Raw genomic sequence first — 555,151 nt, forward strand, 5'->3', positions numbered from 1 at the left:
CTGCTACAACAGGCAGAAAAATCATTAAGTGGTCTGCCGAGAACCCCAGTAATTTCCAAGTGGTCCTTGGGCCACTTTTTTAGGAGACTCTCCTGGGAAACTGACTACATTTGAGCTTGTTTAATGTTTATTATGTTTTTGAATGTGCTGGAAGCTGCCCAGAGTGGCTGGGGCAACCCAGTTGGATGGGCAGGGTATAAATATTATTATTATTATTATTATTATTATTATTGAATAGTACATCCTTTTTTCATTGGAGAAATGTTGGAGGGTATGGCAGTTTCTTTTCCTCGACCAATGATAGCTTCCCAATCCTCCAGCTTACATTCTACTTGCATTTGGTGTTTTGGATTTTTCCAACACTGAATATTTGCGCTGCAATCCCCTCCCCGTCAAGTAAAAATACATTTGCTGTTAGTGTTACTGACCATTCTCAGGACTGCACTTTTACTATGTCTGCTCACCAGAGTGTTGCTAAATCTGAGGCGACTTTAATCTTCACAATTTGTCATCAATTAGGATTTACTTGTAATACCAGCGCAGAACATATGGCCACTGCTTCCGGACAAGAGAAACTCAACCCGACAGACTGAAATAGAATGTGTGTGTTATTTCTTAAGCGCCATTCTATTGTGCTGCTTAGAGATTGAAAGAGCATCAGTCTAGACTTTATCCCTTTCAAATTTGCCGGTCTACGCAGTTTCCATGAGGATAAAATGTGAGTGCCAATTTACAGATTTTATATATATATTTTTTAATAAATATTTATTAACAATTTTTGAATACAATACAAAAGAAAAAACAATATAACATGTATCTTAACATAATTTCTTAACTTCTTTGGACTTCCTCACATCTCCCGCTCCTGCGTTCCTCACACAGAAAATTTTTTTCCCAGCAATTTATCGCCTTGTTTCCAATCTTATTATCTAATTTTCCCATGTTTTTTCTCTAATTTTAGATATCTTTTGTTCAAATCCTAAGAATTTAAATGTAATCTAATAATTATCCAAAAATTTATCTTTTCTTAAATCTCACTTATCTTCATAACACCATCTAACTTAGTGGTGCCGGATTATTTATGATCTAGCATCCTTCTTAACATTCATACAATTTACAATATTTTTGTAAGTAAATCTTGAATTTCTTCCAGTCCTCTTCTACCGTCTCTTCTCCCAGGTCTCGGATTCTGCCGGTCATCTCGGCCAGTTCCATATAGTCTATCAGTTGCATCTGCCATTCTTCCAGTGTGGGTAAATCTTGGGTTTTCCAGTGCTTAGCGACGAGTATCCTTGCTGTCCTTCTTTAACACCCTCTGGCCGACAATACCCAAGAGGAAGGCCTCTGGTTTCTTAGGGAAGGTATACTTAAATACCTTTTTCAGCTCATTATATATCATTTCCCAGAAAGCCTTCACTCTAGGGCAGGTCCACCAGAGGTGAAAGAAAGTTCCTTCGCTTACTTTACATTTCCAACATTTATTATCGGACAAATGGTATATTTTTGCAAGTTTGACTGGGGTCATGTACCATCTGCATATCATTTTCATAACATTTTCTTTCAAAGCATTACATGCAGTGAAGTTCAGCCCAATGGTCCACAACCTTTCCCAGTCCTCAAACATGATATTGTACCCAATGTCCTGTGCCCACTTTATCATAACCGATTTTACCAATTTACAGATTTTATAGAGTTAGGGTGAGACAGTTTCAATTTCCTCATCATCCTGGGGAAAAAGTGAGAAGAAGGGTGCTGCAGGGTTCTGTCCTGGGCCCGTTGTTCTTCAACATCTTTATAAATGACTTGGATAAAGGAATTGAGGGGATGCTCATCCAATCTGCAGATGAAACCAAATTGGGAAGGATAGCTAATGCCTTAGAAGATGGAATTGGGATTCAAGATGATCATCACAGAATGGAGAAATGGGCCAAAACTAACAAAAGGAATTTCAATAGCCAGTGTGGTGTAGTGGTTAAGAGCAGTGGACTCATAATCTGGTGAACCGGGTTCGATTCTCTGCTCTTCCACATGCAGCTGCTGGGTGACCTTGGGCTAGTTGCACTTCTCTGAAGTCTCTCAACCTCACTCACCTCACAGAGTGTTTGTTGTGGGGGAGGAAGGGAAAGGAGATTGTTAGCCGCTTTGAGATTCCTTAGGGTAGTGATAAAGCGGGATATCAAATCCAAACTCTTCTCTTCTTCTTCTTCAGTGTCAGGTTCTGCACTTAGGCAGGAAGAACCAGCTGCAAAAATACAAGATGGGGGAAACTTGGCTTGCTGGTAAAGGGTAAAGGGACCCCTGACTGTTAGGTCCAGTCACGGACGACTCTAGGGTTGTGGCTCTCATCTTGCTTTATTGGCCGAGGGAGCTGGCGTACAGCTTCTGGGTCATGTGGCCAGCATGACTAAGCCACTTCTGGCGAACCAGAGCAGCGCACGGAAATGCTGTTTACCTTCTCGCCGGAGTGGTACCTGTTTATCTACTTGCACTTTGACATGCTTTCAAACTGCTAGGTTGGCAGGAGCAGGGACCGAGCAACGGGAGCTCACCCTGCCATGGGGATTCGAACCGCTGACCTTCTGACTGGCAAGTCCTAGGCTCTGTGGTTTAGACCACAGTGCCACCCGCGTCCCTGGCTTGCTGGTAGTACATTCATATTCTACCCTTTTTCTCCAAGGTCACAGGGTCTTGGTAGAACACAAGCTTAACATGAGTCCACAGTGCGATGCAGCAGCAGAAGAAAAAAAGCTAATGCTAGTCTAGGCTGCTTCAACAGAAGCATAGTGTCCAGGTCAAATAATATTCCTGCTCTATTCTGCCTTGGCCAAACCACACCTGGAATACTGTGTCCAATTCTGGGCACTGCAATTTATGAAGGATGTTGACAAACTGGAACATGTAAAGAGGAGGGTGACCAAGATGATCAAGGGCCTGGAAACCAAGCCTTATGAGGAACGGTTGAGGGAGCTGGGTATGTTTAGCCTGGAAAAGAGGAGAATGAGAGGAGATATGATCTCCATCTTCAAATATCTCAAGGGCTGTCACAAGGAAGATGGAGCAAGCTTGTTTTCTCCTGCTGTGGAAAGTAGGACTGAACGGATGGATTCATAGAATCATAGAATCATAGAGTTGGAAGGGACCACAAGGGCCATCGAGTCCAACCCCCTGCCAAGCAGGAAACACCATCGGAGCACTCCTGACATATGGTTGTCAAGCCTCTGCTTAAAGACCTCCAAAGAAGGAGACTCCACCACACTCCTTGGCAGCAAATTCCACTGTCAAACAGCTCTTACTGTCAGGAAGTTCCTCCTAATGTTTAGGTGGAATCTTTTTTCTTGTAGTTTGGAACCATTGCTCCGTGTCCGCTTCTCTGGAGCAGCAGAAAACAACCTTTCTCCCTCTTCTATATGACATCCTTTTATATATTTGAGCATGGCTATCATATCACCCCTTAACCTCCTCTTCTCCAGGCTAAACATGCCCAGCTCCCTTAGCCGTTCCTCATAAGGCATCGTTTCCAGGCCTTTGACCATTTTGGTTGCCCTCCTCTGGACACGTTCCAGTTTGTCAGTGTCCTTCTTGAACTGTGGTGCCCAGAACTGGACACAGTACTCCAGGTGAGGTCTGACCAGAGCGGAATACAGTGGCACTATTACTTCCCTTGATCTAGATGCTATACTCCTATTGATTGATATTGATTCAAATTACAAGAAAGGGGATTCCAACTAAACATTAGGAGGAACTTTCTGAAAGTAAGAGCTGCGCCAGAGGAATGGACTGCCTCAGAAGATGGTGGACTCTCCTTCCTTGGAGGTTTTTAAACAGAAGTTGGGTGGCCACCTGTCAGAGATTATTTAGTTGTGATTTCTGGATTGGGGGGGGGGGCTGGACTAGATGATGATTGGGGTCTCCTCCACTTCTACAATTCTATGATTCTAAGCAAGCCAGGTGTGCCCCGTCTTATATTTTAGCACTTGGTTATTCCTGCCCAAGTGCAGAACTTGACGTTTGTCCCAATAAATAAACGTTAAGTATTGTACCCCTTCTCTAATCTAAGCCCTCTGTGTCAATGAAGGTCACTGAGGACTGCTGCTGTATTCAGACACAATTACCGGCTGAGCACAAAATACGTTTACGTGCTTACGTTTATTTTATCTGACCATTCTTAATTTTTCTTCTTCGCTACCTGCTTTGAATGGGGCCCTGGACAAAAAAGGGAAAAGAATCCAGATATCAGGGTTTTAAAATGCATCCTTTAAATAAACAAATAAAGAAACACCCCTCCCTCCTTGTTTTTTTTGCTGATGGGTGTGTGTTCTTACGACGATGGCCTCTCTGTGTGATTTGACTGGTCACCTGAGGATTTGTGAATGGAAATGTTAGAAAGCTCGGTGCTTTGAGTGTGGAGATAAAAGAGTCTGTTCCTCAGATGGAGTTATGCCTTAGGAGTCTCCGACTCTGCTTCTTATCACTCGGATGTGTCTCATAAAGGGGTAAAAATAGAGGCATACAGGATTACAGAAGATGTGGCCCTGGTGACCATGAAAAGGAAGTCACTAGGAAGAATGGAAGCCTGAGGCACTGAGCAGTGGTTTTAGCCCTCGAGGACTCTGCAATACCTGTGGTGGCAAAGGCCATTTTTTCCTATTCTGCCACACGACCCCAGTGGAACTACATTCAAAGTTACAGAAGAAGTGTGCATGCACACAAAAGCTCATACCAAGAACTGACTTAGTTGGTCTTTAAGGTGCTACTGGAAGGAATTTGTTTTGTTTTGACTACATTCAAAGTGTGATCCATCTGGTTCATTCACTGCTTTAGGCAATTAGTTGAAATCCTTTGACCTCTGAGATTGCTTTTTAAGGGTGGTGATATACTGTGGACATGCTTGTTTTAGGAGCTGTACTATATTTTGAACTACAGTTTACCAGGGGGTAAATTCCACAGAGCTCTATGGGACACTTTTGAGAAACATGTAGAGGATTGCTCTGGTGGTATTGATGACAGTTCATCTTTCAAGTACTTTATGAGAGAGAAGAGGCAGAAAAATATTTTATTTACGCACTAGAAAACTGCATTTTACCCAACATGCCCCTCTCTCCATTTGCTTTGACAGACATTTTGGTCTTAGTATGTAATTTTAGGGAATTTGAGTCTCTGGCATGGTTTTCTAGCTTTGTTCAGCCTCATTGAGCCTGGTTGTCCTTAGCTTTAAATTCCCTTTTTATCCCTCTGCAGGACATACCTGAAAACTGAGAAAGAACAATAGCAATTAAGATTCCTAAGTAGGGATGGGAGAATCTGTTAGCTTTCAGTTTCCCATTTTTTCCCAATCTTAAATTTAGTTTTCCAGGTTTCCACATCAATTTACAATTTTGTTTTATTTATTTATTTTTTTAAAAAAACAAGTCCTCACAACAATTTTTCAGCATTTTAGGGCACGTTTTATCTGCTTATACACATCTGGGCAACTGATGCTTCCTAGCAGAATGCCTTTAGTAGTTTATTTTCAGAAATATATGCAACTCTGTACACACTTTCCCCCCTCATAAATGCATTTTTGTGCAGATGTTTGGGTTGGTTGCAAAATTTGGAGAGGCGCAAATTTCAAAGGATGTTAAAAGGCACACCAAACTGAATTTCTCCCCAGTCTCTGTGGTCGAGTTACCGTATTTTTCGCTCCATAAGAAACACCTGACCATAAGACACACCTAGTTTTTAGAGGAGGAAAACAAGAAAAAAAAATATTCTGAACGAAATGGTGGATGTATGATTTTTGTGGTTCATGCTGTGGCCACAGACATGTGATCTGATGGTGAATTTGGGGTGACCCAATGCAAAAATCCTGAGGATCCATGGGCTTTTACCTTCCCCCTCCCAGGCAGCCTCCGCTAGGGTCCCTTATCTCCCTTTGGATCCCACTGATCAGCTGTTTCCTTTTAACACTCCCTTCCCTCTTGTTTGCCTTAGTGTCTTAGCTGGAGCAGTTTTTTCCTCCTCCTTTTCTTCTCATTTCTCTCCTTATTGCTTTAGTCTTCCTGTTTCCCCCCTTTGCGAGTTTGCTGTCTTTACCTCCCCCCTCCCAGGCAGCCTCCTTTATCTCTAGCGTCCCTTATCTCTCTCCCCAATCGGCAAATGATCAGCAGCTTTGTTTCGACACCACTCCCCTCTTTAAAAAAAAAAGAGCATGATCTGCTTTTTGCCCCTGGGCAATTCAGCTCCAGGGACCACACATTCGCTCCATAAGACGCACAGACATTTCCCCTTACTTTTTAGGAAGAATAAAGTGTGTCTTATGGAGCAAAAAATACTGCAGCAGCAGAAAAGCCGCTGTGGATTGATTGATTGATTGATTGCATTCATATTATTCCCTTTTTCTCCCAGGACTTCAAAGTGGTTCTTCCTCTCCTCATTTAATCCCCACGACAACCCTGTGAGGTAGGTTAGGCTGAAAGTGAGTGGCTGGCCCAAAGTTGCTTCATGGCTGAATGGCGATTATGAATCTTTGTTTCCCAGGTGCTAGCCTGACACTCTAACCCAACTTTTCTCAGCTTTGGGTTTCCTGGTGTTCTTGAACTCCATTTCCCATCAGTTCCTGACCACTGGCCATACTGGCTAGGAATGATGGGCGTTATAGTCCAACAACCTCTAGGGATCAAAGGTTGAGAAAGTCTGCTCTAACCACTATGTCACACAGTCCTCCTCCCTACTACTGCAGCTGGGAGAGAAAGCTGTCAAAAGGAAGGAGGAAGGGAGAATGAAAAACCACAGCTGCCTGGCCTCCCAGTTCGGTGGTGGATTCTAAAGAATACAGAGAAGTATACATTCATTAATTTTTATTCAAAGTACAGTTACAAATGTACTATGCCCCGATGCACCTAGAGGACACTACGACATGGGCGTAAGAAGGTTTCTGCACACATTGCTGGGTTAAGTGCTCAGTATCTTCATGATGTGCTTTTGCATGCTGTTCCCCTCCCTGGTCCAGCTGCCAGACCTCAGCTTTAGGTCCTTAAAACCTAAAAATTGTGGTGGTTGACTACTTGGAAGGGGGAGCAGGGCTGCTTGGAAGGGGCTACATTTAGATCTCACATCACTCCAGTTTGTTTCTGGACCCAATTCAATGGGGTTAATGTTTAAAGCCCTAAACGACTCAGGCCCTCCTTCCCCACAGACCCTCTCAGGTGTTAAGCTCAGCCCTGGGGCAGAGGACTTTTGGTAACTCCACCACCCTCAGAAGTTCAAAAGGCAAATGCCTGGCATGCCTATTTTAAGACCCATCCTATTTTGGTGATGCTTTTGAATTCTGGTGCTGGAGGAGACTCTTGAGAGTCCCATGGACTGCAAGAAGATCAAACCTATCCATTCTGAAGGAAATCAGCCCTGAGTGCTCACTGGAAGGACAGATCCTGAAGCTGAGGCTCCAATATTTTGGCCACCTCATGAGAAGAGAAGACTCCCTGGGAAAGACCCTGATGTTGGGAAAGATGGAGGGCACAAGGAGAAGGGGACAACAGAGGACGAGATAGTTGGACAGTGTTCTCGAAGCTACCAGCAGGAGTTTAACCAAACTGCGGGAGGCAGTGGAAGACAGGAGTGCCTGGCGTGCTCTTGTCCATGGGGTCACGAAGAGTCAGACACAATTAAACAACAACATTTGGGTCATCATAAGTTGCCCCGAATGCCGCGTTTTAAATTGTTCTGGTGGGGACGCATCGTGCTTATTCTGGGAGAGTTTGTGTACCTTTGGTCCCCACCCTGCACCCGTCTCTCACCTGTGGCACCTAGAAGCTGTCCACATGGGACATCCTGTGGAACGGCTTCCACTGGCCACCAAAACCAGCTGAGAGTAGCCAATGAGTTGCATGCAAAGACAGGCTCTGGTGGATTGAGTGGACGAGACCAAGAGGTCAAGGCGGCCTTTTCAGCACATGCTTTTAGACCAGGCATCCCCAACCTGTGGCCCTCCAGATGTTTTGGCCTACAACTCCCATGATCCCTAGCTAACAGGACCAGTGGTCAGGGGTGATGGGAATTGTAGTCCAAAACATCTGGAGGGCCGAAGGTCAGGGATGCCTGTTTTAGACGGAAGTGAGGGGCAGATGGAGCTCATACATCTGGGAAGGCAAACCATCTAGTAGAGGGTAAACTCTGGTCCTAAACCTCCACTGCCTTGTGATCGAAGTCCTGGCGGAGAATGTTGGGACCGGGGGCAAGACGGTGGGGTGGGAGCAGGAACAAGAAGCCAGGAGTCAGGAAGCCAAGGGTCCGAGGGTCTGGAAACCAGGACTCAAGAAGCCAAACGCAGCGAGGCAGGAAGCGTGTTGCTGTGGCCAAGATCCAAAGGGAAATGCTGACCTTATATCCCTTCCCAGCTCTTGCTACAAGGTGCTGTGAGTTACCAATCAGCCTCACCTGTACGGCCGCGCCTTGCCTCTTCAGAACAAACTCAGGAAAGCCGCAGTCCTGTGAAGCCTTACCAGTCACAGGGCCTGGCTCCTTCACGCACTCCTGACAGATATCTCTGGGAGAAGAAAGGGAGTAGGCCCTACACAAACCCAGAGTGGAGCGCCTAAGATTGTTGGATGGCACCTTGCGTGCCTCCTTTTGGCAACTCCTGCAGCCTAACTGATGCCAAGCATATTGCTCTGCTTTCCTTTGGACCACATCAGCAAGGCCGAGAGTGGTGGGTCCTGTTGTCTGAGCAGCCCAAGACCCCCAGACACACTGCCCAGGCTTGCACCCCAGGGAGGCCACTTCAGTGCTGCTAATGCAGCAAAAAACAACAACACAAGAAGCAGCAGTTATGAGTTACCAGTCTCTGCAGCCACAGTTTAGGACCTTAGGGCATAGCTGTCAACCGTCCCTTATTTGGTGGGAAACTCCCTTATCCCAGCGCCGTGTCCGCTGCTGTCCCTTATTGATGATGTACCTTTAATTTCCTGGGTTTCAAAGGAAGCAGCTCCTCTCTCTCCCTCCCTGCCGGCTAGGGAGGAGGGAGGCTCCAACTGTGTTGCTTGGCTGCGTTGCTCACCCAATAAGGAGTCTAAGAACGACTGGGGGGTGGAGCTTGCATGCCTTGTGCCGATCAAATCGGCCGCGTTGCCTGGGGACTCGCCTTTGCTCAGCGCTTCCCAGCGGAGAGGTGACGGTGGTTTTCCTTGCTGCATCCCCTTTGCCGGGTTGCTGCACTGTGGGAACCACCGCTTGAGGCTTCGTTTGGCTGCTGGCTGGGCTTTCTGCCTTTGGCTCGGAGGGGCTGGCTCAGAAATTGAACATACCTGTGCTTGGAAAATCCCTTATTTTGTCTGCTGAGCCCTTATTTTCGAGGCTGCTGGTCCCTTATTTTCAAATCTGTAAGTTGACAGCTATGCCTTAGGGCAAAGTGTGGGTAATAAATTAAATTAATTTCCCTCACCTTCGCTCCTCTTCTCTGCCAAATAGCTTGTTGACAAAATTTTAAAGACTTTGTACTTGCCGTCTCAACAGCTCCCCTTTGGGTTAAAGTGCTGCAGAATTCCAAGCTGCTAAGTGTATCTTTTATTACTATCTGGCAAACGGGAGAAATAATAATTTGAAACAAGAAAACGTCAATATTCTGGAAAACAAAAGAGGGGAGATGGTATTATATGGGCTTAGACACAGTATGTAGACCACGGAGAAAGGAAAATGGGAAGGAACATGGTTACAACGCAACGGACATGATGACAAAACGAAATGTTTCGTAAGACTACTGCCTCAAATTGCCAATATTTCCATGCTCAGCCTCAGGAAGAATGAAGAGACACCGCAAAAAGGCACAATTAGAAGTTCATGAAGGCATGTGGATCAGGTGGCCAGTGTCCTAAGCAGATCTAGCATGGACTGTGAGATGCATCAAACTCAAATACTACTAGACACATTTGCAATACCATGGGTGGGCATTGAGGGGACCTGCTAATGCAATAGGCCTAAGAGAAGCTGTAGCTGTTCCAATTTTTCAGTTTTGGTCTCAGATTCTCTATCTGTGTGTCTGTCTGTCTCTTGAGAGAGAGAAAAGTAGGTGTCAGCTTGGAAGACAACCGTCCGCATACTCAGCCATTTATTTCCAACAAGAGCTGTTCTATGAAATATCCGCAGAGATATTTCCACCGCTTGGTTCAGTTATGAAGGAGAGGTCCTCTGCTCTCCTACCTGCAGCCACATTCTGCTACCTTCATCCCTTCGTACTGGTATTTCAGAGTGGGTGTCCCGGCATCGTCATTGTAAAGCAAGGAAATGGCTTCCAGCTTGGTGGGAACACAACAAGCCTTGGCTGCTTTCTTGGGGTTCTTGTAGTGCACCAAGGTCTGGATGATAGCGTGTTTAGTCGGGGTGACGTTATCAGTCAAAGGAAAGAAGCATCCCCCTTTGCACTCAAACGCCTCATAATCCGAGGGCGCAATGATCCAATTCCAGCCAATTTCTTTGAAGTTGACGTGAAGAGATGTTCTCCGACAGTGGTTGCTTTCAACGCTGCGTTTGCTTCTAGATGAAGAACGGTGGGTTCCGCCGACAGGCAACGCATTCTGCTTGTGAACAGTGTCGTTCTTAAGCACGCTCTCCTGTTCGTGTGCCATCATTTCCCGAAGTTCCTTGTGGTTCTCCTTGATTCTGTTGCCGTTATCGTTGGAAAACACTATCAGCAAGGGCAAACGGTTGGACTCGGCTGTTACACTGATGCGCGGTTTCCCACAGGTGGGCTCCCTCTGAACATGATTTTCCACGGTGATCTGTAGCTGGCTGGTAGTCCTTGCTTTCTCCGCCTTGACCCATCTTTTCACAGTGCCAGACATATCAAACATCACCCAGCCACATTCGTGGATTTCTTTGGAGACTAGGAAAGATTGGGCATCATCATTTGGTTTCTCCCAAGGATCCCCTCCTAGACTGCCGTAGATGACCACCTTTCCCTGAAGGCGAGAGAAACAATCTGCCTCCTCCTGACAAGAAGTGTGGATCCGAAGCTCAGCTCTGGTGACTTCTTCATGCCATGGGATGGAGACGTTGAAAAGCAAGATGTATTTCTGAAAGGGGTCCATTTCCCCTGAGGCAATATCTGTGGGAGAAAATTGATAAGCATTGTTACCAGAGCTCTCTGTTATTGCGGGGTGGGAGATATGAAACGTAGGCAACCCAGTCAGTTGGGCGGGGTACAAATAAAATATAAAATATAAAATATAAAATATAAAATATAAAATATAAAATATAAAATATAAAATATAAAATATAAAATATAAAATATAAAATATAAAATATAAAATATAAAATATAAAATATAAAATATAAAATATAAAATATAAAATATAAAATATAAAATATAAAATATAAAATATATAAAATAATATAAAATATAAAATAATATCACCACCACCATTATAATTATCATCATGATCATCATTGTTTTTTTCTGGGGGGGACACAGGGGTACGCATACCCTTAAATATTTTGTGAATCTAAGTTTGGCCTCATTGAGGGGCAGTATTTCAATATGAGTAAGAAAATGAAAGTACCCCTAAACATTTTTTTAAGAAAAAAGCACTGATTGTTGTTGTGGTGGTGGTTGTTGTTGTTGTTGTTGTTGTTGTTGTTGTTAGGAATAGGTCTTATACCTGCATCTTAATTTATGGCTTGCTGCTGGTGGTGCTACAAGTTCTCATGTAAATCAAAATAGTAGCAAATAATCTGCTTGCAGCCAGTAGACAACATTTTATGGGTGAAATAAGGGATTCTTTTCATATTTCTAACAGACCTACTATGACAGCGAGGTTCAGTATCTAAAGCCTCTATCTACTATTGTTGTGGAATGATTTCAGTGCATTAAAAGAAAACTGCCTGGTAAAGAGAGAGAGATCTAGACCATCCCAGTGTCCCTATTTTCCTAGGACAGTCCCGGATTTACAGAAGCCGCCTGGGTTTCTGATTTGATCCTGGAATGTCCCACTTTTCCTTAGGACGTCCCTATTTTCACTGGAGAAATGTTGGAGGGTATGGAGTTATGCAGCCCCCAAGCCAAGGAAATAAGTACCGTATTTTTCGCTCTATAAGACGCACCAGACCACAAGACACACCTAGCTTTGGGAGGAGGAAAACAAGGAAAAAAATATTCTGAATCTCAGAAGCCAGAAAAGCAAGAGGGATCGCTGCGCAGTGAAAGCAGCAATCCCTCTTGCTGTTCTGGCTTGTGGGATAGCTGCGCAGCCTGCATTCGCTCCATAAGACGCACACACATTTCCCCTTACTTTTTAGGAGGAAAAAAGTGAGTCTTATAGAGCAAAAAATACGGTAATTATACAACCTTTAGAAGGCACCTGAAGGCAGCCCTGAATAGGAAAGTTTTTTAAAAAATGTTTTATTATGTTTTTATATACAGTGGACCCTCTAGTTACGTACCACTCTGGATATGTAACTTTCAGGTTACGAATGCGGCATGTGCAGAAGCACTCAATCGCGCCATGTGTGTGCGCAGAAGTGGCGCCTCTGCCTATGGACTTTTCAGGATGCAGACGGACCCCCGGAATGAATTTAATTCATATTCGGAGGGTCCACTGTATGTTGGAAGCTGCCCAGAGTGGCTGGGGTAACTCACTCAGATGGGTGGGGTATAAATATCATAATCATCACCACCACCACGATTGAATAGGATGTCCCTATTTTCATCAGTGCTGGAGGAGACTCTTGAGAGTCCCATGGACTGCAAGAAGATCAAACCTCTCCATTCTGAAGGAAATCAGCCCTGAGTGCTCACTGGAAGGACAGATCCTGAAGCTGAGGCTCCAATACTTTGGCCACCTCATGAGAAGAGAAGACTCCCTGGAAAAGACCCTGATGTTGGGAAAGATGGAGGGCACAAGGAGAAGGGGACGACAGAGGACGAGATGGTTGGACAGTGTTCGCGAAGCTACTAGCATGAGGTTGACCAAACTGCGGGAGGCATTGGAAGACAGGAGTGCCTGGCGTGCTCTGGTCCAGGGGGTCACGAAGAGTTGGACACGACTGAACGACTAAACAAGAACAAAAAGGAATATTGGTGGAGCAATCCCAACCTTAGGTTCATTTCTGCCTGGCGTGCTCTGGTCACGAAGAGTCGGACACGACTAAACGACTAAACAACAACAACAATATTTTCATCAGAGAACTGCTGGAGGTTATGGGCTTCTGTTTCTTTCAGGATGAATGGGCCCCCCTTCCCTGCCCTGAAAGTGGGGAGGGTGTCAATGAAAAAAGCCCATGGTTTTCCCAAAACGTTTGATTGCCTGTTAATTGGGCTGGCAGCAGAATCACCAACCGTACTAGCAATGGCACCCTCCATTGTGCTTGAGGCAGCAGGGTATTTTTTTGGGGGGGGGAGAGAGAACCAGGAGAAGCCATACAACATACTAAGTGGTGTTCCGCAACAGTGAGAAACACCTTGGGGTTCAAGAGGAACAGCTGAGGGCTACTGTCACTGCTCTCCAACATCTTCCGCCTGAGACCAATGTCCCATCCTGTCTAATGGTAAGGCCAGCCCTGATCCCAGTTTATACATAGTCTCACGCCAATTTAAAGCATGGATCAGTTTCAGGCACTACAGAACAAATTATATATCTTAACCACTAGCATTTGGTAGACTATTGGCCAGCTATCTGCCCATAAACAAGCAGCGAAGGACTTCACTGTGGCACAAATCAAACACATGCACACTCAGCAGCCAAACTGGATAAAGCCCAAGAAATCACAGGTTGATTTCTCTGCTCCTCCTTCCATTTACCTAGTAATGGCCTCCTTGTGGGACGCGGGTGGCGCTGTGGTCTAAACCACTGAGCCTCTTGGGCTTGCTGATCGGAAGGTTGGCGGTTCGAATCCCCGCAACGGGGCGAGCTCCCATTGCTCTGTCCCAACTCCTGCCAACCTAGCAGTTCGAAAGCACACCAGTGCAAGTAGATAAATAGGTACTGCTGCAGTGGGAAGGCAAACGGCGTTTCCGTGCGCTCTGGTTTCTGTCACGGTGTGCCGTTGCGCAGGAAGCTGTTTAGTCATGCTGGCCACATGACCCAGAAAAGCTGTCTGTGGACAAACACCAGCTCCCTCGGCCTGAAAGCGGGATGAGCGCTGCAACCCCACAGTCGCCATTGACTGGACTTGATTGTCCAGGGGTCCTTTACCTTTACCTAATGGCCTTCTATGAGGACTGCGCCATGACATGGCAAGGGATGAGGGGAGTAATTAAGGCATGCACTTTGGGGGGCGGGGGAAGAGAGAGTTTCCACTTAACTTTCTGCCCCTTTTGGAGCTCCTCTTTGTAAAGGTCATAAGCAAATAGAATTGCTGAGCACATTTTATCTCCTTATTATTATTATTATTATTATTATTATTATTATTATTGAAATTTATATACTGCCCTTCATCTGAAGATACCAGGGCGGTTCACATCATAATACAGTGGTACCTCGGGTTAAGTACTTAATTCGTTCCGGAGATCCATTCTTAACCTGAAACTGTTCTTAACCTGAAGCACCACTTTAGCTAATGGGGCCTCCTGCTGCTGCCGTGCTGTTGAAGCACGATTTCTGTTCTCATCCTGAAGCAAAGTTCTTAACCTGAAGCATGATTTCTGGGTCAGCGGAGTCTGTAACCTGAAGCGTATGTAACCTGAGGTACCACTGTAATGCAAAACGAGAGCAAACAAAAAATACATAACCAGAACCAAAACAAACCAATAACCTTAACAATCATAATTATTTTGCTATCTGAATTCTATTCCTGGTAGCATTCCCAGGGGTGCCAGCTTCTCAAGGCAGTTGAGGGGGCCCAACGCGATGTGCTGACATCGCATGCAAGGAGTCAGGGAGTGGAGCTGAACATCCTCTGAACATTGAGGAGGTCCTCAAAAAAACAAAACCAAAAAACCCAAAAAAACTGGGGGGGACGGGACAAAGTGCCTTGGCCCCCAGGAACTGGCGTCTACAATTGTTCCTGAAATGTGGTCCTAGTTGCTGTTCTTTTAATTAGTTTCACTTTTTAAAAAAAGCACCCTAAGGTGTCTTCACATTGGTGCGAAGAGGAAAGTATTTTTGGGTCTCCCTTGAAGCATAGCAAATAAAGATGGGCTCAAACCTCAGATTGGGGTTGTTGTTTTTTATTTAATAGGGCTGTCATATTTCAATAATTGAAAATCTGGACACAAAAGTTATTGAGCAAAATGTTTTTCGGCAAAGTTCTGAGCTTTTTTTTGGGGGGGGGCGCAACACTGTTGAGTTTTTGAGTTTTCCCCAAAGTCCCCCCATCCCCCCACAAAATCTCAAAAATATCTACTCTTCGACATGGAATTTCCCCGGACATTACAGCCCGGCTGAAATTCTAGACGTATGGCAACCCCAATTTCTTGAAAACTAGGGCTAATTTTAAAATCCTATTGAAGTATCGTGATTTGGCCACTGCCAGAAACAGGGACCTTCACTGGGGAGACAATTGACATCAGGAATAAACTCAGAAGGGTTGGCTGGCTGTTCAGTTGGCAGGGGCAGAGTGCCAGAGATGTTTTGACAAGCCAGCCCTAAATTACATTATCAGTTTATTGCTGGTATCTGATTTCTTCTTGATTTAAAAAGAAAACAACATCTTTTATATTATATAATTAAACGTGAAGAACGATCAGGCTTGCTGATAGAGCAAGTAACCACAGCTGCAATTTCACAAACACTTAGTGTAAGATCCATTGAACTTAATAGGACTTACTTTTGAGTAGGCACACAAAGGATTCCACTGCAGGATTCCTACCCACCGGGAAAACCAAGCCCACACATTGCGGAAGAAAACCCTCATACCTTCAGGACTGAAGCTACGGACAATGTTGGATATGGGGCTGGAAGACTTGTCCTTGGTATATCGATTGTACAAATCAATCATGAATTGGGGTGGCTCCTCTTTCATCTTCTCCTGTGAAGGTATCTCTGATAAGTTCAAGTTCCTCAGGAAATCGGCTTTCAGATTCTCCAGGAAAGCCTGAAAGTCGAAAGGGGCCTCTTCATCCATATTCCCAAGGTCACCAGAGTGTTCGGCAGAGTTTCCCGCGGTGAGTAATCTGCTCCTAACATCCACAGGTTTGCTGTTGGTCAGATGGACGAAGACGATATTCAAAAGAGCCAAGGCACCAAAATAGTACATTTTGCATGTGCTCCCTTCTCCGGTGGGGGAAAACCCAACAGAGATCCAGGAACGTCTTGTCCGATTAGAGTCTGAGGAGTGAGGAGGGGAGCAAAACCAAAAGCTAGACACTTTCTGAAGCTGTGTGGCGGCCGCACTTTTCCCCAGCCCCAGACCCTTGTGAATTGTCAAGTAGACTGGTCATACACTTGCCCTTATCTCAGCGATTGATGCTAACATTTTAGTCCCTTATCTATTACGGCTCTTCACTAATGAAGATTCTATAAACATGCGGACGAGCACATATGGCTCATGAAAAGCCATGGCATTCACGATGGAATCTATGTTCTCCTTTGGGGGGGGGTCATCATTGCTTAATGATGTTCCGTTGTCATTTCCTTGCCAGCGACAATATGTATTTTAGGAGGCCTGATAGGAGGCTTGGAGGGGGAGGAGGGGAGTGAGGTTTGTAAAGTGTTTTCCTAGATTCCCGCAGCAAAATATTAACACCCCCACTACAGCTAAAAACGTTCCTTAAAATACTTTCCAAACGGTGCCGATGTACTCTGATGTTAGACACAATCCTATGACGATGCAAATAACCCGTAAAGGGGACTCATTTATCAGCTAAGTGGTATTGTTTGTACACAGAAGATGATCTGCTTTCTGTCATCTCCCCCCCCCCCCCAGGACTGTCAGTTATCACTTGGGTGGATATGATGGCAATTCTTGGTTTTCTGGTAAGTAACAAACATTATTATTGTGCAGTAGCGCCTTACAGACCAAATGAGTTTGTTCTTGGTATAAGCTTTTGTGTGCATGCACACTTCTTCAGATACACAAAAGCTTATACCAAGAACAAACTTAGTTGGCCTCTAATAATGATAATAATAATAATTTATTATTTGTAACCCCCCCCCCCAATCTGGCTGGGTTTCCCCAGTCACTCTGGGCTTCCACAAAGACCAAAAATACACTAAGATGTCACACATTAAAAACTTCCCTGAACAGGGCTGCCTTAAGATGTCTTCTGAATGTCAGGTAGTTGTTTATCTCTTTGACATCTGGTGGGAGGGCGTTCCACAGGGTGGGCGCCACTACCAAGAAGGTCCTCTGCCTGGTTCCCTGTAGCTTTGCTTCTCGCAATGAGGGAACCGCCAGAAGGCCCTCGGCACTGGACCTCAGGGTCTGGGCAGAACGATGGGGGTGGAGTCGCTCCTTCAGGTTTACTGGGTCGAGGCCGTTTAGGGTGCTACTGGAAAATTTTGTTATTATTTATTTATATTTTGACTGCGTCAGACCAACACGGCTACCTACCTGAATCTATTATTATTATTATTATTATTATTATTATTATTATTATTATTATTTTGTTGGGAGCTGTGCAGAGTACCTGGGGCAACCCACTCAGATGGGCGGCAATAATAAATAATAAATTGTTATTGTTATGTAGCCTTTTTGCACACAAAGCTTCCTTCCTTAGATATACAGTAATACGTTCCAACATGAAGCTCTTTATGGGGCTCAGGCAAGCCTCCGAGGGGAGCAAGTTCTATGGGGCAGTCGCTGGACATTGATTTGTGATGAGAAGAAAACAGTCTGTGCATATTGTTACAAAAGTCGGATGCCTGCCCCCTCTCTGCTGAGCGGTGGCCAGAGCCCATGAGGTCCCAGGCAACCCCGCGAGGACCTGTGTTCCTTTGAAGAACGGAAGACACGGTTGAGACTGTCACGGCTTTAAGAAATGTGCTTTCTTAACCTATTTACACTTTCAGTCTGCATGGAAGGGAGTCAAGATCTTGCAGCATGGCCATTTCAAGAGGGGCTTGTCCCCCACAGCTGAGCAGAGCTGGAGTCTAAGGTATCTCTCCCAGCCTGCCTTCAGCCAGCCTGCCCAAGATGGATCTCAGCTCTTCTTCCTGCTTCTTCCTCCCACCATTCCTTGCTTCCACACACCCCATCACCTTGGTAACCTCTTACTCCCCAAGCCATTCCTTCCCAATGGCCCACCAGTGGTCATGTTAAAAGGTTTGATCTTCACTAAACCAGCCAGGCTGGTTTGCATAAGCCAGCCCAGGGATTCCCTGTTAAAATGCATCTCTGGGTTATTTGTGGGGCCTGCCTGGTGTTTTTACATGAGTAGAATGTGTGCTTCTATTTAAAATGTACCTCTGGGTTATTTTTGGGGCATGGGAATTCTTTCTTTCTTTCTTTTTCCAAAATATAGTCCGGCCCCCACAAGGTCTGAGGGACAGTGGACTGGCCTCCTGCTGAAAATGTTTGCTGACCTCTGGTTTAAGGGGACCCCACCCAAAAGAATCTATAACAATATGATGGAATTCTGGTACAATAAGCTCCCACAGTCTGCACAGATAAGTTAGAATGAGCACCATAGCAGGTAGAAGTTAAGTAGTCCTACTCCAGGTTTTGCTGACTTCCAAAGAGTCATATATAATCAGGAACAAAGCACCCTTCAATCTTGTGAGCCCTTCTGAGAGTCATTCTTGCTATCATTTTTTACAAAGAGACTTAGAAGCAGGTGTGCCTCACATTTCCTAGGCTTCTAGGAAATCATAGAATCATAGAGTTGGAAGAGACCACAAGGGCCATCGAGTCCAACCCCCTGCCAAGCAGGAAACAAATGACCACTTCGGTGATCCTACTATTCAGGTTTCTCAACTCATCATATCTCTCATCAGCCAGGTAGAAGAAAGGCTTTGGATGAGTTGTGGGAACTTGCCCTTGGGCGAGATGGATGGAGCTGTCCGTGAGATGCCCACACTTCCTGTTTCCTTTCCACCACTGAGGCATTGCTTTTAGAAAAGATAAGGTCAAGTTTTCCTGAGCATGTACCTAGGATCTCCCGCAACAAAACAAAACAAAAACAGTTTGCCTGTCAACTGAGGAACAAGTTAAAGTCAAGGGAAACTGGGGGGCGGGGCGGACCCCTGACCATTAGGTCCAGTTGTGGCCGACTTTGGGGTTGCGGCGCTCATCTCGCTTTATTGGCCGAGGGAGCCGGCGTACAGCTTCCGGGTCATGTGGCCAGCATGACTAAGCCGCTTCTGGCGAACCAGAGCAGCGCATGGAAACACCGTTTACCTTCCCGCCAGAGCAGTACCTATTTATCTACTTGCACTTTGATGTGCTTTCGAACTGCCAGGTTGGCAGGAGCAGGGACCGAGCAATGGGAGCTCACCCCGTTGCGGGTATTTGAACCACCAACCTTCTGATCAACAAGTCCTAGGCTCTGTGGTTTAACCCACAGCGCCACCCGCGTCCCAAGGGAAACTAGATGTACCTACAAAACAAATTTAAAATACTTGGTGAAGGGGCCATAGGAAAGGTGATAAAACTGATTAAGGTCCATTTGCTTGTGTCAGGGCTGTCTTTAACATATGCGCCGCCGGGGTGCAAAGATCCGCCCAGCGCCCCCAAATTTAGTTTAGCCCCCAAATTAACTTTTGTTGACCTTTTTTGGGGGCGGGGCAAACTCAAAGTTGTTGAGCTTTCTTTGGGAGGGGAAATCACTCATCTGTAGTAATGATGCCGTGGAAAAAACTGCTACGGAGTAAAAGAGCGATGGGCGTAAGAGAGACTTTCGCTCCATTGCTTTTCACTGCTGCCAATAGAGAGGGACCAGTATACAGTAGGTATACATTTGGCACCCCCCAGAATTCAGCGCTCAGGTGCCCTGCACCCCATGACCCCCCAGAATAATTGGGTGCACTCTCCCTACCTTGGATCAAATCTATGCTGCCAGGTGCCATAAGAAAGCTGCAGAGATAGCGCAGGATAGTGCGCACCCCGGAAATGATCTCTTTCAGCTTTTGCCTTCTGGAAAAAGGTACAGGGTTATAAAGACTAGGACTAGCCGCCTGAGAAACATTTTCTATCCAAATGCGATTTTGGTTTTAAACGCAGTGTAAGGTAGTCTCTATGTACAGTGGTGCCCCGCAAGACGAATGCCTCGCAAGACGGAAAACTTGCTAGACAAAAGAGTTTTCCGTTTTGGAGGTGCTTCGCAAAACAAATTTCCTATGGGCTTGCTTCGCAAGATGAAAATGTCTTGCGAGTTCCTGCGGGTCCCCCCCCTTTCCCCCCTTTTTCTAAGCCGCTAAGCCGCTTATCTGCTTATCCGCTAAGCCGCTAAAAGCCGCTAAACCGTTAATCGCGCTAATCCGCTAATCCGTCAATGGGCTTGCTTCGCAAGACGAAAAAACCACTAGACGAAGAGAATCACGGAACGGATTCTTTTCATCTTGCGAGGCACCACTGTATTTTGTATTTATGGTAGTCTCTATGTATATTGTATTTAATTACGGGGTATCAGAGTTTTTAGGGGGCTAACCAGGCTGGGATAGCAGGCTAGTTGGTTTCTGAATGTCTGATGTAGATTTTCAATTTCATTGTTCTGTATGGGACAATGACAATAAAGATTTTCGTATCGTATCGTATCGTATCGTATCGTATCGTATCGTATCGTATCGTATTGTTACCGGAAAAATCCGAGGGCTCCCTTGGACAAAAAGTAAAGACACCAACCAGAGTAAATTGGAGCAAATCAGCAGCCTGTAGGCTTGGCCTTTATTGACTGTTGCAACAGGGTGCTCCCCTCACTTGCAGGTGAGAGGAAAGACACAGAAAAATGGTGTGCAAGACCTTATAAAAACTTTTGAAATTCCCATCCTCTAGGTCAAGCCCACCCCCAGAAACATCATGCATACATTACAGAAAGGAGGGGTTGAGGGAGGAGTTGTGGTGGTAACCTGAGTGTCCTGTCACCTGGCTGGTTCCCTTCTCCTCCTCCCCATGAGTCATTTTCTGAAGACAAAAGGTAGTCGCAGTTTCCTGCCCCCTGAGGGAAGATCTGATGATTGTCCTTTGTTCCAGTCCATGCTGAATCCATTCCCATATGCAAGTTCTTTGTGATCTTGATTGTCTTCTGTCTAGGACCATCAGGGTTGGCATAGCAACTGGGCAGGGCTCCTGTGGATGTGCTGGGATGGTGAAGGGATTATGGTGCCCTGTATCAAACCTTCCCCATTTTGTAGTCCTTCCTTCATGGAGTAAAATAAAAGTAGAACAGTGCAAATCCGATGCATGGTTGATTTTCTATGAATTTATAACAGAAGCGTAGCGTATGTAGTGTGTGAGTGTGAGTGTGTGTGAAGTTTGTACAAACTGAATGATGATGGGGGGGGGGGGTTCCTGCTACAGTTTCGTATCGTATCGTAAAGACAGACCTGGCTAGTGTGGTTTGTGTGTGTACTCACTTGGCTGGCCTCACCCAAGAGCCCTGGGCTTCATTCGGCAGCTCCCAGACCAAATAAGGCGTACTCAGCCTTTTGGAAACTTCTAAACCTCTGCTTTCCTCCGTGTACTAGAGCTAAGATAGGAACCCTTTCAAAATCTGGAGGAGACCTCATTCGGATGATTGAATCCTGTCACCTTTGCTGTTTGTTTAAAAGATAAAAGAGACTCAGTGCCTCTCTGGCTGCATTTAGTGTTGCCACCTCCTGACCTGAGTGGAGAGCCCTTGCCATATGCAGTAATCCAGGTTTCTCAACACATGATTGGATGGAAGCAGGAATGTCTCCTTCTGTTCCAATTCTTTAAGAAGGGGGTTCCTCACGCCGGTGTGTGATATTAATTGGGAAATAATGATTCACCATGCATAGTGCTTTCCCACATTTCCTTTTACTATACTAACATTTTGCCTATCTAGGCACATATATCTCCGTAAGATCAACTTCTTAGTATAAATTCTGCACGAATGGACCAGATTCTGCATGGAAATACTGCGTTTGTGTACGTACACAAGATGTGTCCGTTTCTTATCCCGGAAACACAGTTTTCCTTTAAAAATTCTTAGGAGGTTGAGCTTTGGGGGGTGACGCTAAATATAGAAGAATATGGTAAACAACATTATCTCTGTTATGCAAGTTAAGAAAGCATCGGAAGGGAAAATGTGTAACCAATCTGTAACCCACCGCTGAGGACGATTGCAATTTCAAGTCCACTCATCCAAAGACTGCTCAAATGCTAAAAGCGTATACACGTGCCAAATTTATTGGCATGTACAGGCGTATTGGGGTATGCTGCTAACACAATGTATCTGCTCGAATCAAGGAGCAGAACAGCCAGAAAGTTCATTTTGTAGGGCTCTGGAACGCCTGGAATGACTCTGACAGCTTTCACAATGCTCTGGATTGTGGCACAGTTCGATGGCCGTAAGATCTGGAAGAGAGGAGGAAATCATTACTGCTTCTTAGCAAGGAAGTGTCTTTCCCAGCATGGCTGGAGAGTCTGGCACCGAGGGAAGGGAAGCTGTGAATGACCGGTGGCAAAGAGACGGGCCTTTATCAGCAAAGAAGTGAAAGCGAGCCCCCGTTCAGGTGATACATGCTTTTGTGGTGCTAACCACACTGCCCATAACAACCTCCAGCACACGGTGTCTGTGGAAAGCTGTGGAGCGGCTCAGTTGCAGCCACCCATTTGTTTGAATCACCTGCCCTCTTAACTTGGCAGGGGGGTTGGACTCGATGGCCCTTGTGGTCTCTTCCAACTCTATGATTCTATAATTCTAACTCTTGTTCATTGGAAGGAGATGGACTGGGTTGGTTCAAGGAGAGATCAATGGTTCTGAAATATACTCGGAGTCGAGAGTGGATTTCATGCTCTTTGTTCAGCTCATAGTGGTGAGGAGGTATATGTTCCCCCAAAGTATCTGCTTTATATACATTATTTACACAATGGGCTGCACGTGATTGGCTAACTCCAGGATTCTCCTGTAGGCCAATCAGGTTGTGGATTCACTTCCATCTGGAGCTGGATTGGGTGGCTCCTGCAGACCAATCATACTGCTGCATTGTTCTAGGACCAATCAGACTGCTGCATTCTGAATCCTATTGTTCTAGGACCAATCAGACTGCTGCATTTTGGATCCTATTCAACTCAGTACATAACAGCTTCGTTGGAACAGAGTGAGGTAGCAACTGCCTTGACATTCTTAAAGAGGACTTCCCAAAACCCAGGAGAGTTAAGGATGCCTTTTTTTGGATATTCCATTACAAAGGCTTAGGTAACTCCGAGACTGACAGTATTTTGTACGAGGGGTTTGAGAACGTCAGGTTTCTGCAGTTAAATGGCTTAGCAAATGCACTTTTAAAAGAATTGGGGTCTTTTGAAGTTAGGAAAGGGAAGGGGAAAGGCACTGAAAAATGTAAAAGGTAAAGGTAAAGGACCCCTGACAGTTAAGTCCCGCTGCGAACAGCTCTGGGGTTGCGGCACTCATCTCGCTTTACAGGCCAAGGGAGCCGGCGTTTGTCCTCAGACAGTTTTTCCGGGTCATGTGGCCAGAAACCAGAGCCGTGCAGGGAAACGCCATTTACCTTCCCGCCGGAGTGGTACCTATTTATCTATTTGCACTTTGGGGGTGCTTTTGAACTGCTACGTTGGCAGGAGCTGGGGCCGAGCAACGGGAGCTCGCTCTGTTGGGGGATTTGAACCGCTGACCTCCTGATCAGCAAGCCCAAGAGGTTTAGGTCGGGTTTAGACAATAGCACCACCCGTGTCCCACTGAAAAATGTAGGGCAAACAAAATATTCACAGAGAAATGCGTAAATGCCATGCAAGCAAATGAGGATGAGGGCTCAGTAGAGACTGGATATAATCTTAACCTCTGTGTAACCAAATGAGAAGGGACGTGGGTGGCGCTGTGGGTTAAACCACACAGCCTAGGACTTGCCGATCAGAAGGTCGGCGGTTCGAATCCCCGCAATGGGGTGAGCTCCCGTTGTTTGGTCCCAGCTCCTGCCAACCTAGCAGTTCAAAAGCACGTCAAAGTGCAAGTAGATAAATAGGTACCACTCTGGCGGGAAGGTAAACAGCATTTCCGTGCGCTGCTCTGGTTCGCCAGAAGCGGCTTAGTCATGCTGGCCACATGACCCGGAATCTGTACGCCGGCTCCCTTGGCCAATAAAGCGAGATGAGCACCGCAACCTCGGAGTCGGTCACGACTGGACCTAATGGTCAGGGGTCTCTTTACCTTTTTTAACCAAATGAGGGTGAATGTTCAGTAAGCAGGTCATCTGGAAAAGCCCTTACATGGTGCAAACGTTGGATGAGGTAGTTGTGGAGAATGTTTATATGTTACGCCTTCCTGGAAAACACAAGCTGTGAGATGTTCTGTACTTCAAATGTCTAAAGGTGAAGGTGCACTATGGAGATAGTATTTAGGAAAGCAAGTTGGGAAAGCACTGCAGCAAGTGGCCTGTGGAACAAATGGCTCTGTTTAAAACTCTTCTGCTTTGAAAGACCAACTTCTGCTGGGCTTCCGAATAGCTGAAGAGGCACCTCTAGATAGGTGGCTGCTTCCTTTTGTGTCATCTTTCTTTTTTGTTTTCCGAACAACCGGGATGGATGCAAGCAGACTCCTCTCTCCAGCTCAAGCAGTCCAACCACCATGCCTGTCACACTTACATATTAATCAGTGAAAGTTAATTTGCGAGAACGTTAATGAATACAAATTGCTCCCAAAGGCTCTGTGCGGGGCCTGCAATACATTATTCCTCCTCTAAGCCATAATGGGTCTTATTATCTTCCAATGAGAGACTGCTGTCAAGGCACTGAAGGATGGACAGAGATGATGAAGACAAATGATCTCGTTTAGATGTACGCGGTTCAATCAGAGCTGCGGCTTGTCATTCTCAGTAATTGGAGACAGGTGCTGGGGACAACAGGCAGCCAAGCGTGTGAAAACACACACACACACAAAACGAACTTTGCCTCCTTCATGAGACTTTGAGAACAGCTAACCACAGCCTTTATAGAAGCTCCTCAGTCTAAGTTTCCATCATTGCTTGCCCAAGACCAGACTTCCACACTTCAGTGACCAGTGCAATATAGAAAAATATAGCAACTACAGTGATACCTCAGGTTACATACGCTTCAGGTTACAGACTCCGCTAACCCAGAAATAGTGCTTCAGTAACCTGAAGTTTGCTTCAGGATGAGAACAGAAACCGGGCTCCGGCGGCGCGGCAGCAGCAGGAGGCCCCATTAGCTAAAGTGGTGCTTCAGGTTAAGAACAGTTTCAGGTTAAGAACGGACCTCCGGAATGAATTAAGTACTTAACCTGAGGTACCACTGTATTATAAGCTTACTTTTTGAAGGCTTTAAAATAAGTTGGGCAGCCCAACTTGTAGATGGTACTGTATACAATCGTTACAAATGTCAACAAATGACAGTTTGACTTTACCTCCGAAGGCACACTCTTCCTTCGTCTCCCGTGACAGACGGATGCCAACCAGGGGTACAGGTGAGCAATGAACACCACTTTCAACCCACAATTAGGGCCAGGTGCAGTGCTTTTCTTCTAGAAAAAGAGGTGCTACTACGTTGTTATAGCAAGTGCCACACTTTAAACCAACGCTTTTCTTTCAGCAAGAAAGAGAGAGGTGTTGGGACTGTGTACCTTGAGTACTCCCAGAAAAAAAGCACTGGCTGGGTGATACGGTATATTGATATATCAGCCCAAACTGGTTAGAAGTCCATGTCGTGATATTGGTTTCGTGATTCTTGACCTGGCAATACATCGTGAATCATTATGTGTTTTAGGGCTGGGCAATGTATTCGAAAACTACATTGCTCCATCCTTATATCAGACATCGTGATATATCAATATATATGATGTTTAAAGTTAAAGGTACCCCTGACCATTAGGTCCAGTCGTGGATGACTCTGGGGTTGCGGCGCTCATCTCACTCTATAGGCCGAGGGAGCCAGTGTTTATCTGCAGACAGCTTCCGGGTCATGTGGCCAGCATGACTAAACCGCTTCTGGCGAACCAGAGCAGTGCACGGAAACACCATTTACCTTCCCGCTGGAGCAGTACCTATTTATCTACTTGCACTTGACGTGCTTTTGAACTGCTAGGTGGGCAGGAGCTGGGACCGAGCAACGGGAGCTCACCCCGTCGCGGGGATTCGAACTGCTGACCTTCCGATCGGCAAGCCCTAGGCTCTGTGGTTTAGACCACAATGCCACCCGCGTCCCACATATGATGTTTAGCCGGTGATATATCACAATGTTGTAAACCAGGAATCTCCCAGCCCTACCTGCAGCATAATTTCTATGCTGGTGTGAAGTGAACATCCTTACTGGTGCCCAGTCTGGCACTGTGGGAACTCCTGCTACCCAGCAAGGGCACAGAGGCAGATTTCTCGAGGGAGCTTTTTGGAAAGAATCTCAAGATTAAGTGCTGGAATCATAGGAATCCCATGAGGTTGGTCTGCTGAGAGAGGGAAGTCATCCGAGATCACACTGCGAGGTTCTTCGCATGGGGCTGAATGGATGCTGTAAGGTTTTTAACATTCAGGCCCGGCAGCATTCTAAGCATGGTCTGACTTGAATGATAAATGCATTGTGAAGAAAAATTAATGCATCTCTAGTACATTTTGCAGGGATGTGGGTGGCGCTGTGGGTTAAACCACTAAGCCTAGGACTTGCCAATCAGAAGGTCAGCGGTTCGAATCCCCACGACGGGGTAAGCTCCCGTTGCTCGGTCCCTGCTCCTGCCAACCTAGCAGTTCGAAAGCATGTCAAAGTGCAAGTAGATAAATAGGTACCGCTCCAGCGGGAAGGTAAACGGCATTTCCGTGCGCTGCTCTGGTTTGCCAGAAGCGGCTTTGTCATGTTGGCCACATGACCCGGAAGCTGTCTGAGGACAAACGCCGGCTCCCTTGGCCAATAAAGCGAGATGAGCGCCGCAACCTGATGATCAGGGGTCCCTTTACCTTTAGTACATTTTGCAGAGGCAAGCCATTGCAGGAACCAGGCTGATGTGACTGTAAACAAGTGTGGTTTGGGAAAAAACAACCTGAATTAAACAGTAGAGGTGCAGGCTACCTCATGGATAAGGACAACATCACACAAGTGATGCAAAAATCATGGATGCATGAGAATCCACCTTAAACTGCTACGTGTACCTAATAGGAATTACTTTTGAAGCACACATCTAAAATAGCAACCCGGAAAGCCTGTTGTCCCACGATTGAAGAATTTCAGGTCTGATTTATGGTGGAGGGCCTGCCCTGCCGCTTTTTGCAGTGTCCTCAGTTTTTGCAGACCCCTCTGACCGTTGGCGCTTGCAGGAGCCCCATGTGACAGCTGACGAAGAGCTAAAAGCAGTACAGTACCTCTACTTACGGATGTGATCTGTTCCGGGGTGCTGTTGCACCCGAAAAGTCCGTAAGTAGAGAGCCGCTTCTGCGCACAACACAGCAGGTCACTCCTGCGCATGTGCGAAGCGGCGAATCCAGTGTTGTAAACAAAAAATGCCCTTTTCCCTTATGGGGTATCCAAGAGCCCATATAGAGTCCTTACATAGGTTCCCTATTGGTAGGAGAAAATAACAGAGGCCAACCAGAGAATATTGAGAAGCAAAGCAGCTAGTAAGCTTGATCTTTATTGAACTGTTGCAACAGGGTGCTTCCCTCACCCGCAGGAGAGAGGAGAGACCCAGAAAAATAGCGCGCAAGGCCTTATAAAGACTTTTGAAATTGCCACCCTGTAGATCAAGACCACCCCCAGAAACATCATACATACATCACAGAAGGGGTGTAACCTAAGACCACCCCTCAGATACATCACACCTACATCACAGAAAAGGCGGTCTAAAACAGAAATTTGAATATTGTTTTTCTCCTGTCGTTGTTTATCTCCTGTCTGGCAGGTTACTTGATTGGATTGCCTGGGGAGCCTGGCCAGTCTTTTGTAGTGATAAATACTTACGTAGTTCCTGGGCCAGGTCACAGGCTCACTCCCTGTTCAAACACAGACATACCCTTAAGACAGGATTTGTGAAGGAAAAGACAATGGGAGGTTTCCCACTTTGACCATGGCAGAGAAAACATTTGCTCAGTTTAGGAATAAAAATGGCTTCAGGTCGGTCTTCCTGTGCTGATCTATGTACGTGCGGTTATGAACATTGCCATATATGTAAGACTTCAAAATTCCTATCACACCGGAAGCAAACACTTCCGGGTTTGCTGCGTTCGTAACCTGAAAAAAACGCAACGTGAAGCAAATGCAACTCGAGGTATGGCTGTATGTCTTTTTGCAGAAGTGATGGAATAGCCCAGCTTCTCTCTATTCTGCTGCTTGATAGAGTGGTTCCCATTAAGTGGCAGCTGAGCAGGAGCGATAATATTCCTCCCACCAACATACAACCCTTTCTCTTTAGCTGGTGGTGGTCAGGGAAAAAGCAGCTCAGCTGGTTGGGCATTGTAAGACCAAACTATAAGAAAAACATGCCTTATGCAAGGGAACAGTGACACCTGGTGGTCCATGAAGTAACTGCAGACTTTAAAGTTTACCAAACTCCACCCTCCAGTTTTTTTGGGACTACAGTTCCCATCATCACTGACCACTGGTCCTGTTAGCTAGGGATGATGGGAGTTGTAGTCCCAAAACAGCTGGAGGGCTGAGTTTGGGGGTGCCTGGTTAATACCATATATTGTTTAAAAAGTTGGGTGCCTCCCCCTCTCTCTGCAAGAGCTCATGGGGTCCCAGGGTCTGTGGTCCTTTGGAGAACTGAGACTCTTTACCTTTACCTTTATTATGTTTTTACTGTAATTTTACTGGTGTTAGCCTCCCTGAGCCCGCCTTTGGCTGGGGAGGGTGGGGTATAAATAAAATAATTATTATTATTATTATTATTATTATTATTATTATTATTATTATTGACATCAGGCATCCAGTTAGCAAAAAGGGAGACTAAGCATCTGCCATGCAGCCTCCTCAAGTCCACAGGCTTTCAGTTTCCTTCTCCTAGCAAAATGGCAAGTTCTGTCTTGATGCAACAAAGAACAGTAACAAAACAAAAAAAAAAAAAAGGGGGGGGGGAGAACCAATCAATAATTGTTGACAACAGTTGAGCCCCGTTCCTTGACTAGAGCTTTGCTTGTAGGCTCAAAGGACCTTTCAAAACTACTTGCTCCCTTCCTTGGAGAGGTTCTTAAGCAGGGGTTGGATGGCAACCTGTCGTGATGCTAGGGCTGAAATTCCCACATCGCAGGCTAGATGACCCTCAGGGTCCGTTCCAACTTTACGATTCTATGATCCTTTTCTTTCCTTACCACAGGGAGCGATGATGCATTTCAGAGCGTTTTTTGCTTGCTTGCGCCAAACTTCTTTTGCCTGCCTTCTCTTTTAGTCTTGTATTCTCAGGACTTGTTCGTTTTGCTTGCTTTCTTTTGTCGTTTTTTAAAATGTCTTGGCTTGAAACTCACATTCTTTGGAGAACAGTCAAGCTGATGCTTATAATTTCAGCAGGGTGTTCCCTACTCCTGGGACTCACATCACATCATAAGCATAGCTGTCAACCGTCCCTTATTTGGCGGGAAACTCCGTTATCCCAGCGCCTTGTCCCGCTGCTGTCCCTTATTGATGATGTCCCTTAAATTTCCCGGGTTTCAAAGGAAGCAGCTCCTCTCCCTCCCTCCATCCCTGCCGGCCAGGGAGGAGGGAGGCTCCAACTGTGTTGCTTGGCTGTGTTGCTCACCCAACAAGGAGTCTAAGAACGACGGGGGGGGGGTGGAGCTTGCATGCCTTGTGCCGATCAAATCGGCCGCATTGCCTGGGGACTCGCCTTTGCTCAGCGCTTCCCAGCAGAGAGGTGACGGTGGTTTTCCTTGCTGCATCCCCTTTGCCGGGTTGCTGTGCTGTGGGAACCACCGCTTGAGGCTTCGTTTGGCTGCTGGCTGGGCTTTCTGCCTTTGGCTCGGAGGGGCTCAGAAGTTGAACATAACTGTGCTCGGAATCAGATGGATACGTCATCGACGGCCCACTCACCCTTGCTGGGGAAAAGGTCTGTATGGAGCGGGGGCACATGGTGGGGGGAAAGGAAAGGCGATCTCGTGGGAGGGTGGGCTTTTGGATTTGTTTTGGAGGCTCCTTCGATTGACTGTTATGGGGGAAAGGAAAGGAGCTGGTTGATTAAAATCCCTTATTTTGGCTGCTGATCCCTTATTTTCGAGGCTGCTGGTCCCTTATTTTCAAATCTGTAAGTTGACAGCTATGATCATAAGGGGACCTCTGGGAAGAATTGCAGGGCTTTTTCCACACACCGATTCTAAGACTCGGGAACTGACCTTAGGCGGTCCTTACGTCCCTGACTGACCTTAGGATCTTGATTAGATGGTGACCAAGGAAAGAAATGGGATCCTCCTCACTGAGGGTCCTGGTTTCGTGCGGGCCCCAGAGGCGACCCTGCAGGGTTAAAATTGTTAGGGGCGTAGTTAGCCTCCCCCCCCCCCCTGCCCAGGGATCACGCCAGGCTGTTTTGGCCAATTGAGTAATGTGGCGTGATCCCTGGGCTCTGTATATGTGGTAGCGAGACGCAATTTGGGGCACTTGCTTTGCGCTGCTGGACACCCGCCCCCCTTTTTTTGTGATGGCAGCCTCCAAATCTTTGATATACTTTTATTTGTTGTTGTCTTAAAGGGCCACATCCACAGAAGTGTATGTACGTTTCTTTGGGAGCCCTGCACTCCCAATCGCAGAGTCATTATAGGGCTGTAGAATATGTTCATTTTTTCCTCAATCGCTCTGACTCCACATTTTCACTGTAGAAAGCCTAGGTTGTTTCAGATTTTACTCATTTCCATTTCTTTTGTTCTGAGGCATCAATTTGGCGGTGTTTCCCCCTCGATAAACACCTTTTGTGCTGCTGTGTTTGGCAGCCGCCATTTTGATTTTTTCCTCAGAATTGCAAGACACAGTGTTGTTCCTGGGCATTTGGGAAGACAATGGCAGTTCTCAATGGTGGCGGCCATCTTGTTCCCCTAAGATGTTCCCCTATTTTGTTGCTAAGCTGTGTTGCTCTGGCCTTGCTTTGGTTTGGGTCGCCTGTTTTGGAAGAGGGGCTGGGTAGGAATTTTTCCATTTGGCAGATTGGCTTTGGCCACTTGGTTTCCGCCCAGCTCCCCACCGCAATTGTCACAACTTATAAGGTTTGGCGGTTAGGCGTTGGCTTATTGGAATGTGTGGGAGCGGAGGTGCGGCCATCACCTGCCCCTCCTGGAAAAGGATATTCCGGTAAAGGAATCTGGGGGTTCTGGTTCTCGTCCGATGTCCACTTGAGGGGCTAGGGCCATGCCAGGACCACAGGAACCTTGGGGTGAGCTTCAGTCGGTCTTCATCGATGTTGCTACCTCGTTTGGTATTTACCCTTTCAGACTAGAGAGGCGGAGTCAGTTATAGTCTATAGCCAATGCCTAAACCAATACCGATCATCTTTGGCCAAAATTTGCCCAATAACTTAAACTAAAATTTGTGTCTGTATGAAGTTATTTACAAGGGGGGGGGGGGGCTCAAAGCACGAATGCATTAACTTGGCCTAGTTGTTACCACCTGAAATATACTCGGAGTCGAGAGTGGATTTCATGCTCTTTATTCAGCTCATAGTGGTGAGGAGGAATGGAAGTTCCCCCAGAATATCTGCTTTATATAACATTGTTTACACAATGGGCCCCACGTGATTGGCTAATTCCAGTATTCTCCTGTAGGCCAATCAGGTTGTGGATTCACTTCCACCTCAAGCTGGATTGGGTGGCTCCTGCGGACCAATCATACTGCTGAATTGTTCTAGGACCAATCAGACTGCTGCATTCTGAATCCTACTGTTCTAGGACCAATCAGACTGCTGCATTCTGAATCCTATTGTTCTAGGACCAATCAGACTGCTGCCTTTTGGATCCTATTCAACTCAGTACATAACAGCACCCAAGGAGAAGTGCTCTTTTTGGAGTGTCTTGTACTATTGCTTATAGAAGCAGCTGAAGGCTGGAACCAGAGGGGACTCCGAAAAGTCTGGTGCTAGGGTTGAAAAACAGCTGCATTGATTTGAATGGCATACAGCTACTATCTTCCCTCCTAGCTCCAGATGGAAAAGAAAGTATTACATACTTGCCCTGAAATTGTGTTACGTAAATACATAAAAAGCACAATCTGCTCTTGCAGGGCCAGGTGGGGGTCTTTTCTTCCCCCAAGAACTATAGCCTGGCCTAGACATGCAGAAAAACACTGGTAAAACCCAGAGGGGGTAAAGTGGACTGCAGCCGGGGACCGCGGTTTCGAATGCATTTGACATGTTTAAACCATCCTCTAAAAGTAAAACAGCAAACTCTAGCATACCAATAAGATCCATAACCCGTGTCAAGTTGTATTAATTTCCTTCGTGCAGAGAGTTTTTTTATTTAGGTTTTAAGGCAAGAAAGCATTTAAAATGGTGTGTCAAAAGTTGCAGAGTTCATTCTCAAAACTCTGGTGTAGTTTTTCATCCGTTGTATACATAGACCAGGCAGCAGAGGTTGGCTGCGAGGTGTGTCTTTTGAGCTGCGGACCACAAAAATAGCCGCAATGGGTAAAATTCTGTTCTTCAGTCTAAAATCTTACTAACGCCCCTGTTTTTAATTTTCTTGTGACTCAAATCATGTTGCTGGAGCAAGAGTCTTTCAAACTGAAATGGGAATCATGCTTTTGCACTTAAAGCTTGCTTATTTTAATATTTTTTTTCATTCAAACATTTGGAAAAATGGGCTATGAGTTAAAAAAAGGAATAACATGAATCTTTAGTTTATCGTGTCTGCATAAGATCAATGGGGTCGTATTCGGTAGTCTCGGAGACCGTAACTGAGCAAAAGTTGGTAAATGTTTTCATTCGCAAACTGTTTTGAATCAAACTGGTACACATAATTTGTCCCATGTATGCAGTTTTAAATATGACATTCAATATGTGTACAACCTTGTAATGTAATATTTCTGCAGCTAAATTTGGCTAATGATAACACAGAAGAGAAGAACGGAAAGGAAGGAAAAGCAACTCGTAATCTGGAGGTTAAAAAACTCTCTTGGTCCACCCACAGGAAGAAAGTACATCAGTACCTAGCTATATGTTTTACCTTAAATGAAGTTCTGCATCATTTAAGGCGATACATACGTCAAAACCCTGAACTACTTCCGGCCAGTGGGAGTTGCAGGCCTCTTCAGCTCTGTTCATTATAGTGAGACTCAGAATCAGGCTGGTGAGAGCAGAAACTCCAAACTCACCCTCAGAACAATTTGATCATGAGGAACATTTGGCTGTGTTTGATGGTCTTGGTCTTCTTGTACCAGCTCGTGATTTAAACACAAGCTATTTATTACCATTTTGCAGAGTAAGGTGCAGTATTGCAGGCAAAAGTCTACGACGAAACTCTTAATGTGGGATGCAATACATAAGTAGCAGTCAAGTACAACATTCCTTGTTTTCCTAGAGTGGACATGCAGGGGAATGTTTGGTCCAGCCAGTCGAAAACTTCCTGTTTCCTCCTGGCTGGGACATACTTCCTTTGCATGTGACTAGAGGTGGGTGTGACCTTACCTGTCCGGGTAACAAAAAGGACAAAAAGCACTCTCTCTCTCTCTTTTTTACTTCCTCCATCGTTGGAGCAGCTTTTTAGCTAGAGATGCTCTATTGGCTTCCGGCCAACAGAAGACACTGGGATTATCCCCATATAGGATAACTCCACATGTATATACTTTGTAACTAAGTCTGCCTTCAGGGATCACACTGTGCTCTGCCTGATGTATGTAAACTTTTTTAATTTACTTATGAATAAGACTGTGGTGTCTTTATTCTTTTAAGAGGGATATTAAGGGAACTTACCAGGAACCTAATAGTGAGAGGCTTACAGAAGCTTGCAACCAGCTATCTGCTGTGTGTTTAAAAGGGGGATGTGAAACTCTGCTAAGTAAAGGAACTTGCTAGTGCAACAATAAACAATATATCCATCGTCTCCTGCCTCCCTGAACATTCCCACACTTAACTGTGTATACTGCCTATTTCTAAAAGGAGGTGACCTTCTTTCTCTAGGCATTCTGCTTCCAAAACATCTCTCCTGGAAAGGCATCACCTTGGCAAAAGTTTGGTACCAAACCCACAGGCATGAGAGAATCAGCAGACTAGGGCTCTCCTGAACCCACCAATTCTCCCCAGCAGATGCCCCCAGTCAGGCCATTTCCCCCTGAGTTTGGAGCACAGCTGGGGGATGATATTAAATGGTGGAGTGAGCCTGCTAATTCTCCCAGGCAATGCCCCCAGCCATACAGTGTTGGGAGGGAGACCTAGGGTTGATCACCCAGATTTCTCTTGTGATGGGTAATTTCATTGTAAGGCACACCACAAAGATGTCATGGATTGCATTAGGATAGCCAACCTGGTACCCTCCAGATGTTTTGGATTCCCACCAGTCCTTAACAACATGGCCAATGGACAGCGATGAAGGGAGTTCATTTCTTCTATCACGAGATTATAGCAATGGAGAAGTTAGATAGGTTCGGAGGGTTGCTTCATGATTATTAAAAATTTCCATCACAGAGATTGACTTGGCATGTAGGGGAAAAAAACCATGTAACTTGAGATGTGTGAAGAGTGGCAAAAGCTGTAGCTTTTTGCTGCTGGCTCGGGGACCAGTCAGCTGTTACAGCTACCGGCTGCATGTTTGGAAACTCTGGCTCAGTCAGAAATGGCACTTGTACCATTCTCCCTAGCACACCTTACTTACATTATGTACAAAACTCTGTTCGTTCCTTCATGATAATTCATACTCCCTTTGGAAACTGTGTTGAAATTTCAGGACATGGGTTTTTGCAGGGAGAGTAAGAACATGAATGGCTCTAATGCAAACCTGGCATCCTCTCGTTTTATCCAAAGGGCTGCATCACAGATTCCCTACAGAAGCCATTCTAGTTGGGCAGCTAAATTTCAGAAGTCTAGCGTACTAGATGCATACATACATGGCCATTCTGTTATTAAAAACCAGCCAGCCAGCCAGCCACTAACTTTTCTTGAATCAAAACACACTGGATAAAAAGATGAGGTGCCTGTCATTTCACAGTCCTGGTGACAAAAAAGTTGTCTCCTGCAACTGCTAAAACACTTTCTCTGTGAGTTTCGGCTTCTACTTAAAGGTCATGTCCTATCACCAGTGATAACGTGAAGCAGCCAAGAAGCCTGGGTTTGAGAAGTCATACTTCTCTAGCTTGAATGGGAATGGGGGGGTATAGCCATTGGAAACAAGCCACCTCTATTCAAAACACAGGCCTCCCCCTCTCTTTTTCAGGTGGGTGAAGACAGCAAGGTCCTGTGTGGCTACTTTCTTTCAGCTGCCATTCATCCGAGGGACAGTGCCATGCCGCCATTAAGCCCAAACCATTACAAATACTAGTAGAAGTGAATTCAGTTGCAAGCAGATTTTTTTATGGCTAGTTACCAGACATTTGTCTACACCCACTGTGTCAACTTTGCCTGCATAAAGGTTTAGAAATCCATGTTTGTCAAGCCCTGAAACAGGAAAAAAAAATCCTCGCTTGTACAGCACCTCTCATGGCCATCTCGATGGAAAAAGTTTCAAGTAACAAGGCGGGTCTGAGACAGGTGGCGGCAGCGTGGCTTTGCTTATTGCGCTGGCTAGGAATTCGTCCTCTGAATGTTCTTCAAGACTTCAAGAGCTAGTTCGTAGCAAAACATATACTGCTCCTGGGCATGAAGAAGGAAACAGCCAGTTATATTCCTCATCACAGGATGAAAGACAGAGAAAACTTGCTAGGCTCGTGAATGTTCTGGCTCTGGGACAATCTGTGTCTCCCCCCTCTTTCCCAGAGCAGAAACATTTCATCGCTGAGTCTGCAAAGACTCAAGGAATGTGTTGCAGCAAAAACTTGGCATAACCTTGAGCCAAAGCCTATTTTCTTTTCTACCTGCATTACGCTCATAATTATAGTTCTCTTTGCAAAGCAATGGATTAGAAGCCACCTCTCCTAATGCAAGCAGATGAGAGAGAGACTATTCAGTGGGGACAATCGCTTGGCTAATACTTGCTGCTACAATACTATTTTGGTTTTAGGTTTTTCCTTCAAATCAGGAGTAGTTCCCCCTGAAGAAGTGTGGCAAACAGAGAGAGATGGGCAAGCTTGACGTTGCACTGAGTTACCTGGAAACAACAACCAGAAATAACAGGCTTCATTTCCTGAGCTAATCCAAGGCTCTAAATCAGGGTTTCCCAAACATAGGTCTCCAGATGTTTTGGGACTACAACTCCCACCATCCCTAGCTAGCAGGACCAGTGGTCAGGGATGGTGGCAACTGTAGTCCAAAAAACAGCTGGAGACCCATGTTTGGGAAACTCTCCTAAGATAAAGCAAGCAGGGCCTCCCCTCCCCTTTTGAACATTTGCTTTTGCTCTCTAAAAATTACTATACAGAGCCAGTTACGGGTTTTGAAAAATCCACTCACAAGTCCAATTCCAGTGGAATTGAAATCCTGCTCTCTTGGGAAATTAAAAATCCATGCACATGCATAATTGCAACATCATTTATTTGGCTTTTCAGAGGATTTGCAATGTTTGGGTCAGGATCCAAGTGGTCACATAAGCATGAGAGCATGCACAGCTGAGGGGCCAGAAGACACACCTTTTTCAAACTTTATAAAACGACCCAAATACGGAAAGGTTCAACGCACCATCAAATGTAATTTTTAAAGGAAAAATTTTGTTCTCTGGGTTTTCTGTAGTGGACTCTAAAATGATAGAAATGCATCTCCCTGCTAATAAGATGCAGTTAATCTCCCAAAGGGGGAAGCACTGGGGTTTCAATAGTGTCTAAAAACTGAAGAATTCCTGCTACTCCTTCCACAGAGGAAGCCACCCTTGTTTTGCAGGTTTCAGGAGAGAACAATGTATGATACTAAAACAGGCTCCTTGGCTCAGCCTGGATAACCCCCAGCACAAATGAAGCCTAGTTTCTGAACCACAATTAATTGCTAAGGCCTCTTCACAATGGGAAGCAAAAGTAGGCAGCTCCTGCTCCCAGGCTTTGAGAGATGCTCGTTGTTCTTGCACAAGTAAACCACTTAACTCCGTGCAGTTTGTGCAAGGAGACAACTGAGCTCAATCTCCTTACCTTGGTTTGAATCATGCCACAGCGCTGTTGCCGCAAATCCGTTACTATCTGCTTGATGTCAAACTGCGGGAATAAAGAAGGCCGACTTATTTGCCACCCTTGGGGAGCAGCAGGAGAGGGCAGCCGGGGCTCACGCCAAACTTCTGACAATAATGGGGCAGCCCCCGCAAGAACCTTTCTGAGGCAGCTCAGTATTCTTATCCCTGCATTTTAGCTAGGAAGAAGCTAATGCTGAGATAATCATTTGGCTTCCTGATGCCACCTGGAGAGTTCATGGCAAATGGCGAGGTTCCTTGGAGGTTTTTAAACAGAGGTTGGATGGCTATCTGTCATGGATCCTTTAGCTGAGATTTCTGCATTGCAGGGGGCTGGACTAGAGGACTCTCGGTGTCAGGAACGTGCCCTCCCCCCAGCTCAGCAGAAGAGACAGCCTCGGAAATTGAGCTGAGTGAAGAAGAGACTGACTGTAGATGAGAACTGTCTGTCTGATTTTAGCGAGAGCAGCCTGCGGCCCCTTCTCTCCAAGGAAGAAGCAGTTAGCTCCCAAGGGGAGGAAGAGTTGGAAGTCAGTCAAGGCGTTGCCAGGCAACCAGCAGATAAGCCAGTGTCGGAGGCTGAGTCTTCTGAGGAGAGGTAGCCCAGCCCTGTAGTCTTAAAATGAGGAGTTTAGAAGAGTTCGGAGAGCCACGGAAGGGAAGGAGACGAAAGGCGGGATTTTGGCGTTCTTCTTGTTGGGGGAGGAACGATGAGTCAGACTGAGCAAATAAGATTAATGAGAGCAGGCAGAACGCCATGCTCTGAATGTGTTTTTCTTTTAAATAAACTTGTATAAAACGGACGGAGAGTCTTCCGCTGCTTATCAGGCTGCTCACCTGACAGAGATCATTACTGTACACTAGGAGTCCCTTCCAACTTTACAATTCTGTGATTCTACAAAACCATGAGTCCACAGTTGGGTCTCTTGATTCCGAGATCACCACAACTCTCACCAACCTACTCAGCCTTTCCCCTCGCCTTTATGTTCTCACTGCCTGCGCACATAGCGAGCATCCCAACACAGCATTACCTGCTAAGGATGGAACGAGGATTTTAGTGAACTTACAGGCATATCTTTTTCGATGTAGCTCAACAGAATATCCACACAAAGCAGCACTCCGCTCCTTCCAATCCCGGCACTGCAGTGAGCGATGATGGGGCCTGACTGGTGGATTTTTCTCATGTATCGGACAAATTTGACAAGATCTTTTGATGACGTGGGAGTTCCGTGGTCTGGCCAGGATGTAAACTGGAGGTGATGCACGGACCGCTTCTCTAGTGTCTGCAGCAGAAGGAGTCAAAGAACTAGCCGTTAGGCAATTAGTCATGGGAAGATTCCCCTCTTCTCAAATCAGAATTCAGGAAACCAAGCAATTCAGTCGAAATCTGAAGTCTGCATCCACTGACACTACAAACAACACAAAACGCCCATTCAAGCCCTGCTTTTAACAGTCTCTTATTGATACTTTTAATACAGTGGTACCTCGGGTTACATACGCTTCAGGTTACAGACTCTGCTAACCCAGAAATAGTGCTTCAGGTTAAGAACTTTGCTTCAGGATAAGAAAAGAATATCATGCTCTGGCGGTGCAGCGGCAGTGGGAGGCCCCATTAGCTAAAGTGGTGCTTCAGGCTAAGAACAGTTTCAGGTTAAGAACGGACCTCCAGAATGAATTAAGTACTTAGCCCGAGGTACCACTGTATTCTGTTTTTAATTTTTGTAAACCTCTTAAAAGTTTTATTACAATCAGTGCTTTTTTTCTGGGGGTACGCATACCTCTAAACATTTTGTGAATCTTTGTAGTTTTGTACATTTACTGTATTTATTTTTTCCTGATATGAACTATAAAATGGTGATTTTCTTGAGTCAAAATGAGAGTACCCCTAAACATTTTTTTAAGGAAAAAAGGCACTGATTGCAATTAATTTGTTAAATAAAATAAATGTTGTCCCCACCCCACCCCCCAGCTGTCAACCACTGTCTTGGCCTCTTCCCTTTCCACCTACGAGGCAGCTGTGAAGGGACATGATTGCTAGATGCCTCTCTGAGAGGTCTTATATTCCAGCATCTTGAACATTGAAACAGCATTGTAACAGCCAAGGTCACAGGCAACAGGGAAACATACTTAGTCCAACGCTTTACAAAGCAGGAAACAACTTCCAAAATGCACATTTTCCAAAATGCTTCCTCCAAAAGGGGAGGATTGAATGCCTTGCCCTGTGCAAGACTGGAAACAATATTATCAGGCAGGCAGGCTAGAGAATTGTGCTGATTTGGCATCACTGGACAGAACAGAGGAAAAATTGGGCGAAGAAACTCAGCTTAATCACTATTCTAATGATGCACATAGCTCAACCATCACTTTCCTCGTGCAAACAAAAGAGAAGAAAAATTCAGCAAACAAATATAACTTAATCACGGCCTAGGACCCTCGTACCTACGGGACCGCCTCTCCTGATATGCCCCACGGAGGACCTTATATAGCAACACCCTAGAGGTCCCAGGCCCCAAGGAAGTTAGATTAGCCTCAACCAGAGCCAGGGCCTTCTCAACACTGGCTCCGACCTGGTGGAATGCTCTGTCTCATGAGACCAGGGCCCTGCGGGATCTGATCTCTTTCCGCAGGGCCTGTAAGACAGAGTTGTTCCACCTGGCCTTTGGCTTAGAATCAGTTTGATTCCCTCCCCGTCTTTCTTTTTCCTTTCTCCTCCTATGAAGAGATTGCAGCCTAATGTTTTAATGTTGTATCTTAATCTTTTAAATTGTATTTTAATCAACTTGTTTTTATTATTGGTTGTTAGCCGCCCTGAGCCCGGTCTTGGCTGGGGAGGGCAGGGTATAAATAAAAAATTATTATTATTATTATTAATCACTATTCTCATTATGTGCATAGGTCAAGCTTGGCATCTGTGACAAGTCTCTTTCTTGTGCAAACCTGGGCGCCATACCTGTTTCTTTGTAACTTCTATCACTCTAATGATGAAGCAGTCTAGGATCTGGTAGTTACTCATTCGCAGCTGAAACTGACGCAGATCCATTAGAGTGTCCTGGGGGGGCTCAGGCCAGTAGCGGTGGCATTTGGATGTTCCTCGCTCCGTTTCTCTTGTTATCATGGCAATGACATTGGATTGGTTTTCCCAAACCATTTGCCAGAAGTCGTTCATGGTGGAAGGCAGAGGCCCCTGGGTGGAGATGTAGAAGAACTCTTCATTGCCCACTGGCATGCGGATGTAGCTGGCATTGATGTAGCCTTCGGCCTCTCCGAGGGGAACCCGCGTTTTGTCATCTAGAAAGGAATACAGATGAGCCCTTCCAGGCCTCTAAGCCTTCTCTACAGTCTGCAGACTACACCATGAAATATTTGTTAGAATTCCTGCTCCGTGATTGCAGTCATGGGATTGTTGTCTATCACATGACGGTATATGTTTTGACTCCACAGAGTGGGAAGTGACAGAGACAGGATGTTTGTGTTACTGTGTTCCGTGAAGTGGGACTATTGTCCTTTGTTCTTTTTCTCTTTGCTGTCTGATGCTAGAGAGAGAGGGAGCCATGTTGCAGTGCTCCGTTTGTGTTTATATGTAAATAAAGTCGATTAGCCAAAATGCTGAGTTGCTGAGGTCTGTCACACATGATGCGCAAGCTCTGCGGATCCCTAAGTGTGCCGGTGTCTGTTGGCATTGGTCGCTGTGATGTTCCGGCTGAAGAAAGCTTTTGAAGCTCCCTAATGATTGACCAGGAGGGAGAGAACGTGCCAGTCGGGCATGTATCTCTACCAGGGTCCTACTCAAGTGTAGGCTGAGCTCCTGACAATATCGACATGGGGTGCTTTCTAACAAAATATCCCACGTATGTATCTATTTGTTTACAGCTTGCCCGTGTGGTGCTGTTTTTATCTGTTTCATTGGTCTCGATAGTTGCCTTGGAAGTAGCAATACTGAAGGGGCAGAGTACACCTTTTCTAAACAAACAAACAAAGAGGAACCACAGCAAATAGTGTCCCAATTCCCCTCCAAGACGGAGTATATCATGGCCGAATACAAAACACAGCTGGGAGGTCTAGGAAAATCAACAAGGAGACCCGCTACCTATAGTTTCTTGGTGCAGGTCACCCACCAGATTGACTGAAGGCATTTCAGTTTCAAACCATGCTGGAGCCAGACTGGTTTGGGTCCAGAAAATCAGCACCATCCAGGATGAGAGCCTGGAGCAAGAGCTGCAAGTTGGTAGGCTGTAACTCTCTAGTTGTGTGGCTGGGGATGTACAGTGGTGCCCCGCAAGACGAATGCCTCGCAAGACGGAAAACCTGCTAGACGAAAGGGTTTTCCGTTTTGGAGGTGCTTCGCAAAATGAATTTCCTATGGGCTTGCTTTGCAAGACAAAAATGTCTTGTGAGTTCCTGTGGGTTTTTTCCCCTCCCCCCCCTTTTCTAAGCCGCTAAGCCACTTATCAGCTGATCCGCTAAGCCGCTAAGCCGCTAATCAGCTGATCCGCTAAGCCGCTAAGCCGCTTATCAGCTGATCCGCTAAGCCGCTTATCAGCTGATCCGCTAAGCCCCTAAGACGCTCATAGCGCTAATCCGCTAAGCGGCTTGCTTCGCAAGACGAAAAAACCACAAGATCAAGAGACTTGCGGAACGGATTCTTTTCGTCTTGCGAGGCACCACTGTACACCGATTAAATCCCTTAGGGACCAGGTTCAGAACAAGTCTAGCCTGCTGAGTACTACTGAGTTACAGCCACACACACAAAACCACCCAAAGCAAGTAAATATATAATATACACATGAGCTGTAAATTGTGTGTGAGCTATAGAGCGGGTTTCTCATATCAGAATGAAATCGAATTATTGTAATTGTCCAGTGGAAAATCTTAAGGCCTAGGTCCAAGATTTAAAATCACAGGTAAAAGTTCTAACCAACCCACCACACTCTCTAATCAACTGAGCTGGCATTGAGCAAATTACATGTTTGTCTTCATTCATGCATTTCCCTCGCATTCTCCCTAAACCGCCACAGAGACAATTCCTTACATGGGAGGATATCTCGGTATCTGTTCTTTTCCCGGTTTTCTGCTGCTGCAGCAACCTGGCAGTCATCGGTTGGCTTCATGTGCTCTAAGCTCTAAAAGAAAGGTAAAATTCAACATCCTTCATTTGCAGAGACTTGAGTAGGAGTATATATGTGGGGGGTTTATGTATGTGCATTCAGTGAATCCATTTTCCCTCTCTCTTTTTTGTAAGAGATAATCCATCTGATTCATAGCTAGCACTCGAGTCTAAAGGTAAAGGGACCCCTGACAATTAAGTCCAGTCACGAACGACTCTGGGGTTGTGGCGCTCATCTCGCTTTACAGGCCAAGGGAGCCGGCGTTTGTCCGCTTCCACAGACAGTTTTTCCGGGTCATGTGGCTAGCATGACGAAGCCGCTTCTGGAGAAACCAGAGCAGCGCACACAGAAACGCCATTTACCTTTCCACCGGAGTGGTACCTATTTATCTACTTGCACTGTGTGCTTTTGAACTACTAGGTTGGCAGGGGCTGGGACAGAGCAATGGGAGCTCACCCCGTTGCGGGGATTTGAATCGCCGACGTTTCGATTGGCAAGCCCAAGCAGCACAGTGGTTTAACTCACAGTGCCACCCATGTCCCTAGCATTCATGTCTACAAAACCTTAAATGTTATTAGAATTGTCATGGTATTTCTAAGCATCTAAACTGGAGTTTTCTGTACTTTCTTCCAGAAACAGAACACATTTTTCTCTCAATATTTCAGAGATACAGTGGTGCCCCGCAAGACGAACGCCTCGCAATACGGAAAACCCGCTAGACGAAAGGGTTTTCCGTTTTGGAGGCGCTTCGCTAAACGAATTTCTCTATGGGGTTGCTTCGCAAGACGAAAAAATCTTGCGAGTTCCCGCGGTTTTTTTTCGCTTTTCCTCCCCCTTTCCTAAGCCGCTAAGCCACTTATCAGCTGTTCCGCTGATAAGCCGCTTAACAGCTGATCGCTAAAAGCCGCTAGACCGCTAACAGCGCTAATCCGCTAAGCTGTCAATGGGCTTGCTTCGCAAGACGAAGAAACCGCTAGACGAAGAGAATCGCGGAACGGATTCTTTTCGTCTTGCGAGGCACCACTGTACTTTAAATCAGTACACACTTACCGGGAAGCAACCCCTATCGAATTCATGAGCAGACACGGGTACGGACTGCACCGTAACAATCCTGGTACAATTGTCTCAGAATGGAGGAAAATAATTCTGCTTATTGCTGCTGAAATAGCAACACTCAGGTAGAGCACTCACCACATATTCCTTCAGAATCTCTTCCTGTTCAATCTGCTTTTGAAACTTCTGGATTAGATTTTCAGTATTACAGTTTGAACCGCTTTTCCTTTGCGATATCTGTGACATTTCAGCCAACTCTTCATCACTGACAAGTGTCGCCCCTATCGGATCGATATAAAAGGAATCGTTTGCTTTTGGTTGGAGAGGTCTGGCGGACAGGACTCTCCACAGAAAGGTGGAGGCCCTATGGTACAAGGTCTCAAAGACTGCTATCCTGACCTCCTCATGGGACATAAGAAGGGGGAAGAAGATACTCCAGTCATGATGGGCAACTCTGCCATCATGGGAGCATTACCTGAGATCAGGTATTTGCTACAAGTTATTTTCTGTTGATGCTACTACACAGTAAATTCAAATGTCACAGAGATAAATAACTATACAACTTTGTACAGTGGTACCTTGGTTTTCGAACAGAACGCGGCTTCCAATTGGCTGCGGGAGCGTCCTGCAGCCAATGAGAAGCTGTGGAAGCCACGCTGGACGTTCGGCTTTCGAAAAATCATTTGAAAACCGGAACACTCACTTCCAGGTTTCGATCGTTCAGGAGCCAAGGCGTTCGGCTTCCAAGGTACAGCGGTAGAGGGAAGTTTTAATGTTTGGCTTTATTATGCTTTTATATTTGTTGGAAGCTGCCCAGAGTGGCTGGGGCAACCAGTGTACTACTACTACTACTACTAATAATAATAATGTCGTTGCTTCAATGAGACCAAAAGGTAAATGAGATTTATACCAGCTGATGCAGATATCTATGTAGGTACCTCTGGGCAGCGTAGACAGTCTCTTGGCTACGTCTTCATCTTCACTCACGTAACCCTCTGATTCTGTTGTTTCCATTTTCTGTGTTTCAAGCTTGTTTTTCTGCAGGCTGTAGAACGACGTTATTCACTTAACATTCTATACTGGAAATGGCAGAAACCGCTACCACGCGGAAGTGCTAAAGTTAAACAACCTCAAAGCCCCTGTCTCTCTGTTTTTCTTTCTCTTTGCTGATTACTGCACAGAAATGCGGAGTCCCCTGTTGCAAGGTAAACCTTTACCCCAACTTCTTTTGCACCAGGGGGGTGCTACATGTTAGACTAAACTCCCGCTCAGTGGTTTATGAAGCAGTTTCTTTTAAAGAACAAGGCACAACTTGAGCGTCTTTGCTGCTCAGATCTGTGAGTTAAAATGGTGTGGAAGCTTTCATTCGACTCAGATCAGGCTGTTAAAATTATTTATTTGGTACTCCATAGGGTCTCTTAGACTTCTCCTTTTTTTGGCCATGATTAATTCCTGCCCAACATGCCTCTGGTCCCAGGTCCAGGACCTTCTGGTACTTCAAGTCCCAACATATCAGAGCGAAGTGACATTCTTTTCCGCTGTTCCAAGTCTACATCATATCATTAATTAGTGGCCACTAGCCTAATGGTAAATATAAAACGAACACGTGACTTTTGTGTAAGTTTTCTGTCAGCCATCGAGGTATTTTTCCTATCAGATGATGGGAAAGAACTCTCATCATTCTCCAGATGTTCAGCCTGGGGAGCCTTAATTTAAATCCCAGCTACTAAAAGTAAAACACAAATTTTTAATAATAATACTCAGCACTTACATATTGATTCTGAGGATTCACAAAGTTGGAAGGCAACCCAGGGCTCATCTAATCCAACTCCTGCAATGCAGGAATCACAACTAAAGCTTTGCTCAGGAGTCACCAATGTTTTTGGGCCAGTGGGCACAAGTGGAATTTTGAGAAGTACTGTAGGCACCAGTCACAAAATGGCAGCTCTTGGGGCCTGACAAAACACAAAACGAGATAGTACAGACAGATCCCCGTCTGCGTTGCCTTCCGAGGCATCTCGTGCCTGTGTGAAATTGTGTATAATTGAAACCCATTGAAAAAGCCTGCAAACACCCCATTCTTTCCTGCCCTGCCCCAGGTTATGTCCTTTTAGTGATGTTTCAGTGACGCCTTTGTGACGTTTCTGGGTCACTTCTAGGTTCAGTGCGATGTGATGTGCATATACACAGCTGCACACCTACTGAATGCACATTAATTGGGGGTGGGGGCGCTACCTGTACTGTGATGGTTAAATTTTCCCCTAATGTGTTTCCCAACTAACGACCTGTTTAATTTCTGCCTACCACACAGCTCCTAAAGGCACAGGAACCTTGTTTTCCTCAATAGCTAAAGGTAAAGGGACCCCTGACCATTAGGTCCAGTCGTGGCCGACTCTGGGGTTGTGGCGCTCATCTCGCTTTATTGGCCGAGGGAGCCGGCATACAGTTTCCGGGTCATGTGGCCAGCATGACTAAGCCGCTTCTGGCGAACCAGAGCAATGCACGGAAACGCTGTTTACTTTCCCGCCAGAGCGGTACCTATTTATCTACTTGCACTTTGACGTGCTTTCGAACTGCTAGGTTGTCAGGAGCAGGGACTGAGCAACAGGAGCTCACCCCGTCACGGAGATTCGAACCGCCGACCTTCTGATCAGCAAACCCTAGGCTCTGTGGTTTAACCCACAGCGCCACCCGCGTCCCTCAATACCAACCCTAAACCAATGCCTAGGCTGCCATCCTTTACACACTTACCTGGGAGCAAGCCCCATTAAACACAGAGGCTTCCTTCTGAGTAGCCATGTATACCATTGTATTGCAGGTTAAGAATATGGGGAATTCTCCATGAATGCCTGGTCTTGATTTCACGCACTGCATGAGAATTTCCTAAACCTCTTTCCAAACATTTGGCTTCTGGCGGAGAGGGGAGGGGGGTTCTTTTAACATCCACCCACGTTTACTGTGTAGTAGAACTTACAGAAAATAACTCCTTGGGAGTATCTGATCAAACCCAATGAAATATGCATCCTAGTTGCCGGAAAACAGGGCAAACTACAGAGATCCCTTGGAGAAAAATAAGAAGTGATACTGTAAAAATGCACTGAAGGGGAGGGGAAAACAACAGCTCTTTCATACCCCAGGGTTTACTGTTGCTGGTGTCCAACAACTCATTTGTCCATCAGAGCTCCGACTTCACTCATTGGCTAAAAATAGAGACAGCGGGAGAAGCCAGGCTGTCTCAATGAGCAGAAATTGCTTACGATTGTGCCTGGTATCAGTCTCTGGCAATGCCCTCTTCCAGAAAAGAGCCCTTAGCACTTGGCATGGAAACACCTGGTAGTGGCGACCAGGGTAAAAAACGTGGCCTTCTCCCAGACAGATAGGCTGCACCCCTCTGTCTGGGGAAGCTAACTCTCACAGGAAGGGTGCTGTCTAAAACATCTTCAGGGGAGCACCCAGAAAGATGTCTCTGTAAGATAGAACAACACAAACTGAAAAGTGTGGAAAGAGGTCAAAAGGCAGGAAAAAAAGGAGGATAGTGCTGCAGAGGTGCTTTTGGGGCGGTGCTTGTGTGTCCTGTCAAAAGGCTTAAATAATTGCTTAAATAATAAAAGGTAAAGGACCCCTGGATGGCTAAGTCCAGTCAAAGGCGACTATGGGGTTGCGGCGCTCATCTCGCTTTCAGGTCGAGGGAGCCGGCGTTTGTCCACAGACAGCTTTCCGGGTCATGTGGCCAGCAGGACTAATCCGCTTCTGGCGCAACGGAACACCGTGACGGAAACCAGAGCGCACGGAAGCGCCGTTTACCTTCCCGCCGCAGCGGTACCTACCATATTTTTCACTCTATAACACGCACCCGACCATAACACGCACGTAGTTTTTAGAGGAGGAAAATCCGTAGGCATGCCACCCGTAGGCATTCCCTCCATAACACGCACAGACATTTCCCCTTACTTTTTAGGAGGAAAAAAGTGAGTGTTATGGTGCAAAAAATACGGTATTTATCTACTTGCACTGGCGTGCTTTTGAACTGCTAGGTTGGCAGGAGCTGGGACAGAGCAACGGGAGCTCACCCCGTCGCACAGATTCGAACCACTGACCTTCTGATCAGCAAGCCCAAGAGGCTCAGTGGTTTAGACCACAGCGCCACCTGCTCCTCGCTTAAATAATATGATGGAGCTGGCAGAGAATATACCTGTATTTTATGTGTGGTGATGGATTCAGGTGTGCAAGAACCATACCTGCCTGAAATAACCTCCGATTTCCCAGGTTCATCCTTTCTTTTGAGAGGAGGGCTGCACTTAACATCTGTAGCCTAAGAAGAACAACGGCAAACTTGGTGAGTGATCTGAAACAAGGGCAATTGGAAATGCTGTTAAGAGATACAGAAGACCATAGAAGCATGGTGAGCTCTGGAGAGCTACTCAGAATATCTTCCCATTGAACCCAGGCTGAGGATGAAGGAAAGATTTTTGGATGTCTTCTTGAATGCAGTATTGGCTCCTCTGTGCCTACAAATAGCAAAAGCCACATTTTCTCTGTCCTGGGGACTCTGTACCTAGCTGATCGCTCAACTATATCTCAGCATATGGAGACTTGCCTTAACCTTTGTAAAGTGAACCAGCCACTATTATATTATATGTCACTGTTTTACATGCTGATTGCATACCCTCCAGCACTTCTCCGATGAAAATAGGGGTGTCCTATATAATAATAATAATAATAAAAATAAATAAATAAATAAATAAATAAATAAATAAATAAATAAATAAATAATAATACCTTGCCCTTCCGACTGGATTGCCCCAGCCATTCTGGGTGGCTTCCAACACATATAAAAACACAATAAAACATTTAAAAAAACCTTCCCTATACAGGGCTGACTTTAGATGTCTTCTAAAGGTTGTATAGTTACTTATCTCCTTGGCTCAGGGGTCGCATAACTCCACACCCTGCAACATTTCTCTGATGAAAATCAGGATGTCTTAAGGAAGACCGGGACATTCCAGGATCAAATCAGAAACCGAGATGGCTTCTGTAAATCCAGGACTGTCCCTGAAAAATAGGGACAGCTGGAGGCTTTGTGATTGTGATTCTCCAACTCTGAAAAATGTTTTAATATTCATTTTCTCCCTATACTTTTTTATGCTGTGAACCATCCTGGGCTCCTTTTCAAGAGGAAGGAAAGGATATAAAATTGATTTTAAAAAGCCCTTAAGCTGGGATAAATAGAAAGCAACAAAACAGGAAAGAACAGGAAAGAACATTACCTGAATAACATATCCAGCGACTGCTGGATAATATGGTGCTATAGTCTTGTATAGAATCTTCATTTTAATTCCACTTCCAGCTAGCTACAGAAAAGCAGTGCCTCAACAGCACTAAATTACTCTAGCATGCAGGCAATCATAAATTACCTTTGGCTGCAATCCTATGCACGCTTACTTGGGAGTAATTTCTATTTAACATACGGGAACTTATAAGCAGACATGCAAAGGACTGTGCTTCTAGAAACCAGCAGATTGCAGTTTCATTTCTAACAACGGGTACATTTCTGTTTGCTGTTTAAAACAAAAGCATTTATATTTTTTACATTTTATAAACAGGCTAAGAAGTACAGTTTAAGTTACACACAAACATTTAAGAAAGCAAACATGGCACTTATTCTAAAGCACACGCACCCTGCTTCCTTTTTTGCTTTTCTTTTTGTGGAAAAAGTTCCATGGCCGCAGCATTTCTGGAAATGTTATCTCTGGGCTACATGCAGCATGTTATCACCACCACTGAGGCAAAGAGCAAGAGATGGGCCTGTTTCATTTCACCAAACTGTATTGAAGAAACAACAGACAAGTTAGTAATTCGCTGGAAAAGAAGTTGCAGCCATTCCTCACCTTGCTACACATTTAACTGGATTCTTCCTGGTCTTAGAAAGTGATCCTTTCTTGTGCTCCTAGGATTCCCAAGTAACCGCGTTCATCCAGGCATACGAATCCATACTGAGCAAAAAATTAAAAAATGAATTTCTGTGGGAGGCCCTTAGGTCCTGTATTTTAACAGAGCAGAAACTGTATAAGCGAGGCTTCCCTGGCTACCTCAAGACAAAAGCCACAACTGGGGACACAGGTGGCGCTGTGGTCTAAACCACTGAGCCTCCTGGGCTTGCTGATCAGAAAATCGGTGGTTCGAATCCCCGCGACAGGGTAAGCTCCCAGTCCCCTGTCCCAGCTCCTGCCAACCTAGCAGTTCGAAAGCACACCAGTGCAAGTAGATGAATAGGTATTGCCGCAGTGGGAAGGTAAATGGTGTTTCCGTGTGCTCTGGTTTCTGTCACAGTGTTCCGTTGCACCAGAAGCAGTTTAGTCCTGCTGGCTATACGACTTGGAAAGCTGTCTGTGGACAAACGTCGGCTCCCTCGGCCTGAAAGTGAGATGAGTGCTGCAAAGACTCTCCTCCCTGAAAGAGAGGGGAGTGGTTGTGGGCGGGAGCCCGAACACCGCTCCTAGCGGGGGCGTTGCCCCCTGCCTCCAGCTCACCTGGCTGGCGCTCACGCCCCCTGGTGGCCGTCCAACCAGGTGCCATGGGGGGCGTGTCCAGCAGCCTTTATGCTGCAGTGCCAGCCTCTCCCCGGCCTCATTTCTCTTCGTCGTCCTGTGCGAGTCACCCACCCTCCACTCCCTTTGAGTTAGGGCTTAGGTCATTGGCCTTGCTATGGACCTTAGGTTGGTCGCCCCGGTTGTCCAGGGGGCCTGGTAGGAGTTTTTCCATTTGGCATTAGGCTTTTTGGTTTTTTTGCCTACCTCATAGCAATCGTCACAACTTTTTGTGGTATTGGTGGGTAGGTTAGGCATTGGAATAATGTGTTGCGGTGTGTCGAAGGGCTAGGTGTGGCCATCGCCTATGCCTTCAATTTTTGGGTATTCCGTTAAAGGAATCCGGCGGTCGTGTACTCTGTCCGATGCCTGCTTGGCGGGAGGCCATGGCACGACCCTCGTTGACATCAGGGGTGAGCCTATAGTTGGATTAGCATCAACAGGTGATGAACCCCTGGTGAATAAACCCACTTGTTTCGCGATCCAATGCTTAAGCCAATACCTTTTCATTGCTGTAATCAATAAAGTTGTGGCCTTTTCTAGCCCATTAACCTTATATCACGTGTCCCTGTGTCTTCATTTTACTTCGCGGGGGTCATGTCCTCGAACCACAACCCTGTAGTCGCCTTTGATTGGACTTAGCCATCCAAGGGCCCTTTACCTTTTTTTTTTAACCTTAGAAGCCACAATGGAAAGAAAAAGCAGCATCTCATGTAGTCCAGATGAAAAATTTGTCCCTCTAGAACAGGCTTTCCCTAACTTGGGTCTCTAGCTAGTGTTGGACTACAATTCCCATCATCCCTAGCTAGCAGGACCAGTGGTCAGGGATGATGGGAATTGTAGTCCAAAACAACAACAACAACAAAAAACACAGCTGGAGACCCAAGTTTGGGACACCCTGCTTTAGAACATGCAGGGCTCACTTGCTAAGGCACTAGTGTAGCAACGGTTTAAAACAGGCAACATGCACTCCTGGGTATTCTAACTTCCAGTTATGAAAGCACGCCTTCCCAACGCGATCTTTAGAGAAAAAAAGGCACAACCTCATATAGAAGGCAGTCTGTACAGTCCTCCTTCAGTTCAGAGGGATGTTAACTCAGGAAAGCCTCATGATCAGCCGTGGATGTAGTCTGGTATGCACCCGACAGATGGCCCAGATGCTCCACCTCTTCACAACATCCTCCGCAACTGCTTCCCAACTGTCACAGTTCCGGTGTGGAACCTTCTGCCTAGGACTCTGTGATGTCACACAAACTCAGACTGCTCATCTCTCTCTCTCTGGGGACAAGCACAAGCTACACGCAGCTCACAGCCTGGCGTGTTCTATTATAATAATAAGCAATACTCCACATGGGATCTGTTCCTGTCAAACAGGGCAATCTTCACAGCACTGAAGATACCACGTTAACCAGAGAAATATAGGCTTAACATCAATGTTAGAAACTGAGACAGGAAGCTAGGAGCTAAATGGCACCTTAAAACCTAGCTTATGGGTGCAACAGGGCACTTTTTAATATATATATAATAAGAAAACAAAGCTGAAAACGAACAAACCAGCTAAAATATTATGTTCGCCTTTCACGTGGTCTAGTCCTTCCCCTGCCGACCCACCCCTAATATTCTTAAGACCATCTCTTCTCTACTCTTCAGAGAGTACCGTATTTTTCGCTTCATAAGATGCACTTTTTTCCTCCTAAAAAGTAAGGGGAAATGTCAGATCGTGCTATTTTATTTTTTTTTAGAAAGAGGAAAGGGGTGTTGAAACAAAACCACTGATCAGCTGATCAGCAAGCGATCGGGAGGGGAGATAAGGGACTCTAGCGATAAAGGAGGCTGCCTGAGAGGGGGGAGGTAAAGACAGCGAACTTGCAAGAAGAAGAGACAGGAAGATTAAAGCAATGAGGAGAGAAATTAGAAGAAAAAGAGGAGCAAAAAACTGCTCCAGCTAAGGAAAAGACACTAAGGCAAAGGAGAAAGGGGTGTTGAAACAAAGCCGCTGAGCAGCTAATCGGCAAGCGATCGGGAGGGATAAGGGACTCTAGATATAAAGGAGGCTGCCTGGGGGGGGGAGGTAAAAGCACATGGATCCTCAGGATTTTTGCACTGGTTCACCCTAAATTCTCCATCAGATCACATAGCATGTCCATGGCTACAGCCTGCACCAAGAAAAAACACACATCCACTGTTTCGTGGGGCCGCAATGGTGCAAAAACGTGGTTACAAAGCACGGATCCACATGGATCCTCAGGATTTTTGCATTGGGCTACCCCAAACTCACCGTCAAATCACATGTCTGTGGCCACAGAATGAACCACAAAAATCATACATCCACTGTTTCGTTCAGAATATTTTTTTTCTTGTTTTCCTCCTTTAAAAACTAGGTGCGTCTTATGGTCAGGTGCATCTTATGGAGCGAAAAGTAGGGTAGCTATAATTGGGGAGGCAGAAAAAAAGTCCTCCTCTCCTTCCACTTTACAGTTTTAATCTGAAATCTTAGGCACAGTACCGCACTCAGAGCTCAGAAACTGCTTGTGCTGATGAAATTCCCTGTCACAAAACGCGCCTAGAACAATGGGGATTTCGAACACTGCTTAACATTATGAAGGGCAAAATAAGCCCAAAGGAAAGAAGCACAGGCACTTTAATTCCAAATGGCATAATAAAATATATCTCAAACTAGCTGTGATTTCTAAATGCTGTATGCAACAGCATCAAGTTAGTAGGCCTGGGCCTGTCTGTTCAGTCCCCCAGTTCTTTAAAAATTCTGGGGCAGGATGTCCTATATGTTATGTACTGAAGTTCTCACCCTGGGCCAGCAGGGGGATACTGTAGATAGTTCAGGTCCACATATGCAAATAAGGGATTGAAAGTGACGTTCAGTGATTGGATAGTTACAGAAAGTTGTTACTGTTGCGTTCTAGTGGAGCTCTATATAAGCAGGCTGGCTGAACCCTTCAGTTCAGTTCTGTTCTGGACTGTGATTAAACAAGAGCTGTTTGAAGAATTGCTGTGTCGTCTGATATGTTCATCCACAACTTAACACTATAATTGCAGCTTCATTCACAGTCCTAGTGGCAGTGCACTATTACCCAATGCTTCTCAACTGGCTGTGTTCTGGCAGCTCCATTAAAAAGGACAAATGCTGTGCTATAATACTTAATTTTCCTAAGTGCTGTGGCTTTATCAGGTATCTCAGAAGTCCTATATGTTTATCAATGGGGACCCAGAAACCACTGAGCCTTGGGCTTGCCGATCGGAAGGTCAGTGGTTTGAATCCCTGCGACGGAGTGAACTCCATTTGCTCGGTCCCAGCTCCTGCCCACCTAGCAGTTCGAAAGCACGTCAAAGTGCAAGTAGATAAATAGGTACCGCTCCGGTGGGAACGTAAATGGTGTTTCCGTGTGCTGCTTTGGTTTTGCCAGAAGCGGTTTAGTCATGCTGGCCACATGACCCAGAAACACTGTCTGCAGACAAACATTGGCTCCCTCGGCCAGTAAAGCAAGATGAGCACCGCAACCCCAGAGTCGTTCACGACTTGACTTAACTGTCAGGGGTCCTTTACCTTTACCTTACAGTCTAGCTATACAGTGGTACCTCAGGTTAAGTACTTAATTCATTCCGGAGGTCCGTACTTAACCTGAAACTGTTCTTCACCTGAAGCACCACTTTAGCTAATGGGGCTTCCTGCTGCCGCCGTGCTGCCGGAGCACGATTTCTGTTCTCATCCTGAAGCTAAGTTCTTAACCTGAAGCACTATTTCTGGGTTAGCGGAGTCTGTAACCTTAAGCGTGTAACCTCAAGCCTATGTAACCTGAAGTACCACTGTAATGACTCCAATGTTTAATGTGGATTATATAAGTTTGTCTGCTTCATTCAGACACCCCCGATCACAGAATCATAGAGTTGGAAGGGACTCTGAGCACCATCTATTCCAGGCATCCCCAAACTCAGCCCTGCAATTGTTTTGTGACTACAATTCCCATCATCCCTGACCACTGGTCTTGTTAGCTAGGGATGAAGGGAGTTGTAGTCCAAAAACATCTGGAGGGCCAAATTTGGGGATGCCTGATCTACTCCGACCCCCTGCAATGCGGGAATATGCAGCTATTCCCAGAAGTGAAAGACTTCTGGGAAAGGATTTATAATGAATTGAAAAAAATGTTGAAATATACATTTATAAAGAAACCAGAGGCCTTTCTTGGAATAACAGGTTTGGAATTGCCCAAGAAAGATGTTAAACTATTTTTGTATGCCACAACTGCTGCTCATATTTTGTTAGCTAAAAAGTGGAAAACCCAAGAATTACCAACAATAGAAGAATGGCAGATGAAGATGATGGATTTTTCGGAGCTAGCCGACCTAACCGGAAGAGTCCAGAAGGTGGAGGAGTATCAGGAAGAGTGGATTAAATTTTATGATTACTTAGTTAAATATGTTAAGTCAAATTAACTGAAAACAGCTTGCAGATACTTAATTGGCTTAGGATTTTATTTATGTGATGAATTAATATGTTTAATTTCATAGTGTGAAGATCTAAGAATGTTAATGTTTAAGTTAAATTTTATAAGAACTGTGATTTGGAAAACCGTTAAAAGGATATGCAATGAAATTCAACCAAGGGGAAGTGAGGAAGTCACTTAACAATGTTAATAATTTTCAATAAGGCTATGATTTATGTTTGTTTGTCTTATGTGCTTGTTTATTGTGAAAACCAATAATTTTTTTTTTTTGGGGGGGGGGGGAGGAATATACAGCTATTCCCAAACCTGCAACCTTGGTGTTAACAGCACCACACTTTAACCAGTTGAGTTATCCAGTTGGTAGACCTGCTCTTGACAAGAGATACACAAATCTCTATCATTTGGAGTAGCGGAACGGGTTGGTTCCAAACTACGTTAGATTAACTGAATCCCTACTGAAATGAATGCGACAAGTTAGCGATGATGTACCTCTCATTAATTTCAATAGGATCCAAATGTAAGATGTTACCCACCTGGAGACTTGGCTGGCAGCTTTTCTCACAATTGCCTGGTCATTCCACCAAAGCAAGTCCCAGACTGCCACTGGCTGCTTTCTCCAGCTCAATATTGATTAACTATTATGCAATGGAGAAAATATGTTGATATATGTGGAATAAACAAGCAGTCACAAGCCAACCAACAGGTGATTATAATTAAAGCACTTTCCTATATTACTATTACATATTTATTGATGGTGTGAAATATAGGCTCTCTTGACATGCAGGTCTTCTAATTATACAGGCATGGGAGCACCTCTGCAATTATAACAGAAGAGTAAACTGCTGTCATGAAGGTTAAAAATGCTAAATCATTATGGAATTATAATCTTCTGGAAGGCCTCAGAGACCTAAAAGGTGAGTGCTAGCAAACATCTAAGGCAGGGGTCAGCAACCTTTTTCAGCTGTGGGCCGGTCCACCCTCCCTCAGACCATGTGGTGGGCCGGACTGTATTTTGAAAAAAAATATGAACGGATTCCTACGCCCCACAGATAACTTAGAGATGCAGTTTAAATAAAAGCACACATTCTACTCATGTAAAAACACTAGGCAGGCCCCACAAATAACCCAGAGATGCATTTTAAATAAAAGGACACATTCTACTCATGTAAAAACATGCTGATTCCCGGACTGTCTGCAAGCCGGATTTAGAAGGAGATTTGCCGTATCCGGCCCCTGGGCCTTAGGTGGCCTACCCATGGTCTAAGGTATGTTAAGGTCCAATGCCAGGTTAGGGAAGAACACTGGAATGACAATAGGCTCCTTGAGGTGGAAAGATGACATAATGGTGTGAGAAATTCCTTGCCACTGCAGTCAACGGGTGATAAAAGGAAAAAGTGGTCCACTTCCAACTTTTGCCCAGGTCAAAGTGAAAGAACAGTTGGTGGAAATGTAATGAGACTGAAGGTACATTCTTTCACCTTTGGTGGACATGCCCAAGGATTAAGACATTCTGGGAGATGATTTATAATGAAATGAAAAAGGTATTTAAATATACCTTCCTGAAGAAACCAGAGGCCTTTCTCTTGGGCATGGTCGGCCAATTGGTGCCAAAGAAGGACAGAACTTTCTTTATGTATGCTACAGCAGCAGCAAGAATACTCATTGCGAGGTACTGGAAGACACAAGATTTACCAACCCGGGAAGAATGGCAGATGAAGTTGATGGACTATATGGAACTGGCGGAAATGACTGGCAGAATCCGAGACCAGGGAGAAGAGTCGGTGGAGGAAGATTGGAAAAAATTTAAAGATTATTTACAGAAATACTGTAAAATTAAGGAGCTTTAGAACAAAGGTGGAATAAAGTTATATGGCTTTGGCAGAAATGTTAGAAGGAACTAGGTATAGATAGATGGTTAATGCATTAAAAGGGGGGAAAAACTAGGTTACAATATGTTAAAATTAACTATAAGACAGAAAATAGATGAAGATGGAAAGGACTTGCTGAAATAGTTAATTGAAGTGGAATACAAAAAGGGAGGCGTTGAGGAAGTCAATGAAACAAGTGTATGAAAGTTAAGATCGAAAAGATTTGGAAGTGTTTTTAATTGTTTTTGTTTTGTTTTGCTAATTTAATGTTTTATGTAGTGTTTTTGTTTTTGTTTCTGTTTTTCTATGTTTAACTTTTCTTTTTTCTTTTTTGTAATTTCCAAAATTTTAATAAATATTATTTTTTTAAAAAAGTGAAAGAACAGTTGGCAGCTCTGAGTGCCTTCTGTGTAGACACACAATCTGCTGTTTATGCATGCTGCAGGTGCCACTGCCACTTTTGACTTTTGCAGGACCACTGTTGGTCAAAAATATAGAACTGAGTAGGCAGGCAGGGACACAGGAGCAAAGAATGTGGCATTTGCTCTGCCATAGACTCTCACCACCACCACCACCTGGTTTAAGGTAGGGTGGCATGCTGCTTCTGTGCATTCAGTATTGGGAATAATAATCAAAATAATAATAATAAAATTGTATTTATATCCCGCCGTCCCCAGCCGAAGCTGGGCTCAGAGCAGCTAACAACAGTAAAATAATACAGCATTCTAAAATCAATTCATTATAAAATCAGTTCAAATCAAATGAATGGCAACCATTGGGCTAGAGTTCTGTGAGGATTACCAAAGGAGGGGGTCAGGCTGTGCCCTGGCCAAAGGCCTCGTGGAACAGTTCTGTCTTGCAGTCCCTGTGGAAAGATGTCAAGTCCCGCAGGGCCCTAGTCTCTTGTGACAGAGCGTTCCACCAGATCGGAGCCACAGCCAAAAAAGCCCTGGTTCTGGTTGAGGCCAGCCAAACTCCCTGTGGCTTGGGATCTCCAAGATGTTTTTATTTGAAGACTGTAAGGTCCTCCGTGGGACATACCAGGAGAGGCGGTCCCGTAGGTACAAGGGTCCTAGGCCGTATAGGGCTTTAAAGGTAAAAACCAGCACCTTAAATCTGATCCTGTACTACACCGGGAGCCAGTGCAGCTGATATAGCACTGGATGAATGTGATCCCGCGGCAAGGACCCCGTAAGGAATCTCGCCGCGGCATTCTGCACCCGCTGGAGTTTCTGGGTCAGTCTCAAGGGCAGCCCCATGTAGAGCAAGTTACAATAATCCAGTCTGGAGGTGACCGTCGCGTGGATCACAGTGGCAAGGTCAGGGCGAGAGAGGTAAGGAGCCAACTGCTTAGCTTGGCAGAGATGAAATAATGCTGCCTTCGTTATAGCTGCAATCTGCGCCTCCATGGAAAGGAAGGTGTCGAAGATTACACTGAAACTCTTAACGGACAGTGCTGGCACTAATTGCACCCCCACAAGAGATGGGATTCCCCCCCCCCATCCCATATTGTCCCGACCCAGTCAAAGGACCTCTGTCTTCGAAGGATTTAATTTCAACCAGCTCCCACGTAACGATCCAGCCACAGCTTCCAAACATCTGATCAGTGTGTCTGGGGCTGAGTCAGGATGGCCATCCATCAACGGATAGAGTTGGGTGTCATCCGCATACTAATGGCAGCCCAACCCCAAACTCCAGAATGTATTGTGTCCTGAGTAAATAAACCAGTGAAGAGGCTAAGGTGTATTTTTTGTGAACAACCGCCGGTGTCTGTAGCCAGAGAATACAAAGCTCACTCAGCCCCACCCAAACAACCAAATTCAAGTTACAAAATTTCACCCCTCGCATTCATAGATAAGTCTCATGATTCTATTTTGTTCATAATGCGTTTTACAGCATTACATTTCAGAAAATGTCCTTCATTCTAAGAAGAGGCTAGAGGAATAAGCAAAGGCTCGGAATTCAATTGCGGGAAATCGAGTTTTGGAGAGCCTGCTGTTGCAGAATTGTACCCGATTCACTCTGATTTCAGCTGCACCCTTCCACCAAGGAGCTCAGGTCAGCATTCGTGACCCCCCTTTTATTCTTGCAACCCAGTGAGGAAGGTTAGGCCAAATGCCCTGCATTCAAAAGTCAGACACTTTATCCAATATACCACACTGGCTCACTTTACGGATTGGTAAAAACTCTGCCATACCTCATGTGCCGCAGAATCAGGCGTGCTGCGCTGAGGTGCAAAGCTCTCTTCGCCCAAAAGCAGGAAAGATGGGTCGATTTTCACAAAGCTATGCTATGAAGCTGCTGCACACCCCCCCCTGCCCAAAGGTGCTTCACCTCTGTTTGTTTCTTTCCGTCCCTTTGTGGTGCTAACTGAACCCAGGAGTCCCTCACCTCCCAGAGAGCAGTTTCCTAAGCAACCCTTAAAGCTGGCATGTGACTGGGTTGGAGGCATCAGCAGGATAAAGGATAAAATTGTTCTCCGATACTCCCAGGGAGGTGGTTTGTCTAACAAATAATTAATCTGTTGCCTGCCAGGAACATCTACATGTTTCTGACCTCTATGAAGTGCCGCAAGAAGCATAACTGGGGTGGCAGTGGGGATATTGAGATAACTGTAGATTTTTAAAGGGTCATAGGCTGTCATCTCAGATGATAATGACCAGCTATTCTGCTCCATGGTCTAACTGAAGAACGTAGGGCTAGTTGTCTCAGAGGGTTTTTTCCGTTTTGTTGCTGATTGGTTTCTCTGTTAATAATTTGATTCTGTGTGCTGCTCAATTAGTGAAGCACTCAAGGAAATGTTGCCATATGACAGGTGTGATTAAAAGTGTCAGGAACCTCCTTCAAAAAAACAAAAAAACAAAAAACAGAAATGAACAGTGTTTTTCATTGGCAAGGAAAATAGTTCACTTTCCTATTACTGTTCCGTTCTTGTTTAAAAGAAACAACAAAATTATTGTCTGACTTCCTGCCGGGTGCGTCTTATAAGCCTTCCATGACACTTTTGCTTGCTAAATCTAACACCTTTGACACCTGAGGTGTATATTTTTTGGAAGGTACCCTATCTTTTGTCATCGCATTCTTTCTCGTAAATGCTTAAATTCTTTTCAGTGTGGTTTTCTTCATTGCTAAGCCTCTTCTCTCTCCTTAGACCTTCTTCCATAGAATTGCAGAGTGACTCTGTGTTGCCATGCTTGCAGCACCACCTGTCTGTGGCCAAGCAAACTGCAACGTGATGACACTCAAAAGTTATTTTATATAGTAAGAAAAGGGCAAGGGCAAGACTTCCAGATGTTGCTGAACTACAACTCCCATAATCCCTGACTATTGGCTATGCTGCTTAGGAGTGACAGGAACTGCAGTCCAATGGCATCTTGAGAGCTAAAGGTTCCCCACTCTGAGCTAATCCGAGATACTGGATTAAAAATCATGGCGGGGGGGAAGCGCCTTGAATTGAACTTGTTGAACTATTTAGGTACAACACTTCTCTACAATGTACTGTCTCTGGAAAGTAGAGATTTCCCAGGAGACTTCATTAAAGACTACAGAAACAACACAGCGTTGTGCTGAACATTTTTTTCTTATTATTTCCCCCAGTGTTCAATCAATATTAGTGTGGCAGCACATGCAACTCTGGAACTCCCTGCCTATTGAGATCAAGCAGGAGTCTCCACTGCATTCTTTTGGGCGCTTGCTAAAAACAGTATTGTTTAGACAAGCCTACCCAGACACCTAGAAAATTGATTTTAATCTGTTTTAGCATTTTAACTTTGGTATGTTTTAAAGCGGGGTCATGAATTTTCCTCGATTTCATTGTTTTATCTTTGTGTAAAGCACTTTGAGGTTGTTGGGGGTTTCTTTACAATCAAGCAGCGAAATAAAATAAATGATTGTGAAATAAAATAAATAAATTTGTTTACTGGTTATTCCTGATATTGTTGATATGAATTTAGGTAGGCAAATTTTATTTTATTCATTATTTAAGATATGATATTTGATAAATGTGATTGCCTAATAGCAAAAATAAAGAATTTTTAAGATCGGCTTAATTGGGAATTTTAATTTTCATGTGTTCCTTCTTTGATACTAGTAATAGTATTAATAATAATTACTAGTATTATTACTGGTGTTATGAGAGTCAAGGTTATGCTAAGCTAAATTGCTCATCAGTATTCACCACTTTCTAAAGGTCTGCTCTGGTGTATTTGTGGTTAGGAGGCAGGGGCAACATCCCTGTGCATTTTTGCCCCACATGCCCAGTCCCTGACTTGCCCAATGTTGAGTGGGGAAGTCTACCTTCCCTTGAATGTGAGTAGATTTAATTAAAAATCAATGTTCCCTATTGCTTGAAAATCACAAGCGAAGGATGCAAGAATCAGGTTCCTCCAAAGCTGGTTCTATTTAAGTTGTTCATAAATTACCTGGTGGAGTTAGGAGCAAACAGCGAAGTGGCCAGGTGTGTTTTTTTGATGACTCCAAATTGCCCTGTGACAGCTTCCCAAGGATGCAATTTTGCCCTTTATGCTCTCAATGCCCTGTTTGTTTAGCCGTTTATACTGCATAAGCCCTGGCTATTCACTGGCTTCCCAAACAAGCTTACAGCACCGAAATGAGTCTTCAGCAGCCTCCCCATATAGCACAATGGAGCAACTTCTTGGAACTTTTGATGTGGGGATTACAGTTCCAATTTTAGCTTTGGTGGTTTCAAGGTCAGGAAAGCTTCTTAAAATCCTGCCCTTAATTAGAAACGACATACAAATCTTCTTAACCTAAGCCATCTTCATGGCCTCTCTCGGTAATATATTGCTGGGATTGTATTTCATTTATAATGGGACTTGCCTCCATTATAAGGTCAGAGTATCTTCTCCGTTGGGTTAATGATTGCTTATTTTCGCCTCGCAATTCCCCAAAGCAGTTACTTGCTTCTTACAGGCGAGTTTGTTCTATGTTGTTTCAATAAAGACGCCCCCAAATTTATGACAAGTATCTGAAATAATTCCACCAATCCTATGACCTTTCCATGGGGGATTGTTGCTGTGGTTGCATTTATTTATTGAATTTGACTGCCATAGAGTTTACAGTCGTGGGATTCAATCACATACCAGCAAAATGCAGAGCGCACAGTTGAGGTGCAACAGTCTGAAAGTGGCCTTCCTGGTTTCCATGGCACGCATGACAAAGACTGAACCCAGGCCGTTATGCATGGGAAGCAACCATGGTTTCTTTCCCACAAGTCTCTGAGGTTTCTGAGCGTGTCGTGCGGATGCCTGATGATCGTCTTCCAAAGCAACTACTCTATTCCAAACTTAAAAATGGAAAGCGTAATGCTGGTGGTCAACAAAAGAGGTTCAAAGACTGTCTCAGGGCAAATCTGAAAAAACGTAGTATAGATACCAACAGCTGGGAAACACTTGCCTGCGAGCGCTCCAATTGGAGAACAGCCTTTACCAAAGGTGTCATGGGATTTGAAGATGCAGTGGTGCCTCGCAAGACGAAATTAATCCGTTCCGCAAGTCTCTTCGTCTAGCGGTTTTTTCGTCTTGCGAAGCACGGCTATTAGCAGCTTAGCGGCTATTAGCGGCTTTAAGAAAAGGGAAAAAAACTCGCAAGAACTCGCAAGACGTTTTCGTCTTGCGAAGCAAGCCCATAGGGAAATTTGTCTTGTGAAGCACCTCAAAAAACGGAAAACTCTTTCGTCTTGCGAGGCATTCGTCTTGCGGGGCACCACTGTGCTCGAACTCAGGATGCAAGGGAGAAACGTGCTAAGAGGAAGGCACACTTAGCAAATCCACACCGTGATCAACTTCCGGCCGGAAACCTATGTCCCCACTGTGGAAGGACATGTGGATGCAGAAGTGTGGATCCAAAATTGGCCTCCACAGTTACTTACAGACTCATTGTTAAAACCGTGCTTATCTTACTCAGCTATGAGTGATTGCCAAAGAAAGAGAAGAGATTGGGTTAGGTTAGGCACAAATAAGGGAAACTCACTCACTGTTCAGATTTGGGTCTTGTCTCACTGGCTGAGATTAGATTTGTACCTGTTGACACTGTTAGCTGGATTTCTCCTGCGCACACTTAGAACCTGATGGTGTGCAGTGAGATGCACGCAAGCCCATTCACTTCAACGGGATTTAGGTGTGCCTAACTTTGCACAGGACCAAACTGTGACTTAGGACTCAAATTGTAAATTGTTGTAAAGTACGCCATCAGCTCTGCATGATCCTACAAAAGTCCCAGAAAAACAAGAATGGGTACAAAAACTCGCAGAATATGCAGAAATGGCGAAACTTACTGGAAGAATAAGAAATCAAGATAAACTTTTTTTAAAATAAAAGAATGGAAATAATTTATTGAATATTTACAGATAAAGTGTAAACGGATAAAAACATTGGTAGCATTAATGTAATAATAACCTGCAGTTTCACAAGAGTATATATTTCCAGGAGATAAACCAAGGAGCAACTTGAATATGCAGAAGTTATTTTTTAAAAAATAATAATTTAAGGAACCGCAGAAAGAGGGGGAAGGAAGTCAAAATTTGGAAATGTTAAATTGGCTGTCAAACTAATGAAATGTATAAATTTGAAAAGTATAAATAAGAAACTAATAAAAAAGAACTAAAGCCCCCCCAAAAACGCGCTCAGAGAATAGGATAGCTCCTGCGCGAGAGTATATAAGATATTGATACTTAATTGTCTTAGGATTTTAAATTAAGTGATTAATTAATATGTTTAATTTCATAATATGAAGATCTAAGGATGTTACTGTTTAAGTTAAATTATTTTAAGAACTGTGATTTGGAAAACCGTGCAATGAAATTCAACCAAGGGCAAGCGAGGAAGTCACTTAACAATGTTAATAAGTGCAATTTTTAATAAGGCTATGATTTATGTTTGTTTGTTTTATGTGTTAGTTTGCTTATAATGTTGTGAAAACCAATAAAATTATTTTGAAAAAAAGAAAAGAGAGTATATAGGATATCGCTCCTGCGCGCGGATCGCTGAGGGAGCCTTTCCCGGTCGGCGGGCGAGGCCCTCCCGCCGCCTCAGCGCCCCCGACGGGCTTCCTTCCCTGAGGAAGATGCCGGCCCGGCCCGTCAGTAGGCGGGCGCGAGGCGGCGTGCGCCCGCCCCCTTCCCCGCCCCGCTCCGCCTCGCTGTGGTCGGCGGCGGCCAGGCAGGAAGAGGCGGCGGCGGCGGCGGCGGCGACAAGGCCCGGCTGAGGCGAGGAAGCGAAGACAGCGAGCGAGCGAGCGAGTGAGTGGGAGAGAGCGGGCTGGCGGCTGGGCCTACCTGCCTGGGTGAGGCGCTCCCTCGCGCCCCTGGGTGCCTTTCTGAGGGGAGAGAGGGAGGCAGAGAGGCGCCCTCACACCCTCCTCCTCCTCACCGGGCACAGGCTGCCACCGTCGCCCCCGGTCTCACAAGGCCTCACTGGGCTTGGAGCGGGGTGGGGGTGGGGGGGGCTGCCTTCTTCCTCCCCCCCCCCACGTTCACCCCGCCGCCTCTCCTTTTTTGGGCCTGCTCCCCTTTGCTCAAAGGTGGGGGGGGGTTGCAAAGAAACTTGGGGGCCCCTAAGGGAGGTTGTGTGGTTGCGTGCTTTTTGTGTGTGTTCCTGGGATCCTCTGATGAAGGGGTTTGTGTCCCCCCCCTCCCAATAAAATATTTGAGGGGGAAGTTTGAGGGGAATTCCCATTCAAATGGGGTGTGTGTGTGTGTGTACCATGGGGCTTCCCTGAGGCCCCCAATATTTTATTCAAGTTGGGCCCCCCCCGGGTGATATAGAACACAGCAATGATCATAATGGAAGTTGGCATAGAATAATGATAATGGCGATCATTGGCACCCCTGGGATAATGATGGTGCTGATGCTGCACATTTTGTTGGGCCCAGTGTGCATGAAATGCAGATTACAGCATGCTTGTTTTATTATGCATCTGACTTGTCTCCCCGAAAATTACCCCTTCTCCCCCTTCTTGTTTTCACAACATCCCCGCGAAGTGGACCGAGAGGTGCTGAGTGGCCAGGCGGGAGCCAGTATGGCGTAATGGTTTAGACAGTGTTGGACTGGGACCTGGGAGACCAGGGTTTGAATCTGCACTTGGACATAGAATCGTAGAGTTGAGAGGGACCAATTTATCCATCTACAGTGGTGCCTCGCAAGACGAAATTAATCCGTTCCGTGAGGCTCTTCGTCTAGCGGTTTTTTCGTCTTGCGAAGCAAGCCCATTGACAGCTTAGCGGATTAGCGCTATTAGCGGTTTAGCAGCTTTTAGCGGATCAGCTGATAAGCAGCTTAGGGCTTAGGAAAAGAGGGGGAAAAGGGAAAAAACCCCGCAGGAACTCGCAAGACATTTTCGTCTGGCGAAGCAAGCCCATAGGGAAATTCCTTTTGCGAAGCGCCTCCAAAACGGAAAACCCTTTCGTCTAGCGGGTTTTCCGTCTTGCGAGGCGTTCGTCTTGCGGGGCACCACTGTAATCACTACAAACGCATGAATGTTCAGAGGGGTGGGAAATGGTATGAGTGAGGCCACAAGATGCAAGAATGTGCGCTGAGCTCAGAAGGCATAGACATGTTGCAAACCATTTGTGTTTCTTGTGTGTCATGGCTTTTTGGTTCTGTTCGCAGCTCCAGTTTATGTTTTATCTATCTGTGTCTTCCAAATGAGAATTACGTTTTTGACAGTGAGGTTATGCTCCACAAGAAAACTTTTCGTTCTTTAAGATGCTGCAAGGTTGCTATCTAGTGGGCTCCAGTGACATGCTAATAAGGAGTGTGAGTTCTTCTTGGAGTAAACCTATCCTGTATGGGCTTATGTAAATTACACTAATTAAACTTAAGGCCCACTACCCTTATGAAAATATGAGGAAGTAGTACTCTTAATCTTGCTATGCACATCGCAGATTCAAATATCTAAACAGCCATATCTGTGTGTAGTACTGTTAAACAAATAAGCCTCTTTAAACAAGGCTTACTTTTTCAGCAGCCTTTTCATCAGAAACCATGGTGAAGAGGGGAGGAAGGATGAGAGACTGGACAAATAAGATAACATTTTTTCCTTCCTTGTTGCCTTTTGCAAGGTTTCAGAGGGTTTCCCCAGGGTTGTTGTCGTTGTCGTCATTTTGGGACCAAAGTTCCTTGGTCAGGAACACATTAGAAATTATCCTATAGGAATCAGTAGAAATACCGTATTTTTTGCCCTATAGGGTGCACTGGCCCATAGGACGCACCTAGTCCTTTGGAGGGGATTTTTATAAAAAAAATTATTCCCCCCCAGCTGTGGGGCCGTGGAGCCCGAGCTTCCCCTGACCCCAGCCCCCAGAACAGGCTGCTGCCCACAAGCCTTGCAAGGACTCGCAAGGCTTGCGGACATCTGCCCGAAGCACGGGGCGCGCTCTGGAGCGCGCCCCGTGGTTCGGGCTGCAGGCTGCCGCCCGCAAGCCTTGCGCGCCCGGTGGGACCTCCTGCTGGGCGCGCAAGGCTTGCGGACATCTGCCCGAAGCACGGACCTCCCGCTGGGCTCGCTAGGCTTGTGGATAGCTTCCTGAAGCCTGGAGGGCGAGAGGGGTCGGTGCGCACCGACGCCTCTCGCTCTCCAGGCTTCAGCGAAAGCCCGCATTCGCCCCATAGGACGCACACACATTTCCCCTTCATTTTGGAGGGGAAAAAGTGTGTCCTATAGAGCGAAAAATATGGTAGTTGACCCTTTATGTGACCGCTTGCCTGACAAAAGGTTTCCCGAGAACACATTTTATTCGGATAGCAGGACCTGTCAGTAGACCAATCCTATGCAGGTTTATACAGATATAACCCATTGTGTTTAATGGAGATTACAGTGGCACCTCGGGTTACAAACACAGAAATAGTACCTCAGGTTAAGAACTTTGCTTCAGGATGAGAACAGAAATCGCATGGTGGCGGCACGGCGGCAGCAGCGGGAGGCCCCATTAGCTAAAGTGGTGCTTCAGGTTAAGAACAGTTTCAGGTTAAGAACGGACCTCCAGAACGAATTAAGTTCTTATCCTGAGGTACCACTGTACTGTACTCCCAAATAAGTGTGATTAGGATTGTAGCATTACATCATTTGAAGATTGGCATGCTTGCATTTGTCAGAATTTGTTACTTTCTTACTAAGCACTTCTGAATTGACTTTTCAAGGCTTCAGGTTGTTTTATGCCAAATCTTCTTCATAACTGGTTACTTATCCATGAGGAAGTTTACAGGATTATGCTGAGTTGACATGCTGGAAATAGAAGTTGCAAAAAGATTTGTGGTTATTGATTGATCTCTGAAGTTCTTGCTGAATTTCAGTGTCACACAGTGCAAAGCATTAATATGGGTCTTCCCAAGTACTTTCTAATCTTAATCTTTGCAACCCGCTCCCCTCACTGTTAGGATTTAGCCACTTGCCCCAAACCATCACCAGGTGTGTTGAATAGCTGGGCTCAACATTTTATTATGTTTATGCATTAATGAGCCTTAAAACTTTCCCAAGGATGTATTTCCTAAATAACATAGTTTCTCTATGATGGAAAATAAATATGCAGTCACTTGATTGGACCAGCTCAACTCTTACTCCATTTTTACACCTATGAAAGCAGTTCAATCCAAATTTCTGAGGGCTGTTCTTCAGGTACCCTTTGGCATGACAAACATCACCCAGTGTCTGGAGACTGGCCTCTAGAAAGCTCTAGAAGCCAGGGATTGGCTTGCTATTTTCAATTTTTGGCTGAAGCTAACCTTACATCCAATGGGCATAGTAGCCCCACAAACCATTCAGTTTGCTGTTCATAAAACTTCTGATCTCTAGCTGTACAGATTTTCCTTGGGCTCTGCCATTTCTCTGGACTAGGAGAGGGCTAGAGTGGCTCTAAGGCAATGTTTTGCAGATGTTGAACATCAACATCATCTAGGTTCAACCTCCAACCACACACTAATTGATGGAGCACTCTAATTCAGTAAACCAGCTAACTGTCTTTCTGCACTCTTGGTCCAAAAGCACTGCAGAGACTTCACACTGGTGCACCTAAATGCTACTGGAGGGAAGATCTTTAGAAATATAAAGAACATGCAGCACTTAGAGGGCTTGAAACAGTCTTCTTTTGCAGGACCCCAAACCCACCTGTCCTCCCTAGTCCCCTAGACCAGACAAAAGGGAGAAGAAAGGCAGAGTAGGTCACATAGTGCCCCTGAGATAAGCTTAAAGGCAAATTATTAACCCTGCTCTTCTGATGAAAGTAGAGCCAGGACTGTGAGGGACTATTCACTGTGTTAATCTTTATTATTAAGAAATCAAAGCAAGAAGCACATAGAACACCTTATCCAGATGTGTATAATAGAGTGAAAAGAATAAAGTAAATAGAAATAGCATATAGAAAAGTAAAATTGGAATGAATATTATTGAAAGTTGTAGTCGTAACATGTACTCCAAAGAGGAAAAGTACAAAACGTCTTGAGGTCAGTTCCTGGCTGTGATTCCTTGTTGCAGCACAGTACTTGACCACACTGAGAGTGATAGATTCATTTTGACCTGAGAGAAGTAGGAGGAGGGTGGATGGCAGTTAACGGATTGAGGTTGAATCCTGATAAGACAGAAATACTGTTTCTGGGAGGCAGGGGGCAAGTAGGTTCTGAATGGGGTAACTGTGTCCCTAAAGGACCAGGTACTCAACCTTGGGGTCATTTTGGACTCATAGTGGCCATTGGGGTGCAGGTCAATTCTGTGTCCAGAGTGGCTGTCTTCCAGCTCCATCTGGTATGCCAACCAAGACAGTACCTGCTTGCGCACTGTTTCACCAGAGTGGTACATCTCCCACTTGGACTACTGCAGTGTGCTGTACATGGGGCTACCTTTGAAGGTGACTTGGAAACTGCACCTGCCAGTCTGGTGACTGGAACCGCTGGGACCATATAGCGCCAGTCCTAAAAGACCTGCATTGGCTCCCAATATATTCCTGAGCACAATTCAAAGTGTTGATGTTGACCTTTAAAGCCCTTAATGGCTTTGACCCTGAAGGAGTGTCTCTATTTACATCGTTCAGCCTGGACACTAAGGGCCAGCTCTGAGGGTCTTCTGACGGTTCCCTCACTGTGAGAAGTTAAGTTACAGGGAACCATGCAGAGGGCCTTCTCGGTAGTCACACCAGCCCTGTGGAATGCCCTCCTGTCAAGTGTTAAAGAGATAAATAATGATATGATCTTCCGTAGACATCTGAAGGCAGCACTGTATTGGGACGCTTTTAATGTGTGATGTTCTGCTGGTTGTTGTTGTTGTTGTTGTTGTGTTTCTGTATACCCTGTTGGAAGCCAACCCAAGTGGCTGGGGCAACCCAGTCAGATGGGCAGGGTATGATGATGATGATGATGATGATGATGATGATGAAGAATATGATCTGATTATCCTGGCTTACGGGTTTTTTTTTTTTTTTTAAAAAAAAAGATTTTATGCAGTTCTTGGTAAAAGTAGAACATGAGTCACCATCTTGACCTTTTCACAGGGGCACTTGTGTTCATGGTAGGTGCTGCACATGTTCCTTATTTTTATTTTGAATTAAAAAAAGATGCAAATGGATCATCACTTCCAGCAACAGGAGTTCTGCCTGGCAGAGGGCCAGTGAATTTACTGTGAGACATTTCTGCTCCTCCTTAGTCCCCTGCAGAAGGACTTGGGGACCACATCTTCTAGTTCTTACCCGGGTCAGCAGCTTGCTTGCAGAGAAATCTACCCTCCTGGGGGCTGTTGCTGCAAATATGTTGTCTTTACAGAGGAATTAAAGGCAAGAAGAGGCTGCTGGGGAAGGGACAGATCACTCTTGCCAGATATCTGAAATGATCTGTAGAGGTCTTTTGAAATTAGGCTGAGGGCTGCCTTTGGCTCTAGGTCTGCAGGGTGCCACCCCAGGATAGGGGGAAAGGCTGTTGTATAAGACTTTCTAGTTGGAAGGAAAAGCTAGATTTGGCTGATTTCTATTTTTAATATTGTATAGTCTCCAACCAGGTAGGATCAGAAAATAGGTGTTCGTTGCATTCAGCTTTTTTCTAAACACCCTCTTCCCATTTCTGTATCCTGTTACTGGCTTCTGGGTGCAATTCCCTTTTTGTGTGTCTGGGCTGAGGCCTTGAAAGAGATGTCCCATATGGTCCTGTGTCATCCTTTAGAAGAACTCCAGAAGCAGATGAAGCCTGTTGTTTTCCTACCCCCAGCCGTCTCTTCTGCTTACAGTCACTCCAGAGAAGTGACAGTAGCTGGGGAACAAGTGTGGCACACTTAGAGATGTGGTTCCCTGGACGAGACCTTGTCCTTTGTAACTGTCATCTGCTGCCTGGTTTTCCTATCCGCTGATTTTCAGAGGTGGAGGATGCCAGGAGACTCATGTAGTCATACTTCGAGAAGCTTTCAATGAAAGCGATGGCTACTTTGTTTTAATGTCTAAATTAATGACTGATAGCTTCCTGGATGGAAAAATGGGACACAAATATTACAAATAAATAAAAATGTCAGTCCTGTCTCCCCCACAAATGCCATTGTGAGGTTCCTTGCCCACATTTTTGTATAATTAAAGGTAGAAACATACACTTTTGCCTTTAAAAAACAGCAAAAGTTGAGGATCAAGGCCAAGCATTCATACTATCCAGTGCAAACGCTGCAGTATTTTCACTGTTTTTTTTTTTTTTCATTGCAGGGCATCTGTTGCTTGCTGTTCCAGACGATTAACTCCCATGACCAGTAAGGCAGCACAACGGGACCACCCACGAACAAGGGTTGGGTTTCTGCATACCCAGGTGACTCCACAAATATGTAGGAAAAAAAAAAACTGGATTTAAAGCCAAGGTGGGGGAACCCCAACACTGAAAGAATGAGAGAGTTGTGTGTACTGTCATGGAAACATACAGGACGGAGAAGTTGGGATTGTGAGGGTGCATGATATCAAGTATGAATCCCTAACCAAGAATCCTTCAGGCCAGGAGTTAGGAATCCCTGACTTATCAGGCATTGGAATCCCAGACATTGCTCCCCACGATGGAAGGCAATAGAGCTAGTAAAACAATTACAGAGTGTTGAAAAGGGCTATCTACCTTGCTTTTGGTTCTTAGGGTCTCTGCCCCATTTGCAGTTTAAAGGAGACAATTTGTGCTTTTCCTCTTATCCTTTCTCCATTCCCAATCAATAACTTCCACCAAGCAATCTTTTTTTTTTTTTAAAAAAATGATATTTATTACTTTTAAAACATACAAAAAAGAAGAAAAAGAAAAAAGGAACAAAAGGAACAATACAATATAAACAATACAAAACACAACCATAACACCTAAACACAATAAACAAAACAAAACAAAACAAAAACAATTTAAAAACACACATCATACCTTTACCATAATCTATCTTTCATTCCCTTGTTTCATTGACCTCCTCTCACCTCCCTTTTTGTATTCCACTTCTATAAGTTATCTTAGCAATTCCTTTGTCTTAAAATATTTTTAATCTTATTTCCCATTAAAACTAATATACCTATTTACACTTAACCTCTTAAAACATTTCCACTAAGGCCATAAAATTTCATAACAAGATTTTTCTATCCCTCATTAAATTTTACGAAATTTCCCTATATAGACTTTAAATTTTCCAATCTTCTTACACCGTCTCCTCTTCCTGGTCTCGGCCTCTCGACAATTTGTGCTTTTCCTCTTATCCTTTCTCCATTCCCAATCAATAACTTCCACCAAGCAATCTTTAAGCTACAAAAGGTGCATACTGGCCGTAGCTTAAAGAGTCTTGGAGGAAGTGGCAGAAACAAGGCTCAAGCATGTGAACTTTTAGGGACACACTCCACGAATCTATAGTAAAGGTTTGGGTAAGAAAAATATTGCCACTGAAAGTTTTCCCTTTGGGACTGCTCAGACAACAACCAGAAATTGTAATCTCCTGATTGTATACCGTGACAGCTCTTGTTTGGGGCTTGCTGAGTCCAGAATGGAAAATGATGTAGTGATACAGGACTCAGTTAAATGCTGTGGGTTACCGCATGTTTGTTCCTGGGCTGTTGCCAGTCTCTCTCTTCCTGCCCCCGTTTTATTTATTTTTTAATTAATTAAATTATAAATATTATTGATAGACCTTCTATCTCTTAAATTCTAGAAAAGTAAGAGAATGCCAGGAGGGAGGGAAGCAAGCATGCAGTTGGCAAAATAAGAGTGGGACAGTATGAGTCTCTCTGCCCCCTCCCTTAAAAAAAAAGCAAAATGCCATTCCAGTTTATGCTGACATTCTGTGCTATTTATTCATGTTTCATTCTAAAAAAAAAAAAAGAGGCCTAGTGCTTTTCATTTGGAATGCTGTTAAGAAGACATTGCTAAAATGTGTTTCACTGAAAATTAATCCTCAGCTGTGAAAGGTCATCCTTTATTAATCTGCCTGCCAAGAACAACCTAGGGTGCTGCCTTTGAACTTATACATCTATTAATTGTGTGACTCCGTACCTCAGAACCATCTTTCACAGTGGGTGAAGCTTCCTTCCTCAAAGGCATCTCACCCACTATTATCTATTCCCAGTTAACAGCAGCTCATCAGGGTCTTGGACACAGAGAGGCCTTTCCTTGCCTCATACAGTGGTGCCCTGCAAGACGAATGCCTCGCAAGACGGAAAACCCACTAGACGAAAGGGTTTTCCATTTTGGAGGCGCTTCGCAAAACGAATTTCCCTATGGGCTTGCTTCGCAAGACTAAATGTCTTGCGAGTTCCTGTGGGTTCCCCCCCCCTTTTCCTAAGCCGCTAAGCCACTTATCAGCTGATCCGCTGATAAGCCGCTTATCAGCTGATCGGCTAAAAGCCGCTAAACCGCTAAGCTGTCAATGGGCTTGCTTCGCAAGACGAAAAAACCGCTATACGAAGAGAATCGCGGAACGGATTAATTTTGTCTTGCGAGGCACCACTGTACATTCTGGTATCGCTCTAATGAAAGATGTATGGAATTGTACCTGGGACCTTTTGCAGGAAAAACAATGTGATCCCTAAAGGAGAAGTTTTACTCTTCTTTCTACCAACGAGGAGCTGAGCTGATGTTGAGGGAGTGCAGTCTTACTAGAAAATTCTTTCTGTAAGTTTGTTGATGTCATGAGCCCCACGGCATTCTTGGGAATCGTGATTGAGTTGGCAGACTCTGAAGCAGCAGGAGGAAGAAAGATGGGGAATGTAGGCACTCTGGGTTGGACAAAGTATCTCCTCCTTCCACTCTGATTTTGGAACGAGGAGAGGGTATGCCAGCTCTCCCCTCCAACCTTCCTGTGGAGCAGAGAGACCCAGTGGAGAGTGGGAGAAGCTTTGATCAGTCAGGGGCAGAAACTGAACTCATTCAAGAGGCTAGACAGGAGGGCACTGCTTTGTCACCTGGAACCAGGTGCCGCCTTCACAAATGGGAACAATCCCACCCACCCCGAATGTCATGGTATTGCCAGAGAATGCAGGGGAGGAGGAGGAGAGACAAGCAGAGGAAGGGGGGCAGGAAGTGCCAGTGCAGGAAAGGAGGGGAAGTCAGGAGGAGGGAAGGCTCTCAGATGCTGGAGCAGAGCCTCAACCCCGCACAGGAAGCTCTGGCACTGACAGTGATGCATTGCCGGTTCCATCTACTCAGGAAAGGAGAGGGTTAAAGCGCAGGGGGCAGAGACATCAATTGAGAATGCCTCGCCTCTTCTGCTGGAAAAGGGGCGGACGTAAGTCACTTCGGGAATCTGACTCACAGGATTCGGACGCATGATGATGTGTGCTGCTTGTACATATGTAAAATAAAGGATGTATATATGTACCTCTGATTGAGCAGAAGCATTTCTTGCGGAGAGTATTCCCAAGCCATCACACCGAAGGAGTGCACACTTGTAATCTCAACATTCCCAGAAGCCAAGAGAGTCTTGCAAGTGAGAGGGCCTTATTTTAACAGGGAAAGTTGCTGGTACATCTTTGCCATTTCCATCCAGTTCTGAAATTCTTATCCTGCTCCAGAACTCCTGTATCTTGACTCTTGAGTCTGTGTTTGCTTTCCAGCCCATGACATTAAATTGGACCTCTTTCTTTCTTAAAAGCAAGAGCATCTATCTGTGTTGAGCAGGTGATGAGATAGTTGGGATGGCTGTGGCCAAAAATGCAGAAAAGTTTTCAAACTTTGACACACACACACACACATTTATATTTATATATTTATATGCTTAGGCATGTAACATTTTCCTTGTGTTTGCAGGTTCATGTCTTTTAGATTAAAGTGTTCAACTAACGGCGTCATGAGCAGAAGCAAACGTGAAAACAACTTCTATAGTGTAGAGATTGGAGATTCTACTTTCACTGTACTCAAACGATACCAGAATTTAAAACCTATTGGTTCGGGTGCGCAAGGCATAGTATGGTAAGGCTTTTCCTTTTTTAAAAATAGCTCAGTGATGAAATCTCATTTTGTTTAAAATGCAAACATGAGCAAAACTGACTGACGTGCTACTTGAATGCTAGATAGTACTGGTTGCTAGAGAACCATTGCTTTTGTATATATAGTGCCCCAGTCCTTTTATTGTACTTCAAGGTGAAAAGAGGGAATAGAACCAGATACAATGACATCAGGTCACGTAAAGGTCAAGTGTAACTAGGAAGTAGGTGTGACAGGTACAGAATTGGGAGAATAGCAGTTGTATGCACACTCCTGTCCACGAGAACAGCAGCAAAACTCTGCCTCAAACCAATGAAATATCACACCTCATAAAATGTGAGAATAAGTCTCCTGATTGAAAATAACCGCAGAGGGCTATCTTTTTCGGGGAATGGATTAATTAGCCTTTTCCCTTCCTTGCATTTTGCCTCATCTAAATCACCTTCTCTGTCTTGCTTTTCTGCAAGCACGAGGGGAAAAAATTCAGGGACTTTGTATCTTGTCCCTTATGGGTTGGAAAGCGAGCAGGAGAGAATGATTTTGAGAAGACAAAATGTCAGAAGGGAAAAGGGTTAAGCAGCCCACCCGTGGTTCTCTCATTGAAACTAGCAGCCTTCCACAGTTGCTTTTCTTCACTTGGCCAGTGGTTGTGGACAGTTCTGGGCCCCTTGGACAAACCAGTGTATTGAACACTCAGTGGCAGCACCATCTCCACTGTCTACAGCAGGGGTGGAGAACCTTTTCCGCCCAGCAGGTTGGAGCCTGAGGTTCACCACCCATGGCAGATCACCTGATATCACCATAGAATCATAGATGACATCTTTGAGATAAATGTTCTTCGTAGAAGCTTTACTATGAGCTGTACAATCTGTGAGTAAGCCTTTCGCTTCAGCAATTATTTCCCCTACAAACATTTCACAGTATTGGAATATTTAAGCTGTTTGGTTCTTATTCAAATCAGAATATCTATAACACTGCAAACCTCTTTCAGACCCTTGACTGATTGTGTTTCACGGCTAGGTCTTGACTCCAGTCTCCCAGTCTTCTTGTCAATTTTTATACAAATATGGTTACGACAGTTCACTTTTATTTACAGTGCAGCCTACGATGCTATCCTTGAAAGAAATGTAGCAATCAAGAAGCTAAGTCGGCCATTTCAGAACCAAACCCATGCCAAACGAGCCTACAGAGAGCTTGTCCTCATGAAGTGCGTAAACCACAAAAACGTAAGTACATTTGTTCATCGTTTAAATATCAACGATAAGGGTCAGACTAGATGTGAGATCATTCTTACTCATGCATTTGCCACATTTGTGTGTAAAGATGGACAAACTGATCCTGTTTCTTTCACTATTGTTAACCTTTTGTTGTAAAAATCAGCATCCCATTCTCCTCTTTAATGCTTAAATAGGACAGACATCACGTCTAATTTGGCATAGCAAGAAAATAGCAAATAGGATACAGGATGGTTTAATTTGCTAGAAATGGATTATATTTTATTATGTTGATTTATACTATACTATCTTGATGATACTATACTGAATTGATGGGTTTTGGACATCAGCAATTTGGTATCTGTAAAATATTTATGTACGTCTTCGGCTAAACCTCACAAAGCGTTTTACATAAAAAGATGAAAACGTGCAAATTAAAACTATATAACAAAACAGAGATAAGCTACAAGGAAAAATAACACTTTCCCCCCATTCTCCATTTATTTATTTATTTCCACCCATCCTACCCTACCCATGCAAAGCTAAAATTGCATAAGTAAATTAAGTGTAAGATGAGAGTTACCTGTATACAGTACAGCTAGTTGGGCTTGTCTTTGAGGTTATAGGTGAAAATGTGAGAGAGCTTCAGTGAAGTTCTGATTTGATCAAATGCTATGTTTTCTTGCGTGTTTCTTTTTGCATTTATTACTTAACTCACTTAGAGACAAACAGACTGTTTGTGGGCCTTCATTGTGACTTGTTTCTTTCCCATAGATAATTGGCCTATTGAATGTCTTTACCCCACAGAAATCACTGGAAGAATTTCAAGATGTGTAAGTATAATTTTTTTGTAAAACTTGTTCGGCGAGTACATTATGAGTGCACAATTGATTGTATGACCTAAGTTGCTGCTCTCGTCTGATTTTACGTTTTGATGTTCTTCAAAAGTTACATAGTGATGGAGCTCATGGATGCAAATCTCTGCCAAGTGATTCAAATGGAGCTTGACCATGAACGAATGTCCTATCTCCTCTATCAAATGCTGTGCGGCATTAAGCATCTTCACTCAGCTGGAATTATACATAGGGTTAGTGAGATTATTGCCGTTGTTTTAACATTCCTGTTTGGGGAGTATTTTTCTTTGCTGTTAAGCCAAGGAAGATTGCTGTTTACTTGAAATAAAACTGCCATGGTGGCTATGTTTTAAACCAACTGCAGTTTCAAAACAGCCTTCAAACGCAGACCTATGTACAACACATTATAGTAGTCAACCCTATATCTTACTACAAGATAAGCAGATGAAAGGCACTCCCTAGCAGAGAGGCCACCTGTCTGGTCATACGTCCAGATTACAAACTTAATCCTTTAGGGCAGGGGTGGGGAACCTGTAGCCTTCTAGATGTTTTTGGATTCCAACTCCCATTGTCCCCAGGCAGCATGAGACTTCTGGCTGAAAAAACTCCTCCCCACACTTGTATCATAATTACCAGTTTGTTTTTTATCTTCTACCGGGGACTTTCATGCTTGGCTTAGAATAATCTCTCTCTCTCTCTCTCTCTCTCTCTCTCTCTCTCTCTCTCTCTCTTTTTCTTGAAAGGATTTGAAACCTAGCAATATAGTAGTAAAATCTGACTGCACGCTGAAGATTCTTGACTTTGGATTAGCTAGAACAGCAGGAACCAGCTTTATGATGACACCTTACGTTGTGACTCGTTACTACAGAGCACCAGAAGTCATCCTAGGGATGGGATACAAAGAAAATGGTCAGCAACTTTCATTTTGTCCCTTAGCATAATGTGCTTTATATCTTCTGTCCCTACACCCTGCACGTTACATCTTACATTTTTCTCAGCTGCTGAAACTTATTTTTTAAAATAACACCATGACCTAAGTATGCTAGATGTTTAATCCCACTATGTTGTGTTGAAAGCATGTTAGGAAATACTGTTTATACATTGAGGAAACAGGATGTTTAGATAAAATATGCTCTTGGGGCAGTGTTTTATACTATCTGCACAAATAACACTTTCCCACTCTATGCTAAGTCCACCTTGATCTCATGTTTGACATGGAGGTTACAATTTTAAGCTCAGTTATCTAGAACCGGTAATGGAAATGGATGTAAAACTTCATACAAGCCACCACCCAGTTATCAGCTTTTATCCTGCAAAAGCTGCAGTGTGGTGGCTGCTGCTTGTAGCCTGAGATGGTGGCCAATCTCCCACCTTCTCTGGGGATTGGAGAGTCAGGTGATATCTGTTGCAGATTTAGATTTACCAAAAACTTTCCCCACCATCTCCAAATAACGAAGGTGAACGAATAGGTAGGCTTTCCCAGAGAGATAAAGACAGATGAATGATCAGAAGCAGCAGTTGCTCCTTGCATCTAGTACTTGCACAATCCTTCCTGCTGTGTGGCTATGAGAGAGGAGTAACTGTGGAGACGACAGCTGCTCCTTTCCTGCTATCCCTGTGGGCAGCACTGAAGGGAGAATTAGTCAAGCAATGGCTGTAAGATGCACCTGCCTCCGCTTCCAAGATCTCAATTGTCATCTTCCTCTGGGAAGCCGTACTGCTCATTCACACTCCTTTTTACACTCTCCTACTAGGAAGAGAGGGACGTGGGTGGCGCTGTGGGTTAAACCACAGAGCCTAGGACTTGCTGATCAGAAGGTTGTGGTTCGAGGACCCGACCCCCGCAATGTGAAATGAAGACACAAGGACATGTGATATAAGGTTAATGGGCAAGGAAAGGCCACAACTTTATTGGTTACAGCAGTGAAAAGGTATTGGCTTAGGCATTGGATCTGAGACGACGGCGAAGAATGAGGCCGGGGAGAGGCTGGCGCTGCAGGAAAAGGCTGCTGAACACGCCCCCTCTGTGGCACCTGGTTGGATGCCTACTGGGGGGCGTGGGCGCCAGCCAGGTGAGGTGGAGGCAGGGGGCTAATGCCTCCTGCTAGGGGCGGTGCTCGGGCTCCCGCCCACAACCACTCCCCTCTCTTCCAGGGAGGAGAGTCTTTGGCGGTTTGAATCCCCGTGACGGGGTGAGTTCTCGTTGCTTGGTCCCTGCTCCTGCCCACCTAGCAGTTCAAAAGCACGTCAAAGTGCAAGTAGATAAATAGGTACCGCTCCAGCGGGAAGGTAAACGGCGTTTCCGTGTGCAGCTCTGGTTCGCCAGAAGCGGCTTAGTCATGCTGGCCACATGACCTGGAAGCTGTCTGCGGACAAACGCTGGGTCCCTCGGCCAGTAAAGTGAGATGAGTTCCGTAATCCCAGAGTCAGACACGACTGGACCTAATGGTCAGGGGTCCCTTTACCTTTACCTTACTAAGAAGAGAGGAAACCATGTTTGCTGCTTTTATAGAGGTATCTACCATTTCTTCTTGCTTATCCTCAGCCTCTCTCCGGGCAAGTGTTAGGGAGAGGATTGGGACAATAGAACATAGAAAGCTGCCTTATACTGAGCCAGGCCAGCTTTCTCACATCTGATGTCCTATGTGATCCCAGGTGTAGGACAGGTCGAGATGTAGCTGCCAGTGTACCACCAGGAGCTGTAAAGTGCACTCCTGATTGTGCACTGGCAAGGGAAAGCAGGCTTCAACTCTCCCACTCATAAGCGGGTGGATGGTAGAGCCAAAGCCTGCTTCATCATCTGCACTAACAAGTTCCCCAGAGCCACAATTCTCGGAGTGGCTTAACAACCAGTCCCATTTATTTATTTACTTAGTACTAAATAGATTTATATACCGTCCTTCATCACAAGCTATCAGGGCGGTTCACAAGATAAAAATACAAGGTAAAAGCACAAATACATACCGTATTGGCACGAATATAAGCCACACCCGAATATAAGCTGCAGCTTTAAAACTGAAGGGGGAACCCCCCCCCAATATAAGCCGCTTCATTCCTCACTGCTCCTGGCTGCATACTGGGTGTGGGGGAAGCCGTGTTGCATTGCTGGCGGCCTTTCCCCTTCCTTGCTCTCTCCCTTCCCGGCCTTTGGGGAGAGGACAGGGGACTATGCGCAGGGCGGGCGCTGCTTCGCCACGCTCCTGGCGCTGTTTGCCCCGCACTCCTGGTTGCATACCGTAAGGTCACAAATATAAGACGCACTTTAACTTTTCATGGTCAGAATTTGGGGGGAAAGTGTGGCTTATATTCAGGCCAATACAGTAGTTAAAACAAAAACAACAATAGTTAAGATGAAAACAAAAGGGAGTGAGGGGAATAGGGGTTTCCTAAGCACCTATAACTAACTGCGGCTCCAAGAATTACTTAGGGGAAGCCATGACTCTTTAAAGTGGTGCCAGAGTGATTGAAATGTATTGTGTGAATGTGGTTTCTGTCAAGGACCTCAGAACTCTACTGCTTTAAGAGGTTCTGATGAACAGGAGCAGGAAATTCCCTACTGGAAAAGGAAAAGCTAATTTGCCTTGAAGTTGACCACGTTGTCTATAACAATGTGATGCTTGTTTGTTTATTAAATCTCTGTACCACACTTCATCTGAAATCACAAGGCAGTTTACAAAATAAAAACACAGAAATACATACCATAATAGGAAACAAAAACAATACCCTGTTCTCTCTCACATAGATTGCTTAATTGGCCAAAGGCCTGGGAGGAGAGGGATGTTTATGCCTGGCACCTAAAGATATGTGACAAAGAGCTTCCCACAAACAGGGAGCCAGTATAGAAAAGGTCTGTTCTTGTGATTCTACCCTCCGAACCTCCCATTGAGGAGGCACAGGTAGAAGGACCTCAGATGGTGATTGCAGGGTCTGGGTTGGTTCATATGGGGAGAGGTATTGCAGTCCTGAGCTGTTTTAAGGCTTTATAGGTCAAAACCAGCACTTTGGAATGGGCCTGGAAACTAATTGGCAGCCAGTGCAGACAGGCCAAGAACGGCGTTACATGCTCAAACCATCTTGCCCCGGTGTTAGCACACCAGTCCACCATAGGAAGCTGTTTCAGGGAGCCCTGGTATAAATTAAGGGGTACCTTGTGATAAGAAAGGATGCTGTGCTTAGAATTCAAGGGGGACACTTTTTGCATAGCAGCTGCCTTAGCTCCAGTGGCACAGCCTTGTTTGTGGCACATTCTTCCCAGAGAAGCCTCTCCATATGGATGCTACTCAATTTACCTTGGATGATGGTGCTCCCGGAGAAGAGACTCCAGAGATGAACGAAGTACATAGGCAGGTTGTGATGGGAGCAGATATCTGTTCAGGTACCTGTGTGAAAAGCACAACTACAAGTGTTTAGTTAGAAGCTTGTACCCCACTTTGAATTGTGCTGAGAAATAGCCTGGAAATTCTCTCGATACCCTCCAGGCAGTCCTGGTCAACAGCCTGGTGGCTGTATTATGAGCTAATAGTAGTTTCCAAGCAGTCTTCAGAGGCAGGCACGTGTATAGTACATTAGAGCACTCAACACTAGACGTTTATCAGAGCATGGATAATTGTGACCAGGCTGTCTCCATCCTGGAGATATCCCAGCTGGTATGCCATCCTAAACTGATAAAAGGCACTCTTTTGGCACAGAGGCTATCTGGGCCTTTGGTGACAAGGGTGTATCTAGGAGCCAGCCTTGATATTTTAGAGTGAGTGCAACCCATCTAGAACCAGTTGAACACAGCCTGAATAGATGAGCCACCTACCCCACTGATATTCTACCTTTTTGAGATTGATTAATTCTCATTACCAATTATGAACCTGTGTGTATTTTCCTCTGTCATTTCAGCCGTTTGTTAAGGAATTCGGTTATTGTTAATCTTTTCTTAATGAACAAGAATTTTTGTTTTTTTTTAAAAAAAGCTTTCAAGTATTGAGGGTTTACTCTACTTCCGCTTAGCAAGTTGCATTGAAATGTAGTGGGAGCTATGTAAGGACGCTATTCTCCTGTGACCATTATTGCTTCCATTGGGTCCCACTCAGAAAATGTTTTGGACATATGGAGCTGTGTGTGTGTGTTCTAAAAATACGTTTACAGCTTGATCCCATGATTGCTTCTTCCTTTTTGGTGCTTTCTCTGCAGATAGTAAAATGCAGTCATGCCCTCCTGCTTCTTTAATTTTCAGTGACAATTTGCTTTGCTTCTTCTTTTTGTGCTACAAACATAGTGGATTTATGGTCTGTTGGGTGCATTATGGGAGAAATGGTTTGCCACAAAATCCTCTTTCCAGGAAGGGACTGTATCCTTGTACTGCTGCAGCATGTGAATTTTTTGGTAACTAATACCTTGTGACTCTCTTTCCCCTTTGTCCCCCCCAATATTCCTTGGAAAAATGCTTATAACTCCCTCCACCCACCCTTAAAAGGCTCATAATTATTTCCTCTGGATAAGTATAAAAATTATTAGAATAAATTTGGTTCTATTGAGGCTGCATTTAGCAGTAGGAAATAGTCTCTGCTGGTATGATAGCAAGCACATCTTCACTTTTCTCATTCATTTTCATCCTGCACTGCTCTTTATTATCATTGGTTTTTTTTTCCTTTTAAAGTCCTTTTTGCTTTTCTTTTAATCAGTTAATGTCATTGCATTTTGTTTTCAGTTGACATTTGGTCAGTGGGGTGCATCATGGGAGAAATGATCAAAGGTGGTGTATTATTTCCTGGTACAGACCGTATCCTTACTTTGGGCCTAGAACTGAATGATCAAAAGTCAAATGTATTCTAGCATTTTCCTTTTCAACATCAAATAATGCTGTCTCCAGCTGCCGAGGCTTTAAAATTCTATTGTTTCAAACATGTTTACAGTTTGCTGTTTGCCCCAAATAAGAGCATAGGCCTACTTGCTTTGTAAACAAAGTGGTTTTTATAGGCTCCAGAACAGTAAAAAGTTTTGTGTTGATTAACAGTTCCACCAGCCGGAGGAACACCTTGTATGGTTGTGTCTTTGTGTGATTTGGGCTTGAACTAGTGTTTCTAGTGGGCAGCATGTGCAAAATTAGTGAGATCTATTTAATATCCTTCTGCTTTTTTCCTTTGTAACTTTATTTTCTGCATTTTCTCCTTTCTATTGAGTACCCAAGTGTATTGTCTTAATTGTTTATGTTTAGGTTATGTCCTAACAGAGCTAGTTATTTAACATTCTGTTAATCTTCATTTGTGTGTGGACACCTTCATTAGTGGTACTGCTATACTCCTTGTTAGCAATCATTTCTCACTCTTATAACGTATTTTGCTACAAGTGATTCCCTGACTGATGCAGAACTGTTCTTGGCTTAGATTGAGGTATGGGGAGAAGACTGATTGGTTTACTGGGTTTGATGGGACAAAAGCACCACACCCTGTACAGTGGTACCTCAGGTTAAGTACTTAATTGGTTCCGGAAGTCTGTACTTAACCTGAAGCGTTCTTAACCTGAAGTTGACTTTCCCATTGAAAGTAATGGAAAGTGGATTGATCCGTTCCAGATGATTAAAAAACACCCCCTAAAACAGCAATTTAACATGAATCTTACTGTTTCACGAGACCATTGATCCATAAAATGAAGGCAATAATCAATGTACTGTACTATAAAATAAATAAGACAGTATTTTAGATGAAAAAAAATAAAATTTATTTCCAAATTCACTATTTGGAGGGGGCTCTGGGTCCTCTTCCACAATCACAATCGGCTTGGCTCCATGCATTCGTGGAGGCCTCAGAGAGCTCCTGCGGCTGGAGCCCAGTCGCAGAGCCTCTGCAGCCACTGTGGATGCCAGGGCTTGGCTCCTGACATCTGCAGAGCCGCTCTAGGCACTGCAGATGCCGGGGCTAGGCTCCCAGCGTTCGCAGAGCCACTCTAGGCACCACGAATGTTGGGGCTTGGCTCCCGGCATTCGCGGAGCTCTGCAGGCACCACGGATGTTGGGGCTAGGCTACCGGCATTTGCGGAGCCGCTCTAGGCACTGTGAATGTCGGGGCTTGGTTCCCGGCATTCGCAGAGCCGCTCTAGGCACCGCGGATGTTGGGGCCTGGCTCCCGGCATTTGCGGAGCCGCTCTCGACACCGGGAATGTCGGGGCTTGGTTCCCAGCATTCGCGGAGCCGCTCTAGGCATTGCGGATGTTGGGGTTTGGTTCGCGGCATTCGCGGAGGCCTCAGAGAGCTCCGTAGGCCCCACCGATGTCTGGGTTTGCCTCCAGGCAGCGGCGAGGCCTCCAAGAGCTTGGACAACTGACTTCCGGGTTAGAATCATTTGTAACCCGAAAAACCGTAAGTTGAAGCGTTCGTAACCCGAGGTACCACTGTACTGTCAATCTTCTTGATATTCCCTGCAGTGTGATTAATAGGGTAAGGGGTGTTTTGGAAGACACTTTCTCAAGTGATGATCACAGGTTTCCCCAAATTGCCAGACATTCAAAACGGAGAGATACAGAAGTCATGGGAGAGTTCAACTACCCTGATATCTGTTGGAACTCAAATGCTGCCAGCAATGTAAGGTCCAGCAAATTCCCCAGTTGTCTTAGTGACAATTTCATCTCCCAGAAGGTTGAAGACACAACAGGGGGATCATCTCTCTTGGTCCTGGTCCTCACCAACGGGAGGAGGTGAACTGATCGATGAAGCAAAAGTACTGGGAACCTTGGGAGGAAGTGATCACGTCCTCTTGGGTTTCATTATACAGAGGCAGCGTAAAGCTGAGGGTGGTCAAACATGCACTCTGGACTTTAAGAAAGCTGATTTCAAAAAGCTTAAGGAACTTGTGGGTGAGATCCCATGGTCAGAATTAGTCAAAGAGAAGGGATGCGAGTTTTTTAAAGGTGACATATTGACAGCACAAATGCAGACGATTCCAACAAGATAGAATAGTGAGAGGCACCTAAAGAAACTAGTGGGGCTGCACAAGGAGCTTACAGATGAGATTTAAGAAGGGCATGTATAAGAAATTGAAGGGAAATCATGAAGGAGTATACCTGAGTAACCTACAGCTGCAGGGAGATGGCCAGGTGCAAGAAAAGTTACTTATCTATAAATACAAGGATGGTTTCTTTGGCTATGCTCAAAGCAAGAGGAGGATATATTATAGCCATCTTCAAATATCTAAAGGGCTATCACATGGAAGATGCAGCAAGCTTGCTTTCTCCGGTTCCAGAGAGCAGGACCCAAACCAATGGATTCTAGTTACAAGAAAGGAGATTCCAACTAAACAAGAAGAACTTTCTGACAGTAAGAGCTGTTTGATAGTGGAACAGCCTCGCTTAGGAGGTGGTGGACTCTCCTTCATTGGAGGTTTCTAAGTAAAAGTTGGATGGCCATCTGTCATGGATGCTATAAACGAGATTCCTGCATAGAAGGGGGTTGGACTAGATGACCCTCAGGACCCCTTCCAACTCTACAGTTCTATGATTCTGTGAACTATTGATTTCCTAAGAGTACTTCTTGGCTCAGGACCATAAAATCAGCAGACATTATACAGAGAGTAAAGTTAATAAGCTACGTTCACATAGGTGTTCCCTATATGCTAAATGGTTTGCTACTGGGTTTGTATGGTGTGGCAGACGATTTTGAAATTTGATATTGAATCTTAGGTTTGATATTGAATCTCAGGCTACTGATTGGAGAACTCAGATTAGTTCAACTGGATCAATTATATGTGAGCTTTCATATTTTCATTCTCAAGGTTTAAAAATCGTTAGTATGGTGAAAGAAAATGGTTTCAGTTAAACCTGTTGCCAGATTGTTTAGAAAGAAGTAATATTCAGGTATTTTCCTGTGTAGATTTCCTGCTAAGTTTTCTAAACTCTCCAGAACAGTCTTGAACGTGGCAGTCCTAACATAGGAGGGGGAAACTCAGATTTTCAGTTGATTCAAATTCTTTCTGTTTTCTATACTTTTCTGAAAGCCTCTAAGTGGCATTTTGAATGCATGAGATCCTGTTCGCCAGGTGAGACAAGCCCTTGTTGAGATCGTAGCAAAAAGAGCAGTTATTTGATTTAGCCATCATTGGTTCTCTAACAAGTTATTGTTGGCCATAGCTCTCCCATTTATTGTTGGTGTAGTTTTAACATGGCCTTTGTCCTGAACGCTACATAAACAATTTTCCTTAGCTGCTACACCTCAGATATTGATCAATGGAATAAAGTTATTGAACAACTAGGAACGCCGTGCTCAGAATTCATGAAGAAGCTGCAGCCAACAGTGAGGACATACGTAGAGAATAGGCCTAAATATGCTGGTTATAGCTTTGAAAAGCTCTTCCCGGATGTCCTGTTTCCGGTTGATTCTGAACATAACAAACTGAAAGGTAAGAGTTTTGTGCAGTGCTTCACTTTGATTTCCACTGTGGCAGACACAAACCCACATGCCTCTTTCCCTTTCCAGCTCAGATGGAGGAGTCAGAGGCTAGTTTTGGTTCTGTGCTTCCATCCAGCAAATGCAGAACCAAAACAAAGCCCAGCCTTCTTTCCATCTTTGAGAAGCGGGTTGGGATAATCCTCGGTTCCAGGGTTGGGAAGATGCCTTGCATTTATCTTGCTCTCTATAGGCTGGCTGACACATCGCCATGATGAAAGTAGTGAGCAAGACTGTAGAGCCATGCTCATAAACTAGTCTACATTGATATTGAAGCAGCTAGTTTGGTTGTATCACCAAATAAGCTGTATAATAAGAAGTTTGTTCCTTATTTTGCTTATGACTCTCACCCCAACCTTTTCCATGCTGCCCGAAATGTTTAAATATTACATCCCTATTTTAAATGTTACTCCTGCAGCCAGTCAAGCAAGAGATTTGTTATCCAAAATGCTGGTGATCGATGCATCAAAAAGAATCTCTGTAGATGAAGCTCTACAGCACCCATACATCAATGTCTGGTATGACCCTTCAGAAGCAGAAGCAGTAAGTTTTATTTATTATTTAGAATCTGGATTCTTTTGCTGACAGGGACACCACTGATCATGGTGTCTGGTGCCGGAAGGTAGCCCAAAAGGCTGATTGTCTGCTCTACAGCTTATAGTTTACTCTTTACATTATTGATTTGGAGTTTCAGAAGGTTCAGGATAAGCTGAGCCAAAATGGGAGGCATTGCAAAAAGCTTTGCCAGAATAGAAATCAACCCCCTTTTGAAGGAAAGTGGTCCTAAAACTACTTTATTCTGAGATGATCCCTACGCTCTGTTTGCCCTGGCACATAGCTAAATCTTTTTTTCTTTTTTTTGAAGTCATTTTATTTTACAAAATACAGATACAGTGGTGCCTCTGGTTGCGAATGGGATCTGTTCCGGAGGCCCGTTGGCAACATAAAAAGCCCGCAACCTGAAGCGCCGTATCTGCGCAGGTGCGTGGCAAAATTTGGCGCTTTTTCGCATGCGCGAAGCACGATTCAGCGCTTGTGCGCATGCACAAGCGGTGAAACCCGGAAGTAACCCTTTCCGGTACTTCCGGGTCGCTGTGGGAAGCAACCTGAAAAACATATCATGAAGCAAGCGTAACATGAGGTATGCCTGTACAGTCATACCTTGGGTTGCGAACACTGGGTTGCACCTTTTCAGGTTATGGACGCACTGAACCTGGAAGTGCCGGAACACATGCGCAGAAGTGCCAAATCGCGCCACGCGTGTGCGCAGACGCGGCGCTGCGAATGTTCCTCCCGCACGGATCATGTTCTTAACCCGAGGTTCCACTGTAAACGAAAAGTAAAAAAGCAAACCATATCTATATAAAGAGATTCACTGAATCTCGGGACTTCCTCCTATCCCCTCCGTGGGGTCTCACAGCACATAGCTAAATTTGATTGGTTGTGTAGCAGCCATCATTTAATTTTTAAAACCAGGGAAAGAAATACATTAAAACATCCTAGCCACTATAGAAGGCCATAGATAGTTAAAAGCCAAATGCCCCACGTATAAGGCATGGCGCAGATAGGGGCGCAGCTTGGGCCATCAGCCGAAGCTGGCGGAAGGCACTCCGCACCACTGTGGTCACCTGAGTCTCAAGCGACAGCAATGGATGCAGAAGTACCTTTAAGCTATGTACCTGCTCCTTCAGAGGAAGTGTAGCCCATGGGTAGGCAAACTAAGGCCCAGAGGCTGGATCCGGCCCAACCGCCTTCTAAATCCGGCCCGCAGATGGTCCGGGAATCAACGTGTTTTCACATGAGTAGGATGTGCCCTTTTATTTAAAATGCATCTCTGGGTTATTTGTGGGGCCAGCCTGGTGTTTTTACATGAGCAGAATGTGTGCTTTTATTTAAAATGCATTTCTGAGTTATTTGCTGGGCATAGGAATTCATTCATTTTCTCCCCAAAATATAGTCTGGCCCCACACAAGGTCTGAGGGACAGTGGACTGGCCCCCTGCTGAAAAAGTTTGCTGACCCCTGATCACTGTAACCCCTTCAAGAGCAGGCAGCCCCCATCTGTCCAGTCTAGGGAACTGTCCATTAACAGTGCCTTAGTCGTAACTGGACTGAGTGTCAGCTTGCTGGCTGTCATCCAGTCCACTGCCAAGGCAAGAGAGCAGCCCAGCACATCCACTGCCTCACCTGCCGATGTAAAAGAGAAATAGAACTCTGTTTCGTTAGGATATTGCTCCAAAACTCCAGATGACCCCATTTAGCGGTTTCATGTCACGAAGCTAAGACTGCTCGCAAAAGAGGGAAAGGGAGATAAAATTTGGCTGCCAAATATCTGTGAAAAGGGTAGGATTAAGCCCTGGCAGGGAGGCCCTTCAAAATAACTTGAAGAGCATTTGGCTCAGCACTAGATTATTATTATTATTATTATTATTATTATTATGCTTTTTATGACTCCTACACATTATGTGCAAGGTTCAGAGTTTCCAAGTTATGCTGTAAGTGTAATTACAGTGGTGCCTCGCAAGACAAAATTAATTCGTTCCACGAGTCTCTTCGTCTTGCGGTTTTTTCGTCTTGCGAAGCACGGCTATTAGCGGCTTAGTGGCTATTAGCGGCTTAGAAAAAGGAGGAAAAAAGGAAAAAAACTCGCAAGAACTCGCAAGACGTTTTGTCTTGCAAAGCAAGCCCATAGGGAAATTCGTCTTGCGAAGCACCTCAAAAGACAGAAAACTCTTTTGTCTAGCGAGTTTTTCGTCTTGCGAGGCATTCGTCTTGCGGGGCACCACTGTATATTAATCTTCATTTATTTTTTTGTGGGGCGGGATTTTCATTTGTATTGTCGTTTTCACTTTGCTGATGTCCAACTCATGGACGTCTTACGCATCATGGGGCAGGTTGGCACTCATAACTCCTAAGCCTTTATTATGCTGCATACAGCTAGTTGTAGCATTGGGATTATTTTCCAGAAGTGGCTTGAGGAGACATTTTAGCACACGAATTAGCACTGCTGATTAGCAGCCTAAACATAGAGGGGACTCAGTGAATTTCAGAATCCTGCTGTATAGCAGGAAATCTAGGGAAATGCAAGTGGAATGCTGGGCATGTACAGTATTCCTACAAAGCAGTGTTGGTCAGCTTAGAGGCACAAGTGTAAGTTATGCCACTTCTTGTGGAAAAGGTTCATTTAAATTATCTATGTTTATGCATGTGATTGGGACACGGGTGGCGCTGTGGGTTAAACCACAGAGCCTAGGACTTGCCGATCAAAAGGTCGGCAGTTCGAATCCCCATGATGGGGTGAGCTCCCGTTGCTCGGTCCCTGCTCCTGCCAACCTAGCAGTTCGAAAGCACGTCAAAGTGCAAGTAGATAAATAGGTACCGCTCCGGTGGGAAGGTAAATGGCGTTTCCGTGTGCTGCTCTGGTTCGCCAGAAGCGGCTTAGTTATGCTGGCCGCATGACCCGGAAGCTGTACGCCAGCTTCCTCGGCCAGTAAAGCGAGATGAGCGCCGCAACCCCAGAGTCAGCCACGACTGGACCTAATGGTCAGGGGTCCCTTTACCTTTACCTCTAGGCATGCGATCAACATTGGGCCCTTGTCACAATACCCTCCCCCAGTGACATAGCAGGAACAAAAATTCTACATAATGATAGGTCCTTGGAGAATTTCATGGCTGGTGTGTAAAATGCAAAATAATAAATTGAGGGCCTGTCTGGTATTAATATCCTGGGATCAATACATGATTATTCTGAAATTGAGAGTGTATATTTATATTTGCTAAATTTTATTCAGTTTTCTGCTACATTTTTGTTTTCAGCCTCCTCCAAAGATACCAGACAAGCAGCTGGATGAAAGAGAGCACACAATAGAAGAATGGAAAGGTGAGGTTAATACTTTAAGTGTTAATATTATTACCAATGAAGCTGCACTGTTTTAAGATGTTAAAGTGTCGTGGGAACTGCATTTGCCCCCACAAACTGTGTTGGGAATAACAGGCCCCAACAGTTTTCTAGATTTGCAGGTTCCTGAACACTTGGCTTGGTTGGTGGTTCTTTTTCTCAGCCTTTACTCCTGTTGTAGTAGTAGTAGTAGTAGTAGTAGTAGTAGTAGTAGTAATAATAATAATAATACAAATAAATAATAATACAAATAAATAATAATTTACACCCCTCCCATCTGGCTGGGTTTTTCTAGCCACTCTGGGCGGCTCCCAACAGATGACTAAAAACAGAATAAAACATCAGTCATTAAAAACTTCCCTAAACAGGTATGCCTTCAGATGTCTTCTAAAAGTCAGATAGTTGTTTATTTCCTTGGCATCTGATGGGAGGGTGTTCCACAGGGTGGGCGCCACTACCGAGAAGGTAGAAGTTGTGCAAGCTTATTAATATATAGCTTATTGATATCTGCTGGATCAGACCAAAGGTTCATCTGGTTCAACATCCTGTTTCCCACACTGGCCAACCAGAAGCCCACATTTCAGTGCCTTCTTATGAAGGAAGTACAGAATCTAATCTGCTTGTAGCTGGAAAAGAACAATGAAGTGTGGGTATCACGAATAAGTTAATTAAAGTGGAGTGAAAGAATACGATCCTGTGTAAGTATCATCATCTTTGCATGGCCAGGGAGGCAGTTAGTTGTATGGCTCAGAGTCATGCAGAAAAGGAGAGAGCAAAGGTCAGAGAGAAACCTGGAACAAAATGTTTGGGAATTAAGAGTTATAAAAGGGGCTTCTCCTTGAACTTTGATAAAGGCATTGCTTTTAAAACCCCTTGCACATTTTAAGAATTGGGTGTTATAGTATCCATTAACTAGCTTTTGATATATCCAAATGGGAACTGTAAAGGCACTATAATGGCCACCTCTCTTGAGGACCAATATCCATAGAATCATAGAATCATAGAGTTGGAAGAGACCACAAGGGCCATCGAGTCCAACCCCCTGCCAAGCAGGAAACACCATCAGAGCACTCCTGACATATGGTTGTCAAGCCTCTGCTTAAAGACCTCCAAAGAAGGAGACTCCACCACACTCCTTGGCAGCAAATTCCACTGTCGAACAGCTCTTACTGTCAGGAAGTTCTTCCTAATGTTTAGGTGGAATCTTTTTTCTTGTAGTTTGGAACCATTGCTCTGTGTCCGCTTCTCTGGAGCAGCAGAGAATGCCTCTGTATTTTTTCTTCTAGAATTCTAGCAGTGCAGCTCTTGGAAAAGGCACCCATTGTGTATTTGAAGTCTCTTGCTTGGGTAGATTTTCTGTTTCTGATAGTGTTCTGAAGTTTTGCTAGTTTTGTGGTTGAAGAATCATTTGACCCAGAAGCATTTAAGGAAGCAAACGTTGCCTGTAGATATTGAGGAGTCGGAGTGGGTGTGGCCTTTTCAAAACGCTTTTTTATGTGCTCATCCTCAAGAAAACCCTGAAGCTGTTTGCTCAGTGAGTTGCTCAGTTTTGCAAAGTGGAGCAGAATGGCGGTATTTCACGGGTGCATTGTTTGACTTGCGTAATGTACTACATTCTCTGCTTTCTGCTTGATCAACAGAGTTATGTTCAGTAGAACATGTGAAACTTGCTATACAGGAGTCTGTTTCTGTGGCTTGTTTGAAATACTGTATGGATAACACTATACCTGGTGATTTTCAGAGTTGATTTACAAGGAAGTTATGGACCTGGAGGAGAGAACCAAGAATGGAGTTATATGTGGACAACCGCCTCCTTTAGGTTGGTTTACAATAAAAGTGCTGTTCTGGTTTCTGCTGCTTAGCCCTCTTCAGGTGTTTGTGCTGGAGCATGGAGAAGGAAGTGAGGACAGCCCTTCTGCATTCCTATCCACCTTCACTACTTGGAGAAGAACTGTCTGTACCAGGCAACTTGCTCTACAGTACTCATGTGCATTTTACACACATACCCAGTTACCCATTATTGCCATGATACAGTAAGTCATTTTAGGAAACGGAAAGGGAAAGGGACCCGTGACCGTTAGGTCCAGTCGTGGCCGACTCTGGGGTTGCGGCGCTCATCTCGCTTTATTGGCTGAGGGAGCTGGCGTACGGCTTCTGGGTCATGTGGCCAGCATGACTAAGCCGCTTCTGGCGAACCAGAGCAGCGCACGGAAACACCGTTTACCTTCCTGCCGGAGTGGTACCTATTTATCTACTTGCACTTTGATGCGCTTTCGAACTGCTAGGTTGGCAGGAGCAGGGACCAAGCAACGGGAGCTCACCCCGTTGCGGGAATTTGAACCGCCGACCTTCTGATCAGCAAGTCCTAGGCTCTGTGGTTTAACCCACAGCACCATCCACGTCCCAAGTCATTTTAGAAGCCACTGCAAATTACTGTGATGGCGTATGCACAAGCACCTCTGATTCACCTTCTTCCCCTGCAACAAGATGGCAGGTGTAGATCTGTTAATATCTGCATGCAGTAAATAGACCTGCCTCCTTCACTGTGAATAGCCATGTGCAGCTGTCTCAGGTCTGTGGGGCCTGTTTGGGTCTATCCGACCTCAGAAAAAGTCTTTGAGGGATACAAACACTAATCCCAATTCTCTGTTGCTAGATCATACCTTAAGAACGTAAGGTGGGATTCAACATTTTTGTCTTACAAACATCCCATCAGTGCAAGTGTATCAGCTTGGCAGATGGTATTATCCAACCCTCACAAAGCCAGTTGAGGAGGGGAAATCCCTGTAATGCAAGTGGAAACCCTTGCTTGCGCTGGGCTTTTGCTGGCAGGATCCATTTGATGAATCCCATCCAGTTTTCAGTACTTACTCCATCAGCCCTTTCCCAAATCTTTGTGAATGCTGAACTCTGGAGAAATAACTCACTGAATTAAAGGCTGCTTCTCCACTTGAGCTCAGAGAGTTTTGCTAGTCTGCTTTCTGTCTGTCACTTTGAAAAAGCAGCTTTTGGGGCCCCCCAGAGAGAGTGAGGGGGTGGCGCTCTGGGTTAAACCACAGAGCCAAGGGCTTGCCGATCAGAAGGTTGTGGTTTGAATCCCCGCGACGGGGTGAGCTCCCGTTGCTCGGTCCCTGCTCCTGCCAACCTAGCAGTTCGAAAGCACGTCAAAGTGCAAGTAGATAAATAGGTATCGCTCCGGCAGGAAGGTAAATGGTGTTTCCGTGCGCTGCTCTGGTTCGCCAGAAGTGGCTTAGTCATGCTGGCCACATGACTCGGAAGCTGTACGCCAGCTCCCTCGGCCAATAAAGCGAGATGAGCGCCGCAACCCCAGAGTCGGCCACGACTGGACCTAATGGTCAGGGGTCCCTTTACCTTTACCTAGAGAGACTGAGGACTTCAGGAAATCCCTGATCAGACTTGCATTGCCTAGCTAATAGTGTAATCTGACTTGGGGTAATGCAAAGCTCACCTGAATCACCCATGTTTGCCTTGTAATTCAGGAAGGAGACCCCTGTTGGTTACCTGGTCTTTGTTGGAGCCCTATAATTGGGGGAGGGTTTTTTTGTTTGTTTCCATTTTAAATAACTGGGAGTTAGACATCCTTGCTGATCTACGTCAGACCACTCAGAGATCTACTGGAGCCCATTTTTGGCGTAGACAACACATGGCACCTGCAACCTTTGCACCAGGCAGGCAAGTCACCCTCCACTCTGCACACATGTCATAAGTTCACCTGTGTCCCTAATGATAGAATCCCCCAACTTCCAGAGGCGTATCCTCTGTGGGCATATTTGTTCATCCTACCAAAGGGTTATTTTTTCTCTTCAGAGCAACTCCCACCTCTCGGGGCCTTCATTCTCTGTGACTATGGAAGGCTTGCAACTCTGGCAGTGGGATGCTGTTAGCATATCCCTGAAGGCTTTGACCCCCCAACCTCTCTGATTCTCAGCTTCTTGAGGTCAGCTGCCTTGGCCTCACGGGGACGAGCTTGATCCCTGAGGGCCAGGAGCTCATGGCACCAAGCACCCACCCACAACCTCTGTCCAGCAGAGAGGCATGTAACATTCTGCACAGTATGATTGATAGCCCCCAGACCCCTCCTGACTTTCTATCTATAGTGCCTGCTGTTTGTTAGGTAGATTTACTGTGGATCTTGGCATTTCTTACATCAGTAGCTTTGTAGGGGAGTAATCTGCTCTGGCCTCCTCACTCCTACTGCCAAACTCACCAGCTAACATGACCCTTTGCCACAGGTTGAGATGCTTTGCCGACTGGGCCACCCTTTTTTCCTTTGCTTACAAAGTGGACTCCCTGGCTTGGTTGCCCCAATTTGTAGCCCTGACTAGCTTCCCCCAGCTGTTGCTGCAGCCAGTTAGGTCAAGAGCGCCTTGTTAGAAAAATGCAAGGAGGAGTGGCTCAATTATTGGGCTGTACCCGGTTCCAGTGAGTAGACATCTGAAATGGGATTTGGGGTCATCTTAGCCCCCCCCCCCCGCCCCCGGTGAATGGATTCTTTTTTGTCACGGGGGTTGACAGAGGTGGGCTAAGGTAAAGATATGGGCAGTGAAGGACCTCTGGGATTGCAAGAAGTTGACTCCCTGTGGGACTTTTTAAAATTGAGCTGATTTTTAACTTATTTTGAAACTTAACCAAAAGCTGAGCTTTTAACTTGGATTGGAAAGGTAATCTTACCTTTCCACTTAGCTCATATACAGCACTTAATAACTTTGTGATAAGCTTAATCTTGAGCTTCAACTGAGGGTGGTTGGTTGGTATTTGTTTTAGAATCTAAGTTGCCCTCTAGCTTTAAGTTGTAACTTAGACTGTCTGTTTTTTTAAACGGCACTGAAAGCCGACACTCAAGGGGTTGTTTTAAAGTTGATCCTAGTTTTTAACTGGTTTTAAATGGAGCTGAAAGCTGAAACGTTTAACCTGGAATGAGAGCTAAGCTTACACTTAGCTGATGTGCTGTCCTGGGTAACCTAAAACTGAATTCTACAAGACTTAAGTTTAACCAGCCTGTTATGAGCCAAGTGCATTAATGGCCAGTCAGAGTGAAAATGAGCCAGTGAAGGAGACCAGTCTCTCTGTAACCGAATTGATGTTCTGTTTCTCATAGCACAGGTGCAGCAGTGATCAATGGTTCTCGGCATCCCTCTTCATCGTCATCTGCCAATGACGACTCTTCAATGTCTACTGACCCAACATTGGCCTCCGATACAGACAGCAGCCTAGAAGCCTCTGCAGGCCCCCTGGGTTGCTGTAGATGACTACTTGACGTACTGGGGGACGGGCTTCTCTTAGTTACAAAAATTGGTGGTATTATTTGGGGGCGTGTTTTCAGAAGTAATTGTGGGATTCATTTCAGAGTGCTAATTTTAATTTAAGTTGCGTTTTAAAAGTAAGCCACAATACTTTCCTGTAATAAATTGTACAGTATTAATAATTTTTATCATGAGTTTTTAAATTTGCATATGTTTTACTACTGTGATGTGGACCTCGTTTTTAAAAATTACATTATTAAATGTAACATTGCTGTCCCGTTTGTTACACGACAGCTTTATTTAAGGTTTACTTGAGTTTTGGAATCATTTTATTAGGGTATCTTTGTGTGTTGCACACCCTTTTTCAGTCCATAAGCTAAATGTTTTATTTTTAGCCATTTGAGTGGTTAAACTATCTAATTATAGGCTAAGGTATAGCCACGGAGATAGCAGTCCTGAACAGAGACATCTCCTGTGGTATATAGGGAACATTATATAAGCTCTGACAATGTCACATTTTCTTGTGCCCAAAGGAATCACTGAAAACAAGATGAAGAAGCATGATAGATCACGCCGCCTTTGCCATGCAAATTTAACTTGCCCCATAGTTAAATAGATTAACAATGCAAATTCATGTTTCCCACACTGAATATGGTTCTGTGGTGCTCATTTCTCTACCTTCCTTGCATATTCAGGCTAGTGCATCTCTTAGTTTATAAAGCGCTCTTTCCCCAAAATTTAGCACTTTCTCCTTACACAGCGAATCTGCAGCGAATGCATTGCATATGATGCTGCTGCAGGAACGTCCATTGTGCTGCACTGACAGCGTTCCTCTTTTGCCTCACCGTGTCATTGGAGCGGCATAGAAACACCCCCCCCCAACTGACAGTGGGTCATTCTGAAGCCATGAGAATTGGGTAGCATTTCAGCACAGAGATCCCAACTTTGGGCGCGCTCCCTTAAAAAACAACAACCAACCATCAACAACGAACTATGTAGAAATGTTAAATATAATGTAAAATGGTGCTGCTCTTCACTGAAGTATGTTAACTGTTTACAGTGTACATTATTGAATGATATTTTTTTGTGCAACCGATTAAGTTCTGTGTGAGTAAAACAATCATTGGGAATTTGTCCTTAGGAAATGCAATGTTTGTGAATTTAGGCTGTGCTGACTGCCTTGCGTAGATAGAAGTATTTTGTGTAGTGGATTTAAATGTGAACAAAACTGTACATCAGTGCTGCCTACAGAAGCAAATATTAAACAATAGCACAAGTATCTTGTTGGACACAACCATGAAGGCTGAGAGAATTGAATCTTGCCTGAAACTGTTTGGTTCTATCCATCCAGTTCTTTGGAAGCGAAAGTCTTTCTTTGCTTGCTTGCTTGTTTTTAAAGAGAGGCTACTTCTTTTCAAATTTTTGTTTGGTCTGTGTTTGTTTTCAGTGGCTGCATGAAAAGCAAATGTTTTCATGCAACATGGGAGAAAACAGGATTGGGTGATTTCACATTGTTTGCAATTCTGGAAAGTGGCAGAATGGCAGGCAGTAGATTTGGCGGGTGGGTAGGGGAAGATGGGGAAACTTTGCCATGTGGTCCAGATTTTGATGATGTAGTGGCATTTATTTTCTAACCCTGCCCCTTACTACCCTCGGTAGGGCAATTCCATACCTCTTTCCATCCCAGAATATAATGGTGCCTTTGTAGACCCTGGCTTTCTTCTCGTTCAATACTCTTTCAACCAGCTATATACCCCCCCCCCCCCGCCCCGTGCATCTGCCAGTGAATTCACATAGATTCAAATAGAGCTATTGATTCATATGGGGCATTCTCGTTTTATCTTCTCCACTTCTTGGGGTCAGAAACTGCAAAGCAGAGAGACTAGCAGGAAAAAGCAATAAATGTATAAACCACAGGCAACAATAGCGGTGCTTTACCAGCTTAAGCTGAACTGCTACCACACTTTAAAGGGTTGGGGGGGGGGTTGTGTTCAGAGCTGGCACCCTCTCCCTCTAGTTGTAGTGGGATTTACAAGGCTCTTACTTATGTAAAATATGTTTGTTTACTTTAATTTTGAACCATGGCATCCTGGCAATGAGTAAAAGTGTGTCATCTTGTTACGGTCCTTGAGGAATGGGTGAGCTTTGATGTTTGAACCAGTGATGGCATTATGGGCCCAGATTAGAGATTCTGATGCCCCCAAATCTTGAAACCAAAGTCTACAGCAGCCATCATATCTAGTTTGGTTATAGTTCTTGGAGCTGGTCTGAAAAATGATGCAAATGGTGCTCTTTGTTAATTTTTGGGAGCTCGCTTGACAACTCTTGAAAATTCCCAAGTCCTGAAGCCCTTAACCTGAAGCCCACAGTACAGAATGATGGACAGAGTGGTGTCTTGAATGAATGTTTCCCTTTTCTATAGCTGGAAAAAATAATCAACACCTTAACTGGGGATTACACTCAGATGCTAAACACTGTGCATGGGCTCTGTCTTGCTTGTGAGATTCTAAAGAGGCTTAACCACGTCTGGAAATTGGGCAGTGAATTACAGTCACTCTTATCTTTCTTTCCCCCGATCCCAGAAAAGCAATTTCTTCTTACTCATTTATTGTGCGCATATCTATTATCCAGCGTCTCACCTGCCTGGTTTCCCTGAAATGAACTTAATGCCATTTTTGCAAAACCTGTGAATGTTTCTGAACTGTTTAAATGCTGTTTTGCCTACTGGGTCCCCCGAATTCCATCGTTTGGTTGAAGGCACTTTACATTTTTTCGGGGCCTCCAGCATTCTCTTTGTTGCCTACCCTACCTCATCTGAGAACACAACCACAGCCCTTCCCCACTATGTCAAACAGAACTAGTAGAGGCAGAAAGTAGGGCTACTTATAAAAAATATAATAAGCCACATGTTGTGCGAAACCACATCAGAGGAGCTGATTCGTGTGGCTTTTGGGCAGCTGGGTATTGTGGGTCAAACTCCAAAACACTTTTCAACAGAGGTTCTCCTAAAACGTAGCTTGTTTGGAAGGGGCATCATAGAACACATCCTAAACTTCATTGGAGGTTGAAGAGAATTGAAAGGAAGTGAACCAGTAGCAGGGTCCCTTTTGGTGAATGGAGCTCCATAAAATAATGCAGTCTGAGAGATGCCGGAGTCCTGGGGGATTCCTTGCTCACATCCTGCTTGTGGAATGCTCCTGGGGAGACTCACCTGGAGCCTTCATTGTACATCTTTAGGTACCAGGCAAAAACGTTCCTTTTCAACCAGGCCATTAGCTGGTTTAACATTCTATGGCTTATCATAGAATCATAGAGTTGGAAGAGACCACAAGGGCCATCGAGTCCAACCCCCTGCCAAGCAGGAAACACCATCAGAGCACTCCTGACATATGGTTGTCAAGCCTCTGCTTAAAGACCTCCAAAGAAGGAGACTCCACCACACTCCTTGGCAGCAAATTCCACTGTCGAACAGCTCTTACTGTCAGGAAGTTCTTCCTAATGTTTAGGTGGAATCTTTTTTCTTGTAGTTTGGAACCATTGCTCCGTGTCCGCTTCTCTGGAGCAGCAGAAAACAACCTTTCTCCCTCCTCTAGGTGACATCCTTTTCTATATTTGAACATGGCTATCATATCACCCCTTAACCTCCTCTTCTCCAGGCTAAACATGCCCAGCTCCCTTAGCCGTTCCTCATAAGGCATCGTTTCCAGGCCTTTGACCATTTTGGTTGCCCTCCTCTGGACACGTTCCAGTTTGTCAGAGTCCTTCTTGAACTGTGGTGCCCAGAACTAGACACAGTACTCAAGGTGAGGTCTGACCAGAGCAGAATACAGTGACACTATTACTTCCCTTGATCTAGATGCAATACTCCTATTGATGCAGCCCAGAATTGCATTGGCTTTTTTAGCTGCCGCGTCACACTGTTTAAAATGTGGGGGGGGGGAGGGGTATTGATTTGGTTTGCATATGACCTTGCTTTTATTGTGCATTTTGTGTTGGTATTTTGTGTTTTTATGCTGTGAACTGCCCCTGGAGCTTCAAAGCAAGGGCGGCATGCAAATTTAATTCATCATAATCAGTTGCTGTTGACACCGTAAGCTGGCAGTATTGATTATGCAAGCAAGCAGTTATGTATAGGATAGAAATGTTGACTATGCAGGTTCATTTTAATTTAGCAGATCAGTTAAACGTTGCAAACCGAAATTCGTGCTCCCGCGTAGGAGAAGGCAGCGCATTTCTTCAGCAGAGTTCAAGCACTTTGCAACCATGCACAGTATCACGCTTGCCGTGGGCCATCGAAAAGAAACTGCCAGAAATCATAACAATCCCCCTTGCTTTCCAGATAAGAGGTTCAACAGCTTCCTTGCCAATCTATCACCTTGCCAATCTATCATTTATCTTCAGCTGTTAACAACTTCTCTGGCAGTTCAATACAGTGGTGCCCCGCAAGACGAATGCCTCGCAAGACGGAAAACCCGCTAGACGAAAGGGTTTTCCGTTTTGGAGGTGCTTCGCAAAACAAATTTCCTATGGGCTTGCTTCGCAAGACGAAAATGTCTTGCGAGTTCCTGCGGGTTTTTCCCCCCTTCCCCCCCTTTTTCTAAGCCGCTAAGCCGCTTAACAGCTGATCCGCTAAGCCGCTTAACAGCTGATCTGCTAAGCTGCTAAGCCGCTTATCAGCTGATCCGCTAAGCCCCTAAGCCGCTAATAGCGCTAATCCCCTAAGCCGCTAATGGGTTTGCTTCGCAAGACGAAAAAACCGCAAGACGAAGAGACTCGCGGAACGGATTCTTTTCGCCTTGTGAGGCACCACTGTACTATAATGTTTGTAAGCCAATAATTTAGCAAAAGTTTTCCCACACCACTGCAAGCAAACGGGCAAAATTGATCCATGCCTTTTTGAAGTGGGGAGTAGGGCAGGAGGAATCTGGTTGGCGGCTTCTCTTTATTTTGGGGTGCTGGCCATCTGGCTTTCTGCAGTCAAATCCCCCAAAGTTTTGAAGAAATCCTCCATCTCTTCTTGCAGGAGGTGGTTTCTCTTGTCTGCGTCATTCCGAGCCCTCTCAGAGTTCCGCAACTTGATCGCCAGCATTGTGTATTTCCTCTTTTCTTGATCGAGCTCTTCTTCTAATCTTGCCACCCTCTTCCTCAGTTCCGTGTTTGCTTCTTCAATCCTTAAAGCCAAGAGAGAGCACAAACAAGTTAACAAATGCTGCCACATGTTTATCTGTGATGTGACGACCTGCCATAGAAAGCCTCGGAAAGTCATGTCCCCATAGTGACACAGCCAGCCAACTTTGTTTTGTAGTGTACTAGCGCATTTTTCTGCCTGAAGTAGAGCCCAAGAACAGCAGACAGGGACAACAGTTTTTAAAAGTCTGCACCATTCAGACACCAAATCTTGCCTTCATCTGTCTCCCTCATATGGTGCCATTGGAAGCATGTCATATCACTATGGACTCAGCTACACAGGTCAATTTATGTGACATTATAAATAAGTTATAAATATGTGACACTAGATGGCGCTGCAGAGCAGCAATCCCAAGTCAATGAAAATTTCCATTGGGAGCTGTATTTTTTATAGCGTTTTTAAATATCTCTAGATCCAGCCCTTGATGTACGGCAAGCCCAGCCCTCAGTTTGTGTATGCAAACTTTTCAGTTGCACATAAATCTATAGATGCAGACTGCTCACCTTACCTATTTTGTAACTCTAAAAATGTAGTATTTGCCTGTTGAAGTGGTGGGAAAACAGAATACCTTTGGGAAGACCCCCGGGGCATCCACACCCATCCCTGTGCAGAAACACCATTCAACCTTTTATTAAATGTATCTCCAAAATGTTAAAGCAAATCTACATGGCACCAATACTTTTTCTGTATCTCTCTTTGTGCAACCATGAACTACAAGATATAGAGGAAGTGAAATTACTTCATCATGAAGCACCCTGAGTGCAAGCTGATGTCAAACATATTCCCACATCAGCATGGACATTGCGGCTTAAGCTCTCTGCTTCCTTTGGGGTTTTTTTTTGGGGGGGGGGGTATGTGTGCAATTGTAAGCACATCAGAGCCTTCCAAAAAGGCAACATCTCCAAGGCAGGAGGGGAAACCCCAAATCCAAGCAAATCTTGGCAAAAATCAGAAGTTGCCCTCTTGTCCTTTGTCTTTATCCCTGGCATGAGCATGGTATTTCTTGTTAAATAGTCTTCCTAAAACACTATCTCTAAATGGCCTAAAAGGTAAAGGGACCCCTGACCATTAGGTCCGGTTGTGGCCGACTCTGGGGTTGCGGCGCTCATCTCGCTTTATTGGCCGAGGGAGCCGGCGTACAGCTTCCGGGTCATGTGGCCAGCATGACTAAGCCGCTTCTGGCAAACTAGAGCAGCGCATTGAAACGGCGTTTACCTTCCTGCCAGAGCGGTACCTATTTATCTACTTGCCCTTTGAGGTGCTTTCGAACTGCTAGGTTGGCAGGAGCAGGGACCGAGCAACGGGAGCCCACCCCGTCATGGGGATTCGAACCACCGACCTTCTGATCGGCAAGACCTAGGCTCTGTGGTTTAACCCACAGCGCCACCTGCATCCCTCTAAATGGCCTAAACCAGTGCTATTTTTCTAGAAAAAGAGGTACTGAAACTCACCTTATTATCTTACAATGGCAATGGATCCCACTTGAGAGGTGCTGGAACTCTGTTCCAGTGAGTTTTGGCTGAAAAAAAGCCCTAGTAAACCTCTGATTTCTCAGATTACTGAGTGGGTAAGCTGAAGTCAACATGGAAGGGAAAGAAAGTGCTGTTTTTCTAGAAAAAAAAAGGTGCCGGAACTCACCATGAACACCTTTGTTTTCGTATAATGGCAATGGCGCCCATTTGAGAGGTGCCGGAACTTAGTTCCGGTGAGTTTCAGCTGAAAACAACAACAACCCAGGAAAGAGCCATTCAGAGCCTCTTGTCTCGACTCTCAGGCGTTTATTTGCCTGCCTTCTGGAACGCTTACCTTTTGATACTGGAGTCATACGCAATCCTTTGTTTGCTCAGCTCTGCCTTCAGCTCGGCGACAAGACTCTGCAGGGCTCCAGAGCAGTGGGCGGAGTCTTTGGAAGCAGACGCCCCATTGTTTGGATCACTGTCTCCGCTGCAGGACGCCCCTGACCTCTCCCCGCTGTTATCCAAGCAGGCTTCGCTTTGTGGGAAGGAACTAGCCGTGGCCCACTCCACCTGAAGAGAGCTCAAGGCCGAGGAGTCGCTGGCCCGACAGGCAGGGCAGCTGCTGACGGAATCCACGGCGAGAGAGAGTTCGCAGGATGAGCTCGACCAAGTGGCACTGGTGCTACTGTGGGTGCTGACAGAGAGGCCGGAAGTGGGGACGTTGTCATAGGTGGATAGTCTCTGAGGCGAACCTGCTGCCCGCCCTCCTGAGGACGGCCTGCAGTGGCCTTGAAGGGAATACAGTCCATTCATGAGCCAGTTCCCACCGGAAGGGAAACCGGGGCTATCCAGCAAAGAGCTTCCCAGTTTGTGACTGAGCGACCCGGACCCCTGTTGCCGAAAGGAGTATTTCCAGGCGGGCAACGTTTGCCTTCTCTTGCCGGGGCTCGTTGCAGGAAGGCTGCAGTCTGCTTTGCTATTCTGCTCCTTAGCTGCAGAAGATGCTGCCTTGAAGAGTTGGCTCACAGGGTTGACTGTGGGGCTTTCTAACTCGCGGTCCGCCCCGCTGTCTTTGGAGAGATGGTCTATTGTGCCATGTGGGTGCTGGCCGGGGCCCTCCGTCAGAGAGGCACCGAAGAGCTGACCATGCTCGCTGATCAAAGCAGTCATTAAGTGCTGGACCAGGGAAGTACCTGTGTGGTGATGTTAAGAGAGTTAGGTGGAGACTGCCAGCTTTGCAAACATTTGTGATGATATCCATACTCAGAGCAGACTCACTAAAACCAATACACTTGGACCACTGAGTTCAGTGGGTCTGCTCTGACTTGGTATTTTGTCTAGAATTCTTATGCATTGAACAACTGAATAGTCACAGGTTCTATAGCTGCTGAAATTGTCCACACACACCTGAAATATGCATCAGAACCTTAGGAATATAAAGTGCATACCTTCCATTATAGCTAACGGATCTTCTACTTGCGGTCGAAGGATATTTGGTCCAAATACAGTGGCAAGATTCTGGACACTCATCTTGTTATGGCTCGAGTGAGACTGAACTTCATCGAGAAATCTTGAAAAGACCCCACCCAAGAGAGAAGTGAAAGTTACATTCACCACCAACACTTCTCAGTGGAGGAAGAAGACCAGAGCGAGGAGTTACCACTTGTGTCGCTGCCATGGCTCTTTTTACTAAGGGTCAAGTTAGAATATGTGGGAGATACAAGATGAGTCTCCTGATGCTTTTACTTTGCAGAAAATGCTTCCTCAACATCAGCCCTCTAGATGTTTTGAGACTACAATTCCCATCATCCCTGACCACTGGTCCTAGCTAGGAATCATGGGAGTTGTAGGCCAAAAACATCTGGAGGGCCGAGGTTGAGGAAACCTGCTCTAGCCCATATAGAACTAGAGATATGAGGCAAAAAGCGCAGATGCTATTCTGACCAACTGTTGCTGTTTTTTAGAAACTAGTTACTACCACCTTTCAGTTCTGTTAACCAATGAATGAAGGCACTGCTACGATTAACGTTTAGGAGAACAGTGCAAGTCACGCCAAGACAGGTGTTAGCAACACTCTTTCTAGCTCATCTCTCTGTTCTACATTGCTACAGCTTGAGGATGTGCCTTTTCCATCATCTCCAGAATCAGGATGATTCCCCTGCAGCTTCTCCTGTTCTACCACCACCCAGTTGCATGTGACTGCCACAATGGGCTACAGCACCTTTTAAAACTGCAAACAGGTCTTCCAGTGGGTTGGAGCCATTGGAAGGGCTAGCCCTGATGGCCTTTCCAAAGCTTCAGTTGACTCTGAGCCTTTGCTCAGACAACATCTTCCCAAACTCAGCAAGCTGGACCCACTGAGGGCTGCACCCATAGTCCAAATTTGCTTCTCCTTGGATACTCATCCTGACCTAGATGAGGCCCTGGTGTTCATTATCACTTGCACTGTGGTCTTCAACCTCCAGCAGAGGAGAGTGAGTTGCTTTAGCAAGTCATTATCTCTAGGCATCAAAGCCATTGTGAGTAGAAATTGGGATGCCTCCATGCTTCTCCCCCTGAATAGATATATTCACGAGCAATTGGCATAGTACAATTATGGAACTGAGTAGGCCTGAGCCTTCATGCCCTGTCCATAATTTGGGAGAGCAGAAAGAGTGCAAAAGAGCTCATGCACGGGACATTCAAGCAGTTATGCTGTTGCTGGTGATTATCTCTCTGTTAGACCATCAGTTCCATCGTCCAGAAAAAGAAGGTTCCATGCCAATACTAGTTGGGCAGCAGTGACTTTCTTAACTTCTCTGGTGATAGCGCTCCCTGGGCTTCAGTGTCTGATCTTTGTTGTCAAAACCAAAGGAAAGATTGCTTGGGCCAATACTCCCACCCTCCTCCCATAAACATGACTTACTTGCAGATGTACTTGAGGAGATTGTAGTTGGCCTGCGGAAGACTTCTCACATGCCTTGCCAGTTCCTGAGTGCCCTGAAGGACGGGATGAAAGCAGAATGAAGCTCCATAACTCCATAACTAGGGCCAAAGACACAACCAGCCCCTATATTCAATGGCGATCTGGGGAGATCGATTAGTCTAGTTCTGGACAGAGTTGTCTTCCCCTGGAACGAGAGAGCTCCTAACCTGCTGATACTTCTGGATCCAGCCTTGAAGACTCATGGCCTCAGTGGCTAGGAGAGTGCCATTCCGGATATGACTGGTTCACCAGTTATGGCCCCATTTGGATATTCCATGATCATGCATTCCATGATCTAGTAACTTACAGACGGGATTACTGCAATGCACTTGACGTGGGGCAGCCCTTGAAGTTGACTCCAAGAGGTCGACTCAGAAACTCGGCAGCTAGATTACCAGCAGGGGCAATCTCACAACACCCTCATTTTAAAACAGCTGCACCTTGCTGCCAGTTCACTTCTGGGCCCAATTTGAGGTGCTCACATTAGGGTTCAAAAACCCTACATATTTGAAAGAGCCCCTCCTTTCCTACACCCCCTCTTGGGAATGAATATCAGCAGAGGGGCTCCTCTGTATACAGTGGTGCCCCGCAAGACGAATGCCTCGCAAGACGGAAAACCCGCTAGACGAAAGGGTTTTCCGTTTTGGAGGCGCTTCGCAAAACGAATTTCCCTATGGGGTTGCTTCGCAAGACGAAAAAATCTTGCGAGTTCCCGCGGTTTTTTTCCACTCCCCCCCTTTTCCTAAGCCGCTAAGCCGCTTAACAGCTGATCCGCTGATAAGCTGCTTAACAGCTGATCGCTAGAAGCCGCTAAACCGCTGTAGCGCTAATCCGCTAAGCTGTCAATGGGCTTGCTTCGCAAGACGAAAAAACCGCTAGACGGAGAGAATCGTGGAACGGATTCTTTTCGTCTTGCGAGGCACCACTGTAGTTCCACCTCAGAGGTTATGGGGGTGGGAAGAGGGGCATATTCTGTGGCAGTCCCTAAACTTGTCACATTCCCTCCCCACCTACAGCACCTATTCCTGTGATGGCAATTCGTTTTAGCTGATTTTAATACAGTGATGCCTCAGGTTAAGTACTTAATTCGTTCCGGAGGTCCGTACTTAACCTGAAACTGTTCTTAACCTGAAGCACCACTTTAGCTAATGGGGACTCCTGCTGCTGCCGTGCCGCCGGAGCACAAATTTCTGTTCTTATCCTGAAGCAAAGTTCTTAACCTGAAGCACTATTTCTGGGTTGGCGGAATGTGTAACCTGAAGCGTATGTAACCCGAGGTACCACTGTACTGTGTTTTTATATTGCTGTCACATGTCTAGGACCTCATGGTGAAGAGCAGGTAAAGAAGTTAAATAAGAATAAAATTATTGTTTTGGAATTCATCACCCCCTAAAAATACCCCCCGTTTGATTGATCTTTGCACAGAGGTTTGTTTGTGAGTTTGCAATGTGTTTACCGACCTCTCCTTTGTCCTTGGAAAGCAGTTGCCCACAGGAGAGGAAGTCTTCATATCTGGCAAAAGGAATGACAGGCTCTGGGAGCTCTCTGAGGTAAAGTTTCAGGAGAGAGGCTACTGTGTGGACATCAGTGTTGCTGCAACAAAGGAAGAAAAAAAAGGAAGTTTTAGCAAGATGCAAAGCAGCTGAGTCAGAAACTCTGCAGTTGCCCTTGGCAAAGATGGGCAGGCTTCCGAAATCGCCTAAATGAAAACTAAAACTAAAAGATACCTTGAAACACATGTTTATTTATCTATCTAAGTGGTCAGTCCTTTTTTTCTGGTCCAGAGCAAAGTGACTTATAACCAAACAGACAATAAACCCCATATAGTTGCAAAGAGGAAAGAGAAATCCATTAAAAACATTCCACTCACTTCCTAAAGGCCACAGATAGTTGAAAGCCAAAGTAAATATGTATAATGAAGGTGCCAGCCAAGTCTCCTTGGGGAGAGTGTTTCACAAACAGGGAGCCACCACAGAAAAAGCCCGTTGCCTCTCTCCTGACCTCATGGAGGACTTCAGATGCATAATAATAATAATAATAATAATAATAATAATAATAATAATAATAATAATAATAATAATTTATTACTTATATCCTTCCCATATGGATGGGCCTCCCCAGCTACTCTAGGTGGCTTCCAACAGGATATTAAAAACAATAAAAGAAAAGACATAAAAAATTTCCCTAAACAGGGCTGCCTTCAGATGTCTTCTAAAAATCAGATAGTTGTTTATTTCCTTGACACCTGGTGGGAGGGTGTTCCACAGGGCAGGCTACAGTAAACCCTCGACTTATGTGGGGGGTACGCTCCAGGGATTGCGCCTAAAGCCAAATATCATGTATAGTCAAAAACACATCGGGTGCGATGTCAAGTGGGATTGCCAAAGTCTTTTTTCACTTCCTGCCCTCTTTAAAGCTTTTTTTTTTTTTTTTTTAAGTTAAATGTGCATAAGTTGGGGGCTTACTGTATCGTATTCTTGAAGCATTTAAGGCTTTATAGGCCAAAACCAGCACTTTGAACTGGGCCCGGAAACTAATTAGCAGTCAGTGCAGTTGGGCCAGGATTGGTGTTATATGGTCAAACCATCTTGCCCTGGTGAGCAATCTGGCCACTGAATTCTGCACAGTCTTCAGAGATGACCCCATGCATCATGAGTTGCAGTAATCTAACCTAGAGGTTACTTTAAAAAATAAAATAAAAATGAAGTAGTTTATGTATGTGACAATAGCCGCTGGGATTCTTTATGTGCAGAAATGGAAGGAAGAAGAAATTCCCACCCCCCAAAAAATTAACAGCAAGATTTAAGAGAATGTAATGATGGGCATTTTATGGAAGAATGGATGCCTTTTTCCGGACTATTTAAAGAAATATTATAGTATGATGAACTCGCAAGCAGAATTTGAACTGTGAGCAACAGAAGGAATCAGATTACAGTCTTGTGGTTATGATTTAACAGGGAGAAGGTAGGGTGCAGAAAACAGAGAGAATCAACCAATCCATGGGAAAGGGAAGTCGACAAAAACAAGAGAGGCGAAAAAATTAAATGTTTATTGGACTGTGTATGTCAAAAATGTTGAAACTTCATAAAATATAATTTGGGGGCAGGGGGAACCCTAGAGGTTACTAGATAGGTAAAGGTAAAGGACCCCTGGATGGTTAAGTCCAGTCAAAGGCGACTATGGGGTTCATCTCACTTTCAGACCAAGGGAGCCGGCGTTTGTCCACAGACAGCTTTCCAGGTCATGTGGCCAGCAGGACGAAACCACTTCTGGCGCAACAGGACACTGTGATGGAAACCAGAGCGCACAGAAATGCCGTTTACCTTCCCGCCACAATGGTACCTATTTAACTACTTGCACTGGTGTGCTTTCGAACTGCTAGGTTGGCAGGAGCTGGGACTGAGCAACGGGAGCTCACCCCGTCGCGGGGATTCGAACCGCGAGCTCCCGATCGGCAAGCCCAAGAGGCTCAGTGGGAGTGGAGATTCACTTGGGACAACGGCATTATCCAAGAGGCTGGGTTTTATAGCCCCTCTCTGTAACGTTGGAAATAAAAAAGGAATGTAAGATACTTTCCATTGTCTTTCTGCTTTCCTGGGCAACCAACCGGGAGCCGATGACAGCATTCTGAAAGTCTGTCTTTTTGTCCTACTATGACCCTGCTCCCTCCCACATGTTGCACAACAGCTTTTTGAGTGGCTGCTGTTGCTTTGTGAGTTACGCCATTCTTGCTGATGTGCAGGATCCCTGCCATGGACCAGCCTCGCTACTACAGTGATACCTCAGGTTAAGAACTTAATTCGTTCCGGAGGTCCGTTCTTAACCTGAAACTGTTCTTAACCTGAAGCACCACTTTAGCTAATGGGGCCTGCTGCTGCCGCCGCGCCACCGGAGCACGATTTTTGTTCTCATCCTGAAGCAAAGTTCTTAACACGAGGTACTATTTCTGAAGCGTCTGTAACCTGAAGCGTATGTAACCCAAGGTACCACTGTACTTACCTGATAATGTTTAAGCCTCCTAACCACTGCGGAAGGAAAAGTAGCCACTGTTCTTCCCTCCTATCATAGGAGCCAACTCACAGGGGTCAAGGTCCTTTTGCCCCCCATAAAGTATTTGGGGGGATCTGGGCCCCCCAACAGGGGTGCCAACTTGAATAAACTATAGGGGGCAGCGTGGGTGTAGCCAAGAGGGGGCAGGGGGAAACTGCCCCCTAAATCAAGTAGATCAATAAAAATAGTTAAATAACTGAGGTTTTGCCCCCCGCTAGCATAAAGTTTGCCCTCCTAACATAAATCCTGGCTATGCCCATGGGGGCCAGGTAAGCCCCACCCCACATAATCACTAGATGTGGCACCCCCCCATTATAATGGCAAATGCAGAGCACCATGTGTTAGTTTGGCTGGCTGGGCCCCCACGGTAAAGAAAGAGGGTGCCTCAGGCCCCCCAGAGATTGTGTCTATCTTACCAGTGATACATACCTGTGATCTAGCATAAGAAACAGACACGGCTACTTCTGTATTGGTTAATCGTTAAGTGTTTATAATATGGTGTTTTTCGTTTTGTTTTTTTGTAATTGTACAGTGGTACCCCGGGTTAAGTACTTAATTCGTTCCAGAGGTCTGTTCTCAACGTGAAACTGTTCTTAACCTGAAGCGCCACTTTAGCTAATGGGGCCTCCTGCTGCTGCCGCACCGCCGAAGCACAATTTCTGTTCTCATCCTGAAGCAAAGTTCTTAACCTGTGGTAATATTTCTGGGTTAGCGGAGTCTGTAACCTGAAGTGTATGTAACCTGAAGTGTATGTAACCCGAGGTACCACTGTACACTGCCTTGGGAGGTTCAGCTGAACTCAGATATTTTCTAAACTAAATATGGTGGCGATCCTCCTTACTCAGGAGGAGGGGACGGCAGGTAATCTCCCAATCCAGACACGTGGGGGCCTTGCAGCTCTCCTAGTGTTCCCTTAAAAAATGCCAGTTCACCTGTCAAACAGAGGCTTCTCCCCACGGTCAAAGGAGTCCTGCAGCTCTTTCACCAAATTGGCTTGCCCAGGCATGCGGAAGAGTCCTTCCTCAGCGAGCCCATGCTCCCGGATAAAATCCACACATTGCTCCACCAAAAGTGGAGCTAGGTGCTTCCCGTACTTCTTTTCGTATTGGACTGTGTCTTCCAAGCGTTGACCAAAGATCCCTGCCAATGGGAGAAGCCAAGCATTATCTTTGGTGGTCCACAATCTCAGACCTATTTTCCAGGGACAGTCCCGGATTTACAGAAGCCATCCTGGTTTCTGAACTGATCCTGGAATGTCTCGCTTTTCCTTACGGCGTCCCCCTATTTTTATTGGAGAAATATTGGAGGGTATGGTAGAGCAGCCCTATTTTCACTGGAGAAATGTTGGAAGGTATGGAGTTATGAGACCCCCGAGCCAAGGAGATAAGTAACTATACAACCTTTAGAAGACGTCTGAAGGCAGCCCTGTCTAGGGAAGTTTTTTTAATGTTTCATGTTTCATTATGTTTTTCGCTATGTTGGAAGCCACGCACAATAGCTGGAGCAACCCGGGGCATTAAATAAATAAATAAATAAATAAATAAATAAAACAGTAGTACCTTGGGTTAAGAACTTAATTCATTCTGGAGGTCCGTTCTTAACCTGAAACTGTTCTTAACCTGAGGTACCACTTTAGCTAATGGGGCCTTCCACTGCTGCCGCGCCACCGCCACACGATTTCAGTTCTCATCCTGAAGCAAAGTTCTTAACCTGAGGTACTATTTCTGGGTTAGCGGCGTCTGTAACCTGAAGTGTCTGTAACCCGAGGCACCACTGTAATAATAATAATAATAATAAGAAGAAGAAGAAGAAGAAGAAGAAGAAGAAGAAGAAGAAGAAGAAGAAAGCAATGACAAAACTAGACAGCATCTTAAAAAGTAGAGACATCACCTTGCCAACAAAGGTCCGTATAGTAAAAGCTATGGTTTTCCAGTAGTGATGTATGGAAGTGAGAGCTGGACCATAAAGAAGGCTGATTGCCAAAGAATGGATGCTTTTGAATTATGGTGCTGGAGGAGACTCTTGAGAGTCCCATGGACTGCAAGAAGATCAAACCTCTCCATTCTGAAGGAAATCAGCCCTGAGTGCTCACTGGAAGGACAGATCCTGAAGCTGAGGCTCCAATACTTTGGCCACCTCATGAGAAGAGAAGACTCCCTGGAAAAGACCCTGATGTTGGGAAAGATGGAGGCCACAAGGAGAAGGGGATGACAGAGGATGAGGTGGTTGGATAGTGTTCTCGAAGCTACCAGCATGAGTTTGACCAAACTGCGGGAGGCAGTGGAAGACAGGAGTGCCTGGTGTGCTCTGGTCCATGGGGTCACAAAGAGGCGGACACGACTAAACGACTAAACAACAACAACAATAATAATAATGGCATAGGGCATTCCTGTTTTCACTGGAGAAATGTTGGAGTGTATGCAATTTTGGTGTGGGAGGAGTTGTTAGGGCAAGCAAGGTGGACTGAGTCTGTCAGGTTACATGAAGTGAAGGGAGAAGTTGATGGGCAAATCCATTTGGGACCTGAAACATTCTTAGATGCTGTTTGAGGCACCAGCACTGCTTTGCTCGGGTGCCTATGCTTGAGAGGAATCGCTGCGAAGTCGCAGGTTGCATGAACCCCAGATGTTAGTGTCCCCCACAAATGCGGTCTACACACAGGTGTGATGTCAAAGTGCGCCCCATCAGCAGCACCCTGCCTTGGAACAAGTAACATTGCAAAGGGGCACTGCAAGAATTGTAAAAAGGTAAAGGGACCCCTGACCATTAGGTCCAGTAGTGACCAACTCTGGGGTTGCGACGCTCATCTTGCTTTATTGGCCAAGGGAGCCGGCGTACAGCATGACTAAGCCGCTTCTGGCGAATCAGAGCAGCGAACAGAAATGCAGTTTACCTTCCCGCCAGAGCGGTACCTATTTATCTACTTGCACTTTGACATGCTTTCGAACTGCTAGGTTGGCAGGAGCAGGGACTGAGCAACGGGAGCTCACCCCATCGCGGGGATTCGAACAGCCAACCTTCTGATCAGCAAGTCCTAGGCTCTGTGGTTTAACCCACAGTGCCATGTCGCCCTTTCACTGGGTTAAAGGTAAAGGTAAAGGGACCCCTGACCATTAGGTCCAGTCGTGACCGACTCTGGGGTTGCGGCGCTCATCTTGCTTTATTGGCTGAGGGAGCCGGCATACAGCTTCCGGGTCATGTGGCCAGCATGACTAAGCCACTTCTGGCGAACCAGAGCAGCGCACGGAAACGCCGTTTACCTTCCCTCCAGAGCGGTACCTATTTATCTACTTGCACTTTGAAGTGCTTTTGAACTGCTAGGTTGGCAGGAGCAGGGACCGAGCAATGGGAGCTCACCCCATCGTGGGGATTTGAACCGCCAACCTTCTGATTGGCAAGCCCAGACTCTGTGGTTTAACCCACAGCGCCACCCATGTCCCATGCAAGCATTGTAGTTCTTCCTTAATGAGGAACGAGGAGAAGCCCTAATAAGGGAGCGACGCTACTGCGTGGTTTTGGGGGGGGGGTTGCGTTTTATGAGGGGCATAAAATGTGAGGGAAAGGACAAATGGTGACCAAGTCATCTGGCTAACGGTCATGGGGAGAAGGAACTGAAAGGAGAGAAGAAAGCTGAAAGACAGGAAAGGGAGAGAGGACCAACTAAGGATTCAAAAAAAAACTTGCTAGAATAGACCAATCACTTTCTAAATAAAGGTGCATAATTGACAAGTCCTGAAAGGATTAGGTTCATTCATATCTGTGATTCCTCACCAGTTACAGCAGTTTTCTTGTTTGTGTTAACTGCTATAAACGATATTATTAAGAAATATTGTCTAAGAATACTTAAGCCTAGAGAGAGGTTACGAATTTGCCCTATTCAATTGTGGACCATGTACCTTGTAAATGCCACAACAGCTGTTTGTGGCATGTTATCAAACCTATTCCATAAAATACAGATAGTGGAAGAGAAATACAGTGGTACCTTGGGTTACATACGCTTCAGGTTACAGACTCCGCTAACTCAGAAATATTGCTTCAGGTTAAGAACTTTGCTTCAGGATGAGAACTTTGTGCTCGTGCTCAAACGATGAGAAATCGTGCTCCGGCAGTGCGGCGGCAGCAGGAGGCCCCATTAGCTAAAGTGGTGCTTCAGGTTAAGAACAGTTTCAGGTTAAGTACGGACCTCCGGAACAAATTAAGTACTTAACCTGAGGTACCACTGTATGAATGAATTCCTATGCCCCACAAATAACCCAGAGATGCATTTTAAAGAAAAGCACACATTCTACGCATGTAAAAACACACTGATTCCCAGACGGTCCGCAGGCTGGATTTAGAAGGCGATTGGGCCGGATCTGGCCCCTGGGCCTTAGTTTGCCTACCCATGCTTTACACACATCAGAGAGAATGACAAAGCCTTGTTTCTCCAACACCTGCCGTAACTTGGAAGTAACAAAGCATACTGGCTACTTCTGTGGAACAATTGCACCAAAGGTGTTTGTGATCCTCCACTCTGGTAAAAGTCTCCAAAGACTAGAATATGTCGTCAGATGAACCAGAGGCAAACAGGTCTTAACCAAGGAAAGGAAATTCTTTGGCACTCTAGCCTCAGTGCATGAGAGAGAGCTGGTATAACAGGCTAACAACGAACCAGGAAGTCCTGACGGAATGTTGCCTCTGCTTTAAACTCACTAGGTGGCCTCAGGCAAACTATTCTATCTCAGCCCACCCTCCACCCCACCGCCCCTTACAGCATGAAGATATTAATAGCGACCTAACTTTAGGAGGTTGTGGTAAGGGTTGTATTAAGATAATGCATGTGGACACTGTAAATGCTATAATCCATGCTGTTATTATTTACGAGCTTGCTTCCTTTCACATTACCTGATGGAGCATTTTGCCAGATTAAAGGTAAAGGGACCCCTGACCATTAGGTCCAGTCGTGGCTGACTCTGGGGTTGCGGCGCTCATCTTGCTTTATTGGCCGAGGGAGCCGGCGTACAGCTTCCGGGTCATGTGGCCAGCATGACTAAGCCGCTTCTGGCGAACCAGAGCAGCGCACAGAAACGCTGTTTACGTTCCTGCCGGAGCGGTACCTATTTATCTACTTGCCCTTTGACGTGCTTTCCAACTACTAGGTTGGCAGGAGCAGGGACCGAGCAATGGGAGCTCACCCTGTTGCGGGGATTCGAACTGCCGACCTTCTGATCGGCAAGTCCTAGGCTCTGTGGTTTAACCCACAGCGGCACCTGTGTCCCTTTTGCCAGATTAGGATTACACGAAATGTGGAAAAAACTCCGAACAAATATTCCTTTCCTACCACCAAGCACCTTCATGGACAGTGTAGAAAAAGCGTTTGTACTCTGGGAAGACACAAGATCTACCCACCCGGGAAGAATGGCAGATGAAGGTGATGGAGTACATGGAACTGGCTGAGATGACTGGCAGAATCCGGGACCAAGGAGAAGAGTTGGTGGAAGAAGATTGTTATCTTCAAAATATAATAGTTTATCTTCAAAAATATTGTAAAATTAAGGATTGCTAGAAAGATGTTGGGAAAAGAAAATTATGTGGTTTTAGTAGAAATGACATAAAGGATTAAGTTAAAATGAGTTGGTGAAAGAGAGAATGTAAAATGATAGTATATTAAGACAAATTATTAAGATAAAAATAAGGTTGGAAGGATTTGCTGAAATAACAAATTGAACTAGAATACAAAAATGGGAGGCGTGAGGAGGTCAAGGAAATAAGTGAATGTAAGTAAGTGATGTACAGGTTTGACTTGTTTTTTATCTTTTTTCTTCTGTTTTTTGACTTTTGATGATGTTTTTTCTTTTTATATATGTATTTTTTTCTTTTTTCTTTTTTGATTGTTATTATTTTCTCTTTTTTCTGTAATCTTTAAAACCTTAATAAAAAAATTATTCAAAAAAAAAAAAAAAGCGTTTGTACTCTGATTTCTCTACTGAATTCCGTCCCTAGACTCAGATGCACTTTAGAACATCTAGCTCTCATTTCAGAGTATCTGTCCCTCTAGAGCAAAATGATTCTACTGAAACACCAGAGTGCCTCAGGCATCTGATCAAGAAGCTTCTGGACCCGTTCCACAGACTCACCTACTGTAGCATTGCAAAGAAAAGTAGCTGCAAAAGAACTGGAAGTACCTATGCTGAAATAATCGCAAAGGGTGGCATTCAACCAAGTTTTACCCACTGAAATTAATGAACATGATGACTGCGTGAGGCCCATGCATTTCAATAGGTTCTACTCTCAGTAGGACTTCAACTACCACTCAAAGACTTGGGGCCAGATTCAGCAAACGGGTCCTACTAATGGAAAGTCTCAGGTCCTGTCCCAAGCCTCTCCAGATATGGTTGGGCATGTCCAAAACCTAGAGAGCTGTTGTCACTAAGTGTGGACAATACCAACCTAGATGGATCAATGGTCTTGGAACCAGAGGAATCATTTAGTCCAGGCTTCCTCAACCTCGGCCCTCCAGATGCTTTGGGACTACAATTCCCATCATCCATGACCACCAGTCCTGCTAGCTAGGGATCATGGGAGTTGTAGGTCAAAAACATCTGGAGGGCCGAGGTTGAGGAAGCCTGATCTACTCCAGCTCCATGCAATGCAGGAATATGCAGCTGTTCCATAAGGAGATTGAACTTGCAACCTTGGGGTTATCAGCACCATGCTCTAAGCCAGTGTTTCCCAACCTTGTGCCTCCAGCTGTTTTGGACTACAATTCCCATCATCCCTTGCCACTGGTCTTGCTAGTCAGGGATGATGGGAGTTGTAGTTCAAAAACAGCTGGAGGCACAAGGTTGGGAAACTCTGCTCTAAGCAACTGAGCTTGAAATGGTCTCTTCTGGTCGCACGACGTTCCTCTCCGATAATCAGCTAATGCAGGCACAGCACTAAATGTAGGGCTAAACAAAGTGTCCTATTTGCAGAGGGGTGTGTAAGCTTCTCAACACCACACCTGGAACTGGAAAAGCCATTGGGATTGGAGAAGCAGGAAGGGAAAGGGAAATTTGCTTCGCCCACTGTTTCTGGGCTCCAAATCTTCCTCTCCATGGCTATTTCCTCATGAGGACCTAAATGCAGAATGCATTTAACAAGCCTCTGCAGGTATGGTTGGGGATGTCCGTAAGCAGAATGCACTTAACACCCCATGGGAGAAAAGTTGTGCGGAGAGGATTCTGAACTGGGAACTTGCTGGCAAAGAATTGACAGAGTAGCCTAGTGGTCACCAAACTTCTGGGGTGGCAGATGCCAGTCACAAATGGGCACCCGCTGGGAGCTTGGCGTAGCGCAGAATAGCTGCCACACCTAAAACCGTTGGAAAATGACAAGGCCACAAAAAGTGTTCAAAGATGGAAAATGCTGCCTTGAGCAGGCCAGCCCATTGGTCCATCTGATCTAGAATTCTTGTGTCCAATTCTGGGCATTATCCGGCAGCTTAACGTGTACCATACATCCAAGAGTTTGCTTGTCAGTCATAGAAAAGCTCAAGGAAAAGGCAACAACAACAACAACAACAATAATAATTTATTATTTGTACCCCACCCATCTGGCTGGGTTTCCCCAGCCACTCTGGGTGGCTTCCACAGAGACCAAAAATACACTAAAATGTCACACATTAAAAACTTCCCTGAACAAGGCTGCCTTAAGATGTCTTCTAAAAGTCAGGTAGTTGTTTATCTCTTTGACATCTGATGGGAGGGCGTTCCACAGGGCGGGCGCCACTACCGAGAAGGCCCTCTGCCTGGTTCCCTGTAGCTTTGCTTCTCGCAATGAGGGAACCTCCAGAAGGCCCTCGGCGCTGGACCTCAGTGTCTGGGCTGAACGATGGGGGTGGAGACGCTCCTTCAGGTATACTGGGCCGAGGCCGTTTAGGGCTTTAAAGGTCAACACCAACACTTTGAATTGTGCTTGGAAACCTACTGGGAGCCAATGTAGGACTGGTGTTATGTGGTTTCGGCGGCCGCCCCCAGTCACCAGTCTAGCTGCCGCATTCTGGATTAGTTGTAGTTTCCGGGTCACCTTCAAAGGTAGCCCCACGTAGAGCGCATTGCAGTAGTCCAAGCGGGAGATAGCTAGAGCATGCACCACTCTGGCTGATGCATGGGAACTAAACAGTTAACTTATTTTCTGGAGCTTCTTCCCTCCTTACGAAGCCAGGTGTTTGGCTCGGTTTAAGAGCAATAAAAATGGCTTGCTAGGTTTCCATCGCTATCTTCTAAGGTTCAACAGACAAGCAGGCTCTCAAGTCAGCACACCTGATGCAGGAAGAAGATATGCCTATAGACAAGCTGCCTGTTTCTTAAACAGCCCTTGCAAACATAACTTTGAGTGGAGAAAACAAAATTATCCTGTAACTGTAGGAGGGGGAGAAAGGTTCTCTCTCCAGCTGGGATAAGTTACTCAATAAATGCTTAGCAGAACAAAGTCTGAACATGTTGAGGACGGGGGGTGGGGGGAATATTTGGAGTGCGTCACAAATCCCTAATTCAACACCAGCTTCAAAGACAAGAGTCGAAATTCTGAAAACGTAAAATACATTCGTTGGTTGGTTTCATCCATCTGCCCAGATGGTAGGATTGCATTCCTTGCGAGAGCTTCTGGTTCACACATGTTCAGGGAGACAAAGTCATCATGCACTTTCTGGTTTGCCCGTCGCACATCGGCAAGCCCTCAAAAGAGCAGAAAGTAACACATTTGCACTTTCATGAAAGCACATTTTCAACTGATACAAATGTAAATAGTTAATCTAGGCAAATTTTCCTGTGTTGGCGTATGTGTGTGTGTGTAAAGCTGCTCAATATCTTATCAGATGGACCATTTGTGTATTTATGCTCATTTCAGCAAGCTCTCACTTCTTCGCTTTCTATATTTCTTTGTGTGTGTTGGTTACACTGGGACACTTTCCTGTGTGTGTGTGTGGCAGGATGAATGGGCAGTTTTAAGGCTCAGCTGCGCTGCTGAATACAGGTCACATGTAAACACAATCGTATCGGCATCCTAATCGCAAAACCAGCCAGCACAACATGTGCATACAGGCAGAACCAGCACTTTCATCCAAACCTTTCAGTCTGATGGGAAAAAACACAACAACCCTATATTGGTGGCCTGATGATCAGTGGCTTAAAATCATAAAATTGTGGAGTTGGAAGGGACCCTTAGGGTCATCTAGTCCAACCTCCTTGCAGTGCAGGAGTAAATAGTAAAGGTAAAGGGACCCCTGACCATTAGGTCCAGTCGTGGCTGACTCTGGGGTTGCGGCGCTCATCTCACTTTATTGGCCGAGGGAGCCGGCATACAGCTTCCGGGTCATGTGGCCAGCATGACTAAGCCGCTTCTGGCAAACCAGAGCAGTGCACGGAAACGGCGTTTACCTTCCCACCGGAGTGGTACCTATTTATCTACTTGCACTTTGACGTGCTTTCGTACGGCTAGGTTGGCAGGAGCAGGGACCAAGCAACGGGAGCTCACCCTGTTGCGGGGATTCAAACCGCTGACCTTCTGATCAGCAAGTCCCAGGCTCTGTGGTTTAATGCACAGTGCCACCCGCATCTGCAGGAGTAAATAGAGTTTGATAAATAAGGCCCAGAAAGACCCATGGAATTCATCCAGGTTTGATGGCCAAGACAACCGCAGAGCTGGAGATTCCTACATCGCCGTTGCCCTGCAGCCATCTTTCACTCATGAGTTTGAGCCGCACATACAAAATGCTGGCCCTCAATTCTCCATTGAAGGGAAGCCTTCAGCAGAAGCTCCGAGCCCCTCCCTGACCTTGCAAGCTTTGCCATCTGAGAAACGACTGCGGCTTTCCCCCTGCACCTTACCTCTGGTTGTGGCGCAGCACTTGGGCGCATGGCAGCTTCCCAACATCCAGCAGAAGTCTGGCAACGTGATGGCGCAGGAGCGGCAGAGGAGGAAGGTCTTGACTCCAGGCATTAGACACATTCTGAGTCCCCCCGCAGCCCCTGTTGCCCACAAGGCCTCGGCTGCAACACGGAGAGCAGCCTCACAGCCCCCCTCCAGCTGCAGAGGATTAAATCGCTGCAGCACATCTGGCCTCAGCGCCACGACTCGCTCGGCATTAATTATGACTTGTTGCTAAAGCATTTGAAATATCCAATGAAAACGGGGAACTCGCTAGCTTCCAATGCAGCGGCAAGGGAGACAAGGCAGGTAGGGTCTTGCCCACTCTCTGCACTCCTCCCAGTTGCAGCCAAGGTAAACAGCAACTCAGTCTGGGTCACAGGTTTTAACAAATGTCTCCTCCGTGGGCTGAGTATGAAATTCAGGGTCTTATCAGAGATCTTCTTGATGACTTCCAGAAGCATGCAGTCGGCATCATGCCATGCTGTCTGTCCCGTCCAGTGAAACATTCCTGGGCTGCCTGAGCGCTGCTGCCTGCCAGGCATCAGCTTAATGCCTTCCGTCAACAGAGGCTTTTTCTCGGTCATGTAAAGGTAAAGGGACCCCTGACCATTAGGTCCAGTCGCAGCCGACTCTGGGGTTGCGGCACTCATCTCGCTTTATTGGCCGAGGGAGCCGGCGTACAGCTTCCGGGTCATGTGGCCAGCATGACTAAGCAGCTTCTGGCGAACCAGAGCAGCGCACGGAAACGCCGTTTACCTTCCTGCCAGAGTGGTACCTATTTATCTACTTGCACTTTGACGTGCTTTCGAACTGCTAGGTTGGCAGGAGCAGGGACAGAGCAACGGGAGCTCACCCTGTCGCGGGGATTCGAACCACCGACCTTCTGATCGGCAAGTTCTAGGCTCTGTGGTTTAACCCACAGTGCCACCCGCATCCCTAGCGCCACCCGCATCCCTTCTCAGTCATGTAGAGAAGCACAAATTGACTCCAAGTTTCTTCATGGCCTCAGAGGCTCAGAAATATCAAGCAGAAGTACAGTAGGCACAATCACCTGGTTGCTGAAAGTATCAAAGGTTTGACTAGGTAGAATTCCACTGGATTGAAAAGGCAAGTTTCACCATGCAAGTTACTGTAAGCACCTAGATTTCCTAATCCGGCCTTTCCCAAACTGGTGCCCTCCAGCTATTCTGGACTGCAACTACCATCAGCTCCAACTAACATGGCCAGTGGGCATGCATAATGGGATCTGTAGTTCAAAACGTTTGGAGAGCACTAAGTGTAGAGTTCGAAGGGATCCCAAGGATCATCTCATCCAATCCCATGCAATGCAGGAATCTCAGCTGAAGCATCCCTGACAGATGGCCATCCAACCTCTGCTTCAAAAACATCCAAGGAAGGAGAGTCCACCACCTTCTAAGTTCATTTAATTGTCAAACAGATCTTACTACCAAGAACACTGTCCAACCATCTCGTCCTCTGTCATCCCCTTCTCCTTGTGCCCTCCATCTTTCCCAACATCAGGGTCTTTTCCAGGGAGTCTTCTCTTCTCATGACGTGGCCAAAGTATTGGAGCCTCAGCTTCATGATCTGTCCTTCCAGTGAGCACTCAGGGCTGATTTCCTTCAGAATTGATAGGTTTGATCTTCTTGCAGTCCATGGGACTCTCAAGAGTCTCCTCCAGCACCAGAATTCAAAAGCATCAATTCTTCGGGGATCAGCCTTCTTTATAGTCCAACTCTCACTTCCATACATCACTACTGGAAAACCATAGCTTTAATTATACGGACCTTTGTCGGCAAGGTGTCTCTGCTTTTTAGGATGCTGTCTAGGTTTGTCATCGCTTTCCTCCCAAGAAGCAGGCGTCTTTTAATTTCGTGGCTGCTGTCACCATCTGCAGTGATCATGGAGCCCAAGAAAGTAAAATCTCTCACTGCCTCCATTTCTTCCCCTTCTATTTGCCAGGAGGTGATGGGACCAGTGGCCATGATCTTCATTTTGTTGATGTTGAGCCTCAGACCAATTTGCTACATTACCCTGAGAGAAAGGGATTTAGGTTATGTGAATAAGAGCTGTGACTCATACCTCCAGTGAATGGTGTCCATATTACCCGCCGTATAGCTTTCACCCAATCTTCCATATCATTCTGGGAGCTAGCCATGAACAAGAAGGCTTTATCCCGACCTGCTGTGCCACCTGGAAAGAAGACGCACTTCTGTTACCATCTGCATTCAGAACGTAAGTTCTACTCATCCTTGGTATAAATACTGGTATATAGTGCTTCATTTGATATATAGTGTTTAATGTCAAGCTCAAAACTCTTGAATTATATATCCAGCACATGGGACCTTACAAAAGGTCAATATGAATGGACTCTCCACACCCTTACCATAGTAAAAAGACTGATAACTGATGAATTGGAAAAATAAAAATGCGGCTCACTTCTACAATTGGATTGAAGATTTATACAAACTCGCTTCGTATGAGCAACTTGCATATAAACGCAGACTTGCCATGGACAAATTCAATGGCACAGTGGTACCTCTGGTTGTGAACAGGATCCGTTCCCGAGCCCTGTTCGCAACCTGAGTAGAACGCAACCCGTGTCTGCGCATGTCCGGGTCGCGATTTGTTGCTTCTGCGCATGCACATGACGTCATTTTGAGCGTCTGCGCATGCGTGAGTGGCGAAACCCGGAAGTAACCCTTTCCGGTACTTCCTGGTCACCACGGGACACAACCTGAAAAGATTTAACCTGAAGCGTCTTTAACCCGAGGTATGACCTGAAAGGACAGATCGTGAAGCTGAGGCTCCAATACTTTGGCCACCTCATGAGAAGAGAAGACTCCCTGGAAAAGACCCTGATGTTGGGAAAGATGGAGGGCACAAGGAGAAGGTACGACAGAGGACGAGATGGTTGGACAGTGTTCTCGAAGCTACCAGCATGAGTTTGACCGAACTGCGGGAGGCAGCGGAAGACAGGGGTGCCTGGCGTGCTCTGGTCCATGGGGTCACAAAGAGTCGGACACGACTAAACGACTAAACAACAACAAATGACTATATTTGGAATCCATTTTTACAAATGTGTATTGCCACATGTAATACTGTAATTCTTACAAATACAGTGGTACCTCAGGTTAAGTACGTAATTCGTTCCGGAGGTCCGTTCTTAACCTGAAACTGTTCTTAACCTGAAGCACCATTTTAGCTAATGGGGCCTCCTGCTGCCGCCGCGCCACCGGAGCACGATTTCTGTTCTCATCCTGAAGAAAGTTCTTAACCTGAAGCACTATTTCTGGGTTAACGGAGTCTGTAACCTGAAGCATATGTAACCTGAGGTACCACTGTTCTGTAATTGGTTAAGATCTGGTGAAGTACCAGAACAACATTGTAAAGTATACAGTTTTGGGTCCATCCGTCCTCTTTTATTTTCCCTTATACATGGGGGCTGTTTCTCCCCCCTTCTTTTTTCTCTTTTATTGATGAAGAAGAAGAAGAAGAAGAAGCCTCACCATGTTTAGTGCACATATAATTATGTATTTTTTGAACTTTCATTGAAGATGTCAAAATTATTATTATTATTATTATTATTATTATTATTATTATTAATGATGATGAAGACTGGCCTAATATCCTCCCTTAATCTTAGAAGCATGGCAGCTCGGCATATGTCTGGAAATATCCATCTGCATTCACAGTGGAAAACAGCTCCAGCGAATTCCTGACAGGAGAGATTTGTGTTCTGAGGGCTGATGGTCACATTATCTCCGCATTCCCCCCAACCCCTGCTGTCCCTATATACTTCAGGAAGTAAGCATAGCAAGGCCAGGGCTGGTTGAAGACATTGTATTGTTGGAGACAAAGCTGGCCAGGTGAGGCTCACTAGTTCTGGGAGGAGGCGTGTGATTCCTCAGCTGGAGTAGGCTTAGAACAGGTGAGGCTCACCTGCCTCATCAAGCCCAGATGCTGTAATGAGCATGCTCAGTACGTCTGCTCGACTGCCCATGTTGAGGGACCTTGTCTTGGATGCTCCTGGACCTCCATGGGACTGTGCTTTGGGGTTGACTCTGGACTGTATCCTGACTGCTGGACTTCAGACTTGGCTACTTGGATTGACCCGGAACCTCGTTTCCTGACCTTTGGACTTTGCTTGTGTGGATCGACCCTTGGATTTTGAACTTGGCACACTAATTGGCTGCCAGGTAAGCCAGGGGTTTGGGACAATGGGGGGTGTCAAATCTTACTCAACACTGGCAATAGGATGGCTTCTTCCTGTGACCCCAAGAGCAGGCTAGTTTAGGGGGTAAATGGCCTATGCACTCATAGCTCTGATCTCCGAGAGAGGGGAATGGTTGGGGTAACTTGGGAAAAATGGGGGGGGGAGCTGCCACTTCTGCTCCCCAGCATCTACTGCCAGAGAGACAATTGCCTCCCTGTGCGAAATGTTGAGCCAGCTTTGAACAAGACAACAAAGCAAACCCCAAACTTGTATTGTTATTCTAGTCTGCACAGCTGACAAAATTCTTCCTAGTCTTCCCATGCTGAAATGGATTGATTAGCCAGGATTAAAAAGCTAGAATGTCTATGAGCAACACCTGATTGGACTTACTACTTAAAGGTAAAGGGACCCCTGACCATTAGGTCCAGTCGTGACTGACTCTGGGGTTGCGACACTCATCTCGCTTTATTGGCCGAGGGAGCCAGCTTCCAGGTAATGTGGCCAGGATGACTAAGCTGGTTGTGGCGAACCAGAGCAGCGCACGGAAATGCCGTTTACCTTCCCGCCGGAGCGGTACCTATTTATCTACTTGCACTTTGACGTGCTTTCGAACTGCTAGGAGCAGGGACTGAGCAACGGGAGCTCACTCCGTCGCGGGGATTTGAACCACCGACCTTCTGATCGGCAAGTCCTAGGCTCTGTGGTTTAACCCACAGCGCTACCCATGTCCCTCCTTTGACAGCATTATGCTCTCCCCCAAAAGCACCTCAACTCTCCCCCCCATTTGCCCCTGCTGTCATTTACATGTGATAAGGAGGGCTTGGGGGTGGGAGAGGGGAAGGCAGTTGCATGGTTTGTTTCTCCCCTGCCGTGGAAATAATGACACATGACACAATTATTACGGTTAATGGGCTAAAAAAGGCCACGACTTTATTGGGTACAGGTGATGAGTGGTATTGGCTTAGGCATTGGTCCTAAGCGACTATATCCGACTTCAGCCCGTCTGCTTGAAGTCCGGGAAGGGTTAACCACCAGTAGGGGGAATCCTGCTGTTACATATCAACTAGGACTCCCCCCAGGGGTCACCAACAGGGGGCGTGCCTTAGGCCCTCACCTCCCCAGGCCACGTCCCCTTGAATCCATTAACAGACTACCCTTTGATATGCAGGGCGGGTGATGATGCTACCTCCCCTCTTCCATCTACAGAACAATACCCATGTCTAACCACCATTACCAAGAAAGTTGTGACAGTTTGCTATGAGATAGGTGGAAAACCAAGTGGCTGGTGCCAATTTGCCAAGTGGAAAAATTCCTACCAGGCCCCTTGATGGCCACCAACCAAAGTCCATAGCAAGGTCAAAGAATGGAAACCTTATAGGGCGGGAGGGTGGGGAAAAACAGGAACAGCTGATGAGCAGCAAAGGGGGGGATTCCCCGGCCGCGTCCTGCCTTTATAGGGCAGGCTACGCCCCCTGAACTGGCCGATCGGCCTGCCAGGGGGTGGCACAGCTGGGAATCCCCCCAATCGCGCGAGGGCTGGCCTTCACCCACCGCGCGCGTGGTGGGGCCGTGAAGCCCGTAACCCCACCTCCTTCATAAGGTGGAAGTGGCTTTGGTGTCATAGAATCATAGAGCTGGAAGGGATGCCAAGGGTTATCTAGTCCAGTCCTCTGCATTGCAGGAATCTTTTGCCCAATGTGGGGCTCGAACCAGACGACCCATAGATCCAGAGTCCCGTGCTCTACTGACTGAGCTACCTCAAACATCTTTGCAGTTTCTCTTGATACCATGTCAAGACAAGGGATGGACTTAGCCCCATGTCTGGAAGTTCTGAGGCTTAGTGCTAATCCCAGATTCCAGATGAGATGAAGCCAGAGATTGACTCAGTCACTGGTGAATGGAAGTCTTTTTGCACATGCCCAGATGTACCCATGCAAAGCAAGATGGAGTGCAATGGATGGATGGTTAAATACCCGGCGGAGCACTCATTGTTCTCCTCCTGGACTTCACCTTCCATGGACCAGCCTACTCTTGAGACAAGTTTCCCCGCTAGAAGCAGAGGGGGCAGTTCCAAAATAGGATAGATTGAGCTCAGCTTTTCTGCCAACCGCTCTCAGTTGTTGCTGCTGGCCTTACAGGGCAGTAAGTAAGAAGAAAAGGATAGGCAGAGAATGTTTATGGAGCAGGGCATATGGGAATGAGCCCAGTCAGTAAGAGGTTAACAGGAGAAGTGCTTTTTCTGTTTCCCTATCTCTTCAGGGGCAATGAGAAAGTATCCTTCTGCTTGCACTTTCCCCCTCACTTCCCCGAAAGGAAAAGAGCTCAACGATTGTCATTTTTTAAAAAGCGAGAGCTAAAATTTCCAGAAGAGCTCCCGTGGGAGTCAGGTCCCCTGTAGATACAAGCCTGATGAAAATTCGCAGGCACTCAAAATGTCCCTGCCTCTTGCAGGAATGAAAAGCATCCTCAAGCTTGGAATATACTAAAGTAGTGACATCCCAGGGTGAACGCAGTCACCAGCAGATTGCAGATGAAATGTGTGGTAACAAATATACATCCTCACACCTTCCTATCAAATTCTTGTCTGGCTAAAGAGAGAAGGCCTTTTTTTTACAATGTCTTATAAAGGTGTGTCTGCGTGCAAGCAGGTCATATAAGTGCCCTACATATATCTTCAAAGATATTTGCATGTTGTTTTTGTTATTACTTTAGTGGATTGCCAGGACCTGCCTGGTTAAAATGCTATTTTAGCATGGGTTAAAATAGGCAGCCCTAAGTAGTAAGTAGGGACATTTACCTTTATAATGCTGTCAAAAGGTTTCTGGCAATAGGTTTTTAAAAAAACCACCAGAGAAGGAAAATCTGGATTAAAGGGTGTTTGTGTGGAATGAGCTAGCATTTTGATGTCAGTGATGAGGTTGCGCGGGCACTGCAAAAAACTTTGCATGTATGCTGAGCACTGATGCTATAAAAAAAACCACATGCACCCATTCAGAAGCACTCTATATTGTTACGGTACTTGGGCTGCAGCGAAAATTGGTGGTTGTAACCTAATTCAGGAAGCCGAGTCAAGCTTATTCGCCAGTGCAGTTAATTAAACCTAGGTGCAAATGTTAGCTAGTAATTGAAGCATTTAATGGCAGCTGCACGGTAATCATTTGGTTGCTGCCGCCGTGAGTGGATCACTTTATCATGTGCACAAGTAAGTACCCCGGAACTTACACCCCCCAATTATCCCTGATGACGCCCCGGGGCTCACGCTGTCAAGTAAGCCACAGCTCGCTTGAGTCAATTAAACTCTCGGGAGCTCAAGAAGGAGAATAATGGAAGCAAATTACTGTGCAATGCAAATGTGATCACAGAGTCTGTTCAGTAATGGGAGTGGCATGAGAATGCTCTAACAGAGCTCAGCACATCTCTTAAAAAAACAGAAAACCTTGAAATTATTGTCTGGTTCTCTTGCACACCCTGCAAACAGGGCTGTGAAGAAAGGGAAAACAGGGTGGTGGTGGTCCAATGGAAAAGTATTAAGGGCTAATTGCTGGCGGTTATCATACCTATTAATGTTGAACTCGGCTCAAAGCTTGCTTCCAAGTAAATCCATTTGCCCCAGTGAGATTTGGCCCCTGGTAACTGTGAGGGACGCGGGTGGCACTGTGGGTTAAACCGCAGAGCCTAGGACTTGCTGATTAAAAGATTGGTGGTTCGAATCCCCGCGACGGGGTGAGCTCCCGTTGCTCGGGCCCTGCTCCTGCCAACCTAGCAGTTCGGAAGCACATCAAAGTGCAAGTAGATAAATAGGTACCACTCCGGTGGGAAGGTAAAGGACATTTCCGTGCGCTGCTCTGGTTCGCCAGAAGTGGCTTAGCCATGCTGGCCACATGTCCCGGAAGCTGTACAGCGGCTCTCTCGGCCAATAAAGCAAGATGAGCGCCACAACCCCAGAGTCGGTCACAACTGGACCTAATGGTCAGGGGTCCTTTTACCTTTACCTGTGAGGAGAGCCACAGCTGCAAAATGCTAGGTGATTGCCGCTCAAAATACCTCACTATATTCCTGAAAAAGAAACACTAAAACAACAACCACAACCACCCCTACCTACCAGGGTGATAAAACATTACATTTGGGGGCACCCAGGTGTGGAGGCAAGCCTCTAAGCACAGGTTCCTTTTTGTAATGAGAATAGAAAGCCATGCAGTTCTGTGGTCAGCTGTGAGATAACTACAGTGGTACCTTGATTCTCAAACGCCTTGGTACTCAAAGAACTTGGAACCCAAACACTGCAAACCCAGAAGTAAGTGTTCCGGTTGCGAACTTTTTTTGGAAGCCGAATGTGCTCTGTTTTGAGTGTTACGCTTCCATTTTGAGTGCTATGCTGAGGTCTGTCTGTTTTTGCTATTTATTTTGCGTTTTTGTTTTTGCGGCTCTTTTTGCTTTGTTTTTGTGACTGTGTTGAACCCAGTTCAGCTGCTGATTGATTGATTGTGTGACTGCAGTACATTGTTTATCGCTTTCATTTTATGGATCAATGGTCTCGTTAGATAGTAAAATCCATGTTAAAGTGCCGTTTTAGGAGTTGTTTTTAAAAGTCTGGAATGGATTAATCCATTTTGCATTACTTTCTATGGGAAAGCGCCCTTTGGTTCTGGAATGCTTTGGTTTTGGAACGGACTTCCGGAATGGATTAAGTTTGAGAACCAAGGTACCACTGTATAGGAGCATGTAACATTTTCAAACATAATAATAATAATAATAATAATAATTTATTTATACCCTGCCCATCTGGCTGAGTTACCCAGCCACTCTGGGTGGCTCCCAATCAAGTGTTAAAAACAGTACAGTGTTAAATATTAAAAGCTTCCCTGAACAGGGCTGCCTTCAGATGTCTTTTAAAGATAGGATAGCTGCTTATTTCCTTCACATCTGAAGGGAGGGTGTTCCACAGGGCGGGTGCCACTACCGAGAAGGCCCTCTTCCTGGTTCCCTGTAACCTCACTTCTCGCAATGAGGGAACCGCCAGAAGGACATTCCGGTATCAAAGTGCTGTCTTGGACTATAGCTATGTGCTCAGTTCCCCCATGTGGTGAACCACCAATGTTCAGGCAGTGGCTTTCTCAGTGAAGTAACTGCATGAACTGACTGGTTATTGGAGTCTTTGGGGCAGACAAGAGTACAAAGGGCTTTGAGTTCCAGCTGATCCCTGCTTGAGCCCCATGGTCTTCCTAAACTCTAGCTTATTCCTGCATGGTTTCTTAACTTGCTTGTTGTCCCTGGTGTCACAATTTTGGCTTCCAATCTTTGCTTTTATATACTTAGCTTTAGCATAGCAATACTGACTCTGGCATGAACCTGTATGGATGTGCATGTGTGGCTAGATCTATGCAGCTATTAAAAAACACTCTGCAAAAAAAACTGTTGTAAATTGAAAATATCATTGAGTTGCGAGTTCAGCCATCTGGTGCTGTATAATGCTGCATTTTGACTAAGGTAGCTGAGTCCTCGGACTCTTCTTGCAGAGAGCACGCTGGTGTTTGGAATCAAAACAAGCGCAACAGTTGTTGTTCGAAACCTGCTGACAGCTAAAGAGTAGCTACAAAACAGCAAGTTCCTCCAGGGTGTAGGCCTGTAGATAATCACGGCAAGAGGAATCCAAGCAAAAACAGGAACAATGTTTAAGACAGCCACTGTCAATTTGGTGTCTCCTGGGTGTTTTGAACTACAACAAGCTTAGGCTGATGGAAGGTGTAGTCTAAAACATCTCATAGGTAAAGGTAAAGGTAAAGGTAAAGGTAAAGGACCCCTGGACGGTTAAGTCCAGTCAAAGGCGACTATGGGGTTGTGGTGCTCATCTCGCTTTCAAACTGAGGGAACAGGCGTTTGTCCACAGACAGCTTTCTGGGTCCTGTGGCCAGCAGGACTAAACCGCTTCTGGTGCAACGGAACACTGTGACAGAAACCAGAGTGCACGGAAACACCGTTTACCTTCCCGCCACAATGGTACCTACTTATCTACTTGCACTGGCATGCTTTTGAACTGCTAGGTTGGCAGGGGCTGGGACAGAGCAACGGGAGCTCACTCCGTCATGGGGATTCGAACCGCTGACCTTCTGATCAGCAAGCCCAAGAGGCTCAATGGTTTAGACCAAAGCTCCACCTGCATCCCTCTAAAGCATCTCATACCCTCTTAACATTTCTCAGATGAGAAGAGGGGCATTTCTCCTTCCCTCCCTCACAACTGACCTTCCTTAAAGGTAAAGGGACCCCTGACCATTATGTCCAGTCGTGACCGACTCTGGGGTTGCGGCGCTCATCTCGCTTTACTGGCCGAGGGAGCCGGCGTTTGTCCGCAGACAGCTTCCGGATCATGTGACCAGCATGACTAAGCCGCTTCTGGCAAAGCAGAGCAGCGAACGGAAATGCCGTTTACCTTCCCGCCGGAGCGATACCTATTTATCTACTAGCACTGGTGTGCTTTCGAACTGCTAGGTTGGCAGGAGCAGGGACCGAGCAACGGGAGCTCACCCTGTTGTGGGGATTCGAACCGCCGACCTTCTCATCGGCAAGCCCTAGGCTCTGTGGTTTAACCCACGTCCTTGACCTTCCTTAGCCCCCCTTTTTTTGTCCTCGCGACCCCTGCAGAGCATTTCCTATCAGAATTAAAAATTAAAATGCCCCACCATGGAGTTACACCACTTCCCTGCTCCAATCATCAAATCGGAACCATACGATCAAGACAAAGGAGACCGAAAGGCAGCCTACCTGCAGAAATTTCAAAGAGGTACTTCCCTGGCTCCTCAGGATTGGGGGCCACTTCATGCACCTGATTGCCTTGCAAAGGGACAAACCCCTGAAATTGGCAGAAAAAACAGAAAAAAGTCAGGGAACAGAAGGGAAGTAGATATTTGAAATGTAAATGTGGAAGGTAAACAGCGAGCATAGGCAAACTCCGGCCCTCCAGATGTTTTGACACTACAATTGCCATCATTCCTGACCACTGGTCCTGTTAGCTAGGGATGATGGGAATTGTAGTTCCAAAACATTTGGAGGGCCAGAGTTTGCCTATGCCTGGTAAACAGCATACAGAAAGAGGGTCGTTCAGCTCCCCATATATCCAAAAGCTACCCTCCAAGTGTCCCTATTTTGCAGGGACTGGTCCCATATTTACAGAAGCCATCCCGGTTTCTGATTTTATCCTGGAATGTCCCACTTTTCTTTAGGATGTCCCTGTTTCCATCAGAGAAATGTTGGAGGGCATGGAGTTATGCAACCCCCGACAGAACAGACACAGCCAGATGTGCAAGAGAATATCCTTTATGTAGACGGTTAAAGCAGCACACAGACACACAACCAACCACAGGCAGGAGACCCACCAAGGGCCTCCACAGATTGCTGGCTACTTTTCCTCACTTCCAGCCCAGAGGCACCTTACCTGTGGCTTGACCTCATCCTCGTTCTTATAGTACAGGAGCTGGTCGCCACGAAGGACGAACCAGTGCTGCTGCCAGTTCTTCATGATGCTTCTCTGCTTCTTCAGCCAGCCACGTTTCAGCGCTGGCTCTTGTCGGCAGGGGGAGGAAGGCCGGCAGGGCAGCCCAGGGGGGTCCCCCATCACCAGGCTCTTGGAGCGGTCTAAGTAAAAGAGAGGGGGACGGGAGAAATCCACATTTTTATTTTTTAAAAAAATCATTCACAAAGGAAGACAAAGGCAGAATATTTATCTGTATCTACAAGAGTGTGCTCCAAACACTTTAACGCCAGCAGTTTCTAAATCAATCAATCAATCAATCAATCAATCAATCAATCAATCAAATGATGGGGCACCCACCTTATCTGACAGGCAGGGTGCCCCCACACCGACCCCAAGCCTCCTGGATTCCTCATGGCTATATAACCCCTCCTTTTTTTGACAGACAATTTTTTTAAAAAAATTGGATTAATTTTCTTTTCTATGATTATGATTATATTTTGACAAAGTAATAATCATAAATAAATAAGAATACAGTGAACGCTCAGGTTGCAAACGTGATCTGTGTGGGATGCACGTCCGCAACCTGCAGCAGTGCGTCTGTGCACGCGCGGGTTGCGATTCAGTGCTTCTGCGCATGCGCAAAGACGATTTAGCACTTCTGCGCATGTGCGACTGCCAAAACCCAGAAGTAACCCATTCTGGTACTTCCGGGTTTCGGCGGTCCGTAAGCTGAAAAAACGCAACCTGAAGCATCTGTAAAAATGACTGTAAAAATGTGCACCCCACCACCGAGACCATTCCATTGTTACTGTCCTACCTCCCAACATTTCAACACCTCTTGCGATGGTTGGAGCCCTTTCCGTTTTAACAGTAGAAATGCTACAAACACCATCTATATCTCCTCAAAATCATTTCTCCTGTGTGTTCCCTTAATGGCACATATTGATATATCATTAATAGCTATACCCCACACCTCTTTATACCATTCTTCCATTTTATATTCTGCTTGCCCCTTCCACTTCCTAGCTATCATAATTCGCGCAGCTGTCAATAAATTTGTGAGCAAGTCCTTCACCGCCTGTGAACCTTCCACCCAATCGTAAATTGGTAATAATGCTACCTCTGGACTTTTGGTCAGCTTGAACCCAGCGATTTCTGTTAACACCCTTCGCCAGAAAAAAAAATGTACATATTTACACCCCCCCCCATCATGTGAACATAATTCCTAATGGTCTGCATAGTGACTTCTGAGAGGCTTCTAGGAAAGCCAGCTGGTGCGGAGGGAAACCATTTTGCAGGGGTAAAGGTAAAGGGACCCCTGATCACAGTGGTGTAGCGTGGGGGGTACAGGGGGGGCCGGCCGCACCGGGCGCAACATGTGGGGGTTAGGGTGAGGGGGCGCAAATCCATGGGTTAGGGGGCGCAAATTACTTGCCTTGCCCCGGGTGTTGACAACCCACGCTACGCCACTGCCTGACCATTAGGTCCAGTCGTGATCGACTCTGGTGTTGCGGCGCTCATCTCACTTTATTGGCCGAGGGAGCTGGCATACTGCTCCCGGGTCATGTGGCCAGCATGACTAAGCCGCTTCTGGCAAACCAGAGCAGCGCACGGCAACGCCGTTTACCTTCCCGCCGGAGCGGTACCTATTTATCTACTTGCACTTTGACGTGCTTTCGAACTGCTAGGTTGGCAGGAGCAGGGACAAAGCAATGGGAGCTCACCCCGTCACGGGGATTCAAACCACCAAACTTCTGATCGGCAAGTCCTAGGCTATGTGGTTTAACCCACAGCGCCACCTACGTCCCCATTGCAGGGATACCTTGGGGCAAGAGGGTCCCAGACAGGCCCAGCCCATGAGGTGAGGTGAAGCAGCTGCCCTGGGCATCAGAAACCCCCAAGGCAGTGCTCCCAAGGGCACCCCACCTTCCCTGCCACTGGTGGTGGTCTGGTTGGCAGCACACCCAGGTAGGGGAGAGATTGTCCCAGCACAGTAACTGAAGCATTTGAAGGCAACCAGAGATCATGGAAGCGCTCGTGCTTCCACAACCCCAGGCTGTTTTTGACAGCCCTGCCTGACCTCGTGGGCCTTTTTCTGGCCACAAAAGGATGTTGTTTGAAGTTGAGGGTTGTTGAAGCCTTGAAGGCCCCGTGATTTCAGCCTGCAAATGCTTCCTGTGGCCAGACCATTCAGGTCCAAGGCCGTTCTCATTCAGGGAAGGAATGTTCAACAGCAGCCGTCTTATGGAAACATAAATAATTCTTACCACATGCATTGGGGAAGCTGGATGTTATTATATCAGCTTTCGCCACAAAGTTCACGCGCAAGGCATTAAAGTTCTCTGGCTAGCAGGGGCTGTTAATTGTGGTGTTACGAGGGTGTAAGAAGCAGAAAAGAGATACAAGAACATCGGTGGAAGAAGATTGGAAAAAATTCAAAGATTATTTACAGAAATATTGTAAAATCAATGAGCTTTAGAAAAATGGTGGAATGAAGTTATATGGCTTTGGCAGAAATCTTATAAGGAATTAGGTACAGATAGATTGTTAATGTATTAAAGGGAAAAAAACAAGGTTAGAATATGTTAAGATTAATTACAGGACACAAAATAGAGGAAGATGGAAAGGAATTGCTGAAATAGTTAATTGAAGTGGAATACAAAAAGGGAGGCATGGGACTTCCGGTCGGCGCCAGCGTCTTAATGGCGGTCTTTGCCTTGAGCTCCGAGGCAGGACTGCTCCACGAGTTCGGGTCTGACCCGCTACGGCGAGCGGGGGACCCCTAAAATCACAGGCACTGAAGCCTGTGAACAAGGAGATTCGGTGGGCACCTTTGCACCCCCCGGTATTGCGAAGGAGCCTTTTTAAAGGCTCCGGAGCGGCATCGGGTGTGAGTGCGGTGCTGAGGATCGCAACCCAGCTCGTGGAGCGAAGCCGCGTCGCCATTGACGGAGAGCGCCGATTCCTTCCTGAAAATTACAGATTGGCAACAAAACCTGTGAGTAGGAATTACAAAATATTTGAAAAGGACTATTTTTAAGAAGATTCGGCTGAAAACGGGAAAGGCAAAATTAAGGAAGTCAGCCTCCCGGAACTGCACGATTAATGCAGCAATGAAAAGAGCTAGCTGTATTTAAAGGGAACGTTTTATTTGAACTTTGCTAAACCCCGACATTGAAAAGACCTTCCGCCCACGGAGCGGGAGTAGGGGGGAAGGAAAATTTGGCTTAATCTAACCCGCTAGAAGAAGTAAGCTTTGAAAGGGAAACTCTCCGCTGCCGATACCTTTGATCAGGCTGCCTGAGCAGTGAGCGCCTAGAAACGAACTGTCAAAAAAGAGAGGACTACGGATACAAAGTAAGACTATATTTGAAACATAGTAACGGGACTTTACTTGGCAGACCCAGATTTTCAAATGGCAACAAAGTAGGACTTTGGGTTGGATTTTATCTCCTTTGGGACATTGTATGGCTACTTGCTTCCCTGTTTCTTTGTTATTCCTGCTTGGATACAATTTCTCCCTCTAGAGGATTAAAAGAAAGACTGCAGTACTGAGGCAAGAACTGGGTTTTTCCACTTGCAATCTTCCTGTGGGAACGACCTTGAGTTATGAGCACGCCACTGGATGAAATATCAACAAGAAGCAAAACAAAGCAAGCTCAAAAGCAGGCTCAGAAAAGAAGCTCTATATCAGGAGCAGCAGCTGGACAAGAAAAAGTAACAACAGCATCAATGGATTCTATGACACAGGCACTGCTCAAAATAAATCAATCTTTAGAAGTACTCACTAAGCAATCTACAGAGAACTCTAAGAAATTGACAGAATTAACAACAAGATTGGACTTGAACACAACGACAATATCGTCTAACACAGAGTCTATAAATCGTTTAATACAAGAAAGTACGGAAACAAGGAAAATAGCCGAGACTGCTAAAATTACTGCCGAGGAAGTCAAGGGAAAATTTGTACCTATTGTAAAGAAGGTACATGAACATGATGCAACCTTAGCTCTTATGGAACTGGAGAGGAAAGGCAAGAATCTGAAATTGAGACTGGTACCAGAGGAGGAAGAGGGCAACCTTGGGGAATTTCTCACAGACAAATTTCAAGAATTTTGGACTGATGAATTAGAAGGAGAAGAAGATGAATTTGTAATAACTACAGCCTTCCGGATTGGCAGGAAGCAAGGCAAGAAACCAAGGGATTGTTTAATCACTTTAAGATCCAAGGAAGAAAGAGATAAAATATTGAACCTACATTTCCAGAAGGCACTGATTATTAAGAATTCTCAAATACAGATTTACAAAGATATTCCTAAATATTTTTGGGGAGTGAGGACTCAATTTAAAGACTTAGTGGACTTGCTGAAACAAAACAACACTCCATTTAGATGGGAGTTCCCACAAGGGTTGTCCTTTAACTTTAAAGGGAAGAAAATTAAAATAAAAACAATCCAAGATAAGGAACATTTTCTGGAGAGAAATTTTGAGGACTTTCAGAAAGGAACCGTGAGTGAGAGGGAAATACCGGATATTGCAAACTTATCATTTGGACTGACTCCAGCACCGACTGATCAGGAACAAGAACTTGGAGCAGATGGTGGAAAAGACACCCAATAACAAATATGTCTCTGCAACTTCTGAGTTGGAACTGCAATGGTCTTAACCATCCCCGAAAAAGGACTCAAGTGTTTCATATATTAAAGAAAGAGCAATTAGACATAATATGTTTGCAAGAAACTCATATTGCCAGAATATATAGAAAACTTTTGACAAATAAAAGATTAGGACTGGAATTTATTTCCTCAGATAAGGTTAAGAAAAGAGGAGTGGTGATCTATGTTAAGGAGAAATGGGAACCAAAAATGATTTTCAAGGATGAACAAGGAAGATTTCTGGCAGTGGAAATTCAAATGCAAGGAGAAAAAATTTTGATTGTAGGTATTTATGCACCTAATGAGGGGAAGGCTGAGTTTTTCAAGAAGTTGCATGAGACATTAACCGATTTTATGGACTATAAAATTATAATGATGGGCGATATGAATGGAGTTGTCTCCACAAACATGGATAAAGCTCAAAGACAAGTAATCTCTAAGGATGGGAGACTTCCAAAGACTTTTTTTGAACTGACTGACACAATGGACTTGATTGACATTTGGAGAACAAGGAATCCTCTGGAAAGAGAGGGGACCTTCTTCTCTGAAGCAAAAATGACATGGACCAGGATTGACCAAATATGGATTTCTAGTAATCTGGCACCAAGGGTTAAAAATACAGAAATCTGCCCAAAAACTTGCTCTGATCATAACGCAGTAAAGATGGAAATGAAATTGACAACAGCTGGAACTTTTAGATGGAGAATGAATGACACCCTTTTTAGAGATGAAGCAATTGTAAAAAAGGCCCAAAAGACTCTGAAAGATTACTTTGAAATAAATCTAGGAACAGACCTGGAAAGAAGAATAATATGGGACGCAAGTAAGGCTGTCATGCGTGGTTTCCTAATTCAACAAAATTCGATAAAAAGGAAACAACAGAATGAGAAGAAAGAAAAAATTTGGAATCAGATGAAAGAAGGAGAGAAGAAACTGAGGTCAAAACCAAAATCTCAGGAGATTTTAAGAGAAATAAAATACTACCAGACCCAATACATGGAACTGATGAACCAAGAAATAGAATGGAAAATAAAACAAATGAGGCAAAAAACTTTTGAATCAGCTGACAAATGTGGGAAATTGCTGTCATGGCAATTGAAAAAGAGACAAAAGCTGAACACTGTGACGTCCCTTGAAGTAGAGGGAAAATTTATAAATAAACCAAATGAAATTAGTAATTGTTTTCAAAGTTTCTTTAAGAAATTATATGCACAAGGGCCGAAAGATGAACAAGAGATAGAAGAATTTATTAAAAAATATGGACTATCAAAGATCTCGGAAAAAAATAAGAGGAGTTTAAATGAAAAAATTACGAATCAGGAAATCGAGGGTGCCATCCAGAATATGCAACTAGGAAAATCACCAGGGCCAGATGGACTGACGGCAAGATATTATAAAGAAATGAAGGAATGGTTAATACAACCACTGAAAGAAGTGTGTAACCAAATTTTGGAGGGGAAAAAGGCTCCCGAATCGTGGAAAGAAGCATTCATCTCACTTATACCGAAGACAGAAACTGAGAAACATCAAGTTAAGAACTACCGCCCTATATCACTCTTAAATGTGGATTATAAAATTTTTGCAGACATTTTAGCAAAAAGATTTTAAAAAGTGTTGTTAGAGGAGATTCATAAAGATCAAACAGGCTTTCTCCCAGGGAGACATATGTCAGATAATGTAAGGAATATTATAGATATTTTGGAACTACTGGAGACTGATATAAATAGAAAAGCAGTTTTAATTTTTGTGGACGCGGAGAAAGCCTTTGACAATATCTCTTGGAGTTATATGAAGAGGAATCTCCATGGGATGGGGGTAGGCCAAAACTTTGAAAACGGTATAGGTGCAATTTATTCAGAGCAAAAAGCTAAATTAATTGTGAATGGTGTAGTCATGGATGAAATTCCAATAGAAAAAGGGACACGACAGGGTTGCCCAATATCCCCTCTATTGTTTATATCGGTCCTGGAGGTGTTGTTGAATATGATTAGAAGGGACCAGCTGGTTGAAGGAATACACCTCGGAGCTAAACAATATAAGTTAAGAGCATTTGCAGATGATCTAGTTTTGACTTTACAACAGCCAGGAGCCAGCACAAAAAGAGCTTTAGAGTTAATTGAAATATTTGGTCAGGTGGCTGGTTTTAAATTAAACAAACAAAAGACAAAGGTACTGGAAAAAAATCTAACGATGGGGGAAAAAGATAGTTTTCAAAGAGAAACTGGCTTGGAGATAACAGAAAAGGTGAAATATCTAGGGGTGAATCTAACATCTAAAAATATGAATTTGTTTAAAGACAACTATGAGAAATGTTGGTCGGAAGTGAAGAAAGATTTTGACACATGGTCTAGATTGAGATTATCCTTGTTAGGCCGAATTGCTGTTATTAAGATGAATGTATTGCCGAGATTGTTGTTTTTGTTCCAGACACTACAAATTATAGATAAGATGGATTGTTTCAAGAAGTGGCAGAAAGATATATCAAAATTTGTCTGGCAGGGCAAAAAACCCAGAATAAAATTTAAGATTTTAACTGATGCAAAAGAAAGGGGGGGTTTTGCGCTGCCGGACTTAAGACTCTATTATGAAGCAGCAGCTTTCTGCTGGTTGAAGCAATGGCTACTTCTTGAAGACACAGATATTTTAGATTTGGAAGGGTATGATAACAATTTTGGCTGGCATGCATATTTATGGTATGACAAGGCAAAGATCTATAAAGGCTTTAAAAATCATATTGTCAGGAAAGCTTTATATAATGTTTGGAATCGATATAAGGATTTGTTGGAAAATAAAACACCCAGATGGTTGTCACCAATGGAAGCTAGAGCAGTTAAAAAACTTAATATGGATTCAAATTGGCCAAAATATAGTGAAATTATAGAGTATGATGGTGAAAAAGTCAAATTACAGAGCTTTGAGAAATTAAAATCCAAAGTTCGAGACTGGTTACATTATTATCAGATAAATGAGACTTTTAAGCAGGACAAGAAATTAGGATTTCAGAAAGAGAGGTCAAAATTGGAAACAGAACTGTTAGAGACCAATATTAAGAATCTGTCTAAAATGTATAACTTGTTGCTGAAATGGAATACACAGGATGAAACAGTTAAATCAGCTATGATTAAGTGGGCACAAGATGTTGGTCATGATATTATGTTTGCTGACTGGGAGCAGTTATGGACCACAGGCCTTAAATTTACGGCATGTAGTGCCTTGAAAGAAAACATAATGAAAATGATCTATAGGTGGTACATGACTCCAGTCAAGCTTGCAAAGATATATCATTTGCCCAATAATAAATGCTGGAAATGTAATGAATGCGAAGGAACTTTCTATCATCTTTGGTGGACCTGCCCAAAGGTTAAAGCCTACTGGGAAATGATCTATAATGAAATTAAGAAAGTCCTTAAGTGGACATTTGCAAAGAAACCGGAGGCTTTTCTCTTGGGCATGGTCGGCCAATTGGTACCAAAGAAAGATAAAACCTTTTTTATGTACGCAACCACAGCAGCAAGAATTCTCCTGGCAAAGTATTGGAAGATGCAAGAATTACCTACTCTGGAAGAATGGCAGACGAAGGTGACTGAATTTATGGGACTGGCAGAGATGACCGGCAGAATCCGTGATCAAAGGAGAGAGACGGTGGAAGAAGACTGGAAAAAATTTAAACTATATCTTAAGAACTGTTGCAAAATTTCGGACTGATAAAATGTTAAGGGTCAAGAAATAAAGAACTATAGCTGTAAATAGTTAAGTTAAGAAAATTTTGAGGGAAATGGAATATTGAAAAGGAATGAAGGATTGCTAAAAATTTCTGAAACAGGGGTGCAGTGAAGGGGAGGCGTGGGGAAGTCATGTGTTGTTTATTTGTGTGTTTTTTGGTTTTATGAAAATTAATAAAAATTATTTAAAAAAAAAAACAAAAAGGGAGGCATGAGGAAGTCAATGAAACAAGTGAATGAAAGTTAAGATTGAAAATATCGGAAGTGTTTTTAATTGTTTTTGTTTTGTTTTGTTAATTCAATGTTTTATGTAGTGTTTTTGCTTTTGTTTTTGTATTGTACTATACTGATTTGTTTAATTCTTTTTTTTCATTTTGTAATCTTTAAACTTTTAATAAATATTATTTTAAAAAAAGAAAAGAGATACAAGAACAGACAGTTTTTCTTCCTAGGCTTTTGTGCAGAGTAGAGGCAAATGGAACAGATGGCACTCATAGCTTCCAAGTCTCCTGCTGCAGCTTTTGGTTTTTTAAAAAAGGAAGTCAGGGGTTGAATATGCACATGACTTCATGCCGCATCTAGTTCAGGCCTGACTGAGATATTAAATGTGTACACACTCTGGAATATTTGGGGCTAGCGATGACGCACCCATAAAAGTCCCAGAGAATAAGTAGCCCAGCCAACCAGGTGGGTTGTTCTTCTGAGAAGAACTCAGGATTGGGCCAATTGGCCTTGACTCGCAGGGCTCAGCAAACTTTTTCAGCAGGGGGCTGGTCCATTGTCCCTCAGACCTTGTGGGGGGCTGGACTATATTGGGGGGGGGGAGAACAAATTCCTATGCCCCACAAATAACTCAGAGATGCAATTTAAATAAAAGGGCACATTCTACTCATGTAAAAACATGCTGATTCCCGGACCGTCCAAGGGCTGGATTGAGAAGGTGATTGGGCCAGATCTCAGGCCTTAGTTTGTCTACCCATGGTTGAGTGTTTTAAATACAGTGGTACCTCGGGTTAAGAATTTAATTTGTTCTAGAGGTCCGTTCTTAACCTGAGGTACTATTTCTGGGTTAGCGGAGTCTGTAACCTGTAGCGTCTGTAACCCGAGGTACTACTGTACTGAAAATGACACAGTTGACAACACCATAGAACACCCTAGGAAAAGCATCCACATCTGTCAAGCTATGATAGTATCAGCAGCACGTTTCTGAATTAAAAGTGAACTGAAGTTTATGTTGAGGGGTAGACTATAAGTTAATAGAATGAATAAATAGCCCAAGCCAAGATATGAAGGCATGTGGGGAGGTTATCCTGCATTTCTTTCTGCACAGATTGACTTTCCATTGCTCAGGCTACAGAAAACTGCCTGTGCTACCTTATTTTGACAGGTGAAAAGAGGCTCAGCGGGGATTAATGCCGGCCTGAGAATGGCACAAATAACTCAGGCACGAACTGCAGAATCAATGCCGAGTGCAGAACTGCATCAGCAACAGTCCAAGGCTGCAGAATGTATCCCCCTGGCAATATCTTTCGCTAATGGAGCCTCTAAATCTGCCTGTTTCATCAAGATGTGGACAGCTAAGAGCTCTGTGGTAACAAGCCGACCGAATTCCTGTACTCACGTAGCTGGCAAATCTAGGTTTCTGTTCTGTCAAGGGCTTCTTCCAGAGCAGGCTGGCTTTATTTGCTGTGTTTTGTTTAAATAGATCACAATGAATGTTTCATAAGGGATATAGCAGGGGTGGGTGTCCAAATGTTGACGAACTACAATTCCCATCATCCCTGGCCATTGCCCATGCTGGGATATTGAGATGCGAGGTTCCACGCCTTGGTCCTGAGCTAAGTTTCCCCTCCCCTCACAGCTCTTTGAGAAAAATAAAAAGACACTGGGAGCCCAGACCACTATGTGTGGATTTGTGGCGCTTGTTCACCACCAGTTTTTCAGAATACCACTTACAAGGGACACAGTCCATTCATTTCTACAAACATTTTTGCAACATGATCCACCCATACTTTAAATGGTATTACGTTGAAAAGAGAACACAGTACATATTACTAGGGAACTTTACAGGCACAACTGAGCAGATAAAAGTTACAAGGCACCAAGGCAAATGCCACTTGCTCCCAGTTCCGGAATACAAGCCTTGCACTTGAAAATGGACAAGATCCTTTTCTGCTGTGCAACGCACACACACACACTTACACTGAGTTTCCTTCTCTAAAGCATCAGCAAAACAGGATACATCTCTACCTCGGATGAATACATCCCTACCTGCCTGTCAGAACTCAAGAAACCATTTTGGAGCAGCGAGATAATTATGCCGTGGTCGCCCTGATAGCGTTCAATATCACAATTTGTATTGGCGATATGAGGAGCCAGAAAAGTTTCCTGTTTTGATCTCATGATACTTGAAAGCAAGGTTGTAATGGTCCACCTTCGGAGATAATGTTAGATCTGAGCTCTACTCACCTCTCCTGGCTTGCTTTATCTTGGGACTCAACATAGCCCTCCTGATTGCAAGTACAATTTACTCCTTGTCTTCATCATCCTGCCCTCCTCTTCCCCATCTTACTGGTACTCAGATGAATCCCCTCATCGCAGCATCTCTTGTCCTGTTTGTCTGCAGCAAACTCCTGCCTGCACCAGCCTCTTCTCTGCTGCCTTGCATTTAGCTAAATAAACCATCGTGCATTATTTATCCACCAGGCCAGAATTAATTCCCATCCAGAACCAGCCATTAAGTGCCTTGGTAATTAGTGCCAATAAATCACGCGGAGCACAGATACAAAAGGCCTGGCCTCCTCTGGCTCTGTCCTTCGTCTAATTGGCTGGGCAATGACTTGAATGCTCCAGCCCCACCTTCTTCCTTGCTTCTACCAAACACACAGTCTATAATTTGGCAAGCATCAGAAACAAATTTCTCCAAGGCTGGAAAAAGAATGCACAGCGAGGCAGTGTAGACCTAGGTAAGCTGTGCATGGAGACAGAAATAAGCAGTTATTATAATAATGATCATATACCGTACATATGGCTTGGGACTGTTTGTTGAAGTAAGGGTAGCAAAATCACGGCTAAGAAGCTCAAATCATATATAGGAGACAGATACCCTCAGATATGCAGATGACACAACACTGATGGCAGAAAGTGAGGAGGAATTAAAGAACCTTTTAATGAGGGTGAAAGAGGAGAGTGCAAAATATGGTCTGAAGCTCAACATCAAAAAAACGAAGATCATGGCCACTGGGCCCATCACCTCCTGGCAAATAGAAGGGGAAGAAATGGAGGCAGTGAGAGATTTTACTTTCTTGGGCTCCATGATCACTGCAGATGGTGACAGCAGTCACGAAATTAAAAGACGCCTGCTTCTTGGGAGAAAAGCAATGACAAACCTAGACAGCATCTTAAAAAGCAGAGACATCACCTTGCCAACAAAGGTCTGTATAGTTAAAGCTATGGTTTTCCCAGTAGTGATGTATGGAAGTGAGAGCTGGACCATCAAGAAGGCTGATCGCCAAAGAATTGATGCTTTTGAATTCTGGTGCTGGAGGAGACTCTTGAGAGTCCCATGGACTGCAAGAAGATCAAACCTCTCCATTCTGAAGGAAATCAGCCCTGAGTGCTCACTGGAAGGACAGATCCTGAAGCTGAGGCTCCAATACTTTGGCCACCTCATGAGAAGAGAAGACTCCCTGGAAAAGATCCTGATGCTGGGAAAGATGGAGGGCACAAGGAGAAGGGGACGACAGAGGACGAGATGGTTGGACAGTGTTCTAGAAGCTACCAGTATGAGTTTAACTAAACTGCGGGAGGCAGTGGAAGACAGCAGTGCCTGGCGTGCTCTGGTCCAGGGGGTCACGAAGAGTTGGACACGACTAAACAATTAAACAACAACAACACCCATCTTTGGAAATTAAAACAATGTGCATTCAAAAACTTTACTTGTGGAAACTTAGAGTTACAGATTAATTAAAGCGTAATATTTACAGTCACATGCTTATTCAAGCATGGGCCTAAAGTCTCTTCTTCTAACTTCCAAACAGCTGTATTTCCCTGTCTTTCCAGAGCTGAGCAATAAGCCTTCTGTAGCTCCTATGAGAGATGTCCACTTATACCTGCAGCGTGGTCATCTTTCAAGCAGAGAAGAAGCGCTCCAACACTCCATTCAACTTAGCAGTATTCACAGTGGATCCTAAAACACAGTCATCTAGCTTCACATGAAATGGAGTCTCTCCTTCACTAGATACCTCCCATGTGTGAGGGTGCTGTTGGCAGCATCTGGTCAATTGTTCAGAAAAGCAGAGAGGCCAGGGACACAGTGAGCTTTTCCATTCTGTTTTTATCAAGACACCTCCATGAAACACCGTTCAGTAACTAACGTTGCTCTGAGTGGAGCTCCACCCTCTTCTCTGTTACTTCCCCATTCATCAGACTCCTCCTGCCTCTGATGGCGGCTGGTCAGGAACACTTGACTTTGAGCTTTCTTCTCTGCTATCCTCAGCGAACACCTGGTTTGGGGGGGAAGATTCTGGGAGACTCTCAACTGCTGCTTAGGCTCTGCCTGTTGAATGCTATCAAAGTCCTCCACCTCATCTCCCATTATCTCCCAACTTCTTCCTCTGGAGTGTGCCCTCTGCCAAACGACTCCTGGAGGTCTATACTCTCTGCCCCTTCCTCCTCGCTGGAAGACCCCTGGGGAGGTGGTCTCCACCACTCCTCTTCATCTGCCCAGTCCCTGACACCATCTGACCAATGTTAGCCAAGCACATGAGAACTACTAGAGAACTCTCTAGAATTCAGTTATCAACCAATCAAATTTAAACACATAGTAACACATACAATTTCAGTGAATTAAATTACAGCCGTACCTCTACTTACATATCCCTCTGGATACGGAATCTTCAGGTTAAGGCCACAGCAAACCTGGAAGTGTATACAGTGGTACCTCGGGTTACATACACTTTAGGTTACATACGCTTCAGGTTACACACTCCGCTAACCCAGAAATAGTACCTTGGGTTAAGAACTTTGCTTCAGGATGACAACAGAAATCGCGCAGTTGCGGCGCGGCAGCAGCGGGAGGCTCCATTAGCTAAAGTGGTGCTTCAGGTTAAGAACAGTTTCAGGTTAAGAACGGACCTCCGGAACGAATTAAGTACTTAACCTGAGGTACCACTGTACTTCGCTTGCTCTTCCTGAATTTTCAGAAAAAGCTTATTTGTAATGAATCCATGTGGCCACATGATGTCATTATTGCCTCAGAAAAGATGAATGAATGCTCTTTAAAGCTGGAGACAGATTCCTCTTTCTTTTTTGAGTTACAAAAGTTATTCATAACCTTTCATTCATTTCTAAACATAGTGCTGGATTTAGGGTGGTGTTGGCGGTTCTCCCGCACAGGTGCTGCTAAATAATTATAATATAATATAATATAATATAATATAATATAATATAATATAATAATAATAATAATAATAAATACTTATACCCTGCCCATCTGGCTGGGTTTCCCCAGCCACTCTGGGTGGCTTCCAACAAGAGATTAAAAATACATTAAAACATCAGTCATTAAAAACTTCCCTGAACAGGGCTGCCTTCAGATGTCTTCTAAACGTCAGGTAGTTGTTTATTTCTTTGACATCTGATGAGAGGGTGTTCCACGGGGGGGGGGGGGGGGGGCGCCACTACCAAGAAGGCCCTCTGCCTAGTTCCCTGTAACCTCACTTCTCACAGGGAGGGACCCACGAGAAGGCCCTCGGTGCCGGACCTCAGTGTCCAGGCTGAACGATGGGGGCCATTCAGGGCTTTAAGGGTCAGCACCAACACTTTGAATTGTGCTCGGAAACGTACTAGGAGCCAGTGTAAGTCTTTCAAGACCGGAGTTATATGGTCCCGGCGGCTGCCCCCAGTCACCAGTCTAGCTGCCGCATTCTGGATTAGTTGTAGTTTCCGAGTCACCTTCAAAGTCCCACGTAGAGCGCATTGCAGTAGTCCAAGCGGGTGAGTAGTCTCACCACTCTGGTGAGACAGTCTGCGGGCAGGTAGGGTCTCAGCCTGCGTACCACATGGAGCTGATAAACAGCTGCCCTGGACACAGAATTGACCAGCGCCTCCATGGACAGCCGAGAGTCCAGAATGACTCCCAGGCTGTGCACCTGGTCCTTCAGGGGCACAGTTATGTCATTCAGGACCAGGGTGCCAAATCCTTGTGACTTAAAAGCACAATTGATCACATTTGATGTTTTCTTATCTCGGAGGGGTTTGGATTTGCTTTCATTGTCTCAGAAAGTGTTCCCACGGGCTTCTGTTAGGAGGGTTATTTAACTCCTGATCTTGTAGGACTCTGTCTGCCATCAGCCCCAGCAAATGTGGCCAACGGTCATTGCTGATGGGAGTTGGAGTCTAACAACATCTGAAGAACACACAAGGGCAGGTTGTGGGTTGCTGTAACCCTTTGACTCTTCATTGCTCCGGAAATTCATAGGTAAAATATTCACCAGATTGCAGAGGGGAAAATCCGTAGAACTGTAAATAGCCTCCACACCAGTCTTTACCCTTGCACATAATGCTTCAGTGAGTACACATGCTCCCACAGCCTCCCGCCTCCAGATGCAGACAGATTTGCATGATTCCACTGTAACAGAAGGGAGCGACCAGTACTTTAGTTTCATTTGAAATACACACCCAAAAGTGGTCTCAGAGAGCTTGGGCTCACCTACCCCGACCACTCCAGCAAGCCTTTTGGGGGGTGCTGGAGCATACCAGTTCCTACCAGTTGCACTGGGAGAAAAAGACCGAACTGGCTTTTGTCAGGCAAGATAAATGAACCAGGGTCTGCTTTCCAGGTGGCAATCTTCATAGCCCCAAGCCTACCTTCTGCATCAATGAGAACAAGTGAAACAAGATTGAGTTTCTATGACCTCACATTCTTAAAATAGCAGGCGCTAAGTCTACCCATTCATACTGGGGCAACAGCAAGGGGACATCTACTGTTATAGGGCCGCATGAATGGTGAAGACACTGCTGGTTCATCAAGCCAGGGCTTTGCCTGGGCCACAGCAAATGAGTGTGTGTGAAATGATTTTGGTACTAACAGACAGAAGGCTGGTCACCAAAGAATTGATGCCTTTGAATTCTGGTGCTGGAGGAGACTCTTGAGAGTCCCATGGACTGCAAGAAGATCAAACCTGTCCATTCTGAAGGAAATCAGCCCTGAGTGCTCACTGGAAGGACAGATCCTGAAGCTGAGGCTCCAATACTTTGGCCACCTCATGAGAAGAGAAGACTCCCTGGAAAAGACCCTGATGTTGGGAAAGATGGAGGGCACAAGAATATATAAAAATATATATATAAAAAAGAATTGGGACAGCCCCCCAAAACTGCAGCAGCAATGCGTGCTTGCCGCATGGCATGCTCACCTTAACTTGCAGCATTGCACATACCCCGTAGCCAGCGCCAAATTTACGTATAAGCTAAACAAGCTTTAGCTTAGGGCCCCACTCTCTTGGCCCCCCCCCCCCCAATTTAACGGGGAAAAAAGCCTTTCCAAAATATAAGATGAAAAACAAATAAAATAAAACCTACATACAGCAACAGTGTTTCGTGTTGTGTAGGCTCCTATGATGTAAGTCATGGGCCCCGCCTGTTAGCCTGCTCCCTAAAATATCACTGGTTTGCTCATTTCTATATACAGTGGTACCTCGGGTTAAGTACTTAATTCGTTCTGGAGGTACGTTCTTAACCTGAAACTGTTCTTAACCTGAGGGACCACTTTAGCTAACGGGGTCTCCTGCTGCTGCTGCGCCGCTGCTGCCCGATTTCTGTTCTCATCCTGAAGCAAAGTTCTTAACCCGAGGTACTATTTCTGGGTTAGCAGAGTCTGTAAACTGAAGCGTCTGTAACCCGAGGTACCACTATATAGGGTGCCTACATTCTGCATGGACTGGTTGCATGTGCAAATGGCTATTAGGTCCAGAAATTACCATATAGCATATATTCAACACAAGAAAACAGCGACAATTTGTTGTTGACAAAAGACAGCCGGACCCATAAAGGGCCCCATTACCTTCAGTGGCTTAGGGCCTCATCAAACCTAAATCTGGCCCTGCCCGTGGCGTGCGCACGAAACGTCAACATGTGGAAATGGGTGGGTGGGCAGCGGCTCAGAAAGTTGTAGGTAAATGAGTTCTTAGCAGAAGCAACTTTCGAAGCAAGGGCTTCTCAACTGAGAGCAGCATCTCTTACCAGGTGCCACAGGCTAAACTCCCACAGGCCAAGTCCCCCCCCCCCCCAGCACCACCAGACAAGCAACCCCAGCCCTTGCCGTGCATTTTCGCTCCAACAGAGCTTGTGGTGTGCTCTCCTTTGCTCCACTTCTGCTTTTGCCAGGAAATAAGCACACAACTGCCTAGCCAAGTGAATCTCAGTAGAAAGTGATAGGAGAGAGAGAGACAGCAGAACTTTAAGATGACCGGCAGCTCAGAACATGCTGCTGTTGTCTTTGGCTAGAGGCACTGCCGGCTCCAGCGAAACACCAGCCCAGGTATGTTCAAACGGCCCTGCCCTCTCTCCATTTCCCCTTTCAGATCATTGCAGGCTGGTGCCTTCTGTCAAGCTGCCGTCCCGGAGAACAGAAAATACTTATGTGAGAGTTCAGGTTGTGGCAGCGTGGCAAGAGGGTGGCCAGAGGCAAACACAGGGCGCTGCTACCAATCATAGAAGCCGAAAGAGGAGAGAAAAGGCAGAGAGGTAGGAAGGCTGGGCTGTAGTACACCTGAAAACTTTATCTCTGCTCCATGCTTCCCACATACTCATATCCTGATTTGCTAATTATTAACCACCTTTCTTGATTCTTTTCTGCTGTACTTTCTGTCTGTGCTGGTAGCACCGAGATTGCCCCTTAACATGGGGAGTCATTGGGCTCCCCAACCCGACACTAAGAATTTGCAGACATTTTATCTCTTTTTCCAAAGGCAGGAGGCTAAAAGGAGCACAGGGAATTTCCTGAGCTCGGGAGGGTCAAAGTCAACAAAGGGGTGTCTCTTAGCCAGAGCTATCCATTTCTCTGCAGGGCTTTTTGAAAGCTCCGCAAGCTTTCTCTAGAGGCAAAGGGTGGTATTCAGTTAGGTTTCACTCAGTGTAGACCCATTTAAATTAATGGACATGGCTAAGTTTCATTGGGGACGCGGGTGGCGCTGTGGGTTAAACCACAGAGCCTAGGACTTGATGTTCAGAAGGTCAGCGGTTCAAATCCCCACGACGGGGTGAGCTCCCATTGCTCGGTCCCTGCTCCTGCCAACCTAGCAGTTCAAAAGCACATAAAAGTGCAAGTAGATAAATAGGTACCACTCTGTCGGGAAGGTAAACACCGTTTCCGTGCGCTGCTCTAATTTGCCAGAAGCGGCTTAGTCATGCTGGCCACATGACCCGGAAGCTGTACGCTGGCTCCCCTGCCAGTAAAGCGAGATGAGCACCGCAACCCCAGAGTCGGTCACGACTAGACCAGTGAAGGCAGTGAAGGTCCTGTGTGAGTGCCTGGAGGCGGTTGGAGGATGGATGGCGGCTAATGGATTGAGGTTGAATCCTGACAAGACAGAAGTACTGTTCTTGGGGGACAGGGGGCGGGCTGGTGTGGAGGACTCCCTGGTCCTGAATAGGGTAACTGTGCCCCTGAAGGACCAGGTGCGCAGCCTGGGAGTCATTTTGGACTCACAGCTGTCCATGGAGGCGCAGGTCAATTCTGTGTCCAGGGCAGCTGTCTACCAACTCCACCTAGTACGCAGGCTGAGACCCTACCTGCCGCGGACTGTCTCACCAGAGTGGTGCATGCTCTAGTTATCTCCCGCTTGGACTACTGCAATGTGCTCTACGTGGGGCTACCTTTGAAGGTGACTTGGAAACTACAACTAATCCAGAATGCGACAGCTAGACTGGTGACTGGGAGCGGCCGCCGAGACCACATAACACCGGTCTTGAAAGACCTACATTGGCTCCCAGTACGTTTCCGAGCACAATTCAAAGTGCTGGTGTTGACCTTTAAAGCCCTGAACGGCCTTGGCCCAGTATACCTGAAGGAGCGTCTCCACCCTCATCGTTCTGCCCGGACGCTGAGGTCCAGCGCCAAGGGCCTTCTGGCGGTTCCCTCATTGCGAGAAGCAAAGCTACAGGGAACCAGGCAGAGGGCCTTCTCGGTAGTGGCGCCTGCCCTGTGGAACGCCCTCCCACCAGATGTCAAAGCGATAAATAACTACCTGACATTCAGAAGACATCTTAAGGCAGCCCTGTTCAGGGAAGTTTTTAATCTGTGATATTTTAGTGTATTTTTGGTTTCTATGGAAGCCGCCCAGAGTGGCTGGGGAAACCCAGCCAGATGGGCGGGGTACAAATAATAGAAGAAGAAAAGAGAGAGTAATGGTCAGGGGTCCCTTTACCTTTACCTTTAAGTTTCATTGATTAGGGTTGGTTTAGTTGAATACCACCCAAAGTGATGTACTATGAAAGAGCCCATTAAGGTGGACTGGTAGTGGTTAGACCAGCACAAAAATTATTGACCTCTCAGCTTAGCCTGGTTGTAAATCACTGGGTTTTGGGTGTTGCAGGGAGGAATTTGGCCAGATTATACTCTCGCCTCCCAGACTTGTTTTCTGACTACTTATACAGAAATAACCAAGGCTTGCAATGGTATAGCACTAGTAAATGCACTTCTTCCACCTTTTGCAACCTGAACCTTCGTAAGCATGCTCAGATAAACTTCTGAAGTTTATAAAGAAACCAAAGTTTTCTCTTCTCTCCTCCAGAAGCCATATTGGACTTTCTGAAGCAGCTGACACAAAGAGTGCACTGGTACTACCAGTTGAGAGGGGAATTTGCTCAAAACAGTTTTGTTTCTCCTTATGCCTATTGTATACAGTTATCAAATGCACTTTGCTCCACCGTGGGCTGTTAAAAACGGTTGGATGGGTTTCATTTCCTGGTTCTTAGGCACTAAAAGCCGTTCCAGATTTACCTTGCATAGCCTCTTTGTCACCAGTTAAGAAAGCAAACTCAGGGCTAGCAAACACATGAATAACTGTATTGTTACAAAAGTTGGGTGCCACTCCCCCCTCTGCTGAGCGGTGGCAAGAGCCCATGGTGTTCTAGGCACTCACCCAGGGTCTGAGAATCGAGACATGGCAGAGACTGCCGTAGCTTTAAGAAATGTAGTTTCTTCACCTATCTACACCTTCCGTCTGCGTGGAGGGAGGCCAGATCTTACAGCTTGGTCGTTTCAAGAGGGGCTTGTACCCCACAGCAGAGCAGCCAGCCTTCAGCCAGCCTGCCCAAGATGGATCGCAGTCTATCTTCCTCCTTAACAAAACACCTTGCTAAAAACTGTTTTCCTATCACCTACACCCTGACAACCATCCAACCCCCCAGTCTCTGTTCACACCTCAGGGAAAGTACTGAAGGCAGTTCTCTTGTATTGCCAATGGCTCTCAGTTGCCGTATATAAAGGTAAAGGGACCCCTGACCATTAGGTCCAGTCGTGGCTGACTCTGGGGTTGCGGCGCTCATCTCGCTTTATTGGCCAAGGGAGCCGGCGTACAGCTTCCGGGTCATGTGGCCAGCATGACTAAGCCGCTTCTGGCGAACCAGAGCAGCGCATAGAAATGCCGTTTACCTTCCCGCCGGAGTGGTACCTATTTATCTACTTGCACTTTGTCGTGCTTTCGAACTGCTAGGTTGGCAGGATCAAGCAACGGGAGCTCACCCTGTCACGGGGATTCGAACCACTGACCTTCTGATCGGCAAGTCGTAGGCTCTGTGGTTTAACACACAGCGCCACCCGCGTTGCTAATTGCCCTATATAAATGGCTCTTAATGGCTCTAGCTTGGCCAGACGGTTTTGCACAGGCTAGCCTAGGAGTTTCTCTGCAGCTGGTATTTCTCCCTTCCCATCCCAAGTAACCAAAATCCTACTATTTATTAATTTCCACGGTTTAGGGGGGGGGGTCCCCTCTCCTCAATCTCCCAAATTACCTGTTTGGATAAAGAAATAATAGTAGGGCTTATGGAATAGTGGACTGTTGGCATGAGCCAAAAGTGTGACGCGGCAGCTAAAAAAGCCAATGCAATTCTGGGCTGCATCAATAGGAGTATAGCATCTAGATCAAGGGAAGTAATAGTGCCACTGTATTCTGCTCTGGTCAGACCTCACCTGGAGTACTGTGTCCAGTTCTGGGCACCACCGTTCAAGAAGGACACTGACAAACTGGAACGTGTTCAGAGGAGGGCAACCAAAATGGTCAAAGGCCTGGAAACGATGCCTTATGAGGAACGGCTAAGGGAGCTGGGCATGTTTAGCCTGGAGAAGAGGAGGTTAAGGGGTGATATGAGAGCCATGTTCAAATATATAAAAGGATGTCACATAGAGGAGGGAGAAAGGTTGTTTTCTGCTGCTCCAGAGAAGCAGACACGGAGCAATGGTTCCAAACTACAAGAAAGAAGATTCCACCTAAACATTAGGAAGAACTTCCTGACAGTAAGAGCTGTTCGACAGTGGAATTTGCTGCCAAGGAGTGTGGTGGAGTCTCCTTCTTTGGAGGTCTTTAAGCAGAGGCTTGACAACCATATGTCAGGAGTGCTCTGATGGTGTTTCCTGCTTGGCAGGGGGTTGGACTCGATGGCCCTTGTGGTCTCTTCCAACTCTATGATTCTATGATTCTACGATAATTCTAGTTAGAGCAATGCTAAGATGTTTGTGCTACTTGCAGCAAAAAGTCAGGGCCAAGTTGGGAAGCATTGTGGAATTTGGTTTCATTTGCCGCAGCTGCATGGAATTTGTTTCAGATGATGTTTCTTTCAGCTGGTAAGGGGAGAGAGACTTTCTGCTGTCCATCAGGCAATGGCTTTTTCCACCTGCCTTACCCTAGAAACCTTTTCCAAACTAGGACTTTGAGAACAGAGCTGGGAAGAAAAAAGAGGCGTTCAGGGATATTTTAAAATAATAATTTTATAAGTTGTGCGTCCTTGTTTCTCAATTTGACCCTTTTATGTGGTTTTGTATGTTTTGTGGTATTTTATGCATTGCGACTTGCTGTTATTTTTATTGATTATAGATTAGTAATTCTTCATTGTAATAAATGTCAACTGATTAATATTTGCTGGTATTTAATTTCACCATTTGCTATTATATTATACTGGATTGTTGAATAATGCTTTATTTGATATAAGTTGTTTCTTTTAAAGTTAGTGACTTTTTTTGTATCGGATCAGATTGTTATGACATGTGTGACCTTTGCTGTCTATTTTGTTGTTTCTTCAGCTCGTAAATGGCCTTGGGTATTGCAATATAGAAAGGTGGTATACATAAAGGGACGCCTGACCATTAGGTCCAGTCGTGACTGACTCTGGGGTTGCGGCGCTCATCTCGCTTTATTGGCTGAGGGAGCCGGTGTACAGCTTCCAGGTTATGTGGCCAGCATGACTAAGCCGCTTCTGGTGAACCAGAGCAGCGCATAGAAATGACGTTTACCTTCCCGCCGGAGCGGTACCTATTTATCTACTTGCACTCTGACATACTTTTGAACTGCTAGGTTGGCAGGAGCAGGGACTGAGCAACGGGAGCTCACCTTGTCGTGGGGATTCGAACTGCCGACCTTCTGATCGGCAAGTCCTAGGCTCTGTGGTTTAACCCACAGCGCCATGTTAGAAGTGAAATGAAAACAATGTTGCTGCTCTAATTTTTTTTGCACCGTTTTGCAGCAGAATTGGGGTCCCACACCTGGAGATTTGCCTCCCATGCACTGTTGCTAATACATAATCTTAGGACCCGTTCCAACACTACCTTAGCCTCGTGATTCTTCTCATTCCCTTCTGCCAATATAGGAACTCATAACTCGGAGAGGATGGATTTAGAAACCCTGAGGTCAGTTCTGGCCCCGGGTAGGGGAAGTGCCATTGGGGTGTGTGACACAACCGCGTCAGTGAACTATAAATGTCAGGTTTGCATGTTACCACAAAAATGTAGGAAGAAGCTTTGCTCCAGCCGCTTCCATGGCACTGCCGTAACCTCTGAACTGTCACTACAAGGCGATGGGCTGCTCTGTACAGTGAAATGGAGACCTTGCTCTCAAACCTTTTGCACCGTTGTCTCAGCACAGCAACTCATCTGTTAGTGTAAGACACCCTGCAAAAAAATGACTTTTTGGTCTTTCTTCCCAGATCACTTTGACCCAAGCATGGAGGCTGAGCTAGAGTTCCCAAAACAGCTGGAGAAGGAGATGGATTCACCTGACAAGAATGCAGGCTGGGATCGAGCCCAAGCTGGCAATGCGATGGTAGTCAAAGCAGAACCTGCTGAGCTGAGTAAGGAAGATCAAAGCAACTGCCCTTACTTCCTATGGGAGATCCTAAGCAAGCAGTTCATGGAATATGGGGAGATGAATCCAGCAGAGCTACAAAGCCAACTTCTGACCTTCTTGTCCATCTTTCTGAAGGTTGGTTGGATCTCTACCTATTGCATATTTTTGTTATGAGGTCTTGCTCATACTGAGGGATGGGGTTGTTGTTGTTGTTTAGTTGTTTAGTCGTGTCCGACTCTTTGTGACCCCATGGACCAGAGCACGCCAGGCACTCCTGTCTTCCACTGCCTCCCACAGTTTGGTCAGACTCATGCTGGTAGCTTCGAGAACACTGTCCAACCATCTCATCCTCTGTCGTCCTCTTCTCCTTGTGCCCTCCATCTTTCCCAACATCAGGGTTTTTCCAGGGAGTCTTCTCTTCTCAGGAGGTGGCCAAAGTATTGGAGCCTCAGCTTCACGATCTGTCCTTCCAGTGAGCACTCAGGGCTGATTTCCTTCAGAATGGAGAGGTTTGATCTTCTTGCAGTCCATGGGACTCTCAAGAGTCTCCTCCAGCACCAGAATTCAAAAGCATCAATTCTTTGGCGATCAGCCTTCTTGATAGTCCAGCTCTCGCTTCCATACATCACTACTGGGAAAACCATAGCTTTAACTATATGGACCGAGGGACGGGGTAGGGTGGTCAAAAGAACTTCTCTAGTGTGTGTATGTGGGGGACAAGGTGGAAACCCTCCCCACAAAACTGCAACCACTGGAATGTCAACAGCCACCATTTTACTCCCTCTCAGCAACAGTAATGGGTTTCAAGAGGCGAGCGAACAGAATTTGACTGAATGGTTTCTTTAGGAATGGTTTCTCTGGGTACTTCGGATTTCGAATGTCTCCATTGACAAACATTTTGGTTTTCCAATGCCGTAAACCTGGAAGCAAATGCTTCAGTTTTTGAACTCGCCTTGGAAGTCAAACATGCCAAGCGGCTTCCGTATTGAATTTTCCGTACCGAGTTTTCGGTTTTTGAATGTTTCAGAACTTGAACTGTCTTCTGGAACAGATTACGTACGTTCGAAAACCGAGGTACCACTGTATGTCATAAAGTAGAATCTGCAGAATATCTGGTAATTTTTTAAGTGGGAGAGAGATGTCTATCCACACACTATGGTATTGCAGAGTGACCTCTTCATGGGTCACTCTTATGCTGGTGTCTGGAGGGTGTTGTTGTTCTCCCTTCCCCCACTGCTGAAATTAGGTTTGAAAGAAATCTCCTTGTAGCCAAGGAGATCTTCTTGAAGGCTGCAGTTGGGAAGAGAGAGTTAATTCTTGCTACCCCAGTTGCACTCTACAGGAAGTCCAGCCCACACCTCTGTGTGTGTGTGTGTGGGTGTGTGGGTGTGTGTGCGCGCATGTGAGAGACAGAGAGAAAGAAAGAGAAAGACCCACAACTAGGGTTGGGAAATCCCAGATTTCAGGGTCCAAACCTGCGACTTAGCAGCGGCCCCTTGTGATGTAATTAAGCATGACAAAGTTAACCACAGTCGCTGAGAGCATGTCATTCAAATGCAAAACAACAGTCTAACAAATGAGGAAATATGTCACTGGTTGGAAATTAAGATAGAAACCTCTGATAAGGTGGAGTGTTCCTCTTATGGGTTTTCTTTTTGTATATTTCTTTTTTCATTTTAAGCTGCATTTTAAACTGTGTTCTAACTTATATTTTAATCAACTGGTGTTTTTTTTTTTAAAGTTTTTACTGTATTTATATTCAGTGTTAGCCGTCCTGAGCCCAGTCTTGGCCGGGGAGGGCAGGATATAAATAAAAATGTATTATTATTATTATTATTATTATTATTATTATTATTATTATATTTTCTTCAGTCTCTGAGGCTGATCCCACTACACTTGCTTCCCTCTGAAATTATCCATCTCTCCACTCCACTTCAAATAACAATAAATACAGCAAGACGAAATTAATTCGTTCTGCAAGTTTTTTCTTCTTGCGAGTTTTTCGTCTTGCGAAGCACGGTTTCCCATAGGAATGCATTGAAAATCAATCAATGCGTTCCTATGGAGACCGTCTGGGGACAGAGGGGAAGCGCCGTGCGCCTTCCCCTCTGTCCCCGGACCTGTTTAAAGCAAGGGGCGGCGGGGAGAAGATTGCTTCTCCACGTTGCCTGCCCCGCAATCTCCGGGGACAGATCTTCTCCCCGCCACCCCTTGCTTCAAAAGAGGTCCGGGGCACAGCGGGGAAGATGCGCTGCGCTTCCCCGCTATCCCCGGAGCTTGCGGGGCAAGCTTCGTTTTGCGAAGCAAGCCCATAGGGAGATGCGTCTTGTGAAGCGGCTAAGAAAATGAAAAACTCCTTCGTCTAGCGAGTTTTTCGTCTTCCGAGGCGTTCGTCTTGCGGGGCACCACTGTATATCCTCCAGTCAGAACTCTCCCCTCCCCTCTCGTTTCTCCTCACGTCAGTCTCCTTCAGTCAGTTCTTGTCCTTGCCTCCTTGGACTCACTTGAGAAGAACCAAAGGCTACCTCACTGTCCCCTCCCTCTTCTCGAGCCCAGGCCAGTTATTTTCCTTTCTCTGTGCTTCCTCCCAGCACTGAGTGCTTGTCCACATCTATAAAGCATGGGTCTGAGTGGTTTTTCACTTGTCACAGGCTCTCCAGGCACAGGTCCGAGCAGTTTTCCATTTGCTCCACTGTTTTCTCCAGGAAAACCCGCTCCTCACTAGTGAACAGGAGTAAACATTAATCTGTGGGGAACCCGACTGACATTTGCTCTGATTCAGTGGTAAATAGCAAGTTTCCCTGGGGGAAGGTGGCAGGGCAAGCCGAAGTTTGGAGACGGAGGTTAATTGGGAGAAGAGAAGAGGACAGACTTCCTCTCCAAAGTCTGTGCAATAGCCTGCAGAGAAGGAGGTTAATGGGGAGAGGGAAGCGGTGGAAGAGGAGGGCAGACCCTACCAGAATGACCACTCCCCACATTAAACAGGGGGCGCCTTTTGTCTGGACGTGCACAGCCCCTGGATCTGGAGCGGCTCCATCTGCATAGGCTTGGCTTCGCCTTCCCCCAGGTGGGATACCTGGAGGTCTCCGCCTACCTCAGTCAGTTGTCCAATCCCGCCTGGGGGAAGCATTGCCAAGGTAGGGGAGGGACTACCTGCCCACACAATAGAGGGAGGATCTTACCTGGGAATCCTCACTTGGCTCCAGAGCTTCTCCCACCCTACCCACCCTCAGTTAATGTCTTCTTTTGCAGGTTAGCCTTTTCTTCACAGGTACGCGGGCGCTGCTACGTCAAGGTCACTGTTAAAGGGCAGGAAAGGAATTCCCCTGCATTGGCAGGTTTTGCCTTTCCCGTAGCAAAACGTCACAACTTTGGCGGTATCAGGCCTTGGGCGGAATCCTTTAGTCTATCTTCCTAAATGGGGGGGGGTGCAGCGGGGACCCACGCCCCCTTCCTCTTTGCGGCGGCGATACCAGGGTTCCCCGTTAAAGGGGTTGTTTGAGGGGAGGCTTTGACCGTACGCTGAGAGGTCGTCATTGCCCTCCCCTGTGGCGACGGCATAACGGGGGCGGCTATCTCTGCTTGAACATTTGTTCTCCAGAACCGGCCCATCCCCGCCACACACTGGATAACCCTGATGTTCCCTAGATCCCCGGCTGGGGACTGGGGAAGGGATAAATGCCCAATCCCTGAGCCAAGGTCTACCCACATCTGAAATATAATAAAGTTGTGGCTAATTTAACCCCATAGCACGTTGTCTTGAGTCATTATTCCACATGGGGGGGGGCACAGTAATCCCTACCCTATATCATGTTACTTTTGATTTCTAACCTCCTCATTTTCTCAAGTCTCATGAGTCTTTCAACTGGCTTCACATGATTAAAATACAGCATTATTTTTTAACATATATATAGATAGATTTCTAAACATAGTCACAGGACTTTTCTTGAGTGGGCTCCAGCTCTGCCCTTTAAACCCCGCAATGGCCTCCATTTGGGAAATTAACTTATGCCCTCGTTTTCATGCAACATGGGAATTTTAGCCAATACAACAGAAAGTTCCCCTGCAATGTGATTCTGATGAAGGCGGGTGACTCTTTCAAAATATACCTAGGTGTCTTAACATTTTTCTTCTTCCCCTGTCCATCAGTTCCCCACCAAAGGAAAGTAATAGAATTTTCAGGGCCTCCTTAGTCATTCTGAGTCACAACCACATGATTCAGAAGGGGAAATGTGATTTATTCGTTACAATTGCACGGCCAGGGGAACCTAAGTTCGCCGTACAAAATAAATTGTGTTGTATCTCGTGCTGAATGTCCATAAAGGTGTGATGCAAATTCAAATACGTTTTTGTTTTTATTTTATTTTGCAGTCTCTGTTATGTGTCATCCTTTAAATCCTGCCAAATCTGTCCCTCTAGAAGGGCACTACTGGCTTATTCCCTTGCCGTTTTCCTCTACTCTAAGACCTCCTCCTCCTCAGCGCTCTTCTTATCTGCTTACAAAGCAAAAATGGACACCACCCTTGCTCACCCCGCACCTCTGGTTTCCTACTAGGCAAAACTAAACAATATAGGGCGCTTAATATGACAGCGCCTGCCAGAACAGGGCACACAAGATTATCTGCTAGCAGATTTGGGAGGCTGGTGATAAACATTATGTTACATGTTACTGCTAGGATAGCAGCAATGGAAATTAATGCCCGGGAAGCAAAATCCGTGTATTTAATACCAAACGGACACACACACCATTCTTATTATTTTTGAAATATGTTTTAGGCCTGGGATCAGTCAGATGGCAACATCTGCTTTCCAAACACCCACCTTTTAGCAAGCGAGACGTCGAAGCTTCTGGCGAAAGAAATCAAGAAGAAGCTGAATGGGAAGCCTGCAGGTGAATAATAATAATAATAATAATAATAATAATAATAATAATAATAATATTTATTTATACCCCTCCCCAGCCAAGGCCGGGCTCAGGGCAGCTAACAACCAGTAATAAAAATGAGTTGAATGAATACAACTTAAAAACAAGATTAAAATATTAAAACAATTAAAATTAAAATGCAGCCTCATCACAGGAGGAGAAAGGAAAAAGAAAGAGGGGGAGGGAATCAAATTGACTCCAAGCCAAAGGCCAGGCAGAACAACTCTGTCTTCAGAATGCTTCTTCTTCATGTTACCCGAGTTGCAGCCCCAGTTACAGTGGTGTAGCATGGGGAGGACCACTGTGTTGGTCCCGAGGGTTAACTGTGCAGTTAGGTCCGAGTCCAGTCCGAGGTCAAGGGTGCGATATGGAGGCTGCCCGTCAAAGCTGAAGCGGGGTCCAAGGGTGGGACTCGGGTGAGGTCAGGAACTCTGGCAGAAGAGCAGGACAGGGTGCAGGCAGAAAAAGGCTATCAACAATGTTGCTCCCGCAACCTGGGACTGGGCTGGCTGGCTTTTATCTGCCCCGAGGCATAGGGTGGCCCCAGTCCACAGGTGACTCGCCTCTCCTGGCCTGGAGGCGAGCACTCCTCCTGCGGGAACTTAGTTCCCTCCGCCTCTCTGCCCTGAGCCTCTGCAACTCAGGAGAGGCTGGAGGGTTACCGGACCCAGAGGCAACCTCAGCTTCCCCTGACAGGGCTGAGAGTGGAGCACCTGCAGGCAATGGGTCCCCCATCACCTCAGGAGCCAGAGCAGACTCAGCTGGTGCCTGCACCTGAGGATCCAGCATAGGTGAGGAGGACCCTTCAGGCTCAAGCTCCAGCCCCGGCTCAGCTGGTTCTGGAGGCAGGGAATCCTGTGCAGGCTGGGATTCCTCAGGTTCAGCCTGCGAGTCCGAATCCCAGGCCATCACAACCGCAGGGGCAGTTGTCTGGGGCACAAAATTGTTAGGAGTGCACAATGACAACATCCAGAGCTGCCTCAATACAGCTGCATGCTTCTGTCTCTGGGCTCTGTTGAAAACGGCTTCTCCATGCGGGCCAGGAAGTGACCAGACAATGGACTGACTCTGTGTTTCTTATCTCCGTGGTTGTGATCACCTGGGTGATGCGGTTGAATGCGCATGCGTAATCCATCCATTCCCCTCCCTCCCACCCCCTGCTACATGCGGCCCTGGGTTCTGGCAACCCTGTGGAGGCCCCTAGGTAGGCAGTTGAAATCTCGGGGAGCCCCCTCCCTGCGCTCTAGTGAGATAATATTCAACTAAGAAAGCTTGAGACGCAGGTGGTGCTGTGGGTTAAACCACAGAGCCTAGGACTTGCTGAACAGAAGGTCGGTGGTTCGAATCCCCACAATGGGGTGAGCTCCCGTTGCTCGGTCCCTGCTCCTGCCCACCTAGCAGTTCGAAAGCACGTCAAAGTGCAAGTAGATAAATAGGTACCGCTCCGGCGGGAAGGTAAACGCCGTTTCTGTGCGCTGCTCTGGTTTGCCAGAAGTGGCTTAGTCATGCTGGCCACATGACCTGGAAGCTGTATGCCACCTCCCTCGGCCCATAAAACGAGATGAGCGCCGCAACCCCAGAGTCGGTCACGACTGGACCTAATGGTCAGGGTCCCTTTACCTTTAAGAAAGCTTGAATGCAATTTTATTTCAAGATCAAATAAATATTATTTTGATCCGTTGTCGCGGGGGCCCTAAAAGGCGTGGGACCCATACGCTGGTGCCTACACTGCCTGTTTGGCACTGTGGCACTGCTAGCAACCCATGCTACGCTACTGCCCAGTTAATATTCCCTGGGTGAAATGGGTCCATGTTGGTTTGACCCCGTAGAAATTGGGACTTCATTTATCCCAAACTCTGCTCCCGTCCCAGAGACTTGTTTATCCCCATGTCAGAGTGTTGGTTCATAATGAAATTTGGAGGAGGGCCTTCCAGGGAAAGGTGACTGACAGCAGCAGGGATAAAGATGGAGGAACGCCAGCTCCGAGGGAGAATACACAGAGCAAACCACTGTGGGTGACAGCTGAAAGAGGGTGGCGCCTTTTCCTTGGACAATTAAGGCTCGCCATGCCAAAGGAGAAAGGAGATTCCCATAGAGAAAGGACTGCGCCAACCATGACCAAAGGCTTTTATAGCCCTACTGGTAAAGAGCTGCTGCTTTTAGGCTGTTTTAGGTATTAGATATTTTATGGTGCTTTATTGTGAAGCCACCCTGATTATGTATTTGAAGGATGGGGCAAAAGTCGATGTAACAGAGACACAAACAGTGGGATGAGAAGAGTATGTTCTGTGGCAGCCCTATTCTTGGGCCTTGAGCAGAATAGAGTACAATGGTACCTCAAGTTAAGTCCGTAATTCGTTCCGGAGGTCCGTTCTTGACTTGAAACTGTTCTTAACCTGAAGCACCACTTTAGCTAATAGGGCCTCCTGCTGCCACTGCGCCACCAGAGCACAATTTCTGTTCTCAACCTGAAGCAAAGTTCTTAACCCGAGGTAATATTTCTGGGTTAGCGAAGTCTGTAACCTGAAGCGTCTGTAACCCGAGGTACCACTGTATTGCAGGCATCTGTTCAATAACCTAAGCATTCTGCTGTCCCCTCCCCCAATGTGTTTCTTCCCCCTTTACTCTTCAATGGCAGAAGAAGCCCAACTGGCTGTGTGGCAATTTCTGCAACGGAAGGACGAAGAAGAGCCGGATGATGGTTATGTGCTCCTGAGATCTGTCTACTTACTTTCCCTTGATCACATGGTGAGATAAAACATTGTCCTCCTCTTTGACTTGCTACTCGAAGGAGTTGCTATGAATTCACCCTGTGAGCGCCATTCACTTACCTGAGTCAGTTCTAAGTGAAGCCGTTTCCACTTCAATGATATTGAATTCAGCTGTTACACAAAACCTATTGCGTGGCGAGTTCCCGTCCCCCCCCCAGTGGAAATAAAGACACATGACACAATTATTTAAGGTTAATGGGCTAAATATGGACACAATTTTATTGGTTACAGGTGATGCGCGGTATTGGTTTAGGCATTGGTCCTAACAGACTATCCAGCTTCAGCCTTGAAGACTGGGAAGGGTTAACCACCAGTAGGGGGAGTCCTGCTGATGAACATCAACTAGGAATTCCCCGGGGTCACCACTTGGGGGTGTGCCTTAGGCCCTCACCTCAATAGGCTTCGGACAGGGCCACGCCCCCCGGAATACCCTTCAATATGTGGGGCAGGTGATGACGCTACCTCCCCTCTTCCATCTACAAAACAATACCAATGCCTAACCGCCAATACTAAGAAAGTTGTGACGATTTGCTACGAGGTAGGCGAAAACCAAGTGGCCGGTGCCAATTTGCCAAGTGGAAAAATCCCTACCAGGCCCCTCAACGGTGACCAACCAAGGTCCATAGCAATGTCAAGGAATGGAAACCTTATAGTGTGGGAGGGTGGGAAACAGAAACAGCTGGTATGCGGGAAAAGAGGGAGATCCCTGGCCACGCCTGTGTTTAAATCTGGTGGGCCATGCCCCCAAAGCCAGCCAATTGGCTGGCCAGGGGGTGACATGGCCGGGGATTCCACCAATTGCGCGGGGGCTGGGCTCCAGCCTCCGTGCGGGTGGTGGGGCCGTGACTCCCGCAATCCCACCTTCTCTGCAGGTTGGAAGTGGCTTTAGTTTAAGAAAGTTCGGTTTCTTAAGGTCCTATTGTTACAAAGTTTGAAAACTTCTAGCTGAAGAAGGTAGGTCTCTGCATACCCAATCAATTGCTGCTTATTTAGGGCAGTGGTGAGGCTCAGGGCTCGTCCACCCAGCCGCTTATCACCTTGCCTTGAAAGTGTAGGTCCAAGTGGTTTTCTGCATGACCTGCGCTTTCTCGGCATGGGTGCAAATGGTTTTCCCCTTGCCTTGCTCCTTACTCAGGGAAAACCCGCTCTTTCGTGCTAAATTGCAGAAAATGGCAATACGGGGATACCCAAATTCCTGTTTGCTCCGGTTTTCCCCAGGGCAAAACAGCAGGATGAGTGTGGATGAGCCCTGAGGCTGTGTGGGCACACCAGCAGAGCTTATCTAGTTTGCCCTATACTGCCACGACCCTGCTGCTGCCCTGCCCCGTGCCAGCCCCATTCAAGTAAACTGCATTACCACGGCCAGGAAGGTGGCTCCATGGCTGCTCCCCACCCCACAGGCCAGTGCTGTCCATACTAGAATGCTTTTACAGAGTGGGCTGCAGCTATGGAGAGAGTGCAGGATGGTAAGAAGAGTGAGAGGGTGATCTTCAATGTTTATTTAGGCCAGTACCTCCAATATGATGGGACGCGGGTGGCGCTGTGGGTTAAACCACAGAGGCTAGGACTTGCCGATCAGAAGGTCAGCGGTTCGAATCCCGTGATGGGGTGAGCTCCTGTTGCTCGGTCCCTGCTCCTGCCAACCTAGCAGTTCGAAAGCACGTCAAAGTGCAAGTAGATAAATAGGTACCACTCCGGCAGGAAGGTAAATGGCGTTTCCGTGCGCTGCTCTGGTTCGCCAGAAGCGGCTCAGTCATGCTGGCCACATGACCCGGAAGCTGTAACCCCAGAGTCAGCCACGAATGGACCTAATGGTCAGGGGTCCCTTTACCTTTACCTCCAATATGAAGATAGCTGTGGCCCCCCATACTCCACTAGGGTCACTGCTAGCTCCTTGAGCTGTGGGTGTCTGCAATCTTAGGCTCTGACAAGCCCTGTTTGTGGTTCGAATTAAGGCCTCTGCCTCACAACACCCTCTAATCAGTTATACCTGTGGCAGCGTATGCGCTTGCCAGGGCCAGACCACACATGAAGCAAGGTGAGGCAACCGAACTCAGGCGGCAGGGGCAGCAGATCCTGATGTAGATCTTTATCCCCCCCCCTTGTTCCTGACGTTGATTCCTCGCCCCTTCTTTTCTGGTGGGGAGGGGGCACTGTTTTTTTTGGGGGGGGTCTCCTCAGATACCAAAATATCTTGGGCCACCCCTGGCAGTTGTCATATTCTAGTTTAAGTACCAGCTGATCTGTTGCCTCAGCCTAACAACTTGTCTCCTTCAGCCTTCTCTTCTCCAGGAGAACATAACTTTCCCCAACTTTTCTCATGGGACTGTTTTCTATACATGAAAGGGGCTGGCAGGATAGAAGCCCTTAAATGAGGGTTAATGCAATCAGCTTTGCTTTCCCATATCCAGGAACGAGGAACCCGCTGGAATATAATCAAATCTGGGCTCCCGGTCGCCCTGTTCCAGTGCCTATATTTCTTCTTTGCCTTTCCCCTGGAGGAAGCTGGTGGAAACACTGGGATGAGTCAAGCCGAACGTCAGGCAAAGGAAATGTTTGTGCAGGTAGGGCTTGTTGTTGTTGTTTAATCATTTCCGACTCTTCATGACCCCATGGACCAGAGCATGCCAAGCACTCCTGTTTTCCACTGCCTCCCGCAGTTTGGTGAAACTCATGTTCGTAGCTTTGAGAACACTGTCCAACCACCTTGTCCTCCGTGGTCCCCTTCTTGTGCCCTCCATCTTTCCCAACATCAGGGTTTTTTCCAGGGAGTCTTCTCTTCTCAGGAGGTGGCCAAAGTATTGGAGCCTCAGCTTCAGGATCTGTCCTTCCAGTGAGCACTCAGGGCTGATTTCCTTCAGAATGGAGAGGTTTGATCTTCTTGCAGTCCATGGGACTCTCAAGAGTCTCCTCCAGCAGCATAATCCAAAAGCATCAATTATTTGGCGATCAGCCTTCTTTATGGTCCAGCTCTCACTTCCATACATCCCTACTGGGAAAACCATAGCTTTAAATATACGGACCTTTGTTGGCAAGGTGATGTCTCTGCTTTTTAAGATGCTGTCTAGGTTTGTCATTGCTTTTCTCCCAAGAAGCAGGCGTCTTTTAATGACGTGACTGCTGTCACCATTTGCAGTGCTACCTAAGGCAAATGGAACATCTGAGCATATGAGGATGGGGAAAACATCTCAAAGCAGGAGGTGTTGTTGTTGTTAAGTCCAGGAAAGGGTCTTCTTGGCTAATAGCATTTGATTCTTCCAGTTGTTCTTTGCTTCCAGACAATGCTCAACATTTATGCAGAAGACCAAGGGGTGGAGGAGCTTCTCATGGCTACTGACCTTCAGTCTCTAATCATAGCAGCAGCCTCCTTTTGGGACCGAGGTAGCCCTTCCTGGAAAGGCCCCACAAGCCAGGTGCTCCGAACAATTTCAAAGGCCCAGTCCAGAAACACAATTTCATACTTGCAAGGTAAAAAGAACCATGTTCTTCTGTACTTATGACATGGAGATGACCTGCGATTATCATAGATATTGTGGATCTGTATTGGTGTTGTTTGGGTTCAAATATTATTTCCCAGGGCTAAGAAGTGAATGATATCCCATAAGGCAGGCATAGGCAAACTCCGACCCTCCAGATGTTTGGGACTACAATTCCCACCATCCCTGACCACTGGTCCTGTTAGCTAGGTATGATGGGAATTGTAGTCCTAAACATCTGGAGGGCCGGAGTTTGCCTATGCCTGCCATAAGGTGCTTCCCACATAGACTTTATTGAAGAACTGACCCAGAGTGCAGCAGCTGTGAAGAAAGCAGATTATATGTAGGGCTAGTTGATAATCTGGTTTTCAACTTTGCGATATATCAGCAGCTAAACATCACAATATACCAATACAGCACAATGTCTGCAATAAGGATGGAGCTATGTAGAGACATTGGCTGGCTTCCTGTTTTCATCACATTGTGATGATTGCATAGCACACACATCTCATGATTCACAATATATTGCGATATCAAAAATTATGAAACCAAATATCATGGTATGGACTTGAAGCTGGTTTTGAACAATGTATTGATATATTAGGGCTGGGCAATATATCAATATATCATCCAAAATCAGCCCTAACACACATCATGAATGGTGATATATTGCCAGGTCAAAAAGTATGAAACCGATATCACAATATGGACTTCAAACCAATTTTGAATGATATATTGATGTCTTGCCCAGCCCTAATTATATGATAGGGATTATTAGCAAAATAAAACTGCCATCACTGTAACATCATTACGTAAGCCTACGTTGCAGCAGCTTTAGGAAAAAGGCATATTGTTTTGGTCACCGTATCTCAAAAAGGATGTTGTACAGCTTGAAAAAGCATAGGAAAAGGGAACCCAAATGATCAGGGGGCTGGGATATATTTGGACATTGTTATTGGGGGGGGGGGAGAAGATGAGTAAGGGAAGGCGGACATGAAAGAGGTTTATAAAATGATGCATAGCATAAAGAAAGTGAAGAGAAAGAAGCCTTCTCTCTGTCGTCATATATGAGTCATCAAAAAAAAAAAAATGAAATCAATTGGCAGGCGATTCAGGACAGACTAAATAAGCGATGCGATAGCAGGGAATTAATTTATGTCATTCGATCCACAAGATGTATTGTAGTGCTGGCCAAGAAGTAGTGGTTTGATTTACCCAGTCTTGGACATACCCTTGGTTACTGAAAGTTAGGAAGTGTTGAGCTTCTGTAGTTAATATTTACCCATTTTGCTTTTTTAATTATTATTTCTAGCTATGGATTGCATCAAAATTTCCGTTCAGAATTTGTCCAAGCTTGCTGACTCCCTGTCTCCTTGTGATGTATGCGAAGCAGTCAACATCATCATGTGCTTTGTGAAGGATTCCTACCCGATCTCTCCTGCCTTGCTTTTGGAGTTTGAGAACAACGGGGGCTATCAGCTCTTGCTGAAAGTGTTTCTCAGGCAAGTCTGTTGATACAGCCTGTTGGTTGTCATAGAGTGATGACTGTGTCTTTTTTCGTTGAGTAATTCTATTGTATTTTGTCGCGAGACTCTTGGTTACATTAATGCGTGCTTCTTAGGACTCAAGCTTTCTAGCCACAAGTCCATTCTTTCTTGGTCTGTTTCCAAACTCTGCTTTTATTTTTGCCCTGACTCTTTCGTTAGGAAGAGGAAAGCCACCTCTTTAACGCTGAGCAGAAACTAACAGCAATTTGGGTTTTCTGCAGAACTGGGTTTTGCTCCAATTCAGTGGTAAATAGCTGCTGTTGTTTTTTCAGGGAAAGGGCTGGGGCAAAAAACCCAAAGTGCTTGGATGTCAAGCTCTAGAGTTCCATTTGACAAAAAGCTCAGTAGAGCATGAGACTCTTAATCTCAAGGTTGTGGGTTGGGGCCCCACATGGGTTGAAAGAGTCCTGTATTTGCAGGAAGTTGGACTAGATGACTCTCATAAAAGGTAAAGGGACCCCTGACCATTAGGTCCAGTGGTGGCCGACTCTGGGGTTGTGGCGCTCATCTCACTTTATTGGCCGAGGGAGCCGGCGTACAGCTTCCGGGTCATGTGGCTAGCATGACTAAGCCGCTTCTGGCAAACCAGAGCAGCGCACGGAAACGCCGTTTACCTTCCTGCCGGAGCGGTACCTATTTATCTACTTGCACTTTGCCATGCTTTTGAACTGCTAGGTTGGCAGGAGCTGGAACCGAGCAAAAGGAGCTCACCCCATCGTGGGGATTCGAACTGCCGACCTTCTGATCGGCAAGTCCTAGGCTCTGTGGTTTAACCCACAGAGCCACCCACGTCCCAGATGACTCTCATAGCCCCTTCCAGCTCTACATTTCTATGAAAGCACAGCCCTGTGCTGAACAACATGGCACAAAGGGAAGTCTGGATGAGCCTTAACTTCACTTTATTTCCTACTATGGGTTTCAAATTTAATTGTTGGGTCTCTGTTACACCATATTGAGGTGTGTTTGGTCCTTTAAAGACCAAAACAATATGTTTGGCAGAGAACCCAAGAGCCCCAATCCTGAGTTTACATCCAACATTCAGATTTCTGGGTTTTCTAACATGTCTGCTTCTTCTAAATTCCTGACCTAGAGAGGGACAGCTCTGACGAGTTCCATTTTGTTTTGGTTCTGTGTTTTTATTTTGTGTTGGGCAGCTATTAACTCTTTTCAGCCAGTATGGTGGAACTGTTTAAATCACGACAGGAGGAACACCAGGCTAGTTGTATTAAGCAGCTGTTCATTGTTCAAAAGGGAAGATTAATGTATGGTTACCTGACATCCCCGTTTCCCAAGGACAGTCCCCGGATTTACAAATCTGTCCCCGGACAAAATCCGTCCCCGGAATGTCCCCAGATTTCATTTAATGTCCCCGGATTTATATTTGAAGTGTTGTAGAATTATCAGTAGGGAATGAATGTTGCGTGATCGGTTCAACAGCTCAAGACACATCATATGGGGACTTCCGGTGAGCCAAAATGGCGGGCGTCACGGCAGCGAGCAGCTCTTGAAGCCAGCCAGAGCCAATTGCTCTACCAGGCTGACTCCGGGCTGCTGAGACTGCTGCTGCCTCCGCCATTGCCTAGGGGGAACCGGGGACGCCTGGTGCGTCAACTGGGGGAACCGCTGACTCCCCCATGACCCAAACTGAGACAGGAGCAAGAGTGTCCAGCCAATTGGCTGACTGCCCAGTGGTGCTCCGGGGCCAGGAAAACCCCAGAGCCGACACTGGGAGAAAGAGGAGAGGAGAAGGAGAAGAAAGAGAGAGAAAGAGGAAGGAGAAAAAAGAGGGAGCCTTGACCTTGCCATGTTGCCGCTGCTGAGGAGAGGTAGGAGAGCACTGGGAAGGCAAAGACACGTGGCCAAGCCCAGGCCCGACCCGAGCCTACCCCACGGCGGCTAGCGCTCCTAGAGAGCAGGCCGGGACCCAGAAGAAGGCCACGCGACAGAGGAGACCGCAGAAGTGAAGATCGTTCTGCCTGGACACTGAGGTCCAGCGCCGAGGGCCTTGTGGCGGTTCCCTCACTGCGAGAAGCCAAGTTACAGGGAACCAGGCAGAGGGCCTTCTCGGTAGTGGCACCCACCCTGTGGAACGCCCTCCCATCAGATGTCAAAGAGAAAAATAACTACCAAACTTTTAGAAGACGTCTAAAGGCAGCCCTGTTTAGGGAAGCTTTTAATGTTTAATAGGTTATTGTATTTTAGTGTTTTGTTGGAAGCCACCCAGAGTGGCTGGGGGGACCCAGCCAGATGGGCGGGGTATAAATAAATAAACAAACAAATAAATAAATAAATAGTAATAATAATAATTACTTCTTTATTTTTTAAAAAAATAACTTTTTCTTCCTCTTTTTTTTTTTAAAGTGTCCCCTGATTCTTTGAAAATAAAATAAAATCTGGTAACCTTAGATTAAAGGCTCCCCTTGCCATATCCCCCACTGCCCAGTGAATTGTGTTCCAATTTGCACCTCTGTCCAAGGATGGGGATCAGTTAGGTTTACAGAGGAAACCAGATTCCACTGTTCCTCCCATCACTGGTCTGATTATCTCCTCCCTGGTCTTGAATTAGTCAGTCCTAATTTAAGCCTTGGGTATCTTTAGCTGTTCCTTCTCTCATATATATCTTCTTGGGAATTCTGCACTGCAGCAGTGGCAGTGAGGTCCATGATGTGCCCAGTTGCTGTTTCCACATGTGATAACTAAGTTCTCCATCTGCGTTTCCAGATATGAAGGGCTGCTGAGCAGCAAAGAAGATGCCAGTGTTAAAGAGATGCTGGATTTCCTGGCACAACTGACTGTTTGCGGGAAAACAGAACTGAAGGTTTCAGGCAATATTACACCTCCCCAGCTGCCGCAATTCAGTGCTAAACAGCCCCCTTCTCCAGGTATGTATCATGTGGCCAATGATGTGAGGGAATTTGGCTGCATGGCATGAAAATGTGAAAGGGGAAGCGGGTGTCGCTGTGGGTTAAACCACAGAGCCTAGGACTTGCCGATCAGAAGGTCAGCGGTTCGAATCCCCGCGACGGGGTGAGCTCCCGTTGCTCAGTCCCTGCTCCTGCCAACCTAGCAGTTCGAAAGCACATCAAAGTGCAAGTAGATAAATAGGTACCACTCCAGCAGGAAGGTAAACGGCGTTTCCGTGCACTGCTCTGGTTCGCCAGAATTGGCTTAGTCATGCTGGCCACATGACCCGGAAGCTGTACGCCAGCTCCCTTGGCCAATAAAGCGAGATAAGCGCCGCAACCCCAGAGTCGGTCATGACTGGATCTAATGGTCAGGGGTCCCTTTACCTTTACCTTTATGATCTGAGGGGACATGCAACCAGGAATTTAAACCCAGCCTATGAAAAAGTGAGCAGATATCAGGCATTCAACACTTCCATGGCTGCCAAGAGTAGTTGGTTCGCAACATAAAAAAGAGATCAGAAGTGTGTTCCTTCATTATGGATCATTTCCATAATTAATTGGAAAAAATGTTTTAAAGCACTCCTCCCCACCAACCCCCCCCCCCGAGTCCTTTCTGTTGGGGATAATTCAGACTGAAATTCCCAGGTGTCAAAAAAGTTATTTATGTTTGCTGCTACTGTGGTCCGTGTTTGCTTAGCCCCAAAATGGAAAACGAGCGAGGTCCCAACCAAAGAAAAATGGCAACTTACCGTATTTTTCGCTCTATAGGACGCACCGGACCATTAGAGGGGGAGAACAGGAAAAAAATAATTCTCCCCCTCTCTGCTCAGCGCCCCTTCAGTGAAGTGGCAGGAGAAATTGAGCCCCTTCCATTTCTCCTCCCGCTTCGCTGAAGGGGCGATGCGCAGAGAGGGAAAATTGTGCAGGGCCTCTCCAGTGAAGCGAAGCCTGGAGAGCAAGAGGGATCGGTGCGCACTGACCCCACTTGCTCTCCAGGCGGCTATCTGCAAGCCTTCGAAGTGCAGCAGAAACTCCCGCTGGGCTCTGAAGGCTTGCGGATAGCTGCCTGAAGCCCCCGGAGAGCAGCGGGAGTTCGTGCTGCGCTCCGGGGGCTTCAGGCTTCTCCTTTTTTAGCCACCAGGCTGGGGCGGAAGAAGCCCAAGCTTTCCCCGACCCCAGAACAGGTCGGGGAGCGGTGGTCCCTTCTCCCTCCTGGGGAAAAGCCCGCAAGAGGCCTGCCTCCCCCCTGCATTCGCTCCATAGGACACACAGACTTTCCCCCTTAGTTTTTAAGAGGGAAAAAGTGCGTCCTATGGAGGGAAAAATATGGCAAGCTGACGGAATATGCACAACTTGCAGACTTAACATATAGAAAAATAAGAGAACAAGAAGAACATACGTTTAAAGAAGATTGGAAAATGTTTATTGACTATGTGGGAAATAATTGTTTACAGCTGAAAACGTTGGCAGCATTAAGATAAATTCAACAGTGTAAATAAGTTTTGATGGATACAATAATGGAATACTGAATGATATAGTTTTTGTAAAACATGCAGGGATTTGTGATCTGTAAGATAAACCATAGAAGGAGAAGGGAAGTCATTGATATTTTAATGATGTAAAAATGAGCATTTTAAATTCCAAAACAGAAAATTTGATGAAAATGATATAAAAAAAAGAGAAGCATGTTTCTTCAAACAGTAACAGTTTTAATTTTGAACGTTTGGACCAGAAGTGGTTATGCTTTGAGAATCCCCATCTAATGCGGGCTTCCTCAATGGAAGCACCTCTCGTTTAAGTGCCCTGAAAAGGCTACATACCGAACATTGCAGCAGGACCGTTGTCGTTAATGTCCATAGCATTTACATGACAGCAAGGCTTGCTAGATTTCCCCCAATAATGTCTTAGGAAGAGGGCTGTTAAGACTTTTTATTTAAAAAAAGAAGTGGTTGCAAATAATGTATTTTTTGCTCTATAAAACTCACTTTTTCCCTTCTAAAAAGTAAGGGGAAATGTGTGTGCATCTTATGGAGCGAATGCAGGCTGTGCAGCTATCCCAGAAGCCAGAACAGCAAGAAGGATTGCAGCTTTCACTGCGCAGCGATCCCTCTTGCTGTTCCGGCTTCTGAGAGTCAGAATATTTTTTTTCTTGTTTTCCTCCTCCAAAAACTAGGCGTGTCTTGTGGTCTGGTGGGTCTTATAGAGCAAAAAATACGGTAATCACCCAGGGAGAATACCAGAGAAATTGCTGATGCTGTTGTCCCCCCCCCCCCCAACAGGAAATACGGTGAAAAACCTGAAAGCCTTCCAGGTGCTGGAGTCCCTTTTTCGGAAATCGAGCAACGCAGAGCTCTGCCAGCACATCTTACTGGCCCTGAAAGATATCTGGACCTGGAACCCCATGAACTTTTTCCTCCTGGAGTGGTCTCTGCAGCCCATTTCCCAGTTTGTGGGCATCATCCCTCTCAAGCCCATGCTGGTCCAGAGACAGTTCTTCCAGTTGGTGGAGTTCTTGGTGCTGGATCTCTCGTACATCCCCCACGAGATCCTAAAGGATGTTCAGGGCTTGATCAAGGAGAGTCCTGATCCACTGTGCACTTCGCTTGCTCTGCGCTGTCTCCACAGCATCACACAGAGGGACCTTCTCTTCACAGATATCTTCAGAGACTCGGGGCTCTTGGGAATGCTACTTGCGCAACTACGCAAAGAGGCAAAGATATTGAGAAAGAAAGGTACAATGCATTAACCACACCTCTCTCTATGTCAGCGGTTCTCAACCTGTGGGTCCCCAGATGTTGTTGGACTACAACTCCCATCATCCCTGAGCTCTGGCCTTGCTAGCTAGGGGTGATGGGAGTTGTAGTTCAACAACATCTGGGGACCCACAGGTTGAGAAAGGCTGCTCTATGTACTGCAGTTTCAGCCAGGCAGCATGGACGCTGGTGGCGCTGTGGTCTAGATCACTGAGTCTCTTGGGCTTGCTGATCAGAAGGTTGGTGGTTCGAATCCCCACTACAGAGGGGACCAGGAAGGGGTTCATATTGAATCCTGCCTATAAGGGAGCAGGATTTAACGCCCCCACCACTAGTGCTGAGCAAAGTCTGGTCTTCAATACCATGATATATAACCAACTTAACACTGTGATATACCTATATAGCACGATGTCTGAAATAAGGATGTAACTATGTGAACGAGGTAATGTCCTTGTAACTGCCACTACAAAGTGGTAGTTGGGATGTTGGTGGCTCTGTGCTCTAAACCACTGAGCCTCTTGGGCTTGCCAATCAGAAGGTCGGAGGTTCGAATCCCTGTGACGGGTTGAGCTCCCGTTGCTCGGTCCCTGCTCCTGCCAACCTAGCAGTTCGAAAGCACATCAAAGTGCAAGTAGATAAATAGGTACCACTCCGGTGGGAAGGTAAATGGCGTTTCCATGCACTGCTCTGGTTTTGCCAGAAGCGGCTTAGTCATGCTGGCCACATGACCCAGAAAAACTGTCTGCGGACAAATGCTGGCTCCCTCGGCCAATAAAGCGAGATGTGCGCCTCAACCCCAGAGTAGTTTGTGACTGGATTTAACTGTCAGGGCTCCTTTACCAATTCAAATTGTTGGTGCTGACCTTTAAAGCCCTAAACGGCCTCGGTCCAGTATATCTGAAGGAGCGTCTCCACCCCCATCGTTCTACCCGGACACTGAGGTCCAGCACCAAGAACCTTCTGGCGGTTCCCTCACTGTGAGAAGCCAAGTTACAGGGAACCAGGCAGAGGGCCTTCTTGGTAGTGGCACCCGCCCTGTGGAACACCCTCCCATCAGATGTCAAAGAGAACAACAACTACCAGACTTTTAGAAAACATCTGAAGGCAGCCCTGTTTAGGGAAGCTTTTAATGTTTGATGTGTTACAGTATTTTAAATATTTTTTTGGAAGCCGCCCAGAGTGGCTGGGGAAGCCCAGCCAGATGGGCGGGGTATAAATAATAAATTATTATTATTATTATTATTATTATTATTATTATTATTATTAACCTTTACACGTCAGTCAGATAGTGGCATTCCTCTACTTCCTGGTTGCTCACCTGTTCAGCTTCAACAGCCCTTGCCAGTTCCTCGCAAGATGGCATTGTTTCCTTTCAGGAACTGGTTTTCCTGTTTGATTTTAGAAATGGCCCTCCTCCATAAGAAGTGTTGTTGCTGAGGCAATTGGTCTGGTTTCTTTCTATCCAGGTGGAAACCAAGCAGCGTATCAGGATCAGGCTATGGAAAGAGAGCTCACCAATAGGACACTGAAGCTGGTGGCGGCTCTTACAGAAGGATCTGTTAGGAACACAGGTAAGAAGAATCCATGAAGTGCTGTTGGTCACTGTTTATGGTTATGTGTCCCAGGGACTGGAGAGGAGATACCTTATTCAACTATGGAAAAGTGACCCACACTGGTATTCTGAATTTCCTCTCCAGAAGGGTCATTCTGCTTTTTATTTAGTATTGTTCAATTAAGGATAAACAGATTGTCTTTGCTGGATTAATTTCAGTTTCAGACATTTAATAAAAAACTGGCAATTCCCCCCCCCCCCGTTTTTTTTTTTTTGGATAATAATTTTTATTAGTTTTCAATTACAATCTAATAATAGCCTCATTATAACAATACCAATCTATAATAGAATTACTAATACCAATCATTATATAATTTAGGTGGTCCCCCACATGCTAGAATTGATTGTTTGATGATTTTCTTTATTTCTGCATTCCAAAATCTCAATAATTTCAATTACATTCCGGTCATAATAATAATCCCTTATACAATAACTGCAATATTAATATCTTCTCTTCGTGTTGACACATTAAATGATTTATAGAACTACAAGTGAGGCACTCAAACTATATCCTTGTTCTTCCTGTGTGTGGCAATTATTCTGTCTGTGGTGTTTCTTCCTGTCTTTGTAAAATGTTATGTCTGTCTTTTCCCGTGTTATCCATCATGCCTTGGGTGGAGCTGATAACCCATTGCTGTTCCAGAAATTTCTCCCTCACTCTGTCCCATGCTTCGTTGTTTTGCAACTTTAACAACAGATGCAAAATTCACTCTGTCCCAATAAATAACCTGTTTTCACCATTTTCCCTCTCAGACTGGGAAAATAAGACAGCCGAATGAAGCCTTATCTCAAATTTTCACTCCCGTTTCAGTTTTGGTTAGAATTGTCCTATATTGCTATGTGTGATACTGCAGAACGCTTACAAAAGTAAAGATGGGGGCCCTCTAATTTGCTTTTCCCATGCTTTTTCCACGCATGAGTGAATTTCTAAGCCAGTGTTTCCCAAACTTGGGTCTCCAGCTGTTTTTGGACTACAATTCCCATCAGCCTTAGCTAGTGGCCAGGGATGATGGCAACTGTAGTCTGAAAACAGCTGGAGAAACACGGTTTGGGAAACACTGTTCTAAGTGCTTTAACTCTTCTCTAGAGTTAGAACTGACATTATTCACTATAATCCTTATATTTGTTTTTGGTGATTCTTGGGTAGCTAGCTGGTCCTCTCCTTTAAGACCCTGGATAATTTATGCAATAGGATAAGTGCTAAAACTAATATATCTTCAAAATTATGTGGGTATGCATCAATCCAAGGTGTGGTGTGATCATGGATCAGTTAACTCTGTTTACTTACTGCTTTAGTGGTTCTCAGAGACTACGGGATGGTGCCGTATATCAAGATTTTTATAGACGATGAATTGTACCGAAATGATACCCTGACTATCTTGGAGCATCTGTCAGTTATCAACCCTGAGGAGTACATGAGCATCATTGTTGGGGCCTTGTGCTCTTCTACCCAAGGGGAACTGAACTTCAAGCTGGATCTACTTAAGGTGATAAATACAAAATGCTCCTTCTTGTTTATTTAGTTCCCCTCCCTCTTTATGTAGACATATGTGATGGCTGGGCTTGCTCCTTTCTACTTTTGTTTTCCCCTCCTGCACAGAATGCTAAGGAAATTCTATATTATTGATTGATTGATTGATTGATTGATTGATTGATTTTGTATACCGCCCTTCGCTGGGATGCCCCTGAGAGTCCTGCGCCCTGGCGCAACGAACCACTAAGCCCTATGGGAAAGACAGCTCCGTATAGAAACGCGACAGGCTCAATGGTAATGTTTGTAACCAATTTCTTTACTGCTTACTTCCTAACATTTGAATCATGTACACCACATACAATCCTTAAGGTATATAACCTATTTAATTAAATCCAATGCAGATATATTTCTTCTTTCTTAATATATTCTTATGTTACACAGTCTTCAAATGATTAAGGAAAGATCATTGGAATGTCACGGAAAATATTGAACATAGTATTAAAGGTAAAGGTGAAGGGTCCCCTGACCATTAGGTCCAGTCGTGGCCGACTCTGGGGTTGCGGCGCTCATCTCGCTTTACTGGCCGAGGGAGCCGGCGTACAGTTTCCGGGTCATGTGGCCAGCATGACTAAGCCGCTTCTGGCGAACCAGAGCAGTGCACGAAAGTGCTGTTTACTTTCCCGCCAGAGTGGTACCTATTTATCTACTTGCACTTTGACGTATTTTCGAACTGCTAGGTTGGCAGGAGCAGGAACTGAGCAATGGGAGCTCACCCCGTCTCGGGGATTCGAACCGCTGACCTTCTGATCGGCAAGCCCTAGGCTCTGTGGTTTAACCCACAGCGCCACCCGCGTCCCTTCAATCATAGTATTATCAAGTGTCTATATTTGTATTATTTAGAACTATTAACAGTTGAGGAAGCCCTTTGGGGCGAAACAAGGAAATACCAGAAACCTTGTTCTGCCTACCCAGCTGCCTGGGCCAGCCTGCCTGTGTCTCTGCCTGGACCAACGTGCCTGTGTCTGCTACCTATACTAGCCAACCTCATCAGCTGTACTGTCCGTGACATTCCGGTGACCTTTCCTTAATCATTCAAGGACTGTGTAACACAAGAATGTATTAAGAAGGAATAAATATACAGTGGATGCTTGGGTTGTGAACGCGATCTGTGTGGGATGCGAGTTCGCAACCCGCATCTGTGCACGCACGGGTTGTGACTCAGCAGTTCTGCAAAGTGTCTGTAACTTGAGGTATGACTGTATCTTCATTGGATTTAATTACATAGGTTATATACCTTAAGGATTGTATATGGTGTACATTCTGGACTTGATTCACATGTTAGGAAGTAACCAGTAAAGAAATTTGTTACAAACATTACCATTCAGCCTGTTGTGTTCTATGTGTTGTAACTACCCCATCAAGAGGGGACACGGGTGGCGCTGTGGTCTAAACCACAGAGCCCAGGGCTTGCCGATCAGAAGGTCGGCGGTTTGAATCTCCGCAATGGGGTGAGCTCCTGTTGCTCAGTCCCAGCTCCTGCCAACCTAGCAGTTCAAAAGCACATCAAAGTGCAATTAGATAAATAGGTACCACTCTGGCGGGAAGGTAAACGCCATTTCCGTACGCTGCTCTGGTTTGCCAGAAGCAAGATAAGGCAACCTCCCGCCTATCTGGTCATGGGAGCCACCCACTAACAGTGCCTCCCGTCTTATCTGGATTGAGCTTCAGTTTATTGGCTCTCATCCAGTCCATTACCGAGTCAAGACAATGATCCAGAACATCCACTGCCACACCTGCAGTGTGTGTTTCAGTGTATCTGAAGAAGTGTGCATGCACACGAAAGCTCATACCAAGAACTGACTTAGTTGGTCTTTAAGGTGCTACTGGAAGGAATTTGTTTTGTTTTGACTATGGCAGACCAACACGGCTACCTATCTGTAACACCTGCAGATGTAAAGGAGAAACTGAGCGGTGTGTCATCAGCATATTGCTATTTCATAGCAGGCCCTATTCATCATTGCCAGTACATCTGTGAGAAGGATTTCAGGCCAGTTGGGAACACTATATCAGCTATGTAGACAAGTCAGTTCTGACTCTATAATTTTGCAATTATTTCAACTTTCTAGCAGTTGTTCAGATTCTTTAGAACAGGGCTTGTGTTCTAATTTTCTGCATCCCACCCCACAACTGAGGTGGGGTGGTCTCCTGCCCCCAGAAAGGTTTAGACAAACATTTCTTAGTATAACCCTACCTTCTAGAATGAAAGAGAACTACAGCCCACTCAACGATGCCTTCCATCTACTGAAGAGAATAAACTTACCACAGTTGATCCAACAATCTTTTTAAGACTGAGTTTGTTGCATTACCTGATCCAGTGAGAAGAAATGCGGCTTTGATGCCTAATTCTGACAAATTATAACTGTGTTAATACATAATGTAAGAAAATGAATTTGTTATATACAGCCCTTGGGACAGTGATTACATTATGCACAAATTCAGATTGATTTGCTAATATATATTTAGCTGTTAAACCCCAAGCTCAAATGTGATTAGCTCTACAGTATTCCAGAGTGGCATGAGGTAGGCAATTATGAGGAATAACGAATAATGCAATGTGAAAATAAATTCTGTTAGCTGTAAATGAGTTAGGGGGTTCCACTGCAGGCAAACCTTTTATAGATTCAAGCCAGAAGGACAGACAATTAAACTATAACAGAGTTAGAGCGAGAAGAAATGGAGTTACTCCTGACCTTTCTAGATATGTGTCAGAGCTATCCTGATACTTTGAAGTCCAACTGATTAGATTTATGCTCTGTTCAGAAGCCTAGTATGATACATTAGCATGCAAAACTGAATGACAGTAATAAAGTCCTCCTCCTGTGTTTCTGGCAAGCCCCCTTCTCACCCATTTGATGGGCTAAGGGGAAGAGAGAAAGAGAAATTGTATGTCGTGGTGGGAATGTTTCACCTCATGTGCTTGGTCTGTGAGCACTTAGAAAAGGATGCTCTGAATAATAGGCACCAACTCTATGGGGCTGAGGAGAGCACCCCCAAAAAAGGATGTGGGGACAGCCCCCCAGGCCTCCCCACAGCAGCAATGGACCCCGTCAGGCTTCCCTGGGCCTTGCGGCCTGCTCCCAGGGTGTGGGACATCACACGTGTGTGTCGCACATGTGACGTCATGCGCACACAACAAACTCCCTGCAATGTCGTGCAGAACTGGTTGCCTCTGCTGTCATTATTAAAACCCAGCATGGGTTTCTCAAAAACAAGTCATGCCAGGCAAATCTCATTTCTTTTTCTTGATAGAGTTACAAGCTTAGTTGTTGTTGTTGAGTCGTTTAGTCGTGTCCGACTCTTCGTGACCCCATGGACCAGAGCACGCCAGGCACTCCTGTCTTCCACTGCCTCCCGCAGTTTGGTCAGACTCATGTTTGTAGCTTCAAGAACACTGTCCAACCATCTCGTCCTCTGTGGTCCCCTTCTCCTTGTGCCCTCCATCTTTCCCAACATCAGGGTCTTTTCCAGGGAGTATTCTCTTCTCATGAGGTGGCCAAAGTATTGGAGCCTCAGCTTCACGATCTGTCCTTCCAGTGAACACTCAGGGCTGATTTCCTTCAGAATGGATAGGTTTGATATTCTTGCAGTCCATGGGACTCTCAAGAGTCTCCTCCAGCACCATAATTCAAAAGCATCAATTCTTTGGCGATCAGCCTTCTTTATGGTCCAGCTCTCACTTCCATACATCACTACTGGGAAAACCATGGCTTTAACTATACTGACTTTTGTTGGTAAGGTGATGTCTTTACTTTTTAAGATGCCGTCTAGGTTTGCCATCGCCTTTCTCCCAAGGAGCAGGCGTCTTTTAATTTCGTTACTGCTGTCACCATCTGCAATGATCATAGAGCCCAAGAAAGTAAAATCTCTCACTGCCTCCATTTCTTCCCCTTCTATTTGCCAGGAGGTGATGGGCCCAGTGGCCATGATATTCATTTTTTTTTTATGTTGAGCTTCAGACCATATTTTGTGCTCTCCCCTTTCACCCTCATTAAAAGGTTCTTTAATTCCTCCTCACTTTCTGCCATCAATGTTGTGTCATATGCATATCTGAGGTTGTTGATATTTCTTCCGGCAATCTTAATTCATCCAGCCCAGCCTTTCGCATGATGAATTCTGCATATAAGTTAAATAAGCAGGGGGACAATATACAGCCTTGCCGTACTCCTTTTCCAATTTTGAACCAATCAGTTGTTCCATATCCAGTTCTAACTGTAGCTTCTTGTCCCACGTAGAGATTTCTCAGCAGACAGACGAGGTGATCAGGCACTCCCATTTCTTTAAGAACGAAATTAATCCGTTCCGCGAGTCTCTTCGTCTAGCAGTTTTTTCGTCTTGCGAAGCAAGCCCATTGACGGATTAGCGCTATTAGCGGTTTAGCGGCTTTTAGCGGCTTTTAGTGGCTTAGCGGATCAGCTGATAAGCGGCTTAGCGGCTTTGAAAAAGGGGAAAAAAGGGGGGGGAACCCGCAGGAACTCGCAAGACATTTTCATCTTGCGAAGCAAGCCCATAGGGAAATTCATTTTGCGAAGCGCCTCCAAAACGGAAAACCCTTTCGTCTAGCGGGTTTTCTGTCTTGCGAGGCATTCGTCTTGTGGGGCACCACTGTATGTTGGAAGCTGCCCAGAGTGGCTGGGGCAACCCAGTCAGATGGGTGGGTACAAATAATAAAATTACTATTATTATGGAACAGGACGTCCCTATTTCCATCAGAGAAATGTTGGACGGCATGTTGTTCTTGTTTTTTAAATGGAGGATCATTCAGTCGAGTGAGCCCCATTTGCATTTGGGTACACCCCGAAGGTTTACAACCTACGACACAGACCCCTAGGCCCATATCACTCCTTTAAATTCCTAGTAGTTTATCTCAGTGAAGACCTTACTTGGAAAATAAATACAACCAGGTGGTTAAGAAAGCCCAACAGAGACTCCATCTCCTCAGAGTATTGCAAAGGAACGATGTCAATCAACATTTGATGATCTCCTTCTACCAGTCCACAATAGAAAGTGTCATTTCATACTGCATCACGGTGTGGTACGCTGGTTTGACATCATCTGATAGGAAGTGCCTACAGAGGGTGGTGAATACAGCACAAGATATTGCGTGGACAGGCAGAGTCCCCAGATCCCGAGTGGTCCCCCCCGTCATGTGGAATAACGACTCTAGACAATGTGCTATGGGATTAAATTGGCCACAACTTTATTAAATTTCAAATGTGGGTAGACCTTGGCTCAGGCATTGGGCGTTCTCCCTCCCTAGTCCCCAGCCGGGGACCTAGGGAGCATCAGGGTTATCCAGTGTGTGGGGGGGGATGGGCCGGCTCTGGAGAACATATGTTCAAGCAGAGATAGCCGCCCCTGTTATGCCGCCGCAGGGGAGAGCAATGACGACCTTTCGGCGTACGGCCAAAGCCTCCCTTCAAAAACCCCTTTAACGGGGAACCCTGGTATCGCCGCCGCAAAGAGGAAGATGGACTAAAGGATTCCGCCCAAGGCCTGATACCGCCAAAGTTGTGACGTTTTGCTACGGGAAAGGCGAAACCTGCCAATGCAGGGAAATTCCTTTCCGGCCCTTTAACAGCGACCTTATCGTAGCAGCGCCCGCATACCTGTGGAGACAGGTTAACCTGCAAAACCTATGAAGAAAAGTTAACCTGCAAAAGAAGACATTAACTGAGGGTGGGTAGGGTGGGAGAAGCTCTGGAGCCAAGTGAGGATTAGCAATTAAGATCCACCCTCTATTGTGTGGGCAGGTAATCCCTCCCCTTACCTGGGCTGGTTTCCCTGGCAACGCTTCCCCCAGGTGGGATTGGACAACTCACTGGGGTAGGCGGGGACCTCCAGGTATCCCACCTGAGGGAAGGCAAAGCCTATGCTGATGGGGCCACTCCAGATCCAGGGCTGCACGCGTCCACGCAAAAGGCGCCCCCCGTTTTAAGTGGGGAGCGGTCATTATGGGCTGTCCCGTGAATCCGCTGGATGAAATAGCGGAAGAACGTTGCCTCAGGAGAGTGAGGAAAATTCTCAGGGATGATTCACACCCTGGCCGGCACTTTCTTGATCTCCTGCCCTCAGGCAGAAGATATAGAAGCATGATTAGTCGCACCAACAGGGTAAAGAACAGCTTCTATCCGTGGGCTGTTAGGCTGCTGAATGAAAAGACAGCAACAGGGCAACTGACTTTCAGGTTTGGTGGGTGTGCGTCAGTAAACAAGGAGAATTAAGACTAAGAGAGCTGAGTGGGGGGGTGCTCGTGTAATCTCACTGTATACAAGTTGTACAAGTGACAATGAAGTATTTCAATATTCAATATTTAAAGTTTACAGAGCAAATGAAGTGATGACTAAATACTTTCTTCCTTTCTCACTCTCCAATTCCAAAGTCTCTCCTGAGGACACTGGATAATCCCAAGGGCCGTTCAGCCTTCAGAACCAGCAGTGGTTTTAATGGGCTGCTCTCTCTGCTGGCTGACATGGAAGGCGCGTTGCAGGATCCTCCGTCAAGGTTGTGGGCCCCATTTGGTCCTAGCCACATAATGCAGCTCGTATTGCATATACTCCAAGCAATAGCGGCTGCTATCTATTCGGACGCTGTCAACGGTGATTTTTTCCAAAAGAACGGGCTCTTTGACAAGATGGCGGAGGACCTTGGCTCGCTAGGCTGCTTCTCAGGACAGAAGTGGGGACAGATTCCAGTACAGCTCCATGCAACACGGTCGTTTGCTGAATTTTCAAGTACAGCTGTTTTCTCACCCGAGTCCTTTCCAACCTGGCTTAAAAGCTGCATAATTATACTCAGTTTCCTTGACAACATGGCCAAGAGGAACCCCTTCGAACTCAAGAGCTACTTGGTGGACATGAAACTAGGTGTAGATCAAGTCCCTCAAGATGTAAAAGAAAATAAACCAGAAGAAACTGAAGACAACTTTGAGCATTCAGGTGAAAATAGAGCAACTGTAGACCTACAGCCAGAATTCAAAGACAGGTAAGTTTTTGACTACTAAAAATGTCTAAAGATGCTTCTGTTATTACTGTATTTTTCACTCTATAAGACGCACCAGACCACAAGACGCACCTAGTTTTTGGAGGAGGAAAACAAGAAAAATATTATTCTGAATCTCAGAAGCCAGAACAGCAAGAGGGATCACTGCGCAGCGAAAGCAGCAATCCCTCTTGCTGTTCTGGCTTCTGAGATAGCTGCGCAGCCTGCATTCGCTCCACAAGACGCTCACACATTTCCCCTTACTTTTTAGGAGGGAAAAAGTGAGTCTTATAGAGCAAGAAAAACAGTATATTTTTACAGCATTCTTTTCATACAGTAAGTGAAGGGGGAGACATTTTATCCAGCTTCCACACCTGAAACAATATGTGAGTTGAAATACATGGATCCTTCGTGGTTTGCACTTCTCTTGGTTTCACAACAAAGCTCTTCAGGCAAATAATGTGTACTAAAAGGTGTTTGTTTTTGTTTAAAAGGGAAAAGTGTGCATAAAAATGTTTATGTTTGTGGAAAGAAACACAAAATATAATAGGGGAAATTGCTTGAAAATGTGTATATTGTGGGAAATTGCATACAAAACCTTGTATGTCAGGAGAACTGTGAGTGGAAATGCTGGTGGATTTTCACAAGGACTGTGGCAAACTGAATTTAAGATTGGAAAAGTAAGAATCTGAGGGAAACTGACAGCGACCGATTTGTCCATCTCCATGTGCAGTAATTAACTGGCAGCCTGCTTCTGTGCATGTTGACACAGGATAAAAGCCATATAACATGACAGGAACAAAACTGCGTCAAACTTGGTTCAGAGCCCAGCTTGGAGGGCAGTGATTGGAAGTGGGACCTTTCTTGGTATGAAGTGAGGGGTTGAAGAAGAAAAAGAAGAAGAAGAGTTTGGATTTGATATCCCGCTTTATCACTACCCAAAGGAGTCTCAAAGCAGCTAACATTCTCCTTTCCCTTCCTCCACCACAACAAACACTCTGTGAGGTGAGTGGGGCTGAGAGACTTCAGAGAAGTGTGACTGGCCCAAGGTCACCCAGCAGCTGCAGGTGGAGGAGCGGGGAATCAAACCCGGTTCACCAGATTACAAGTCCACCGCTTTTAACCACTACACCAGTTCAGCATTCCTGCCCATGTGCTTATTTTGTGCTTTAGAATCAGACATGCGCAGAAGATTGCAGCTTGGCAGCCTAATTTTTATACAGCTGCTGTATATTTTGCTAGTGTTGTGGAAATATAGAGAATGTCCTTGCAAAAAAGTTGTTGTTTTTTAACAAGGAAAATTCTGAGGGCCATATAACATAGTACAGTGGTACCTCGGGTTAAGAACTTAATTCGTTCTGGAGGTCCGTTCTTAACCTGAAACTGTTCTTAACCTGAGGTACCACTTTAGCTAATGGGGCCTCCCGCTGCTGCCACGCCGCTGGAGCACGATTTCTGTTCTCATCCTGAAGAAAAGTTCTTGACCCGAGGTACTATTTCTGGGTTAGCAGAGTCTGTAACCTGAAGCGTCTGTAACCTGAAGCTTCTGTAACCTGTATGTTGTTCATACATGTTTTGAGAATGGTGTGTCCGGTATAATGTGTTCCTCTCTCCGCGTGACCCCAACATCTGTTCCAAAACATCCACCAACCCTCTGGAGAAGATTTTGCAGGTACATGAGGAACTCCTGTTACACAAGAGGAGGTCTGTTGTGGATACAACCCAAAGCACATTACAGTGGTACCTCTGGTTACGTACTTAATTCGTTCCGGAGGTCCGTTCTTAACCTGAAACTGTTCTTAACCTGAGGTACCACTTTAGCTAATGGAGCCTGCCACCACTACGCGATTTCTGTTCTTATCCTGAAGCAAAGTTCTTAACCCGAAGTACTATTTCTGGGTTAGCAGAGTCTGTAACCTGAAGCGTATGCAAGCTGAAGCGTATGTAACCCGAGGTACCACTGTATACTCTTCTGCAGAATTATGCAGCATATAGAATTATGCTGTGCGGCTGGATGCGCACCTACAATAGCATGACGCCGTGCTGGAGGGCCACAGTGACAAGATGGTCACTGTTCCTCTTCATCCTGGAGAACAGTGACTAGTGGGGTGCCACAGGGTTCTGTCTTGGGCCCGGTCTTATTCAACATCTTTATCAACGACTTGGATGATGGACTCAAGGGCATCCTGACCAAATTTGCAGATGACACCAAACTGGGAGGGGTGGCTAACACCCCAGAGGACAGGATCACACTTCAAAACGACCTTGACAGATTAGAGAACTGGGCGAAAACAAACAAGATGAATTTTAACAGGGAGAAATGTAAAGTATTGCACTTGGGCAAAAAAAATGAGAGGCACAAATACAAGATGGGTGACACCTGGCTTGAGAGCAGTACATGTGAAAAGGATCTAGGAATCTTGGTTGACCACAAACTTGACATGAGCCAACAGTGTGACGCGGCAGCTAAAAAAGCCAATGCAATTCTGGGCTGCATCAATAGGAGTATAGCATCTAGATCAAGGGAAGTAATAGTGCCACTGTATTCTGCTCTGGTCAGACCTCACCTGGAGTACTGTGTCCAGTTCTGGGCACTACAGTTCAAGAAGGACACTGACAAACTGGAACGTGTCCAGAGGAGGGCAACCAAAATGGTCAAAGGCCTGGAAACGATGCCTTATGAGGAACGGCTAAGGGAGCTGGGCATGTTTAGCCTGGAGAAGAGGAGGTTAAGGGGTGATATGATAGCCATGTTCAAATATATAAAAGGATGTCACATAGAGGAGGGAGAAAGGTTGTTTTCTGCTGCTCCAGAGAAGCGGACACGGAGCAATGGATCCAAACTACAAGAAAGAAGATTCCACCTAAACATTAGGAAGAACTTCCTGACAGTAAGAGCTGTTCGACAGTGGAATTTGCTGCCAAGGAGTGTGGTGGAGTCTCCTTCTTTGGAGGTCTTTAAGCAAAGGCTTGACAACCATATGTCAGGAGTGCTCTGATGGTGTTTCCTGCTTGGCAGGGGGTTGGACTCGATGGCCCTTGTGGTCTCTTCCAATTCTATGATTCTATGATTCTAAGATGCTTGTAACTGACAGCCTCCCCTTCAGTTCTCCGTAGTTTCAGATGCCGCCAATACTTCTTTTTTGTGAGGTTCCCATTATTATGTGCAGTTGCCAAACATCCTGCTATGGCTTCCTCCTTCTACTCCTCCGTATTCCCACTTCCTCCTCAAAGAAGCCGTTTCTTCAAAGGCCTCACGCCAAAGAGCAGCGAGGAATCAAGAATGAGCCATCCATATGGAAACCTGCCTTAAACAGAATCAGGCCACAGGCCTACCCAGGTAGATTTCACCTTAGGCTGGGGTTATGCTTCTGACTATTGTGTGCATAAGCAAAATTATGTAAAGACTCAATGACCCCTGGGACAGCCCTGTGCGACAACCTCTACATGTCCAACATGGGAGAATAGTAATAATAATAATAATAATAATAATAATAATAGTAGTAGTAATAATAATAAATTTTATTTATACCCCGCCCTTCCCCGGCTCAGGGCGGCTAACACCAATAAAATCACAGTAAAAATGTAATGGGGGGGGGGGGACAATTTAAAATACAAGTTAAAATGCAATTTAAAATACAGCCTCATTTTAAAAGTAGCCAATAACTTAAGACCACAAGGAGGTTGGATATCTCCAAAGAAAATATGGGCATCCTATCATACCCTCTGACATTTCTCTGATGAAAATAGGGACATTCTGGGATCAAATCAGAAACCTAAATCTCTAAATCAGGGATATCCCTGGGAAACAGGGGCATTTGAAGAGTCTGTTGCTGCACCAGGAAGTTGTGAACTAAACAAGAAATTCTAGCATCATCAATTTTATGGGACCTCAACTTGCAGCCTTGCCAATGAAAAATGTATCTTCATTGGCTCCTATTTAATTGATTTATCAGTTATTTTTAACCTATTGCTTTAGTATGGGCACATCCAGAAAAGTTTCTCACACCTGAAATTTGTAGCTTTACCACAGAACTGGGGATGGCCAGAATTTGGTCCTGTTCATAATTTTGTGCGTTGCCATGGGAACTGCATCCCATGCTAGTTGGGCATTTGTGTGTGTGAAACAACCACATGGAAAGTCATGTGGGTCTTTCCTACACACATGTTGCAATTCTGGGAAGAATGGCAACAATCCAGTGAGAAATAACCACATGATCTGCCTCACCTGATTTGTCGTGTCAACCACACAGTGGATCCAGTAGGGTGGACTTTTGTATGTTACGCAACATACAAAACCTATTTTCAGGTCTTCCATGAGAGAAATACTCCCCACCCAGCTGATTTTTTTTTTAAAATAAAGTTTTAAACTTTATTTTAAAAAAGAAAAAAAAAACACAAGTACCAAATTACACACAAAAATAACCATAGACACGTAATTTTCTTAGCAAACAATAAAACATCTATTGGTCTTAACACTAAAGACTCAACCTCCCGTCTATTCCATATTTCAAATTCATATTACTTATTGCCAATACACACTTTTATCATAAATAAACTTATTCTTAATAAATATAATTTCTTATATCTATGTCAGGGAACTGACATCGGAGCGAGAGGTTGAGGCAAGGCTCCAAAGCGATGCAGGAGAGGGGACCAGCAGGGGGGAAGGAATTCAGCGTAACACCAGTAGAGAAGGGAGGGAGATGGAGGATTCGGAGAGAGGTCTCCAAGACTCTTCACCCGAGACTAGTGGAGAGAGCGCGGACATGCCTCTGCCTTCCCCTTACTTGCGCAGAAGACTTCCACGCAGGGAAAGTAGGAGGAGACTTGGCGTCAAACAGCTCTTATGCTGGAAGAGGTTCAAGAAACGCCCACTGACGGATTCTGCAAGTGACTGACCGGTCACGGAGTGTGGGCTGTCAGCCAAAGCATGGTTGGCCAGGCAATCTAACCAAAACTGAAGGCAACTTACACACAAGTAACCCCCTTACAACCATTACAATCTACCTTGCAACTATTACTGAAGTTCCTCGAATGCTGCAACAGAATTTAAACTACTATATTTATTTTTCAGATATTCTTTGAAAACCTCCCATTTTGAAACAAATTCCTGTTTTAATTTATTCTTTATTTTTTCTGATAAACCATCTAATTCAGCATATTCTGTCAGCTTTTGGATCCAGTCTTGTATAGAGGGGATTTCATTACTCTTCCATTTTGCTGCGATCAAAACTGATGTTTTTATCTGTTCCTATTTTATCTGTAAGCCAGCCATCTTGAATCCTTGTCAGTGAAAAAGGCAGGCCATAAAGAAATATAAAATATAATATAAAAGTAAAAATGAGAATAACCTTATAACCCACACTCAGGATTATTTCGATGGGGAAAGGTCTGTAAGAGGGCTTTGTGCCCGTGGATGTGCCATCATTTTCTGCTAGGGCAGACCTCTACAGTGACCAAAGTGTTTGTTTTATGAAAAGCATATGAGGAATGAGGCTGTCGGGAAAGAGTTGGCATTCATGGGTACAAGCGATGTTCTCTTTCTGCTGCAGACTGTGCTGGAGCCCAGTGGGGCTGCAGGCCAGGCGGAATCTGAACCAGAACACAAAATTTGGGCATGTTTGTGGCAGTGGTGTTTTTCTAGAAAAAAGAGGTGCTGGAACTCACCACAAATGTTTCCCTTGTTCTCTTACGATGGCAATGGAGCACCCCCCCAAGAGGTGCCGGAACCAAGTTCCTGTGAGTTCCGGCTGAAGAAAGAAAAAGCCCTGGTTTTCAGTGATATCATTCCTCCCAACCAACCTCCTGAGCGATGTGAATTTGGGAATTCCCCTCAGGACTCCCCTGAGTGAGTGCTGGAGGGTCCTGCTCTTGCCACTTACCATCTGGCCTGGGGCGGGGCCTGAAGCCTCATAAGGACTGCTTGGTGCTTGCTGCCTGCTGCCCAGGAGGACTCCCCTGAGTGAGTGCTGGAGGGTCCTGCTCTTGCCACTTACCATCTGGCCTGGGGCGGGGCCTGAAGCCTCATAAGGACTGCTTGGTGCTTGCTGCCTGCTGCCCAGGAGGACTCCCCTGAGTGAGTGCTGGAGGGTCCTGCTCCTTCCTGCCACTTACCATCTGGCCTGGGGCGGGGCCTGACAGGCCTCATAAGGACTGCGTGCTGCTTGCTGCCTGCTGCCCAGGAGGACTCCCCTGAGTGAGTGCTGGAGGGTCCTGCTCTTGCCACTTACCATCTGGCCTGGGGCGGGGCCTGACAGGCCTCATAAGGACTGCGTGCTGCTTGCTGCCTGCTGCCCAGGAGGACTCCCCTGAGTGAGTGCTGGAGGGTCCTGCTCTTGCCACTTACCATCTGGCCTGGGGCGGGGCCTGAAGCCTCATAAGGACTGCTTGGTGCTTGCTGCCGGCTGCCCAGGAGGACTCCCCTGAGTGAGTGCTGGAGGGCCCTGCTCCTTCCTGCCACTTACCATCTGGCCCAGGGCGGGGCCTGACAGGCCTCACTAGGACAGTGTTACTGCAGGAGGGGCACAGAGTGTTTTTAAAATGTTTTTTAAAAATTTCTTTTGGATTTTTTGTATGTGGGGGGTGGGGGTGGGATGGATGTTTGGTTGGGTTTGGGGATTTTTTTTTTTTTTTTGATGATCTTGTAATTTTTACATTTTTTTGTTTGTATTGTTTTATTAGTTTTGTTTGTTTGTATAAGTTGTTATTTTGTTCTTAGGGGGAGGGGTCAGGGCTGCCGGGGAGTGGGCCCCAGCCCACAAAATGGCTGGGGCATGTTCCACAGGGGGGAATGCACTGGGACAACCGATCTCAGTGATCACGGGTAGGAGGAGGAGTTACGCTAAGACCAGACCATGTCATTACAGAGGAGGCAGGTTTAGTCGTTGTCTGAGGACTATTCCTGCCTCCGGGTCTGGTCCTGACCGGATGGATACTAGAATCAGCAAGGGATACCCACATGACCTGAAAGTGTTGCTGTGCAATGCCAGGTCAATGATTCATAAGACCACTGCCATCCATGACTTGATCATGGATGGAGGATTTGATCTGGCATGTGTAACAGAGACTTGGTTGGATGAAGCAGATGGGCCTGTCCTTGCCGCTGCTTGCCCACCAGGTTTCTCTTACGCACAGCAACCCAGGTCATGTGGGCGGGGAGGGGGGGTTGCAGTGATTTTTAGGAAGTCATTAGTCTGCACCAGGCGTCCTATTGGGAAGACCCAGTTTTCTGAGTGCATGTTCTGGAAGTTGGGCAATAGGGGCAGTACAGGATTCCTACTGGTGTACCGACCTCCCCGCTGCACCAAGGATTCCCTGCCCGAGCTGCTTCAGGTTGTGGCGGATATGCTCCTGGAGACACCTAGCCTGGTTGTCCTGGGGGATTTTAACATCCATGCCGACACGACCTTACAAGGGGCCGCTCGGGACTTCGTGGAAAGCATGGCCTCCATGGGGCTGTCCCTGAATAAGTCTGGCCCAACTCATAGCCACGGACATGCCTTAGACTTGGTGTTTACCTCTACGGATGCTGGTGATCTGACATTAACTAAAAGTGAAACAAAAGAAGTGCCATGGTCAGATCACTTCCTGGTGCAACTGGACTTCTCCGCAACCCTTCCCCTCCGCAGGGAGGTGGGACCGATTCGGATGGTCCGCCCCTGCCACTTAATGGATCCAATTGGCTTCCAGAGAGTGGTAGGGGATGCTCTATCCCAAGTTGATGGCCTTTCAGCTGATTCCCTGGTGGCCCGCTGGAATGCGGAGTTAACCAGGGCTATTGACTGTCTGGCTCCGAAGCGCCCTCTCCGATTGCATGGAGCCCGGACAGCCCCGTGGTTTTCCCCGGAGCTGAGGGTGATGAAACAATCGTTGAGACGGCTAGAGCGCCGGTGGCGGAAAACTCATTCTGAATCAGACCGGACACGGGTTAGAGCTCAACGTCGAGCCTACCAAGTGGCAATGGCGACGGCGAAGAGGGCCTTCTTCACCGCCTCCATTGCATCTGCAGAAAACAGCAGCAGGAGACTTTTTCAGGTGGTTCGCAATCTATCAGAACCACCTGTACCAACGGGGCCTGGTAGGGACCCCAAGATCTCCTGCAATGCTTTTGCAAAGTTTTTTGCAGATAAAATCGCTCAGATTCAGAAGGAGGTAGACTCCACCGTGGGAGCAGGGCCAGGGCGGGAGAGTGCTAGAGTTCTGTCTGGTCCTGTTACATGGGATCAATTCCAATCTGTTACCTCCGAGGATGTGGACAGGCTGCTTGGACGAGTGAAACCGACCACCTGTCTCCTTGATCCTTGCCCATCCTGGCTGATAAAAGCGAGCCGGGAAGGGCTAGGCGATGGGCTCTGCGGGGTGGTGAACGCTTCCCTCCATGAGGGAGCCTTCCCAGACCCGCTGAAAGAGGCGGTCATTAAACCGCTTCTTAAAAAAACATCTTTAGACCCGGCCAATTTGGCCAACTATCGCCCAGTCTCAAATCTGCCATTCTTGGGCAAGGTGATTGAGCGGGTGGTTGCTGAACAACTCCAAGCACGCCTGGAGGAAACGGACCATTTGGATCCCTTCCAATCGGGATTCAGGCCTCACCATGGGACTGAAACTGCCTTGGTCGCGCTGGTTGATGATCTCCGGCGGGCTAGGGACAAAGGTGAGAGCTGTTTCCTAGTTCTGCTGGATCTCTCAGCGGCCTTTGACACCATCGACCATAACATCCTTCTGGACCGTCTAGAGGGGCTGGGAGCTGGGGGCACTGTTATACAGTGGTTCCGCTCCTTCCTCCTGGGCCGTGTCCAGAAGGTGGTGGTGGGGGATGAATGTTCAGACCCCTGGGCTCTCACTTGTGGGGTGCCTCAGGGTTCTGTCCTCTCCCCCATGCTTTTTAATATCTATATGAAGCCGCTGGGAGAGATCATCAGGGGGTTTGGACTGGGTGTTCATCAGTATGCAGATGACACCCAGCTCTACCTCTCCTTTAAATCAGAACCAGTGAAGGCGGTGAAGGTCCTGTGTGAGTGCCTGGAGGCGGTTGGAGGTTGGATGGCGGCTAACAGATTGAGGTTGAATCCTGACAAGACAGAAGTACTGTTTTTGGGGGACAGGAGGCGGGCAGGTGTGGAGGATTCCCTGGTCCTGAATGGGGTAACTGTGCCCCTGAAGGACCAGGTGCGCAGCCTGGGAGTCATTTTGGACTCACAGCTGTCCATGGAGGCGCAGATTAACTCTGTGTCCAGGGCAGCTGTCTACCAGCTCCACCTGGTACGCAGGCTAAGACCCTACCTCCCCACGGACTGTCTCGCCAGAGTGGTGCATGCTCTAGTTATCTCACGCTTGGACTACTGCAATGCGCTCTACGTGGGGCTACCTTTGAAGGTGACCCGGAAACTGCAATTAATCCAGAATGCGGCAGCTAGACTGGTGACTGGGAGTGGCCGCCGGGACCACATAACACCGGTTCTGAGAGATCTGCATTGGCTCCCAGTACGTTTCCGAGCACAATTCAAAGTGTTGGTGCTGACCTTTAAAGCCCTAAACGGCCTCGGTCCTGTATACCTGAAGGAGCGTCTCCACCCCCATCGTTCAGCCCGGACACTGAGATCCAGCGCCGAGGGCCTTCTGGCGGTTCCCTCATTGCGAGAAGTGAGGTTACAGGGAACCAGACAGAGGGCCTTCTCGGTAGTGGCGCCCGCCCTGTGGAACGCCCTCCCATCAGATGTCAAAGAGATAAAGAATTACCTGACGTTCAGAAGACATCTTAAGGCAGCCCTGTTCAGGGATGTTTTTAATATGTAATGCTGTATTGTTTTTAATACTGATTGGGAGCCGCCCAGAGTGGCTGGGGAAACTCAGCCAGATGGGCGGGGTATAAATAATAAATTATTATTATTATTATTATTATAACATAGTCAAAGGTAAAGGGACCCCTGACCACTAGGTGCTCATCTCGCTTTATTGGCTGAGGGAGCCGGCGTTTGTCTGCCAGCATGACTAAGCCGCTTCTGGCGAAACCAGAGCAGCGCACGGAAATGCCATTTACCTTCCCGCTGGAGCGGTACCTATTTATCTACTTGCACTTTGATGTGCTTTCAAACTGCTATGTTGGCAGGAGCAGGGACTGAGCAACGGGAGCTCACCCCATCATGGGGATTCGAACCGCTGACCTTCTGATTGGCAAGTCCTAGCCTCTGCAGTTTAACCCACAGCGCCACCCGCATCCCTTCTAGCATAGTAGCACATGCTTTTTCCCCCAGGTTTACACATTAAAAATGTGAGGCTTGTATTTATCTCTGGTGTGGTCAATTGGGTGACACCGATGACAGTTATGAAAATGCCAGTTTTGACCTGCCAAGTTCAAGCAAACAGCAATTAACTTTAATAATATTTAGAAACAGCAATCTTAATTTTTGTTGCAGGGCAATCTGTGAGGAAGCAGCTGACTGAGAGTGAAGTAAGATTCCTGTGGCATTGGAGGGCAGTATGTGTGTTCCGTACTACTCCTTTAGTAGCTGCTTTGTAGACTGATGTTCACACAGTGAAAAAGCATTTATGAACAGTTTGGTTACTAGTATTCAGTATCTAGGGCTCGACCTTTGTGAAGCACAGTCCTGTCATCATTTGTCATGAAGTATCTTTGAAATGGATGCCCATAATAATAATAATAATAATAATAATAATAATAATAATAATAAATTTTATTTATATCCCGCCCTCCCCAGCCGAAGCCGGGCTCAGGGCGGCTAACAACAATCAACAATCAAACAATCAGATATTCACACATTCTAAAAATATTTCATTATAAAAATCAATTAAAATCAAATTAATGGCAACTAATTAAGCAGGATTCTAAGCAGGTTGCCAGAGGAGGGAGTCAGGCTGCGCCCTGACCAAAGGCCAGGCGGAACAGCTCTGTCTTGCAGGCCCTGCGGAAGGATGTCAGGTCCCGCAGGGCCCTAGTCTCTTGTGACAGAGCGTTCCACCAGATTGGAGCCGCAGCCGAGAAGGCCCTGGCTCTAGTTGAGGCCAGCCTAACTTCTCTGAGGCCTGGGACCTTGAGGATGTTATTATTTGCAGACCGTAGGTTTCTCTGTGGGGCATACCAGGAGAGGCGGTCCCGTAGGTACGAGGGTCCTAGGCCGTATAGGGCTTTAAAGGTTAAAACCAGCACCTTAAACCTGATCCTGTACTCCACCGGGAGCCAGTGCAGCTGGTATAGTACCGGTTGAATGTGATCTTGCAGCGAAGACCCCATAAGGAGTCTCGCCGCGGCATTCTGCACCCGCTGGAGTTTCTGGGTCAGTCTCAAGGGCAGCCCCACGTAGAGCGAGTTACAATAATCCAGTCTGGAGGTGACCGTCGCATGGATCACAGTGGCTAGGTCAGGGCGAGAGAGATAAGGGGCCAACTGCTTAGCTTGGCGGAGATGAAAAAATGCCGCCTTTGTTATAGCTGTAATCTGCGCCTCCATAGAGAGGGAGGTATCGAAGATTACACCCAAACTCTTAACGGACGGTGCTGGCACTAATTGCACCCCCGCAAGAGATGGTTGGCCATGTTGGTTGGCCAGTGGCGTAGCGTGGGGGGTGCAGGGGGGGCCGGCCACACCGGGCGCAATATCTGGGGGTTAGGGTTAGGGGCGCAAATCCACGGGTTAGGGGGCGCAAATCCACGGGTTAGGGGGCGCAAATCCACGGGTTAGGGGGCGCAAATTACTTGCCTTGCCCCTGGTGCTGACAACCCACGCTACGCCACTGTGGTTGGCATTTTGCCACCATTCATGTGTTTCCAAAAATTGGGGACTGCTTGCTTTTAAAAAATGATTTGTTAATTGACTAGTGCAAACTCCCAAGCATTTGTAGAAGGGGCAGGAATTAACGCTCTTTCCTCTCCCTGTCCTGTGTCAGCCACAGGACTGTTTAGGAGAGTTGAGAGCTTGGTTTCTCGGCCGCCATTTCTTGAACCTGCCTGAACATCGTGAAGAAAGGTTGATGTAGCTTGGCAATGTGTTGCATTTTGCTTTGACTGGACAGCAGTGGAGCTGTTTCAAGATCTAGGCAGGGGTATTTTTGTTACATATAAGAATTCTAAGGTATAAAATATATAAAATATAAAATATAAAATATAAAATATAAAATATAAAATATAAAATATAAAATATAAAATAATATAAAATATAAAATATAAAATAATATAAAATATAAAATATAAAATATAAAATATAAAATATAAAATATACAGTGGTACCTCAGGTTACATACGCTTCAGGTTACATACGCTTTAGGTTACAGACTCCGCTAACCCAGAAATATTACCTTGGGTTAAGAACTTTGCTTCAGGATGAGAACAGAAATCGTGCTCCGGTGGCGCGGCAGCAGCAGGAGGCCCCATTAGCTAAAGTGGTGCTTCAGGTTAAGAACAGTTTTTCAGGTTAAGAACAGACCTTCAGAACGAATTAAGTTCTTAACCCGAGGTACCACTGTAAAATATAAAATATAAAATAATATAAAATATAAAATAAATGTTCAGAAGTCCACAAGGTAAACACACACACGTGTGTGTGTGTGTGTGTGTGAGAGAGAGAGAGAGAGAGAGAGAGAGAGAGAGAGAGAGAGAGAAAGAGAGGGAGAGAGAGAGAGAGTTGTTTTTACTGGTTTAACAAATACAAAATACAAATGAACAGAGAATAAAAAAGTACAGTCAAACCCTGGTTGTCGAACATAATCGGTTCCGGAAGACTGTTCAACTTCTGAAATGTTTGACAACCAAGGCGTGGCTTCTGATTGGTTGCAAGAGCTTCTTGCACTCAAACGGAAGCCGCATCGGACTTTTAGGTTCCGAAAAACATTTGAAAACCAGAGCATTTACTTCTGTTTTTTTGGCATTTGGGAGCCGAAATGTTCAAAAATGGAGCCATTCGAGAACCGAGGTTTGACTGTATATTTTTATAAAGAGACTTTCTGTATTTCAAGACTCGCCCCCCCTCCCAATCTCCTCCATGGGGTCTCCTTTTAAACATCTACTACTGCATATTCATCCATACTCCAATTTTTATATCAAACCATATTATCCATTGTAATTTTTATACTAGAAGTGAAATCAAAATCCTTCCTTTGTTTCCATTTGCTTACAATGGTCTCCTAAATAACTTACAATTCCCGCCCCCCCATTCTTTTATAAGTTTTTGTCCTGTTGGTTTTCCAGTCAGTTTTGCCATCTACACACATGAGTATGAGTATATAAATCACATGTCTGAAAAAGTATAGGAGAGCAATCCTGGAGCCATCTTGACTCTTAATTACCTCAAATATTTCCTCTGCAGAAGGAAATATCTTGGGAAAGCCTTTCCCAATGTCCCCCCCACCCCCCACTTAAAAATCCTTCAAATCCTGTCTTAAGGGCATATTTTGTGTATGAATACACCTGGATTCAGAACTAAAGTCTTTACCATTTAAAAAGAATGGCCAGACTGACCAGGTAATGCAATCAGTAAATATCAGGTATCTTGTCAGACAGCAGAATAACCACGCCCTCAAATTTCTGTTGTAGACCGCCTCTTTTTGTGAACTATGTATGATGCTTTTTTTGGGGGGGGGTGTCTTTGGCTAAGGGGATGGGCAATCTCTAAACTCTTTTAAACATTCTTGTGCATCCTTATTCTGGGTCCTCACCTCTTTGCAAAGGGGGTGGGAAACTGCGTTGCAACAGAAAAATAAAGATCTACTTTGCATTTCTGCTTTATTAAACTTTATTAGAACTATACATACAATACATTTTACAAAAACAAAACAAACAAAAACAAAACACAACAAACAAAACAATACAGTCATAACAAAGAAAAAAACACCAAAAAATCATGTTCTCTTGACTTCCATTCATCCCCTTGTGTTATCTTGAACTTCATTTTCTCTTCACCCTTTTTATTTTAATTTTTCTAGATGTTTAGAATTACTTTTTTATTTATTCCTCTATTGTCTTGCAAGATGCAGTCCAGACCTGTCAAAGCATTTTGTTTTTTTTACAGTGCTGTAAAAACTCTCTAAAGACATTTCATTCTTTATCTAGTCTCTGTTTTAAGTTGTCTCTTAGTCTTCCCATCATTTTGGCTTATTCTATATACTCTATCTTCACCTGCCAGTCTAATTTGGTTGGTATCACTTTTCCTTTCCATTTTTTTGCTATTAAAATTCTAGCCACTGTTGTCGCATACATGAAAATTCTTCTGATTTTATTAATATTTTTTTTGATATTTCAGTGGCCATAATGCTTAATAGGTAGGCTTTTGGTGTGTGTTTTTTAAATGAACATTTATAGATTTTTTAAAAAAGATTGTTGTATATTGTATCCCAGAATTCTCTCATTTTCACACAACTCCACCACATATGCAACATTATACCATCTGCTTTTTTACATGCTGGTTTCTCTTCAGGTCGTGTAAATCTTTCAATTCTACATCGCATTTCTGAATGCAAAATATGTACTCTAAGAATGTGCTGAAGCGCCTCTCCCCTTGTGCTGTGTGGAGTGTGTATGTGTGCTTAGGGTTCTGGAAAAGGGAAGCACTTCATTAAACGCTTTTCAAAGTGGTAAACAAAGCTCCAGTTTTTCATTAACAGCGGGCTATGCTGGTGGTTGGTGGCTTCCTTATAGAGACAGGACACATGTTTCCTGAACTGAGCTTGCCCTCCATCATGTCAACACACGGTCATATTAACCATCAAAGACTTGTCCCCCAATTAAAAGGTAAAGGGGCCCCTGACCGTTAGGTCCAGTCGTGGACAACTCTGGGGTTGTGGAGCTCATCTCGCTTTACTGGCTAAGGGAAACCGGCGTACAGCTTCCAAGTCATGTGGCCAGCATGACTAAGCCGCTTCTGGTGAACCATAGCAGTGCACAGAAACGCCGTTTACCTTCCCGCCACAGTGGTACCTATTTATCTACTTGCACTTTGATGTGCTTCCGAACTGCTAGGTTGGCAGGAGCAGGGACTGAGCAACGGGAGCTCACCCCGTCGCGGGGATTCAAACCGCCAACCTTCTGATTGGCAAGCCCTAGGCTCAGTGGTTTAGACCACAGCGCCACCCGCATCTCTTTTTTTAAACCCCCAATTAGCCAGTGTCAAAGCTTCTAGGCAGTGCCGGATTTATGTATAAGCTAAACAAGCTATAGCTTAGGACCCCACTCTCTTGGGGACACCCGAAAAAAATTAAAGGAAAAAACACCTTGATGTACATTTCTAAAATATAAGATAAAAAAACAAGTAAAATAAAACCTATATACAGCAACAGTGTTTTGTGTTGTGTAGGCTCCTATGATGTTAGTAATGGGCCCCACCTGCTAGCCTGCTCCCTAAAATATCACTGGTTTGCTCATTTCTCTATATAGGGTGCCTACATTCTGCATGTGCAAATGGCTTTAGATACCTGTTAGGTCCATAAATTACCATATAACATATATTCAACACAAAAAACAGCGACAATTTGTTGTTGGCAAAGGGCAGCTGGAACTATAAAGTAGCATAGGGCCTCATCAAACCTAAATCTGGCCCTGCTTCTAGGGAACAATGAACCCCATTTGGGAAGTTCTCCTGGTTAAGTTGCTGTGGATGATTTATATCAATCCACAGATTTCGGAAGATATACGTGGGAGTCCAGAGGATTCTGTTCAGCTGCCTAATATGATAAATTCCTCATTTCTGATTACAGATAGGTAGCCGTGTAGGTCTGCCATGGTCAAAACAAAAAAAATTCCTTCCAGTGGCACCTTAAAGACCAACTAAGTCAGTTCTTGGTATGAGCTTTCGTGTGCATGCACACTTCTTCAGATACACTGAAACAGAAGTTTCCAGACCCTTCTATATAGTGAGAAGGTGGGGAGGGGTATTACTCAGAAGGGTGGTAGGAATGGGTGATTGGCAGATAGCTGTGATGAGCCTGTTGACGACTCTTAACGACTGCAATAGGTCTTACAGGAGGAAGCAAGGGGTGAAAAGGTGAAAAATGGCTTTGTCATGTATAATGAGATAAGAATCCAAGGTCTTTGTTCAGGCCAGGTTTCTCCATGGTTTTAAGTTTGGTGATAAGTTGTAATTCAGCAGCTTCTCTTTCCAGTCTATTTCTGAAATTCCTTTGTAGTAAAACAGCTACTTTGAGATCTTGTATAGAATGTCCTGGGAGATTGAAGTGTTCTCCTACTGGTTTCTCTGTCTTGTGATTCCTGATGTCCGATTTATGTCTGTTTATTCTTTGGCGTAAGGTCTGGCCAATATAGAGAGCTGAAGGACACTGTTGGCATTTGGAAACTTCTGTTTCAGTGTATCTGAAGAAGTGTGCATGCACACGAAAGCTCATACCAAGAACTGACTTAGTTGGTCTTTAAGGTGCTACTGGAAGGAATTTTTTTTGTTTTTCCTCATTTCTGAGTTGGTTTTCATGAAGTTATAAAATGAGATATAACCCAGAGATTTCCTCAACGTCTCTACAACATTCTCAGCTGAGATTTAGCTTCATGGAGGAATTTTGTACTGCCAACGCATTCAGTGTTTTGTTTGCTTTGCTATTATATAATATAATATTTTGGCGTGTGTGTGTCTCCCTCATATGTATTGTTGTTAATTCACCTCGCTTGTATGTGGGGAACCTCTGGCCCTCCACATATTGCCGTACGACAACTTCCATCACCTATGGCTAATGCCTTCTTCCCCTCTAAGTCTCTTATTTTGGGAGAGACCCCCCCCCCCAGGGCTCACCTCTTGCTACCTGTATCATTAGACTTTCTTTTGGTAAACTGATTTCTTTGGCCTTGCAACATCACCGATGGCATCCAGCTCCAGCCTTCCATTCTCATTAAAATTACCAATTATCTTAAAGCTATTTTTGTATGGTTTGCAGATTATTATATCCAGTTCAATATGCAGAAGACAGATTTATTATGTTTCACCTTAAAGCTTTTCTTTTGCCTTTCAACAAGTTAAGAGATTGGGCATTATCTTTGTTTTGACTCATATTTCTGCTCTTCCGTCAGTTCTCTTTCTGTAACATGAGAAAAATATATATGTCCCTTTAAATCTGCTGCCTCTGTTAAATCTCTTATTCAGACCTCCTGCATTGACAACTGCAACATTTTATTCACTAGTCTTCCTGTTTCTCAGCATCTTATCTCTGTTTTCAGTTCTGCTTTCTTCATGTTTTATATGTTTTCCTTCCCTGGTTTCCTCTACTATTTTGCAGTAGGTTCAAACAACTTTTAACAAACAGTTGTCTGTTGTTGTTTAGTCGTTTAGTCGTGTCCGACTCTTCGTGACCCCATGGACCAGAGCACGCCAGGCACTCCTGTGTTCCACTGCCTCCCGCACTTTGGTCAAACTCATGTTTGTAGCTTTGAGAACACTGTCCCACCATCTCGTTCTCTGTCGTCCCCTTCTCCTTGTGCCCTCCATCTTTCCCAACATCAGGGTCTTTTCCAGGGAGTCTTCTCTTCTCATGAGGTGGCCAAAGTATTGGAGCCTCAGCTTCAGGATCTGTCCTTCCAGTGAGCACTCAGGGCTGATTTCCTTCAGAATGGAGAGGTTTGATCTTCTTGCAGTCCATGGGACTCTCAAGAGTCTCCTCCAGCACCATAATTCAAAAGCATCAATTCTTCGGCAATCAGCCTTCTTTATGGTCCAGTTCGCATCTGTTTATCCCACTATAATAAATTATATTGTCAGTACAACCTTTCTATCGTGCATTAATTTCTTAATTTCCTATTTGACTTATTTCCTGTTCTTGCACTGATGTACAGCTTTTACTTTTTGCTTCTCTCCCAATGCTAGTTCAGTGTCCCCCCACCTTTCTTTCTGTCTCAGGTGGTTGGTTTGTGCGTGTTTTTTTAATTGTGAACCTATAAGATGTTTTTTATTTTGTTCTGCCACCTAGTGCATTTTATGGCCGCTTGTAGGGGGTTGGGCACTTGCTATTTAAGCTACAAATCTACTAACTTCTGCAATTAGTTTGTGTGTGTCCAGTATGTTTTGTCCAGGTTATATTTGATCCTAAGAGATGTGATTGTGGATTACAGATGCTTGAGGAATTTGATCTGTGTGATTTTGGATGTGAATGGACCTGATCCACATCTCATGGACTAATGTGTAGATTGTCCATAGGTCTTTGTAGTTTCCAAATTGTCTACTTCTCTGCTCATATTTTGAGGGAATATAAAAACACATATTTTGAGAGAAAAACACGTTTATAAATACATATTTAGATACTTATTTAAATGTGGTGTGCATGTGTGTGGATCAAAACATTGCAGATTAATGTGGAAATGGAGCAAAATGAATTTATGGGTGAACACATTGCGGAAGCGGACTGATTCCACCGTTTATATTGTGGAAGGATCTGTCAACTGAGGTCCTCCCAGTTTCTCATTTTCTTGCCAACTTAAATTGGGTTATTCACATTTCTACAGCATTTTGTAAACTTTCTTTAAAAAACAATCCTCATGGAAATTCTTCGATATTTTTGTGCAACCTTCTCCCAATAAGCACATTTTTGTAGGCAATTTTCTCAAGCAGTTTCTGCTGATATAACACATGTTTGCATGTTGTTTTCACTGGTGTATTCATTTTTATGCACATTTTAATCTATTATATGCATTTTTCTAAACGTTGGTTTGTTGGAGAACTGCACTGCAAAATTCGGATTAAGTGCAAATTTGGAATTGACCTGCAGCTCAGTTCCATGCATGTTTGGTAAGCATAGGTAGGATCATTGTGTATCTCTGATTGCAGTATCAACTACTGAGCTGTCCAGCAAACTGAAAACTATAGTAGCTAAATGGATCTTACATATGTCTTATGTAGCAGTGTATTACGGTCATGTTCCTGCTCTGCTTGTGAACTTCTAGACTGGCTATAGAAAAATGCTGGAGTAGGTGGACTACTATTTGACCCAGCAAGGATATCCTTATGTTCTAAACTGTTGTCTTTTATTACACACTGATGTCTATCTGTCCATGCCTCTAGTGTTACCTTAACTCTTTCCATGTCTTTTCTCTTCAGGTTAGATGCTGAGGACGGGGCAATTGTGTGCCCCGGGGCTCTTTGTGTCATGGTGAAACTGATTTGCAAGCTCTACAATGAGGCTCACCCAGAAGTAAGTCCTGTCTTCATAGTCATTTGTTGGCTCTTTGGTTCCTTAGATTACAAGGCCCCATAAGATCAAAAGCAAATGTTGCATTGCTTTCAGATTAAAGGATTCCTTCCAGCCTCTTTTGAGTGGGGCCTAGAAGCCCCACTTTGGGAAAACAAATGGAATTGCTGCAGCCTTTCTTTGCCCTAGTACTCAGCTCTGAAAGATGGGGAGGCATCCATTGAAGGCCAACTTCCAGAAAGGGTAAAGGTAAAGGGATCCCTGACCATTAGGTCCAGTCGTGACCGATACTGGGGTTGCGGCGCTCATCTTGCTTTATTGGCCGAGGGAGCCGGTGTACAGCTTCCGGGTCATGTGGCCAGCATGACTAAGCCACTTCTGGCGAACCAGAGCAGCGCAAGGAAACGCCGTTTACCTTCCCGCCAGAGCGGTACCTATTTATCTACTTGCACCCGGGGGTGCTTTCGAACTGCTAGGTTGGCAGGCGCTGGGACCGAGCAGTGGGAGCACACCCCGCCGCGGGGATTCGAAACGCCGACCTTTCGATCGGCAAGCCCTAGGCGCTGAGGCTTTTACCCACAGCGCCACCCGCGCTAACCTATTATTCTCTCCGTATCTGAGATCTGATGATTTCACCCCAGAATTCACACAGATCAAATTCCTTAAGCATTCCAAACTGAAAGCACAAGTTCAAAAGCAAACATTATTAATTTAGAATATTTATATCATGCTTAATAATCCCCAAATGCTTTGAAATATATGAATCTGAATGCAATGGGAATACAAAACAGGAATAAACGCGAGCAATACGTTCGTAGGATCTGCAACGTAGAGAAACACAGGTACGGTTGCCAACGCTATAAAGTTGTGAATTGCACTGGAAAGGAGGAGACGAAAACTACTTAAAAGTATATGGCATGTTGCTGAATGACACTGTTGCCCTTAGACTTCACCCTCATGCGAAGTTGTGAGCTCGTCAGCTGATTTCTAATTGCACCTCCTGTATCCCTTACGAATTGTGGGAGTGATTTGTAGGAAAATCAATCTATAAGCTGGGGAAACAGAGACTAGTTTCCTGCCACCATTAATTTTTTTTTCACTAAAACCCCCTTTTTACTGGAATGTGCATCCCTGAAAACAGCACATTTTATTCAAAACAAGGCAATCTTGTTATTGGCAGGACTGCTGTCATAATGAGAACAATCAATTCCTTGTACTCCATTATGGCCATATTGAATTTATTTGGGAGATTACTTGTTTACTTAGCCAAGATCAACATAGGTTTTCTTTTCTTTTCTTGACCTTGCTTTTTTCCACTGAAATAATTATTAGGAAGTGCAATATTTAAAGCACGAAAAGCATTAGAAGCTACTTTAAAATATCTAGATTAAGATGCTCTCTCGGTTCTTAGAGAATTGGAGAACACGGTCCCTTAAGAGTTCTTGTGAAAAAACTCTTAGAGATGGAGAAGAGCCCATTTGGGCATTGAGCAATTTTAGTCTGTTTCTCTAGGACTGGCCTGAACTAGTCATAAACTCATCCAAACCTAGCTCATCAGCCATGTACTTGCGGCTTGGTGCCACCCTAGCTGTACAGACCCAATCAGAAGAATTGTCAGGCTGGCGATAAGAAGCCATATATCGTTGACTTCTGCTGCAGCATGGTACCATTAGCTCTACTCAGGACTGGGAAGAGGCCAAATATAGAGCAATAATAGCTCATTAAGGTCATACTATGGTTTTCAAAGTAGTGATGTATGGAAGTGAGAGCTGGACCATAAAGAAGGCTGATCGCCGAAGAATTGATGCTTTTGAATTATGGTGCTGGAGGAGACTCTTGAGAGTCCCATGGACTGCAAGAAGATCAAACCTATCCATTCTGAAGGAAATCAGCCCTGAGTGCTCACTGGAAGGACAGATCCTGAAGCTGAGGCTCCAATACTTTGGCCACCTCATGAGAAGAGAAGACTCCCTGGAAAAGACCCTGTTGGGAAAAACTGAGGGAACAACGAGAGGTGGACAGTAGAGGACGAGATGGTTGGACAGTGTTCTCAAAGCTACTAACATGAGTTTGACCAAGCAGCAGGAGGCAGTGGAAGATAGGAGGGCCTGGCGTGCTCTGGTCCATGGGGTCACGAAGAGTCAGACACGACTAAATAACAAAGCTCATTATTATATTATTAAAAATCCCACCATGCCCCGACCATTTTCTTTTCTTTTTTAGATTTTTGGCAATATTTACAAAATCCCAAGAGTACCAAAAGACAATTGAAACATACCCTGTTTGCCAAAAAATGCATAGCAAGCCAAATCATTTCTGCAAAGTCACACGGAATTTGTTCTTTGCACAGTTAATACAAGGAGACTTACCATAAATTTTGCCACTTTTCTCTCAAGTTTATGTAGCCATAATATGTATTCAGCTAGCTATAACAGGGAATTCTGATTAATTGACCACGATACCGTGCAGTTTGATAGCTCTCCTTCTTCATGTTTTGTGACCCAGCTAGATTTGCTTTCCAGGGGGAAATTTAGCGGGCTGTAAATTGAGGCAAGTAGATGTGCATAGCCTATAAAGGTAAAACAAACAAACAAACAAACAAACAAACAAACAAACAAAAATAAGGTAAAGGACCCCTGGATGGTTAAGGCCAGTCAAATTCGACTATGGGGTGCAACACTCATCTCTGCTTTCAGGCTGAGGAAGCCAGCGTTTGTCCACAGACAGCTTTTCCGGGACATGTGGCCAGCATGACTAAACCACTTCTGGCACAACAGAACACGGTGACGAGTGCCAGAGTGCACAGAAACACTGTTTACTTTCCCGCCACAGTGGTACCTATTTATCTACTTGCACTGGTGTGCTTTCAAACTGCTAGGTTGGCAGGAGCTGGGATAGAACAACGGGAGCTCACCCTGTCGCAGGGATTCAAACTGCTTACCTTCTGATCAGCAAGCCCAAGAGGCTCAGTGGTTTAGACCAAAGCTCCACCTGCCACCCGTGTCCCTGCATAGGCTATAGCTAGGGCAGGAAAACTGAGACTAGAGGGCCAATTATGGCCATCCAGGTTTCTCTCTGTGGCCCCCAGGACTCTTCCCAGGCCACAATCCCTCTCCATACATTGTGCTTATAGTCCTCATGGTTCTCTGCTGGAGCTAGAACAAATTTGAGACCAAACTTCTGAAAATTCTCTTCTGCGAATTCTGATGGTGAAAATAAGTGTTAACATTAACCAAATATTCAATATGCGGCATCAGACATTTGCGTTCAGTTCCCAGTAGGACTATAATATGATAACTGGCATGGAATAGCAGCTAGCATTTGATGAAACCTGACTTAGGGCAGTGAAGGTTTGATACTATCTGACAGCAGGCAGGGAACTATAATCGGTATTTGACAGCTGCCTTGAAACAGAATCTAATAACTTTATATGAACCCCATTCATTAATCCTGTCCATCACTACAAGCAAATTTCAATTTTTTATTCCAAAGCTGGATGCTGAATTCCGGGGTGAGGTTTCTTCATTAAAGTCCGGCTTTCAGATTTGGAGAATCTGTATCCCATGCGAGTGCAGGCTTCCCCTGCAGAAATTAGCAAGCCCCTCATATTCTTTTTAAAATTTTTATTGAGTGTTTATTTAGTTACTATATACAGTGGTACCTCTGGTTACGTACTTAATTCGTTCCGGAGGTCCGTTCTTAACCTGAAACTGTTCTTAACCTGAAGCACCACTTTAGCTAATGGGGCCACCTGCTGCCGTCGTGCTGCCACCGCGCAATTTCTGTTCTCATCCTGAAGCAAAGTTCTTAACCCGAGGTACTATTTCTGGGTTAGTAGAGTCTGTAACCTGAAGCGTATGTAACCCAAGGTACCACTGTAATAGAATATAAAATATAGAATATACAAAATATAGAGTATTGAATATTACATTTGTATATTCCCGTTTTCAGCAATACATTCCATTTCGTATCTATTTCAATACTAAACGTGTATAAATAGTTTCCTTATTTATTATCATGACTTCCCTTCACCACAGCTCAACATCTTTCGATATATTTTTAAACTTACCATTCTGTTATATATATTATTTACTTTAACCCCAAGAGCAATCTTATGGTAATTTTTTCTTAGCTTTACCAACTTAATCACTGCCTATCGATAAATTTATCTTGGAACGATGTTTCGTCATATATTCTTCCAAACAGACCCATTCCTTCTTGAGTTTCTGATTAGATTGAAGTCTAATGGCTGCTGTCATTTTGGCTAGCTTTGTAAATTCACATAATTTGTTTAACCAATCCTCTATTGAGGGGACAATGTCCCCTTTCCAATTTTTAGCTATTAGTAACCTGGCAGCACGGGACATGGGTGGCGCTGTGGGTTAAACCACAGAGCCTAGGACTTGCCGATCAGAAGGCCGGCGGTTCGAATCCCCGCAACGGGGTGAGCTCCCGTTGCTCGGTCCCAGCTCCTGCCAACCTAGCAGTTCGAAAGCACATCAAAGAGCAAGTAGATAAATAGGTACCACTCCGGCACAAGGAGAGGTGTTTCCGTGCACTGCTCTGGTTCGCCAGAAGCGGCTTAGTCATGCTGGCCACATGACCCGGAAGCTGTATGCCGGCTCCCTCAGCCAATAAAGCGAGATGAGCGCAGCAACCCCAGAGTCGGTCTCGACTGTACCTAATGGTCAGGGGTCCCTTTACCCTTTACCTTTAACCTGGCAGCAGCCGTGGCAAGGCCTTCATATTCATTCTTTCTGTTCCCTCCCCTCGGTCGTTTCAGCTATCATGGGAAATCCAATACGCTGTGGCCAATCACATCCAGTCCTTGATGAAGATGGAGAAGAATCGCCAGGTGGCATGTGGAGCTGGCCTGCTGAACGCCCTTGTCACCTCCTGCTTAGAGGTGCTACACAACGACAACAACCCCTTGCATCTGCCTCTAATCAGACTCTTTGAGAAACTTGCGTCCCAGTCAATTGAGCCCAATGTTTTAAGGTACTTCCTTTCAGGGATTTTTGTTCTGGAACATCAGAGACTTGTGGTCATCTCCTCTTGAGGCAAAGGGGGACTGAACCCTCTTTGCAGCTAAGATGCTTAGTAGATGCTTTGTCCGCATCAGGGGTCAGCAAACATTTTCAGCAGGGGGCTGGTCCACTGTCCCTCAGACCTTGTGGGGGACTGGATTATATTTTGTGAAAAAACATGACCGAATTCCTATGCCCCACAAATAACCCAGAGATGCATTTTAAATAAAAGCACACATTCTACTCATGTAAAAACACGCTGATTCCTGGACCGTCCGTGGGCCAGATTTAGGAGGCGATTGGGCCAGATCCGGCTCCCGGGCCTTAGTTTGCCTACCCATGGTCTGCATGTTATGAAAAATCTGTTGTTGGAAGCACAGAAGTTGACAACTGCGTTCAGAATGGTGTCTCTTCCCGAAGATGGCATTTCTCAATTTGTTCTAATGCAAGTTATTTGGCGTACTTTCATGCTGTATTTGATTAATCTGCATTTATGAAACAAATCAATAATTGCACTTGAAAGTACAGAAACCAAGAGAACAAAAACTAAAGAAGCCTGTTATAATAATCCGAAACATGCTTAATTTTTCCAGCACTGTTGGCTTCGGCCACCAATTCAGGATCAGTCCCAATGGATAAACATACTTACCTGTATTATAGATATAAAATGAAGCTTCCAAGTACAGTGGTACCTCAGGTTAAGTACTTAATTCGTTCCGGAGGTCCATACTTAACCTGAAACTGTTCTTAACCTGAAGCACCACTTTAGCCAATGGGGCCTCCCGCTGCTGCTGCGCCGGAGCACGATTTCTGTTCTCATCCTGAAGCAAAGTTCTTAACCTGAAGCACTATTTCTGGGTTAGTGGAGTCTGTAACCTGAAGCGTATGTAACCTGAGGTACCACTGTATATACACAGCTAAAATGTATATATATATATATATATATATATATTACTGGCGCTTAGTAGCATACCTGAAGCGTATGTAACCTGAAGCGTATGTAACCTGAGGTACCACTGTATATACACAGCTAAAATGTATATATATATTACTGGCGCTTGCCTTACTTAGTAGCATGCTTAGATTTCAGATAAGGATTAGCCGAACTGAATGCATTTCTCACTAAAATTGACAGGCTGAAGACTAAGCTATACAGTATTTAAATTAATTTATTTAGTGAAATGGAAGCATGGCGTACAAGTGAATTGGCGTGTGTTGATAACTGTTTTGTGCCCTCTGACCATCTGTCACTGAAGAAGAGCAGCAACTATCATCCCCACCTGACTGCCCCTCCTTTCTTCCAGTAAAGACTGGGCTCCCTCTGGAAGAGTGGAAGCAAGCAGATGTTGGCAGCTGCTATTTTTTTACTGGGTTAGGCTGCCTCCCACAAAGGTTCCTGTTGCCTTTGCTTGTGAGCAAATGTGAGCAAAATCTTACTTTCTTTGACTTGCTTTTTTCAGACAGTTCCTTTGCCTCAGGACAACATGGCTGCCTGTCGCATCAGGGCCTGGTGTAAGTCCATCCTCAACTCCTCTCTGTGACAAAAGTGGCTCATGTCATGCATCTTGGAATGAAGGTGAGGCCTGGTCAAGGAGCAGAAGTTCTGCAAAGCTTCTGACTGGCATTCTTGGGTGAGAGCTATCTGGCTTCCTGACAGTTCTTTGGCAGTAATTGTGTTTTTTCCATGGATGACGGCAACAGTTCCTAGGCATAGCTGCCCTGAAGAAAGGGTAGGCTTTGTCAGGAGCTCGTCCTACTCTCAAGTAGGACCTGGCAGGGACACATGCCCGACTGGCATGTTCCCTCCCTCCTGGTCGATCATTCGGGAGCTTCAAAAGCTTTCTTCTGCCCAAACATCACAGCGACCGATCCCAACAGACATCGGCACACTTAGGTACCCGCAGAGTCTTCACAGCTTGCGTAACAGACCTCAGCAACTCAGCATTTTGGCTAATCTACTTTACTTACATATAAACACACACGGAGCACTGCAACATGGCTCCCTCTCTCTCTAGCATCAGACAGCAAAGAGAAAGAACAAAGGACGATAGTCCCACTACACGGAACACAGTAACACAAACACCCTGTCTCTGTCACTTCCCACTCTGTGGAGTCAAAACATAAACCGTCATATGATAGACAACAATCCCATGACTGCAATCATGGAGCAGGAATTCAAACAGGCTTCACGTTGCTGGAATAGATTTGCTTTTGATCTGATCCTTCGGAGCTTTTCTAGCTTTCTTATGCCCTGCCTAATGTAACAGAGCCTATATCACACCCTCCAACATTTTTCCGATGAAAATAGGAATGTGCCGCTTTCAAAACTGCAATAGCAATTAGCCGATGTGTAGCCACACCTGTATTAGATAACGTTACTGTCTTTTATTTTCAAGCAAACTAGATTGAAAATCAACTGTTTTGCCATAGGGAGCGGGTGGCGCTATGGTCTAAACCACCAAGCCTCTTGGGTTTGCCGATGAGCTCCCGTTGCTCTGTCCCAGCTCCTGCCAACCTCGCAGTTTGAAAGCATGCCAGTGCAAGTAGATAAATAGGTACCACTGTGGCGAGAAAGTAAACAGCATTTTTGTGTGCTCTGGCACTTGTCGCAGTGTTCTGTTGCACCAGAAGTGGTTTAGTCATGCTGGCCACATGAATCGGAAAGCTGTCTGTGGACAAACACCGGCTCCCTCGGCCTGAAAGCGAGATGAGTGCCACAACCCCATAGTCGCCTTTGACTGGACTTAACCATCCAGGGCTCCTTCCTCCCTCTCCCCCCCTTTTTTTTTACCTTTTTATCTTCTAGGAGAACAAGGGAGAAGTTCATGGCACCTTTTTTTCTAGAAAAATAGCATTGGTTGTACAGATCAGCCCTCAGATCACAGTCCTAACTCCCAGTTGTGGAATGCTTTGCTGTGTTCCTATAGCTACACTTCTTCTTCCTCCAGTTGCACCTCCCAGAAGTTCTCCCTTGAAGGCAGAACCCAAGCTCAATAACAGAGTGCATGACACGATGTGTTTGCCGTTATAGGTTCCGGAGTCACTATAGCAAACAGTTCCGCAGATCTTCATCAGGCTTCCCTGGGCTCAGACGGATCCTGGGTATCCAACAGCTCTGCCGTAGCTCTCCAGGCAGCCATGAGCCTGGTCTCCATGACGACGCCACGCAGCCTGGATTCCCATCATGCCTGCCTGGCACCTTCATTTGTGGAATTTGACATGTCCCTGGAAGGATACGGGTACCGCATTTTCCTGTGCTTCTCTAGCTTGGCACTAACACCCTCTGCCTTTGGCCCCGTATATTTTGCGTTCCATTTGCAAGAATGGCACACAGTTTCGTTGTGGTGTCACATTTCACATTGGACACGTAATCTGGTGAACTGGGTTCGATTCCCTGCTCTTCCGCATGCAGCTGCTGGGTGACCTTGGGCTAGTCACACTTCTCTGAAGTCTCTCAGCCCCACTCACCTCACAGAGTGTTTGTTGTGGGGGAGGAAGGGAAAAGGAGATTGTTAGCCGCTTAGGGTAGTGATAAAGCGGGATATCAAATCCAAACTCTTCTTCTCTTCTTCTTTCGTATTCCTGTCACTTTGCCAGCTTGTAGACAAATTGCCTATTTATGAGAACAAAACAGGTCACGGGTCAAATGCATGGCAATTCCATGGCTAAGGGTTTCTCGATTCTACCTGTGATGATTTATAGCAGGGGTCAGCAACCTTTTTCAGCCGTGGGCTGGTCCACTGTCCCTCAGACCTTATGGGGGGCCAGACTGTATTTTGGAGAAAAAAACATGAACGAATTCCTGTGCCCCACAAATAACCCAGAGATGCATTTTAAATAAAAGGTCACATTCTACTCATGTAAAAACACGCTGATTCCCGGACTGTCCACGGGCTGGATTTAGAAGGTGATTGGGCCGCATCTGGCCCCTGGGCCTTAGGTAGCCTCAAAATATTTTAGTTTCAGTCTGCTTTTAATGGAGGTGCTGTGCTGGATATTTAAACCATTACTGTTTCTTTTCATTTTCATTTATTTTATTTTAACTGCTGTGCCGGCTGTTTAGTGCTTTTGTATTTATAAGGAGATTGTTTCAATGCGTTGTATAGTTTAAACATTAACTTGAGTGGCCTTGGGAAGGCTTTGCACTGAAAGGTGGCATATAAAATATTGAAAGTAAAATAAATGAATGAATAAGGATTAGGTAGGGGAGAGTCTAGAGCAGGCCCAAAGCTGATTGTGAGAGACGTATTCAAGTAGTCTTTGGATTGCTATTGATCAATATTGTCTTGTCTTTCTGTGCTTTTCCAGTTGTCTGTTTCTTCCAGCATTGTCCACTGTTCTGGGCCCCAACGCTGAATCCTCCATCTTGGGAGGAACTGGAAAAGGTAAATGTTCCCAGGTGAACTTAAAGTCTGGTGCAAACTGTGAGAAGGACTTAAAACTACTCACATGATCTACATCCTCCAACCATTTGAATGTGAGGAGGGAGCTGACTGGGGAGGAGCAGGAATCAAAGGAAGAGCAGCACCTTCTTTTCCCTTGCCAGCTATCGGCTGGCACAGGGACACGTGTGGCGCTGTGGTCTAAACCACTGAGTCTCTTGGGCTTGCTGATCAGAAGGTGAGCAGTTCAAATCCCCACAACGGGGAGAGCTCCTGTTGCTCAGTCGCAGCTCCTGCCAACCTAGCAGTTCGAAAGCACACCAGTGAAAGTAGATGAATAGGTACCGCTGTGGCGGGGAGGTAAATGGCATTTCCATGCACTCTGGCTTACGTCATGGTGTCCTGTTGTGCCAGAAGTGGTTCAGTCATGCTGGCCACATGACCTGGGAAGCTGTCTGTGGACAAACGCCGGCTCCCTTGGCCTGAAAGCGAGATGAGCACCACAACCCCATAGTCGCCTTTGACTGGACTTAACCACCCAGGGGACCTTTACCTTTACCTTTTTTATCAGCTCGATAGGTAAAGGTGAAGGTACCCCTGACCATTAGGTCCAGTCGCAGACGACTCTGGGGTTGCGCGCTCATCTTGCTCTATAGGCCGAGGGACCCTACGTTTGTCTGCAGACAGCTTCCGGGTCATGTGGCCAGCATGACTAAGCCGCTTCTGGAGAACCAGAGCAGCACACAGAAACGCCGTTTACCTTCCCTCCAGAGTGGTACCTATTTATCTACTTGCACTTGACGTGCTTTCAAACTGCTAGGTGGGCAGGAGCAGCGACTGGGCAACAGGAGCTCACCCCGTCGCGGAGATTAGAACTGCCAACCTTCTGATTTGCAAGCCCTAAGCTCTGTGGTTTAGACCACAGCGCCACCCACGTCCCTTTATAGTCCCCTTCAATTGGAAGCATAAAGGAGCTGCCTTGTTCAATGCCAGACCATTACAGTTCAGTATTGTTGACACTGACTAGAAATGGCTCTCCAGGGTTGCAGGCAGCCTGCTTCCCAGCCATACCTGAAGATGCCAGGGATTGAAGCTGGCACCTTGTGCTCTGCCATCCCCTACACTTTACAGGTGTCGAAGCATAAGGCCAACTTCCATTCTGACCATACATTAATTCAAATAATTCAGAGGAGGTCGATTAGACATTGAAGCCATCCCATGGAGACAGGGATGGGAAGGCATGCTTCACAGGTTGATATTTAGGGAGCACTCCTCCCCCAGCTAAGAGAATAAACCTGTTCAGTGCCCTCCATTCAGTTTCTCCACTTCTCCTGTGTGGAAAATGAGGTTGTGCTTGTCAGAAGCTCAGCCTACACTTGAGTAGGACCCTGGCAGAGATACATGCCTGACTGGCATGTTCTCTCCCTCCTGGTTGTTCGTTCGGGAGCTTCAAAAGCTTTCTTCAGCCCGAACATCACAGCGACCAATGCCAACCGACACCGGCACACTTAGGTGAGGCGTTCTCAAAGTAAAGGAAGGATTGAACTCTGATTAAAAAGAATACACACAGAGGCTTGAACCAGCAAGACTCTGGGAAGGGTGCGTATAATAATCTCTCCCTCCACCCCCTGGCCCAGGTCGTTTTATTCACAAAAGAACATTTTACAGAGTCTTCGAAAGAACCAATCAGATTTCTTCTGAGCATTTCAACAAACCCCACGTTGGGGACAAAATTAAACTACCAAAACTAATTAAGCACACATATTTCTGGGGTAAAAAAAACAGAACTACAAAGGAGTGCATCTGGCAACCCCGAAGGTGATAAACAAGCAATATACTATAATAATAATAATAATAATAATAATAATAATAATAATAATAATAATAATAATTTATTATTTATACCCCGCCCATCTGGCTGGGCCTCCCCAGCTACTCTGGGCTGCTTCCATAGAAACCAAAAATACAGTAAAATCACACGTTAAAAACTTCCCTGAACAGGGCTGTACATGATAAGGAGAATGGCCAGGAAGACAGGGATCATTATCACCTTCAGGTGAGATCTGTTTCCTGGCCCTAAGATTAACATCCCAAGATTAACATATCAGAAAAGCTACATCAAAGAAGCTTGCCCACTATCTTTATGGCCCAGGAAGCCTGCCTGGCGAAGCAACTGGGCTGCTTACATGACTTGTCAAGAAAGAGAAATGGAACAGGGATGCAGAGATGTGGATTGATCAAAAATCGTATCAAAATAGTTTAAACCCGACTGACTGACTAGCGCAATTCTTTCATTACTGACACAGATGGCTTACTGTATATTTGTTATAGTTCCTCATAGCAATCCCACCTGATCACTACACTTAGGGATCCACAGAGTTTGCGCATCATGTGTGACAGACCTCAGCAACTCAGCATTTTGGCTAATCGACTTTATTTACATATAAACACACACGGAGCACTGCAACATGGCTCCCTCTCTCTCTCTAGCATCAGACAGCAAAGAGAAAAAGAACAAAGGACAATAGTCCCACTTCACGGAACACAGTAACACAAACATCCTGTCTCCGTCACTTCCCACTTTGTGGAGTCAAAAAATATACCGTCATGTGATAGACAAAAATCCCATGACTGCAATCAGAGAGCAGGAATTCTAACAGTGCTCCCCTGACATTAAAGCTCCTGGAGGCAGACATATTTCCTTGTGCCTCGGGATAACTTTGCACTACCTGCAGCCAGGGCAGTCCAAGCGCATCGCTATCAGTAGTATTTTACTTGCAACCTTCCTTTCTGGTTCTCTAGGCCCCAGGCCATTCCCCCCATTGGATGGCCTGACTTTCTCCTCCTGGTTCCTGGTCAGCAAGATGGGCTCTGTTCACAGTGGCCACCCTCTCCGGTTCCTCACGCTGGTGCGTCACATGGCAAGGACGGAAGAAGAATTCGTCTGCTTTGCCGTGAGCTTTTCTCCCATTGATGGTTGCCTGACCATCTCCACTGAGGAAGTGGCATTCCAGGCCCTAGGTAAGGCCTGTGTAGGGTCAGGGCCAGGGCCCAAGAGTGGCCTTGGTGAAAATGCAAAAGAAAAAAGCTTGCTAAGATATATAAGACTGAATCAGATAAGTGCTGGAGATGCAAAGAAGTTGAGGGAACATTCTTTCCTAGGTGGTGGACCTGTAAAAGGGTAAAAGAGTATTGGGAAACAATCCACAATGAATTGGAAAAAAATGTTTAAAAGTACTTTTCCAAAAAACAACACCCAGAGTCCTTTTTGTTGGGGATAATTCAGATGGAAATTCCCAGGTGTCAAAAATGTTTATTTATGTATGCCATTACTGCAGCCTGTGTTTCGTTAGCCCCAAAATGGAAAATGAGCGAGGTCCCAACTAAAGGAGAATGGCAACATAAGCTGAAAGAATATGCACAGCTTGCAGACTTAACATATAGAATAAGAGGACAAGAAGAACATACGTTTAAAGAAGATTAGAAAATGCTTATTGAATATACGGGGGGGGGGGGGAGGGATTGTGTACACTTGAAAACGTTGGCAGAATTAAGATAAATTTAACAGTGTAAATAAGTTTTGATGGATGCAATAATGGAATACCGAATGGTTTAGTTTATATATCATATGTAAGGATTTATTTTTGTGCAAAATGAACCATGGAAAGAGAAGAAGGGAAGTCATTTTAAGTTGTTTAAATGAATATTCTAAATTGCAAGAGAAGGCAAACAGAAGGCAAAGCCACCATGAGGTGCCTCTTCTGGCAAGGAGAATCTCCCAATTCCCAGATGCATTACTGACCAGAGAGTAGGGTCTCTTTGTGCTTCCCAACTTTCAAGTCCAGGGCCAAAGCCAACATTTTCTTCTTTTCAAAAACTGCCTTTAGCTCCTCCCCCCTTTCCCCTGCATTACAACATTAAGCAAGAAAGAACATGGTCCACCCATCTACAGAATGGTTCGCAACACTGTTTGGAAAAGAAACATTAAGGAATCTGCTTGGCTCCCCTCCTAAGTAGTGCTACTTTGAATTCCCTTCTAATATACTTCTTTGTACATCTGTTAATTTCTTCTGCTTCTTGTTCCCAGTTGTGGTATCCACCCCAAGAAAACCTTCCTTCTTGAGGTTCTTTCCTGCAGAAATCTTGGATTTATAATGTCCTGAAACAGGGGTGGTTCTCCACCTGGCACTGTAGGGGACATACAATTTGCTGGCCTTGCCTTCTGAGGGAATAAGAGTCAAAATTTTGCTTGCCGACGTCATGGTGAATCCAATTTCTGCGTAAAGCTGAGCCAATGTACAGATTCTGTACTTAACAGTCACGGTTTCCTTCTGAGGGTCTTGCCACATATTTTCACGCAATAAATAAGCAACGGGTGCTTATTTGTCCAGGGGGAAGCCAGACATTTGTCTAGACTCGAAACAGCTCTGTTTTAGTGATATCACATTTGCCAACACTCAAACTGCAACGTTGTAACATTGGAAATTTGATCTTTCTCTTCGAGCGGGGTCTTCTGCCACGATTGTGAGTGCTGCGTGGAATGTCATTGCACAAATGTTGCCGGCAGCTGCACGGATACAGTCTTAAGATTCACCCCCCCCAGTCAAGATATATTTCTCCAGGGTTCTCACCCAGAGGAGATGTATTTGCAGTCACTGAGGAATCCTAATGTTGTTGTTGTTGTTTAGTCATTTAGTCGTGTCTGACTCTTCGTGTCCCCCTGGACCAGAGCATGCCAGGTACTCCTGTCTTCCACTGCCTCCCGCAGTTTGGTCAAACTCATGCTGGTAGCTTCGAGAACACTGTCCAACCATCTCGTCCTCTGTCGTCCCCTTCTCCTTGTGCCCTCCATCTTTCCCAACATCAGGGTCTTTTCCAGGGAGTCTTCTCTTCTCATGAGGTGGCCAAATTATTGGAGCCTCAGCTTCAGGATCTGTCCTTCCAGTGAGCACTCAGGGCTGATTTCCTTCAGAATGGAGAGGTTTGATCTTCTTGCAGTCCATGGGACTCTCAAGAGTCTCCTCCAGCACCAGAATTCAAAAGCATCAATTCTTCGGTGATAAGCCTTCTTTATGGTCCAGCTCTCACTTCCTTACATCACTACTGGGAAAACCATAGTGGATCTTTGTTGGCAAGGTGATGTCTCTGCTTTTAAAGATGCTGTCTAGGTTTGTCATTAGGAATCCTAATATTCTCTGACAATAAATAGGAATCAAGTCCTTTCATGGCACCTAGTACTTTAGTTGGAATGTTACACACTTGTATTTGTTGTGAATGACTTGCTAGCTTCTACAAAACAAAATAAAAAAAATCCTTCCAGTAGCACCTTAAAGACCAACTAAGTTAGTTCTAGGTATGAGCTTTCGTGTGCATGCACACTTCTTCAGATACACTGAAACAGAAGTCACCAGACCCTTCTAAATAGTGGGAAGGTGGGGAGGGGTATTACTCAGAAGGGTGGTGGGAATGGGTGATTGGCAGATAGCTGTGATGAGCCTGTTGACGACTCTTAACGACTGCAGGAAAACAGGAACGACTCTTAACGACTACAGGAAAAAGCAAGGGGTGAGAAGGTGAAAAATGGCTTTGTCATGTATAATGAGATAAGAATCCAATGTCTTTGTTAAGACCAGGTCTCTCCATGGTTTTAAGTTTGGTAATAAGTTGCAATTCAGCAGCTTCTCTTTCCAGTCTATTTCTGAAATTCCTTTGTAATAGAACAGCTACTTTGAGATCTTGTATAGAATGTCCTGGGAGATTGAAATGTTCTCCTACTGGTTTCTCTGTGTTGTGATTCCTGATGTCAGATTTATGTCCGTTTATCCTTTGGCGTAAGGTTTGGCCTGTTTGTCCAATATAGAGAGCTGAAGGACACTGTTGGCATTTGATGGCATACACAATGTTAGACGATGAGCAATTAAATAGTCCCGAGATGGTATGTGTGATGTTGTTGGGGCCAGTAATGGTGTTGTCCGGGTGTATGTGGCAGCAAAGTTGGCATCTGGGTTTATTGCAGGCTCTGGTTCCAGTGTCCGTGTTAAGTCTGGTAGTAGTATTATTGTGGGTTAGGAGTTGTTTAAGATTGGGTGGCTGTCTGTAGGCAATGAAAGGTCTTCCTCCCAGAGCTTGAGAAAGAGAACTGTCATTGTCCAGGAGAGGTTGTAGATCTCTGATGATGTGTTGTACTGTTTTAACTTGCTAGCTTCTGCCATTGCAGACATGATGGAACCTGAATTTGGAGACCTTGGGCGGTCCTCTGCCTTATCTCAAGTCCAGTTCAGCTGTGCCAAGCTGCTAGTGACCAGGCAGTGGCACCATCTGGCGGTGGCCGTGGCTAAAGAAACGAAACAGACCTGCACCATTTCAGCCTATGTCAACGGGCAGAGAGTTGGCTCTGCAAAGGTAATCACTTTGTGCTCAGGTAAGATTGGCGCTGGGCTTATCTTGCCCTGCTGCTGTCTTCCCGGTAAAACTGCCCGACTGGAGCAAAGGGCAATTTAGATCTCTCTTCCCCCACAGATTGCCATGTGCTCCAATCAGGGGGGCAATCTAGGGGGCTCCCGAGGGGCCGAGGCTGTCCCTCAGTCCTGCTTTCTGACTGGCTCCTTTGGCTAGAAGTTGCTCTTTGGACCTGGCCATTGGCTCCCCCCTTGGCTCCTCTTGGCTGCTCACGGCCAGTGTTGGCAGGGTGGGCACTCACAAAACTGAATGCTCCTACAAAAATAAAAATAAAACCCTAGAAAAATAGATATTGATGGCATTTTACCATTGCACTGTGGAGAGCGTATTAACTTATGGTCTCTGTGTGTGGTTTGGGAGCTGTACAGCCAGGGAAAAAACAATGCTATCCAGGGTTGTAAAGACTGCAGAGAGAATAATTGGGTGCACTCTTCCCACCTTAGATCAAATCTATGCTGCCAGGTGCCATAAGAAAGCGGCAGAGATAGCGCAGGAAATGATCTCTTTCACACCCCGGAAATGATCTCTTTCAGCTTCTGCCTTCTGGAAGAAGGTATAGGGTTATAAAGGCCAGGACTAGCCGCCAGAGAAACAGTTTCTACGCTAATGCAATTCTGGTTCTAAACGCAGCATAAGGGGTCTCTATAGTATAGTGTATTTTAAAATGGGGTTTCAGAGTTTTTAGGGGTTTTTGAATGTTTTATGTAGTTTTTATCTAGTTTTATGTAGTTTTTATGTAGTTTTATGTAGTTTTTCAATTTCATTGTTCTGCATGGGACAATGACAATAAAGATATCGTATATTGTATATTGGAGAGAAGGCTTCTAGCCTAGTCTAACCTAGACCTGAGTTCCAGAGGGAGCTGACTGAGCTAACCAAATGTAGCATAGCCGTTCAGTGTTTCCTTTTCCCCCTGCTGCAGATGCAATACATCCAGCCTCTCCCAGGGAACTTTGTTTCCATGGACCCCTCTTCTTTTATCGACGTCTACGGTTATGTGGCTACCCCACGGATCTGGAAACAGAAGAGCTCCCTGACTTGGTGCCAGGGCCCGATGTATTTGTTTGAAGAAGTGCTCTCCGTGAAAACTCTGCAGCTTATTGCCAACCTTGGTCCGAGATACTGTAGCAACTTCCAAGCCGTGGGGTTTAAAGGTAAAAGGTGCTCCCCCAACCACTTTTTGCCACTGTTTTAAAGGTTTCCGTCAGAAGAAAAAAAAGAGCTCCATTTGGCTGAGTGCCTGCCCTCTGTATAGGCTATTCCTTGCCCTGTCAGCAATCTCTAGGCAACATGATCACCATATACATATGTAATAGACAGTCTTTATAGAATTCCTTCAAATCATAACAAGTACAAAATGAAATCTTTAGTCTCAAAGTCTCTGGAAATCTTTAAATGAAGCGATGTACCAAACTTTGTGGGACACAGGTGGCGCTGTGAGTTAAACCACAGAGCCTAGGACTTGCCGATCAGAAGGTCGGCGGTTCAAATCCCCACAACGGGGTGAGCTCCTGTTGTTTGGTCCCTGCTCCTGCCAACCTAGCACTTTGAAAACACGTCAAAGTGCAAGTAGATAAATAGGTACCGCTCCGGCGGGAAGGTAAACGGCGTTTCCGTGCACTGCTCTGGTTTGCCAGAAGCAGCTTAGTCATGCTGGTCACATGACCCGGAAGCTGTATGCTGGCTCCCTCGGCCAATAAAGCGAGATGAGCGCCGCAACCCCAGAGTCAGTCACGACTGGACCTAAGGGCCAGGGATCCCTTTACCTTTACCAAACTTTATACGATGAAAGACAAGCTTTGTGTGAAGCTTTGTGTATTCAGCAAATATGATGTCCAACACTGAACAGTGATTCTGGATATTGACTACTGTTTCGTAGAATTCTTCGTCAGCGTGGTGGGACCATTCATTTTGAATGAATGTATGTAAATGAAAATATAAAATGCTGTGGAACAGTGCTCATGTAATAATGTAGTCACAATGACAATTGACTTTTACTCGCTGAAAGTAATGCAGTGAGGTCTCCCTGACTCAACTCCTTCAGCTTGAGACGTTTCCCCTCTAGCCTCTCACTCTGGGGCCCTCCCCAACAGACACAGACTGGACATGGGGTTTGAGCACCCCCTCTGGGCTGGCCTGGTCCATTGCTTGGCAACATGTAGGACTCTCCTGGAGCAGGTTGTGAGAGGAAAAGAGCCAGCAGGACTGATTCTGTTCTGCTGCCGGATGGTGGGGCTGCCTTCTTCCGTGTTGTGAAATTCTACTCAGTATTGATCCAGAGTGGAACTCCGACATTTAGTTAGCAGAGTAAAAACTTAAACACATTGCAGGATTCCCAGAAAATAGACCAGAGGCAATTGTATTTCATCCAGCCGAGCTTTACTGCCACTGAAGGCAAATGAGCATAATGGTCACAAATCCAATGTATTCAGGATTGGCACTGTCCATAAGAAATCCAGTTGCAGCACTTAACTTGAACTTACAGTAACTTATAGTAAGACTAAACCTTAACACTATATACAGTGGTACCTTGGTTCTCAAACGCCTTGGTACTCAAACAACTTGGAACTCAAACACTGCAAATCTGGAAGTAAGTGTTCCGGTTTGTGAACTTTTTTCGGAAGCCGAATGTGCTCCATTTTGAGTGTTACGCTTCCAATTTGAGTGCCACACTTCCGTTTTGAGTGTTACACTGAAGTCTGTCTTTATTTTGTGCTTTTGTTTTTGCGGCTCTCTCTTTTTGTTTTTGTGACTGTGTGGAACCCAGTTCAGCTACTAATTGAATGATTGTGTGACTGCAGTACATTGTTTATTGCTTTCATTTTATGGATCAGTGATCTAGTTGGATAGTAAAATTCATGTTAAATTGCTGTTTTGGGGGTTGTTTTTTTTTAAAGTCTGGAACGGATTAATCCATTTTGCATTACTTTCTATGGGAAAGTGCGCCTTGGTTTTGGAACGCTTTGGTTTTGGAATGGATTAAGTTTGAGGACCAAGGTACCACTGTACAGAACACCACACCAGAAGGAAAAGAGGTAGAAAGAGAAAATGAAACCCAGGCTCCTTCTGGCCTTACTATTATAGTCACCATGACCTTGACAGAAAGAGATAAGAGAACCAGTTTAAACCAGCTGCACTCAGCTTCTCTGAAGGAATAACCCAAACCTCTAGCACCCTCCAACTCGTCGTTTTTCCAGCCTCTTCCCCATTGGCCTACCACCAAGACCCAGGGTTCAAGTCCTTGCCTTCCCTGTCCTCCCTTGGGGGGCGCACATTCAGGCAATTTCAAATGTGCTCATGCGTTTTTCTCGTTTTAGGCAAATCTGGTATTGAAAGAGCTATACTGTACAGTGGTGCCTCGCAAGACGAAAAGAACCCGTTCCACGAGTCTCTTCGTCTAGCGGTTTTTTCGTCTTGCGAAGCAAGCCCATTGACGGCTTAGCGGATTAGCGGCTTTTAGTGGCTTATCGGATTAGCGGATAAGCGGATAAGCGGCTTAGCGGCTTAGAAAAAGGGGGGAGGAAAAAACCCCCCGCAGGAACTCGCAAGACATTTTTGTCTTGCGAAGCAAGCCCATAGGAAATTCATTTTGCGAAGCGCCTCCAAAACGGAAAACCCTTTTGTCTAGCAAGTTTTCCGTCTTGCGAGGCATTCGTCTTGCGGGGCACCACTGTATATGAATAGGGAAGGATGGGGTGGGATATCCTCTAATAACTAATGCTGGAGGGAATTGTTCCTTTCTCACCTAAGTGATTGCTTTGCCTCCCACTGGCCATCTCCTTGTGTTGTCCTTAGGTTCAAGCTCTTGTAGCAGTGTACTGACTTCAGCCTTGGTAGCCCAGGAGAAGATTTCATTTGGAATCAACGCCATGAACTCATCTTATACCACGATCAAAAATATAAAAGACTTCTATGGCGAAGTGGATGGTCGCCTGATCGCTAAAGAGGTTAGTGCCTTTGGGCCTTTTGCTGAGCAGTGAAATGAGATTTATTATTATTATTATTATTATTATTATTATTATTATTATTATTATTATTATTTTACAATTTCACAGAACACAGGAAGCTGTAGGATAATCCACCACGGAAGGGGTGCTTAAAGGGAGAGCACTGTGGCCACACATGGCACAACTCTTACTCTAAAAATGTAGCCAGTTAGCTTGTTTGAAGGTCCAAGTAAATTGAATCTGCTTTGAACATCTAGCAAATTCAGCCATGGGTCTGTCATTGTTCTAAAAAAAGAGAGAGACTTTACTAGAAATCTTTAGGCCTGAGTGTGAAGCGAAAGCAGAAAGTTACCAAAGTCTGACCTGAAACAGTTTGACCCAAAGTCATGATTGTTTTTTTGCTTTTTCTTCAGGGAGAAAGCCAGGGCACAAAGCAGGGTTAGGGGGCTTCTCTCCTAAAATTTAAACTACACATTTTTTTCCAGCATCTGAATCTACTGTTTTTGTAAACACACAGAAAAGCGGGTCATGAACATGCACTAGAGCATAGTTAGAAAAACATGATGTGCTGGGGTTGGTCTTGATGACCCCTGCCCCCATGGTCCCTTCCAACTCTGCGATTCTAAGCTACATGGACCAATGTACTTGGAGAAAACTTTTGCCATTTACTTGGTCAGATTACTGTTTCATCCAGCCTAGAACTGCCTTTCCCAGTCCTGTTACCCGAGATCTTGTTTAGGTAGACCAAACCTAAAGCTATGCATGCAATGTATGAGCAATGTGTGTGTGTGTGAAAAAGTATTTGATCCCCTGCTAAATGGTAGGTTCATTGTAGCTGTGAGAGACAAAATAACAACAGGAAAAACCCCAGAAACCCAGAAGACAAAACTCAGAGATTGATGTGCATTATAATGAGTGAAATAAATATTTGATACCTTTGCAAAAGGTGACTTAGTACTTGGTGGCAAAACCTTTGCTGGCAATTACAGAGGCCAGACGTTTCTTGTAGGTGGCCACCAGGTTTGCACACATCTCAGGAGGTATTTTGTGCCACTCCTCTTTACAGATCCACTCCAAGTCAGTAAGATTTCGAGGCTGATGTGTAGCTGTTGTTATTCTGTCTCTCACAGCTACAGTAAACCTACCATTCAAATTATGGACTGGTCATTTCTTCGTCAGAGGGCAAACGGGCAAATTTAGCAGGGGATCAAATACTTTCCCCCCTCACTGTATACAGTGGTACCTCGCAAGACGAAATTAATTCGTTCTGCGAGTTTTTTCGTCTTGCGAATTTTTCGTCTTGCGAAGCACGGATTTTTGGAAAAGCTTCAAAAATCACCAAAGTCTTCAAAGACCTCAAAAAAGGCTACCACACCACGTGCTATGAGTTGCTCCTCGAAGTCAAGTCACAACTGCACCCCCTGAATGCACCCTGGGTATTAATGGTTTTAAGAAAAAGGAAACAAACTTGCAAGACGTTTTCGTCTTGCGAAGCAAGCCCATAGGGAAATTCGTCTTGTGAAGCAACTCAAAAAACAAAAAACTCTTTAGTCTTGTGAGTTTTTCATCTTACGAGGCATTCGTCTTGTGAGGTACCACTGTGTGTGTGTGTGTGTGTGTGTGTATATATATATATATATATATATATATATATATATATATTCTTGTAATTGCTGTGAGCTGCTAGATGTGCTCCAAAAGGCATCACATTTGAGCTCTGAGGTCACAACCCCTGAGCCTCTGGGTCTGAGCCTCAGGCATCCTGGCTTCCACATATGAGACAAGGAGATTGCAATGGGGCATTAGGTCCTAATGCAGCCTGCGTATTGCAAATCAAACCCTTCCCCCACTTCACATGACTTGCCAGAGGCAGAAGCGGTGACCTGGGAGGCTGAATAAAGTGTGAAGGTTTTGCAAAGGCATTAGACACTCTTGAATGTGCTCTGTTCATGAAGGGAAGCCGAGCGCCACAGGAGGCATCCATACACGCCAATAACATCAGTGCTGTGTTGAAAGCATTTGCCAACCTATGCAAGATCCTAGAAAGGCCTTTAAGGCGAATGGCATCTTCGAAAATAGTCCAGAAGGTTTAAGCTATTTCCTTGTAGGACCAGAATGGTCAACGGCTCTGAATTTCTCCATAGTATGGTGCTCAAGAGGGATGCGGATGGCGCTGTGGGTTAAACCACAGAGCCTAGGACTTGCCGATCAGAAGGTTGGCGGTTTGAATCTCTGCGATGGGGTGAGCTCCCGTTGCTCAGTCCCTGCTCCTGCCAACCTCGCAATTTGAAAGCACATCAAAGTGCAAGTAGATAAATAGGTACCGCTCCGGCCTTTCCATACGCTGCTCTGGTTCACCAGAAGTGGCTTAGTCATGCTGGCCACATGACCTGGAAGCTGTACGCCGGCTCCCTTGGCCAATAAAGCGAGATGAGCGCCACAACCCCAGAGTCGGTCACAACTGAACCTAATGGTCAGGGGTCCCTTTACCTTTTACCTTTATGGTGCTCAATAGGTTTTTTTTTCTTTCAAAATTATCCTTGCCGTTTACCTGCCTTGTGTGACACAACAACTCGCTCTATTTTTCAGCTGGAGCTCTCTTCTCGTGACAGGACAACGCCAGTTTTCATGTCTCGAAATACTGCAGGGAAACTTGCAGGCCCCTTAAGAACTATCGGAGCAGTTGCTGTAGGCCTGTACGGTAAGTAGAAATGATGGCCATGAACACTGAAACATATTAAGAAGTATAACCTAACTAACTAACTAACTAAAATTAAGAAGTCTGACCAGAAGCAGTGCACAAAGGAGGGCTGTAGGACCGAAGGCCCTTTAAACATCGCCACAAATCACGTGAAAGCCTTTTTCATTTGGTGGGTGACTACAGTTGGCGTGATGTTTAAACTGCCCAATGGGCGGGGGTCTTTCCCACTGAATTAGCACACAAACATTTCTTGTTTAGTTGTTTAGTTGTGTCCGACTCTTTGTGACCCCATGGACCAGAGCATGCCAGGCATTCCTCTCTTCCACTGCCTCCCGCAGTTTGGTCAAAAACATTTCTTGGCTGTACCAATTCTGTGGGCAGGACACACAGGATTGGCTGACACCCCAACCACCCCTGGACCAATGGGGACAAGTCACTGGAATGTAATTCTTTAGTGATGAAGCTCTCAGCTACATCATCTCCTAATGTGCAAGCGATATGAAATAACACTTCCCGCTAACTAGAAGAAGAAGAAGAAGAAGAAGAAGAAGAAGAAGAAGAGGAGGAGTTTGGATTTGATATCCCACCTTTCACTCCCCTTCAGGAGTCTCAAAACGGCTAACAATCTCCTTTCCCTTCTTCCCCCACAACAAACACTCTGTGAAGTGAGTGGGGCTGAGAGACTTCAAAGAAGTCTGGTCACCCAGCAGCTTCATGTGGAAGAGCGGAGATGCGAACCCGGTTCCCCAGATTACGAGTCTATCGCTCTCAACCACTACACCACACGGGCTCTCTAGCTGTCTAGGCAAACTGTGACAGCAGACCCATGCCCCTCATACCCACTCCCACCCTTTGGGGGCAGCTGCCAGTCCCTGACAGTTGAAAGCTGCAAGTCCTGGTCACCTAACTCTTCCCCTTATCACCCTGTGCAGATCACTCAAGAAAAATGGCTTTTTTGTAGCTAGGACAATGTTTCATAGGCTCTTGCAGCATTTGTAATTTCCCAAAGCACTCATAAGCACTCAATAAAACCAATGAACATTTTGATAGAGGGATCTGAGCTGTGCTGTCATAGCACTGGTACTTTTTGCAAAATCTCTCTCTCTCTCTCTCTCTCTCTCTCTCTCTCTCTCTCTCTCTCTCTCTTTCTCTCTCTCTCTGGACCTAGTGGTAGATTTAGTGGCGGATGTTCTGCTAGGTTTTACTCAGCGTAGACCTATTGAAATGAATTTGGTCATGTTCATTGATTTCAGTAGACCTAGTTCGAGTAAAACTTAGTTGAATATCCTCAATTATTCTTCCTTTGGCATTTATTAAAGTTTTGTTTTTTTTAATAAGCTTTTCTTGGGTAGCAAAAGCACATACACCGTCTCTGCTTTCATTTCATAGAGCCATTTTCTACAGATCAGTTACATTTGATGTGAGCCACTAATGTTATGGACAGTACAGTGGTATCTTGGTTTGCAATCGCTTTGGATTACAACCGTTTTGGATTACAACAACGTCAAACCCGGAAGTGCGTGTCCCTTTTATTGGATTACAACCCATTTTTTTTTAGATTACAACCAATTTTTGGGGGGGAGGCCCCATTGGCGAAAGCGTGCCTTGGGTTACAACCTGTTTTGGTTTACAACCGGACCTCCGGAATGGATTATGGTTGTAAACCAAGGTACCACTGTATGAGGTTGTGGGAGAAAAGAAGGGGTGGGTGTGTTAAACTTTAATTCTTTTACATAGTGTATGTGCAAAGATTTTGTGTTAGTGTCATGTGGGTACGTTCTCTTTCTATTCATTTATTAGTTTTTGTTGGCGGTGAGAGAAATTGGGGGCCCCTTTAACCTGTTTCCTTCCTGTAACTACATTGCTAGAAAGATGCACAATTATATGTAATAAAGAAACCTGATTCTGCTGTTGGGCTTTCCAATCTCTTTTCTCTCTCCTTGTTGCTTTCTGTGTTTTTGATTTTTTTCTGAATGGGACTATAGCGAGTTTGCCTCCTCACTTTATTCTCTCTTTTTTTAAAAAAAATAAAAATTATTAAGTTTTCCATTTAACAATCCAATCATATCACATTAGTTAATCTGAATTATACCAATACATATCATAAAATCTAAATATTTTGCCGAATTTTTTAAATTTTTGTTGGGGGTACCCACGCTTCGAGTTCAGTAAGGATCCAGTCATCTCATATTTCTGCTGCTTTAATGTTCACAAGTCCCATCTTCCAATCTTCTTGTTGTTATCGTTTTTCTTCTTAATAGCCTCTGAGTTGTTTCCACAGGCGAGTTGAAGCAAGCATTATTATGTTTCTGTGTGGACTTTCACGCTGATCCAAAAATCCTATTCGAGCGGCAGGTGCCATTTCGACAGTTCCAATGAAATAAAGTCTAAGCGTCTGCTCATTAATTTTCCCAGACCAGTGCTCCATAAATCAGCTTTCCAGGGGAGTTTTTGCCAAATCAGACGTACAATCCAAACATGATAACAGAACAGTGGCTCGCCTCCCCCTTTGACTGCAAATCTCGCAACAAAGTCTGTCTCATAATGGCAGATCCCGATTAGTGACTGCGTCACCCAAAGGCCTTTCGTTTCCTTTCCAAATCTTCCGCAAAACAAAGCCTTTAGTTAATATTTTTATTTCCACACTGTTTATTTTCCAATCTCACTTGCTATCAATCATGTGACGGTTCTTCTAGGGGAGGGGTTGTTAGGTAAATGCCTCCTCACTTTATTCTCGCCTTCCTTACAGGGACCCGGGTTTTCCAGTCCTGCCCAGCAGCTGTCAGTCTGAACTACATAGGAGGCCCTGCGATTATGTTGGGTCTCCTTGCCATGGCCCACGATGACCACACTGTGTATGCTGCTGTCAAAGTCTTGCACTCTGTTCTCTGCAGCAGTGCAATGAGCGAAAATCTAATGAGACAGATTGGTGGGTACCAGGTGAGATGTTAGTTCCTTTTCCACAGCAACAGTGGTCTTCCTTATCCCTCACATGGTGTTTCCCCCCCAAAACCTTTTCAAGCCAACTGCCTTGAGACAGATTTCTCCAAACCTCACTCAAAAGATCAACATTCATAGATTATAATGACAGTGGTACCTTCGGTTGCATACACTTCAGGTTACAGACGCTTCAGGTTACAGACTCCGCTAATCCAGAAATAGTACCTCGGTTTAAGAACTTTGCTTCAGGATGAGAACAGAAATTGTGCTCCGGCGGCATGGTGGCAGCGGGAGGCCCCATTAGCTAAAGTGGTGCTTCAGGTTAAGAACAGTTTCAGGTTAAGAACGGACCTCTGGAACGAATTACGTTCTTAACCCGAGGTACCACTGTATATGAACGAATTGATTGAATGCTGTGATGTAATTGTTTTAAAAAATTGGATTTTCTTATTATTTTATTTGGAAATCATTTTTATTTGGTTTTACAAATGCAAAGTTATAAGGATCCAAATATATATCCATATACAGAGATTCCTCTGAACCTTGCGACTTCTCCCCACTCCCTCCATGGGGTCCCATTTTGAACATTTACAACTGCATATTCTCCCATACTCTAACTTTTATATCAATCCATCTCGTCCATGGTATTTGTTACACTACAAGTGAAATCAAAATCCTGCCAGTGTTTCCATCTGCTTATAGTGGTCTCCTAAATAACTGATAAATTTTCCCCATTCTTTTATAAAGTTTTTGTCCTCCTGGTTTCTGATATTTCCAGTCAGCTTTGCCATTTCGGCGTAGTCTGTCAGCTTGGTTTGCCATTCCTCTCTGGTCTTCTTTCCACCCAGACAGGTGTTGTTCCATACATAAAAAGTCTTTCCTGCTCCTTTGGAATATCAGCACCTACAATTCCTAATAGATTTTCACTGCACTCTTTCTCCAACAGACAGACGAAAGTAGCGTTCTATAATTGCACAATCCAATCCAGTATTGATGATTTTGAATTTTCAGAATTACTTCCCTTCTTCAGTGGAGGAAGGTACACTGGGGGGGGGGGGTCTTACTCCACCCACTCTCTTCAAAATCCAGGCTGTGCCAGTTAGACAGCATTGTCACATCCTGTGAGAGGTGGCTCCCTCTTTTTCAGCTCTGCCTGCACCACGGTGGTGGGTTTTGAAGAGCGTTTGCTCTTCTGAGTGTTGGCAAAATGGGTTGACAGATTTCTGAGTCCATTCAGTGCAAATATGGAGAAAGTCAAGCAATATTTTATCACAGAAATGGGTGCTCTGGAATACGCATCAACATTTTTAGGTCTGCTTATTTGCATTGATAGAGGACTTACTAAACTTAAGTCATGCTGGATCAATTCTAATTGGATAAAAAGTTGTAGCCAAATAGGGAGACAGGGAGGTGTAATCAACAGCCTTGAGCCTTTGTGATTCAGTGGGATTAAAATAAAAGACATAACTGGAGTGTGTTAGATATCTGTAGGATGCAATAATGTGGAACCAGCTTTCGCTGGTTCATTTAGTAATGTTTGTGGGGAGAAGTGTCTGCCCTCTGTCATACTTCATGGGTTCCTGAATGAACAACCCCCTATTTGTCTAGGAGTAGACAAATTTGTCAACTTCAATATTTCTGTTTCCCATTTTCCCGATCATAAGTTTGTCCCATTTGCACATCAATTTGCAATTTTTAAAAATAAAGCTCTCACAAAAAAATGTTGACATTTTAGTGCACATTCCCCCCCCGATATACCTATTTGTGGATGTAATTTTTCCTAATATATATGTTTTTGCTATCAGTTCTTCCTAGTGTACTGCATTTTTATATGCATTTTCTCCTAATGTAAGCATTTTTGGTCTACATTTGGGTGGGGGGGGGGTTGAGAACTGCATTGCAAAATTCATATATTGTTTCAGGAAGTGTGAATGAGGTAGGTCTGCATTAAAAATGTGAACCAAACTGAATTCCTCCTCCATCCATATGCAGCTCCTGGCATACCTGCTGAAAAGAAAGATCCATTTGTTAAACAGCAGAATTCTGCAACTCGTCTTTGCCATTGCGGGCATTGCAGAGATCAGCCAGGACGCCCCCACTATCAAGAACTTGGAGGCATTCCAGCATATTGTTTGCTGCTTTGAGGTAAAGATGACAAATCTCTTTCATACTATTTTTTTTTGGGGGGGGGCTTCCCCCCTCTATAGAAAGAAATCTCATTCCGTATAAGCCTCATTGAGTGAGGCTGCTGACCTGTGTCCAGGTTGCACCATTTTGGTCAGCATGCAAAGTTTACCTAACGAACAGAACACAAGCCACTCAAAGTTCTGAGTGCTGTTCCTCTTGGCTTTCAGCTTTGGTGCCGTGCCCCTGAAAATATGGAGATTTCTCTCTTTGAACACCTAACAGAAATCCTACAAACTTCAAGGTAGGTGGGCTGGTCAGCATGTTCATGGAGCCTGGAATCAGGGGCTAAACACATGCAACACATTTTAAACTGGAACGTGTCCAGAGGAGGGCAACCAAAATGGTCAAAGGCCTGGAAACGATGCCTTATGAGGAACGGCTAAGGGAGCTGGGCATGTTTAGCCTGGAGAAGAGGAGGTTAAGGGGTATGATATGATAGCCATGTTCAAATATATAAAAGGATGTCACATAGAGGAGGGAGAAAGGTTGTTTTCTGCTGCTCCAGAGAAGCGGACACGGAGCAATGGTTCCAAACTACAAGAAAGAAGATTCCACCTAAACATTAGGAAGAACTTCCTGACAGTAAGAGCTGTTTGACAGTGGAATGTGCTGCCAAGGCGTGTGGTGGAGTCTCCTTCTTTGGAGGTCTTTAAGCAGAGGCTTGACAACCATATGTCAGGAGTGCTCTGATGGTGTTTCCTGCTTGGCAGGGGGTTGGACTCGATGGCCCTTGTGGTCTCTTTCAACTTTCCAACTCTATGATTCTATGATTTTGTGGGATGAAGGTGCGGCCACAACATATGTTTGAATTCAGCAATCGCAAACATCCAGTCATGCACATTTCCTCGATTCAGTTTCGATCAGCTGTTCATGGAGCAAGGAGGGCAGGCCTGAAATTCTCCTTATGCTCAGCTTTTAGAACAGGGATTGACAGGAAAGGTTATGGAACACCGGAATGAAATTTACGGCATGTAGTGCCTTGAAGGAAAATATTATGAAAATGATATACCGGTGGTACATGACCCCAGTCAAACTTGCTAAGATATATCACCTGTCTGATAACAAATGTTGGAAATGTAAAGAGGCGGAAGGGACATTCTTTCACCTCTGGTGGACTTGCCCGAAAGTGAAGGCCTTTTGGGAGATGATTCATAATGAACTAAAAAAGGTACTTAGATATACCTTACCTAAGAAACCGGAGGCCTTTCTTCTGGGCATTGTGGACCAGAGAGTACTTAAGAAAGATAGAACTTTTTTTATGTATGCTACCACAGCAGCAAGGATCCTGATTGCTAAGCATTGGAAGACACAAGATTTACCCACGCTGGAGGAATGGCAGACGCAGTTGATGGACTATATGGAACTGGCTGAAATGACTGGCAGAATCCAAGACTTGGGAGAAGAAACAATCGAGGAGGACTGGGAAAAATTTAAAGACTATTTGAAAAAACATTACAAGTTGTATGAATGTTAAAAAATGCTCTTTTTAGAAATTCTTGCTTCAGCATTGGTAAATTAATGAAATGGAAATTAAGGTACAAGAAGTTAAAGGTGGAATAATGAAATAACTTTATTATGTTTAAGTTAAAACATATAAGATTTGGGTTACAATAGTTTTGAAATTAGGCAACATGATAAAATGAAAGATACAATAAGTTTGGAAATAAGTTAACAAATTGCTGATATTTTGTATTACAGAGAATGCAGGGTTTGGAGGATGTGGGGAAGTCCAATAGATGTGTTGGAAAAAAGGATTATGGAAATTTGTAATTTCTCTACTGTATTTTTCTATCTATGTCTTTATTTCTTTTTCCTGTACTTCATAAACTTAATAAAAATATTATAAAAAAAAAATAGAACAGGGATTGACAGAGCATAGACTGCAGTCCACCAGCTGATCACTGACCAGTTCCCAAGGGAGCCCATGCTGCTTGCTAGGAACCTTACAATGAATGCTATGCTAGGTGGACCTTAGGGCCAAACTACCCATTAAATGAAATTCAAACAGTTTTTATTTTGAAAGAAAAGCAGCTGGGTGAAGTCCCAGTGTGAAACATGGTCCCATCCTGGTTTCCCACTGGAAACTATTCTCCAATTGTTGCTATTTGTCCCCCAAAAGTGCTGTTTACTTCCAAGGATACAGTCAAAGGCAAATAGCAGGTGGGAAGGCTGATCTTATTTTGTTCATGAATAGAGATAAAGGATTCATGTGGCTGTTGTTACTTCAGAACATCATAGAAGTCATAGAATCATAGAAGAGTTGGAAGAGACCACAAGGGCCATCGAGTCCAACCCCCTGCCAAGCAGGAAACACCATCAGACCACTCCTGACATATGGTTGTCAAGCCTCTGCTTAAAGACCTCCAAAGAAGGAGACTCCACCACACTCCTTGGCAGCAAATTCCACTGTCGAACAGCTCTTACTGTCAGGAAGTTCTTCCTAATGTTTAGGTGGAATCTTTTTTCTTGTAGTTTGGAACCATTGCTCCGTGTCCGCTTCTCTGGAGCAGCAGAAAACAACCTTTCTCCCTCCTCTATGTGACATCCTTTTATATATTTGAACATGGCTATCATATCACCCCTTAACCTCCTCTTCTCCAGGCTAAACATGCCCAGCTCCCTTAGCCGTTCTTCATAACCAGAAGCTTAAGAGTGCTTTTTTAAAATGCATGTTTACTATAATTTGTAGCTTCACACTTAAGCAGACCCCGTGGGATATGTTCTTAAGGGCATATTCAGGAACATTTAACAGATATCAGGTATGCCTTACAACTGCCAAGAAATCTCAAGCACGCACTCTTCTTTTGTAATTTTAAAACATATTGGAGACCTGTGAATTCTATTTCCTTCTCATTAAAAGGCCTTCCAGGATCCTGATAATGTTTTCTACTGACTTTTCTAAGAAAAGCATTTATTTCCACCGACGTACAGCTCCAGAAATCAATACTTTTGTTTGATTTGAACTCTCTAAGTCAGGGCAAATATCAAAGAAGAGTTATGGGTGTGAGGGGAGGAGGTAGAGAGCAAGAGGTGAAACGATGACAACAGTTTATCCCCCTGGCTGACACTGAAAACTATTTGATTTCTCCGTCAGTCATTTGACGGGTTGCCAAGGCAACATCAGAAGTCAAAGGTCCAGAAGTAGAGGAGAAATGCAGATTTGGTTGTTTTCATCTTCTTCCAAGAAAGGTTGCTAGAGATCATTTTGTCTGTTACAGAAAAGGAAGCTGGGATTTGCAGATTGCTCATCGGGTGCAGATGGTACCCAGGCTTTTTATTCTCTTCAGTGACCCTGAGATTACACGCTCTCGCATCGGCAGGATCTGTACCGTACTGTCGCATCTGCTGCGCAGCCATTTCAGCATCAAAGATATTGATTGGTATTATCATTCATTTTTCCCAAAGTGGGGGGGGGGGCAGGAAGCGTCCAAAGGAAGTAGAACCAAGACAAACACATCACCCTAAACTTTGCATCCCCCCTTTCAGGTCTTTTACCAGTTTTTGTTTTTGTTTTTTTTTGTTTTTTTTGAGGGATGGGTTATGAACACTTCTCCAGTTCACCCATTGTGCTGAGAGGAGCTGATCAATACCTCCATCTTCCTAGTGACTTGCAGCACAGCAAGGAAAGGCAGAGAGCATCTTCACCCAATTTCCTAGGGGAAAGTTCTGTGACTTTTCAGAAACTAAGAAACACAAATTAATTAGGAATTAAATTGGGTGTCATATTAAAGAAATTCTGTGGTGAGCAACTGAAATATACTCGGAGTCGAGAGTGGATTTCATGCTCTTTATTCAGCTCATAGTGGTGAGGAGGAATGAATGTTCCCCCAAAGTATCTGCTTTATATACATTATTTACACAATGGGCTGCACATGATTGGCTAATTCCGGGATTCTCCTGTAGGCCAATCAGGTTGTGGATTCACTTCCATCTGGAGCTGGATTGGGTGGCTCCTGCAGACCAATCTTACTGCTGCATTGTTCTAGGACCAATCAGACTGCTGCATTTTGGATCCTATTCAACTCAGAACATAACAACAACTTATCACATTTTTTTAGCCAATTAGAACAGTGTTCTGAGCTCACACTAAGAAAGATGTTGAGTGCTGTTGTGCAGAACTGGTAATGCTACTGACAATTGACTGTTTCCCCCTTTCCTTTGAAAGGGTTGGCTTGTTCTTGGTCTACACTTTATACCCTTCCTCTGTGGATGAAAGCCATACCTGCCCGGACTATGAAGATGGTAAGGACTGCCGAAATTGGGAAATTTTGGAGCATGATCCATGAAGAAATAAAGAAAATATTAAGAATATCATATAGTAAAAGGCCAGAGGCATTCCTTTTAGGAATTTTAAATGACGATATTCCAAAAGACAAAACTAATTTTTTCTTATACGCAACGTCTGCAGCAAGAATCCTGGTGGCTAAGTACTGGAAAGGGAATCAGTTACCCACTAGGGGAGAGTGGCTATGTAAGCTCTCAGAATACTTAGAATTAGCCAAATTGACAGACGTAATAAGACAAAAAACAAAAAGTGAAGTAAAAAAAGAATGGGAGTGCCTAAATGAATACCTCAAAAGTCAAGCTTCGAGGGCAGAAATCTGGCTGAGTCTGGAAGAACCTTGGGAAGTGAAAGGATATGAAAGAAGGATTTATATCTAGATGTTAGGATAGAGATGATAAAGAAAACAGGAAAACAGGAAGACACAATGAGAGATAAAGGAGGTGCTGTGGGATTGGTGGAAGTCAATGTCTTGTTGTTGTTTTAGTGTTTATAATATTAACTTGCAAGATATGGATTTGTTTTGTTTTGTTTTGTTTTTGTTTGGTTTTTTTAGTTTTCGAATGTTGATTTTCCTGTGTTGTGTATTGTTATTTTTTGATATCTTTCGTGTTGTTGTTGTGTGGGAAATACTAATAAAATTCATTTTTTAAAAAAAAGAAGATGGGAAGGACTGGCACTGTGTTGAATATTCAAGACGTTCCATTTATGAAAATAAATAGTGAACAGCCCCAGTGATTTCCACAGCTGCAGTGATGCAGCTTGCCTGTTGCCAAGGCTACTACAGCAGGGATGAGTGGACTGGATGAGTGTGTTAGATTCACACTAGGGGCGCAGAAGGGATGGAAAGGCTGGCAGCATCTGGAGAGACCATGTTGGCTTATTGCTGCCTTAGAGTGCGGCTCTTTTAGAAATAAAACAATTCTCATATTCAATTTTAGTTCTCGACTGTTGCAAACCTTTAGGAACTAATTCACTTTCGCCTCACCGGGGGGACAAATAAGATTAAACCAGGTTGTTCCGAACTTCATGCACATCTGTTTTCTGTCTTCTGATTTTTAGGCTTAGGCCAAACATCTGGAAAAATGATTTGGCTACGAAACCAGCTGCTGAGAATGCTGCTAGATGTGATGCGTTCCGATCAACTTTATTTTTCCTCCGAGTAAGTAGGATTATGGGGCAGAGGAAGGTGAGAGGTGGGGCAAGGCACCAGATGTTGGTGTCACACGGGGTGCTACTAAAATTCGAGATGCCAAGGTCCGTCGCTGGTCCTGACAGAACAAATGTAATAGTGTGGTATTGAATTTCACCCTGTGGAGTGCCAGAGAGCTTTGTGAAGCTTGTAACTATGCTGAATTCCCAGTGCCCGGCTGAATTACCCATGTAGTGCCATGGGCACAGGGCCCTTTACAAGAATCAAACATTACCAATTGTGTCTCTAAGGTAAGGTAAAGGGACCCCTGACATTAGGTCCAGTCGTGACCGACTCTGGGGTTGCGAGGGAGCCGGCGTACAGCTTCCAGGTCATGTGGCCAGCATGAGTAAGCGGCTTCTGGCGAACCAGAGCAGCGCACAGAAACGCCGTTTACTTTCCCGCCGGAGCGGTACCTATTTATCTACTTGCACTTTGATGTTCTTTTGAACTGCTAGGTTGGCAGGAGCAGGGACTGAGCAATGGGAGCTCACCCCATTGTGGGGATTCGAACTGCCGACCTTCTGATCGGCAAGTCCTAGGCTCTGTGGTTTAACCCACAGCGCCACCCGCGTCCCGCATTGTGTCTCTAGGTGGCATCTTTTAACCAGGTTGTTTTCCACACAGGATCCAAGAAGAGGTGTTCCAGACTCTGGGGCCCGACTGGTTCATGATGTTCACACAAAGCCATGTACACCCAAGCACAGTTGTGCTGGCTGTGAAGTTTCTACTCCATTTTCTCCACAATCGCACACTCCTGCATAAATTTAAAGAGGGGATGATGGCTGGCCTCTGGCTTGAGAACAGCTCAGCAGGGCTGAATATTTTGATGGGTAGGTCCTAAGTACTGTATTTTTCGCTCCATAAGATACACCTGACCATAAGACACACCTAGTTTTTAGAGGAGTAAAACAAGAAAAAATATATTCTGAACGAAACAGTGGATGTATGATTTTTGTGGTTCATGCTGTGGCCACAGACATGTGATCTGATGGTGAGTTTGGGGTAGCCCAGTGCAAAAATCCTGAGGATCCATGTGGATCCGTGCTTTGTAACCACGTTTTTGCACCATTGCGGCCCCAGGAAACAGTGGGTGTGTGATTCTTTTGGTGCAGGCTGTAGCCATGGACATGCTATGTGATCTGATGGTGAATTTGGGGTGACCCAATGTAAAAATCCTGAGGATCCATGGGCTTTTACCTCCCCCCCTCCCAGGCAGCCTCCACTAGCGTCCTTTATCTCTCTCCTGATCCCACCGATCAACTGTTTCCTTTCAACACTCCCTTCCCTCTTGTTTTCCTTAGTGTCTTTTCCTTAGGTGAAACAGTTTTTTGCTCCTCCTTTTCTTCTAATTTCTCTCCTTATTGCTTTAGTCTTCCTGTTTCCCCCCTTTGCAAGTTTGCTGTCTTTACTTCCCCTCTCCCAGGCAGCCTCCTTTATCTCTAGCGTCCCTTATCTCTCTCCCCAATCAGCAAACTATCAGCAGCTTTGTTTCAACCCTCCCATCCCTCTTTCAAAAAAAGAAGAAGCATGATCTGCTTTTTGCCCCTGGGCAATTCAGCTCCAGGGACCACACATTCACTCCATAAGATGCACAGACATTTCCCCTTACTTTTTAGGGGGGGGGGAGTGTGTCTTATAGAGCAAAAAATACAGTATACTTGTTCTTGTTACATCAAGCCTGATCAATGTTCTGCCATTTCTGAGTGGTTTAGGAGAGCCTTACTTTTGTTGTTCTTGTTGTTGTTTTTATTTAGATAATTTAAAGAGTTGCCCCCATACCTCTGAGTGCAACCCATACCTGCTGCCTGGATTTGCAGAGCTCAAAACATTTCTGAGCAAGTTTGTTCATGTCCCTGAGATCTACTTTCTTCTGTCGGGATTGTTTTTGGCCACCCCAATGTTTGAGCCACCAGATGAAACCAAGGTAGGTTCTTGAAAAGTAACATTTCTCCATAACAGATGAAAAACGGACCTGGTTGATAATTATGCCAGAATGTTGATCTCACTAATTTCAGGACATCAGTCAATGCTCTGTGTGCTGGCAATATTCTGCACAAAAGCAATTTTGTGGTTCTACGTATGGTTGCATCAAGATTATTTTGGTGCGATGTGCATAAGTCTAGCCCTTCTCAGTAAAACGCTACACAGAGAAGGCTCTTAATAAAGCCAATCATGGGTGGTTTTTTGCAGTAATTAATGTGTAGTGTGGAAATGCAGAGAGGGAGAGAAGACATGAATAAATCGGAGGAATTGACAGCCATGACCAAGCAAGCGAAGCACAGTGTTTGTGCTTAACAGACTGCTTTACTCCAAGCGGTCCTAGGGTGGATTTCAAAAATGTCACAATTAAAGTACAATTTACATAAAAATAATAGAACCAAGCAACCAATAACAGCAGCAAAAGAGCAGCACACAGCAATGCAATTTCAGAAACCTTGAAGATGAATGCTGGTTTCGATTTGGAAGCACGACGAGGCGATTTGAAACTCCAGAACGTAATGAGAATTTTGGAAGCATCCCTATTCTAAAATTCGAGACTTCCTCCGTACTCACTACCCCGTATGTCAAACTTAGCAGTTTGGTTGTTTGGTGGAGGAATATGTAGCTGCTGCGTTTAGACACGGAAGCAAGTCGTCCTCCTGTAGATTCACAGTAAACCCTTCTTTCAGGCAGATTTGGACTTGATGTTACAATGGCTGCTGCACAACCACTGTAAGGATGCTGTAGCCAGAGTTGGATTGTGCCCGGAGGGAGCGGTTCTGCTGCTTGAGATGGTGAAGTCCATAGTGAAACAGGTGAGCGCTGTACTGGGAATGTTGCGGGCTAGAATTGGATAGGCTGGAGGGATGCTTGAGGGCGAAACACCCATGCTGCAGTGGGAAGGGGAAGACTGCCAAATGGTTGGCACTTGGAAGTCAGGCAAAGTGAAGTTACCTTTGAAGGTGACCCAGAAACTACAATTTATCCAGAATGTGGCAGCTAGACTTGTGACTGGCAGTGGCCGCCAAGACCATATTACACCGGTCCTGAAAGACCTACATTGGCTCCCAGGACGTTTCCAAGCACAATTCAAAGTGTTGGTGCTAACCTTTAAAGCCCTAAATGGCCTCTGCCCAGTATAACTGAAGGAGCGTCTCCACCCCCATCGTTCTGCCCAGACACTGAGGTCCAGCGCCGAGGGCCTTCTGGCAGTTCCCTCTCTGCAAGAAGTGAGGTTAAAGGGAACAAGGCAGAGAGGGTCTTCTCGGTGGTGGCACCCGCCCTGTAGAATGCCCTCCCTTCAGATGTCAAGGAAATAAACAACTACCTGACTTTTAGAAGACACCTGAAGGCAGCCCTGTTTAGGGAAGTTTTTAACGTTTGATGTTTTATTGTGTTTTTAATATTCTTTGGAAGTTGCCCAGAGGTTATTATTATTATGGAGTAATCACCAGAACAGGGACGCAGGTGGCACTGTGGGTTAAACCACAGAGCCTAGGCCTTGCCGATCAGAAGGTCAGCAGTTCGAATCCCCATGACAGGGTGAGCTCCCATTGCTCGTGCCAACCAAGCAGTTTGAAAGGACATCAAAGTGCAAGTAGATAAATAGGTTCCGCTCCAGCAGGAAGGTAAACAGCATTTCCGTGTGCTGCTCTGTTTCACCAGAAGCGGCTTAGTCATGCTGGCTACATGACCCGGAAGCTGTACGCCGGCTCCCTCGGCCAATAAAGCGAGATGAGCGCCGCAACCCCAGAGTCGGCCACGACTGGACCTAATGGTCAGGGGTCCCTTTACCTTTAATCACCAGAACAAGGAGCATGAAATCCTAGCAACTTTGCTGCACTGGTTGGGGTAGCTGGTCCAAAAACATCCGGAGGATCACCTGTTTCCCCATCCCTGATCTAAACTGATCCTAGCATGAACACATGACTGGCTCAAACGGAAACAGGGAGAAATTGGCATGGGGTGATTGAAAACTGCCACTGCCATAAGTTGAACATGACCAACAAGCCGTCATGTTAGTTAAAGCAGGAATGGGGAACTGTATCTTGGGCAGAGGGCCAGGTCAAAAAATGTCCAACCCTCCATTGATCACTTTGACTGTCAATCATGTGATGTGACTTTGCAAAAATGACCCTGGAGGGCAGATGTTTGATGTTTTGCTGTGCTTGATGTTTTAATTTGTTGGAAGCCGCCCAGAGTGGCTTGGACAACCCAGTCAGATGGGTGGCATGTTAATATTAATAATAATTAATAATAAGGCCTGCAGCAGAGATTTCTCATGCTGGGTTAAAGGCTTCTTGAATCGGTATGTTAATAGAGAAATCCTGTGTTTGTATCCAAGGGACGCGGGTGGCACTGTGGGTTAAACCACAGAGCCTAGGACTTGCCGATCCGAAGGTTGGCGGTTCGAATCCCCACAACAGGGTGAGCTCCTGTTGCTCGGTCCCTGCTCCTGCCAACCTAGCAGTTCGAAAGCACGTCAAAGTGCAAGTAGATAAATAGGTACTACTATGGCGGGAAGGTAAACGGCATTTCCGTGCGCTGCTCTGGTTCGCCAGAAGCGGCTTAGTCCTGCTGGCCACATGACCTGGAAGCTGTACGCCGGCTCCCTTGGCCAATAAAGCGAGATGAGCACCGCAACCCCTGACTCGGCCACGACTGGACCTAATGGTCAGGGGTCCCTTTATGTTTGTATCCAGACTCCAGCAGGTACAGAGGATTCCTGGGAGATCACTTACCCAGGGCACATCATGCAGTTCATCTACCTCGTATATCACAAATACTCCGAGGATCCTCTTTGGTACAACTCTGACTTCCTCCAAGCTTTGGCCCTGGTCATCTTTCCCTCTGCAGTATCTCAGGTATGAACAGCCAATTGTTTCATGGGCTTATTATACTGATTCTGTCCCTCAGAAGACAGCGAAGTAGCAGCTGTTGACATGAGCAATAATTACGTATCTGTGCCCTTAAGTGCAGGATTGTTTTGTTTCCTAAACATATGGCCAGAGTGAGGGTCAAGATCCTAGCATGGATCCCCCTCCACTATTATACAAGTCTGGATCATGCCCTTCCCATCGAAAACCATCTCTGTGTCTTTTTCTATTAGAAACTGATGACACTTTTGTTCTGATAGGACTTTAACGTATAACAATTTTTCCTTTCTGTTGCTTCTAGCTTTTAATGTATACAGTGCTTATAAATAATAAATAATATTTTTTATTTATACCCCGCCCTTCCTGGTTCAGAAAACCAGGCTCAGGGCGGCTAATAACAAATTTAAAACACTTAATTGTAGAAGCAGCATAAAATACAGTATGAAAAAATGAGTAACAGTAAAATTCAAAGTTCAGAAATCAATTTGGGGAAAATCCATCTAATAAGCATTAGATAGTCACCAGGGCTAGCTGGCTGAATCAGTCCTACTTAGCCTCAGATCTGCTAAAATATTAAATAAAAGTATCCAGTTTTTAAAATTATGATATTGCATTGTACTAACTATTATTATTACAGTGGTACCTCGGGTTAAGTACTTAATTCGTTCCGGAGGTCTGTTCTTAACCTGAAACTGTTCTTAACCTGAAGCACCACTTTAGCTAATGGGGCCTCCTGCTGCCGCTGCGCCACCGGAGCACGATTTGTGTTCTCATCCTGAAGCAAAGTTCTTAACCTGAAGCACTATTTCTGGGTTAGCGGAGTCTGTAACCTGAAGCGTATGTAACCTGAGGTACCACTGTATTATTATTATTATTATTATTATTATTATTATTATTATTATTATTATTATCTTCTGCACCACCCTTTTCTATGAGGAGCCAAGAATGAATGCCGCTATCCAGTCCAAAATACTGTTTGAAGAATGTCACTCCCTGATTCTTTTTCTTTTTCTTCAGAGTAGCATTTCACCTTCCAACAGCCTGGCGACTGACTCTGACAGTAAGAAAAACGATGCCTTTTCCGCTTCCCTGCACCCTGCTAGGAAACAAGTGTGGGACTTCATCCGCCTCCTCCTGATGGAAAAAATGCTCGTTTTCTCCACTGAGAGACAGTGGCACCCCTTGGAGTTACTTCTTGAGGTCGGATCCATAGGACAAAAATAGCACCCATCCCTTGATGCCGTGTCCTTCATAGGATGACAGGGGGTTAAAGGGGAGGAGCTGTTTGGAGCCCATGGGATGCTGGAATCCACTGCTAATAATATTTGCGTTGCGATTCCTGCCCCCCTCCCCAGTTGGAATAAATAAAGACACTGGACACCAGAATTTAGGTTAATGGGCGAAAAATGGCCACAACTTTATTGGTTACAGGTAAGAGTGGTATTGGCTTTAGGCATTGGTCCTATCAGACTACAGTGGTACCTCACAAGACGAATGCCTCAAAAGACGAAAAACTCGCAAAACGAAAGAGTTTTTCGTTTTTTGAGTTGCTTCGCAAGACGGATTTCCCTATGGGCTTGCTTCGCAAGACGGAAACGTCTTGCAAGTTTGTTTTCTTTGTCTTGCAAGTTTGTTTCCTTTTTATTAAAACCGTGCATTCACTTCGAGGAGCAACTCATAGCACGCGGTGTGGTAGCCTTTTTTTGAGGTTTTTGAAGACTTTGGTGATTTTTGAAGCTTTTCCAAAGTCCGTGCTTCGCAGGACGAAAAAATCGCAAGGCGAAAAAACTCGCGGAACGAATTAATTTCGTCTTGCGAGGCACCACTGTATCCGGCATAGAACCGGAAAGGGTTAACACCAACAGGGGGAGCCCCTGAGATGCACATCCCTAGGCGCTCCCTGTGGGGTCACCCCTTGGGAGTGCGCTTTAGGGCCTGGCCTCCATAGGTTTCGGACGAGGCAAAGCCCCCTGGAGTCCTTTATTGGACTACCCCTAAGCATTTGGGGGAGGTGATGGCACTCCTCCCCCCTGACTCATCTGCATAACAATACCCCTACCAATGCCTAACCGCCAAAAGCAAAGGCGTTGTGACGTTTTGCTATGAGGTAAGCGAAAAAACCAAATGGCTTCCAAAAGAATGCCAATTAGCCAAGTGGAAAAACTCCTACCAGGCCCCTTGCGGCTACCAACCAAGGTCCATAGCAAAGTCCGAGTGCAAACCTAGAGGGTGGGTGGGTGGGAAACCGCAGCTGGCTGAGGGAAAGAAAGGGGCGATCCCAGGCTGCCCCGACCTTAAATGACCCGCTTAGCCGATTGGCTGGCTCAGGGAATGACGCAGCCCAAGGATTTCCAAGTCGCGCGGATCTGCAGCCAGCCTCGCGCGGATGTAGGTGGGCGTGAGCCCGCAACCCCCCCTCCTTATGTCGGGAGTGGCTCAATAATCATCATTTTATTATTTGTACCCTGTCCATCTGACTGGGTTGCCCATAATGCTTCCAGCATTATGAAAACACAATAAAACATCAAACATTAAAAACTTCCCCAAACAGGGCTGCCTTTAGATGTCTTCTAAAAGTCAGATAGTTGTTTATTTCCTTGACATCTGACGGGAGAGCGTTCCACAGGACGGATGCCACCACTGAGAAGGCCCTCTGCCTGGTTCCCTGTAACCTGGCTTCTCGCAGTGAGGGAACCGCCAGAAGCTCCTCAGAGCTAGATCTTAGTGTCCGGGTTGAAGTGTAGATTAGCCAATGGTCTGAAGTGTTCCTGTCTGATGGTCAAGTGGGACAGGTCCCTGTCAGTAGCAGTATTACTTGAAAATAACAACAACAACAACAACAACAACAACAACAACAACAACAACTTATACACCGCCCATCTGGCTGGGTCTCCCCAGTCACTCTGAGTGGCTCCCAAAAGAACATTAAAAACACAATACAGTGGTGCCCCGCAAGACGAATGCCTCGCAAGATGAAAAACTCGCTAGACGAAAGGGTCTTCCGTCTTTTGAGGTGCTTCGCAAGATGAATTTCCCTATGGGCATGCTTCGCAATACGAAAATGCCTTGCGAGTTCTTGCGATTTTTTCCCTCCCCCCCTTTTTCTAAGCCGCTAAGCCGCTAATAGCTGCTAAGCCGCTAATAGCGCTAATCCGCTATGCCGCTAATAGGGGTGCTTCGCAAGATGAAAAAACCGCAAGACGAAGAGACTCACGGAACGAATTAATTTCGTCTTGCGAGGCACCACTGTAAAACATTGAACATTTAAAACTTCCCTAAACAGGGCTGCCTTCAGATGTCTTCGAAAAGCCAGATTGTTGTTTATTTCCTTCACATCTGAAGGGAGGGTGTTCCACAGGGCGGGTGCCACCACTGAGAAGGCCGTCTACCTGGTTCCCTGTAGCTTCACTTCTCGCAGCGAGGGAACTGCCAGAAAGCCCTCAGAGCTGGACCTCAGTGTCCGGGCAGAACGATGGGGGTGGAGACGCTCCTTCAGGTATACTGGGCTCCTAACCAGCAGAGCCTTGAGGAGCAGTGGACAGGAAAAGGGCTGCTTTGAGCTCCCCCACCATTCCCCCCCCGCTCTTTTCACATGAACTGGGGCTCCATACACAAGCGTGCAATGTAAAGTCTGCCGTATGGGCTTGAGGATTCATCATTAAAAGTTCCTTGGAGACTCTTGACTGGGAACAGGATTTCTCGTTGTTGTTGTTGTTGTTTAGTCATTTAGTTGTGTCCGACTCTTCGTGACCCCCTGGACCAGAGCACGCCAGGCACTCCTGTCTTCCACTGCCTCCCGCAGTTTGGTCCAACTCATGCTGGTAGCTTCGAGAACACTGTTCAACCATCTCGTCCTCTGTCCTCCCCTTCTCCTTGTGCCCTCCATCTTTCCCAACATCAGGGGCTTTTCCAGGGAGTCTTCTCTTCTCATGAGGCGACCAAAGTATTGGAGCCTAAGCTTCAGGATCTGTCCTTCCAGTGAGCACTCAGGGCTGATTTCCTTAAGAATCGATAGATTTGATCTTCTTGCAGTCCATGGGACTCTCAAGAGTGTGGATCTGCCTTACTGGGGCTTCCTGCAGACTCTGATGATTGCTATGTTATTGCTGTGCAGGCTTCTGAGGAGAACGCCACCGCTGAGCAGAAGAAGTGCTTCCAGACAGAGCTATTACTTTCCATCATAGATATCTTCTACATAATTGGCCAAGATGATGGGGAGGCATCAAATGCACAAGGTGAGTGCCACAAGTAGCTAGGTCTACTCCATATCTGTGGAGAAAGAAGGTAGGAAGGCTATGGATTACTGGCCAACATCAAGTGAACCAGACCAACTGATGGTGCTAGAAGTCTTCTGGAACTCAGTGGACTTGGGACTCAGCTACATTAGTAAAATAAAATTCATTAAAAAGCGTTTGAAATGCATTATAACACTGTGACACCAGATGGCGCTGTGGAGTCTTTCAGCAATGTGAAACGTTTTCCACACGTTTTCCTGAAACATTTTTTTGATGTGTCTAGATCCAGCCTTGGTCTGATCCAGGGAGACATTTCTTATGTTCTTTGAAGCAAGAGTGCTCATGACCACTCAACATATATTACCAGTGTCCTGTCTATAAAAATGTAAATGTAAAATGTATAGAGAGGGAGCACAGAAAAAGTGCATTTGAGTGACATTTTTCCCCTCTAGAACTCAGGATAGTCCAATGAATGACAGGCTGCAGATTTAGGACAGACAGAAGGAAGTGCTACTTTACAAAATATTCGTGGGATTTGTTTTCACAAGATGTGGCAATGACTACTATACAGAATAGGAATGAACAAAATCAATATTTCTGGGTTGTGTCATTTTCACGCGGGTTCATAAATCTGTTCCATCACATTTCCTCAACAACCTGTGAATTATTATTATTTTTACAAAGAAAATATGTACGATAGTTTGTATCCATCGTGTATTTTAAAATGTGTTTCCTCACGAAACGCATATTTAAATTGGCATTTTATCACAGTGCATGAATTTCTAAATGTATCGTACCCCAAGATGCAGATTTTAAAAGTACGTTTTGGATATATTTTCTGAGCTGAATTTAAAAGCACTTGAACCTTATAATTGTAACTTCATTCAGTCTCCTTCAAACAAATGACTTCTTCCTTTCCACCCATGGGAGTTGACAGAATCTGTCCGACAATACTTTTTTTTTGGTGGGGTGGGGATTCCAGAGGTTATCTGCAGAGTCCCGCTATCCAAATCATGGGGACGCAGGCGGCGCTGTGGTCTAAACCACAGAGACTAGGGCTTGCCGATCAGAAGGTCGGCGGTTCGAATCCCCACGATGGGGTGAGCTCCCATTGTTTGGTCCCTGCTCCTGCCAACCTAGCAGTTCGAAAGCACGTCAAAGTGCAAGTAGATAAATAGGTACCGCTCTGGCGGGAAGGTAAATGGCGTTTCCGTGTGCTGCTCTGGTTCGCCAGAAGCAGCTTACTCATGCTGGCCACATGACCCAGAACCTGTACGCTGGCTCCCTCGGCCAATAAAGTGAGATGAGCGCCGCAACCCCAGAGTCGGCCACGACTGGACCTAATGGTCAGGGGTCCCTTTACCTTTACTATCTAAATCATTTACCTAGCATGATATAATTTGTGTCTAGCAAGCCATGGGAGCAAATGGTCTGGATGAGGTTTCTTTTTAGACTCTGGATAGCATAGGACCTATGCCACTGGGAAACAACACAGCAAGTCATGTAAGGAGTAAAAGTTCCTAGTTGCCAATGAGGAGCTGGTGTCTAGGGGATGAGCTTGGCTCTTTAATGATCTAACACAGCTGGGTGCATCTGCAAAATAAACTTGCTGTTTTCGACACCCTTTTCCCCTTTTCGATCCACTACGTTACAGAAATAGAAACCTTCTTTTCTACCTTGCAGGGAACATTGGTGCCAAAAATGCTTTGGAGCCGGCCATGCCGTCACTTCTCGTGAATATTTCCTATTTTATCCAGAAGCTGGTAGAGAAGCTTTATGCAGGAATGTTTGCCGCTGACCCTAGAAAAGTTATTCTTTTCCTTGCAGAGCAAGTGATAGTGGTAAGGGGCTTCTTTCCTTACTTTCCAATGCACTTCTACAGTCTCCTGGTGCAGAAAATTATCCTGAATCTTCCTTCTATCAAATTTAATTTCCATGGGAGGAGGGGGTAGTTTTGACCGCCCCCTGGTTATATTCTTGTGCAGTCTATTTGGACGGGGAAAACAGTGGTTGGATACAGAAACTCCCGCACAAGGGAGGTGGGGGTTAAGAATAATTATTGACTGTTTCTGTGATGCACACCAAATTATGCATCTTACCAAAAGCAGTGGGGAAGAAGACAACAGCTTTCTGCTGTCCCATATCATAAACAGTGAAGTGGCTAGACCGCATTCTGCATTTCTGTTTACACTCTTTTGCCAATCAAATGCATGCTTGTGACTCTTAAAATGCAAAAATGAAGCGGGGATAGGTTTTAGACATCCCTTCTAAACTTTTTCAGCAGGGGGCCGGTCCACCGTCCCTCAGACCTTGTGGGGGCCGGACTATATTTTGAAAAAAAATATGAACAAATTCCTATGACCCACAAATAATCCAGAGATGCATTTAAAATAAAAGCACACATTCTATTCATGTAAAAACACCAGGCAGGCCCCACAAATAACCCAGAGATACATTTTAAATAAAAGGACACATTCTACTCATGTAAAAACACGCTGATTCCCGGACTGTCTGCGGGCCGGATTGAGAAGGCGTTTGGGCCAGATCCGGCCCCTGGGCCTTAGTTTGCCTACCCATGCCTTAGGGTGTCTTCCAGCTCTGTTATTCTATGATTCTTACAAGGGCTTCATGGTGGCAAATGATGGGCAGGCATGTCTCCGCTATATGCAGTTTCACCCAAGTCTGTGTCCCCTACCCACAAGTCTTTAAATACCCTTTTAAAGATGGGTGTGAGCAGTGCTATTTTTTTCTTTAGAAAAATGTTTAGGTGTACTCTCATTTTGACTCAAGAAAACCACCATTTTATAGTTCGAATCAGGGGAAATTAATATAGTAAATGGACGAAACTGACCAGTCACCATGCTAGATTTCAACTCCTACTTCACACATTAAACGCCCGCTTCTGTCTGAGACTCAGGAAACACGGTGACAGGAAGTGAGGCCACCATCGGGGGGTAGCAACAGAACTGATGATTCAGTGTGCTAGAGAAGAAACTTTTTTTAAAAAAAATAATAATAATTTATGCTCTTGTTAGATTTACAAAATGTTTAGGGGTATGCATACCCCTGCGTCCCCCCAGGAAAAAAAGCACTGGGTGTTACAGACACTCCAGTCCTGAACAACCAAAACACAATTCGATGAGTGATAACCCAGACACAAACAAATATACATGACAGTGAAGTTGCTTGACAACCTAGAGCAGCAGTTCTCAACCTGTGGGTCCCCAGATGTTGTTGGACTACAACTCCCATCATCCCTGAGCTCTGGCCTTGCTAGCTAGGGGTGATGGGAGTTGTAGTTCAACAACATCTGGGGACCCACAGGTTGAGAAAGGCTGACCTAGAGGAACATGCCTGCTTCCATCTTGAACAAGAAGGCATTTTCAGTAACGACTTAATTTTTTTATTTTTTTGCTCCATGCAAAAAGGGGTCCACTATTTACTAAGGCCAGAATCTTGGATGCTGGGACTAGATCCAAAGGAAAGTTGGCTTTATGCCAGGCATGGGCCAAACTTGACACTCCAGATGTTTTGGGACTACAACTCCCATCACCCCTAGCTAACAGGACCAGTGGTCAGGGGTGATGGGGATTGTAGTCCCAAAACATCTGGAGGGACCCAGATCTGCTACGCTCTGATGCTTCTTATTTTCTTCTGCCAGGTCACAGAAAAGGGTTTTCTCCACAAGGAAGCCGTCCTAAGCATTCTGTACAGCAGCTTGAACCGAGCAATTCTATACTACCTGTCTACTTCTCTTCCTGATCAGCAGAAGCTGCTCAGTGTTCTTCAGACTCTGCAGCAGCAGTGGGACATCATCTTTGCAACGCACAACTCTAGCCTGGACTTCACTATCTGCCTTCTATATTGCCTGTTGCAATTCAGGCCCATGAGGTAGCAGAGCCGTCTTTCCCATAGGGCTTAGTGGTGCGTCGCGCCAGGGCGCTGGCCTCTCAGGGGCGCCCCAGCAAGTGGGGGAGCTGTGCAGCTTTGCCAGTAGCCTCCCCTATCCCTGCACGCCTGCCAACTGCGCCCCGACAACCATAAGGCTGGCAGGCATGCAGCGTCCCTCCCAAGCCTCCTCGGGAGGAGAGCGATCCCCGCAGAGGCTTAGGATGGAAGCTGTGCTCTCCTCCCGCAGAGGTTTGGGAGGGGCGCAACTTCACTCCCAAGCCTCTGCGGGCATCGCTCTCCCACAGCGGCATGGGGGAGAGTTGCGCCCCCCGATGGCTGGCAGTGTGCAGCTACGGCCACCCCAACACTATCCGTGGTGCTGGGTGGATATTTGCACCCCGGCGCTGCATCTGCTAAAGACAACCCTGTGAGGTAGTATTCCTTATACTCTTTTGATAAACCGTTAATGGTGTTAGCTGCTTCCGCTGGAGGGTAGGCGAGAGAGTGGAAATTCTGCTGTCTCTTCCTTTCGAGGGCAAGGTGTGCCAGACCTGGCTTTTTTTTTTTTTTTAAATAATTTTTATTAAATTTCCATTTAGCAAACCAATCCTATCACATTAAATCCAAATTATACCAATACACAATAAATTCCAAATGTTTAGCTGAATTTTAAATTTTTGTTGGGGGTACCCATGCTTCGAGTTCAGAAAGGGTCCAATCATCTCATATTTCTGCTGCTTTGATGTTCACAAGTCCCATCTTCCCATCTCTTTGTTGTTATCTTTTTTCTTCTTAATAACCTCTGAGTATTTCCACAGGCAAGTTGAATCAAACCTTATTTATGTTTGTGTGAACTTTGTAATGCTCTCCCGTAATTCATCTCACGCTGATCCAAAAGTCCTGTTCCAGCGGCCGGCGCCATTTTCGACAATTCCGCTGAAATACAGTCTAGGCGTCTGCTCCTTAATTTTCCCAGACCAGTTGCACCATAAATCAGTCTTTCCAGAGGAGTTTTGCCCATTCAGATCTATAATCCACACATGAAAGCAAAATGGTGGCTCACCTTCCCCCTTTGACTGTAAATCTCGCAACAAAGTCTGTCTCATAATGTGCCAGACCTGGCTATGGGGACATACATGCCTTAGTCACATCCAGACTGGATTATTGCAGATTATTGCTCTCGCAGAATATCTGGGAACTGAAAATGCATGTGACAGCAAGGATGCTGATTTGTGCCCACCCGTGGGAGCTTGTGACACCCAGGGCTCCCCCCCCCAGCTGGAGCTCACAGGAGCTTGGCCCCAGCACCTCTCAGGTGGGAGCCATTGCCATGAACAAGGAAAAGTTCATGGTGAGCTCTGGAACCTCTCTAGAAAAATAGCATTGGTGACACCTATATTACAGTGGGCTCGTCCAGATTTCCTTTTGTGCCCCATTTCTAGGCATAGGTCTGGGCTTTAAGCTCCATTGTCCAAGCACTTACCGTATTTTTTTGCTCTATAAGACTCACTTTTTCCCTCCTAAAAAGGAAGGGGAAATGTGTGTGCGTCTTATGGAGCGAATGCAGGCTGCGCAGCTATCCCAGAAGCCAGAACAGCAAGAGGGATCGCTGCTTTCACTGCGCAGCAATCCCTCTTGCTGTTCTGGCTTCTGAGATTCAGAACACTTTTTTTCTTGTTTTCCTCCTCCAAAAACTAGGTGCATCTTGTGGTCTGGTGTGTCTTATAGAGCAAAAAATACGGTACTCCCCCCCCCCATTTGTCCAAATGCTTCCCCCAGGAAAACCTTTCATTTCACCGCTGAATCGAAGCAAACGGCAATCGGTTTTGCCAGGGATTGCCATTTGCTCTGGTTCAGTGGCAAAATGTAGGTTTTCCCAGCGAGAGTGCCAGGACCAAAAAAAACCCCCTCTCAGATACAGAGTTTAAACTGTGGACCTGTGACTGGCAAGGAAGCATGAATGAGCCCAGCGACCGCACTGGTTACCAGGCACCATCCGAGGCGCTGGTGTTTATCTTGAAAACCCAAAATGGCTTGTGCCTCAAGATGCCTTAGTACAGGCTTCCTCAAACTCGGCTCTCCAGATGTTTTTGGCCCACAAAGACTCTCCTCCCTGAAAGAGAGGGGAGTGGTTGTGGGAGCGGGAGCCCGAACACCGCTCCCAGCAGTTGCCCCCTGCCTCCAGCTCACCTGGCTGGCGCTCACGCCCCACCCCAGTGGCCGTCCAACCAGGTGCCATGGGGGGGCGTGTCCAGCAGCCTTTATGCTGCAGTGCCAGCCTCTCCCCGGCCTCATTTCTCTTCGTCGTCCTGTGCGAGTCACCCACCCTCCACTCCCTTTGAGTTAGGGCTTAGGTCATTGGCCTTGCTATGGACCTTAGGTTGGTCGCCCCGGTTGCCCGGGGGGCCTGGTAGGAGTTTTTCCATTTGGCATTAGGCTTTTTGGTTTTTTCGCCTACCTCATAGCAATCGTCACAACTTTTTGTGGTATTGGTGGGTAGGTTAGGCATTGGAATAATGTGTTGTGGTGTGTCGAAGTGCTAGGTGTGGCCATCGCCTATGCCTTCAATTTCTAGGGGTATTCTGTTAAAGGAATCTGGCGGTCGTGTATTCCGTCCAAAGCCTGCTTGGCAGGAGGCCATGGCACGACCCTCGGTGACATCAGGGGTGAGCCTATAGTTGGATTAGCATCAACAGGTGATGAACCCCTGGTGAATAAACCCACTTGTTTCGTGATCCAATGCCTAAGCCAATACCTTTTCATTGCTGTAATCAATAAAGTTGTGGCCTTTTCTAGCCCATTAACCTTATATCACGTGTCCCTGTGTCTTCATTTTACTTCGTGGGGGTCGGGTCCTCGAACCACAACTCCCATGATCCCTAGCTAGCAGGACCAGTGGTCAGGGATGATGGGAATTGTAGTCTCAAAACATCTGGAGGGCCGAGGTTGAGGAAGCCTGCCTTAGGAGCTGGGGAACTCTTTGCCACTTGACTGTCTGGGCTGAGTTTTTTTTAGACTGATCCCTACTTTTAAGCTGTTTGACCCACTGCTCTCGCCTCTGTTTTTATTTTACAGTGCAGTGGCTGTTTCCTAAAGTCATTTATATTTCTCTGGTTTTCGCTGTTGCAACCTGCCTGGAGCACTGGGCTGCCGTAGAGGGGCAGGATAATATGTGCCGGGAGCAGGTCAGCAATAAATCCCACGGCATCAGTGCAGTTAACCCTTTATTCGAGGAAATAAGGTTGGCCGTGCCATAGTAAGGTCAGGCAAAGGAACACGTGTCAGGCAGATAGAGAGGGAAGGTGGGAGATTCAACGAAGAGGTGGCTTCTAAGGCAAGCCATGGGCCTTCCTTATATGCTCAGAGAGCAGGCTGAGCCCTCCCCCTTGGCAGTAGCCTTCCCCCATGCCCACTCACGATTGGCCAATTGAGTGACTGGGCATGATCCACTTCCTGGGCAGCAAGCTTGGACTAGGGACCTCCTTTGCTACCCGGGAAGTGGCCCAAGGGATCTCCCTCATCGGATCGCGAAGGGCGGAGGGTGTGCCTGCCCCGAACGGCATGTACCAAGGAAGGTGAGTAAACTAGTTCTGGGAGAGCATGGAAGAAAGGTTAGCGTGGAAAAGCCCTTATACAGTTCTATGGCATAGTCTCATTTGTAAGACTGCATGGTTTTGCTCAGCCTGTCCCCAAAAGAACTGACTCTGCGACGTTTTGCGTGTGCTCCTCTGCTGATCTGGGATCCGGTTGGTTCTCCCCACCCAATAACTGTAAGCAAATCAGCTGTTCATTCAGTCATGCCATGCCTCTGTTTACTGCAGCGATCCAGAAAACCACGAAGCAAAGCAGAGAGCAATGTCGGATTCCCGTGTTTTCCTGGACCCAGGCAAAGATGAGGGGAGGATGGATGATAACTCTGCTTTAAAGAATGGTAATGTATACAAACGCGGGTGGCACTGTGGGTCAAACCACAGAGCCTAGGACTTGCCGATCAGAAGGTCGGTGGTTCAAATCCCCACTACGGGGTGAGCTCCCATTGCTCGGTCCCTGCTTCTGCCAACCTAGCAGTTTGAAAGCACGCTAAAGTGCAAGTAGATAAATAGGTACCGCTCCGACGGGAAGGTAAACGGCGTTTCCGTGCACTGCTCTGGTTCACCAGAAGCGGCTTAGTCATGCTGGCCACATGACCCGGAAGCCGTACGCCGGCTCCCTCGGCCAATAAAGCGAGCTGAGCGCCGCAACCCCAGAGTCGGTCACGACTGGACCTAATGGTCAGGGGTCCCTTTACCTTTAATGTATACAAATAATGGGGGTTCTCTTAGGATAGCACTGTGTTACACTGTGTTCCTCTAAAAGCTTGCCACATTATGACAGTAAACGCTCACACCTTCCCTTGTGGGTGGCCTTTGCTGGACTGCATGCAACACCTCAGGCCACGTGGGACTCACCAGCTGGTTGGGCTGGCCTGCCTCCCTGTGCTAATCATTGGGGGTTCCCACCAAACCCCAGTTAACCTATCCGCACTGTTGGGAGGCGGGGCCAGTTGCATAAATTGGAGCTGATTTGTCTGGAAGCTCAGCCAGGCTGATAGCTATACAGTGGTACCTCGCAAGACCAATGCCTCGTAAGACGAAAAACTCGCAAGACGAAAGAGTTTTTCGTTTTTTGAGTTGCTTCGCAAGACGAATTTCCCTATGGGCTTGCTTCGCAAGACGAAAACGTCTTGCAAGTTTGTTTTTCCTTTTTCTTAAAACCGTTAATACCCAGGGTGCATTCAGGGGGTGCAGTTGTGACTTGACTTCGAGGAGCAACTCATAGCACGCGGTGTGGTAGCCTTTTTTAAGGTTTTTGAAGACTTTGGTGATTTTTGAAGCTTTTCCAAAATCCGTGCTTCACAAGACAAAAAATTCGCAAGACGAAAAAACTCGCAGAACGAATTAATTTCGTCTTGCGAGGTACCACTGTAGTTGTCCTAAGTCCCAATTCTAGAAGGGGAAATTACCTTGCTTGTTGGTGGCACCTTCTCCCACCAAACACTTTCCCCATTTTTCTTTGTTTCTAGTTCAGCAAGACATCTGGAAGACAACCGAAGCCATCTGGATCCAACTTCTCTCTCAAAGGAGAAAGGATTTGGAAGATGCCTACAAGATGTCTCTCTCTACAGAGACAGCAGTCAGCACTGAGAAAGTGAAGATGACCGACACGAGTCCTTTCTGGGAAGAAATCATGAGAAAGGCTTGGAAGCATTTCCTAGGTCTCTGTCCTTGAGTCATGCAAAGCTTTTAACAGAATCAACTTCACATAATGTTTTTGGTTTTTTTAATGACTTGGAGACTGGTCTCTTTTGGAGCTACCTGTCATGATACCCTTTGATAAGGTAAAAGGTAAAGGGACCCCTGACCATTAGGTCCAGTCGTGGCCGACTCTGGGGTTGTGGCACTCATCTTGCTTTATTGGTCGAGGGAGCCGGCATACAGCTTCTGGGTCATGTGGCCAGCATGACTAAGCCACTTCTGGAAAACCAGAGCAGTGCATGGAAACACCGTTTACCTTCCCGCCAGAGTGGTACCTATTTATCTACTTGCACTTTCACGTGCTTTCGAACTGCTAGGTTGGCAGGAGCAGGGACCGAGCAACGGGAGCTCACCCCGTCGCAGGGATTCGAACCGCGACCTTCTGATCGGCAAGTCCTAGGCTCTGTGGTTTAACCCACAGCGCCACCCGCGCCTTGTAAACTTTACCATGACATTTTGCTGCCTGGTGTCAGAAGGCAGGATAGGCCATTGATATTCCCCTCATGAAAGTTCATAGAAATCAGGGCAGCTGACAGGATGTCCCCTTCAATGGCTGCCCATTGCTGGCTCTCTGAGAGTCACATGGCTTTCTCCAGGCAGGCAATCACCTGATTCGTTTCAGTTTACACCACCAAAAGGAGATGGTGACCCAAGCAAGGCAAAGACTGATGGGCCCAGAGGTTGGGAATGAATGTAAAACTAAGGCAAAGTCAGGATCCTGGACAAAGACCAAGACGCAGATTAAGTTTAAGACCACATTGAGCAGTGTACCATCCCCTGACTGCATTTGGCCTCCTAAATGGCTGGTGCCATTTTCTACAGCCATTGACTTCTTCTAGGCTGCAGTAATCATCATCGTCATCGTCATCGTCATCATCATTTATTATTTATACCCCACCCATCTGGCTGGGTTTCCTCAACCACTCTAGGCAACTCCCAACAGAATATTAAAAACACGATAAAACATCAAACATTTAAAAATTCCCTAAACAGGGCTGTCTTCAAAAAGTCAGATAGTTGTTTATTTCCTCTACATCTGATGGGAAGGTCTTCCACAGGGCGGGTGCCACTACCGAGAAGGCCCTCTGCCTGGTTCCCTGTAACCTCACTTCCTGTAGTGAGAGAACTGCCAGAAGGCCCCCAGAGCTGGACCTCAGTTTCCGGGCTGAATGATGGTGATATAAAAAAGTGTTCACAAGAGCAGAATTCAGGGCCCCCACTCCCCTGTCCATCTCTCTTTTTCTTGATTTAAAAATAACTTTTTATAAACAAGGATCACAGGAATAATAAATGATACAAAAAAAGAAACCAAGTCTTCTCATGTCATTTGCACATCACAAAAATTGTATAATACAACACATGGTTCATTATTAGTGGTCAATGTAGAAGTTCTTGGTTGGTGAATTTACCATAGCTAAATGTCCAATAGGGAGCTCTTGTGATTAGATTAACTATGAGTAAGAGTCATTTTTCCTCTTAGGTTACCAATGAAACATAATATAAAGTGTTGGTATACTATAGGTGAATGTGTTAGGGTTGCTTCCTGTTGTTGTTGTTATAACCAGGAATAAAATGATCTGAAGCGATTATCTGGAGTTCCTCAGATTTCTTTCTCCCTTATCTGGAGTTAATTTGGGTACAACCAGCACATATGAGTGTTTGGTGGGTAATGAAAGGACTGTCCCAAACCCAAGGTACCTTAAGGGGCTAGTATGTGACCATCCACATTTGCCATCTTATTTGGGCTTTAAGCCAATGTTACTATAATAACTTATGTAGAAAAAATACCGGGGATTTTTGTTTGCTGCTAATTTTTTGCTAGGTCGCCTCCACCACACTTGTAGAACTGGGGAGAGGGAAGGACTTTTAAACCAATTTTAAAATCTGGTGTGGATATGCTTTCAATTTGCCGTGTATCCCATGCACATACCTGGTTCATGCTCTTTGTACCTTCTGACGTATTTCCTAACCTGTAGAAACCTTTGCCTGCTTTGGTTTCAACAACTGTTTCTTCTCCTTCTTCTTTAGCGTCAGAAAAGAAAATTCCCCAGAGCAAGGTTCCAGCTCAGCCTTCAGACAAGCTGCGTTCTTGGAGTGGAAGCTGGTCTCCAGCGGTGAAACTGACCCCCAGCCGGAACCTGAAGCAGACGGGATACAAAACGCAGGTAACATGCATCTTCTGATCACCTGAACAAATTTTAGGCTTTAGGCAAGGCATCTGTTAAGAAAAAAACAAAACTCTAAGGGACTAGAGACTTCAGCCAGGACAAAAAACTAGACTAGCTTTGCCTCAGAATGTGTCTGTAACTTATTGTTTGTTTCTAGAATTTTACTTTTTTAAAAAAAAAAAAAAACATTCAGGACACATATCCCATATTTCATATCCATACATTTTAAGAATTGCTAAACAATTATTAACTTCTTCTTTAAACTGTTAAATTTTTACAGAACCCAACGTAAGAATGAAGACTGCTCTGTTTCAGCTTTATTTGTCCTCAAGTTCTTTAAAAAACCTCTGTTATTATATAACAATAACAACAACAACAATTTTTTATTTATAGCCCGCCCATCATTCTGGGTTTTCCCCAGCCATTCTGGGTGGCTCCCAACAGAATATTAAAAACATGATAAAACACCAAACATTAAAAACTTCCCTAAACAAGTCTCCTTCAGATGTCTTATAAAAGTCAGATAGTTGTTTATTTCCTTGACATCTGATAGGAGGGCGTTCCACAGGGTGGGCACCACCACTGAGAAGGCCCTCTGCCTGGTTCTCTGTAACTTCACTTCTTGTAGTGAGGGAACCGCCAGAAGGGCTTGGGGCTGGACCTCAGAGTCTGCGTTGAACGGTGGAGATGCTCCTTCAGGTATACTGGGGCGAGGACATTTATTTTTACTTATAATCTACACCAGGGGTCAGCAAACTTTTTCAGCAGGGGGCCGGTCCACTGTCCCTTAGACCTTGGGGGGGGGGGCAGACTGTATTCTGAAAAAAATATGAACAAATTCCTATGCCCCACAAATAACCCAGAGATGCATTTTAAATAAAAGCACACATCTAGAAAGTTTATTTTCCTCAGATTTCTTTCTCCCTTCCCTGACTCCCATCCAGTTAAACCCAGCTCTTAATACCCCACTCAGTGATTGCTGGTACTGTACCTCTGCCTTTTCCCAACAATGTGCTATTAAAATTCCACATTAAATTAAAAACCCTATTCCCGTTATTTATTTGTGGCCAATTTTCTTGTTTTGAGTTGAAAATGAAAGATAGGAAATGTGGAGGGCCTAAAAATGTAAAGGAGGCAGCGATCCATGGGGGTAAGAGAGGCTTGACTGGGAGTTGCGTGGGAGAAAAAGTCATCTCCTCTGACACTGAGGTCGTGGCCCTGTCGTTTTCTGTCTGCTAACGTCTTGAGTCAAAATATACCCGTATTTTTCGCTCTATAACACGCACCCGACCATAACACACACATAGTTTTTCGAGGAGGAAAACAAGAAAAAAAAATATTCTAAATGAAACAGTGGATGTATGATTTTTGTGGTTCATGCTGTGGCCACAGACATGTGATCTGACAGTGAGTTTGGAGTAGCCCAATGCAAAAATCCTGAGGATCCATGTGGATCCATGCTTTTGTAACCACGTTTTTGCACCACTGCGGCCCCAGGCAACAGTGGGTGCGTGATTTTTTTGGTGCAAGATGTAGCCATGGACATGCTATGTGATCTGATGGTGAATCCCAGTGCAAAAATCCTGAGGATCCATGCTTTGTAACCACGTTTTAAGTGGGGAGGGAAGGAAAAGCACTCAAGGGACAAGGAGCACGCGTGGGGTGGGTGGAGAAGAATGAAGAAGAGGGGTATAAGGGGAGAAGGCTCCTCTCCTCTCCCGCTTTGCTCCTTTAAAGAAGCAGGCTCTCTATCCCTCTCTCCTCCCCACTCAGCGGCTCTTCTCCCGCTTTGCTGTTTCAAAGCGAGCCACGGAGGAGGGAAGGAAGGGGAACCATGGATCCTCTGCTCACGACTGCAGCAGATCCCCCTGCCATCCGTAGGCATTCACTCCATAACATGCACAGACATTTCCCCTTACTTTCTAGGAGGAAAAAAGTGAGTGTTATGGTGCAAAAAATACGGTATTTGTTATCAGCATAAGTTGGGCTTTTTCTCCAGCAGTGCAAAGCAGAGCAAATGTTTAATAAGAAGGCTCAAGGCTTGTCCTTTTCCTCCTTTTGTTGAGCGACTCGCTTCCAGGTGTGCTGTGAGTCCATGATACAATTGAGTGCTGGCACCAACTATTTGCCTTGGGGTCTGTTTAATTATTTCTTAAAATTAATTTTGATTATTACAGCTGATTACACCTCAGTGAGCAAAGTAATTGATATTTGTTAATGCATCCCAAGGAACGCTTTGTACAACATGCTTTTTGCTGTTGAAGGTTAAAGACTGTTATTGGTTTTCCCCTAAATATGCCCACATCATTAGTTCTTGCAGCAGGAAAGGTTGCCATCTGGAAAAGGCAGCACAGAGACATTATTCAGGCACAAGTGCATGAAATTGGTGTTTCTGCGTCTTCTGTCTTTCTTCGCTGAAAGGGAGAGGCTCATAATTAAAGGAAGAGCTGGGTTCTGGGACATTACTCATTTTGTGTTATTCTTTATCATGTCAGCGCCTGACAGCTCCGAATCTGATAAATTGTGCTTTCTAGTGTGACACGGAACCAAGTTTCCAAATCTTTCCCTCTTTCCCTGCTCCAGGCAGTTGCGTGTTTATGTGCTTCTCAGGCAGGCCGGCCTGCTCTGCAGTCCACAAAGATACTTGCAAGAGATTGTCTCTGTAGTAGTCAGATACACAAATGGTTGCAGACTTATTTTTCATGAAAGCAAGATGGCTTGAGTGTCTCCCCTAAGGCCAGGCCTGACCTTCTTTTAGCTGCGGTGCACTTTGCAAAGAGATTAGCCGAGTGTGAGGCTGGCTGTTTGACTAGGACTCTATTTGAGTCAAATACCATGGCTTAACCAGTGACCAGCAGTAAATCAATCAATGTTGTTCAGACAGTAAAGGAGCAGAAATAGGAGCTCATTTAGTGATTTTTTCCAATCAAATTTTGTTCACTTTTTGACTACTTTTTAAAGAGTAAATTTAATATGTGAGTGTCAAGCACTTCCTTTCAAAATATGGATTTGGTAAGTTAAAGAATGATTTACTTCCAAATTTCCCAAAGGTTAGATTCATGTGCTTTTCCATACAGCAGTCAGAAAAGTTGCACAGGCAGTAAAATGTAGCTTAGTTAGTAAAGGTAAAGGTAAAGGTAAAGGGACCCCTGACCATTAGGTCCAGTCATGGCCGACTCTGGGGTTGTGGCGCTCATCTCACTTTATTGGCCGAGGGAGCCAGCGTACAGCTTCCGGGTCATGTGGCCAGCATGACTAAGCTGCTTCTGGCAAACCAGAGCAGCACACGGAAACGCTGTTTACCTTCCCGCCGGAGCAGTACCTATTTATCTACTTGCACTTTGACGTGCTTTCGAACTGCTAGGTTGGCAGGAGCTGGGACCAAGCAACGGGAGCTCACCCCGTCACGGGGATTCGAACCGCTGGCCTTCTGAAGTCCTAGGCTCTGTGGTTTAACTCACAGAGCCACCCGCGTCCCCGTTACAAAGTAACTGCTTAGTTACAAAGTAACTGCTTAGTGACAAAGTGGCAAAAGTTCTGAAACTATTGGCCTAGGAACTCAAGAGGGGCTGGTGAGATCCATGAAGTTGAGCTGGAGCAACCAGCTCAAACCACTTCACATGCTGAGCTTTTCGGCTAGACTGAATAGAACAATAGGCTTGATTACCTGTTTCCTCCCAAGATGCTGGGAAATGATAAGTCCTGCAGGACACCTTACTCTATGGCGTTAACCCCTTCGTGTATTAATTAGACTTAACCATGTTGGTTATATGAGGATGGTTATCCCAGTGGCGTAGCTTACCTTACTGCCACCCGGGGCGGACGGGCACACCTGGGGGTTGCACACACAAGGGGTGCAGAGGGAGTGTGGGTCTCCAGAGCTCCCTCGCACGCAGGAGCCCAGCCAGGGAGAGGGGCAGCTTCCACCCCGCCAGAAGCTTCCACCCTGACCCGGAAGCCTGACCCAGGAGTGCACAGCCTGGTGGTGCCCGGCCATTATTCAAGCTTCAGCCCAGAGCCCAGTGGAGGGGTGGAACACAGAGATGCTGCCACTCCCTCTCCCCTCCTCACCAGTGCTTCTGCCCCCAGGTCAGGCCTGACCCCCGGGGGCCGGGAGAGCTAGGCCTGGCAGTGCTACACCAGGCCTCTCACAACGGAGCCTTGGGTTTGGGCAGAGATGCTGCTTCTCCCCTCCCCCACTTCCACCCCCTGGTTCAGGCCTGACCAGGGAGTGGAGCCACTGGGCCAACATGCAAGGTTGGGAGAGCATTGCCGCCACCCCAGGCCTCCATTGCGGCCCGGCCTCGGCCCGCTCGCCTCCCTTTCTCTTGCCTGGCTTAGGGGCAGCACTCGGTGCATGCCGGCCGAGAGTAAGAGCTCCCACCGCCAGCAGCCCAAAGGGCAACTGGGCACGGCTTGGCCTCGTCTCCGTGCAGCTTAGTGCCGCCCCCCCAGTCACCCCCCCAAGCTACGCTAGTGGGTTATCCCACATGGTTTTTGTCACTTCTGTACTTGGCTATGGCAAGAAGAGAGCTAAACAAGGGCCCAGCTTGGGTTGACACCTTGGCTTAGCACATTGAAGTGTAAGGTAAAGGACCCTGGATGGTTAAGTCCAGACAAAGGCGACGGAAGTTGCGGTGCTCTTCTTGCTTCAGGCCGAGCGAGCCGGCGTTTGTCCACAGACAGCTTTCCATGTCATATGGCCAGCAGGACTAAATTGCTTTTGGCACAACGGAACACTGTGACGGAAACCAGAGTGCACGGAAAGGCCGTTTACCTTCCCACCGCAGTGGTACCTATTTATCTACTTGCACTGGCGTGCTTTCAAACTGCTAGGTTGGCAGGAGCTGGGACAGAGCAACAGGAGCTCACTCTGTCGTGGGGATTCGAACCGCTGACCTTCCGATCAGCAAGCCCAAGAGGCTCAGTGGTTTAGACCACAGCCCCATCCGCTCCCTATGGTAGTGTAGGAGCAAAAAGGAGCAGGGAGGACCAAAACTGCTGTGAGCTGCTCTCTGGCAGCTTGCATGTTCATGCAATCCTAAGAATCCATAGTCCAGCTTGACATGTCATGTGAACCAGATCAGTGAGTGCCTGATTGGAAGATTATAACTTGTTATAGAAGACCTCTAAGGATGGTCTGAAGCTCAACATCAAAAAAACAAAGATCATGGCCACTGGTACCATCACCTCCTGGCAAATAGAAGGGGAAGAAATGGAGGCAGTGAGAGATTTTACTTTCTTGGGCTCCATGATCACTGCAGATGGTGACAGCAGCTGCGAAATTAAAAGACGCCTGCTCCTTGGGAGAAAGGCAATGACAAACCTAGACAGCATCTTGAGAAGTAGAGACATCACCTTGCCAATAAAGGTCTGTATAGTTAAAGCTATGGTTTTCCCAGAAGTGATGTATGGAGGTGAGAGCTGGCAGTAGTGATGTATGGAGGTGAAAGAAGGCTGATCTCCAAAGAATTGATGCTTTTGAATTCTGGTGCTGGAAGAGACTCTTGAGAGTCCCATGGATTGCAAGAAGATCAAACCAATCCATTCTGAAGGAAATCAGGCCTGAGTGCTCACTGGAAGGACAGATCCTGAAGCTGAGGCTCCAATACTTTGGCCACCTCATGAGAAGAGAAGACTCCCTGGAAAAGACCCAGATGTTGGGAAAGATGGAGGGCACAAGGAGAAGGGGACGACAGAGGACGAGATGGTTGGACAGTGTTCTCAAAGCTACCAGCATGAGTTTGACCAAACTGCGGGAGGCAGTGGAAGACAGGAGTGCCTGGTGTGCTCTGGTCCATGGGGTCATGAAGCGTCGGACACAACTAAACGACTAAACAACAGCAAGGAAGTAAATAGAGCAGTGGTCCTGATAACCTGCACACTGCTCTTAGAATTAGGGTTGTCCTGAAATTTGTTTCTAACTCTGATTCCCCCAGCTCCCAATTTCAGATTAATGTTACTTTTCAGCCCACAAGAAGCCTGAACATTATTTCTAATTATTGAAAGGTTAATCAAATCAGCACAGCTGTTACACAGGCTGCCCCTGCTAGCCAAGGGACACAGGGGTCACAAATTCAAGCCTACGCGCAACTCGCTTAATCCGTAGCTTCGACCTGATGCAAGATGTGGGTGGGGTGGGGGGGGTAATCGTACTCCTATCTTGCACCCCATAATTCAAGCTGACATCATGGGGAAAGGAGGCTTGATTTTCCTTATGCTTCTGGGAGAAGAGAAGATGGAGGAAGACTGGGAGAAATTCAAGATGTATCTACAAAAACATTGTAATTTGGTTGAATGTTAAGAAGGATGCTAGATTATAAAAAACTGGCCACCACTAAACTAGATTTAAAATTGATGATAAGTGAGACTAAAGAAAATATAAAATTTTTTGGAAGAAGTGCTAGATTATATTTGAATGAGTGGACATGAGATTGTAAACAAGTTGATAATTTGTTTGGAAAAAAATTTTAACGATGTAAATGGGAGCGGGAGACGTGAGGGAGTCCAAAGAAGTGATGAAATTGTTGTGATAGAAGTAAGATCGTTTATTATTTGTGCATTTATATTTAAAAACTTTAATAAATATTTATAAAAAAAAAAAAAGATTTTCCTTATGCTTCTGCCTATCATCTGTTGAAAAATTTCAGTGGGGAGTCAATGCTTCTTTGTGCACATGGAAGTGTTGTTTGTTGGCCAGATCATATACGACAACTTAACTCCTGTGATGCTCAGCATCATGCCAGAAGAAAGGTAAAGCTAAAGGGACCCCTGACCATTAGGTCCAGTCGTGGCCAACTCGGGGGTTGCAGTGCTCATCTCGCTTTACTGGCCGAGGGAGCCAGCGTACAGCTTCCGGGTCATGTAGCCAGCATGACTAAGCCGCCTGGCGAACCAGAGCAGTGCACGGAAACGCCGTTTACCTTCCCGCCGGAGCGGTACCTATTTATCTACTTGCACTTTGACGTGCTTTCGAACTGCTAGGTTGGCAGGAGCAGGGACCGAGCAACGGGAGCTCACCCCGTTGCGGGGATTCGAACCGCCAACCTTCTGATTGGCAAGACCACAGCACCACCCGTGTCCTATGCCAGAAGAAAGGGGACAGCAAATGCCACTGAGCTCAGTGAGACATCTAATTAAACATTCTTAGGATTGCTCAAGGGATGCAGGTGGTGCTGTGGTCTAAACCACTAAGCCTCTTGGGCTTGCCGATAGGAAGGCAGTTCGAATCCCCGTGACAGGGTGAGCTCCCGTTGCTCGGTCCCTGCTCCTGCCAACCTAGCAGTTTGAAAGCACACCAAAGAAAAGGGCAAGTAGATAAATAGGTACCGCTCCAGCAGGAAGGTAAAACGGCATTTCCGTGCGCTGCTCTGGTTTCGCCAGAAGCGGCTTAGTCCTGCTAGTCACATGACCCAGAAAAACTGTCTGTGGACAAACATCGGCTCCCTCGGCCTGTAAAGCGAGATGAGCGCCGCAACCCCAGAGTCGTTCTTGACTGGACTTAACTGTCAGGGGTCCTTTACCTTTTTAGGATTGCTCTGCTGTTCATGTTGTGTTAAGGAACGGTCTACCAAGCTGAATTGCACAAAGCCCTTTCCAGACATGGGGTTTCCGTAGCAGCTAAAGCAAGCAGGCGGTACATGTCAAAATCTCTTCGGAGACTTTCTCTTACCATTATGTTTGGTCTGCTATTTCCATTCTTTCAAGAGCCAAACAAGCAAACATATAATTATATTTCTGTGCATCATTTGTGTAACATCTTTATCTTCATAATAGAAGGATAATTAACATCACTAATTATCTAATTAAGTTCATTAAGCATCTACCAACAGTGCACTATGAAGCTGACATTATGTTCCACTGTCAACAAATGCTTTGATTTCTTAAGTAATTAAAATGTAAATTAGCATGCCATTAAATACACAAGGGAAGTTTTGAATCTGAAATTCATTTCAAAACTGCTCATGGCAACCCTCTTTTTTTTTTTTTGCTTTCCTTCAGTGAAACCAGACAATTTGCTATTAATGATGTATATTAAACTCTTTCCCCTTTGCAACATGAATGCCTGCTTTGATAACTAGCTTGCAACTAGAACACTGTGATGTAGCAAAAGGCAGGGAAATTATGTGAAGCTGCTGATCTGGGTCAGGGACGCGGGTGGCGCTGTGGGTAAAACCTCAGTGCCTAGGACTTGCTGATCGTAAGGTCGGCGGTTCGAATGCCTGTGACGGGGTGAGCTCCCGTCGTTCGGTCCCAGCTCCAACCCACCTAGCAGTTCGAAAGCAACCCCTAAGTGCAAGTAGATAAATAGGTACCGCTTTATAGCGGGAAGGTAAACAGCGTTTCCGTGTGCAGCACTGGTGCTGGCTCGCCAGTTGCAGCTTCGTCATGCTGGCCACGTGACCCGGAAGTGTCTTCGGACGGCACCGGCTCCCGGCCTCTTGAGCGAGATGAGCGCGCAACCCTAGAGTCAGTCACGACTGGCCCGTACAGGCAGGGGTACCTTTACCTTTACCTTTTTTCCTGATCTGGGTGGGTTTTGTGAGTCCAGGAAACTGCCTCTGGTTTGTATTACTGAAATATATGTTAATTTGCGACACCATTGCTCACACAGAGAGACCGCAGGTACATATATGTTGGTCTAGCAACATGTTACCTAGACATTTTGTAATATGACTTTGGCTTTGAGGTTCTTGTTTCTGAGGGAGGCCTTGAATCTTATACCATCAAATGAAACAGAATCAGAAGAATCTTTATTTGCATCAGCCGCTAGCTATAGCAATAAAATAAAAGGTACTGAAGATAGAGGTAAAAACTTAACTGTAGAAAATACTTTTGGGGGGTTTACATCAACAATCAAATAGCAGATCTTGTTCTAATTGCCCCCACTAAAAACCTTGCAGTTTTTGCTGTCACTTGGTCACCTTGATCTGCTAGAAGAAAGAACACAGTAGCAATGGTTGAGCAACCCAACATGGACAATAATAGAGGGGCAATAACCTCAAATCTTTATAAAGAGTTCAAGCTCAAGAGTGGGCTCAATACTGCCATCTCCGAAAGGCCATGACCATTTTCCCAGTGGAATTTTTTGAAATCGACCCTCAAGGACAGCCGAAGGCAGCATATTCAATCTTGCGAAGGTGAAAGCACGCCTGTATTTTGGAATTGTTTAATTTTGCAAACAGGGTGCCAAAGTGTCAAAATGACTAGGTGGAAAATAATCATACCATGGACAAAATTTCCTTATTGTGGTCAAATTGTTCTGTCGTTCAGTATCATAGGTAAAGGACCCCTGACAGTTAAGTCCAGTCGCAGATGACTCTGGGGTTGCAGTACTCATCTCACTTTAGAGTGAGCCGGGGTTTTCCACAGACAGCTTTCCAGATCCTGTAGCCAGCATGACTAAGCCACTTCTGGAGCAACTGAACACTGACACCAGAGTAGTGCACGGAAACGCCATTTACCTTCCTGCCGGAGTGGTACCTATTTATCTACTTGCACTTTTAGTGTGCATTCAAAATACTAGGTTGGCAGGAGCTGGAACAGAGCAACAGGAGCTCACCCCATCGCGGGGATTCGAACAGCCGACCTTCTGATCGGCAAGCCCAAGAAGCTCAGTGGTTTAGACCACAGCAGCCACCCACGTCCCTTCAGTATCATATAGGTGCTGTCTAATTAAATTATTTGCTTTACTGAAGCCCAGTGTTAATAACTGTTATGGTGATAAACCAGAAAAGTAAAGCTTTTGGCTGACAATTTTAGTCCAAGCGCTCTCATATGTCATCTCATGCAGCTATGCATTTACCATATTTTTCGCCCTATAGGACGCACCGTCCCATAAGGCGCACCTAGTTTTTTGGGGGGGAAATAAAGGGAAAAAATTATTCCCCCCCCAGGCGCGGGGCTGGGGTGGGGGAGGCCTGAGCTTCCCCCGACCCCAGTCCCCAAACAGGCAGCTCTCTGCAAGCCGTGGGAGCCCAGGGCTGGCTCCCGCCGCTTGCGGAGAGGTCCGCGAAGCCTGGACGCGCTGAGCTCAGCGCGCCCAGGCTTCCGCATGCAGGCACCTCTCCGCAAGCAGCGGGAGCGCTCCCGCCGCTTGCAGAGAGGTCCGCGAAGCCTGGACGCGCTGAGCTCACCCCTCCCATACCCAAGAATCTCCTGAGGTCTCTGCTGACTCTACAGAGAGGAGGAGCAATGTACTGCTCTCTACTTAATTAGTCAAGTGAGTTTAGTCTGTGTGAGAGAGAGAGTCAGTCAGTGTGTCGCAGAGAGAGTGCAAGAGATCGTGTTTATAGATAAGATTGCTGCTAAGAGCAGCTGCAGGCACTCAGAGTATAGCATTGATTTATGCTTAGAATTTGTAGCTCTGTATATAGTTTTGTATCATAGTTGTAGTTACAGAATAAAAGGAAGATATTTTACAGAGCTGCTCTCCGAGTGGTTTATACTCTGCAAGACTCTGCAAAACGCTGCTGCGCAACGACTGTATTATTGAGACAGTGAATCCGGTGCTCTCAGCTCCAAGCTGTGAGTCCACAGCACTGTGACCTGTTCCTGTGGGAAAGGAGGTCTCTGGCAGTGCTACCCAGCTCGCCTAGCCCAGTCGGGGCTGTAGTGCATGAGTCCAGTTGGTACACTGGCTCAAGGGCGATGCTGACATCAGGCACCTCTCCGCAAGCAGCGGGAGCACTCCCGCTGCTTGCGGAGAGGTCCGCAAAGCCTGGACGCGCTGAGCTCAGCACGCCCAGGCTTCCGCATGCAGGCACCTCTCCGCAAGCAGCGGGAGCGCTCCCGCCGCTTGCGGAGAGGTCCACGAAGCCTGGAGAGCAAGAGGGGTCTGTGTGCACCGACGCCTCTCGCTCTCCAGGCTTCAGCGAAAGCCTGCATTCGCCCCATAGGACGCACACGCATTTCCCCTTCATTTTTTGAGGGGAAAAAGTGCGTCCTATAGGGCGAAAAATATGGTATATTGCCTGCAATTTATCACAAAGTTCTCTTGCACCAACTCTCACTGAATGGGAATTGTGCAAGAGCAGATACGGCCCCTTTCTCCACTGTCTACCATCCACAGCCGATCTTCGGAATGCCCAGCCTGTGCTCTGATTGTCTTCTATTCATTTCTCTGTGTGATATTCCATGACGTGCTTCGCCACAAGGTCACATTGAGGCTCCGCAACTGTGGTTTCTCTTCACAGCAGTTGCTGCTTCCTAAGTGTAGCTGGTTGGAAGGGGGGGGGAGGAAGATGGGGTAGAGAAACAAGGATTTTCATTTGGCTTGCTATTCCCCAACCATGTGGGGGTTCAGTGCAGTTGGCAATGTGCATTAGCCTCCTAGAGGGTTAAGGCGCTGAGTTTACATGAGACGCCCTAATGGTTGGAGCTGCAGTCTGTTGAAACACAAAATGAGCATTTGATCCCTATTATGAGCGGCAGTGAGAATGAGATGTTTAATGAAAGTGCAAAAACAGAACCGCTCGTTCTGTGACTGTCCCCAAGAAGCAAAAAGAAAGGAGATCTTCTCTTTTGCATTCAGCCATTACGGAGAACAGCTTAAAAACCATTGAAGTAACAAAGCTGCATAATCACACGGGGTGGGTGTGTGAAACTACTTTTATTATAATCATTACTTCTTCATTTAGAAAAGATTCGTACTAATCATATACTGGTTTTCCATAAGCTATGGTTTTCCCAGTGGTGATGTATGGAAGTGAGAGCTGGACCATCAAGAAGGCTGATCGCCGAAGAATTGATGCTTTTGAATTCTGGTGCTGGAGGAGACTCTTGAGAGTCCCATGGACTGCAAGAAGATCAAACCTCTCCATTCTGAAGGAAATTAACTAAGAGTGCTCACTGGAAGGACAGATCGTGAAGCTGAGGCTCCAATACTTTGGCCACCTCATGAGAAGAGAAGACTCCCTGGAAAAGACCCCGATGTTGGGAAAGATGGAGGGCACAAGGAGAAGGGGACGACGGAGGACGAGATGGTTGGACAGTGTTCTCGAAGCTACCAGCATGAGTTTGACCAAGCTGCGGGAGGCAGTGGAAGACAGGAGTGCCTGGTGTGCTGTGGTCCATGGGGTCACGAAGAGTTGGACACGACTTAACAACTAAACAACAACAAATTGTATACCAACGTAAATGATAGGATGTGAATTACAAGATACAGTTGTATCTTGGATCCCAAACGCCGTTGTACTCAGACGTTTTGGCTCCTGAACGCTGCAAACCTGGAAGTGATTGTTCCGATTTGCAAATGTTCTTTGGAACCTGAACATCCAATGTGGCTTCACCGGCTTCCGATTGGTTGCAGGAGCTTCCTGCAGCCAATCAGAAGCTGTGCTTTGGTTTCCGAATGTTTTGGAAGTCGAACGGACTTCTGGAACGGATTCCGTTCAACTTCCATGGTACAACTGTATTTTAAAAACCATATGAAGTTCTGAACATATTCAGAACACTGTCATCTTCCTGAGTGGGGTTGTTTGCAACAACCTTTACAGCACCTGACTCTCAAATGTTGGGATTGTTGAAATATATAAAACAAGAAATTACTCAGATTGAGCCGTGTGACTCAAATTGGGTCTACTAGATCCATTTGGGGTGAAAAAAGCAATGTCTTCAACATTTCTCTCATGAAAATAAAGGTAAAGGTACTCCTGCCCTTACGGGCCAGTCGTGTCCGACTCTGGGGTTGTGCGCCCATCTCACTTAAGAGGCCGGGGGCCAGCGCTGTCCAAAGACACTTCCGGGTCACGTGGCCAGCGTGACGAAGCTGCATTTGGCGAGCCAGCACAGCACACGGAAAGGCTGTTTACCTTCCTGCTAGTAAGCGGTCCCTATTTATCTACTTGCACTTAAGGGTGCTTTCGAACTGCTAGGTGGGCAGGCACTGGGACCGAGCAACGGGAGCTCACCCCGTCACGGGGATTTGAACCGCCGACCTGACGATTGGCAAGTCCTAGGCGCTGAGGTTTTACCCACAGCGCCACCCGTGTCCCTGATGAAAATAGGGGTGTCCTAAAGGAAAAGTGGGACATTCTGGGATCAAATCAGAAACCAGGATGGCTTCTGGAAATCTGGGACTGTCCCTGGAAAACAGGGACATTTGAAGGGTCTGATAAAATTGTTTCTGGGGCCCAGGATTATAGACCCTGGAACTAAAGCTCCATTAGTTTCATAGCAGATCCACCTCTGCTTGCTTCCACACAAGACCATCGGCTACCTAATTTGCCCTCTCCTAAAAATGCCATCCATTCCCTATCTCTTGGGATTCCTTCCTGGTAAAGGAAATACCGTATTTTTTGCTGTATAAGACACACCCGACCATAAGACTCACCTAATTTTAGAGGAAGAGAACAAGAAAAAAAATACTCTCTCCCTCTCTGCCCCTTCCATTTCTCCTCCTGCTTCGCTGAAGGGGCGCTGCACAGCTTTCCCTCTCTGTGCAGCACCTCTCCTGCGAAGCGAAGTCAGAACAGCAAGAGGGATCGCTGCGCAGCGAAAGCACCGATCCCTCTCGCTCTCCTGGCTTCAGGGATAGCCGCACGAAGCATCTTCAGGCCAGGGGGAGTGTTCCTGGCTTCTGGGATAGCTGTGCAGCCTGCATTTGCTCCATAAGACGCACACACATTTCCCCTTACTTTTTAGTAGGGGAAAAGTGTGTCTTATAGAGCGAAAAATACGGTATACAGTGGTACCTCGGGTTAAGTACTTAATTCGTTCCAGAGGTCCGTACTTAACCTGAAACTGTTCTTAAGCTGAAGCACCACTTTAGCTAATGGGGCCTCCTGCTGCTGCCGCACCGCCGGAGCCCAATTTCTGTTCTTATCCTGAAGCAAAGTTCTTAACCTGAAGCACTATTTCTGGGTTAGCGGAGTGTGTAACCTGAAGAGTATGTAACCTGAAGAGTATGTATCCCGAGGTACCACTGTACCAGCATTGCTTTTTCTAGTAGCTGCCTTAAACTACCAATCCTTAAACATATCTGAGTGTTTCCCACAGTCTCCAGCCGAATAGGATCCCACTGCAGGGAAGTGGCTGCCATATAGCTTTGTGTATGTATGTTGATCGGTAGAGAGGGTTTACGTGCAGAGCTAAGCCGTGAAGGAGACTCCTGGCTCATTGACTTCTGCCTGCTGGCCCAGTCCCTTGGTGAGGGATTCTTCCGCTTTCTAGGTCAGCCTTTATGGGAGTTGGGTATGAGTTATGTAATAGTTTTGTGAGGCCGCAGCCATGATTACGAGCTTAATGATGCTTCAAGCAAACAAACTCTGATGGCTTCCATCAGTGCTTTACAGTTTGCTTCCTGGAGAGGAGTTGCTGTTCAAGTGCAGGCACAGAGCTGGATGCTGGCCAGTGTCAACTGGGATCCCATAGATCTTGTAGCACATTAACTTAAGAGCCCAAACGAAGCAGAAGCAGGACAGTTTGTTGTGAAGAATTGCCATGCCTCTGGCATGTAAGGGCTACAGGATGATAAAGCCTGACCAGCATTCTGAGGCAATTTGACCAAGCTTGCTCTAGAATAAACTTGTTTCTGTGGGATGTGATCCATGAGAGGCAGTCAAGTACAACATTCATTGTAATGTGGGGGAATGTTTGGTCCAGCCAGTCGAAACTTCCTGTTCCTCCTGGCTGGAGCATCCTTCCTTTTGCATGTGATAGAAGGTGGGCGTGGCCTAACCTGACAGGTAACACAAGGATGAGTCACGCAGCACACCCTCCTCTCTTTTTGACTTCCTTCTTCATTTGACCAGCTTTTTGCTAGGACTGTTCTGTTAGCTTCTCAGCTAGCAGAAGCACTGGGATTATTCCCCCATACGGGGTAGATCCAGATGTACATATTTGTAACTAAGTCTGCTTTCAGGAATCCAACTGTGAACTGATGTGAGTAAACTAATTTTATCATCTTTAAATAAGATTGTGGCTTCTTTATTCTTTTTAAGAGGTATTCAAGGGAACTTACCAGGAACGTACAATTCAGTCTGAGACAGATTGAATTGTATAATAGTGAGAGGCTCACACGAGCCTGCAACCAGTTATCTGCTGTGCATGAGAAGGGGAATGTAAACTCTGCTAAGTAAAGGAACTTGCTAGTGCAAGTTAGGAAGGATAATAATAAACTATATATCCTCTTCTGCACCCCTGAACATTCCTAAAGTTTCCTCTTTTCTTGAAATGACTCGGTGTTAATTAACAAGCCATCAAAGCTAGGCTGAGTATAATGAAGCATCTCTTGTTGGCTGGAAGCCTCGCCAAAATAAAAAGGACAGCCTTTGTCAACTGTGAGTCCCTGGATATTGTTGGACTACAACTCCCATCATCCCTGACCACTGCTCCTGCTAGCTATGGATGATGGGAGTTGTGGTCCGACAACATTGGCTGACTCAAGGGCCACTCTAGGGCATAGTTCAGACCATGCACAGATCCTATTCATCTCAATTAGAGTTAACCAGAATGGAGTTTGTCCATTTTGGGGGAGGAGATGGTGATTGAGAACCATAACCTTCCAGAATCATAGAACTGTAGAGCAGTGATGGCCAAACTTGGCCCTCCAGCTGTTGTTGGACTACAACACTCATCATCCCTAGCTAACAGGATCAGTGGTCAGGGATGATTGGCTGGCTCAGGGGATGACACGGCCCAAGGATTCCTCTGATCACGCGGGGGCTGGAAGCCAGCCTTCGCGCGCGTGTTGGGGGCGTGAAGCCTGCGACACCACCTCCTCCTGAGGTCGGAAGTGGCTTTGTGAGCCCCTCTCAGCTTGCCCAGCCTTCACGGGAGGCAGAACTATGGGCACTCTTTGCCTCTGTATTTGCCAGGTTATTATAAAATATGATTATTAAATTATATTGTTAGGTCGCTTTGAGACTTCTTTTGTATAAAGCGGCAAAGAAATGTAATAAATAATTAAATTTGCAAAGCTAGGAAAGTTGGGGAGAATTAAAGGGGACACCATATGCAGCTCTATAATATTTAATTCCTCCCCCCCCACCTTTCTGTTTGCCAAAATTTCGCCCATTCACAATAATAACTTTAAAACAGCGATAAAGGCCATGCAGGCATTTAGAATGCACATTGTAGTTTAGCATCAGTAAATCCAATCAACCAGCCTTTGTCTAGCCAGAGGCCATTACAGAAATCAATAAAGAATAACACATTTGAAATATGATAAAACATAAAAAGGATGTAATAACATGGAATATTTTAGTAAAACTAGAGTAATATAGGGCTGCCCTTTTTATCTTTTTAAGGGGGACATTCAGGTGAACAGGGAGAAGGGGGCTGGTTTACCGTGGGGCTGGTGGTAGATTCTTATTCCCCCTTTTTAACTTGAGGGGAGGAGCTTACAGTGGTTTACAAGGGTTTCTTACTTTTTTGTGGGGGTAACTTATTTTATTTCTTAAATCAAAGCAATATATATCTATGCCTGCCTGCCTGCCCATCTATCTTTTTGACAACATCAAACATCAACATTCTTTCCAAAAGAAAGTTAAACATTTTAAAAGTAAAATTAATTTTATTCAAATATGCTGGGTCGTAATATTTTTTTTTTCCACAGAAAGGTTACATTATTTCCTCCCGGAATGAATTTCCTAAAAAAAAAAAGGTAAAGGTAAAGGACCCCTGACAGTTAAGTCCAGTCGCAAATGACTCTGGGGTTGCGGCGCTCATCTCGCTTTACAGGCCAAGGGAGCCTGTTTTTCCAGGTCATGTGGCCAGCATGACTAAGCCGCTTCTGGCGAACCAGAGCAGCGCACGGAAACACTGCTTACCTTCCCGCTGGAGTGGTACCTATTTATCTACTTGCACTTTGACGTGCTTTCGAACTGCTAGGTTGGCAGGAGCAGGGACCGAGCAACGGGAGCTCACCCCGTCACGGGGATTTGAACCGCCGACCTTCTGATTGGCAAGTCCTAGGCTCTGATTTTAACCCACAGCACCACCCGCATCCCACAGTATATATTAGATGCATACAAAACCAGTATCTGTAAGTCTAAGTGGGTATTGGCCAAGCAATTGGTGAAGCAAATAAATGCATGCATTTATATAAACAGCCATGTGAACTTAACACTGACAGGTTGCTTGTGACAGGAGAAACATTTTTCCTTTTCAATAAAAATTTGTAAATGAATAGAAAGAAAACCTATCCATGTGATGCTGACACAAAAACCTTGCGCACACACTTTGTGAAAGAATTAAAGTTTACTACCCCCCTACTACCCCCGATCAGAAGGTCAGCAGTTCGAATCCCTGCGACGGGGTGAGCTCCCGTTGCTCGGTCCCTGTTCCTGCCAACCTAGCAGTTTGAAAGCACAAAGTGCAAGTAGATAAATAGGTACCACTCCGGCGGGAAGGTAAATGGCATTTCCATGCACTGCTCTAGTTCACCAGAAGCGGCTTAGTCATGCTGGCCACATGACCCGAGAACTGTACGCTGGCTCCCTCGGCTGATAAAGCAAGATGAGCGCTGCAACCCCAGAGTCGGTCACGAATGGACCTAATGGTCAGGGGTCCCTTTACCTTAACCTTTACCCATAGCTCTCACTCCACTCCTCTCTTCCCCCCAACCTTGATTTAAACTCTGAGATTTTGATTTAAAATCTGTGGTTTGTGCATTTATTTTATTTTTTTTAATTTTTATTTACAACGTAACATAAACCACCCCCCCAATACAGAAATCCACCCTGATTAAACGTGAACATAACATACAATGAGCATAACATACAACAATACAAACAACCAAATAAAAGACTTCCTTTATCCTGTATCTGGCCTCCTTATTTACTTCTTATAAGCTGTTTCCTTTATGAATAATTATTAAGATTTTTCTAGTTATAACTTAAGTATCCACAAAGTCTCCTGCAGATATTAATCGAAACAAGTCCAGGTATGCATTTTAGGGCACTGTTTTGTGAAGTATTCTCTGCATTTCCCCCATGCTTTTTGGAACTCTTGTCTAGTGTGATCTCTCGTTGCCTCTGTTAATCTAGCCAGTTCAATATACTCTAACAGTCTGTCTTGCCATTCCTTTTTTGTTGGCACAGTTTCTTTTTTCCAGTTTTTAGCAGTTGGGATCCTTGCTGCTCCTGTGGCATAGAGGAATATTTTCTGATCTTCTCTTGCTATGCCTGTGTCCGTTATCCCTAGTAGAAAAGCTTCTGTATTTTTCATAAAGTTATACTTCAACATTTTTTTAAGCTCATCATATACTATGTTCCAGAAGCTTTTGGTTTTTTCACAGGTTGTGGTTTGTGCATTTCAATTTAGGGCTGAGCCAAATATGGAACAGCATTCACAAACCACTTTGTAACATCTCCTTACTCTTTCATCAGGACTTGGAAGAATACCGGAGAAACGGTCAAGAACTGTATGCGCTTTTGTGCAAGGACCATGCTGAGGTAAGAAGCCCCAGCCTCATTTTTCTGCTCCTAGCCAAATGAGGGTTGGGCACATGGGCTACTATCCAGCAAGGGAGTTGTGGTGTTTTGAACATAGCATTGGTACATTTGCAGTTTTTTGGGCAACCTAAATGCAAAACATCAAGAGCAGCAGAACATCACTGAGTTTTGGGAGCCCATGAAGCATTGCTGAGCAACATGGACTTGGAAGTGCAGGTGTCATTGGTCTGATGTTTAGTTGAATAAAAAGCGGAAGCAAGGGCTGATCTCTGCAGATTAGTGAAGGGTGAAAATCTATCAGTTTCCCTCAGTTTCTCTGTCTGGTGATCTCCCCTGCCCCCAATGCTGTTGACAAAAGAGTTTTTTCCATCCTTAAGTTCAGTTTGTCCCATTTCCACATCACCTTGCAAACATTATTTTAAGATTGTTACAGAAATTTTTATATATGTGTTTTTTGCTAGCAATTGCCGCTGAAATGCATTTTCAGTGCTATGCACATTTTTTGTGTGTGCTTCCCCTAATATATAACACTTTTGTTGCTGGATCAAAACATTCTCGGAAGTGCAAAATTTCAAGGGGTGTCGCACTTCATTTTCCCTACTGGTTTGAGAAGTGTGTTTTAGGTAGGTAGGCATTAAAATGGAAAGCAGTTTCTTTTCCATTCATACTACAGCGTAATGAAAAGGACTCCTTTGCAGGCTTCATTTGGCAGACCTAACTGTACGTGCTTTTTTACACCCAAAATGGGATAAGGGCAGCTATGTTGGTTTTCTTACCTCTATTTGCATCAGTGAGTAGATTAGAATTTGGACCAAGTACTGCTCACACACTCCCCTGCTTGGTGGGAAAGGAATGGTTTTTTTTTCCCTTTTAAGTGCAGTAAGTATGTGATTTTTCCAACGAAATATTCTACATAGGAACATATAATAGTTGATAGGAATGGCTACATTAATTGTGATTGACAAGCCATTAATCGACGACTCTTTTTTCATTTAATACATTTACTAGAAAAACACCATATGGATGCATTATTTTTTTAAAAAAAATATAGAATTATTGGGTTTTCCTCTGCTGATTGTAATAATTTGATTGCTCGCAATAAACTGAAGATGATAGTGGTGCGGCAAAACAATTTAATACAAAAACTCTCAATGAAATGTAAATGGTTGTTACAAACAGTGGTTGGTGTTGTTTTTTTAAGGTGCTTGAGCCTTAAAAAAGCTGCTGAAAGTCCAAGCAGACTGACGGACAAATCGTGTGACTTTATCTAAGGCAACTTCTTGTACAACTGGAGGTTTCAGGGTTGTGACCTCAAACCTGAACCTAACGTCTGGAGCAAGGGGCAGCGAAATCTTAATAGTGGGGAAGGGGTCCTGTTTTCTACCTCCTGAAACATTCCTGTATAGTGCAGGGAAACTGCACCAGTTCCATATTTGGGGGGACATGAAGTGTAGGAGAGAAATCTGAGATAGGGAGGTGCTCTCCCAGTGTACCTGAAGGAACATCTTTACCCCCATTGTTCAGCCCGGAAACCTATGGCTTTCTGGCAGTTCCCTCACTGCAAGAAGTGAAACTACAGGGAACCAGGCAGAGGGCCTTCTCAGTAGTGGCCCCTGCCCTGTGAAACACCCTCCCATTTAATGTCAAGGAGAGAAAGAACTACATAACTTTTAGAAGGCACCTGAAGGCAGCCCTTTAACGGGAAGTTTTTAATGTTTGATGTTTTGTTATGCTTTTATATGTGTTGGAAGCTGCTCAAATTATGTTATGTTATTAATTATTACATATGTACGGCATACAAACTTTCCTGCTTCTCGTAGCCTAGGTTCCCGTGGTAAAGGTCTCCCACTTCAGCAGCCCGATGAAATCTCTGAATAAATGTAAGAAAATCAAGCTGAGTTTTGATTGTTTTGAGTCTCTCTTTGCAGAGGTTAATGTGTGGGTACAACAAATCTGCAAAAGCCTGGGCAGACCTTGAGGAGCAGCTGGTTCAGAGAGGAGGACCATGGGCGTCTGCCTTAGCCCCTTCTGCTTCAAGGTGGATTCTGGATGGATGCGAAGGCCCTTCGCGGATGAGGAAGAGGGTTTGGCTCAGAGTCACCTATCATACAGCTGTGTCAACAAGGAACAAGGTGACATGCCTTGGGGGAAACAAGTGGGAATTATCTTCCATCAGTAATGGTCTTGTAAGACTAATCATGAGGGGCAGCTCTTCCCTCTAGAACGTTGGCACCTGCAGTCAAACCTCGGTTGTTGAATGTAATCTGTTCCGGAAGCCTATTCAGTTTCCAAAATGTTCAACGGCCAAAGCACAGCTTCCAATTGGTTGCAGGAGCTTCCTGTACTCAAGTGGAAGTCGTGTCGGACATTCTTCCAAAAAAATGTTCGAAAACCGGAGCATATACTTCCGGGTTTTCGACATTCGGAAGCCAAAATGTTCCAAAACAGAGGTGTTTGGGATCCGAGGTTTGCCTGTATAATCATACCTCATGTTGTGTCCGCTTCAGGTTGTGTTTTTTTGGGTTGTGGACTGCCAACACCTGGAAGTACTGGAATGGGTTACTTCCGGGTTTTGGCAGTTGCACATGCGCAGAAGTGCTAATTCACAACCCGCATGTGCGCAGACGCGGGTTGCGAACACTGCGGGTTGCGAACATGCATCTCGCATTGATCACGTTCACAACCCAAGCGTCCACTGTACTTCTTTTGGTTCACTTGCATATTACCAGAAGCCTTGTAATAAGCTCGGACGGCTTATCAGGGGTCTTCCATCTGGCGGATGTTGCCACAGAAGAGTGGACTCTGTATCAGCTTAATAAATGTGCTGGTCCCGAGGGTTAACCATGCGGCGAGGTCCGAGTCCAGTCCGAAGTCGAGGGTGCGGTATGGAGGCTGTCCGTCAAAGCTGAAGCGGGGTCCAAGGCAGGGAGTCAGGTGGGGTCAGGAACTCTGGCAGAAGAGCAGGACAGGGTGCAGGCAGGAACAGGCTACCAACAATGTTGCTCCCGCAACCTGGGACTGGGGCTGGCTGGCTTTTATCTGCCCCGAGGCATAGGGCGGCCCCGGTCCACAGGTGACTCACCTCTCCTGGCCTGGAGGTGAGCACTCCTCCTGTGAGAACTTAGTTCCCTCCGCCTCTCTGCCCTGAGCCTCTGCAACTCAGGAGAGGCTGGAGGGTTACCGGACCCAGAGGCAACCTCAGCTTCCCCTGACGGGGCTGAGAGTGGAGCACCTGCAAGCAATGGGTCCTTCATCACCTCAGGAGCCAGAGCAGGCTCAGCTGGTGCCTGCACCTGAGGATCCAGCACAGGTGAGGACCCTTCAGGCTCAAGCCCCAGCCCCGGCTCAGCTGGTTCTGGAGGCGGGGACTCCTGTGCAGGCTGGGATTCCTCAGGTTCAGCCTCCGAGTCCGAATCCCAGGCCATCACAATAAACCATGGGTTGTTGGGGAGAGAATGATATCATGCCTGCAATCTCCACCCTCCTCCTTCCTCCTTTCATTCATTGACTTCCATGCTTCCATCATGGTCTCATTATAAAACTTAAATCAGGGTTTCCCTGCTGTCTCCAGCTGTTTTTGGACTACGGTCCCCATCATCCCTGACCACTGGGTCCTGCTAGCTAGGGATGATGGGCGTTGTAGTCCAAAAACAGCTGGAGACCCAAGTTTGGGAAACCCTGATGATCTCAAAATGAGAGTAGATAAATCCATGTGTGCTAAGCCCCATCAGTGGCTGGTGCTAGTAATTATATGGAACCTCCATGTTCAGAAGGAATGGGTTTTAAGTACCAGATGCTGTCGACAAATAAAAAGGAAAGATTGGCCAACTGCATGCCTGTTTTATCATGGAGGGCACTCTGGACGGTTCATGGAAGGGGATACTCAGACCAGAGTTCCAGTTTGATGTAGAAGTGTGTTGATCTTCCTGTTTTTTCCCCATTTCAGTTGCATAATTCTTCTGCTCAGGCTCATCAGCCGCATGACAGCCCATTTCCTGTAACCCCGGAGGAAAGCCAAGGTAATATTCCAGGGCTGACAGCTCCATGAGACAACTCTGGTAATGTATGGAAAGAACAGGCAGGCAGGCACCAATCTGATTCCGAAACATCTGTTTGTGTTGGGCATTTGAATGCTTTCACAACAATATGCCAGGCCACGATGAAATGAATTCATGAAAAAGAGCAAATTAATATGATAAGTTTTGTCCAAGTTATTTGATCAAGATGACACCTGGTCTTGTAAATGCCACTGGAAGGACCTGGTGCAGTTTGCTAGCTAAGCAAGAGAGCTGTGGTAGAATAAAGGTAAAGGTAAAGGGACCCCTGACTATTAGGTCCAGTCGTGGACGACTATGGGGTTGCGGCTCTCATCTTGCTTTATTGGCCAAGGGAGCCGGCGTACAGCTTCCGGGTTATGTGGCCAGCATGACTAAGCCGCTTCTGGCGAACCAGAACAGCGTACGGAAACGCTGTTTACCTTCCCGCCAGAGCGAAAAGAAGGAAGAGGGAAAAGAAGCGGCTTAGTCATGCTGGCTCTCTTTCTCATAGATCGCTCTCTTTCTCATGCGCCCACTTCTTTGATTTCTCTGCTAGCTGCAAAGGAAGGGAAACTATTTTCTCTGACCATCAGCCTAGAAATGCAGCCTTCCTCCAAATGTCCACTTGGTATAGGGCGTTTAAGAAAAAATACTAGCCTGCCAATTCTGACCATGAAGAAGGGACTTGCCCTCTTGGAAATGCAAGCTACTATGGTGGCTAATAAGTTTGTTGGGCTTGTTTACAAGGCAAACACAACTATTTCTGAGCCATTTATTATTTACTGCAAACATTCTGCCATTGATCCTGTCTTTCCTACTGATACAGGAGAGCAAAAGCTAAATGGAAGAGAAGGAGAGATGGATTGCGGGCAGTTGACATTCTTCCCTGCCCTGCATGAAAGTTTCCAGTCGGAAGAATTTTTGGAAATGTGTGCAGAGCGGAAAATCATCCTGCAAGAGTTTGTACAGGATGAAAAGGTACCATGAGTTGATTCTGGGGAACTTTTGTTTTGCACATCACTGTTCCCAAATGGGTGGTGGGGTGTAATTTGGGGCAGAGAAGTGGAACAAGAAAGCACCTCAGATTCTGTTGAGGCTTAGACTAGACCATGGCCTAGGGGCTGGATCCGGCCCAATCGCCTTCTCAATCCAGCCCATGGACGTTCCGGGAACCAGTGTGTTTTTACATGTGACCTTTTATTTAAAATGCATCTCTGGGTTATTTGTGGGGCATAGGAATTCATTCATTCCCCCCCCCCTTCAAAAAAAATATAGTCTGGCCTTCCACAAGATCTGAGGGTCAGGGGACCAGCCCCCTGCTAAAAAAGTTTGCTGACCCCTGTCACTAGACCAAACAGTTATCTTGTGATAACTCTATACTTGGACTTGAAAGGATAGAGGGGGATGACACGAGACAGGCTGTTTTCAGATTGTTGCTAGTTTGTGGATGTTACTCAGTTATATACCGGCAAACTCAGGTTGCACAAAGTGAATTTCATGCCCTTGTACAACAAACCCTCTTCCAGGAGGGGAAAAAAACCACACATACTTTTTGAGGTGAAAAAACTGGTGGGGGAATGCACTGCAAAACTTAGGTTATTGATTAGGGCTGGGTGATATATTGATATATCATCCAAGACTGGTTTGAAGTCCATATCAGTTTCATAATTTTTGACCTGGCAATATATTGTGAATAATAATAATAATAATAATTTATTATTTGTACCCCACCCATCTGGCTGGGTTTCCCCAGCCACTCTGGGTGGATTCCACAAAGACCAAAAATACACTAAAATATCACACGTTAAAAATTTCCCTGAACAGGGCTGCCTTAAGATGTCTTCTGAATGTCAGGTAGTTGTTTATCTCTTTGACATCTGATGGGAGGGCGTTCCACAGGGCGGGCGCCACTACCGAGAAGGCCCTCTGCCTGGTTCCCTGTAGCTTTGCTTCTTGCAATGAGGGAACCGCCAGAAACCCCTCGGCGCTGGATCTGAGTGTCCGGGTAGAACAATGGGGGTGGAGACGCTCCTTCAGGTATACTGGGCCGAGGCTGTTTAGGGCTTTAAAGGTCAGCACCAACACTTTGAATTGTGCTCAGAAATGTACTGGGAGCCAATGTATGGTAGGTCTCGGTGGCCACCCCCAGTCACCAGTCTAGCTGCCACATTCTGCATTATGTTGTGTGTGTGTGTGTTTGTGCGGGCTATGCAAAAATCACGATGCAGGAAAAACCTTGAATCCAGCCAATGCCATCCTTATTTCAGACATTGTGATATATCATTAGCTGGTGATATGTCAAGCTTTTCAAAACCAGATATTGCCCAGCCCTGTTATTGATTGCAACACCATATGCAGGGCCGGATTTAGGTTTGATGAGGCCCATAGCTACTGAAGGTAATGGGGCCCTTTATATGTCCAGCTGTCCTTTGTCAACAACAAATTGTTGCTGTTTTCTTGTGTTGAAAATATGCTATATGGTATTTTATGGCCCTAATAGGTATCAAAAGCCATTTGCACATGTTGCCATGCAACCAGTCCATGCAGAATGTAGGCACCCTATATATAGGTAAAGGTAAAGGGACCCCTGACCATTAGGTCCAGTCGTGGCCAACTTTGGGGTTGCGGTGCTCATCTCGCTTTATTGGCCAAGGGAGCCGGCGTACAGCTTCCAGGTCATGTGGCCAGCATGTCTAAGCCGCTTCTGGTGAACCAGAGCAGCACACGGAAACGCCATTTACCTTCCCACCGGAGCGGTACCTATTTATCTACTTGCACTTTGACGTGCTTTCGAACTGCTAGGTTGGCAGGAGCAGGGACCGAGCAATGGGAGCTCACCCCGTCGCGGGGATTCGAACCGCCGACCTTCTGATCAGCAAGTTTAGGCTCTGTGGTTTAACCCACAGCGCCACCCGTGTCCTATATATAAAGGTAAAGGTAAAGGTACCCCTGCCCGTACGGGCCAGTCGTGTCCGACTCTAGGGTTGTGCGCCCATCTCACTTAAGAGGCCGGGAGCCAGCGCTGTCCAGAGACACTTCCGGGTCACGTGGCCAGTGTGAAAAAGCTGCTCTGGTGAGCCAGCACCAGCGCAGCACACAGAAACGCTGTTTACCTTCCCGCTATATAGCGGTACCTATTTATCTACTTGCACTTAGGGGTGCTTTCAAACTGCTAGGTGGGCAGGAGCTGGGACCGAAAGACGGGAGCTCACCCCGCCGCGGGGATTCGAACCGCCAACCATACGATCGGAAAGTCCTAGGCACTGAGGTTTTACCCACAGCGCCACCCGCGTCCCAACCTATATATAGAAATGAGCAAACCAGTGGTATTTTAGGGAGCAGGCTAGGAGGCGGGGCCCATGACTTACATCATAGGAGCCTACACAACACAAAACACTGTTGCTCTCTGTAGGTTTTATTTTGTTTGTTTTTTATCCTAACTTTTGGAAATGTACATCCAGGGGTTTTTTCCAATTTTTGGGGGGCCCCCCAAGAGAGTGGGGCCCTAAGCTATGACTTGCTTAGCTTATATGTAAATCCAGCACTGATCATATGACTTCCCTTTAGACGATTCAGAACGATTGCTCAAGAAAGAGCTCATTTGCTATTGACTTGAATGTGTCTCCACATGAAAAAACTCTGCACATAGAAAGTTAGATGCTAGGGAGAAGTACTGAAACCTTGTGTCCTCTTTGATGAGCTAGTTTTCCATGCATAAGAATTGAGGTCAGCATTCAGACTGGGCCCTCTGCCTTCAGCCGTTCACAGTACAGTATGTTTATATTGGGCTTGCAATTAATAATGTACTCTTACAACCTATTACTAGCTTTACCATGGGATGGTGAGAAAATTACAACCTCCCTCTCCCTACCCTCCCAATATATATCCTTCATTAACTGCAACTTTATATAATGGCATTTTGTCGCTGTAGCAGTGCCTTTCAGAAATGTTAAGGAACACTGTCGGGCCGATACAGTGGTACCTCACAAGACGAATGCCTCGCAAGACAAAAAACGCGCAAGACGAAAGAGTTTTCCGTTTTTTGAGTCGTTCCTCAAGACAAATTTCCCTATGGGCTTGCTTCACAAGACGAAACATCTTGCGAGTTCTTGCAAGTTTGTTTCCTTTTCTTAAAGCAGCTAAGCCGTTAATAGCCGCTAAGCCGTTAATAGCCGCTAAGCCGCTAAGCCGCTAATAGCCGCTAAGCCGCTAATAGCCGTGCTTCGCAAGACGAAAAAACCGCAAGACGAAGAGACTCGTGGAACGGATTAATTTCGTCTTGCGAGGCACCACTGTATGTCCATCAGTCAAACAAGGTCCTCTGAAAGTGATGCCTATATGTTTGCTTGGACTTTAGGTTTCTTGTAGATCGAGACAACACAATTAAGCTGTTCCCAACAGTGTAACCTCAGTGAGACAGGTTTTGCTTGCCTTGGCACATGTAATGTTGCTACCCAACATCCACACTGCTTTGTTCCTCTGTGTAACTCCACAGGAAGCCACGAGACATGCCAGAAGCATTCTTTTAGCAACAGCTAAGTCGATACAAATTTTAGAAAGCTGCAGGAGGTAACATTAGCCGTTATATGCTTAGTTAGCATGCTAATTCAGTTAGTCTGCTGGCCACAGAACAGGAACAAGCTCTCTCACAGCACTGCTCCTTGATAATCACCTATTCCGTACCAAATTGCTTGCGCTGGCTTCTGAAACACTTTGATTCTGTAAAAATGTTGTTGTATGTGGAACTGCGCACTTTGGGTTTTCGCAGAGATGAGCAAATTCTTGGCTGCCGTGATTACTTTTGGGACTTTTTGCATTAGGAAAGAGATAAACCAAATGGATCAGCTTCTTGCACTGTAAAGAACCTGTGTTTCTCAGTGAAACTGTGTTCATGCATTTACCGCACGTAAACATGCTTGATTTTCATAGGATCGGGTCCTAAGATAGCTCAGATGCTGGGGCTCTGAAAGGTCTCTGTGCCGTTGTGTATGGTTGAAAAATAACTCCCTCTTTCCCACAGAAGGAATTAGCAGAAGAAAAGCAAAATATCTGGAGACCGATTCAACAGGAAAGTTAAAGGAGGGGTGGAAAATAAGAACTACATTGTTTGCCCAGTTGAGATCAAGGAATATACTAAGATTGTGTTATTTCCAAGCTACAGTCAAATCATAAAAACCCATTCAGTGTTTTGTGTGGAACTGCCTTCAAAAATGTTCCAGAAACTTCAGTTGGTATGAATCACTGCTTGAATATTTAACTGAGACCAGGCATTATGTACATATTACATCAGTACAAAATAATTAATAAGCATAAATAAAGATCCTGAAAGTGTCTATTCCCAGCAGTAATTAATTTCTAATTACAGATAGGTAGCCGTGTTGGTCTGTTTTGTTTTAATTTCTAATTACTACTGAAGCACTTTTCCAGTTATATAAGGTAAAGGGACCCCTGACCATTAGGTCCAGTCGTGACAGACTCTGGGGTTGCGGCGCTCATCTCGCTTTATTGGCCGAGGGAGCCGGCGTACAGCTTCTGGGTCATGTGGCTAGCATGACTAAGCCGCTTCTGGCGATCCAGAGCAGCGCACAGAAATGCCGTTTACCTTCCCGCCGGAGTGGTACCTATTTATCTACTTGCACTTTGAGGCGCTTTCGAACTGCTAGGTTGGCAGGAGCAGGGACTGAGCAATGGGAGCTCACCCCGTCGCGTGGATTTGAACCGCTGACTTTCCGATCGGCAAGTCCTAGGCTCTGTGGTTTAACCCACAGCACCACCCGCGTCCCATTCTTCCAGTTATATATGTACATTTAAAGGAAAGATACATATAAAACTCTATCTCCATAATGTCAAACTTTTAAAAATACATTTTTAAAAAGCTTTCTGGCTACTGCCATTAGCCATGTTTCTACAATGGCAATGAATGCAAATGTTGGGTTTTTTTGCAGGGGGCGGGGAGGATATCATTCTTTACCCAAGATTAACTCAATAGTCTTATGGTATAATAACACTACAAATCTCTTTCATAAACAAAATACAGCTGCAAAAGCATTTTTGTTCTAATTGAAAGACTGACCAAGTTCATAAAATGACACCACGAGGGGTGTGTCCTGCTACTAATGGCTCCACCCACAACTATTACATAACACCCACCAGTGTGGGTGGAGCATAGTAGGATGTACTCATAGAAAAATTTTTATATTCCAGATAGTGAGTAGAAAGACAGTTTCAGTTCTGCTTGGAATTTACAACCGCAGAGCAATGATTGGCTAATACTAATTGCCACCCATCTGAAAGCATCCTATTTTCAATTATATATTGAAACTGTATATAAACTTGTACCAACAAAATTAGGACATGTCTTTAATATCCGACGTATGTCACTTAAATCCTTTCTGTTTTGCATCCCTGAGTGAATTGAGCAATCCATTGCTCATTGCCCCGAGAAATATCTTTGGAGGTAATTATTCAATTATTTCATGTCACCTTTGAATCACTGAATGATTATTCTAGTAACCAATGAACTTGTTCTGTGTTCTGCTCTGAGAAAAGGCAAGTTTAGTTAATCTATGTTAATTTCAGGCTCTACGCTGCTTCATTAGGTAACAACACTATTTTCCCTGGGGGCACCTTTATAAAACTACCTCATTTGTGTCCGACCTTTGATGCTTGTTGGGGGGGGGGGGGAGAGAGAGAGAGAGAGAGAGAGAGAGAGAATGATTGAGACTGTGAATGTGTTCAGTGATGGAAAGACTTTGCTTCAGTTGAATCGATTCAATACGGCTTGAGAACTGCCAAGTTGGTTGTGCAGGATTCCAGTCCTCCAAGGACTCAAGTGCTAGATATGTTCTAATGTAAGGGTAAAGGTACCCCTGACCATTAGGTCCAGTCGCGAACGACTCTGGGGTTGCGGCGCTCATCTCACTCTATAGGCCGAGGGAGCCGGCATACAGCTTCCAGGTCATGTGGCCAGCATGACTAAACCGCTTCTGGCGAACCAGAGCACCGCACAGAAACGCCATTTACCTTCCCGCTGGAGTGGTACCTATTTATCTACTTGCACTTGACGTGCTTTTGAACTGGGCAGGAGCAGGGACCGAGCAATGGGAGCTCACTCTGTCGCGGGGATTCGAACCACCAACCTTCTGATCGGCAAGCCCAGGCTCTGTGGTTTAGACCACAGCGCTACTCGCGTCCCTAGATATGTTCTAGTTGTGCTCTGGAAAAGTCCTATGAGATTCCTTCATCTGTCATGGAATTCTACTCAATATTGATCCAGAGCAGATTCCAATGTATAGTTAGCAGAGTAAAAACTTAAACACGTTGCAGGATTCCCCAAAAATAGACCAGAGGCAATTGTATTTCATCCAGCAGAGCTTTACTGCTCCTGAAGGCAAATGAGCATAATGGTCACAAATCCAATACATTCAGGATTGGCACAGTCCATAAGAAATCCAGTTGCAGCACTTAACTTGAACTTACAATAACTTATAATAAGTCTAAACCTTAACACTAACCAAACTATGTACAGAACACCACACCACAAGGAAAAGAGATAGAAAGAGAAAGTGAAACCCAGGCTCCTTCTGGTCTTACTTTTATAGTCAGCATGACCTTGACAGAAAAGATAACAGAATCGGTTTAAACCAGCTGTATCAGCTTCTCTGAAGGAATAACCCAAACATTACGAACCTTCTGCTTGCTTCTTTCACACAGAGAAGCTTCCAGTACCCTCTTGAGTTAAGATCTCTGCACATCAGATCCATACTTTTTGCACTAAGAAATGCAAACTGACATCATCTACAGCTTTCTAAGCAAAGAGAAGGAAGCATTTGTAGGACGCCTCTCTTCTTCAATGTTGATTTAGGCGTTATGTGGTCATCTACCAGGTCTCCTCTGCCTTAAAAGGACAACCAATAGAGTTGTCTCACAATCCACACAGACTGGTTCCTGCTTTGCTTGGGGAAGCGGGTTCCTGCCAGTCACAAAAGACCCTAATGTTTGTGGTAACTTGGCTGCCTTCTTCTTCTCTACTCTTATGTCTAGGGCAAGGACGGGACAGGGGGTGGCGAAACTGAGGCTGTCCACACACACTGGTCTAGCCAATTTGGCTCTCCCACTGTTGGATCCATGCAGCTCCAACCTTTTTCTTGCCTTGCTCCCCTGCAACCTAGTACAGTGGTACCTCAGGTTAAGTACTTAATTTGTTCTGGAGGTCCGTTCTTAACCTGAAACTGTTCTTAACCTGAAGCACCACTTTAGCTAATGGGGCCTCCTGCTGCCACCGCACCACCGGAGCACGATTACTGCTCTCATCCTGAAGCAAAGTTCTTAACCCGAGGTAATATTTCTGGGTTAGCGGAGTGTGTAACCTGAAGCATATGTAAGCTGAAGTGTATGTAACCCAAGGTACCACTGTACAAGGAAAGCTGCAGTCATTGTCACGAGGGCAGCTTCATCCTGTCCCAGTTGCAGCGCACATATCATTAATACCCAGATACAAAATTCATCCCATCACTATCCAGGTAGAAATGTTGCTGAATGTATCATGCTTTTCTGTCTATAAGACGCCCCATGTGTAAGATGCCCCCTATTTTTGGGGACTGAAATATCAGAAAATGGGGGGAGATGACAAAAAGTTGTTGAGCTATTTTTGTGGAGGATTGCCCCCTTTTTTGGGGGGGGGGGATTACTGCGGGTTCTTGAGCTTTTTTTTAGCGGGGAATGCCGGAAATTGCTCACCCACACATGTCGCAAAACCTGCCTCCCGTCTGTTCCCTCGCCAGCAGAACCTGCCAATCACCCATCCAATTGCCGCAGCGTTGGCCAATCAACGCCACCCATTGATGCAGCAAACAATAACACACACAATAGCTGCTGACAGCCATGGCAGCAACCAATCAAACGTCCGCCCCTATGCACTACCCATGTATAAGACTACCCCCACTTTTTAGCATGATTTTTAAGGGAAAAAACTAGTCTTATACAGTGGTACCTCGGGTTAAGAACTTAATTCATTCTGGAGGTCCGTTCTTAACCTGAAACTGTTCTTAACCTGAGGTAACACTTTAGCTAATGGGGCCTCCCACTGCTGCCGCACCACCACCGCGTGATTTCTGTTCTCATCCTGAAGCAAAGTTCTTAACCTGAAGCACTAGTTCTATGTAACCTGAAGCGTATGTAACCCGAGGTACCACTGTAAGAACTTAATTCGTTCCGGAGGTCCGTTCTTAACCTTAAACTGTTCTTAACCTGAGGTAACACTTTAGCTAATGGGGCCTCCTGCTGCCACGCAATTTTTGTTCTCATCGTGAAGCAAAGTTCTTAACCCGAGGTATTATTTCTGGGTTAGCGGAGTCTGTAACCTGAAGCGTCTGTAACCCAAGGTACCACTGTAGACGGAAAAGTATGGTATTTGAGTAGCAGGATATTGCAAAACAAAGGAAGGTAAGCTAGCAAAGAAACAGCGTAGTAATCAGTGATAGACAAGTGTACTTCTTTTCACCTGTGAAATGCTCAAGAATGTTCAAATGGTGGCCACTGTTTTGTTGGTAATATGCGCTGCCTGCTTCCCTCTTTAGATTACATGCAGGCAATCGGTGGTGGTCGTTCAGGGACACATTGTGTTGGAAGGAGCTCTTCTCTTTGGCCAAGAACATTTCTACATCTGCAAGAATTTCACTGTGTCCCCGCTGGGGGAAGTTTACTGCACAAAGCACTGCATAACCAGGTGAGTTCTGTCGTCCCCAAGATCAGCTCCTATATCAAGATAGACATAACATTTTACAAGAAGAGGAAGAAACACCACAGACAGAATAACTGCCACACACAGGAAGAACAAGGATATAGTTTGAGCGCCTCACTTGTAGTTCTAGGAATCATTTAATGTGTCAAAACGAATAGAAGTTATTAATATTGCAGTTGTTGTATAGGGGAACATAGAGACAAAGAGTAATAAAAGCTTGGAGATGCTGGCAGGGGTCAGGCCTGTATGCAAATTTCAAGTTAAATGCATTTAAATGGTCACTCCCCAAAACAGGGGTGTCCAACAGGTTGATCGCTATCTACTGGTAGAACCCTGGGAGGTTTTGGTAGATCGCAGTCGATCTCTGGGTCCCTTTCCTTAGCATTAGTAAAGCAGAATCCTGCCCCATCCTCCATTGTTGCACGATTTGCAGAACAGAAGATGGAGTTTACTCAGTGAGGCTGCTTGTTTTCCCAGCGATTTCCTGGTGAGTGGCTGTTCCCCTTTCTCCCTTGAGCTGAGTTTGAATTCTAAAAAAAATGGGGCTTTTTGTTATGTACTGAAGTTCTCACTTTGGGCCACCAGGGGGATACTGTAGATAGTTTTCGCTCAGGTCCACATATGCAAATAAGGGATTGAAAGTGACGTTCAGTGATTGGATAGCTCCATAAGACGCACTCGCATTTCCCCTTACTTTTTAGGAGGAAAAAACTGTGTCTTATGGAGCGAAAAATACGGTAACCGGGGGAGAATTCCCAGCTTAACCTCTAATCCATAAGGCTCCAAGACCTTGAGAAATGTAATTTCCCCAAGGTTTGGCTAACTTTCCAAGGGCGGCAATAACTTTATGCCCTGGCACCAGAGAGAGGGGGGGAAAGACCTCCACATTCCCTGTGGCACTGCCAGAGCGTGGCAGATGTTGCTATGGAGAAGAGGGTTGGTTGAGCTGGAAGTGAATGGGGCTGACTGGAGGTAGGGACTGGGTGACATCTTTTACAAGATAGATTGGCTCAGAAAAAAAGCCAAATTACTTCTGATTTTGGGGGAGCAACAGGTTAGCTTGTTTTGCAGAGCCAATCCAACATGATTGTTGATTGTGTACAGAAGAGGAATAAACAAGAGGAACACCCCAATCTTCCTGTTAAGGATGACAAGTCAATGCTGTAGTCCTTGATTAATGTCCATTGCACTGTGGAGAGCGTATTAACTTATGGTCTCTGTGTGTGGTTTGGGAGCTGTACGGCCAGGGAAAAAACAATGCTATCCAGGGTTGTAAAGACTGCAGAGAGAATAATTGGGTGCACTCTTCCCACCTTAGATCAAATCTATGCTGCCAGGTGCCATAAGAAAGCGGCAGAGATAGCGCAGGATAGTACACACCCCGGAAATGATCTCTTTCAGCTTCTGCCTTCTGGAAGAAGGTATAGGGTTATAAAGGCCAGGACTAGCCGCCAGAGAAACAGTTTCTACGCAAATGCAATTCTGGTTCTAAATGCAGCATAAGGGGTCTATATAGTATAGTGTATTTTAAAATGGGGTTTTAGAGTTTTTAGGGGTTTTTGAATGTTTTATGTAGTTTTTATGTAGTTTTGTGGTAGTTTTATGTAGTTTTTATGTAGTTTTATGTAGTTTTTCAATTTCATTGTTCTGCATGGGACAATGACAATAAAGATACCGTATATCGTATTTCCTGTTTTCCTTCTAGCATCGATGATACATTCATTCATAGCTTGTGTGACAAAGACCCAGCCACAGGACAGACTACATGTTCCTGCCATTCCTACAGTGACATTAAAGAGATCCATCCGATGTGCTTTCTTCTACAGGTAGGAACCAGCTGTTAGCACGGACCTTTCCTTTGGTACAGGATATCTGACAATATGCAGCCGCAATATATGGCCTTGCGGGTGCAAGAAATATAGCTCTATGATCAGAAAAGAAAACGGAGGGGGGAATTGTAAGCATGCGTGGACTGTGAGTGCTTCTTTGGCTAGCGGTCGTGCTGACATTTGTAAGGAGGGATCTGAGCTATTTCCCTCCCCAAAGTTTTGGGGAAACATTGCTGAGGGGGAATGTTAGGTGCTTCCCTTTCTGGCGATCTCTGTAAAAGAAATTCCATACTGAAACCTTGCATTAGTAATAGAATAACAGAAACAAATTGTGGATTTTGAAGAAGACAAAAAAATAGAATCCAAAGTTTGGCAAGACAGTCCTGGAAAATGTTTTGGATATTAATAATAATAATAATAATAATAATAATAATAATAATAATAATAATAATAATAATTTATTTATACCCCGCCCATCTGGCTGAGTTTCCCCAGCCATTCTGGGCGGCTTCCAATCAAGTGTTAAAAACAGTACAGCGTTAAATATTAAAAACTTCCCTGAACAGGGCTGCCTTCAGATGTCTTTTAAAGATAGGAGAGCTGCTTATTTCCGTCACATCTGAAGGGAGGGTGTTCCACAGGGTGGGCGCCACTACCGAGAAGGCCCTCTGTCTGGTTCCCTGTGGCCTCACTTCTTGCAATGAGGGAACCACCAGAAGGCCCTCAGAGCTGGATCTCAGTGTCCGGGCTGAACAATGGGGATGAAGACTCTCCTTCAGGTATAGTGGGCCGAGGCCGTTTAGGGCTTTAAAGGTCAGCACCAACACTTTGAATTGTGCTCGGAAACGTACTGGGAGCCAATGCAGATCTCTCAGAACCGGTGTTATGTGGTCCCGGCGGATGTTATTCAAGCATTCTTCCAAGCCTAAGAATATAGGGAAGGGCCTCAGGCAACTGGTGTTTGAGAAAGAATCTGAACGAGTAAACTAAAGTATTGAGATTGGCTCAGCAAAACCACAATCTGACCTGAAAACCTGGATTCGTTCCTAACCGGGGAGAGGAAATGGGTTGCCTGGATGGAAGGAGCTAAGAACTCCTTACTGTTGGTGGCAAAGAAAAATAGTTATAAAAGGGAGAATGCCCTGGATGCCCAGATCTAGGTTTGGGGCAAGTACTCTGTGGTGAGAGAACCCTAGCAGAGATTTAAAATCACAAAACATGCAGGAAAGTAAAGCATGGAAATATAGGCTGTTAGACCTTTAAAAACCCTTGTGAATTCTGACACTTCCTTAGCATAGAGAAAGACCACACATTTGGTAAGTTAAAAATGGTTTACTCACAAAGTCTCCAAAGGTCAGATTCATGTGCTTTCCCATACAGCAGTCGGAAAAGCATTTATTACCTTGTTCCTCTCCAAGGTGAACTAAGCCTGGCAGGACCGCTTACTCAACGATCTTTACCCTTTCGTGCATTACTTAGATCATGCATTCCCTTTTCCATTGTAATCTCACCATTCTGCCATTGGTTTGTTCTCACAGGAGATTGCCTTGGAAATCTTCTTCAGAAGTGGCTACTCCATATTCCTTGTATTCCACAACAGTGACAGGACGAAAACCCTGAAAAGGTACCTGACACGAGAGCTCAAAGTCCCCAAAGGCTCTTTAGTGCACTGACGGACATTCCCTCCTGCCTGATCCTGTGCTAACTTCCCCCAGTGACACAACAATGCCATTATTCTTGTCAGTCTGTTGGGCTGCAATTTGCTTTGGGAGCAAGAACTCTTTGCTCCACTGTGACAAGTTTTGCCTAGAACCGCTATTACCCTATTGAAAAAGAAGGCTGGTGAAACTGTCACAATATCTTGGAAATGTAGCTGAATATTGCAAAGCAATTTCCCAGATCTCTCCTTACAAACATGAAGTTTTATTTTTTGTATTAATCAGAATATCAAGGCATGTGTTTTTCTCCTGGACCCACCTGTCCTGTATTCCGGGATTTGTAGTCCACATTGCGCAGCGCAAATTTGCAAAATGTGTAAATATTTTACTCAGCCTGGCAGCCCACATGCAGAAACTTATTTCGTTGTTGTGCTATCCTTCCTGGTCTTGCATGTGCACTAATAACTGAAAAATGACTATCCCACAATCCACACACGTCAACAACAACAACAACTGCCCCTCCATGTAATTATTTCCTGAGCCAGTTGGTTTTTCCCCTGCTAGCATATTTTGAGTTAAAATTGACTGAATAAGGTTCTTCCTGACAGCTAAGATATTCTGTTAACTCCTTCAAATAATATGTGGGTTTATGAGCTCATATATTTCTGCTGTGTTTGTTGCTTCTTGTTGTCCCTCCTCCTCAGCCTTGACAAAGCTAATCTTAACACAAAATGTGGTATGGGAAATGAACTGGTGTTATGGAATAATTGTATGTGGAGGGAAATTCAAGTGATTTTTTACTTACGTGTGTGTGTGTGTGTGTGTGTGTGTGTGTGTTCTACTCTGAGAAGCTGAAGGAGGTGCAGTGGTACCTTGGTTTAAGAACAGCTTAGTTTATAAACAACTTGGATTAAGAAAGCTGCAAACCTGGAAGTAGGTGTTTTGGTTTGTGAACTTTGCCTTGGAAGCAGAACATATTCCGCTTCCTGTCGAGTGTGTTCCATTTGGAAATTGAGTCCCGCGCTGCTATGGGAAAGCACGTCTTGGTTTAAGAACGCTTTGGTTTAAGAACGGACTTCCGGAACGGATTAAGTTTGTAGACCAAGGTACCATTGTATTTGCAAGGTTTTCCCAGTCCTATCAGCAGCTTGTCTTGAGCACATAACTGATGGTTGAACTACACTGGGGCTTAGCTGGCAAAACATACTGGAATCCTTAAAAGTTAATTTCTAAAGCAATTATGATTTCTGAGCATGAATCAGCCCTTTCTATTGTTGCTGTATTTTCTTCGTTCCGGTTCAGATTTTATTCGAAGAAGCCTAATCTGAAATCGAAAGGCATCACGGAAGCATCAATTAATATAAGGTAACAACTGCATTAATTAATTAACTGATAAGCCTTTTGTTCTCTTTTAGAACTGTAGCGAGCATTTTAAACCAATGTGCCCCCTGTTACCTGACAAAGGGTGTGCTGGGATTTGCATATGGTGTATATTAGTTTACACATATTATTCATGTGCAAATTTTTGTATGGATCTTTTTATCTATTAAAAAAATGTAGATACAATTGGGCAGAATGGATTTATGAGTGAACACTTGCAAAAGTGACAAAAGTGAAGTGGAATGTGTTGACTTCTTTTGCCCCCCCCCTTTAGCTAGCAGTAGTCAAAAGAAGAAGAAAAAGATATTTGCAGGATTGATTGTGGGTGAGAAGGTACAAAAGACTGAGATTTGTGAAGGCTTGCAAAAGAAAGTTGAATCTTTTCTTTAGAGAAAATACAACTCTTGTGTGTCAGGAGCATTGAAACAGCTCTCTACTCAGTCAGCAACCAGAAACCAAAGCTTTCTGAACTCTTCCTCTCAGTCTGTCTCATTCTGCTATGGCTTTGCTGTGTGGATGTGAATATAACAAGCGAAATTGTAATCCATTCCAACATAAATAATAATGGTAATTTTTTTGTTTGCCTTTATCATTATTTTTTTAATTCAAAGATGAGTGACAGTGATATGAGTTACAATAGCTGAAATAATACGTAGGTGAAAATATTCCAAGAAGAAATTACCAAGAAACGGAATTGATCACTGATTGCTATTTCTTGCTTAGCATTCCCAGAGTGTTTAAAACATTCCCAGTTTTCTTCACACTCAGTAACTGTACATATTCCTTGATTCACCCAAAGAACTCAGGTGAAACTTCACAAAGCAAAATATACACCAGGAGGTTTAGTTTGGTCACAACTGAGCATGCACTTCCAGAATCAACGCTAAATTTCTGGGAAACGAGCCACCGTAGCGGCTAGAGGGCTGTGGAAATTTGTTTCCTGGGGTTTTTACACTTGTCCACCCATGTTCTATCTGAAACCAAAGGGGCGCAGATGCATTCCCCCCCCCAAGCTCTCCTACTCCACTGTTTAATTGGAGCTTCTTCGGGTCCTCTCTGCTTGCCTTATAGACCAACTTATTTTCTAAATTGTTGATGCTGGAGAACAAAGATCAGTTGAATTGCTTGCCTGCAGTAATACACCTGACTTTGTTCACTCTGAACATAGAAACTCCAAAGCTCCATTATACATGCACCGAGGCCATAAAAGAAGCTGATAGAAATGTCAACATTCAAAATTGGGTGGTCAGCATATGCAGTGACCAATAGGCCAACCGCAACTCTTTACTGGCATGAGGAAGGCAGTCTTGTAAGCAGTTTAAAGAGTTTGGATTTGGATTTGATATCCCGCTTTATCACTACCCTAAGGAGTCTCAAAGCAGCTAACATTCTCCTTTCCCTTCCTCCCCACAACAAACACTCTGTGAGGTGAGTGGGGCTGAGAGACTTCAAGAAGTGTGACTAGCCCAAGGTCACCCAGCAGCTACATGTGGAGGAGCGGAGACGCGAACCCGGTTCCCCAGATTATGAGTCTATCGCTCCTAACCACTACACCACACTGTCTCCAATAATAACTGATACTGCATTTGAGGTTCATTTAAAACAACAACAAGAAGTTGCCACCCAAGTTTGGCCTGAAGCAAAACTTAAAATGAGTTTGGACATTCCTCCTTAAACAAAATATCTGAGGAGTCCTGAGGGAAGTCAAAAGAGTTTAAATCAGCCTAGTGCACTTTCTCAAGGGAAGAGGGAGTTCCACACACCTCTTCAAGCACTTTAATATAATATACAGTGGTACCTTGGAAGTTGAACAGAATACGTTCCGGAAGTCCGTTCGACTTCCAGAACGCTCGGAAACCCAGGCACGACTTCCGATTGGCTGCAGAAAGCTCCTGCAGCCAATCAGAAGCCATGGAAGTTGCATTGGAAGTTTGAGTTCCAAAGAATGTTTGCAAACCTGAATGCTCCCTTCAGGGTTTGTAGCGTTCGGGAGCCAAAACGTTCGACTCACAAGGCATTTGGAATCCAAGGTACGAGTGTAGTTTTGCTTTCTTATGCCCTTCGCAAAACAGGAAGTGTGCGAATATATTTCAGTGAAGCTTATGCCTTAAAACCATAGGCACATTGCCAGCTTAAAAGTCAGAGAGGTTGTCTGTGTTTCGAAGTAGATTTGTGCATTGTATAGTTGGCCGTATTCTTAAACAGCCCCCTGCCGGTAGGTGGAGAAAGGGACCTGGAAGTCTCCATAGGGCTTAGGTTTTCGAACTGGGTTGAAGCTGATCTGGGGGGGAATGCAACAAAACACAGTATTTCTAAAAAGAAAAAAGGTAAAAGAAAAATACAGGAGAGATGTGGACTGCCGTACGAATGTGTCTTCACAAACCAGCCATAGGAGCACGGTGGATGCAGAGCAAACTGGAGTGTGTTCACAGCTTTTGTTCCCCAATTTTTTTTAATTGTTCGGCAGGTATTGCTCCTCCCAAGGCAGCTATCAACATTTTAAAAACAATACATGACGTCGCAAATCACAGTACAATTTGAAAACGTCACCTGAAGCACAACAATATATTAATTGTTATTTTTTTTACCATACCTCGCTGTGGAGGACAGAACCCAGCATACCCAGTTTTGCGTTTCCCTTCCTTTTAAATGAAACCAAGGTTAGTTACCGTATTGACTCGAGTCTAATGCGCCATCGCATCTAATGCGCGCAGCTCACTTTTCAAAACCTTGAAACCAGAGAAATGTTTGCTGGCAAATGTAAATGCGCCACTGAAGGTAACGCGCACCCAGATTTTCGCAATGTGATTTGGCCAAAAAGAAAGGTGCGCATTAGACTCGAGTAAATATGGTATAAACGCTAACATTGCAGAAACAAGGGCATTCCAAACTGGTGTGTATTCTGTGGCCAGAGTGCTTAGCTTGGGTGCAGAAAGCCCTACAAAGTTCATAGAATGGCCTTGAGCAAGTCACTATGGTCTTTTTAAAAAAATATGTGCATGAGCATGTTTGTTTTATATATATATATTTCCCCCTCTCTCTCCCTCACTATCCTGACAGCAGTTTCTTTTAAGGTGACCTGTACCCATTGCATGGTAGGGTTCGCTGTGTGTAAGCCAATGATGTGTGTTTGCAACACACCATGTAAACCAATGATGTGTGTACCTTGCAACAAACAAGACGGAGATCCAAAGCACAGGTTATCAGACTTACACATGTTGGATTCTACATGCCTGTATGCTGCTATATGTTAAATGCAAAAGATATATGGTTTGGGCAAATGAGTTATTTCGAGAGATCATGCATTTGGACAATGGTCATATGCCTATATTTTTTTGTGTGGTGTTGCACAATCAAGGCCAACGATCCACAATTTGGGGCTAGTTTTGGTTGCCAGGACAAAATTCGCTGCTCTTTCTCTTTTTGAACTTACCCTGCACCTGTACATGAGATCGGGGGCAATATTGAAATACTTTACTGTCACTTGTACAACTTGTATACAGTGAGATTACACGAGCACCCCCCACTCAGCTCTCTTAGTCTTAATTCCCCTCGTTTACTGACGCACACCCACCAAACCCGAAAGTCAGTTGCCCTGTTGTTATCTTTTCATTCAGCAGCCTGACAGCCCACGGATAGAAGCTGTTCTTTACCCTGTTGGCGCTACTAATCATGCTTCTATATCTTCTGCCTGAGGGCAGGAGATCAAGAAAGTGCCAGCCAGGGTGTGAATCATCCCTGAGAATTTTCCTCTCTCTCCTGAGGCAACGTTCTTCCACTATTTCATGCAGCGGATTCACAGGACAGCTCATAATATCTTGTGCTGTGTCCTCTACTCCCCGTCCCCTATCTGCTAAGTTTGGAGCTGGAGAGAGGGATGGGTGTTAGAGCTAGAGGAGAGGACCAGCAGCTTGCTTTGGTCATGGGTGGTGAGGCACTGCCAACTACCCAAACAGCCACCCTGTCCAGAACAAGAAAAATAGGTTGGGCTTATTTAGGGGCTGAGTAGGAAAGTATTCAGGCTCCACCACCCAACCACAAAACATCAACCCTCACTATTCCTCTCTAAGCTAAAAGGGAAGGTTGGGTTTTGCTTTAGCAGTGGACAGGCAAACTCTTGGAATACCTCTTCCACCCAGTGCCCAAAAATCCCCACGCCTTTTCTTCTTGGTCAGGCAAGGGTCTTCTCCATAGTAGTGCTGAATATCTGAAGCTCAGCGCAACTGTGGTGACGATCCCTGCACATTCCTCTAGCCCCAAACTGAAGAGCTGCTCATGCCATGGGTGAGAGTGGCCAGCAGGTTTATAGATCACCGATCAGGGCTCCAAGCCTGTCAATATGTGTATATTGTTTTCTGTTTGGGTGGACTGACACATGCTTAGTAGTAGTGGAGAACCTCTTTTAGTGGGTGCAGAGCTATGTGATCAAGAGCACTTTTATTGCTTGGGGACAGATTACAATGACTGGATGCAAAGGGGCCACACTGTGCCTTGCCTCTACCTCGCTATTGGCCATGCATCCATCGGTGATGGTTGTAGCCCATTCACCTCCAATCTGCCTGGTTCTCCTTTGCCGTAGAATTGGGCGTCATGAGGCTCGAAAAGTTTGGCTTTCTGAGAGGGGCAGGCGCCGTGTTCTTCAGTTTGTTCAGCTTGTCCCTCTCTTCTTGACACTTCCTCAAGCATGGGTAGCAAAGATCTTTTTCTTCCACCACGTAGAGTGTCTCGAGGCGCTTAATGTGGTCAATGTAGAGCTCCTCTTCTGTGGGCCCAGGAAAGGGATTCCGCTTGGAATTCAACTTCTTGAGTTTAGGGAGCTTTGTGATGCTGTTTGGGATGCTCTTCAGTAAATTGTCAAATACTCCAACTTCCTGCAGCTCCTTCAGTTGCCCCAGAGTGGTTGGGAGGTTGTCGATGTGGTTGAGGCCAAGATTGAGATTACGCAAGATCTTGAGCTGGTTTAGCTCCATGGGCAAGCTCCGGGCCGTTAGCTTGTTGTTGCAAAGGTTCAGGAAAATGAGACTCTGTAGGTTTCCTATTGTTTCTGGCAGCTTCTCAATCTGGTTGCTGTGCAAGTCCAGCCAGCGCAGGTTCGTGAACTTGTCAATTGAGTCTGGGATCTTCTTGAGCATGTTTCTGCTGAGGTCCAGTTCGTCCACATCATTCAGCTTCAGGATGCACCTGGGGAAAGTGGTGATGCCCATCTTGCTCAGATCAAGGCGGCGTTTCCCGTCAAATGTGATCTTGATGCAGTTCTTAGCAACTTTCAAGGTGACCTTTTTCCCCTTGGGATTTTTCCCCCCTTTAGCCATTCCCAGCGAAAAGAGTGCGACGCAGATTAGATGAATTAAAGGAGTCCAAGGAAAGTGTCCCAGTGAGATCTGCTGCTGCTTATTGTTGAACCTGAATTAAAAACACATACACATATAACTGTTAAATCTATACAGGTCACTTCTTTTTGCTGGGCACGGTTCTCTTATTAAAATACTGTTAATACAGAATGACAGAAAGCTTTCCCCCCCTTGCACCAGGGGTGCAAGCTTTCATGAGCTGCAGGGGCAGCTGGAGGAGCAGCCTCAACAAGCCTCTGGCTCATGAGGAGACCCTCCCCAGAGCCTGAAGGGGACGTTGTCTTCATCCTGCTGCTGGAGGGGCAGCAGGGCTTCCTCAGCTAATGCTCAAGGAAGCAGCTGTAGCAGTTGCGCTACCCCGGACATCAGCTGTTATGCGTGGAGGCAGAGCAGCTCAACAGAGACATGATGAGTTTGGCCCAAAGTTCAGTTGGTTCAGCCTATGCCCCTAGATTTTTAGCTGAGTCAGGGCAATCGGGTACAGAACTCTTCTTCAGTACCAATCCAAAGCCAATAAACTTAGTTGTTGGAGGAAACCAGTGAAAATTAACTATCAAGCCAATTTCCTTCCATTTGCCTGTTTGATATACACCCACAGTCACCAAATCCATCACAGCATGGACGCTTCCTATGAATGCTTTCCCCTTAGTTCTCTACAATGAAAGTTGTTTTTTTAAAAACAACATGCACACATAGATACACAAATTGCTTTCCAGTATACATTATCTACATATTCATTGACATACAATTACAACTGCCCAACAGCTCCCTCATTGGCTTTCTTTTATCTGAAGTGTTTATCGATTTTGTGTGTGTTTAGGTTGCTTGTTGCTACCTGCAGGTTGCATGTCCAAAGGCTGCAAGTCTAACTATGTTTACCCGGCAACAAGTTCCAGTGGATTCCCTGGGACTTACTCCCAGGCAAGTGGGGTAGTGAGGTAAAGGTAAGGTAAAGGGACCCCTGACGATTAGGTCCAGTCATGGATGACTCTGGGATTGTGGCGCTCATCTTGCTTTACTGGCCGAGGGAGCTGGTGTACAGCTTCCGGGTCATGTGGCCAGCATGACTAAGCCGCTTCTGGCGAACCAGAGCAGCGCATGGAAACGCCGTTTACCTTCCCGCCAGAGCGGTACCTATTTATTTACTTGCACTTTGACGTGCTTTTGAACTGCTAGGTTGGCAAGAGCAGAGACCAAGCAACGGGAGCTCACCCCGTTGCGGGGATTTGAACCGCTGACCTTCTGATCGGCAAGCCCTAGGCTCTGTGGTTTAACCCACAGCGCCACATATCACAGCCTTAACCTGCTTCCTATTTTGAGTTTTTAAAACCAATGCCCCTAGTGGTGCAGCAATGCAACTGTGCCAGCACATTTTGCAAAGCTAATCATGGTTTTGATGGAACGCATCATTCTTTATTGTTCTCTTCCCAAGGAAAGAAGTAATCTCTTTTGCTCTCTGTAGACTTTGTGTTTTGCTCAGTTAATGTCCAAGCCTCATCCTCAAAGTGAGGAGGATCATTTGGATTTGACAGCTTTCTCTCTTTTAAACTATCCATCCTTTGTACAAGTGTTCTTGCCCTTTTCCTGTCCTCCCTGCATGATGCCTGAGTGAGGGAAACAAGATAGAATGAACTGTGAAATCAGGTTGTGAGAAAGGATGTAATAGAACAGCCCCCCCCATCTCCCTCCCTGCTCTCCTCTCTCTTTTCCCACAACCGCATAATGCATATGACAATAGTGTCTCACACCGAATGTAAACAGACTCTGTGAATTGAAAGTGGAGACACTATTTGTGTTTTTCTCAGTTAGCATGTTATACAAGAAAAACCTTTAATAAACTAATTAAAAGCCAAAGAAAGAAAGGCTGACCCCACTTAAAGGTAAAGAGACCCCTGACCGTGGATGACTCTGGGGTTGCGGCGCTCATCTCGCTTTATTGGCCAAGGGAGCCGGCGTACAGCTTCTGGGTCATGTGGCCAGCATGACTAAGCCGCTTCTGGGGAACCAGAGCAGAGCATGGAAATGCCGTTTACCTTCCCGCCGGAGTGGTACCTATTTATCTACTTGCACTTTGATGGTCTTTCAAACTGCTAGGTTGGCGGGAGCAGGGACCGAGCAACGGGAGCTTACCCTGTCACGGGGATTCGAACCGCCGACCTTCTGATCGGCAAGTCCTAGGCTCTGTGGTTTAGACTAAGGTTACCAGATTTTTTTCAGTGAATCCGGGGACACATTTCAACTTCAATTGATTTTGTATGGGGACTGATTTGTAAATCCGGGGACTGTCCCCAGGAATCGGGGACATCTGGTAACCTTAGTTTAGACCACAGCGCCACCCGCACCCCTCAACCTCACTTATATGGCAGTAAACACCCCAGAATTCAATGCGGCTTACTTCTTTGTAGACCACGGTTAGGATTGCAGCCGTAGATGGCTTTGTGATGGGCCGTTATGTGACAAGCCACTCTATTAATTTTATTATTAAAGGTGGCACTATACTCTTCGTTGGTTTTGCTGCGAAAGACCAACCGGGGTGCTCCTCGGGAAATCCATTAACTTTGAAAGGAAATGCACAGGGCAGGCAATCAATTTGTAAATATCTGTTGATTGCTGAGGTAGGCACATCGATTGTGCGGGCGGTGCGCTTAAAAAAGAATAGGTATATTTCTGCATCAGTGGACTAACAGAAGGAAGACTAGCACAAGCTAAACCCGTTGCAGCAGGATGCCAAATGAAAGTGAAAAGGGCCAATGGAATGAAAGGATGAAAATGCCACTGAGTGAGGCACGTCCGTAGGTAAACTGCAAGAAAATGCAGTACAGTTGACTCACAACTCGTACATGTTTAACCTGTGCAAGTGCAGTTTTATGTGCTTGGCAGCTGGACAGCTGCACTTGCATAATAATAATAATAATAATAATAATAATAATAATAATAATAATTTATTATTTGTACCCCGCCCATCTGGCTGGGTTTCCCCAGCCACTCTGGGCGGCTTCCATAAAAACCAAAAATACACTAAAATATCACAGATTAAAAACTTCCCTGAACAGGGCTGCCTTAAGATGTCTTCTGAATGTCAGGTAGTTATTTATCGCTTTGACATCTGATGGGAGGGCATTCCACAGGGCAGGCGCCACTACCGAGAAGGCCCTCTGCCTGGTTCCCTGTAGCTTTGCTTCTTGCAATGAGGGAACCGCCAGAAGGCCCTCGGCGCTGGACCTCAGCGTCCGGGCAGAACGATGGGGGTGGATACGCTCCTTCAGGTATACTGGGCCGAGGCCGTTTAGGGCATTAAAGGTCAACACCAGCACTTTGAATTGTGCTCGGAAACGTACTGGGAGCCAATGTAGGTCTTTCAAGACCGGTGTTATGTGGTCTCGGCGGCCGCCCCCAGTCACCAGTCTAGCTGCCGCATTCTGGATTAGTTGTAGTTCCCGAGTCACCTTCAAAGGTAGCCCCACAAAGGTAGCACAAATTAGACGCCCACAAAGTGGACAGCTTCCCAGGCTCTGGAAAGGTTGAGACATCTGGGGCCATCCATGCAAATGCCTCCAGAGCCTTCACAAGTCCTTCGCAGAGCCTGATAAGCAAGGCAGAGACTTTAAAAGCTCTCCACCTTGCATAAGGGGAAAAGTAAAAAAAGTAATGGACCCCTGCATGGTTAAGTCCAGTCAAAGTCGACTATGGGGTTGCGGCACTCATCTTGCTTTCAGGCTGAGGGAGCCGGCGTTTGTCCACAGACAGTTTTCCGGGTCATGTGGCCAGCAGGACTAAACCGCTTTTGGCGCAACGGAACACTGCAACAGAAACCGGAGTGCATGGAAATGCTGTTTACCTTCCCACCACAGCAGTACCTATTTATCTACTTGCACTGGTGTGCTTTCAAACTGCTAGGTTGGCAGAAGCTGGGACAGAGCAACGGGAGCTCACTCCATTGCGGGGATTCGAACCGCTGACCTTCCGATCAGCAAGCCCAAGAGGCTCAGTGGTTTAGACCACAGCGCCACCCGCATTCCTATATAAGGGGAAAGACCCATTTGGTACACCAGCTCTGGAAAGGAAGGGATAGTCACATGGGAGCATTTCTGGGGTTGCTCTGACTAGACATGATTTTGGCTTTACACGCAATCCCCGGAACCCAACCCCCAAGCAAGTTGCGAGTTGTCCGTACTTTCCGGAAATAGTTTTTTTGGCACTTTTTGTAGGTGCTTGCAGGGTAGCGATGAGCACTGGTTCCACTTGGCTGAGCCCCAGCTGAACCGAAATCTCCGGCATTTAATTGTGAAGAGTCAAATCACCGTTTTGATGAATGATTGTTTGAGAAAGAATATAGATTTGTCTACAACACTCCTCTCCATTAGAAAGGTTTCATTACAAGCCCTTCAGGCTTTTTGACTACTCATTAATCATGTGCAAGTACATAGACGCAGGGATCAGATGGGAGATAATGCATTTCAGCTCATTTCAATAACATACTGCGGCCCTTAACAATTTGTGCCAGGATCCCACATTCGCCCAAACACTTAGCTTTCTCCAAAATAAAATAATGGCAGGGGACAACCTTGGCTCCCAATACAGATCCATCTGGCCTTTCAGTAAGACTCTACTCCTGGAAGAGACTTCTCGGATCTTTTTGTTTTCGTGAAAACTGTATCCACTTCGTATCACTTTTTTATTTAGTCAAAGCCAGTAAGATGGTCTGGAGAACGAGAAGGTTGTCTGCCCTAAAGAACAGCATCCAGATAAAACCAGCTTTGGCCTGATTAACAGCTGTGGTGCTCTTATCAGGATTGGGATTCAGGTTACCAAAATGATTTTTTTTATTTTTTGGGGGAAGTTAGAAAATAATTTAAGGAAAAGTCTTAACTGGAGCCAGGTAGGGTGGTTTATAGTCCAGTAGCTACCATTACATGCAGGGGGAAAGTACTGGTGTATTTTGCAAGCACAAATGTGTTGCTGACTGTCACCGGAAGTATTCCCTCCAAGGTTTGTTAAAATTTTTCCGATCAAAATAGGCGCTGCTAAAATGGGTGGAGGATAAAATGGGTGGAGGATATCTTCATTTTAGCAGGGGCTTCAATGCCCAGGAAGGGGTTCGTATTGAATCCTGCCTATGAATCCTGCCTATAATGGAGCAGGATTTAACACCCCCACCCCCACCACTAGGGCTAAGCAAAGTCTGGTCTTCAATATCATGCTATAACATTACAAATTCCTTCCAGTAGCACCTTAAAGACCAACTAAGTCAGTTCTTGGTATGAGCTTTCGTGTGCATGCACACTTCTTCAGATACACTGAAACAGAAGTTTCCAGACCCTTCTAATAGAAGTGGAAGGAATTTGTTTTGTTTTGAAATCTGTAACTGATGCTATAACATTGTGATATACCTATATATCACGATGTCTGAAATAAGGATGTAACTATGCAGAGGTGAACGAGGTAATGTCCTTGGTAACTGCTACTACAAAGTGGTAGTTGGGGACGTGGGCGGTGCTGTGGTCTAAACGACTGAGCCTCTTGGGCTTGGCGATCAGAAAGTTGGCGGTTTGAATCCCCGCGACGGGGTGAGCTCCCATTGCTCGGTTCCAGCTTCTGCCAACCTGAAAGCACGCCAGTGCAAGTAAATAGGTATCGCTCCGGCAGGAAGGTAAACGCCGTTTTATGCACTCTAGCTTCCATCACGGTGTCCCATTGCGCCAGAAGCAGTTTAGTCCTGGCCACATGACCTGGAAAGCTGTCTGTGGACAAATGCTGACTCCCTTGGCCTGAAAGTGAGATGAGCGTCACAACCCCATAGTCACCTTTGATGGGACTTAACTGTCCAGGAGTCCTTTACCTTTTACCTTAAGTGGTCTAAAACAGACACATTTTACTTATTTAACGTATTGTTACAACTGTTATGTTATAGTACAGAGCAACAGGGACAGAAAGAATCAGGAGAGAAGTGATGACCAGCTCTATGGTTTTTCCCATATCATGTTTTCTTACATAGCACACATGCACACATTGTGATTCGCGATATAGCGCCATGTCGAATTTTACGAAACCATTAGTGTGGACTTGAAACTGATGTTGGATGATGGATTGATACATTGCCCAGCCTTACCCACCACTCATCAGCTTGATGAGCAAGGAGTTAAATCCTGCACATCATTGAAAAACAAGGGCCCTTTTCTGTGAATCCAGCCGTGTTGTTTTTCTCCTGCAAAGCCAGCTCTCGCTGTTATTTGCAAGTTGCATGACTGATGCAGGCAGAATCTGAGAACGCGCCATTTGCGTGCATTCTAATGTAAGGAGCAGAGTCTTTCGCCACTCCAAGACACAGTGATGTTGGTTGCTCAGCTCCCATTTTCTCCCAAAGTTTGGGGGTCCAGATTCGTCACTCATTCTGTTATTTTGGGACAGCGTTGTTTTGGAAAGGAAAGGGTTAACCCATCCATCCCTGCATGACAAGATACAGAGGAATGCATCCTCTCCACCCTGTGGCTAAATAAAACCAACCAGAGGAGCATTTCAAACAAAACTTTTCAAGCCTCGTGTATAGTTTGACCCTTGATTGACAGAGACACATATCGAGTCCCTCTGTTAGGAAACGTACAAATCGCGTATCCTGGCTCACTTGACAGCTTTTTCCAGCCGTCCTCCTACATAAAACTAAAGAGATGGATTCAAACTGCTTTGCTTCCCGCTGGCAGGCTGCTTTAAACTAAAGAGAACCTCCATTTCACAAAGGCTGTGATGTGCAGGTTCTGTTTGGCTCAAAGCAGCTTGCTATCGGAGAGCAAAGCAATTGAATTCATCTCTTTAGTTTCATCTAGGAGGAGTGCAGGGGGGGGGAGAAAAAGTTCCTCTTATACAGCCTTTAAAAAGAAAAAGGTAGAAATATTCCTGGTATGAAACCCACACAAGATATTCTGTGTAGAGAATTGATGAAGAGACTTCATCTGAGCAGCTCGACGGCGTTGCTAAGCTTCTGTATATAAACAGAAAAGTGCATTAGCTCCTGGCACCTTGGGAAACTAAGCAAGCCCACCGAGTGGATCTGGCACTGAACACAAGCTTTTTCTGTTAGCAAACTTCTTCCACTGATCTCCTTCAAACAATGGGTCCTTATCGTTGCCACTGTTTGGAAGTTGGGGGGGGGGGGGGACAAACTTGGACTGCAAGGGAAATGTTTATCCCTTCCAGATTTCCAAAAGGATTACAAGCTCTAAAATCTAAACTCTAAAATAAGGTAGGATCTGCTTTGGGAGAAGTTGACTTACCCTGTTCCTGTGATATTCTAGTCAGCTCTTGTGATGCCGCCTGTGAAACTTTTGGTTTCTAAGCAACAGGAAATTCCAAGCCCTTGGAGACCATTAGCATATGCCTGCCTGGTTTGCAACATGCCAGGTCAAAGGCGGCACCCAAGGGCCCTGGCTGCAGCTCCCAGTGAAACAGGCAGCTCCAACCAGCGGAAGCCACTCAGCCCATGACTCAGAACAGGGTTGTGATGCTCTCTGGCTGGTCACCTTATCTGGTAGAATTCTGTGGCTGAAGGACAGATCAGGCTGCTACACAAGAGTCCTCACAGCACCCGTGCAATCATTGCCCTGTGTCTAACCCTGGCGACGTAGCAGGGTCAAAGTGCAAGTAGATAAATAGGTACTGCTCCGGCGGGAAGGTAAACAGCGTTTCTGTGCACTGCTCTGGTTCGCCACATGACCCGGAAGCTGTACGCCGGCTCTCTCGGCCAATAAAGCAAGATGAGCGCCGCAACCCCCAGAGTCAGTCACGACTGGACTTAACTGTCAGGGGTCCCATTACCTTTATTCCGTAATAATTACTTTATTCTTTATTCCTGTCCCATCTGACTCAGTTGTCCCAGCCACTTTGGGTGGCTTCAAACATATATGAAAACATAAAAGGTAAAGGTAAAGGTACTCCTGCCCGTACGGGCCAGTCGTGTCCGACTCGGGGGTGGCGCGCCCATCTCGCTTAAGAGGCCGGGGGCCAGCGCTGTCCGCAGACACTTCCAGGTCACGTGGCCAGCATGACAAGCTGCATCTGGCGAGCCAGCGCAGCACACAGAAATGCCGTTTACCTTCCCGCTAGTAAGCGGTCCCTATTTATCTACTTGCACCCGGGGGTGCTATCGAACTGCTAGGTTGGCAGGCGCTGGGACTGAGCAACGGGAGCTCACCCCGTCGCGGGGATTCGAACCGCCGACCTGATGATCAGCAAGTCCTAGGCGCTGAGGCGCTATATGAAAACATAATAAAATGTTTAAAAGCTTCCCTATACATGGCTGCCTTCAGATGTCTTCTAAAGGTTGTACAGTTACTTATCTCCTTGGCTTGGGGGGTCACATAATTCCATACCCTACAGCGTTTCTCTGATGAAACTAGGGACATCATACCATACCAATTTTTTTTTTTAAAAAATAAAACCAATGTGGACTAAGGCATAGGCAAAGGTAAAGGGCCATTAGGTCCAGTTGTGGCTGACTCTGGAGTTGTGGCGCTCCTCTCGCTTTATTGGCCGAGGGAGCCGGTGTATAGCTTCCGGGTCATGTGGCCAGCATGACTAAGCTGCTTTGGGCGAACCAGCGCAGCGCACAGAAACGGAAACACTGTTTACCTTCCCGCCGGAGTGGTACCTATTTATCTACTTGCACTTTGACATGCTTTTGAACTGCTAGGTTGGCAGGAGCAGGGACTGAGCAATGGGAGCTCACCCCATCGTGGGGATTTGAAACTCCGACCTTCTGATCGGCAAGTCCTAGGCTCTGTGGTTGAACCCACAGCGCCCCCACGTCCCTAAGGCATACTCTCCAACTAAGACTAAGGCATAATCTCCAACATTTCTCCATGCATTAATTAATATCAATAAAGCACAGTGCTCATTTGGTGGCTGTCAAGTTTTACCTCTGCTTTCTACTTTTGCGCTGTCTACCTCCTGGAAAAAAAAATGTTCAGGTGGGAGAGGAAAATGCACTCTCACCTGCAGGGCTGGTGCTACTTTGGGTGGCAGAAGCTGTGAAATGGGCGCATAAACCCCCGGGCATTCCTCTTTGTTGGAACACAGTGCTCTGTGTGCTGTATAACCTGCCTTCCACTTTCTACATTAACCTGCTCAGTGTCTGCACATAGTATGGGGACCATTATATTGTCCTTTGCCTCAGGCGGCAATATGCCTTGGGCTGGCCCTGCTCACCAGCAATGGTGACTATTCCAATACAGAGGTTTGGTTGTCCCATTTCACCTGTGTTGTAACTCTCTTTTGGGGGGGGGGGCATTAGTGGTCTCAGTCGTGTCCAAACTATTGCTATGCAACATTTTTTTAAAAAAATCATCATCATCATCATCATAAAATTTATACTTGATTTTTAAAAGTCTTGATGTGGTTTAGAAAAAGATAAGAAAACAGAATCAAGAAAAGTTCACATACAAAAGCATACTAAAGTTGAAACTTTAATAACAGATTAAAATTACCTCAACTTTCTAAGCATCTGGATAGGCATTCTAAACAAGAATGTTTTTAGCAAGCTCTGAAAAGAGTACAAGTGGATCTCGATAGGCAGGAAGTTCCAAAGTGCAAATGCTACCACAATTAATGAAAAGTGGGGTATAAATTTAAAAAGAAGTAAGCACAACTAGCTGATACAGTGGTACCTTGGTTCTCAAACGTAATCCATTCCGGGAGTCCGTTCGACTCATGGAACAGTTCAAAACCAAGGTGCGGCTTCCAATTGGCTGCAAGAGCTTCCTGCACTCAATCGGAAGCTGCGTCGGACGTTCCGCTTCCGAAAAACGTTCGCAAACCGGAACACTTGCTTCCGGGTTTGCGGTGTCCGGGAGCTGATTTGTTCAGCAACTGAGCCATTTGGGAACCAAGGTTCCACTGTACTGGCCTTTGCCACTACTCCTTTGTCAGAGGAGAAATTCTCAGCGTGATCTTTTTCCTCTTCCTTTTTTTGCAGGAGAAGCGCTGGAAGGGAGAAGACGATGCTCTTGAAGTGGCAGGTAAAGAAATGAAAATCCCTGGTTTCAAACTAACTTTGAAACCAACAAGCAGCAAGTCACAGTGCATAAAATAACACAATACAGGTTGAGAAACAAAGACACACAACTTATAAAATTATTTCCTTTTTTAAAAAATCTCAGCACCACCCGCATCCCTAAGCAACCTATAAGCCACTCTAAAATAAACATGCGCATGTGTGAAACGGACAATCAGTTATGACTAACTTCCTTCACAATGCATATTCATGTAAATAATGATCACCATATACCAGGCATAAGCAAACTCGACCCTCCAGATATTTTGGGACTCCAATTCCCATCATCCCTGAAAACTGGTCCTGTTAGCTAGGGGTGATGGGAGTTGTAGTCCCAAAACATCTGGAGGGCCGAGTTTGCCTATGCCTGCCATATACATTTTGACTGTTCCTGACTTCCTTGGTAGGCTGAGGGAGGACAAAAGAAACTTCTTCATACCATGCAGAATTGATTTATGGAATTCACTTCTAGGAGGTATCCCGACGGCCACTAACTTAAATGGTTGTGTGGGGTTTTTCTTTAATGATTAGGCAAATTGACAGAGGTGACTACGTCCGTCACTGGCTGTGAGCAACCATAGCTCAATGGAACCTCACTAAGCAGAGGCAGCAAATCACTGAATCCCAGAGAGTGGGGCCAGTAGACCCTCCTGGCAAGGTGAGAGGTCGAGGAAACGTAGCATGTGAGGTCTGTGAGGTAGAACCTCTTTCCAAGACGGAGCCATATCCAGATCCAGAACCCATTCGTGTTAGCAAATGATACCTTCATTCTCCGAGAGGACGTAACTCTTACAGGAGATTTTCTACGGGTCAGTAATCCTTGCTTCTGTGTCATGGCAGAGGAGAGAGATCAGCAACTTTGACTACCTCATGTACCTGAACACTCTGGCCGGGCGCACCTACAGCGACCTCATGCAATACCCAGTGTTCCCGTGGGTGCTTGCTGACTACCACTCCCAGGTGAGTCTTCATTCTTTTTTAAAAAAAGCATCTTTATTGAAAATTCAAAAAGTACATAACTATATGTGCACCAGATGTGGTGAAGGGAAAACAAAGAGGACAGGGGGGAAAGTCCAAAACTGCATATTTTACAAGGTTGTTATTGTACTTCATGGGACGCGGGTGGCGCTGTGGGTTCAACCACAGATCCTAGGACTTGCCGATCAGAAGGTTGGCGGTTCGAATCCCCACAATGGGGTGAGCTCCCGTTGCTCGGTCCCTGCTCCTGCCAACCTAGCAGTTCGAAAGCACGTCAAAGTGCAAGTAGTTAAATAGGTACCGCTCTGACAGGAAGGTAAATCGTGTTTCCATGCGCTGCTCTTGTTTGCCACATGACCCGGAAGCTGTATGCTGGCTCCCTCGGCCAATAAAGCGAGATTAGCGCTGTAACCCCAGAGTCGGTCACGACTGGACCTAATCGTCAGGGGTCCCATTACCTTTACCTATTGTACTTCACCAGATCCTAACCTATTACAGTATTTGTAGAATAAATTCCAAATGCTATTGGATTTGTCCACGGCAAGTCTGCATTTAAATGCAAGTTGTTCATATGTTGCAAGTTTGTGTAGGTCTTCAATCCAATCGTAGAAGGGAGCCACATTTTTATCTTTCCAATTCATCAGTATCAGTCTTCTTCCCTTGGTAAGGGCACAAAGAGTCTACCCATATTGTCATTTTGTAAGGTTCCATGTGCTGGGCATATAGTTCAAGACGATAATTTGCTCTGTTGATGTAAGTTTGTTTTGTACAGTTCTGTTGATGGTTTCAGTTACTGTCTGCCAAAAATCTTTCAATTTAGGACAATGAAGAAACATACCGTATTTTTCGCCCCATAGGACGCACTTTTTCCCCTCCAAAAATGAAGGGGAAATCTGGGTGCGTCCTATGGGGCGAATGCAGGCTTTCGCTAGAGCTTGGAGAGCGAGAGGGGTCGGTGCGCACCGACCCCTCTCGCTCTCCAGGCTTCAGGAACACATCCGCAGCCTAGGCAGCCCTGCAGGAGGTCCGGCAGGGCTGTCTAGGCTGTGGATAGCAGCCTGCTTCCTGGAGTGTCGGGCGCCCTGAAAGCAGAGCGCCCGGCGCTTCGGGAACACATCCGCAGCCTAGGCAGCCCTGTGGGAGTTCTCCGCAGGGCTCCCCACGCTGCGGATAGCAGCCTGCCGCCCGGCAGGTGGGGCGCCCTGAAGCAGAGCGCCCCGCGTGCCGGGCAGACATCCGCAGCGTGGGGAGCCCTGCAGGAGTTCCCCGCAGGGCTCCCCACGCTGCGGATAGCATCCTGCCGCCTGAGGCAGACATCGGCCAGCCCCACAAGCTTGGGGGACAGCAGGGAGGCGCAGCGCCGTTCCTCAACCTGGTTGCATTTCCCCCCCAAAAAACTAGGTGTGTCCTATGGGACAGAGCGTCCTATGGGACGAAAAATACGTTATGTTTTACAGAAGCATTATCCCTATTGCGTCTCCAACCGTTAGGTACATTAGATAGCCCTTTTCAAAACAACATAATGGGGTCCAGTATATTCTAAGTATTATTTTGGATGAGCTTCAGTATAAGATCCGGAGACACTCTTGTTATAGCAGTTAAAACAGTTTCCCACTGTGTGGTTGAAACTGAGATCAAGGTGAGTCTTCATTCTGCCAAGCCTACCATTCTTCCATAGGCGGAGTGGGGGGCATTTTGGGTGTTTTGCTGTTGGGCTTCTTTGTCGGGGATTAGAGTTGCCCCCTCGCTGTGTTTTGCCTGCGTGAGAAAGATCTATTTGTGTTTACGTGCCAGACTCTGGACCTTACCAATCCCAGCGTCTTTCGCGACTTTGCCAAGCCCATGGGGGCGCAAACCAGAGAGAGGAAAAGGAAATTTCTCCAGCGTTACGAAGAAGTAGAGAAGAGCGAAGGTATTTGTCCCATTCTACCCCCCGCTTTCTGTATATGTTGGGAAGAACCAGGAGTATAAATTATAATGATAAATTAACTCCTGTTTCTTCCCAACTTTATACTGTATAATGTGGTTATGATGTGGTACTGCACCAGCAATAACTAGGCCAGGGGTAGGCAACCTAAGGCCCGGGGGCCAGATGTGGCCCAACCGCCTTCTAAATCCGGCCCGTGGATGCTCCAGGAATCAGCGTGTTTTTACATGAGTAGAATGTGTCCTTTTATTTAAAATGCATCAATGGGTTATTTGTGGGGCACAGGAATTTGTTCATCCCCCCCCCAAATATAATCTGGCCCACCACATGGTCTGAGGGACGGTGGACTGGCCCATGGCTGAAAAAGGTTGCTAACCCCTGAACTAGGCAATAAGTTGTCAAGGAGCTGTCAAGGAGCCAGGTTATCCACAGGGCAGGCACACACACAGGAGGCAATTAGCTCTTTATTAACAGAAAATAACAACACAGTAGAGTTCTCTGGTTCACCATAATCCAGCTAAGATGTTGCTGAAATTGACCACTAGCTCCACTCTTCCCTCTCTAGCCTTTTCTCTGGATCCCTACCAAGTAGACAAAGACTGTGTCAAGGGGCTGGGCTACTCCTCTGGGCCTGTCTGGCCCATTCCTCAGCAACATGCAGGACTCTCCTCGATCGGGGTGTCATCAAGGGGGCGGCAAATCAGGACTGGAACTGTCCTGCTGCTCTGAAAAGGGCCAACCTCTGACTCCTCTCTATTTGAGTCTGCACTTATACTGTGGCTCTCAGCCTCTAAGCTCTAAGGCCCTCCTTCTCCTGACCTCCCTCCCTTGATCACTCAACCCTCCTGCTTCTAGCACCTCCTGGCTTGTCTCTTCAGCAGACTGCTCTTCAGTATTCCACCACCAGGGCCGTCTTAATCATAGATGCTAGAGGTGCAGGGCACCCGGGCACCGGGCTCTCAGGGACACCAGGCTGAGAGCCCGGGGTCCGAGAATTGGAGCCCGGGGAAGAGCCCACCCGCCGGAGTGCCACAGCGGGCTCTTCTGCTGTGGGCGGCTCTGTGCCGCAAGTTCAGGGGCGAGCAAGCCTGCTGGGATTGGCGTTGGACCTCTGTGCCCTGCTCTGCCCTGCCTGTGCACCTCAACTATTAAGTAGCGGGTGGACACAGCAGACCACAAAGAGATTTCTCCAAGTAGTTCTTTATAAGTAAGCTGGAACTGAACTGAACAGCAAACAGCTCAGCCGGCCTGCTTTTATAGGCAGCCGGCTGTCAACATTGCAACAACAACAACAACAGCCCAGGGTTTCCCGTCTAAATTAACTGACGTGGACCTGAGTGAAAACTATATACACAATACTTCAATACATAACTCCCCTAAAAAAAAGGTTGACAACTCTGGGCAACTGGGGGGGGGGCCACCGGGGGGATTTTTGCACTCCAGCGTCACATATGCTTAAGACAGCCATGCCCACCACCAGGATCCAGGATCTAAGTCATCTTCTTCTGTGCCCTCCCTGAGGGCCTTTGGGCAGGAGGCTCACACCACTCTTCCTCATCCAGCCAGTTCCTAATGTAAATGGAGGATGTTACAGCTGGCCCTGCAACCCCTTTGCCATTCCTAAATGTGGGGTACACTTTGGATCACGGTTCTTCCTCCCGGTTATTTCTTTAAACTTATTGACTTCTGAAATTTATAGCCCGTCTTTCACTAGCTAGCAGATATTCCCGAGCTTATGAAAGGCAAATACAGTGGTACCTCGGGTTACAGACGCTTCAGGTTACAGACTCCACTAACCCAGAAATAGTACCTCGGGTTAAGAACTTTGCTTCAGGGTGAGAACAGAAATCGTGCGGTGGTGCTGCAGCAGCAGCAGCAAGAAGGCCCCATTAGCTAAAGTGGTACCTCAAGTTAAGAACAGTTTCAGGTTAAGAATGGACCTCCAGAACGAATTAAGTTCTTAACCTGAGGTACCACTGTATATATTTTTTAAGGGAAGATCTTGGGCTGTCCTGTGCTCAAGCTTATGACTGCCTTTAGCTCCTAGAGAGCTGGTGCAATTGGGATCTGGCCAGTCAAGGTATGGCAGGCCTTTGAAAGTCGCATGGGGTAATTGTAGTTTGCAAAACAGCTAATGGGTCCACATTTGCAGGTAACCTCTCAGCCCAGTGCCATTACTGCACCCACTACTCGTCGGCAATTATTGTGGCCTCCTACCTGGTTCGCATGGAGCCATTCAACCAGATCTTCTGCTCATTGCAGGTAGGCGGTCAACTCTGACAGCAATTGTGTCCCACAGGTGTAGCAAACTGGAAAATCTTGGGGGCATGCTACTGTTGTTGGCACCTGTCTGTCTGGGGAGACAATGAAGGAGTATTCTGTTGAGGCTCAGTTCAAACTGTTGGAAGGTTGCTGTAGCTGTAAAGACCGATTTGGGGAGTTTTTAATGGTTGATGTTTTTAATATTTTGTGGGGAGCTACCCAGAGCGGCTGGGACAACCCAATCAGATGGGCGGCATATAAATGATAAAGTAAGTAAAGTAAATAATAAAATAAGTAAAGAGTTTAATTCTAAACCAATAATATTAGTACATGTGACTTTGAATAGCAATTAATTTTTGCTTATCAGTAAGGTCACATCCATCTCTAGACACATGCAAAGGAGGTATGTCCCAGCTAGGAGGAAACAAGAGTTTTTGACTGGCTGGACCAAACATTCCCCCTCATGTCTGCTCTAGGAAAACAAGGAATGTTGTACTTGACTGCTACTTACGTATCACATCCCACATACTGTACTCCTTCTCAGGCAATATAACAGAATTTAACTGAGTTCTCTCCCTGCTAACCTTATATATATATATTTTAAAAAAGCCCTACAAGAGCAGAATCAGAGGGTGAGGGAGGAGGTTTGACCCTTGCTGATTTCCAAAAGTCTTCTGCTCCCCCAATTTTGCTTCTATGGGTTTTGCATTTGCATTCACGCAAGAGTAATAAAGCAAAGCACCTCCTTTACTTTGCATGGGACTGTTATGTACTGAGTTGAATAGGATCCAAATTGCAGCAGTCTGATTGGTCTTAGAACAATAAGATTCAGAATGAAGCATCTGATTGGTCCTAGAACAATAGGATTCAGAATGCAGTGGTCTGATTGGTCCACAGGAGGCACCCAATCCAACTCCAGGTGGAAGTGAAGCCGCAACCTGATTGGCCTACAGGAGAATCCCGGAATTAGCCAATCACGTGGCGCTCATTGTGTAAATAATATACATAAAGCAGACATTTTGGGGGAACTTGCATTCCTCACTACTATGAGCTGAATAAAGAACATGAAATCCACACTCGACTCCGAGTATATTTCAGGGACAGAACCCCACCTCTCAACCAGTGTGCAGGCAAAATTGGGGTGGAGTAAGAGGGCCCTGCTCTTTCTTCCTTCACCGCCTGATTTTACCCCCTGCCCAACATTCCCCCTTCCCCCCCAACTGCCGCAGGCTAATGGAGTAAAGCAGTTTCCCTTGGGGGCATTGCAGGGTTTTATTTCTTTCCAGAGAGATCTGATTTCGACGTTCAGGGGTTAGAAGGGTTCAGGGTGGCCTTTCAAAGCTCCTGGATTCGAATCCACGCCAGGCTGAGATGAACTGGGATAATAGCTATGATAGTTAGCAGAGCTATATGACTCCTATGTTGTGGGTTTGAGCCCCACGTTGGGCAAAAGATTCCTGAGTTGCAGAGGGTTGAAGAGGGCGGCTTATCCAAGTCTGGGAATGCAAATGTGCCTGCCAGCCACATTAGCTCAGAGTCTGAATGTTTTGCAGCCATTCCTCCTAAAATAAGTAATGACCGCTCCCCGCATTAAACGGGGGGCGCCCTTTGTGTGGACATGCGCAGCCCCTGGACCCTGTGCTCCATCAGCATAGGCTTGGCTTTGCCTTCCCTCAGGTGGGATACCTGGAGGTCTCCGCCTACCTCAGTCAGTTGTCCAATCCCGCCTGGGGGAAGCGTTGCCAAGGAGACCAGGCCAGGCAGGGGAGGGACTACCTGCCCACACAACAGAGGGAGGATCTTACCTGGGAATCCTCAGTTGGCTCCAGAGCTTCTCCCACCCTACCCACCCTCAGTTAATGTCTTCTTTTGCAGGTTAACCTTTTCTCCACAAGTACTGGGCGCTGCTACGTCAAGGTTGCTGTTAAAGGGCCGGAAAGGAATTCCCCTGCATTGGCAGGTTTCGCCTTTCCCGTAGCAAAACGTCACAACTTTGGCGGTATCAGGCCTTGGGCGGAATCCTTTAGTCCATCTTCCTCTTTGCGGCGGCGATACCAGGGTTCCCCGTTAAAGGGGTTTCTGAAGGGAGGCTTTGACTGTACGCCGAAAGGTCGTCATTGCCCTCCCCTGCGACGGTGGCATAACGGGGGCGGCTATCTCTGCTTGAACATATGTTCTCCAGAGCCGGCCCATTCCCCCCCCCACTGGATAACCCTGTAGCTCCCTAGGTCCCCGGCTGGGGACTGGGGAGGAATAACGCCCAATGCCTGAGCCAAGGTCTACCCACATCTGAAATATAATAAAGTTGTGGCCAATTTAATCCCATAGCACGTTGTCTTAAGTCGTTATTCCACATGACGGGGGGGGGGCGCCCGGGATCTGGGGGACTGCCTGACCACACAATGGCTGCAGGCTAGAAGAGCCCTGAATTCACATGTCTTGAATTGAGGAGAGAAGAGGCAGGAGGGGTTTTTTGGGGTCTTGTTTTTGCTAACAGCTCATAAAGTTGTTTGGGGCTTTCTCCCGTTCTTCCTTTCCGCATTCCGAGAGGAGGAGAGCCGACTAATTCTGATATAAATATATGCAAATACATTTATTAATATAAGAAATACTGCAAATCAGTTATTGCTTTCTTTATAAATAATACAGGCTTATGTTTAAAAAGATATTACTTCCTCCAAAATGCATTAGACAGCTGCAAAAAAATTACATTTTTCTAGATGGTAATATCTTTAACCAGATTTGCGGCACTAACAACATTTCCTATGTAGATATTATTTTTATTTAATACAGGTAACCTTTTTATTACGAATCACATTGTTTCTCTGGAGATTACTATCACCTTTCATAAAAGCTGTAAAAGCAGATGAAGAAGTGTCAGTCTAGGCACAGCCGTGTGTATGCAGATGAGATACACGCTTCGAAAAGAGACTTCAAGGAGAAACTTGTTAGCTTCTGGTTTCTAAATATGGTCTGCCTGTCTCCTAATATGCTTCAGTTTTCCACTGAAATTTGACTCTGAGGGTTGATGTCTGTTAATGATTAACTTCGCAGTGACCTTGAAAGTAAGGCTTCTTGTGTTTCGCACTGAGAGGACACACAGCAGACATCGCTCCCTGCGATTAAGTACAAAATCTGACCTGGGCAGCCCAGCCGAGCCCAGTGCTTGAATTTCAGGGGTGGCACTGTGGGTTAAACCACAGAGCCTAGGGCTTGGCGGTTCGAATCCCTGCAACGGGGTGAGCTCCCGTTGCTCTGTCCCTGCTCCTGCCAACCTAGAAGTTCAAAAGCATGTCAAAGTGCAAGTAGATAAATAGGGACCGCTCCTGCAGGAAGGTAAACGGCATTTCCGTGTGCTGCTCTGGTTCACCAGAAGCAGCTTGGTCATGCTGACCACATGACCCGGAAGCTGTACGCCGGCTCCCTCAGCCAATAAAGCGAGATGAGCGCCGCAACCCCAGAGTCGGTCACGACTAGACCTAATGGTCAGGGGTCCCTTTGTTACCATAAAGAAGCAATGCAGAAGCAAGAAGAAGCAGCTAAGCCAGCTACTGCTGGCTGGAAAGCCAGACAGGATGTTTGTGACTGTTGCCATGGCAAGAAAGGGGCAGTCCATTCTCCTTATTGAGCACAGGATGTGAGCTCAGTGTGTGTCATATGATCTGTACAGGATGTACATGGGTGGAGTTTTTGAGTTTCTCTCTGTTGTTCAAAGAGTGCAGACATCTTTAACTGTATGGCTGCTAAAGACAGGAATAAAAGCATGTAGATACATTTCTGTCTGAGTCTGATTCCCCTCCCTGGGGATATGCAGGGAGGAGGAGAAGCAGTGGTGTGTTTTTCTCACAGTCTGGGAAAAATCGCCCATACGGACCTCATCTGTTTTTCCTGCCGGGAGTCGCAGGAGGGAGGTCAAAAGGAATTCAGCCGGTGCCTGGACAGATAGGCACATACCTCTGACTGAGGCAGAATTCCAACACCCTTTACCTTTACTCCCCTCTTACCTTTTGTGACGTCTCCCTTCCCACTGTTTTAAAATGACTTCAGAGGTTACAACTGGTGCAAAGTCAGGAGGACTTTTCCATTTCGCTAATAATAAATAAATATTTTTTTATTTATACCCCACCCTTCCCGGTTCAAAAACTGGGCTCAGGGCGGCTAACAACAAATTTAAAACACTTAATTGTAAAAGCAGCATAAAATACAGTATAAAAACATGAATAGCAATAAAATTCAAAGTTCAGAAATCAATTTAGGGGAAATCCATCTAATAAGCATTAGATAATCACCAGGGCTGGCTGGCTGAATTGGTCCTACTTGGGCCAGCGAGGAGGTCAGGGGAGAATTAGCTGTGGGGTCTCAGAGCCGGGTAATCTTCATAACAGGGGAGGGGGAAAGAAGAGAAGGGAAATAGAAGATCAGGCTGAATTCAAATTAAAGGCTAGGCGGAATAGCTCTGTCTTACAGGCCCGAGGGGAGGGGGTTAAATCCTGAAGGGCCCTAGTCTCATGGGACAGAGTATTCCACCAGGTCGGAGCCATCACTGAAAAGGCCCTGGTCCCCCCAATGATTTCATACCCTCCAACATTTCTCCCATGTAAATAGGGACATCCTTTTCCATACCCTCCGACATTCCTCTGATGAAAGTAGGGATTAAAAGCGGGACATTCCAGGATCAAACCAGAAACCGGGGCAGCTTCTGTAAATCCAAGGCTGTCCCTGGAAAATAGGGACATTTGGAGGGTCTGTAATTTGAGTAGTGTGCCAGTTTGTGGGTGGCACCAGCTGGTGGCACCATCTTTCCCTGTCCAAAGAAACGAGAGTTTCTCAGCCAGTGATCATCAACCCCTGTAGGCAACACACATTTTCAAAGAGGGCAGGAAACTAATTCAACCTTGCAACTTTCCCTGTCACTCTCTCTTTCATCCCACCAACCAAGGGAGGCGGTTTTGATGTTGCCGAGAGAATGTTCCATAGCATGAAGAGCACCTGGGACTCGGCCTCAAGAGATAACATGACGGACGTGAGGGAGCTCATCCCTGAGTTTTTTTACCTCCCCGAATTCTTAACAAACTGCAACCAGTTTGCACTCGGTAAGTATTTAAGCGCTGCTGAATTTTCGCCTGCAAAAGTAACTTTGAGGAAAGGCCTTTCATATTCTCACTGTCTTTTCATGCCTGCTTGCAACCCAGACCACTTACTCTCTTGGCAACATTTCGCCCCACTCACACCCCACGTCTAGTTGCAGGATTTCTTCTTGACTAGCGTGTCATGAATCGCAGAATGGACGTGGTGATAGTATAGTGCAGGGGCCAGCAAACTTTTTCAGCAGGGGGCCAGTCCACTGTCCCTCAGACATCGTGGGGGGCCAGAGTTTAATTTGGGGGGGTGAGTGAATGAATTCCTATTTCCCACAAATAACCCAGAGATGCATTTTAAATAAAAGGGCACATTCTACTCATGTAAAAACATGCTGAATCCAGGACCATCTGCAGGCTGGTTTAGAAGGCAATAGAGCCGGATCCGGCCCCTGGGCCTTAGTTTGCCTACCCATGGTATAAAGGTAAAGGGACCCCTGACCATTAGGTCCAGTTGTGGCCGACTCTGGGGTTGCAGCACTCATCTCGCTTTACTGGCCGAGGGAACCGGCATACAGCTTCCGGGTCATGTGGCCAACATGACCAAGCCGCTTCTGGCAAACCAGAGCAGGACACGGAAACACTGTTTACCTTCCCGCCGGTGTGGTGCCTATTTATCTACTTGCACTTTGACGTGCTTTCAAACTGCTAGGTTGGCAGGAGCAGGGGCCGAGCAACGGGAGCTCACCCCGTCGCGGGGATTTGAACCGCTGATCTTCTGATCAGCAAGTCCTAAGCTCTGTGGTTTAACCCACAGCGCCACCCTACCCATGGGATAGTGCCATGAAAACAAATTAGAGTTTTTTAAAACTTTGCCCCCTGTGTCATGTGCTTATGGCTGGTCTCACTGCCCACCACACACTGAAAGATGAACGCAGGGTTGTAGCATTTGGGTGTGTGTGCCAGGGGTGCTGCAGCCCCAGAAGCACAATTTTTAGGAGGAGCAAACCAGGCACCCCCAGCACAGCCTGGGATGGCGTTCCCCTCCACAGGTGTCACCACACCGAGGGGGGGGGTGAATCTGCCTACAAAGGGGCACTTTGGTTGGCTGGCCTCTCCCCTGTATGGGTGGGCAGGTGGCACTTTGCTCCAGTGGGGGGGGGGCTAACCTGCCAGCATACCCCCGGGTGTGTGTGCACACCTACCTGCCTCGGTCACTGGCAACAGACGCTACACCACTGGACGAACGTCTCCAGCAGAGGGCTTGCATTCATGAAGGCTCCCTGTGCATTTTTGAACCTTGCGCATTCTGGGTCCTGACTCACCCAAGGAGCTCCGCACTGCAGTTGTTTGCACCCCAATGTGCAATGAGAACAATGTGCCCCCAAAATGTTATGGCCCTGCCAGGATGCCCATTGGAATGCATATTTTCCTGCACCTTTTGACATCTAGACAACCACAAATCTGTGCTCAGATGTGCATTTTTTAATCGGAGGTGCAAAGCTGCAGGGAGGAGCCCAGACTCCATGCAGTCAGAAGTCTTAGGAGGTAATATTCATTGGCATATAATCCCAGGATCAAAGGAAATATTCCCACCCACCCTGCCTGCTCCCACCAGCCAGCCTTCAGCCAGCCTGCCCAAGATGGATCCCGGTCTTTCTTCTTTTACCCAGAACACCCTGCTAAAAACTCTTTTCTTGTCACCTCACACCCAGTTGCTGGCACAGTTCTCATTACTAAAACAAAATAAGGAAGGAGGCACGCAATGCAATATGGTTAATGTAGTGTCTTGCCCAAGTTGAACTAGATCAATTTCTGTTCATGAGTAAGGATCTATGAAATGTGTTGTTCAACCTTTGGATGATCAGCAAAGAATCTCTCTTTGAGATCATTTATCATTTTGGAATGGTTTCTTCAGTGAGACTGAACAGTGTGTTATTTGATTTTGTGCTGGACCCGGGGGAAAGGTACCTTGAGCGTAGTCTGAGTCCACACGAAGAGGGGCGAGGTCCGAGGCGGAGAGCCGGGCGGGGAACAGGTACGCTGGAACAGGAGGCCGAGCAGGGTACAGGAACACCGGATGGTCAGGAACAGGAGGCCGAGCAGGGAACAGGAGCACCGGATGGTCAGGAACAGGAGGCCAAGCAGGGATCAAGAACACAGGAAGGTCCAAAGCCAACAACGACGTTGCTCCCGCAACCTGGGACCGGGCTGACTGGGCTTTTATCCTCTTCTAAGGCCAGGGGCGGTCCCGGCCCCCAGGAGCCCCGCCTCCTCTGGCCTTAAGGCGAGCACTCCTCCTGGGAGCAACCAGTTCCCTTCGCCTCTCTGCCCTAAGCCTCTGCAGATCAGGAGAGGCCGAAGGGTTACTGGGCCCTGGAGGAGGCTCACCTGTAGCCACTGAGTCCTCAAGCCCCTCTGGGGCCTGAAGGGTTTCACCTGGGGCCAGCTCCTGGTGCTCTGCCACAGGTGCAGGCTCTTCAGCATCTAGGCCTTGCCCCAGTTCAGCCGGCCCTGGAGGCGGGGACTCCTGTGCAGGCTGGGATTCCTCTGGTTCATCCTCTGAATCGGAATCCCAGGCCATCACACCATCCCCCCTCCCAGGCCCCCCCCTCAACCGAGGGTCCGGACCCGGCTTGCCGGGGTACGTCGCATGGAACTCTCGGAGGCAGGCAGGTGCGTGGACGTTGGCCGCTGGTTCCCAGGAACGGTCCTCCGGTCCGTACCCCTTCCAGTCAATGAGATACTGCAGCTTTCCCCTGCGGTATCGGGAGTCCAGGATGCGTTCCACCTCGTACTCAGGCTCTCCCTGAACCAACACTGGCTGCGGTCGGGGACGGTTCGGGTGGAACTCGTCGGGTGGGGCCACTGGACTCAGAAGGGACCTGTGGAAGACCGGGTGAACCTTCAGGGTTGCGGGTAACCGGAGACGGAATGCCACAGGAGAGACTTGGTCCACAATAGGGAACGGGCCGGTGAATCGGGCGTCCAACTTCCGCGAAGGTCGAGAAGGGTGGAGGTGGCGAGTGGAGAGCCAAACCAGGTCACCGACGCGAAGTTCCGGCCCCACCTGGCGGTGGCGGTCGGCCTGGGCTTTGTACGCTTCCTTGGCCTGGTGCAGTTGCTCCACCAAAAGCTGTTGCTGGGACTGGAGCTCTTGAAGCCACTCCGTCACCGCCGGGACCGCGGATGCCGGCAGCACATCTGGAAACAGCCGTGGATGATAACCGTAACTGGCCTGGAACGGGGTCTGCTGGGTGGACGCATTCACCGCGTTGTTGTAGGCGAACTCTGCCAATGCCAGGTGGTCGACCCAGTCATCCTGCTGGTAGCTGCAGTAACACCGGAGGTACTGCTCCAGCACCGCGTTCGCCCGTTCCGTCTGGCCATCGGTCTGTGGGTGGTAGGCTGACGAGAGGCAGACCTCTGTCCCGAGGGTCTGGTGTAATGCTCGCCAGAACCGGGATGTGAACTGAACGCCCCGGTCGGACACCACGCGCTCAGGTAGGCCATGCAGGCGGAAGACATGCTGAAGGTACAGCTGAGCGGTTTCCTTGGCTGTGGGTACAGATGGGCAGGGGGCGCAGTGCACCATCTTGGTGAAATGGTCGGAGAAAACTAGGAGGCAGGTACAACCACGAGACGGGGGTAAGTCCACTACAAAGTCCAACGAAACCGTGTGCCAAGGGCGTGGTGGAACTGGCAATGGCTGAAGTAGGCCGGGGGGTCGCCCGGTAGGGCCCTTGGCGCGCCGGCAGACATCACAACCAGCAACGTATCGAGCCACGTCAGCCTTCAGGCGGGGCCACCAAAACTCACGACTGACCAGATGGGTGGTCCGATACCGTCCAAAGTGCCCCGCTGCTGGGGCATCATGGGCCATCCGGAGAACCTCCAGCCGCAGTGGCCCTGGCGGGATGTACAGACGACCGTGGTGCAGCAGAAGGCCCTGATGCAGGACCAGCCCCGGATACTGTGGGCTGGACTCTTCAGCCAGCTCCTGGAGTCGTTCCTGGGCCCAAGCGTCGACCCGCTGCTGTTTCCGCACCCGAGCCTGCAGTGGCTCCGCCTCCTGGGTGGCCAGGAATGCAGCTGGAGGTAGGATCGTGGTGGGTTCTGCTTGCTGTACCGTGTCTGAGTTGTCTTCAGGTTTCCGGGACAGGGCATCCGCCTTCTGGTTCTGAGAGCTAGGGATGTAGCGGATCCAGAACTGGAACCGGGAAAAGAACAACGCCCACCGGATCTGTCTTTGGTTCAGCTTGCGGGTGGTCTGGAGGTACTCCAGGTTCCGGTGGTCGGTTCTCACCTCCACCGGATGTCGTGCCCCCTCAAGATGGTGGCGCCAGACCTCAAAGGCCACCTTGATGGCCAGTAGTTCCCGCTCCCACACAGTATAGTTACGCTCCGCTGGTAGGAGCTGGCGGGAATAGAAGGCACAGGGTAAGAGTGGCGCTTCAGGTCCATTCTGTTGAGACAAGACGGCACCGAGAGCCGTACTGGAGGCGTCGGTCTCCACCACAAAGGGTCGAGAGGGGTCAGGATGTTGTAAGATTGGCGCCCTCTGGAAACAGGCCTTCAACCCCTGAAACGCCTCCTCTGCCTCCTTGTCCCAGGAAAACGGCGTCTTTGGGCGCAGTAGCCGGGTCAACGGGGTGGTGCGATGAGCATAATCTGCGATGAAGGTCCGGTAGTAGTTGGCGAACCCCAGGAAACGCTGTAGGTCCTTGCGGTTCCGAGGTGCCGCCCATTCTCGAACCGCTGCCACCTTCCCAGGGTCCATCTGCACCCCATCTGGAGAGAGCCGGTGTCCAAGGAAGTCCACAGTCCGCTGATGGAACTCGCACTTGCTGAGCTTTGCGTACAAACGGTGCTCACGCAAGCGCTGCAGCACGGTCCGGACATGTCCCTCATGGCGAGCCGGGTCACGGGAGTAAACCAGTATGTCATCCAAGTACACCACCACGTACTTGTCTAACAAGTCCTGGAACACGTGGTTGATGTAGCGTTGGAACACAGCAGGCGCGTTGCACAAACCGAAAGGCATAACCAAGTATTCGAACTGCCCGTACCGGGTCCCAAATGCTGTCTTCCACTCATCCCCGGCTCGGATCCGAATCAAGTTGTAGGCCCCCCGGAGGTCCAGCTTGGTGAACACCTGTGCCCCTTGCACCCGCTCCAGCAACTCCGAGATAAGGGGCAAGGGGTACCGGTCTGGGATGGTAATTTTGTTCAGGGCTCGGTAATCATGGCAAGGGCGAAGTTCCCCACATTTCTTCTTAACAAAGAGCACTGGTGCCGCGGTAGGCGAGGTGGAAGGCCTAATGAACCCACGCTCCAGGTTCTTGCGCAAGAAGTCCTGCAAAGCCTCGCGCTCTGGCTCTGTTAGAGAATATAAGCGACTCACTGGTAAGGGCGCTCCGGGCTGGAGGTCTATGCCGCAGTCAAAAGGCCGATGCGGCGGCAGCTGGTCTGCCCCCCGTTCCTCGAACACGTCCTGGTAGTCCTGGTACACGGCTGGGAGCGTGGGTGCTGCCTCCTCCGTGGGCGCGGCCGCCAGCGTCTCGGATTGAGCATGGGAACATGGGTCTGGGAAGTGCACAGTCCGTTTGACCCAGTCAATCTGAACGTTGTGAGCTTCCAGCCAGTCCATCCCGAGCACGAGGGGGAACCGGGGCATAGAGGCAATGTCCAAAGTTCGCAACTCCCGGTGCTGCTGGAGACACAGGACCAGGGGCTGGGTCTCCTGAGTAACGGCTCCTGAACGTAGAAGCCGTCCGTCAATTGCTTCCACCTGGACCGGTTCTGGCTTGTTCCGAAGTGGCACCTGATGATGGGCAGCAAAAGCAGCGTCCATATAAGAACGGGTTGCTCCTGAATCCACCAAAGCATGGGTAAGAATCCAGGGCCCACCTGGAGGGTATAAACGTACCGGAACCATAAGATGTTGCAAGTCCATTGGTGCGGGCCCATTCTGCGCTGTTTGGGACCCCCGGTAGCTAGGGCCATCAGCTACTGGGGGTTGGCGGTTTCCCTGCGGCTGGCGTTTCTCAGGGCAGGACCGAGCGTAGTGTCCACTTCCGCCACAGTAGAGACATAGATTCCCCTCCCGACGCCGCACCTTCTCTGCGGGGGAAAGGCGTGGCCGCACTGCCCCGAGCTGCATAGGCTCCTCCGATAACTCAGTTGTGACCGTGGGGCTGCCGGAAGAAACTGGTGCCGAGAACTGGAGGTGTCGTCGGCCCCGGGCCTGGCGACGATCCTCCAGCCGGTCGTCTATCTGTAGACTCCGTTGAATGAGAGTGTCTAGCGTGGTGGGGCGTTCCATTGTGGCCAGCTGGTCCAGTATCTCGTCCGAAAGCCCTTCGAGATACTGGTCCCGCAATGCCGAGTCGTTCCAGGTCAAGTCCTGTGCCAACAGCCGAAACTCCGTGGTATATGCGGCCACCGTGGACTCGCCCTGTTTCAACTGCCGAATCGCCCGGTTGGCTTGACTCCCTTTCTGGGGGTTGCCGAACGCGGCCTCCAAAAGATTGCAAAACCCCGTATAGTCTGCCAGCAAGGGGGAGTCTTGCCTGAGTAGCGGCAACGCCCACTTGGCCGCCTGGTCCTTTAACAAACTAATCAAAAAGTGCACCTTGGTGCGGTCGTCAGGGAAGTTCCGGGCTCGCCCCTGAATATACAGCTTGGCTTGGGCGAGGAACATGGGAAAGCTGGCCGGGGCTCCATCAAATTTCTCGGGCAAAGCCACTGGGTACTTGCCAGGAGCCGGGGCGTCGGCCCCAGGAGCCGGTAGGGCTTCCAAGCGCTGCTGAAGTGCCGTAACCGCGTCGCTGAGCTGCTGCACGGTGTGAGTCAAGGCCTGGTTCTTCTGGGCCAAAGCCACCAGCGCAGCCACCTGGTCAGCCATGGCCTCTGGCTCTTCCCGAACGCACCCCAACGAAGGGGGAGTGCGGGTGTGGCGGGAGCAAACTGTGCTGGACCCGGGGGAAAGGTACCTTGAGCGTAGTCTGAGTCCACACGAAGAGGGGCGAGGTCCGAGGCGGAGAGCCGGGCGGGGAACAGGTACGCTGGAACAGGAGGCCGAGCAGGGAACAGGAGCACCGGATGGTCAGGAACAGGAGGCCAAGCAGGGATCAAGAACACAGGAAGGTCCAAAGCCAACAACGACGTTGCTCCCGCAACCTGGGACCGGGCTGACTGGGCTTTTATCCTCTTCTAAGGCCAGGGGCGGTCCCGGCCCCCAGGAGCCCCGCCTCCTCTGGCCTTAAGGCGAGCACTCCTCCTGGGAGCAACCAGTTCCCTTCGCCTCTCTGCCCTAAGCTTCTGCAGATCAGGAGAGGCCGAAGGGTTACTGGGCCCTGGAGGAGGCTCACCTGTAGCCACTGAGTCCTCAAGCCCCTCTGGGGCCTGAAGGGTTTCACCTGGGGCCAGCTCCTGGTGCTCTGCCACAGGTGCAGGCTCTTCAGCATCTAGGCCTTGCCCCAGTTCAGCCGGCCCTGGAGGCGGGGACTCCTGTGCAGGCTGGGATTCCTCTGGTTCATCCTCTGAATCGGAATCCCAGGCCATCACAGATTTACACACTTGTTGCGTTCCTGCTGTTACGCTGTCTGTTTCTTGTTTATATAATGCATTCTCAATTATTTCCAAACTGTTTATGTTCCCCAGATGTATGAATTGTGTGGCACTGACATTTCAACGTTGTATCTTTTTGCTATTGCTATTTATGTATATCATTTCTATCTTACTGATTTCCGCCTCTTTCTTATGCACATAATAATGTTATAGATTTTCTTTTGGGGGACCCCTCTAACTCCTGGAAATTAATAAATGGTAGCATTTTTATTATTTGGGATGTGAAGGGGGAAATACAAGCTGTAGAGGAATTCCAGAGCTAGCCAATGCAAAACGACCTGGGTATTCAGGGCTATTGAGAGCCGTTGGCAATAAAGGCATAGCTGTCAACTTTCCCCCTTTCTTACGAGGAATCCTATTTCGAATAAGAGAATTTCCCTTTAAAAAAGGGGAAAAGTTGACAGCTATGAATAAGGAGAACTGTCCTCCCCCTTGTCCTGAGGTGTCAACAGAGACTGTGGGTTTGGAAGGCTGCCAGGGTAACTGGGTGTGAGGTGACAAGAAAAGAGAGTTTTTAGCAGGGTGTTCTGGGTAGAAGAAGAAAGACCGGGATCCATCTTGGGCAGGTTGGCTGAAGGCTGGCTGGAGAGATGGTTTGGACTCTTGGCTGCACTGCTATGGGAGATGAGCCCCTCTTAAAATGACCATTCTGTAAGGTCTCCATGCAGACTGAAGGTGTAAATAGGTGAATCAACCATATTTCTTAAAGCTACGACAGTCTCCATTGCGTCTCAATTCTCCAAAGGACCACAGACCCTGGGTGAGTGCCTGGAACTCTGCTCAGCAGAGAGAGGGGCAGGCACTTGACTTGTAACAAGAACTAGGGGAGATAGGTTAGGCCGAGAGAGAGAGCACGTTGTCCAAGATTAGCCAGTCATCTGAGTGGAGATCTAAACCTGGTGCTCCCCAGCTTAATGTCAAAACTCTAAACCTGCCTTCTCCAACATGTCATGGAAAGGAGAGAGCTCACGTGGATCAGCCTTCAGACAAGGTTAAACAACATTCAGGAATCAATGGAAAGGGAATCAATGGAAATTCAGGAATCAATGGAATTCAGGAATCAATTCAGGAATCAATGGAAATCCTTGACGCCTCCCTTTCCATGGAGGCGCAGGTTACAGCAACAGCCAATGCAACATTTTTCCACCTTCGCCGCATCAAGCAGTTGGTCCCTTACCTTTCCCGCCCCGATCTGGCCACAGTGATCCATGCGATGGTCACCTCCAGGCTTGACTACTGTAATTCACTCTACGTGGGGCTGCCCTTGAAGCTGTCCCAGAAACTCCAGTGGGTGCAGAATGCTGCAGCGAGGCTCCTCACGGGGTCTCTGCCATGGGAGCATATTCACCCAGTGCTTTTCCAGCTGCACTGGCTCCCAGTGGAGTACAGGGTCAGATTTAAGGTGCTGGTTTTGACCTCTAAAGCCCTTCACGGCCTAGGACCCTCGTACCTACGGGACCACCTCTCCCGGTATGCCCTACGGAGAGCCTCAAGGTCCATATATAGCAACACCCTAGAGGAAGTTAGATTAGCCTCAACCAGAGCCAGGGCCTTTTCAACACTGGCTCCGGCCTGGTGGAACGCTCTGTCTCATGAGACCAGGGCCCTGCGGGATCTGATTTCTTTCCGCAGGGCCTGTAAGACAGAGTTGTTCTGCCTGGCCTTTGGCCTAGAATCAGTTTGATTCCCTCCCCCTCCTTCTTTTTCCTTTCTCCTCCTATGAAGAGATTGCACCCTAATGTTTTAATGTTGTATCTTAATTTTTTAAATTGTATTTTAATCAACTTGTTTTTATTATTGGTTGTTAGCTGCCCTGAGCCCGGTCTTGGCTGGGAAGGGCGGGGTATAAATAAATAAAAATATTATTATTATTATCAAATAATGTTTTTTTGGTCGCTTACAGGAAGCTTGCAAGATGGGACCTCGCTGGGTGACGTGCTGTTGCCACCCTGGGCAGAAGGAAACCCTCATAAGTTTATCAGCTTGCACAGACAGGTCAGTATGACAAGGCATGCCGTTTGGAAGTTATGGGTGCTGATGGCACCCAAAAATAGCACCACGTATTTACGTCAAACTGGGTGCCCGCTAAATTTGCTTTCTGGCCCAGGAGTAGTGATGGGGAGGATCCATGAAAATATATATATTAACGTTACCTTTTTTCTTGGTCTGCTGGCTACTGTTCACAGTCACTCAGCACTCCCTCAGCCCTAACTTTGGTGGTCAGATTTATATTTGCTTCATTTATTCTCAAGAGATTTCAGCCAAACTTTGATGTGTTTATAGCTACATTGGTACCTCGGGTTACATACACTTCAGGTTACAGACTCCGCTAACCCAGAAATATTACCTCAGGTTAAGAACTTTGCTTCAGGATGAGAACAGAAATCGTGTTCCGGCGGCGCGGCAGCAGCAGGAGGCCCCATTAGCTAAAGTGGTGCTTCAGGTTAAGAACAGTTTCAGGTTAAGAACGGACCTCCGGAATGAATTAAGTACTTAACCCGAGGTACCACTGTACTCTTTTACCCTTTTACATTTGACCCAAGAGATGGTATCTTTCCCTTCCATGTTTTCCATTGAAGACCAAAGCAATTTGTACATCTTGAGGGTTAACTCAGGGATTAGTGGTAGAGTCCACACTACTATGTGGGCCTTCCGGTAACAAGGACCCTACCCACAAAGGCAAAATATAGGATGGTGTTCTCAGTAACCAGGTAACTCAGTGAGTATTGGGTTTCAGGCACTGGAGAGCGATTACGTCAGCAACCATATCCACCACTGGATAGACCTGATCTTTGGCGACAAGCAACGTGGCCCAGCTGCAGCGAAGGCTATGAACGTCTTCCACCCCTATTTCTATGGGGACCAGGTGCACCCGGACAGCATCAGCGACCCACTCATCAAAAACACCGTCTTGGGGTTTGTCAGCAACTTCGGACAGATCCCAAAGCAGGTACAGTGCAGATGTGGGAGGAAGTGAGTCACCAAGCGTCGAAAGCCTTCTCCAATTTGAACCCTGAGTGGGATGCAGAATTATAGGATTTTGCAGGATATCAGCAGCCACTGATGATCTAACTTGGGGATGCATCTGGGCTCTAGCTAGTAGGGCAATCTACCAGTAAAGTCCTGATTTGTTTCTTTCATCTTCAGCAGGTAGACAGTGAATTGAATATCTACTTTAGCTGAGAGCTTTTGCATGGATACTGTATGCTTGAGGCTTTTTGAAATATACTCGGAGTCAGGAGTGGATTTCATGCTCTTTATTCAGCTCATAGTGGTGAGGAGGAATGAATGTTCTCCCCAAAGTATCTGCTTTATATACATTATTTACACAATGGGCTGCACGTGATTGGCTAATTCCGGAATTCTCCTGTAGGCCAATCAGGTTGTGGATTCACTTCCATCTGGAGCTGGATTGGGTGGCTCCTGCGGACCAGTCATACTGCTGCATTGTTCTAGGACCAATCAGACTGCTGCATTCTGAATCCTATTGTTCTAGGACCAATCAGACTGCTGCATTTTGGATCCTATTCAGCTCAGTACATAACACTTATTAAGAGAAAGAGATCGCACAGCATGAAGTTGTGTGTCTCTCTCTGTGTGTGTATCTTGTTGACTCTTGTTGACTCTCAACCTTCCACTGCTATTCTTAAGGAGCCTGTACTGAGATGCTGGTCCCCAGTTTCTCCAATCAGAGTTGAAATACTGTATTTTTCGTCCCATAGGACGCTCCGTCCCATAGGATGCACCTAGTTTTTGGGGGGAGGAAATAAAGGGGGGGGAAATTCCCTTTATTTCCCCCAAAAAACCAGGTCGGGGAAACCGAACCAGGTCGAGGAACAGCGGGATGGCGGTGCTGTGCCTCCTTGCTGTCCCCCGAGCTTGTGGGGCTGGCCGATGTCTGTCCGGCGCGCAGGGCACTCTGCTTCAGGGCAGCCATTGTGCCGGGCAGCAGGCTGCTATCTGCAGCATGGGGAGCCCTGCGGGGAACTCCCGCAGGGCTCCAACACGCTGCGGGTGTCTGCCTGGCGGGCGGGGCGCTCTGCTTCAGGGCGCCTGTCGCGCCGGGCGGCAGGCTGCTATCTGCAGCGTAGGGAAACTTGCGGGAACTCCCGCAGGGCTGCCTACGCTGTGGGTGTGTTCCTGAAGCCTGGAGAGTGAGAGGGGTCGGTGCGCACCGACCGCAGGGCTGCCTAGGCTGTGGATGTGTTCCTGAAGCCTGGAGAGCGAGAGCGGTCGGTGCGCACCGACCCCTCTCACTCTCCTGGCTTCAGCGAAAGCCTGCATTCGCCCCATAGGAGGCATCCAGATTTCCCCTTCATTTTTGGAGGGGAAAAAGTGCGTCCTATAGGGCGAAAAATATGGTATTTAGCTCCTTGGGGGCAGCCCCACTGCAATCTGTTTATTCCCAACCAGCTGGCACAAAGCAGCACTGGGAACAGAAATGCACATAGACGCAAGCATTTGCAGCTCCCTGAGCTCTGATTTCTGAGCAGCCTGCAGCTGGTCTCCCTTGTCCCACTTAGAATCTCTCGTGGTTGCTGATAACTTGGAAGAATCATTCCTGTGTCCTGTTTGAAGCTGATCTAAATGGTTTATCTGTATGTGGGGGGGGGGGGAATCACAGCACTTGGCAAAGGCTATCAACGGAATACAAAGCCACCCCATTTCCTTCCCCCTCCTTTCCCCCAGCCTTTTTCAAAGTGTGATGACTCTGCAAGGAGTTGCTGATAACGTTCTCTACAGAGCTTCTGCTGCAGGCAGAGACTGGCCGTCCTGGGGTTTTGTGATAGGGGACTGTACCTCCCATTTAAAGGCATGGTGCAAATTAGTATCACGAAAAGGGATGGAAGCATCCGTGTTGAAACGATGGGCATTGTTGCTGCCACTGCACATTAATTAGCACCAAGAGGGTATCCAGTTCTGCAGAGGGTATGAGATCCTAAAGCACACTTAATTCGGACATAAATCCCACTGCGCACCATGGAAAACCAGCAAAATCTGCTTCCAAGGAAACACTCTTAGGATGAGAAGCATAATAACAGTCCCTTTTTAACTAAGCCTTTGACTGATCGACATCCAGTGCCCTTTAAAAACACGTTGGGGAGGAGGGAATTATTGTTTTTGTTTTTATTATGTATTTTGAGTTTTTATATTATGGTTTTATGCTGTGAACCGCCCTGAGGCGTGTGGGTATAGGGCGGTACACAGATTAGAAACAGGAAAGGAGGAATATGTCAAACTGAGCCTTTCCGTTATAGGGCTGCCTTTAGATTCCACCTAAACATTAGGAAGAACTTCCTGACAGTAAGAGCTGTTCGACAGTGGAATTTGCTGCCAAGGAGTGTGGTGGAGTCTCCTTCTTTGGAGGTCTTTAAGCAGAGGCTTGACAACCATATGTCAGGAGTGCTCTGATGGTGTTTCCTGCTTGGCAGGGGGTTGGACTCGATGACCCTTGGCGTCTCGTCCAACTCTATGATTCTATGATTCTATGATTCTATGATTCTATGATTCTATGATTCTATGATTCTATGATTCTATGACTTCAGCTGCCCTCTGTTGATCATTTTGAAAACGTGTTTGCTTCATGCATCCAGTCTTGGGGTTTGGCCCATTTTATGACTAAGCACTCAGCTATGAAAAGCAATCCAGATATGAGTGGCGAGAGTCGGGATGTTTTCCTTCTTTCCTTCTCCGTGGCACGTTTATCCCGCCTTTCGCAAGTTAACAGCACCCAACAGAATATTAATAAGATTTGTTATGCACTGCGAGCGTAGGAGAAAGCAATAGAAGGAAGGCTTGTGAAAAATTGCAACAGAATCAAAAATACCGGAAGAAGTGCCAACGAAAGTTGGAGCGTACTGACGCATGTTTGCACATCCTTGTCATCCGGAAAGGCTTTGCTTTGTATATCGCCTTCCACAGTGGGGAAAACTCTGTTGAAGAGCGTCATTATTTTCTCAGCAGCCCTGAGACTTGGGAACAGCCCCCCCCCCCCCAAAAAATGGCTACTTATACATTGCCAAAAGGAATAAAAGGCATCACACACCTGGAAAATAAGACCCAAAGAGGACAATGATTTGTACAGAGTATGCATATGCTGACTTAGATAGGTACATTTGCACAATGTGTCTAGAGGCGGTTGGAGGATGGGTGGTGGCTAACAGATTGAGGTTGAATCCTGACAAGACAGAAATACTGTTTTGGGGAGGACAGGGGGCAGGCAGGTGTGGAGAACTCCCTGGTCCTGAATGGGGTAACTGTGCCCCTGAAGGACCAGGTGCGCAGCCTGAGAGTCATTCTGGACTCATAGTTGTCCATGGAGGCACAGGTCAATTCTGTGTCCAGGGCAGCTGTCTACCAGCTCCATCTGGTCCGCAGGCTGAGACCTTACCTGCCCACGGACTGCCTCGCCAGAGTGGTGCATGCTCTGGTTATCTCCCGCTTGGACTACTGCAACACGCTCTACGTGGGGCCACCTTTAAAGGTGACCCGGAAACTACAACTAATCCAGAATGTGGCAGCTAGACTGGTGACTGGCAGCGGCGGCCGCAGAGACCATATAACGGTGGTCCTGGAAGACCTGCATTGGCTCCCAGTATGTTTCCGAGCACAATTCAAAGTGTTGGTGCTGACCTTTAAAGCCCTAAACGGCCTCAGCCCTGAAGGAGCGTCTCCATCCCCATCGTTCAGCTCCAAGGGCCTTCTGGCGGTTCCCTCCCTGCGAGAAGTGAGGTTACAGGGAACCAGGCAGAGGGCCTTCTCAGTAGTGGTGCCCGCCCTGTGGAATGCCCTCCCATCAGATGTCAAGGAAATAAACAACTACCTGACTTTTAGAAGACATCTTAGGGAAGTTTTTAATGTTTGATGTTTTATCGTGTTTTTAATATTCTGTTGGGAGCCTTCCAGAGAGGCTGGGGAAACCCAGCCAGACGGGCGGGGTATGTAAATATAATATAATATAATATAATATAATATAATATAATATAATATAATATAATATAATATAATATAATATAATATAATAAAATAATGCGGAATTATTTTTTTGCTACTTTTTCTTCTTCACAGCTTTTCAGCAAACCACACCCAGCCAGGAATACCTTGGGGAAGCATTCAATGAGCAGAGAAAGCATACTCTTCTCTCAAACAGCTAGTCAGTTGCCTCCAACACTCAACAACTTGCGTAATCTGAAGCCTTCGTCGGTTGCTGTCAAAGGTACAGATTGTTTGGGGACATTAGAGCGGGGTGGTGTGGGGTAGAAGAGCACCTGATGATGGCCATTGCTGAGACTCAATGAACATTTGTTCGATGGGATCAGGTTCCCTACGAGCAGATCTAAAAGTTTAAAACTCTGGACCCGCCCAGTGGCCAAGGGACCAAAAGCGACTGGGAGGCTCCATTGTCTGTCTCCCAGGAATTGCATAATGACAAAGGGAAGACCTGACTGGCTCCATCCATCAGCCAGAGAACGAACTGATGCAGGGAGCTGCTAGGGAACAGCTCCTATTATCATCAGTAAGTCAGGCAAATGTACCAACTAGAGAAGAGCAATTATAGTTCACTACTTCATTCTGGCTTTGAAGAACCAATATCTCCCCTCCTCCCTTATCTTCCATTCCCTTCTTGACCTTTGGGAATGAGCCAGTTGGATTTCCCTCTCTCCTAGAGTTACTTCCTTTTCTTCTTCCCCTTCCCTATACAGAGGCACCTCAAGGACCTGTGGGTCACATTGTATGTACTGAAAAGGGAACTTTGGCCGTGGGGAAAAACAAAATTTTGATCCCCCCACAGTGGAATAAAGTGTTCTGCTGGGGTTTCGATGACTTCACCTGCTGCCTAGCTGCTTCCGGGTCAGACAAGGTAATCAGCAACGTGTTTCTGGGTATGGCTGCAAGAAACATTCAAAATTATGTCCTTGGGCTGTTTGAGTGGTCATGTGGCCAATTGTTGCAAGCAGTGAGAGATGAGCTGGCAACGTGTATTGAATAAGTTGGTAGAATCTGCTTCCAGATCATCTGACACCTATAACGGGACTGAACGACAAAAACTATGCCTTCGTAATATCGTATTCAGTTGACAATCTTATCTCATTTCTTGACATCACACCAGGGCTGCAATTGCATTTTTAGAATCTGTATTCCATGCTATTAAATTTACTGGTATTCCCATGGAATGAATATTGTGTAAACTGGGTTGGCATTAGAGCTCAGAATCCTCAGACAGTCCCCAGCTCCCTGGCAGAAACCATTGCTTGCTGGTTGGGTTCAGGAGTCACCCTCCCTTTTAAATACACACCGTGCCCCTTAACTGGTGCCACGATGGGGCAAACTGGCAGGTAGATCGTAACTACTAGGTTATGTATCCACCATCATAATTAGCCAGCAGAACCTACCAATGTCAGAGGGAGTCCACAAGGGGACAATTCACCTCTCAACACAGAACTAGGGACTTTCCAGTAGTGGCACCCAGTTTGTGGCATCCCCCTTGACCCCACAAAAAGTTAAGTTGGCTCCCCTACCAGGGACATTTCTTCAGCCAACTGAGATATTCTAATCTACCCTCCCATTGGCCTTGACTGATTTATCTTTTGCTAATCTGCCTCTTTAGTATTTAGGGACGCGGGTGGCGCTGTGGGTTAAACCACAGAGCCTAGGACTTGCTGATCAGAAGGTTGGTGGTTCAAATCCCCGCGACGGGGTGAGCTCCCATTGCTCAGTCCCTGCTCCTGCCAACCTAGCAGTTCAAAAGCACGTCAAAGGACAAGTAGATAAATAGGTACCACTCCGGCGGGAATCATACAATCATAGAGTTGGAAGAGACCACAAGGGCCATCGAGTCCAACCCTCTGCCAAGCAGGAAACACCATCAGAGCACTCCTGACATATGGTTGTCAAGCCTCTGCTTAAAGACCTCCAAAGAAGGAGACTCCACCACACTCCTTGGCAGCAAATTCCACTGTCGAACAGCTCTTACTGTCAGGAAGTTCTTCCTAATGTTTAGGTGGAATCTTTTTTCTTGTAGTTTGGAACCATTGCTCCGTGTCCGCTTCTCTGGAGCAGCAGAAAACAACCTTTCTCCCTCCTCTATGTAAAGGAGGGAAGGTAAACGGCGTTTCCGTGCGCTGCTCTGGTTCACCAGAAGCGGCTTAGTCATGCTGGCCACGCCGGCTCCCTCGGCCAATAAAGCGAGATGAGCGCCGCAATCCCAGAGTCGGCCACGACTGGACCTAATGGTCAGGGGTCCCTTTACCTTTACTCTTTAGTATTTATTGTTGTAATGTTCTGCTGCTTGGTGTATTTTTAGCTTCAACTAACGTTTTACAAATATCGTAGTTGTGTTGGGTTCTCTCTCTTTCTCTCTGAAGTCACTTTGAAGGCCTTTTTGTGGAAAGGCAGCCCACAGACACATATGCAAGCAAATTTTGTATACTAATTGTCAACGTTCTCTGAGTGCTGCTCCTTAGGTAGACAAAATAGCAGGGCCCAAACCCAAGAGGCAGGCGCCAACAGGCTAGGGGGAGCCCCAAGTTTTGCAGAAGTACAAAACAAACAAAATGTTGGGGGGACACTAAGGTGCAATGAGGACTAGGTATGTTTGGTAGCCACCAAACATGAGTGGTAGAGAGGGAGAGAGAAAATGCAATGGAGAATTTGGGAAAGGGCATGGTTGGAACCCTGAACCAGAGCACTCCTCAGCAACATTTTCTTGCAAGTCACCTAATAATAATAATAATAATAATAATAATAATAATAATAATGCAAACTATTATTTGCCTCTCTGCCTCAGCAATACGGGGGAGATGTTGTCATGGGGTTGTTTTAAGAATCATAAAATGCCATGTGTAAAGAACTTGGAACATTTGGAAGTTCAATATAATTAAAATATGATATTATTTAAGGGTCTAGGCTGCCTCAGTCACCTGTCATTAGAGATCGCCTTGTGACCCTGGCTCCAATAGGGAGTAAGCAAACCTGTAGAGATCACTGAAGCAAAAGAATGTGCAGGATTTGTGTGGGGCAAATGGTAGGCCGCAGCTCACAGAAACGTTTTTTCAAAAATAACAATAACAATTCAACCATTTGTTTTAAACAATACTGTCATTTCCTGAAGTGTTGAAGGGCGTCTTAAAAAAAGAATTAAGCATTTTGAATTTGTATAAAGCAAAATTATCCCATTAGTTAATCTATACGCCACAAAAAAATAATAATAATTCTGGTTTCAGAATTAAAAGAGGGCGGCTCTACACACATGGTTTTTAACATTAAGGAAGGGTTAAGGAATGGTTTTGATAGTGTAGATGGACGTCCAACTTAGGGCTGGATTTAGGTTGGATGAGACCCTAAGCTGCTGAAGGTAATGGGGCCCTTTATATGTCCAGCTGTCCTTTGTCAACAACAAATTGTCTCTTTTTATGTGTGTTGACTAAATGCTATATGGTAATTTCTGGACCTAACAGGTATCTAAAGCCATTTGCACATAACAAAATATGGATTTTATCAAAGTAATTGTTGAACTTAAATACAATTAAGAAGAAGTATATTTGGGAGGGGGACGCGGGTGGCGCTGTGGGTTAAACCACAGAGCCTAGGGCTTGCCGATCAGAAGGTCGGTGGTTCAAATCCCCGTGATGGGGTGAGCTCCCGTTGCTCAGTCCCAGCTCCTGCCAACATAGCAGTTCGAAAGCACATCAAAGTGCAAGTAAATAAATAGGTACCACTCTGGTGAGAAGGTAAACAGTGTTTCCGTGCGCTGCTCTGGTTTGTCAGAAGTGGCTTAGTCATGCTGGCCATATGACCCGGAAGCTGTACGCCGGCTCCCTCGGCCAATAAAGCAAGATGAGCGCTGCAACCCCAGAGTTGGCCATGACTGGACCTAATGGTCAGGGGTCCCTTTGCTATATTTGGGAGGGGGGGTCAAGAGAGTGGGGCCCAAAGCTATAGCTTGTTTAGCTGATACGTAAATCTGGTACTGGTCCTACTATTTGCATTCATAATATCATTCTAATAGGGGGAAATAATATTAAATGGGGCAGTGCTGATGCAGGCCTACTTTCTGAATTTCCTGGGCTGTTTGCTTTGTCGATCTTTTACTTTGTTCCTGCTTGCATGGATGTGTATTTTTCTCTCTCTTTGTATGTAGAAGGTGACCACATTTGAAATCACAGCTGATTGGGGCGTTTGCCTCTGTGCTGTGTGCCCCACACCAACGACACTCATCACCTCTGGAAGCAGCTCTGCGTTGTGCGTCTGGGAGCTGTCCGTGGCTAGAGATGGAGATGCTTGCTTAAACCTGAAGCAGGTATGATATCCGAGTTCACATTTCCAGGAGGCAAAATGATTATGCTCAAGGGCACTTGGTGTTATAGAGTGAGTCTTCCTCTCCCGGCTTCAGCGAAAGGAACCCAAAGCCTGAGGAGCACAGCGGGAACTTGCGCTGCGCTCGGAAGGCTTCAGGGATAGCCGTGCGCAGCCCCTCCGGCAGCAAGAGGTTGCGCGCAGCCTGTACGCTGCTCTTTTGGGCTGGGGGGGGGGAATAAGATTTTTTTCCTTGATTTCCCCCTCTAAAAACTAGGTGCGTCCTATGGTCCGGTTCACCCTATGGCGCGAAAAATATTGTATTTGTACTGACAAAATAATGAGGGTGATGAGGTGTTTAAACACTCAACAGCAAAGGTTCCCCAACCCTTCGTTTGTACAAAGTGCATCGTACATGTGAAATCAGAATTATTGAAAACCCATAACTCTAAAATAACATACTCTTTGCTCCAGTCTTTCTGCAGTACAGTGCTACAAGAGACCTGGCTATTCAATGAGTCCTGGTATTAAATTAGCTGTCAAATCAAGCGTATGAGAGTTTTAAGGTTGTTTCTAGTGCAGTGTTTTGGAGATCTCTGGGGATGGATTTTGGATATCTTCTGCTTGCTCCTGTCATTTTTGTTGCTGTAAAATGGAGGGCTTTGTGGGACTGTTGTACAAATGGTTGTTGTTGTTTAGTCGTTTAGTCGTGTCCGACTCTTCGTGACCCCATGGACCAGAGCATGCCAGATCCTCCTGTCTTCCACTGCCTCCCGCAGTTTGGTCAGACTCATGCTGGTAGCTTCGACAACAGTGTCCAACCATCTCGTCCTCTGTCGTCCCCTTCTCCTTGTGCCCTCAATCTTTCCCAACATCAGGGTCTTTTCCAGGGAGTCTTCTCTTCTCAAGAGGTGGCCAAAGTACTGGAGCCTCAGCTTCAGGATCTGTCCTTCCAGCGAGCACTCAGGGTTGATTTCCTTAAGAATGGATGCATTTGATCTTCTTGCAGTCCATGGGACTCTCAAGAGTCTCCTCCAGCACCAGAATTCAAAAGCATCAGTTCTTTGGCAATCAGCCTTCTTTATGGTCCAGCTCTCAGTTCCATACATCACTTCTGGGAAAACCATAGCTTTAACTATATGGACCTTTGTTGGCAAGGTGATGTCTCTGCTTTTTAAGATGCTGTCTAGGTTTGTCATTGCCTTTCTCCCAAGAAGCAGGCGTCTTTTAATTTTGTGGCTGCTGTCACCATCTGCAGTGATCATGGAGCCCAAGAAAGTCAAATCTCTCACTGCCTCCATTTCTTCTCCTTCTATTTGCCAGGAGGTGATGGGCACAAATGGTAGAAAGCCTAAAATGATCAGAGTCCTGGATTGCCATCCACACTTTTGGGTCTCGGTGGGGAACCCGGGTTCCAGGGGTTAAATGTGGCCAAACCACTGACTCTCTTTCACCTTCCTCAAGAGCTTTTGCTCAGCTGGAATATGTCATTGAACCGTGATGATGCTTTGTGCTTCTCTGGGCTTTGACAAAGCCTTTTTTTCATTAATAAAAATAAAAATTATGAGTGATTCATTGCCCTGCTAATGCTGTTTTCGTAAGTCGGGGGGGAAATGAAAATGAAATTAAAGGATAATAATAATAATAATCATGCTGACCAAAAGTCCAGAGGTAGCATTATTATCAATTTATGATGGGGTGGAAGGTTTACAGGCTATGAAACAGGCTCACAAATTTATGGACAGCTGCACAAATTATGATAGCTAGGAAATGGAAGGGGCAAGCAGAATATAAAATGAAATAATGATATAAAGAGGTGTGGGATATAACTATTAATGATAAATTAACATGTGCCATTAAGGAAATACAGGTGACTAGGCAGGTGGCAGTATAGAAGAGGGGAAATTGAAGTAGAGGAAAACTGGTATTTCCCCACCCATGGCTCCTGTGACGATAGTTCAAGGTTCCCCTGGGAGCCATGGCTCAGCAGTTGAGACCGTTGGTGCAGGCAACTCTTATCTTCTCCTTCAGGTCTTCTGCTTCAGACTGCAGCCTCAACAGCTGCCTCTTTTTAAGCCCTAAGGGAGAAACGGCACAGAATTCAGTGCCTGGTGTCATTTGGCCCAAAGTATGGAATAAGTATGTGAAATATTCTCAGAGTCGAGTGTGAATTTCATGCTCTTTATTCAGCTCATAGCAGCAATGAATGAAACTTTCCCCAAAACGTCTAGCTACAGTGGTGCCCCGCAAGACGAACGCCTCGCAAGACGTAAAACCCGCTAGACGAAAGGGTTTTCCGTTTTGGAGGCGCTTCACAAAACGATTTTCCCTATGGGCTTGCTTCGCAAGACGAAATGTCTTGCGAGTTCCTGCGGGTTTTTTCCCCTCCCCCCCTTTCCCTAAGCCGCTAAGCCGCTTATCAGCTGATTCGCTGATAAGCCGCTTATCAGCTGATCCGCTAAAAGCCGCTAAACTGCTAACAGCGCTAATCCGCTAAGCTGTCAATGGGCTTGCTTCACAAGACGAAAAAACCGCTATACGAAGAGCCTCACGGAACGGATTACTTTCGTCTTGCGAGGCACCACTGTATACGGTACATTATTTACACAATGGCCCCCGCATGATTGGCTAATTCCGGGCTGTTCCTGTAGGCCAATCAGGTTGTGGATTCACCTCCTCCAGAAACCTGATTGCTTGCTCCTGCAGGCCAATCAGGTTGCTGAGTCACTTCATCCAGGTGCCTGATTGGCTGCTCCTGCAGGCCAATCAGGTCGCTGATTCACTTCCACCTGGAGCTGGATTGGGTGGCTCCTGCAGACCAATCAGACTGCTGCATTCTGGATCCTATTGATCTAGGATTCAGCTCAGTACACAACACGATGGAAGCCACAGACTGAACACCTGCAGTGTTTAATTTAACAGCATTGTTCCACATTATTCCATGCATCACAGGCAGGTCGTGTTTACTGGTGTGTTTGTAGCGCTGTCGTTCTAAGAGAATGCTTGATCGAATGATTTTAAAGCCCCCCCAAAACACAGAAACCTCTCGCTCTGAATTGTAGCGGTGCCAGGCAGGTGTATGTGTCTGCTTATATCGTGTCTCATTACTGACATGGCAGGAGAAATTATTTTGCTGCGAATTAGGACAAGTCTCCCAGTTAAGGACGGCGGCAAGGAGCTCTCTCTTGCAACACACTTAGAATGGCCTTGATCCCTCTCGGGAAATTGCTGGGGTGGGTATCTAGTTGCTCTGGGGTTGTTTCTCAAATCTCCGAAATGCTTTGCATTGGCTTCTCTGCTCCCTGCATTAAAGAATGCTGACCGTTCTCAGCTGAAGAATTCTCTCTCCCTGCGGAACAGACCATTTGTCTTTGTAAACTGAAGGATGCCTTGTGGCTTGGTACTAAATTAGTGTCTCCCTTGGTTGTGGTCTCTCTCTGCTTCTTTCGTCTCCCAGCCTTTGTACGGGCACACACAGCCTGTGACCTGCTTGGCTGCCTCCACCTCCTACAGCATCATCGTGAGCGGATCCGCCGACAGATCCTGCATCATCTGGGACCTGAACCAGCTGACACCCATCGCCCAGCTTCCGGACCACGAGGCCTGCCTCTCGGCTGTTGCCATCAATGATTCAACGGTAAGATATTCATTTATCATCATCCTCCTGACACGTCCATGAACATTTCATGACGACTTAATGGGTGCCCTTCCCTGCAAGAAACCATCTTGAGACGCGACAGATTGATTTTTCTTCTTTTTACAGAGGTTTCTAATAGTATCCTTAATGCTGAGAGGGGGCACTAAAAGCAGCCTCAGAGACAGAGCTGAGGCAGGAGGAGGAGGAGGAGGAGGAGGAGGGGAATTGTTACAGGCTGTTCTCTCTGTGCTGGATTCGGCCTCCAGGCTTTTTCGCTTCTGTTTGGTTACAGGCATAGCTGTCAACCGTCCCTTATTTGGTGGGAAACTCCTTTATCCCAGCGCCGTGTCCCGCTGCTGTCCCTTATTGATGATGTCCCTTAAATTTCCTGGGTTTCATGCTTGCCCGGCTCGGGAGGGAAGCAGCGAGACTTCCGCTGTGCTGCCAGGGAAAGCTGGAGGCAGCAGCGGCCTGAGGGAGGAGGAAGAGGAGGGGATGGGGAGGGACGCAGAAGGGTGGCACTTTAGCAGCCGCCGCGGTGCTGCAACCGCCTCATGGCAGGCTCATGGACGGCGTGGGTGAGAGTCTCTCTCCTTCCCCCAACCCTCGGGCAGGGAAGGGCCGATGGAACTCCTCACACCAGGACGACGGCAGCCCCACTGTGCTGCTTAGCGTACCCTCCAACCAGTGCAGCATCTTAATGTAGTGATTTCCCCCTCTGCATCCCTTTCATAACTCTATTTTTATAAATCATTTGTCCATCCATAGTTCAAATTTTTACTACAAGTTTTCTGTCAATCCTACCAATGTATGTAACTCTTGACAATAGCTTTTCAACTAAATTATAAACTTCCCCAATTCTTTATTAAAGAGGTCCTCTTCCTGGTTTCTAATTCTGCCTGTAAGCTTTGCCATCTGGACGTCATCCATCAGTTTTGTCTGCCCCTCTTCTTTGGTTGGAGTTGTAGACCCTTAGGATCATCTAATTCGACCCCCTGCAAAACACAGTCAGTCGCAGCCAAAGCAGCATGAGTGCCGGATTTATGTATAAGCTAAGCAAAATCCCTTATTTTGGCTGCTGAGCCCTAATTTTCGAGGCTGCTGGCCCCTTATTTTCAAATCTATAAGTTGACAGCTATGGTTACAGGTGACCCTCTCCACATGCATTTTATTTGTTTGAGAAAACCAGAATCTTTTCCCGGCCAAAGGCCATGCCTGTGCCAGCCTGTTTCTTACTGAGAGGAGAATCATAGAACTGTCAAGTTCGAAGGGGACTGCCGAGGGTCATCTAGGGATGTGCAGCTGTCCCGTATGGGAATCCAGCCTGCAACCTTGCCGTTATCAGCGCCACGCTCTAACCAACTGAGCTAGCTAGCTTGAAATGGCCTCTTCTTGTCTCGTGATGTTCCTCTCTGATAATCCGCTCACATGGGAGCAGCACTAAATGTAGGGCTAAACTAAATGTCCTATTTGCAGAGGTGTGTCTAAGCTTCTCGACGCCACACCTGGAACTGGAAAACCCATTGGGATTGGAGAAGCAGCGTAGTTTGCTTCAACCACTGCTTCTGTGCTCCAAATCTTCCTCTCCATGGCCATTTCCCCTTGTTGTTTAGTCGTGTCTGACTCTTCGTGACCCCCTGGACCAGAGCACGCCAGGCACTCCTGTCTTCCACTGCCTCCCGCAGTTTAGTCAAACTCATGCTGGTAGCTTCTCCAACCATCTCGTCCTCTGTCGTCCCCTTCTCCCTGTGCCCTCCATCTTTCCCAACATCAGGGTCTTTTCCAGGGAGTCTTCTCTTCTCATGAGGTGGTCAAAGTATTGGAGCCTCAGCTTATTTCCCCTTATGGTGGCTTAAATGCAGAATGCATTTAACACCCCATGGGAGAAAAATTGTCCAGAGAATTCTGAACAGTGAACTAGCTGGCAAAGAATTGAAAGAGTAGCCTAGTGGTCACCAAACTTCTGGAGTGGCAGATGCCACTCACAAATGGGACCCATTGGGAGTTTGGCATAGCACGGAATAGCTGCCACACCTAAAACAGTTGAAAATGACAAGGCCACAAAAAGTGTTCAAAGATGGAAAATGCTGCCTTGAACAGGCCAGTCCAGTGGTCCATCTGATCTAGAATTCTTGTGTCCAATTCTGGGCATCACAATTTAAGAAGGATGTTGACAAGCTGGGACGTGTGCAGAGGAGGGTGACCGAGATGATGGAGGGTGTAGAAGCCAGGCCTTATGAGGAGCGCTTGAAGGAGCTGGGTATGCTGAGTCCAGAAAAGAGGAGACTGAGAGGAGATATGATCATTTTGTTGTTTAGTCGTTTAGTTGTGTCCGACTCTTCGTGACCCCATGGACCAGAGCACACCAGGCACTCCTGTCTTCCACTGCCTCCCAGAGTTTGGTCAAACTCATGCTGGTAGTTTCAAGAAAAGTATCCAACCATCTCGTCCTCTGTTGTCCCCTTCTCCTTGTGCCCTTCATCTTGCCCAACATCAGGGTCTTTTCCAGGGAGTCTTCTCTTCTTATGAGGTGACCAAAATATTGGAGTCTCAGCTTCAGGATCTGTCCTTCAAGTGAGCACTCAGGGCTGATTTCCTTCAGAATGGATAGGTTTAATCTTCTTGCAGTCCATGGGACTCTCAGGAGTCTCCTCCAGCACCATAATTCAAAAGCATCAATTCTTCAGCAATCAGCCTTCTTTATGGTCCATCTCCAAGTATCTCAAGGGCTGTCACATGGAAGAGGAAACAAGCTTGTTTCCTCCTGCTTGGGAGGGTAGGACTTGAACTGATGGCTTCAAGTTACAAGAAAGGAGATTCCAACTAAACATCAGGAAGAACTTCTTGGCACTAAGAACTGTTTGATAGTGGAACAGTCTCCCTCAGGAGATTGTGGGCTCTCCTTCCTTGGAGGTTTTTAAGCAGAGGTTGGATGGCCATCTTCCATGGATGCTTTAGCTGAGATTCCTGCATCGCAGGTGAATTAGATGATCCTTCCAGGGCTCCTTCTACCTTTATCAGTTCAGAATTTCTGGATTCTGGCTTTGTGAGGCTGGCGTTGTATATTGACAAGACTATTGAATTGTAACCAGAAAGACGCAGGTTCATATCCCTTCTTGCCGTAATGGTCGTTTGGTTATCTACCAGTCCCCCTTGCCTGTGTTGGTGGTCAGACTATGCCTAAGCCTGCCATGTGATGTAGTGTGATGGGACGCGGGTGGCGCTGTGGTCTAAACCACTGAGCCTCTTAGGCTTGCCGATCGGAAGGTCGGCGGTTCGAATCCCTGTGATGGGGTGAGCTCCCATTGCTCTGTCCCAGCTCCTGCCAACCTAGCAGTTCGAAAGCACATCAGCACAAGTAGATAAATAGGTGCCGCTACGGCGGGAAGGTAAACAGCATTTCCGTGCACTCTGGTTTCCGTCACAGAGTCCAGTTGCACCAGAAGCAGTTTAGTCCTGCTGGCCGCATGACTTGGAAAACTGTCTGTGGACCAATGCTGGCTCCCTCAGCTTGAAAGCAAGATGAGTGCCACAACCCCATAGTCACCTTTGACTGGGCTTAACCGTCCAGGGGTCCTTTACCTTTTAACCTTTTACCTTTGTTATTTACAAGTCACCCTTGCCTGTTTTAGTTGGAGAGAGACCAACTAAAGCCCGCCCTGTGCTCTCCAGTGATGTATTGCAATGTGTTTCAGGGTGACATTGCCTCTTGTGCTGGGACGGCCCTCTACTTATGGAATGTCAATGGACAGCCTCTGGCTACAGCAACCTTCAGCCCTGGAGCCACCATTTTGTGCTGCTGCTTCATGGAAGTGATTGACTGGGACGTGCAGAGCCTCATAGTCACGGGAGACACAGGTGGGGCTGTAAAGGTAGGTCTCTCCAGGGGACAGTTTCCACTTTCGGGGGCTCACCAGCTTGAGGAAAAGTCTCTGGGTTTTCTCTCTCTCCATATTTTAGATACATGCATTTACAGTGGTACCTCGGGTTACAGACACTTCAGCTTACAGACTCCGCTAAGCCAGAAATAGTACCTCAGGTTAAGAACTTTGCTTCAGGATGGGAACAGAAATCACGCGGTGGCGGGGGCGGGAGACCCCCATTAGCTAAAGTGGTACCTCAGGTTAAGAACAGTTTCAGGTTAAGAACGCACCTCCAGAATGAATTAAGTTCTTAACTCGCGGTACCACTGTAGTTAATTTCACCATCTTGGCTACTCTTGGGCAAACCTAGCATTTCAAAGTTGAGGCTTGGAACAATGCAAATTTGCTCACCCCTAAAACTCCTCCCATACTATTGCTTTTAATTTTATGCAAAAGAAAGCAGATTTAACTGACTTACTTATTAAAGTTTATTTCATAACTTAAGATTATGTAATAAAAATTCAAGATGCTTTATTATTAAAGTTGATTTAATAATTATTAAAGTTTATTATTGAAGCTTATTGTGTTTATCTTTTAAGTTCCAATGACCTTTATTTTAAAATATCACCACCTTACCTTTCCTCATTAAAAGTTCAAGGTGGCTCATAACAAAATTTAACCATTAATTAACCGTTTTGAGAGATCAGTTGCAACAACATTGAAACACCAAAAACTGGAGCAGTCAAAATTCACCGCCCCAAACAGTAAAAGTTGATCCAAATAAGCAGAGAATAAAATAAATGGGAAAGGTGTTTTTTTAATATACTTTGGTAGGAGACCAAGAATGAACGGGGGGGGGGGGGTGAGACATTCCTCTCTCAGGTGACAATCCTACTATTAAATCTATTTTCTTCTGCTCTTATAGGTCTGGAAAGTTGAAAATAATTCACACCCATGCCAGGACAGTAGTATGAGATCACAAAATAACTCTTCTGAATGCCAAGGGAAAACGGGTAAGGATAGCTTGGACAAATCTTCTCTGTGAAAGAGAAGGCATTACAGTGGTGCCCCGCAAGACGAACGCCTCGCAAGACGGAAAACTCGCTAGACGAAAGGGTTTTCCGTTTTGGAGGCGCTTCGCAAAACGAATTTCCTATGGGCTTGCTTCGCAAGATGAAAATGTCTTGCGAGTTCCTGCGGGTTTTTTCCCCCTTTCCCCCCCTTTTTCTAAGCCGCTAAGCCGCTTATCCGCTAAGCCGATAAGCCGCTAAAAACCGCTAATAGCGCGAAGCCGTCAATGGGCTTGCTTCGCAAGACGAAAAAACCGCTAGACGAAGAGAATCGCGGAACGGATTCTTTTCGTCTTGCGAGGCACCACTGTATGTTGACTATCAGATTTGGGATATGCTGACGCAATCTGGAAAGAAAGGAAATTGGCAGTTCCTCTTCTCCGGACTTCTACCGGAGCTCCAGCAAAGCTTTTGCAAAAGCCAACCTTTGGCTCTGCTTAGAGAAATGCCACAGAATGGGTGCAGATTGATCTCCCACTTGTCTTGATGCAGATTCCCAGCGGTGGCAGAGACCAGAATATGCCTGCTTTTGGTTTTGGCAAACAGTCCTGCCAGACCAATCTTTGCTCTAGTTACTAGCATAGTGAATTTTGGAAATGCAGTGAGCGTGATTGTCTTGTTTTCATCAAAGCATTTGGCAAAGTTCTCCAAGGTATTTCGTTAGCAAACTGGCTAGATAAAAGATTGGTTGACAATGTGGTCAGGTAGATTCCCAATCTGGCTGGAAGACTGTACTGGAAAAAGTGCTTATCGTCAAACTGGAGGAAGGTTTTGAGTGAGCCCTATCTTACTCCAATGTCTGGTATTTTCAGTATTTATTTATTTTTATCAATGACTTAGATCAATGGTTCTCAGACTTTTTTCTCTGGGCCCACTTTCAGAATAAAAATTTGCTTGGATTTTTTATTCTTTTTACTGGTAAGAAATACATTAGGGGGAAAAAAACCACACACACACACACACACACACACACACACACACCTAGCAGTGCTTGATTTATAACATAGATCACAACTACTTTATAAATATGATCATGGGGCATCCAGAAAGTATAAAATGATGCAGCTCTGTAAAAACATGAATCAGTCCCAAAATATAAATGAGCCTCTTACATATGTACCTTAAGTATGTCTACAAACTCAGTGAGAAGCGTGAGCTTCAAACATTGCAATATTTCACCAGCTAAACAGTGATATATCAATATATCACAATGTCAGAAAAAAGGATGGGACTGTGTAGAGGTGAATACCATATTCTGCAATTTTAAAAAAACAAAAACAAATCTTGATACTGTACTATACTATACCATACTGAAATGTTTAAATGTTGCTTTGATGTTCCTTGAATCTTCCTGCCACAATTGCCATCCTCTCCTGCCATGCTAGTGGAAAGACTCTATCCAGACTATTTAAAGAAATATTATAATACGATGAACCTGCGAGCAGTATTCGAGCTACAGAAGTAATCAGATTATACTATGGTGGTTATGATTTAATAGATGGATGCAGCAGAAGGGGAGAAAGAACGACAAGGTGGCATCTGGTCAGCCACTGTGTGAACTAGATGGTGTAGGGATGCGGGTGGCGCTGTGGTCTAAACCACTGAGCCTCTTGGGTTTGCCGATCGGAAGGTCAGCAGTTCGAATCCCTGTGACAGAGTGAGCTCCCGTTGCTCTGTCCCAGCTCCTGCCAACCTAGCAGCTTGAAAGCACACCAGTGCAAGTAGATAAATAGGCACCACTGTGGCGGGAAGGTAAACGGCGTTTCTGTGCACTCTGGTTTCTGTCATGGTGTCCCGTTGCACCAGAAGCGGTTTAGTCCTGCTGGCCACATGACCCAGAAAGCTGTCTGTGGACAAACGCTGGCTCCCTTGGCCTGAAAGCAAGATGAGCACTGCACCCAGTTACCTTTGACTGGACTTAACCATCCAGGGGTCCTTTACCTTTTTATTATTATTTTTTTACCTGAACTAGATGCTTCATTGGCCTGATTCAGCAGGCTCTTCTTATAAAGTATGACTAAGAAATGGTTACAGAAAAAGAAAGGTCTTTAGCAATATGCACCAATCACATTTCAGAAAAGCTGTCTGCTGCGATGGAATAAAAACTGGAGACCTGCCAAGTCTGCAGAAACCAGCAGGGGGCTCCTGGTCCAAAGATTTCTTCCGTTCTTGTCCACCGTATTGAGCTCAAGTCAAATTCAATTGAGCTCCGGAGAGGGAATGTAAAGCTTAGAAGTAATGAAAATCCCAGCACTTAAAAACGTAAATAAAGGGCACCAGATTAGCTAACAAATACAGCAGCTGCCAAGAGTCTGATTTTGACATTCGTATGTTTTTGAAATATTTTCACACACATATGCGGAAAATGCTTTGCAAGTCGATTTTGGGTGAGTGTTATTGCACAAGTGTCACGAGCTTTTTCTGTTCCGGTGTAAAAAGTCTGATTTAGGTAAATTGGATGAATGCAGTTAACAAGAGATTATGGTTCTGGCAGGCCTTTTTTGCATGTTAACTATGCAAACGCACATTCACAGAAGTTTCAAAGTTTCATGTCGTGGGCAGATCCCACTTTCCCCAACTGGCATGGTTTTCTGGTTGTGGATGGACTAAGATGTTTATCTTACTTTGAACTAGGGCTGTGCACTAAATCTCATTGTTAGGTCAATAATCCTTAGCATAGCAAGATAATAAATGTATTGTTGGAAGAGAGATTCCACACAGATATTCTTACCGCCGCAGCATCTCTCACTACCAATGAGGCTTAATCCTAGCAGATGCCAGAGTCTGTGTTTCCTAAAAAGTCTACTTACTTTCAAGGTATTTTCAACAGCCAGAGATATTCCCCTGTCTCTGTGGCAACATTATGGAGGGGGGGGACGACGACTATTAATCCAAAATGTGGTCATTACAAAGACTGAAGTAACAATGATTGAGTTACAATTTTTGCACAGTGTTCTTGGCATTTAATTATTGGTTGTATTATGAGCAGATTTAGATAAGTTGATAATACCAGGACCTCATGTAATTTGTTTTAACTGGGCAATTACGGGCTGCATTATATCCTGGCAGCAAGGTATTCTGGGGCATCTTATTAAGCACCGAGCCAGTAAACACTGATGAACAATTTTGCTGAACTAGGCATGCAATTTAGAAAGCAATAATACACAAATCCAATTTAGCTCACAATTGATATAGCCACACGTCAGCACATGTAACTATCATAGCCTGCAAATTCAATTGGGACAGGCCCTTCTGGCAACAGCACAAGCCAGGATTAAATATATCTGTTCTCCAGCTAACAAGTTGCTGACTATAAACAATAACATTTGCCACTTCCCTCACCCACCCACCCCCAAATGAAAATCCCCAAGCATTTTCTGAATATATATATATTTTTTAAAAACCGCACTACAGGCAACAAGGTGGAGAAACCGTTCACCCTCTGCTTGGAGATGAATCTCAGCACGACTCCTTTGGAGAGAACTAGCAAAACCATTCCAGCTGTCACAGCTCTGGCGGTTTCCAGGTAATCATTTCAATCGCAGTATCTCCTATGGCCACGAGAGAGCAGACTAACAATGAATTTGGTCTTGCAGTTTTCATTATGAATCAGACTTTTCTGATGGGGGGGGGGGCGTATGGCATATAAAATAATGATTTGCCTTAGCAGCAAAATGGGGGCGGGGGGTTACAGGCACTGAGGAGCGCTGTGTGAAGAATCTCCCTCCAGAGACCAGAAAAGCAACAGCTGTCAACATAGTTGTGGGCAGTAAAATTTTTAGGAGCAAAGTTTTCTTTAATCCCCCACAGTGCAAAATTATATCTTTATGAATACCCAGACCATGAAAGCACAGCAGAGACCCAAGTATGACAGAGTTGGATTTTTCAGTTTTCAAATTCCAAAAATGAGGGGTGCTAAAAAGCTGTAACAAGACTTGGGAATTCAAAGTATATTTTGGTTAAATTAATGTAATTCAGTTTTGCTTGGTAAGTAAAACATGGGCAGAAATTGCACGGACATCGTTAAAGTTTATTGTCAAGTACTTGCTGATTATTATTATTATTATTATTATTATTAAGCATTACCTGACATTTTCAGAAGGTAAAATTAAAATTCTTTGGTTTTCCAAAAGCAGTCAGTGTGCTTCCTCATCAGGCTAACCAAGCTAAATGTCCAATCACAAAAATAATAGCAAATTTGAATTCCTCACACCCAGTGTGTTTTTTTTCTGGGGGGACGCATACCCCTAAACATTTTGTTAATCTAAGTTTGGCCTCATTGAGGGGCAGTATTTCAATATGAGTAGGAAAATTAGAGTACCGCTCACACCCCAAAACATGTTTTTAAGACCCCTCACTGAATAAATTTGCAAAAAAAAATAATTAATAGGTTTCATCCACTAAAATGGCATTCCCTACTGGCATAGAACTAGCAGCTCAAAGCCTGGAGTCTGGACCAGCAAATCCTTGATTCAAATCTTGCCTCTAGCATGAAGTATGGCAATCTACCGTTCTCTGAGCCCTGAGCGATAACAATACTAACCAGACTTAGAAGTGTGTTGTGAGGATTATAGCAGACCGTGTACGTAAATCCCTTTGAAATACGGACTTTAAATTGCACAGAGAACTTTGTGGTGTCCCAAAGTGGAGCAGCCCCACTGGAAATTGATAGCTAGCCAAACAAGCCGAAGTCAGCCCGGGGAATCAAGGAAGGCATTTGAATTTGATTCAGGAAGTTGCTGGATTCCGAGATCCATTTATTCGTTTAGGATATGCACAGAGGTATCTCAGCAGAGCTGGAAACCTTCCCCACTTCCCAGTTTGCAGAGCACAAGTCTCGGGCACTCGCTTTATGAATGACAGAGAAACAAGCCAAAGTCAAACCATTTTTGTAGGGGGGGGGAATTCAATGGAGGAGGTGATAAGAAATTTCCGCACCGGGTACCACCTTACCTTGCTACACCACTATCAGGGGCACATTAACTAACTCTCCCAATACCTCTCTGCTTCCTGGAGTGTAGTCTCTCTGATCTTTCCCATGCTTGAGAAAGATGATGATCCGTGATCATGGGAAAGATCAGCATAGCTGTCAACTTTTCCCATTTCTTGCGAGGAATCCTATTTGGAATAAGGGAATTTCCCTTTAAAAAAGAGAAAAGTTGACAGCTTTAAAGATCAGTCACTTTCCATAGCTCCCCACGCCTTCCACCTCGACTCATATCTCCTCCCTCTCCTACTGTGCAAACTGTTCATTCCTCCCCACCACCCCCACAATAAAACACGACAAAATGCCCACTTGCAGGACTTCTGAGTCCTGCACCCATTTGCAACTGCTTCATACTGTACAAGTTATTCATTCAAACCCTTGCATCTTTATCTAAAATGACCTGATCAGCAAGATGAGTTAAAGAAAAACTAGACCTGGGATCCTTGGGTCTGATTGACAGCCAAACCGGAATCATATATTTCCCCCTGGCTTGGGATTCTAGTGTGGGTATAGAAAGCTTGCCCCCTGATGCAGATTGCCCCTCCCACAGACCTGCAGTTTGCATGGAGGGGGGCAGGAACAGCTCCCATTCACTTCAATGGGATCATTTCTCTGCTGTGCAAACTGCATGTCTGGGGTGGGTGGGGGGAATCTGGATCAGGGTGAAAGCTCATACCCTCCAACATATCTCTGGTGGCGACTTCTTCTTCTTCTTCTTCTTCTTCTTCTTCTTCTTCTTCTTCCCCACACATCCGACTGGGTTGCCCCAGCCACTCTGGGCAATTTCTAACATATATAAAAACATAATGAAACATCAAACATTTTAAAAAATCCCTGTACAGGGCTGCCTTCAGAAGTTTTTTAAAGGTTGTAGAGTTCCTTATCTCCTTGTTTTGGGGGGGTCACTTAATTCCATAACCTCCCACATTTCTCTGATGAAAATAGGGACAACCTAAGGAAATGTGGGTGGCGCTGTGGGTTGAACCACAGAGCCTTGGACTTGCTGATCAGAAGGTCGGCGGTTCGAATTCCCGCGACGGGGTGAGCTCCCGTTGCTCCATCCCTGCTCCTGCCAACCTAGCAGTTTGAAAGCACGTCAAAGTGCAAGTAGATAAATAGGTGCCGCTCCAAAAACTAGGCGCATCTTATGGTCTGGTGCGTCTTATAGAGCGAAAAATATGGTATGTGACATTCGCGGCAATATTCTCCAGGGCTTTGCTTTGAAATGATTCTGTTCCAGTGAGTGCCGGCAGCATAAGACTCTGAAAGATCCAGATGTTGCCGATTGTTTGGTTCCTAAATATGTCCTTTCTGCCTTCTCCCCACACAAGGAATTCTTCCAAGCTCCTGGCTGGCGATGACACAGGAAAGCTCTTCTGCTGGTCAGTAGATGAGTAGGAAGAACCATCGTCTGGTCCTCGATGGCCTCACCTGGACATGAGATGTGCAGAGAATGATGAACCACAATACCAGGCAGAGAGAGGTGTAGGTCTTGGGTATACTCTGCCATAGTCTAAGCCTAGTATTAAATAAGGTGGTATGAACCCAAAGACTTTCTCTTGCCAACCAATGCTGGAGGTTAAGGAAATGTCCTTATTACCAGCATTTATTCTTTCCAGGAAACTTGGCAGCTGTGGACTAAAACCTTTGACCCTGGCCTGTGAACCCTCTAAAACTTACCGTAACCATGGGGAAGGGGGGGTGTTACCTGGAGTCCAGCCCAGCTCCATTTTCTCTCCCCACTGCATCCTCGTTCAGTTACCAAAGGTCTGTTTGTCTAGGGCAGGGGTGGCCAACTCCCAAGAGACTGTGATCTACTCACAGAGTTAAAAACTGGCAGTGATCTACCCCCTTTTTGGGGGTTCAGGTCAAATTTGTTGAGCTTGTTTTAGGGAGGAGGAAAGCCCTGTTTTGGGGGGGCTTCAGGTCAAAGTTGCTGAGTCCTGTGATCTACTGGTACATCATGATCTACCTGTTGGAAGTGCCTGAACTAGGGCATGATAAATTTTTTTGAAGTGCCTCTGACTGGCATTGCCAGTGTGCCCACCGGTTTCCTCCTATGGCACCCACAAAAGGCATTGGTAAATGTCCTCTTTTAAAAAAAATCCACAATGCACAAGACAGCTCTTCCTGCTGGGTTCCTGTTTGCACTGCCTTGGCCTCTCCTAAACTGAACATGCCCTCTTAAATTCACTTGCATGTGTGGATTGGACCCTCTTCCTTCCCTTGTGAACAGAGGAGCCATCCAAAGAACTGAGCGAGTGTGCTGGTAACTAATAGAGGTTCCTTTCCCCCATCGATGGAGGAACCATGCCCACACCATTTTGTGGTCCTCCTCTCTCCTTCTCTGCTCTTTTGGATGTGGCGGCCATTTCCAGAAGTGCTGCCATTATCCCTTGGCAGCCATCCCATGACCCTTTCTCCAAATGTGTCCAGAGCAGATCATTTGCCCCAAAAAAGTTGGTAGCCAATGCCCTATGATAAATAGTATCAAACTTTGATTTGGTATGTGACTGATCCTGCGTTTTCCTGAATTAGCTTCTTTTTCTGGTGCAATTTGGGGGTCCATGCTAAAGAAAATAAAGGTTTCTGTCAACTGTGGCTGTCCAAAGGGTTTACCTTTGTACTTCAGGCCCAGTAACACATCAGATCAGGCTTCCTCAACCTCGGCCCTCCAGACGTTTTTGGCCTACAACTCCCAGGATCCCTAGCTAGCAGAACCAGTGGCCAGGGATGATGGGAATTATAGTCACAAGCATCTGTGGGGCAAGGTTGAGGAAGCCTACATGAGATGCTTATTCATGAAACAAAAGCCCAGTGGAACATCACATTCCATCCCCAGAATACCTATGGGGAAGGTCCCTACCTTCAGAAGATCCATGGCCAACAGTCTCCTGGGAGCATATCAGGCCTCACCAGCTCCTTTCATTGTTTTCTTCTTCTGTAGCTTAAAATCAAGGGATGCGGGTGGCACTGTGAGTTAAACCACAGAGCCTAGGGCTTACTGATCAGAAGGTCGGCGGTTCAAATCCCCGCAATGGAGTGAGCTCCCGTTGCTCGGTTCCAGCTCCTGCCAACCTAGCAGTTCGAAAGCACGTCGAAGTGCAAGTAGATAAATAGGTAGCGCTCTGGCAGGAAGGTAAACGGCGTTTCCATGCGCTGCTCTGGTTCGCCAGAAGTGGTTTAGCCATGCTGGCCACATGACCCGGAAGCTGTACGCCGGCTCCCTCGGCCAATAAAGCAAGATGAGCTCCGCAACCCCAGAGTCGGTCATGACTGGACCTAATGGTCAGGGGTCCCTTTACCTAGCTTAAAATCATAAAGACTAAGGAAACCCATGCAGCTAGGCAACTTGAGATGGATCAAAACACCAAACTCTGGCACTGTAAACAGACGCAGCACTGAGCTGGAGGAACTGGTATTACAGTGCATTAGACAGACAAGGCAGTGCCTATTGAGTTTGCAACAAACCATGGAGAGACAACTTGCATAGGCCAAAACCCAGATGCACTGTAATATTCAGCCGGGGCCTTTTGACCACCACCTTTTGACACCAGATGTATTTTGTGCTTGGTTCCTGGAATCAAGTGACGCTTCATTGAGGTGGATATTTTGACTGTGCCCAAAGCTGCTTCCATGTATGTTCTCCCATCTTTTTCACAGTTTCAGGTGTCTTGGAAGTGTTTTTAATTGTTTGTAATATACGGAACTGTTTTTCAATATATTGTTTTTATATGTGGAGTTGTTTAATTGTTTTATACATAAACGGTTGGGAATTGTTTTTGCATGTTTCTTATTTTCTGTTTGTTTTATAATTGTATATTCCACTGTTACAACCTGGCCTGAGACCTTACGGTTCAAAGGGCAGGTTGGTTAATCTAACAATAAATAAATATCTCATTCCCCTGACCGTGTTCCATCAGTTCACAAAAATGGATTTCCATTTGAAAATTATCAAATGGAAGGGAAAAGTTCAGCAGGAGTTTCTTGGGGTGCTTTAATTTTGTTGTACTTACCTTACTTTTTAGGTGGGGGGAGAGGGGCTTTCTTTCATTCTACAAAACTAACAGACCCTCTAAGTGTCCCTGTTTTCCAGATTTAAGTCTCAAATTTACAGGCACCATCCCGGTTTCTGATTTGATCCTGGAATGCCCTGCTTTTCCTATTTGCTTCAGAGAAATGATGGAGGGTATGAAGTTAAGTGACCCCTGAGCCAAGGAGATAAGTAACTATACAAAGATATTTGAAGACAGCCCTGTAGAGGGGAGTTTAATGTTTTATTATGTTTTTATATATGTTGAAAGCTGCCCAGAGTCACTGCGGCAACGTAGCCAGACAGGCAGGGTATAAATAATGAAATTATTATTATTGAATAGGACGTCCCTATTTTCAGCAGAGAAATGTTGGAGGCTATAAAATCAGTGGGCTGAATTCTGCAACCTTCCAAACTGCTCATTGAAAACCTTATGAAGTCCTTGGCTGTGCTTTCCTGTAAGTTCAGGAATGCACGGAAGACCGCCTACTGCTGTTTGTTGTTGATTTTTTAAAAAGGAAAAGGGCAGATTAAGTCTTCTTATTGTTAAAGAAACCAGTGTGGATTATGAAAGGGAAAAGGAAAACTTCCCTTAATAATGACATAATTAGCAAGTGGGGGTTGGAGTGAAGGGAGTGGTTGCAAAATGTCTTTCTCTGGTTCCAAGGGCTGCGTTTGGGTCGTTCAGCATCTAGCTGTGGAGGTTCTGTCGCTTGAGGGGTGCTTTTGGTAGCTGCTTGTGATCTGAATACAGATGGGCTATTTTGAGCCTGTATTTACAAACCTTTTCACTGTGTCACGGCCGGAGCTGTGATAAGTGGGAGTAGGGCCTGTGCAGATCTACTCAAGCCTGGCTAATTGTCCCAAATAGAACGGCTCACTAGAGTGGAAAATAGTCTCCATCTATCTAACTGAAGAAGATAATGACCTTTTAAATAACAGGAGCAATTTTATCTCAATACCTCAATTACTGTGAACTCTCAAAATGTCAAAGTGCCGGGCACTTTCAAAATAACTTAATTTAGACATTTATAGCTCTCAGACACTGCTAGTTTCTTATCTAACCTAATTATGGGTTGTTCAGGAAATGGCGAAGCATCCCAATTAATGTTATTTTTTATAGTGATACATAGGCATGGCCTTTGGCTTCCTCCCCCACCGTGGATGCTGTGATCTGCTCACAGGGCATTTTATTTCATTCTCTTCCGGCAGATCATGCCGTCTTTCCAACACGGCCACTGTGGGCACCGCAGGCTTCCTGCAATGCTCAGGACTCCCTCATGGAGCAGTCGTGTGCCCCACCTAGAAGATGGGTGGGTGTCTGGGGTGCAGAAAAGGCTGATCACACATGCTAGAGTCGTAAGAGCCTTTTTTATTACAGTTATATACGTGTTTGGAGGACACCGTCAAGGAAAAGCTACCACTTAGTGGATGCAGTAGTTAAAGTAAAGGTAAAGGGATCCCTGACCATTAGGTCCCGTCGTGGCCGACTCTGGGGTTGCGGCGCTCATCTCGCTTTATTGGCCAAGGGAGCCGGCATACAGCTTTTGGGTCATGTGGCCAGCATGACTAAGCCACTTCTGGCGAACCAGAGCAGCGCACGGAAACGCTGTTTACCTTCCTGCTGGAGTGGTACCTATTTGTCTACTTGCACTTTGACATGCTTTCAAACTGCTAGGTTGGCAGGAGCAGGGACCGAGCAATGGGAGCTCACCCCGTCGCAGGGATTCGAACCACCAACCTTCTGATCGGCAAGTCCTAGGCTCTGTGGTTTAACCCACAGCGCCACCCGTGTCCCTGATGCAGTAGTTAGGTCCCCATAAATTCTTCTCTGTCCAATCCTCCCACCAGATGTTGAGGAAATAAACAACTCTCTGACTTTTAGATGACATCTGAAGGCAGACCTGTTTAGGGAAGTTTTTAATGTTTGATGTTTTATCACATTTTTTAATATTCTGTTGGGAGTCGCCCAGAGTGGCTGGCGAAACCCAGCCAGATGGGCGGGGTATAAATAATAATTTATTATTATGATTGTGACAGGATGGGTCCCCCGGCCTCTGTCTCCCAACAAAGGTCTTTATACAGGGCACCCAAGGTAGTTTCCATACCAACATTGGTATCTGTATCACGGTGGTTTTGCTCCCACCAGTAGAAAAGTAGTTATGAAGAGATGGTTGCTTGGCTCTATAGCTGTTGGGTTGAGGTATCCCACGCGGTTCCATTCTCTTATCTTATTTAACATTGATATGGGACTTTTGGGAGTTGTCTGCTGGGGATTTGAAAGTAAGCCCCATAGAACTCATTGGGACTTACATCTGAGGAAATATGCTTAGGATCGCATCACTTTTTTGCTTTCCCGCAGTGTTTTCTGATTGAACTAAGCAATTGGTACACTGCACCCCAACCTTTCACTTGCCTGTTTCTGTGCTTTGCTTAAATTCTTCCTCATTGTGACTGGGTGAAACAACCAGCCGGTTTCGATGATGTTTGCTGCTCCCAGAAATCCTGGACAAGCAGAATACAGTGGTACCTCAGGTTACATACACTTCAGGTTACATACGCTTCAGGTTACAGACTCCGCCAACCCAGAAATATTACCTCAGATTAAGTACTTTGCTTCAGGATGAGAAGAGAAATTGTGCTCCGGCAGCAGCAGGAGGCCCCATTAGCTAAAGTGGTGCTTCAGGTGAAGAACAGTTTCAGGTTAAGTACGGACCTCCAGAACGAATTAAGTACTTAACCTGAGGTACCACTGTATTGTTTATTTTGTTTATATGCCGCCTTTCCTCCAAGGACCTCAAGATGCTGTTCATGGTTCTCCCCTGTCTTCAGTTTATCCCCAAGACAACCCTGTGAGGTAGGTTAGGCTGAGAGTGAGTGACTGGCCCAAGGTCACCCAGTGTCCGAGTGGGGATTTGAACCCTTGTCTCCTGGGTCCCAGTCCAGCACTCTAACCCCTATACCACACTGGCTGTCTTGCATGGTGCTTGGCCAATTAGCATTGACTGGAGAAACAGTTATGGGGCACCTTGCCTTTATTGTGTGGAATGGCTCACATTAGGTATGAGAAGTGTTGTGTTTGTGTGTGAATCATTCCTTAAATATGTGGGGAAACCAGTACAGACCTGTGGCGTTTGCCTCCTAGGTGAGTCATAAGGAAAGGGTTAAAATGAGTGTGACGTGATTGGCCAGTGGAAACTGATAGGAGAAGTTAGAGTGAGAGTCGTGTTGAGTGAAAGTTAGTTGAAGGTTGGACGCGGGTGGCACTGTGGTTAAAACCTCAGTGCCTAGGAGTTGCCGATCGTACGGTCGGCGGTTCGAATCCCCGTGGCGGGGTGAGCTCCCGTCTTTCGGTCCCTGCTCCTGCCCACCTAGCAGTTCGAAAGCATCCCTAAGTGCAAGTAGATAAATAGGTACCGCTTTATAGCGGGAAGGTAAACGGCGTTTCCGTGTGCTGCGCTGGTGCTGGCTCGCCAGAGCAGCTTCGTCACGCTGGCCATGTGACCCGGAAGTGTCTGCGGACAGCGCTGGCTCCAGGCCTCTTAAGTGAGATGAGCGCACAACCCTAGAGTCGAACACAACTGACCCGTACGGGCAGGGCTACCTTTACCTTTTTACCTTTAGTTGAAGGTTGGGAGTTGGAGAAGGAAGAGAGAGGATAAGTCTGTGGGTTGGTCGAGTTGTGTGGTGAGAGAGTGAGAGGAATTGTTAGGTGGAGTCAGATAGTTAGTTGGGATAATCAGTTTGAAGTTGTTAGGAACATTAGGTCAGTAAAGAAACTAAGATTAAGAAACTGACAAGAAAAAATAACTGAAACCATAAGCTTGTTCATGCCTATAAAATAAACTTGATTATTTGTTAATGTTAACAACTGACTGGACTCCGTGTGTACCCGTGAGAAACAGGTTGTGGCAGCGAAGAAAACAATTACAGTGGTGGCACAGGGTCAACAGACCGTCAAATGTCCGGGGGCCCTGTGTGATCGCCACAAGACCCGTTAGAAACTTTGAACTGGATGGACTCTTCGAGTTTTCCTGTTTAGGAAGACACCTTAAAATGGAAGAGTGGTCTAAAGAGGTGTGGGATATAGCTATTACTGCTAAGTTAACATGTGCTATTAAGGTAAGACGGGGGACACACAGGTGAAATGATTCTGAGGAGATACGGAAGGTATTTGTCGAATTTGCACTGTTAAAACGGAAAGGGGTCAAACCATCGGGAGGTTGGAGAGTTACAACAGAATGGTCTCGGGGGTGGGAGCGCACATTTTTATTTACTTTTTTATTATTACTTTGTCAAAAAAAAATTAAAATAAAATAATAAGCTGGTGGCAGGGAGAAGACATCTTAGGAAAGGAGGCCACTGGTTGGTTGTAAATTAAAATAACGAAAGGCCGGAGGGCAATGTTACAGTTATTTAAAAACGAAAGAAAGCAAGTGAGACTTTGCTTGTAATGACCCTGCAATGGCATCCAGGCCAAATGAGCCAATTAGAGCGAAGTGCAATCAATTCCCACATCCTGGGATCTCTCGACAGGCAATCTCCCCTCCCGTGCTGTGTCCCCCCCCCACCTGTACCCGCCCATGCTAATGTGATTTACTCCTGTTTGCTGATGGCGATAAAGTTTAATGTGGAAGAACAAACTATATTTAGTCAAAGCTCCTCTCTCTTTTTCTCTCTCTTCGAACGGTAGGACACACAACATTAACGTTAACAGCCTGGTGGGGAGAGGCTAATGGAGGCACACTTGTTTCCATCTCAGCATAAGACCACAGTTTACCAATGACAGCAGAAGGATGAGGAGAAATATCATGACTCAGCAACGCAGCCAGGTGCCAAGTTGTCCTAGAGAGGATGTCTGCTTTAAAAGAAAACCCCTTGCCATAAATTTCTATACCCAAAGGTTCCGAGGTGGGGCATGCTTTCACAAAGTACTCCCTCTGGGAACTAGGCAGGGCTGTCATCAGGAAATGACATCATGGGGGGGGGGTACTTCCTCTTAGCCCCCCGAACAAGCGTGAGTTCTGATAGCATGTCCCCTGCCTTCAGAATTCCCATCAGCTGATAGAGCAAAAAGATTAACGAGAAGCAAACCGGTACAACAGACATAAACATGATGTTATGTATATATTGGTGTCATGTAAGGTAATCTTAGAGGAAACATGAGATGAATGTGCAAAACAACCAGCCAATGTGCACTTTCGCCAAGCCACATGGAGAATGTGCAGATAATCAGCACCTGAACAGGAAATGGTTTGCATTCTCTGGGGATTTATGTATCTTTCCAACAAGGAGAACATGCATGTCCCAGGTGCATTTTGTACATTCTCTGGGGAATATGTGAAAACTTCGTGACATATTTGAGAATGTGCATATGCTGCCAGAATTTGCACACATTTCCAAGTGCTCACAGGACAACAGTTTAATTTCCTGGTATCAAGTGGTTTGTAGTTTCTTAGGGACTTCTTCCCCACCCCCTTTTTGAAGATGGGAACCACATTTTCCCGCCGTCAGTCTGCAGGGACCTCACCTGTTCCCCAAGAATTCTCAAAGGTTATAGAGAAAGGCTCTGAGATTACATCTGCAAATGTCAGTGTTTGGGAACCCAAAGGGGCAAGGAGCGGAGAAGTATCCTTGGATTGCAAAGTTCTCTGGGACATCGTCCCACATCTAGAAAACCAAGAACTGTGGCTCAACTGAGAAGCTGGAGCTGTGTCTTAGCATGGGGTGCTTTTGTAGCTAACTCCCATCATCAAAAAAGAATCAAAATGCTGTTTAACATTAAAAGTGGGTGAAGTAGAGGGTTCACCACTCTCAGCTTCAAGCTTAAACAGGGCACCACATAGATTCTCAAGAAGAATAATTCTAAAGACCTTATTAAAAAAAACAAAAACAAGACAGGAATGGAAGTAAAAAGAAACGAAGAGAACGTTTTATCAATAAAGAACACAAAAAAGGAATTTAAATATGCCAACGAAAATAGGACCTGTCCTGGGTTTACATCTTGTTTTCTTCAAAGAGAATCTGAGCGTAAACAGTCATGGTAGGAATGCCTTGTGCTTCCTGGTGAGGTTTGATGAGTTCCAGTTCAGCATAGGTTAGATTCTCATCAGCGATTTTTGGCTGCAAAACACAATTGGAGAGGTGTGTCCATTCAATTGAGTTTACTGGGTAATTTGGCAGTCTGCCTTTTAGCAAACATGCGACAGCAGTAAAATGAACAACAGCAGCGGCAAAATAAAACTATGGCCCGGAGCCAGGGCTTCCCCGGTTGCATATAGAATCAGTTCCTCAAACATGAATCAGAGGGTTGTATCCAACTGAGATTTATTTAGAGTAGACCCACCGAAATTAACAGATCCAAGCTAGCCATGTCCATTAAGCTCAGTGGGCTTACTCTGAGATTACTTAATCAACAGCACGTGGTTACTCAGAAGTAAGTCCCACTGATTTAAATGGGACTTAACTCCCAAGTAAGAATGCATAGGCCTGCAAGCTAAGAGGTCTATTTTATAGGCAGAAATACAAAACATGACTTGTGTGGAAAATGTCCAATTAAAATTAGATATATAAAAAGGCAACAAGCAGCAGCAAACCCAAAGTAGAACCTCTTCGCCATCCTGGTCTTCAATATATAGCTCAACAGTGTTCTTCTGAATGCTCCCTGACCTATACTGAAACCTTTAGAACATAGTGCCTAGCACTCACCTAGAAGTCATGGTAACCTTACTGGGACATTTGCAGGAAAACCAAAATGCTTTACAAAGCTATTGTACTACCAACTGTACTGTATGCGTGCAAAACCAACTGTACTTTATGCGTGCAAAACATCATCTCCAGCTCCTTGAAAGATTCCATCAACAATGTCTGTCTGTCTGTCTGTCTGTCTGTCTGTCTGTCTGTCTGTCTATCTATCTATCTATCTATCTATCTATCTATCTATCTCTTGGAAAGACAGACAAACTAGATATCAGTGTATTGGAAGATGCAAAGATTCTTCAACATCAACTTTGTTAGACTAGTCATGTTGTTTGGATATCTGATTATAATCTTCCAAAGCAACTACTCTATTCCCAACTTAAGAATGGAAAGCGTAATGCTGGTGGTCAACAAAAGAGGTTTAAAGATGCTCTCAAGGGAAATTATTATTTTTTTAGTATAAACACCGACAACTGGAAATCACTGGCCTGTGAGCGCTCCAACTGGAGAACAGCCTTTACCAAAAGTGCCATGGACTTTGAAGACGTTTGAACCCAGGGCAAAAGGGAGAAACGTGCCAAGAGGAAGGCACGCTTGGCAAATCCTCACCGTGACCAACTCCTGCCCAGAAACCTATGTCCCCACTGTGGAGGATTGGACTCCATGGTCACTTATGGACAAACTGTTAAGACCATATTCATGGAAGACAATCTGAGTTGGCTATGAGCGATCACAGAAGAAGAAGAAGGAGGAGGAGGAGGAGGAGGAGGAGGAGGAGGAGGAGGAGGAGGAGGAGGAGGAGGAGGAAAACCTAGAAACCAGGTAGATCAGAGAGGTTACGTTGGATCCCTCTTCATTGATATGCTCTCTTTCTGTCTGTGCTGTGATATATATTAGAATTCAGCCATGTCAGTCTCCATTTGGAGGGTTCAAGTAGTCAAGTGCAGATGGTAAAGGTTTTCCATAGACCTCACATATGAGGAAGCATGACTGGATGAACTCTAGAGTTCGGTTTCAGGAGGCTAGGCCCATTTAGCCTTTGTGTTTTGCTCTCGTGGGCACCTTCTGTTCATGCCAAACCAAGAGGCCCTTTTCTTCCCCTCCTTGGTTACATTTCTCATTCCAATTCCATCCCAAAACATCATGAATCCAAAAACGGCCCTGCAACACCCAGCTCATGTAAATTTTAGAGCTAAGATTTATGAAATCACATTGTCCAGGTGTATTATTATATTATCTGGAAATTGCATTGTTTTCTTGGGTAGATTATCTCTTTATTCCTACTTTATTCTATTAAGTTTGGATATGAAAAATAACACTCGATTCTTTCAATACAGGTCACCGGGCAGCATTGGCTGATGTGTTACTTTCATACATTTTTATGATGTTCCTATAGTAAACATAATTTAATAAAGCCAAAACACACTAAATAAATAATTGCATCTAGAAAAGCAATAAAAGCAAATAAAATTAGTACTTTCATAAGTGGAAAAGGTACTTCAATTACTGCTACAAGCAACGGCGCACCATAAAATGTGTAGAATAATTTCCCTTATGCATATTTCCAGTATGTAATAATTTGATTGAAAATATGAGGAAACACACAGGAGGTTCAAAATTGTGGAGCACATACAGTTCTCAACAAAGGATGTGTAATAACTGAGCATGGGAGATACAGCTTTATCATAGCCCCTTTCCCAGGCAAAAATCGGAGGAGGGGTCTGTGCGTTGCCATTGTCTATCTTTAATTATATTTTGCCAAGTTTGCTTAGTTGGAAAGAGAGCTTTGTACGGTGAAAGTTAAGATGAAACTTTCCCAGCGTGTAACTGCATAGTCTTCTCAGAACACCATTTTAACCCGGAAATTAAAGCAGCAACAGCTGAAACAAACAGGGTCCCCAAACCCAACTGCTGGGGATAGCAGAGGGCCCTTGTGATTCCCCCCCCCCCCAAAAAAAATCTATTCTCGATACTTTAGAAAGCACTTGTGAAGTATATCATGGAAGAAAAGATATTTGGGGCAGAAATGTAGAGCCAGCAACGACATCTCTGCTAACGTCCACGCCCAGAAAATGCCATAAAATTGGAACAGATGTTGGGGTCAGCAAGACAATGGGGAGAACGGCCCTTTTTAATAGGGCTTCTCTTGATGGCCAACTGCAATTCACCATTGGCTCTTCTCTTCCTAATACAGTTGTGCCTTGGAAGTTGAACAGAATCCGTTCCAGGTCCATTTGACTTCCAAAACGTCTGAAAACCAAAGCGTGGCTTCCGATTGGCTGCTGGAAGCTCCCGCAGCCAATCGGAAGCCCCGGCGGCCATTCGGCTTCCAAAAATAGTTCACAAACCAAAGCAGTCACTTCTGGGTTTGCGACATTCGGGAGCCAAAACGTTTGAGAACTAAGCTGTTCGAAAACCAAGGTGCGACTGTACATAAACACGCTGGCGAATAGTTGTGGCAATCTTTGCTTCTCTTTCTGAAGCTGCTGGGTGGTGGTTAATAGTTTTCAGCATGTTTTTGCTGTTAATGGGGAAAGAGATGGGTACTTGACATGATTCATATGCCTGGCAGTTTGCAGCAACAAGAGAAAACATACTGGACTCTTGTAACTTTTCCTCTGAATGGAGAAAAGGCAGGTTGGGAATAGCAGTTGTGAACAAGCAAATGGCAAGGAAGAAGGGTGTTAACCAGCCCTCTCTGCTTAGTGCAGGTGATTTTAAGAGTCACCAAACACCTCTCCAAAGACGGCCATCTGGGGTGCTACACACTAGGTTCATTCACCCGTCAACACCAAGATTCGTGATTCTGGTGGGCCAGTCCGTGTAGACAACATCTAACTCAATAGACCAATGGTCTGACTTACGCAACTGCCTATGTTCCCAATCACTCCAAGGCTCCAGGCCCTGAGGAAGCACTCAAGGAAAGACTCACAAGGAGCAATGGGAAGGAGGAATCTGACACCAAAGCGCTGTCATGATCACCACAAAGATCCCCAAATTGCACTGTACCAATTGGGAGTCCAGTGCTGATTCTGAGGCCACCATGCAACTCTGCAGTGTCCCAATGTGGTGAGTAGGGCTGGGCGATAAAGCAATATTTCACCCAAAATCCATATTGTGGTATTGATTTCATAATTTTGGACCTGTTGTGGGAAAAACCGTGAAGCCAGCCAATGCCTCAACAAAGCTCCATCCTTATTTCAGACCTTGCGATATATCAGTAGAGTTAAAGCTATGGTTTTCCCAGTAGTGATGTATAGAAGTGAGAGCTGGACCATAAAGAAGGCTGATCACCGAAGAATTGATGCTTTTGAATTCTGGTGCTGGAGGAGACTCTTGAGAGTCCCATGGACTGCAAGAAGATCAAACCTATCCATTCTGAAGGAAATCAGCCCTGAGTGCTCACTGGAAGGACAGATCCTGAAGCTGAGGCTCCAATACTTTGGCCACCTCCTGAGAAGAGAAGACTCCCTGGAAAAGACCCTGATGTTGGGAAAGATGGAGGGCACAAGGAGGAGGGGACGACAGAGGACGAGATGGCTGGATGGTGTTCTCGAAGCTACCAGCATGAGTGACCAAACTGCGGTAGGCAGTGGAAGACAGGAGTGCCTGGTGTGCTTTGGTCCAGGGGGTCATGAAGAGTAGGACACGAGTAAATGACTAAACAACAACAACAACATATCACGATGTTGATACACAGATATCGCCCAGCCCTAGTGGTCAGTACTTTTCGTTCTGCCTCCAAATAATTGGGGGGAGCCATAGAAAATCACTTTTGTGGGAGCGAATCAGCCCCATGGGCCAGCAGTTAACCTCCTCTGCTGTAGTCTGTGGGAAAGGTTAGGAAATGGCAATGTTGCCAATTGTTCTGGCAGTCCAGTCTCATCATTTGATGAGGCCCCAAGACACCGTGTAGCTAGTTTGCTGTTACATTTTGTAATGGGCAAAGTAGAGGTGTGTGCATTTGGTGGAGGCCATATGCATTTCCATTCTGTATATTTCCTTTTTTAAAAAAGGAAGTATTAGCTATATATATCTGCAACTAAACAGCAAAAGTCATCTAGCACAATATCTGCATATTATTACTATTATTATTATTATTATTATTATTTAAAAATAGCCAATATATGTACTGCAATTCTCCATTACCATTTTGTACTAGGGAAAACTGTACAAATTGGGGTGGGGTGGGGTGGGGAGTAGTGTCATCTGCAAAAACTGTGTGAGTGTGTTTGTGGGCGGGTGGGTTAAACTCCCTATATCTAAAGTGCTCCTCTACTTTTTACCAAAACTAACAGGCATGAAATCTGACCCTGAATCACTGCAAGCTTGTCAACTTCAGAACCAAGCCTCCCCTGCTATTTTAGGCAGACCCAGAATTTATTTTGGAAAGGGAGAAGTTTAAAAAGTGCTTACACACACAGTCTGGCAGAAGGATACATTCAAGTTACACATACAGAATCCTTGCCAGCTGTGCTGGCAGCTGTTGAGAGGGGGAGCTGAATTTCGCCCGCCCTGCTCTACATCTTATTCCCTTGCTAAACAGCTGATGGGCACCATTCTGTAACTTCTCAGAGGTTTCAAGTTAATAAGAGGTCTTTAAAAAGTGGGTACTAGGGCATTTTTCGTGGGACACAAATGAAGGAGCCCACCTGATATCTAATCTATAGTCTAAAGGTAAAGGACCCCTGATGGTTAAGTCCAGTCGCGAACGACTCTGGGGTTGTGGCGCTCATCTCGCTTTATTGGCCGAGGGAGCGGGCATTTGTCTGCAGACAGCTTCCGGGTCATGTGGCCAGCATGACCAAGCCGCTTCTGGTGAACCAGAACAGCACACGGAAACGCCGTTTACCTTCCCGCTGGAGCGGTACCTATTTATCTACTTGCACTTTGACGTGTTTTCAAACTGCTAGGTTGGCAGGAGCAGGGACCGAGCAACGGGAGCTCACCCCATCGCGGGGATTTGAACCGCCAACCTTCTGATCGGCAAGTCCTAGGCTCTGTGGTTTAACCCATAGCGCCACCCGCGTGAATAGGAGGTCTTTAAAAAGTGGGTACTAAGATATTTTTCCTGGGCCACAAATGAAGGCGCCCACCTGATATCTAATCTATGGTCTACCTTCCAGCTAAAATGAGCTATTCACCTAGAAGGTACAAGCAAAACGTGTCACTATAGTTGGGATGGGATCCTATCCACACAACCACCTGGGTGAAAGTGAGAATTGGGTATGCCTTTGTGGGGCTACTTACCAGAAGAACTTTCCTTTGTGGTTTCAGAAGCTTAGGCTTGGGGAAAGAGGTGGATATCGGTGCTGTAAAGGTAAGGACAGAACAGCAAGGAATTACTCCTTATTTCTTCAAACTGGGTTCCTTCTAGGACATGCAGAAACACTCCTAAGCTTCGACTCGTGGAAAACCTGCCAAAATAATGGAAAAGCAAGGCAAACGGCACTCCAGATTCAACAGTTTGCGCACAGGAATGCACTGCCTTGCCTAGCAATCTGACCATCTGCTCAAAAAAGCAGGGTTTTCCAACCACAGCCTTGTGGTCAAACAGACTGCAATGTTCACACAAAGAACCAAAAGTCCTTATTAAAAACAAACAAACCTATAGCTTTTAAGGGCTAAAAGAAACAGTGGCACCCTGAAAATCAAGGCACAGGCACCCTGATTGAGCCAGGAACCACCTTCAAACCAAAGCTTCCATCTTCAGGACATGGATTCAAGCCCCATGTTGGGCAAAAGATTCCTGCATTGCAGGGGGCTAGACTAGATAATCCTTGTGGTCCCACATAGATTCAAGATGATTCTATGTGGAGCATCCCACGCCAATTGAGGAATTCCCTGCAGAAGCACTTGCACAACCAATATCCCGTCCTCATCCAGTTACCACTTGGGGATTCTTTCTGAAAAATGAGTAATTTTCCTTATCAGTTGCTTGGATGAAATACAGTGGTACCTCAGGTTAAGAACTTAATTCGTTCTGGAGGTCCGTTCTTAACCTGAAACTGTTCTTAACCTGAAGCACCACTTTAGCTAATGGGGCCTCCCGCTGCTGCCGTGCCGCCGGAGCACAATTTCTGTTCTCATCCTGAAGCAAAGTTCTTAACCTAAAGCACTATTTCTGGGTTAGCGGAGTCTGTAACCTGAAGCGTATGTAACCCGAGGTACCACTGTAGTAAGCTTGGATTCACCACCACCCTACCTATCAAACAACCAGTTGGTGCAATTATTACTTTTGGAAGAATGCTTTCTATGCACACAGCTCCACTTGCTGCGTGAGAGTAAATTACATTTGGATCAGGGCCAAACCTGGGACGTACTGGAGTTGATCTCGCATGGGTGCTGCCGTAGCAGCAGATAGATCAAGGGTGAAGAATTGGAATTGGCCTACCTGTCAGTCATCTGACACCAGTTGACTGTCACCTGTCAGATTTCAAAGGGTGATGTCAGATGGTATCAGATGAACTGCTGATCAGAGGTTACCACAATCTCCTTTGAAGACACGCTTTCAATAAACTGATGGCACTGGGAGCATTGCCGTCAAAGGGACCAGCTATAACTGATGACTGGTGCTAATGGTGAGCCCCTTTTAAAGTTCGTTTAGAACCCTCTCCTGATGCATCAATATCCTTTTGTGATTGTTGCATGGTGTGCACTGTCAGGAGCTCGTCCTACACTCGAGTAGGACCCTGGCAGAGACACATGCCCGACTAGCATGTTCTCTCCCTCCTGGTTGACCGTTCAGGAGCTTCAAAAGCTTTCTTCAGCCCGAACATCACAGCGACTGATGCCAACAGACATCGGCACACTTCGGGATCCACAGAGTTTTCGCAGTTTGCATGACAGACCTCAGCATTTTGGCTTATCTACTTTTACTTACATATAAACATACACGGAGCACTGCAACATGGCTCCCTCCCTCTCTAGCATCAGGCAGCAAAGAGAAAGAACAAAGGACAACAGTCCCACTTCACGGAACACAGTAACACAAACATCCTGTCTACATCACTTCCTACTCTGTGGAGTCAAAACATACACCATAATGTGATAGACAACAATCCCATGACTGCAATCATGGAGCAGGAATTCTAACATGTGGGTCAGTAAACTATGCTGGAAAAAGATGCAAACCAAAAACTGGCACATCTTCCAGTTCTGGAGTTCATCTGATGTTCTCCAGGACTAACCAGAAGGCTAGTCGAGTCAAACATGAGAAAGAAGCAACTCGCAGACCAACCATGAAACTGAACAAGGGTTGTCCACCCATTGCCAATTCTGGACTGTGAAGATTTGGTAAACTTTTGCCTTGGCCACTTATTTGGACCCAGCAAACCACCCACCACAACATGCTGCTCAGGAGGTACCACACACCTTTCGCTGGGATGGCAGGAGGCTGCTCAACTTTCTTCTTCTTCTTCTTGATTTTCACAGGCTGTTCTGGAGACAAGCTTGTCACACTGGTGACCGTTTCCCCTAAGCTGAGAAACAAGAGGAGCTGGTGAATAGAGAGCAGGAGAAGAAAAGCACATAAAACCCTCTCTGGGATGTTGAATTCAAGGTTCATTTTAAAAGGGTAGTCTCTTCTCCAAAACCTTAACCAATATCTGCCTTATTAACCATCTCTTTCTCTTGAGCGTTTGTTGGTTTTCAATTGTCTCCACATCATCTGATGAACCTTCACCACTGTATTCTTACAAAGACCAGCTTAGCATGCCAGAGTGGAGGCTGAATTTTTGTGAAGTCACCAAACATTATATTCCCTCCTGGTTGCCCCAAGATAGGAATACACACTAGTGGTTGGCTTCCATTTATTGTGAATAATTTCAATCAAAGCAAATGCAGAAATGGGATATCCATTATTAGGAAGACGTTTCTCAAGGGGAAAACAGATGTGATAATCTAATCAGGGTTTTTTTTGCCAACCTTGAGTTCTTCAGATATTTTGGATCACAACTCCCACACTGGTTGGGGCTGATGGGAGTTGTAGTCTTGGCCCAAAATATCTGGAGGCCACCAAGTCAGCAAAAGCTGATCTAAAATGGTTTGGCACACACATTCACTGCTCTGAAACCACATTACGGATTTCCACCACAACATCTACCACACTTATGTTTCTCTTGGTCTTCCCCCCTAAATTTGATTCAACTTTATTATTATAAGCACTGATGGAGTTTATTGTATCTTCCCCTCTCAGGACACTATGAGAAGTTTGACTCCCCCCCCCCCCCGCATGTTTTCTTTACATTAAATTGTTTGTTTTTAATTTTTTATAACCTGCTCTTCACTGAATATTTCAATCCCAGAGCGGGGGAACGATGAAACGAAATAGTAATACGCATGTACAGCTAGCAATATACAAAAATTACAGAATCCATGAAAGCCAGTCCAATGAATAAAACAAATTAATTGCTCCAAAATAAAATAAAGAAAGCTGGTTACGGACAACAATTAGAATTTCCAATTTAACCTTGTATCACTGTAGTAATTTACACAGAAGCCTAGTTTAAGATCAAGAATACTGTTCCCAGGCTGCAAAAACACTAATATTTTTGTGCTCCTCTAGAAGAACAACTCCCTGTGCTTAGAAAATCAGTACATCTGGGAATAAACTAGGCTAAAATATTTCCCTACGGCAAACATAGGCAAAATCGACCCCCCAGGTGTTTTGGGACTATAATTTCCATCATCCTTGACCACTGGTCCTGTTAGCTAGGGATGATGGGAGCTGTAGTCCCAAAACATCTGGAGGGCTGAGTTGGCCTATGCCTGCCCTAAGGTCTAAGTATTTTACTTGCAGGGAGAATTTTATCGGCAGGAGGTAGAGAGTATTCATCTATAGTCTGAAATGGTGTAGACCAGGGGTTGGCAACCTAAGGCCCATGGGCCACAAGCAGCCCACGGGGGTCGTTTTACAAGCCCACGAGCTGCCCCTGAACTGAGCCGCCCACTCAGCGAGTCCACATATGCTGTGTTGTGCACAAGACACAGCATATGGGGACTTCCGGCGAGGAAAAATGGCGGGCGCCATGGCAGCGAGCAGCTCCTGAAGCCAGCCAGTGCCAACTGCGCTAACAGGCTGGCTCCGGGCTGCTGAGGCTGCCACTGCCACATTTGCCAGGGACAGATTTGCAAATCTGGGGACTGTCCCTGGGAACCGGGGACGTCGGGTAATCCTATTTTAAGATGAGATATGGATGGCTTTAGGACTAGACATAGGATAGGCCAAAGGGGCCTGGAGCTTCTAGAAAGCTTTATTTGGGAGGATATATAAGTTTCCATCCCTGCTCGCAGAGGAAAGGAGGAAGAGCCGTGTGTGTGTGTGTGTGTACACATACACACCCATTCATAGTGGAAATCAGGGTGCATAAAAATCAATTTTTTTAAAAAAAAAATAATGATTTTTTTAAATTTAAACTGGATTTTTATTTTTTATTTAAATTGGATTTTTAAAAAAATAAAATGCTTTTGGAGGAAAAATCTTTCTAAAGATGGTTTTCTATTTAAGTTATATTATACTCCAAAGGCTATTCATCAGGAAATAAGGATTTGTTTCAAGTTTTTCATGTGTGCTAAAACTCAGTCTAAGTTGTTGTTTTTTTAAAAAAATTGTTCAACAACATAAGTTAACAAACATGGATACACATGCTATAATGCTATTGTTTTAGTTAAATAAATTGTTTAAATTGTTCTTAAGGAAATGATTATTTTTCTCCTTCCAATAAAGTACAGCAGAAAAGTTGTCCAAATATAACTAGTAAACTTATGAAACCTCACCATAATTTCATAATAATCTGTCTATGTATTTCTCATAGTATAACCAAATCAGTAATTTTTGATATAACTGTAAAAACTACTTATTATTCCAAAAAGGAAACCTTCATCCAGTTGTAAATATTAAGATTATACCAGCAAGAATGACTCTGCGGGGGGGGGGGGGGATTAAAATCTTACTGACTAGTGATTTAAATTGATTTGATTTAAATCAAATTCACCCTGGTGGAAATAACAATTGCTCTTCGATTTCTGTGAAAAGAGAAGGGCGTGATCAGCCCCACAAATAGGAAGGGGGTTAAAAGGCTGTGGAGCCCAGATTAGCTTCTACCCTCTTGCCTGGGTTATCTGCCTCTGTTTCCCCTCCTCCATTTCCTTTCTCCTTGCCCTCCAACACTGCCACTATTGCCTAGCAGCTCTCAGAAGTTCACCATCATGGATAGGTACAGTGCCACCTTTCAGCAGCCAAGTGAACTGCAGCCTGATGGCAGCCTAACCTTTTTATTATATGTTAAGATATATACAATATTTGTCAGACAGAAAATAAGCAAAGCAATCTGTATAAACTATCTGGAGACAGGAAAAACAAGATTATGTGTCTTGTCTCCTTTTCCTACCTGTTCTGAGAACACTTCACCAAGTAATCTTTTGCTGTGAAAAACAGTGGAGAAAGAAAAATAGGGGAGAAAGAAAGGCATTGTTTTTAAAAAGTGTGCTACTGCAGAAAATATACCCTTTGTATTTAGGTAAGCAATTGCCATCTTGTTACAGGTTGAGGGTCTGTAAGTTGTAAAGCATATGTGAATCTCAAAAAGGTGGAACAGAGGAAAAAGCACATTCTTCATTCAGGCAGTGGCCAGCTAGGTAGGCCCATGATGCAAAGCCACATGATGCAAAGTCAAAGACAGTGTTTCCCTCTTCTCTGGTCCACAGGCTGAGACCCTACCTGCCTGCAGACATACTCTAGTTATCTCCTACTTGGACTACTGCAATGCACTTTATGCGGGGCTGCCTTTGAAGTTGACTCGGAAACTACAACTAATCCAGAATGCAGCAGCTAGACTGGTGACTGGGAGTGGCCGCCGATAAAACTGGTCCAGAAAGACCTACATTGGCTCCCAGTATGTTTCCGAGCACAATTCAAAGTGTTGGTGCTGACCTTTAAAGCCCTAAATGACCTGGGCCAAGTTTATCTGAAGGAGTTTCTCCAACCCCATTGTTCAGCCTGGACACTGAGGTCCAGCTCTGAGGGCCTTCTGGTGGTTCCCTCATTGCGAGAAGTGAGGTTACAGGGAACCAAGCAGAGGGCCTTCTCGGTTGTGGTGCCTGCCCTGTGGAACACCCTCCCATCAGATGTCAAGTAAATAAGCAACTATCTTAGTTTTAAAAGGCATCTGAAGGCAGCCCTGTTTAGGGAAGTTTTTAATGTTTAATGCTGTATTGTGTTTTTAATATTCGGTTGGGAGCCGCCCAGAGTGGCTGGGGAAACCCAGTCAGATGGGTGGCGTATTAATAATAAAATTATTATTAATTATTATTATTACTACTACTACTACTACTATAGATTTTCTCAGAAAAATGAAAGAAGGAAGCTTCAAGTGTATTTGAGAGAGAGAGAGAGAGAGAGAGAGAGAGAGGAAGAAAGAAAGAAATATTATCTGCAAAATCAGAATTGTGATAATGCTATAACTTAAACAAATTACAATGTTGTGGCGTGTTTATCACAAGGCTAGTAGTTAACCAAGCAAAATACTGCCATTATATATATATATATATATATATATATATATATATAAATTATATATATATATATATATTATTAGTTTTTTAACATACCATTTCCAACAGTGATTAAACATACTTTTACACCTTATTCAATTTTTTTTTATTTCCATCAGTCCTGTCTGAAAATTTTCCAATCTAATCTCTTAGTATGCATTTCTTATTTTCCCTATTAAATTTCAAACTCATAACCAATATCTCTATCTTTTTCTACTTTGTAACACTTTGTATATTTCTTCTTACAAAACTTCTTGTAGTCCTTCTAGCATAATTTGTTGTTCTTCAAATAATTCATATACTTCTTACAATCTTCTGTAAATCTCTGGTCCCGCGGGTTTTTTGTTCTTTTTTTATAAAATATTTATTAAGATTTTGCATAATAAAACAAATCACAATCAGACAAAACAAAAAAGAGAGACAATCATAAACAGCACAATCCAACAAGAACAATAAAGCACAATAAAAAACATAAGCGAAAAAAGGAAAAAAAAAAAGAGAAAACAAACAAAATAAAAAGATAAAAATCTAGTTTTTAGCTTACTGTCTTTATAACCCTCTTTCCTGACTTCCTCACATCTCCCTTTCCTGTGTTCCCCTTTACACAATCAAATTCAGCAATTCCTTACCCTCTTTCCAATCTTATTCAATGTTATACATTTCAACCTATTATGTCTTCGATTTCCCTTTCCTTTTAAATCCATTTATCACATGTTCTTTATAACTTAATCCCTTATATCATTTGTTTAATTTCAACATAATTTTACTCTGGTCTTTTCACCCTTTTTTCTTAAAACATTTTTGCATATTTCTTTTTACTATGTCACTGATGCCAAATTATCTTTATATCAAACATCATTTTAACATTCAAACATTTTACAATGTTTTTGGAGATATTCTTTGAACTTCTTCCAGTCCTCTTCCACCGACTCTTCTCCCAGGTCTCGGATTCTGCCAGTCATTTCTGCCAGTTCCATATAGTCTATCACTTGCATCTGCCATTCTTCCAGAGTGGGCAAATCTTGTGTCTTCCAATACTTTGCGATGAGTATTCTTGCTGCGGTTGTTGCATACATAAAGAGTATTCTATCTTTCTTTGGCACCAATTGGCCGACAATGCCCAAAAGGAAGGCCTCTGGTTTCTTAGGAAAGGTATCAAAATACTGCCATTATAAAGATAAGAAGCAAAGAAATGTGAATAAAAACAAATTGCATTTGCCTTAAAGTTATGAGTTAAATTTCTCCCAATAACAGTTCATTGCATCTTCATTGCTCCAAAAGAAAACAGAGAAGCCCACTTCTCTGTTCATTTGCTATCCTGTTGTCTTTCCTCATACTTCTGATATGGCATGTCCCAATTTCTTGGGCTCCCAAATATTTGCAATCCATGAATCGGTCATAGGCAGACTAGCTCTCTTCCGGGGATAGCAAACAGCCATACAAGGCTGCCGTCAGTGAGTAAACTGTCGTTTACAAATCGTCTGTTAGAACTGTCCCTTTAAGATAGCAAAATGATATTATTAAAGGCTCTTTTGGCAGACCATATCTCTTGGAGGTTTTAATTTATGCTAAAATAGAATCCCAGAAGATGTTGATCTGGGGGCATTATCAGAGAATATATCCATTTGTTCCTGAAGCTCCGGCATTTCAAATATTGATCTAGCATTAGGAAATATTTGATTCAATTTTGCTGGTGTCAGATACCATCTTCATAATAACTGAGAGGAATTCTCTTTAACATGTATAATTCATACACGCTGTGAGTTGGGGAAGGCTTTAATAGAAACAAAGTAATCAAAACAAACCCCAAACAGTAATGTGCATGGAAATGGGTGATGAATTGTGAGTACTGTTAAACAACTCTAAAAACAAAACAAAAAACAAATAGGGATGGGACTAGATGACCCTTGAGGTCCCTTCTAACAATTCTATGATTCATTAAACGAAAAGCAAAAATGTGACTATGTGCAAAACAACATGGCAAGATATGTTGTTGCTGTTGTTGTTTAGTCGTTTAATCGTGTCTGACTCTTCGTGACCCCATGGACCAGAGCACGCCAGGCACTCCTGTCTTCCACTGCCTCCCGCAGTTTGGTCAAACTCATGCTGATAGCTTCGAGAACACTGTCCAACTATCTCATCCTCTGTCGTCCCCTTCTCCTTGTGCCCTCCATCTTGCCCAACATCAGGGTCTTTTCCAGGGAGTCTTCTCTTCTCATGAGGTGGCCAAAGTATTGGAGCCTCAGCTTCAGGATCTGTCCTTCCAGTGAGCACTCAGGGCTGATTTCCTTAAGAATGGAGAGGTTTGATCTTCTTGCAGTCCATGGGACTCTCAAGAGTCTCCTCCAGCACCATAATCCAAGAGCATCAATTCTTTGGTGATCAGCCTTCTTTATGGTCCAGCTCTCACTTCCATACATCACTACTGGGAAAACCATAGCTTTAACTATACGGACCTTTGTTGGCAAGGTGATGTCTCTGCTTTTTAAGATGCTGTGTAGGTCTGTCATTGCTTTTCTCCCAAGAAACAGGCGTCTTTTAATTTCGTGGCTGCTGTCACCATCTGCAGTGATCATGGAGCCCAAGAAAGTAAAATCTCTCACTGCCTCCATTTCTTCCCCTTCTATTTGCCAGGAGGTGATGGGCCCAGTGGCCATGATCTTCGTTCTTTGATGTTGAGCTTCAGACCATATTTTGCGCTCTTCTCTTTCACCCTCATTAAAAGGTTCTAACAATTCTACGATTCATTAAATGAAAAGCAAAAACGTGACTATGTGCAAAACAATATGGTGAGATATAATGGTCTTGCTAAATGTGCACAAAAACATCATTTATCAGCCTCAGCTTTTCTTCATCACTCACCACGGGAGCGTCTTTTGTTGATCTGTGTCTGGCAGAGGACAACTACAGTGAACAGCAGGACACTGACGATGCCTATGGAGCACACGAACACAGCATAGACATACAGGTCTGAAAGGCAAACCACGGATGAGTATCAGCCATCTGCTTTCATGTCTACCCAAGAAAGAATACACAAGTCTTGAACAAAAGTAAAAACACGCTCAGAGCCCTGGACCCAAAATCTTGGCAAGAAATATGTGAAAGGAGAAGAATATTACACTGCTACCTTGGGTTAGTTTGTTCTGGAGGTCCGTTCTTAACCTGAAACTGTTCTTAACTTGAGGTACCACTTTAGCTAATGGGACCTCCCGCTGCCGCCACGCGATTTCTGTTCTCATCCTGAAGCAAAGTTCTTAACCTGAGGTATTATTTCTGCGTTAGCTGAATCTGTAACCTGAAGTGTCTGTAACCTGAAGCATCTGTAACCCGAGGTACCACTGTACCAACCATCCATATTGGGCAAGACCAAAGGCCTGTTCTACCAAGAATCTTGTCTTTAATAGTGACCTGACACAGAGGTAAAAAAAGGTAAAGAATCCCTGGACGGATTAAGTCCACTCAAAGGCGACTATGGGGTTGCGGCGCTCATCACGTTTTCAGGCCAAAGGAGCCGTGTTTGTCCACAAACAGCTTTCTGAACCATGTGGCCAGCAGGACTAGACCACTTCTGGTGCAATGGGACACTGTGACTTAATCCAGGGCACACAGAAACACCGTTTACCTTCCCGTCACAGCAGTACCTATTTATCTATTTGTACTGGTGTGCTTTTGAGCTGCTAGGTTGGCAAGAGCAGGGACCGAGCAACGGGAGCTCACTCCGTCATGGGGATTTGAACCACCAACCTTCTGATCAGCAAGCCCAAGAAGCTCAGTGCTTTAGACCACAGCGCCACCTGCATCCCTTATACCTGACACAGAGGTACTTGATAAAAGGCTTAAATGATAAAAGGTTTAAGCTCATTGAGAGAAGTGAGGTTATAGGGAACCAGGCAGAGGGCCTTCTTGGTAGTGGTGCCCTCCTGTCAGATGTCAAGGAAATAAATAACCATTTGACTTTTAGAAGACATCTGAAGGCAGCCCTGTTCAGGGAAGTTTTTAATGTTTGATGTCTCACTGTGGCAGTGGTGGGGGTGAAGAGGAGTATCAGAAGATGCCACTTGTCCGCTTGGTCATTGGTTTTTTGCCTGGCTGGCAAGGAAGCAGGTGAGACCAATGATGAGGAAGAGGAGCTGCAACAGCAGGTGATAATGACTGTGAAAAGGAAGGTTCTCCGAAGAATGGGAGAGGTAGAGCTTTTCTATAATATTATACTTTGCATACATTCAGAATCTGGCAAGTGTTCCACATCCCTTCTCTGGTGGAATTTTGCTGCCTCCTGAAAAGGCTTTTCACCTGCCTCTTAGTCAGTTTTCTTCCCCTTTCTCATTTTTACAGCCTTGTTGATATTTTCTCCACTACCCTTCTGTCAGCTTTGAAAGCTGCTTCTTGCTATTGACTTTCAGTTTCTGTACTTCTTAGTCACCTGGAACGATTTAGTTTTGAACTAGAAACGAGAGGATGTGAACATTCCTAACAAAGCAAATAAAATGACTGCTTGGAGATTGCATGAAAGATTTCCACAACGCCAGGAAAATGTGATATCGGAGTTCAAAAACGTTTTGTTTGGCAGATAGTCAACAAAACTGCACATCTTCCCTATAGAAGGGAGGATTTCAAACAAGCAGAGAGACACTGCAAGCCAATGACTTCACTCCAAAGGCGGGTGAACCCAAAGGCTCTAATATTCTATAAAATATTTGTGGTAACAATCCAACATGTTTAAAACCAGACTCATCGACATGAATTTTAGTCACATTTCAAGAGCAAATGTCTGTCTGTCTCTCTCAAGCTTTTTGTACCCATTTTCTTCTATAAGGAACAGTTTACATCATTTCAGTTTCTGAAAACTTCCCCGATATTTGTCCAAATTAATTTCTGTTCATTTAGTAAGATGCTCTTTAATGACAATGAATGTTGAATACGCAACACTTGCTGTTCTACTCTTTATATTATATTCAGTCAGACATACCCACATATAAATGTCCCCCCAATATTTTATTCAAGTTGGCACCATATCAATCAATCAATCAATCAATCAATCAATCAATCAATCAATCAAGGCAAAGAGCCCTGGTACCCTCTCCCCCACTTACAGAAAGCAGGATCATGTGCCAATTATGTTTAGAGCCCTGAAGCAATTTTTTTTTGGTGACTCCTGGTTAAAGTAAATGTGTAACTATGGCTGTAACCCTTCTAAGAGCTTCTAAAACCAGTGGGTGCAAAATTTTATGGGGTGTGAGTGTTTTGCCTTACTTCCCCCAAACGAAAAAGCAAGGCTGCACGACGGTACTTTTCAGTGGATTCTCACATCTTCGCGAAGATGAACAAAGGGGGGAAGCGTATACTTAACCCTCAAAGAACTTCCAGGCCTTGTGGTTTTTCTCAGCGTTGGAGTCATCCGAAACTCTGGATGAAATCACTGCAATGGAACACACAACAGCATTGGCAAACTAGTCACACACTTTTCAGAAGGTCTCACTGTGAAAGCAGATTGCAGGTCAACAAAAGCAAGCAGCTGATGCCCTAAGAGGACATCAGCCAAGAGGACTTCCTGTCACACCTGGTCTGGAGCTTCCTTCTCCTGCATGGGACCAGATAGATGGGCGTGACCCCAGGAGACCCCATAAAAGGGGCTGGCCATGCAGCCATCCCCCTCCTTCTTCTTCTTCTTCTTCTTCTTCTTCTTCTTCTTCTTCTTCTTCTTCTTCTTCATGCCATGCTCTCTTCATACTGATGTATTTTGCTGTCTGCTGGCTCTCAGCCACCAGGACATGGGCTCATTCTCATATGGGATGAATTCAAACCCTCTTCTGTAACTCTAACCCAGGCAACCCCAAACTCGGCCCTCCAGATGTTTTGGAACTACAATTCCCATCATCCCTGATCAGTGGGCCTGTTAGCTAGGAATGATGGGAGCTGTAGTCCCAAAACATCTGGAGGGCCAAGTTTGGGGATGCCTGTTCTAAGCTAAATCCTCCTTCAGGGATCCAACTGTGAACTGAATGTGAGTAAACTTCTTATTACATTTAAAAGAAGCTTCTTGTGTCTTCATTCTTTTTAGGAGGGACAAAAGGGGTCTTACCAGGAATATACTCCAATCTGAACAAAGCCAGATTGGATTGCTTAAGTAAAGAGATTCAAACGAATCTATCAGCTAGCTTCCTGCTATATATTGGGGAATGCACTCTGCTTTTGACTCAGAAGTGTGCGTGAGGAAGGATATTATTAAATCAATATATCCTCTCCTAGTATCTGCAATGTTCCCACACAGCCCCCTCTTAATTTACCCAAGAATGACCACACCCTTGGCCTGTTGTCGTGTCACAGTCAGGTCACTAATCACCAGACATGCAGGTGCAAGAATAAGAGAAACACAAGCTCCAGATTTTTCTTAAAAGCAATTAAAGGAACTTCATCAGTTAGAGGCTTGCAGTATATAGTGGTACCTCAGGTTAAGTACTTAATTCATTCCGGAGGTCTGTTCTTAACCTGAAACTGTTCTTAACCTGAAGCACCACTTTAGCTAATGGGGCCTCCTGCTGCCGCCGCGCCGCTGGAGCACGATTTCTGTTCTCATCCTGAAGCAAAGTTCTTAACCTGAAGCACTATTTCTGGCTTAGCGGAGTCTGTAACCTGAAGCGTATGTAACCTGAGGTACCACTGTATAAAGAACTGGGAAATCTGGGGCCCTCTACAGATGTTGTTAGACTACAACTCATAGAATCAGAGTTGGAAAGGGACCTCAAGGGGCGTCTAGTCCAGCTCCCATCATGCCTGGCGGGTGTCCTGCTGGTGGGGGCTGATGGGCGTCAGAGTCCAACAACATATCAAGGGTTCATGGTTCCCCCACCCCAAAATGGAAACATATGGTACATTAACACAAAGTTATTGGCCAACCCAATGACTGAAAAATGAACATTTATCAGGCAAGAAGTTCAGAAACTGTCTCCATATGCAGAATGTTTAGCAACCAAGTTCAAGACGCTGTCGTTGTGAAAGGGTTGCCCAATGTGCTGCTGGGTACTTGCGAAGGCAATACTTGCTTTAAACTATTTGGGGGGCAGGAGGCGGGCTGGTATGGAGGACTCCCTGGTCCTGAATGAGGTAACTGTGCCCCTGAAGGACCAGGTGTGCAGCCTGGGAGTCATTTTAGACTCACAGCTGTCCATGGAGGTGCAGGTCAATTCTGTGTCCAGGGCGGCTGTCTGCCAGCTCCATCTGGTACGCAGGCTGAGACCCTACCTGCCTGCAGACTGTCTTGCCAGAGTGGTGAATGCTCTAGTTATCTCCCACTTGGGCTACTGCAATGCGCTCTATGTGGGGCTACCTTTGAAGGTGACCCGGAAACTACAACTAATCCAGAATGCGGCAGCTAGACTGGTGACTCGGGGTGGCCGCTGAGACCATACAACACCGGTCTTGAAAGACCTACATTGGCTCCCAGTACGTTTCCGAGCACAATTCAAAGTGTTGGTGTTGACCTTTAAAGCCCTAAACGGCCTCGGCCCAGTATACCTGAAGGAGCGTCTCCACCCCCATCGTTCTACCCGGACACTGAGGTCCAGCACTGAGGGCCTTCTGGCAGTTCCCTCATTGCGAGAAGCAAAGCTACAGGGAACCAGGCAGAGGGCCTTTTCGGTAGTGGCGCCCGCCCTGTGGAACACCCTCCCACCAGATGTCAAAGCAATAAACAACTACCTGACATTCAGAAGACATCTTAAGGCAGCCCTGTTCAGGGAAGTTTTTAATGTGTGACATTTTAGTGTATTTTTGGTCTCTGTGGAAGCCGCTCAGAGTAGCTGGGGAAACCATTATTATGAATTATTATTTTTGACAAATCCTAAACGGTTTGGGTCAATTCTGAGCTCTTTCTCGATTTCTTCCATACAGACAGGCTGGCAAGAATTGCAAATGTTTTAATCAATAAAAATAAGGGAAGATTGCAAGAGGAGCTATTCATGGACTCACCTTGGATTTCCGTAGACGCGCTACTGTTTGACCACGCTGTCCACTTGTTCCTATACTTGCCAATCTCCTGAACTTTGCAAATATAGTGTCCCTGGTCAGCTTGCTGGAGATTCAGGATAAAAAATGTGTACATCGTCCTATGTCTCTCTTCCAGAAGGTGAAGTCTTTGCTTATAGAACTGGCGGTTGTAATTCCCATAGTACTGGACTACTCCATATTTAGTCATTTTAATCATCAGGTATTCTTGGGTCGGCGGAAGGGCAAAGAGCCACCGGACAGCCAGAAGATTCTCTATTCGTCTTTTTTGAGACACATGGCAAAAGAGGGTAGCATTGTCTCCAACTACGTATTGCACTCTGGGTCCTGGAGAAACAGTGACATTCAGAGCTTCATAGACACCTGCAAAAGAAAAGATGGGTAAATGCAAGCAGACTCTTGCAAGAGCGTGTGACCTCCATGTCCAATAAATGCAAAGCTATAGCTTTAATAAGGGACGCGGGTGGCGCTGTGGGTTAAACCACAGAGCCTAGGACTTGCCGATCAGAAGGTTGGCGGTTCGAATCCCCGCAATGGGGTGAGCTCCCGTTGCTTGGTCCCTGCTTCTGCCCATCTAACAGTTCGAAAGCACATCAAAGTGCAAGTAGATAAAAAAAAGTTTTGAAAAAATACATTGAACTTGGCATAGCTCACTGTTGCCATCTAGTGTCATGTTTGTATATTGCACTTTACAACACATTTAAAACGTTTTATTTGCAGTTGTAGAGCTGAGACTTAACAGCAGTTTAATGGGATTTAGATTGCAAAATGGCACAGTGGGAAGAAATACAGACTGACCCCCCCATCCCTCCATGCCACTGCTTCAGTCTAAATCTCTTATGGCTGCTTTTCAGATTCACTTTTTTTCCCCTGGGCATGGGAATCCTGTTTTGTCCCAGAAAAGCAATGGAACGGAAACCGTGGGTCAGTGTTTTAGTAACACATTCGCATAGATGAGGCAGATCTCAAAACTGTCACTGCTGCCATATGTGGCAAAAAGGAACCAATATGCCAAAGAGAACATACCTCTTTCTGACCCATAATGCATTGCCAGTAGGGTGGATAAAAATCAATGATTTTTTTTAAAAAAAATAATAAATCAGATTTTTTTTAAAAAAATCGGATTTTTAAAATAAAATGCTTTTTTTGGGGGGGGGGGGAATCCCACTCAGCGAGTCCACATATGATGTGTTGTGCACAAGACACAGCATATGGGGACTTCCGGCGAGGAAAAATGGCGGGCGCCATGGCAGCGAGCAGCTCCTGAAGCCAGCCAGTGCCAACTGCGCTAACAGGCTGGCTCCGGGCTGCTGAGGCTGCCACTGCCACATTTGCCAGGGACAGATTTGCAAATCTGGGGACTGTCCCTGGGAACCAGGGACGTCGGGTAATCCTATTTTAAGATGAGATATGGATGGCTTTAGGACTAGACATAGGATAGGCCAAAGGGGCCTGGAGCTTCTAGAAAGCTTTATTTGGGAGGATATATAAGTTTCCATCCCTGCTCTCAGAGGAAAGGAGGAAGAGCCGTGTGTGTGTGTGTGTGTACACATACACACCCATTCATAGTGGAAATCAGGGTGCATAAAAATCATTTTTTTAAAAAAAAATAATAATGATTTTTTTAATTTAAACTGGATTTTTATTTTTTATTTAAATTGGATTTTTTAAAAAATAAAATGCTTTTGGAGGAAAAATCTTTCTAAAGATAGTTTTCTATTTAAGTTACATTACAGTCCAAAGGCTATTCATCAGGAAATAAGGATTTGTTTAAAGTTTTTCATGGGTGCTAAAGCTCAGTCTAAGTTTTTTTTTAATTGTTTAACCACATCAGTTAACAAACATGGATACACATGCTATAATGTTATTGTTTCAGTTCAATAAATTGTTTAAATTGTTCTTAAGGAAATTATTATTTTCCCCCTTCCAATTAAGTACAGCAGAACAGTTGCCAAAATGTAAACGGTTAACTTATGGAACCTCACCATAATTTCATAATTATCTGTCTACGTATTTCTAATAGTATAACCAAATCAGTAATTATTGATATAACTCTAAAAACTACTCTGAGAATTTATTATTCCAAAAAGAAAACCTTCATCCAGTTGTAAATAATATTATACCAGCAAGAATGAGTCTTTCTGTAAAAAAGAAGATTTAAATCAAGTCTTACTGACTTCAAATCATGATTCAAATCGATTTGATTTAAATCAAATCCACCCTGATTGCCAGCATCAGTCCTGCAACCACTTGGCAGATGTATCTAAAAAAAAACTTCTCTCTCTTTATTTAATTCTCCAACCTTTTTGTTATAGTGTTCGGATTCCAGTTAAAGTGGCAATAATACAAAGGTAAGGTTTTTGTTTTCAGCTCCTCAGTTTTGGGGCCTATGCCCAAGAAAGTAATATAATTGTACAGTGGTACTTCAGGTTAAGAACTTAATTCATTCTGGAGGTCCATTCTTAACCTGAAACTGTTCTTAACCTGAGGTACCACTTTAACTAATGGGGCCTCCCGCTGCCACCGTGCGATTTCTGTTCTCATCCTGAAGCAAAGTTCTTAACCCGAGGTACTATTTTTGGGTTAGCGGAGTCTGTAACCTGAAGCGTCTGTAACCTGAGGTGCCACTGTATTTAAAAGAACACTGTAAACACTTGAACTCTTTGGCAGGCTTTGAATAACACTTGCAATGTTGCGAAGACTATGGATATGTTCGACAACTATAATTCAGATGAACTATAATATGCAGTTGATTGAGATATTTAAAGGACCCACAGAGGTGAGGAGGAAAGTCCTACAATTCAGATGAATCTTGTTTTATTTCAAAATTTAATTTAAGTGTGTGATTTATTTTGTAAAACCAATAAATCCATGAAGAAATAAAGAAAATATTAAGAATATCATATAGTAAAAGACCAGAGGCATTCCTTTTAGGAATTTTAAATGACAATATTCCAAAAGACAAAACTAATTTTTTCTTATACGCAATGTCTGCAGCAAGAATCCTGGTGGCTAAGTACTGGAAAAGGAATCAGTTACCCACTAGGGGAAAGTGGCTATGTAAGCTCTCAGAATACTTAGAATTAGCCAAATTGACAGATATAATAAGACAAAAACCAAAAGGTGAAGTAAAAAAAGAATGGGAGTGCCTAAATGAATACCTCAAAAGTCAAGGTTCAAGGGCAGAAATCTGGCTGAGTCTGGAAGAACCTTGTGAAGTGAAAGGATATGAAAGAAGGATTTATATCTAGATGATAGAGATGATAAAGAAAACAGGAAAACAAGAAGACACAATGAGAGATAAAGGAGGTGCTGTGGGATTGATGGAAGTCAATGTCTTGTTGTTGTTGTTTTAGTGTTTATAATATTAACTTTTAAGATATGGATTTTTTTGCTGTTGTTTTTAGTTTTCAAATGTTGATTTTTCCGTGTTGTGTATTGTTATTTTTTGATATCTTTCGTGTTGTTGTTGTTGTGTGGAAAATACTAATAAAATTCATTTAAAAAAATTAAAAACAAAACAAAAGAAAAAACAAAATTTAATTGCGTTAAGTGTGTGGTTTATTTTGTAAAACCAATAACAACTATTTCAAAAACAAAAGAAGAATATGCAGCTGTCCCTTACGAGGATCAAACCTGCAACGTGGGCATTGCCAGCACCACACTCTAACCAGCTGAGCTCCCCAGCTGTTTCCTCTTCCTGATTTACACTTTTCCTGATTCTGCCTCCTTTTTGAGCCCTTGGCATGTCGCAGGTGCCCCTCCTTCCTCCCTAGCAACCAGGATGCACCTTTCCTGAGGCAGGTTCATCTGAGGCCATGAAGCTGGTTTCTGAAAATACTACTATGCAATAAGTGCAGGTGGGTGTTAAAAGGATACAAAGACACATGGCAAATGCAAACTGCGGTGATGTGCAATCCATTAGTTCTAAGAGCTTGGAAGAGCGAAGCTAACTTTCTGAAAGCACTCGAGAATAATAGCTTGAAACAGTGTTTGGATTCATTCCGGACTGACAAGCAAGCAACTTGATAACATTTCCAACACAGGTAGAGGTACAGTATTATGCAGAACGAACCCTAGAAATCTCTAAACTGAGCTAGATACATTAAAAAGTTTCCTTAAGTCCAGTGTTAAACGAACAGTCAACTCGGTCATGTATCAAATATGAATATTTACATTCTGTCTACCAAACGTATGTAGCAAGCACAACGGAGCAGATATGAGGATATTTTGTTTCACCTAATGGGAACAAGCTGCTCTCATCTGGCAACAGCTATCAAACCCCCTTTCAACCTCTCGGCTGTGGCGATTTCCTTTCTTGTGAGCATGGAGCCAACCAGAAAGGAGCCGCAATGGGAAGAAGATGGCAGATTGCTTTATGCGCAGGCTCCTATAGTACATGAACTGTTATGGTTGATGACTGAGAAAAGATCATATATAGGGAAATTTCAATTTGCCTTCTGGGTTAAAAAAAAAAGTTACCTATCAATAGTGTGTGTGTGTGTGTGTGTGTGTGTGTGTGTGTGTGTGTTAGTGTTAGTAAAAATCAAGTTATTAAAAAAATTATATGTAGCGCTCCCATTGCCCCTTTTAAATGGTGTCATGTACTGTAAATTATATTCTATTTAGTTGTAAGTTAACACTGTTCAAGGAAATACACGATGGGAAACTTACACATTTTTCCCCCTTAGAAACAGATGGAAAATCCCAAGAAACATGTGGTCTGCAGTCTAAAAACTGACATCACTTTTGACTTGTAAACTCTTACAAACCAACTCTTACGAACCAACTCATCACTGTACATATCGCTGCTCCTGAATTTCATGAATTGTGTTGAACCATTTACAGGGAAAGCAAAGATGAAGCCATCGCCAGCCCGGAAAAAGAGACGTCCCTGGGAATTTGTTGTTGTTTACATTTGTATACCACCATATACCCGCAGTTCTCAAGGTGGTAACATAAAATCCCAATATAAATACACAAAATACATAATAAAAACAAAAACAAACAACCCCAACACATTTTAAAAGGGCATTGGGTGACAATCAACCAAAGGCCGGGTTAAAGAGGAACAGTTTTGCCTGGTGCCTAAAGGTGTATAATGAAGGCACCAGGCAAACCTCCCTGGGGAAAGCGTTCCAGAGAAGGGGAGCCACTGCAGAGAAGGCCCCATTCTGTTGCCACCCTCTGGACCTCTTGTGGAAGGGGCACACAAAGAAGGGTCTCAGAGGATGATCTCAGGGTCTGGGTAGGTTCTTATGGGGATGGCCTCACCCTCCAGGCCAGGAATTAAGACCTGAGGCTTATGTGGGATAAATTAGCAAGAATTTTGCTACTTATCGGGTGTGTTCAGGGTAGTATGGCCCTTATTGAAGGTCGATACAGGAAGATTCACTACCCAGAGAGAAAATGCCCCTGTGACTTGGGACAAATGGAAACAGTAGAGAATGTCCTTCTCCCGTGCCTATATTACAGAGACATTCGGACTAGCCTGATTTCCCCCACCACTCCATAAGTACCCAGGGAGCACAGGACAATTCTGTACCTCCCTGCTGCTCTCAGGTACCAATCCTGCTCCCACATACAATGTTGCCAGATTCTGCACAGCAGCGCTCACAATTCGCCGGAGGATGACCTGTGCCACAAACTAGATTTAGTGCTCTGTAAATTAATAGTTAATATCTTTTATATTTCAACCTTCTATGCTCTTCCACACCCGCTCAATGCTCCTAGCCCTACTTTCAGATTCTTTAGCTTATTTTAAATTCTTTAATAATAATAATAATAATAATAATAATTTATTATTTGTACCCCGCCCATCTGGCTGGGTTTCCCCAGCCACTCTGGGCGGCTTCCAACAAAGATGAAAGATACACTAAAATGTCACATATTAAAAACTTCCCTGAACAGGGCTGCCTTCAGATGTCTTCTGAATGTCAGGTAGATGTTTATCACTTTGACATCTGATGGGAGGGCGTTCCACAGGGCGGGCGCCACTACTGAGAAGGCCCTCTGCCTGGTTCCCTGTAACTTGGCCTCTCGCAGTGAGGGAACTGCCAGAAGGCCCTCAGTGCTGGACCTCAGTGTCCGGGCAGAATGATGGGGGAGGAGACGCTCCTTCAGATATACTGGACCGAGGCCGAGACTTTTATATTCACCTTCTGCTTTAATACCTTTTAGCTTTCCAAAACACTTTTCAGATTTTAAATGACTGGGTGTATCCCACCCTTTTGGGACGCAGGTGGCGCTGTGGTCTAAACCGCTGAGCCTTGGCCTCGCCGATCAGAAGGTCAGTGGTTCGAATCCCCGTGACAGGGTGAGCTCCCGTTGCTCTGTCCCAGCTCCTGCCCACCTAGCAGTTCGAAAGCACGCCAAAAAGTGCAAGTAGATAAATAGGTACCGCTCCGGCGGGAAGGTAAACGGCGTTTCCGTGTGCTGCTCTGGTTCGCCAGAAGCGGCTTAGTCATGCTGGCCACGTGACCCAGAAAAACTGTCTGTGGACAAACGCCAGCTCCTTCGGCCAATAAAGCGAGATGAGCGCCGCAACCCCAGAGTTGTCAGCGACTGGACTTAACTGTCAGGAGTCCCTTTACCTATCCCACCAATTTATGCTTGCCACACTGGCAATTTATGCCAGTGTGGTGTAGTGGTTTAGAGCGGTAGTCTTGTAATCTGGGGAACCGGGTTCGCGTCTCCAGGTTCGCGTCAGGTGATGGACTATATGGGACTGGCAGAAATGACCAGCAGAATCCAAGACCAGGGAAAAGAGTCGGCGGAAGAAGACTGGAAGAAATTTAAAGACTACTTACAGAAATATTGTAAAATTAATGAATGTTAGAATGATGTTGGACAGAAATTAAGTGGTTTCCAGCTGTAATGCTTAAGAAATATGAAAAAAGGGTTTAGAAATAAGTAAAAACTAATGGTGAGGATTTGCTGAACTAACAATTTGAATTGGAATACAAGAAAGGGAGGTATGAGGAGGTCTGGAAAATAAGTTAAAAGAAAATAAGTAATGGAAATTCTATGTGTTTTTAATTGTTTTTATTTTTGTATTTTTGTTATTTTTTCTTTTTCTTTTACATTGTATTATTTTTTTGAAAACTTTAATAAATATTCTATATAAAAAATAAGAGCGGTAGTCTTGTAATCTGGGGAACCGGGTTCGAGTCCCCGCTCCTCCACATGCAGCTGCTGGGTGACCTTGGGCTATTCACACTTCTCTGAAGTCTCTCAGCCCCACTCACCTCACAGAGTGTTTGTTGTGGGGGAAGAAGGGAAAGGAGATTGTTAGCTGTTTTGAGACTCCTGAAGGGGAGTGAAAGGCGGGATATCAAATCCAAACTCTTCTAATAAAGATGTGAATTGCTACTTAACAAGCAGCAAATATAACTTCAGGCTCTGAGTGCCAAACCAGACAACTGACCAATATGTGCTTGTCCTTGCCTCCCCAAAAATATATGACGGGGGCACCTGACATGCCACCATGGCTGGAAGGTCCCTAGATGTGATGAGACAGCCAGAGCTTCCCCAGTCCTTCAATCAAACCACAGGTACATTGCAGAGGTAGGATGGAGTAAGAAATTGAAGAGCGACTATTCACATTAATTTTATCTTGCATCTCCTTTTGCACTTCCAAGGGAGACTATATCTAGTGTGAACACAAATGCTAGAATTTGTGGCAAATCCAGCTTGCAAATTCATTACGCCACTTCAAGGAAAATGGCAGCAGCAGTAACAACAACAACAACAACAATGCCAGCCCTTTATTTTGTACATCAAAGTTTGCCAAGAAACACAAAAGTTGCATCCCCAAGAGTACCATGCGTAGCTTACTTTGGAAGAAAGTTTGCAGGAAAAAACTGAAGTGCCCTTCTAGAGGGGCTGAATGCAAGGGGGAAAGTAAGGTAAAGGTAAAGGGACCCCTGACTATTAGGTCCAGTCGTGGCCGACTCTGGGGTTGCGGCGCTCATCTTGCTTTATTGGCCGAGGGAGCCGGCGTACAGCTTCCGGGTCATGTGGCCAGAAGGACTAAGCCGCTTCTGGTGAACCAGAGCAGCACATGGAAACGCCGTTTACCTTCCTGCCGGAACACTACCTATTTATCTACTTGCACTTGCTAGGTGGGCAGGAGCAGGGACCGAGCAATGGGAGGTCACCCCGGTGCGGGGATTCAAACCGCTGACCTTCTGGTCAGCAAGTCCTAGGCTCTGTGGTTTAACAGAGCAGTGCATATGTGATCCCGGGAAAACAGGGCCAATCACAGCTCTCCAGTCAGTGCCTCTGTGCCCAGAGTGTGCATTTGCCCTTCTCACAATGTATTCTCCTGCGGAGGAAAAATCCCAGGAACTTACAGCAAACAGGATTGTTTAGTAAAAACAATTAGGTGGCATTCCACACTCTTAAATTTAGTCCAATATGGGTTTTCTGGTTCAGAAAAATGCATATTATCATCCCCTACTCCAATCCTGTTTATTCAACTTGTTGTTGTTTTTTATTGCATTTACGGTTCTCACTCACCATTTTGCACATTGATTTATCCGTGTGTCATATTAAGAGGATTCATTGACAAACGTATATATCTGTAAAACAGGGGTGCCAGCTTGAATAAAATATCAGGGAGGCGGGCCCAGGTAAGATCCGCCCCACAGAATTGATCACAAGACTCAGCACACACACACCCTATTTGAATGACAATGGCCATCCACTTTGCAGTGGCCTGGCCCCCTCAAATATTTTACTGGGGGGGGGGGCGGAGGGACCTCAGTGCCTAGGAATTGGCTCCTATGCTATAAAAGGGTGTGCAGTAGCACGCTCACACTTACAGATCTGTCACTTGTGGATGCCATAGGAATAGTTCGCGCGTCACCCCGCCCCTTCGCTTGCACCCCAACCCCTTTTGAGCAGATCTGGCGCCCGCCGCAGTTCACTTTTCTTGGAGGGGGCGGCAGCAAGCAGGCGCTGCGCAGAGGTCGTCGGGAGGATGCGAGGGGACCGCCACGACCAACTTTCCAAGCAGATCCTTTCCCTCTGCCCTCGGCAGCCTTGGCTCGCCTCCCAGGCGGACGCCGGCGCAGCTGCTCTCCTGGGCGCCTGGCAGAAGAGCAGCAGCTGCGCCCGCCCCGTCCAAGAAGCGCAGAGGGCGCCGGATGGCGGATCCGGGAGACGGTTGCTGGAAGGGACGGGGCGGTAATGGGGGAAGAGCTTAGGGTGGGGGGGGGGAGAGGGAGGGAGAGTCGAGGAGGGGGAATCCAAGGTCCCGATCGACGTGCGCCCTCTTACCTGGTCTGCCAGCCCATCCAAGCAGCATCAGGACCAGGAGACGCATCGCCCGCGGCGGAAGGAGGGCGATGGGTGGAAGGAAACAAGGGCCGGGCTCCCGACCGCCCTTCCCGTCGTGCTCGCCCCGACTCTCCGTGCCCGCCGGCCGCTTCTCCCCTTTCCTTCCCGTCCCGGCCTTCCCTTTCTCCGTCCCGCGCGGCTCAGGCTTTCTGCTTCGGCCGGAGCAAGCGCCAGCAGCACGGCAGCAACAGTTTCCCGAGACCGCCCCGTCGGGGAGGCCCCAGAAGTCCCGGAAAGTCACACGCCTGCCCAGCCAGCCAGCCCCCCAGCTCCCACCCTACCGCTCCGCGAGGAGGCGGGGCGAGATCGTCTCTTAAAGCGGCTGTTTAGGAAAAGGACCCAAACGCCGCTCTCCCTCCCCCCCCCCCGGGGGAGGGGGGGTTTAGCTGGAGCCAAGCAGGCAGCCTCTCTTGCTTGGGTAGAAATAGCACAGGGAGAGCCAGGGGCGCATCGCCAGGGAAGCGGACCAGTTCTATCCGTAGACGCGCGAGCCGAACGCAGGGCGCAGGGCGCGTTAACTGCGCGCACCTGCGAGAGATCTCTCGCGCAGCTGCTTCTCCCAGGCTGGGGTGGGTTGGATTGCGTGTATGTGTCAGGCCAGCCCGCCGCTTCTTACAGCATCCCCTCCCCGCTCTTGCTCCAAACTTGAGCGCACCTGGTTTCCAGGTGACTCACCTGTAGCAGCGTCAGGTAAGCGCAGCCTCTGGGGCGCCCGCTGGAGAGGGAGCAGGGATGTAGAAGGCATTTGGAAAGGGAAACTAGTGGGCTTGGAAAGGGTTAAGTAGTGTTATCCTACTATTTCCTCCCCCTTCGGCTTTCCCCGTCCTTTATTTCAGATCTTTGTGTCCCAGGTAACGATGGCCCACTCATGAGGCAAGATGAGGCGAGGGACTCGGGTGGCAGCATTCAAACGAGCAGCAGATCCTGGTATAATTATATATATTGTTGATGGTTAAGTGTGTAAACTTCTGAAAACGACAAAAAAATTTAAAAATACAATTATATATATATAATATATATATAATTGTATTTTTAAAATACATATATACAATATATACAATATATATACATATATACAATATATATAATTGTATTAACCTAATTAATACAATATATATAATTGTATTATTGTATATTAATATATACAATATATATAATTGTATTTTTAAAAATTTTTGTCGTTTTCAGAAGTTTACACACTTAACCATCAACAATACTGTTAATTTATTGATAGACTTCCCATCCCCCCTATTCTATGTTTATCCTTTAATGCTGCATATTTTAACTTATAACACCCCACATGTACAACCTGAGTTGTTAGCCTTGATATTACTCTGCTGTTGCTTATGTTTCAAATCCTGCTTGCGTTTTCATGTAACTGTAACAGTTCTTTGGATAATCTACAAAAAGTTTCCAGTCCAGCATTGCCTCATTTTGTTATCTAATTTTTGCCATTAGCTTTGCCAGTCCCACATACTTCCCAACATTTTGATAAGACATTCTTCCTTTGTTGGAACCTATTTCTCTTTCTATTCTTGAGGATCCCCGGGTAGATTTTTATTCTTGCTTTGCGGAGGGCTGGAATAGATGGCCCTTAGTGTCCTTTCCAACTCTACAGCTCTGTGATTGCAACCCTTCTTTGTCCCTGATATAAATCTTCACTCACCTCCTTCATCGCCACTTTATTTGCCTTGAGTGCCCAAAAGTCTTGGGGTGGCCCTGCTTATAGGTAGTCTGACCCAGTGTGGTGTAGTGGTTAAGAGCAGTGGACTCGTAATCTGGTGAACCGGGTTCGCTTCCCCGCTCCTCCACATGCAGCTGCTGGGTGACCTTGGGCTAATCACACTTCTCTGAAGTCTCTCAGCATCACTCACCTCACAGAGTGTTAATAATAATAATAATAATAATAATAATAATAATAATAATAATAATAATAATTTATTATTCATACCACGCCCATCTGGCTGGGCTTCCCCAGCCACTCTGGGTGGCTTCCAACCAAAGATTAAAATACAGTAATGCATCAAACATTAAAAGCTTCCCTAAACAGGGCTGCCTTCAGATGTCTTATAAAAGTCTGGTAGTTGTTGTTCTCTTTGACATCTAGTGGGAGGGCGTTCCACAGGGCGGGTGCCTGGTTCTCTGTAATTTGGCTTCTCGCAGTGAGGGAACTGCCAGAAAGCCCTCGGTGCTGGACCTCAGTGTCCGGGTAGAACAATGGGGGTGGAGACACTCCTTTGCTGTGGGAGAGGAAGGGAAAGGAGATTGTTAGCCGCTTCGAGACTCCTGACCATTAGGTCCAGTCGTGGCCGACTCGGGGGTTGCGGTGCTCATCTCGCTTTATTGGCCAAGGGAGCCGGCGTACAGCTTCGAGACTCCTGACCATTAGGTCCAGTCGTGGCCGACTCTGGGGTTGCGGTGCTCATCTCGCTTTATTGGCCAAGGGAGCCGGCGTTCAGCTTCCGGGTCATGTGGCCAGCATAAGCTGCTTCTGGCGAACCAGAGCAGCGCACGGAAACACCGTTTACCTTCCCGCCGGAGTGGTACCTATTTATCTACTTGCACTTTGAGGCGCTTTCGAACTGCTAGGTTAGCAGGAGCAGGGACTGAGGAACAGGAGCTCACCCCGTCGCAGGGATTCGAACCGCCGACCTTCCGATCGGCAAGTACTAGGTTTAACCCACAGCGCCACCCGCATCCCTCGAGACTCCTTAGGGTAGTGATAAACTCTTCTTCTTCTCTGCCCTCCTCCCAAGTAAAGAGGAGGCTCTTCTTCCTTGGATTTTGATAGGAGCAGTAAGTGGGGAGGACCACACATCCTTACCCAATAGTTAACGTGCACTTTGGTGTTGAGTTATTCCCAGGTGGATTTCCATCTTCCAAGTAAATGTGTGAAGGCTCAGGGAACTGAGCAAAATTCGTATCAGTTCATTTTAAATAAAAGTGGGTACCAAGCAGCCAGGACACTGAAGAGGAATGTTTTTCTGCAACTCTAACTTTTGCAGAGCCTCCGTAGATTCTGTGACGCTTCCATCTGCAAAGAGTTAGCTGCATGCTCATGCCATAAGAACCTGGAGTTTCCTGTCACATGTCTGTGTGGCAGAATAGTTGCATGTGCATGTGTGTGTTTGCCACATGTGCTGGTGGGCCCCTGGTGAGTAACAAAAGGTCTTCTGAATGTTCTCGGAGGCATTCTCATATTTCATGCATTCCACGGCTGGAACTCATATTCCGGGGATAGAGAGCTGGGGCTGCTTGCCTTAAATGCTGATCCAGGGAGCATACACTAAACATAGAAGTTATCCACTGCCGCCACAGCATAGGAAAATATTGTGGAAAGGAGTAATTTGAGTGAGGATTGGTAATCACAATGTTTGGTGCAGCAACTGCACATTCTTTCTGTAAAAACCACATGATTCTCTTTGTGTGGGGAAGACCTCTGTGGTCTCACTGGATCTGTTAGCAGATCAAAGTTGAATGTCCATTTTCCAGCATGAAATTGAGGACTGGGGATCCTGTCAACCCCATACTTAAAAACACTGACTCACAATATGGTGTAGGGTGTCTTCTCGTCCAGAAGATGCTACCCTAGGACTGAACGCAGGCCAGCTGGAACAATTTCCCCCCCTCCCTTGGGGCAGGTGGGGGGGGGGCAGAAACTCTGGGTCAAACTACACTAAGCACGCATTTTTAAAAAATGCTTGAGGGTGCCACTTATAACCTGAAGGGAAAGTAGCTGATCAGTGTGGCTGTGAAAGGAGAGCAAACAGGAAATAGCTGCCTTCTGCTTCTTTCCCTGCCCAGCCAGGGCCTGAGTTGGGGCTTGACATGGTGAGATGATGCTAGGTCGGAGCTTCCCCGGGATCTGCTCTTCAGTATCAAAGGAAGGAAAATAAGAACAAGATCAGTAGAAGACAAAGTAAAGTGCATGTATAAATATGAAGAAGACCTGCAGAAGGGACTTGGAAAAGAGTTAAGAGCTTCGGACAGAAGATCACCAGGTTGATGGACTATTTGGAATTGATGAATGACTGGCAGTATCCGAGACCAGGGAGAAGAGATGGTGGAAGAAGATTGGAAAAAGTTTTAAAGTTTATTTTTAGAAATAGAAATATTGTAAAATTACTGAGTGTTAGAAAAATGTTGGAATGAAATCTTATGGCTTTAGTAGAAATGTTATAAGGAGTTAAGCATAAATAAGCATTATAGTATTAATGGAAAATAAGGGTAAAAATAAGCTAAGGGTAAAAATAGAGAAAGATGGAAAGGAATTGCTGAAACAATTAATAGAAGTGGAATACAAAACGGGAGGTGAGAGGAGGTCGATGAAACAAGGGTATGAAAGATAGATTACTGAAATGGTATGATGTATGTTTTTAAATTGTTTTTGTTTTGTTTTGTTTTGTTTAGGTTAATGTTGTGTTTGGTATTGTTTATATATTGTATTGTATTGTTTTTTTCCCTTTCTTGTTGTTGTTTTTTTGTCTTTTTTCTTCTCTTTCCTTATTGTAAGTTTTAAAAGTAATAAATATTATTATTATTATTTTTTAAAAAAGGCATGGTCAGATGAGCTCACCACCAGCCCTGCTGGCAATGTTCGAAATTAGCCTGGAGCCAGGCACATTTTTCACCTGGCTATTGTCCACATAGCGGGACGCGGATGGCTCTGTGGGTTAAACTATTTGGAGATCTGAAAAACTAATAAAATATCTGGATAAGTGAGGTCTTATAATGGACCAGGTAAAGGTAAAGGTAAAGGGACCCCTGACCATTAGGTCCAGTCGTGACCGACTCTGGGGTTGTGGTGCTCATCTTGCTTTATTGGCCGAGGGAGCCAGTGTATAGCTTCCGGGTCATGTGGCCAGCATGACTAAGCCACATCTGGCGAAGCAGAGCAGCGCATGGAAATGCCGTTTACCTTCCCACTGGAGTGGTACCTGTTTATCTACTTGCACTTTGACATGCTTTCAAACTGCTAGGCTAGCAGGAGCAGGGACCGAGGAGCTCACCCCGTCACGGGGATTCAAACTTCCGACCTTCTGATCAGCAAGTCCTAGGCTCTGTGGTTTAACCCACAACGCCACCCGCGTCCCATAATGGACCAACCTAGCATTAAAAAACAGCATCGTGGGGGCACAGTGGAGGATCAACTCTGTGGACAGAGGAAGGGTTTACTGCAGCAGATGGCATACAAGCTAGTCTTGTGTAACACAATGACTCCCTCTCCTCTTTTACCAATCCTCTCATTGATGATGATCCCTGGCATGGGACACTGTCTTAACAGTGAGTCCGTAAGTGATTGTGGAGGCTAATTCTGGATCCACACGTCCTTCCACAGAGGGGACAGAGGTTTCTGGGTGGGAGTTGATCACGGTGAGGGTTTGTCAAGCGTGCCTTCCTCTTAGCATGTTTCTCCCTATCGTCCTGAGTTTGAGTGCCCATGACACCTTTGGCTGTTCTCCAACTGGAGGCCAGATTTTCCCAGTTGTCGGTGTTTGTACTACATTTTTTAGATTTGACTTGAGAGAGTCTTTAAACCTTTTGTTGACCACCAGCATTACGTTTTCCATTTTTAAGTTCGGAATAGAGTACCGTATTTTTTGCTCTATAAGACTCACTTTTTCTTTCCTAAAAAGTAAGGGGAAATGTGTGTGTGTCTTATGGAGTGAATGCAGGCTGCGCAGCTATCCCAGAAGCCAGAACAGCAAGAGGGTTTGCTGCTTTCACTGCTCAGCGATCCCTCTTGCTGTTCTGACTTCTGAGATTCAGAATATTTTTTTTCTTGTTTTCTTCCTCCAAAAACTAGGTGTGTCTTGTGGTCTGGTGCGTCTTATAGAGCGAAAAATACGGTAGTTGCTTTGGAAGATGATAATCCGGCATCTGCACAACATTGACCAGTCCAACGAAGTTGATGTAGAAGAATCATCACTTCAACACTGGTGATCTTTGCTTCTTCCAGTACGGAGAGACCACAGTGTTGTAGGAACCACAGGGATGGTTTCTGTGGTTGCCATATTGGAGACCCATGATTCCCCCCCCCTCCCCAAAGCAGTTTCTTCAGATAATTGAAAGCATTCCTTTGGATTCTCTTTCTAATTTCTCTATGACACCCTGTATGAATTCTAATGTCTCTATGAAAATGAAACCTTATGCTTCAGATACGTCGTTTCTGCAAGGCTTTGTGAGCCTAATGATGTAGTCCATCTTCCCAGATTAAAGCTGAATTAAAAAATTGGATAATTTACCAAAACCAGTTAATAAATGTTTAGAAAAGGAAGCTAATTGAATTATCCCTTGTTTGGCAGAGACAAATATTGTACTTGTGAGAAATCACATTTCCCCCCCTGAAAATGATTAATTGGCCTGACATGCCAGAAATTATGACAAATTAGTAAAGGGGACACATTGAATAAACCAACTGGAAGCTTGACAGTATAGCAAAACCTGCAGTTGCTTCTGCTATCCAAATTAGGCCAGGGATTGTTGCTGTTTCTGAACACAGCCTGCAGGCAGTGTTAAGATGCTCTTTCTTCTCTGCTCAGCCTGAACTGATGCCTCACACCTGATGCTTCTAAGCCCTTACAGGGTTTTTTTTTGGGGGGGGGGATTCCAATAAATTCTATGCTGGTTGTGGAGGAACTAGTTATCTTTTCCCCAGGTTAGCACTTCCAACTGAAGCTATTCAAGCTACTCCTCATGCCACACACACACTTAAGTTAGATGATATTTTTGTTATCTTAAGGAAATGTAAAAAGGTAAAGGGACCCCTGACCATTAGGTCCAGTCATGACCGACTCTGGGGTTGCAGCGCTCATCTCGCTTTATTGGCCGAGGGAGCTGGCATACAGCTTCCAGGTCATGTGGCCAGCATGACTAAACTGCTTCTGGCGAACCAGAGCAGCACACGGAAACGCCGTTTACCTTCCCCCCCCAGAGCGGTCCCTATTTATCTACTTGCACTTTGATGTGCTTTCGAACTGCTAGGTTGGCAGGAGCAGGGACCAAGCAATGGGAGCTCACTCCATTGCAGGGATTCGAACCGCCGACCTTCTGATCGGCAAGTCCTAGGCTCTGTGGTTTAACCCACAGCGCCACCCGCATCCCTAAGGAAATGTACCTCTCTATAAAAATGCTTAAGGCAATGTACAAGAACAATAAAAGAGTTAAGACAAATAAAACAATTAAAGGAAGGAGCAGCATAAGGGGAGGATTAGGGTTAACAAATTCCTGGGAATGACTCCATCCCACCCACCCCCACCTTGCAATACTATGTAAAAGCTGTTTCATGCCTTAACAGGTGAAACAATTGCAGACCTTCCAAGTGTCCCTATTTTCCAGGGACAGACCCAGATTTTAAAAAGCTATCCCAGTTTCTGATCTGGTCCTGGAATGTCCCACTTTTTCCTTAGGACGTCCCTATTTTCACCAGAGAAATGTTGGAGGGCATACAACCTTGACATCTGAAGGCAGCCCTGTATAGGGAGGTTTTTTTTAATGTTTACTGTTTTCTTACATTTTTATGTATGTTAGAAGCCTCCCAGAGTGGCTGGGGCACCCCAGTCAGATGGGCGGAATAGCGGAATATAAGTAGTAAAATAATAATAATTAATATTATTGAATTTTGTTGTTGTTTAGTCGTGTCCAACTATTCGTGACCCCATGGACCAGAGCACGCCAGGCACTTCTGTCTTCCACTGCCTCCCGCAGTTTGGTCAGACTCATGCTGGTAGCTTCGAGAACACTATCCCACCATCTCGTCCTCTGTCGCCCTCTTCTCCTTGTGCCCTCCATCCTTCCCAACATCAGGGTCTTTTCCAGGGAGTCTTCTCTTCTCATGAGGCGGCCAAAGTATTGGAGCCTCAGCTTCAGGATCTGTCCTTCCAGTGAGCACTCAGGGCTGATTTCCTTCAGAATGGACAGGTTTGTTCTTCTTGCAGTCCATGGGACTCTCAAGAGTCTCCTCCAGCACCAGAATTCAAAAGCATCAATTCTTCGGCGATCAGCCTTCTTTCACCTCCATACATCACTACTGCCAGCTCTCACCTCCATACATCACTACTGGGAAAACCATAGCTTTAATTATATGGAACGTTGTTGGCAAGGTGATGTCTCTGCTTTTTAAGATGCTGTCTAGGTTTGTCATTGCTTTTCACCCAAGAAGCAGGCGTCTTTTAAATTCATGACTGCTGTCACCATCTGCAGTGATCATGGAGCCCAAGAAAGTAAAATCTCTCACTGCCTCCATTTCTTCCCCTTCTGTTTGCCAGGAGGTGATGGGACCAGTGGCCATGATCTTCTTCTTTTTGATGTTGAGCTTCAGACCATATTTTGCACTCTCCTCTTTCACCCTCATTAAAAGGTTCTTTAATTCCTCTTCACTTTCTGCCATCAAGGTTGTGTCATCTGCATATCTGAGATTGTTGATATTTCTTCTGGCAATCTTAATTCCGGCTAGGGATTCATCCAGCCCAGCCTTTCACATGATGAATTCTGCATATAAGTTAAATAAACGGGGAGACAATATACAGCCTTGTCGTACTCCTTTCCCAATTTTGAACCAATCAGTTGTTCCATATCCAGTTCTAACTGTTGCTTCTTGTCCCACATAGAGATTTCTCAGGAGACAGATGAGGTGATCAGGCACTTCCATTTCTTGCCATAGTTTGCTGTGGTTGACACAGTCAAAGGCTAGGAGGTCCCTATTGTCATCGGAGAAATGTTGGAGGGTATGCAGTTGTTTCGTCCCAAAATCTGAGAGCAAAAGTAAGCTAAGGGATAAGTACAAACTCAGATCAGCTCTTCTTGGTTCGTGGGAAACAAAGCAGGAGAAATTGCAACATGTATATGAAGAACTCTACCGGGTACAACAAAGTATTTGCTAACATATCTCTGAGTTACAGTACTAGCTGACCTCCGTTTGGGGAAGGCCGCACAATTCCCATAACGTCATAGGTACTGCTAAATCGTTTCGTTCTGCTTTTCTGTCTGTGCAACTGATCCTTATTTCTTCCTCCTCTGTTATTTTCTGCTCTGCTTTTTCCCCTGCTGTGGTTGTGATGGAGGGGATTAAGCAGTTACAAGTAGAGATGAATGGATGTCTTCTAGTTTCTCTATATGACCACATCCTCCCTCCTGTTCCAAACCAGAAATCTTAATTAAAATGCTGCTACAGAAAGGAAATCAATTAACAGACACCTTACAGGATGGTTTATTCTCTACTACACACACTCAAAATTACTTACAAGCATAGCATTACTGATTTAGGATATTAGTTAGCCTGTGCCACTAATGAGCTACAATATTATTGAACTGGATAAAAGACACCTTGGGAATCCACACAAATTATTCTAACGCAGCACTTTGCTTTCCTCTGTACCTCATCTTTCATTGCGGAGAATAAGGGGGAATCTCATTCACACAAAACTCCACAGAGATTAGACTTCTGGAGTCTCCTGAGCAAATGCAATTATTATATCTTTGCCCTGGTTTTTAAAAACATTCTGTTCCAGTTTTTGGTTGTTAAGCACATTTGAACGCAGAGTATAAATTGGAGACATATTTTCTTAAATAAAATGAGGGCCATTCCCTTGTGGCAAATCCAAAGGAATGTTATCCTTTTGCACAATGTGTGCAACACAATTCCATTTCAGGGTGGAGGGTGTCCCCAATTTGTTTGTCCCTGAGATAACTTCAGTAATGACATACAATACGTTTATTTAGACTCGCAGTGATTTTATGAAGCTGAAAGGTGAAAGGACTGAGATGGAAGTAATTTACGCAAGGCCAAGATGGTAATATTGGTGAAACTGCAATTTGACCTCGAATCTCCCAGACCCTTAGGCTCTGTATTTACTTCAGGGGCCTCCAATCTTTTGGGGCACATTTGGAAACCTAAGGAGGTGTCGCAGACACCACAAAATACCCATTTCACAGAAGAAGAACTGAAAATGTTCAGAAATTACTCTGAACACCCAACAGGCAAAACATCTACCGCTACCCACCCACCTGTTAGTTTCTGTTCTTATCACTGTGCAGCTGCGTGGAGTCACAGGACTCTGTTTACATTCCAGAGACCTTGCAGTCTCACGGGAAAGGGAGACGGGATGTGACGTTAGTGGTTTCCTGTTTCCTTTGTTCCTTTGTTCAGTTGCTCTCTGCTTTCATAGAGAGAGGATGTCTTTTCTGTTCTGCATAGTTTAGAAATAAAACTCTTTACAGTGTAGCCAAACCTCTCGTCTCTTCCCTGTGCTGGGAACCCTGCTGGATAGAATGTGCTTTTTTCTTTGCTTTTTTAAAAAAAAAATTATTCAAAGTTATAACAAAACATATTTTCCAAAAAATATCCTTATTCCCTCCCCATTTCCCCCTCCCCCCACAAAACCCATTCCCCCCACCCCACCCCCCGAATTCCCTCAGTTCCAGTCTTTGATTTCTCCAGTAATGCTATTTTCTGCATGTTACAGAGTTGTATAGATCCTCCAACTGTTTAGCTAATTATTATCAGTTTTTTTAAAAAATTGTGGATGTTTATTCAAAACCTGCCAAGGAGTCCAGTTCGCTTTGTTGCGTCTTCAAATACTTTGTAAAAGGTTCCCATTCATCCTTAAAGTCACAGTTATCCTTGTCCCGTAGCTTATGAGTCAATTTTGCCAGTTCTGCATAATCCATCAATTTTTCTTGCCATGATTCTTTAGTTGGGATTTCTTTAGTCTTCCATCCTTGTGCTACCAGAATTCTTGCGGCCGTTGTCGCATACATGAAGATGTTTTTCAACGTTTTTGGCAGGTCTTTCCCTATGATCCCCAACAAAAATGCCTTGGGTTTTTTTAAACAAATGTTAAATGGAACATTTTCTTCAGTTCATTGTATATCATTTTCCAAAAAAATTTAAGTATTTTACAATCCCACCACATATGGTAAAATGTTCCCTCCTTTTCCTTACACTTCCAACATATGTTTGAACTAGTTTTGTACATTTTCCCTAACTGCACTGGTGTTATATACCATCTGTACATCATCTTCATGTAATTCTCCTTCAATAGGAACAATCTGTAAATTTTAAGTCAGTTTTCCATAATTTAACCCAATCCTCCATCATAATGTTGTGACCTACATCTTGTGCCCATTTAATCATAACTGATTTTACCTCTTCATCTTTCGTCTCCCATTCTAATAGTATGCTATATGCGGCCTTCAGTAGTTTCACTTTCCCTTCAATCACTTCCATTTGAAACCTAGATCTAGTATAACTAAATCCTTTCTTACAGTCTTCTTTATATGTTTCATGTAGTTGTCGATAATGCAAGCAACTCTGAAAGTGGTCTTTGATCTCATCATAATCTCTTAATTTCCATTTTCCATCATGTTCCTTTAATAAATCAGCATATGTGAGCCATTTTGCTTTCTTTCCAAGTGGTTTGAGCAGTAATGCTTCATGTAGTGAAAGCCACCACGGAGTCTTTTGTTCCAATAAGTCTTTATATCTCTCCCATACTCTCATTAATGATTTCCTGATTATATGGTTGCAAAAGCTTCTATGAATCTTCCCTTTCCCATACCATAAATATGCATGCCAACCAAATCTGTTGTCATGATCTTCTAGTTCTAGTGCCTCTTGCTTGTCCAATCTCATCCAGTCCCTGATCCATACCAAATAAGCAGATTCGTAATACAATTTAAGGTCTGGGAGTGCAAACCCGCCTCTGTCTTTTACATCTGTAAGTATTTTATGTTTTATCCTTGGCCTTTTGCCCCCCCCAGATAAATCTTAAAATCTCTTTCTGCCATTTTTTAAAGCATTCATCTTTCAGGATGACTAGTATTGATTGAAAAAGAAATAGCATTTTTGGCAACACATTCATTTTATTATTTTTTTTATAAATATTTATTAAAGTTTTTGAATACAAATACACAAATAATAAACAATCTTACTTCCAACGCAATGTGGTTTCATCAATTCTTTGGACTCCCTCACGTCTCCCGCTCCCATTTTCATCATAAAAGGTTTTTCCAAGCAAATTATCAACTTGTTTACGGTCTTATATCCACTCATTTAAATATAATCTAGCAATTCTCCAAAAAAATTATGTTTTCTTTAATCTCACTTATCATCGAATTCAAATCTAGTTTAGTGGTGGCCAATTTTTTATAATCTAGCATCCTTCTTAACTTTCAACCAAGTTACAATGTTTTTGTAAATACATCTTAAATTTCTTCCAATCTTCTTCAATCCTCTCTTCTCCCAGGTCTCGGATTCTGCCAGTCATCTCGGCCAGTTGCATATAGTCCATCAGCTGCATCTGCCACTCTTCCAGTGTGGGTAGATCTTGAGTTTTCCAGTTTTTAGCAATGAGTATCCTTGCTGCCGTTGTTGCATACATAAAAAATGTTCGATCCTTCTTTAACACCTTCTGGCCGACAATACCCAGGAGGAAGGCCTCTGGTTTCTTAGTGAAGGTATACTTAAATACCTTTTTCAGTTCATTATATATCATTTCCCAGAAGGCCTTCACCCTAGGGCATGTCCACCAGAGGTGAAAGAATGTTCCTTCATTTTCTTTACATTTCCAACATTTATTATCAGACGAATGGTATATTTTGGCAAGTTTAACTGGGGTCATGTACCATCTATATATCATTTTCATTACATTTTCCTTCAGAGCATTACAAGCGGTGAAGTTCAACCTAGTGGTCCATAACCTTTCCCAGTCCTCAAACATGATGTTATGCCCAATGTCCTGTGCCCACTTTATCATAGCTGATTTAACCATTTCGTCTTGTGTATTCCATTTTAACAGCAAGTTATACATTCTAGATAGTACCTTAGTCTTTGGTTCTAACAATTCTGTTTCTAATTTCGATTTCTCCACCTGGAACCCTAACTTTTTGTCATTTTTAAAAACTTCTTTAATCTGAGCGTAATGTAACCAGTCTCGCACTTTATCCTTCATTTTCTCCAAACTCTGCAATTTCCAATTGTCTCCATCTTTTTCTAATATTTCCCAATATTTTGGCCATTTGGCCTCCATATTGGGTCTTTTTCGGGCCTTAGCTTCCAGAGGCGAAAGCCACCTCGGAGTCTTGTTTTCCATTAAGTCTTTGTATTTTGTCCAGACATTAAATACTGCTTTCCTAACAATATGGTTCTTAAAGGCCTTATTGATCTTAACTTTGTCGTACCATAAGTATGCATGCCAACCAAAAGCATTGTTGAAACCTTCCAGATCCAGTACGTCAGTGTCCTTGAGAAGTAGCCAGTCTTTTAGCCAGCAGAAAGCTGCGGCTTCATAGTACAGCTTTAAGTCTGGCAGGGCAAAGCCCCCTCTTTCTTTCGCATCAGTTAATATCTTAAACTTAATTCTGGGCTTTTTGCCCTGCCAGACAAATTTAGAAATATCTTTCTGCCACTTCCGGAAGCACTCCGTCTTGTCCACAATCTGTAGTGTTTGAAACAAAAACAACATTTTTGGCAATACATTCATCTTAATAGCAGCAATTCGGCCTAACAAAGAAAGCTTCAGTTTTGTCCAACTGTCCAAGTCTCTCTTAATTTCAGACCAACATTTTTCATAGTTATCCTTAAATAGACTCAGATTTTTTGCTGTTATATTTACCCCTAGGTACTTTACTTTTTTAACCACAGTTAGTTCTGTTTCTCTCTGAAACCGTTCTGACTCTGTATCTGTCAAATTTTTTCCCAACACCTTAGTTTTCTGTTTATTTAATTTATATCCCGCCACCCGACCAAAGTCCTGAATCAGTTGTAATACTCTTTTCGTACTAGATTCTGGCTCCTGCAGGGTCAAAACTAGGTCATCTGCAAAAGCTTTAAGTTTGTATTGTTTCGCTCCGACCTGAATCCCTTCCACCAACCGGTCCCCTCTGATCATGTTCAAGAGCACCTCCAGAACCGAAATAAATAACAGAGGGGAAATCGGGCAGCCTTGTCGTGTTCCTTTTTCAATTTTGAACTCTTCTGTAACCACATTGTTAACTATCAATTTGGCCTTTTGTTCTGAATATATTGCGTCAATCCCATTCTCAAACCCCCGTCCCACTCCCATTTCTTTTAAATTTCCCTTCATAAATTTCCAAGAAATATTATCAAAGGCCTTCTCCGCATCTATAAAAATTAGCACTGCTTTTGTGTTTATGTCTGTTTGCAAAAGTTCCAAAATGTCAATAATGTTCCTTGTATTAGCAAACATGTGTCTACCTGGAAGAAAGCCTGCTTGGTCTTTATGGATTACCTCATTTAAAACTCTTTTAAATCTGCTTGCCAAAACATCTGCAAATATTTTGTAATCCACATTTAAAAGGGAGATGGGACGGTAGTTCTTAAGTTGTGTCTTTTCAGTTTCCAGTTTTGGTATCAATGTGATAAAAGCTTCCTTCCACGATTCCGGCGCCCTCTTCCCCTCCATAATTTTGTTGCAGACCTCCATCATTGGTTGGATCAAGTAGTCTTTTAATGTCTTATAATACTTGGAGGTCAAACCGTCTGGCCCTGGAGATTTGCCCAATTGCATGTTCTGAATGGCTTGTTCAATCTCTTGTCGTGTTATTTTATTATTCAGGATTGTTCTGTTTTTTTGTGACAACTTTGTTAATCCATTTCTTTCCAAAAATTGTTTAATCTCAACCTCGTCTTGCGGCCCTTGAGTATATAATTTTTTGAAATATCTCTGGAAGCACTTTCTAATCTCCGCGGGGTTCTGAATGTTTCTTCCTTCAATTTCTAGATTTGTGACTGTGTTTAGTTTTTGTCTCTTCTTCAACTGCCAAGCTAGCAGTTTCCCACATTTATTTGCCGATTCAAAAGTTTTTTGTTTCATTAGTTTGATCTTCCACTCTATCTCCTGGTTTACCAATTTAGAATATTGTGCTTGGTGAAGTTTAATTTCTCTCAGAATCGGCTGTGACTTCGGGTTAGATCTTAACTTCTTCTCCAGTTCTTTGATTTTCTGCAGGATCTTGTCTTTCCTTCCATTTTGTGTCCTTTTCTTTACAGCGTTCTGTTGTATCAAGAACCCCCTCATCACAGCTTTGCTTGCATCCCAGATAGTTCTTTTTTCCACCGTAGTGTTCATATTTATCTCAAAGTAATCCTTCAAAGCTTTTTGGGCCTCCTTAATAATCTCCTGATCTCTGAACAAATTGTCATTCATCTTCCATCTAAAGGAACCGGTTGGCAGTAGTGTCATGTCCATCTTCAATGCATTATGGTCGGAGCAGGTCTTTGGGCAGATTTCCACTTTTCTAACCTTGGGTGCCAGACCTCTAGTTATCCATATTTGGTCGATTCTTGTCCAGGTCAGTTGGGCTTCAGAGAAGAATGTTCCCTCTCTTCCCAGGGGGTTCTTGGTCCTCCAAATGTCAATCCAGTCCATATTGTCTGTCATTTCAAAAAAGGTCTTTGGTAGTCTGCCGTCTTTTGTAACATTTTGGTTTTGTGACTTATCCATGTTAGTCGATACGACCCCATTCATATCTCCCATCATAATGATGTTGTTATAGTCCAGATAATCCAGCATAATCTCATGCAACTTCTTGTAAAATTCCGATTTTCCGTCATTTGGTGCATAGATTCCTAATATTAAAATCTTTTCTCCTTGATGTTGTATCTCAATTGCTAGAATTCTTCCATGTTCATCTTTAAATAAAAATTTAGGTGACAGGCTCTCTTTTGCATATATCACCACCCCTCGCTTCTTTACTCTGTCCGAAGATATAAATTCTTGACCGAGTCTTTTATTTATTAACACTTTTCTATGGAGCCTAGTCACATGTGTTTCTTGTAAGCAAATAATGTCCAATTGTTCTTTTTTCAATATGTGAAAAATTTTCCTCCTTTTTTCCGGGATGTTACAACCATTAATGTTCCAACTCAAGAGTTGCAGAGACATCCTGAATAAATCTGGTTATTTTTCAAGGGGTGGTACCTTATTCGCTGGATCTTCTGGATCCAAGGGTGCAACACATTCATTTTAATCGCTGATATTTTTCCTAACATTGAAATATTCATTCTGCTCCATATTTCTAAATTTCTTTTTACCTCAAGCCAAATTTTTTCATAGTTATTTTTAAATAGGTTTATATTTCTTGATGTTAACCAAATCCCTAAATATTTAACCTTTTTAATGGACTTCAATCTTAATATTTTGTTCTAATTCGGTTCTTTCTTCTTCCTTCATGTTTTTAACTAATAATTTAGTTTTATTCCTATTTAGCTTAAATCCTGCCACTTCCCCAAAATTCTGAATTTTTTCTATTACTTTAGGGAGTCTGGATAGAATGTGCTTGAGGCCTTATCAAAAGCTCAGGTCATTAAACACGTCGGAGGCGATTTCAAAGGCTCAGCTCAGAGGAAGATGAGGCCCTATCGGCTTGGCCGAGCGGAGTACCCCCCAAAAATCCAAATAAAGCACAGATTTACTTAGGGGTTGAGACACTGTACCTCAGCACCCTAGCAATTGAACTGTGGGATGCTGTACTTATTCTTCTGTGCTATTTGGCCTCTATAGGAAATCGTTGGAGGTGGGGGCCTATAATTAGGTGATTTGGGGCCCAGTGCCATTGTTCTGTTGATGACGTCCAACACTATTTGTCTGTAACTTTTAAACTGGGAGAGGTGATGCATGTTAGAGAGCCAATGTGGTGTAGTGGTTAAGAGCGGTAGACTCGTAATCTGGGGAACCGGGTTCGCGTCTCCGCTCCCCCGCATGCAGCTGCTGGGTGACCTTGGGCCAGTCACACTTCTTTGAAGTCTCTCAGCCCCACTCACCTCACAGAGTGTTTGTTGTGGGGGAGGAAGGGAAGGAGAATGTTAGCCGCTTTGAGACTCCTGAAGGGGAGTGATAAAGCAGGATATCAAATCCAAACTCTTCTGAAACTGCTTGGATGCCATGACGGGCCTGGATGAAGGCTAATCAGCAGAGAGTGCATCCTGACAAAACATAAACATTGTGGTCCCCAGAGCCAGGAGTTTCACTGTTTGCCTGTTTTGGACAGGGATGTACTTAGGAACAAGGATGCACAATTCCAGAAACGCTCCCAGACCAACTTTGCCATTAGAAATTTGCAATGCCTGTTAGCAGCTCTAGTTGGTACCACAGCTAGGCCCACTCCTGGACAGCTGCAGCATGTGGTCCATGAATTAATAGCCACAATTAAGACTGCTGTAAAGCTTCCCTTATACATTGGTACCTGGGGTTAGGAACTTAATTCATTCTGGAGGTCTGTTCTTAACCTGAAACTGTTCTCAACCTGAAGCACCACTTTAGCTAATGGGGCCTCCTGCTGCTGCTGCCGCGCCGCCGGAACACAATTTCTGTTCTCATCCTGAAGCAAAGTTCTTAACCTGAGGTAATATTTCTGGGTTAGCGGAGTCTGTAACCTGAAATGTATGTAACCCGAGGTACCAATGTAGCTATAAACACATCAAAGTTTGGCTGAAATCTCTTGAGAATAAATGAAGCAAATATAAATCTGACCACCAAAGTTAGGGCTGAGGGAGTGCTGAGTGACTGTGATAATATTTCTGGGTTAGTGGAATCTGTAACCTGAAGCGTATGTAACCCGAGGTATCACTGTACCATGTTTGGAAGCTGCAGCTAATGCAAAATTCAGCAGCTAGGGGGCTGAGTGAAACACTGGGCTATGCACATTTCTTACCTATGCTGAAGGAAGTGTCCTGGCTAACAATCGGCTGCTCTGCGTTTTGTTGCTGACGTGCAACACCCTAAACGACTGTGACTTGACAGAAGACTTTCCTTTGTACAGAGCCAGTTGATCCGCAAGCTTTGTAATGAATTCAACGCAGACACTAGCAAATTTTATCAAAAGTTATTGCAATTCTTTTGGGTCCGAAATCCTCTACGAACGAGTTAACAAGTATTTCTGGAACGGATAGTAATAGAACACTTACAGTGGTGCCTCGCAAGACGAAAAGAATCCGTTCCGCGAGTCTCTTCGTCTAGCGGTTTTTTCGTCTTGCGAAGCAAGCCCATTGACGGCTTAGTGGATTAGCGCTATTAGCGGCTTAGCGGCTTAGAAAAAGGGGGGGGGAGAAGGGAAAAAACCCTGCAGGAACTCGCAAGACATTTTCATCTTGCGAAGCAAGCCCATAGGAAATTCGTTTTGCGAAGCACCTCCAAAACGGAAAACTCTTTCGTCTAGCGAGTTTTCCATCTTGTGAGGCATTCGTCTTGCGGGGCACCACTGTATTTGGTTATTCAGAAATTTCCTCCTCAAAAAAATCAACCGAAAGTTGAGGAATGCAACTTTCTGATGGTAGTATGGAAACCTAAAGTAGGATTAATTCAAATGGGGACTTAAAACACCTCATAGCTTTATGAATATACAATGGCTTTTCATTAAAGTAAGAAAGGCACTACTCCTAGTTTAGAGAGAGAGAACACACAAGCAATTTGTTCAAGGCCACTGTATTGACATAGAAAGATACATATAACCAATGAATGCTGTAAATCAACAACTGTACAGGTGTAGAGATCTCAATCAATGTCATTGTAAAGTACCCTGTCATCTTTAGATGAAAGGTGGTATAGATATTTTAATAATAATAATAATAATAATAGACAAAAGTGCATTCTTTAACCCCAAATCCTTCTATAGTACACCCAAACACTTTCCTCAGATTTCCTTGAAGGAAATCATGTTAACATTTCAATTTGGCAGTCATCATCTTGCATTTTTCACCTAGTAAATTTCCCTCAAATATTTGGGAGTGTCAGCCTGGCCTTATTTATTCTCCAGCTTTCCACATTATACCAAAGCAGCCATGAGATCTTGTGCCTGTAAAACGATCACAGGAACCTATTACTTTGCCTTTATTATATATTAAACAGGAAATACTATGTTTTTACGTTTGCAGACAACATGGCTCTTTCATCCCTCACCTAATAAGGGTTGAAATTATTGATAGTGGAATTTGGGGGTAGTAAATTAGAACAAATTCTACCAGACACAAATGGAAAATGGATGGACAGGTCTCAGAATAAGTGAGTGGATTTAAATAGCTAGGGATCATATATAATGAATGGCTCAATTGTAAAAGCATCGAGATGCCTTTAAAACAGTTACTTCCCAGTCAGTGCAAGCCAGCTTTAATTTTTTCTAGGAATAGAAGAGGTTTGTAACCTGGTTGTGCCTACGGTTAAAATATTCATAGGCAAAGTTGCACTGTGATTCGTCTGTGGTTCTGAATTCTTAGCACTAGATTTTCACTGGCATTTTTGTACCCTCCTAAATCTGCAAGCTGAAGCCCAGTTACTCTTCCTTAATATTCTGATTTCATAAAGCCATTTTAATGTATTGGCTGAAGGTGAGTTCTATGACTGATAATAGACTGCCAAAAAGATGCATTAAAGAGCAATTAAACCCACCCAGTTGGAATTAATGGTTTAAGACTTTATTTTCTAAATGCAATCTCTCTCCAGATACTTTGCTGAAGAACTCAGGGTCCTAAGTAAAAACTGTTAGGAGTTTAAACTTTTGTACAGACATATTCATGATACTAAGCTGGTCATTAATGATGCAATTCTGTTACAGTTTGACCTATCATCAAAACATGCATCTCCATGATTTAAATTTCTTTCCTCTTATCTGAGAAAGGCCTTTGCACAGCTGAGTTTTCAAATGATGCCTTCTGACTGTTTTTGTGGACTGGTTCTTTTCCAAGAAACAAGTGTAAAAAATACGCCAGAAAAGATATCTACTTCTACCCCCTTCAATGCAGGAATCTCAACTTGGTCATACATGACAGATGGTCTTCTAACGTCTGCATATAAACCTCCAAGGAAGGAGAGTCCATTACCTTCCGAACCTCTTCTACTGTCAAACAGTTCTTACCGTCAGAAAGTTCCTCCTGTTGTTGGAGTTGGAAACTCCTTTCTTGTAACTTGAAGCCATTGGTTCGGATCCTAGCCTCCAGAGCAGGAGAAAACAAGCTTTCTCCATCTTCTGTGTGACAGCCCTTCAGCTATTTGAAGATAGCTTTCATATCTCCTCCCGGTCTCCTCTTTCCCCGGTGAAATTTACCCAGTTGAGTAGATACTAAATGAAATGTTGAAGGAACAGAATTTACATTTCCAGAAAGCTTGCTTCCTCTACTAACCTGCAGCAGAAGTAGGAAAGTCAAGGAAATGTTTTAACAAGCCAATGTTACTCATTGGTAGTTAATAAAAAAGCATGTATTTCCGGTGTTGTTCATGGTATTAAAAACTGAGTCTAAATTCCATGAATAAAAACGCAAACTTTAATCTTAAGACATATATGTCTTAAGACATATATGGAAATGAAAGCAGTCTGAAAACTATTTCAGAATCTCCTTGTGCAATTTTGCACTCATGGGAAAAGTTTAAGGCAAAGTTGAATCCCATTATTTCCCCATTAGCTTCAATTTACAGATTGATAATGAAATTACAACCATTATGAATTATAGAATCTAAATTAAGAATCTATTTGTGAAGTACAGACATTTGGGGTATTGGGTACAACATACAAAATCACCTATAGTGTGGAAAAAGTGAAAATCAATACAAGGTAATATAGGAGACAGGCTTATTAATGGAAATTCCTTCCAAGATAATGGAAGTGGGTATGGGAAATTTGTTCCTTTATATATGAATCCAATAAAAATTTTATGACCTCCTATTCAGGTGGCATCTATTACTTGCAAGACTGAAAAAATAAAATGATATGTGCTGCATCTGTCAAAAACACCAATGCAAATATGTTTCACTTTTGCCATATTCAAATATTTCTCTTGTCTGAAGTGTGTTGCTCTCTAGCATTGTCCTTTTTTAAAAAAAATAATTTTTATTAACCGGCCAATCAAATCAAATTAAATCACATCATATAAATTCCAAATTACAAAGCCAAATTTTAAATTTTGTTGGGGGGACCCATATTTCAAGATCCGAAGGGGGATTCTGATCATCTTCTTGCTACTGCGTTAATGTCCAAATCAGTCCAAATCAATCCAAACAGAGTTCATAATTCTATCCAGTCTTATCTTGCTGTTTCCACATCACATCTTGTTCATATATTTTCTCTTTTTTCTTTATGATCTCTTCTGATAGTCTCCTTAAGCTGATAAACACCAATAATAATCCTGTGTGAATTTTTCCGTTCTTCCAATCCTCAAATCGAGATGGTTTCCATATATCATCGCCTTCATAGATAACATCGCTCTTTCCATCTTTAATCTCGCAAAACTGTCGTTCTTAAGTCCCACTGAGGAGTTTCATCCACAATATAAAAACAGCTCTATTTCTCTATTTCTCCTCTCAGACTTAAGTCCTCCGACAGAACTTCCCAATATGGCGACGGCATTTTTAACTGCGTCATTCCAAAGCTCTTATACATTCCACGCTCTTCTTAAAACATGCTTTGGTTCGAAAGTTTATCTCCACACAGCCTTAAATCCACGGCTTAAGTCCTTAAAACGACATTTCTGACTCATGCTCTCTAGCATTGTCCTATCACCCCCAAAAGCAGGAGAGCATCCATCTTCACATGCAGCTAAGCTCTCTATTGGCCAAGACCAAAGCCAGGTGCTCAACTCCAAACATCCCCACTACTTGTTGAAGACTCATAAGCACTTCCCTTGCAAACTGACGAAGAAGCTATCACAACACACCAACCCTTTCCACTCATTATCCATGTGCAGGGCACAGTTGTGTTTACTTGAGGGCATGTTTTTTGTGCCACCCCTCCAGTGCCACTCAAACATGTTTCCATTGCCCCATGAAACACCAACCCACAAACTGCAATGGTTGCAATGAAACACCAACCCACAAACTGCTCACATGTGGGCAGGTGCCTCTGCAAGATCTGTACACTGTCACAGTTGTGGCAGTCTTGATCACATGGAGGCCCTACATACAGTGGTGTAGCATGGACTGCCAGTGCCCGGGACCATGCAGAGGGGATGGGAGGGAAACAGATGGAATACGCATGTGCATTCAACTGCCTCCCGAACCAAGGAGATAAGTAGCTATACAATCTTTAGAAGGCATCTGAAGGAAGCTCTGTATATGGAAGTTTTTTAAAATGTTTATTGTTTTGTTGTGTGTGTACACACACACACACACACACACACACACACAACAAAACAAAACATTAAACATATATATATTGGAAGAAGCCCAGAGTGGCTGGGCAACCCAGTCAGATGGGTGGGGTATAAATGTTGTTGTTGAATAAAGGTAAACATAAAGAACCCCTGACAGTTAAGTCCAGTCGCGGATGACTGGGGTTGCGGCGCTCATCTCGCTTTACTGGCCGAGGGAGCTGACGTTTGTCCACAGACAGTTTTTCTGGATCATGTGGCCAGCATGACTAAGCCTCTTCTGGCGAAACCAGAGCAGCGCACAGAAACACTGTTTACCTTCCCACTGGAGCAGTACCTATTTATCTACTTGCACTTTGATGTGCTTTCAAACTGCTAGGTTGGCAGGAGCTGGGACTGAACAACGGGCACTCACTCTGTCGTGGGGATTCGAACCGCCAACCTTCTGATCGGCAAGCACAAGGCTCAGTGGTTTACACCACAGAGCCACCCGCATCCTGTTGTTGAAAGGGTGTCCCTATTTTCATCAGAGAAATGTTGGAGGCATCACATTGGCCTATAAATCCAGCGCCCAAGACACAGAAGCCCTGCTGACCATTCGAATAATAATAATAATAATAATAATAATAATAATAATAATAATAATAATTTATTATTTGTACCCCGCCCATCTGGCTGGGTTTCCCCAGCCACTCTGGGCGGCTTCCATAAAAACCAAAAATACACTAAAATATCACAGATTAAAAACTTCCCTGAACAGGGCTGCCTCAAGATGTCTTCTGAATGTCAGGTAGTTATTTATCGCTTTGACATCTGATGGGAGGGCGTTCCACAGGGCAGGCGCCATGACCGAGAAGGCCCTCTGCCTGGTTCCCTGTAGCTTTACTTCTCGCAATGAGGGAACCGCCAGAAGGCCCTCGGCACTGGACCTCAGTGTCTGGGCAGAATGATGGGGGTAGAGACGCTCCTTCAGGTATACTGGGCCGAGGCCGTTTAGGGCTTTAAAGGTCAGCACCAACACTTTGAATTGTGCCTGGAAACGTACTGGGAGCCAATGTAGGTCTTTCAAGACTGGTGTTATGTGGTCTCGGCGGCCGCCCCCAGTCACCAGTCTAGCTGCCGCATTGTGGATTAGTTGTAGTTTCCGACATTACTGGGATTTCAAAGGCAGAATTGATGTCTGCGGGGAATTTTCTGAAAGGCGGTGCTTTATCCTGGATCTTAGGCAAGTCAGTTGAAAAATTGTGTTTTCTAACCCTAATAAGAGATAATACAGACCACACGTTTATTAGAGAGTGGGACATCTACAGAAAATATCTTAAAGAGCACTGTAATAATTGGAATTCTCTGGCAGGCTTAGAAGGACCCATGTAGAAACGCAGAAAATTTTATAAAATTAATAATATGGGATAAGATTGGAGTGATAGCGAAAAGTGTGTTGCATAAAAGTAACCCAGGATCTTTGACAGGGTGACTGGAATTCGAAATAGAAGTTGTGCTGTACGAAATCTATTTACTTTTTGTAATTTGTATTATCTTTTGGTTTTTCGTTTCTTGTTTTTTTTTTCCTTTTTAAAAACTAATAAAGCAATTTAAAATAATTTAAAAGAAAAGAACATAGAATAATTGCGTTTCTTGACATTTTTCTGGGAAGAGGGAAGCTCAACAACTTTGGGGCTGGTCTTAAAAAAGCCCATTTTTTGGGGGGGGTGTTCCTTAAGAAGCTCAACCATATGTTGCTGGGGAGTAGCAGATCGGAATCCACTGCACCCTCCTCAGTGTGATTCGGCTTCAGCTGACCTTGGGATCGGGGTGGGAAGGAAGGACAGGAACAAAAAAGCAATAGAGAAAGCACACCAGGGAGCTATGAAAACTCTCAATGCAGGAAGAACACCAAGGTAGATGAAAAAATAATAAAAACTGTAGGATGAAATTGTAGTGCCAGGGAATGACAGAGGGGGTGGAAAGTGACTGGAGGACCGAAGCAGGAATCTTTCTCCTTGGCGTACTGTGAAAGCTTCCACCTTGGAAGAAAACAGCCACGGTTAACAAAACAAACAGCTACAAAGCAGGGTGGGCTGAAGATCAAGTAAACAGCGAACCAAAAGGGAAACAATTGTGAATCACATCTCTGTAGTCAGGACTGTTTCAAAAACAGCCCTGCGTGGTACCATTAGCCTATTCATACACTGTTGGAAGGAAGGAGAGAAGACAAATGTTGCAGGATGTTGGTGGTGGCTGTCTGCTTCCGTGGCTAAGGGGTTAGCGAGATGACTATATATATATATATATATATATATATATATATATATATATATATGCTTTCGTAGATTTTCACGGGTACAGGAATGCAGGTTTTGGTATCCTCGGGTGTCTTCCCGTGTAAAAGTTGGGGTGTCTAGGCGACGTTTCGACGAGGTCTCACTCGTCATCTTCAGGCTGGTGCTTTCGGCTTCTTGTTACTGGAACAGAGCAGGATCTCAGTGTTTGAGTTCCTATAAATACTGTAGAGGGGGTGTGGTGTATAGCCTCCAATGTTCTGGGCAGAGAGGAAGTTCCCAGGCTAGTGTGCCTTTTCTTCTTTTGTTCCTTAATTACTTGAGAGATATCTTGAGTGATTTCTTGAGTGATATCCTGAGTACCACTTAGGTGGGTCATTAGGTGTGGATTAGTTGTTAAAGTCTTTGTGTCTTGACCTCTTGAACTTTGTGAAGAGTTTTCCTGAGAAGATGGCTGTACTGTACTTAGTTGTGCTCTGGCTTGGCTTCGTGTATAGGGGCGAGCTGTGGTTTTGTGGCTTGTGTCAGCCAGGTCTGTGTAGGGATTGCAGGGGGGTGCAGCATCCGGAGGTGCCACCATGGATTGGCTACTGGATGGTGTCTGTAATTCATCTGTGGAGAGGGTCTGGGTTTGGGTCTGGTGTGGTTGATTGGTGTTGGCGTTCTGTGTGCCTCTGGATCTAGTGTCAGTTTTTGTGGGGAGGGCTAATTTCCAGATGTCTGGCAAGCGGGATGTGTCGTCACGCTTGTTCATGTTGTGAGGGTGTTTCTCTATCTCGATGGCTTCCATGATTATTCTCTTGTGGTGATGTTCCGTGTTAAAGAGCAATTTGGAAGCTAATCCAAAAGGAAACACCCCCCAAAAACCAAGACACAGAAGAAAACAATGGCATGGCCCTCCTTCCTTATATCAAGGGCACTACAGATAAAATTAGCAAAATCCTCCATAAACACAATATCAAAACAGCCTTTTGCACCAACCAAAAAATAGCCAATATCCTCAGAAACCCCAAGGATAAAATCCAGTTGGAAAACCAAGGGATCTATGAAATACCCTGCAAAGTCTGCCCAGCCACGTACATTGGACAAACAAACAGACGAATAAATGCACGTATCGCAGAACACAAGAATGCCGTCAAAAAAGAAGAAAAAACTTCCTCTCTTTTCCAACACATGAAAGAAACAGGACACGAAATTAATTTTGCAGATTCCAAATTGCTCTTTAACACGGAACATCACCACAAGAGAATAATCATGGAAGCCATCGAGATAGAGAAACACCCTCACAACATGAACAAGCGTGACGACACATCCCGCTTGCCAGACATCTGGAAATTAGCCCTCCCCACAAAAACTGACACCAGATCCAGAGGCACACAGAACGCCAACACCAATCAACCACACCAGACCCAAACCCAGACCCTCTCCACAGATGAATTACAGACACCATCCAGTAGCCAATCCATGGTGGCACCTCCGGATGCTGCACCCCCCTGCAATCCCTACACAGACCTGGCTGACACAAGCCACAAAACCACAGCTCGCCCCTATACACGAAGCCAAGCCAGAGCACAACTAAGTACAGTACAGCCATCTTCTCAGGAAAACTCTTCACAAAGTTCAAGAGGTCAAGACACAAAGACTTTAACAACTAATCCACACCTAATGACCCACCTAAGTGGTACTCAGGATATCACTCAAGAAATCACTCAAGATATCTCTCAAGTAATTAAGGAACAAAAGAAGAAAAGGCACACTAGCCTGGGAACTTCCTCTCTGCCCAGAACATTGGAGGCTATACACCACACCCCCTCTACAGTATTTATAGGAACTCAAACACTGAGATCCTGCTCTGTTCCAGTAACAAGAAGCCGAAAGCACCAGCCTGAAGATGACGAGTGAGACCTCGTCGAAACGTCGCCTAGACACCCCAACTTTTACACGGGAAGACACCCGAGGATACCAAAACCTGCATATATATATATATATATATATATATGGACGCGGGTGGCGCTGTGAGTTAAACCACAGAGCCTAGGACTTGCCGATCAGAAGGTCGGCGGTTCAAATCCCCAAAACGGGGTGAGCTCCCGTTGCTCGGTCCCTGCTCCTGCCAACCTAGCAGTTCTAAAGCATGTCAAAGTGCAAGTAGATAAATAGGTTCCACTCCGGCGGGAAGGTAAACGGTGTTTCCGTGTGCTGCTCTGGTTCGCCAGAAAGTGGCTTAGTCATGCTGGCCACATGACCCAGAAGCTGTACGCCGACTCCCTCGGCCAATAAAGCGAGATGAGCGCCGCAACCCCAGTCGGCCACGACTGGACCTAATGGTCAGGGGTCCCTTTACATATATATATATGTGCCACCCTCACTCTCTGCAAAATTCCTACGGTTCCAGGCACTCACCCAGAGGAGAGACTGTCATGGCTTTAAGAAATATGGCTTATTCACCTATTTACACCTGCAGTCTGCATGGAGAGGGTCCAGATCTTAAGGCATGGCCATTTCAAGAGGGGCTTGTCCCCCACACCAGTGTAGCCAGCCTTCAGCCGGCCTACCCAAGATGGATCCCAGTCTTTCCTCTTCCTCTTCCTTCCTGGAACACCCTGCTAAAAACTCTTGTTTCCCTGTCACCTCAAAAACATACCCTATCACCTTGGCAGCATCTGTCTCTGCAGACCAAAGAATTCCTCTCAGATGGCCCATCAACAGCTTTTGTCCTGTTAACAGATTTGCTGGTTTGCATAAGCTAGCCCTTGTCTGGCACAACTGTGCAACTTGTACAGGCTTCCTCAACCTCGGCCCTCCAGATGTTTTGAGACTACAATTCCCATCGCCCCTGACCACTGGTCCTGCTAGCTAGGGATCATGGGAGTTGTAGGCCAAAAACATCTGGAGGGCCGAGGTTGAGGAAGCCTGAACTTGTACTTTCATCCATATCTCAATTATTAAAAAATATCTACATGGTGCCTAGGGAACAACTTGAACCTTAATATCAGCAAGACAAAGGAGATGGAGGAAGAGAGAGGAAGGAAGAGAGGAGAACTAGCCCCGCTGTACCTCGGGGAGGGCTGTGTGGAGAGAGTCTCTTCCTTTAAATTCCTAGGAGTTAATCTCAGTGAAGACCTTACTTGGAAAATCAATACAACCCAGGTGGTTACGAAAGCCCAACAGAGACTCCATCTCCTCAGAGTATTGCGAAAGAACGATGTCCATCAACATTTGATGATCTCCTTCTACCGGTCAACAATAGAAACTGTCCTTTCATACCGCATCATGGTGTGGTACACTGGTTTGACATCAACTGATAGGAAGTGTCTACAGAGGGTGGTGAATACAGCACAAGATATTATGGGCTGTCCCGTGAATCCGCTGGATGAAAGAGTGGAAGAACGTTGCCTCAGGAAAGGAAAATTCTCAAGGATGATTCACACCCTGGCCAGCACTTTCTTGATCTCCTGCCCTCAGGCAGAAGATATAGAAGCATGATTAGTCGCACCAACAGGGTAAAGAACAGCTTCTATCCGTGGGCTGTCAGGCTGCTGAATGAAAAGATAACAACAGGGCAACTGACTTTCGGGTTTGGTGGGTGTGCGTCAGTAAACGAGGGGAATTAAGACTAAGAGAGCTGAGTGGGGGGTGCTCGTGTAATCTCACTGTATACAAGTTGTACAAGTGACAATAATGTATTTCAATTAATTAATCAATATCCTACCATTTATTAATTTCTAGGATTTAGCCCCCCCCCCCAAAAAAAAAATCTATAACAATTTGATTCCTCTGGCCCTGCCTGCAAAAGATGATTGTGGGACGTTCTCCACTTCACCTGGTGGGGCTCTAAGGAGAGATCTACTGAGACTGTTGGAGTGTGTGTAATATTTGTGTTATGAGGCATAGGGGTGTTCTGAAGGTACACTTGGATCATTGTGGCTGGAGCCATGATGTAAATTTATGCCTGTTGTTTTTCTGCTATATATATCTCCCTCCCCATCCTGGGCTGGATTGGCATAGAATGAGGATCTGGGGTGTACCTTTGACCAAGTGCAAATGTAAATATAGGACTGCTATGTCGAAGAGTTGTTAGAAGATAAAATCCAAACAAGAAGAAGAAGAGAGAAAAGAAATCAGAGTAAAAACTAAAAGGTCATTGAAGTAGCTAAAGGATATGATTTAAACAACATCAACAACCTATAGCTTAGCAACGTGAAGTTTGTGAAAAGATGAAAGATAATGAAAAATGCAGCTGCAGTTCAAGAACCATAAATGAACTTTTGTTATTAAATCCAGATGTGGTGGGAAATTGCCAAAAGGAGCTACAAGTTTTCAACATTATCAGTAACATTATGGCAGATTTCAGCAGCAACTGTATGGGGATCCAAGTGAAGGGGTTATTTGATAGCAATGAGAGCCCATGATAAAATAGAGTGGGGAAAGGGAAGTCGGAAATTTATGGTACAAGTAAAAGAACTATTTCCTCTGCAATGCATGTGTGTGTGTGTGTGTGTGTGTGTGTGTGTTTTGTTTCATTGGGAAAAAAACTCATTAAGTAAAGGAGTTACTAACCTGTGGCTCTGTAGCTATGCCTGGAGTAAAATTCCCAACATCTCTGATCATTCCTACCCCTGCCAGTAATATTTATTATTTTCCATACATAAACATAACAGAAGAAAAAACCAACAATAATAAAGGAAAAAGAATGAAACAAAAAAGAACATAAAATATAAAATACATTAATTCACCACATAAATAATAAAACTTAATTAATCAATCAAAATCCATCTTCATAAACATCTTACTTGACTTCCTCGAATCTCTTCCATCTGAGTTTCTTAGTAATTATATATAGCAGTTTCCAATATCATTATTTCATAAAACCATATCACAGTCATAATCATATTTCCTAACTTTTCTTATCATACATTTTCTTATTTATTTATTTATTTATTTATTTAATCCCAATTTAATCCTAGGCCTAATTGATTCTTTCAAGTGATTACATATCTTTAATATTACAATATTTATTCAAATAGTCTTTAAATTTCTTCCAGTCTTCTTGGTATTCCTTTTCTTTCTGGTCGCAGATTCTCCCTGGCAGATCAGCCAGCTCCATAAACTCCATCATCTTCATCTGCCATTCTTCTACCATTGGTAGTTCTTGTGTTTTCCATTTTTTGGCTAGTAGAATCCGTGCAGCGGTTGTGGCATACAAAAATACTTTTACATCTTTTGGGGGCAGTTCAGAACCTGTTATTCCAAGGAGAAAGGCCTCTGGTTTCTTCATAAAAGTATATTTCATCATTTTTAAAAATTCATTATAAATCTTTTCCCAGAAGTCTTTCACCTTGGGACAGGTCCACCACATATGATAAAAAGTACCTTCCTTTTCTTTACATTTCCAACATAGATTATCACAATTGTGGTAGATCTTTGCCAATTTAACAGGAGTTAAGTACCATCTATGCATCATTTTCATAACATTCTCCTTTAACATTGTACATGCAGTGAACCTAACTCCTTTCTTCCAAAGTCTCTCCCAATCCTCCATCATTATATTATGTCCCACATCTTGTGCCCAATCTGATCATTGGTCATGTTGCAACTACCTCACAGGGTTGATGTGAGGATAAAATAGGAGACACACGGACATAACACTGAGCTGCATGGAACACATATCCAATTAATAGTTCAACCTGATGTTCATTGTCTTTATCTCCCATTGTCATTTGCCTCATTTGTCATCTTGTTGCGCTATAGTTAATCCAAAGTGCTCTCCATATTAAACATGCCTAGACGTTTTTATGAATGCATTAAATACGTCTGAATTTTTTGGGACATTGTAATTTACCAGGTTCAGATGGCTTTCCAAATTGACATGGACTATAATTTTCAAGCCGTCAAATTCCCAGCTAACGTCTAAATTCATAAGCTGACTGCAAGAGGCCACAAGGCCTCACGTTCTTTTCATGCAAGTCCGTTGTATTGACATCTTTCTTTCTTGGCTGCAAAGAATATAAATAAAATAATAAATAATCTCTGGGTGTACAGTCTCTTCAATACAGGAAAGCAAACCCTTGGAGCATCAGGTAATTAAACTGGGAACTGATGGTACATAACTTTCCTCTGGTATTGGCAACTGAAGGTCCTTTTACTAATACAATACAGTGGTACCTCAGGTTACATACACTTCAGGTTACAGACTCCGCTAACCCAGAAATAGTGCTTCAGGTTAAGAACTTTGCTTCAGGATGAGAACAGAAATTGTGCTCCGGCAGCGCGGTGGTAGCAGGAGGCCCCATTAGCTAAAGTGGAGCTACAGGTTAAGAACAGTTTCAGGTTAAGAACGGACCTCCGGAACGAATTAAGTACTTAACCCGAGGTACCACTGTATAGCTAGTAGAAGCTCGTGTAAATTTTAAGCATACAGGCCACATGGAACTAGGTGCGTACAATTGCATCTGTGCATAAAGTAGCATTTACAGTGGTACCTCGGGTTAAGTACTTAATTCGTTCCGGAGGTCTGTTCTTAACCTGAAACTGTTCTTAACCTGTAGCTCCACTTTAGCTAATGGGGCCTCCTGCTACCACCGCGTTGCTGGAGCACGATTTCTGTTCTCATCCTGAAGCAAAGTTCTTAACCTGAAGCACTATTTCTGGGTTAGCGGAGTCTGTAACCTGAAGCGTATGTAACCTGAAGCGTATGTAACCCGAGGTACCACTGTATTCCGAATTAGTTTCATTTGCCTGCCCTCAGTGATGTCATCAGACAGCCAAACCGGATTAATGGTTTGTTAATAGGCATTTGTTAATAGGCATTTAATGTACTGCTGCTGTAGCAGGAGGTCTGAGCTGCAAAAACTGGTGCAAAAGAGGCAGGCATTAATTTAGGGGCCTTGAAAAACCATTTAAACCATTCACCTTTGCACCTGCACCAGTGGGTGCGAATGTTCAATGTTGGAACTTGCGATTTTATTGCCAGCCATTCCAGAAGAGAATTTTTGCTTGTCAGACCATTTCTTTGCTATATATGAACTGCTCCAATATTACCTGAGCTATGAATTCATGATAAGTCTTCTGAGCCTGTTATCGGCATTTCCATGATCGCAGGTTTACTGAGAAGGTTGCTAACTCCTGGCAGATCGTGGGACAGGATGGATTTGTGAGGCGAAGCTTTCTGGGGTCAAAGGGCAGAGTCCACAAAAAGCATGATCATCATCATCATCATCATCATCATCATCAACATCATCTTATTTGTATGCCTCCTTTCCAAAGTTAAAACCATGCTCGAGGCGGCTTACAACCTTTACATGAGATTTACGTAATTCAACATAACAAAAGTAAAGTAAGGTAAAGGGACCCCTGACCATTAGGTCCAGTCATGACCGACTCTGGGGTTGCAGCGCTCATCTCGCTTTATTGGCCGAGGGAGCTGGCATACAGCTTCCGGGTCATATGGCCAGCATGACTAAGCCGCTTCTGGCGTACCAGAGCAGCGCACGGAAACGCCATTTACCTTGCCGCCAGAATGGTACCTATTTATCTACTTGCACTTTGACATGCTTTCGAACTGCTAGGTTGGCAGGAGCAGGGACCGAGCAACGGGAGCTCACCCCGTCGCAGGGATTCGAACCGCCGACCTTCTGATCGGCGAGTCCTAGGCTCTGTGGTTTACAAAACACACCGCAAAGTACAGTGGTACTTCGGGTTAAGAACTTAATTCGTTCCGGAGGTCTGTTCTTAAGCTGAAACAGTTCTTAACCTAAGGCACGCTTTCACTCATGGGGCCTCCTGTTCCCACTGCACCACTGATGCGCGATTTCCGTTCTTATCCTGGGGCAAAGTTCTTAACCTGGAGCAACCACTTCCTGGTTAGCGGAGTTTGTAACCCAAAGCGTCTGTACCACTGTACACAAATGGAACAATTTCCACCAGGGCTTTTTTTCAGCCGAACCTCTCAGGTGGGCGCCGTTGCCATGAGATGAGAACAAGAAAAGTGTTCATGGTAAGTTCTGGCTCCTTCCCCACGCCCCCCACCCCCCTAGAAAAATAGCACTGCATATAACTTTTACATGGTGTGCTTGCAGTTGCAAATTAAATATATACAATGCCGGTGGACGTTTCCTAAGTTGCTAATACATCTTACATAGATCAAACTGCCACAGACCAACCAACTCTTTGAGGCGGACAGCAGCACAACGCAACATGCTCTTAAGACTGTTTTACTAATTGCCCTAATTGGACCAGCTGCCATAACGGCCACAGACTGCGAGATGTATTGTTCTCCCTGTAGCGTTCAGAGAGAAACTCCATTTGCACCTTCAGTCCATTAAGTTTGGGAGGCAAAGATTCAAAGACAACTCCTTTCAAGATGGAGGTTGCAACCCAATACCTCTCGCACGATCCAGGTTACTACCCTCACATGTAGCTACCAGAGCACAACAATCAGTTAGTCAGTCATTAACTCTGCAAGGAGCTCTGAGTCCTTTGCAAAAAAACTCTTGTGGGGGGGGGGAGAACCCATGTAAGCAATATACATTTAGTCATTTTCCATTTTAAACCTTCATTAAGACATAGACATTTTCCATTTCTGTGTGAATTAAACCATTATACAGTGGTACCTCAGGTTACGAACTTAATTCATTCCGGAGGTCAGTTCTTAAGCTGAAACGTTTCTTCACCTGAGGTACCACTTTAGCTAATGGGGCCTCCCACTGCCGCCACCCAATTTCTGTCCTCATTCTGAGGTGTACTTCTTAATCCGAGGTACTACTTCTGGGTTGGATGTGGGTGGCGCTGTGGGTTAAACCACAGAGCCTAGGACTTGCTGATCAGAAGGTCGGTGGTTCAAATCCCCACGACGGGGTGAGCTCCCGTTGCTTGGTCCCAGCTCCTGCCAACCTAGCAGTTTGAAAGCACGTCAAAGTGCAAGTGGATAAATAGGTACCACTCCGGCGGGAAGGTAAACGGCATTTCCGTGCGCTGCTCTGGTTTGCCAGAAGTGGCTTAGTCATACTGGCCACATGACCCAGAAGCTGTCTGCAGACAAACGCCGGCTCCCTCAGCCAATAAAGTGAGATGAACGCTACAACCCCAGAGTCAGACACGACTGGACCTAATGGTCAGGGGTCCCTTTACCTTTACTTTACTTCTGGGTTAGTGGAGTCTGTAACCCGAAGTGTTTGTAACCTGAGGTGTTTGTAACCCAAGGTACCACTGTACTTAGCATTGCAGTCCAAAACATCTGGAAGGAACCTGGTTTGCAAAGACTGTCCTGTTGTGACTAGGTCTAAATAGTTATAACTGCCGCAATTCCATATCCTTCCTCTGCCTCCCTTTCCTAGATTGTCTCTCTTATGTTTGTTTTTTAAGACTGCAAGCCCCTTGGGCTGGGGGCACCTCTCATTCTTTCTAAAGTGCCATGTACATAGAATCATAGAGTTGTAGAGTTGGAAGGGGCACCGATGGCCATCCAGCCTCTGCTTCGAAACCTCCTGATGAAGTAGGATCCACTACCATCCAAGGGAGTCTGTTCTACTGTTGGACCAGCTCTTACTGTCATGAATGGGGGCCAAAGCAATAGCAAAAGAATTAATAAATGCACAACTCAAGCAGTTGAGCCCAGCAGACTCGAGTGACCAGCAGGGCCGTCTTAAGCATATGATGTGCCAGGGTGCAAAGATCTGTCCGGTGCCCCGCCCCGGTTGCCCACACAGTTGTCGACCTTGTTTTTAGGGGGGTGGACCCCAAAGTTGATGGCTTTTTTAAAGAAAGGTTCCCCAGAATTGGCGACCTTTTTTTTCAGGGAGCTGACAGCATGCTTATCTCTGCTCAGGAAAGCAGGAAACATAAGGAGCCCAGCGCAACAGACCAGGTGCCTTGTGTTTGTTTGTTTTTTAAAATCTTATTTATTAAGTTTTTAACAAAAAAGAAAAGGGTTACAAAACAGTAAACAGTAAACAAAAAACACACAAAGAAAATACAAAACCCAAAATTTAACGTAAAAAGAAAAATGAAAAAATAAAAATCCCTCTTTCAAATATCTTATCCCTCATTTACTTATTTTCATGACTTCCCCACACCTTCCTTTTTTGTATTCCATTTAAGAATTTGTTCAGCAAATTCATACCCTCTTAATTTACCCTTAATTGTTTATCCTCACATACAGTATTCTCTTTAAATTTTCGTCTGATATTAATCCATTCTTGCATAATCTTATTTTGCCTTATTGCTAGAACCACTTTGTTTCATTCCAACGTCATTAACATTCAAAAATTTTACAGCGTTTCTGTAAATAGATTTTAAATTTCTTCCAATCTTCTTCCACCAACTCTTCTCCCTGGTCTCGCATTCTGCCAGTCATTTCCGCCAATTCCATGTAGTCCATTACTTGCATCTGCCATTCTTCCAAGGTGGGTAGGTCTTGTGTCTTCCAATGCTTTGCAATGAGTATTCTTGCTGCTGCTGTAGCGTACATAAAGAAAGTTCTATCCTTCTTTGGCACCAATTGGCCAAACCAGGCGCCTAGTGGTGTAAGCAGCGCATACTGGGCAGGCTTCTACACGGCCCTATGCCAATCCCAGGTGCACAGGAGGGCAACACAGAGCTGCCCGCAGCAGAAGAGCCCTCCGCGGCGCTCCAAGCGATGGGCAGGCTCTTCCCCGGACTCCAACTCTCAGGCCCCGGACACTCAGCCTGGCGCCCCTGAGAGCCTGGCGCCCTGCACCCCTGGCGCCTATGGTTAAGGCGGCCCTGGTGACCAGTTTTAGGTTTATATCTAGAATTAGCTTTCCTCCTTCCCAGTTTTATGTGTTTCTCATATGAGACCTTTGCAGAAACCCTATGTACACGATGCTTTGTTCTAAAAGAGCTCATAACACAAACACAAACCCTATTCCAAGTAGACCGAGTGTTCGGTTTTCCTTTCATATGATCTCCTGGATGAAATAAATACAGTGGTGCCTCGCAAGACGAAAAGAATCCGTTCCGCGAGTCTCTTCGTCTTGCGGTTTCTTCGTCTTGCGAAGCAACCCTATTAGCAGCTTAGCGGCTTAGCGGCTAAACGGCTAAGCGGCTATTAGCGGCTTAGCGGCTTAGAAAAAGGGAGAAAAAAGCGAAAAAAATCGCAAGACTTGCAAGACTCGCAAGACGTTTTCGTCTTGCGAAGTAAGCCCATAGGGAAATTCGTCTTGCGAAGCGCCTCGAAAAACGGAAAACCCTTTCGTCTAGTGGGTTTTTCGTCTTGCGAGGCATTCGTCTTGCGGGGCACCACTGTACAAGAGAGGATCTCTTGAGAGGTCCTTCTTTAACTGAGATTCCTGCATTGCAGAGGGTTGGACTAGATGACCACTGGGGTCCCTTCCAACTCTATGGTGCCCTTATTAGTTCCGCCTATGGAAACACATCCAGAGTTGTTTCATTCAGAGACCAAACTCCCCTTGATCATCGCTCTCTGCAACCTCAGGGGCAGAACCCCACAAGTCGTCCCCAGTCACTGGGCAGCAGGATATATATTTTTAATTAATTCCAGCTTTACCTTCACTCTGTAAATTAGAGGGAATGGTGCTGGATTTATTCGTGGTCAGAATAACAAGGATTTCTCCGGGGACCTTCTCCTGGTGAAAGAGGCTAACAGTAATTTTCAGCCATGAGTAATTGTGTATAATATAGTCCTAAATGATTTTTCTTCTGTAATTTCATTAGAGTTTAGAAATTTAATTAGATTTTGAATCGCTCTGAAATAAAGTAGCAAAGTACCCAGAGACTAAGAGTAGTGGTTATTTTGTCCTCCGGGGCCAGAATTCTTGCTCTCAAATTGGCATGTGTTCATTAGAAGGAACTTTGTAGAACTTTGTGATGTATTTTGTCTTCCAGAACGGACTCTGAATAGGCCTTTGGAGAGCATTAGAGGAACACACAATTATTACACGCTCTCTTCGTGAGGTTTAAGATCATCCTCTTGCATGTACTTAATAAAAATATGCCTCCAAAGTTGAGAGAGGAACTGTGGAGACGGAAAGGCTGCTCTTTAAATGCCCCTATGTTCTTTGGGCTTTATTAGTCGCCCCACTACTTGCGTACAATGATCCAGTGAGGGGCTGTTTGCTTTCCTTTAATGACGAGGTAGGTTTATGGTTCTCTTTATTGCGGCAGCACACCAAGTGTCATGGTGACTGTAATTAGAGGCTTGCAAAAGTTCCACGTGTCCCTTTTGCCCAAGGTAGGGGATAGAGAGGCATCTCTCCTCCTTCCAAGCCCCGGCTGCCGCCAGGAAGTTATCTAAAACGCCCCTGCAACAAGGCTCGTTTTAGCTCACGGTTGCCAGATCTCCAGGTGCCCCCATGGTTGGCTTTGGCAGGGCAGGGGGGCTTTGGCCCTCTCTCGCTGGCCCTCCAGCCCCATTGCCCAATCCCTGGACTACATGTAAGGGAGCGGAAGGAAGGAAGGAAGGAAGGAAGGAAGGAAGGAAGGAAGGAAGTAGCCATGCTGCTTTGCCTCTACCGCTGCTGGCCCAGAAGGCAAGGAAGGGTTGGAGCAGCAGGAGACAGCCAGCACATTCACCAGTCCTATGTGGCAGGGAAAGTCAGTGGCGTAGCGTGGGGGGGTGCAGGGGGGGGCCAGCCGCACCGGGCGCAACATTTTGGGGGGGGCGCGCTCGCACTCGCAGCTCTCTGCCCCTACCTGGCTCACTCACTCTCTCTCACTGCAGTGCTGGCTGTGCGAATCCAATCCGAGCTGCCGGGTCGCTGCCCACTGTGGAGGGGGAGGGTGCCAGGCGTGCGTTGCAGTGCGGAGTGGAGAGAGAGCGAGGGAGGGACTATCTGGGGGAGGGACAGTGTAGCGGCCGCCCAGCGCAGCGCTGAGCGCGGGAGAGAACCACACCCGACCAGCCCAGGCAGCAGCAAGAAGAAGCTGGCAGCTGCGGCAGGTTAGGGGTTAGGGACGCAAATTACTTGCCTTGTGCCGGGTTAGGGGGCGCAAATTACTTGCCTTGCCCCGGGTTAGGGGGCGCAAATTACTTGCCTTGCCCTGGGTTAGGGGGCGCAAATTACTTGCCTTGCCCCAGGTTAGGGGGCGCAAATTACTTGCCTTGCCCCGGGTGCTGACAACCCACGCTACGCCGCTGGGGAAAGTGCCAGTGTAGGGCTGGCGAGATAGCTTCCTTAGGTGGTACAGTAATTGCTGCAGTGGGGGTGACCAGGAGCTGCAGCCTCCCTAGTCATTCAGAGACCCCCTTCTCCTGGGCATCTGTGCTCCTGAACCTTAGCCTGGTACTCTCAGATGTGGTAGAGCATGGGTAGGCAAACTAAGACCCAGGGGCCGGATCTGGCCTAATCACCTTCTAAATCCGGACCCCAGACGGTCCTGGAATCAGCGTGTTTTTACATGAGTAGAATGTGTACTTTTATTAAAAATGCATCTCTAGGTTATTTGTGGGGCATACGAATTCGTTCATATATATTTTCCAAAATATAATCAAAATGCAAGTAGATAAATAGGTACCGCTCCGGCGGGAAGGTAAACGGCGTTTCCGTGCGCTGCTCTGGTTTGCCTGAAGCGGCTTAGTCATGCTGGCCACATGACCCAGAAGCTGTACGCCAACTCCCTTGGCCAATAAAGCGAGATGAGCTCCGCAACCCCAGAGTCGGCCACAACTGGACCTAATGGTCAGGGGTCCCTTTACCTTTTATATTCCATAATAATAACAATACCACACTTTTCTGTGTGTAATTTTGGGGGACTCAAAATTAAGAAAATGGGGGGAGATGTTTTACCATTGTTGAACTTTTTGGGGGGAGTATTGCCCAGAGTTGCTGAGCTTTGGGGGGGATTGCCCAGAAATGTACAGCTGTTTGGGGGGCGGGAATTGCCAAAAATCGCTCTCACCCGCAGCACCGACAGTGACGATGTGGTTGGTTTGTCACCTATTTCCTTCATTTTCTGTGTTGCTCTTGCAGGGACCTCACAGAACATGTCGTCCGGATTGTTGTTTTTTAGTCGATTAGTTGTGTCCGACTCTTCGTGACCCCATGGACCAGAGCACGCCAGGCACTCCTGTCTTCCACCACCTCCCACAATTTGGTCAAACTCATGCTGGTAGCTTTGAGAACACTGTCCAACCATCTCGTCCTCTGTCGTCCCCTTCTCCTTGTGCCCTCCATCTTTCCCAAAATCAGGGTCTTTTCCAGGGAGTCTTCTCTTCTCATGAGGTGGCCAAAGTCTTGGAGCTTCATGATCTGTCCTTCCAGTGAGCACTCAGGGCTGATTTCCTTCAGAATGGATCGGTTTGATCTTCTTGCAGTCCATGGGACTCTCAAGAGTCTCCTCCAGTGCCATAATTCAAAAGCATCAATTCTTTGATGATCAGCCTTCTTTATGGTCCAACTCTCACTTCCATACATCACTACTGGGAAAACCATAGCTTTTACTATACGGACCTTTGTTGGCAAGGTGATGTCTCTGCTTTTTAAGATGCTGTCTAGGTTTGTCATTGCTTTTCTCCCAAGAAGCAGAAGTCTTTTAATTTTGTGGCTGCTGTCACCGTCTGCAGTGATCATGGACCCCAAGAAAGTAAAATCTCTCACTGCCTCCATCTCCTCCCCTTCTATTTGCCAGGAGGTGATGGGGTCATCAGGATACTGCCACTGTTTTCATTGGCCAGAAGAGATTGAGATATCCAAGGCACAGCTCAGAGCAGACCGGATGTGTTGCCTGTTCTTATTGTTGACACATTTGTATTTGATTTTGAATTGCACCTGCAACGATGGAGCCTCGTAATAACTATAACGGATGTGGAGACAAAGTGAAGGTTTAGCTGTAGAAGTATATTTCCTTTTCTTGTTCCCAATGCTGTACCGTGAGATTCCAACTTTTCTGATGGCATTGACGCTGTGCAATTTGATCGGGTGAAATACAGACTTAAAAGCTCCCCTTATTATAATGCAAGAGCCAAACTGGTCATGAAATCTAATGAGCCTAAACAGAACTTTGGAGATAATTTGAAGGTGGGTTAATGGTTTGGTGGTGGGGTTTTTTTTAAAAAAAAAGAGAGAGAAGACAAGCTTCCCCTCAGTACTGCAGAGAAGATAACGGGCTTTTTGATCACATAGGAGATTTATGGATAGAACTTATCCAAGGTCTAAATGCCCAGTAATAACCTTCGTTGTTCTTTCCTATTTCTTCCACCTGCCACAGTCAAACAGACTGAAGGAGAAATGAACCTGCTAGAAAAACAGTGCTCTGACCTAATGGGCTTTCATAGTATGCAGAAAAGACCACTTTCAAGAAATCAAATGCTCAAGATCTCCATCTGAATGCTGGAGGTGCTAAGAAAGTATGTTGTTGTTGTTGTTGTTTAGTCGTTTAGTCGTGTCCGACTCTTCGTGACACCATGGTCACAGAAGACAGCACTCCTGTCTTCCACTGCCTCCCGCAGTTTGGTCAAACTCATGCTGGTAGCTTCGAGAACACTGTCCAACCATCTCGTCCTCTGTCGTCCCCTTCTCCTTATGCCCCTCCACCAGGGGCTTTTCCAGGGAGTCTTCTCTTCTCATGAGATAGCCAAAGTATTGGGGTCTCAGCTTCACAATCTGTCCTTCCAGTGAGCACTCAGGGCTGATTTCCTTAAGAATGGATAGGTTTGATCTTCTTGCAGTCCATGGGACTCTCAAGAGTCTCCTCCAGCACCATAATCCAAAAGCATCAATTCTTTGGCGATCAGCCTTCTTTATGGTCCAGCTCTCACTTCCATACATCACTACTGAGAAAACCGTAGCTTTAACTATACGGACCTTTGTTGGCAAGGTGATGTCTCTGCTTTTTAAGATACTGTCTAGGTTTGTCATTGCTTTTCTCCCAAGAAGCAGCCGTCTTTTAATTTCGTGGCTGCTGTCACCATCTGCAGTGATCATGGAACCCATGAAAGTAAAATCTCTCACTGCCTCCATTTCTTCCCCTTCTATTTGCCAGGAGGTGATGGGACCAGTGGCCATGATCTTCGTTGTTTTGATGTTAAGCTTCAGACCATATTTTGCGCTCTCCTCTTTCACCCTCATTAAAAGGTTCTTTAATTCCTCCTCACTTTCTGCCATCAATGTTGTGCCATCTGCATTTCTGAGGTTGTTTATATTTCTTCCGGCATTTTAATTCCGGCTTGGGATTCATCCAGCCCAGTCTTTCACATGATGAATTCTGCATATAAGTTAAATTAGCAGGGAGACAATATACAGCCTTGCCGTATATTGTCCCCTTCATGGGCTTGAATAACTCAGAGAAGCTATGAACTATGCCGAGCAGGGCAACCAAGATGGACAGGTCATAGTGGAGGGTTTTGACCAAACGTGATCCACCTGGAGCAGGAACCGGCAAGCCACTCCAGTATCCCTGCCAAGAAAACTCCATGGACAAAGACAACAGATATAAAAGAAAGTATAAGTCTCTTGTTTATTGGCTCAGATTTTCCCACCCCCTTAAATGGGACTCTGAACAAGCATAAAATAGTCCTCACTGAAAGGAATACTAGCAAATCAGCTGTTTCAATAGAATATCTTTTTCAGATCCATGTGTTTCTAATTCCTTGGGGAACATTCCCCCCCCCCCCCGTTGGATTGTGATTTGAGCTGTAGCTGCCAGGCTGAAATCCTCCACATGTCTGTTGATTAAATGCACTTCTTCCTGCTGAACCTCAACTTCCAAAAAGCACTTCCTATAAGAACATTTATTTCTGCTTTATATTGGATAATATCATAGCTGCAATCAATTAAAAGACTAGATTGTCATCTGATTGCCAGATTTATATGATGAACAAGCAACCTGTCTGAGCAATTTTTCACCAGTTTTTTTCATAACACTAACCCAGGGAAAGAAATGATTTCTTCCAGAGAATCAGCTGTAACAGCCTCTCCCATAATAGGACAATAATAAACTCTAAAGCATTTTAAAGAGCCAATCACTTCTATACGTGTAGATATGTACGTGAAGACAGATGTCATATGAAATGAACGTAATTAAAAATATGTAGACAAATCAAATATATCTCAGTATATTGAAAATACAAGTGCTGAAATGTAAGCAATCAAACAATAATTACATCATCTACAAAGACACATCAGATTATGGGCACGCCAAATAATCCCTGGAGCTGTAGTTTATCCAGTTCTCAGCACCTTTAACAAACCACAGATGCCAGGATTTTGTGGAGGAACTTACCGTATTTTTCGCTCTATAGGACGCACCGGACCATAGTATGCACCTTGTTTTAGAGGGGGAGAACAGGGGGAAAAAATTCTCCCCCTCTCTGCTCAGCGCCCCTTCAGTGCAGCGGCAGGAGAAGCGGAGCCCCTTCCATTTCTCCTCCCGCTTCGCTGAAGGGGCGCTTCACAGAGAGGGAAAACTTTGCAGGGCCTCTCCAGCGAAGCGAAGCCTGGAGAGCAAGAGGGATCGGTGCACACCAGGCTTCAGGCGGCTATCCGCAAGCCTTCGGAGCACAGCGGGAACTTCTGCTGCACTCCAAAGGTTTGCGGATAGCTGCCTGAAGCCTCCGGGGGCTTCAGGCGGCTTCAGCGAAAGCAACACGAAGCCTCTGGAGCGAAAGCATCACGAAGCCTCTGGAGCGTGGAAGGAGCTCTGCCTCTGAGTTTCGGATGCTTTTCATTGCTATTGCTGAAGCCAAGGAGCCTGCATTCACTCCATAAGACGCGCACACACTTCCCCTTAATTTTTGAAGGGGGAAAAGTGTGTCTTATAGAGCGAAAAATACGGTATTTGCTGTAAACGTATCGTGTGCATGCCTTTAAAAAAAGAAAAAGGTCAAGTATTTTGCAGTTTTCATTTGAAAACTGCAAAACAGCAGGCAGTCCAAGGAAGCTTTGAGCTGCATACACTGTGGGCTCTGGCAAGAATTGTGCAAGTGACTCACACTTCCTATGTTTTGCACTTTCGGGTGCTGTAATGTGCGAAGCATGGCCCTCTCTCTGGTTGAAAGTTATTATTATTATTATTATTATTATTTATTATTTGCAGGAATCCCATCTGCATTTGGAACTCGGCACATCAATCTCACCAAGGGAGAGAGAAACTCATTGCTATGACACACATTACACTGAACACACAACAAACTGGAAGCACAAAGCACTTCTGTGCCCTCGGTAGGTGCTTCTCTGAACGTCCAAAGCTGTCCTTTCTCTGGCTGTCATAAACACATGATGTCTGGGTTACATTGTCTGAAGCAAAGGAAGCGAGTGAGATGACCTCTTTCTCTAGAGTCGCCCCATGCAGACCTACAGAGCTTGAAATGCAGCAACACTGTCGCAGGACCCCCCCCCCCCTTCAATCATTCAATTTGTACAAACTTCACACACACACTCACACACTACATATGCTACGCTTCTGTTATAAATTCATAGAAAATCAACCATACTTTGGATCTGCACTGTTCCATTTTTATTTTACTCCATGAAGGAAGGACTACAAAATAGGGAAGGTTTGATACAGGGCAGCCATAATCCCTTGACCTTACCAGCACATACAAGGAGGCTCTGCCCAGTTGCTATGCCAACCCTGATGGTCCTAGACAGAAGACCATCAAGATCACAAAGAACTTGCATATGGGAGTGGATTCAGCATGGACTGGAACAAAGGACAATGGTCAGCTCTTCCCTCTGGGGGCAGGAAACTGCAAGCTCCCCTTTGTCACCTGGAAAGTACTCATGGGGAGGGGGGAAAGGAGGAACCAGCCAGGTGACAAGACACTCAGGTTACCACCACAACTCCTCCCTCAACCCCTCCTTTTCGTGATGTAGTTGTGATGTAGTCTTAGGGATGTAGTTTGTGTTACGACAGTTTGGAGGATTAGTAACTAATTAAAGTTGGGGTCTTCTTTTGTTCTGGGCTTCCATTTTTGCTTCATCTTGTTGTGGGTGGGAGTCCTGTCGCGACAGTATTCAATAAAGGCCAAGCCTACAGGCTGCTGTTTTGCTCCAAGTTATCCTGGTTGGTGTCTTTGTTTTCGTCCAAGGGAGCCCTTAGATTTTTCCGTTAACAACACAGAATATTCAGGGTTGTGGTATTGTTGCTGGGTAAGTGTAAAAGACAGCAGATCTCATGTGGGGTGGCGGGTTTCTCTCAACACCCCCCTGCGCAGCCCAGCATCGCTCTTCACTTCTTATAAGCTCGGGTCGGTGTGAATTCAGCTGTCTAAATTTAGGTCAGGTTTCCTCTATTCAAGGACGATCCGAAGAACACACTTGCCTGATTTGGGCTCTTGCTCTCTAGACTGTGTAACCCGAGAGCTTCCCTAGACAGTTAGGAGGCCAGCAGTCATTCCTTGGCCGGGAGAGCGTCTCACTCTCAGAATGTGGGGAGAGAGAGCAGGGCCACCGCCGTGTGCTCTTTTGTCTCACTAATATCCTTAAAAATCTCACCAAGGCCTGTCGATGCCAAATATTGTGCTCAGAATGAATCATACAAATCAACGTGTTTTGCCCATTAACCCGCCTGTACCTTGCTTAATGCTGAGACTCACAGAGTTTGGAGAAATCTAGACCCAAGTGGACGTTTACTTATGTTACTCCTAAGCTATGGTGGTAAGATTCCAAATTACATGAAGGCCTTTCAAGGTCAAGGCAGAAAGGGAAGGATGCTTTGGGGAATAGGAGAGCATCGTCATCTCTCTGTGAAAACAGAAACTCTTCTTTGTCGCCACCTCCCAGAGGCCTTACTCATGTGTAATGCTCTGGGATGGTGCCTTGGACCTAGGGTTGCATATATCCACAGGCATGAGCTGGTGGATCAAGTAGCAGAGCCCAACGGCCTGGTGAGGACAAGGAAATAGAAACGGCCAGTAAAAAATGCTCAAGCCAAACAGAACAGACTGTTATGTACTGAAGTTCTCACTCTGGGCCAGCAGGGGGATACTGTAGATAGTTATGCAAATAAGGGATCGAAAGTGACGTTCAGTGACTGGATAGTTTTAGCAAGTTGTTACAGTAACGTTGTACTGGAGCTCTATATAAGCAGGCTGGCTGAACCCTTCAGTTCGGTTCTGTCCTGGCCTGTGAATAAACAAGAGCTGTTTGAAGAATCGCTGTGTCATCTGATATGTTCACCCACAACTTAACTCAGACCCTTGGTGCTGGGATATAAGGGGCCAAGTACTGGGATCCTGAAGGTCAAGACCCAGGTTTGGGGCAAGGACTTTTTGGTGAGAGAACCCCAGGAGATATTTAACATAGCAAAACATGCAGCAAAGAAAAGTGTGGAAATATGGACTGGGAAATCTTTTAAAGGTGCATTTCCAGTGACTCCCCCAAATATCCCCTTTTAAAATATATTTCCAAGTCATCCCACGTTCCTAGCACAGAGATACGTAGACCACACGTTTGTCAAGTCACGGAATGGTTTACTTGCAAAACTGTTCAAAGGTCAGATTCATGTGCCTTTCCATACAACAGCCGGAAAAGATGCACAGGCAGTGAAAACGTTGCTTAGCTCCAGATGGCAAAAGTTTCCAAAGTATTGGTAGAGGAAAACACTCATTTCAAACTCCATGCTAAAGTCATGCTCAGAGTTCCTTACCTACTGAAGTTCACATGGAGAGAGAGAGAGAGAGAGGTGACAGAGGCTTGGTGACTCATTTCCTCTCAAGGTGAAGAGTGATGTCATGGGCTAAACCAGGAGAGGAGGAGTCTTAGAGAGGGGTGGAAAGCAGGGACATTCAGTTCTCGCAACTGTGTCATCAGAGAAAGACCTCCTAAGAAGAGTTGCTGAGACCATCAGCCTCCTTGGGCGGCCCATCTTAACTGGTCCACCCACCCCTGCAAAGGCTCTGAGTTCCAATACTGTTCCTTGGTGGATTTCACTTTCTACACCCCAACATTTGGAGAACTGTCCATTTATTCCTACTGTTTGCTTCCTGCTACTGAACCCATTCCTAACCCACAAAAGAACCTCTCCTCTTTTTCCATGACTGCTAAGCTTACTCAGTTGTCTCTAGCAAGGTACCTTGTCAAAAGCTTTTTGCAAGTCCAAGTAAGTAAAGGTAAAGGGACCCCTGACTGTTAGGTCCAGTCATGGCTGACTCTGGGGTTGCGGCACTCATCTCGCTTTATTGGCCAAGGGAGCCAGCATACAGCTTCCGGGTCATGTGGCCAGCATGACTAAGCCACTTTCTGGCAAACCAGAGCAGCAGACGGAAATACCGTTTACCTTCCCGCCGGAGTGGTACCTATTTATCTACTTGCACTTTGACGTGCTTTTGAACTGCTAGGTTGGCAGGAGCAGGGACCGAGCAACGGGAGCTCACCCCGTCGTGGGGATTCAAACCGCTAACCTTCTGATCGGCAAGCGCTAGGCTCAGTGGTTTAACCCACAGCACCACCCGTGTCCCTGCAAGTCCAAGTACATTGTGTCAACTGAATCACCTCTAGTTATTGCTCTCAAAAAACTCTTAATAGGTTAGTGAGGCAGGAGTTGCCTTGCAGAAGCAGGATCCCTCCTAAAAAAAGGTGTTACATTGGCTGCTTTTCAGTCCTCAAGTATGGAGGCTGATCTGAGGGGCAAGTTACATATTTTTGTAAGAACATCACATTTGAGTTCTTTGAGAACTCTTGAGTGGATGCCATCGGGACCTGGCGATGTGTCAGTTTTTATTTTATCTATTAGGCATACAACTTCATCTCTCATCGTCACTATTTGTCTCATACTCCCTTCCTGCAAAGTTCAGCCACTGGGATCGGCCATAAATCTTCAGGCGTGAAGACAGATGCAGATAATTCATCCAGCTTCTCTGCAATCTCCTTATCCTCTTTTAGCACACCTTTTACTCCCTTGTCATCCAACAGCCTCCCTAGACGGTCTAGTAATGTATTTAAGGAACTTTTTGCTGTTGGTCTTAATATTTTTAGCAATGTGCTTGTTGTTGTTGTTGTTGTTTTCTTAGCATCTCTTACTTTCTGCTTGTACTTCTTTTGCCAAAGTTTGTGTTCCTTCTGATTCTCTTCATTTGGGCAAGACTTCCATTTTTTGAAGGACATCTTCTTGCCTCTGATAGTAGTTTTGTCTCTGCTTTTTAACCAAGACTACATACAGTACTCTTGGTCTTTGTGGTACCTTTATTGATCTGCTGTATACATTCCAGTTGAAATACTAATACTGTGTTTTTAAACAATTCCCAAGTATTTGGGAATGATTTGACCCTCTTGGCTTTGCCTTCCAACTTCCTTTTTTCCAGTCCTCTTTGGGGGGAAATTTCCTCTTTCTAAGTCAAATGCGACAGCATCCGTGTCACCGATAGAGCTAAGAAGAGTTGTTCCGTTGTCTGGAGAGGTCACTTCCTGGTTCGCACAGAGAAGCCGTTTTCGACAGAGCCCCATGACGGAAGCGCACAGCTGTATTGTTGTTGTTTAGTCATTTAGTCATGTCCAACTCTTCGTGACCCCATGGACCAGAGCACGCCAGGCACTCCTGTCTTCCACTGCCTCCCGCAGTTTGGTCAAACTCATGCTGGTAGCTTCAAGAACAGTATCCAACCATCTCATCCTCTGTTGTCCCCTTCTCCTTATGCCCTCCATCTTTCCCAACATCAGGGTCTTTTCCAGGGAGTCTTCTCTTCTCATGAGGTGGCCAAAGTCTTGGAGCCTCAGCTTCAGGATCTGTCCTTCCAGTGAGCACTCAGGGCTGATTTCCTTCAGAATAGATCGGTTTGATCTTCTTGCAGTCCATGGGACTCTCAAGAGTCTCTTCCAGCACCATAATTCAAAAGCATCAATTCTTCAGCAATCAGCCTTCTTTATGGTCCAGCTCTCACTTCCATACATCACTCCTGGGAAAAACATAGCTTTAACTATACGGACCTTTGTTGACAAGGTGATGTCTCTGCTTTTTAAGATACTGTCTAGGTTTGTCACAGCTGTATTAAGGTGTTGAAATTTTGCACCCCCTAACAATTTTGCACCTGGGGCAACAGCCCCTGTGCCCCCCGTGCTATGCCACTGTACTTCGCAGGTGATGCCACATAACCCAAGCATGGGAGGCTTCGGCCAGGGTGGGCAGGCACCTTCCTGTTTTGGCCTGGGCGGCAGAGCACCCTTACCTTAAAATGATAATACTGGAAGCAACCATAAAAGCAGTGAGAAACAGCCATCTTCTATTGTGTCCTATAGTATACTCTGCCATTTGAAGACGTTTTCTGCCTACATTTTCTTTTCTTCAATCGTAGTAGGCAATCCAGTACCCTCTGTTTACTGTTCTGCTCTGAGGGCTGAAATCCACTTTGCCCAAGGCCCCCAAATCTTGCACTTCCTCTCTTCAAATCTCCGATGAGCGCTTCTCCAGAGCTCTAGGTTTAATTAGTTTTCATTGCAATATTAATGACTTGCACAATCCATTGTAACTTTCCTGTTGCACAGCTGGAATCCTCTTATTTAGCATTCTTGTCCTACAAGGGAATAAGAAAAACGAATCCGCTCTTCTCCACATTTGCTGTTTGCTCCATTAATACACATTAAAGCCACCTTTTCATTCTTGCATAGTTTCAGAGCTACTATAGAGATCTCATGATTTTTTTTAAAAAAAGCAACAGGCAGTTTTGAAGTAATTATATAGCCTCTTCCAAATAATATAAGTAGATTGTTCCAGAGTTTTCAGTCTGGCACAAATAGTTCATTAATTTATATACAAGATCTGAGGAATATGTATAAAATCAGCTCAATTTTGCTTGGGGAGGGAGACTTAAAACCAGCTAGCAACCAAAAGCAGAAAATTCATTAGTGCACACATGCTTATACGATAAGTATCTCATATCATCTCCATAGCCAAAACCCTCCTTGGTGCTGAAGGATATTGTGTCCTCTGCTATTTATCTCCTGCAATTCTGGCTTCAAAACTCCCTGCAGAAATTACTTCTGCTGGGGTGGAAAAAAAGGTAGATTTCTCTCCATAGCGTTCTTTACTCAGGGAAATGATATCTTATAGTGGAAACTGGAATAATGTGTCAGCGGGGAGCTCACAGATCTCAGCTGCAGCAACTTTAGAGATCAGAATGGAGATTATGCAAGTTGCCATGGAAAGAATGATATACAAATGGTGTTGTTAGTGGAGACGCCGCACAGGTGTTGGGAATGTAAACTGGTTTATTAAACAGGGTTCTTGACAGCTCTTGAAGGTTCTAAATGCAGGATTAGCAAAGTGTTCCTAGTCATCCAAAAGAGAAGAGAGGTAGTAGAGGAGTCTAGGGGTCTGTTCACATTCCTGCCCTAGAGTATAGTCAAGCTGTTGTTGTTGTTTGTTTCAAAGTCGTCGTCCCCCACCCCCACATGTTCACATCCTCATTACTGTCCGAGTCATTTCTGTTTCAGCTCACAATAGGGGTCACTGATGATGGGGGATGTATTTTTTCCCTGTGCAAAAGCGGTTCAGAGACTAGCTTGAAGGCTCCAATAGGTGTGAAGCTCATTTGAGAAACAGTGCCCTAAACAGTAGTAATTTATAATGAAGTAAAGGTAAAGGGACCCCTGACCATTAGGTCCAGTCATGACCAACTCTGGGGTTGTGGCGCTCATCTCGCTTTATTGGCCAAGGGAGCCGGTGTACAGCTTCCGGGTCATGTGGCCAGCATGACTAAGCCACTTCTGGCGAACCAGAGCAGCGCACGGAAACGCCATTTACCTTCCCACCGGAGCGGTACCTATTTATCTACTTGCACTTTGACGTGCTTTCGAACTGCTAGGTTGGCAGGAGCAGGGACCGAGCAACAGGAGCTCGCCCCGTCGCGGGGATTCGAACTGCCGACCTTCTGATCAGCAAGTCCTAGGCTCTGTGGTTTAACCCACAGGGCCACCCTCGTCCCTTTATAATGAAGTACAGGATGCATATGTATTTTGGAGAATGTCCACATGGATTTTTTTAAAAATTACACTGGAAATGTAGTGAGTGTCCAGTAATCGGAAGTGTGAGAATAGCTTCCAAGCTAAGCTGAGTTGGTCTGTACATAATAGAACACTGCAAACTTAGAATCAGAGAATCAGAGAATCAGAGAATCAGAGAATCAGAGAATCAGAGAATCATAGTGTTGGAAGAGACCACAAGGGCCATCGAGTCCAACCCCCTGCCAAGCAGGAAACACCATCAGAGCACTCCTGACATATGGTTATCAAGCCTCTGCTTAAATACCTCCAAAGAAGGAGACTCCACCACACTCCTTGGCAGCAAATTCCACTGTCGAACAGCTCTTACTGTCAGGAAGTTCTTCCTAATGTTTAGGTGGAATCTTCTTTCTTGTATTTACTGTGCTTGAATACAGTTGCACGCCATCCCAGACTCCAGCTGTTTACCCAGCTTTTGGTTTCCTTGGAGTTAGGGATAGCAGAGACTGTAGTGTCTTTATGTTATAGGGTTTATTTACAAAAATCTACAACCCAGGATGGAGGGACTCATAGCATTAACACCCCAGACGGTGTTGCTTCTCCCATATCAACAGTTGGATTCAAGCAGAAATCAAGCATGGCTTTCCCTCTCTGCCTACAGCCTGCTTCTAGCCGACCTACTTCCAGCCAGGTAAGAGAGGAGGTCCACCCCTTTCCCCTCTGGCACGGAACCTGGCTAATTCAACATTGAGATGCTCCATTAGATTCTAACCCTTGCTGGATCCAGGAATTAGAAAGGACTGAGGCATCATACAGCCTGACTCAAACTATGCAATCCTATGTGTGCTTACTCAAACTCACGACAATACAAAATAGCAAAACAGATGATTCCTAGTTGTCGTGAGTTAGAGGGGAAGCCGTGGGAATACAGTGGAATACAGTGGAATCTCAGTTTTCGAACGTTTCGGAAGCCGAAAACCCGGAAGTAATTGCTTCCGTTTTTGAACGTGCCTTGGAAGTCGGACGACTTCTACTGCGCGTTTTTTCCCCCTCAATGGATTTTGCCAACCGTCCATCGCTCCTCGGTTTTAAAACGTTTCGGAAGTCAAACAGTCTTCTGGGACGGATTACAGTGGTACCTCAAGTTAAGTACTTAATTCGTTCTGGAGGTCCGTACTTAACCTAAAACTGTTCTTAACCTGAAGACCACTTTAGCTAATGAGGCCTCCTGCTGCTGCTGCGCTGCCAGAGCACAATTTCTGTTCTGATCCTGAAGCAAAGTTCTTAACCTGAAGCACTATTTCTGGGTTAGCAGAGTGTGTAACCTGAAGCGTATGTAACCCGAGGTACCACTGTACGTTTGAAAACCGAGGTTCCACTGTACTGACATATTCTAAAGAATGTTGTGTCCAATACGCAAAGGACAAACCATAGTTTTAAAGACCATAATACTATGCACATTTACAATGTGGTGCATATGGATTTCATAGAAGTGAGATCCTTGGTCACAGTTTCCTCCACTGTCTCCCCTTGCAGAGTGGGCTTGCTGAAACAACCACTGCGCTTTCCAAATCTTGTCTTGGAATATTAATTTCATTCTGAATTTTCACTTGTTGGAGCCATGCATGCAGCCATTGCTGAACAAACACCAGCATTTCTTGCCTTCCTTTAATGTTACAGCAACTTGAGAATAAAGATATGATTTATATCTTATCACAATATGAATCAAATTCTTTTTTAAAAAATTGAAAATGGGTTAGCAAGGTGTCCTGAAAACATAGCAATAACTCACTGGACATGAACCCTCCACATCTGACCTAGCCTATCCATGCTTTGCCTAGTCCATTTCTGTCGTTCCATACATAGCACTTGATGCTGTCATCATTTCCACTGTGTTATGTATTGTACGAAACCACCTCTCCCTCACAGACACCTTCTATACAATAGCCAGGCTGGATTCTTTGGCTGGTCTGTCTAATGAATGCTCAAGTTAGAGTTGTTCAGCAGCCCTTTCCAACGCTATTGGCGCCATGTCAGGAAGTCTTTTTGTATCTAAAAGATAAGCAGCCTGCCATCTTGCATAGTTCTGTTGTCTAAAGCAAAGACAAGTGGGAAAGTCTCTTCAAAACCTCCAAGATGCATAATAATTTTAATAATAATAATAATAATAATAATTTATTTATATCCCACCCTCCCCAGCCAAAGCCGGGCTCAGAGCTGCTAACAACAGTAAAATGATAAAACATTCTAAAATCATTTCATTATAAAATTAATTCAAATCAGATTAATGGCAACCATTGGGCTAGAGTTCTGTGAGGATTGCCAAAGGAGGGAGTCAGGCTGTGCCCTGACCAAAGGCCTGGTGGAACAGCTCTGTCTTTGCAGTCCCTGTGGAAAGATGTCAAGTCCCGCAGGCCCCTAGTCTCTTGTGGCAGAGCGTTCCACCAGATTGGAGCCACAGCCGAAAAAGCCCTGGCTCTGGTTGAGGCCAGCCTAACCTCTCTGTGGCCTGGGACCTCCAAGATGTTTTTGTTTGAAGATCGTAAGTTCCTCTGTGGGACATACCAGGAGAGGTGGTCCCGTAGGTACGAGGGTCCTAGGCCGTATAGGGTTTTAAAGGTTAAAACTAGCACCTTAAACCTGATCCTGTACTCCACCGGGAGCCAGTGCAGCTGGTATAGCACTGGATGAATGTGATCCCACAGCGAGGACCCCGTAAGGAGTCTCGCCGCGGCATTCTGCACCCGCTGCAGTTTCTGGGTCAGTCTCAAGGGCAGCCCTACGTAGAGTGAGTTACAATAATCCAGTCTGGAGGTGACCGTCGCGTGGATCACAGTGGCTAGGTCAGGGCAAGAGAGGTAAGGAGCCAACTGCTTAGCTTGGTGGAGATGAAAAAATGCTGCCTTTGTTATAGCTGCAATCTGCCCCTCCATGGAAAGGGAGGTGTCGAAGATTACACCCAAACTCTTAACAGATGGTGCTGGCATGCTGAAGTCCCTCTATTATGTTGGCCTTTGAGGCTGATGCCAAACACAATTCAAAGACGGATGCAGAAAGTTATAAGCTGGTGACAGGAAACAGCGATGACTAATGAAATCCCGACAATTAATCTGTCTGTATCATTCAACTGTTAAGTATCTCATTGTGGATTTAAGCTGTATGTTGGGCAAAAGGGGTTTGGGCTAGATGACCCCCACGATCCCTTCCAACTTTACAAGTCTGTGATTCATTGTTGCCTTTCAGTACCGATAATGCAGTTGTTGACCCTTGGCTTAATCCCTCGTGTCATGACCATCACCCGCAAATTCATACCACAAGAAGAACAGAAATACAAATTTAGCTGCAGATGATTCTGTTGCTTAATTGCATTCCCTTTCAGTATGAAGTGGGCTGTGAGATACATGCCAGAATTTGTGAGGGTGTGGAAAAGTACTCAGTTATTTCTAGGAATTCCATTAGCAATAGAAATGTTCCAGCTTGTAATACTGTGTGCTTGAATTCCTCAGGTTCAGCATGTTGCATGTTGTGAGTGATTATATACACTAAGATTTAGTCACATGCAAGTGCGGACGTACCTTGCGCAAGAACATCGACATGTTCTTCAGGAACAACTAGCCGTTATTGTACAGGGTGAAATCCAGTCACATCTGCTTCAGTGCTCACATGAGTCATGACCTCTCATCCGAGTGACATAGTATCTCTTCCAGCCTATCCTGCTCTGTTCCTTGATGGGTTCGTCAGCTATCAGATATCGTCAAAGCAGCCATCTGATAGCTTCTGGAGATTCAATAGTTATTGTGTTTAAACAGTGTTCACTTAGAAACCATTTGTTTGACAGTTCAACAACATGGGAAGAAATATTGACCATTTTATAGGGACAAGAGTAATGAGACACTTAACGGTGATGGTGCGATAGCACAGTGCTCTTGAACTGCCTGCGATTATGGTTTGCATTGTATTCCGGCGGAAGGTGTCTGAGCATCGCATGACGATTTTGCACTATTACTATTGATGTGTCACAAGTTGCTGTTCCTTTAAAATGACCTCTGCATTCAAAGGCAAGAGTGCCTGTGACATTTTTAAAAAAATAATATATATTACCTTTTCCAACAATTTAGACACTACAGAAAAGAAAAACAATACAATACAATACAATACAATACAATACAATACAATACAAAAAACACTACATTACACTAACAAAACACTAACATTAAACTAACAAAACAAAACAAACACAATTTAAAACACATCAAATACTTTCAATAACTTATCTTTCATTTACTTGTTTCCGCGACCTCCTCACACCTCCCTTTTTGTATTCCACTTCTATTAATTTTTTCAGCAATTCCTTTCCATCTTCCCCTATTTTTAATCTTATAATTATCTTAACACATTCTAACCTTATTTTTCCTTTAATACTCTATTAATCTATTTATCCTTAATTCCTTATAACATTTCTACTAAAGCCATATAACTTCTTTCCAACATTTTCCTAACATTCATTAATTTTACAGTAATTCTGTAAATAATCTTTAAACTTTTTCCAGGCTTCTTCCACCGACTCTTCTCCCTGGTCTCAGATTCTGCCAGTCATTTCCACCAATTCCATGTAGTCCATCAACTTCATCTGCCATTCTTCCCGGGTGGGTAAATCTTGTGTCTTCCAATATTTTTCAATGAGTATTCTTGCTGCTGTTGTTGCATACATGAAAAATGTTCTATCCTTCTTTGTCACCAATTGGCCGACCATGCCCAGGAGAAAGGCCTCTGGTTTCTTCAGGAAGGTATATTTAAATACCTTTTTCATTTCGTTATAAATCATCTCCCAGAATGTCTTAATCCTTGGGCATGTCCACCAAAGGTGAAAGAATGTACCTTCAATCTCATTACATTTCCAACATTTATTATCGGGCAGATGGTAAATTTTTGGAAGCTTGACTGGTGTCATGTACCATGTGTAAATCATTTTCATAAAATTTTCTTTTAGGGCATTACATGCCGTAAATTTCATACCTGTGGTCCATAACTGTTCCCAGTCAGCCATCATTATGTTATGTCCAACATCTTGTGCCCATTTAATCATAACTGATTTCACCATTTCATCCTGAGTATTCCATTTCAGCAACAAGTTATACATTCTTGACAAATGCTTAGTTTTTGGAGTGTCTGTGACATATTGAATGAGTCTGCCAGGAAGGAATCATAGATGAACAGGGATGCGGGTGGAACTGTGGTCTACCACTGAGCCTCTTGGGCTTGCCAATTGGAAGGTCAGCAGTTCAAATCCCTACAATGGAGTGAGCTCCCTTTGCTCTGTCCCAGCTCCTGCCTACCTCACAGTTCAAAAGCACGTCAGTGCAAGTACAGTGGTACCTCAGGTTACAGACGCTTCAGGTCACAGATGCTTCAGATTATAGACTCCGCTAACCCAGAAATAGTACCTCGGGTTAAGAACTTTGCTTCAGGATGAGAACAGAAATCATGCAGTGGTGGCGTGGCGGCAGCGGGAGGTCCCAATAGCAAAAATGGTACCTTGGGTTAAGAACAGTTTCAGGTTAAGAACGGACTTCCAGAACGAATTGAATTCTTAACCCGAGGTACCACTGTAGATAAATATGTACCGCTGCGGCAGGAAGGTAAACAGTGTTTCTGTGCGCCCTGGTTTCTGTCACGGTGTTCCGTTGCACCAGAAGCAGTTTAGTCATGCTGGCCACAGGACCCGGAAAGCATAGCTGTCAACGTTTCCCTTTTTTTAAGGGAAATTCCCTTATTCCGAATAGGATTCCTCACAAGAAAAGGGAAAAGTTGACAGCTATGCCGGAAAGCTGTCTGATTGGTATAGAATGTGCTTCCTCTAAGATGGGTGGCGATTCGTGGAAGTGAGCATTGTCAGACTGGCCAATTCTAGCATTTAAGTCACCTGCCACTATCACTGAGGCTACAGGGAACTGATTCCAGCCTGAACTAGATGTTTTTTATCAACTGCTTTCCTCTTTGAGGAAAACCATAAGCGCAGGCAGTTCAAGAGTTTTGCGCTATCGTAGCATCACCCTATTGTGGGGATTCGAACCGCTGACCTTCCGATCAGCAAGTCTGGCTTATAAATACTTATGCCACAAGAAATCTGTTATTCTCAAGGTGTAGGATATTTTCCTTTTCTTTTTTTAAAAAAAGATGAGTAGCAATTCAGGATAGGGTTTATCCACAGTTCCACTTGTGCCCGGAAAAGCCTCTCCTCCTTCCGGACTGGAGGGATTGTGAGTGGGAGCCGATTCCCGCGCTTCGCAGGGGGCGTTCCGGCCCCTGCCTTGCCATCGTCGCTGGCACGCCACACCTCCCAGATGGGCACCCAATCAGGTGCCAGCTCAGGGGTGTGGTTTGGCCACTCAAATGCGGTCACACCAGCTCTCCCCTCCATTGCGCTGCCAATCTCCACGAGTCACCCACCCACCACTCCCTTTAGGGCGTAGCTTCTCTCTTGACCTTGCTATGGACCTACGGTTGGTCGCCCTGGTTGCCCAGGGGGCTTGGTAGGAGTTTTTTCCAATTGGCAAATTGGCACCGGCCTCTTGGTTTTTTTCACCTACCTCGTAGCAATCGTCACAACTTTCTTGGTATTTGGCGGTTAGGCATTGGAATGTGTTGTTGGTGTGTGGAAGGGCAGGGTGTGGCCATCGCCTATCCCTTCACTTATGGGTATTCCGTTAAAGGAATCCGGCGGTCGTGGATCCTGTCCATTGCCCTGCTGGTGGCTGGGGGCCATGGCACGACCCCCGGTGACATCAGGGGAGAGCTTATAGTTGTATTTGCATCAACAGGCTCCCTCTACTGGTGGTTAACCCTCGTCAGACTCACCCCTCTCCAAGTGGGTGGAGTCAAGATTTGCTGTTGTCCAATGCCTAAGCCAATACCTCTCACATGCCTCTCTCAATAAAGTTGTGGCCTTTTCTAGCCCATTAACCCAGTGGCGTAGCGTGGGTTGTCAGCACCCGGGGCAAGGCAAGTAATTTGCGCCCCCTAACCCATGGATTTGCGCCCCCTAACCTGTGGATTTGTGCCCCTAACCCTAACCCCCAGATGTTGCACCCAGTGCGGCCGGGCCCCCCCTGTACCCCCCACGCTACGCCACTCCATTAACCTAATATGCTGTGTCCACGTGTCTTTATTATTCCCAAGCGTGGGGCGGGTTCTCGAATCACAAGCACTGGTCCAAGTGGCCTTGTGCTTTACCCATGCTTTCTAGGCATGGGTCCTAGCAGTTTTCCCCTTGCCCCACTCCCTTCCCAAATTGTTGTGGTTTTCCCTGGGGGAAAGCAAGGGAACGAGAGAAAGTGTGGACATCAGAGTCCTTGCTCTTAATTTCATTTGTTAAATTTAACTTCAGAAGGTGACGCGTTGTTTGCATTCCAGAATACAACAGAGCAAGCCCTGTACTGGAATGCAGCTGTCGAAAACCACAAGCTTAGAATGAAGCCCACGCAATGACAAACAAGGAGAGCAGAGAGGTGCTACTAATTTCACAAGGTCATCTTCCCATCTAGCCTGGGAATATCCACAGAGTTCTAAAAATAATCAATCTCGACTGGGAAGGTGAGGGGACAGATTTGGGAGCAAAAACGTTGCATCCGTCTGAACGCAACCCTTACGCAGGAAAGCTTAGGATCCTGGCAACACAGGAGATCAAGCAAAGGTTGACGAAAAGAGGTCACCAAAGCAGGAGAGCAGCGTGGGCAGAGTGGGAATGAGACGCCTGGCTGGGCCAGTCATCAATAATGGCTGCCTTTCCCTCTGCCGGGGCACACATGTGTATGTCGATCATGACAATATGCGCAGAGAGCTTTCTCCAAGAGTGGATCCTGGGAAAAGATCCAGTGCCCTTGCCTCCAATTATAGCCCTATCGTCACCGTGTGCAGTAAAAGGCAGCAGAGGAAGGGGGGACAGACACACCATTTGGCAGAGGAAGTGTTTGGAAACTGTATTAACAGCTGAGATCCTATCCGTGGCTTGTGGCAGGCCATTGCTCAGGAGAAATCATATCCAAGATGGCTTTTGTTGTGCTGAAGTGAACCACTTGTCTCCCCCGCCCCCCGCCCCCCGCCGTTCGTCACACATATAGAGTGGGGGAAATGCTTTACCTGAATTTACTACGGCTGACCTTTGTTTCGCACATATACGAAGCTCCAGAAATACGGGGAAATGGCAGGCATCGACTACGTGGGTCACGGATGCAACTGTTCACTTATTAACGATAGAATGCAATAATAATAATAATAATTCAATTCCTGGAAAGGCAGCTTAATTCCAGCTGAGCCGGAAGTAAGTATGAGAGCTGCCAGAAGGCAAATGAATGTCAGAGGAAGTACTGGGTCTGGACGTGGGACAATTTCTCCTTAACTGCACGAGCTGGAGGACTATACCCATAGTAACCATAGGAGGGTGAAATATACTCGGAGTCGAGAGTGGATTTCATGCTCTTTATTCAGCTCATAGTGGTGAGGAGGAATGGAAGTTCCCCCAGAATGTCTGCTTTATATACATTATTTACACAATGGGCCCCACATGATTGGCTAATTCCGGGATTCTCCTGTTTGGCTTTCTGCCTTTGTCTCGGCGGGGCTTGGAAGTTGAACATACCTGTGCTTGGAAAATCCCTTATTTTGGCTGCTGATCCCTTATTTTTGAGGTTGCTGGTCCCTTATTTTCAAATCTGTAAGTTGACAGCTATGGTTTCAGTGCAACTGTCACCTGGCAGGGATGATGGTCAAATTCTCCTTAGCTAGATTGCAAAAGAACTTCAGGTGTTTAGTAAAGCTCACCGCAAAGCAGAGGTGAGGTTTTCACACTCTTAAATTCTTCTCCAGCTCAGATTGAAATGGCCAACCATCAAACCCTCCAAGTTTCCCTATTTTCCAGGGACAAGCCATCCCGGTTTCTGAATTGATCCTAGAATGTCCTCCTTTTCCTTAGGACATCCTTATTTTCATCGGAGAAATGCTGGAGGGTATGGAGTTATGCGACCCCCGAGCCAAGGAGATATGCATCTTTGCAACCTTTAGAAGACATCTGAAGGCAGCCCTGAATAGAGAAGCTTTTCAATGTTTAATGTTCTATTATGTTTTTATATATGTTGCAAGCTGCCCAGGGAGGCTGCGGCAACCCAGCCAGGTGGACAGGGTAGAACAACAACAACAACAACAACAACAACAACAATTGAATAGAACGTCCCTATTTTCATTGGAAAAATGCTGGAGGGTGTGCCAATGTTAAGGAGCAATGTTGCTCCCTTACTTTCCCTCTTTGCCAGCCCATCCTTATGCCAGCCCATAGCCCTGAATTCAGTGCCTGAATGTAATGGAATCCAGCATTGCTCCATGTACATTCAGTAGCGTGACATTCAGAGACTGAAGTGGCAATGACTGGTTGCGTGGTGAGTTCCTGCCTCCCCCCATAGAAATAAAAACACAGGACACAAGAATTTGAGTTAATGGGTCAAATTAGGCCACAACTTTATTGATTACAGGAATTGAGCGGTTTTGGCTTAGGCATTGGTCCTACTACTAACCGGCCTGGCCGGTGAGGGTTAACCACCAGTGGGAGGAGTCCTGCTGAGGCACGTCAACTAGGACCTCCCCTGGGGTCACCACATGGGGGCGTGCCATGGGCCCACACCTCCATAGGCTTAGGACAAGGCCACGCCCCCCGGAATCCTTTACCGGACTCCCCTTTATTTGGGAGAAGGTGATGGCTCTCCGTCTCCCCCCTCATCTGCATAACAATAGACTGTACCCCCCACCAATGCCTACCGCCCATACCGTGGAGTTGTGATGGTTTGCTACGAGGTAGGCAAAAACCAAATGGCTGGAGCCAATCTGCCAGTTGGAAAAATTCCTACCAGGCCCCTTGACGGCGACCGACCGAGGTTCATAGCAACGTCAGAGAACCTAGCCTAAAGGGTGAGTGGGCAGGGAAAACCGGGTCAGCTGCGGCGCGGGAAAGAGGGTGGTCCTCGGCCGCGCCAGACCTAAGTAGGCGAGGCCACACACCCCGCGCCCACCGATTGGCTGGCACAGGGTATGACGCGGCCGAGGATTCCCTGCTATCGCATGGGGCTGGAGCCAGCCCCCGCAAGTGTGGGGAGGGGCGTGAAGCCCGCAACCCCACCTCCTCCCTAGTTTGGAAGTGGATTTGTGGTACAGGAGCCCGCTCTCTTCAGATTCTTCTCCAGGTGCCTCTATCTTCAAATGTAAGCTGGCTAATATTCAGGGAGAAGGCCTTAATTATTCGGAAATCGCTCAGTGGGCTCAAGGCAACCCCAAATATTACAAATGACTCAACCCACGGAGAGATCTATTACGCTGATGATTTCCAAGGGGGAAACTTGTTAAAACTAGCTCTGGAAAAATATAAATGAAGGATCATACCACAATTACTGTATGGTGCACTCTTGTGGACAATTGATAAGCTAGATTAATTAGAAAAGGTACAAAATATGTTTGCATGGAGGCTGTTTTCAATACCTAGATCAACAAAGCTAGCTATAGTTGGAGCAGAATTAGATTTAGCCTTAATTAAAAACCAGGCATGTGCATTAGCATAGTTTTTATGGCTGAAGATTACCTTTCGAAAGGCTGCAGAAGAGATAATGGTAGGTTGTGGAGATGGCGAGGGAAACTTTTGGTGGTAGAAGTTCCATACGGCAGTTCTGAATTTGGGATTTTCTGTTCCTTACTAATATGGCTTTGGGTTAGGTCAAGGTCGGAAAAGTGTTGTTGCACAGATATTTCATCTCAAAACAACTGCATTAATATTTTTTCTGGTAAATCGAAGTCTCTATACCCTCCAGAAATTGGATTGCTCCTGCTCAGGTCCTTAAGCACCGTATTTTTTGCACTATAAGATGCACCAGACCACAAGACGCACCTAGTTTTTGGAGGAGGAAAACAAGAAAAAAAATATTCTGAATCTCAGAAGCCAGAACAGCAAGAGAAATCGCTGCGCAGTGAAAGCAGCAATCCCTCTTGCTGTTCTGGCTTCTGGGATAGCTGCGCAGTCTGCATTCACTCCATAAGACGCACACACATTTCCCCTTACTTTTTAGGAGGGAAAAAGTGAGTCTTACAGAGCAAAAAATACGGTACTTTTAACATTTGGCGTGTGTGTGTGCTTGTGCGCGCCAGTACTGCATACCCTCTAGTACCCCAGAAAAAAACCCACTGGTCTAAATAAATAATCCTTCCTTGCAGTTGGTCACCCAAACTCTTGTTCTCCTCAAGCCCAGTGTGGTTGCTCAGACACTGAGCCAGGTGGAAAGTATAGGTGTCTGGAGAGGTGAACCGCAGGAAAGAAAAAAGAAGAAGGTGAAGAATTCAGTGACCAGGTTGCTCACCGGAGCAAGACTGTTTGAGCATATTACACAGACCCTGGTCTGACTGCACTGGCTACCAATGAGTTTCTGGGCCCAATTCAAAGTGCTGGTTTTGACCTATAAAGCCTTAAACAATTCAGGACCGCAATACCTCAAGGACCACCTCTTTCCATATGAACCTACCCAGACCCTGAGATCATCCTCTGAGGCCCTCCTTCGTGTGCCTCCTCCTCGAGAGGTCCGGAAGGTGGCAACTCAAGAACAGGGCCTTCTCTGCAGTGGCTCCCCACCTGTGGAATGCTCTCCCCAGGGAAGTTTGCCTGGCGCCTTCATTATACAGTGGTACCTCGGGTTAAGAACTTAATTCATTCTGGAGGTCCGTTCTTAACCTGAAGACCACTTTAGCTAATGGGGCCTCCTGCTGCCGCCGCGCCACTGGAGCACGATTTCTGTTCTTATCCTGAAGCAAAGTTCTTAACCTGAAGCACTATTTCTGGGTTAGCAGAGTCTGTAACCTGAAGCGTATGTAACCCGAGGTATCACTGTACTCCTTTAGGCACCAGGTGAAAACATTCCTTTTTAACCAGGCCTTTGGTTGATCCAATTTACATCCTATGCGCTTTTAAAATGTGTTTTTTTTGGGGGGGGCATTGTTTTTAATTTTATTAGGTATTTTGTGGTTTTATATCTTGATTTTCTTCTGTGAACTGCCCTGAGACCCCCAGGTATATAAATTCAATAAATAATAATAAAGAGGGGGCAGACACTCTTTACACGGCTGTCTTGCAAAAATTACACCCCCAACCTCCTGTTTCACGGTGCAGAGACATGGGCAAGAAACTGCAGCTCCAATCACATCTAGTTCAGCCCTTCAGACAGAACACAGGAGCAATGTCCCAGTTATCTGGTAGTCTCATCGCTTAAATATAAGACCACTGATCTAATGACTCAGGGTTAGTTTTCACCAGCATTAAGTCCTGCCACTGTGAGCTGATTGGCAGCTCTTTACTTAAAACAGCTCAGGCTTGATGAAACAGCTGTGGTGACTCTTCAGCTTGGCTCAGTCCATGCTAAAGTCCTGCTACGTCCAGGCTCTTTCACTTAAAACATGTGAAAATGTAGGTTTCATTGTAAAGACAAAATAATAAAGAAATTAAAAAGAAATTTACCGTATTTTCGCTTTATAAGATGCACCGGACCATAGGATGCATAGGAGGAGGAGAACGGGGGGGGGGGATTCTCCCCCCCTCTCTGCTCAGCGCCCCTTCAGCGAAGCGGCAGGAGAAAGGAGCCCCTTCCATTTCTCCTCCCGCTTCGTTGAAGGGGCACTGCGCAGAGAGGGAAAACTGTGCAGCGCCTCTCCAGAGAAACGAAGCCTGGATAGCAAGAGCAAATTGGCACCGACCATTTGGTTTTTTCGCCTACCTCGTAGCACATCCATAGGAAGCCTAGGGAGGTCAGGGCCCAAGGCACGCCCCTGAGCGGTGACCCCAGGGGAGTACCTAGTTGATGTGCATCAGCAGGGCTCCCCCTGCTGCGGTTAACCCTTCCCGGCCTCTCAAGCATACAGCCTGAAGCCAGATAGTGGATAGGACCAGTGCCTAGGCCAATACCGCTCATTTCCTGCAATCAATAAAGTTGTGGCCAATTTTTGCCCATTAACCTTAATTTATGGGGTCTGGTGTCTTTATTTCCTCTGGTGGGAGGTGGGAACTCGACACGCAATGCATTTTTAACGTTATGATTGACCAGTGTAGATGAGTCCTAACAGAAAAATCCTAGCATAGTTGCCAGGTATGGCTCGCTTTTCTTAGGGAGACTGGCTGACGGTTCTCAACGTGGCTAAGAAATAACCGAGGGCACAGATGGGTGGAGAACCTTTCTCAGCCTGAGGGCCACCTTCCCTCGTGTGGAAAAGCATCCTAGGACCACATGCAAGTGATGCTGAGAGCAGCCAGAAACAAAAGTGTGCAGAGCAACCTATATATCTCATACTAAAACCAGAGGTTTCTACTCAACCACACCTCTCCATCCTGTCCATAGAGGCACAGGTGAATTCTGTGTTCAGGGCAGCTGTCTAACAGTCCCATCTGGTCCACAGGCTAAGACCCTACCTGCTAGCACAATGTCTCACCAGAGAGGTGCATGCTCTGGTTATCTCCCCCTTGGACTTGCAATGCGCTCTACGTGGGGCTACCTTTGAAGGTGACTCAGAAACTACATCTAATCCAGAATGCAGCTGCTAGATTGGTGACTGGGAGCTGCTGCCGGGACCATATAACACTGGTCCTAAAGGATCTATGCTGGTTCCCAGTACACTTCCGAGCACAATTCAAAGTGTTGATGCTGGCCTTTAAAGTCACAAATGGATTTGGCCCTGATTGCCTGAAGGAGCATCTCCACCCCCATTGTGCAGCCCAGACATTGAGGTCCATCTCCGAGGGCCTTCTGGCAGTCCCCTTAATATGAAAAGTGAGGTTATGGGGAACCAGGCAGAGGGCCTTCTCGGTGGCGGTGCCCGCCCTGTGGAACGCTCTCCCATCAGATGTCAAACAGATAAACAACTACAGTAGTGCCCCGCAAGACGAACGCCTTGCAAGACGGAAAACCCGCTAGACGAAAGGGTTTTCCGTTTTGGAGGCGCTTTGCAAAACGAATTTCCCTATGGGCTTGCTTCGCAAGACGAAAATGTCTTGTGAGTTCCTGCGGGGTTTCCCCCCCCCTTTTTCTAAGCCGCTAAGCCACTTATCAGCTGATCCGATAAGCCGCTAAGCCGCTAAAAGCCGCTAAAAGCCGCTAAGCCACTAATAGCGCTAATCTGCTAAGCCGTCAATGGGCTTGCTTCGCAAGATGAAAAAACCGCTAGACGAAGAGAATCGCGGAACGGATTCTTTTCGTCTTGCGAGGCACCACTGTATTCAGGGAACTTTTTAATGGTTGATGTTGTATCATAGGAGCCGATGGGTCTTCAATAAAATATTTGAGGGGGTGCGGGCCCACCAGGTTTATGGGCATTGCCCTTTAAATGGTGTGCGCACGCCACATCATGTGATCAGTTATGCCACATCATGTGATCATATTTTATTCAAGTTGGTACTCCCATGTTGTCTTGTGTTTTTTTATAATTTGTTGGGAGCTGCTCAGAGTGACTGAGGCAAATCAGCCAGATGGGCAGCATATATTATTATTATTATTATTAATTATCATCATCATCATCATTCATCATCCTTAAGAATTAGGTGTGGGAGCAGTAGACCTTGACCCTCTGTTGGTGTGTTTAAGCTGGAAATGCCCAGGTGTAGTTCATGTTGATTTCAGCAAGGCTTTTGACTCCACAACATGCTCTTTACAAATTGGTAAAATATGGGCTAGGTGATTGTACTCTTTGCTGATGAAGGGCAGTATAAATTTGACACCTAACCGGGTTGGCTAGCTAATACCGTAGTCTTTACAGGAGGGGCCAAATCTAAGAAAAAGAACTCTAGAAGAAACTTCTGCATTTTGGTTTTCAGACGCACAAATAGGGGGTGAGTTACACTTGACAGTGGCATGTGTCAAAAAGATCTAGGGATTTTTTAGAAGATCACAAGCTAAACATGACACAGTGATGCCATGTAGCAGCAAATAAGAAGAAGAAGAAGAAGAAGAAGAAGAAGAAGAAGAAGAAGAAGAAGAAGTTGTTGTTGTTGTTGTCGTTTAGTCGTTTAGTCGTTTAGTCGTTTAGTCGTGTCCGACTCTTCGTGACCCCATGGACCAGAGCACGCCAGGCACTCCTGTCTTCCACTGCCTCCCGCAGTTTGGCCAAACTCATGCTGGTAGCTTTGAGAACACTGTCCAACCATCTCGTCCTCTGTCGTCCCCTTCTCCTTGTGCCCTCCATCTTTCCCAGCATCAGGGTCTTTTCCAGGGAGTCTTCTCTTCTCATGAGGTGGCCAAAGTATTGGAGCCTCAGCTTCAGGATCTGTCCTTCCAGTGAGCACTCAGGGCTAATTTCCTTCAGAATGGATAGGTTTGATCTTCTTGCAGTCCATGGTCCAGCTCTCACTTCCATACATCACTACTGGGAAAACCATAGCTTTTACTATACGGACCTTTAATAATAATAATAGTAATAATAATAATAATAATAATAATAATAATGTAGGTTGCATCAACAGACATAGCACCCAGAATAAGAGCAGTAATGATACAGCTCTATTGAGCTGAATACTGAGAGACTGGGACATGCCATACAGGGGTACCAACTTGAATAAAATATTGGTGGGGGACAGGTAAGCCCTAACCTGCATAATCAATCACAAGGCATGGCACATGCCCATCAGCTTTGGCCCCCTCAATTGGGGTGGGGTGGGGGCTGAAGGGACCTTGGCCCCTAAGTGTTGTCTCCTATGTGCCCATAGAAGGGTGAAAAGGATGGTGAGAAGGCCTGGAGATCAATCTATGACGAACAGTTGAAGTAGTTGAGTATATTTAGCCCATATAAGAGAACCAACATGACAGTCATCTTCAAATATCTGAAGGGCTGTCACATAGACAACAATTTACTTTTCCGTTGCTCTAGAAGGTAGAACCAGGACCTAGAAAGGGGATTTTGGCTAAACTTAGGAAGAACCTCTGGATGATAGGAGCTGCTCGACAGTGAGACAAACTGCCTCAGAAAATGGCGAGCTCACCCTTATAAAAGTTTGAACAGATGGTGTATGGCCAGCTATCAGGATTGCCTGCTTTCACACAGGGTTGGAGAAAATGATTAAATTACCATTCCAAGTCTAGGAGTTTTCCCAAGGAAATCTAGCCTGAGTGGGTGTTATATCTCAACTGAGTGTGGTCAATGTAACGATATTGTTTTCCTACATAACTTTAGGTAACTCCAGCCATGATTAGAGGTAGGGGATTGAATCGTAGAATTGTTGAGTTGGAAGGGACCCTGACGATCATCTAGTCCAACTCCCTGCAGTGCAGAATTCTACCCACAGCTGTCCCTGGGTGGGCTTGAACGCACTAACCCATTGAACCACAGGAGAGTCTGAGAGGGAGATGACATTCCAGACAATAATGACAGAAGGATTAAGGCATGTAATACTGTCTGTACTTGCTGCAGTCCTATTATTATTAATAATTATTATTATTCCCCACCCATCCGACTGGCTTCCAACATATATTAAAACATAATAAAACATTTGATTTTTTTTTTAACCCTTCCTTATTCAGGGCTGCCTTCAGATGGCTCGGGGGTTGGATAGCTCCATGCCCCCTGTCAGGGAACTGCCATCGGAGCTAGAGGCGGAGGAAAGGCTCCAGAGGGATGCCGGAGAGGGTCCCAGTAGGGAGAGAGGCAGCCCATCTGCTGGGGAAGGAAATCAGTGTAGCACCAGTGGAGAAGGGGGGCAGATGGGGGAATCGGCGAGAAGGCTCCAGGACTCCTCGCCGGAGACCAGCGGGGAGAGCACGGGTCCTCCGCTGCCCACACCCTCCCTGCGCAGAAGACTTCCACGCAGGGAGAGTAGGAGGAGACTGGGCGTCAAAGAACTTATTTGCTGGAAGAAGTTCAAGAAACGCCCACTGACGGATTCTGCCAGCGATTGAGACAGCCACGGGTGCAAGGCTGTCCAGAGGGAAAGGGTTCAACCAGGTAACCCAGCCAGGTGTGGCAACAACTTACGCACGAACAACCCCCTAGAACCATTACACCCCCAACATTTCTCTGAGGAAAATAGGGATGTCCTAGGGTGATACAAGGACACAGGTGGCGCTGTGGTCTAAACCACTGAGCCTAGGGCTTGCCAATCAGAAGTTCGGTGGTTCGAATCCCCGTGACGGGATGAGCTCCCATTACTCGGTCCCAGCTCCTGCAAACCTAGCAGTTCGAAAGCACGTCAAAGTGCAAGTAGATAAATAGGTACCACTCCAGCGGGAAGGTAAACGGCATTTCCGTGCACTGCTCTGGTTTTGCCAGAAGCGGCTTAGTCATGCTGGCCACATGACCCAGAAAAACTGTCTGCGGACAAACGCCGGCTCCCTCGGCCTGTAAAGCGAGATGAGCGCCAGGGTCGTTTGCGACTGGACTTAACTGTCAGGGTTCCTTTACCTTTAAGGAAAAGCAGGACATTCTGGGATCCAGTGAGAAACTGGGATGGCTTCTGTAAATGCTAACAACTTCCCTAATTGCTTTGATCCAGGTTGGGAACAGCCCGTTTCCTGTTTGCAAGAGCAAAGCCTGGCTTGCTGATGACATGCAACATCCACTCATTATCTAATATTTTACTGCAACCTTCAGAATGAAACTCAATGCTTGAGCGTCTTTCCTATTAAAGCCGCTCTTTCTATTGGCTTCCGAAGGGCAGGCAGGGCTGTGTCTGGGAGAATGCAGCACCGCGATACATCTGTCCTGCCCTGATGATGAAATGGGCTATTTATGAAATGACACCACGAAGACAATCATGTGCATAACTCATGGGCACATTTCTGGCTTATTATTTTTAATGATGACTTTCATGAAAACATTTGCGCCCGCCACCCGATGGCATGAAAATGCGGCGGTTTATGGTTTGAATCACCCTTGGGGGCTGGCCAATCGCAGAACATTATATTCTGTCACTCAGTTATCTTTGAAGCATTGCCAGCGGAGAAGCTGTGTGTAAAAATAGCCTGTGAGTGCCTGCTTGTTACTTGACACTGCGTGGCTATTCCAATACGTATGTTTGCTCTTCCCCAACCATGTTCTACACTTGGTTCCTCCTTGCCTAAGATATATTTAAGTATGTTTTACGGACTTTGATTTCTCGCTTCGTTTCACCTATTTGGGCGGATCTTGAGGGGAGTGGGAACGTCTTGGCTGCTTCCACTTCGAAAAACCACTGTTCTCATTCACACAAAAGGATATGACTTACATACAGGAAGTCTGAGGGGTAAGCGAACTACTTTGGAAATAAATGTGCTGGGAAGCTGGCTCAGCTGAAGACAGCACCGTGGCCCTCCGCCTCTGATCAAAACACTTGGATCTAGAAGGTAAGGTGCAAGGAACTGCATGGGTGTTGTGATGTGTGCTTTCGGCTGTGGGCGCAAGGGCAGCATGGAAGCACATCATGTGAAACCGATCAGATGCCAAACACGAAACAGTTTATTATTATTCCCCCCCCCCCCAAAATCAGGCCAGATCTCTTGAGCTCAGCTGAAAAGCAGGGAAGTTGTCTTCCAGGTGGATAGATTTTTTTGCTCTGATTTATCCAAGCCAATGTTGCAATCAAATGTAAAGATATTAAGGCTACGATTCCATGCATATATGTGAGAGCAAGGGGCAGTAAGCTCTGTGGGACCCATTTCTGAGTAAACGTGCATAGGAGTGGGCTGTTCAAGTGTCACTACATATGAACCAAGGCTGCACAGCAAGGTTTATCATGTTTAGGTTTATTTTCTAGCTGAAGATTTACTTTCATAAATCTCAGATGTGTATTACACTGGGGTGTGGACAATGCTGTTGGACACACAGTGTGACACAAACATTTGTCTAGACAGACATTGGTCTAATGTCAGTTAGATATTCTTATGTCAGTTAATTACCTATGAAGCAAGGATAGTATTACTGGGACTATTCAACGGTATTCCCTTTAATCTAGGAAAGCTATCCTCAACAGCTTGGACCTCTGAGGTCCAGATGCCAAGATTTGAGGTCACAAAAACTGTGTTTCGTTATTCCGACTTGTAATATACAAGCAGATTATGGAAACCCCTGTCCTCTTGTATTCCGTAATGTGTCTTGCACTATAGAAATTATAATAACTAATAGTCTTACACAAAATGGTGTAGATATAGAGTTACTGTGATGAGCAAGAAAAACATTTTTGCTTCTCTGCCAGTGCAGCAAGATACAAGCGGGTGGCCGTTGGAAACTCTTATTTTCTTATGGCAACGGCTTTGCTTGGGAGTGGCAATAACAACGTTGCTTAGGGTCATTGTCCAAAATGGCCCTGAAAGGAAGACTAGAAAGGCATTGAGGCTAGGCCTGTCAGGCTCCTATAAGCACAGAACCTGAGAGACAGAGAGCATCATGTGAGAGTTGTGCCTTGTAGGCCACGGGCTTGAAGCTGCCGAGATGTGGACAGCACTTGCTCTGTCATGGGACCAACATGTGGTCTGATGAGCAGGGGAGGCCAGTAATGGTAGAAGCACACAAGCCAAGCTGACAACCGTGTGCCCACTTGTTCCTATTACCTCGCCTTGAGACTTTAGTTCTTGTCCCGGAGACCCTGAGAAGGAGGCTAACGTTCGGAAGTCTCAAGTCACCTAATGAGATCTGTTATCACATATCCACCAACATTTCCCTGATGAAAATAGGGACATCCCATTCCACCTATTAAAGGAGCTCCCGTTGCTCAGTCCCTGCTCCTGCCAACCTAGCAGTTCAAAAGCACTTCAAAATGCAAGTAGATAAATAGGTACCGCTCTGGCGGGAAGGTAAACGGCGTTTCCGTGCGCTGCTCTGGTTTGCCTGAAGTGGCTTAGTCATGCTGGCCACATGACCCAGAAGCTGTACGCTGGCTCCCTCGGCCAATAAAGCGAAATGAGCACCGCAACCCTAGAGTCGGCCATGACTGGACCTGATGTTCGGGGTCCCTCTACCTTTACCTATTCCATAATAATAATTTTATTATTTATACTCCGCCCATCTGACTGGGGTAACCCAGCCACTTTGGGTGGCTTGCAGCATATATAAAAACATAATAAAACTTTTTAAAAAGCTTCCCACTACAGAGCTGCCTTCAGATGCCTTCTAAAGGTTGTATAGTTACTTATCTCCTAGGCTTGGTGGCCACGTAACTCCATAACCTCCAACATTTCTTTGGTGAAAATGGAGATGGCCTAAGGAAAAGAGGGACATTCCGGGATCAAATCAGAAACTGGGATGGCTTCTGTAAATCCAGGTCTGTCCCCGGAAAACAGGGACACTTGGAGAGTCTTCCTCAACCTCGGCCCTCCAGATGTTTTTGGCCTACAACTCCCATGATCCCTAGCTAGCAGGACCAGTGGTCAGGGATGATGGGAATTGCAGTCTCAAAACATCTGGAGGGCCAAGGTTGAGGAAGCCTGGTCTGCAGCAGCTGTACCCAGTGTGCTGGATTTGGGGCTAAGGGGAAGATTTGGTTACAGGCATTTTCCCTCGACACCAAGAGCACCATTTTTTTCCAGCCTTACAGCCATGACCCACTAAATAACTCTAGTCGGTCCTTGGTATACTATGCAACTTCTTCCTTCTTCCAGCACCCTTGCTCCATGGCCACCAAAACAAGCTCAAGCCTCCATCTCTGGGGGGGCCATAGGAACCAGCTCCTAGGGGGCTGAGGTCCCTTCACACACCCCTAAAATATTTGAGGGAAGCTATTTCCCCAAGGTTGATGGGCATTGCCATTCAAATGGTGTGGGTGCACTGTGTCATGTGACACCTGCCCCTCCCACATTTTCTTCAACTTGGCTCTCCTGAGAGGGGCTGATTTAGGCTGTTGTCATTGCCACCACCTCTAGGGCACCCAGGTTGAAAAAGAGGGCTTAACATTTCTGTAAAAGTGGTATTTACAGCAAACCCTCCAAATGTTCTGGATTTCCAGAAGCCAGCCCGGTTTCTGATTTGATCCTGGAATGTACTGCTTTTCCATAGGGCATCCCTATTTTCATCAGAGAAAAGTTGGAGGGTATGCAGTTATGTGACCCCCCCCCCCCCGAGCCAAGTAAATATACAACCTTTAGAAGACATCTGAAGGTAGCCCTGTATAGGGAAGTTTTTTAAATGTTTAATGTTTTGTTATGTTTTATATATGTTGCAAGCCACCCAGAGTGGCTGGGGGAACCCAGTCAGATGGATGGGTTATAAATAATAAGGTTATCATTAATATTATTGTAGAATAGGACGTCCCTAGTTTCATCGGAGAAATGTAGGAGGGTATGAGCTTGTCTGCTACACAACTATTAAAGAGCCTTCTCTTTTTCAACTAGCAGCTTTTAATCATGACTCCAGCAACAACAGAAAGCCCAGCATGCTTCAAAACCGTACTGTGTCAAACCCACTAACTACTACTGCCCCCTCAAAATGTGACCAGTTTGGGTCTAATAACTGGTCTGGAGGCACCAGGGCTCAGCCCAGAAGATGGAAGGGGTCCTAAGGGCACAGATTTTGCGTGCAAAAAGTATCAGGCTCAATCCTGGTGGGGAAGGGCAACTCTCCTGCTAGCGGCCTTGACAACAGAGACTAGTCAGGCTTCTCAAAAAGCCTGACAAACAATTGAAGAAAATAATCATCTCCTCTTCAGCCTGTGCTCCCATGCACACACACAGTTAAATTTAACTTCATAAACCCTTCTGTGTGACTTATCATCAGGACATTCAATATGTGTATTCATATTAGGCAAAAAGCCTGACCTCCCTCCCTCCCTCCAACAGATAGCTGGCAAAATATTTGCCCGCCAGCTTACCCAAGCTGAAGGTTATGGCAGTGACTGACCCAAGGAATCACTGAATTCTTGGAGCAGGAGCCAAAACCTGGGAAACCAAACACCGTGTTATGTCTCCCTATCTGCTGCCTCGAGCTGCTAAGCATCATGTACATTCTGTTTTGATTATGTCTGCTTTGGTGATAACTGGAGCTCAGCTGAAAGTTCCTGAGAACCATGTGGGACCAAGAAAATGGAGAGATGAGGTTGGAAAAGCTTGGCATGCAACCAAGCATGGTCAGATTAGCAGTTTCGGGCAGGGCATGACCTCAGGTTAATCTGCTCTGCTTACAACTTTGCTCCCTTGCTGTGTCTCGAGACTTGTTGTTTAGTCGTTTAGTCGTGTCCGACTCTTCGTGACCCCCATGGACCAGAACACACCAGGCACTCCTGTCTTCCACTGCTTCCCGCAGTTTGGTCAGACTCATGTTTGTAGCTTTGAGAACACTATCCAACCATCTCGTCCTCTGTCGTCCCCTTCTCCTTGTGCCCTCCATCTTTCCCAACATCAGGGTCTTTTCCAGGGAGTCTTCTCTTCTCATGAGGTGGCCAGAGTATTGGAGCCTCAGCTTCAGGGTCTGTCCTTCCAGTGAGCACTCAGGGCTGATTTCCTTAAGAATGGATAGGTTTGTTCTTCTTGCAGTCGCGCGATTTCTGTTCTCATCCTGAAGCAAAGTTCTTAACCTGAGGTACTATTTCTGGGTTAGTGGAGTCTATAACCTGAAGCGTCTGAAACCTGAAGCGTTGGTAACCCAAGGTATCACTGTACAGTAAACAATGACTTTGACTGCGATCCTACCCTCACCTATCTGGGAGTAAGCCCCGCTGGATTCAATAGGACTTACTTCTGAATAGCACACGTTGCCTGTACAGTTTTATATGTTAGATGTAAAGGATTGGGTTTGGCTAATACAAGGGCAAACTGAGCATGTAGGAAAAAGTGCTGGCTTCTATGTGCAATGAACAAAAAGAGCTGAACACAGTAAGGAAAAAACCTGGGGCTTATGAGAGCTGCTGTATATGTAAGTTTGGCCCTCACAGAACTTAGAAAACTATTTTACTTTATTTTAACATATTTCCTAACACTTGTCATTTAAGAATCGCAAAGTGGTGAGCAGCACAATGTAAAAAAAACACACAATAAAACCAACACCTATATAATCACAATTGTACAAATGGAAAATCCAAATCCAACTGGTTTTAATTACTAGCAACGTTTAGGACAATAAACGAATTTTCAGCATGCAACACAATATCATCAATGGAGGCTGCCTGCCATAACTCAGAGGGGAGGTGCTCAATAGAGAGGGTGCTGTGACAGAAAATTCCCCCTTCCTCTGGTTGCTACAGGAAGATTTACTTCTCCCCCTGATGGCAGAACCAGGGGGAGAAAGCTTCATGAGCTGACCCCAATGACCAGGCCAAATGATATGGAGGAGGCAAAACTGCCTGGTCCCAAATTGTGTAGGGCTTTGTAAGTCAGCACAGAAACCTTGTTTGTTGTTTAGTCATTTAGTTGTGTCCGCCTCTTCGTGACCCCCTGGACCAGAGCACGCCAGGCACTCCTGTCTTCCACTGCCTCCCGCAGTTTGGTCAAACTCATGCTGATAGCTTCGAGAACACTGTCCAACCATCTCGTCCTCTGTCGTTCCCTTCTCCTTGTGCCCTCCATCTTTCCCAGCATCAGGGTCTTTTCCAGGGAGTCTTCTCTTCTCATGAGGTGGCCAAAGTATTGGAGACCCGGCTTCAGGATCTGTCCTTCCAGTGAGCACTCAGGGCTGATTTCCTTCAGAATGGAGAGGTTTGATCTTCTTGCAGTCCATGGGACTCTCAAGAGTCTCCTCCAGCACCATAATTCAAAAGCATCAATTCTTCGGCGATCAGCCTTCTTTATGGTCCAGCTCCCTAACAGAGCACACCTGTATAATACCACCTTCGCCACATACGTCCGGAATTTCCCCGACATAGCGAAAGGTGACAGCAAAGGTTGCAAGGTTTTTAACTGGGGCAATTAGAATAAGACCCACTATTTGACTATTGATTCAGAACCCTGAAATGTATTTTATACAATTGACTTTTTATTTCTATTCTTTGTATATTGTATTGTTGTTTTATTGAGATGGCCAACGGCTGAAGCAAATAAAGTTTCATTCATTCATTCCAGGACGTAGCCAGGATTGGGCCATCAGGAACAGTATCCGGGCAGAAATTGCTTAAATGTCTGGGAAAATCTGGATTTATGGCAACCCATGTCGGAAGTGTAGATTTTGGCAAATTTCCTTAAAAATAGCTCAAAAACTTGATTATTATTATTATTATTTAATTTTGGAAAAAGGAAAAAAAAGGTCAACGACTCTGTGCAAAACTAAAAAAAGCCAGGTCCCACATTTTCTTGGTCCCATGGCCAATCTTGCTATGGGTCTCTCCCACTTCCTATTGCTGCATTACAGAAACCCCCCTCCTCTCTCCCATTTCTTTCAGCCACCTTTACATTGGAGGTGGGGGGGCCCTTTCCCCACTCAGCCTCCCCGCCAGTTTCTCTTCCCAAGGGCAACACGGCTTTTTGCATGAAATTTCTTCTCTACCTTTCCTTTCATCAACTTCCAGCCTCAGGGGTGCCAACTTGAATAAAATATGGGGGGGGGGCCGCAGGTAAGCCCCGCCTGCACTGCACAATTCATTGCGTGCACACACACCATTTGAATGATGTGCCCATCAACTTTGTGGGGCCCTGGGCCCCTCAAATATTTTACGGGGGGGGGGGCAAAGGGATCTTGGCCCCAGGAGTTGGCTCCTTTATCCAGCCCGCAGCTTTTTTTATCCTTGGGAGAAGATTGCCAAAAAACTGAGCAACAGCCAGAGCAGGGCCGTCTTACCCATAGGCGCTAGGAGTGCAGGGCACCCAGGCGCCAGGCTCTCAGGGGTGCCAGGCTGTGATGGCCTGGGATTTGGACTTGGAGGCTGAACCTGAGGAATCCCAGCCTGCACAGGATTCCCCGCCTCCAGAACCAAGTGAGCCGGGGCTGGAGCCTGAGCCTGAAGGGTCCTCACCTGTGCTGGATCTTCAGGTGCAGGCACCAGCTGAGTCTGCTCTGGCCCCTGAGGTGATGGAGGACCCATTGCCTGCAGGTGCTCCACTCTCAGCCCCGTCAGGGGAAGCTGAGGTTGCCTCTGGGTCCAGTAACCCTCCAGCCTCTCCTGAGCTGCAGAGGCTCAGGGCAGAGAGGCAGAGGGAACTAAGTTATCGCAGGAGGAGTGCTCACCTCCAGGCCAGGAGAGGCGAGTCACCTGTGCACCGGGACCGCCCTATGCCTTGGGGCAGATAAAAGCCAGGTAGCCCCAGTCCCAGGTTGCGGGAGCAATATTGTTGGTAGCCTGTTCCTGCCTGCACCCTGTCCTGCTCTCCTGCCAAAGTTCCTGACCTCGCCCGACTCCCTGCCTTGGACCCTGCTTCAGCTTTGACGGGCAGCCTCCATACCGCACCCTCGACCTCGGACTGGACTCGGACCTCGACGCACAGTTAACCCTCAGGACCAGCACACAGGCCAAGAGTTCGGGGCCCAAGACTTGAGTCTGGGGAAGAGTCTGCCCATTGGTCGGAGCGCCGTGACGGGCTCTTCTGCTGTGGGCGGCTCTGTGCCATGAGGCGACCAAGCTAGTGAGACGCTGAGGCCACCAGCTAGTTCCGCCCTCCAGTGCACCTGGAACTGGGCAACCGGGCGGGAGAACCGGGCGGGGAGCCTGCTGGGCAGATCTTTGTACCCCGGCACCACATATGCTTAAGACAACCCTGATCTAGAATCCATGCTCATACCTTCCAACATTTCTCTGATGAAAAGAGGGGTGTTCTATTCCATTATTATTATTATTATTATTATTATTATTATTATTATACTACAGTGGTACCTCGGGTTAAGTACTTAATTCGTTCCGGAGGTCTGTTCTTAACCTGAAACTGTTCTTAACCTGAAGCACCACTTTAGCTAATGGGGCCTCCTGCTGCTGCCACGCCGCTGGAGCACGATTTCTGTTCTCATCCTGAAGCAAAGTTCTTAACCCGAGGTAATATTTCTGGGTTAGCGGAGTCTGTAACCTGAACCGTATGTAACCTGAAGCGTATGTAACCCGAGGTACCACTGTACTCTGGGCAGCTTCCAACATACATAAAAACACATTGAAACAATAAACATTTTTAAAAAACTGCTTTCAGATGTCTTCTAAAGATTGCAGAGTTATTCATCCCCTTGGCTCAGGGGTTGGAGAACTCTGTACCCTCCAACACTTTTCTGAAGAAAATAGGGACGTTCTAAGGAAAAGTGGGACATTCTGGGATCTAATCAGAAACTGCAACAGCTTCTGTAAATCCAAGACTGTCCCTGGAAAATAGGTACACTGGGAGGGGTTGCATGCTTTATGCCTGGGTAGAACGCAAGTTTGCAAACTTCCACGTTCCCAACATCATGCTACGCTTACAAAGGAAAACAACAACTTGTGGGGCTGCTGGCTTCTCTATAAGAAGTCGGCCCACTTCCTCCTCGCCTCCTTTTCCCGTTCCAGCCAATGAAAGCAAAGGCCGCGTTGCAAATGACAAGCGACGGCAATAAAGGAGAGCCCTTCTGCCCCTGTTATGACCTATGAACGGAAGGGGCAGGACCTCTCTGTCCCTCCTTCTTAATTGCTTGTCAATCACAGCTGCAGCCCCCCTTTTTTTGCTCCCCTTGGCCAGAACAGCGGAATGACTGTGGAAAGGAGTGGAATTATTTGTGGCAGCAGCAGGTGCACAGATTGAACCGAAAGGAGTCAGCTTGAACAGTGGCAGGTTACTTTTAATTATAAATAAAGCTTCGCAGATAGCAGTTCATTTGAAGCCGGGCTTGGCGGTGGGCCTGGAACCGGTTCTGAATGTCAGGCCTCAGCCCTGGTCAAAACAGTAATTAAGGAGGGTGCACTGAGTATGTGCCAAAATTCGTCTCTCGCCGCTCAGTAACCACCACTTTCCTGCACATGCATATGGCATTGATCTGCAGACATGCCTTCCGGACAGACTAGCGTGAGAAAAGTTGTGTGAGAATAAGGGTGTTGCAGGGATGTTCCAGTATGTCTACTGCAGGGGTCGGCAACCTAAGGCCCATGGACCACAACCAGCCCATGGGGGTCATTTCACCGACCCATGGACCCTGCCTCCTGCTCGGTCGGCTCCCGTGCACTGCGCTAAACCGGAGTGGAGCAGAGCGGGGACTGCCTTCAGCGATGCTAGCTGGCTTCCCATTGGCTGCAGGAAGCTCCTGCAGCCAATGAAAAGCTGCGCACACATCCTCCGCACTGGAAGGAACACCGGAAATAGTGTTTGCGCATGTGCGTACGCGCGCACACACACACTCCGGCCCACTGCGGCATCTGTGAGACCGTGAACTGGTCCAAGCCACAAAAGATTGCCGTTGAGTACGTAAGAGATGGTACACTCCACAATTAGTCGAAAGCAACCCAACCCCCTTCTCAAAGCACCATAAAAATGTGTAAAAAAGAGGCAAAACGATGCACCCTTTTAACCATTTATTCATCATGCTTAACGTACCCTCCAACATTTCTCCAGTTATAATAGAGACGTCCTATTCTATAACAACAACAACTTTATTGTTTATACCCCACGCACCTGACTGGTTTGTCCCAGATGCTCCAACATATATGAAAATATTAAACATTTTTTTAAAAAAAACTTATCCTATTCCATAATGATAATATTTTTATGATTTATGATCTGACTGGGATGCCCCAACCACTCTGGGTGGCTTGCAACATATATAAAAACATTAAAAAACATTTTTTAAAACTTCCCTATAGATGTCTTCTAAAGGCTGTATAGTTACTTATCTCCTTGGCTCAGGGGTGGCATAACTCCATACCCTCCAATATTTATCTGATGACAATAGGGACGCCCTAAGGAAAAGTGGGACATTCTGGGATTAAATCAGAAACTGGGATGGCTTCTGTAAATCTGAGACTGTTCCTGAAAAATAGGGAAAATTGGAGGCTATGCTATGTTGTGGTTTTAGATATGAGGGGCCACTGTATTAAGGGTAGCGCTTATGTCTTAACCATGGCAAATTTTCTTTTCAGACCTCCTCAGAATCAGAGGCCTCTAGATTCCAAAGTATTCTGGGGCTCTGGGACTTGGAGACCACTTTGGGGTGTTGGAATGGCTTCTAAGTTTTTGTAACCGCCCCCCAGCTGTTCATGAATGGGCAATGCCAGGCAGAGAGAGGCGTGAGGAGGCAGACAGACAGGGCCGCGAATGCGATTCTGTGACTGACAGCTGTACCATCTAAGTCAAGGAATGACTTTACCAGCACTGCCTTTTCACTTCTGATTTCAGGGCTGGCAGCACTGGTCAACCTGCACTCAAAATTTATTGGAATTGAGGGTAAATGTCATTGAAACTATTGTGGATGGGGTGTGTGGTTTTTGTTGCGGTCAGCTTACTTACAAAGTGGCCAAGGGGTGTTTGTGAGTTTCCTTCATATTATTCTGCAAATTATCTCTGAACTCAACAGCCTTCTTGGGTGCCTGTGCTCAAAGGTAAATGGACCCCTGACCATTAGGTCCAGTCGTGACCGACTCTGGGGTTGCGGTGCTCATCTCGCTTTATTGGCCAAGGGAGCCGGCGTACAGCTTCCGGGTCATGTGGCCAGCATGACTAAGCTGCTTCTGGCAAACCAGAGCAGCGCACGGAAACGCTGTTTACCTTCCCACCGGAGCGGTACCTATTTATCTACTTGCACTTAGACGTGCTTTCGAACTGCTAGGTTGGCAGGAGCAGGGACTGAGCAACAGGAGCTCACCCCGTCGCGGGGATTCGAACCGCCGACCTTCTGATCGGCAAGTCCTAGGCTCTGTGGTTTAACCCACAACGCCACCTGCGTCCCTCTATTATGTCCTCAGCTGGGCTTTCCTGTAAGTGCAGAAGCTAGGGATGCTGTCTGGTCTGTATCAGGCTACAGCTTGTTTTTTGTTTTTAAGAGAATTCTTACTTGTAAAGAAATCAGTGCAGAAATGTAAAAGGAAGCACTCCCACACTTCCGTAACAACCAGGGGAATAAATCATGACTTTTTTAAAAAATCAGGAAGTTCAGGCACCTGGGGAGGCTGCTGTGTGTTGAAGAAATGTCTAATGGGAAGAAAAATGCGTATACCAACCTTGCCCCCCTGAAATGATAAAGTAGGCTCAACCCTGAAACCAACCAATGTTAGAAAGAAATTCTAAGGCGCCCTGTGAAAAAGGCAGGTCTCTTTTGCCACTGAATAAAATTTGTGGCAAATTGGAGGGCAGGTTTTGGCACAGCAGCAGCTTGCCAGATTCCAGCAAGCTGGATATTTTCATACATGGATGAATACATCCATAAAATGGCACCGCTTGCGAATCTCTATTGAGAAAGGTGGATTCTGCAAATAAGTCATATGGAGGGGGATGACAGCCCTCTTGCCCAGTAGGGTGTCTGCATGACAAATAGCAGTGCAGCAGGTGCTGTTTACTCCCCTCGCTCTGTCCTCATGCTGGGTTTGGCTTCACTGATACATAACAGACACCCAACAGCTTGTAATGCTACAGCAGCCTATTGTTGACAGTGATTGACAGCTGGTGGCTGGCCAGCTCTAGAAGCACTTGGCAGAAGTGGATTATCAAGACCCATTTCAACCTGGGTTGAGGCCTGATTTTCGGCTTGGTTGCTATGACGGGTAACTTGTTTCGGGAAAGGAACAGAATAGGTTTGCGTCGATTCTCCTTAATCTCCCAGCAGCCTTTGATACCACCAATTGTTGTGGTTTGCCAGATTGACTTTGTGGGTTGGGAGCTGGAGGCTGGTGAGAAGGCGAGTCCACTCTGACCTTGTCTGTTATGTACTGAAGTTCTTTTTTTTTTTTTTTTTAATAATTTTTATTAATTTTACAACATAAACAAAAAACAAACAAACATAACACAACTTCCCCAAACCTCCCCTTCACTGCATTCTTGTTTTAAAATTTTTTAGCAATCCTTCATCCCTTTTTATATTTAATTCTCTCTAAAGTTTTTTAAGTTTCAATTTTTACAGCTGTAATTCTTTATATCCAATCCTTTGACATCTTAACATTCCGAAATTTTACAACAATTTTTAAGATAGATTTTGAATTTTTTCCAGTCTTCTTCCACTGTCTCTCTCCTCTGGTCACGGATTCTGCCGGTCATCTCTGCCAGTCCCATAAATTCAGTCACCTTGGTCTGCCATTCTTCCAGAGTAGGTAATTCTTTAGTCTTCCAATACTTTGCCAAAAGAATTCTTGCTGCTGTTGTTGCGTACATAAAAAATGTTCTATCTTTCTTTGGAACCATTTGGCCTACCATGCCCAAGAGAAAAGCCTCCGGTTTCTTTACAAATGTCCACTTAAGGATTTTCTTAATTTCATTATAGATCATTTCCCAGTAGGCCTTAATCTTCGGGCAGGTCCACCAAAGATGATAAAAAGTTCCTTCACATTCATTACACTTCCAACAGTTGTTATTGGGCAAGTGATATATCTTTGCAAGCTTGACTGGGGTCATGTACCACCTATAGATCATTTTCATTATATTCTCTTTTAAGGCACTACATGCCGTGAATTTAATACCTGTGGTCCATAACTGCTCCCAGTCAGCAAACATAATATCATGACCAATATCTTGTGCCCACTTAATCATGGCTGATTTAACCGTTTCATCCTGTGTGTTCCATTTTAGCAGCAAATTATACATTCTAGACAAATTCTTAGTATTGGGTTCTAGCAATTCTGTTTCTAACTTTGACCTCTCCTTCTGGAATCCTAGTTTCCTGTCCTGCTTAAAGGTCTCATTAATCTGGTAATAATGTAACCAGTCTCGGACTTTAGGTTTCAATTTCTCAAAACTCTGTAGTTTCAACTTTTCACCATCATATTCTATAATTTCACAATATTTTGGCCAGTCTGAATCCATGTTCAGTCTTTTTACCGCCTTGGCTTCCATTGGTGACAACCACCTGGGGGTTTTACTCTCTAACAAATCTTTATATCGGTTCCATACATTATACAGTGCTTTCCTGACAATATGGTTTTTAAAGTTTCTATGTACCTTTACCTTGTCATACCATAAATATGCATGCCAACCAAAGTTGTTATCATAACCTTCCAGATCCAGAATATCTGTATTCTCAAGAAGTAGCCATGGTTTCAGCCAGCAAAAAGCTGCTGCTTCATAGTAAAGTTTTAAGTCCGGCAGGGCAAAGCCCCCTCTATCCTTTGCATCAGTCAAAATCTTAAATTTTATTCTGGGTTTTTTGCCCTGCCAGACAAATTTAGATATATCTTTCTGCCACTTCTTGAAACAGTCCATCTTGTCTAAAATTTGCAATGTCTGGAACAAAAATAACAATCTCGGCAATACATTCATCTTGATAACAGCAATTCGGCCTAACAAGGAAAGTCTCAGCCTAGACCATATATCGAAATCTTTCTTCACTTCCAGCCAACATTTCTCATAATTATCTTTAAATAAGTTCACATTCTTAGATGTTAAATTCACCCCCAGATATTTTACTCTTTTTGCAATTTCCAAACCAGTTTCTCTTTGGAAACTATCTTTTTCCCCCATCGTTAGATTTTTTTCCAGCACCTTTGTCTTATGCTTATTTAATTTGAAACCTGCTACTTGACCAAATATTTCAATTAATTCCAAAACTCTTTTTGTACTGGCTTCTGGCTGTTGTAATGTCAAAACTAGATCATCTGCAAATGCTCTTAACTTATAATGTTTAGTTCCGACCTGTATTCCTTTAACCAGCTGGTCCCTTCTAATCATATTCAGGAAAACCTCCAGTACCGATATAAACAATAGGGGGGATATTGGGCATCCCTGTCGTGTCCCTTTCTCTATTGGAATCTCGTCCATGACCATACCATTTACAATTAGTTTAGCCTTTTGCTCAGAATATATTGCACCTATACCGTTTTCAAAATTTTGGCCTACCCCCATCCCTTGGAGATTCCTCTTCATAAAACTCCAGCAAATATTGTCAAAGGCTTTCTCTGCATCCACAAAAATCAGCACAGCTTTTCTATTTATATCAGTTTCCAAAAGTTCCAAAATGTCTATAATGTTCCTCACATTTTCTGACAATTGTCTACCTGGTAGAAAGCCTGTTTGGTCCCTGTGAATCTCCTCTAACAAAACTTTTTAAAATCTTTTTGCTAAAATGTCTGCAAAAATTTTATAATCCACATTCAAAAGTGATATAGGGCGGTAGTTTTTGACTTGATGTTTCTCAGTTTCTGTCTTCGGTATAAGTGAGATGAATGCTTCCTTCCACGATTCGGGAGCCTTTTTCCCCTCCAAGATTTGGTTGCAAACTTCTTTCAATGGTTGTACTAACCATTCCTTCAATGCTTTATAGTATCTCGCAGTTAGTCCATCTGGTCCTGGTGATTTCCCTAGTTGCATATCCTGAATGGCACTCTCTATTTCTTGATCTGTAATTTTCTCATTCAAACTCCTTCTGTTTTTTTCGGAAATTTTTGGCAGGCCGTATTTTTCAATAAATTCTTCTATCTCTTGTTCATTCTTTGGCCCTTGTTTATACAGTTTCTTGAAAAAACTTTGAAAACAATTACTTATCTCATTTGGTTTATTAATAAACTTCCCATCTACTTCGAGTGATGTCACCGTATTCAGCTTTTGTCTCTTTTTCAATTGCCATGACAGTAGCTTCCCACATTTATCTGCTGACTCGAAGGTCTTTTGCCTCATTTGTTTTATTTTCCATTCTATTTCCTGATTCATCAGTTCCATATATTGTGTTTGATAAAACTTTATTTCTCTTAAAATCTCATGAGACTTAGGTTTAGATCTCAGTTTCTTCTCCCCTTCTTTTATTAGGTTCCAAATTTTCTCTTTCCTCTCATTCTGTTTTTTCCTCTTTATTGAATTCTGTTGTATTAGGAAGCCACGCATCACGGCTTTGCTTGCATCCCAAATTACTCTTTTTTCGACATCTGATCTCAGGTTTATCTCGAAGTAGTCTTTAAGTGTCTTTTGGGCCTTTTTAGAAATTTCTTCATCTCCAAAAAGAGTGTCATTCATTCTCCATCTAAAGGTTCCAGCTGTTGTCAGTCTCATTTCCATCTTCACAGCATTATGGTCGGAGCAGGTTTTTGGGCAAATTTCTGTTTTTTTAACCCTTGATGCCAGATTACTAGAAATCCATATTTGGTCGATTCTAGTCCATGTCATTTTTGCTTCAGAGAAAAAAGTCCCCTCCTTTTCCAGAGGGTTCCTAGTTCTCCAAATATCAATCAGGTCCATAGTGTCAGTCAGTTCAAAAAAAGTCTTTGGTAGTCTTCCATCATTGGATATTACTTGTCTTTGGGCCTTGTCCATGTTTGTGGAGACAACTCCATTCATATCGCCCATCATTATAATTTTAAGGTCCAAAAAGTCCATTAAAGTCTCATGCAACTTCTTGAAGAATTCAGCCTTCCCCTCATTTGGTGCGTAAACTCCAACAATCAAAATCTTTTCTCCTTGAATTTGAATTTCCACTGCCAGGTATCTTCCTTGCTCGTCCTTAAAGATCATTTTTGGCTCGAATTTTTCCTTAACATAAATCACTACTCCTCTTTTCTTGACTCTGTGTGATGAGATAAATTCTAATCCTAGTCTCTTATTTGTTAGAAGTTTTCTGTGTGACCTGGTAATGTGGGTTTCTTGTAAGCAAATTACATCTAAGTGTTCTTTCTTTAATATATGAAACACTTGGCCCCTTTTTCGGGGATGGTTTAGACCATTACAATTCCAACTCAAGAGTTGCAGAGACATTTTTATTACTGGGTACCTCTTCCACCGACTGCACCAAGTTGTTGTTCCTCCTCGGTCGGTGCTTGGTTCAATCCAAATGATAGGTTTGAAATGTCCGGTATTTCCCTCTCACTAACAGTTCCTTTCTGAAGATCCTCTAAGTTTCTTTCCAGAAAAAGTTCTTTATCCTGATTTGTTTTTATTTTAATTTTCTTCCCTTTAAAGTTGAAGGACAGCCCTTGTGGGAATTCCCACCTGAATGGAATATTGTTCTGTTTGAGTAAATCAACTAAATCTTTAAATTGAATTCTAACCTCCAAAAAGTGTTTAGGAATATCCTTGAAGATCTGTATCTGGGAGTTTTTAATGACCAAGGCCTTCTGGAAATGTAAATTCAATATTTTATCTCTTTGTTCCTTTGATCTCAGGGTGATTAAGCAATCTCTTGGTTTCTTGCCTTGCTTCCTGCCAATCCGAAAGGCTGTAGTTATTACAAATTCATCTTCCTCTCCATCTAGCTCATCATTCCAGAAATCTTGAAATTTATCTGTAAGGAATTCCCCAAGCTTGTCCTCTTCCTCTTCTGGTACCAATCTCAGTTTCAGGTTCTTGCTTTTCCTCTCCAATTCCAATAGGGCTAAAGCTGCATCATGTTCATGTACTTTCTTTGCAATAGGCGCAAATTTTCCCTTGGTTTCTTCAGCAGTGGTCCTGGCACTCTCAGCTATTTTCCTTGTTTCCGTACTCTCTTGGATCAAACGATTGATAGAGTCTGTATTAGATGATATTGTCGTTGTGTTCAGGTCTAGTCTTGTTGTCAGCTCCGTCAGTTTCTTAGAGTTCTCTGTAGACTGTTTAGTGAGCTCTGCAGACTGCTTAGTAAGTACTTCTAAAGATTGATTTATTCTGAGCAGAGCCTGTGTCATAGAATCCATTGATGCTGCTGTTGTTTTCTCTTGTGCAGCTGCTGCTCCTGATATAGAACCTCTTTTTTGAACTTGTTTTTGAGCCTGCTTTGTTTTACTTCTTGTTGAAATTTCTTCCAGTGGGTTGCTCATAACTCAAGGTCGTTCACACAGGAAAGTTGCAAGTGGAAAATCCCGCTGAATACACCGTAATGCAACTGAAGCCCTCTAGAGGGAGAAATTGTATCCAAACAGAGGTAACAGCTACAAAGAAACGGAAAGTTCCAAAAGCACAAGTCCAACCAAAAGTCCCTACTTTGTAGCACTTTATGGTATTAAAACTGTAATCCACCAAAGTCCCGTTATTATGTTTCAAATAAGTCTTATTTTGTAGCCGCTATCTTTTGACAGCTCATTTGACAGTTCCTTTTCTAGGCGATCGCTGCTCCGGCAGTCTGGCCAGAAGTGTCGGCAGCGGAAGCTTCCCCGTTCATAACTCTTTCTTTCTTTTACAGGTTAGATTAATTCTGTTTCCCCCCCCCCTTCCCCTGCTCTACAGGGGGGAGATCCTTTCGATGTCTGGTCTGGTAAAGTTTAAAATAACTTTCCTTTTAAGTACAGCTCAGTCTTTTCATTGCTCCGTTACTCATGCAGATCCGGGAGGCTGACTTCCTTAATTTTGCCTTTCCCGTTTTCAGCCAAATCTTCTAAATTTTTAAAGTCCCGTTTCCTTAATTTTCCGTTCTTACTCACGGGTATTGTTGTTGCCAATCGTTAGTTTCAGAAAGGAATCAGCGCTCTCCGTCAATGGCGACGCGGCTTCACTCCGCAAGCTGGGTAGCGATCCTCAGCACCGCGCTCGCCCCGATGCCGCTCCGGAGCCTTTAAAAAGGCTCTTTCACGATACCGGGGGGCGCAAAGGTGCCCACCGAATCTCCTTGCTCACAGGCTTCAGCGCCTGTGATTTTAGGGGTCCCCCGCTTGCCGTAGCGGGTAAGACCCGAACTCGCGGAGCAGTCCTGCCTCGGAGCTCGAGGCAAGGACCGCCATTAAACGCTGGCGCCGACCGGAAGTCTGTACTGAAGTTCTCACCCTAGGCCAGCAGGGGGATACAGTTCCGGAGGTCCGTTCTTAACCTGAAACTGTTCTTAACCTGAAGCACTACTTTAGCTAATGGGGCCTCCTGCTGCCACAGCACGATTTCTGTTCTCATCCTGAAACAAAGTTCTTAACCTGAAGCACTATTTCTGGGTTAGCGGAGTCTGTAACCTGAAGCGTATGTAACCTGAAGCGTATGTAACCCGAGGTACCAGTGTACTGTAGATAGTTTTCACTCAGATCCACATATGCAAATAAGGGACTGAAAGTGACGTTCAGTGATTGGATAGTTACAGAAAGTGTTACAGTTGCATTGTAGTGGAGCTCTATATAAGCAGGCTGGCTGAATCCTTCAGTTCAGTTCAGTTCTGGCCTGTAAATAAACAAGAGCTGTTTGCTTTTTGAAGAATTGCTGTGCCATCTGATGTGTTCACCCACAACTTTACATTGTGGGGTACATTTCAGAAAATTTCATTGTATAAAGCCGGTGGGGGGGGGGGTCAGCAGGGAATTGGGAGCAAGGTACACTGTTGACACTCATTGTCTTCATAGGTACATAGGAGAGAGAAAATAAAATTTTAGAACCAGAAGCGATTGGTCTCTCAAAACTGATTCTGAGAAGAGAAAAGAACAAGATGGGTGTATTTGTTGTTCTTTTATGGCACAAGAAGCCAAGGGTAAGGAACTTGTGGCTTCCAGATATTGCGTGGACAGGCGGAGTCCCCCAAACCCTGGGCGGCCCCGTGTGGAATAACAATTCAAGACAACGTGCTATGGGATTAAAATTGGCCAGAACTTTATTATGTAGACCTTGGCTCAGGCATTGGGCAATATCCCTCCCAGTCCCCTGCTGGGGACCTGGGGAACATCAGGGCTATCCAGATTGTGAGGGGGATGGGCTGGCTCTGGAGAACATACGTTCAAGCAGAGAGCCTCCCCCCCCCCCCGTTACGCCGCCGTTGCAGGGGAGAGCAATGACAACCTCTAAGCCAGGTTTCAGCAAACTTTTTCAGCAGGGGGCTGGTCCACTGTCCCTCAGACCTTGTGTGGGGCCGGACTATATTTTCTGGGGGGAAATGAACGAATTCCTATGCCCCACAAATAACCCAGAGATGCATTTTAAATAAAAGCACACATTCTACTCATGTAAAAACACCAGGCACGCCCCACAAATAACCCAGAAATGAATTTTAAATAAAAGGACACATTTTACTCATGTAAAAACACGCTGATTCCTGGACCGTCTGTGGGCTGGATTTAGAAGGTGATTGGGCTGGATCCGGCCCCCGGGCCTTAGTTTGCCTACCCATGTTCTAGGCGTATGGCCAATGCTTCCCCCTCAAAACAACCCCTTTAATGGGGAACCCTGTGATACCTGCTACAAAGGGGGGGGTCACTGCTACATGCCCACCCATATTTAGGTAAGATAGACTAAAGGATTCCGTCCAATGCCTGAAACCTCCAAAGTTGTGACGTTTTGCTACGGGAAAGGCGAAACCTGCCAATGCAGAGAAATTCCTTTCTGCCCTTCAACAGCGACCCTGACGTAGCAGTGCCCACATACCTGTGGAGAAAAGGTGAACCTGCAAAAGGAGACTTAACTGAGGGTGGGTAGGGTGGGAGAAGCTCTGGAGCCAGCTGATGATTCCCAGGTAAGATCCTCCCCCTATTCTGTGGGCAGAGTGGTCTCTCCCCTTACCTGGCCTGAACACCTTGGCAATGCCTCCCCAGGCGGGATTGGGCAACTGGCTGAGGTAGGCAGAGACCTCCAGGTACCCCACCTGGGGGAAGCGAAGCCAAGCCTGTGCTAATGGGAACTGCATAGGGTCCAGGGAGCTGTGCACGACCACACAAAGGGCGCCCCCCATTTAATGTGGGGAGCAGTCATTATTTGTTTCCAACATCTTGAAAAATCTGCCCTGGCCTCCTGTGAGCCATAGCTGTCAACGTTTCCCTTTTTTTAAAGGGAAACTCCCTTATTCCAAATAGGATTCCTTGCAAGAAAAGGGAAAAGTTGACAGCTATGCTATGAGCTCCCAACCCAAGCTCAAGTTTGTGTTGGGCCCAGGATACCTATTCATTTCAAAAAGAAGCAATTTTTTAAAAAGTATATTAATATACCCTCCAAAAAAGTGAAATAAGTAAATGCAAAATATACAGAAGAGTAAGTATCATTATGGCTTCTGGTTCAGATAGATTAAATGCAGAACTTTATAATAAAAAAAAAACTTTTCAAATGAGTTATTCACCTCCCTTGTTTCAGCTGCTTAATTATTGCTGTTTAACTTCTAATTTCCCTAGTAAGACATGGAATGAGACGTGTGCAATATTAATACATTAAGAAAGATAAAGATCTTAATTTAACTATGTTGTTTGGTTCCATTTTATTATTGGATCAAGGTTATAAAATATATATAATAATCTATGCTAGCAGACAGAATAACAGAGCAATCCTACTACAGAAAGCAGGTGCAAATTATGCTGGTGTAATTCACCCCTATTCCAAACGCTATTTAGAATATTTAGACTGTCCCGGGGACAGTCCCTGGATTTACAAATCAGTCCCCATACAAAATCCACTGAAGTTGAAAAGTGTCCCCGGATTCATTGAAAAAAATCTGGTAATCTTAATTTAGAAGGAATCTGAAGGAATTTGACATGCACCACTGTTTTTGCTGGCTAAATTCTGCTGGATTGCCAGGTCGTAAGGCTGAGTTGAAAGGGAACACTGCGCAAATGTCCCATTTTAAGCAGGACTGCGCAATTGTCCCATTTTAAGCAGGACATTCCCGATTAACGGAAGCCTTCCTGGCTGCTGATCCCAATCCTTCTGAGCCCCTCCAAGCATAAGGCAGACAGCCCAGCCAGCAGCCAAACAAAGCCTCAAGCCGTGGTTCCCACAGCGCAGCAACCCAGCAAAGGGGATGCAGCAAGGAAAACCACCGTCACCTCTCCGCTGGGAAGCGCTGAGCAAAGGCGAGTCCCCAGGCAGCGCGGCCGATTTGATCAGCACAAGGCATGCAAGCTCCACCACCCAGTCGTTCTTAGACTCCTTATTGGGTGAGCAACGCAGCCAAGCAACACAGTTGGAGCCTCCCTCCTCCCTGGCCGGCAGGGAGGGAGGGAGGGAGAGGACCTGCTTCCTTTGAAACCCGGGAAATTTAAAGGATATCATCAATAAGGGACAGCAGCAGGACATGGCGCTGGGATAAGGGAGTTTCCCGCCAAAAAAAGGACGGTTGACAGGTATGCACCAGAGTGTGGCACCAAGAAGGGGAACCAAAAGATGCTCTCTTTCCTTTACCCCTGTGTGTTGCCCATTCTTCTTTCTCCTTCCACCGTGGCTTTCCAGTTGCAATAATAATAATAATAATAATAATAATAATAATAATAATAATATGTACCCTGCCCATCTGGCTGGGTTTCCCCAGCCACTCTGGGCAGCTTGCAACAGAATATTAAAAACAATACAGCATCAGACATTAAAAACTTCCCTAAACAGGGCCGCCTTCAGTTGTCTTCTACAAGTAAAATAGTTATTTGTTGCCTTCACATTTGATGGGAGGGCGTTCCACAGGGTGCGCACCACTACCAAGAAGGCCCTCTGCCTGGTTCCCTGTAACCTCACTTCTCCCAGCGAGGGAACCGCCAGAAGTACGTTGGCAGCGGCGGCATCAATTGAGTTTGTTTTTTAATTGCCCTATGACTTTTTAAGCAGCACCGCCCTCCTCTTGCGTCGCCATTGGCAGGAGCTGGCGCTCCGTCAGAGCAAACTCCTCTTTTTATTGGCTAGCGCTACAGCAGGTAGTCTTTAGCCACGGCCAATCGAAACTTCACTGTTGGAGGGTATAAAAGTTCTACTGGCTGAGTCCCAGCTAAGCTAGGGTCAGGGACTTACGCTGGCATGGCCCCAGCTGAGACCCCAAGATCTGCCAGATCCAAACTCTCTCTTCGCAGTGGATCTTGGGTTCGAGTTGTTCTGTAAATTACACTGCAACTTTACCTACCCGAGGGGAGTGCAGCAGCTGGTGTGTGTGCCCGAATGTCCGTGTGCGAGTGAGTGTAAGAGCTGGAGTATTCTTATTTTTGTCCTCTCAATGTGGTCAACGGGAGGATATTAAATACACCAGCTCTAGGGCTGCTGTAGGCCTTTGGGAGTGTGTGTCAAAAGGACATGGGGTCCTGGGGTCCTGTGGATTCATAGCTTCCCCCATCATAGTCCTAACACCAACCGAAGCCCACTGGTGAAATGGCACTGGGGAGGCCTCCAGCAGTGAGCTTCTCTCTCAGCTGGCAGAGCCCCCTCAGTATTTAATTGCTCCATTAATCCCAAAATGTGATGGGAAGGGTCAATTGGGGCTTATCAGTAGGATTACAATGGCTGAGTGCATGAAAATAATCTTAATGAGTGTAAGATCCAAAAAGAGCCAACCGTTATTTTATTTTATTTTTTGCTCCTCAAGGCAAAGAAAATATTTGGCCATGTTGAATGGAAAAAATAAAGGTATAAAATATAAATTTAATTGGGGGAAATTATGGGGAAGCATTTCGTGATAAATCTATAGCAAACCTAACATGTTTCCCATCTATTTTCAGCATGGGACAAAAGGATGGTCAATTATGCTTGCTATATTCATAGAGCTGTTGGCTCCACCCGCCCCACCCCACCCAAGAAGACAGAATTAAAGAATCAAAAGTTTTATTTTAAAGAAACACCCCCAACATCAGCTCAACTAACATGTGGGGGTTGGTGTTCATGGTGACAGAATATTGGGGCTACACACACACACACACACACATACAGTGGTACGTCGGGTTAAGTACTTAATTCGTTTTGGAGGTCAGTTCTTAACCTGAAACTGTTCTTAACCTGAAGCACCACTTTAGCTAATGGAGCCTCCCGCTGCTGCCGCGCCACCAGAGCCCGATTTCTGTTCTCTTTTTTTTATATATAAATATTTATTAAAGTTTTTAAATATAAATGCACAAATAATAAACGATCTTACTTCTATCACAACAATTTCATCACTTCTTTGGACTCCCTCACGTCTCTCGCTCCCATTTACATCGTTAAAATTTTTTTCCAAACAAATTATCAACTTGTTTACAATCTCATGTCCACTCATTCAAATATAATCTAGCACTTCTTCCAAAAATTTTTATATTTTCTTTAGTCTCACTTATCATCAAATTTAAATCTAGTTTAGTGGTGGCCAATTTTTTATAATCTAGCATCCTTCTTAACATTCAACCAAATTACAATGTTTTTGTAGATACATCTTGAATTTCTCCCAGTCTTCCTCCATCTTCTCTTCTCCCAGATCACGGATTCTGCCAGTCATCTCGGCCAGTTGCATATAGTCCATCAGCTGCATCTGCCACTCTTCCAGTGTGGGTAGATCTTGAGTTTTCCAGTTTTTTGCGATGAGAATCCTTGCTGCCGTTGTTGCATACATAAAAAATGTTCGATCCTTCTTTAACACCTTCTGGCCGATTTCTGTTCTCATCCTGAAGCAAAGTTCTTAACCTGAAGCACTATTTCTGGGTTAGCGGAGTCTGTAACCTGAAGCGTATGTAACCCAAGGTACCACTGTATATATTATTTATACCCCGCCCATCTGGCTGGGCTTCCCCAGCCACTCTGGGCAGCTTCCAACAAAATATAAAAATACAGTAATGCATCAAACATTAAAAGCTTCCCTAAACAGGGCTGCCTTCAGGTGTCTTCTAAAAGTCTGTGGAAGACTTCTAAAAGGCAGTGGAAGACAGGTGTGCCTGGCGTGCTCTGGTCCAGGGGGTCACGAAGAGTCAGACACGACTAAACAGCAACAACAACGGTGTTCTCTTAAATACTTTATAAATTTTTCCCATTCCTTTTAAAAATTCTTCACATAAACACACACACATATATTCAAACCCTCATTGCTATATGCAAGACCGGGGGGAGGGGGGTGAACGAATGCATAGGAATTAAAGAATGAGTTTATGTTAAAAGAGAATGGATATATGTGGGTGTAGATGAATGGGGGGGTTGATGAAAAAGAGACTATAGGAAAAGTTTCTCAACCCTGCTTTAGCATGGGGTGTGGAAGTTAAGGGGCTTAAACCATTTACCGCCTAGTGTGGACCTGATCTGGATTGGCTCTGCCACAAAAAATATCCCATTTGTTTCACTGGGATCCAGTTTGGATTGGGGCAAAGGTTTAAGCCTTTCCCCCAAGCTAATTGTGGGAGACAAATAAACCCTAAACCTAAGGGTGGCGTAGGTTTTGCCCTGAGGGCCAACCCATGAATGCCACTCCTTGAGATGCTAAACGAAATCTCTGGGGTATGAATTCCTCTGTCCTTCATTCTGTGGTGGAGTACCGATATAGAAACACTTCCTGTGTTTTATTTTCAATTTTTCCAATCACATTTTCTCATATTTTCAGCTTAGAACACCCAAATCGCCAAGCCGCTAGAGGTTTGGTGGGGGGCAGTCAGCACAAACCAGAAATTTCATCAGCCCTCGGACAGTGCTGGCTGGGGCTGATCATAGTAGTTTCAAAATGAATTGAATGTTCAGAATTCACAGGCAGAACAGAACTAGTCCATAAATCTGGTGTTCTGATAATGTCCAAATATTTAATTTACTGATTTCATCTCTGCTTAGACAGGCACAAGATCGCACTCAGCAGCTTTAAGATCAGTTTTGTAAAAGATAATACTTTATAACAAAAGTGTACCAAGTTCTTCTGAAATAGCCATAGAGTGGAGATTTCTCCAAAGTTTCAGAGTTCAGTGTGGAATCCTACAGATAGCTCAACTGCTAAAGCATGAGACCCCTTAATCTCCGGGTCATGGGTTCGAACCTCAGGTTGGGTGAAAGATTCCTGTCTTGAAGGGGGTTGGATTAGATCAGTGTTTCCCAACCTTGGGCCTCCAGATGTTTTTGGCCTACAACTCCCATCATCCCTAGCTAGCAAGACCAGTGGTCAGGGATGATGGGAATTGTAGTTCAAAAACAGCTGGAGGCCCAAGGTTGGGAAACACTGGACTAGATGACCCTTGTGACCCCTTCCAGTTCTATGATTCTGTGATCATCAGTCCAGCTCAGGGATCTGTTGTGGAACTGCAGCTCCCATGATCCCATAGAGCAAAACAACATATAGACAGCAACTGGTTCCCCACCCCCTATTCTTGCAGTTCCACGTTTCAATAAAAATGTGCTCTAAAGGTACCTGAAAACGCCAAACCTGGAGAGAGAACAAAATTCCCCCTCTTGGCGGGTGTGATAACACCACCGCTGCCTTTCCCCCAGCTAATTTTGATATTTTTGTAGTTTATTCTGTTGGGCTTTGACTTGCCCTTTTGGGCAGAGAAAGACAGTTCATCCAATCTAGCAAGGAAATGAATACCAACTTCTCCATCAGAAAGCCTGCAGTGCCAACAAAGTGAGAGCAAATTCATCTGAATGCCACCCATTATTTCCAAATTTGCATATACACATTTAAATTAGCATATGCAAATCTGCTGCATTTTCTCCTCTACTCTAGCGATGCATCAATGGCTATCCTAGCAGACAGGAAAAGGGAGTGATGGATGGTGATGTCAGAAGCAAAGTGTAGCCAAAGTGTTGACTTGATTTGCATTTCTCCAATGATTATTGCTGTGTTCTTGTTGATAGCGCTTATATACTTCAAACTATCCAGATTCAATCACTGGATATTCCAAGCACAAGTACAGTGGACGCTCGGGTTGCGAACGTGATCTGTGCGGGAGGCACGTTCGCAACCCGCATCGCTGCGTCTGCACACACGCAGGTCACAATTCAGCACTTCTGCGCAGGCGCTGAAACCTGGAAGTAACCCGTTCTGGTACTTCTGGGTTTTGGTGCATCCGTAACCCGAAAACGCGCAATCTGAAGCGCCTGTAACCTGAGGTATGACTGTACTATGAAGCAAGCCCCTCCACCTTGAACAGAGTAGAACGTAATTCTTGAGTAAACGTACTACAGTGGTGCCCCGCAAGACGAATGCCTCGCAAGACAAAAACCTCGCTAGACAAAAGGGTTTTCTGTTTCTCGAGGTGCTTCGCAAGACGAATTTCCCTATGGGCTTGCTTCGCAAGACAAAAACGTCTTGCAAGTTTGCTTCCTTTTTCGTAAAACCATTAATACCCGGGGAATCCGCGCTCTGCAAGACGGAAAAATCGCAAGACGAAGCGACTCGTGGAACGAATTATTTTCGTCTTGCGAGGCACCACTGTAATGCATGGCACAGATCTGAGTATATAAGAGATTGCAAGTTGGAATTTAGGTATGTTTCCAAGCACTGCTTTGTGCAAATGCTTGCATGGTAAAGGTAAAGTTAAAGGACCCCTGACAGTTAAGTCCAGTCATGAATGACTCTGGGGTTGCGGCACTCATCTCACTTTACAGGCCGAGTAAGCCGAAGTTTGGCCACAGACAGATTTTCCGGGTCATCTGGCCAGCATGACTAAGCCACTTGTGGCGAAACCAGAGCAGGGCATGGAAATGCCATTTACCCTCCCGCTGGAGTGGTACCTATTTATCTACTTGCATTTTGACATACTTTTGAACTGCTAGGTTGGCAGGAGCTGGGACCAAGGAACGGGAGCTCACCCCATCGCGAGGATTCAAACCGCCGACCTTCTGATCGGCAAGCCCTAGGCTCAGTGGTTAAGACCACAGCGCCACCTGCGTCCCCATGGTACCCATAGGTAAATCTAGGGTAAATCTTCTCTTAGGACAGTATCACCCACTCGGTAGCAAGCAAAGCCTTCACATTTTAGCCATTTACAGGTGTTTCCTCACTTATGGAGGTGTTATGTTCCGGGCCGCTGTGAGCATAAGTGAAATCCCATAATCTAGGAGGCAGTCTCTAAATGCCTATTTTCCCCCTGCCCTCCAGCTCCCTCTCCAATCCAGCCCAAAATATCTAGACCTGGAGCTCTGGGACCGGCTGGAGGATGGAGGACGCACAGGAAAGCGTCTTCCTCTGCTGCTGTTAGGCAGGACGGCTGAGCAATCTTAACAAGGCCCCGCTGTGCCTCAGGTCTCTTTGGGGCTTCATCTTCCCTCACTAGCGCCCTCTTCAGGCTCTGGGGAGGGTCTCCACATGAGCCACAAGGCCTCTCCAGCTCTCCTCCTGCCATTTTCTGGTATGATTCTACTTCCTGGCACCACGTGCATGCGTGGTTGTGCATGAATACAATACAGTGGGGAGATGCCTGTACTGTAAGCAAAAAGTAAAACAAAAAACACAACGCCAAATTTTTGATCCTCCATCCCTGCCACTCTTTTGTCCCGGCCAATGTTGGGATAAAAAAAAAATGCTCCATATGATTTTTCAAGAGGGGGCGGGGACTGATCCAGAGAAGCAGACAAGAGTGCTCTTCTCCTGGGTCTGTTTGGGAGATTTCTTCTCCCCCAAGTTACATAGGAGAGAAGAGAGACTTTCTGTTCCTCAACAAACCATTGTGTTACCTTGCCCCACCTAGCCTTTCTCAGAACAGTAGCAGCAGCAGCAGTTGCAGCTGGGAAGAGAGGAGTTCAGGGATATTTTTTCAATAGTTTTATAAGTTGTGCTTCTTTTGTTTTTCGGTTTGATCCTTTTGCATGGTCTTGTATGTTTCGTGGTATTTTATGCACTGTGATTTGCTGTTACTTTTATTGATGATAGATTTTATTGTGGCCGAACTGTTGAATTATTATTTGCTGGTGCTTAATTTTACTGTTTACTATTGATTCTGACAGATTGTCTGATTTAAGTCGTTTATTTTAAAGTTATTGTGACTTTTATATTGGATCAAATTGTTACTATTAATATTTGATGTTTTATTATGTTTTTATGTCTTGGGAACCACCCAGAGTGGCTTGGGCAACACAGCCAGATGGGCATGGTATAAATGAATTATTATTATTATTATTATTATTGGAATTCTGCTTGGGGTCAGGAACAGCTAGCATTATGGGGCAGTATTGCGCAGTGGCGCACTTTAGAGGAAAACTACCCTTTAGCACACAATCAGAGCAATAAACTAATAGTGATTAATTACATACACACTCATCCACTTTTCTCTTGTCTATTAATTTGCAGAGCGAAAGAACCTAAAGAACACGCCAAAATATGTCTATTGAAAACGTTTCATAAAAATATTTTCAATTTATACGTCAAGATGGGCCACGGTGAGGAGAATATGAACGTGAGGAGGCCAAAATGGGGGCCTCCACAGCATCTGCTAACATAGCAGGTGAGAAGGACTTAAGTTGTCAATACGAAATTGCATGAAGTTGTTGTTGTTGTTGTTAATATTTGTCTGACTAGAATCACAGAGCTCAAAGCACCCTCTGTTTAAAATGTCCTCGCCAGCTAGGGCTGAACTAAATGGAGGGATTTGCATTTGACAGATTTGAGAGGGAATGGGATGGTTCTTCAGGAAGCATTTTTCCCAAAGTTGGGAGGCTTATCATTTGCTGTGGTAGTAACTGTCAGCCACACCCTGTAAAATGTCCCAGGTGCATAAAGTCTGGGCATTATGAGAAACAAGGGAATTTCCCTCTGAATTATCACCAACAAATTCCCAGGCGCCAAAAAAATTTATATATGCATACTACAACTGTACCCCGTGTTTTGTTAGCCCCAAAATGGAAAACGAGCAAGGTCCCGACCAAAGAAGAATGGCACCTGAAACTGATGGAATATGTGCAGCTTATGGACCTAACATATAGAATAAGAGAACAAGAAGAATATATGTTTAAAGAAGACTGGAAAATGTTTACTGCATATATGGGTGAAAATTGTGTTCTTTTAAAAATGCTGGTAGCATTAAGATAAATTCAACAGTGTAAATGAGTTTTGATGGATGTAATAAGGAATCACTGAATGGTTTAGTTCATGTGAAATATGCAGGGATGCACGGTATGCAAAGGACACGGGTGGTGCTGTGGGTTAAACCACAGAGCATAGGACTTGCCGGTCAGGAGGTCGGGGGTTCGAATCCCCGCGACGGGGTGAGCTCTTGTTGCTCGGTCCCTGCTCCTGCCAACCTAGTAGTTCAAAAGCACGTCAAAGTGCAAGTAGATAAATAGGTACCACTCCAGCGGGAAGGTAAACGGCGTTTCCGTGTGCTGCTCTGGTTCACCAGAAGCAGTTTAGTCATGCTGGCCACATGATCTGGAAGCTGTCTGCGGACAAACGCCGGCTCCCTGAGAGCCAGTGTGGTGTAGTGGTTATGAGCGGTAGTCTTGTAATCTGGGGAACCGGGTTCGATTCCCCGCTCCTCCACATGCAGCTGCTGGGTGACCTTGGGCCAGTCACACTTCTTTGAAGTCTCTCAGCCCCACTCACCTCACAGAGTGTTTGTTGGGGGGAGGAAGGGAAAGGAGAATGTTAGCCGCTTTAAGACTCCTTAAAGGGAGTGAAAGGCGGGATATCAAATCCAAACTCTTCTTCTTCTTCAATAAAGCGAGATGAGCGCCACAACCCCAGAGTCAGCCACAACTGGACCTAATGGTCAGGGGTCCCTTTACCTTTACTAGAAGTTGTGTTGAGCAGCCATGGAAAGGCCAGCAGCCTTGCACAATGCATGGCACATTTAGATTTAGAGACCAGCAAGGGTCTGTAACTTAGAGCCTGGACCTCATTTGCACAGCAATGGACAAGCAAAGCTATGGGAGCATGAGTGTGAAGCAAAGTCTGCAGTGTTAGTTCTGATCTTTCTTCTTCCTTTTCATAATACCAGGCTAAAACAAATCTGATTTGGAACAAAAGAATGCCAGGGCTTTGGATTTGGCGACTGCTCTGTATTGGGTTGATTCTCCCTTTCCGCACCTGCTCTGCTCAACCTCTAAAATTGCAACAAGTTTAAATGTGAATACGAATATTTTTGCATGGCTCTAAAACAGGCTCCCTCAGCCTCGGCCCTCCAGATGCTTTGAGACTACAATTCCCATCATCTCTGACCACTGGTCCTGCTAGCTAGGGATCATGGGAGTTGCGTGGCGAGATCCCGCCTCCCACCAGTAGAAATAAAGACACAAGACACAGTAATTTAGGCTAATGGGCTAAAATTTGGCCACAACTTTATTGGTTACAGGTGATGAGCGGTATTGGCTTAGGCACTGGTCCTATCGATTATCTGGTTTCAGCCTGCTTGCTTGAAGACTGGGAAGGGTTAACACCAGCAGGGGAGCCCTGCTGATGCACATCAAATAGGCGCTTCCCCGGGGTCACCGATCGGGGGCGTGCCTTGGGCCCTGGCCTCCATAGGCTTCGGACGAGGCCACGCCCCCTGGAATCCTTTACCGGACTACCCTTCAATATTTGGGGGAGGTGATGGCGCTCCCCCCCCCCACATCTACATAACAATACCCATACCAATGCCTAACCGCCAAAGCCGAGAAAGTTGTGATGATTTGCTACGAGGTAGGCGAAAAACCAAATGGCTGGTGCCAATTTGCCAAGTGGAAAAAATTCCTACCAGGCCCCTTAACGGCGACCAACTGAGGTCCATAGCAAGGTCAAAAGAGGAACCTTGAAGGGCGGGCGGGTGGGAAACAAACACAGCTGAGCGGCCAAAGAGGGAGATTCTCGGCCACACTTGCCTTAAATGAGGCAAGCCACACCCCCTGGGCCAGCCGATTGGCTGGCCAGGGAATGACGCGGCTGAGGATTTCCCAGATCGCACGGGGCTGGGGGCGTGATGCCCGCAACACCACCTCCTCCCAAGGTTGGAAGTGGCTTTGTAGGCCAAAAAACATCTGGAGGGCCAAGGTTGCGGAAGCCTGCTCTATAAAGAACACAGCTTAGACTCCAGCAAAGCCGATATAGGCAGTTCCAGTTCCAGCACCTCTCAGCTGGGTTCTGTCAACTCTCTAATGGGCACCATTACCATTCTGAGAGAATGAGGGAGATGTCCGTGGTGAGTTCCGACACCTCTTTTTCTAGAAAAATAGGATGGGCTATAGGGATGGTGTTTCATAACTAGGGCGCCATTTCTGGGAAAAAAAGCACTTTCCTTTGTTATCCAACAGCGTACCTGTGAGAAAGGTAGTGCCTGAAAAAGGTCTTCAGCGGAAGATATTAAAGCACTGGCAGATTGGGAGAAGAAGAAGCACTCCTTCAGGGATTCAGGACCTAAGTGTTAAGGGCTTTAAAGGTATGTACAAGCACTTTGAAGAGAACTGGTAGCCAATATTAAAACAAAAACTGCTGTACCTTTCTGTCTATAAGACGCCCCCATGTATAAGACGCCCCCTATTTTGGGGGACTAAAATTAAAGAAAATTGGGGGGAGATGACCCAGAGTTGTCACCCAACTGGTGGACCATCGCAAGCAATGCACACCAAATTGCCGAGGTGGCAGCCAATCCAAAGCAGCCCTTGCCGCATCTGCAAATAACCCACACAATTGACAAAGCAGCAGCCAATAAGAAGCAGCCCTTGCAGCAGACACCATTCACCCACCCAATCGCTAGATCCTGCTCGCGGCTGCAACCAATCACCCGTCCTCCCTCTGCACTGTAAGAGTTTGGATTTGATATCCCACTTTATCACTACCCTAAGGAGTCTCAAAGCGGCTAACATTCTCCTTTCCCTTCCTCCCCCACAACAAACACTCTGTGAGGTGAGTGGGGCTGAGAGACTTCAGAGAAGTGGGACTAGCCCAAGGTCACCCAGCAGCTGCATGTGGAGGAGCAGGGAAGCGAACCCGATTCCCCAGATTACGAGTCTATCGCTCCTAACCACTATACCACACTGGCTCTCCTACCGCTAGTGCACTGTCCATGTATAAGACGACACCCCCCATTTTAAACTTTATTTTAGAGTAAAAAAAACCTCATCTAATACACGGAAAAGTACGGTAAGCCATTTTAAAAAAATTGTGTCTGTGTGATAGGCATATTCTTGGCTGTACCAGTAAAATTCTGGTGGCCGTATTCAACCAGCAAACTTTTTCAGCAGGGGGCTGGTCCACTGTCCCTCAGACCTTGTGGGGGGCCAGACTATATTTTGAAAAAAAAATATGAACGGATTCCTATGCCCCACAGATAACCCAGAGATGCATTTTAAATAAAAGCACACATTCTACTCATGTAAAAACACCAGGCAGGCCCCACAAATAACCCAGAGATGCGTTTTAAATAAAAGGACCCATTCTACTCATGTCAAAACATGCTGATTCCCGGACTGGAGAAGCTATGTTGTGGGTGGTACTAAAAACATGCTGCTACTCCAAGTAATCATAGTAAACCCCCATATGTGAGAAACATGTGAACAGGCTAATATGTAAGAATTTGTCACACAACCTGATTCTGGAAGGACATAATCAGATTAACCTGAGACTCAACAATGGAACTAAACAGGGGAAAAGTTCACGTGTCAACTACGATACACTACAATAACTGATTTTATGTGTTCAATTTGCAGAGCCCTATTTGTGCTTCCACACAATAAATGAATGTAAAGCTGTGCATTTTTGAGGAGGAAGGTCGCCGAAAGATGTCGAAGGCTGAGATATGGTAACTGAAAGAATTGCCTGCCTGTTCTGTACGTGAGATTGCTGTTTTGACTGTTCTGTTCATGACTCATATGGACAATGCAGGTGAATAAGAAGCACGCCGATGGGCAAAGCGACTCCTCCAGCATTGGGAGTTTCCTGGATGACACAGACAGAGAAGTCTGCAGCCTCACCGACCGAGCCTTCAAAAGTCTGTGTGTGGCTGAGCTCGAATCATCTTACACAGAGGCCGATCCAGTTGTTTCGCCCAACATCTCCCACCAGTTCTCGAGCAAATTTTCCCAAGGCCCACGGAACCATGCCATCAAGAAAAATACTCCCCCTAACAAGGGACTGCAAAAAACAGAGGAGCATTCAACATTCCAGCAGTTTCCAAACGACACCCAAGAAGGTGAAAATGCCGCTATAAACATCACCCCAAGCATTAGGATGAAGCTGGGTTTGCCAGTGCCTAGTCTGCGCAATTATAAACATACCTCAAAAGTTTCTTCCTTGATAAAGACCTTTGATAAAGCTGAGAACCGGGAGACTTCAGCAACAGCCAAGCAACCGGTTAGAAACAGTTTGACAAAGCTCCCCTTAATTTGCGGAGGCAACATGGCTTTCTGGGGTGGCAAAACCATTTTAAACATCCAGAAGGAACTCTCTGAGTTTTCTGATCCGGTCCAGGACATGGCAAATGCAAGCGGGAGGCCCAAACTACACGAACTGCACAGAAGGCAGAACAAAATGGATTTGGCCTGTCACGGTCCACGTGGTTTTTATCACCAGGCAGATGCTTCAAATATTCGAATGTCCAATGTCTCCGCCGTCTCGAGAAAGGCGGCAAAAAACCGAACTGGGAAAGCCAAAGAGCCAGCTAGAAAGGGCAGCTTTCTACACAGCGAGAACAGTGCTTTTGAATCGTGGAATCTGCATCATAAAAAACTTGAGACAGGCGGGCCTACTGAAATTATACTCAAAGAAGGAAACCTGACATACTTTGAAGAAACACCTTTCTTTAGAGAGGCCTGTATTCATGAATGTAAACCATCTCCCCCGAAGGTCACAGCTCCCGTAATTTCAGAACAGGATTTCTCAGGTGCCTTTCCACAAAAACCACTCTCTGAAACCTCTCTCTCTCCATTACCTCTAGCCCAGGTGCCTTTTCCTCCTCAGGCTAATGCTAAAGACATTGTTTCACAGGTGTTGCCACCCCAAGCTTCTGATCTGCCGCCATCTGTGCACAGGATACCTACATCACCATCCCTTACATCTGAAACCTCTTTTCCACCATCTCCACAGGTTTCCGTGTCACTGAAGCCTTCCACTCCACCGCAATCTCTGCCTCAGGCCTCTGCTCCACCAGAAGCGATAGCCCATGTCGCCAGTTCATTAGCACCAGTGCCTCAAGTTACTGTGTTGTCAGAGAAGACTAGCAATTCAGAATTTAAGTCTGAGCTGAAAAATGTTTGTCCACCTTGGCGGAAACAAAAGAAAGAGCTTGGAGGAATGGAGCTGACACAGGATATTGCACCAGAAGTGCTAAGAACGAAGGACTCCTCATACAGAAAGCCACCTGACGTCACTCCCATGGCCGAAACATCTGCAGATGAGTCCCACATAGCTCCATCTGACCCCTCTAGTCCTTCTTTCAACATCTCAAAACTTTTAACTCCAGTCCTACCACGTAAACAAGAGAGAGAGCCCTCAGAAGGCCAGTCATTTCTGGAAGCTCCTCCCATTCCTGAAACTGGAACTGCCAAAGAAACAGAGGAGAGAACACTCTATTCTTCTCAGAACAATTATAAGTCGAAAGCACCGAGTTTGCTGTTCAACCTGAAGGATATCCGAAAACGTGTGAAAAGCACTTACAGTCCCTCCCCTCTCTTAAGAATCCTCGACGACAAAAAGATTAAGGAGCAAGACGGCATAAAAGCAAGCGTCACAGCCGCCAATGCGCTAGAAGGAAGCAATAAAAAAACGGTTGAGGCTGACAAAACAGGTCATAAGCCTCCTGAACAAATGGACAACACCAATGCCACCAATTCCTTTGGGCATTTCATTGACAGCTACCTGACTCCAGAGGACAGTGAGATGTCATCTCTGCCTGACTTCCACCCAAATGAGCTCCGTGTAAGACAATATTCTCCACCCAACTCTCACCTTGCAGATGTGCCAACTGACCCAGAAGCACATGTTCAAATTTTCCAACTGCAGGATCTTAAAAGTAAACAAGTTGCTCCAAGTCACAGTGCTGATGCGGAACCCCAGGTATCCCCATATTTATTTTTCACACCTGAGGAGAACATAAATGATAGTGGAAACCAAGCATGCCCACCGACTGGAAATGAACACCGAGGCAAAAGGAGCACCAGCTCTTCTGAACAATCCTTTGTCTCCATTATAGACCAGCCATTTCACGACGACTCTTTTTCTCTAATGCAGCTCTTTCAGAAAGCATGCCATCAAGAAAGCCAGAGGAGTAAGAATGAGTGGAGTGCAGAAGAAAAGCTATGTAGCAAAGACGAGGAGGAGGAGAAGTCAAGGGGGGAGAAGCAATTGCATGACTACAATCTGAGCACCCGTGGCTGTCACACGGATGAGAAGCATGAGGAGCAGGAAGAGCAGGGTAAAAATGAGAATGCAGTGCAAGAAATAGATGTGAAGGAGAAGAGAGAAGACAAATCGAAAAGTATGGATTCGGCATCGGAAGCCAAGCTGGAAGAGTCACTAACACCAACTTCACCAAGTTCACTGAAGCCCAATATGTTCATGATTAAAGACAACACGTTTAAGTCGTCGCCGGTGATAAAAGCAGTCAAGTTGCCTCTGCTCAGGTCTTTGTCCTGTGAAGAAGCCATCACTGGCAGTCATGCAGAGGCTGAAAGACAGACTTTTGGGCCCATTCGTTCTACTCCAAATATTCAAGAGGTGGACTTGTTTTCGTCAAGAAACAGAAGCCAGCAGGACGTAAGGGATGCTGCAACAGGCAGAGATGCTGATGAGTTAAGATCCATCCCAGACAGCGTGGTAGGAAAAAGTCCCTTAACGACAGGATACACTCTTAGAGAAGGACCAGAGAGAGTCTATATGCAGGAATTGGTGGGAGAAGATGAAGGAGCTAATATTACACCAGGGTTATCACAGAAAGGTTTGAAAAGCGGCGAGAAACAGTTGGCCAGAGACAAAGAAATGGCTAGAGCTGGGAAACTGAGGCGTAATTCTTCCAGCCAACCAATTCTTAGTTTTGAAGGTGACCCAGCGCAAAACAGGCAAAAGTGCCCTGTGAGAGAAAAGGTGAACTATTTTAAGAACAATCTCTTATCTAAACGCAGAGGTGGTTCTTGTGTGAAAAAGATAATAAGTCAAGAGATGAGATCTCCCACGATATCGGAGCCCTATTCTCATGCTTCCAGTGAAGTTTTCCGGGATACATCAGCATCATCGGGTACCCTAACCATTTCCACCATACCAAGTCCAAGGTCACACAGCGCGATGCAATCTACCTTCACAAGTCCTTTTTCAGATACGTCTGCAGTCTCCAATGTACCACAGGCTGAAAGAATAACAAATTCCTCTTCATTGCAAGGAGGAACAGAGAGCGGAAAGAAGTCTTCTACCTTGGAGCCATTTGATCTGATGCAGACAAGTCAACTCTCAGGAGATGCTGGCAGCTCTCCTGTTGCAAATGAGAGACTTCAGATGGCGAAGACAGCAGCCAAACCCCCGGCTGTACCACCCAAATCAGAAAAGGCATTACGGCGGGCAAAGAAACTGGCAAGCAAGAGGAAGAAAACAGAGGCACAGCAGAAAAGGCTACAGGACGAAGCTCCATCCCACTGCGGCGATATTGGAACTATGCAACCGGTCCAATCCTCACTCTCGCCAATATGCCTTAATTCTTCCTTGACACCATCAGAATCTCACCTGGTGAGGCTACAACCTGCCCCATCATTAAGTCCCACGCCCTCTTTACCTGCCACAACCCAGCGTAAGCTGCTTCAGGATCCGGATTCAGGAGAGTATTTCATTGTAGATTTACCTGTTCAGTTTAAGACCTTTTATGATCCAGAGAGCGGAAGGTACATTCAGCTCTCAATCCCTCCTTCAAAAAGGATCTTGTCTCAAACGCCCTCTTCAGAGAGTGTCCCTTCTTCTTACGTTTTGTACCCCAGTACTCTCCCAACCAGAGTTTCCTCTGTTCCGGTACAGGCATTGCCATCTCAGTTTTCTGAATCGGCTTCCCTTATGCAAAGAGCCCTCTTGGAATCGGCTACAGACTGGTCACAAGGTGGCCAGTACCCAGAACCTCTTGGGAGTCACCCTTATATTGAGTCTGCCGTGTGTGATGTTGACAGTCGTGAAGTGGATGGGTCACAGTATAACTTTGAGAAGGACGTGAGCCTCCCTGATAATGCTGACATCATTTCAATGGGCGCGCTTGAAGATTTTGCTGTGGAAGGTGTGTCGTGAGAGCGCAAGGTGCTCGCTATTATTTTAGAAACACAGACCTAACGCACCTGCAAACACACACACACACACCCTAAATAATATCGGTACAAATTTCAAAGGCAATTGTGTTAGAAGGAAAACTGAGCTGTGGTCTCTTGATATAAATTTGCTGATGAGATGAACGCCAAATTGACATAAAGGAAAAGCATGACATGGTGGTTGCAGCATCTCTTTCCTACTGCTTGAGTGACTTGAATGATGGAGAATAATGGGCAGATTCCCCTTTAGAAAACAAACAAGCAAGCAAGCAGAAGGCAGCGATTTCAGCTTGGCACAGCATTTAGAGACAAAGGATACGTGGTGGTGAGAATCAAATGTACGAATGAGAACTCACTTTTTTTGTACACCCCCCCAAAAAAACCAAATTCATTAACAACCATGTATGGTACATTGGATGTACAATACAGAAATACTTTGGCCTGGATATATGCAGCAGCCTAAATATTTTTGCAGAGTGTACAGCTGAAGAGTTGCTTTGGGACAAACTTTCACAACATGATTCATGCCCCCGGTGAGCACATGCTCAGAAATATCACTTTGGGATAAAACTTCAGGTTTGGAAACTGAGTGAATGGTTGAATAAGATCTGGTTGCTACCTTTTTCATTGGCACATGCTAACTTTTCCTCCCACCCACCCACCCACCCTTGCCATTTTTTCACTGCTTGTACAGTTTGGGCAACCACATGTCTGTGCCTATAAAAGACAAGTCAGAGACAACTGTCCCGATGAAGGTGGAAATTGAGAGTAATTTCTTAGAAATGTTAAGTCTCCTATCATGATGGTCTCCAAGCTACAAGGATTCAGAGCCTCCTCTGTTGTGGCAAAGTGGATAACAAGATTCGAGGGATGTGCATTCTTATGAAGAAGACATGTCAGAGTTTCCACTTGAGGACAACTGAATGCAGTTCTTCAGAAACACTCTTCCCACGTCGTTCTGGCCTAAAGAGACTAGTAGGGAACAAATCCAAACTCAGAATGACCCCTCTTTGTGGGACAGGAACTGCTTTCGAAAGGAGCTACAGAAAAGGATGTTGTCACAATGTCCTATGTATCTCTTTGGCATCTGCAATCCCATATATGAGAACTTTCGGACAGTACCTGGGGAAGATTTCAAAACCAGCATTTCATTTGTCATAATAGAAAGGATTAACTGATAGTAGTCACCTCAGCGTAAGAAATAAAGGGAAGATCCTTGTCAGCCCATGCCTTCATTTTTAAATAAAGCTAGTTTCTATCCCTTATGGTGGTGGCGGTGGTGGTGAACCTCAGACCTTGGCTTTGTTTGTGTAATGTGCCTGGCTGCAAATCGCTGCATGAACTTGGAAGTAGGGTTTGGAATAAAAATATTGCAAATGTTCGTATCTAGACATAAATGGTGGGGGTAAGGTGTACTGCCCAATTTTTACATACCCTCCAATGTCTCTCAGATTAAAATACGGATGCCTTATTCCTTAATAATAAAATTATTATTTATACCCCGCCCATCTCACTGGGTTGCCCTAGCCACTCTGGGCAGCTTCCAACATATATAAAAACATAAAAAAAAACATTAAACACAAAATCTTCCCTATACAGGGCTGCCTTCAGATGTCTTCTAAAGGCTATATAGTTATTTATCTCCTTGGCCCAGGGATCACATAGCTCCATACCCCCCAACTTTTCTCCAATGAAAATAGGGGCAAAGGTGGCGCTGTGGTCTAAACCACTAAGCCTTGGGCTTGCCGATCAGAAGGTCGCAGTTCGAATCGCCATGACGGGGTGAGCTCCCGTTGTTCGGTCCCAGCTCCTGCCAACCTAGCAGTTCAAAAGCATGCCAAAAGGTGCAAGTAGATTAATAGGTACCGCTCTGGCGGGAAGGTAAATGGTGTTTCCGTGCACTGCTCTGGTGTCAGTGTTCCACTGCACCAGAAGCGGCTTAGTCATGCTGGCCACATGACCTGGGAAAAACTCTGTGGAGCGGACAAACACCGGCTCCCTTGGCCTGTAAAGCGAGATGAGCGCTGCAACCCCAGAGTCGTTCGCGACTGGACTTAACTATCAGGGGTCCCTTTACCTTTAAGGAAAAGCAGGACATTCTGGGATCAAATCAGAAACCAGGACAGCTTCTGTAAATCCAGGGCTGTCCCTGGAAAATCGGGACACTTGGAGGGTCTACTTTTTTTTCCAGTGCGCTTCTCTGACCTTGGACATTGTGGCTTCCAGTCAGAGGGGTGGCTAAGAGGAGCAGCCAAATTGGCTATTATAGTTGATCCACTAAAAAAAGGACCCTCCAGTTGCAATGGAGAACTAATGGTCTCGTTCAACAGGCCCCATTGCTGTGTGCCAGAATTTCAGATAGTGCCTCTTCAACAGCAGCAGTAATAATACTGAATTATTGCAAATCAGTTTGCCTGATGTTCTCCTTCCAGCTCTTGGATTACAGAGGCCCAGAAATCTCCCCAGCAGAACAAAATAGTGCAGAGGGAAAGAAAGGGGAAGAAAGCATTCACTGTAGTCCATAGGACAGGAACTCTACAAGTTCCCCAGTTTCTCAAGTATGAACACGAGGATGCTTGTGGATGTGAGAGATTCTTTAATGACGATCTCCCATAGCTATTTAAAAACTTGAATCACAGCTGCAGGACTGGGGCAGGGTGGGAGAATTGGATTGGGACCGTGGCACTTAAGGGAAGGGAATTTAATCCTTTCCTCACTGTTTTCCCAGTCAAAATCCCCTCTGTGCTGTTGTTTGGGGATGGCAGGTGGACACACAGGTAACCAACTGGACCTGTTTGGCCTCGCAATGAATTTTAAAGCAAAAGAAGAGTAAGGGGAAAGTGTTGGAAACAAATTTTGCAAGCTTGGGAATGGGCTTTTGGGGTGTATGGAGGAGGAACATCACATGACCGGCTTCTTTCCGAATCTCAGCAGAAAACGAGTTAATTAGCAAAAAGAATAGGATTAGAAAGGGGATACTATAATAATAAGGGACGCAGGTGGCACTGTGGGTTAAACCACAGAGGCTAGGACTTGCCGATCAGAAGGTCGGCGGTTCGAATCCCCGCGACGGGGTGAGCTCCCGTTCCTCGGTCCCACCTCCTGCCAACCTAGCAGTTCGAAAGCATGTCAAAGTGCAAGTAGATAAATAGGTACCGCTCTGGCGGGAAGGTAAACGGCGTTTCCATGCGCTGCTCTGGTTCACCAGAAGTGGCTTAGTCATGCTGGCCACATGACCCGGAAGCTGTACGCCGGCTCCCTCGGCCAATAAAGCGAGATGAGCACCGCAACCCCAGAGTCGGCCATGACTGGACCTGATGTTCAGGGGTCCCTTTACCTTTACCTTTACCTTACTCTAATAATAATTATTAATATTTATACTCCACCCATCTGGCTGGGTTTCCCCAGCCCAACAGAATATTAAAAACACAATAAAACATCAAACATTAAATAACTTCCCCAAACAGGGCTGCCTTCAGATGTCTTCTAAAAGTCAGATAGTTGTTTATTTCCTTGACATCTGATGGGAGGGCATTCCACAGGGCAGGCACCACCACCGAGAAGGCCCTCTGCCTGGTTCCCTGTAACCTCACTTCTCGCAGTGATGGAGCCGCCAGAAGGCCCTCGGAGCTGGACCTCAGTGTCCGGGCTGAATGATGGGAGTGGAGATGCTCCTTCAAGTGGAGATGCTTCAGGTGGAGATGCTCCTTCAAGTGGAGATGCTTCAAGTAGACTGGGCTGCAGCCATTTAGGGCTTTAAAGGTCAGCACCAACACTTTGAATTGTGCTCAGAAATGTACTGGGAGCCAATGTAGGTCTTTCAGGACCGGTGTTATATTAAAAACCTAGCAGAAAACAGCATGCTTGTGTTGCTGTGAAATTCAGGAAAGTTGGCTGGCAGGAGGCAGTCATTTGTTCCTCATGAATGGAAAGTGCTTTTGAAGTCCATACACAAAGCTTGTGGTTCCTCCCTCAGCCTTCTCTGTTCTTATTTGCCTTCTCCACACCCGCTTCCAGGTCCCAGCAAAATCTCCCCTGCTCCTGTTTGAAGCTTAAACATAAGTCATGTTGTGCAGTAACTTTGCTAAACAACCTCCAAATTTCCTCTCTGCTCCTGAATCTCCCCAGTCTCCCTCACAACCACCCACACATACAATTATCTTTCCTTTTTGGTTGTTATCTTTTAAAAACTTATTCCAGGGTGGGTGGGTGTTTTAAAAAGTTTTTAAAACCTGTGGTACCATCAGAATTTTCCTGAGTTTGTTGGTATCACTGGTTGCTTTGATATAGCCCTTCCTTTATGCTTACACTTACTCCATGAAACTGAAATTAGTATATGAAGCAGAGCCATACAGTAAAAAAAAAACCCAAAACGTGCAGTGTCAAGTCGAGATGTTGGAGGAATACAGTGGTACCTCAGGTTAAGAACTTAATTCGTTCCGGAGGTCCGTACTCAACATGAAACTGTTCTTAACCTGAAGCTCCACTTTAGCTAATGGGGCCTCCTGCTGCCGCCGCGCCGCCTGAGCACGATTTCTGTTCTCATCCTGAAGCAAAGTTCTTAACCTGAAGCACTATTTCTGGGTTAGCAGAGTCTGTAACCTGAAACATCTGTAACCTGAAGCGTATGTATCCTGAGGTACCACTGTAATTATTTGCATTTAACAGTAAACCCACCTAATTCATACATTCCCGAAAAGGCGAACCAAAACACTGCCATCCTTTGAGATTTGCACTTCTTTGAAATTTGCAATCTAATTGCTGGGGTAAAGTTTTTTCACAGGAACACGTATGTTGGTGAAAATAACATATGGAAATGAACTGTTTGGGAAGAACTGTTTTACAAAAAATCTGTACATTTGGCAAAATTGCAAACAAATGTGTTTGTTAGGAGATGTTTGCACTAAAATGCTGGTGGATTCTTCACGGAGACATTTCAAAAAGAATTTTGCAAATGGAAATGTGGAGAAGTGACTTTAAGATTACAAAAAAAACATACCAAACTTTAAAGGTGACTAGCACAAAAAGAACTGGAGCTACCTGTCTGAAAATTGGCAAGGTCCATCAACTCAGTAGAGGCTACTTTGCCACCAAATTCCATCTACCTATGTGGGAGAGGGGGACGCGGGTGGCGCTGTGGGTTAAACCACAGAGCCTAGGACTTGCCGATCGGAAGGTCGGCGGCTCAAATCCCCACGACGCGGTGAGCTCCTGTTGCTCGGTCCCTGCTCCTGCCAACCTAGCAGTTCGAAAGCACGTCAAAGTGCAAGTAGATAAATAGGTACCATTCTGGCGGGAAGGTAAACGCCGTTTCCGTGCGCAGCTCTGGTTTGCCAGAAGCGGCTTAGTCATGCTGGCCACATGACCCGGAAGCTGTATGCCGGCTCCCTCAGCCAATAAAGTGAGATGAGCACCGCAACCCCAAAGTCGGCCACGACTGGACCTAATGGTCAGGGGTCCCTTTACCTTTATGTGGGAGAGGGGAACCCCAAGTTTCCCAATCCAAGTCCATAGGATTTGTTTTTTTCCAGGTTTTGATCTGGATCCAGAGGCTGGATCTGGACCATCATGGGTCAAAGGTGATCTGAACTGGGCTCCCAATTGGACTGGGGAGGCACACAGTCCTATTGGCGGCTGGGAATCCTGCTGCTTTAACACGCCACACCTTATACAGCTGAACTCTTAAAATCAGTGCCTGCAAAGCAGTGGTGTAGCGTGGGGGATGCAGGGGGGGCCGGCCGCACCAGGCGCAACATCTGGGGGGGGCACTCACCGCCTCCGGAGTCGCCGAAGAGCCTCGGGCGCAGGCTGTAGCAGAGCCCCATGTCTCGCGGAACCGACGAGCTGTGCGCGCGTCCGGGCTGAAGGCATCCGGCAGGCAGCGGCTCTCAGTGCTGGCCGCGGAGGGCGTGCCAGGCAGCCCCTCCTCACAGCCCCGCCGCCGCTGCTGCAGCTGCTGGGCCATGTTGCATTTTCCTCGCCCCTCTGCCCTCCTCCTCCTCCGGGCAAGCGGCGCCGTTTGGGCGGCAGTGCCAGCGGCAACTCACCTCAGATCACCTGACACGGACCTGCCGCCGCCGCCATGACTACCTTACCGTAAATACCCCAGCCCAGGCAGCAGCAAGAAGAAGTTGGCAGCGGTGGCAGGTTAAGGGTTAGGGGCGCAAATTACTTGCCTTGCCCCAGATTAGGGGGCGCAAATTACTTGCCTTGCCCCGGGTGCTGACAACCCACGCTACGCCGCTGCTGCAAAGACCTCAGGCTCCACCGAGCCAAAGGGAGAAGAAATGGATGCGTTACAGCTGCACTTAAGTCTCTCGGGGGAAGCGGAATGCTGAAATTTAATAAAGGGCATTTCTTAGGCAGAAGGACTGCTGGAAGGGGAGACAGTTCAGATGACAAAGCAAATCCAACTTAATTAGAAAAGAAAGTTAGGAACATTGAAGCAGAGAAGCGCAGACGATTAAAACGGGCAATTCCCATTTGTACCTGTTGGGATCATAAACAATCAATTAGCAAGTTGCATGCTGAAACCTTTTGATGCTCAGTGCTTCCATCTCCAGCATCGCCAAGGCTGAATGTATCCCAAATTCCACCGGAATGCGTTAGTGAATTTATGTCGAACGCCACCCAAACAGGAAACTTATTGGTTAGACCTTCAATATCAAGAACATCCTTTTTCTATTATCAAGTAAAAACAGAGTGGTGGTTCCAGTATATCACCTGTGGCACTTATCCCTTCTTGCATGTGCACTTCTGTGCATCTTTGTTAAGCAGTTTGTCTCTGGGTATGTAGACAGCCGTATATTGCATACAATTGGGTAGTCCTGGTAAGTAATATCGGTGCAGATGGTGACAGGAGCCACGAAATTAAAAGACGGCTGCTTCTTGGGAGAAAAGCAATGACAAACCTAGACAGCATCTTAAAAAGCAGAGACATCACCTTGCCAACAAAGGTCCATATAGTTAAAGCTATGGTTTTCCCAGTAGTAATGTATGGAAGTGAGAGCTGGACCATAAAGAAGGCTGATCGCCGAAGGATTGATGCTTTTGAATTCTGGTGCTGGAGGAGACTCTTGAAAATCCCATGGACTGCAAGAAGATCAAACTTATCCATTCTGAAGGAAATCAGCCCTGAGTGCTCACTGGAAGGACAGATCCTGAAGTTGAGGCTCCAAGACTTTGGCCACCTCACGAGAAGAGAAGACTCCCTGGAAAAGATCCTGATGTTGGGAAAGATGGAGGGCACAAGGAGAAGGGGACGACAGAGGACCACCACCACCCCAGATACATCATACCTACATCACAGAAAGGGCGGTCTGTTTATCTCCTGTCTGGCAGGTTACCTGTTTATGGTCACTTGATTGGATTACCTGGGGAGCCTGGCCAGTCTTTTGTAATGATAAATACTTAGTTCCTGAGCCAGGTCACAGGCTCACCCTATTCATACACAGACATACCCTTAAGACAGGATTTGTGAAGAAAAAGACAACGGGGAGGCTTTTCCATTTTCCTTCGACCTTGCAGAGAAATATTTGAGGTCAATCTGGGAGGGACAAAATGGTTTCAGCACTTTTTCTGTGGGGTTTCGGACATATGGTTTATATATGCAGTTATGAACATTTATTATATATATTATCTAAGGCCTTAATTTTTTAATTTCAAGTTCATCGTGTGGAAAGTTGCCTTACTTGAGCCAGGCTCTATCTGCCAGTTGAGCTCAAGCTATTACAGTGGTACCTCGGGTTACGTACTTAATTCGTTCCGGAGGTCTGTTCTTAAACTGAAACTGTTCTTAACCTGAAGCACCACTTTAGCTAATGGGGCCTCCTGCTGCCGCCGTGCCGCCGGAGCCCGATTTCTGTTCTCATCCTGAAGCAAAGTTCTTAACCTGAAGCACTATTTCTGGGTTAGCGGAGTCTGTAACCTGAAGCCTATGTAATCTGAAGCGTATGTAACCTGAGGTACCACTGTATCTCAAATGCAGGCTGTTTATCTCTGCTTATCTTATCTCTCTCCTTGGCAACTCATTTTCCCAGGGGAGCAGGCAGAGTTCCCAGGGAAGCTGACCCAAGCAGAGACAATGAGCTATCAAACAGAAACAAGGGAAGTGAAAATCAGCAACTGACTGCACAAATGCAGTTACCATCGCCACTATTCCCAGCTTTCTATGTCTCCAGCAGAACCCCAAAACTCGCAACAGCAGAGCCTGATTTGTACGGGGACGACGTTGCCTGCATTTGCTTCCCACATGCGCCCAGCCACATTTAAATGTGCTTACCCCATCTGCACGTTAGCACTGATTCCTTGCATGTTTGTGTTGTAAACAAAAATTGCCCTTTTCCCTAATGGGGTATCCAAGTGCCCATATAGAGTCCTTACATAGGTTCCCTATTGGCAGGAGAGAATAACAGAGGCCAACCAGAGAATATTGAGAAGCAAAGCATTGAATATTGAGAAGCAAAGCATTGAGAAGCAAAGCATTGAATATTGAGAAGCAAAGCATTGAATATTGAGAAGCAAAGCATTGAGAAGCAAAGCATTGAGAAGCAAAGCATTGAGCAAAGTATTGAACTGTTGCAACAGGGTGCTCCCCTCACCCGCAGGAGAGAGGAGGGACCCAGAACAATGGCGTGCAAGATCTTATAAAGACTTTTGAAATTGCCACCCTGTAGATCAAGACCACCCCCAGAAACATCATACATACATCACAGAAGGGGTGTAACCTAAGACCACCCCTCAGATACATCATACCTACATCACAGAAAAGGCGGTCTTAAAACAGAAATTTGAATGTTGTTTTTCTCCTGTCCTTGTTTATCTCCTGTCTGGCAGGTTACTTGATTGGATTATTATTATTATTGCCAGTCTTTTGTAATGATAAATACTTAGTTCATGGTCCAGGTCACAGGCTCACACCCTATTCATATCTTAAATGTGCCCTTAAGGCAGGATTTGTGAGGAAAGAGACAATGAGAGGTTTCCCACTTTGACCTTGCAGAGAAAACATTTGCTCAGTTTAGGAATCAAAATGGTTCCAGGTCGGTCTTCCTGTGCTGATCTATGTACGTGCTTGGTTGGTACGCTTATGAACATTACCATGTATCTAACACCATAACATTCCTATTTGAAACTGTTTTAAAATGCGTTGGGGAGAGGGGAGGTTAGTGAGTCACTCTTGTTTTTTTAAAAATTTTCTTATGCATTTTGTTTTTTTATAATGCGGTTTTATGTTGTGAACTGCCCTGAGACCTGCGGGTAGAGGGCAGTATACAAATTTAATATATAATAATAATTCCGGCTCACCTTCTTTGATGTGGGCCACTATGGGCCAGCATCCTCTCCACCCTCCAAGACCCAAGAAAACCCCTAAGGAGTTTCCAGAGCACCTGTGGAAGCCTCTGCGTGGAGTTTGCTACCTGGGAGATGAATTCTGACTGCTCACTGAATTGGCCAATCGCGGGTGGCCTTGGGGGTGGGCCTCCAGGGGGCAGGCCTAGCACAGCACACTGGTATATAGCCAATGATGGTGTCTTGCCTCTTATTCATGGTACTGGAAGGTTCAAATGGGGGGTGCCTTGCCATGCAATGTGGAGGCAGCTGGTGGGTTGTCTGTCTGTCTGTCTGAGTAAAGATTTTTATTTTTTATGTATGAGGATACACACTTCTGCTCATAGCTGTCAGCTTACAAGTTTGAAAATAAGGGACTAGCAGCCTCGAAAATAAGGGATCAGCAGCCAAAATAAGGGATTTTCCCAGCCAGGTATGTTCAGCTTCTGAGCCCCTCTGAGCCAAAGGCAGAAAGCCCAGCCAGCAGCCAAACGAAGCCTCAAGCGGTGGTTCCCACAGCGCAGCAACCTGGCAAAGGGGATGCAGCAAGGAAAACCACCGTCACCTCTCCGCTGGGAAGCGCTGAGCAAAGGTGAGTCCCCAGGCAAAGCGGCTGATTTGATCGGCACAAGGCATGCAAGCTCCACCCCCCAGTCGTTCTTAGACTCCTTATTGGGTGAGCAACGCAGCCAAGCAACACAGTTGGAGCCTCCCTCTTCCCTGGCCGGCAGGGAGGGAGGGAGAGGAGCTGCTTCCTTTGAAACCCGGGAAATTTAAGGGACATCATCAATAAGGGACAGCAGCGGGACACAGCGCTGGGATAAGGGACTTTCCCACCAAATAAGGGATGGTTGACAGCTATGCTGCTTGTCCTTTTCTGGAAAGCACAGGTCCAAAAGATTTTCTGCTTGCTTTCTAGGCACGGGTTTGAGCCATTGGCATAGCCAGGATTTATGTCGGTGGGGGCAGGACACCCATCTGTCATCATCTGCTGTCTGGCTCTGTCTAGTAGATTCGGAATTAAATGTCTCACCAACTGTTCTTTCCAATTGCTTCCTTTTGACCCCAAGCGCTCAGAAAGAAAAAGGTGTCAAATTCCTTCTACGAATTCTACTTTCAGTAGTTAATAGTTAAAGCTATGGTTTCCCCAGTAGTGATGTATGGAAGTGAGAGCTGGACCATAAAGAAGGCTGATCGCCGAAGAATGGATGCTTTTGAATTATGGTGCTGGAGGAGACTCTTGAGAGTCCCATGGACCGCAAGAAGATCAAACCTATCCATTCTGAAGGAAATCAGCCTTGAGTGCTCACTGGAAGGACAGATCCTGAAGCTGAGGCTCCAGTACTTTGGCCACCTCATGAGAAGAGAAGACTCCCTGGAAAAGACCAAGATGTTGGGAACGATGGAGGGCACAAGGAGAAGGGGATGACAGAGGACGAGATGGTTGGACAGTGTTCTCGAAGCTACCAACATGAGTTTGACCAAACTGTGGGAGGCAGTGGAAGACAGGAGTGCCTGGCATGCTCTGGTCCATGGGGTCACGAAGAGTCAGACACGACTAAACGACTAAACGACAACAACTTTCAGTAGCTCAATTGTTAGAAGAAGAGACTCTTAATCTCAGGGTTGTGGGTTTGAAGCCCACATTGGGCAAGTCTCCTGAATTGCAGCGGGTTGGACTGGATGACCCTTGTGGTCCTTTTCAACTCTACAATTTAATGATGTTTACTTTGTAGTCTAAGGTCTCATATATATAAATCATATGTACATAAATGAACAAGGCAAACACATACCTAAGTATATAAACCACGTGTCTGAAATAGTAGAGGAGAGCAATCCTGAAACCATTTTGACTCTCCCAAATTGACCTCAAATATTCCTCTGCAGTTTGGATGGAAATGGGAAAAGCCTCCCCATTGTCTCTGTGCTCACAAATCCTGCTTTAAGGGCACATCTGTGTATGTATAGGGTGAGCCTGTGACCTGGATTCAGGAACTGAGTATTTACCATCACAAAAGAATGGCCAGGATGCCCAGGTAAAAGTAATCAGTGACCATTAACAGGTGTCCTGCCAGATAGGATTCTGCTGTAGATTGCCATATGTATGATGTTTTCAGGGGTAGTCTTGAGCTATGTGGTGGGGGTGGCACTGTGGTCTAAACCACAGAGCCTAGAGCTTGCCATTCAGAAGGTTGGTGGTTCGAATCCCCGTGACGGTGTGAGCTCCCATTGTTCGGTCCCAGCTCCTGCCCACCTAGCAGTTCAAAAGCATGCCAGTGCAAGTAGATAAATAGGCACCACACCGGCGGGAAGGTAAACGGCGTTTCCGCGCACTGCTCTGGTTCGCCAGAAGTGGCTTAGTCATGCTGGCCACATGACCTGGAAGCTGTATGCCGGCTCCCTCGGCCAGTAAAGTGAGGTGAGCGCTGCAACCCCAGAGTCGTCCATGACTGGACCTAATGGTCAGGGGTCCCTTTATCTTGAGCTACAGGGTAGGCAATTTCAAAAGTCTATATAAGAGCTTGCACACCAGTGTTCAGGGTTCCTCCTTCCTCCTGAGTGTGTGTGTGTGGGGGGGTGATCATCCTGTCGCAACAGTTTAATAAAGATTATGCTTACTAGCTGCTTTGCTTCTCAATATTCTCTGGTTGGCATTGGTTATTTTCTCCTACCGATAGAAAACCTACATAAGGACTCTATATGGGCTCTTGGGTACCCTGTAAGTGAAAAGGAGCATTTTTCTTATTTACCGTATTTTTCGCTCTTTAAGACGCACCAGACCACTTAGTTTTTGGAGGAGGAAAACAAGAAAAAAATATTCTGAATCTCAGAAGCTAGAACAGCAAGAGGGATCGCTGCGCAGTTAAAGCGCCTTCTGGGATAGCTGTGCAGCCTGCATTCGCTCCATAGGACGCACACACATTTCCCCTTACTTTTTAGGAGGGAAAAAGTGAGTCTTATAGAGCAAAAAATACGGTATTTGATTGAGGGGGCAGGTGTCCTGCCCTCCTGGCTACGCCCATGGTTTGAGCGGTTTCTGAATCGGAACACAAGTCAACCAGCACAAAAACCTGACAGCTGTTTGTTCCAATTCTGCCGCAAACAGCGTGTTTCCCTGGAAGAATGTAGCAGGGCAAGTAGAAGCGTGGACAACCTAGTTACATACTGAATCCTAGGACCACCCTCCTTTCTCCTTTCCCTGTGATGTTCACGGTGACAGCAGGAAGCAAGTTTCCTCGTTGGAGTCAGCACCAAACCACCTACTGGAAGGGCAGAGCCCCAGACCTGCTGATGATGCCTCAACTTCCTGAGTGAGGGAACAGAATTCACAGGCCAAAGCTCATTGTTATGTACTGAAGTTCTCACCCTGGGCCAGCAGGGGGATACTGTAGATAGTTTTCACTCAGGTCCACATATGTAAATAAGGGATCAAATGTGACGTTTAGTGATTGGATAGTTACAGAAAATGGTTACTGACGTAAGGTCTCCAGGCTGAGAATAGATAGACTGATATATACTGGGGATTGAAACCGGGAAAGGGGGGGGGGGAGTTTGGGAATCCAAAGGGTGTATAAGCATATTCTGATTTCTTCTTTTTTCTAATTTGTTTTGTTATGAGGATAAAATGGGGAAACCGTGGAAGAGAACAGGGGTCGATCTTAGAAAAAGATTTTAAAGTATAAAGACTGAGGTGTATAAGGTAAAATTGGTCATATAATAAGGAACTAAATATAATAATGAACTAAATATAATAAGGTTAAAAATTGGGGATAAGAACTTGTTGAATCAAACATATGGAATTGGAATACAAGAAGGGGAGGTGTGGCGAAGTCATGGAAGTATGTCATTGAAAATAAGGTTTAATTGAAATTATACTTGTTTTTGTCTGTGTATGTGTGTATGTTTGTAATGTTGTTTGTGTTTATGTGTATTATTGGAAACTTTAATAAATATCATTTAAAAAGAAAAGAAAATGGTTACTGTTGCGTTCTAGTGGAGCTCTATATAAGCAGGCTGGCTGAACCCTTCAGTTCAGTTCTGTTCTGGCCTGTGAATAAACAAGAGCTGTTTGAAGAATCACTGTGTCGTCTGATATGTTCACCCACAACTTAACACTCATCCTTACCTGCAATTGCGTATTCCCATCCTTCATCCCTATTTCCCTTTCTATCACCACGGCACAGTGGGATACAGGAGCTCCAAGGTTCTTGGATGCTTGGCATCTCTGCAGCATAATCAGGGAAATGTTTCTCTTTGCCCAAACACCATGGAGGGCTGCTGCGAAAGCAGTATCAGGCTGGGCAGACCACTGGTCTGACCCGAGCACCATAAAGCCACTCTCAAAGGGAGGCTGCGTCTTTCCAACGTGCAATCCGGATTAAGAGTTCTGCCACAAACCGTAAAACCACAGCATCGTTTTGATATTTGTCCAGTTTTGTCATGTAGCCTTGCTCAGAGGGACAGAGTTGAGATTCTGGGTGTCGTGCTTTTCATCATGAATGCGCAATAATTCTACGGCGTTTTCAGACTGTACAGGACTGGTGCCTTTGTAAGCCTTTCTGAAATGAACTGGAATTATGCTAAAATTGTGTTGAGGGTCCATGAAACACCGTGTGTGTGTGTGTGTGTGTGTGTGTGTAAGAGAGAGAGATGTCATTCACAGAGATGGAGCGAAAAGTACTCTTAAAATAATGCAGGGCAATTCTTGGGGTCCTTTTTTCTAAACATTTTTTTTTTTTATTAAACCAACAGAAAATACATCATGCAGCAGGTATTTCTCATTATTATACAGCAAAACTGCCAGGCAGCAATTCCAGCTACATCGGGCAGGCAGGCTTTTGTGATGGTCTCCAGTTTTGCACAGTCACTAGAGTGTCGCACCATGAATTATTAAATCAATGCTTCATGGTAATACATAATTTCTTATCAATTATTCATGCTAATGTGCGTGTATTTTACTTAATTGTGTTATTGACGATCAAAAGTAATTTCCTGAAAATCCTCAAGGACAGAAAATTTAATCAACATAACTACTTTTCAGATGCAATGCTGTTAAGTATTCTTAATTTGCTCAACAGTTCACTTATTTATGTACCTTTCTGGAGGAAAAATGAGTTTAATCAAACCATTAGAATGAAGAGTTAGTGTATACAAGGGCCAAGTTCACCTGAGCAATCGGTAATTATGCCGAAATGAAATTGAGATTGCTTATATTTTTTGCAAACCATTTTAATAGTGGAACTTTAGGAAATAAATTCCAAATGACTGGAATGGCTGTGAAAAGAGACACTGATTCCTCTTCTTCCTGGGATGTTTGTGTGTGTGTGGCTTTTTATTTTTGGCAGGAGAAACTGTTCTTGTTACTCTTCAGATAAATGCTTAAGAGCTGAAGGTGAAGAGATTTTGGTTGCATCCAAACCCCACAGGGGTGCTCCAATCTCCACAGCTACAGTGGCTGCCCCCTTCTGCTTCTTATTCTCTGCTGGGATTCAAGTTTATCAGAAGGACAGGGGTAAATGTTAACAACTGATCGTGTTAAAACAAAGAAAATCCCTCCTGCATTGCTCATCAACCAGTCAAAAGAACAGAGCTCAAAATGAACTCCGAGCCAGAAAGATGCTCTATACACAAGGCCTGAGCATCACCAACTATCTTTCTGTCATAGTATAATTTATGTAACCTGGGAGGTTGTGATTCTGCAAAGGTGTGGTCTTTGGAGAACAAGGCATTCCACTTTCCTGATCAGGTGGTGACAGCCTTGAGTTCTCAACAACTGTTTTATATGTCTGGGTCTGCTGCAATCCGAGACAAACTTACTAGAAGCAGCGATTTATCTGTTATTGTTTCTCTCCATTTTTTTAGTTTTCCAACCTGAAGTTCAGATCACTACACTTGTGTTACCGGTTTGCAATTTGTTAAGTTAAAAAGTCACCGCCACAAACATTCATCGGCATATTAGCACACGGTCGCTTTTTCCTATGACGCATATTTTTGCAAGCCATCTCCCCAAACATAATGCATTTGTGCATGTCATTTTCACCAATATCTTTCCCCCAATGTACCCACTTTTGTAACCATTCTTTTGTTTGCGCTTTCTGAAATAATGCACAAACCGCAAGAGAGCTATCCTTTGAAATTCGTACTTCTCTGAATTTTGCAAGGCATTTGCAAAATTCAACTGGGAGTTGAATTCAACAGGACTTATATTTTAGTACACTTGAATAGTATTGCACGCCTGAAATGATTTGATTCTTCTATTGTATGCCATCCGACAGGGGGTTTATCTGAAGGTCAGGGTAGACATACCTATGACAAATAAAAAATATTACCACTCTGTGCTCACGAATCAAATTCTTGGTTATGGACTGCTGTCAAAGTGTCTTCCTTCTGCTCTGGGGGATATACTGATGGTCTCATGCCCTCAAATTCAACAGGGTCTTGAGGCACAGCCTGTGTGAAGTTACAGTTCTGCTACGATGAGGGGAAATGGAGGGACATGTTCCACAAAGGACCTCGGTTTGGCAAGTAGAGCAAACTTAGCAGGCAAAGCAGAAATCCCTTTCCAGGAAGGGGTGGATCCAAAGATCCTATTCAAAAAGGTCATTCAATGACAGAAGACCTATTTATCATCCAGATGTTGTAGTAGACCCTTCCGGGCATTTTCATTGCCCCCAAATCCTAGCTAAAATTAGACCTTAGAAAGAGAGGTTCTTATCTTCACCCATTCATATTTCTGCTAGAAACATATTCAGAGCTGATAGGAATGTCTGTGGTCTCCTGCGTCCCAAACTGAACATAGGGAACAGGATGAAGTGATGGTCCCACGGAGAGATGACTCAAATTCCTAGAAATTCAGCCCCAATGTTTTTGCAGGGAATTGTCACACTCCTTGGCTGTTGGCCCGGCTTCTCAGACCTGAATGGCCTCAGTCAAGGTGTTAGTGGCACCAACAAGTTGAAGGCCCCTCTGCAGTATGGATGGTTAGCTCTCCTTCCTCCTACACATGTGTAGGATCACCTTCCTCCTACACATGTGTAGGGTCACATTGCAGCTTAGATGTGGGCCAGGGGGCTGTTTGGTTGTGTGTGCATCATTACAATCTCCTGTAATCTGTGTGTTGAGGGCCATTCTCTCAAAAGGCGGCGTACAGACCTTCTAAATAAATAAACTAATAGATTAGCAATAAAATCCCTCGTGTGAGCTCAACAAGACTGACCTCTCTGTCCATATTGCTCTCCGGACCTCAGGGACTTCCGCTCGTCAGGCCTATGAAACCAGGCCTTTTTATACCCATCAGCTGTGGAACAACTAAGAGGTTGTTGTTTTTGTTTAAATAAAAGGGGGACTTGTTATGCGATGCTGAGGCAACCCCTGATCCCCTCCCCACCCCAATCTGGTGGAATCTAGACACCAGGCAAATAATGCCCTTTTGCTTCTCTCTTTCCTATTCCCATCAGGGCTCCTGGATCCAGTTCCGCCATAAGCAGAACTAACACCAGGCAGTACCTGGAGATTCAGTGAGAGCAATGGAGAACCTTGGGAAATCCAGCGGGAATTGATGGTGGCAGTAAAAGACAGGGCCAGAGAAAACTTAGAGCTTGCTGAAACTGTCAACAGATGAGCAAGTTTCCTTCCAGTTTCAAAATAAATCCAGACAGCCTCTAAAGGGTAGATCCCTCGGATTTGGTTTCTTGGGGTGCTGAGTTCGTTACGAGGCGGCATGTGGGGTCTCAAACACTTTTCTCGCTTTCGTTCTGTTCCACAGCCACGGGCGGCTTGTTGTCCAAGCCATTCTCTGCGGCGGGCTTGGCCCCCGAGGGTGGAGTGGGGCTGCTGGAGGCCAGGAGGTTCGCCGACTGCAGCACAGCCTCCGAGTGCTCCCGGGCTTTCATGCGCAGGGCCGCCACGCTCGCCGTGCGATTACTCTGGCAGCCGTACGTGGGGAGGAAGGAGAGGCCCATGTGGTCGGGAACACAGCAAGAGCACAGCGGGCTACCTGCAGCGGGAGGAAAAACAAAACACCACCTGCTGTCGGAACGCATCGGTAAAAGATGGAGCCATTTGCTGCTGCAATGAACTTCTACAAATATGAGCCAGGAGGATTTTCCAGGGGCCTGCCCACCTGTAGGCACCACAAATGAAGCTGGTGCAGACACTATTCAGGGTAGATCAGCAGTTCCAAAGCCACAGTGGTACCTCGGGTTAAGTACTTAATTCGTTCCGGAGATCCGTTCTTAACCTGAAACTGTTCTTAAGCTGAAGCACCACTTTAGCTAATGGGGCCTCCTGCTGCTGCCGCGCCACCGGAGCACAATTTCTGTTCTCATGCTGAAGCAAAGTTCTTAACCTGAAGCACTATTTCTGGGTTAGCGGAGTCTGTAACCTGAAGTGAATGAAACCCGAGGTACCACTGTACAGTGGTCAAAAAGACTGTTGGGGTGGGCAGACTGTATCACCAATTTTTCTCAGCAGAAAAGAAACTTGATTTATTTCAAAGAGTTACTTCTGAGTAAAATACACCAAACCCAATCAATTCTGTTTTATTATGTAAAGGAAGTGCCCTTTGGGAGTGAATTAAATAATGTGGAGGCTAAGAAAGTGCTGTAACAAACATATCTCAGTATTATCCTTCATCCACCTTTTTGTTCTGCTCTGAGAGGGTCCACTTCCAAATCCAAAGTGTTGGAGGCCAACATCCTTCCTCTTATTGCTTAGCAACAGAATTAGGTGATTTGGCCCTGTGGATAGCTCAGTCAGTAGAGCATGAGACTCTTAATCTTAGCGTTGTGGGTTTGAGCCCCACGTTGGGCAAAAGATTCCTGCATTGCGGTGAATTACTCAAGATAATCCTCAGTGTCCCTTCCAACTGTACAATTCTACGATTCTGAGCACCCTTAGCAATGATGCTGCCTACCACGCCTTGAAATATTACAGCTGCCTCCACATTTTGTGCTCTAACTTTCAGAAATGGCCAACTTGCTTTAAAAAAAGAAAGTTAAGAGTGCTTTGGGACTCAGTACATGCGTAGCACCTGCACTCCTCTGTTGATGGTCCTGATCAGGGAGAGGAAGAAAAGAAGAGTGGAAACGACTCAACACACCAAAATTCTAGAATTCAACAATAGCAATTCACTGTTTGTAGTCACTTTTCAATGGTATCCCCTCAGTTATCCATGTATTCTAGTAACTTAGAGGAGGCCTCAGCCACACGGCGCCCTAATTCCTCTCATACTGTGCATACCTATAAATCCACCTTTGGTTCAGCAAAGAAACAGCATTTCATCTTTATGGACAACTTCTTAAAGTCATTTTTAAAAAGTGTAGCTTAACCATATTGATCGAAAAGCCAGGCAACACTATGAACAACACGGTGGTAAAATTATAGGAACTGGGTTAGTCATATAGCCTTTGAGAAACAGTAGTAGACAAGGACATTATCATCTTTCCTAATGTTTATCTTTTATAAAGACACGGGGCCAGAAACCCTGATTCTGCCTTCACAACTGCCTGTGGAAAGTACACAGCCAAAACAGCTATGAGTGCTTCCAGCCAGACGTAACGTGAAAAGTGCTGTTTGTGGTTTCACTCGTCTTACTGCGAATGTAAAAACAACAGGGACTAGAATGCTCTTCCCATTTAAAAAGGTCCATCTTGTACGTCCTGCTCCACGTTAGCAACTTTCACAAACGCAGAGGGCCTGTGAACAGCACGAGGGATGCTCAGACATAGCTTTAATGCTGTTGTGTGTGAATGGGTGGGAGTTGTGTCTAAAGATCACTCAGAGGAGTACAGTGTTAGAGTTCCAAACGGCCTCAGCTGTAAGTCAGGTATTTCGCATTGCTGGCCCCCTTGCTGTGAAAACCTCTTCTGGCAAGATTCAGCAGCTGCCCTCACTTTTGACTTCCAGGTATCTTTGAAGACCTTTTTTCAGTCCACAGGCCTCTGCAGCTGTTTAATTTTTAAATTTTTGACCAGCCAGCTGCTTTAATGGCTATCTGTTATTGTTTTTAATGGTGCTTTCTGTTTTAACGTTGCACACACTGCCTTGATATTTTACGATATAGTGGTACAGAAATACTTTTCTGCATAAATAAAATAACGGGAGGCACGCACGAAACAAGGACCTCCATGGAAGCTACCGCATGATGCAGTGATGGCCGCCAGCATGACTTTAAAAGAGAATTAAGACAAAATAATGAAGGGCAAAGATATTTTCTATCTGCCCTGTCAGAGGCAATATGTCTCTGAATATTAGTTGCTGGGAATCACAAAAACAGGAGAATGCGGCTACACTAAAGTCCCATTACTGAGAGTGACTGGGAGTGGCTGCTGAGACCATATAACACCGGTCCTGAAAGACCTGCATTGGCTCCCAGTAAGTTTCCAAGTACAATTCAAAGTGTTGGTGCTGACCTTTAAAGCCCTAAACGGCCTCGGCCCAGTATACCTGAAGGAGCGTCTCTACCCCCATTGTTCAGCCCAGACACTGAGGTCCAGCTCCGAGGGCCTTCTGGCAGTTCCCTCCCTGAAAGTAAGTTTACAGGGGTCCAGGCAGAGAGCCTTCTTGGTGGTGGTGCCTGCCCTGTAGAACACCTTACCATCAGATTTCAAGGAAATAAACAACTACCTGACTTTTAAAAGACATCTGAAGGCAGTCCTGTTTAGGGAAGTTATTAATGTTTGATGTTTTATTGTGTTTTTAATATTCTGTTGGGAGCTGCCCAGAGTGGCTGGAGAGGCCTAGGCCAGATGGACGGGGTATAATTAATTATTATTATTATTATTATTATTATTATTATTATTATTTGCAGACTTCTGATAGGTTTCTGGTTTGCCACTGTGAGAACAGAATGCCGGACTAGATGGGTGTTTCAATCAGCGCTTGGGTTTTATTTTTGCTGTCTTATGAGAGTTTCCCAGAGAGGCACTGAACATGGATATAAAGAGAAGGCTCCGTTTAGTCCCTAGAATAGTGGTTTTCAACCAGCGTGCCCTGGCACCTTGGAGTGCCTTGAATGATGGTCAGAGGTGCCACGGGCAATACTGGCCTCTGTCCCTCTTTCCTTCTCTCCCTCTTCTGATGCCCACTTTTCAACAGGGGGCCGGTCCACTGTCCCTCAGACCTTGTGGGAGGTCGGACTACATTGGGGGGGGGGGAGAAATGAACAAATTCCTATGCCCCACAGATAACCCAGAGATGCATTTTAAATAAAAGCACAAATTCTACTCATGTAAAAACACCAGGCAAGCCCCACAAATAACCCAGAAATGCATTTTAAATAAAAGCACACATTCTACTCATGCAGTGGCGTAGCGTGGGTTGTCAGCACCCGGGGCAAGGCAAGTAATTTGTGCCCCCTAACCCATGGATTTGCGCCCCCTAACCCTAACCCCCAGATGTTGCTCCCAGTGCGGTCGGGCCTCCCTGCACCCCCCACACTACACCACTGTACTCATGTAAAAATATGCTGATTTCCGGACCATCTGCAGGCCAGATTTAGAAGGCGATAGGGCCGGATCTGGCCCCTGGGCCTTAGTTTGCCTACCAATGCTCTTGCATCTCTGCCTCCCAAAGCCTTGCACGGCTGTTTGTTGCAGCAGCCCTGGCTACAAGCTCCGCAGGCGAATGGTACCTCTGGGGCTGGCCAGGGGTGCTGGTTGCCAGGAGCTGAGGCGGCCTTGGAGCAAGCAAGCGGGCAAGGGAGCCCAGCCAGCTGGTCCGCCAGCCCTTGACGGTGGGAATGGACAGACAAGTCCCAAGCCCCTGTGGGGCAATGTAAGGAGGCACCTCTTTTGGGGGGCATCTCAGAGAGCAGGGGCAGCAGCAGCAGCAGAGGACTCCCAAGGAGAGGGGAGAGGAGAGGAGGCTGAGGGAACATTCCAGAAGGGAGGGTGTGCGAAAAAAGTGAGGGGCTGCCAGCTCTGCAGGCAAGGGGTGACATAACTGGGCTTCTGAGCCCCACAAGGGTGCCACGGAAAGAAGGTAGATGGTGAAGGGAGCTGTGGACTCTAGAAGAAAGGAGATCTGCTCCTGTCATAGTGTGTGGAAGCCCAGCCTTAGCATCTGAACGGGGCCTTTGCTAAATTGTTTCAAGAAGCTGCTGTCTCCTGTATTCTAAATTAAAAACACACAATTAGTTCTCCATTAGGTTACAGCAAATTCTGCAAAATTGATCTGGAGCACCTACTGTTGCTATATTACATCATGCTTGAAAGGCTGAGCTCGGACATAAATACTTAATGTAATAAATACAGTCTGAAATATTTGATCCACTTGACAGTTTAATTGATCTGCTACAGAGAGACTGACAGGAAAAATTAAATTAGTCCTGCCTCATCTCTGCCAAAAGCACATTTTAACTGAAAGTGGTACTTGAACTACAGATCGGTTCACAAGGGGATCCCTTTTTCCACTAGACACCGCCGGAGGAGAAGAGGAGCAGGAGGCGCTTAGAATCAGGGGTAGACAACCTAAGGCCTGTGGGCCAAAAGTGACCCATGGAGGTCGTTTAACCGGCCCCCGAGCCACCCCCAAACCAAGCCGCTCGCTTAGTGAGTCCCCGCGCAGCGCGGCACGGGGACTCGCTTCCACAGTGCTGGAAATCGCATCTGCGCATGCTCAGACTCTGGAAATCATGTCTGCGCAGACGCCAGAAATCGCGGCAGTGCATGCGATCTGGCCCACGGAGGGATCTCCGCTGGAGTGAACCAGCCCAGGTGAGGTAAACCTGGCCTAGATCTAGATTTTGAAGCACATCTTTCATCGATTATCACACTTGCACCCTGACACAGCCACTCCCAACCTGGTGCCCTCTGGACATTTTGGACTCCAGGTCCCATCAGCCCCCTGCCATTATCCCTGTCTGGAGTTGATGGGAGCTGCAATCCAAAATAACTGGAAGGCAGCAGTTTTGGGAATCGTTCCCTAACAATTCTTCCTCCCGAGTCTGTGGGATATTTAGTAAGGTAAAGGGACCCCTGACCATTAGGTCCAGTCATGGCCGACTCTGGGGTTGCGGCGCTCATCTTGCTTTATTGGCCGAGGGAGCCGGTGTACAGCTTCCACGTCATGTGGCCAGCATGACTAAGCCATTTCTGGCGAACCAGAGCAGCGCATGGAAACGCCGTTTACCTTCCTGCTGGAGTGGTACCTATTTATCTACTTGCACTCTGACGTGCTTTTGAACTGCTAGGTTGGCAGGAGCAGGGACTGAGCAACGGGAGCTCACCCCGTCGCGGGGATTCGAACCACCGACCTTCTGATTGACAAGTCCTAGGCTCTGTGGTTTAACCCACAGCGCCACCCGTGGTGGGATATTTACAATGGTGTCAAACCAACGATTTGTATTTCCTGCAAGTTTGCTAGAGAGAACCCTGTGAGAGACACTTTCCCATTGTGCCCTGATAGGAGAAGGTATCTCGCTCTCGCTCTCTCTTTTGTCCTTCCTGCGATATATATTGCACATCCTCTTTTTCGCCATTCTTCCATCAAGTCAACAATGTGAAGGTGTTCAGACACCATTTTAAGATAGACTAAAGTATGCCTTTGCAACTGAATGACCATGTTAAGCCTTCCCAAGCAAAGCTGCTGCATCTGTTACTTGCCAACAAGTATTCTGAGTGAGCAAATATTAATTTTTGACCTTTTACAAGAATGTGTGATTATTGTATTAAGGGGGGGGGAGGGAGAAATACCAGGAGAATCCCGTCTGCCTTAAAGTGTCCTGGATTATTTAAACCAAAAGGCTAAAACTAGCCTCTCCAAGCTTCCCTTTCAAGCTGCAAAGGGTCACAAAGGATAATATCTAATAAATATTTCCCTAGCATCTATTCTCATCCCTACATACTGTATTTTTCGCCCTATAGGACGCACTGGCCCATAGGACGCACCTCCTTTTGGGGGGGGGAATGAATAAAAAAAATTATTTCCCCCCCAGTCGCGGGGCTGGGGCGGGGGAAGCCCAAGCTTCCCCCGACCCCAGCCCCCAGAACAGGCTGCTATCCACAAGCCTTGCGAGCCCGCGGCAACTCCCGCCAGGCTCGCAAGGCTTGCGGAAACCTGCACGAAGCAGGGCTCCAACACACTGCGGATGTCTGCCCGAAGCGCCGGGCGCTCTGCTTCCAGCGCACCCCACGCTCCGGGAAGCAGGCTGCTATCCGCAGCCTAGGGAGCCCTGCGGGAACTCCCGCAGGCTTCCCAGGCTTGCTGATAGCTTCCTGAAGCCTGGAGAGTGAGAGGGGTCGGTGCTCACCGACCCCTCTCGCTCTCCAAGCTTCAGCGAAAGCCTGCATTCGCCCCATAGGACACACACAGATTTCCCCTTCATTTTTGGAGGGGGAAAAGTGCGTCCTATGGGGCGAAAAATGCGGTAGGTGTCAGAGCCCTCACTCAGGCAGATGACACACAGCCAGACCTGGCTTTGCCCCAGCAGCAGAGTTCATTCCTTTTTGGATCTTTCTGTTTCGAGAATCTGAGGGGTTTCCGTTGATTCTTTCTTTCTTTCTTTCTTTCTTTCTTTCTTTCTGAAAGCTCACCTGAACCAGATACCTGGTCCACCTCTAGCCCAACACCATCCCCTCTAGGCACCAGTTCTCTGAGGTAAGGACCCTGTCCCCAGCCCAGCAAACGTACCCTCCTTTTAATTCTTGGTGCCACAGACTGAACCGATGACCACGGGGTTCACAGCACAGTCTGATGCGAATCCTCCACATCTCCCACCATCCTTTCAAGACGACGAGAAAGGATGATTGATTTATTTTGCAAAAGGCACTCCTACTAAATCCCTGAGTGAGGCGGGTGGCTCAGGCGGCAGGTGTTGGAGGTGGGGCACAGCAGTTTCTGGGGGCTCTTGGGCAAAGTGGGCCCCCTTTCCCCTCAGACCACACCCCTCCTCCTCACTCTCCATCCCACCCCATTAAATTAAAATAAATCTCGACCAATAGGGCAACTCCCTTCTGCCCAGTAAAAACAATAAAGATGTTTTTATTTCTTGGGGGAAATTTAACCTCTTTGTATGCCTCAGTTCCAAAGGATTCTGGCCCCTTCCCTGTTTATTCAACTATTTTATATATAGCCCAGTTGTTAGAGCATGAGACTTAATCACAGGGTTCAAGCCCCATATAGACCAAAAGATTCCTGCATTGCTTGTGATTAGACCAGAATTCTGAGTTTCCCAATCTTGGGTCTCCAGCTGTTTTTGGACTACAACTCCCATCATCCCTAGCTTGCAGGACCAGTGGTTAGGGATGATGGGGGTTGTAGTTCAAAACAGCTGGAGACCCAGGTTTGGGAAACAGTGGACTAGATGAACACCATGGTCCTTTCCAACTCTTCGATTCTATGATTCTAATAATATGTATATTGTATGAGTCCAGAGCCTGGGGTCAGTGCACAAACTACTAAGAAATAATTCTCAATTGTGTCTGTTGGTTCCCTGCTCCAGTTTAATGCAGGGCATGGGGGGGGGGAGTGTTGCGCACACACAACGTCATCCCCCTGGGCCTGGCTAATCTATAGCGCTTTCTGCAGGAAAGGTTTAAACCCATTTCGTGCTGCAAATACACTTCTCAAACACTTGCTGCCACCATGTGTACACAAAGAGCGTTTCCTATTGGGCAGAACTAGTGATGTTACCCATCTCCTAAAAGACTTCTGGTATATTGAAAAACGTGCAATTTCCTTTTTAAATAAACGAGGGAGGAAGCGTGTTTGCAGTGAGGTAACCCCAGCAAGGTTACCACCGGTGCCGAGGGGATATGGACAGACTAAAACCAAAAGAAGTAAAAAAGCAGTGATGCGCACTACTTTGAAAACAGGCTCACCTGTATGTATGTATGTATGTATGTGAGTGCCAACATCACAGACAGCAACTCCAGTGTTAGGCGAAGTTATTGCACAAAGCCTAGACAGCATCTTAAAAAGCAGAGACATCACCTTGCCAACAAAGGTCTGTACAGTTAAAGCTATGGTTTTCCCAGTAGTGATGTATGGAAGTGAGAGCTGGACCATAAAGAAGGCTGATCGCCGAAGAATTGATGCTTTTGAATTCTGGTGCTGGAGGAGACTCTTGAGAGTCCCATGGACTGCAAGAAGATCAAACCTATCCATTAAGGAAATCAGCCCTGGGTGCTCACTGGAAGGACAGATCCTGAAGCTGAGGCTCCAATACTTTGGCCACCTCATGAGAAGAGAAGACTCCCTGGAAAAGACCCTGATGTTGGGAAAGATGGAGGGCACAAGGAGAAGGGGACGACAGAGGATGAGATGGTCGGACAGTGTTCTCGAAGCTACCAGCATGAGTTTGACCAAACTGTGGGAGGCAGTGGAAGACAGGAGTGCCTGGAATGCTCTGGTCCAGGGGGACACGAAGAGTTGGACATGACTAAATGACTAAACAACAACATGTAGAATTGTATAGCACTATGCAAAAAAAAAAGTGCATTGCAAAAAATGAGTCCTGTGTGTTTCAAACCCTACATGTGTACATATCCTTTGCAGGCTGGGATGGGGGGGACCACGGCAAATAAAATAAGATTTATCTACTCACAACTTACCCAATTGTGCTCAGTTATTAGAAGGAATGGGGCAGCAGGGTAAGGCAAGCACAGAATAGTATATTAAAGGCTGCCCTCTTAAACAAACACTATTAAATGAGCAAATTATGTTGATTTGGATACACAGAAGATATGAAAAATAAATCTAAGGAAGCGCAGAAAGAGAAGGATGGAAGTCAGGTTTGGAAATGTTAAGATGATTGTGAATTCGTTGAAATGTATTAATCTGAAAAGTATAAATAAAACTTTAAAAAGACTATTATTAAAAAAATTAATTGATCCCTCAAAAAGGACATTCAGGGTAATTCAGGGTATTTCACCTATATATTAAATAGCGTACGAAAACAGGGCACAGAAGATACTTCCATGTCACAGGCTTACATGCAGAACAAATAAAACTTTCAGATACTATGTGATTTATGTAAACACAAATCACTCCAGCTTGCCTTGCTCCACCAGAAAGGCTCCTAAACATCTCAAATAAGAGAATCGCCTGTGGAGTCTGGCACGTAATAAACACACAACACTGGTGGAGGTGTGATGCAGCGCTTACTAGGGACGAGCTGTTAAGTCCTAATGTGCTGTGCTGTTACGAAGCATTGCAAATGCACAGTTTTCCAAGACAAACATATCCTGAGCAACAAGAGTGGTACAGGAAAAGGGGAGAGGAGAGAGAGAGACAGACTGAATGAATGTACAAAAGCCCTATAAACCTGAACTGGAAGCCATTTTGGACGACTGCAATGCGCTCTATGTGGGGCTACCTTTGAAGGTGACCCGGAAACTACAACTAATCCAGAATGCGGCAGCCAGACTGGTGATTGGGAGCGGCCGCCGAGACCACATAACACCAGTCCTGAAAGACCCTGCACTGGCTCCCAGGACGTTTCCGAGCACAATTCAAAGTGTTGGTGCTGACCTTTAAAGCCCCAAACAGCCTCGGTCCAGTACAGTGGTACCTCGGGTTAAGTACTTAATTTGTTCCAGAGGTCTGTTCTTAACCTGAAACTGTTCTTAACCTGAAGCACCACTTTAGCTAATGGCGCCTCCTGCTGCCGCTGCGCCGCCAGAGCCCGATTTCTGTTCTTATCCTGAAGCAAAGTTCTTAACCTGAAGCACTATTTCTGCATTAGCGGAGTGTGTAACCTGAAGCGTATGTAACCCAAGGTACCACTGTATACCTGAAGGAGTGTCTCCGCTCGCATCGTTCAGCCCAAACACTGAGGTCCAGTGCCGAGGGCCTTCTGGCGGTTCCCTCACTGAGAGAAGTGAGGTTACAGGGAACCAGGCAGAAGGCCTTCTCGGTGGTGGCGCCCGCCCTGTGGAACACCCTCCCAGCAGATGTCAAGAAAATGAACAACTACCTGACTTTCAGAAGACATCTGAAGGCAGCCCTGTTTGGGAATGTTATTAATGTTTGATGTTTTATTGTGTTTTTAATATTCTGTTGGGAGCCGCCCAGAGTGGCTGTGGAAACCCAGCCAGATGGGCGGGGTATAAATAATAGATATTATTATTATTATTATTATTATTATTATTATTGGGAAGATGTACACACAATTTGGGGGGAAAGCCCTAACAGAATAGCATCAAGCATTAAATCCTGCACACACATGAAGATTGCACAGTCCTCACTTTAACTGTTCCTGCCTTGCATGCATCAGATGAATGGGGCAAAGGAATTTATGTGGGTGAGAAGAAAGTGAAATGTTAAAAGCTTTTATTTCGAAACGGCAGTAAAGATCTCCAGCTGTTAATTTCTGCCCCCCATCTTTATAGACAACCCACACAGCAACAGCCCCACATATATACAACTCTGCTCTTTTCTCTCTGCCCTGCCCATCGCTGTTGAGACCAGCCCTGATCCCTTTTTGTTTAATGTTTTTATTAAAGAATTTCCCATTTTGTTCTGACTTCTCCTCCTCCGCCTCTCCCCTCCCTCAATCCCCTGGAATTTGCATTACAGGGACATGCACACATGCACACATGCACACACACACACAAATGTATATGAGAGAAAGGAAATAGCACCATACTCAGAAGTCGAGCTCAAGAATGGTCAAACAAGACTTCCCGAAACCTATATTCTCATGGCACCCAAAGTCCTGGGTGGAGCCTATCACGCCTCTCCAGGGACAGAATTCCACCAAGTTGGTGCCACAGCTGAAAAGGCCCTGTCCCTAGTAGATGCCCGCTGTGGGTCACTCAGCAGCCAGAAACTGGTGCAAAGCCTCAAAAGTAGAATGAATCGTATAGATACCCAGGTACCAAGCTATTTAGGGCTTTAAGGGTCAAATCCAGCACTTTAAAATAAGCCTGGAAACCAACAGGCAACCAGCATGGATCATACAAGATCAGAGTAATATGCTCTGATCAGCTGACTCCAGCCACTATTCTGGTGGCTGCATTTTGCACAAACTGAAGTTTCCCCAACCATGGAAGACACTAGGTCAGGAGCCGGCAAACTAAGGTCCATGAGCCGGATCAGGCCCAATTGCCTTCAGGATCTGGCCTGTGGACTGTCCGTGGATGGGCGTGGGGATTATGTTCGTTTCGGCTGTGCCATTTCCCCCCCCCCGTGCCATTCCATTTTTTGCCCCCTCCCTCAAACACACGGCAGTGGCGCCTCCTCCCTCCCTCCTTCTGACTTCTCCCTGCCCTGCCTAGAGGAGGAAGTGGGCTGGGCTGAGCTGGCTGAGCGCCATTTTAAGCAGCCCCTCTCCGGAGCCAGCCCTTTCGTGCCGCTCATCTTCTCTCCACCGCCACCCTGGTGCCCCTTCTCCGGCCCACCACAAGGTCTGAGGGACAGTGGACCAGACTGTGGCTAATATTTTTTGCCAAACCCTGCGCTAGGTCATAAATGACCATAGTGAGCCACAGCCATCCATAAGGTTTGCAGCTGGCATATCTGCACAAGCTGGCAAAAGTCACTCCTAGTCACCGATGCCACCTATGAATCTCAAAAAAACCAGCACCAAATCCAAGAGCATCCCAAAAACTGAGGAACTGCTCCTTCTGGAGGACTGAAACCCCATTCAGAACAGGGCTCTGTGTCCAGGGCAGCTGTTTACCAGCTCCATCTGGAACGCAGACTGAGACCCTACCTGCCTGTGGACTGTCTCGCCAGAGTGGTGCATGCTCTGGTTATCTCCCGCTTGGACTACTGCAATGCGCTCTACGTGAAGGTGACCCGGAAACTACAACTAATCCAGAACGTGGCAGCTAGACTGATGACTGGGAGCGGCCACAGAGACCACATAACACTGGTCTTGAAAGACCTACATTGGCTCCCAGTACATTTCCAAGCACAATTCAAAGTGTTAGTATTGACCTTTAAAGCCCTAAACGGCCTCGGTCCAGTATTCCTGAAGGAGTATCTCCACGCTCATTGTTCAGCCCGGACACTGAGGTCCAGCTCCGAGGGCCTTCTGGCGGTTCCCTCACTGCGAGAGGCCAAGTTACAGGGAACCAGGCATAGGGCCTTCTCGGTAGTGGCGCCCGCCCTGTGGAACGCCCTCCCACCAGATGTCAAAGAGAACAACAACTACCAGACTTTTAGAAGACATCTGAAGGCAGCCCTGTTTAGGGAAGCTTTTAATGTTTGATGTATTATAGTATTTTAATACTTTTTGCGAAGCCGCCCAGAGTGGCTGGGGAAGCCCAGCCAGATGGGCGGGGTATAAATAATAAAATTATTATTATTATTATTATTATTATTATTATTATTATTATTATTATTATAGCAACCATGATACTGGCTTGGACAGCCCATGGGCAAGCGACATTCATCTTCTCTGCATTAAAATTCAGTTTTGTTTCTTCCCATCCAGTCTTCTGAGCCTGACAAGCTCTTGTTTGAGGTTCCTTGCTGTGTCCCTAGGATCTGACGAAAATGAGAGACAAAGCTGTGTATTATCAGCCTACCAGTGACACCTCTGCTCAAACCTCAGACCAGCATGACTCTGTGGTTTCATGTAAGGTTGGAACAAGGCAGAACCCACTGGAACTTGCCCAGGGGAAAAAGAACTACACAATTTGATAAGACATCTGAAGGCAGTCCTGTATCAAGAAGCTTTTTGTGTTAGTTCAAATATCTGCTGGAACTATAAAGAAAAAGAAGGTACCTTTTATCATATGTGGTGGACTTGTAAGGTAATAAAAGCTTTCTGGGAGATGATATATAATGAAATGGAAAAAAAAATGTTTAAAATAACTTCAGTTAAGAAACCAGAAGCTTTTTTATTAGGAATAACAAGTACCGACATCCCAAAGGAGCAGAAAAGATTTTTGATGTATGGAACAAGAGTCACGCAAATGTTATTGGCCCAGAGTTGAAAAGATGAGAAAGTCCCTACCAGAGAAGAATGGCAAACCAAGTTGATGGACTATGCTGAGATGGCAAAGCTGACTGGGAAACTCAGGAACCAAGAGGATGAAAACTTCGTAAAAGAATGAGAAAAAATTATAAGTTATCTAGGAGACCACTGTAAGCAGATGGAAACAAGTGCAGGATTTTGACTCCCTTGTTGTGAAAAAAACATTATGGACAATACGGTTCGATATTTTAAAGAATGGAGTATGAACTAATATGCAGTTGTAGGTGTTTAAAATAATACTCCATGATGGGATGGGGGGAAGTCTCAAGATTCGGAGAATCTCCACATACAGTGTGATTTTATTGATTTGTGTTGATTTGTGCTCTATCTGTAAAACCAATAAAATGTCTTGGGGGGGGGAGAAGTCTTTAAAGTTGTTTTTATACGTGCCTCCCAGAGTGGCTGGGAAACCCAGCCAGGTGGGTGGGGTAGAAACAATAAAATTATTAAATTTATTATTATTATTAACCATTGCTGGCTGCTCTACAGATTGCAAATATATAATATTATACAGAATTCTTTCCTGGCCACGAATTTATGTTGTGAACCACCCTGCGATTTACAGATGAAGGGCTGTATACAAATTTAATAAACAATATAATAATAATAATAATAATGATGATGATGATGATGATGTGATCTAAAAGGTTTGCAAAGAGCAGCATTCATTCTGGGTAAGTCCTTGCCTTCCTGCGTCTCACTACAATGGTGGGGTCCCAAGCATTGACAAATTCCACTCATCCAGGACAATTAACAAGCCCTTTCCTCGCAGGCACCACAATTAAGCCTTCACAAAACCTTTTGCAACCACAGCAGCGCACTAACCCTGAATGATCCTGATCGATCCTGCCCGGTGCTTTGATGTATAATGCAAAAGCCGCTTTCCCATCAATGGCTGCACACAGGCTGCTATGCCAACGGAGCAAGCAATATCGCGAGCGAGGGGAGCGATGCGGCGATGCACTATGCAAGTCATCCCATGACAAACGTAATCATTCATCTCCTTCCAACCTGCACTGGGCAACAGAGGATCCGGGGAAGTTCTGTCGGAGCGGAAGGGAGGCTCTCCCACAACGATTAGAGAATTTCCGCCGAAAACCAGAGATTCTTGTTTACCTCCATTAATAATCTCTCCATTAATGAATTGCACTGTTGCCTCTGTCCATTAAGGAACTGCTCTGGGGGTCCTAGCTTTTAAGCTTGTTGATTTCTCCTGGTAACTCCATGTTATTGCACAGAGCATGAATAAATCACGCGCAGCGAGGGATTTTCCTTTTGTAGCTCGGTGCTCAGTCGAAGGCTCCACAATGCAACATCATGAAGGTGATGATGTTATAGATTCCCAGGGAGGAAGGCAAGGTCCTATTTCAAAAATCACAAACACACAAACCCTATTTTCCAGGAACAGTCCCGGATTTACAGAAACCATTGTGCTTTCTGATTTGATCCCAGAATATCCCGCTTTTCCTTAGGATGTCATTAGGTATAATAGGATGTCCCTATTTTCATTGGAGAAATGTTGGAGGGTATGGAGTTATTTGACCCCTGAGCCAAGGAGATAAGTAACTATACAACCTTCAGAAGACATCGGAAAGCAGCCCTGCATAGGGAAGCTTTTAAAAAATGTTTAATGTTTTATTACGTTTCTATATATGTTGGAAGCCACACAGAGTGGCTGGGGCAACCCAGTCAGATGGGTGGGGTATGAATAATAAAATCATCATCATTGTCATCATTGAATAAGGTAAAGGGACCCCTGACCATTAGGTCCAGTCGTGACCGACTCTGGGGTTGCGGCGCTCATCTCACTTTATGGGCTGAGGGAGCCGGCGTACAGCTTCCGGGTCATGTGGCCAGCATGACTAAGCCGCTTCTGGCGAACCAGAGCAGTGCACGGAAACGCCGTTTACCTTCCCGCCAGAGTGGTACCTATTTATCTACTTGCACTTCGATGTGCTTTCAAACTGCTAGATAGGCAGGAGCAGGGACCGAACAACGGGAGCTCACCCCGTCACGGGGATTCAAACCACCGACCTTCTGATCAGCAAGCCCTAGGCTCTGTGGTTTAGACCACAGCGCCACCCGTGTCCCATTCGTCATTGAATAGGACATCCCTATTTTCATCAGAGCAACACTGGGCGGTATGCCAGAGTTAGTGGGAACTTGGGGAAAATATGGTGGCAGTCTACTGGAGAACCTCTTGCCTGAATGGCCTATTCAGATCATCAATCATAGAAGGAAGCAATCGGGCCACAGAAGGAGCAGCTCACCTATGGGAAAAATGTTATAGCATTGGGGTATTTTAGTTTAGAGAAAAGGTATTGATGGGGGGGCATGTAGAGATGATAATGCATGATGCTGAAAAATTTGATATTCCCCACCCCCCACTAGAATGCATGGACAGCTAATGAAGCTGAACATTGGAAGAATCAAAGCAGATAAAAGATGCATAATTATACTATGGGATCTGCAAGGAACCATCTTCATTGGCACAACAGCACCAAAGGAAGGCATTATCCACAACCCTCCCTACGTGCTGTGGTCTCAGTACTAATCAAGTCTTTCTGCAGTTGCTATTTCCAGGTTAAAAAAAATAAACCAACTTCTAATGACTCACACTTTTAACCTGCAAAGTTCTTCCTCGATAAAGGAATGCTGGCCGAAGATGTATTGCACATCACGAGAACTGGAGAACTGAGTATGGCCAAAGCATGGCGAGCCTGGTCAAGAGAGCTTCAAGCTCCTCACACATCAGTGGGCAGGAATGAAGTTCAACCAAGCCTTGATAGAATGGGAAACTGGCCCCAAACTTGTGGGATGTAAAACACAGGAGCAGTCAATTACAACATTCCTAGAGTGTACATGTTTAGACATGGGGAGGGATGTTTGTCCAGCCAGCAGGTAAACTTCCTGGGACAGACTTCCTCCACATGTGACTAGAGGTGGGTGTGGCCTCACCTGTGCAGGTAACGACAAAAGCACAGGGCAGGGGCAGCCATCTCTCTCTTCTCTTCTCTTCCTTCGAAGAAGCAACATCCATTAAGCTAAAGATGCCCTCTTGGCTCCCAGCCAAGAGAGGAAAAAGGGACTATCTTCTTATAAGATAGAATCCAAATGTATATGGCCAATTGGTGCCAAAGAAGGATAGGATTTTCTTTATGTATGCTACTACTGCAGCAAGAATTCTTCTGGCAAAGTACTGGAAGATGCAAGAACTACCTACTCTGGAAGAATGGCAGACAAAGGTGATTGACTTCATGGGACTGGCAGAGATGACCGGCAGAATTCGTGACCAGGGGAAAGAGGCAGTGGAAGAAGACTGGAAGAAATTTAAAATATATCTTAAAAAGTGTTGTAAAATTGAGGAGTGTTAAGATGTCAAGGGGTAAGAAGTAGAGAATTACAGCTGTAACCAACAAATTTATGGGAATTTAATGAAGGGACTAAATGGATAAATTGACTAAAGGGTTGCTAAAAAAATTCTTTCTAAAATAAGGATGCAGCGAAAGGGAGGTATGGGGAAGTCGATTGAAAGAAGTTACAAGAAAATAAGATTATGAATTTATTTATGTTTGATTTGTTTATGTTTGTTTGTGTTTTGTGATGTGTCTGTCTTTTAATTATGTGTTTTAAAAATTGAATAAAAATTATTTTTTTTAAAAAAAAAAATAGAATCCAAATGTATATTACTTTATTAAGCTCTCTGCCTTCTGGGATCTGATGTGAACAAAATGTGAGTAAACTCTTTTTATACTTTTGTAAAGGACTGTGTCGTGTCTTGTATTTTAAGAGGGAATAAAGGGGAAATTACCAGAGTGATTATTATAGAGGTTCTAGCAAACCTGAGCACATGCTACCATTGCGAACTTAAGATAAAAGGAATGTTTTACTCTGCTGATATTTTGGGAACTTGTTAATACAAGTTGGATAAGGATATAATCAGTCAATATATCCTCTCCTGCATCCCTGAACATTCCCACAAAACTAGCAATGAAATTAAACAGAGGCAGATGGAGAGTTCTGTGTTTGGGCTATCTACCCATAAAATACACAGCTATGGGATGGGGAATCTCAGCCTCAAAGTCACAAGCTGAACATGAGTCAGCAGTGTGATGTTCCTGTAAAAAAAGGCTAATGCCATTTTAGACTGCCTTACTGGAAGTGTAGCTTCCAAGTCTCAGAAAGTAATTGTTCCATTTTATTCTGCACTAGTCACTGGAATACTGTGTTCAATTCTGGGCACCAGACTTCAAGAAGGATGCAGACAAATTGGAATGGGTTGAGAGAAGACCAACGAAGACACCCAGGGGTTTGGAAACAAGTCCTATGAAGTAAGGCTGAAGAAACCTGAGTGTATTTAGCCAAGAGAAGAGAAGACTGAAAGGAGACATGGTAGCGATCTTCAAATACCTGAAGGTCTGTCACAAAGAGAAGAGCAAAGACTTCTTTTCTGCTGTCTCAAGAGAGCAGACCAGATGGGCTAACGTTACAGGAGTGTAGGTTTTGGTTGAACATCCGTAGCGACCTTTCGACGGTAAGAGTGACTCAACAATAGCAGTGGCAGGCTTTGGGCTGTCAGATTTCAACAGGCACCCCCTGCACCCAGAGCAGCCAAATGGATTGCACAACCCTAACATTGCCTCTTCAAACAGAGGCTGGTCAGAGAATACTGTAGGTCTGGATTCCAAGAAGAGGGTTGGACAAGGTGACCTTTAATACCCTCCCAACTATGTACCACAAGCAGACCAAAGAGCTGCCTTTTTTAATTCATGGAAACAATCCGGTTCGCACAAGCAAGTGAACCAAGGCTCCTCTCTGCCAACAACTGGCTTTTTACGGATGAAGTACTGCAGCTTTGTGAACGAACCAGGGTTCAAATCTGAGTTCAGGGCAGGCCCGAGACTTTCTGCCGCTGCAGGCAAAATGCCCCAGCGCCACCCAACACAGATCCGGGCCCAGGCCCCAATGTTGCACCTACCCTGCCCGTGCCCCTGAAGATGCACCAGAGCTTACCAGTACAACATGGGTACAGCGGCAAAAGCACTGTGTCGATGGAGCCCTGGCAGGACTGGCAGGGGTGCAAAACCAGGGGTGGAGAGGAGGGGCAGGTGTGCCTCCAGAGGCAAACAGCTTCCCCTCGCCTCAAAGATGGGCCACCCCAGCCTGAGTTCAGCACTGGGTATCCTGGGATATCCCATTGCCTGTTCTGTCACTTATTCTGCAAAGCATGAATGGTGGTGAATAAAACCACAGAGCCACTCAAATGGGAAACAAGTCACAGTGTGACTCAGCAGCCCATGTCAGAGAGCAGCAGTCAGAGACAGTCATTTCCCATTTTCTTTAAGATACATCTAGGAAGAAGAAGCTTTTCCGTCAGATTCACTCATGAGGCAAAAAGCAATACATCCACCTTACTGGAGAACATTCATGGGCTTATCGGTTGGCTTTGCAGACCAGGCTACTGCAAAAAAAACCCAGCCCAATCACGTTTAAACATTTGGTTAACTGCATGTAATGCGACACGAACCTTTGCATGTTTACTCAGAAGTAAGTCACATTGCTTCCAGTGAAGTTTCTTCCTGGATAAGCGTATACAGGAGTGCAACCCAAATCTAATCAATCGGAGCGTTTGCCCATAAGGTCAGAACAGAAAAGCAAAAAAAGGCGACGTCCAAAAGTGCCAATTCTGCAACCGTTGTGCCCAAAAGCCCAAGCCGAATCAGCAAACTGCGGCTGAGCCACAACTGGGTTGTTATTATCATCACCACCTCAAACACAAAGCACACCTCTCTGCCACAGAATCTGGGATTTCAAAAAAGAGACCATTACCTTTGAGGGACGCAACTTGCGACAAAGCCTGGGCGTAGGTGGCCGTGTTGAGGAGAGTCCCTGGAAGACACGAAGGGAAAAAGGGTCCAGAGGGACCGACGGCTCTGCTGAGGCTGCAAGGAATGGGAGGAGGGGGGGGAATAGGTTTTAAAATAAGTTGAAACCCATTAAAACTCAATTAAAATTGCGTTAACAGAGGAGCTCCAGAGCCAGCTGCTTGACCTGTCACCATGTTAACCAAGGGAATCGATTGCGTTTGGCAACCCTCAATCTGGAATTTGACCAAGCAACCTATATACGTACAACTCCAGCATCAATTGCATCAATTCACTCGTACTCGCTCCATCTTGGTATGTCTGGTGTTATAGGAAGATGACCCTTCTCTCTCAAAGCCACCCACCATCCCAGTCATTTTGCCTCTCTCTGCCCTTGCTACCAAACATACCGTGAATGCCTCCAGGTGGTCACTATTTTGTGAGTTGGTAAGTGCGTTATGGGACGTGGGTGGCACTGTGGGTTAAACCACAGAGCCTAGGACTTGCTGATCAGAAGGTCAGCGGTTCGAATCCCCGTGACGGGGTGAGATCCCATTGCTCGGTCCCTGCTCCTGCCAACCTAGCAGTTCGAAAGCACGTCAAAGTGCAAGTAGATAAATAGGTACCGCTCTGGCGGGAAGGTAAACGGCGTTTCTGTGTGCTGCTCTGGTTCGCCAGAAGCGGCTTAGTCATGCTGGCCACATGACCCAGAAGCTGTACGCCGGCTCCCTCGGCCAATAAAGCAAGATGAGTGCCACAACCCCAGAGTCAGTCACGACTGGACCTAATGGTCAGGGGTCCCTTTACCTTTACCTAAGTGCGTTATGGCAGTCCAAACGTTAGGTTAGCAATGCTTGGCTTGCTGCACCCAGGCTATCCCTGCCCAAGCATGGTCATAACTAGCACAAAGGTAAAAGGGGACTAAACCACCGAGCCTCTTGGGCTGACCGATCGGAAGGTTGGTGGTTCGAATCCCCACGACGGGGTGAACTCCTGTTGCTCTGTCCCAGCTCCTGCCAACCTAGCAGTTCAAAAGCACACCAGTGCAAGTAGATAAATAGGTAGCGCTGCGGCGGGAAGGCAAACGGCATTTCCATGCACTCTGGTACTCTTCATGGTCCTCCATGCGCCAGTAGCGGTTTAGTCATGCTGGCCATGTGACCCAGAAAGCTGTCTGTGGACAAACACCGGCTCCCTGAGCCTGAAAGCGAGAAGAGCACCACAACCCCATAGTTGCCTTTGACTGGACTTAACCGTCATGGGGTCCTTTACCTTTACCTATAACTGGCACACATGTCAAAAGAGGTGGTTCGGCTCTCCCAGCCACTGTGGCCCCTTGGGCATCCAATCACAATGACGGGTGGAGCAGCAGAAAAGCCACCACTGATATATACAGGTGCCCATTGCCTTTAAGACCAAGTCGGTGTGTGCAATGTGTACTTTGCACTCAAGTACTGAATCCAGGTGCAAGAAATTGCCCTTGCTTTCTACATGAACTCCAAAGGGAAGCGCCAATATGCTGAAGTAGAATCAATTGGGAAATCTGGTTCTGTTTGTGCAGCATTCCTGCCCTGCAGGCAGTTGGACACAATGACCCTCGGAGTCTCTTCCAACTTCTACATTCTATTATTCAGTATGTGTTTAATTGTAACTATGGTTTTTTTCTGATCTTTTTTTTTTTTAATGCTACGTTTATTCACTTTTGTAAGTGAATAAAAAGGAATAGCTTTCTTTTTACAAAGCTGATTTCAAGTTCACCATAGAACAACTCTATGCAAGTCTACTCAGAAGTAAGTCCCATTTAATTCATTGGGTGGCATTCAACTAAGTTTTACAGCAGACTCATTGAAATTAGTGGCTCTAGCTTGGTCGTGCTCATTAATTTCAGTGGGTCTACTCTGAGCAAGACTTGGGGCTCATCCAGACACGTGCTTGTCCCATACCTAGAAAACATGAGTCTGAGAGGTTTTGCTTTCGCCCTCCCACTGTCCCCAGGGAAACCAGCAATTTAGTGATAAATCGGAATAAACGTCAATCTGGAGAAATCCTGGTTGGTGTTTGCTCTGATTCAGCAGTACAGATTGGGTTTCCCTGGGAGAAAGAGGCAAGGATGATCCCTTAGTTGAATATCCATTGAGATTTTCTCCAGGTAAGTGTGCACAGGACTGCAGCCACACCCTAATTCTAAGCCTGATATAGAAAGGTAAAGGTAAAGGGACCCCTGACCATTAGGTCCAGTCGTGGCTGATTCTGGAGTTGCAGCGCTCATCTCGCTTTATTGGCCAAGGGAGCCGAGGTCATGTGGCCAGCATGACTAAGCCGCTTCTGGAGAAACAGAGCAGCGCACGGAAACGCCGTTTACCTTCCTGCCAGAGCGGTACCTATTTGTCTACTTGCACTTCGATGTGCTTTCGAACTGCTAGGTTGACAGGAGCAGGGACTGAGCAATGGAAGCTCACCCCGTCGCAGGGATTCGAACCGCCGACCTTCTGATCGACAAGTCCTAGGCTCTGTGGTTTAACCCACAGCGCCACCCGCGTCCCTTAAGCCTGATATATAAGTGTGTGTTAATCCTATAAAAATAATTGACCCAAACCTAAAATAAAAATAAAAATGTGTGATTGCATCTCAGCACATTCAACTAAAAACAGCCGTCCTTTGACCACCTGGGTAACAGATCTTTCACTCTACGTGTGTTAAATGAGCATGTCTAGCCAAAAATCAAACAGTATCATCAGCTATGGGTGCCGTGAGCCAAGTCTCTGGTCTTATGTTGGACTTACTGCAGCCTCACTGCAACTTCTCGCATTCATGGCCTCTGGGCCCCACTGTGTACAACGGTTACCGCCGCTGCATCGTGTGTGGGGGCATGGGCACACCTATTCATATCTGCCAATTAAGATCACAATTTGTACAATGGGTGAAGTGTGCTCAACCAACAAAAGCAAAAGCAGCATTAAATATGTTATTCTTTAAGGCGCTACGTGACTCTTCACTAAACTATCACTAAACCTCTGCTATCTTCCCCCATGCATGCGAGACCCTTTGCCTGGGTTCTGCCCCTGGTTACAGCTCTCTGTTTCTGTCTCCATGCAAGTTCACCAGCTATTTCATCCACCCGTTGCTATCACACACACACACATCCCTTTCCCCCCTTCTTTTACTGCCATTGTGCACTCCCAGGAATAGCCTCGAAGCACCCCAGACAGCGGTTTGGATTTGATATCCTGCTTTATCACTACCCGAAGGAGTCTCAAAGCGGCTAACATTCTCCTTTCCCTTCCTCCCCCACAACAAACACTCTGTGGGGTGAATGGGGCTGAGAGACTTCAGAGAAGTGTGACTGGCCCAAGGTCACCCAGCAGCTACATGTGGAGGAGCAGAGACGCGAACCTGGTTCACCAGATTACGAGTCTACTGCTCTTAACCACTACACCACACTGGCTCTCAAGCGGTGTCTTGCCATCCTCACTAAGGCTACCCATTTCTTCAGCACCAGCTGAGACCTCACCTCTGCGCTATCCTGTGCCCTGTCAGGCTCTGTGCTCACAGCTCAACGTGATGCCAACCAGGGGTGCCAACTTGAATAAAATATGGGGGGGGGAGGTAAGCCGCTTCACACACATAATCATATGGTGTGGCACGCGCACACCATTTAATTGGCAATGCCCATCAACTTGGGAGAGGTCCTCAAATATTTTATTGGGGAGAAGGGACCTCGCCCCCAGGAATTGGCTGCTATGATCCTAACCCAACCACATGACCAAAAAAGGGTGTGTTCGATGTATCTCCATGTTCAGGATTGAGGCAGTGGCCTGTAAGTCTCTTCCCCCCTCCAGCCACCCAAATGAAAAATGAGAATCAAAAAAATGCTTTCAAACTTCCACCCAGCACTAAATGCATATCAAATGGAGGCAAGCTTACCTCTGTTGAATCTCCAGGCTCTCCTTCTTATTCCTGGTTTGGTCAACTGGAGAGGGAGAGTTTAAATTCCTTCCTGGGGGTGTCACCTCAGCCATTGTCTCCTTAGGTCCTTCTTGGTCTGAAGCGCCTCTCTCTGTTTTCCGCCATTTTGCCCTTCTGTTCTGGAACCAGACCTGAATTGGGAAGGAGGGAACAAATAGGCAGCTTTGCTTGGGCACCAAACTATTGTCATTTGTGTGAGTTTCCTTTCCTCTTCTGCTTTGACTGTAAGAGAGCATCATCTTCTGCCTATTAAAACCAGGCTGCATCAAGGAGCTACAACAGGAATATCTGCATCTCTGAGGCCCTTATTCAATGAAACACTATAATAAATAATTTCTGTAGGGCATAAGCACCTGATTCAAACACAGGGGGGGAAATATGGAAAGAACGATTATCAAAAGGAAGGGTTTTCCCCACATGTGAGGGTTAAATGCACCTTTGAGGTTAACTTGCCTTTGAGATATGATAGCCATCTTCAAATATCTCAAGTGCTGTCACGTGGAAGAATAAGAAGAGTTTGGATTTGATATCCCACTTTATCACTACCCTAAGGAGTCTCAAAGCAGCTAACATTCTCCTTTCCCTTCCTCCCCCACAACAAACACTCTGTGAGGTGAGTGGGGCTGAGAGACTTCAGAGAAGTGTGACTGGCCCAAGGTCACCCAGCAGCTGCAATGTGGAGGAGCGGGGAAGCGAACCTGGTTCACCAGATTACGAGTCTACCACTCTTAACCACTACACCACGTTTTCTCCTGCTCTGGAAGGTAGGATTCGAACCAATGGCTTATGTTACACAAAAGGAGATTGCGACTCAACATCAGGAAGAATTTTCTGATGGGAAGAGCTGTTTGACAGTGGAACAGACTCCCTCGGGAGGCGGTGGGCTCTCCTTCCTTGGAGGTTTTTAAGCAGAATTTGGATGGCCATCTGTCATGGATACTTTAGCCAAGATGTAGGTTAGGAATGGTTCTCCCAGTGCGCTGACACCAAGCTGATCTCCCACTGCCTCCCCTTCCCCTCCCAGTAAGAAGCAACACCAGTGACGGGTCAAGTCACTGCTGCCACCCCTCCCCACCAACCACAATGGACCTTTTCCTTCACCTGTGTCTCAGAAGTTGGAAACAGAAGACTGACTGCAGAAGATAACTCAAATGTATACTATAAAGGAAAAGGTACATGTATGGAATAAAGGCGGCCAGAATTTTGGTAGCAAGAAATTGGAAAAACACAACAATACCCAACACAGAAGATTGGCAAATCCTAATGGTAGAATATCTGCAGCTAGCGAAAGCCACAGGAAGCTTAAGAGGCCAACCAAAACAAAAAGTCTATAAGGATTGGAGAATCTTTAAAGAATATTTAGAAAACTATGGAATAAAAGGAAACATCTTGGCAGAATTAGACTGATCCCTGTATTGTATAAATATAAGTTTGTAGGGAGGTAAAATGAAATTATATAAGAAATATGTAACTACGGTATAAAGTAATGAGATTAATTGGAATTAAGTTTTAAATTTCTTTTACATAGGTTCTATATTTGTGTTCAATATCAGGAGTATATATGATTATAATTATATTAATCTTCTTATATCTTATAGTGTGGTAGTTTGTTTGATTCTTCTGTTATTTGTTTGTTTGTTTGTTTGTATGTATGTACATCTGTTTTTTCATAAATGTATTTATTTTAAATTAATAAAGATATATTTTTTTAAAAAAGGAAAACGTATATGCTGTTGCCCTCCAGATTCTGCTGGACTCCAACTCCCATCAACCCCAGCTGGCATGACTAATGGCCAATGGTGGTGGGAGTTGTAGTTCAACGGCATCTGGAGGGCAGCACTGTTGCTATCGCATGGGCTCGATCGGGATTTCCCAAACTGGAGTCTCCAGCCCTTTCTGGGACTACAACTCCCATCATCCCTAGCTAGCAGGACCAAGTGGTCAGGGATGATGGGGACTGTAGTCCCAAAACAGCAAGAGACCCAAGTTTGGGAAACCCTGGGTTGAAGAACCGTTTGACATGGTAGAAAGCAGGTTCATATGCTCTGAGGGACCAGAAGCCATCCAGTCCATTCCTAATCCTGAGACAGCAGGGTCATCTATTCAGTGCCTCCCTATACAGCTTTTCCCCAAACAAAGTGAACTGCAGGAAGAACAAACCTGCTTATTTCTGTTCTTCATAATCTAAGTTTGGTCAGGCTGCCAAATGAATGACCATCATAAAATCACTTTCAATGGGCCCAAACTAGATTTTATTATTATTTATTATTAATTAAATTTGGATACTGCCCTATACTCACAGGTCTTGGCGGGGGGGGGGTGCGGTTACGACATAAAATCATAATATAAAACCACAAAACACATAATAAAAACAAAAGCAACCCAATAACCCACCGTCAGCACATTTTAAAGGGTCGTCGGATGTCATTCAGCCAAAGGCCTGGGTAAAGAGGAACTGAAATCAACCTGTGCCCCTTTTGTTGATTAAGTATCGGCTATGGGGAAACCTGAGGTGCCTCCACATTATGCAGAACATGCTGGATTCAACCCCTGGTATTTTCAGGTATGGCTGAGAGAGTGTGAAACTCTATGGGTAGGCAACCTAAGGCCCAGGGGCCGGATCCAGCCCAATCGCCTTCTAAATCCGGCCCGCAGACGGTCAGGGAATCAGCGTGCTTTTACAAGAGTAGAATGTGTGCTTTTATTTAAAATGCACCACTGGGTTATTTGTGGGGCATAGGAATTCATTCATTTCCCTCCAAAAAAAATAGTCCGGCCCCCCACAAGGTTTGAGGGACAGTGGACCGGCCCCCTGCTGAAAAAGTTTGCTGACCCCTGCCCTAGAGAGCCACTCAGAAGTCAGTAGAGACAGTTCAGAGCTAGGTGGACCAATGGTTTGACTTGGTATAAGGTGCGATCCTAACAACAGTAGGATAAAGATCTTTGCTCCTGCCCTGCTTGGAGCTCCCCAGGGAAATCTGGCTGGCCACTGCCAGACAAAATAGAATCATAGAATTCTAGAATTTGAAGGGACCCTGAGGTTTATCTAGTCCAATGCAATGCAGGAAGAAGAAGCTGTCTCGTATGGGGATCGAACCTGCAACCTTGGCATGATCAGATAGGCCTTCAATCTGATCTGGCAGGGATCTACTTATCATGTTTGGAGGTTGAACTATCTCTCCCACTGCTGCTCCCTGCCATGATTCCAAGAATAAAAAAACCCTCTCTGAAGCTGCGATTTGCATATTAAGACAATGCAACGCAAGCTGCCCTTAAAATGCATACAGCAGATTCAGAGAAGAGCTTTTTGTTAGAATAGTTAGAATAGTTAAAAGAAAAAATTAAACACACACACCAGGCCCAAGCCTGCTGCATCATCCCTCTGCTACCATTTCACTTTAAAAAAATATATGTTTATGTTAATAGCATGCACACAATTAACATCTTATCTAGCTTGGCCCTGAGACTAGCTGGTACAGCTTATGGAAAGTTTCTTCTCACTTTTAGCAACAATCTACATATTGTCAGTTTTGCCCCATGGCTTCCATGCAGAACAACAATGGCCTTGGTAGTTCATTCTGAAAACCTCACGCATCCAGAATTGAGCATATTCAGTCCCACTAATTATCAGTGGGATTAAGTAGCCAAAACCCAAGTACTTCAGTTTAATTGGGCTGGGACAAGGGAAGCCACAATCCGGTTATGCCACAAGACTTGGATTTAGCCCGACTAGAGGCAAATGTAAATATAACTGGGCTGCCCATTATTTTAAACTGAAAATAGGCTGGCTTAACCAGGTTGTGGATGTTATTATGCATATAGAAAATCAGGCTTTCCAAGCTATGGCTAAGGAAATGCACAATTTAAAAGATGATTACAATGTGCGGCGCATTGTTATCGTTCCATTTTTATTTAGCCTGCTTTTAATTGCGTGTATCAGCAAAGGCTGAATAATGATTTTATCTGCGTTCTAAATTTAGGAGACTTAAATGCAAAGCCAATTGCAGACACTTCCTTGTGTCTTAATTGAATGAAGGTCACAGCTATAACAACATTTAATTGAGCTATTTTTCATTATCATATTTTAATGACTTTGCAATGACAGTTTGCCGGCTTCTGAAGAAAGGGCCTGATGAAGTCGTTTATTTCCCTATTTAGTTTTTGTTTGACAACATCATCTTCGATTAAGACGTGGCTTTCCAGCACATTAATCATATTTGAATGAGCAAGGGGGAGAAATGTAAACATGGTTCCCTTCCCGTTTCCCCAGCAGGTCCCCAGCATGAAAGCAAAACCCAGCATCTATTGTCTGCTTGCATAATGGCTCACAACAAGGCTAAACACTCTAATTGTCACCACCCCTATCTCGCCCTTGCACCTTTCAGGGAGAAGTTATGATCTTCCACTTCTGAATGCCCAATAATTGTCCCATTTATCTCAATTTGCAGTGCAGTCTTTAGGCACCAATTGCTAAAATGGTGGGAGGGAAAACCCCAAGCTATCACCTCCAATGTACTCACAAAAAGGAGATTTGAATGTCCAAATAATAATAATCAGTTTAATTTCCCTGCACATGACCAATGATTCATGTTCAGATTTAATAATCAGGGTTGCATAATCTGATTACAGAAGAAATAATTTGTTTACAATCCCCAATTTACTGCAGTGAATTCCATTATCTCTCCTTAGCCATTGGGTTTTAAGAGATACTAACATGACCCTGGGGAAGAAAAGGCATGCTATTATATTTCCTACAATTAGATCTTTGCATAGTCTTAACCCCGAGCACCTACATAAAAAGAAGACAGAAACAGCAGGATGGAAAAACCCCATAAATAACACGTCTGAGCTGAGCGAAAGGCTGGCTATTGCAAAGCAAGTTCTGTGTGTGTGTGTGTGTGTGTGTGTGTGTGTGTGTGTGTGTAGCTATTCAGCATAATGCTTCTACTGCTGGCGCCTCTGTTCACACAAACCCTTAACATGCTGTGTTCTCACAAGTAGTGATGGTGGAGCTTCTATTTAAAGACACTGCACCCCTTTTTCTGGGTAGCCTCTATCCACCGCAAAGCACCTTCCATCACTAGAAAACAAGATGAGTCTGAGTTACTTCTCTTGAGCGCTGAAATGTGATTTGCAGATCAAAATGAAGTCTGGCGGCTTTTTAACGTGCTGAAATTTTGAAGCTTCTCAGTTGCACGAGCAGAACTCTAATGACCCCCGTCTTTTCTGCCAGCTCCAGGGCTAGGGAGGGAGGGGGATGTTCGGAGAAGGGAAAGACAGCGCTTGTGGAATCTCCATCAAAGAGCTACCCCCATAAAAGCCGCCACCAGGTATCCTTCATCAATCTTTGAGAAGACGGCTCCTGGCAGACATCACTCCCCAAGGAAGAGAACAACTCAGCCTGGGAATCCCAGAAGCCAAACCTATGGGATTTGCACAGTTTGTGTGAGCATGTGCAGGATTGCACCTTCATTTATCGCACCTTTTGCAAGAAGGAAGTCCTGACGCTGATAATAAATGCCTCCACATACAGAAAAGGATGGGCTTCTGGGAAGGAATCGAGGCTGCCTGTTGATACGAATGGAACTTATTTCCGACATTTATTTTGTCAGAAACTGGGAGGAAGGCTATGTTGCAGCAAGCAAAACAGGCCCTCCAAGTGTCCTTATTTTCCAGGGACAGTCCCGGATTTACAGAAGCCGTCCTGATTTCTGATCTGATCCCGGAATGCGCCGCTTTTCCCTTAGGACGTCCCTATTTTCATCGGAGAAAAATTGGAGGGTATGGAGTTACGCAACCCCCGAGCCAAGGAAATAAGTAACTATACAACCTTTAGAAGATATGTGGGTTGTGGGTGGCGCTGTGGGTTAAACCACAGAGCCTAGGACTTGCCGATCAGAAGGTCAGCGGTTTGAATCCCCGCAACGGGGTGAGCTCCCGTTGCTCGGTCCCTGCTCCTGCCAACCTAGCAGTTCGAAAGCACATCAAAGTGCAATAGATAAATAGGTACCGCTCCAGTGGGAAGGTAAACAGCGTTTCCGTGCGCTGCTCTGGTTCACCAGAAGGGGCTCAGTCATGCCGGCCACATGACCTGGAAGCTGTACACCGGCTCCCTCAGCCAGTAAAGCGAGATGAGTGCCGCAACCCCAGAGTCGGCCACAACTGGACCTAATGGTCAGGGGTCCCTTTACCTTAAAGGCAGCCCTGTATAAGGACATTTTTTAATGTTTAATGCTTATGTTTTTATATATGTTGGAAGCCACCCAGAGTGGCTGGGGCAACCCAGACAGATGGGCAGGGAAGTATTAATTATTATTATTATTATTATTATTATTATTATTATTATTATTATTATTGAATAGGAGATCCCTATTTTCATCAGAGAAATGTGGGAGGGTACAGCAACGTGAAACAGCAGGCTCCAAAACACAGTTAGCCTAATGCAGTTTATATTAAACCATTTCTATTAATAACATTTAAAGTCTTCCCACAGCATGCATTTGCACACATTGTACAGGACACTAAAAACTAAGAGAAAAGAAATGTCCACAAGGCAGGCAGGCAGTTTGCAAGTTACTGAATGCCCTTTGTTCCAGAGCAGCCCAGTGGCAGCGAAGCGACTCCTAAGCACATCAGAGGGGCTTGCCCTGTGGTCAGAGGAAGCCCATTTCCTCCGACAGCAGCTTTGGAAAGGAGGAGAGAGCCAGCTGGAAAGAGTCACATCCGCCCTGCGCGCCCCACCCTCTTCCCCACCCGCCTCTTCTTCCTCCTCCTCGTCCTCCTCCTCCATCCCCCACCCCCCCTCCTCCAATGCAAGGAAATGGATGCGCATCGATGTAATTTAGTACCTTAGAGACACGGACAAATTAGTGTAGAACATTATCACTGGTTAATTATGAATGACCGATTAATCAACCTAATCTAATATTCCACATTATGTTGATGTTATTAAAGTGCATCATGAAAATGACAGATCGGCTTCATTTGCTTGCTTTGGCCAAATGTGCAAATAGGCCTTTCCTCGCAGCCCTGGGTGGGGGCGATGATGTCAAAAACATGAAGAAGAAGAAGAAGAAGAATCTTCACTCCCATCCAACCCAGACACTGAGGTCCAGCTCCGAGGGCCTTCTGGTGGTTCCCTTCCTGCGAGAAGCGAGGTTGCAGGGAACCAGGCAGAGGGCCTTCTCGGTAGTGGCACCCGCCCTGTGGAACGCCCTCCCATCAGGTGTCAAGGAAATAAACAACTACCTGACTTTTAGAAGACATCTGAAGGCAGCCCCGTTTAGGGAAGTTTTTAATGTTTGGTGTATTATCATGTTTTTAAAATTCTGTTGGGAGCTGCCCAGAGTAGCTGGGGAGGCCTGGCCAGATGGGCGGGGTGTAAGTAAAAAATTATTATGGTTATATTATTATTTAAAAGATGTTTAGGGGTAGTCTCATTTTCCTACTCATATTGAAATACCGCCCCTCAATGAGGCCAAACTTAGATTCACAAAATGTTTAGGGGTATGCGTACCCCTGCGCAGGTCCCATTCTCCCCCGGAAAAAAGCACTGGAAATGGCTCTGTGATTTTTAAAAAGAAAACTGAAGGTAGCCCTGTACAGGGAAGTTTTTAGTGTTTGATGCTCTATTATGTTTTTACTGTTGTTGTTGTTGTTGTTGTTGTTGGGAGTTGCCCAGAGTGGCTGAGGCCGCATATAAGTAAGTAAATAAATAAATAAATAAATAAGATGACGATGATGATGAAGAAGAAGAAGAAGAGGAGGAGGAGGAGGAGGAAAAAGCCGGGGGGAGGAGAAGGAGAGGAGGATGCAGGTGGGAAAAACTTTGGCTGCTGCCCAGTGCCGGATTTACGTATAAGCTAAATACAAGCTTAGGGCCCCACTCTCTTGGGAGCCCTCCCCCCCAATTTAAAGGAAAATAAAACTGGAGGTACATTTCCACAATATAAGATAAAAAACAAATAAAATAAAACCTACATACAGAAACCGTGTTTTGTGTTGTGTAGGCTCCTATGGTGTAATAATGGGCCCCGCCTGCTAGCCTGCTCCCTAAAATATCACTGGTTTGCTCATTTCTATCTATAGGGTGCCTACATTCTGCATGTGCAAATGGCTTTAGATACCTATTCGGTCCATAAATTACCATATAGCATATATTCAACACACACACAAAAACAGCGACAATTTGTTGTTGACAAAGGATAGCTGGACATTTAAAGGGCCCCATTACCTTCAGTAGCTAAGGGCCTCATCTAACCTAAATCCGGCGCTGCTGCTGCCCTTCCTCCCCCCCCCCCCCGCCAGGCCTGCCCCTTACCTGCACGCGGGCTTCCGTGAGATTGATCTTCATGGCCAGCTCCTCCCGGGTGAAGACGTCGGGGTAGTGGGTCTGCGCGAACACGGCCTCCAGGGCTTCCAGCTGGCGGGAGAGCAAGAAGCCGCGTCAGGCGAGGGCAGGACGCGACGGGGCGGGCCGAGGAGAACCTGGGCCAGGGACAAGCAAGACCACCTCCTCCTCCTCCAGCGGGGGGCTCCGTCCTGCCGCCTCCGCAGAGCCCCTGGCCGCGACGCCGGCGGAGGGCGCAGCCTTCCCTGCAGCCCACCCCGTCCAACCCAGCGCGGGCCGGTCCTTCAGGCGCGCGCGGCGTCGGCGTCCACAAAGACCCTTCCCCGACGGGACAGGCCAGAGCTTCCCGGCGGGCCCCGACTCTAACCATCCAGGGCGGGGAGGCTCGACGGCAGCTGCCGGGTACCTGCTGGAGGGTGAAGGTGGTCCGGTTCCGCCGCTGCTTCCGTCGCAAGAAGCCGTCGTCGAAGTCCGCCGCGGACGGGCCGCCGAAGGGCGTGGCACCTGCGGGACGGGGCGAGGAGAAGCGGGGGTCGGAGGCTGGAAGGGGCGGACGGAGGGAGAGCACCCTACGCCGCCGCCGCCCGGCTGAGGCTATGCGGAGTTTGGGGAGCAAAGAGGGGCCCAGCCAAAAATGCCCTTCCCGCCCCCACCCAAAAAATAAAAATGCATTTGGGACAGGGCCGTTGTCCGTTGAGCACCAAGCAGCACGCTGCACCGGCCAGTCGCTTTCTGCGGGGAAGCTGCAGGTTGCATAACCAGGGACCGAAGGCCTCCCCCTCTCCGAAGAGGTTTTCTCCCGCGGGGAAAACAGACGGGGCGGCGCTCCCGATTTTCAAATCATTATGCGGGTGGGCAAGGGGGACTTTGCGCCATGGGGTGACCCAAACTCTCGCTCCGGCTCCTCCTTGGCTTCCCCAAAGGGCGCCACTGTAAGGCCTAGCTGCCTAGTGGGTGGAACTGGGCGCAACCCCGAGAGGGGCGCGCGGTACAGAAGCGCGAGATCCTCTCCATTTCGGAGGGTGGCGATTTGGGGGGTAAAGAAGCTGGGGAGGCTGCGGAAAACGGGGTTCAGCGCCCCTGCTCTGCCCCCGGGACGTTTCCAAAGCTGCCACCTGGCCGGTTGGGGCGATGGCGGCGAAATAAACGACGGTTGCAATAGCTTCCTTTCCTCGGCACAGACGGCCGGGGGGCAGCGACGTGGCTACGGGAAACCGGAGGAGGAGAGGCCCGGCCCGGCTCTTAATCCGGACTTTTATTTCTGCCTTTTTATTGTACACTTTACGTCCAACTTGCAGGTCTGGATGTGACTTGTTCAGGTTTCCAAAGTTGCCGTCAGAAACCAAGCCGGGCCACGGCGCCGTCGGGCAAACAACGGCTACTATTTAGCATCATAAAAGGCATTGTTCCCTTCCTCCCCACTCCAAACACATTCCTGGGACTGAAATCCCATTACTGGGTCCGAGCCCCATTACCTCATTTGTGACTAAATCGATTTAAAGCCTCAAACGTGCGGCGGGCCTTTTGTCGGCCCTCCTAATGGCTGCGAGCTTGCAGACCACTTACGCAGCAGCGAACCTGAAATAGATTTTCGGAGGCGCGTCGAGGCGCTTCGCCTCCCCAGCAAAAGCACCGCGACTGCGAGCGAGTTTGCGCGCACCTTCTCCCCTCTGGGCCCACCCAAAAATGGCTCGGATTGCCAGAGGGTTGCTGGAAGGGTTAAGATTAATTTAAAATTTCTTAACGGGTTGCTTTGATTTTCAGTGCACCCCTTTCAATCTCGTAAATGATCTGGAGTGAGTTTCTTATTTGTCAGAAGATAACGAGAAAAGAATGCACGATTCCACTACAAGCAGTTTAGGGAAGATTGGGATACAAATTGGGGAAGGAGACCCACCTGTCAATAGTTGCACTGCGGGAGGTGGGAATGTGTCATAGAGTTGGAGGGACCCCACGAGTCATCTACTCCAACCCCCAATAATGCAAGAATCTCAGCTAAAGTAATAATAATAATAATAATAATAATAATAATAATAATAATAATAGTAATAATAATACCCCGCCCAGCCACTATATGTGGGTATGATTTTGTTTGAAATGAATTGATGGGCGTTTTTGCTCCTTTTTTCCGGGGCAGGGAGGAGGGTCGTCTCGGCGTATCAGGGGGAGATTTTTAGCACTCTTAAAGATACTGGTTGTGCGTGGGACACCCCCTCCCCTCGATTTCTCCATACGATTTTGGCCAGGCTTCTGAGCCCATTCTACCGGTTTTTGACTTTCAAAATCAGGAGGTTTTACGAAGGCAGGGTTCCTTTGGTTTTCTGCCTCCTGCCCAGACTTTTCCCCCACCCCACCCGCGCGCCCCCCTCTCTGTCTCTGGGATGAGGCCGGAGGTTGCCTCGGGCTAAAGCGGTGGCAGAATATTCCGAGGAAACACCGGCTCTTCCCAAGACCAAACCGTTGAGTGTAACTCCAATCCCAACCCATTTACTATGAGGTGCATCTCTCCATTTTCATCTGTGGCGCAGCTCTGGGCTGGGCTGGGCTGGTACCCAGCGAGCGCTGCGCCCCTCAGCTGGTTCCAGGGCTGCCTCCTTTGCCATAAGATGCGTCAGCCAGGGAGAACCAGCGCCACCCGGTTCCCTGTTTTCAGCTCAGTTAATTGGGATTGCCGATAATGGATTGACCCGCACCGCCATCTCAAGGTGTTACTTGGGAGTAAGCGCCACCGAGTTCATGGAGGATGAGGGAATTAGCTTGATCCCAACGCTGAGCCTGGTGATGTGTTGCTAAAATTCCCAATTCTTGCAGGAACAGGGCGCGCCCAAAATACTTTGTGCCTGAAGCGGAGCAGGAAGTGTCCCCCCCCTCAAGGTAAATAATATCCAAAGCTGGTCAAGGTAGTTGGGCACCCGAAGAAGGCAAGTTCCCACCCACCCCAGCGCCTGGCTCTTCCATGGAAATAAAAATACACATGAAATGAAATTGCAAAGAACGAATCATTTGCTGCCATTTCCGGAGACCCCCAAATCAGCCGCCTTCATCCTGCCTAATGGTAAGGGAATGGCTGCTTACTCGGCGTGAAAAGGCCCGCGGGGCAAATAGGATTTACTTCCAAGTAAAAGTGCAACCTTTCTCGGGATCTGCTGCTCAATTGGGGGCCCACAAGCCAGTCCGATCCTGGCTTGCACCAGCGCTGGTCAAGACCGTTGCCAACTGGATTTGGAGGGCTAGATTCAGATCAAGCGAAGGGCCGAAATCCAGTTTGGCCTTGGAAAGGGCTTTGCAGGCCCGAAAGGATTCCGGATAAAGTCCAGATTCTCGCGACTCCCGGACAGTCAGAAGGAAATAACGCAAAGAAACTCAGCGGGCGAAAGGGGTCTCCAAGACTCCCGCGCCTCTCTGCATTCCCAGCTTGGCTCAGAGGAAACCCGAGGAACTTTTCGAGCCCTGGAGATAAATCCCTTCCTTCCACCGGCCTTACCTCTCTGACAACGAAGCTTAGGAACAGCTTGAACAGCGGGTTTTAGCTGCGGCCGCCCCGTCTTAAAATCAGATTTCACCCTGTTTCCTTTTCTCTTCCTTCTATTCACTTTGTAACGGAGAAAAACTTACTGACTAGTTTTAAAGGAGGCGGCGCCGGACAGCCAATGCCACCACTGGGGGTCTGCCCCACAGCTCTATCCACGGCCCCCCAAGCTCTCCACCGCCACTTCGCTGCTGCTCCCGACTGACGCCGCAGAAGCCGGTTTCCAAAACTGTATGAAAGATTTATGTTGCCCCCGGGCGAGAGACGGGGGGCAGGCCCCCCCACCTCCAGAAAGCCTCCCGATTAAAGGCGGAACAAGAACATCTGTGCTGCTCGGAGAGGAAAGAGGATCCCCGGCCGGGCGGCCCCATCGCCCGCGGCTCTTGCAGCCGCAGAGGGGAGGCAGGTGGCCAAAAGTGTAGCCGCGCAGCGCGCAAAAAGACGCGCGCCCCAGCCGAAGGCGCTTCCAAGAGGAAGGCAATTAAGGCCGCTTCCCAACCCAGTACTCCGACGGGGCGGGGGCCGGCGGGCTACAATTTCCGAAGAGGGAAACAGAAATAAAATAAGCAAAATGAGTTTTTTTGTACAGATCGGTCGGGGCCAGCCTTTGCCTCCCTGTGCGCTCAAGCGCCTCCCTCTGCGCTCCAGGCCCAAACGCTGGGAGCCTCGCAAGGAAGGTCCGTCGAGATCGAAGTTTGCGCTCCTACTTACGGTTTGAGCTTCGACAACAACACTCACCCTCCAGCTGCGGGGGACAGTGGAAATAAAACATGGTGGCGAGAGGCGGGCGGGAACTCTGGAACAAACAGCGCAGGGAGAAGGAGGTCAGTAAGAGGCAGAGGAATAAATCTCTCTCCCACGACGCCCGCCCCCCAGCTCCAAGGACGAGAGGTGGTTCTTCATCCTGACCTCCAAGCGAATCAAAACAACGAACCCCCAAGCAGCAGAGCAAGAGACCCCGAGGCGCAGCGCTCAGGTGGGCCCTTTCTTTCGACGGCGCGGGCGTTTCGACATTAGGCGAAGAGGATAAAAGTTCCCGGAGAACTTTGGCTAAAGGATAGGTCGCGTCTGCTGTGCCAAAGGAAGCGGGAGAGCAGAGCGAAGCTCCTCCTGCCGGCCCCCCATGCCGACCTCTTCGTCTTTCGAAAGAAGGGGCAAAATTTGAGGGGTGGGGAGAGAAGCTTAGAAAGCCGAGGCAGCAATTCTGGGGGACCCTTTAGTGGCGGCGGCAATGAGCCCGATACTGGTCTCCCCACTTCCCCCGTTGCCTGAGTCGGGAAGAGCTGTTCAGCCCCCCAAAAAGACTCCAAACCCGCCCCGTCAAGGAACAACAAGGAAAGTGAAAGCCCTACCGAAGGCGGCGTGGAGGCAGAGGGGCGGCTGGAGGAGGCAGCGCTCGCCCGCGCCCCAGCTGCGGCTGCTCGTCCTTCTCCTGGCGTCGAGGCAGCCACAAGGCCTCGGCGGAGCCGTGCCAATGGGCAGATGTCTTGACGGAACTGTCTGCCGTCCGCTCAGCCTCTCAGCACTTGCTTTTATAATCTCACGCGTAATTGGCCTTAATCTGATTATTGCCAGCGCTGTCTACAGTGAGTAACTTGGATAGGTCTATTGGGCCTTCCAAATGACCCACGTGGTGCGTGGAGGGGGGGGGGAAGCGCGTCATTTCTCAGTAAACAGCAGGAATGCGAAGGGGGGAGGAGGAGGAGGATGGGGGGAGCCCACGGGTGGGGTGGGGTGAGGATCCCACGTAGACCTTCCCTAAGCAGCTCTCGCTCTCGCCAGGCTCCCCAGGCCCCGACGAGGTCCCTGGGGGCGTGCCACTTTACCTCTGGGCAGAGGTGGGCAAGCGGGGCTGGCACTTGTGCCCGGCTGGCAGGCTGGCACGTTCCTCCCCCCTCCCGCTCGCCCGCCCGCCCTCCCGCTAATGGCCCATTCGGTGGGCTTTGCCGGAGCCGCCTCGCCTTTCCAAAGCGGAGTTTGATTTTGTTCACAGCGAGGGGTCTCCGGATTGATGCTCGCTTCCCGTCTGCAAATGAGATGCGCTGGGACCCTTCGCAATTACTTTTAAAGCGCATCCGAGAGGGAGGCTCGGCGGCGAGAGAGCTGGCCCAGCCCCCAGGCCTGGGTGAAAATGAGTCTTTTTAAAGCACCCAGCTGAAAATTTAAATTCGGGGGCGCGAGATTGGATCAAATGGCAGAAACCGAAAGGGCGGGGGGACGGGATAATGGCGCGTAATTGGCTCCATAATAGCATTACACCGACATAATAGCCGCTTATGGCCCCCCCTGCCCGATTAAGTGCTTCCCTGGCGTAAAGCCTTTACGATATTAAAGGGGGAGTATAATGATATTTGGGTTATTAAATGCGTGTAATTAATTTATGCACCACTGAAAATAAAGTTGGTATTATGACCCACTCAAGATGCGTCAGAAGATGCAAGTCAGACAACTGTTGATAAGTTTGGCTGTCTGTGTTTGGTCTAGACAGCTCGTTTTCCGTTGGAACAAGCCTTGCTTGGACAGACGGCAACGACGGGCTGTTTCCGAAACGCGCAGCTAGAAAAGGAGGAAAAGGACGGACGAGTCTGCTCAGGGATCGCTTGCAAGACACGGTGCATTTTAAAGCAAGGCAGCATGGCGAGAGAGGGATGGAGAGACGAACAAGGAACAAGCTTTCCCTCGCGTTAGGAGCCAGCTGAGATGCACCGACGCGCTTTTACGCGACAAGCGGTTGGGGCAGCCGTCTTCCTCGGAGTCTCGCTGTCCCGTGCCAGGCAGGGTCTCCGAGAGAAAGCAGGCAAGAATCCGGCCACCTCCGCTCCGCCGAAATACGTCGAGTGCCAGAAAGTGGAAACCGGTTCTTTTCATATCCTGGTTGCCACCAGCTTTTCCGAAAGGGCGAATCGCGGGCAAGGAGAATCTGCGCTGGACTCCCCAGCCAGGCAAGCCATTTCGGGTTGGCTTTCCAGGGTCGGGGAACCGCCAGCCTGACTATTAGGGTGGGGGAGTCGATCTAGTTTAGCTCAACAGAGACCCGAAAGCGGGTGGGAGGCGAGTGGGGGAGACGAAGCCGCCGCCGCCGCCGCCGCCGCTACCACGCTGCGTAATTCCGAAGGCTCCTATTTCTCAGGCATATCCACGGCTATAAACTCCCCGGACGGGATTGGCACCGATGGCTCCCTGGTTTGGAAACAGATGCGGCTTTCCCTCTCTCTCTCTCTCTCTCTCTCTCGTCTGACAGAGAGAGAGAGAGTAGATTTTATCCTAAGAACCCTAATAAAATAATCATAACTTCATTATGGCACTCTTCAGGCTTGCTTGTGTGTGTTTGCGTGTGTGTGTGTTTGTGTGAAGGGTGGATGCCTCGCTCTTCTGGCTCCACGTCTCCCTCCTTCGCTTTTGGCCTTCTCTGCTGCTCGTAGTCTGCAAGTTCAGCGGATTCTGCCCAGGGGCTCCGAGTCCGCCCTGGATTCTGCGCGCCGAGAAACGAAAAAGGGCCCTCTCTAGGGTCCCATTCTAACCGGCTGGAGCTGCCTTTATGGCTTGCAGACGCGAGATAGAGAGCGCAGAGATGGCCTGTCATATAAAAGAGATCAGTTTACTTACATTGCGCGTGAGATAATCGAGGGCTCGTTGCAAAAAAAGGGAAAACAAAGCACCCTTGGGAGAAGAGGGCTTTAGAGAGCTTCAGCCTCTCCCTGTCCCCCAGGGCCACCCCAGCGCCTCTTTCATTTGGATATGAAACCGGACCCTTCCCCTCCACCCACGAAAGCATGTTGCACGTTCAGCACCAGGGACAGCGGCCCCGTCGGTTCAGGAGCGCCGGCTTTGAAGACGACTTATTTCCGCGCAATTCGGTGCATCCTGGCGTAGCAGCAAGTGCCATGGACCTCAGTGAGGCTTACTTTCGAGTAAGCACAAATATGCCAAAGGCCTTCGCAGTTAGGTTTCCCCCATCCGCCGCCCACTACCCCAGGAAAAAGAGAGACCCGTCTTATCTGGCGCCTTGAGTGTCTTTCCAAGTTAAACGACGGTCAGGGAAACGGGTGGCTTGGATTTCACGAAGTTTGTCCTTCGGAGGGTCAGTGCGACCCTCTGGTTTGGTCGAGAGAGGAGGTAGTTCGCCTCCGCGGCCCGTCTCCGCTCGTTTACACTGGAGCGGAATTGACAACAGCCTGCCCTGGCCACAGGCAAACCGAACTCCCCGTCTAAAAAGAGAGAAGCGGGCGGCCAGGACTGTGTTCTGTGGAGCCCCCGCCCAAGTAAGTGTGCATGGAGGGAGAGAGGATACGCTTCCATTCGGGACGCATTCGTAGTCCTATACCCTGGACTAGAGACTTTCCTAACTCCCTGAATCTGGTATAAAATCTGAGTCAGTATAAAAAGCATTACGCGCGTGTGTTTGTGTGTAGCAGGACAGCCGCTCTTGGATGGCAGAGAGCCGTGTGGCGGAGGTGCGGAGTGAGTCACCCGTTTCATCCGGCGCTGGGACACCGGCTTTGTAGAAGAGGAAGAACCATTGGATTCAGTTTGGGTGCCCGTCTCGGTGGCTCTGGGTCCAACGCCTGCATGACAGTTGTGCCTGCTCGCTCTAGCAGGTCTAGATTTTAAAAGACATTTCAGGCACCGATTTCAATCTTTGCCAACTTCGTCTGGACCAAGCGAATTTGACGCCAGTGCTGGGGTTTTTGGGATTTGTTTCCTCTCTCCTTTCTTTCCTGATGATCTAGCAACCCGTCCTGACACCCAGTTGTCTCTGAGAACCAGCAGCGAAGAGGTTACATTTCATCTCAACCCATGTGCAGTAAAAGGCATTTTCCAATTAGTCAAATTTGCAGATTTGTCCCGGTTGGACTCTCTTATAATTTATAACGCAAAAGTGTTCTTTCTTTATCTAAAGACCAAGGTGACTGTTCTCCATTTCCTCTAACCTCTTTTACACTTGATGTTCGCCAGACTCATAATGTTAATTGGCTTCATGTACGGATCATCAGTTTAATGAAGGAATAAATCCTATGGTTTATTCTTTATGTCCCTCTGTTTTAACAGTGATTGCTTTAATGAAGGATGGGACAAGTTCGCCAATTAAAACGCGCGACAGTCGGTCTTGAGGACTCAACCGCAGATCTGGAAAGCGGAGACCCAGGAACCCGAGCAACTGCCTTCCCTTCCTGCAGGGAAATCGTGCCCAAGTTTTCGGCAAGCTGCAGACACAGAGAGTGCCGGCAGTCCCAGCCACGCGACTCTTCCTTCTTCCCAGATCCGTGTTCCCACTCCTGAAGGTGACGCCTGAAACTCGGGCCCACCCGCAGCGCGTCACCACAAAGCCCAGGCCCTCTTGCCTTCCACAGACAACTTGGTGGTGCATTGCAGACTTTTATCGTTCTCCTTACCTATTGCTTATTGACAGCTGAGAACAGGAAAAGAGAACTGCGAGGATCAATCGATGGATAGCTACAGTGAATCAATCTACTCATCCCTTGCAAATTAACATGCAGGATTTTTTTTTTTTTAAATCCCAATTCCGGCTTCGCTCCTGCAGGCACGCTGTATAAAAATATAGCAAACCAATAATCTGGCCATCGAGAGGAAAAATGGTTCCCTGCTTTCAGAAGATGCCCTGGCTCTGTTTGGCAAACCTCCAAGGCAAGGGAGGTCCTACACAGCATGTGCTTCAAAATGGGCAGTGGATGGCAGCCTAAAGGCAGCTTCTGCGGCAGCAAATCTATTTTAAAATGCTCTTGTAAGTGTGGCAGGGAGTTGTAGATATTGGTGGCCTCCTGAGGCATTGGTCCTGAGCTTCCGGGAGGAAGGGCGGGGTTCTTGTTTGTTTGTTTGTTTGAAGTCCAAACCAACAACAAAAATACTCAATAAAATCAGCAAAAGACCTTGCCTTATACAGGATTGGAATGTGTGTGCCCTGTGACGTGTAACAGTTTTCTTATTTATATAATGGGCAGCAGCAGGCAAAGCAATCAATCCTTAGTTATCAGTACAAATCCACAGGAGGCACAAGGACATGTGGGAAAGGAGCAAGTGTATTTTTAAGGCAAAGTAAAGTGCTATCTGCTTTAGATTGCCAAAAAAATTAATAAATCCCGCTTTGCTGATATAATAAACTTATAAAACACCTAACACAAGGGCGTCGCCAGGGGGCAAGAAATAAATAAAATCAAGTAATAAATCAAGTAAATAAATAAAAATACTTAACTCAAAGTAGAAATCATCAGAATATTTGAAATTGAAATGCTCACCGCGGTCACTTGGATGATGCTGTGGCGTGTTCTAGTGATGCAACGGAGTGATAGGTGTGGCTTCCATGAACTGACCAAGCGCATCACAGGTAGCTCCGTTCTGGAACAGGACAGGTGGGTGAACTGCCCCTCCAGCATAAATCCTGGCTACACCCATGACCTACCATTTTCTAAGTTCTGTATGCATACTGTATTAAAAGATAAGACACTCGCTGTCCACAGGCTCACAATCTGATAGGCAGGATACAAAAGGAAATAGGATTGGGGAGGGAAGATGAAAGCCACTGGCAGTTCTCAGAATGTGCTGTTCACTACGTCTGTTTGTGGACCACTTCGGCAGTGTTGGATGTCATAAAACAAAGCTTTACGGCTTGTTTTTACCTGATAAGAATCTGATCCATTGCTTCTTTCAGAGACTTGCATAGCCTACAAAGATTTTAAGAGACTTGTAAGACTTATGTTTATTTGGTCCGATGTTTTCAAGAGAATCTATCCAGAGGGCATATTATGTGACTTTCAGAGATTTATAAGATTTCTGTTTATTTGGTTTTGCAGAGAGTGCATATTTCATATATTTCATACTGTTCAATGTTCTGTATAGATTATATAAAGTTTATACAGTGGTACCTCGGGTTAAGAACTTAATTCGTTCTGGAGGTCCGTTCTTAACCTGAAACTGTTCTTAACCTGAGGTACCACTTTAGCTAATGGGGCCTCCTGCTGCCTCTGTGTGATTTCTGTTCTCACCCTGAAGCAAAGTTCTTAACCCGAGGTACTATTACTGGGTTAGCGGAGTCTGTAACCTGAAGCGTCTGTAACCTGAGGTACCACTGTATTGACATCGCATTGTTGTACAGGCATGTTTAGCCTGGAGAAGAGGAGGTTAAGGGGTGATATGATAGCCATGTTCAAATATATAAAAGGATGTCACATAGAGGAGGGAGAAAGGTTGTTTTCTGCTGCTCCAGAGAAGCGGACACGGAGCATTGGTTCCAAACTACAAGAAAGAAGATTCCACCTAAACATTAGGAAGAACTTCCTGACAGTAAGAGCTGTTCGACAGTGGAATTTGCTGCCAAGGAGTGTGGTGGAGTCTCCTTCTTTGGAGGTCTTTAAGCAGAGGCTTGACAACCATATGTCAGGAGTGCTCTGATGGTGTTTCCTGGTTGGCAGGGGGTTGGACTCGATGGCCCTTGTGGTCTCTTCCAACTCTATGATTCTATGATTCTACTTGGTCATCGTGTTGCCTTGGATATGACTGATAATTGTTAGCAAAACAGGGGTTTAACTGTTCTGGAACAGGACAGGTGGGTGAATTGCCCCTCCAACATAAATCCTGGCTACGCCCATGACCTACCATTTTCTAAGTTCTGTATGCATACTGTATTAAAAGATAAGACACTCGCTGTCCACAGGCTCACAATCTGATAGGCAGGATACAAAAGGAAATAGGATTGAGGAGGGAAGATGAAAGCCACTGACTGGTGGCAACTCTCAGAATGTGTTTCTTTTTGTTTCTGAAGTCCCAGGAGGTATGCTATCCAGTCACTTGATTAATTGGTTTGACTGTTAAAAGGAAAAGCATTGACTATAGGGCTGCAATCCTATACAAAGCTCTAAACCTACAAAAGGCTGCATTGCACAGCTAAACTCTATGCACACTTAACTCCTGCTAAAACTACAGGCATTTACACCTGAGTAAACATGGATAGGATCAGACTCTGCCACTGTAATTGTAAACACAGTTAATTGGAAGTACCGTAGGTCCCAATTAAATCAATAGGGAGGATTGAGCCACAAAATATTCAATAGGCTGTATAATTGGAGTTTCTAAAACTACTTGTTGATAGCACTGCATGAATCTTTAAATCAGTTGAGTTAACTAAACATTTGACTGTTCGTCAAAGAATGTTAGCTATGAATTTCCCCAAAAAACCCCCTCACGAAACGATTGTTTCATCTCTGGGAAAAGGCCCAGAACTGTAGATTGTTGATTCTGCACTGAGCTCAGGGTAGATGCAAGTGTTATAGAAACAAAAGAGATTATGAAATCCTATTTTCAACCATCACCAGAGGAGAGAGCCTTTCAGCTGCCAACACCTCCCTCTCTGCAGCACTTCCAAAGGGCTCATAGTGCTGCTGCAAACCATTTCATTATTCATATATATATATTTGATATTGATGTTACTTTATTTTTCATATTATGAAACTGTTTACTGAATCACATTTTTATAAGGGGATATCAGAGGTGGTGGTTGCTGATCTATTTCCTTTTTGGGTCCATGCTTTTGCCATGTTTGTTTTACCAGGCTCTCTGAGGGTGAAGCTAGTTGCATTTCCTCCAACTCGGATGCCACATTTATTGCATAATATCCTAATGGAACATTTGGCAGTCACTTGTTCTATTGTTCTGGATACTTTTCCACTTGTTCAGCCTGAGAATGCGGACGAGATCTCGGAAGTGTGAGACCAGCTATCTTTATTCTTGACTCTTGCCAATCCTTGAATATCAATGTAGCCTAGCAGTTGTAGGTAGACTTCTGTTTAATAAACTCTTGGGATGAAATCCCACTGTGTTGTAGAATCTCCAGCCAGTTTCAAACATGCCAAGTGGTGGTGACTTGGCTCCAAGAGTTATTGGATAAAATTAATATCCGAGATGCATTTCAATCCAGCTTCAGACCTGGTTTTGGATGGACGCATATTTGATTGGTTTGTCAGGTGACCTACGTCGGAAACTGGACTGCAACAGTGTGTCTGTATTGGATCTCTTGGTTGTCATCAATACTCCAGGAGTGCCTCTACTTCGGACAAAGACTGAAACCCAAACTGAAGCAGGCTGCTTTGGAGCAATTCAAGTTTTGTCGAAGGAGAATCAAGGATTTTGCCAAAGCGGCTCAAAGTTGTGGGATGTAACATCACCGTAGCAGTCAAGTACAACATTTCATGTTTGCCCAGAGTGGACATGCAGGGGAACGCTACTCTAGCCAGGAGGACTTCCTGTGACACCTGGTTTGGAGCATCCTTCCCCTGCATGTGACCAGGTAGATGGGTGTGACCCTGGAGACCCCATAAAAGGTCTGGTCACGCAGTCATCTTCCTCTTGATCTTCCTCTTCCTCCTCCTCCTCTTCTTCTTTTTCTTTGCTTTATACTATCTTGATAGTATAATTAAAAGACACGAAATGAAAAGACGCCTGCTTCTTGGGAGAAAAGCAATGACAAACCTAGACAGCATCTTAAAAAGTAGAGACATCACCTTGGCAACAAAGGTCCATATAGTTAAAGCTATGGTTTTCCCAGTAGTGATGTATGGAAGTGAGAGCTGGACCATAAAGGAGGCTGATCGCCGAAGAATGGATGTTTTTGAATTATGGTGCTGGAGAGTCCCATGGACTGCAAGAAGATCAAACCTCTCCATTCTTAAGGAAATCAGCCCCGAGTGCCCACTGGAAGGACAGGCCCTGAAGCTGAGGCTCCAGTACTTTGGCCACCTCATGAGAAGAGAAGACTCCCTGGAAAAGACCCTGATGTTGGGAAAGATGGAGGGCACAAGGAGAAGAGGGCAACAGAGGACGAGATGGATGGACAGTGTTCTCGAAGTGACTAAAATGAGTTTGACCAACTGTGGGAGGCAGAGGAAGACAGGAGTGCCTGGCGTGCTCTGGTCCATGGGGTCACGAATAATAATAATAATAATAATAATAACAACAATTTATTATTTGTACCCTTCCCATCTGGCTGGGTTTCCCCAGCCACTCTGGGCGGCTTCCATAGAAACCAAAAATACACTAAAATATCATACATTAAAAATTTCCCTGAACAGGGCTGCCTTAAGATGTCTTCTGAATGTCAGGTAGTTGTTTATCGCTTTGACATCTGGTGGGAGGGCGTTCCATAGGGTGGGCACCACTACCAAGAAGGCCCTCTGCCTGGTTCCCTGTAGCTTTGCTTCTCGCAGGGAGGGAACCGCCACAAGGCCCTCGGCGCTGGACCTCAGCGTCCGGGCAGAACAATGGGGGTGGAGATGCTCCTTCACGTATATTGGGCCGAGGCCGTTTAGGACTCGAAGAGTCGGACACGACTAAACGACTAAACAACAACAACAACATCTTGATGCTTTTCTGTCTGCTGGCTCTCAACCCACTCTCTTCTGTAACTACAAGCTAAAGCTTGCCTTCAGGATCGTACCGTGAACTGAATGTAAACAAACTTCTTGTTACTTTTAAGAGAAGACTGCTGCATCTTTATTCTTTTTAAGAGGGAATAAAAGGGGAATTTACCAGGAATAATCCAATCTGGACAAGCCAGACTAGATTGCAAGCTTGCAAAAATTAACCACTTGTCAGATAACAAATGTTGGAAATGCAAAGAGAATGAAGGTTCATTCTTTCACCTCTGGTGGACATGCCCAAGGATTAAGGCTTTCTGGGAAATGATATATAACGAAATGAAGAAGATGTTTAAATACACTTTCCTGAAGAAACCAGAGGCCTTCCTCCTGGGCATGGTTAGTCATGTGGTGTTAAAGAAGGATAGAACTTTGTTTTTATATGCTACAACAGCAGCAAGGATTCTCATTGCAAAGTATTGGAAGACATCAGACTTACCAACCCTGGAAGAATGGCAGATGAAGATGACAGATTATATGGGACTTGCAGAGATGACGGGCAGAATCCGAGACCAGGAGAAAGAGACAGTGGAAGAAGATTGGAAGAAATTTAAGGACTATCTTAATAAATACTATAAGATTAAGGAATGTTAGA

At 45.7% G+C, this 555,151-nt stretch overlaps 9 protein-coding genes across 18 annotated transcripts; 3 read left to right on the forward strand and 6 right to left on the reverse strand.

Annotated features, from left to right (window-relative positions):
* Positions 1–9,522: 9,522 nt before the first annotated feature.
* GDF2 (growth differentiation factor 2) lies at positions 9,523–16,307 on the reverse strand. Its single transcript, XM_081864380.1, has 2 exons — positions 15,825–16,307; positions 9,523–11,077 (listed from the first exon to the last, which is right to left on the reverse strand). The coding sequence occupies exons 1-2, from the start codon at positions 16,162–16,164 to the stop codon at positions 10,170–10,172; spliced, it is 1,248 nt and encodes a 415-aa protein (XP_081720506.1). The 5' UTR covers positions 16,165–16,307; the 3' UTR covers positions 9,523–10,169.
* Positions 16,308–35,427: 19,120 nt separating this feature from the next.
* Positions 35,428–51,149, reverse strand: PTPN20 (protein tyrosine phosphatase non-receptor type 20). 6 transcript variants are annotated; one of them, XM_081864384.1, is made up of 10 exons: positions 50,973–51,148; positions 49,021–49,165; positions 47,581–47,654; positions 44,281–44,387; positions 43,481–43,623; positions 42,214–42,304; positions 40,135–40,472; positions 38,252–38,467; positions 37,150–37,212; positions 35,428–35,728 (listed from the first exon to the last, which is right to left on the reverse strand). In XM_081864384.1, the coding sequence occupies exons 2-10, from the start codon at positions 49,072–49,074 to the stop codon at positions 35,660–35,662; spliced, it is 1,155 nt and encodes a 384-aa protein (XP_081720510.1). In that variant the 5' UTR covers positions 49,075–49,165; positions 50,973–51,148; the 3' UTR covers positions 35,428–35,659. The 6 variants fall into 6 exon arrangements, with proteins under 6 accessions (XP_081720510.1, XP_081720512.1, XP_081720513.1 ...); XM_081864386.1 differs by lacking the exon at positions 49,021–49,165 and adding an exon at positions 49,231–49,335; XM_081864385.1 differs by lacking the exon at positions 35,428–35,728 and adding an exon at positions 35,985–36,072 and having other exon boundaries at positions 50,973–51,149.
* A 12,234-nt stretch (positions 51,150–63,383) lies between these two features.
* Positions 63,384–95,731, forward strand: MAPK8 (mitogen-activated protein kinase 8). Of its 3 annotated transcripts, none has more exons than XM_081864373.1 (13): positions 63,384–63,515; positions 69,939–70,038; positions 73,483–73,644; positions 74,756–74,885; positions 75,648–75,706; positions 75,822–75,960; positions 76,471–76,636; positions 80,994–81,065; positions 84,922–85,104; positions 85,570–85,694; positions 88,967–89,030; positions 90,790–90,867; positions 94,173–95,731. In XM_081864373.1, exons 3-13 carry the CDS (start codon positions 73,487–73,489, stop codon positions 94,316–94,318), a joined length of 1,320 nt encoding a protein of 439 aa, XP_081720499.1. In that variant the 5' UTR covers positions 63,384–63,515; positions 69,939–70,038; positions 73,483–73,486; the 3' UTR covers positions 94,319–95,731. The 3 variants fall into 3 exon arrangements, with proteins under 3 accessions (XP_081720499.1, XP_081720498.1, XP_081720500.1); XM_081864372.1 differs by lacking the exon at positions 80,994–81,065 and adding an exon at positions 81,426–81,497 and having other exon boundaries at positions 63,385–63,515; XM_081864374.1 differs by lacking the exon at positions 80,994–81,065 and adding an exon at positions 81,426–81,497 and having other exon boundaries at positions 63,385–63,515; positions 94,168–94,318.
* Positions 95,732–98,243: 2,512 nt separating this feature from the next.
* On the reverse strand, positions 98,244–140,689 carry ARHGAP22 (Rho GTPase activating protein 22). Of its 2 annotated transcripts, XM_081864296.1 has the most exons (10): positions 140,394–140,689; positions 129,509–129,708; positions 128,839–128,926; positions 119,946–120,056; positions 108,905–109,112; positions 105,383–105,515; positions 103,863–103,936; positions 102,406–102,527; positions 101,307–102,150; positions 98,244–99,483 (listed from the first exon to the last, which is right to left on the reverse strand). In XM_081864296.1, the coding sequence occupies exons 1-10, from the start codon at positions 140,425–140,427 to the stop codon at positions 99,255–99,257; spliced, it is 2,043 nt and encodes a 680-aa protein (XP_081720422.1). In that variant the 5' UTR covers positions 140,428–140,689; the 3' UTR covers positions 98,244–99,254. The 2 variants fall into 2 exon arrangements, with proteins under 2 accessions (XP_081720422.1, XP_081720423.1); XM_081864297.1 differs by lacking the exons at positions 119,946–120,056; positions 128,839–128,926; positions 129,509–129,708; positions 140,394–140,689 and adding an exon at positions 117,821–118,151.
* Positions 140,690–146,305: 5,616 nt separating this feature from the next.
* WDFY4 (WDFY family member 4) lies at positions 146,306–350,559 on the forward strand. The gene is made up of 61 exons (XM_081864118.1): positions 146,306–146,463; positions 152,124–152,398; positions 157,040–157,154; positions 159,826–159,935; positions 162,370–162,522; positions 163,237–163,426; positions 164,747–164,936; positions 167,703–167,863; positions 170,167–170,619; positions 172,107–172,211; positions 173,549–173,739; positions 180,166–180,767; positions 199,804–199,897; positions 204,678–204,892; positions 206,382–206,497; positions 207,953–208,160; positions 209,230–209,306; positions 212,106–212,324; positions 215,521–215,705; positions 216,685–216,916; positions 219,558–219,709; positions 222,299–222,410; positions 225,160–225,350; positions 227,343–227,495; positions 227,705–227,778; positions 230,756–230,917; positions 231,703–231,779; positions 232,882–232,981; positions 233,639–233,844; positions 234,769–234,938; positions 235,684–235,809; positions 237,697–237,858; positions 238,888–239,070; positions 241,985–242,105; positions 243,789–243,946; positions 245,767–245,996; positions 249,818–249,927; positions 251,059–251,250; positions 253,319–253,455; positions 273,785–273,988; positions 275,803–275,875; positions 276,720–276,871; positions 285,472–285,620; positions 287,341–287,461; positions 289,003–289,088; positions 290,425–290,487; positions 305,818–305,860; positions 306,736–306,855; positions 308,668–308,785; positions 310,953–311,062; positions 316,002–316,155; positions 325,676–325,767; positions 326,510–326,722; positions 330,841–330,988; positions 331,476–331,633; positions 334,913–335,071; positions 338,525–338,704; positions 342,400–342,576; positions 343,493–343,580; positions 347,052–347,163; positions 349,956–350,559. The coding sequence occupies exons 2-61, from the start codon at positions 152,141–152,143 to the stop codon at positions 350,020–350,022; spliced, it is 9,477 nt and encodes a 3,158-aa protein (XP_081720244.1). The 5' UTR covers positions 146,306–146,463; positions 152,124–152,140; the 3' UTR covers positions 350,023–350,559.
* On the reverse strand, positions 294,921–303,274 carry LRRC18 (leucine rich repeat containing 18). Its single transcript, XM_081864433.1, has 2 exons — positions 303,122–303,274; positions 294,921–295,905 (listed from the first exon to the last, which is right to left on the reverse strand). Exon 2 carries the CDS (start codon positions 295,812–295,814, stop codon positions 295,047–295,049), a length of 768 nt encoding a protein of 255 aa, XP_081720559.1. The 5' UTR covers positions 295,815–295,905; positions 303,122–303,274; the 3' UTR covers positions 294,921–295,046.
* An 8,002-nt stretch (positions 350,560–358,561) lies between the features above and the next one.
* On the reverse strand, positions 358,562–388,653 carry VSTM4 (V-set and transmembrane domain containing 4). Its single transcript, XM_081864410.1, has 8 exons — positions 388,196–388,653; positions 378,878–379,276; positions 376,260–376,328; positions 373,772–373,879; positions 369,748–369,781; positions 366,731–366,837; positions 364,607–364,668; positions 358,562–358,780 (listed from the first exon to the last, which is right to left on the reverse strand). Exons 1-8 carry the CDS (start codon positions 388,239–388,241, stop codon positions 358,655–358,657), a joined length of 951 nt encoding a protein of 316 aa, XP_081720536.1. The 5' UTR covers positions 388,242–388,653; the 3' UTR covers positions 358,562–358,654.
* Positions 388,654–455,514: 66,861 nt separating this feature from the next.
* On the forward strand, positions 455,515–493,429 carry LOC309343049 (cardiac-enriched FHL2-interacting protein). Of its 2 annotated transcripts, none has more exons than XM_081864202.1 (4): positions 455,515–455,855; positions 483,271–483,424; positions 486,207–486,331; positions 487,602–493,429. In XM_081864202.1, exon 4 carries the CDS (start codon positions 487,771–487,773, stop codon positions 492,145–492,147), a length of 4,377 nt encoding a protein of 1,458 aa, XP_081720328.1. In that variant the 5' UTR covers positions 455,515–455,855; positions 483,271–483,424; positions 486,207–486,331; positions 487,602–487,770; the 3' UTR covers positions 492,148–493,429. The 2 variants fall into 2 exon arrangements, with proteins under 2 accessions (XP_081720328.1, XP_081720329.1); XM_081864203.1 differs by having other exon boundaries at positions 483,350–483,424.
* A 12,039-nt stretch (positions 493,430–505,468) lies between these two features.
* On the reverse strand, positions 505,469–545,587 carry DRGX (dorsal root ganglia homeobox). The gene is made up of 7 exons (XM_081864424.1): positions 545,485–545,587; positions 544,871–544,928; positions 541,010–541,107; positions 540,574–540,675; positions 532,212–532,384; positions 528,253–528,365; positions 505,469–509,490 (listed from the first exon to the last, which is right to left on the reverse strand). Exons 2-7 carry the CDS (start codon positions 544,902–544,904, stop codon positions 509,225–509,227), a joined length of 786 nt encoding a protein of 261 aa, XP_081720550.1. The 5' UTR covers positions 544,905–544,928; positions 545,485–545,587; the 3' UTR covers positions 505,469–509,224.
* Positions 545,588–555,151: the final 9,564 nt, after the last annotated feature.

The sequence above is a fragment of the Podarcis erhardii genome (assembly GCF_964252035.2).
Source record: "Podarcis erhardii genome assembly, chromosome: 5".
Taxonomy (NCBI): domain Eukaryota; kingdom Metazoa; phylum Chordata; class Lepidosauria; order Squamata; family Lacertidae; genus Podarcis; species Podarcis erhardii.

What these genes read in the sequence shown, in the direction of transcription:
- GDF2 (XM_081864380.1), bottom strand. Translation starts at nt 16,164, where the DNA reads ATGTACTATTTTGGTGCCTTGGCTCTTTTGAATATCGTCTTCGTCCAT. An exon ending in CCGTAGCTTCAGTCCTGAAG is followed by an intron (nt 11,078 to 15,824) that starts GTATGAGGGTTT and finishes TTTCTCCCACAG; the next exon opens with ATATTGCCTCAGGGGAAATG.
- PTPN20 (XM_081864384.1), bottom strand. Translation starts at nt 49,074, where the DNA reads ATGCTGCGGCCATGGAACTTTTTCCACAAAAAGAAAAGCAAAAAAGGA. An exon ending in ACTGTCTACGCTGCCCAGAG is followed by an intron (nt 43,624 to 44,280) that starts GTACCTACATAG and finishes TCGATCCGATAG; the next exon opens with GGGCGACACTTGTCAGTGAT. An exon ending in AGATTCTGAAGGAATATGTG is followed by an intron (nt 42,305 to 43,480) that starts GTGAGTGCTCTA and finishes CCTTTCTTTTAG; the next exon opens with AGCTTAGAGCACATGAAGCC.
- MAPK8 (XM_081864373.1), top strand. Translation starts at nt 73,487, where the DNA reads ATGTCTTTTAGATTAAAGTGTTCAACTAACGGCGTCATGAGCAGAAGC. An exon ending in GGTGCGCAAGGCATAGTATG is followed by an intron (nt 73,645 to 74,755) that starts GTAAGGCTTTTC and finishes TTTTATTTACAG; the next exon opens with TGCAGCCTACGATGCTATCC. An exon ending in CAGCTGGAATTATACATAGG is followed by an intron (nt 75,961 to 76,470) that starts GTTAGTGAGATT and finishes TTTTCTTGAAAG; the next exon opens with GATTTGAAACCTAGCAATAT.
- ARHGAP22 (XM_081864296.1), bottom strand. Translation starts at nt 140,427, where the DNA reads ATGTTGAGTCCCAAGATAAAGCAAGCCAGGAGAG. An exon ending in CCTCTTTGAAATTTCTGCAG is followed by an intron (nt 120,057 to 128,838) that starts GTAGGCTGCCTT and finishes TCTTCTTTCCAG; the next exon opens with GTGGCACAGCAGGTCGGGAT. An exon ending in GAGAAGCCTCTGTTTGACAG is followed by an intron (nt 105,516 to 108,904) that starts GTGAACTGGCAT and finishes CCTTTGTTGCAG; the next exon opens with CAACACTGATGTCCACACAG.
- WDFY4 (XM_081864118.1), top strand. Translation starts at nt 152,141, where the DNA reads ATGGAGGCTGAGCTAGAGTTCCCAAAACAGCTGGAGAAGGAGATGGAT. An exon ending in CAGCCAGAATTCAAAGACAG is followed by an intron (nt 180,768 to 199,803) that starts GTAAGTTTTTGA and finishes TTTTCTCTTCAG; the next exon opens with GTTAGATGCTGAGGACGGGG. An exon ending in ATTGAGCCCAATGTTTTAAG is followed by an intron (nt 204,893 to 206,381) that starts GTACTTCCTTTC and finishes TGCTTTTTTCAG; the next exon opens with ACAGTTCCTTTGCCTCAGGA.
- LRRC18 (XM_081864433.1), bottom strand. Translation starts at nt 295,814, where the DNA reads ATGGCTAAAGGGGGGAAAAATCCCAAGGGGAAAAAGGTCACCTTGAAA.
- VSTM4 (XM_081864410.1), bottom strand. Translation starts at nt 388,241, where the DNA reads ATGCGTCTCCTGGTCCTGATGCTGCTTGGATGGGCTGGCAGACCAG. An exon ending in GGCCTGGAAGTTCTTTGAGG is followed by an intron (nt 373,880 to 376,259) that starts GTTAAGTATACG and finishes TTTGCCTTTCAG; the next exon opens with ACCTGTATGTCTATGCTGTG. An exon ending in GTGAAGTGTTCTCAGAACAG is followed by an intron (nt 366,838 to 369,747) that starts GTAGGAAAAGGA and finishes CTTGTTTCTCAG; the next exon opens with CTTAGGGGAAACGGTCACCA.
- LOC309343049 (XM_081864202.1), top strand. Translation starts at nt 487,771, where the DNA reads ATGCAGGTGAATAAGAAGCACGCCGATGGGCAAAGCGACTCCTCCAGC.
- DRGX (XM_081864424.1), bottom strand. Translation starts at nt 544,904, where the DNA reads ATGTTTTATTTCCACTGTCCCCCGCAGCTGGAGG. An exon ending in CCACCTTCACCCTCCAGCAG is followed by an intron (nt 540,676 to 541,009) that starts GTACCCGGCAGC and finishes CTCTCCCGCCAG; the next exon opens with CTGGAAGCCCTGGAGGCCGT. An exon ending in AGCCTGGAGATTCAACAGAG is followed by an intron (nt 528,366 to 532,211) that starts GTAAGCTTGCCT and finishes CATTCCTTGCAG; the next exon opens with CCTCAGCAGAGCCGTCGGTC.